Genomic DNA, 554,304 nt, shown 5'->3' on the forward strand with positions numbered 1-554,304 from the left:
GTTTCTCAAATTTATTAGAAAGTACATCAAATATGTGTTTTCTTTGTTTCAGATCTCCTTAAGACTCGACCAACGGCAGACAGTGGTGGTATATTACCCAGACGGTGTCTTACGTAACTCGCGTTCATGAGAGCATGTAAATATACAATTTGTAAATTTTCATAATTCTAGGTTTCTCAAATTTATTAGAAAGTACATCAAATATGTGTTTTCTTTGTTTCAGATCTCCTTAAGACTCGACCAACGGCAGACAGTGGTGGTATATTACCCAGACGGTGTCTTACGTAACTCGCGTTCATGAGAGCATGTAAATATACAATTTGTAAATTTTCATAATTCTAGGTTTCTTAAATTTTTTTAGAAGGTACATTAAATATGTCTTTTCTTTGTTTCAGATCTCTTTGAATGATCAACCAACGACAGATAGTTTAATAGTAGTAGTAGTGTATCATACAGTAATATACGAATAATGTCACAGTAGTGAGATAAACAGGGTTTTTTGAAAAAAAAAAAAATTTCATAATGGAACGCGTGTCGCTGCATGATGCTTCAACAGTTGACGTAAAAAGTTTGGAAAATTCTGAGTGAAAAAAGTTGAAGTCATTGATTTAATGGATTTCGGTTCACCATCGTGGTAGAAATTGAACAAAATGTCAGATACTAATTCAAACTGTGCGCATCTAGTCATAGTTTCACGACTTGATGCTGTAGTTCACGGCGTGCAGACCTTTTTTGTGTTAGTTATTATTTCAACACATTTAAGTTACGACGAATCAGGGGATATCTCGCTCCACGAAACAGATTTTTAATTTCATTAAATAAATAAGTACCAGATCATATAGTCTTTGTTTCACGACTTGATGCTGTAGTTCGCAATGTACAGACCTTTTTTGTCTTCGATAATATTTTAATACATTTAAGTTACGACGAATCAGGGGATATCTGGCTCCACGAAATAGATTTTTAATTTCTTTAGATAAATACCAGATCATTATAGTCTTTGTTTTACGACTTGATGCTGCAGTTCGCAATGTACAAACCTTTTTTTTTTGTCTTCGATTATATTTTAATACATTTAAATTACGACGAATCAGGGGATATCTGGGTCCACGAAACAGATTTTTAATTTCGTTAGATAAGTACCAGATCATTATAGTCACACAACGTACAAACCTTTTTTGTCTCCGTTATTATTTTAATACATTTAAGTTACGAAACAGATTTTTAATTTCTTTAGATAAGTACCAGATCATTATAGTGACACAACGTACAGACCTTTTTTGTCTTCGATATTATTTTAATACATTTAAGTTACGACGAATCAGGGGATATCTCGCTCCACGAAACAGATTCTCAATTTCATTAAATAAATAAATACCAGATCTTATAGTCATTGTTTCACGATCCGTTTTTAATTCGGAACCTCTATCCTGTTAGTTAAGAGTTTATTTCAGAAACTTCCAGAATTCAACGTCGCATAGAACAGATTCTTGAACGACATCGTATTATGATTCTCTCTCGTACTCACTACCTTAACTTTTTTCCACTAAAATATTTTTTTATTATCAATACCGACCGTTTTTAATTCCGAATTTCAGAAACTTCCAGAATTCGACGTCATACCGCAACCCGTTGTCCGCAGGCCGCTCGCCGTCAAGTCGAAACTCGACGATTCCAAGTATTATTTTCGTCGACCGCGTACCTCCATCCGTTTTCCGAAGACGTTTGAATTTTTCCGCGAGCGCTTTCAAGAGTCCTATCGTTGTGATAATTCTCGTCTTTTCTCCAATCGTTGAAGCCTTTCGCAAAATTTTGTTGAGAAACCGAATATATATCTATATATTATATTTAATACTTTTTTTATAAAATTAATAAAAACTTGTCAAACGAAATCTCAACTGCGCCTCAACCTTGCATCTCATTCTGGACTAATCTGTACACCAACGTTATCATGTTTTGCATTCCAAGAGCGATAGTAACCCAACTACGTAAGACCTGCAGCTTTAAGCGTACGCTAACTCAGATGTTGGTCGACCTTGCACTCTGTCCTTGATTGAGTCCGCTGAAATCTCATCGTACTGTTTACGTTACAGTTACGAGGTTCAAAACGTAGCTTAGAAAACCGTCGTCTTTGCTCATCGTTGTTCAAAATAGCACTTTCTCAGATTGTAAAAGTCGATTCGAATTGCTGTTACCAACAATTTATTGAGTTTAAGGTGGACAGGATAGTTTGACGCTGAGTGATAAATACATATATTTTTTTATTCAATACAGAACGTCGTACCATTAAATGGTATAAAATAAAATGGTATAAAATAAAAAGCTTTGTCAAAAAATGTATACAATTTTCTTAAAGGTTATGCAACGTAGAATAATTGGAGACGCTGCACACGTTGTCCAGGTACGGTGTACAAATTAAGCGAGAGTCGACGCATCTTTGAATTCAATTTGACCGTACTGATCGTCCAGATACTGCAAGAACAACCGCTCCTCCTCCATCGTCTGCACCAATTTCTGATATTGGGTCTCGTCCTCGTTCAGCAGTCGCACAATCCGTGCCGGTAAGAACACGCTGAATTCGGTGTTCAGGTCTGTGACGACACGCTGCCCGAACCTCGTTTGGACTCGTCGAATGTTGGTGACTTTATAGATTTTGAAAAATTTCCAGCTCCCTCAATTTCATCGTCGACAGAAATTCGTTCATGCTTGCAACTTTGTTGAGTTTTGTGAAATCCATTCTTTTTTTTTTTTAATGTTCAGTAGGTATGTGTTTCTTGATAAATTTAGATTTGCTAACTTTTTTTGTCACTTTGTTAAGTTCTGACTTCTGGTTAATAACGGTTTTCAAGTCGTGAATATTTTTTAAGAACAGATCGATACGCTGTTTTAGTTCTACTTCATATCTATGTCGGAGAGAAGCTCGAGCTCGATGTCGGTACACTTTAACATCGCATCAAACGTCAGACTGAAGATGCAAGACTGTCTTTCTGACCTGAAATTCAGACTTTTGTAGCCGTATTCCTCCCACACAGAATCCTCGAAAAACTTCTAGAAGCTACCAAAATGATGTGTCTTTGATTGTGTGGGTAACATTAGATGTGTACGGTTCGGTTTCTTTCTTACTCCTCGTTGATCTGACGACACTCGATCAAATCGGCTTCGCCTTCATCGTCGTCCGGTTCAATGTCCGATAATACTGCAATTACTTCGTTTTGCCATTTTTGAGAAGTCAGGATCAACGTTTTGTTCTGAAAATATATCCTGTGTGTAGTCTGTGCGATTGCACACGAGCTCTCCGGACACACTCAACGAGCCACCGAAGATCTTGTAGTGAAAACTCTGACGTCGCGTTGCTAAATCCGATAATTACTTCTTCGTTATTACGTATCATGATGATTTTAAGGTTTTCGTCTCACAAGAATAGCAGTCTGACTGATGTACAAGTTTCACGTGCTAACCTATTTTATACGAACGGCGGACCTGGTCAGATGTTACAGATTTACGTTCGTGTATGCGCGCGCACCTTTTAGCATTCCCAGAGCGATAGTAACCCAACACCGCAAATCCATGGCTCTGAATGTACCGCGGCTATCGGTCGACCTTGCACTCCGGTCTTGACTGAACCCGTTCAAAATTCATCGTTGAGTTCACACGGCAGTTACAAGCCAAAAAATGTCACGTGGTTGATATCAAACCGACATCCGAATAAGTGAAAAATAATTCTCGGAACCGTTAATTTTGGAATGTCGCGTGGTTGATAACGTGGGAAAGGAATGTGAGGTGGTTGATGTTACACATCAGCGATATCCGAGTGGATAAAAAACAATTCTCGGCACTAATAATTTTGGAATGTCACGTGGTTGATAACGTGGGAAAGGAATGTGGGGGTGGTTGATGTTACACGTCAACAGTCCTACCGTGCGAAAGGAATTTGGAGTGGTTAATGTTACACATCAGCAGTCCTATCGTGGGAAAAGAATGCGGGCGGTAAAAAAGTTCTCGCCCCCGCTGCGCCCTCTACCGTTGGCAGGCGAGCACTACAGACTTTGACCTTCGGTCGGTAAGATTCTCGGTAAAACAGCACGATTTTGACTCTCGAACGATAAGAATTGCCGGCAAAGCAGTGCGATTTTCACCGTCGACCGATACAACTGTCGGTAAGGTTGCATGGTTTTGACCTCAAGTCGGTACGGCAGAGCACGTTTTATCTGACGAGAGTGGGGGTAACCTTCAAGGGTTTGCGTCTGGGGCGCGCGGAGCGGAAAAGGGTTTGAGTCTGGGGAGAATGTCGGTAAGTGTCGGTAACAGGAATCAGCGTGTAGAACTCTCATAGCCATACTACTTATATTAACGTATAGACGAATGAGTGGTATGTTGTGAACACAGTACAGATCCAGCTTTCGTTCAGTTAAAAATTGAGAAGTGTAAAAATAGTGGCTCACTTGCACATGGGTTGCCATAGAATACACTGAAAGTCACATCGATAACTTAAGAAAAATCTGTTATGTCTTTTATTACAAAACAGTCAGTAGTTTGCGGATTGTCGTACATGATTTGACGGGGACAAAGTGAAGGTATGCGATCATTGCATATTATCCGGTTAATCGCTCAAGTTTCAGAAGTCGTGATAGAATCTATACAAAAAAGGATCTTTTTGCGCTCAAAATCCTATGCAATGACGAAAAATAATTCAAAATCATGGTATGTATACGGTTTTGTAAATGCTGTGCATACAATCATGCAAAGCACTTCATCGGTACAAATTTCGGGACCAATTCTAAGGGTTCCGGAAAATGAAGCATGCATTCAAATATTGTTTCATGGCTCGAGAGAATTGGGGCATTGGATCTGTGTTTACTACGATACCGAAGTATTACACGTATATGATAGCGCTAACAAGAGAGTATTGCACGATGACCATATGATATTTCTACATAAATTGTTGCGTTAGGATAATATACGCGTTGTGTTCGAAAAAGTTCAGCAACAAAATAATTATTTACTGGGACTGCGGTGTATTTTCTATAGCTTTTGCAACTTCTATTGTTTATAGTGTGAATCCTTGTGAGGTTCAGTATGATATTCCAAGGATAAGACCGCATTTAATCAGTATGTTCAATTCAAATTCTTTAATACCGTTACCATCGATAGAAGTCACCTCGCAGAGCACTATGCCGTGCAAAACGTTTTCTATAGGTATTCTTAGAAAATATAATAAAGCAAAGGTTGTGAAGGGAGTCAGTAAGATAAATATTGAAGTATGTGAATCAGTGGTAGAAATAGGTTTGTCCGAAAAGAACGTCGCTATGTATAATAAGGAGTAGAAGCAACCGAATTGATCCCTCAATACAAATACTGGGACCGATTTTCAATCTATACAAGCAAATACGAAGAAAATCACAGGATTCATAGGAAAGGCAGACGACATACGGACGGCTACATTACGCACCGTAAATGCAGATAGAATGAAAAAAAGGCGCGCGAAACAATCAGAAGAACAACGGGCTAATAGACTCGAGGCCGCTGCAATGTATAAGAAGCCAAAAAGAGAAACCATAAATAATCTGGAAAATACAAAGGCGTCCGTGATACATAAAAAAAATGCAGATAGAATGAAAAGAAGTCGAGCAAAGGAATCTGAGGAACAACTGGCTAACAGACACAAGGCAACATATAAAACGGAAATGAGGAAATCTGTTTCGAAGAAACGTTTGAATAAAAGAAAATGTAATACGACAGACGGCCTGGTGTCACCTCTTAAAAAAAAAAGGAGAACTATTTCTTCTGTTATATCTGATGGAAAGATGTTGTTAAAAAATCCAGATTTTAGAGAAGATGAAGTGGAACTATAATATTTGGGGAAAACGAATCATTCATGTTAGTTTTGTCATGCTAAACATTTTACTTCGTATTTCTCGGTAATAAAAAACATAGTACTTTCTGTCACAAAGGTAAAGTATGTATTTTAGAAGATAGTCCTTACCCGAAAGAAATTAAAGAATTGCTAACCGGTACCAATGCCTATAGTTAGAATTTTATGAGAAATCTGAGAAGTTATAACAATTCCTTGGCATTTGCAAGTTTCGATGCTAAATTAGATTCCTTCAAAGGTCGAAGTCCATTTGAGTTCCGTATATGTGGACAAACGTATCATAATACATATGCGCTTCATTCATATGTCAATGAAGCACATAAATACGGTCAATTATATATTATTGATAACGAAATCGCTACTAGAATACGTATGCAGCATCCCGGCAATAGCGGTTACTTGCCAGAGGTATTAAACGTATTGGATGATATTATACAAACGGTTAATCCATATGCGAAGGCGTTTCATTTGATGTACGAGGTGAAAGAAAAATAAAGACTTTTGTCGAATACAACCGGTTGCCCAGCCCGTGAAGTGAGAATGTGGTTGAAGAGAGATGACAAAGTTGATAAACATCGTTTCAACATACCAACATGTAATGAAGTGGCGGTGGTGTTTGTTGCTGACGATGGAAATCCTCCAGTAGAAAAAGATATATGTGCATATTCTGAAATTGACGTTTCTATAAGTACATCAACTCTGTATAAACATGTCGACCCTATGACATATCCTCTCATCTTTCCATCTGGTCAATCTAGATGGACGCCAAAGATGAAGCAAAATGAAGGAAAATCCGATATAACCGCGTTGCAATACTACAGATATAATAATATGTTGAGCGATAGAGGTGGATTCAATCCATGTTTGAGTATGGGGAGTTTGTCGCAACAATATATTGTTGATATGTGGACAGAAGTCGAAAGTCAACGTCTGTATTACGTAAGAAATCAACAAAGCAAATTACGAGCAGAAATGTAGAAAGGAGTAATCGATTATCTACACAACAAAGCTGGACAGGAAAATGCAAGAACAGGAAAAATGGTTATATTACCGTCTTCATTTAGTGGGAGTCCATGAGTTTTACAGCAAAGTTTTATTGATGCAATGTCAATATTGCGAAAACATGGCAAAGCCGATTTATTTATAACCATGACCTGTAATCCGAAATGGAAGGAGATTGTTGAAAATCTGAAGCTTGGTCAAATTGCAACGCATCAACCCGATCTCGTAGCGAGAGTATTTTATCAAAAAGTTAAGGAGTTAAAAGCAGATTTAATTGTAAAGCCGTATTTGGAAAGTGCGTAAGTTAGTTTTTGATGATAAAGAATGGGATAAATGCCTTGCCGAAGGTTCGAGTCTCAAATTTCCGACCGAGATGTGTCGCTTATTTGCTTAGATATGTGTATTTGGTATGCTGATTAACGCTCAACAATTATTTGAAAAATATAAATATGAGTTAGTCGATCATAATGAATACAACGCACAAAACAATCAAAAAGCTTTGCGAGTGATAAATGAAGTACTTATATTCCACGGTTTTACATTGCAAATATTTAATCTACCGGATATTGAAGAAGGTTTTACATTAGCGTGTTATATAGGTAATGGTGACAAAGATCCTGAGAGTATGATGGCGTCCAAACAGGAATTCAAAGTATTGATTGATAGTTTGACCCAAAATCAACGAGCTGTATTCAATGCAGTTATGGTCGCTGTTCGTGGTGAGTCTTCTGACAAGCTTATTTATTTGGATCGTCCCGGTGACAGTGGGAAATGCTATTTACATAGCACTATTATATCCACTTTAAGTAGTGAAAATATCGTATTGCTTGTGGCGTGGACTGGAATCGCAGCACGCTTATTACAGGGTGGTAGGACGGTTTATTCGACGTTCAAACTGCCTTTGATCTTGAATGAACAATCAACATGCAATGTAAGACTCAATTCGAAACTTGGAGTACCTACGTATGAGTGATGCGAAAGTCATAATTTGGGATGAAATAACAATGGAGTCAACATACGCATTAGAAACCGTTGATCGTATGTTAAGAGACATATGCCACTGCAATGAACCATCTGGGGTAAAGTGGTTATACTTTCAGGGGATTTCCGGCAAACTTTACCTGTCGTACGATATGGCAGTAGAACACATATTTTGGAAGCGTGCGTCAAAAGAAGTAGTTTATGGATTATTTTTATATATATTTCATTGCAAGGTAACATTTGTGTGCGTGACGGACAAACGGATATCAAGCAATGGCTTTTGAAAGTTGGCGATGGGATATTTGCCAGTTCATTTGAACGTAATAATGAGATTGTTGCCATTCCGTCCCATATTTTGTCGGAAGGGAATATTGTGCAAGAAATATTTGGAGAATGTGTGGATCTACAAGATCCGTTAAGTTATAATAAAGTTACTACAGCTCCAACAAATACCGACGTTGCCGCAATTAATAATGAAATCTTATTGAAAATCTAAGGTTTTGGAGTTGATTATTTGAGTGTAGACCCATGTGAGGATGCAGATAATACAGATATCGCGAATGTTCTTCCCATTGAATTTACGAACTCATTGACGCCGTATGGTCTTCCGCCGGATAAATTAACATTGAAAGTAGGAAGTATTGTTATTCTGCTGCGTAATCTGAATTTATCACAAGGATTATGTAGTGGACCTAGACTGGTCGTAAAGAAGTTGCATCAGCATCTCATTTGTACTGAGATTATTACCGGATATTGCGCTCGAGAAATAGTATTGATACCGCGGATAGATTTATCGCCATTCGAAGAGGAGATTCCGTTTAAGATGGTTAGAAGACAGTTTCCTGTCAGATTAGGTTTTGCAATGACAATCAATAAGTCCCAAGGACAATCTTTTGATAAAATCGGTGTATATTTACCGAATCCAGTATTCAGTCATGGTCAGTTGTATGTCGCCCTGTCCAGAGTTAAGTCTGAAGACAATCTAAAAGTGTTATTGATGAAAAATTTTGTTGTTGCAAATAGTGAAAAGTTGAACGATGTCAAATCGTGTACAAAAAATATCGCTTACAAAGAAATATTAGGTGCCTTGAAAATCGAACGAATAAATACTGTATACACATCTGTACTATAAAAATATATTTTATTCCAATTTCATCAGCTGCTACTGTCTCACGTGGATATAAGCGCCATGATAACTTAAGGGATCGTCTCAGTGTGACCCTCCGAAAAATCACTGATTTTCGCGAATTTTTTTTTTAATGTTCAAATAAACTAATCGGTCCGGTTTTTTTTTCATAAATAAATAGGTTTATGAAGAATACAAAATGATTTTTTTAAAGTTTATTTATTGAGTGCATCATTGTTGTATAAATTGTTGTAATTTCACGTGAAAAAAAAAGGTGCTGCACGGTTTCCACGATGACGGCCGCAATTTTGATCTGAAAAAAAAATTTCAAAAAGATTATTGATCTGTAGGAAAGTCGCTATCGCGCTATGGACGGTTTTTTTTCTTTTTTCAAATTTGACAAAATGGCGGCGGTTTGAACAAAAAGTGTCGAATGCGGCCCTTTTTTTCGACAGTTTTTCGTAAAAAAAAATAGGAAGTTTTCGAAAAAAAAAAAAAGCTTCCATAGCGCGATAAAGAATGACGTTTAAAATGTTCTCCCGAAATTGGAACTAGATATCTTTAAAACTCTTCCTTTGAGAGTGGAAACCGTTTTGAAAAACACCATTCTGAGAAAAACGCGTTTAAAGATTGAAGTTGGAAAAGTTTATATAAATCGTTTACTTACGATCAATCGGCGATGCCAGGTCTTGATTTTTTTCTTGGGGGTTTCTCTCGTACGTCTATCCGTGGTGGATGTTAAAAACGAACTGAAATGCTTGGACAGTTTATTCTGCAAGGTTATAGAACCTAAGCACCTTAGTACTCGCGCAGGTAGAAAACCCGTTCCCTTTCTACAAGAAACGCTGTAGCGACCGTAATAATTTGAATTTCGATTTAAAAATTTGAGAGAATGTTTAGAACAGTGTATACTATACGATAATGCAAAAAAAAAAAAAACAATTTTTTGAAAATTTCACACTGAGACGATCCCTTAAGTGCTAAAGATGTATATGAATATAATCTCCTACGGCGGATATAAGCGTTTCGCACAATCAACTGTGAATGCCGTATGTGGACATACAGGCGCTACGAAATTTAGCTGCTACTTCCTCATGTTGATACAAGCGCTATGAAAAATTAGCTGCTAAAGATGTTTATGAATATAATCTCCAACGGCGGATATAAGCGCTTCGCACAGACATTGTATCGTCCGAATATTCAAAAACTTAATACGAACGCATACTCAATTGAGTTAACGATCTAGCAAGAGCACCAGCATAACGCTAATGACGATTTCGTACATAAACTGTGACAATATATTTTCTCAACATTCAATATCCACTAACATTATTAATTGGACGTCGAGATTCACTATGTAAATTATTGTATGTGTATATTACGATATATACGAGCAGAATTATCAGATGGTGAGTTATGTTTTAACATTCTACTAATGTAAGTTAAGCTACTGACAGTAAGGCTTTATCCAAACGAGCACAAAAATCAGCTGTACTAGGCATGCCAACCTTATAGCAGCGTACTCAACTGAGTTAATGATTATGTGGTGAAGTGGAAATGAAATGAACTGAGTTAATTATCGTAGTAAGCGCATAAGCACATCTTGAATTGTGTATTTGCACGCATGTTGTGATAATGTATTGATTAACATTTAATACCCATTGAACAATCGTCAAGCAGCAAGGGCGTGAGGTATCTGGTAAATCTCGTATCATTTGGTAAAACACTGACAACGAGTAATAGAGCGCAGCGAGTGGACGACCACAAAAACCAGGTACACTATTATAGTCATCCGACCCCGAGCGAGCTTTAGCGACCGAGGGTTTTAAAGCTAGTTTATTAGAAACACAGATCGATTTCCACAATTGGATCTTCCAACGTGTAAACGGGAAGAGAGCGAAATCATCAAGATAATAATGTAACAGGAACATAGGATAATCGTATCCAACTCAACGTCAGAGTCGAAATCCCTAATTATAAGGTTATCCATAATTCAAATAGCTTCCGAGTCAGTTAAAATCATTGAAATATTACGCGCCCTTACGCCGTATTAACTCGAGACGAATAGGCTACAGACATTTAAATTCAGGCTAGCGCGCAGGCGTCAAATTGTCGAGCAAATTATCGACCCAAGCCACGTGCGGCAGGAGCCGGCACAACGACTCTTGTGTCAATCCCCGTACATGGTACATAGTTTTGTAGTTTGACTCTTGTGTCATCCACCGTACATGGTACATAGTTTTGTAGTTTGACTCTTGTGTCAACCCCCGTACATGGTACATAGTTTTGTAGTTTGACTCTTGTGTCAACCCCCATAGATGGCACATAGTTCTGTAGTTTGACTCTTGCGTGAAATCTCGTACATACTATATTTTGTGATTTAAGTGTTGTGTCAATCCCCGTATAATTTGACTCTTGCGTCAATCATCGTACATAGTACTGTTTTGTAATTCGACTGTTGTGTCAATCCCGTCGTATTCTTCGAACAATTTTGAGAATCGGATTTCGACAACAATTTGTAAGTACAAATAAACTTGTATATTCTGTCCAATTCTTTCTTCTATACTCTTGGAAATTTGGATTCTCCCTTCCTTGGGTCCCCAAACGAACTCCCTTGCGAATAGAGTTTATAATTGAAACTATTTATTGTTATTTGTCAGCCAACTGAGCTTAGCCGTTATTTTGGTTTCGTTAATTTTGATAATTAACTGGCGCCCAACATAATATAATAAAATTGTCTTGACCTAGGCCGCGTCGAGTAGAATCAATTCAAAATAAAACATAATTTTGTATAAATTGTCAATAATCTTGTTAAATTATTAAACAAATGCAAGGGATTGAGTTGCTTCTGTCTCAATAAGAAGCAAAGGCAGTGACGCAAAGAGTTAAATAGATACGAAAATAAGATATAGGATAAGGTAAAAAGCAAGCTCAGTTGGTAATAGTTAAGGACAGTTAAGGTCTATATATCACCGGAGCATAAATTGCACTGAGATGTTCGATATCTTGTCTAAGGTTGACAGCATTCGGATGTGCACCAATGTTACACATTGCTAATAGTAGGCGTTTGTAATAAAAAGGGTCAACATCTAAAGTACTAGCTTGATCATAATTAAAGGTACAATCAAATTCAATGAAATGTCTCGTTACAGCTGTATGATTATCCTCATGCTCAAGAATATTTTGTTTGTGTTCCTTGATTCTAGTATGCAACTGCCTGCTAGTTTGTCCTATGTGTAACATATTACATTGTTTACGTGGAATTTTGTAAACGACGCAAGAACGTTTATCCAAGGGTAGCAAATCTTTACCTGAATCGAATAAGGAAGGTAAGTCATGTACGTTTTTACCGACAAATTGAATATTAAATTTTGAAAAGACTCTATTTAGTGACTCGAATAGACTCGCAACATAAGGGATAGAGACAAACTTTTTTAGATTATTAGTTACGACGATTGTTTCGTTAATGTTATGATAATCACAAGCAGACACAATAGACACAATAGAGTTTATTGAGAAGGAGGGGAGGGTAATCGTTCTTACGTAGTACATGATGGATCAAGGACAAGTGTTATGAAATTCACTACTATGGGTAATCTAATCGCTCTGTCAATTGATCGTTCCAATCTTGCATCATCTAGGATGGTGAGAATGAAAATTTAGGTACCTCTGTGACCAGCTGACTTTATGGAACCAATCAGTTTTGATTAGATGATTTTCTGTGATAATTAGTACATCCAAAAACTGATTTGACCATTATATTCCATTTCAGATGTGAATTGTAAACGAAGATGGAATTGGTTCAAGACATCCAGAATTGATTCTATTTTATTGGATGGAACAGCTATGATAATGTCATCAACATATCTGAAATAAAATGGAAGTGGAAATTCACGTTTGTTTAAACAATGCTGTTCTAAATCATCCATGATCAAATTAGACAAGACCGGAGAAAGCGGGGAGCCCATATGTAGGAAGGCTTTGGTTTCTTTGATCTTATCAAGAATATCAATGTTTAGTACTTTTTTAAAAGAGGGAGTGTTTTTAAACTTTATTAATCTATTGGTAAATTCAAGTCTACCCTGATTTTAGACTTCTTGAGAAACAAAAGAGATTTTGGATTCAAAGTCAGATATGAGTTTATTGGTTGGAATACCTTTAGGCTCAAAGAGGATACCATATTTTGGTCCCATTTTTAAAACATCAGCTACATTGTCCGGTATTTCTATATTATTAAGGTTTGCTATCCATTTGACCTGTAAAATATTACAATCTATCATATAATCAAAATAAATAAAATATCATATAATCAATCATTACGACTAGTGGCGTATTCGAATTATTTTTCACGATTCATTCTGGTGCATGTAAAAAACATGTAGAGATGGCCCATGCGTAGTTCTTGAAGAAGTTCGTATTCTACTTTATACCGGATTCTTTTCTTAAAAATATCACGAACCCTGACAGAACTCACAGTTCGTTTTTTTTCATGCTGATGTACAAATACCCAGCAAAAAGCAAATTGAACATTAAATAATTATCTCGCAACACCGGCATTTTTATGCCACAAGTGAAACAAAACGGCACTCATGACTACTGTCATTTCACAATCACGCCATCGCTACTTTTTGAAAATCCCACTTCACTACAGCCATACCGTTCTAGTTCCGTTTCGTTACGTTCCGTTCCATTTCGTTAGTTCAGTCAAGTTCATCGTGATGAGATGAAACTATCTATGCACACACACTTGAGAGGGGGATGTGGCATGGAACGTAAAATACGCGAACAAAAGAAGTAGATAATATCATAAAATAACGCACGAAATTTAATCTAGGTATGTGGACGATATTCTAACTGCAGTGCCTAAAGTAGCGATTAATCAACTGTTGCAAGTCTTTAATGGAGTCCACCCGAGATTACAATTCACGGTGGAACCAGAGGTGAATAATAGAATAAACTTTTTGGAGTTACATTTATTAATAACTCCTCTGTTATTGAAACCGATTGGTACTAGAAGCCCACCTGGTCACAAAGATACCTCAATTTTCATTCACACCATCCGTAATCTTACAAAATAGGCACGATTATCAACTTAGTTGACAGAGGTACAACGTTGTCAAATGATTGTTACCACCTAAAGAACTTGAAAACAATAAGAGAAGTTTTAATCAAAAACGATTATCCACCTATTTTGTAACATAAAACCATTACTGGTAGATATAACAAAATTCTACAACAAAATAATGTTAGCGCTGAGACCTCAGTTGACAACAACAATTTGAAGACCTTTATTTCCATCCCTTATGTAAAAGGATTGTTTGAAGGATTAAATAGAACCTTTAGTAAATATAACGTACAGTTTGTGGGCAAAAGTGTTAATGATTTGTGGTTGTTTTTGACACTGGAAAAGACAGCTTACCGACAGCAAAACAGTTCAACTTGATGTATAAAATTTTGTGCAAAAATTGTGAGACACCATATATTGGTCAAACTAGTCGTTGTTTAGGTGTCACGATTAATGAACACAAAAATGATTACATATCTGAAATTCGTCGCGAGCGGCACATTTTAGATTTGTGTGTGTAACTTATTGACATGTGCACATTAGCATCTGTATGTAGCTATTAATGTGTGTGTATCATCGTACATTACATTATTTTTGCCAATCACTTCAACCCGCGTGTTCTCATCTAACCGAGAAGTAACGCAAGAAAAGAAAGAATAGCGAATTGAAATAAATATAAAATAAATAATTTAAATATTTTCCAGTAGCATAATAATCGAAAATGCTTGGGTATTCTTCGGGTAAGTATTTGACGTAAGAATGACGTTCGCAAATTGGAGGTTCGCATTATCGAAACATTGTCTTCTGCGATATTCATCAAACCGCAACTAATGCTCAAAATTGAAACGGCTACTGTTAGACTTATTTGTAATTTGAACTTCACTGTGTATTGGTTTTTGGAGCTCATTAGGTATCAAATGTTATTTCACGTCGATCAAAATGGCAGCTAGATCTGGTAGGGTATAATGCCTTCAACTAAATTTTAGTAACCGAGAATGTCACCTGCGAAAATCATTTGTACGTGTGCACATGTGTTACAAAAATTAATTTTTCTGAAACAGGTATGCAATAGTATATTATGTAACAAGGAGGAAAACTCGGTCTTTTCGGGCCAACCGTAAGAGCGTGTCTGCCGAGATGGCTTGTTTTCACGTTCAGGCTCGGTATATATGTACACTTGGGGGCAATGAATCTGAGACGGCTAATTTTTTACACTAGACAGTTATGTTGGCAATACAGAGAAACCTACAGCGCCATAGTCAGCCGAGCGTGAAACAAACTGAATCTCAATAAATATAACATAACCCATGTCCCGACCGTGTCAATCTAACAAGTCATTATCCCCGCGGTATTCTAAGGTTAGATTCGACGTTCACGGGCTATGTTATGTTTATTGAAATTGAGTTGTTACAGTTTTCTCGTTTATTGAAAGGAAAATATCAAATTTATCCAATAGTATGCACAATATGAATTTATGAAACAAATTCCAGAATATCCCTAAAATGGCACGATAACATATAACTTATTCATACAAAAAGTGTCTCATTGTACTGTGTGACCTTACCTACCCAAAAAATGATAAACTTACGTACCCTTGGGTAAGCATATGTGCCTACTCTAACGAGAAATCAATTTTATTCACCTCGCAGGTATTGTTATCCTTCAACAAGAATAATCTCGACTTATCCCTGCACGTACTATGTGAATTTACCTATCCAAAAAATTATGAAATTGCTTCTGCCCAGACGACGTGACAAGGTGTTGCACTACCTACACGGATAAATTCAACTTTGAAATTTTTCACAGTGTGTGGGTGGGTTCGTGGGTTATGCTGTATTCACATTAGTACTCGTTCGATTGCAGCACTCATCTTTGCGACTTGCGATGCAAACTTCTCACATATCGAAAATCGCCCACTTTTCGTATTTCAACACAATATATAGTTTTGAAAGAACCAAACATGTTAAATAAATAACAGTTTGAATGAAGAAATGGAAATGATGAAAACAAAACGCAGATGAATAAAGTAAATTTTGCATTAAGCTGACTAAAATTTGTCCCTCAGTAAATTGTTTTAAAGCTTTTTTTTCTGAAGAAAGAAGGGCATCCTAGGAGGGGACAGTTGAAAGAAAGGAATGTGCCCGCCAAGTATGTAGCTCGTGGAAAAATAATTCGACAGCTAGGCCCAAATCTACGGCGATATACCTGCTAATTGTGAGATCGTTAATGCTTGGCATCGTTTCCTGATTTCGCGACACAGATTGGCGATAGGTTTTCCGAGTCCTTTTATTGTGAGTTGATTTCGGCACTTGATGACCTTTCTCGTAATGCTTGCAGCCTAGAATTATTGAATCCTTTCCCATCCGATATCAGAACCAATATTATGCTAAAGGGTTAAACATGCGAAGGGCGCTAAATACTTGCAGCAACTCGTTTCACATCAAAGTCACGCTTTTGTTTCGTTGTCGGATATACCAGACATTTTATCTTTTATTAAATTTTTATCTGGGAAAAAAATAATTCTCTCGCGATGGGCGGAGTTACTATTTGTTGTAAGACTTGTGTTACAATGGCGCACCGGTGACGTTAGGGTGCCAACATCTTTTGGACATTGGATCAACGCGCGATTTGGCGTTCTGAAAGAGACACAAATCGGAGGGTTACAAAGCGAAGGACCAAGCACCGCAACGAGGATTCGGATCTGGGAAGAAACTCACATAGCGCGAAACAGGATGAGTGGAGCGAAGCGAGCGCGCGTATCTTCGTCGGTAAGCCATCATCGTCACCGTCCCTCGAATTTGTCGGCAACACAAACGCTGGACACGCTGCCGCCGGAAGTTCTCGAGATGATTTTGCGCCTACTACCCTTTTGCGACGTCGCCTACTCGGTTAGGCTGGTCTCGCGGCGCTGTTCAACGGTCTCCATCTCGGTTCTGAACGCGGGTTTCCTCGCGGCCGGCATTCGCCTCGAGGGTACGATGAGCTTCGTCGAAGCCAGCATGCCGCGCGTCTCGACAGAGACGGAACTCCTTGCGTGCAGCCGCGCTTTCAACGCTTTGGAGCTCTTGCGGGCCCAATACCGGATGCTGCGTGCGGTCACGTGGCGCTATACACATCCGCCGCGGCGTGGAAATCCCCCCCAGCTCTGCTTCTACGCGGGCTCCCTCCTCGACGAGCTCAACCGTCTGCTGCGGCTCGCGAGGAAGCAGCCCCCCGCACTGGGTGGAACAAGCCACTGCCCAGATGGCGGTGTCGCGCGTTTCGTCGTGCTGTGCAAGCGGTTCATGAACTACTTCGAGAAGGTCTCGGAACGGAAGGTGAATAAGTCGGCGCTGGTCTCAGGCTGCAAGGCGGTCGATGTGCTGGACTGCCTGGCGGAGGGTCGCCACGTGTTGGCCTTCCGCGTCGCCTCGGAGCGAGGCGGGGGCAGGGGTAATAACGGGGCCGTCAGTATGCGGCTGCGTTACGTGATGCGGCGTGCCTGGTTCACCTGTCTGGAGGTGCCACCGGCTCCCGAGGAGAACAGCTGGCGCGACGAACAGCGGTTCATGTATCTCAGGCTGCGCCGGCTTGTCGGTAGCGTGAACGAGCACCTCTTCGAGAAGTCCCACTATGATAGGGAGCGGCTGCTCCGCTCCCCCGCGTTGCCTTCGCCGCGTGCCCCGCCTGCCTCGACTTACTCAGGGTACGGCGAATACGGTGGGCAGTTCTTCTACTACGGGAACATGAACAAGTACGCCTTCGAGAGCAAGTTCAAGGCGGCACCGACCGGCGACTGGGAGGACCCCGAGAACCCCGAGGACCCGGACACCCCTGAGGAACACGAGGACCCCCCGCCCTGCTTCGACCTTGTCGTCGGCGTAGAGTTACGCTGCTCTCCGGAACTTGCGCCGCTGGCCGTCAGAGCGGCGCTGAGGTTGGATCATCTAGAACAATTGAGCGCCCGTAATTACCGACCGGAACTGTATATGCGGCTCAACGTCACGTGTCCGGCTTCCGCTGCGAACAGGCTACCCGGGAGTTTTACCTGGGAACTGAAAGCGCCTCGCCGCGGCCGGTTGCTGTCTAATTAAAAGCAACGCCGCCTAGAGTTTTACCTCTTGTTGATTGATTGTTGTTGCATATGATGTACATACATACCGGACCCTTGTATCCTCATCTTCTTGTATGCGTCTATATTGATTTTATTATTTCTGTTGATGAAAATGTATGATCTAGTTATGTTAACGCGGGGATGTAATAAACAGGCTCCGTGGATGTTTTAAACTCGTCTCCGATTAGACTCACTTCTCATGTATCATATTGTATAAGTGGCATATGACGTGCGTGAAGTGACCCATGATTGGGGGCATCATCATTTAGGAATATTTTTACTAACTTTTACTACTGAAAAAGCATTGATAAAATCATTTATTATATTCAGTTTATTATTGTTACAGAAATGAAAGTAATATATTATCGTATATCAATTTCACGACACCTATTTCTAATAAGTGTAATTTATGTAATTTTACAATTGCCTGTTCTATATCGTACTGCCGACGCAAATTATAGCAAGATGAAACACAAAAACACAGGAAAACATCGATATATTTATTCGTTGCGTGATATAAAATAAGTATAAAAACCAACCTACAATAACGAAAGCATTAAAACCCTGGTATACTTTAATTGAATTGCAGTTAAATTCATCCAAATTACAAACATGTAATAAAAAAAGAAAATTGAATTTTTTTTCGAGCACAAAATGCTACTAGAATTCAAATTTCAAATACCTTACGCGATTGCTATGTTCTCCGCTGTTTCGGTAATGACTGCTTAAAAAATTTTATATGTATTATATGTATACATATGAGGTATTCCATGCCAACTGAAAGGACATTTTCCCTGACCCCCACTAATTTGCTTCATTATTTTTTATATGATTCTACAACCTAAAAAAAGCACTTACCATTTTTTTTTGTCAGATTTTTCGTCCCAACCATTCTTTTTTAAAAAATGTTACAAACATAACATATGTTTTGTATACGTACAAAATAAGAAAAATTATTCCTCTAAAAAAATATTTAAAAAATACATAAAATCAATTCTCCACTCTGAACTATGGCTCAAAATCTTTGTTTTAGGACCTAGAAATTATGTTAATTTTTGTAAAAATATAAAAAATGGCGTTTTTTTTAGGACCATAAAACGGTTTGTAACATTTTTTTAAAAAGAATGGTTGGGACGAAAAATCTGAAAAAAATGGTGAGTGCTTTTTTCAGGTTGTAGAATCATATAAAAAACAATGAAGCAAATTGACGGGGGTCAGGGAAAATGTTCCCTCAGTTGGCATGGAATACCTCATATATATGTATAATATCATGAAATTTTTTGCAGTTTAATAATTCCATAATTGACTAACGTTACGTCATTCATTGAAGAGACTTACATCTGTATATGTATATAATCCCTAAAAATCTATATATGTCCGATTTTTGCATAGAGTATTATATTTACAAAACTTGTCTATTTGACAATTTTCAATTGATTCCATTATGAAAAATTTCGTCCAGAAAATCTCCGTCACTCTTGTATGTGCACGTCTGTCAGCAGTTCCGCCGTGAAATTCTTTTTCCCGGAATTAACGTTCTCGCATCATTATCATTTTACTACACGATTACCTAACTTCAACTTATCACTTTGACAAAACGTCGCCTCGTTTCTGAGGCAGACGATACATTATACAATAATAATGGGACATTCTTTTAACATCTCTAATTAGGCAGAAATAACAAATTCACTTCTCCTTAATTTAATTCTAAACATTTTTCAATAAAAATTGAAATAAAATATGCCTATTCGATAACAATGCCTACGGCATAATTTGTATAATTGAAGTTAACCTGTATTTGCAATACATATAACATAAAGCTTTATAGCATCTCAAGAGTTTTTATAGTAATTTAAGATATTAAATAATTCATTTCGTTCAAAATTTCATCAAAAATGAACATTTTAACCCAGTCGCGGCCAGTGCGAAATACAGCTTCCAATAATTTGTAACATCAAGATATGTCACTGAAAAATATGATTTCTTTTCTAATTTGGGCTTCACTGAATTATGTTTCCCAAACATTAGAAAAAAATTCGCAATCGACCGTTTAAAGGTTATAAATTACGTGTTACAATTTATAGAATATAAAAAGCATTGTTATATCTACAAATCGAGCGGTGATTCAATCATCGCAACGTTATACATATAATATGTATAAGAGTACGTCTATAAATATTTGTATGTATACGTAACCCAATCGCCTGTCACCAACAACATACGCGCACGCACACAAAAACAGGACTATGACACCCCTCAGATTATTTCATGCATCGATTCTAACATTATCGCTCTAAATCCTTACTAAAAGCCATAAAGTGAATTACATCTATCAACATCACCGGCGATGAATTATTATTTTCAACGTAAGTCGCTAATGATGAATCAAAAATTTTGTCGACGTGCGGTCATTATACTATGGAATGCTTGTAATAATACAATATTCTAACCTTCGTTGTGATGATAATAATAAGATAAAAACTTTTGGAGACAAAAATAAAACAACAACTAGTATAATATCCCCGGTATTCTAAGTAAACATGCCATCAATAGTGAATAATTCCTGTGCAATACGCAGAAAGAAAACAAAACGATTAAAAGTTACACAGTAAAATCAGCGTGTACATTCAGGATGCAATAGAGTAGCTTAACAACTAAGCTTTTGTATTTTTATATAAACTAGAAGAAAAATTTCTGCTACTTTCGTCAGTCGTACATACTATATAACATTTTCACTTACCACGGTCAAAATGTCAGTTACAGTCGAAGCTTCAGAGTTTACAGTTATACTCGTTAGTCCAAAGTTTTATAAGTGAACTCAAGTGAAACTTCTGTTTTTACTTTGATAACACTGTATGTAACTGTATATGTATTTTGTAGCTATTTACATAATCGTACTACGGTATAACTGTTAGTTGTTTCTGTTGTTGTTTTGTTTTTTTTTTTCTATAAGTAAAATTTACAACATTTACCGTTTATATATAGAAAAAAAAATAAAATAAAAAATACACATGTAAATGACGACGATCGTTACAACTTGCAACGAACATAAACGACTTCAATATGTTTCGGTTTCATAATTTACGTAAAATAATTTGTTCATCTATCATCTAAGTATTTAATAGTACGAGTAGTACTAGTTTTGTGACAGTGCAATGTTACTACCGACGTACGGATCTGTATATATAATAATATTGATAAACTAGATAATTCTCCCTAATAACAATCAATAATAATAGTAATAATAATAGTTAACGTTACTATCATTATGACTGCTATTATTATCTGTACAGATAAATTATTATTATTATTTGCTCATTTTATACATTTTCGAACACTATTCACCCTCTATGGTCCCGGGCTCTTTTCGTTTAATTTTCTTGTCAATCTAGATCGACGTTATTGTGTCACTATATACGTCGTCGGCGACTCGATCAGTTCCCTTTGATTATTTTCACTCAAAATATTAATGTTTCACTCGCATCATTATTCGCCCCCGTTCACTTCATCATAGTGAGAAAATTTAAGAAACACTTGCTCGAGGGTCGTCTGACTGAAGCTGTATTCTTCGATGTCCAATTCCATTTTTGCTGAAATTCAACCAGAACTCAAGTCGTTAATTAAATTGAGTAATTCTGAATTTAGAGGGTTTCTAGAGACAGAAAACTGATACAAGAAATGCTAGTTTCCTACAAAATTAGGCCAGCTAATATACGAGTATGTACAATCAGTCAAGCCCTGTGATTGATAATTCAAGTTTATGCATTTTTAACAAATTTTTTAAAGGAATTTCCATCGATGGTATCATATGAGATACCATATGGTTATAGTCAACTATCCCGACGATTTTTCGGCTACCAGCGCAACTGTAAAGTACAGTACATGAATTGACGAGTGAAATTTGAAGAAGCTACCATTTTTGGATTGGCTTTTCTGTTATACTGATTAGCCACAAAACAAGTAAGACCGGCTGCTGGATAATAGATAATAGATACAGTAACCAGAACGAAATCGCTCCTTGGTCTGCAATAATTGTTATAAATTTCCATGTATTTTAATTTCCTCAATATGGACGCACGTATCAAGAAATCTCAAAGATTATCTGAGAATTACTTCCATTCTTCCAACATGTTAAAGTAGTTGTTATTTGAAACATGCATACTAGACGAATTGTAACGTGTTTAAGATGAGTTATGGGCAAAAATTAAGCTAAAACTACAGTTTTTGATATTATAGCCGTCTACTTTGATTCCAAATTTCATGAAACAATAAAGGCTGCTTAAATGCAGTACGTATTCTTTTTCATACAGTTTCACTGGAATATTTCGCATTCTTTTCATCAAGTCATCGGATTTCAAACCTAGGCGCTCCAATTTCTTGAGATAATGGTAGGGTTCCTGATTTTTTTTTTTTACTCAAACTAGGATTTTTGGTGCAGCGTAAAAATTATTAGTTCGATTAACTCGTAACTTTACACGAACATTATTTAAAATATTTTCTCGATAATGGAGCGTGAATATTTGTGAATTTTACATTAATTGTGAATATTACTTTGAAGGTAATTTTTTTCGTGTGTTCAATATTTTCACCCTTTGAGTCGTAATAATTTTAATTTACTTCGAGAATTTTCACTGAGATGAGTAATCGCAGAAGCCAGTGACGATATCGGTACTATTTCTGACTTCACATCTCTTAATTGAGGGCGAGGGTGAAAGTGCAGAAAGATCAGAAGAGAGAAAGATCGCAGTAATAAAAAATGTTTAAATCCAAAAATCTACTTTAGGGAGTTTCAAATTGTACAAATTTGAAATGTCGACAAGTCAAAACTCAGAAAGTTAAATTATAGAAAAACAAAATATATAATCATCAGAATTACGACAATTCTATGTGTTTTGGCTTATTCTATACGTAGAAGTTTATATATTTAGATTTTTCTAGGTATACATTGATTTTCTACGTTTCGAAATTATATGAAACATACTTTCGCGTTCTTGAAAATTCCATATTTTCACTTTGCCATTTTCTGTTCTTTCTGCATTCTTCTCCTGACCACTTATAATTAATTGAGTCCTATTATTAACCGTAATTTCTTAAGTTTCGTTCTTGCATTTCCTCACCCTTTTCAAGCTGCGTGAAGCATTCAGCCAGCGACTGCACCGCATGCTGCGGAACACCAAACACCAGCCTGTCGGCAAAACTTTCCTCGAGAGTGGCGTCTGGGAAAAGACCTGCGACAAATTCCTTCAGTCCAGATATCCGGTCCCCGGATGGTGTCGTTGGGGTGCAATCGCCCCCCAACAATTTCATTTCCAGGGTGTACCCGGCTCCGTACAGATTCTTGAGGTGCTGGGTGGAGCCTATGCACCTCAGCTCGCCCTTGACCATGATACCCACTCTGGAGCACAGGGCGTCGGCCTCCTCCATCGAGTGGGTGGTGAGGATCGCCCCCCTGCCCCCCTGTGCAACCGAAACCCACATATCCTGTTGTACGCTTCGTGTACCTTTGGACAGTTAACGTAGCGAACTTCACTCATCTACCTACCTGGAAGCTGGCGAGGATTGTGTCCCAGAGAAACCTCTTCGAGCGGGGATCCATCCCGGTGCTGGGCTCGTCCATAAGCACGACTTTCGGACCTCCAACCATTGCCATGGCGAAGCTCAATTTCCTTCTGGTACCCCCTGAGCACTCTTGCGATTGTTTATCAGCGTGCTCGTGAATTTGAAGACCTGACAAGTACAGGTCGACGATCCTATCGGAGATAACGGAAGTGTAAATTATTTAAGGTTTGGACTGCATTGTTTTTCGACGGGCCTCAAGCGTCGCGCGGAAATCAATCACTCGATGATATGTCTGATGATAAACATGATCATCCGGAATACTGCTATTAGAAATTGGTTCTGAACTGTGGGTTCCGTAACGGACCTTATGAAAAAAAAAAATAATCAGCTATGAACACCACGTGGGTTGAAAAATAAAAAAATTCCCTGAAAAACTTTTTTCGAAGGTATTTAAATGATGCGACCCCTCGATCGAACCGAATCTAACTTCACTGAATATCCGAAATCAGCCATGCTGATTACAGAAAATACTGCATAGAAATGTAAGGACATACCGGGTCGTTCCATCGAAAGGGAGCTTCTATAAATTACGTATCGAGAAAAATTTGAATTTTTGTACCCCTCCCTCCCCTGTATAACAGTTTGTAACAAAGCGTCTCTTCCCTTACCACAATGTGATGTAACATTTTCCATTAATGACCCCCTTTTTCGAAAAAATCTAAAGCTAATTATTAATAAGAGATAAAATGTACTGTTCAACGAAAAAATATCGTTACGCAACCACGATATCAAGTCCCCCCCCCCCCATATACCAAAGCCTAATGAATCCCTTGACTCTTTTCCCCCCTAGAGTGCGTTACGTAATTTATGGGAGCTCCCAAACGCATTATGGGGAATTGTAAAATACATAGTGGAAGATGTGCATGGGCGGTGCGTGTCGAGCGAGTGCTGTACCAAGAGTCGTAGCTATTGCAGTACTAGTTTTATGTCAAACAATTCCATATGAGACCTTTGTACGAATTAACACATTAAAGAAATTTACTGAATTGGTGTATTATTCTCGAACATAGTAATACGTTTCTAATTTCATTGATAACGTACTTGAGTACTTGAAAGTGATGGAATTGAAAGTAAAAATATGACTGGAGAACACAAATTCTAGTAAGTAGATTCATATGGCCGAAAAATTTCAGCCGTCTTTACTACCAATTGTCTAATTCATGGACACATTCAAATCTCACTGCCTATCTAACAAATAAATCCACCTAGCACAGAGTAAAATCGTCCATCTTGAATATCGATTCAGTAAAAAAATTAATTTTCAAGCAAGATGTAAAGTTGATCACTGTAAGTAACGTTTAAGTATTTCTTTAATGGTTCTTGTATGTTTTCGACTTGTATTCATTCACAATATGTTCATGCCAAACGCCTGCACGAGGGGGCCTAGCAACTATATCGATTGGATTGGACCCACAACTTTGATTCGGTTTACAGTAGGCGTCATACCAATTTTTTTATATTTCTTTAAACTATCATTTAATTATTATTAACTCGAAAGATTGTATTGCACAAACATTCAACTTGTCAAGTAGCAACATGGAAAATAAAAAAGCCGTTTGCAGCCCAACTGATTTGTATACACGAGTGGCAGTGCGACAGTAACACGTTCAGATACCGATTCTTGCATATACTTCGGGAAGTAGCATTCCAAAACAATGAAGCACCTTCCAGCTCGTGATGCAATATACCTCTTTGAGAGATTGATTTGACTAGCAATTACAAATGAAAAAGTAAAAAAAGTTCGGAGTTAAAGAAACAAAGTCTAATCGTCTAACGTCGACATATAACGTTATACCGTGTATCAGATAATGAGTGAACAGCTCCGTTAATCATTATTCATGTAATGTGGCATGGCATTTATATGAGATATTTTAATAAACTCGAAACAATGTCGTTCAAAATTACGTCAATTTCGATACCTGCAGTTTCGCCGAAACATAACGCTATAACTCATGAGTCAGGATAGAAAATTACTATCAACATTACGGAAATTTTAGATTGATCGGCGACGGTGTTACCTAATTATCTGCAACGGGTCTTTTCGTTCTATTGATTTGATTTGTGACTAAATTCTTATAGTGTTTCATTCTCATTACTGAAACTTGGTGAAACTTTGGTTGTTTAAAAAAATATTGATAAAGTTTCTCACCTGCCAATTTCACTCGGGGGCACACCTCGTATGGCAGCGTAACACTCGAGATGTTCTCTAACAGTAATGTTCTTCCACTGAGCGTCGTGCTGCGGGCAGTAGCCCATTTGTCGAAAGGCCTCGGTTATTTGGGACGTTATGTTATTACCTCCAATTTGGACTCGCCCCCGAGTCGCAGCCTCCTCGGCAATTATGATCTTCATCGTGGTAGTTTTTCCAGCGCCGTTGTGTCCCAAGAGACCAAATACCTCGCCCGGTTCGACGGCAAGCGAAAGATTTCGCACAGCGACTTTTCGCTTCGGCGCGGGTTCGTCGTCCCGTTTCGTGCAGCAGCTACACGGCGTAATTTCTCGATTTCGATACTCCTTGCGCAAGTTCTGATAATGGAGTACAAGAAAGTAATAAGCCCTAGTGAATTTTGCCAGTCAATGTCTCATGAATTTGGTGCGAAACGGTCAGCTATACTGTGGTGATTAAGGTATAACCGTTGACCAACGATTATAGTCAACTAACGCAAACTAATTTCGCAATTTTAATCTTGGAACTCAGTATCAGAGAATTAAAAGTGCGGATCCGTCTCTCTTTAACTTGGCATGGTCTTGCTTGGTTATTGCTCGTGACTCACTTACCTGGACCATCACAACTGGTGGTTCTTGAACGGAAGCGGCCATCAAATTGAATACTCTTTGCCTCTCAGCCTTCACGTCGCCATCTTCGTGTTCGCCAACGTCCGAGTTCTCCATTATTTCTTCCCCTATCGATCCTCCGTTGCGCTAGAGAAACATTCATGCATAGATTTATGTTTCAGTGCGAACGATTTAAGATTGAAATCACAAGGATACATTTACCCTGATAGGGTTATACAGCTGGAAGTATTCGATATTCCAAATGACATACCAGCAGGTTCAATGAAGAGAAAATATCACATTTATTTTTGAAAGTAAGTTTCTGTCACCATGAGTTTTTGCAATTGTTAAGCTGACGTGAGTAATTCAACACGCAAACTTACCAGGAAGTACTTCAGGGCGTCACTAATGTTCCCGCCGGTTTTCTTGATGTCCAACATGACGAGAATGATGAACCAAATCGGAATGTGCAGTATGACACCGACAGCCATTAATATGATTTCTGTAGTAAGGTAGTCCGACATGGTCAAGTGATGACATGCCGCGTTTATTGAGCACATTAAGTGGACGCGGTCTACGTAGTAGACGGCCGCATATGGGACGTACATCGTGTTCAGTAGCGAAAGGACCACATGAAGAGCAAAGGCCGCAGTTCCACCTTTGTTAACAGGAGTTATCCAAAAGGTTACAACAAGTGTGGGGTTATTATACGTGAAACGGAATGAAGAATGGCAACGAATACAAGAGTCTCTAGCAGCTTTAAAGTTTATCGCAGATAAAGTTTACATTTACCTAAGCCCAACATGTCGAGTCCCATGACCAGAAGAAAGGGGACCATCCCAACGATCGTCACTATGTTCGGCAGAATACTTTGCGCCGAATCCATCTTGTCAAAGATGTAGCTAAGACATGACGAGAAAAGAATGGACGAGGGACAATAGAGCATTAGCAAGACTGCCAACGTTATGAGCGCGGGTGGCTCTTGCAGGGACGGAACGTTGAATATAAATATTATTCCAAGGATGCACAGGCTGATCACAGCCATAAGTCCAGCCAATACGATGAAGTAAGTCAAAAAATACATGGAGAACGATAAGCCGTTCACTCGAAGTTGATTTTTAGCTTTTATCTAGAAAAGAAAAAAGCACGTTCTTTCAACGTATTTGCATTATTATACATCAGCAGTGTTGTGATAGATACGTTTTGGTGGCTATAATCAAGCTTCTCGTTACGGGCGCATGCTCAGCTATTTTGACCACCAAAAACATACATAGAATATTCCACACACGTGTAGCTAATAGCTATAGCTATCTAAAAGAAGCCTATCTACAAAATTTGGCGAGTGCCACTATTATTTTACGAACCACAAATCAGTTGGGCAGCAAGCCAGTTTGAAAATTCAGCTGATCAGCAGATTTTCACTTCACTGCAACGTTTAATTATCAAACGGAATCACCAAAATTGAGTATATGAAACTCTTCGTGTCAAATTGAAATTCCGACAGTCAATTCGGACGAGTATCCAACACACTTGTAATAATACTCGAATTATGCTTGAGGATAAGAAAAATGAATTCACCCAGTAAGTAGGTATTTATTGCATTTTCCATTATTTCGAATACGTTTCTCATCATCAACCCGAAATGATTTATACATGTTCAGCGCCGCATCGTTGAAATAGTAGAAAAAAAATAAAAAAAACTGTTCACAGAATTGCCTAACTCTTACTTGAGGATCCCTAGAGATGTTCAAACACCATTCAACATATCCCACATTTCGTTCTTTTACGAGACATAACTGCCACAGCATAAAGATAACCATCTTGCATATTGTTGCTGCTTTATCAAGCGCATAAGCAGGAGGGCAACAAAAAAAACCCATACTTAAATACTTAAAACTCCTAAAAGTGACGTTACAGAATACATCATATTCCTACACGATGTTGATATAGTGGAATTGGAAGCCGATCACAAGTGACGTAAAACGTACGTTTGAAGATATTGAACATACACAAGAGAAAATAGGAATAAATATTTTTTTAGACTGTAGCTTACACAACACTGCTTTTCTATAGCTAAAGCCTGTAATTCCAGCTTACCTCTCTATCATATACCATATCTACTGCGAGTATTATGGGAATAAGTACGAATATCATTCCAATGAAGAGTGCTGAACTTCCGATTCCTATATTAAATTCTTGCGGTTGAGAAGTTTGCTGGAACGGATGCGTTTTGACTTGTATAGGCCGAGGGTCTGCTGTGTCGCCTGTTAATAATCTTTAATACACAATTTAAATTAAATTTGAATAATAACCAAAACTGACTGAGAATAATGCGAAATTAAATGCTATTGTGTCTCTGTGACAAATCCTAATTGAATTGATTCATCAAGACTTCATTGTCGTTCTTACTTCAAATGACAAGAAAAAACATTTGCGAAAAATTGAGAGTCAAATATTGTATCTGAGAAAATTATTCCCTCCCTCGATAATTCCCGTCTTGACCACAATTCATATCCCCACATCTTCCAATACTATCTTACCTGTACATGGCCTTTGAAATGATGTTGACCAGAATAGGAAGAGAGTGCTGCATTGTATCGTTGTACATCATCGTCAAATTCAAACTTGCAATATCGTAATCATTGATGTTGAAGGCTGCCATGCGAGGCGCTACATGTAGTAGGTCAACAAAGCTGCCATCATATTCATCAACCTCTTTGATATCTTTGATAATATAATTCATCAATGGGGTAATATTCTTATCGGTATTGTTTGTGTAAAGAATTCTCGTTTCTTTGCCATAAGTATCTGAGGGACAAAATTAGCAGAGATTTTCAATTATCCGTGTAATCGTAGAGACGATCGACTAGCAGGATCAGAGAATCCAACTTACCAGGATTAAGGTCCAGAGACTGCATTCTGATGTCCACCGTTTGAATGCTATTGATGTATAGGCTAAGAGCAACGAGAGCCAGGGGAGCAACTATGGTGAAATAAAGTAGCTGAATGTTTCTAAATAATCTTAATATCCTTAATCGTAACATTGCCTTGAGAATTTGGCAAAAGTTAGGCCGGGTTTTAACGGGATCCAGTCCCAGTCCCAAAACTACTGGGTTCTTCTCGTTATGCACTCCGTCTGGCACATCGCCAGCAGCTGAAACAAATAGCGGGTAACGAGGTTGCACAGAGAAACTTTTCGAACGAGCGGAAAGATAAGGACTGATCACCTTTAATTTGTCCGTCAGCTTGAACTGCTGCACCTTCGTTCTGCAAGCTCTGATAAGAAGTACTTTTCGACTGCAAAGACAAAGATCTGCTCAAAGCTCGATTTCTAACCATTTTTTTCGAGAGATTGTCCATCGTACACTCAGTTTCCTCGTCCCTTTCCAAGTGCAAGAAAACCTCCTCAAGTGTTGTCATCGACACGCCGTAGCTGCTAATTCCAAGCCTGTAGTTTTTTGTTTTGATTTCCTGTTCGATTGCCGAAAATAATGGAGCAAAGTTTTCGACCGAATTATGAGGCAGAATGAAGCTAAGCTCACGGCCGTGTCGCCTCGCTTTTTCGGCCTTCGATACGTGCGAAGACACAAGTCGAGTTATCGCGTGTTCCCGAGGATTGCCTTCCAGCACCAGCCTGGAGTTAAGTGAAATTGAAATGACCGTCATCCTCGAAAGGAGCGCTAGAAATGCCAAGTAGGAAACTTACGTCAAGTGGTATCCAATGCCGAACTTGTTCTTGAGAAAAAGGGAACTACCGCAACATCGAAGTTTCCCTTTGCTAATAACGGCCTTTCGATCCGCGAGGATGTCCGCTTCGTCCATAAAGTGCGTCGTTAAAAGAATCACTTTACCGTGTCGTCTGGATTGAAGAAAGGACCACATCTGTCGTCTTGAATATGGGTCAACGCCGGCTGTGGGTTCGTCCAGAATGATTATCTTAGGGTCACCAATTATCGCGATCCCGACAGACAGCTTGCGCTTCTGCCCGCCACTTAAGTATTTTGCAAACGCGTCCGCCTTTTCAGTCAGGTCAATATCTTTCAACGTTTTTTTCACCTGAAAACCAACAATTCGTCTGAAACTGATTCACGCATAGTTTGAACCCAACGCTATTCCGCCATTCGATCCACTTCCCCCCTACCTCCATCTCTATCATCGTCCTCGGTATTCCTCTAACCGCTGCGAAAAACTCCAGATGTTCCCTTGGCGTAAGGAGATCGAAGAGAATGTCGTGCTGTGGGCAGACACCAGTCATACTTCGGATCATCTGCATGTCGTTGTGATCCCTCACGTCATAGCCAAAGATCAACGCTGTACCACCGGACGGCGCTGTCAGACCGGTCAGAATGTTGAAAAGCGTCGTCTTGCCTGCACCGTTGTGGCCTAAGATCGCGGTGATCTGGCCTTCGTAAATAGTGAGATTGATCCCATTAACGGCCTTCACTTCAGGCTTCCGACACTTTTGGTACGATTTGTATAAGTCGACTATTCTGATGGCTTCTCTTCCCTTCATCTCACGGACAACCGGCTCAACATCCCGGTTTGTCTCTTCACCGGGGATAAAAGAGTTAGATTCCCCGTTCGACGATGGCACCTTTGACAATCAAAGAAACAACGGTTTATGCAGTCAGTCTCGCCGTCCGTGAATTATCGTTTACTCACCAGTGGAACTTTTCTTCTGCACCAAAATCCAGGAGTGAAACAAAAGAAAGGCGATCGTTTCACGCCATATTCACCTGTGGGAATGAAGGAATAACCGTGAATAATGGAGAAGTTTGTGGACATAAAAGGTATGTAGATTTGGATGGGTTAGTCTTATAAAAATCTTCACGCACTAGGAACGACCGAATCGAGATAATAGGCCAACAGGCTGTACAGGAAAATGTCCAACGTCATCATGATGAGACTTCCACCAAAGGGGATCCCTGGGCCTGACCATAGATTGTCGAAATTCACACCTTGGCCTTGCAAGTCCAGGACAAGGGCCTGAAGTTAGGACAAGGATTAGAGATGATACAGATGTGTTTCGAATTAAGGAATCCTGCAAAAGCGTATCACTCACCTTGTCCATTGCCAGAGCAACCCCCGAAGGGCTGATCAAGGAAGCCACCCAGAATGCAATTGAACTCGAATCATCCACAAAAACTTGAATAAAGTACATCAGGCTTAGAATAGTCACTGCGAAATTTCCCAAGACACCAGCAGTCTGAAAATTTAAAGAAATTTATGTTGTGCTGGATGCTTGGGTAAAGATGAAGTTCACAAGCTATAGACAAATTTAAATAGAGGTGGAAAGTATCCGGGCGAACATGTGACAGCGTTAGTACGCAATAATAACGAAATCGCCACGCGACTTACCCGTGATTTATCGAAGAAAGGTGTAATCATAAATCCAAACATTATGACTGAAAAACTGTACAACACCACCAGAAGAAATATGGGCAGAAAATGAGTGTGCTGAAACATTTGGAGAGTAAATAAGAGGACTACCGCAACTGCGGAGAGTAGCAGGACAAAAACAGCGTATATAATGAACCATGACATCCTGGAACAAAGAAGAAATATCCGTTTTTCCCGAAATTCAATTAACTCCAAGCTTTTGTACTGATTTGACGCGAAGGAGCTTACCAAAACACAGAATCCTTAAGACCCATAATTTTCATTCCTTCTTTAATTTTGTTTTCTTTCTCGCCGACGATTAGTATCAATAAATAAGTAATGAACTGCGATAGTGCCAGGACCATATAAAGTGGGATTACAACTCTGAAGTAGAGAATCCAATCTGAAATGGGGTGAACGAATGTCAATGGTCACGTGATACCGAGTAAGAACCTAAAATACGACAAGTGCTAGAAAAAAAATGGACTCACTCGCCGTATATGCTTCTTTTGGAAACATCTCTAGCTTGATTGTAGGCACTGTGATATTCTTTTCTGTCTTGAGCTGAAATTTCGGATTCAATTACTTAACCAATTACCAATTCTACGTACGTTGACGTACAATTAGTGATGAATCATGTAAACTCAGAATGAAAATTTTACAAAATGTGATGTAAGTCAGGTGGTCACATCTCAAGGTAAAAATATTTCTGACAATCGAAAAGATCGTGGGGTGAATACTACGAATCTACACAAAGGTTTCTGCGACCCTCACTCTTATTTTCGTTACATCCAATAACAGTTGTACAGCTATAAAGCCGGAGTCGTAATAATTTTTGACCGGGCACGAGCCTCCAGTTTCCATGGATAGGATTCCGCCCATCCAGTGGCTGGTGTCCTTTCGACAGGTGACAGGTGACGAATACATTTCCGTTGGTGAGGGTGTCGACTGATACGAAGGATTTGTTCGTATCTCGTATCTAAAACAAACCAGTTTCACATTAAATTCAAAATAGCTCTTCTAAAGTTTTGCGATTTCGTTTAGGTTCTGTGGTTTACAAAAATTAATAATGAGGCAATTGACGCGTCGTTACTTTGGGATTTGAACACATTTCGATCGAGCTAGAGCGCGTCCTAGAGCTACCAGTTTTCATATGAAAATAAAATAGGATGTGAATTATTGGTTCAGTGCGTTACAATTCTTGTCGTAAATTTAATGACGAGAATCAAGTAGAGAAGTGTTGCGTAACATCGGATATCGAACAGTCGACACGGTTTCACGGGACCATTGATTGAAGGCATAAAATCATCACGAAACTGATCGTTTCAGCTCCCATTCTGGGGCAGATTTTACTTGATAGTGATCTTAAAAGTAACTAGCGAGTTATTACAGATAGTTAATTACTCGCCGGTCGATTGCACGTCGTAAATAAGTTTAACGATTTTAGATGTTGATTCAAACCCCGGAAAAAGGGCCGGTCGCATAAATTGTTACAGAAACTTTGTAAGGCCTTGAATTCAGGTTTTATTGTTCGATAGTATTCAACCTTTGTCGAAGCTGGCCTCATAAATATTACACTAATTTTGAGCTTCATCTGACGTATCATACATGCGACAAATATTTTAAAATTGTACTTTTTCTTCCATGATCGAATATGTCATTTGGCGCTTTTTATAACTATCAAGATAAAGAGATTTTTACTATCGTTCTTAGCTTGTTCTATCATTACTTGCAAGCACTTTAGAAATTAAATTTTATTACAATTCACATTCAACTTTTTAATACGACTAAAATACCACTATTATACTTGAAGATATGTGAAACACTGAAGTAAACGAATGCTTGAAAACCACCGAAGAGAAAATCAAAAAAGAACCGCCTGTATTTGAATTTTAGAGTCGCAATTGCCATTTGGAATATTCAAAATAATAAAATGAAATCGTCGAAAAATATTTAATCAAATTTGCAAGTGAGAATTTCATACTGATTTCAGCTAGTCATGAGGAAAGACCCTTTAGAAATGACTGATTGATTAATCATGGCTTTAAACTTGTGTATTAACCAAGTTCCCGAAATAATGTAACTGAACTACTAACTTATATTGTTCTTGCAGAAAAATCTCATTATTCCGGTAGGTATATTTTAGGCTTTATATTAGTCTGATACTATTTTCACTCAATTTTACTTTGAAATGTGCACTTTGTGTGAAGACCTTGTAAATCTCAGCTGGTTATTACGAGTTTTCGTCGTCAAAAAATTATTTTTTCTCAATTTTTGAACTTCACAACTAAACGTATGTAAACAAACGAATTTTGTAGCAAAGATAAAAATGTTTTTTCTGTATTCAAATGTTCTCGTAACTAAAAAAATCGCAAACTCTTCTACGTGTAATGATAGTGATGCTTGTGCTACGAGTTTCTGTTCTGTGTACAATTTGCCAAACGGAAATAGCAATTTCTGTTCCTTTGACTCAGGGTTTATGTACGGCAATAATCTTGATGTTGCAGCAAAGATGCAGGTTTCAAGGTGCGCACTCTCTCTTAGCAATTTTCAAGATTTACATTCTTTGAAATTTTGTTATTCGAGATAAAAATCTCTTAACAGTTCGAAATTTTGTCATTGTCAGTGAATAACAAACTTGACGAAAGATTTTTTTTTCCTGTGGAATTAGATCTGCACCTTGAAAGACAAATTAGGATTCTATGAAAGCTACTAGATAAATCATATTATTTATGATTCTTTGACCGAAAGTATAGTTATTGAAAATTCGGGCGCGACTTAATAAAGCGGTTGTTCGTATTTCATTCCAGTCATCACGATAAGTAACGTCCATATTTCAAGATAACATTTTAGCGTACCGACGGCTGGAGGTTATAAAGAATTTACTCTATTTGGAAAATTATCTGAGCAATCGATCGATTACTTGCTTAAACAGTCAAAACGCCATATGCGCGAAGTACATGAATAAAACGACACCCGCGATGTGTGGAATGGAATTTGCTGACCACGTACGGTGTGAAGACTGCGAAGCTCCTACCACGGTTGAAAATAATTACGATTTTTTCTTTCTTTTTCCCGAAGTTTATTTTAAGGCATCGCAAAAGATGGGCTCCTGCTACACACGGTCGAAAATTTGGCACACGCTCAAAAGTATGAAACGGCCATTCCACTTGAGGCGAATCAGTCACCTCTGAGATACTTCGCGCATTTTGCTTTTCAAGAGTACTCCGAGCGCTATAAAATTGAGTATACGATTTAATGGTAAGTCATTATCTTATTCAATGATTGCAATATTTTCTATTTCATCAGAAATTTATCAAACAGTTGGTAGAAATGAAGCCGTATTTTGCGTTGATCACCATCACTGAAGTGTTTCTACGTCAAAATTTGACCAAAAAAATTTTTTTCTACCGTAAGTAAAGTGTCCTTCGTTTTCAATACAAGACTACATTCAATAAAACCAGACTAAAAATTGGCAAAATACCAAAGCACTTCACTGCAATTTCTTCTAGAGTCCCTAAAAGAGAGAATTAGTATAGTCGCCGGTTGGATTACATGGCAGATACGCGCAGATGTTCGAATGATAAAATTGTTCAATTCACGATAAATATAAAGATTTTCGCTGTATTCAATCCACATTATCGAAAACATCAGATCGCAAGGCATATTGTTCGAGAGTCTAAGAGTAATAGAATCAGTGTGACATATACACATTATTGTAATTTACATGTATTCAACGACAAAGGAAAACAACTTACAATTCCGTTGTGACTGCACTATAAAAAACTATCGAAAACATAAGATTACAAGATATACATATTGTTCGAGAGTCTAAGGGTAATAGAATCAGTATGAAACATATTATACATTATTGTAATTTACATGTATTCAATGACAAATGAAAACATAACTTACAATACCGTTGTTATTACACAGTAAAAAATTGCTTTTCACCAGTAAATAGCATTTATATGTTCTCCCTGATCTTTTTCATTCGATCAGTCATTCGTTGAATTCAAATAAAATGCGCTAAAATTTAATACGTTTACTAACAAGGAATACCAGCTGGGTGTCCCCTTCAAATTCGTAGCAGCTTATGTATATTGTAGAACATTGAAAAATTAAAGACACGTATTTTTTTTATCAGAGGAAAACGGTTTAAAGGGGTGAAAACTTCTCCAATGATGGATATAGAATGGGGTGATTTCTTGATGCACTCGATCTATTTGAATGAAACTAATTTATTAAAATACATCGAGTGCTTCTATCCGAAACTGAGAAACCACCCCATTGGACGCTCATCGTTGGGAGTCGTTTTCACCATTTAAAACCATTTTTCCACAAGCAAATAAATTATGCGTCTTCTAGTTTTCAATCTTCTACAACATACAAGAGTTGCAACAATTTCGGAGGGGAACACCAAACTAATGTTCCGCGTAAAATCAATGAAAGTTTGATTCAATTTTTCGTTTCCGACAAGTAAGTATTGACGAAGGGGTGCTCTTTTTACCCCCGTGTTTTTTACCCCCGAAGTATTTACTTCATTCAAATGAAAATTCTTTAGTTTGGGTGAATTTTATTCGAAGCAAGTGATTATTTGGGGGATTTAAGGCACCTGAAATTACGTGAATATTCCTCAGCCATACTTACTTGTCGTTAAAAAAGAATAATTGAATTAACCCTTTCAATACGGTCGAACATTCAGGTGGACATACATTGTAAAAATTCATAATAAAAATTTCGCTCATCACATTTTTTTAAGGGATAGATTTTATCAAAAGTTCCAATACCTATCTGAAAAAATACATTGAAGACTGCTCTTTATTTAACTATATTTTCTAGTCAGAAAAGTGCAGAAAAAGTAGTCTAAAAAAGATGTGTGTAATTTTCGTTTCCATTTCTAATTTTATAGATTAAAAATTAATTTTTTTGTCGAGAAAAAAGTATATTTCAAGAATAGTCTTAAATGTACATGAAAAATAATATATAAGTTCAATATCTATTAATGAAAAGTTGTGAAGTTCAAAAATATTCCGTGTTCACTGTAATGGACATGCTTATAAATTTTGATATAGGTTCAGGGAAATTCGGAAAAAAATCTGATAACTTAGTTCAAAGATGCTGAACCGAAATACCGTGACATCGAACACCGGATATTCTCTTCGGTGTTTTTAATCCCAATATTTGTAAATAAAATTCCACTCGAATCTATTGACACCTAGAGTAACTTAACCCTGGTCGAGGTATAGAGGCGAAATGACTAGCCGAGCTATTAAGACACGGCGCGTTCCAAGGGTACACTAAGGGTGCTTTCCATAGCTGTAATGAATAATAGGAATCGCTTTGTAGAGTGACGTCAAGTTAATCGAACGCCGCACCGATAGTTGAATAGAATTCGATCGGGAATGCAGAGGGATGTTATTATTATTGCGTCGGTATAACCGGAGATACGCTACACCCGTGAAATTACAAGCTCGGTTATTTATATTTCAAGAAAATCTGAATGCTTCGCAAGTTCATTACTGCTGTTTCAACATATCTAGATGTGGCGACGCACTATGGACTAAGCACGTGGGCAATAACGAGAATAGACCGCAATGTCGTCGCACGCGTTAACATTGCGGAAACTACATAGATGAGCTGTTGGCAGGCGGCGCAAAGCCTTGACCCTGCCTTGTATCCACCCGCCTCGATCCTTTCTTTCCACACTGGGATTCTTCAATTTTTCATCAGCTTTTGCTTTTCGCAAGGAGTGGTCGAACAATAGAACAGAGCAATTTTAACATAGAAGAATTTGACACACGTTTGGGCCGAAATGAAGAGACCTTTACGTCAGCGATTCTCTGAAATTTGCATTCGTTAGGGACGAATAGCATATTGATAATAGTACAGGCAAAAAAACCGCTGCCTCCTTGTTTCACACGATTTTTTATATACAAGGAGTATCTTATGCGTTCTTTAGCGAAACACGAAATTGAGCTTAGGAACGCGTAATGTCAGATTTGTTTGCGACAGCGCATGTCCGCAATACACAAAATACCACTTTTAACTCCTAAGTAGTTAAGTCTCTTTATTTCGGCGCAAGAACTTGTACAAATTCTTTTGTTAAAATCAGCCTCACCCTGTCCGACATCGTTGCAGATCTTTGCCTTTGTTGTTAGATTTTCGGTGAACTGTGATAGGCAATATTTGGCTTGATTAAACTTACTCCAGGCGGTCCGACACCGGCAGAGGGTTTTCGAAAATGACGGCCATAGGTACGCTGGAAGGGTCACGCCAATAGGCAGCCTGCAGGTCGTCTTCCGTGTCGAAGATCATGAAATTCAGAGGAATCTTCACCGGAGTATCCCACATGGACATCCACAAAGTGTTCACGCAGTTAAGAAAGGTCTGTAAATAAGATGTTCAACCTTAGTGCCTGCAGTTGGTGACCCCGCGTGAACGGTGAGTGTCGGGAGGGAAATATTATGCGAAACCATGTCGCGAGTGGAGAGACCGAAGTTTGGCTGAGCCTAGAAAACACTACTTTGAATAACTAAGGGCGGGGGGTGAAAAATCTTAAGCGACAGTGGAGATGCAACTCGTTATCGATCTTTTCGCCGACGACTTACCAGGGTCTCAGTAGTGTTTGGCACCACTGCGATCGTGTGATTTTGCATTTGGCTGAAGTCGTCGAACACGCCACCGTTAACCCGCGGCGTAGTCATTGCTGGATAATTCGGGTTGGGTATCAAGACCTTGACGATAATCAGTATTCCGAGGGTGTAGAGTGGCAAAATAATCTCCTGAAAATGAAAAGTGTACACGGAAAATGAATGAAATACCATAGAAATTCGAAGAAAAAAGTGCTGAAATCGCAAATCTGCGAGCTTCGATGCAAGCTAGCATGAGGAAAGAGAAAATTGGTATTATAGTATTATCCTTCAACGGCAAAGCTCTCTGTGGCAACGCGGGGCTTCGTTGTCACGAAGCGTTGAGGTTGCTATGGTAGTCAACAAGCGGCATCCGGCTCTCTTCACTCCGATTTTCCGCTCCCCAGTTTGACGCTTCGCGCCGAAGAAGCCCTGGCTTTGCGGAGAGTTTAAGCTCTCGGATAACATTTGTGCGATGGTGTGAGGGCGCGAGGGGAGGAGGGAGTGATGTCGTTCTTTGTTGACATCGTGACGGAGGACTCGTTCTACGAGAACCTGACGCTGGGAATCGTTAAGATTTTAGAGGGCACCCCCTGCGTGAAAAATGTCCAGGTCGACAGGCGGCCGGGATGCGATAGAAATGCTTTGGCGAGCTGGGAACAGAGGCATTGCTGCGTTATGCCTGATGACCTGAGAAACTTTTACGCATCCATTGACGGGTTCCTGCTCACTTGGTCCCTCGAAATATCAGGTGAGACCTTGGCTCTTTGACGTGATCAATTGACCTGGGCGAAAACAGAGCGTTCGAACCTCGGGTAATAAGTAATCGCAGCCATTTTTTCATTTGATGAAAAGGAGGAAGGCTGGTCGGTGGTTGGCAATCATGAATAAACCGCGATCGACTTTGCTTCATTCGATATCAATCCAAAAGACTGTAAAATACCCAAATTTCCCGAAAGAGCGGCTGCAACTGACTAAAAAGTAAAACATTTCCTAACCCATGGCCGGATTTCATAATATGTTCTTAATTTCAACTATTTATTTCGCGAAGTATTACAACAGATATACAACAGCATACAATAGAAGGATCGAGAGGCAGTAAATGATTGAAATTCATCCACGTGGTATACGTGTGCAAAGTTTTAAGATTGCGTACACGACTTGAGAGAACTTATTGCTTTCGTACCCCCTTTGTTGATGCTCCAGGCATTGTTTCTTCAGCATGGTGCAAGTTTGATCATTTCGTTAGGTTAAGTCTGATCGACTTAGTCGCATGTAAAATTCACAACCAAACCACAGGGAGGGGGCAATGCCAATATAGCTGTAGCTACAGAATGAGCTTGAACCTAAGTATGTAAGTATGACGGGTAGACAAGAGGAACGGACGCGATGTTATTTTTAAGAATATGATATTTTTTTGTTACTGAAATATTTTGTATGAAATTTTTAACGCAAAGCTTAATGTTGTCATTAGCAGTCGGTTCTAATCTTTGATTAGATTAATCTTCGCCGTGGCTAGGTAAAGTTTGCAGATGTATGGTAATTTACCGAACTTCAACGGACCTCAACGTTTTTGATTAAGCATCGATCTATAAGTTTTTATTTATAATTTCAGTACTTTCAGATTTATAATTTTTTTCTAAATCATTGCAGTTTGCAAATATCATAATTTGACAAGTACTCAATATAATACTGTTTCATAACAAAGTCAATGAAAGGAATGGATTTCCGGTGTCCCAACCTCCTCATTATTTATACAAATGTAACTGTTGATACCCTATTCAGACCATGTAGTCTGAATAATTATTATTCGGCAGCACGGACTAGGCGTCAGATCTGACCTCATTTTCTTTAACTTCAGTTTTTTGACTACAGGGGAAGAATTCCCTCTGGGACGCCTCGAAGTCGGAAGTCTAGGAGAGCTGAAACGGTTCGTCGGCACGAAAGAGCAGCAATCCGAGGCGGAAGCCAGCCTCCCCGAAAACCCCGATCTTCCGTCGCTGAGCCCGCGCTGCAAGCTTTTCGAGCTAGGCCACTGCGGGAGCAGCAAAGTGTACCTCGCCTATGTCAGCCCAGAAGTGGATCCGGGGATCTGGCTTTACCACGAGGCGTCTTTGCGCTGGCTTCGCCTCGCCGATGGTTTCACCAAGTATTTCCGGATGCTCCTGATCCACCTGGGTCTCCCGCTCTGGCAGTACTGTGCGACAGGACTGCCCATGCCCACCTGGGTGGAACAGATATATCTCCTCGTCGGGCCGAATCTCCTGCCAACTACCGTAAAGCCGTCGCAGTCCGTCTCCCGGACGATGTGGAACGAGGGTTCGCCGAACGCAATCGACCCAGCGATATTTAAGAGCAAGGAGTTCAAGCAGAGGAACGTCCGGAAGAAGTAGTCGACACTTTCTCGTCCTTTCGAATAAAGTTAAGCGTCGTCGACGAGCCTGACTCTCTTTGTCTTTCTCTCTTGTCACCGACTCCTTTCTCTAACTTTTTTCAACCCCTGCATCCGCTTTCTCACCCTCGACTGTCGGTTCCGATTCCCATTGAAATTAGGCAAAGCCTTGGCTCGCGTGCAGTCGCCGATGCGGTCTTTCGATATTTCTTTTCTGACAGAATTCCTTGGCCTAATTGGCACGGGGCTTGGCGGAAAAACTTTCTCGATAAATTGGCAAACTATGGGCACACGCTGACTTGGCACCTTGGTTCGCAGAGAGAAATATTCTCGAGTAGAAATACACAATCCTGTTTCTTCTCTAACTGTGATGGAGTCAAAGATTCTGGTCTGTATAATATTAATCTGGAATTCATTTTTGATAGTTGTATCCCAGGTTTTAAATGGTTAAAGCTAAAGGTGGATCACATTTATCCCAGCGTCTGATTTTTTCAGGAATCTCACTAGATATGTAACAACTGATTAGATTCATGATGGGAGTTCACAGTTCTTACCCACGTTCAAAGGATTTGTATTATTTTAAATGGCTATTTTCTTCATAGTAGAAGAGTTTTGCTAAAAAAATCGATTAGCGGAACACATTCCGTTACGTATGAAGTGAAAAAATCAATACATAAAACACACAGTAGATAGTTATCGACGTTACAATGGGATTGGTCTCACTATCCAACTATACGAGTATCACACTTTCCATATAATAAAATATTTTTTTCAAGTCTTGCAAAGCATCTACGATTGATCCGAACACATTTTCATCCTCGACTTATTACGTAAAGTAGACGAAAGTTCCATTTTGGACGTCCACAGCTCTACAGCTCTGTTGCTTTACCTGAATCACCAAAATATATACTAATAATAGTAATCCTGATCGATAAATTAACGTCATTAATAGTGTCGGAACGGTACGAATGCTATTCTGCCTATCTGGATCAATACTTTCCAATGCACATTATCATTACTCTTCTAATATTGATAATCGGCAAAATGATTACCGTCAGTTTACGAATAGTATAACGACGTCCCGTCAACGTAGGTGAAGTATCGACCTCGCATTTGAGGAACATTAACGTTAGATGCCTGTGCGCAATACGTTTCATTTTATAGGTATGAAAAGAAGTCAATATTCATATGCTAACGCTAACCGATTGTACGTGAAAGTGTTACAGACGAAATTCTGATGGCTTGATAAAATAACTTCGTGACGCGTGCAACGACTACTTTATGTGGAAATTGTTTATGGTGCGTCAAAATTCACCATGATTTTATTTAGGGTACGTATATTCAGGTCTATATAAATGGTATTTTTTTCTCGGTATAGAACGCGTTTGCAGGCTGTTCGCTAAATAACTCTGTTGCATAAAAAATAAAGCATACCATTACGTAGACTCGTAATTGGACAAAAAGAGGATGGCGCGTTTGGAACTCAAACAACATTAAGTTTAAATCGGTAACAGACGTGATACGTACCGCCGTTGTTTTTCGCTTATCTCGTTTCTTCAAGAGGAGATTCCGCACGAGCATTGCCCGTAGCTGAGACATGTACACCCCGAAGGATCCCATCCTCAGCCTGACCTTTGAATCGATGTCTGCAACAATGAAACGAAAACCATTTTAATCATGATGCAAAACTAGGGATGAAAGCAATGGCTATAATAGCTGTGGACAAATTGGAGTACTCGAGGGTACCAAGCTCTGTACGAAGTATGCTATACATGAGTCTGCTGATATTGGGCAAATTTCCTGCTAACTTGCACCGCGTGTTGATTTCCGGCGAATTAAGCGGCCGCCGACGCCTCATTTACACTCACTTTGTGTTTGGTTAGGGCATTGGCGATTTGCATGCTTTTTTAACGATTTCCCTCAAACGGATCTAGTCCTTGATTATTTTTTACGTAAAACTTATGAAACGTTTGATTTTTGAAAAATGAATCACTATGTCGTTTGGACTCCAAATTGATTAGGAAGCATTTTTCCAATCTTTCGTACATGTTGAAATTTAATTTATTCCTTCGCTGTCAGTAATGCGATACACGGAGTTTTATTTCTCAAATGACTATCGTAAGAGCGAGATTTCATATCGGGTTAAAATTTTGTGCACCTATAAGCCCTGTTCCACTAATTGTAAAGTTCATACAAACAAATTTTCATTCCCGGTGACTGAAGGCATAACTGTTACGAAATCCTCGAGTATAAAACTTCCGGCTATCATACGGATTTATTAACTTCAAAAGTCTTATAACAATCATTGTCATAAAAAACGAAGAATTTTTAAAAATTTCCGATTATTGTTGCGAGCATAAGTTGCTGTTCGGGTTGAAACAGTGTATCTTGGGATTTCTTCACAGAAATGTATGAAATTTATGTTTATGAACCTTTATTCATTTCAGTTGAAGAATTACAGAAAAAAAAATTGCAAAATATTCACAATTAGCAGAATTATTCCCAGCATGGTGAAGCAATGAAAAAAAACAATGCGTTCATCTGAATTCAAAACAACAAAACTTTTTTATAAGATTGAAGGGTTTTTGGAAATAAAGGTCGGTTTAAAATATTAAGTTTCTTTAACGTTTTAATCCAAGTAAGAGCCCTTTTCAGAACGATGTATACGTCTGGCAAATTAAAATTTTTGCGTAAAAACTTGGAGAAGATTTAATGCTATTTTGGATTTCAAACCTTGTGAACGAGCGATAAGATACTGGAATATTTTCACTCAATTCAGACGAACGATTCTCAACTACAATAACTTTAACATTAGTGTAATTTCGTGACACTTGTGACTTATGCATCATTTTTCGTCGGGGAAGGTCAAAGAGAGAATAACTAAAATTTTAGTTCTAGATGTTTTGGTTGGGCTCAGCCAGCCTTCTCTAGTATTGTTTATTAGAAAAAGAACAAAAATTTTTGCTGTTCTCTCTTTGACCTGAATGTAAAATAACGTTAACGAAATTTTAAATTTTAAATCGAGCTTCAATTCCGAGAACCTTCAATCCTCAAGGAAATTTTTCTTCGACTGTATAATTACAGTTTTTGCATGATGTACCATTCGTTCGTTTTAATAGATTTTTAGCAAAATGGTAACTATTCAAAGAGAGAATTCAAATTTTGGAGTGAAAGAGAGACTGTATATTGAAGATGCCTCAGTACGTGTTTGCTTAAAAAACATTATACGTCACATCGAAGCTACGTTATGGCAGCTATGATTGTGCTAGGTGAAAATTTTGAGACCATCAAGTGAATAAAAAGCCAAATTTCTATTTGCTAGAGACGAGCTCGAAAACTCTAATTTCGAGAAAAAAAAATTCAAACTATTAACATTATCTTTTCCGCATTCAGTAGTTCAGATTCGTATTCAGTAGCTCAAAAAACTTGGATATCGAAACCACATGAAGGATTTATGGTGCGGCATAAGAGCGTTCTTGTTACAGGCTTTTAAGGTTATATATAATTATTAACTTTTCTAGCACCACAAATTTTACATCCTAATTTAACATGATCGTCTAAAACATGACGAGCTTATTCAAAATAGGCTTCACAAATGCACATATCGTATATGTGTTAATTTTTTTTCGAATGGATTCGCGGCCCTATAAATTCATTTTTACCGGACGGTGGCGGGGTTAACTTCTTAATATTTCATACGTTTAAATTTTTCAAATATTGAACAGGACTTTAGTAACTCGGAGAGAAGAATGCGGAAAAGATCTAACTCCGAGATAACTCAAGAAATAAATATTAACTCCGATCGGCGTAAGATGGCATCTACCGCTCTTGTCAGGTAACTTCCGAATTGAGTGGATTATACATATATCGTGTATAAAACACATTGGAATAACATCTTGTTAATTACGCAATTACGTGTAATGTTATTATTTCGAAGTGCTCTAAATCATGGAATCACATGCAGCCCGTAACGAAATAATTGAAATTGAAGTAATGGTATGGACGTTATTTTTCTGAACTTTCGATACTACTTTGAGTTCGAGGTATTAAAAACACTCAACTAGCAATTAATCGATTAATTGGAAAAAAAATCAATCAAAATCTACAAGTAACCGATAATCATACAGCCCTAACTTAAATAGGAATGGTACAGCCATCGAGCAACGTAACCTCACATTTGAGCTTGTAAATATAGGTTTAAATCTTGAAAAATAAATTAGTAAAAAATTTCATGTCAGAGATTGCGAAAATTGTAAATATTCCTTTTATTTTTGTTGTATAAATTTATGGCAATAGCCGAAAAATATATTATATCTTCATTCATTCATCCAATTAATCATTCACTCACAAAGTACATAAAATATCGATCAACAGGTGAAATCGATTAAAATTGTAAATATAAATCGTCTTTCTTTCAATAAAATTGTTTCTCGAATTTTTCTTTAATCCTTTTTAAATATTCTCTTTTTCCTCATTCATTCTCAAATAGCGTCTCGCTTTAATTCATATTTGTTTCATAGAAGTTTTATCGTTTCAATGCTTTGAATTGTTTTGATAGCAGTTATTCACTCATCTTTTATTACCAGCAGAGCAAGTTTAATCGATGTTACCAATGACGGCGACAGGTTGGTTCAAGCGTGGATCCACGTAATTACATTGTTGACGATATGTCACATAATTGATGTTTCATATATCTCTGATTTGATTACGTGAAACGAAATATTCAGATTAGTAAATTATTTTATTCGTTATCGAAGTTCAATTCTTCAATAAAAAAAATAAAAAAGTAAGACACATATTAGGAAAAGCAATTTTACACGTGGTGCACTGACGGTGGTTTCGCAGTGAGAGATCTCATCTCCCCAAGGACAGGTGTGAGCCCAAAAAGGTGGACACCACGTGATGTACAAGTAGGGTCAATTACAAACGAGTATTTGAATTGATTTTAGGCGGGATATTTAAATCGGTACAAGCTTAAAGTAAATTTTATCTTTCCATAACATGAGTTAACCTAATATTTTTTTAAAATTCTTAGAATATTTAACATTAGTCACTTACGTGGGATCCAGTTGACCCCAGAACCGACTTTGACGTACAATTTTAAAATCAGCGTGCGTAGTCCAAGTTGTTTACGCAAATAAAACGAAGAATGTTTGAAAAAGCTTTGGTTTCAGAGACCCCATGTGTGTATTGCATATTATTTTACTATTATTGCTTCAAGAATTTCTCCCAGATTCTATCGTTTTTTGCTAAAACTAAGATTGAAGTCTGTTTCTGGATTGTTAAATTTTGTCTCAGGATTTGTTCAAGTCGTAACGTAATGTTGTGTACAGTAATAATAACGTTCCAAAGTTGGCTGGTGTCTGCGTAACCCCGTGTAAGTAATGTAAAAGTTTTCATATATGTAAATGACTAGGATTAGAAAAAAATTATTTGAACTGATATCCACAGTTATGAGCTTCGAATCTTGTGCGAAACTACGGAACCTAACCTGAAAATTATTCAAAGCAGCTAGACGAATAATCAAAAGCTGATAAACACTGGTCGCCAAAATTTTCAACTGGTAAACTCATACATTGATTAAATATTTTCAGACAAAGTGAGTATGGATGTTAAGTAGAATTAAGGAAACATCTACTTAGAGAGGCTAGAAAAAAACCCTGGAAATTTCACATAATTGTGACAGTTTGTATAAAACGTGCTCGAGCGCTCAAGATCGCAAGGTACTTAGATATCGTTGACGATCTTACTTTATCAAAATCGGCTTTCATTTTTTCAAAAATGTTACAAAAACGGTGAAATTATTCACGAATTTTTCGTACGTCAATTTCAATTAATAATAATAGTAACAATAGTAATAAACTTTATTTATTACAATTGTGTTTGTAAACAACGGAGTAAGGAGAAGAGTGATGCAGGTTGGCAGTCGCAATAGAAAGAAACACCCGCATCACCGACCAACAACTCTCACATTTCTGCAAGCAATACTTTCTTTTGACATACTCGAAATATAGGCATATATAAGACGGAATTCATCTCAAATTATGCAGGCCATGGGTGTAGGTGCAGGCATGCACAAAATGACTTTGTGCTTTTTCGGATCGCTATATTTTTGGGGAGATGGGATTTGACAAAACGTGAGATTCTACGTATTCCAAAACAAGAATTTTTAGAATTGCTCAAAATTGCAAAATTGGCGCTTACTTTTCGGAAATGATATGTTAATATCAGAAAAAAAATTAAATTTACCTTATCATCCCAAAAAATCATTATTAGGCGTAAAAAATTGATTTGTGTAACAATATAATATACGTGCCGCTTATGTTTGGCGAGGAAGGACATACTTCAGTTATATTCAATTGTGGAATATAACCTCCGCTGGCCTGCATGATTTCAGATAGATTCAGCAGAATAATCAGTTCATTTCTTCACATAGGTTATGGGAAAAAAATCCATAGCTTGACTCTTGTTCCAAGCCGCCAGATAGAAGTGCCCCCTTAAGTACACACATGCTGAGGCCAATTGTCGTAACATGTTTTCAATAGACTTTCGACGCCCCGTCTCCACAGTGTATAGGTTATAACTGTACTTAGTTATGAGAATTGTTGAAAATAATATCACCTCCTTGCACACAGCTGTTGATTTGTTCAATTTATCTTCGAAATTTCCTCTACACAGATCATAATTGACAAACTGCTGGAGTAAGATTTGGTGAATTCATTACTTTCTTTATATGTTCTGTATTAGGTATACAAAAGATGTGATTATATTGTACATAATTCAACTCTATGGTGTAGATCACAATTCAACTCCATCAAACCGTTATCATTAAGCACGCACACTAATAAGAATTCGTTATTGCACTGCATTCGTCGCACTATATTAAGACGTGGCGACTCGTACGTATTGCTCAACTTTTTCGGAGTCCGATTTACCGACATACCTGCGGTCGTACAAGACTTAATTCAATTATAGGAGTACCTATTCTATTCTAGACGTACACAAACTACAGAAAACACCTACGCAGCGGATTACATAGATGTGCTGCGAGTGAGAGAGTAGGAAACGTATTCGCAGCGCTAATAGGCCATAGACGATACGTTACAATTCGTTCGCGTATTCCGGAGTTTTATAAAATGAATGTAAAAAACGTTTCAGATTGAATGGACCTATTAATGCAGGATTTTATTCACTCATAGCACATTGGAGACTATGCTGTTTATAGGCGGATGGGTGCAGCTATCACACAGAGATGTTATACATTCGTAGACAGAGTGCAGCTACGGTACACAACTTGTGCCTAAAGAACGTACCCGTATTCGCGAGAATAATTTTGAAGAAAGTTTTTCTAGTCACCAAAAAAGTCGAATCTCGAATTTCTATAGATGTATAGAACGTACAGGTGGGTCAAAAATATTTCAAAACAAAAAAATGACTAACTTGATCAAGTTGAATGCAAATTTTATAAAACTCACTGTGATGAAGAAAGAAATTTGTGAACGCTGAATTTCAACTGCAAGCAACCTGTTATTAACAAGACCAGAGAAGTAACTTTATTTTCCTATTTTTTCACTGAAATATTCATAAAACTATAACGTATTTTATTCAGAAATGAATACACTTCGGTAATATTCTTATGCTCTATGAGTAAAAAGTGTTTAGAATGTTTGGCTGAACAGAATGCCGCATGCAGTATCTGCTGTGTATGTACACTTGGGGAAATGGATTCTGAGACTTCTAACTTTTTCGACAAGTCAGTTACGTTGGCAATGGAGATTTGGTCTGCAGTACCACTGTCGGCCGGCCGCTACGGACTGAATCTGCATTGCCGACGTAATTGTCTTTTTGAAAAATTACACGGTTAACCAACAGTTTAGTGTTGACACGCGTACACCTATGTTACTTCAGCATGTACCACTCTGTGTTATGTTCTGATTCTTGGGTGAATAATACTGTTTATTTCACCTGTGACAATAGTCATCTATCATCTCAGCTTTCGATCTCAATAAACAACAACTAAAAATAATCTTTCGCATATTGTTGCAAACTCATCATTTATTAAAAAAAAAAGTCATTGTGTACATTCATTGTTATTTGCAGCTGATAAACTTGTTATTGTCAGTAGATACGTGCATTTTTTTTTCATATTCTTACCTGTCAAACGATCTACGGAGAATTCATTCATGAATAATAGTTAACGAATAGGTATTAAAATGTGTCATTTTTGACCGGAATCGGACGAGTAATGTCGATTTTTTCGTTAAAAATGATGACATAATGTTATTTTCATGGATAGTTGTTAATATCACGTGGACTTTACATATGGAAGACAGTGTTTTGACCTATAGCTAGCACCTTTATCTGATGTAACATTGCTGGTACCTTGGGGTTGCTGAAGACCCCAATTGAAAATTGCCTATTGTAACGAAGCAATTTAATATTTTTAGTTAAATTTTTTGTTAGATGATCACTTAAGTTTCTTTTACAAGATAAAAAAGATCGTAACAATAATTTTTAATTTTAAGGTAAGTAGTAAATAATTTGAAAAACTGCAATAAAAGTGAAAAAAATGACGTTTTTTATAACACAATTAATAACTTTTATGATTTTTGACATTAAAAACTAAAAAATTAACTAGATACAGTCGATATATGATACTGTTAAGAAAAATTCAGGTTCATTCTGTTGACCAAAAAAAAGATATTCATTTTGAAAAATTTCTACCGCTGATAACCCCCGTATACTTTGCAACACTGCTACCGCAATGATAAGACCGTTAGGCGCAAAACGATACAGTTCATTCCGCTATAACTCTCACTTGTATGAGACCAAAGATTTCTTTCGATTACTATTCGCAGATGATACCAATAATCGAAGATGAATCGGTGAATCATTCCATTTCCGAAGTTTTAGGGTTAAAATTGATAGAAAATAATTTTTAATCGTCCCACATTGAATTCATTTCGAATCCTATCAATCTGAAATGTTCAAAAACGGGATTCACAAATTCGTGTTCATTCACTGGGTGACTCTAAGAAAAAGGTGCTAATAAACTATTCACTTTATTTACGTATACGAATCCACGCAACCTACGAATCCGTTCCAACACTTGTAGTAGGTATACATGCGTATTGAAAGTTGTATCGTATCAACATACCGAAAAATTCAAACCAGTAATGCAGGCAGAAGAGCGGTGCAGCGGACGAAGTATAGTACAGGCAATGAGACCTCCATTTAATTTTCAATGAACTTCGAACGACGTTATCAGGGGCAGTACAATAAGAGCATGATGGGAAATTACGTTAGGGTTTGATATGAGAAAGTCCACACAAACATAGAAGAAGTACAAAAAAAATTCATTTTCCAACTTTGTTTATCAATTATGTTTAAAATCAATTGCAAAATTTCACACACGCAAGATTAAAAAGCCAAGAATCATTATTTAAATAAAAATAAAAATTTCAATTTAAAACGTTATTAAAACAGACCAAAAAATATAAAATAACTTCTTCTAGCCCCATACAGATTTAAAACGAAGAACGTTGGGCGCATTTACACTCCGTACTAGTGTCTATTGCATGCACCCTTCGTTTCTTGTTTTGAATCTGTATGGGGCTAGGAGAAATTATTTTATACTTTTTAGTCGATTTTAAAATCATTTTAAATAAATTTTTTTTTTTTTATATAATTATTTTATGCTTTTTCATCTTATGTGTATAAAATTGTCCAATCGAGTTTAATCGTAATTGATAAGCAAAGTTGGAAAATGAATATTTTTCGTACTTCTACGTTTGTATGGATTTTCTCGTGTCAAATCCTAAGCGTAATTTCCCATCATGCTCTTATTATACCGCCCCTGATAACGTCGTTCGAAATTCATCGAAAATTAAATGGAAGTCTCATTGCCTGTATAATACCTCGTCCGCTGCACTGCTCTTCTGCCTGCACTACTGGTCAGAAGGCTTCGGGATATTGATACCGTATAACTTTCAATACTTGTATATACTTACTACAAGTGTCGGAACGGATTCATATATTAAATGGAATCGTATACATAAATAAAGTGAATAGTTTATTAGCGCCTTTTTCTTAGAGTAGCCCAGTGAATGAACACGAATTGGCGAATCCCATTTTTGAACACTTCAGATTCACAGGAATCGAGAGGAATTCAAATGGGCATGATTTCAATTTTTTTTCAATCAATTTCAAACCTGAGACTTTAGAAATGAAATAATTCACAGATTCAACTTCGATTATTGGGATCAGCTGCGAATAGTGATCGTAAGAAATCTTTGCTCTCGTTACAAGTAACAGTTGTAGCGGAATTAACTATATCGTTTTGCGCCTAACGGTCTTATTATGGTGTTACACTTCCAGTACCGTACAGATCGTCGTCGGACAGCGTCGGACAGCGTCGGACAGCGTCGGACAGTGGCGGATAGCAACGAACATCGCCGAACAGCGGAGCTGTCCGGTTCTATCCTGTGCCGCGACAGTGGGCGTTGACCTTAACCCCTTGAGTGCCAAGTCAATTTGATGAAATGTGCCCAAAGTGCTAAAACTCAAACTTAGAGCAATTCACCTGAAATTGACCACTCGGTGGGTTTTTGGGGGCGTCGATCACGAATCCGATATCAGATTCGCAAAATTTCAAGATGGTGACCCGCTACTGGGCATGCGCATTAGTATGACTGATCTATACTTGAGGAATAGATATGGAATTGGTTACTCGGGGGTTTTCAGGGGCGCTGATCACGAATCCGATATCGGATTTGGACAATTCCAAGATGGCGACCTACTACTGCGCATGCGCATTAGTATGACGTATAATTGAGGAATAGCTCTGAAACTGATCACGCGGGGGTTTTCGAGGGCGCTGATCATGAATCCGAAACCATATCTGAAAAATTCCAAGATGGCGACCCACTAACGCGCATGCGCATTAGTATACCTGGCGTATAAAGGAGGAATCGATCTGGAATTGGTCACTCGGGGTTCTCGAGAGCGCTAGTCGCGGATCCGATATCGGATTTACAAAATTCCAAGATGGCGACCGACTACTGCGCATACGCATTGGTATGGCTCCAGTATAATTCAGGATTCGCTCTGGAATGGTACACTCTGTGTGCCCGCAAACTTCTGAATCATCAATTCAGGTATACCAGTCACATTCATACGGAATATCCTATCGCATATGTCCATTACTGGGTCAGGATATTGAAATTTTGTGAACTCAATAACATTCCCGCTCTCGATTATAAAGGTCTTTTTCTAATGCGCATGCGCAATGGTGGGTCTCCGTTTGAGAATTTCGCAAATGTGGTATCGGATTCATGATCAGCGCCCCCGAAACCCCCGAGTGGCCGATTTCAGTTCAATTCCTCAATTATACGCCAGTCATACTAATGCGCATGCGTAGTAGTAGGTCTCCATCCTGGAATTTGTCAAATCTGATTTCGGATTCATGATCAGCGTCCCTGAAAACCCCCCGAGTGACCAGTTTCGGAGCAATTCCTCAATTATATACCAGTCATACTAATGCGCATGCGCAGTAGTAGGTCGCCATCAAGGAATTTGTCAAATCTGATTTCGGATTCATGATCAGCGCCCCCGAAAACCCCCGAGTGCCCAATATCTGATCATTTGGTGATCATTTCTCCCGTCTACTTGACTACTATGTCAGGACAAAGATTTCTTGGAAATGATAAAAACTATAACTTTGTAAGCGCGAAATTAGTTTCCTAGCATGGGCTATCAGGAAATGAATGATGTGATCCTTTTCAGCATGGCCCAAAATATAGGAAAATACGCTTTAGTTACGGGTGACACATTATCAGGCGTTGCTAGGGCACTTATTCATTGAACAAAGATTCGTGCTTTCTCGGCACTTTGGGCCAAGTCGAGAAAAACAAAGATCTTTGTTCGCGGCACTCAAGGGGTTGAATCATATGTTCAAACTTTCAGGTTACGAAAGACTAGATTATAAACCCTTAGGTTACGAACGACCTCAAAATGCCAGCTAAAGGTTCTTTTTTTTCCCTGTGACACGGGAGCTTTTTTCATTACATATAATTATATTGATTAAAGTGATACTTTCTTCGGAATACGAGTAACTTTCCCGAATTTCGCTACGAACGAGCAATGTATCGTCGAAATTTCAACCCTTTCGATTCATTTGTTGATTCAATATAGGAAAAAAACGGGAGAGTTTGCTCGCTCGGTAAACGTAGGACTGCAACATGACCTTAAGCTTTAATTTCATCACATTTCTGCTTCAACCACTTTTTTGGCCTGGCTGTAGATTCAATACGTGCTTAAGAGCTGAGATTCATATTGCTATGCTACGGTTCACATTATCTGAACACCACAAATAAAATAACCTTATATTGTCATGTAACTAGTACGTTGTTGGCACGAGACTACGGAAAATTTAAATAAAACTATCACATCACACGCTCGGGTTCTTTTCACGCTAATTTAGTCATGTAATACTTAAAATTTGAAATTTCAGCAAACACTATGCAATATCTTAAAAGTGGTGAAAACGTCAGACTGAGAATTGCGGAAAGATTGTTTTGAAGAAGCTATAAATGCCAGAAATTATTACGTTATAATTCAAAGAATTTAATTAGGGTTGACTAAGTGCTTTGATAACAACTCTTGCGCTGCCTGTGAGGTCCATTACTAACCGGTACCTACTAATGCTGGCTGAGCGATTGCTGAAACGATATGCGATATGATAAAACGAAAACGATAGGTTCATGTACGACTGATTTCGGTGCTGCGGTATTTAGTTGCACGCGTTTGAAAAAATATTTGAAGAAACAGCCCCGTGTTTCAGATCGGATACGGAAGTGTTGCTCGATATTTCAAATACATTTTCGTAACTGTGATATCACTGCGACAATTTTATTGCCTGGCATATAGTGAGAAAAAAGTGATTACTAATTAAATTACAAAAAAAAAAAGAAAAAACAAACTCACGTCTGATGACATTACCCATGTCAGATGTTTAAGTACCCAACGTTAAAATATCGTCTACAAAGTTTTATCTCATCGATGTTTTGGAGTAAATTGTTTATGAGTATTGGCTTAGGTATTATATGATATGTAACAAGTATTGCAATCCGATCCGTGTTCAACTTTGGTTTTAAATAAATGAAAATATTGATACTGAGCAGCCCGAGCTTCTGTGACGCAGATCGAAACTCTCAAATAATTATCGTTTGATAGATTACAATATCTTTTTCTTAGAGCTAATGGCTCTGGGAAAAAAATGGTTGGAACACAAAATAACCGTTTTCACAAAAAATCTTAAAACAAAAATAATATTTTTTGAACCCCTATCCTTACCGATTAAACAAGATTATCCAACTATCAAATAGAAGGTTGAAAATTCCTGAAGTACCCAATTAAGAACTTTTGTCATTTCTTGACGGTGGTTCATATTTATTAAATGTATTCAATGTCGTTCAGCTCGCACGACAGCTTCAACTTCTCGACTAAATATTCTCAAAGTCGTCGAACAACGAATTAGTCCGCTCTTGTAATCAATTCTCCTTTGCAACCTCTGCCTTTAACAATAAGATTGGAAAATTTATATTCTCCCAACAAGCAGGAAGCCTCTAGTCGACAACTCTTGCCAGAAATATATTTCCATTGTTCTTGTTCGCGACGGCAGAAGCTTGCCTTTTATAAGTGAGATAGTAATAGAACCTGATGATGTGACGTGAGGATATTACAGCGATGCTGCTATATGGTTCACATATATGTATAATGTCACATATATATACATTAGGGTAGTTCAGAAAAGGGTCGTTTTTTTAAATCTCGTTCTTCGCCGAGATTCTTGCATTTTTTCACTAAAAAATGGCTCATGCGACATCTCAATTTTAAAATTCCTGAAAAATGGCCTTTTGCAAAATTTCAAAGTCGGTGTTACGTCCAGCATACCACTTCTCTCTATTTTTCCTACTCGCTAACTCTCCCACAGTTCTTACATGAAGCTCATGGTCTCTGTCCTGTCCTCTTATCTCTACGTAGTCTCACGCTATTCACTATCGCGCTTACTAATCAAATTCTATTCCCTACCTTTAGCATCTTCACACCTTTTCTGCACCCGTAAGTTTCAAATCTCTAGCGACACTCCTATTCTAACTCTCAACAACTTGACATCTAAACTTCTTATACATCTTTCGCACAGCACAATTCATTTCTACAAGTATTTCAACTTCTACGCAATAAACATATAATCGATTTATCAAACATACCCAAGGTTATTCAATCCTCATCCTGATTTCCGGTTGACCGGGAACGTAAAAGCGAAGCCAACCTATTTACTCCTACCGCTCAGGAGTAAACTCTACTCACGGACGTAACATCGGTGAGGCAGTAGTAAAATTTTTTCAACCCAGACCTTTTGCGTGAGCTATTTTTTAGTGAAAAAGTGCAAGAATCACAGAGAAGAGTGAAATCTAAAATAAAGGCCCTTTTCTGAACCACCCTAATGTACACATTGTGATTTATTTGGTGTGTCTACAAAGTTCTTACTTATTCAGAACTACAACCATGGAAGATTCCACAAAATTGTGATATTCTCACAAGGAGTTTATGTTTCGCATGTTCATCGTACATGAAAAGGTCCTTGATCTCGTGACCTAAGGTGATATTGTATGAGATTTCAGTAAACAATCTGAAAGGTCAGAGCAAGCTTTCACGCTACGGTAATAATAAAGATGACCAAAATCAAGTTATACGCAACTGTATCAGGATCCAGTCAACTTCTGTGTGCAATTTGAAATTCCCAATTATACATAGGATTTCATTCTCAGCCTTTCCATGTATATTATTAGGCATAAAGTTACATCAGAGGGCATTCACTTGTATACAAATAAGCGATAAAATCACGCGGAGGAATTGTATTTTTATTCAACAAATGCAAAAATATTGAATTCGTTTTAATTCGTTTCTTTTGAAACTCTTAACTTTTATAATTATTTTTACAACAATACTTTTACAATTAAGATTCTTGATAAAATCACGTATAGTGTATTCAACGATTACGCGAATAAAATGATTTCTTTTAATTCAGCTTTTTACCATTATTTTGTTTTATCGTCGAGAAAATTTGAAAGATCTGTAGCTTTTCATGTAATAAATTATTTGCTCACTGAATGTCTACATATTTTCTTCAAGTTTACAAGGATTGCACGAGGCTGAAGTTCGTGAGATTAGCTCAACAAAGTTTTGAATAAGCAACTTGGTTATTTTAATTATTGAAGGTATAACTATCAGTTACGAAGGAATTGAATCATGCCTCAAGTAAAATTTCGCATGCTCCTATTTTGTGCTATTTATTAAACATGAGATGGTTGCAGTGGCTTAACTTTTAAGAGGCTGAAGTAAGTACCAAAAGGTTACTATAATGATTGACATTTCGAAAAAACCGTTATCCCACAATTTCAAGAATGTTTGAAAGGCAGTAAATTATAATAAACCAAGTCATTCTCATATTTTTTAAAGTTAATCACTTCAAAGTCACTGTAAAATTGCAAACATTACTAATTTCAGCCTTATGAATTTTATTTGCGATAGATGTAACACATAATGTGCTCGATTCTGACCGATTCAAGGCCACCGGTATCCTCTACTACCATCCATTTAACCTGCGTCAGAATCCAACACGTTATGTGTACAGTTTTTACACTAACATTGTACACATCAGCTTATACTCCCGAGTCAACTCATCAATATCCAGTCAGTATTTTTCAAATCTGAAAAACAACTCTCAAATTCGGCCGTCTTTCATTCGCTACGACACACAGTGGTTCCAAATCCCGAATCGCTAGCCAAAAACCGAAAAATGAAGTTTATATTCAAGGAATTTCACCTGCGGGGTCAGGTAGAGGGGTATTTCAAGGAACCCTTTCAAGGCTCGGTAGGTTTCAGGTGTTGCCTTTAGCCGTTGGGATCTCATTCGCAACGGAGCACTCGACTTGGTATAGTCGGTCGTGCGCTACGCTAGAAAAATATCGTTTAGTTGTGTTCAAAGTGATATATCTTCAAGTAGAATTGAGTTATTTCAATTCTGCAAAATGGACTCTCTTCCTGGATGTAAGTACACTTATTATGTTATTGCGATTTCTTATATTAATCATACACCGAGCAACAAAAATTATGAACATCTACCGTAAATTCTCGTGCTCGCTGCGGAAAAAAGTTATGTTCACATTGAGTAAAAGTTAATAATTCTAAATAATTCTATAGTGGCGCCTTTGCTTGTGTGGCTCACGTACAGCGCTCTATACTAATGCGCACAGTGTCGGTGTGTTGGCTCCGATCGGCGAGTTGGGGTGATCGTGCTCTCTATTGTCGACCGACGGTAGAGCCATCTTACGGATTTGCGAGTCGCGGAAAGTTTTGCTTCAAGCGGCCCATAAGCCGTGCGCTTCTATGTGACTCGATCTTCGTTGACTATACTGTGCGAAGTGCATCACAGAAGGGTGCGAATGTGAGTAATTTGTTTCTCATAGATATAATTATTATTGTACCGGATTCGACTATCATTTTCATTAACAAATCATTACTGATTCTTAAAAATTTTCTATTATTGTCTAATAGTACAAGATAATTAGGTTTGAAACTGGCAAAAAGGACTTAAATCTTAATTTTTTTTAGGACAAGTAGAGGGTCATTAGAGAAGCCTAAAACCGCCAAAATCCAACAAAATTTCCTTGTGTTGGGTCCGCCATCTTGGAAAACATGAAAAACAGGCAATCCTCGATATCTCGACTCCTATTGGTCGGATTATCGTTTCTTTTTTTTAGTTTTGTAGGGAAAAATATCATCTACAACTTTTATTTGAAGTAATTTTTTATAGCTGCGAAGGAAAACATTTTATGCCATTAACAAATTTTGGAAAATCTCAAGCTATAAACTTAATGCAAGCGACACTTATTGTATATTTTCAATTATTTGAAATACAGATTGGATATTTTCGAAAAACAACTGAAAGAATTTTTAACAGATTCATAATAATTCAATAATTTAAATAAGAAAACAATTTCTGAATGAATCTAAACATACTATTTAATTTAAAAATTCTCAATCACTAATAATTTCGAATTATTAAAATTGATCCCATTCAAAAACAATAAACTTTGAAAAGACGACATCTTTTTTCCATTTGCGATTAATGAATAGTTAAAAATTCAAACAATATAACTAAATAAAACTAAGAATAAATAATATACCAGCTAAGTCAAGCAAATCAGTATCGCGTGAAGCCATGGCTTTGTTGGAATCGCCAACTGCAAACAAACTAAGAGTAGTTGCAATGTCTGACTGCAGCGACTCTAGCGGCAATAACGATAGCAATTTGAGCCTTAGCAATTGGATAATAGCAATTGGAGCCTTTAAGTTTAAGTTTCTTTAAGTCATTTTATTATATGAATGTAATATTTAATGTAATTTCTTAATAATTAAGTATTTGTATTCAAATTCGTATTTACATTCACATACTTTCCCAATCTACTATATCCTACACATGTACGTAATAATAAATTATTTCTATTCAAAACCCCTTAGTACCTAATTCCATAGAGATTGATTCAAGTTTAAATAAAATTATCCACCATTTTTGGGCCGCCATTTTGTTTTTTGGAAATTTGACTTCAGTTCCGTGTTCAGCGACCTCAAAAACCCCCGTGTAATAAATCTGATAACGATTCCATAATACCTTCTATATTTGGCCAGCAACTCGGGATTTGGAACCACTGTGCGACAGTTGGATGAATTAATTTTTTTACAGACCTTAAAAGCCACGGGAAACACGTAGAAAAATTAATTTTTGTCTGAGAATATCGAAAGTGAATGTTAACCTTGAGCGTCTCTTCACTTCACTCAAGATTTGCGATTTCTGCTAAAAAATATTAATCAATTTAATTCCTGAACACGTCGGATAACCATTAGACTGAAGATAGTAACGTCGACGTAATGAAACTTTGGGGAGAAAAAATCACTATTTTACAATTTTACAGTAAATTTGAAGTACTCTAATTTTAAAAATGTGAATATGTCTTGCCTCATTTCAATTTACTACATTTCAGAATTTACAAAAATTGCGACAAAACAGATTTTTCCGAAGCATGTATCATCACAATAACGTTACTAATTACTTCAGCTTCATGGATGACCTGTCTTTACCTCGAATGTTGTTTTCGCCACCATGTGGAGTAACGGGTGCAATAGGTGGCAGTCCTGATAATTAATTTTGCGCTATCCAAGCACCGGACATAACTAGTCTTCACCCGGGCACTGCGGAACACCGATCATCCACTCGTGGATGTCAATAATCCAAGCTACCGGTGACCATATTTCCCGATCCAAACTCCAAACTATGTTACAGTGGCAATTCAGTCTTCATTGGCTATTGTACAGAATATCGAAAATGACGACAAGTGCTGTGGAGACTAAAATTGGCTATCTCTTCAATGATTAAAAACTTTAACATCGTTTAAAAACAACCATACCGACCATTGAACTATACCGGGTTCTATTTCGAGTGTGGGAGCCTTGACCCTTCGTTTAATCATACTGCGTAGAATCGACCCGTTGGTCAACGTTCTGCCTAAGTACTATGCTACTATTTTCCCCCAAAAGTATCACATCTGAGAATTACCAACTCCAAATTTTTGTTAAAAATATGAAAAATTGACAAAGTGACGATTTACAGAGTGGAAAAGGGTTCCTTGTGCGCAATGACCTCTATGATTTTTTTTTCTCAACCTTTTGCCATTCGAGTTCTTATACATCCACTTTTGTACTTACAATTAATCCAGAATGATCAAAGCCTGTTGCATAATTTTTTGATCCACATCGAGCGAATAATTTTCTCATGATCGTTTTTTTTTTTAAGGTACTCCTTGCACGACCCCAATATTTTACGACTTACTGATTTTTTCTTACAATAAAGTACTTGTATCCATGTCATTAAACTAGGAAAATTTCAAGCTAATTATGTGATTTCTTTAAATAGAGGTTGTATTTTATTCAACGTTCCTGTCGGTTGAGTTTCTATTATTGATTTTTTTTGTTTAGAATTGAGCATCGTTTCCTCCATTTTACTTTTGACACAAAAAAAAAGAAAATTGAATTTGATCACGGAGTTTCTTTGTATTTTATTTTCACTACAAGAAACCATTATTGAAATAAATTCCGGATTTTTTTTTTTTTTTTTATATGACAGAATTTAAAAAAAATATATATTCTCCATTATTGTCTCATTTTGGGACCATGACATAAAAATGTGTCTTTAAGTCCCTGATTTGACAAACAAGTTTAATCGATCTTAAAAATGTCCATCTTCATGTAAACGATATTTTAATCACTTCATAAAGTTGCCAGCCTTTAAAAAAATTGCAGAAGAATTTTGAAAAATTAGCAGTATTATTTTTGACCAAAAGAAATAAAGAAATCTATTGGTTATCAGAATCCCAGAGTTACGACACTTAATTACTTAGCACAAAATGATTCCTAACAAAATGTTATCGTCAAAATCGCACATTTAATCGTCAATTTCGTGCATTGTGATTTTATTTAATTTAATTTAATTTAATTTAATGAAATTAGTTTTGCAAAACCGCGAAATTTTTATCGGCAAATGTCTAATGATTTTTTGCCGAGTCATTTTGTTCGGAGTGCTTAAGTGCGGCTATCGAATCCCAGGGGTCAGGTGGATGACCCGTTGGTTTGACGTGAAATGTCCCATATGGACATTAAAGAGAGAGTTTTTGTAATTAAAAGGAAAAAGCCACGGACCCCGACCGACAACGAGGTGAGAAATCAATAAGTATTACAATATGCAGTAATTACAGTATTACCAACGTCAGAAAATACTTCAAAAAAGCGCATCCCCCCCACCTTCCATGGGCGTGTAGCAACCGCTCCCACGTCCCAACTCCCAGCAACCTGCACCCATATATTCATAGTACAAGTATTTTGAATTTGATTTTTTCCTAATTAACCTCTCTTCTATATTTTCCGTAGAATACTGCAAAACATATCGTATGTGAAACGGATGCGTACGTTTCACGCACCAGTTGTATAATATACTAGTTCAAACTTTTTTTTTCACTTTCAGTAAGCTGCCCCCACCTCCACTTTTCATAATTGCTTATCTTACAACAAAGGTGAGCTCAAAAATTCTGGTTTGTGTGGCTGCAAAATTCACAAGTAGCTCTTTAATACACGATTTAAAAAAAAAAAATTGATGACTAACAAGGAACCCTAGTAGGGTCGACACCTCCAAATTTGATCTAGTTCACATATGTTGTAGAATGGAGAAAAATAAAAGACAATTTTTTTGGGTTGGTTTCTCAGTTTCCGATAGAAGCACTCGATGTATTTGAATAAAATCAACGCTGAAACGCATTCATTCGTCAGTAGAAACGTTTCAGCGGTAGTTACATTCAAAGAGATCAAGCGCATCAAGAAACCGCACCGTTGGGTGCCCATCCTTGAGGGTCCTTTTCGTCACTTTTAACCGTTTTTCGACAATTGAAAAAAAAGTTCCCTCAGTTTTCGATGCTTTACGACATATATGAACTAAATTAAAATCGGACGGACTAAGCGACCTAGGGTTCCTTGTAAGTGGGGGTATTCTAGATTTCTATGCTTTACAGACATCCAGATTTCCGTGGATTGACGTTCCAAGTGTTACCTTACTTACTCTGTAATATTCTTGAAAAATGTTATGGCAGGTATACTGCAATAAAATTATTCAGATAAAGTTATTTTAAACTTGATTGGCTGAGCGAAGTTCGAGGAAGTTTTTGAAGTAAAACAACAATTTCTTCCCCCTGTTTACCTTTTTCGTGCAAGTAATGCAGCAATACGTGAACAGGTGAGTAAAACGTAATTTTTACCTTCTTACTTTCACTGTGACAGTCTCTATTTTTGTTTAACTCTAGTAGAACGGTGACGTTACTTTTTTTTCACCTATTCTGCCAAGAGAGGGAAGAAGGGGGGATTCACCAATCTTGTAAATTCCACCTCTCGGGTACATCATAACGAATTCGTGTATAGTGCCCTCCCCTCCACCCCCCTCCCCGTTACCATTCTTGGGTTAAAAAGAACCGCAAAACTTGCAAAAACTGAGATATTGTTCGGCTCGGTAAATGCAATCACCCTAAGACAAAAAATCTGTCGCGAACAAATCTGACATTACGTGACCCTAACCTTAATTTCATGCGTCGTGAAAAACGCGTAACATTCTCTTATTATTCAAAAAATCGTGAGCAACAAAGATGCAAGGGTCTTTTCGCCTCGTGCATTTTCAATATTCGTCCTCGGCTCACCTACGATTCATATTGCAGACTTACGCTCGGCCCGAAAAGACCGAGTTTACGTCCTTGTTACACAATATACTATTCCAGTTCTTTGACAACCGTACTTCCCACTTTTGGACTGCGCATTTTTACGCTTTATTCAAAATCAGCTATACAACACTTCAAGTAGTTGGTGTTCAGAGTTATTGCGTATAGAGACATGAATGACACATCATAATGGAATTCAACGAGCAGGGCAGCGTAGCTATTAAAAACTAAATGTGTTCATTGGACAAATAGAAAACCGTGTTCTATTGCCATGGCATAAAAATTAAAACATGATATAATTGAGAGTCTCATTATAAGTTTTGTGAACGATCTCTGTAAAACGTGCAGTGTAATTCCGTTAAGCCGCGAGTCGTTCTTTGATTAAGAACAAATGAGAGTAATAATACATAGAGCAGCTTACTTTCTAGTTAGAGTTGAAGTGTAGGGAGTGTAAAGCGCCTCTAATAGCTGACAATGAGCTGCTTCTGCTGCCGGCTGCGGTTCTTGCTAATTAGTCATAACCCGCTGGAACACGTTGCGTCACTCACGATGGCACCAAAATCACGCCGAAGAATATTCCTCGAGGATCATTGGTCTTCCGTATTATCGTTATAGTTATTGCCATCCTCAGCCGCTATATAACTCTGCTTGCAGCCTTCCTTACGCGTTACGAGTTTTTCATTTATTTCCCCTTCGGAAATAAAAAACAAAACAAAAAACCAATATCATATACATTACATATAATTGGATGGATTTGGCCTACGGGATTCACGACCCTCCGCCGCGGCCGGACAGAAAGGATCTATCCGGCATTTTTAATCACCACGTATACGCTCGCTCGCTCCCGTGTTTCATCCATGGGGGCCACCTATTTACAGTCGATATTAGCCCCTGGTTTGCAACGCTTTCCCGCGCCCTTCAAGTCTACCGGAAATCACGCGACCTTTGGCTCGTTAGTTGAAGTTCGAACGCTTTCTGCAATGGCGTTACGGCTTTTGTTTGCAAAGACGAGCCCTTGAAAAACTTGTACACAGCGGATCCAATTTTGAAAGGTCGTTCTTGGAATTCGAAATGTTCTCATGTAAATAACATGATAGAGATATCATTTCGGCTTGACAGTTATAGTTTAGCCACTAAAGAGGATTAAAGATAAATTTTTCCTTAAAATTCATTTTCAAGACTTGAAACGTATGAGCCGCGAAAGCTGCGGACTTTGCTTTCCCGATATTTTCATAAAGAATTGAATTGTCAGCAAATTCATGGTTAGCATTTTTGTTGTGAAGTCATTAGTTTCGCCGCTAAAGACGCTCAAAGATGAACTTTCACATAAAAGTGACCTTCGAAGCTTAGTTACAACTTTAAAGCCGTATGACCTACGGATATCACGCATAACTGAACTGCACCTTGCAGGGAACTTGATTTTTTACGATATACTTTCAGAATCAAGTCTGTGTATTATTGAATGTGGCGGGGTAGACATAATTTTTCAAAAAATAACGTCCTTTCCATATTATTCAAATGGAAAAACTTCAAACTCCGAGAACGACGTGATAAAATTGGAATTAACAATGAGAGGTAATCAGCGTAAGGCAAGGACTGTATGTTTCCTATGTATAATGAGGTTTTCTGATCAGAGTGAAAAAAGTTTGCTCCCAAACGAAACACCGTAATGTACATTCTGTTTGAACGAAAAACGGAAAGTATCTAATAACATATCATGTTGTTATATCGATCATTGGACGATATATTTTTTTGTGTTCGCCATGAGATAAATTGTCTGTTCTCTTCAACCCAAACTAGTGTTTATGTCCACCTGATTGGAATTTGTGTCAATTTGTGCACGCTTTGATAAAATCGTCACTTTTTCCCGCCAAATAAACTGCATAGGGACACAATCGCGCGGCGTGAATGGGAAATCGATGCACGTAAGATAAAAGAACCGATATAACTTAGGAGTAAACCATAATAGCGATCATATTTTTGCTCCTTGTTACCAACACATGTGCTTGCGTACAAACGTATTTTGCGGCCTAAGTTCTCGAAAATGACCGAGTATTTTGCGAATTGTTGGCAGAGAAATTATCTTGAAAATACGAGTCTTTGGTGACTTACAATTATCGTGGAATATCGCTGAAGTATCCCTGACTCGGCCGCAATTAAAGATTTCAAGACCTTCCCAAGGTATTTGACGGTTGAATTTGAAAACGAACACAAAATCAACGTGGCCACTGTCGTTGAAAGACTTGCAATTTTATTTCAGTTTAACGATCATTTTCGGGCAATCGGTAGCTACCAAGCGGTATTTCGCGCAAAACAGAATCATGATAGGAGAGACTAAAATGTAATTTCACAATCAACTAATTCCTAGATACTGAGAATTTATCTCGCAAGATTCACCTGTATGTGTGCGGCGTATGTCATGTGGTAAATTGGGCACGAAAATGAACGGATCGCTCGGAGTTGACTCTCAATATCAATAAGAAAGGCAAGCTTGTAGTTCAACTACTGATACTTAAATACATTATTAATGGAAAAGTTCTTTCACTTTCGTGACTAAAAGAAATCGACACTCTATTTCTTTTCTAAATCAAAAAATTATAACTATTTTGTCTCTTCAAATATGAAAGGTCTGTTAAAATATCGCGGTACCTTAATTTCGAAAAATTATAATATACGCGTAATGCACCCTCAATAGCGCTTGATTGAAGGAGTACGATAAGGCAGAGAAGACCGAACGCCCTGAAACTCATAGCTCAGGTATCACCACCTAAGTGAAAGATGATTCGTGACCTCTTTGTCCGGGATTCGAGTGTTCGTCGCGGTGTATGAAGGTGCGCCATAAAGCTGGAGGGATGATCGGCCGTGCGGGAAAATTAAGCCGCTTAATTCAGTCGGAGAATATTCGAGAGATCGATTCGCGTGCTACGAGGCCATATTTACCCAAGTCCGCGACCGTCAAGAGGCGGTCAAATATTCAGGATTTTACCCGTAGAGTGTACAGAAGAAAAGGGATAAAGGGGGGCGGCGAGGAGGAGAGGGGGAGAGGGAGGGAAGCTCACACGAAGAGAAAAAGGACCGCCGCAATTTTACAATCAGCATCGAGACCGAGACATGGATGTCCCTTTCCTCGTGCCGGACATTGAATGTTACACACGGTGCGTTGTACATGCATACAGTTCTCAGGGGGAGTCGTCGTGTCGCCGATGGCTAGGGGCTCTGTCGCTCTATGCGCCGCGCCGCACGGTTCCCGTATCGACCGAGCGGTGCCTCGGCCTGCCGCACAACCAGCCTCCTCCTCCCCCCCCCCCCCTCCTTGCCCTGCCTCTCTCCCATCACGCCATTGCCCCTGCCCCACGCCGCGTACCGCGACCCGCCGACCCGGTGTCCGGGTGTCCAGGTGTCCCGCTAATCAGCCTCGTCCCACGTGCCCGTTCAGCGAATATTCCGGCCGACTGTCGCGAGTCATGACTCACCGCGCACCAGCAGCCCTCGGGTCCCAGGCCCTGAAACCCCGCGTCGCGAATTCCCTCGAATTCCCTCCAATTGTAAGGCATGCCTGAAGTCGTTCGCACGGCCCAGTTGGCGGTTAATTTGATTCACAGGAACGTCGGGATCGCCATAAAGCTCGTCCGCACCCGCCTCGAGGGGGCTCAACGTCACATTGTCTGTTGAGACGGGTTTCTGATACGCGGAGATTGTTCACCAATGTTAACACGGTGTTAGAGCGGTCCGAGCATTGCGCATTGCTTGGCGATTAGCGGGATTCGTTACGTCTAACCGATGATTGGCGAGAATGGTAGGAGCGATTGCGGATACGAAAGGGACCGGTTGATATTCAGGAATTGGAAAAGCCCCAGATTTCGTCACACTCGATAATCCTTGTGCACATTGTGCTTATGCGTGACGAAGCAACGAGTCGGCACGACCTTCACCCTTTTTGTTATCGGTGTTAAACTTGTTTCTAGTTTACTGTAAGTGTCGAGGATCGATATTATTGTGCGGGAGGAAAAATTCGCCCGGGTAAATTTTTCACGTAGACGTATAGAAATATCGAGCCGAGGGTGATGGGCATTTCGGAGGTTCAGTTCGGTTGCGGATTTCGAAAGTCTTCGACTTCCGTCGGTATCGTAACGTTGGGAGCGCGGGGAGCGGCAGGCCAATAATCGTTGATATCGTCGCAGGGCCGCTTTGAACAAACCTCTCGTCAAGCTTCATTCCACGAACACCATTTGGCCGCCATAGTTGCGCAGTGTTGAACGCGTTCACTTCCGGGATCTGACGAAAAGCAAACAAACGACAACCGCACCCCCGACTTAACCGGAAACCCTGCGATCCGTTGACGTCGACCAGCGACGCTAGACTGCGAACTCCCCGAAGACCGACGTCGCTGTGCGTCTGCGTTAGGCACCGAGTGTCACGACGCGCGTCTCCGCCGCCCCAGCGCCACCCCCGCAGCCACGAACAGCGCCTCATTTTCACTGCAGTGACCAAGAGAGTTAGTCAATGGCTGTGCTATCTTTCCCCCCTTTCTCTGCCCCAACCGATACTCCGAGTCCATAGTCACTTTTCTTACTACTTGGTGGTCAGTTGTTTTTTTTTTGTCTACAAAATAGTCACTTGAGTTGCATATTTTATTACAATCATCCGTGGTGCGCACTGAAATTTTATTTGTACATTTCAATCCTATTGCAATTGTTCCGTGAGGTTCCCAGAAAACGTATGCATCGGAAATAGTTCAAGAGAATTTTTAAGCATCGCTTTGGTGAAAAAGAAAACAAAGCCAACCGATTTAAATGGAGTATTTTCAATATTTCTTTGACACCTCGAGGGTTGAATTCAATCGTTTCCCTTAAAAATGTTACGCATATCCAATTTAATATACCCCGTTGATAATGATGCCTAGAATGTTTTCTATGCATCCTTACTTCCACTGTACCACTGCATTTACGAAAAATTGCTTTGCTTCAATTCCAAGTGTAGGCAATTCTTTAAAAAATTCGTCATTTTTTTTTGCTGCGCAGAATCTGCCATTAATTTTTTTAATTCTTTCACCAATGCCAATTGTAGGCATTGGTTCCAATAAAATAACAAAAAAGGTGCAAACATAGCTCTCAATAATAGTTCGTACCAAACTTTTTTCATTTTTGATTCACACTTTTCAAAGAATTTAATTAAGATCCATAATTTCAAAGTAACTGGTGTTTTCAAAGAGTTACCACGCGACTAGTACTGCGTAGATGCTGTAAAAAGCAATTTCGAGGCTATAAACATGGGAAAGAACTATCTGATTTTTATCATCGAGTTCGAAAAGATATTGCCCAATCTCGGTAACGCCTCATATAGTATTACACTACACAGAATAATTGATTGATCTATTTGAAAAACGGAGAAACACCACTTCCTACAAAAATCAAGAAAACCAATCACATCTGTCATTGACCGAGTAAAAAATTACTTATAGCTTGCGGAACACATTTGCAATTTCACTGAATGGATATGATGAATTGAGTAGAAAGCATCAGAGAATCAAATTTTCCTATAAAATGAAATTGTTACAAAATTTCGGTCGATTAGAGAAAAATAGAAAGAGAGCTTAGGAACCAGATACTGAAAATTTTACGGACAATACTGATTGTGTACTTAACCAATGGGAAAAAAATTCAAAATTTGAAATTTTTGATATTTAACGTTTTGTTTCTTCGAAAATAACGGTCCTTCGAATATATTGTAAGAAAAATAGATACTCAGGTGTAGATTTTTAATCTTAACGCCATGCACCAACTCTTCGCATCGAAGTCGAGTCGCGTATGCAACATCATTATTTTTTCATTTCCCTTGTGTGTTATCTAAAATCGTTACTTGGGTAATTCACAATTATTCTATTTCTCTGAAAACCCTTAGAATAATATTTCAACGTAATCCGTTATAAATGAGATTCTGGAACCAGTAAAAAGTTTTTGAAAACACAATTCAATCAGAAATGAAAGAATAACAACCCTATTCAGAAACTTGTTGTACCCGCTTGATGAACTCAAAACCTTTTCGCTAATAAAATAAGCTACTGGTCCACGAACTTAAAGACTCAACCATGGGTCATGACAAGGCGATAGAATGAACAATTCGGAGGTCCTCATAGCCTGTCAAGAAAAAGTATTTGGCAGTTTTTTTTTTATCAACCAGCTCGTCAATTTTTTAAATATATTTCCGAACAATCAGTTGACTGTAACATGATCCAGAATTGTGATGACCGAGGCAATTAGGGTAGACGAAGGAACGAACACATAAGCTCTGGGTATTCTGTTATCGCGGTCGAGCTTGCGGTAGCTTCTCCGTTTTTGGCTCGGTCTTGGTTTTTTGTTACGACCGTTATTACCCTTACCCGTGTCATGTCGTACCCTGCATACCCATTATTTCTGTGTAATCCTGCGGATCCTCAGGTTCGGGGCGTGGTCCTTTTTTTTGTTTGGATATAAGGAACGTACGGTATGGCACAGTCATAATGGTTCTTTAATTCCCATTCACCAACAGCGCCAATAGCCATTCGAAATGCTGGCAACGGCATGAGATTAGTCTACCCAGAGACTGCTGACTACGAAGATCAGCAGTATCGGATCTAAAACCATATGCACGAGGAGAAGTCATTGTCAGTACCAGTGTGTTTCGATAAGCTACGATGTAAATTACGACGTACACTTCAAAGTAAACTGCTGAACCAAGAAAGACTACGATTAGGGGTAGAGTGGAATATTTCCTCTTTATAGACGGTCATTGAATCCCGCGATTAGTTAACAAGTCTTGTCGTATATTGCCATCATAACAGGATGGTATTCAAAAACCATGGATTGATGGACTTGATTCACTCTTTTTTTAATCTTAGGATTGATGTCTTGATCGATGATAGGATGTAAATTGATGTTGTTTCGGACGAACCAGGTAGATAATGCACACGTTGTAGGGTCAATATTTCATTAATTGTGGTATAATTTGGAAACTGTGATCGATGGCCTAATTAAAGAGCGAAAAAGAGTCCAGTGGATTGCATATGTTGAATAACAACGGTTTACAACCCGGTAGAAGGTAGGCAACAATCAATTAATTCAAGTGGTGGCTAAAACAAAATGGCAGACGACTAAAAATCATTGTCTCGAGATAAACAAATTAACCTAAAAGTGCAGGGTAGTATAGTCAAAACTGACACAGAAGTATGGTAACACGGCTGTTTTGGACTTTTCGTGGATTTCACTCGTTTTCTTTAAACTATTTTCACTAATTACGGCTTCAAACTATCCTTAATCTAGGTCATACTGAGTTTTAACAGCTTAAGGTGGAACTGGGCAATCCACACAGAAAAGCTTTACCCACACAGAAGGAAAAAAATGCCGAATACATTTGATAGAAATCTGCATAGCATTCACGGATAGATTCGTGTGATTTCCTAGATATCTGATGGATACTTGGATGGATATCGCATGTTTTCTGAAAAATCTGCTACTCCGAAAATTTCGATCGATTGGTGTACATCTTCGATACATCTTCTGCTACTCTTTCGACCGAGGGTACGCGGACTCGATAATTTTCAAATCGCTCTTCACGATAAAATGTACACACAATATTCACATCGTATGTAGGTATGATAATTAATAGCTAAAGATTCAATAGAATTCTTGGACGCCTCTATTGATGATAACTAATGTACATCCACTATAACGTCAGCATTACACGTGAGAAGTAAAAAAACTGTAAAACACACATGCCTGATCACAATACGTGGCGAAATGAGGCATAACTTTCTTATCTCATCTGCTGTTGTAAATAATCTTTGTTCTTTACAACTATAAGACTAAATTTTGCTATTATACGGTGCATACGCCACTGACGCGTTATTAGGTAGTTTGCGTCATGTGTCTACGAACAACTTTTCGTTGATACCATAGAATATACGAATTCTATGGATAATACAATATTGCGTCAGATAATTTACGTGAAATACGTTCACATTGGAATATTTATTGGAACAATTTTATGTAATATTGGAAATATTAAAAGTCGGTGCGTATATGGTAACTTCATGCGATAAATCATTTTATGCGCATGGAATACTTGATTTGCAAGGGCAGAACCAATTGCGTTTGGAATAATTTTATTTACGACGGTTTTATGCTGAATCGACAGATATCTAAGATCACGTAATTTTGGATAAAACTAACAATTCAACAGCAATGCAATTTTCAATACTTGAGATCAAATTTTTTTTGCCAAGATTTTGGCAATTATCGTGAAAAACTTGTAGCTTAAGAGCCTGCAAATACCAGCGACCGTTAATTTTGACAAAGATTATGTCATTGCAAGATATTCAGGTACCAGCACGGTCTTAAACTATTTCTGTGAATGATGCCTGCCAAGTGTGTTGTAAAACAATGACTCCCACCTTGACCATCTGAAGTGTTGAAGTATGCGTGCAGAAGTGTATTCTTCGACTTTGTTATTACTGTTTGTCTGAAAACAGTACACATGAACGTAAAAACATGCATTGTGACAAGAAAGCATTGTCACAAACGATGAAAATATCGCCAGAAGTTATCGAAAGCTCCGTACCCGTGTAGTAGGTATGATGCAAGCAACGTACCTCTCCGCTGGCAGTAACTGTGAGTCATGTAATGACATACCGGAGAACGGAATCGACGGTTGGCAAGTCGAGGGTGAACGTGTGTCTGGGGTTGCCTATACGAGGAGTCCTGAAACGCGCGCGTACAATGAAATTATTCGGTGCGAAACTGAAGGCGCGGCAAGCCTACCTCGCGTAGGAAACTTCGTGGCACCTCGCGGGGTAAGTGAAGGCGATCGTTATCGCGATGAGTTATACGATGTCGAATCTAACGGGTGATAAATCATTCCGTCGGAATCCTCATACCTATCAGTTCTCTCGGTAATCACCGTATTTACTTATAACACCATTCAAATCGAGTAGATATGAATGTATATATAGTAGGGTGGTCCCTAAGAGTATCATTCTTGAATTTCGTTCGGCTAGCCCCTTGAATCGGCTCTAGATAATTAAAACAATAATTCCATCATTTTTTATGATCTTTATCTCAACTCTAACCCGAGCCCCAGAGAGTGTGGATTTCATTCAACCCTTTCAGGGGCACGTTAAATCTACCGAACGGATTTAGATTAAATTTGGTATAGGGGGGTTTCTTGGGTCGTTGATTACGAATCTGAGCTGGAAATTTCAAGATTCGAAATAACAGATCCAATATGATGGAGGGAAATCCAAAAAGTCATTTGATTTCGATGAAACTCGGTACGTGAGGCTTTTTGAGGTCGCTGATTGCGAATCTGAACTCGGGATTATAAAATCCAAAGTGGTGGGTCCAATCGACGTTTCTTACGAAAACTAGCACGTTTCGGCTTTTTACGAAAACTAGCATGTTTCGGTGTTCACTACGAAAACTAACACGTTTCAGATATTGCCGCGAAAACTAGCACATTTCGGTTACCCCTGCTAAAACTATCTTTTTTCGATTAGTGCAATAAGGATTATCTGAAGATTTGTGCGGTGTGCGGTAGTCGAAATGAAAGTCAATTTGCGGATGTAGAAGTGCGTTTATTCGCGTCAAGATAATCTTATGAGTATCGCCGAAATTGCGCTGTCGATTCAGATCTTAGAAAAATTAAGGCTTGTTTCACAGCTTCGTTACAGATGATTTACATTTTTTCCAGTTTTTTTATCAACACAAATATTAATTAGTCGAACTATATTTATATCACGTAGTACTTATCTGAACTATACGTAATCTTTCTACAAGAGTGTATCAACTATTGTATTTTACTGAAGATTTTATTGAAAATCAGTCTTTTTGGACTTTTATACCCAGCAATACTAAACTCTCACTAATCTGTATTAAAACTTGCTAGTTTTCGCGATGAATGTCGAAACGTGCTGGTTTTCGCAGTGAAAACCACAACATGCTAGTATTCGTAAGAAATCTGGGATGCACGACTTTTCGAAAGAGGCGTCGCAATATGGCAATATCAATTGACATTTGGGATTTTGGTTCACTATATTAGATCCGCCACTTCGGATTTTCAAACTTTGAGTTCAGATTCGTAATCAGCGATCCCAAAAACCCCTCTATGCAAAATTTCATCGAAATCCGTTCGGCGGATTTAATGTGCCCTGAAAGGGTTGAATCAGGAAATCGACCCTCTTGACGGCACGGGTTGGCCTTGAGTAAAAAATCGGAAAAAACTGGGAAATTATTTTTTATTTTATGGGGCGAGCCGGTCGAATTTCAAAAGTGACCTTTTTAAGGACCACCCTAATACATAAGTATAACCATCACCGCTGTAAACAATCTCGCACCAGGGGAATTTTCGCCTTCGTGTAGACATGTTTCTCAGATAAGTGACCAAGGTGAACGGACAATGGAGGATTGGGGTTGGAAGGGCAGACACGAATCAGTTCTGTAACTCACCGGTGAACGATGTGATAATATGCTTACCCTCGCATGTTACGTAAGTATATCCATACGTGTGGTCGCCGAGAAAAGTAAGCCTTTTCACCCTGTAAATCCTAGTAATCCTCCTGCTCAGGCCTTTGACCGAAGCCTTATAATGCGCTTGAAATGTCCCTCCGGCAAACACCTAGCTTCCTATTGTGCATTTCACAGGTTACAATGAACTTGCAATCCTTATTAAACGATTACTAATGTTTCTAAACAATTCCACCTAATATCGACATTTGACAGCATTACTTAGCATGTCGAAATTTATATATTCTGACTTTTGTACGATTAAATTGCTTTCCCGGTGAGTCGTCGTAATGGAGTCTTGACCCACTCGACTGATCTGATTCAAATATCGAGTGGGTATTTCAATGATCATTGTCATCATTTTTTGATACGTTTAGTATGGAAATTTGTTGTTCGTAAAGATCAGTTGAATGTTTATAAGAACAGTTATTACCTGGAACTTTTAATTAATGAGTTGAGGATAAAATTGCGACTCAATGTGGATTATGGTGATGTTTATTATTGCTAAGAATCTAATGGCAATACATGTAAGTTAATTGCCATTATATCGGCCATAACATGCTAATGTTTTCACATTTTTTCAACAATTAGTGACCACACTAATTGAGTCTTATTTATTGAGTAATTCGATCTCAGAATGAGAGGACCATCATCTTTAACAAGTATTTCAGTTTATCCCCCCTGCTAGTAATCAAAACCTTGAAACCAATCCATTACCGCATCTACAGCTGCTGCTGGGTAATTTCAGTCGATGACCGATTTGCGCTCGACTGCAGGTAGAGAGGGAGAGAGTACAAGAAGAGAAGGATAAACCGAGTTGAATGAATTCGTAGTCCTAGGTAGCTAAACTCTTGCTGGAAAATCTTGAGACCGCAAAAAATTTCTGGCGAAAAGGATCTTTCGCCTGTGATCTATAGGCTTCGCAGCGCATTGCTTATTATATTATACTTACGCTGCCGGTAAAAGTAGCCACTGTTTGACCGTTCCTCATCCCCGTACACTCGAACCCTGAAATGGTGGGCTTGGCATTTAATAAATCAGGTGACGTCGCGACTTACCCTTATCGGCACGTAAAGGTCACAGACCGCCGGATAAGGATGTTCCGCGAAGCTCTAGCAGCTTCGAAGCGGAAACCCTCCCTAACTTCCCCTCTTCAAAATCGTGGCCGGTACAAAGGAGGAAGGGAACTCCGTCTCGCAGTGACCTCAACGCGTGACCTCGCCGAAGAGTCTGCGGTCAGTCAAGATCGTCGTCTCGCAGATCCCACGCGCCCGAAACTCAGATTACGAAATTACGCTCCCGAATCGCGGCCAGAACTTTCGCCATTTGTTACATCACACGCACGCTTGAAACGAAACCATACAATGATTAGCATAACAGCTGATGTTAAATCGAAGCTGACCAATAACTGTACGTTTCGTATAAAGAGAATGGCAGCGGTCATAACACTTTTTTAATGATAGATCAAATAACACCTTCGATAGCTCAGTTGGTAGAGCGGTGGACTGTAGTTGGTCAAGATTGCTGTATTCAAAAGACATCCATAGGTCGCTGGTTCAAATCCGGCTCGAAGGATACATTTTTTTCGAGTTTTTTTTGATATTTTTAATGTTATAACGAACTATTGTAATCGTAAGAAATATAATATAATAATTTTGTACAGTGTGTTAGATTTGGCGAAAGTCCTGAAGCATTGTTTTAGTACATAGTACTTTATCTATACTCTGAATTCTGGATTCATTTTGCATTCAAGTCTATTCACTGAAACACTGCATAAACAAAAGTTTATTTGTTTGAAATGAACAGTATTTTTCTCTTGAACAAATTATTATTTAAAAACAACAGCAGCTAAGTGCCGAGTGACAGAACGTTAATGAATTCTATTCATTCCGAATCACTGAATTAGGATAAAGTTTTGACCTTTGATACCGTTTGAAATGTTTCTTTTCCTCGTGAAAACTAATTCCTAACGGCGCAAAGTGATGTGAAAAAGCTTAGGCATCAAGTTAATAGGATTTCAATTTGTAATCTTCAAAGGATCATAGAACTCAAGTCTCCGACAAGTTAATAAAATCGAATTCTACAAATATCCTATGCAAAATATCATAGATCCTGATTTACATATATCTGTATGACTGCTTCATGCAGGATGTGATAAATAATAAAAGACACCTTTCAAAATCCGTCTATACATAATAGTCCAGTCAAGATAGGCAAAAAATCAACCTCACTTTGCATTAATTCCGTTTTCGTTTTTTCTTGGTTCAATCGTTGGGGGGTCACTGGGAGTCCTTAAACCAAAAGTCGACCAAATCGGCCCCTTGCTATCGCCGCCATCTTGAATTTTATGAAATTTTCTTCAATAACTCGGCCATTTTCAATTTTAACGAAAAATGCTAAAGACATAAATTGTAGGAAATTTAATTTCCTACAAATTTGTTCATGTTCATTTATGCCCTAAAGTCAAAAATAAACAAGATAATACAATAGTTTTACTTCGCCGCTATTTTCAGGTTTAATTCGAAAAATATCCATTTTTTGAAAAAAAACGCAAGAACCAAAGTTGTAGGAAATTGAATTGAATGAATATAATTGAATTTCCTACAACTTTTGTCTTCACCATTTTTCGTTAAAATTGAAAATGGCCGAGTTATTCAAGAAAAACCATTTTTGATATAATGCAAGATGGCGGCGATAGCAAGGGGCCGATTTGGTCGACTTTTGGATTGAGGACTCCCAGTGCCCCCCCCGCCACGATTGAACCAAAAAAAAAAAAACGAAAACGGAATTAATGCAAAGTGAAAACCTATCTATAACGGCATGCACTGCAATATGCACATTGTACAGATGTGTACAAAACCGAGAATGCACATTATGCGTTCCAGAGTTGGCGGCCGGAAGTTTGAATATTTTATTCGAACAATTGGTTCGAGTTTCGCGGCTAATGAAACTCCCTGTCACGTTCCGTTCGCAGGATAAGAATATCGAATCAACTCGGCTATAAGGTCCTCGCTGCGTGGGTACTACATTATTAACCCGTTCCAGGCTCCCCCGCAACAATTGGCAAAGCCCTAACAACACTTACCTACGCTGCGCTGGGCTGGAGGGGGATTACTAAGTTAGATATATCTGGCGCCACGCATCACGCGTCACGCCACGCCGCATGGAAGCACGCACGAATATTTCTACCGGGTGACTCGGAGGCAGGGCGACGCGACGTTCAAAAGAACATCCACCGAGTAGTTGACAACCAGATAACGTGAATCGAACTTGACGGCATAACCTTGACAATCAAAGCTCTTGAAGCCGAGTCTGATTTTAATTCACGCCGGATGCGCACGTCGACTACCAGAAAATTCGAGTAAATGACATAAGCTTGGAAAAGTGGTATGATTGGAAACGAAAATAAAATTGGAAAATTGAAGAGAAATAAGTGAGAAAAAGAACTACCAAGCATCCAGACATTTTTTTAGCGTAATAACTGCTGTGGCACGCAGAGACTCGAAGGCGATACGAAGACTCGCTGTGATCTACGACATCCATTTGCCAAAGGCGTAGACAAATGATCCTTTTTCACGATGCTTCCAGCGACGCTGTATTATATTGTCAATTATTTACTTTCGTTAGGGTCTATTTTTCATGTCGACATTTATCATCACGTCGCGGAGTAACGGACTTGCAGTTTGTTGAATAATAGTAATTGCAAAAAAAAATACTCGTCGACCGTGACAGGACTCGAACCTGCAATCTTCGGATCCGAAGTCCGACGCCTTATCCATTAGGCCACACGGTCTGTTGTTAACATTGACACTATATTATACTTTAGTAAATCTGCGCCGATGCAATCTACCGAAGTATCATCGGATCGTAAAACGTGAACTGTCAGTGTGCGTGTATTGAATGTTGTTTAGTTTTGAAGCTGTGTACCGATGAGCTATGCGCCGCGCTACCGTTTATATTACCATGAACGTTGATGATGTACAGCCATGATTCGAGGAAAAAACATTCCCACACACTGAAACCATTCAGCATCAATTCACGTACCAATAATATGCTGAATATTTTGCGATCTATTTATTTTTAATTTTGTCGATTATCATGAGCTGTAGGATTTTGGTTGGCATACCTACATACCTATATGTATACATAGGTGATTAAACAATAAAACGCTCTTACCTTCTGGTTCAGTCTTGTCTGATGATAACGTACGCATGACTACCAGAACTGGCGTCACAATAAAATTAATCATGCCTTAGAATGTGCCTAAAATACAATTTAAGATGCATACTGTGTTGATAAAGAAGTAAAATAATAGGTGTGTTAACAACCCACGGTAAATTGATAAGGCGGTTTCTAAGTTTCAGAGCTTATGGAAACCTCTCACTAGATGGCAATAGCATCTAGCAAATTTACTCTGTCAAATATGACAGGTTATGCAGGATAAGAAAGGGCACGATCCAGTTTAGAATCTAGTTTACCGCAACCCGACATTCGGTTGAATTATTTTTTTTAACTACATTTACATACTTGGTTTGTTTCAGCTGGCATAAGTATTGAATGAAAATGATGCTGTAAGATATTATGTTACTCCGTAGCTTTTCTAAAATCTCGAAAAGTCCTAACCCAATCATTATGTACTTTTAACCTTGCAATAATTCGGCCGTTATTTTTTATTATTTTCATAAGTGAAGGGGGGGCTCGCTGGTAGTCTAACTTCAAAGTGACAACTAAATCCCGCTGATGCGTATGTCCGCCATTTTTAATTTTAAGAAAAATGGTTTTCCTTGAATAGCTCGGCCATTTTCAATTAAAGAATAAAAATCGTTAAGACATCGCATTTTTTTCTAAGATAGATAGTTCTTTCATTAAAAACTGCAAAAAAAGACGAAGTAAAATTATTGCATTATCTTGTTTGTTTTTAACTTCAGGATATAAATAAACATAAACAAACTTGTAGGGAATTTTTTGTATAATTTTAGTCTTTACGTTTTTTTTTCCTACAGTCAATGTGTAATGTCGTACGCCAACGGCAACAAAAAAAGTATCGTCAAAATAATTTCTCGCGAACCATTCGACGACTGAATGCCTCTGTAAAATGTGATTCAAATTATTTTGAGTGAAAGAACCCTTTTCCACACTACCGCAGAGTTAGAGTTTCAGTCGCGTTTTTTTTTTCCGACATGATGCCCCCAGTAGGCCTAATTCACGTATCATTACTTGCAAGTATGTTTTGTTTTCTGACATTACCTTCCTTATAAGATTTTAAAATGAGAATTCCGTTTTTTTCTTACAAGTGTGAACAATCCGAGCGATGTATTTTCATACCCTTTCTTATAATCATAAACAAGAAATCATTTTCAAAAATTTCAAACAATTTAGGGAACTAGTATCGAAGCTGCAAACTTTGAAGATACTGCGTGCATTCTAATGGGAGACAAACTTGCACGACTGCAGGACAATGAGATTTTAATTTCATCCATTCGCAAGTGACGAACTACCTAAAATTCATGAAAATTCACCATCAACCGGTTCCCGTTAAAACTAATGAACGGGATTTTTTTGAAATAATCCTGGCTTCCTTGACGTAAATACAATACACATATGTCACATGTCGAAACTTGTCAACTTCCACAATGTAATTAATGTTTCGCCCAAGAACTTCGTTAAGGTACCCGTGCATACTTCGATCTGAAAAGTAAAATAAAATAAAACTTATCGATGACAAATTTTTTCCATCTTCAATGGAAGCAAGTACATAAAATTGTAACATATTGTAATATGTACATATTGTAAGAACCAATTACGTAGCCAATTGTGAGTAACAATATACTTACTAATGAGATGCAGGACACACCTTTAGATATTGGTTGAAAAATTTTACAAATAAAGTTTATCTATCTATTCTGCCCTTGTACATTGATCCGTACGCATATACTTAGTTGCCTTTCAAATTAGAGCTGTAACCACGCCTGCACGGTGATGAATACTCGTGGCAATTAATAAGGCCGGGGGTAAAAGCAGTCGCAAGGAAAAGTTACAATCAAGAGTCGCCGAGCTGCGGTACTTTCAGAGGATTTTGAAACTTAAGTCAAAGGGGATTACCGGTCACCTCCATTCGCCCCACGAGCCCCTGAGGGTTTGCCAAGAGATTATCGTCGCTGCTGACTCGTGAAGCCCTGACGACTCGCAGGGTTGGTCAACAGCCAGTCCAACCTCGAAGTTCGTTTAATACATTTTCTGCGGTCTCATTTCCTGCCTTAGACGCGATAGTCCAGTCCATAGTGTAACGTGTCGGAACCCGTATACTATAATTTCACTTATAGCTAATTAGAACTCGCTATATTCAGTCATTAATTTATTTCGCCGATCGGCAAAAAAAAAAAAGAATGCGCGGGGCAAAACAACGCTCCACGGTCTTTGCCGGACCACGGCTGGCAGCAACGAACAACCTTCACTCGATCTGCCGCGAGTCACCGACTCCCTCGCTCATCGTCCCATAAGCAAATTAGCATATTATTATGAATAACTAGGCCTTAATTAATCGATAAAATCAGCGTATTAGATGTGCTCATACATATCGAGGTTGCGCATCGCGGATCGTATTTCGGTTTTTCTGCCAGTCGAATCCCAATATTTTTATTAACATCTTGCTTTTGACACTCGAGGCATCAAGTCGACGCATCGCGGATCGTACTTCGGTCCTTCTGCCTGTCGGACCTTGTAACATCACGAGTTACATCGGTAGTCGTGAGCTCGAATTGACTTCGGTCCTTCTGCCCGCTAAACTATTGATTTTTGAAGTAGCAAATCTCAACATTTAAACTCATGTCTTAGCTTCACCTTATTTGCTTGAATATATATATATATGTAAGCTTGGGTACGTTACCAAGCTACGTAGCGCCGCGCGTTGGCTCATGCGCAAAGAGTCAGTATGAAAGATGACTCCGAGCTACGAGCACTAATGACAATACAAAAGTCATAACAAAGGTTTGCTATCGGCAATTGTATTGATTCAGGTTAGTTTGTAAGTGTGTGCGATTAATGTAAATAACTTATCGTTTTGTTAACTCTTGTAAATATTTGATATTTCAGTTGTTTACTACATCGTACAAGTGTTGATTAATAACCTCAAATCCACTCCATCAAAGTTCCTTGTCTGTCGCTTACATATATATATATATATATATAGTCTTTATGAGGACCTACTGACGAATGATAAATTTGTAATTGAAATTACGAAGGTAACAAGAAGTGTTTAACTTTTGATTAAATGTAGCGCGACAAACGTCGTTCCGGAAGTTGAATATATATATATATATATATATGTACAAAATTATCATTCGTCAGTTGGTCCTCGTAAAGACTAACAGGTGCAAACCGAAAACGGGATTACTATTTATTCTCTAACCCCTCGACAGCGGAGGTTTCATTGTTGATTACCAATTACAATCCAGTGTACAATTTTCCAATATTGGAGGTTCAGTATTATATTTACGTGTCCAACTTCTCGCTATATAGCGGAAGTGGAATTATCCCAAGTACTCACCCATCCCAAATACGCTTAAAACTTTGCTAACTTTGAAACATCCAATATCCATATTTCTTTTACAAAGCATGCACACGTGGCCGGAGTGTCACAATAGGGAGTAAAAAAGACTTTTGCTCTACAAGAGGTGGAGTATAAATGATTTTGATACATGTTATTTAGTTTCAGGCCCCGATGAAAGTTCCAAGTTTTTGACATTGGAGGCAGGGGAAGGGGTCAGCGCCATCGTGGATCGAGGGTACCAAAACTTAGTTCTTGCAAGATAATTCATCAACGGTTGATCCTACCACAAAAATGTATAATACACCTTTGAAGAAGACTCAATTTTTTGTGAAAACACTTTTTTTGTAAGTCTGATGTGTAACGGAGCTATAGCGGCGGAAACGTGAACATTCTTCCAAAAAATCATCCAATTTAATCTTTTCACGGGAAATTTTGTAACAATATTGTACAGTGAGCTGAAAGTACATATTTCAAAGAATCTTTCCTGAAAATTTGAGCCAATTTCAAGTGTACGTTTTTTAGCTATTTGATTTTCTAATTTTTCCGATCCATTCGATTTACCAAGTTTCCACGTTGAAATATCGGTAAACTAATGGTGGGATCGTGTTCCCTGATAAATTTGCAATCAATTTTATATTTTGGATTTTTGTTTTAACTAATAATATATGGAATACAGGTAAAAAACGATTTTTTAAATTTAACCACCAGTCAACGGTGGCTTTAGTCCTAAAAAGGGTGGGATACAAATGATTTTCAAGTACGAAGACGATTTTTCTTGACCTTGGTGAATTGTTGAGTAATATTATTCTTGGATATGAAGGTCATAAACAAAAAACACTTTTTTGTGTTAACGTTTCAGCCCGGATGGGGGCCCTCCTCAGAACAATTTTATTTCGGAACATATGTCACGAACAGAAAATTTTAAAATAATGTACAACGTTAGTTATAACAAAATTAAATGTGAGAAGTTTCGGTAATAAGAAGGAATGTTTGTGCTAATATACATGAGAGGAATCAGGGCTGAAACGTTAACACAAAAAAACTGTTTTTTGTTTATGACCTTCGTATCCAAGAATAATATTACTCGATTTTCAAGTACGTTATTTAGTTCCGAGCCCCGATGAAAAATCCAAGTTTTCGACCTACTTATTTTTTCAAAATAATTTGTTACGCATTAGATTTACAAAGAAAGTGATAAAACAAAAAATGTAAGGAATTTAGTATTCTTTAAATTTGTGTTAAACATTTTTGCCGTAGGATTAATCGTTGAGGAATTAATTTGGAAAAAAAAAAGACAATTTTCTGTACCTTTGATCCGAGATGGCGGACTGCGCTGCTCCTCCCCCTCCCCTCCCCTCCCCACCCCTCCCCTCCCCTCCCCTCCCGCCCCGCGGTCGAAAACTTTGATTTTTCGTCGGGGCCCGGAACTAAATAACATATATCAAAATTATTTCTAACCCACCTTTTGTAGGGTTAAAGCTCCTATTGACTGGGCTACGAATTATGATCGTCAAGATTCGACAGATGCTGCAGACTTAATAACGCGATACCTAACCTAACTTAATAACCGCGATAAGAGACGGGGAATCACGAGCCGCTGCGTTTGTCCCGAATTATTACCACATCCAGAGGGAACATGTGCAAGCAAGTAGCGGATGATTTACTCGTGTTTATTTATTCAGCATATTTTATGCACCAGACGGAACACGTGGGGCGAACTGGGAAAGGAGAAACGGCATGCGCACAGCTATTTAAGGATGTCCACATCTTCTTGTGCTTTGTGATCTGCACAAATTGAGAAGGCTGGTTGGCAAAAAATCGTTGGAAACAGTCGTACACAGACCATTGACTAAATTATTATATTCGTAAGATGCATAGATTTCGTTGGAAATATTTTTTTTTGTCGTATATACTGGAATTATGAACGGAAGATTAGATATCGATGCTTCGTTTCACATCCTTTCAAATTGGTTGATAATAATGAAGTAAATTTTCTTGATTTCACTCTACGATCACTTACTTTATGCAGAAAACTGGACTTTTTCTGTAAATCCAGTAAAACAGATTTTTTTTTTTTGATCAGTAGTCAGTTCAATATTCAATATTGCCATTCGTCGATCACGATTGATATCTGTGCAATTTCGTAATATTGAATACTTAACGATGCCATCGTGATCAAAAAAAGCACTTCAGTAAATTTGTCGAAAATAATTTCTTCAGTAGAATGAGTCTTTGTAGAGTGAAATACAACAAATTTATTATATTCCGAACCGTTTCATGAAGCGGTTTGAAACTAAGCATCAGTATCTAAGCTTTGGTTTATGATTTCCGTATTCTCTATTTTTATAAAATGAAAAAGATTTTGACGCCTTTATGAATATAACAATTAAATCAATATACAATACACGACTACCTTGGGATAAAATTAGTGAAAAATATCGATAGTTGGCCAATCAATCTTTCGTTAAGGGGGGGGGGGGGGGGGGGGGGACTTTGGAGAAATCTTGATAGAATTGATGTTTTCGGTTATGGAACGACTAAAAAAAATGTCAAAAATTCTTTCTTGCTAGATTTAGGTTGCGTGTATGGACAAAGAATTTTTAGCAACGGTGTGCCCGAAATCTTCCGCCAAAAATTCCTTACGCGTACATTTTCGTCACTATAGATAAAAAGAAAAATTTTCTGGCCGAATACTACCATAATCTCGAAATCTTGTAGGAAGGGATTGTCGATTTTACCTTTTTTAATATTAACAAAAACAGAACCATCGGTGTATTGTCAAAATTTCGCCAAAGTCACCCCATGAAACGTTGTGCCCCTGATGACACGGACGAAGAGTATAATCGGTTGCCTGTGTTCAATGCTATTTCATTATTTATTTAGCATGGCCGCATAGCGTATGAAACATATTATTCCTAGCTTCATGCAAAATGATTTGGTAGGTCACAAAAAACCTTGGGCGAACAATCAAATGTCTTTTTTCACTATTAAAGAAATTTAATAAATTTGATTCATATAATGTTACTATTGCTGTAAGTAACTATGTTTCAGCTTTTTAAGTAGCCCAAAAATGAATCGATTATTTTCAAAACACAAATTTATAAACACTTTTCTGGAGTTTATTTTGTCTTTGACACAGCAACAAATGAAATGGTACGTATCACAGAAAATTTAGAACAAGTAGTGGGAAGCAGTTTTTTCTCTTTTGTCGCGGTGGAAAACTTTTGGTACAACGTACCTTATAAGGCTACTGAAGTTCTTCAGGTCGGGTTGTGTCGGGTAAAATAGATTACTTTCGGGTCGGGTAATCTAAAATTTCGGGTATTCTGGAATTGTGGAGTTTCCGAAAATTTTGGTCACGACTGTTCTCGCTTCTCCAAAAATACAGGGACTTCTAAAGTGAACAGGGATTTTCAAAAAATCTGAAGGACTATTTCGTAGCCATCTGGAGTTGTGAGTTCTGGAGGTTCTATTCTCAAAAAATCAGAAAAAAGGCTCACTGAAAAATATACTCTCGAATTCTTTCATATCTACTTCATTAGCGCATCATCGTAAAATACAGGACAACTTCTGAATAGTGCCACTCCCAATTCCTTTTATTTTTGTTACACAAATTTATAGCAATAGCTGAAAAACATATTGTATGTTCATTTATTCGCTCATACAATACATAAATTATGGGTCAAAAGGTGAATAAGGTAAAATTTTAAATGTAAACCGTCTTTTATTCGTTAAAAATTGTATAAATAAATCGTATTTCTTAGTTTAATTCATAAATTGTATCTCTTCAATTTGAATGACTAAATACTCTCTCATTTTAATTTCATATGTTTCGATGAAGTTTCGTCATTTTAGATGTTTTGAATGGTTTCACTATGATGATCATTTATCTTTTGGTTACCAGTAGCGTAGATCAGTCGATCTTATTAATGGCGACACGTCCGTTGAAATCATAAATTAATGTTATTTCCTTTTCGAAGATATCTCACAAGGTTTAATGTAGAAATTCATACTGATTTAGTGATTATTTAACTTATGCCTTCATTTAAATGTTTTTTTGTGAGTAAAGTATTATGTAATCATTATCAATGTCAAAATTGTACACAATATAGACGATATTTATAAAGACGAAAATACGTTACGTTGTCAGAGAGAGCCCATCTCTTCGAGGATAGGTGTAAATCTAAGAATGCGGACACCACGTGACGTAAAAATAGAGTCAATTACACTTGAATACTTTTTTTTTGGTTTGAGGCTGGGATATTTAAATCTTTACATAGTCGATCTGAATTTTGTCAATTTAAAATATCAATTTACATCCGCATAAATACCACATAACTTGAATAAGCATTCAGTGCTTTCACAAAATACCCCGAAAATACGCTCTTAAAAATAAAGCAACCAACTATATCGCATATTTATTATACCCTCTCATTGTCAACCATTGAATATACAAGCTGTGCATAAGTATCCTACATCAAGCGACTACGTTTATTATTGTAGGTTTTTTAACTTTGCGTTCATCAAAATTACAGAAATTCAAGGCTTGCAGAGTCGCGGCTATCTGAAATTTATGGGATCTTGTTAGTGTAACTAGTCGAAAAGTAGCTGATTATGTCCGATGATTCAAAACGTCAATTATTCTGATTTTTTTTTATATGTAAAATCAAAGCACTCTGAATAGAAAACAGAAAATAAATTTTTAAACGTTTTTTTTTACCTTTACATTTATTCCAATGGTTTTCTTGAAACGTGGTTTTTCAAAACGATGTACACTCTTAAAGAATGAGTTTTATAGCTTCCTATGAAAACTTGTTTTTTTGGCATTTTCATACTTTTTTTTAACGAAAAACTGTTGAAAAAATAGACTATATTCGATACTTTTTTTCAAACCACCACCATTTTCTCAATTTTAATAAAAAAAAATCTTCGTAGCAAGATGGCGGCTTTCGTACTGATAAATAATATTTTTACGAACTTAGTTTCAGATAATATTTACGAGCATAACCGTGTACACCGTGAGGATTCCTTTTTTTCGAAGACACTTTCGACCGTTAAAAAAATTGTAAAAAAAAAAAATAAAAATAAACGTTTACAAATTTATTTTCTATTTTTTACGAGTCCTTTGATTTGACGTAAAAAATCAGACCGATTAGCGTATTTTAACGAGAATCATCTATTTTTCGACCCGTTACTTGAGCATGATCCCTTAAAATTTGGTATCGACGGTGACTGAGAATACGGAATAAGGATTCACGGCGGCAGAACAAAACTTTGGTAAATCGAAGGAGCAGGGGGAGAACCGTCCTGAATCGCAAGGTTTATTACAAAAGGTATTCAGTCGAGGAAGTAATAAATATCATAGTTGGAAATCACGTGATATACTGAAAATTAACTCGTGATGAGCTAGAAATCAATCAAAATTAGTAGAAATCAATGTTAAGGGGGTATAGAGGTGGACGGCTGAAACATTGGGTAAAATTTGGGAATCAATGTGGAGAGAATCAATTAATTAATTCAATGGGGGTTTGTTATATTCAAAACTATACGAATCAAATTTTATTTACATATTTCTTTATTGTAGTAAAATGATAGAAGGTATTATTGTTGAAAATAATGTCGATCATTTCGCTCAGTAACGCATGTCTTACGGTGCCCGCGATATCTCAAAAACGGTTCAAACAATTTACTTCAAATTGTGAGACCGTATTTTTGGACCCTCTTTGCCATGATCCGATTACTTTCTTTCTGAACAAAATGGCGACCGGTTAAAGTTAAAATTCGATAATTTGTAAAAACTTTGCGATTGTTTAAATTGAATTAACAAAAAATCTGATAATGTTTTGAAAGAAGTGCCAAAGAGGATCGAAAATGCTGTTTCTAAATTAAAAGTAATTCGGTTCAGCTGTTTTTTTTAGATATCATACTTGCACAACAAAACACATCAGCTAACTGAATAGTTGACGTTAAAGTCAGTGACAATGCTTCATATCAATTGGATCTGTTAACAAAATCATGTTACCGGAGCTCGTTTACCATACTCTTGATCGAAACAAACTCGATCGAATCGCATAATTGCTTGATAGTAAGTAATAGGTTCCTAAAATTCATCCACTTTTTCAGCGGTCTACTCTCAAGTATACACAACGAATAACTGAAGTTTAAATTCCGAATTTAAAAAGTTTCGAAAACGTCAAATTCCGAATTTTTTGTGGATAAATTTAAAGTAAAGAAATCAAACTTTGACGAAACATAAAAATTTCGAAAGTACGAAGATGAGAAAATTTTTAAGTCTGAAACATAAAAATTCCGAATGATCGAAGATTTTCAGCTCTGCGAATTTCTGCCTTGGTGAAATTTCACCATTTTGATCATTATTTATTGTGGATTTTCGATATTTTTACATTTGGAATCTTGATCATTCTGATTTTCGGTTTTTCTGTGTTTTTACACCGACTCGTTGAGTACATTACGCTGCGTGGGTATATTTTAATTTTTGGAATTTTTTACTCTGTCGAAACTTTATTTTTCGGAATATTGCATTTCGGAACTTTGAGTCGTCTGCTTTCCGACCATTCGAAACTTTGTTGTTTCGTAAATGTTTGATTTCCCTACTTCAAGTATCGCCAGCAAATAATTCGGAATTAGGCGCTTTCGGAACTTCTCAAATTCGAATCTTCTACCTCGACCGAAATTACCGTTCATTCGATTTCCAAGTGAATAGCTCCGCGGCATCGACGGCGGTTGAAAATGCGGAGTAGGAATTGACGGCGTCGATACACGAACTTTGTCAAGTGGAGAAAGGCGGCGGGGGTTGTGAATAGGGGATGTTTTAAAAAAAATTACGAAAATAAGGTGGAAAAACGTGATACACTTAATGACGCGAGGGCAGAGCAGGCCGGGCGTCCCGACGGGAGTCAGCGCGACGTCGCGTCCCTCTCCCCTCGAGCTTCCGGCGCGTTCCACCCCTCAAGACGACGCGGGCGTCGCGACGCCTCGAGTTCACCCGGACCTCCGCGGCAGTAGTGCGCGGATCACCGTACGGTTGACATAGATTTTGATGGCCACGTGCGCAGGCAGCGCCGTCAGCGAGACGAACACGGGGGCGACGAACTGGCAGCAAAGGGTGTTCGGCCGGCAGCTGGTGCGATGCAACCAGGCGGATTCGGCCCTCTGCGATGTGGGGAAGGTGTTCGTGAACGAGGGAGGCGAGGCCGCATGCGAGACGATCGGTGTCTACTTCAGTTTCATAAACCCGGGCGCGACGTGTGACGACTTTACCAGACAGCTGACCGAGCTTTACGGTTCTGTTAACGCCGCTACCAACACCGCCAAGAAGAGGTTCGAGGTCATCCATGTGGTCCTTTGGAGCAACGTGGCCGACGTCATCGACTTCCAGGAGAGCTTCCAGGGACACGTGGCCGAGCTTCCGTGGCTCGCGTTGCCCAACGACGACTACGAAAGAAAGGTAGGGCTCGCCGAAGCAAAGGGCCGGGTGCGGGGCGAAATTCATAATAGGCAAAAAGACGAATAGTCGAAATTCCGAATAGCTAGAATATCGAATAGTGTTAATTCTGAACAGTCAAAACACTGAAGTGTTGAAATTCCCGATGGTCAGAACAGCGAATAATCCAAATTCCGCACGGTCACGACACTAAATATTAAAAATTCCGAAGGGTCGAAACACCGAACAATCAAAATTCCGAATCGTCAAAACACCGAATAGTCAAAATTCCGAACGGTGAAAACGCTAAACAGCCAAAACTCCGAATGGTCGAGATATGGGATAGTTTAAATTCCGAACGGTTGAAACACTGCATAGTCAAAATTCCGAATGGCCAAAGCCCTGAACGTTACCAATCTTCAAAAAAGCTTTAAAAAAGCATTATCCGCATATATGTATATAAGATTGATAACCTCGAACTTTTGACTATTCGGAAGTTTAACCCGCACCCGCCTTTTTGATTTTATACCTACGAACCAATTATAATTACGATTCCAATTTTATCGGTTTAATGGATCGATTTTAGTGCTAGATCGATTCCATAGAAAATGTTTCTGAGCAAATCGATTGAAAGTCGATCCGAGATATGATCGCTTTGAAAGAATCAAATGTCTCTGTACTAATTGTAAGTGGAAGGTAACGCCGGGCGCTCGTCGCAAGCTCGCTATTTACCGTAAACATATCAATTGCCGAAACGATTCGTGACACGTGTGTACAGCCGACACGATTTACGGTCAGATAATGAGACAACGAAGAATGCCCGCAAACATGCGGGAACCCGAAGTTTGTATGCCGGCTGTTTAATTCATTAGAACGTAAATTAACCGGGCCTAAAACACCGCTGTACTATCATTCTGTCCCTGCAACAGGAAGAATAAATAAAAACATACCCCCTCCCCCTCACCGGTAACGGACACTCGTCACGCAGTGCCCCCTGCACGCCATCTTGCATACACGCCTAATTAGTTGGGGGTTTTTGGGAGCCACCTGCCGTTGCAAGTGGCTTTAACTCTACGTGTTACGTTGCGAAGTAACGTATTTGGTTTGCCACCGACTTGGAAGTCCTGGGAAAGTTAGAACACCTTCAAAGTTATTTCAAAGTTGAAAAATATTGTTTTTTTTTTTTTTTAATCGTTGTTTTAATATTTTAGTTCAACTAACTTCAACCTGTAAGATTGAAATACATTATTCTAGCTCGTTGAAAAGATCATAGTCCAATTACATCAGTCTATATGATTACAAATCGACAATCTCCATTGGTTATGTTTTATAATTAGGAAAATTAAGTATCTGCAGAAGTTTCATTAGTGAATCAAGCAGGAATTTTTCACGACATTTTAAACAGTACAAAAATCATGTTTAGAATTTATAAAACAAAAAAAGAAACACGTAATTGTTGTTGATTATGAAGAAGAGAGAAAAACTGCACGTTTTGGTTTCTGCAGCACTTGTAAAAGTCGGGAAACATTTTGTTCTCAACGTTTTTTCAAGACACGGTGTTTACTTTACAAACTATAATGTGAACTTGTGCGCGACAAAAAAAAAAATCCACGTCATTATCGAAAATCCATTTCACAGACAATTTATGTAAACACTCGAAAAATGATACTGCACTTTTTCAGCGTTGAGAAGAAAAAACCATCGCATAACGTGTGTGCTAACTAAATTTATTAATAATTTCGCGTCATCTGTTGAACTCCACGATTGTTCGATTTCCAGTCTCTCGAGGGGATGCTATTTAATCGAGATGGGCATGACTAACTTCCGTCGCATCGTTTTAAACCTTCGTTCCATAATGTTAATTGATTCTGTTAATCTTTTTATCTTCGTTCACCAAGTGACATGTAAGCGGCAATGAATGCACTTAACTCGAACAAAGAACTCCAAACAGTGAAAATTATACAATGCGGGCTACCCAATTGTCTCAATATACTTCACGAGAATTAGCCTGCACACTGTTTCGTACAAACGATATACTCGAAAGTGTAGTACTTACTGTCCGCCGTGTGTTTAACGGCAATTTCCGTCGGGACCCTCCTAAACTATGCCGCGTATTTTCGTGTACAATTTTATCAGGCAGTACCCAACTCGGGATCACATGTCTGACTCACTCCGACATTATCTGCGCTTCTGTTCACGGCTAGCTTCGTCTGCGCAGGATCCTCGACTTCTCTGCACTTTGCAGCTCCAACTTAACGTGAGGTTATGTTTTCCGACGTGCGGTACCCTCGGTATTTGGAGCTGTGCCAGCATGGATTTAAAAAAAACAAAGTCACCGCTTAGCGCGACCGATGCTCATTCCGCGGAAAAGTTTCAACTGAGCTTTAAATTTTTTATAGATATACCATGGGCGAAGCGTTAGTGGTTTGACTGTAATTGTGAGACATGAAGTGGACCTCCGGTTTGAGATTTTTTTCAATAGGTATATTATGCAAAAGGTTGATATGTGCGAATTTCTGTTTCCTAGTTTTGAGTTGTATTTTTTTTTTTTTTTTAGTTATATTTATTACATACGTCATCGATGAAACAAGAAAATTAAGTCATTATTCTGTCACAATTAATCTAAAAATATCGAATGGTGGATTTACAGTTGGTAACTATTTATCAGCTTTGGGAGATGCTTTTTAAAAAAACGCCAAGAGTGAACCTTTTGACAAGTGATTGGTTTTTGAAAGAGCGAAAATTGTACTTCATATAATTTTGACGAATAAAGAATATCCTCTTTTTCACGTACGCGAAGGGAAAGGATTATTTAAGCCAAGTGATATTCGTTTGATTCAACTAAATGCTATAGTCAAATGCAGCGAACACAATACTTACTTAATTCAACAAAATACTTTTGTCACAGGAAATACTTGTACAAACTCAATATAAAAACTGAATCAAGCCTTTGAATGATCATGCTGTCAATTTATTCATGATAACACGGCGTGGGTTCCTTGCAATAATGTACATTTTGTATGAAGAAAATGTGTGATTGGAAAGACTACAAGTTTGATTGAACGCACCGTAATCGTTTTGTTTCAAAAATATTAAATTTTTGTACCTAACAAATAGAGCATGTTTTAATATATTTCCTGTCGAGTGACGAGTTCAAACGAATTCTTTGTATCACGTCGTTTATAATTCTGTTTACTCATAATTTTGCGGACTTACCCGATATATAATGAGTAAAACCGAAAAACTTATTGTTGCATTTGCTGAAATATAAATTGAACATGTGTCAATAGCTTATATTTATTTGTATCAATATGAATTTTGAGGATTCATAACTTAGTATTATGTTATCTTAGTTTGTAACAGGCTTGACGACAAATTTATCTTACGTCATTCGTATCCGACTTTCTAGAGCCAATTACGCGGTTTTATAACTATCTCTGAAGCTACTTCCATAGCGAGAAAGTTCACCACCTAGTGCCTGTTTAAACCACTGATATACCGACGTTTCTGATGAATATAATCGCTACTTGTTTCAAAGCAAATAGTGATTCTTTTACCGCGTAAAAAAATTAGTGCAATTCATTTAAAAAGTTACCCCAAATAAGCTTCGGTTAGATCAATAAAATATGGCATTAAATTTATGTAAATCTTTGTTGGCTACATTTATGTAGTTATTTCATTTGAAGTATCTAATGGTTTCTGTCAGCGGACATGCGACATGGAGGAACAATACGTAAATTTCAAATGAAACGATGTTTAGTAGACTCAATTTCAGAAACACATCAAAAGGTTTACTCAAATCAATGCTTTACTTGATCGTGACAACAAAGGCTTTTGTAGAATCAAGGAATTCTCTTGGCTAAATCATTTTGACAAACTAACTGAATCAAAATTGTTGAATTGAAGTTATCGAATTGGGAACAAGCGATACTAAATTGAAATGAATAGACTCCGACAAAATTTATTTTGTTGGTTCAAGAATTTCCTTCCCTCTGTGTAACGATCGCATTTCTCGCCGTGAACCAGGAAATAGATAAAAAATCGGAGTAAACCCACCCCTCTTCGGTGAAATTTTTTTTATGGGTTCGTTATCCCCTTAGAATAGCGAAGGGGAATCTGACCCCTGCGATGTTCGTGACGTCACTATCAAAAGTATTTGTGACAAACTCGCGAGGTTGCCATTGAAAATTATTGATCTCCTTCTGCTAATGGACGTTTTATAACAGCAGGCTGAAAATTTCTCTGCATCTTCCTGAATTTCATGCGTATGGAAAGAGTTATCACTTTATCACTCAAAAAATTCACAGTTGATATTTAGTTTAAATTATATTCAGCCGCAACGTATTTCATTGTTACGCCCCCGCCTACCTTTTTCAAAATTTCATTTTATTTAGAATAATTTCTCACGTTGCATGGTCTCACGCAAATATTTTCATTCTTATAAAAACCAGTTCCGCCCCTCTTAGTAAAAATTACGTAGAAATAGATAGTAGTCCCCAATATTATATGACGCAAATGATCAAATAGCGAGCACCATGAACTAAGTGAAAAAACTCTGAGCTACGTACCAGTAGCTCAAGCTGAAAATCTGTCGTTTGTTAAGACGTATTTTTCATCAATAATTAGGACATACCACTTACACCAGAAGCGCCAAATGAAAATAGAGTAATTAGTATACAGTATGAATGTATTTGTGAAAGTTACATTAAGATATCTTTTGTCAATATTTTAATTATGTAAGTAAGAAGACTGAGAACCATTGGATTACCCAGGTGGCGTTCCAGCAGAAAGAGCTGACCCAAAGGTCTAGCTTCGGGTTAATCTTTCACCTCATTGGCAAATTAACGCGCGCATTAATACACAAAGTTGCAACAGCGGGCTCTTGGACCCTGAAGACCAAGAAACCGTGTCTTTCGTCTGTCGATTCGTGAGGTGCGTGGACGTCAATCCGGACTTGTCCTTCCGAGCAGAGTAATGTTGGAAAATCTTAGTTGTGACCGGCCTAAGTCCCGTGCTAATACGTTAACATCGAGCGTTTTGGTTTATACTGTTAATTGAAAAAGACTCACTATCACCTTCGTTTCAACTTTTTTGTTTTGTACTAATTCTCATCATTTTGCAAATAAACACTTTGTGATTATTTCAATTTCCGAAATCAAATCAAGTTCTGCCCCGATTTATTAGAACTGGGTAGTGTTAAACTTTATAGTAAATTACAGAGCAAAGCATGTTATTCTTTGACCACTTTAACGTAGTATTGGTGCCTAGCTACAAGTAATATCCTTTTGGATATTTTGAAAGCAACTCTCTTATTTTCATCTCATCCCGTAATAACGATTTAATGTACAAGAATTGGTGGTTTCATTGCAAATATAAATATAATTTACTTTTAATCCAAACAGTGAGATACAATATTATAACAACTGACCAACTGTAGAATTAACAATCATTCAGCATAGATGTTCTTGGTACCAATTCTGTGTTAATAACATCTTTAATCATCATAATACAACACTTTTAAAAAGGCGAAAACGGTTGAATTTAACTAATTTAATTATACTGGTTAATTTGTTTAGTTTGTTTAATTTATTTAATTTAATTAAATATAAGTTACTTTTAATCTCAACAGAGACATACAGTATTATAATAACTGACGAACTGTAGAATTAATAATCCTTCAGCACAGATGTTCCTGGTACCAATTATGTAGAAATAACATCTTTAATCACCATAATATAAAACTTACAAAACAGCGTAAACGGTTGTATTTAACTATTTCTGCAGCTTCTCTGTATTTGAACATACATTCGTCCGTCAACGTTATCTATGTTTAAATTCACACACTTTAATAGTTATATATTTTTTCGTTTGATTTTAAACCATTTATTTCTCATCGTTGATTTTTATATCCGAATTGTTTGAAGAATACATCTTAACTTTTACCACATTAATTTATTTTAACCATTTATTTTGAACGATCACCCATCCTATATTATTGGAATAAATTGGTCTCAACCATTTAAAGAACTCTCACCGTCATCTATAGGACCGAGAGAACTCGTATCCACATTATCGGCTTATCGAAAGGTAGGTTTTATTAGTTTTTAAATTTTATTCATTGTCGTTACGTGGGAGCAGTTATGATTACACCGGCCCACAAAAAAAAAAGTGGTCTGTACATTTGAACAGACCCACCTATCTTTATGTATTTTGACGCGCTGAATCCGAATCTGGGGTACATTTGGTCCGTACAACCTCAAAATTTTGAGAAAAATGCAAAAAACCGTAAAAAATGGAAAAAACTGCAGTTTTGGTGATAAAAAAAATCTAAATATAAATCATATAAGTTTTACATGTGATTCCATCCGCTGAGTATAAATCTAAAGTTTATTTTGCCTGTAGGCCCTTAAAAATATAAATAAATTCCCGAAAATCCCTAAAAATTGCTATAAATTGTATTTACAGTAATAAAAAAATTGATTAAAGATGATTAAATTTATTTCTCACATATAATTGTGATGCCCTAAATCCAAATAAAAAATTTGTTAATGCGAATCAGTCAGAAATTTACCAAAAATCGTTCAAAAAAGCATAGAAAGATAAGGTAAGAACTTTATCGATTTCGAGCTGTTCTCCGTTTGTGTCGAACTCTTTTGTCTTCAAATGACCTACGCAATGGGTTTCTCTTTCGTTTTTTATTGTCCTTCGTTACTTCTCTCTTCAGCGTCCAGCAAAAATCTGCCATTATGTTGACATTCTACTTCCCTTGATATCGATAAAGCTAGTTCCTTACCTTATCTTTCTATGCTTTTTGAACGATTTTTGGTAAATTTCTGACTGACTCGCATTGACAGATTTTTTATTTGGATTTAGGGCATCACAATTAGATGTGAGAAATAAATTTAATCATGTTTAATCAATTTTTTTATTATTGTAAATACAATTTATGGCAATTTTTAGGGAGTTTTTGCAATTCATTTATATTTTTAAGGGCCTACAGGCAAAATAAACTTTAAATTTATACTCAGCGGATGGAATCACATGTAAAACTTATATGATTTATATTTAGAAATCTTTTTTATCACGAAAACTTCAGTTTTTTCCATTTTTTACGGTTTTTTGCATGTTTCTCAAAATTTTGAGCGTGTACGGACCAAACGGACCTCAGATTCGGATTCAGCGCGTGAAAATACATAAAGTTAGGTGGGTCTGTTCAAATGTACAGACCACTTTTTTATTTATTTTTTTTTTTTTTGTGAGTCGGTGTCATTAATCACCACTGCTCAGTACACGTCTCATTCCCACGTAACACATAATGTTAATCGTTGGAATGATGCCACCGAAAATTATCCATTCACTTTATCGTTGTCTCATTGTTATCAGAAATGATAACGAATGATAATGAAAAGTGAGCTTTCGGATTGTAACGGACGGATAAACGGAATTGTAAATAATATAAAACAAATTTTAATGTCAACGAATATTGTTTATAGTAAGCATTCAGCACGCTGCTTCACGGCTCAATAAATATGTTTGCCGGAGGCATGAAGGCTATAAGAACTACCCCAACAATGCACATAGGAAGTCCGAGAGTGCAAGTAATTTCATCTGACGATGAGTTTACCTGGTTTGGGGTTCCTGTGGTAGTAGTGGGTCTCTATCACCCGAGGGTCAGGTCGTAGGCTGCGCCTTGTTCAACAGAGTTGCTTGTGTGTAGCAGCCAGGTGAACTCAGGTCTTACCGATACCTTATGGTTTGAAACGAAAGAAAAAAACTCAGGTCCCAAAACTTTTTGACTCGTGTTGCATGTACCCACAAACTTCCCGTGTACCTTTACCTTGTATCAAACAACCAAATGGATTCGGTGATTCATATTATATCATATCTTATGACTGCCACTATTACACGGTACAAAAGCAAAACACTACCAAAATCTAAAATGATTTTATTTGCTAATCTGTTAATTGAATGGAAAATACAAGTGCGGTAGCTCGGTCGGCAAAGATAGAACTTTCGAATCATTTTGAGTATATTTTTTCAGATTTTTTTCGGATAGACCTTTAAAGCAATTCGAATATCGCGTGTCGGGAAGGAAGACTGATTATGGGGGACAATGTTTTCAGGTACTTGAGGTGTTCTTCGCTAATAGGGCTATGCCTTGCAGCTTGGACGAACTGACGTTTTCGTTTACCATTTACGAGATTAAATTTTCTATGTGGATTCCGGGTCACGTCTGGACGGACTAGTAAAACGTATTTTTTTCTGGCATTCAATAATTTATAACTAATGAAATGATTCTTGCTTGTAGAAATTGGTAGGAATTTGAAAAACTGGCTTATACTATCCTTTCAAGAGCAATCCGAAAACTTGCATATCATGTTGATTTTCTCGAGCATACCTGCAACTGCATAACCTCAAGAATTTCAAACAATCTTTCAGAATGTCTAACAAAAATATTCGCCATATTTCAATGTTGTTTATATTTCCTTTCCACGACGAATTGTTGTCTGATTGTTTACAGTTATCGAATACACGTGAGAATATTCAGCATCTCTTTATGGCATTTCTTTGAAAGATCAAAGAAGATACTTCCATGCTTAAAACTATAACCATAACCTTTGTTTCTGGCACCGACGTTCGAAATGTTACATCCATAATTCCAAACTATCCTATTTCCGTCAATTTCCATTCGTTTCTTCTTCTTCTAGTTTTTCTAGCGCGTTCTTGGGAATCGCGGTGAATTTACGTGGATGTTCACTCGGAGTGCAGAGAAACGTTTAAATTATTCGAGTCCGAAGATTTATTTTTCTTGGCATGAACCCGTGCGGTTGAGGAATGGAAGAGCCCATAAATTTCATTGGCACCATCCTCTCCGAGTTTTGAGGACACGGCATCACCTATGGCTGAGGTGTACAGAGAAGTGAGCACGGATAAGGCGGGTGTAAACAATGCGGTGAACCCAACCCAACCCAACCCAACCTGACCTAACATAACACAGCTAGTTAAACCCAGCCGATGCGTCCTCAGCGGTACTCCGGATCAGTCGAGAGCATGCGAGTCATTCTGTTTGCTTAGAATGATAGAGGACATAAACCAGTCCGATGTGATCCTCCGCTTCGTTGACGAAGGGACGCAGCCACGCTACTGAAAATTAGGTAGAGCGGCGAAGGCCTCGGGCCTCCGAAAGATCAACCTTAGAACGAAATGAAAGACTGTGCCGCGTTTTCTCCCTGAGCCGTACAATGTGAACGCTACGGTGTTTGCACTCACCTTTTCCTTTACTCTCACAGATTGCCAGCTCAAACTTCGAGAGATTCGCGACGCTGTCTCTACTACTGTTTCACCGTAACTGTATACCACGTAACCTGCGTACTACAGACATGACATTTCGCAGCAGCCGCTTGTCATACATACAGCATGCAGTCCCAGTGAGGGGTAGACCGTCCTCGAAATTGATTGATTGAATATGCTTTACTTATCTCGAATCTACTATTTCTCACACGGAGGTTACATTTTTACATTTCTTACATTCTATGCTTTATTTATCTATGCTTTACTCCATTCATTATTACACTTCTACTTACATTCTTCATTCACTCTTTACATATTCTTTTAGCAGTCTCTTAAACATATCAATATTCCTCACTTCCTTTATTGCTTGTGGTAATTTGTTGTAGTAGTCGAAGCCTGTGTAGGTTATACTTTTTTGCCCTGCATTTGTTTTGCAGTGTTGTATATGTCTGTTTCCTCGTTGTCGGGTGTTATAATCGTGAGTTTCTCCTACCAGCCTCATTTGCTCTCGTAGATAGTTGGGCGTTAGACCCATTTTTATTTTATGTACAAACAAACATTATATTTCATTCTCTGTCGTATATCGAGGAAACACAGCGCATCGAGCATATCCCTCACTCTTGTATACCTATCACATTTCAGTATTGCTCGCATCGCTCGATTTTGTGTTTTTTGTATTATGTCCATCCAATATTTATTTATGTTTAGCATTAACGTATTACAATATTCAAAATGAGGTGGAACGATTGTTTTGTATATGATGACTAGAGTTGGGACTGAGACATATTTATTAAGCCTATACATGAAATTCACCTTTTTTGCTACTTTTTTAACGATGAACATTGCCAACTTGTCAAATCTTAAATGTTTGTCAATTACTACACCTAGATATTTTATCTCTTATACTTCCTCTATCTTCTTTCCTTTTATTTTTATATTACAACAATCATTCATATGCATTTTCCTCGGGTCATGAATTACCATGAACTTCGTTTTATTCGTGTTCAGTCTTAGTGCATTCTTGTTTAACCAATTATTTACATTATTTAAGTCAACATTTAATTTTCTTTCCACTTCACCAACATCATCGTCACTCACATATATTACCGTATCATCAGCCAACATTTTACATTTACAGTATTGGAGTTCTTTCACAATTTCATTAATATATAGTACAAATAGCAGCGGACCAAGTACAGAGCCCTGGGGGACGCCATATCTGGTTTCCTGCTTTGACGCCATAGTAGAATCACCATATTTGACTTGTTGCATTAGATTAGTTCAATACGACTTAAACCATTTAAACACAGCTCCTGTAATTCCATATTGTTCGATTTTTTGCAGTAATATGTTTCGGTCGACTGTTTCGAAAGCTCGTTTAGAATCTAAAAAGACGTCACCAATCACTTGATTTTTATCTATACTTCTTTTCTATGTTATTATTACATTTTGCAGTGCCGTTTCACAAGAGTAACCTTCCCGGAATCTTGACTGTTCATCGCTAAGAATGTTATTACGTTCGATATATTTAACAATTTGATTTTTTACTGCAACTTCTATTACTTACTCATAAATAGGTAGCATCTTTATCGGCCGGTGTTCCTCTGCCTTTATCGTGCTTCTTACCTTCGGTATCGGCACTATTGTTGATGTTTTCCATGTTTCCGGGAAGACTTCATGCATTGATTTATTTATGAGTACCAACATTATTTGCCCCACACTTTCCCATACAATCTGTAGTATTTCTGTGCTGATCCCCTCTTCCGTTCCTGTATTGTTTTTTAGCCTATTTACAATTTTATCAATTTCTTCTTTTCTTACCTCTTTAAAATTTTCAATCTGCCTATCTATAATGTTTGGCAACTGCTTCATATTTTCTCTCCTCTGGTTATCGTCTTGATCATTATCCAGAATTTCTTCTAGAAAACAAAATTTTTGAGCCATAATAGAAGATGGGCTTTCAATAACTTATAGTGAAAATAATTTAAAAACTAATTTTTTTTCGGAAAATAAATCAAAATAACTGAAGTGAAAATAATTTGAAAACTAATTCTTTTTCGGAAAACAAATCAAAATTACTGAAAAAAAATTTGTTTTTAAATTATTTTCACTAGAAGTTATTGAAAGCCCATCTTCTATTATGGCTCAAAAATTTTGTTTTTTAACGTAGAATTTGGTAAATTTTTTTGGATAAAATCAAAAGTGTCCCACTGAACGAAAATCCAGTTTTTCGATTAAAAATGGCCAAAAATGGCCAAAAAAGCATCAAGAAATTTTTTTTTCAATTTTTGTATTTTTTTCAGAAAGAGCATCAAACAATACTTAGAAATTATTGTATTTAATTAGGTTATTTTAATTGTTGTCAGAAACATGAATTTTTTTCGATAATTTCTTCAAAAACCGACAACTCCGGAATGGGAAGAGATAAAGAGCTAAAAATTTAGCTGAGGACTTCTTTCTATATGTATAAAAACATATTAAAAAATCATACAAATCTAAACGGGTCACCGTCGCAACGTCGTTGAATTGACATGGAATGACCCATATCTTTTAATTTGTCGTCATTCTTTTTACCTCCTATTATCGATTTCAAAGTTTTCCACATTCTTTTTGAGTCGGTTTTTACGGCATCAATAGTTTCTTCGTAATATTTTCTTTTATTTTGTCTTGTTTCTGAAACTACTATGTTATCTACGCATTGTTTTATGCAAAGTCCAGTCTTCCTTTAAATTACTGATTGTTGCTTGTTTATACGCTTGGTCTCTACACCCACTTGCTTTCCTAACTACATTAGTAATCCAGGGTTTGTTTTGCCATTTCCTCGGAACTCTCTTTTTTATTTTCGGTGCCACTGCGTTCAGTGATTCCGTTATATCTGTCACCATGTGTACTGCCAATTCGTTTACAGTACTATTATTATTACAATTATATCCAATATAATTTGTTATCATTCGATTAAACTGGTATTCGTGAAAATTTGAGTAGTCACGTCTATAAAATTCCGTTAGTCCATTATCATTATTTTCATTCTTCAGGAGATCCACTTTTATAATCTGGTGGTCAGTAATCTTCGGAATCCAAAGTATTTCGGTAGCAATGTCAAAATTTGATAAAACCAGATCTATTAGCGTTTTCGAACTTTCCGTAATACTAGTGTGTCCGCTTGCATATTGCTTCAGTCCGATACATTTCATGTCCCGTGTCAATCATTTTGAATAGTCGTTTACTTTACTGAGGTTAATGTTAAAATCCCCAACAATTAAAATATGTCCTTTGTCTATCAATTCATCGCATTCTCTAGTTATTTCATCTATAAATTTCCTCACGCTCTGGCTTGGTGATCGGTATACATTACAGATTATTGTGTCGCTATACTTGCCCATTAACTGAACTGAACTTATCCACGTTCTTTTTTCGATACTTTTTGTCGATATTGCTTTATATTGTACGTCCTTGTCGATATAAGTCAATAGACCACCTGTTCTAGTATTGGCAGTATCACATCTGACAACTTCGTAGTTATCCATCTTTATTTCCGCAATGTTTATCTCTTCCGTAATATGGGTCTCGGTTAAACACACTACTTTAAGCTTCAAGTTCGTTACAGTATCCACTATTTCGTCTTTGTTACGCAGGAAACCCTGAGCATTCAAAACCAATATAAATGGTCCAGACTCATACTTTTCACATTTTGTTCGTTGCTATTCGTCGCCGTATACTATGTTTCGTCTTTCTTATTTACTGCTCTTATATATACCTCAGAATTAATATCTGTTGCCTCGTGGTCACAGGGTAAATCGTCGAGATTAAATTTTTCTGTCAATTTGACACAGATTATCCAGATTTTTTCTTCCGATGTACACTCAGCAACATCATGGATGTCGCTGCACCTTCGGCAGATCTTAGCATTTCTACACTGCGTCGAAAAATGATTAAACCCCCAGCAATGGAAACAACGCATCACGCTCACATAATCGTATACCGGGCAATTCTTTCAGCCGACTTTAATCCTTGCTTTTTTGACAAAATGTTTATGTGTTGTTGGATCGACTTCCATGATCATCGTTAAACGATTTTCTATCAACCTCCATTTCGTTTTGCGTACAGACTTTTTTAATAAATATATCGTCATCGAGTCTTGCTTCTTCTTCCATACCTATGATTTTTATTTTCGGTAACTTCTTATTTCGCGCATAGACCTTATATTCCTCTCCTAGATTTTGTTGCCGCCTCCTGTCAGCACCTCCCGATCTTTACTTTTTTCGCATTGCAGTGTGATTTTTCCTTTTGGTCCTTTTATAATATTGTCAATTCCCACTCCGAGCTGCATAATATCAATGTTGTTTTTTATTTTTCCTTCGGTTTCTTTACTAGTTTGTGGTATGACTGGAAGTATCATAATTTCTTCTCGCTTGTTCCTTTTCGCCACTTGCGTGTACGAAGTCTCTGTCATTTTATTTTGTTGATGGGTTATTCTTGTATCGTCATCCGCATTAACTGTAGCATTTTTCACATCCAATTCTTCGTTCATTTTTTGTAATTCTTCCTTTAGTGTATTTATTTCCTCTTTAAAGATTTTTGTCATTTTTCTCACTTCAACTTCTACAATATTTTTTATTATATTTTTTTGATTCACCCTTTATTGTCTCTATCTCCTTTCGAATCACATCTGCGGTTGCGTTCTGAATATCTTCTTTTTAGCGTTGTACTGTTTTTCCATTTTTTATCCTTCTTTTCCCTGTCTATACTATCGATTTTTGATATTTTGCTTCCTTGCATTTTATCATTTGGCGTTGTTTTTCCTTAAAACCTTTTGATAACCTTCAAAAGCATTTAAGGTCTTTGGAAATCATTGGTGGCATTGAGTCCTTGAAATCCCGAGAAATGATCCGAAATCTAGAATGTCTATGAAATCATATTAAATCCCTAAGCTTTTCTGAAATTCTGTCACATCTTGTGAAATCATTTGAAATTTCTGAACGTATTAAAATCACGTGGAATACCTGAAATCCTTAAAATCTGATGAAATCCCTGAGAAAATGTGAACACTTTTGAGTTCACTAGAAATCATCTGGAGTCTCTGAAAGTTTTGCAAACTTGTGAAATCTCATCTTAAATATCTCTGAAATCACCTGAAATCCTTGAAATCTCATGAAGACCTACGAAATGCTTTGAAAACCCTTTGCACTCCATGGAGATCTTACAATATCGTTCAGAGTGTCGGAAATATTTAAAATGATGTAAAACCTTTCGAAATCGTAAAATCTCGAAAGACACAAACTGATGAATGGTTAACCCCTCGAGTCCGAATTGCCGTAAGCTTTCCATTTTTCCTGGACACTCAGCCTCTTGGCTATACGCTATTTACAGTGACGATGAGTCAAGATACTCGTGCAGTCGACTTGTCAAGGGAGATTCGCACTTCTTTGTGGACCCACGTCGAGTGTGTCCATTTCACCGGTACATGAACTCGGGTAAACATACCGTCCGAATAAAGAATCTCTCTGTACTAGATAACCTACCTTCCCATGAATAGCTTCTCCTTCTTTGCATCTGATTGTCTGACGGCACCACGAAATTCTGTAGGTATTTCATTTCCGGGAACACACTAGTGGGATTTTTTCTTTGGACAAGAGATAGAAAGCTACTCTTGATGTATTCGCGTAACTTTTGGTTTATTTGAATGCAAATCACGCAGATAAAAAATTTCACACAAACGCTGTTCAGCAAGGTTATATTAACTACCGCATGTAAAATGTCCTTTGTCGCGATAAGGCATTTGTAATTTGTGATTTTGAAATTACGATACATGAAAAAATACCCACACACTTCGAAATACAAGAACTAGAATACAACAAAATAATACTGTCGGAACTTTTCCATGGTACAGGAATCATAATAAGTTTGCCAGAAAAAATGTCATATACGTCTCACAATCAGCAGAACATGTCTCTACGATTATACATATTTTATAAAGAATGTGCTTGGATTGAATGCTGATCAATGAGCTTTCGAAACTATGGTTCAACGTTTTATATAAAGGAAGGTGATTGAATATGTGAAGGTCTTTGTTTTTAAGAGATGCAATATCTTTTGTAGGATTGTTTTAGTAATTATTATGGACATTGATTCTGTTAACGTACTATGCTACTGAAGTCAGTGGACGTATATTCGTCACGCTTCGCCTAATACTATTATACTGCCTTCATATCGGTGTACGAATTGCAAAATATTTTATCACATGGAAATACATCAAATAGATGACATTCAAGAATTTCACACGCACAACCCTTTTGAGAGTGGTAATAGTGAATATGAAACGACATCCGGTGCAACTTGTTTAATTTGACCTTTATATTTGGTACGAAATTGATCTTGTGCATTGCCGTGACTTTTGTATCTCCTAAAATATTTCTTTCCAAAATTCGGTAGGTGTTCAACAGTTTGGCCAGTTATTTTGATAAATACACTGCTGCTTTCAGAATTGCCAAAAAAATGGATGGACCTCAAGTATACAGAGGATTTCTTTACGTGTGACTTTCTACAGAAAATTTCGACTCTTCCTTTTGCCACGAGTTAAAGACGCTTGTCTAGTTTTTAACTTCCCGTTTCTCTGATTTCAGAGAAGATAGGAAGTTATTGTAATCACCCCGAAAATGAAAAGTTGAGTTCTCACTAGATCTCCACGTTTTGAGGTCCGGAGAATCACCTCCAATCATTTTCAAATGGACGTCTCTGTGTATATGTATGTGTGTATGTACGTGCGTGATCAATTTTTTGTCCGACTATATCTCGAGAACGAGTAGTTAGATTTTGATGAACTTGGTCTTAATCGACGCACCTCTTTCAGACTTAGACCTGATTAGATTTTGGCTGTGATTGGTTTAGTAGTTTTTGAATAAATTAAAAAACCAAATTCACAAAAATAAAATATAAATGGTGTTATCTTCGCAACGGATGAACGGATTTGCATGAAAATTGGTCTCCGAAGGTGTTTGGGGTCACTGATCACATATCTGAAGTCACATTTGCAAAATAAAGTTTTTTTCTTCATTATTTTTATGACCCCCACCCCTTTCTATGAATACATCAACGACATGCGAAAAGTGGTGTACGCATTTCACGATCAACGGATTTTGACAAAAATGAGTATCTGGAGGTTTTCCGAGTTGCCGAAAACGAACGTGAGGTGAGACTCGCGAGATTCATAATAGGGAATCCTACTGGCAGAGAATCTCAAAGTTTTCAACTTTCAATCGAAAATGTGAGCACCAGATTTTTCAGGTCACTGTCCACTTATTGAACGTTATAGTGGAATGAAAAATTGTAATGATAAATGATATTTTTCTTTACTTATGCATGCGACATCCTCATTTGCCCACCGTTTGAAGGCACTGGAAGCCGGCTTTCCTTGCCCCCAAACACTACACAAACCGGACTTCCATATAAGCGTGAAGAAAAACAGTGTTTGATACGCCAGGCCAAACTCGCTTCTTGCGCACTACTCGTATGCAGGCCGCATGAAGCCGAGGCTATACCTCGGCTTCGTGCCGCCGTCAGACTCGCAGTGCGCAAAACGCTCGTTTGGCCTCTTGTATCGAAATATACTAGTTTCAAGCACAAACAACGGGAAGTTCAAAGGCTGGCTCACAGTCAGCCCAAATCCGCTGTTTGTACTTCGTACAGTTCCTCAACTATCATCCGACTTTTTCTTGTATGTGCCTTGTATATGTATAATGCAGTAGCCTGGAATTTTCAAAGAATTTTAGGATTAATCAAAGAATTTCTCTCACCAGTGGGACTTTTTTTTCAAAACACATGGATTACTAAGCTACGCTGCGTTAACTCTACACCTTATGACTATATTTTTTTACCTTCAAATGCATGACTGAGGTTCGAACGCACCCCACGACTATCTTGATCATAAAACCGACCCTATGCTGATAAACCGACTTTCTCATACATGGTTTTCTTATTTTTTTCATAAAAAAGAAAATGGTGTATGATAAATCTCATTTTATTTATATATAGTTAGTGAAAAACCCATTTAAAGACTGAAAAGCGAGAAATTCAAGCGATCTTAAAATTTCAAGCGGTGTTTTGGAGAGGAGACATCAGACTGTTGAAAAAATTTATCGTAGCTTTATGCAGTTAAAAAAGTGTATTTATTTGAGCAATTGAAGATAACAAAAATCCAATAACCAAAAATTGTGTTTCAAGAGTTTCTTTTATTATAAATTCAAATAAAAAGTTAAACTAACTCAAAAGGATGAAATACTGAATGACAATTTAATAAATTGTCGCACAATCGGCGCAAAATAGGAGTTTGTGTTCTTCGCACATGGCTCGGCGACACTTAACGCAATGTGCATGACTTTTGCGATCTTCGTCATCATCAAAAGTCCCACATTTCAGATAGCTAAAAAATCCAGTGCTTCAATCCTCTCTCTTTCTTACAGTGTATCGATAACTTCCGATACGGAGCGCAAATTATAGCGTCGAGACATTATCTGCATAAATTTTGAAAAATTATTATTATTTATTCTCATCCGTAAATAATATATTTCAATATTATCCTCAGATTGCGTAATAATACGTATACAAAATGTTGATTTCAATAAAAAATATGAGATTAACTTTCAGTCACAAAAGTTGGACGTACGAGTATGTAAATTTACGACTGGGGTTTGTACACACCCCACACACGGTTTTGGTCCACACTGCGTGACAGCCAACGATCAACTAAAACTGCGACCGACCTAACACTACTCACAGACCTTCGAACTGAATTATGGTTCAGATCAGGAGTTGATAATACCGCTCGCTACTTCAGGAGCGTAGTTCAAAGTTCACATGAGGTGTGCTCGCACCCTAATCATGAGTTGTAGGGTTAAAATGATGCTGAAGAATAATTGGGGTTGGCAAGATAGTAATGTTAATGTAACGAACCATTGAATAAATGTTACTTACCTTCATGAATTAAAGACGACTGAACTAGCTGAGTTTACAAAATCTGACCATGTTTTGCTTCACTCTGGTTTACTGAATACCAGGGGACCCTAAAGTTTCAAAATAATTGCGAATTTCCCTAAAATTGATTCGTTCCATCAACGTTACGAACTGCAACCTCTTAACAGCGTGTAGCAGTCCTACCTTTACCGACCGAGCAAACTGACCCCTTTACTTCCTATGTTAAATAAACAAACAAACGGAAAAGGTTCAAATTCCGACGGTGCATCGCTCTTTGGTAGAGGAACTCAGGAAAGTTACTCTTATCCTGAAAATTGTCAAAATAATGTGTGTATCTTTGACACGTGTTACAATTCCCACTTGTCCTACATTTCAGGTAGCTAAAAAGTACATAACTGAGATACTTTCCGTCATTCCGGAAAGAATGAGGAGTAAACTGAGCTATCGTGCGACTGTTTTCAAATGGACACGAGTAACTTTCTTGAATGTCTCTACGAAAGAGCGATACACCGTCGAAATGTGAACCCTTTCCGTTCGTTTGTTTATTCAATATAGGAAGAAGCAGGGTGAGTTTGCTCAGCCGGTAAGGGTAGGACTGCTACATGCTCTTAAGGATACTCCATAACTTGTCACAAAGTGAAAAAATCGGTCTCCAATAAGTCTCTAAAAAATTTCGAATCGCTTGAAAACCCCAAAAATTAAAAATCTTTTTATCGGAATGATTGCAAGAGAACAAGAGTAGTATTCTGACTAACAAACAAAAATCACTTTGAACTAGCAGAACTTCACAGAGCCACCGGTGGCATTCGGGTGAGTTGAATGCACGGATGCTGCAGCATTTCGATGCAAGGCCTACGTTCTACAGAAGGGAGCCGGCGGGAGTCGAGTCATCACCTCAAAACAAAGAGCAAGCAAAGCTGATTTTGAGCGAGGTGTCGGTATACAGGGTGTTTCTAAGTAAACGCCGCTGTGTGTTGGGTTGCCTATTACCAAGGAGAACAAATATCGGTAATACATTATACAGAAGAGAGCCAGTGAGAGTTGAGTCATCACCTGAAAACAAAGACCAAGCAAAGCTGAGTAAGGTGTCGGTATACAGGGTGTTTCCAAGTAAGCTCCGTACTACATTACGTTGTCTACTACAGAGGATAACAAATATCGGTAATGCAGGCTTCTCTCTCTCTCTCTCTCTCTCTCTCTTTCTTTATCTTTTCTATCTCTAGATTTCGCGTGCTGGTCATTGTGCGTTAGGCGTAGGCTACTGCAGTTTAATTCCTTACTCTTAGGCGCTGTATTACATCGTGCTGTCTATTTCTCTCAGAGGGAGAATAATTTTTATTGCAACGGCGTGTGGCTGCATTGTCTAATATTGTTACAGACATAAGCATACTGTATCTATCTATCTATCTATATATCTATCCATCTCTCTATATATGTCTATTAGGGTGCTTCATTTTTAGGCGATATTTTTTTTTTGTTTGTGCTACCTGAAAATCTGATACTTTATACAAAATAAAAAATTATGCCGCCGGGTAAAAGGCTTAAAGTGCAATAGCGGCTTAGCTCATTTAAAAATTCAATTTCCTATTTAAATAACACGGAAAATTTTTTTTTTTCGGTTTCAACTTGATTTTTCGACGTGAAAAAATTTTTTTTGGAAAAAACGCGTGTATAGCTTTTGTATGGCATAAAATTTGCTACAAAAAGTTCCTCTGCGTAAATCCCCCCCGACCAACATCTTTTGAGTTATAGAGCTGCGAAGATGAATGTTTATTATATTTCACATCAAATCATTTCTAAATCTAGATTTATTATTTTTACATCAAATAATAATTTACTATAGACAATAAAACGATTTTCTCGAGTCATTATATAATTCAGGTTTCTAATTTAAAAAATTATTTTTGAATAAAATAGAAAAAAATAATTTTTCTGTGTTATTTAAATAGGAAATTGAATTTTTAAATGAGCTAAGCCGCTATTGCACTTTAAGCCTTTTACCCGGCGGCATAATTTTTTATTTTGTATAAAGTATCCGATTTTCAGGTAGCACAAACAAAAAAAAAATATCGCCTAAAAATGAAGCACCCTAATGTCTATCTATGCATTTATCTGTCTATCTATATCTCTTTCTCTCTCGCTCTCTTCGTCACGGGGTTTCGCCGGGGTGGACGAGGCGAGGCGCCTCGTGGCAAATAGCAATAGGTGGTTGCCGGCGTAGGGAGTCGAGAGAAGAGAGCGGTATCGACCGGGCCGAACGAACCGGGTTAACGCGACGGCAGCGTGGTGCACCCCCTGCACTCGAACGGGGCACCCCGTGTTACCGCTTAGAACCACCCGCCCGCCCGTCTACCTCTCAGGATGCGGAGGAGTCTATCACCAGACGCTTGCACGGCGACCCTTCGGCTCTGGGATCCCTCTTGTACACGGAGTCACTCGTCGTGCAAGGGTTACGCGCGGAAATTCCTCTCGCGAAAAATAGATAGAGTAGACTTCGAAGGAACACCTGCGTCGATGAGGCGCCAAATTTTTTCGAATAACGTTAAACATTGTGACTAATGTCGCGGTAAGGATTCATGAAACACGTGTCTCCTGCACATTGGATCGAGTATAATCGGTAAGTTATACTGGGTACCTACAATCGTCAGATTACGTGAAAAATTGATATTTAAAAAAACTCCTGGCGTCACCATTTTTCTCAGAATAAATTTGGTATCATTCCACAACTGCAGTCTGCGCGTAAAGTATAAAGCGCGTATAAAGAACAAAAGTTGAGAACGAATTTTCAATCTAATGATTATTACCTGTTGCAAAGAATGGATTAATTCGTTAAACAAAATATGTGATCGTTGAAATTTGGTATCACAAATAATTTTGTAAATTCACTTTTTCTCTATTTTTTTATTCAAAATATATTCAAATAATTTCGATTGCAATTAGGTTGCGTAACTTGATGGCTAATCATCAAACTACAAATTCTAGCAGGACAGGTGTGGTGTTTCAAATTTCTATGAGAAATACAAGTATCTGTGAACTTCCTAAATAAAATTCAAAAGAAACAGATAGAAAAATGATACTTTGTCTATGCAATTTTGGCGTCTTGTCAGAGATCACCTAATTATTTGCACAGACAGTACAGCGGTTTGATTTTTTCAAAATATTATAATATTATTACTCCTTGTAACTCACTATCCGTATGATCATTGATGATACTGTTTTTTACATTTCATTCCATGTTAGCACACTGAGAGAAGAAAGTCATTAAATCAACTGAATATGTGATTGCGCGTCAAATGTCTTGGTCTAAAAATATGTTTAGTTGATTTAAGTAATCTAAATACACCTTTTTTAGACCAACAGATCTTGAATTGACACAAACAAATATTCATTTCGTTGCCCTTGACCGCACATTTAGTTGATTTAACGACTTTTTTTCTCTCGTTGTACATAAAACGAACCCATCGATTATCTTATGCATAATGAACCGTTGCTTATAGACACACAAGGTTCTGAAAAATTCAGATGTCTCTATCGTATATGTATCCTACAAAAAATGCTGCCATTTCTTAGTAGAAGTAAAATTCGTCGCATCTTTATGTATTTTTTTAAATAATTTTGAATCAAACATCGAATACTGTTTGTTTTTTTTTTTATTTTACTTACTACATTTATACTTGTTCCAACTATAAAATACTAAAAACCTCGGTAAAAGTTACACCCGTAAATTTTAAAACTGTCGGTCGTCCTGTTCTAAAGTGTGAATGATGTATATAATTACGCACCCGACGAAAATAGTCGAGAAAAAGATGATTCAACGTCATTACCGCTAGCAAAGTTCTCTTAAGGCGAGGGGAAAATTGCTCGTGACGTATGTATATGTATATAACGATCTGCGGCGGAAAGGAGTACAGGAACCCAAGAAAAGCATGGCCGAAAATCTTCTGTCTGTATAGAGAATAAAATCGTACCTATATATCTTGCCAGCTAAAAGCAAAGTTTAATTATGAGCTAGCAAAAGCTGATGTGTATAAGTTTTAATGTGCATTAAAGATACACCATAACAAAAACAAAGTCGTTGTAAACGCAAAGCATCTCTTCCCTCTTCCTATCCATTCAATCTCAAGAATTACACAATATTAGTCCGAAGTAGGTGGACAAACAAAGGAAGTTGCTAACAATTTCATGTAATCTTCTTAACTACAGTATGAAATGTGCTGTTCGAATTTTCGTGAATAACTAAAAATCTGTTATTAACAATCAATTAAACTCTTATTTATTTTTCATATTCTCGAATTACAGTTCGCTTTGATAGTATTACTTTTTCTATTTGGAAATACGTAATCGTGTAACGTTCAAATCGAATTTTACTCGATAACAAAACAGGGTAGCTAAAACAAGATTAATTTCACATTTAAGATGGTTTGAAAAAAAATAATACGTATGTTTCTTTCACTCTTCATTAATTTGAATTTGCCAAAAAACAGTTTCACACCTAACGGGAGAATGTTTAACTTATAGACATCCCGTAGATATTTCAAAAAGTGCGTTTTTATCTTCTTTCTTTTATCAATATATAGAAGGATTGAATTCAAATACACACTTCCATAGGTGACGGTGAACAGATAACGCTTTGAAGGTCTTTTTTCTGAAACAAAATACTTGTGCGAATACCGATGGCAGCTACTGGATTGAAATTTTACAACCGACGCGGGCTACCTGGCATCCTTTTTCATAGATCCCTAATGGGATGCTCAACAAACAACCCGCTGAAAGTTGTCGCTGTGACTGAATCACTTTCCTCTCAGTCCTGTTTTCCGTTGTTTCTTTCTAGTCAGGAGTTAAAATATACAGGAAAGAAAAAAATGTAGACAGAAAAACAGAGCAGAGGACAATTCCCTAGCTACAACTATATATAAAGTCCAACTGCGTCGACTTCAAGACTTGATTTCACATTTCCCTTGGAATATTCTTGTAGAAAGATTCGCTAGCAGATAAATAAGCCTCCATTAGTTCTTTCTTCCCCATTCATATTATACCGAACATAACACCGAGTAAAATGACTTCCGCGTACAATAGCGTATCTTTTTTATCCAAAGGCGATAAACACTATGGAATCAATAAAAATAAACAATAAAAAAATTCACCTACTTCTTTATATAACAAGAGTGCGCTTTTTATGAAGCAAGAAATTGAGGTTAGGGTCGCGTAATGTCAGATTCGTTTGCGACAGCGCATGCGCGCAGTGCAGAAAGGACCGCTTTTGACGCCTCGAAGTTGATGGTGGTATTTTTTGTAGTAGACTCTTGTTTTATAAAGAATTGTGTGTAACAGAAAGACCACGGTCTTTACCTCTCGCGTATTTGCAATATTCGCCTTTGGCTGACCTACGACTGATATTGCAAACTTTCGCTCGGCACGAAAAGTCCAAGTTAGCCTCCTTCTTGCAAAATATACTATTCCTCACTCGGTCGGTACTCCGTCTTCCCCTCAAATTATAAAAAAGAAACATCCCAGAAAAAATGACAATGCTTCGATTCGCCAAGGAATGATTCACTTTGTCAGATATGAAACGTAGCTGTAAGTAGATATGAGCGAGCACGAAAGTAACGGCAACGGGATCTGGGTGGTGCAAAGAATTTATATCCACTAAGCCGACAACCTGCAGCGCACGACGTTATAAAGAGGGTTGCATATTTAGTCCCCGCGCGCGAAACCGTCGATCATGGCTACCCTTGGAGGGAGCCTGACTCACGCCGGAATATCAACGGGGTGTAACCTGTGATATATATACGCAATGCACCCCTCAAACTCTGCCTCTTTCCTGCTCTCTCGTCCCTGTTGCTAACCAGTACTGCGCAACAAGATGGGTGCAGTAATTTGCATACTGACTCGTCCGCCGCAAGCAACACATGCCGGGGATAGAATAAACCCTGTGTTCTGGAATACCCGCGTGCTTTGTTGCAGCCATGCAGGGATTCGTTATCACGAGCAATTGAGCCGCTTAAGCTGCAGCACGTGCACCGCATGTATATAATTATATATGCAACTCCGAGGTGGAAAGATATTTACGACGCTTTTTTTTTATTTTTTTTTTTTTTTTAACCAAATTCGGAAAATTTTTCGATACTTCGATTATTTATTTTCTTTCGTGTTTTGAGTATTTTAACGTAATATAAACACTTTTAGAAATTTCATCGAAATTCTATACACCTTCAGATATTTACACAAATGCTTCGTAAACATTTTAGAAAAATGTCAACTTTGTGATATCTTAATACTTTCCAAAAGAGCGCACAAAAATTTTTTTGGAAAATTTCGGAAATATCTGGCCTTACCACTTGATGTTTAGAAAAGTTTTCTGGAAAATTTCAATCTTAATTTCTTCCTGATTGAATTACATCGAATTTTGATTCTCTAGAGATTGGAAGTTTGAAAACATCCGGGAAGCTGCAGTTAAATCTGTATCAAATCCCTGACAGCGTTTGAATTACGGGAAGTAGTCAGAATAAAATTGAATATAATTAGAGTTGACACTCAATTTGTCGGTTGTATTTCAACCATTTGGTCAAAAATGCTCCGAAATATTTTTCCACCATTACCAAAGTTCAAATTTATTTTCGTAGTTAGCGGGTACAAGCACCTTGGAAACAAAACGTATTTCAAAATACCAGCAAAATAACATACTATGATAAAATCAAATTGATGAAATATGTATAATAGATGAGATATGTTTAGTTCATACCTCTTATGACGCTTCACATGGTACATGTTTTCGCTTAAAATTTTTTATCAAACAGTTTTTGAGATCATTGATGACAAACAAACAAACAATCAATATCTCTTTATAACTGAAGAGTGGATTCAACCCTCCCATGCATATCTCTCAAAATTAAAAATGGCTTATCCAATATGGCGGACGTAAATTCAACAAGTTACTTGATTTTGATAAAACTTTCTGTTACGTGGTTATTGGGGTCACTGATTACAAATTTGAACTGGAAATTCGAAAATTCAAACTGGTGAAAATACCAATATGGCGCGCAAACAAAATCATCAAAAATTTTTTTGGTGTATATTAAGTTTGGATAAAAATTGACATACGTATTTTCATGGTAGATTAGCAGAAAATGTTTTTTTACAGGAAAGTACAAATTTCGACCATTTGTTTACTTGTGCTATTTTTGCAATAAATGAATGAATAAATTTTATATTTTTTTTACTATACTTAGAAATATTTCAGGGACCATGTGAAACTAAAAACCCTAGCAGTTGTTACCAAACAAGTAAAGCAGTTTAATAAATAAAAAGCTGCAAAAAAGGTGGGGCGCTGAGCATCCGAGCGTGAATTAAAGGGTTAACTATAAAACTGAATTCAATTCAAGCATTAGAACTAAATCTCTGACATAAATATTGACAAAAGGTACGTCAATATATAGATTATATAGAATGTGGGCCGCCAGAATTGTGTTGTTTATTTTCCCCATCCCGAATTGTGTTTGTCCTAAAATATTGGGAATAGGTGTACGTAAGTTACCGAAAGGGGCATATTGACGAGTGTTTATATCTATTTACCGCCACTCTTGCCGAGACCTGAATTTGTTTCGAAGTGTTGTACAAAGTCTTCGCCAGTAGAATGCCACAATCAAATGTAAAACGTTATTGATGTAGGAACGAAGTAGCGCTCTGTGCCGAAAAATAACCCGAAACCAACATGAGATAGAAGTTAGTAACGTTATTGTAACGATGCGTGTTTAGGAAAAATCTTTACTTCCCACCTTCAGGATTATCTACAATTTAGCAAACCGCAATAAACAAAGCACAATCATGTTCTAAAAAGCCAACTTATTGAAAGTTATCTAAAATTGTATCTAAAATTGAACAATAATGAAGTTTTCTATGATATTGTTTCCTTACAGTAACGTTATTAACTTCAGCTTCGTAAGACGACTGTCTTTCCTGTGCCTGAATTTTCTCTGACCTTAATACATGACAGGGACACAAAATCGAAGAAAAAATTTTCCGGCGCAACCAGAAAGCCCATCTGATCGTGAGTAACTGACTTCCCCGATTGCTCTGTAAGTAGCAAATCTCCAGAGTCTGAACTATATACATTATATGTATATCTGTATAAAATGTATGTATTTATTATAGATATATATGGATTGTAGATTTTTGGACGGACCTCCTGAACCCGTCCACCGAACCCTCCACTTACTGCTACACAATTTCATTTCCCCAGTAATCCAATGACGTCCAACCCTAATAAGCCCTATCTCCCTCCCTGGCGCTCCTTCCCCGCTGTTTACCTCACTTCCATTTCCTCCGTTCCCTCAGCTCCCCATTGGCTGGGACACCACTGCGATGGTTAAAGTATATGCTTACCCTGTATCAGTTTCATTCAATCTTTCCGAATGCGTTTAAGATGTTCCATTGCGAATCACATTTACTTAGCCGAAAAAGTGGTCAACAATCAGATCAGGGTTGGCTTTTCTACGTGAAGAACTAGCTGTTTCTTATTCTGGTAAAGAAATCGACTAATACTAACGCAACACCTTAAGTTATGAAATCAAACAAACGATTTGAAATTAGTGCTGCCTCACAGTCATCTAACTTGACTGTAAAAAATGTAATGTCATTGGCTAATGGCCAGTGTGGATTATTGAACAATAATCTTTATAGACAATTCGGAAATTTAGCATCGAATAGTATTAAATTGACATTAAATTATATTCCATATCAGTCCACATCAATTTTTATTCACATAATTGTTGTAAGTCGACTGTACTCGGGGCAAGAGAGATTAAAAATATTGCTATTTGTAGATAGAATAACATTGTTGATAATAACTCTAAATATCACGTGTCTAATGGCATAAGGTCGTAAACGCCACCTTACCACCGTTTGCTTTTCATAAAGGCAAAAGGGCGTATATTTTTCTCATCGTATCTAGACTTAAAACAAGAAAATATGGTAAAATTCGTTGAAATTGAATAACAGTTTAATTAAGAGCAAAAGGTCGTATGTACTGGTACGTACGACCTTCTGCTATACTGATCGAACCATAGAAACCCATGTCGATTAATTCCATAAGGTCTTATCTGTCAAGAAATATTTTTTTTTACTTTTTTGGGTTCGAGTATAAATTCATCAACGAACAGCAAAATATCGGAAGTGGTGGTAGATACGACCTTCTGGTCCTGATCAAAATTTTAAAAATGATCTACGGTAATTGCATAAGGGCGTAACCGCCAAAAATTATTATTGTTATTCTTATCATTCCGATAATTAACGATTTGGGTAATCGACGTTCAGAAAATCAACATCGTCACTGTGTAACTTAGTTAGTTTCAATTCTTTATGCGTTTCAGTAGTCTTCAGAGCGTTTGCAAAGAAAAAAAAATTGGTGGTTACACCCTTCTGTTTTTATGTTCAAAAATTTTTTTATAAGATTTACGAATTTTAGCAGATTTTAATTTATTAATGCGTGTCGATGGCTTTTACAACCATTGCTAAGAAAATGGTACGACCTTCTGATTTGATCTTTTTTTCATGTAGTTACTAATGGAAAAATTCCTATATACCTAACATACAACCTTTTGCCTTTATATTTTCAAATGTTTGATTTTACTTGAATAAAACATTTTGTTCATTTTTAAAGCGAAGGGAGAAAAAAAATGATACTTCCTTTTTCCACTGAAATCGCATTTTTGGCGAATGCGACATTATGCCATTAGACCACACTTTCCTGTCGTAACATTTGGCGCCAGAAGAAGTATTTGAGTAAGAAAATAAAATAAAGATGCTTTTTGGAACATTGAACATAACCTTTTGAAAACGGCTTTTTTTGTATTTCTGTGAAATGACTCCCGAAGCAAGTTTTATAAAAATTATTTGATTAGTTCAACGAATTATAATAAAATGTCTGAACTGTCAACCGGTAAAGCGGTGAAAGTTTAAAAAAACAGTACTAATTCTTCGTATGCATTCTATTGAGTAAAGTGAAAAATTTAGAAACTTTCCGTACGCCGGAAAGTGAAAATTGATCGCAATGTGTTACGCCTGCCTATTAGAGGAACAATATTCCACTGCGATAGTTAGACTCCTCGTTTAATGATTCATGTATGACATTAAATGTTATTTTGACGTCAGTCACTTTTTTTTTGTTGATCCCATAGACTTTTTTTAAAATTTTCCTAGTTTGTAGCACGAATAGTTCCCTTTAATCATTTCAGATTTTCATATCCAAACATTTGGAAAGTTCTCTATTTTTTCCCAAAACTGTCACCCACGATAGCTCTATCTGATTTTTAGCAAATAACAGAGCATCCCCAGGTCATTTAAAGGGGAGGTACAGCTTGGACAGTCTAAAATCATACCTATTTTTAGGAAATTATTTTCAAGAAAATTAAAGCATTTGGAGCAATTTAAATTCAAGGGCTTCATTATTTATAGTTTCAAAAACGGTTTAGAATTTTTTTATTGAAATTAATAACAAAATGGTGGCATCGCACATATAAGTATCGAACGACCAGTACGTTTTCAATCAGGTGGCGCAGGTTCCCCGATCAATTTTTATCCGTTCGCCTGGAAATTTTGATACAATCTTTAAAACTTGTTTATCAATTCGAGCTCTTAGCTAGATTTTTGAATTTCAATCTCAAAATTTTTGATTGAAAAATCAAATTTTTTGTTTATATTCGTATATATTTGAAAATTTTTTGCCCACATTTGGGCTACGAGCTCGAACCCGAAAAAATGTTTTCAACTCGAGAAAAATTTTCTATTTATTACAAGTTGGGCAGTGACGTCAGGAGATGCACCACCGCAAAATCGCTCGAGTTCAGAGTCGTTCGCTACTTATATGCGCTATGTTGCCATTTTGTTATTAATTTCAATGAAAAAATTCTTAAATATTCTTGAAACTGTCAATAATAAAGCCTTTAGACACAACATGCTCCAAGTGTTATCATTTTCATTAAAAAGTAGGTATGATTTTAGACCGTACAAGCTGTAACCCCCCTCCCCCCGCCCCTAAATAAGAAAACTTTAAACTCCAAAAGCTTCTTTTTTTTTAAATTGGGCGAGACAACCATTCAGAAGTTTTTATTTTTAGTTATGCAACTAGTTTTCCAGATGGTAGCGGAAAAAATTTTTTACTCCCAAAGGAAATATCTTAATACACATGCGTGCACGTAGAAACAACAACAACAACAATGTTGCATTTTTAAGAGGTTAATCGCCCGTCTGGCCCAAATAAAGATTCACAGGAGTTCATATTGGAACAAGTAATATTTATTAATGAATATCAAGCTATTACATATCTTCACATTACACGTCTTATTTACGAACTGATGCTGGTCAGCGTCGGTCATATAACAGAAGACTGGGCATCCAGAGTGGACATTTCGTACACATATACATATTAGGGTGCTTCATTTTTAGGCGATATTTTTTTTTTGTTTGTGCTACCTGAAAATCTGATACTTTATACAAAATAAAAAATTATGCCGCCGGGTAAAAGGCTTAAAGTGCAATAGCGGCTTAGCTCATTTAAAAATTCAATTTCCTATTTAAATAACACGGAAAATTTTTTTTTTTCGGTTTCAACTTGATTTTTCGACGTGAAAAAATTTTTTTTGGAAAAAACGCGTGTATAGCTTTTGTATGGCATAAAATTTGCTACAAAAAGTTCCTCTGCGTAAATCCCCCCCGACCAACATCTTTTGAGTTATAGAGCTGCGAAGATGAATGTTTATTATATTTCACATCAAATCATTTCTAAATCTAGATTTATTATTTTTACATCAAATAATAATTTACTATAGACAATAAAACGATTTTCTCGAGTCATTATATAATTCAGGTTTCTAATTTAAAAAATTATTTTTGAATAAAATAGAAAAAAATAATTTTTCTGTGTTATTTAAATAGGAAATTGAATTTTTAAATGAGCTAAGCCGCTATTGCACTTTAAGCCTTTTACCCGGCGGCATAATTTTTTATTTTGTATAAAGTATCCGATTTTCAGGTAGCACAAACAAAAAAAAAATATCGCCTAAAAATGAAGCACCCTAATACATATACCTAACTTGTCCATCTGACCTTTGCCTAACTATATTAAATTCAGGTTACAACAACAATAATAATGATAATCTTGGACGCAGGAAACTCGACATATGTAAATTTGAAACCGTTTTCCAAATCAAATCGCACGGCAATGCCCTTCCATTACACGGCACCGCCGATTCCAATTTGGATTTCATCCAGCCACCTCGTTGACCCTCGCCCTCGTTCTATCCAGTATCCAGTCCTCGCCATGGGAAGTAACCCCTGGGCGCCCCGGGAGGCATTTCGTTTTCCCTTCGATGTACCTAAACTCGAGCAGATCTATTCAACGTGGGTTATTTTATACGGAGGTGGAACGAGAGGCTTACTAAAGTCGTTAATCACTCGATTCAATCTATCTAGACTGATAAAAATTTAATTTATATTATAACACAAGCATGTTTACGCGTTTTTTTATGCGTGTTTTCCGTACACAAAGATCCGGTTCTATGACGATAGAGCGAGTCTGCAAATGTGCATACGCGGAGTACATTACGCATTACGCGTTTTTTATGAAACACAAAATTGAGGTTAGAGTCGCATAATGTCAGATTTGTTTGCGACAGCGCATGCACACGGTACATATCCTAGGAGTTGAATTTAGGCTCTTCTGTACTGCGCGCACGCGCTGTCGCAAATACATTTGACATTACGTGACCCTAACCTCAATTTCGTGTTTCGTGAAAAAACGCGCAACATACTTTTTTTATATAACGAATCGAGTGCAACAAGGAGGCAATAATCTTTTTTGAGCCAGGGACCGCTCAGGTATGCGCCCAGCTGATCGTAAAAGCATCAGTTTTATTTACGGAATGATTGTAATTCTTAGTTTTCGTCTAGCGACCTGAATATTAACCCTTCAGGACATGGGTGTTTTGACTGCCATTATTTACTCTGGCCATGAGAAAAAATCTCATGGCTTCTGCGCATGCGCTCAGTATATTTTAAATACAGCTTTCTTAAGAAAATATCATTTATTTATAACTTTCAATGTTTTTCAAGGTAAAATAATTGCTCAAATTTATTATTATAGTAATATCAATTAAATATTCACAATGCAAAATAACTTAGATCTAAGTACTCATAAAATGTATTTGTCAGGGTTATATATAAAACAAAAATATTGACTTACGTTTATTTAACACCTTTTAATAATATTCATTTAATGAATATCAACAATTAAATTATAAATTTTACATTTTTAAAAGGAGATAACACAGCACAACATTGCACAATTATTCTTTAGGTATATGTATCATGTAAACAAGTATGGCGGACGCATACTACGGAACGACCCGAACTAGGCCGAAAAGAAACGAAAGCTAAAATCTCTCACCCTTTAATACTCTGGCCATGAGAAAAAATCTCATGTTCTCCAAAAAATTATTTTTTTTCGCAATTTTGATTTAAAAAAAAACAGTTTTTAGTGAATGTGTATCTAGAAAACTAAATTATAGGAAGATACAAAAATTTTCAAGTAGTCTTTCCATTTGAATTTTAAAAGATATTTGAGATCTACGTTGAGCATGAGAGAAAATCTCATAACCCATGTCCTGAAGGGTTAAATGGAAACAGTCTCACGGTGGCTCGTTTTACTCCTCATTCTTTCCGGAATTGCGCAAAGTATCTCAGCTAAACACTTTTTGGACCCTGAAACGCGGGAAATGTGGGAATAGTAACACGTGTGAAAAAAGCACACAATTTATGACAATTTCAAGAATGTGAGTAACTTTCCTGAATTCCGCTACGAAAAAGCGACGCACTTTCGAAATTTGAACTCTTTTCGTTCGTTTATTTATTCGACACAGGAAGAAACAGGGTGAATATGCTCGGCCGATAAAGGTGGGAGTGCTTCATAACCTCAAACTGCCAATGACCAATCAGGGCACTGTAGTGGATAAAATGAATTAGATACCCATGTGTACGGCGAGTGTTGAGCCGGTGGAACAACAAATCTCCATAAGCATAGAGTAGCCACTGCAAAAAGTCACCCTCACCCTTTATACTAAGATGCTGAAGGCCCTCCATCCTTGACTTCAACCCCGCTGCGTGCGTTTGGACCCCCAAATTCGGAAGCCGATATTTTAGATCAATCTTTGTCACGCGACGTGGGCACCAGTGCATGGTCAATTAACCATTTGTCCACAAAATTGCTTGTTTGCCAGGAAACTCGTTATAAAATCGAATATAGGCGTTGTTGGCACTTGTGCCGAGTTGTGTTGTCCCCCTTTTTCTTCGGATACAAACCTGTACACTAGACTGTTTCAGACTGGACAACGTTTTTCTTCTTGCTGAAACGAGCGCTAAGCGTTTGTTTTGCCGAATTAAAAATCATCCCTATATCCTCATACCATGTGACTATTTCTTATTTGAGACAAATAATGACGTATCTTTTTGTCGACCTGAGGATTTCGGCTTCAATCCAACATTTTGAACGAAAAGTACAAGGTCCCGAGTTTGCTAATACATTTGGTTTTCGGTTATTCGAACGTAAAAAATGCCAGTGTTAATTTTTAAAATAGTACACTCATCTACGTGATTATAATATCTACATAAGACTGTACTAAAGGTTATTTTCGAAAATTTCGCGAAGGAACTGAAATAATTATAATGGTTTTTTACATGTTATTTAAATTGGAAAACGTCACATACTGCGAAGCACTTCTTATTGTTAGTGTCGAGGTAAAAATTCCATACTCCGGGAAGAGTTTTTGTACAGCAAAAACTAATGCATAAATCTTGCTTCACAAAAAAAGTGTTGCTCTTATTTGAAATAGTCTAACTACACGGCTCAAAGTGGTATTTTTATTTCTCGCCACTGCTGTAGAATATAGAATAAAATTGTCAAATTAATGATTGGAAGATTGCCGACGGTACACAAAAAAAAGGATATTATTTTATCTACATCTCAAATCAGAAAAGTATGCATATTCAGAAAATCAGGTTAGTTTTACAAATTACAAAACGGTTACTATTCCAGGCTTATGCTCATGACGAGAAGTGGAGGAACAGGGATTTATTTCAATACTCGCACGGATTGAAACTCATTTCCCCTTTGTGGCACTGATATTATACGTTTGTGCATTTTCGCGGTACGGACGTTTCTTTAACCATTGCTGTGCGGTGAAGGGGAAAACGTTTGTACCCGCACTGTTTTTCACATCCATGTATCAAACAGCGAATATAAACGACGCCCAAAGATACGAATATAGATTTCAGTTTTTACCAAACACCGTTCTCCCAATACACGATTTAAACGTATCGAAAAATTCCAGCTCAACTGAACCAGCTATCGCAGCTCTGTTTTATTTTGACGTTTTTGCCTGATAAGAATAAATTGTTTAACATAGCTACTACAAAAACAGAAGTTTTGTTTACTTTGCTTATTTCAATTTCACAGATAACCAAAACTTTGTTCAAAAATTTGATTTCGTAAAAAGATGCATTATTATTTATCATGATTGGTATATTTCTACAAATATTTTCGAGAACGCAATTTTGTTCCTGCATGTGGAATTCTACAATGGAAGACAATGGAGGATTGGATATTCGTTAATAGAGCCTGATTTCCATATCTCAGTTTTATATGCGTTTTAAAAATTATAGGAATCAACACGAATAGAAGAAGTGCAGCCTGATCTGCTATAATTTTATGAATACGGATCAATTTATCTGAATTTGACCCCCATTGTATTGAATTAAAAGATAAATAATAATCTGTGATACTGTCATAACTTGATAACCACAAATGACTGAATATTTTGAACTGATTTAATTTTTCCTCAATTAGTTGAATTTTTTCCAGATTTCCAAGGTTCAATATATATTTCCTGATACAAAAACTGTCGGGAAATTTTCACTCAATTTCAAAAATGGAGATTTGAAGTAAAAAAAAAAAATGATTTCGAAATTTTCAGTATTTTTTTAATTTCTATAAAAATTTGCACATAGTTGTATAAGGAAAAATATATTGAACCCTGAAAATTCCACAGAAAAATCAAATTCCCTCACAAAAATTATGAATTAGTTGAAAAATGAATAAAAAGTAACTGTTTTGCCTGCCCACTTTAGTTATGGTTAGGATATTTTTTTATTTTGGCTGAAGAATTTACACAATTTTTTTCATAATTTTGCTGGAATGTGTCAAATATAAAATTTTCAGCAAAATATCTGTCGAAAACAGCGTATGAATCCTGTTTTTTTTTTGTTTTTTTTTTTTTGTAAACAACTCAACGTTAACTTATTGATGAATACTAAAAACGAGCAGAATGAAATGAAGTATATATGTGAACAAAAAATATTCCGATTCATTTCACAAGACCATGTCACAAAAGATAGACAATATAGCCAGATATCATTTTATCGAAAGAAATGGAAGAAATTTATGCCATAGTCTTGCTGAAATTTTCCGTGCATATCGATATTTTCTCACAAACTCTGGATTTTCCTGACGTCAATGGGAAACGAGAATCCCAATAATTCTTTGAAATCTTACTAGGCGAAGATTTGGAATGCATGGGTGAGAAAGATGAGGCAGCGTTCCAGCGTGCAGGCGCGGCGTGTTTATTCATCGTCTCTCGACCGAGAATGTATAAACGACAGGGGAAAACGCTGCAGGAAGCTGAGAATATAGCCAAGACTTGTACTTATCGTGAGACAGAGCCGTGGTACTGAAAAGAAGTCATTTCAGGGACTTATTTTTATTGCGTCATTTTCGTTTTCTCAAAACTTGCGCTTATTTATGGCTATCATTTCAACTATGTACCTGTATGAAGATATGTATGTATTACATACATATATACTCATGTATTAAAGTATGTAAATATGAAAGTGTTTCGGAAAATTCGGGGGTGAGGGCTCATTTTATAAAGCACGGTGCCGTGCATTGGGCGAAGTTCTTTCTTTTAGTATGCCATTTCCTTCGTGTGATATGGTTACCATGCAAGTTTAAAAAAATACCAATAGCCATTAGATGTTTGATTTTAGTCAAGAGTAGACCACACGTAAAGGCGATGCATTTATTCTTTCGCGCGAAATTCTAATATATCTTGCTTTCATTTCATAAAATTCAATGAAAAATCCAGTGAGGTACCTCAAATTTCCACAAAGTCCCACGTAAAATGTCGAGAATTAACGTCTTACGAAATGTCGTGAAGTCCAATAACGTATCTTCCGAATTCACATGAAATTTTATGAAATTTTCACGAAATCCGGAGCATTTTTTGAATTTTTGCGAAGGTATCTTTTCAAAACTCGAGAATTAGTCACATTTAAAATCGTATCAAATAACATGAATTCTTATGAACTTCCACGATGCATCATTTCAAATCTAACAAAGACAAGTGAAATTTCTTGAATTCTCTGATAACGTCTCAGAAGTATTTTATAATTCGATACAAGAAATGTTTCGTGCCTTGAAGTTTGCTGCGCTAAGTACGCAGATCTTTCGAAGATATTTTTGGTAAAAGTTATATTTTCGAGTGTGCTGAATCCAAAATGACTTTCATTTCCCTTCGTCACGTACAGTATTCTTGCAAAATACGAGGCGTCCGCATAAAAAAAGCATAACAATAATGAAAAAAACAACATTTTATTACAATGAACTAAACAATATTTCTTATAAAATTAAACAAACAATTTGTCTACAAAATGTATTTAACATTCCGTGTTCATCCTTTTCGATAATAAAACCTTTTCTTCTTCTCTTTAAAACACCTCTGGACACGCTTCCACTTTCTATTTTCTGCTTCCCTGTTTGCATTTATTCTTCGGTCTCACTCTAATACATATCAAATGGAAATAAGAAATCACTATTGCGTAAAATTTTAAGAATCAAGAATAGGATACCAGATTTCGAATTAAACGGAAGTTTCCCTCTACATGAAACTACAAGCACAAGTTCAAGAAAAAACTCAACATGATGGAACTTTTTGATTATTTTCCCGGTTTCAGCGAGTCAAAATCTATAAGAAACAGTATAAAAAACCTGTGCGGTTTTTTAGTTGCAGATCTGTGTAATTCATCAGCCTAATCGTGACGGCAATTACTTTGAATTGTAGAAATGAAAAGAAAAAAATACTCTTATCCTGGTCAAAGGATGAGAAAGGAATACTTTGGAAAGCTTTGGAAAAATATACGACTACATATCTCATCGCCTGCCGAGTGCAGTGACCCCAAAGCATTAGCTCTGTAGGCACGATAGACAAAGAAATGAATTTCACCGAATCCCTGAGATGATTCGGCGAGGCGAGGCTGAGTTTAGGGCGGTCTTCTCGTCTTTCGCGTCCACTGACTTCGTACTTATTCTTATTCTTTCCTTTCCTATTATCCGCACGCATATCTGAGCCCCCTTTTGGGACGATGGGCGCATAACGAAGCAGGGTGCAGGGTTTTTATGGTTATTGGCACCATGGTTAGTCCCGCTTCCGCACGCGGAGGATAAGTCTTCTTTTCTTCTGCAGCTCACTTCCCTGCCATGTTTGGTAACCCCCCCTGTTAAGATCGATCCAATTCACTCGTGTGCTCTACCCTGCATCGTGCTTCCGAGGCGATAAAACGGCCTGGATGTATACACGAGGTATAACTCTTCCAACATTTCCCTCCCGATAAAGTCTGGTCAACTTGACGCTTTTATGCATACATTTTTCCTTATATGCGATTCACTTGAAATATTTCATAAATGGGCTTTTGGGATCGCTGATTACGAATCTGATTTCGTAATTTTAAAACTAAAAATTGGCGGATCCAATATGGCGGACATAAATTCAAAAAGTTATTTCATTTTGATGAAACTTTATTTCAAGTGGTTTTTGGGGTCAATGATTACGAATCTGAACTCGATATTCGAAAAATCAAAATAACGAATGCAATATGGTGGACAGATAAAAACAACAAGAAAAATTTCGTAAAATTTTTTGGTGTGTATTAAGTTTATGTAAAAATGGGCATTTGGATTTTCATGATAAGCTAACAGAAAATGTTTCTTTTTCATGGGAAAGTACGAATTTCGACCATTCGTTCATATGTGCTATGTTTACATTGAATAAATAAATAAATTTTGTATTTTTTTTCGACTTAAAAATTGGATTGATTGTATTCAGTAATGTTCCTTGCTATACCAATCAACCATTGTCAAAATATGGTGGGCTTCGAAAATATTCTGCGTTACAATTTTTTCCTGAATATGTGAAATAATTCCACAGCTGTTCAAAGCATAGAAAACAAAAATTGCCATCCAATGCCACTAATTTATATGAAAACAGATAAAATACAAAACGAATATAAAAATAGGGGAGAATAAATAAGGAAAGGGCGGGCAAATTGAGCACCCTGAGAAATTAACGATTCATATAGAGGTCTGAATAAACTATGCAAAAATGGCATACACTGATTACAATAAAAGGATCACAAACTGATGCAAAGATTGTGGAAAGATTACAAGGATAACAGTAGGATTACAAAAGATTATAGGGATTACAGGAGGAATACAAATGATTACATAGATTGCGATGATTACAAAAAATCACAAATATTGCAGGGATTACAAAATATTACAGGGATAACGGAAATGTTACAGATATTACAAAGATTACCGAAGACCACAAAGGATACCGGAAATTATCGAGATTACCTGAGACTACAAATAGATTGTAAAAAGATAACAGAGAATACACAAGATTACAACGAAAACAAAAGATTACAAAGAATACATGAGATTACATGAACCTATGTACGCCAAAAGACAACAGTGATTAACCCCTCGTTGCATGCCAAAGATTTTGAGTTGACTTGCAGAAGTTACCGCACAATCTTTATTTTAAGTTCGGGTGATCTCGAATGCGTGTTTCCAGTCTTGTTCAGAGTTTCGGTATAGAAAATTGACTTACCTATATCTCATCCTAAAATTTGGCGTCATTAGCGGCGGTTTTTGTTATCAGCCTACAGACAGGAATCATTTCACGTATAACACGACTTTATGTTCAGAGGAATTTAGATCATCCAGGTCCTTCCATTATAATTGACATCGATGCGTAATCTCGGTTGATGACAACCAAATTTAACCCTTCAGTACCCACGTTAATCGACTTACCTTCTTTACTTTCGCCATGAGAGAAAATCTCACGGCTTCTGCGCATGCGCATCACAGTTTCTAAAGTATTTTTTTCATAAAATTCATAATGCATTTCAATTATTTATAACAATAAAATAAGTTTAAAAAACTAAAAAATCATTAATTTTTAAATAATATATTTTATTTTTTTTTGAATAAATAGTGTTTTTAAATAAATAACACAAATGATCACATTCCTTTACACTGATAAGTATATTTGTGTGGTTTGTGTGAATATGTAAACAAACATGGCCGCTACCGTCCAGCGGAATCATCCGAACGAAGCCGAGATCAGACGAACAGGGAAATTTTTCATCGCCATGAGAAAAAATCTCATGTCCTCCAAAAAAAAATTTTTTTTTTTTTTATTTATAATCAAAATAAGTAAGTTTTTATTGTGCAGTTGAAAAGAATATAAAATTTCCGGAAGGTAAAAAAAATTAAAGTGGCCTTTCCATTTGAATTTAGATAAATAATTGAGATTGAAACCCAGCATGAGTAAAAATCTCATAGCGCGGGTACTGAAGGGTTAAATATCAGCTTGGAAAATATGGAAAATATGGAAGACTTTTTTATCTCTGCCGATGCACTTCAAAAGCGAACGACCAAATTTGAAATGTTCTCTTGGTCTTCATTGTCGCACAAGTTCGCCGCTATACTTCAGGCTGATTGATGGAGGACTAAAAATTTAACGAACCAAAGGAAACGGGTTCCGTAATCTCAATCACTGCTGATATACTTTGAGTATGAACGTTTCCCCGGCGCGAAACTTTCCATGCGATCAAAGTCTTTTCACGGCTCTTCTTCTAACAAGGAAGGTATCCCAGGTTGATCTCTTTGATAGTAGAATAAAAAGTAAGCGAGGCGTATTTTTTTTTTATCTGCTATTCAACAATTTAAGGGAGTGAAACCACCTTCCAAAGTAAGGCATGTCAAGGGGCAGTCTGGCAGTTTTTTTGTTTTTTTTTTTTTAATTGAGAAAAGAGGAAACTTTTCCAATTGGATTGGTTAAAAAATATTATGTTCTTGTGGGTGAAACTGCCAAACCGCCCCTTGACATGCCTTACTTTGAAGGGTGGTTCTACAACCTTAAAGTATTTGACGGCAGATAAAAAAACATACGTATCACTTAATTTTTAGTCTGCTACAAAATATTACAAAAAAACCAAATTGGAGAGATGGACCTGGGATACCTTCCTTTTAACTTGTGGCAAGAATTTAAGTCTGCGGAAAAACTTTTTTTTTAATTATTTGTAATCGTGGAAAGCCGCTTGAATTTCAAAAGTCATATTATATATGTATATACACATAAGGTCGGAAGACTTCGCATTGTTTTATCTTGCCGCCCTAACAGACCTGTTATTTTTCCATTGTTCAGTAAAATTTCAACGTCGCCTGCGGCACGCGAACAAGCACTTGTAATTTCTCAGGCCTACTTTTACTCAGCCTACACTTCATCGAGCAGCCTGGAAAACGATAATAAGAGCCTTTTTGGATGTCGGAGAAATATAGGTACATAAAGACAAATTTTACTTTACCGAGTTTTCTGCTTACTCCACTTTTCTTTTCATCTCCCTCTTTTTCCCTCGGCAGTATGCTTCTCATTGATGCTCCAATTCTTGCAAAATCTCTCTGTATGCTTGTAAAAAATTTATTCGGACCAGCAAACAACGTGATTTACATCATTTTTACTTATGCGTGTATCAAACGTACTGTCTACTCAAAAACTTAAGGAAAAAATTCAAACGAGTTGAATTCAAACAAAATGATGCAGATTCAATTTCGATAAAATTACGGAACGGCGATTTTCAACCGCAACAGCACAGACATTAATTGCATCCAACTGGTGCTATAACTTTGAATCATTTGTTAAATCAAACAAGTTTGTAATGAATTCAATCAAAATAGCTGAAGCCAGATATTTTATAACGGTAAGGTACCTGATAATTTGATTTTATTATCAAATGAGTGCCTAGTAGAAAATCTGGCTCTGGCCATTTGTATAGAATTTATTATTGAATAAAATTAAGCCTTCGTTTATTAAATTTAGTCGAAAGATACGCTTTTTTATTCAATAGATGATTGAATAATGTGATCCTGATTCAATAACATTAATTGTTGTAGCATTGAATTAGTTTAAGTTCAATATTTTCTAATTTCTGAAAGAAATTAAACGCATTGTTTCACGTTTAGAAAGATCTCATGGCCAGTTTTGACTACCTACGTATTTTTATTTGTTTTTAGTAAACAAAATTCACGCAGGTTGTCAATAAAAGTTTTAACATCTCAGTGGAAAAGTATAATAATAAGCGGAGATGCTCACTTTGCGTAAACTTTTTGAGTATATTCTCTTTAATATTCACAATGCAACTGAACTGGGCGTGTTCTGAAAGAGATAGAAGAATGTTATCAATTTTTTTTTTTTAAAATCATGTAGCTTGGTAAAAAATGGCTGGAATATCCGTTTCAAAGCAATGGCCTTTTTAAGATACACGTTTAAAATGTTATGGAACGTACAAATTCTTTAAATGAAAATTTTGTAACAAATCTATAGTGAATTGTTTTTCATTTCACATAAAATGAATTCATTGGCTTTCTGAATGCCTATGAATTTGTTTAAAATTTTTGGCGATTTTGAAAAACTCGTATGCAAGAATTTAAAAAATTTTTAAATATGAATAAAAGTCCTGAAGTTTTAGATAGTTTTCTGTAAATGGTTATGTATTACACTAAAGAAGTTTTAGAGGCATGGAACGAGTTTCATAAATAGAGTGTCAGCAAATTTTGGAAAACGGAAACATTTAAAATCGCTGAAAATTGCGAAAAAAAATGCGTAGGTATTCAGAAAAATCAAAGTTTGATATAACAAAAAGAAAAAAAAAACAAAAATGGTAATGCTATTGTTACGTCCGTGAACGTCGTTTATTCCCGATCAGTAAGGAATAAACTGGTTCGACTTCGCTTTTACGTCCGGGGACAACCAGAAGTTGCGACAAGAGTTGAATAACCGTTTGGATGTTTGAGGTATCAACTATATATTTGTTTGAAGAATTTGTGGAATAGTAAACGGAGTGTGTAGTTTACAATATCGGTAAGAAAAGTTATACGTGAGGTTGTTGCGTGTTGAAATAGAATTGATCGTGTCAAACGTTGAGATAGGAATGAATATGAGGTAAAGAGGAGTAGATGTAAGGTGCGCAAAATGGTGAGGAATAGAATTAGCAGAGTCGGCTAAAAACTAATGGCTTGAGCCAGAATAAAAATAGGAGGACAGGAATGAGATGATAAGATTAATATAAGAATCGTAGGAGAGTGACGAAATGAGGGAGACGTGTGGCGACACGCCGAACGTAACACTATCAAGAAATTTTTGATTTTTTCTAAAAACCCAAATATTAATAAAAGTTAATGATTAATTGAATAATCAAAGATGCTCCCACGTAACGACAATGAATAAAAATTAAAACTAAGAAAGACCTACCTTTCGATGAGCCGGTAATTTGTAGGATCGTGTTGCTATAGTCCTGTACAGGTCTGTGAGGTTTGTTCAAATGATTGAGGCTAATTTATAATAATAAAAATGGAAAAAGGTTGTCGTTCAAAATAAATGGTTTGAAGTGATTTAAGTGCTAAAATATGAAGTATATTCTGTTTTATTTGGTGATTGAAATGTCTGGTAACTACGAATGACGATAATAACTTAGAAGCCGAAAGTAACAATTTATAAATTGTTTGAATTTATATAACAATCCACGCCGACGGACGAATTTATATTCAAATGCCGAGAAGCTGCAGAATCACTAAATTTAACCGTTTGCGGGTTTTGGCAAATCGTGTGTTATTCTGTTCCAAAGGATATTATTATTTGGTACCAAGAACATCTACTCTGAACGATGGTTATAACTAGCTGGTCGTGATTATTGTATCTCTCTTTTTAGATTAATGCGTTCGATCTAATTGGGGGTAGTGAAGCTAGACGCCAACTCTAGTCTTACTTTTGAATGGGTATTACAATAGTGAATTTTGATTAAAAAGGCGAAAACAAGAATTCGTTCAATGTCGAAGATTAGCACTCGCATTGACTTATCTTTAGATGTGTAGTTCGAGCGAGATTGAGAGCCGTCGGATTGTGTTCCGACGATTCTCAATCTCGTCGGTGACATATTAAAAATATGATCAAGAGATATTTACGTACAACGTTCACACATCCATCCATACATCTTAATAGGTAATCTATTTTAATTTAGTTCACAATGGATGAATAGTTTATGCTTGAATATTTAATTGAGATTTTAATGATAATTTTGCCTTAAAAAGAGAGGTATTATTAGGCTGAGCTCCGCTGTTACTAACTCACCAGTCTCCTATCTCAGTTCTTGGTACCAGTCATAAGAAACAAATTTGAACCTTATACTAGGGATCATTCTTGGTCTCTACCTGACTTTTGCCAGGAGGGGTGGAACTCGCCGTTATTAGAATATGAGATTTTGATGAAATAATATCTGTGCATTGAAGAAATTAGAGAAATGAAATGAGATGGAATTTTAAAAAAGGTACGCCAAGGCAGTACGTCGGGGCGTAACAATTTTTGTGTACTTTTTTCAAAAAGTACATTGAAAGACGAAAATTTTCAAAAAAAAAAAACCTTCCGATAAGTCAAATTTTGGAAAAGTTATAACTATTTCAAAAAAAAAAACAAACCCGTTTTTTTTAAAAATTCATAACTTTATTTTGGTTGGGTGAAAAAATTTGAAAAAATTTTGAGAAACGTTTTTCATAGAGTAGAAAAGGATAAAAAAAACTTTTAATCAAATTGAAAGGGGTCGGGTTCAAAAGTGGTCGATTTGGCGTGGAATGCCGCGTATATTCTGCATTATATGCTCGTCAGAAAAGGTCAGGCAGTAAACAACCAAATTATTCAGTATCGACGTTTTAGCCGGCTTAGCCTGCCATCTTTAGGCTGTTTATTAAACAAAGAAAAATTAAAGATAAATGGTTTAACTTCGATTTTTTTTAGTTTGATAGCGTCAGTGACTTTACAATGCCCATGTGTCATGAGGTTATCAACTAGGTTAACCTAGCACATGTGTGGCTTACAATTTCAGAGAGAGACAAATTTCACTATACATAGGACAAAAATCGACTACCCGTTTCTATTTGACTATGCTTGAATCAGGATCATAGTGCAGGCGGGAAAATTTTAACACTTTAGAAAATTTTAGAAACTTACTCATCATCATTCAGATTATATTAGAGTAGAGACGGCTCAAATTCTGAATGCCGGTCATTCTATTGAAATTATTCTTTAATTATCAATTACGGTTTAATTATTAATATTCATTCTTAGTGATGTGTATCATCTCTTTTATGAATTGCTTATGCCAATTTTTTTCTTTGTCTACTACCTCAATATTCTCGAAATCAAATGCATGACTTTCAGTGAGGGAGTGGAAGGCAAGAGTCGACCTGTCCGGGTCGTGAGACTTTACATCATAAGATTACCCATTCGTTTTTTTAAATGCTGTGCAGCTTGTCCAAAATAGCAGTTTTGATAGTCTTTGCAATTAATTTTTTATACATTTTCAATTTGTTCTAACGTTGAGGTATGAGATTTGAGAAGAGTGAATAGAGCGTTCATTGTGTTAAAAATTTCAAGCGTAACACTGAAGTCTCTTTCCCTAAAATGTGTTTGATACTATAAGACAATCCATCAACAAAAGGGATAGACCCTGTGACACTGTTGTTATTGTCTTTAGAATTGGCTGTATTCCCAAAGTTTATAGTATTATAAAATTTATACACCCTTTGTTTTTGGAATTCTGAAATTAGCTTCGGAGGATATCCATTTTATAGAAGAGTTGCTCTTATTAGTTTGAGAGTACGCCTTCTGAACTTGGCATGAGATAATACGAAGCTACCATCAAATAACCCAATGGCTACACTTTTTTTATACTGACGTGGGTGATGAGATTCATAATTGATATACCGACTAGACTAGGTGTCCTTACGAAACCAGTTAGTTATTACTTTCCAATTGTCATTAATGACCAACGTGTCTACAAAGCTGATCTGACCATGTTGTACGAGCTCTAACGTGAATTTGAGTTTTGGATGAAAGCTTTTAAATACATTTACCAAATCCTGGATATTGTCTTCACGTACGCAAGAAATGATATCATCAACGTACCTCTTGTAAAATGTTAAATCAAACGGAAGAGAACCAATGACAGTTTACTCAAGATTTTTCATTACTAAATTTGCGACCACCGGACTAGTGGGTAAGTCCATGGCCACACCAAATATTTGTTTATAGAACGTATTATTGTAGTAAAAATAAGTGAAGTTGAGACAGATTTCAACTACTTGAATCCTTGAGTATAGCTTTGTACTTACAGGTCTGAGACTATTTATGCGCAATGATGGTTAATGCTAGCATTGTTGATATACTAGTATATAAAGAAGACACATCCAAAGATATCAATAATTAGTTTTACGGTATGCTAATTCCTTAAACTTTCTTGACAAGGGACCAAAACTTTTGGTTTTATCCGTGACGTTGGATAAAATGCTCACACAGAATTTTGCTAATTTATACGTGGATACACTTAAATGTATAGCAAACTTTATCGCCCATGAATTATTAAATTATTTATCATTATGTTTTAAATTTGAAGGGATCCTGTTCGAATATCAGGTAAATGGAGACACAAAATAAAAGGGAAATATTTATTGGACACAAGACTTATATCACTAAACACAGTCAGATTGGATACCAAAAATTCAATAGACTTTGACAAACCCAATCCAACACACCTAGAATTTATTTCATTTGTTATGTACAATAAATTTCGTATTTGCTTGACACCTCAGAAGTATACTTCTATAATCGACGCTTTGTGTCTATCCTTAACTGTCTTAATGTCCAATCAAACATTTTCAATTGTGTTTTTGTTTGAAAAACCTTAGTTACATGTTTTCTTTTCTTGTGATTGGACTGGTAACTTTCTGTATGTATAGATTTACGCTGTCGAATTCACTTTCGCCTACAATGAGTGAATGAGCACCTAAGAGTGTAATTCTGCAAGGGAGCAGATAATCTGTCAGTCGCTATTCTGCTGAACGCTCCATCATACGACCAACCACCCCATATAAAAGCGCCACTTCTAGTCTGACCACCGCCGAGTTTGTTCAGCATTAAGTGTCACAATACCCGATATCTTGGTTGAATCACAGGTTGACACCGAGTACCCTCTGTTACTTTACCGCACCGAGTTCGTGCATTGTTTGTTCTAGCCGACCTGGTTCGTGCACTGTCGTTAACGCACCTAGTTCGTGCACTGTCGTCAACGCACCTAGTTCGTGCACTGTCGTCGACGCACCTAATTCGTGCGACCTTCTTGAGGTCCTTTCCTGCACCTAGTTCGTGGACTCATCAAAGGCACCTAGTTCGTGCAACCTTCCTGAGATCCTTTCCTGCACCTAGTTCGTGCACTCATCAAAGGCACCTAGTTCGTGCAACCTTCTTGAGATCCTTTCCTGCACCTAGTTCGTGCACTCATCCAAGACACCTAGTTCGTGCAACCTTCTTGAGATCCTTTCAAGCACCTAGTTCGTGCAACCTTCTTGAGTGCATTGAATCCACACACTGTACAAGATTCGCGCTCTTTCCTCTAGTCGACTCGTTCGATTACACACATAAAACGCATTATGTGTACTGTTTCCTTATAGCCTGGATATTCTCTACTTACATTGGAAAATAACCAACTTGTGTCTACATCCGTAGACGAACCTCCTCAACCAACAACGAACTAATACTATTTCTTTACTTCACAGATTCTTCCAATACCGACCTATTCACGCTACGTTATAACACCACTCTTATTCTTCCAATTGCATTAATTGCCTTATCTTATGTCAGTTATTATAATTCTCTTTGCAATATATCTTTTATTCTCACAGACTCAATTTGGTCCTTCAACCGAGCCATCCGAGCCAATTCCTTCCCTTGTTTTCAAACAGTTTTCAACTTCAAATGTTCGAAAACCTTGATTAAACGAAATATTCCACATTTATCATCTCATTGTCAGGTACGAAAGCCAAACAAAATTTTAAAATAACTTGCAAAGACTTATTGGTTTCGTTGAAACGGTATATAAAATTATCAGACACACACAAGATGATCAGAGACGATCAGGAGTTGTACAAATTGATCCCTCACATGTAGAGAGAGAGAGAGAGAGAGAGAGAGAGTACACAGTCCAAAAAGAAAAGAGGTCAGCTGCCGACGTTGATCATTCTCTTGCTACCTCGAGGACCACTTTAGACAAGTCGTTGTTTAATCTAATGTTTAAATAAATGGGAGTTCAGAGAGATATGAATCTGTAAACTATATTCTTGGTGCAAATTACTTTTATCAGAATTCGCTATAATTTTTATACTGCAAAATCATGTGAGAAAAAATATATGAAGCCTTCAGGAGTGAAATATCCTCGATGAAAAGGCTAATTGCTAACTGTTTCCAAAATTTAAAAAGAGCTCAACTTGTACAATGAATGCTAACTATTGTGCTCGCATGCCGGCAACGGATACAACGTTTAAGTATATATGGGACGCACAGTCAGGTCGAAAAAGTGGCCTAAACAAAAATTTGATAAAACAAAGTCTTGGAAAGCATCTCTTAAACTAATCTAGTTACACATTACTGAAAACATTGGCGTGAGACGGGGTAAAAAATTGAAACGCTAAACTTTAATTCTAAAGACTTTATATTTTGGTGGTAAATTTAGAGAAATAATATTATACTGTGATTTCTCACTGGATTTTCCACTGGGAAAATCACACGGCTTGTCTAACTCTAATTAACGATAGCTCATTGTATTCGTGGATGAATTCTCTATGGATCGTCTGATTATGAGTTAGATTTCAGGTAAAAATAAATTATTTACCGCTAAATCATAAGTTTACCATTTGTAAATTATGACGATTTTACAGATCGAATTTTTCCACGTATCGACGGGCTCAAGAGCAACTCTGTTTCAAACGGTTAGTATTTATTTGTGAATAGAGTGAACTCTCGTCCAACAAATTCGAATCAAATTATACGGATTTCAACAGTGAAAAAAAAAAGATGAATAATATGATTTCTCTGATGTTTTTGGTAACAGAGTTTTTAAGTACAGTTGAAATTCAATGTTGAATTTTTTTCCGAATCACAGGGTCTTTTCTTTGATTGCATTTAACTTGATGGAGTAAGTTATACTTCTTATTGTTATACCTTTGTTTAATCATGTCACACCTTGACGACAACTGAGAAACAGTTATTGTCAGTACGAGCAAAACCAGAAAAATCAAACCATCAAAAGTTTAAAGGGGTAATTCATTGATATTTGAAGGAAACTATTAATATCAAAAAGTCCGTTCGCACCCTCTACAATGATCCGAATCAAAGTTGAAGTTGACCATAAGAACTCCGAAGGGACACGGCTTATGACAAATCCGGTTCAGAACCGGTACGCTGTGATAGCAACATTTCTGCTCTCTGGTGACAGGCTTCGCAACTACAAAAGTGTCATTTCACATGGCTATAGATTAGAATCTCAGCAATCGAAACGTAGTAAGGGGGTATTTTGGTCTAAAAATTTGGAGGGATCGATCAATTTTTTTTGCATATTATTATAGTTGCATCTTTTATGAATATTTATGCCCAAACCTGTTGACAAAATTTTCAAAAATGAAGGAAGTTGAGTGAAACAATTGTACGACCGTTTTATAGTCTCAATAGATTTATTGGCTTCAAGGCCAGAAAGTCGGCCTGTAAGGAATTTGCGATTGCGGTAGAAGGCTTCCCTTATGCCCAGGAATCGCTAATCAAAGGTAAGAAGAATTCCCATTCCAGCTCATACAAAAATAAGCCCCAAAACCAAGGTCAAAACATTAAACTTTACATAAATGCGTTTATCACAAAACAACATTTTCATACTGGTTGACATAAAATCTCGAGTTCTATCCAACCCATTGACTTAACATTTGGTATGAATTTTCAGTATACATCCCTCTATAACCCCTACCACGGGAATTGCGAAACTATTATATTATCACAACTGTTTAAAAGAATTGAAAAACATTCAAAAAAATGGGGGAAATATTAATTTTGTCTTCAAACAGTTGGTATTTTTGAGAATTTTTTTTCTCTTCTTGGTACGGGTTATAACGACATTCTTGTTAATCAAAAAAGCTCGTTGTTTTTCTGTTTCGGATCAATGGGAGCGTTGGAATCGTTTTAGCCACCTCAACCGGTTTTTTTGTCACGGTCGTGTTTAGAGACCCATACCTTTTTTAATTTCCATTTTTTTTTTCACAAAAATTTAACTGCAAGTTCTTTAAACACCAATGAAAATTCTATGAACAAATGGACGATGTAGAGCACGAAAAACACCCGAAACCCAGACCTCGAAACCAGAATATCACTTTAACTGACAATCCAGAATTTTTGAGTTATGTCACCTTTGTTGCCGCAGTGCGATGTTTTTGTTTTCACGTAATTTTTATTCGACTGTACGCCCGATACATCTTTAATCTCTGGTTCAGTTCAAGCGTGCGCTTTGCTACCAACTCAACACCGAGTCGAAGCCCCTTTACTCGCATGATTTTTTCCTCACACCCTTCGAGCCTCCACAGCGGCGGTGAAGCGGTGGGCTCGCTGCTGCCCCAAAGCGAACTGGATCAAATGGGGTGGCGTTAATCACACGTACATACATTGACGAAGAATCGATCGTGCCTATGGCGACAGGATTGTGCGTAACAAATAAAAATCCTCCTGCGGTTCAAATGCTGGAGCGTTCCTGTGGCAACACATTTAATTTTAAAATATTGTATGCCAATAGGAATGCAAAGAAAATACACTTGTCAGCCATATTAGTTGATGAAAACAGTATACTTACAATCGTTACAATTTGTAGATGATAAATAATAAACTTTCAACTAAACAATAATTATATCATTGTTACCCAAATCCTTACTCACAATCAGACGACCTATGGGAAATTTGTTCACTAATTAAATGAGTGATTGGCAATCTGAATTAGCAAAGCAGTGCTGATTTTTTGGTAAAAAATGACAAAATAATATTATTTGCTGAAGTTGTTGCCATTACAAGGGTATTCCATTGAAAATTCTACATTTGAAATTTTTTTTCTATATCGCGGGAACTTATTTAATTATGTGTAACCAGATTAACTTGAATGAGACTTTCTTAGTTTTAGTTATTCCATACATCTTTAAATAACCGATAGTAAGCTAAAAAGTGTCTACATGGTTACGGGTTTAGCCAAGATGGCTGCCACCTGGCTGTGATGTTATAAATCTCAAATAATTAACCCGAAGGTAATGATAAAGTAATTGGAAGAGGTCAAGGCTTGTTTATAAAACCTAGAACTACAAGTGAATATAGCAAACAATGCAAGCCGTGATGAGTTAGGAAATCAATGTAATTCTCCGCAATACTCGGAACTTGTAGGTTATGAGTTAAACTTAAGTACGTTTTATTAATAAAAACAAACATACCTCTAATATGCAAAGTTTTTTTCTTCAACATAATGGGCGAAATATTTTACTTGATTTCTCGACGTCCAAGCTATTTGTTACGTAAACTATGTTGAATTTTTCAAACACAATTCATGGGCATGTGGTCAGCGAGCAAAATAAGCCCAAAAACATTATTGAATCGGATAAAGCACACGTGAGATTAATCACAATTCAAAAATTCAAACGAGTACATTTTTTCTTACATTGCTGATATCTCAGGTTGTTTTATATGAAATTGCTCAGATTTATCTTCTCTTCTTTTGTACGTACGGATTGAATTCCCAATGACTGCATGATTCGTTGTTTGCTAAAATCTAATGCGCATGCGCTACAATCCGAGAACGGCTGTTTGCCAGGGCGATCAACCGTCATAAATTAAGACGTGAGTTCGTTACTATGTATACAACCTTAAAAAATTTGACAGTCGTCGATGGTGAGCACAACTGCCGGTGACAATTGTCAACGTTTTGAGATTACATTTATGACGGTTGGTGGCCTAGACAAACAGCCACCATCAGATCGTAGTGCGTGCGCATTAAATTTTCGCAGACAACGGATCATGTGGCCGTTAGGAATTCACTCTGTATATAAAACTCAACGTCTCTCTGCCTTTCTATATGTATATTCGTTCATAACTGCAGAACTATCGAGTAAATTTCGATTCTTTTTCTTTCTGTGGATAGGTATAACGTCTGGATAGATTTTATGCTATATTTCGTTACGACCAGATTAACCTTAGGAGTACACACCTATTTTTCCGATCACCGAATACACTTTGGGTTTGTGAGACCCTCTGCTTTTTTCACGACCTACCATTTCAGAACTGCTCGTCCCATCGAATTGAAAAACTCCTTACATATAATTCAAATATTGTAGTCAATCCCCGCAGTTCAAATGCTTCTTCAGAAATATTAAATCGTTACGTCCTTCAGACATTAGATTCTTTTCCCACACTCTTACAGCTACCTTATACCCTGCATTCTCTTCTTATCATCACCTCACTGCCTCAGTTTTCATACCGCGTCAGCAGATTACTCCCTTTACTCCTGCACTGCAACAAGTCAGTCCCTTGCATACTTCCCCCCCATATACTCACTCTCAAGTCATCTTCCATTCGGCCAACATCTAAATTTACCTCTCTTCCCTTTGTCCTCCTCCGCATCTTCTCACTGTACTCTCCATATCTTTGACAATAAATCATTTATATACTTAGACATTCAACTCCTCAATGAAAGTACCTCTCATTCCCTCTTATCCTTCGTACGTGCGCGTAGTCGACGGGTGACGAACCCGAAATAGGCCATAATAACATCACGGCTGGGTGTGGATGCGCTCATCGATAGCCGCTCGTCATGATCACAATCAACCACCCCGTAACAAAATCATCGAAAAACATTACTGAAAATTTTTATTTTTATGAAAAAATTGTTGCGGAGTAGAACGCGTAGATTTCGATGAGCGGCAACCGAAACCTACTCTGCGCCCAGCCTAAGTGTTATTTGACTATTTTAGGGTTCGTACATGCTGATTATCCACTTACATGCCGCTATTCCCAATGCAGGGAATGATTAAAAAAAGGAAGGAATCGGTTTCAAGGGAGGCAAACGATTTAAATGGTGTAGTTAATTTATCATTCATGACCAAGTAATTGATTTATAACAGTGGTCAGTGTAAAGGAGTCGGCTTGGGAGAAGGGTTTAGATTGGCATAGAGATATAATTAAGTGACTGGTGCGGAAGCTAGGATGGAAGCGATGAACTTATTATTAGAGAAGGTAGAAGACTCATTGGTTGCAGTTCAGAGATTTACACGGATGACATTTTATTGGATGATAGATGTCTATCCTAAGAAGTTTTCAGTTTCCCCAAAGACGATTGTAAAACATACGACAATCAGCAGTAATAATTCGTACAGTAAATAAGTCACTATGGTAAAATCGTGATCGCACCGTCAAGTAATTTACTTACCATCTTGCCTTGGAAAATTCCTAACTTTAGGAAGAATTGTACAGCAAGCATTGAAAATAAATAGTAATTGCGCTTGTTTTCGTTTACTAAATCCGTGTCTTATAGTAACATATATATGGGTGATCCACGACACATAATATATATTTTGTAATGTAAGTTTTGCAAGGTTATATTTTTAACAATCTCCCCATTCGCCTCCTCGGTTAATTCAATCTGATAAACTTAGACCTAACCTTACATTCATTTATGCTTATCCATACGCTCGCAAGTCTGAACGCATACCAGTTACATATTTATGGTGTCAGCGCGGTTGCTTATATGCTACGCGGTCATAATTTGCAGCGCTCGCGTGAATATTCCACGCGTCTGCAGCCACCTACCGGCGTAGGCGAAGTAAGCCCCGCGAAATTCAAATTTCTTTAAAGAAATACAAGGATTGTCACGAAAGTTAAACTGATGATGAAGTATTTACAATGTTTCTTAGCTTTGGACTTCCATTTTTTCCAGTTATAATTGGTGAATTGCACTGATTGAGAACACAGCCTACGTGAAATGTAAAACGCGACAACCTCGAGCACGTGGAGCCGTAAGCAATTGCATCTTCGATGCTCAGCGACACTCGGCTAGCATCGGATGTACCCGGAAGTTTTCGGCGACGAATTCGTTATTCTCGCTGGTAATTTTATTATGTTTTGATCACGGTCTTACATACAGGTCTGGCAATGAAGCCAATTTTCTGCAGAGCGGCGTGGTTCTCTTGCTGTACGTGGTTTTTAGTGTTTGAAATAGCCATGTCACAGCGCTGCTATCTAGGGATGAACGTGGGGTAGGGATGGTAGAGATGAAAATGCGCCAATAATAATATTATTATTACGTTGGCGCTGCATTGCGCACGCGTTGATTATCCATCCCTCGATCACAACGCTGCCCTGGCGGCCACAAAGTGAGATAAATAACCGGCCGTGAAATGAACCACCCCCACTACCTTCGTTGCCAGACCTGTGTGTAAGACCGTGGTTTTGATGCAGTCAGTCCAAAATGTATAACATGGTCTCTACCTTTTTCTCCGGTATAGGAATTTTTCCAGTATTTTGAGGGACAAAGTTTTAATTCGCTAGTTCATTATTCCTATTTCTTTAGGATCATTTGATAATATGAATACCTCTTTCTATTACTCTTATTTTTACTATTCACTGATTACAATCGTTGACACCAGTTTAGTACTTGTTGTTCTGGTCAACTAGTAGAATGTACAATTAAAATATTAGCTTTTACTGTTATTGTAACAAATATTGCGAAAAATGCCGATATGTCCCTAAAATGCCAGTAATTATAGGACTTTTTGCAACAATTTGTCTCTCCGTGTACCTGCTGTCTCTGTGAAGATAAGGAGAGGATTCAGGAAGTAAGGTGACTATAATATTGTGGGAAAGGAATATGAAGTCTGGCGGACGTAACAACAAGAAATGTTGTAAAAAAATGTCAATTTAAAATTATTTTTATATTTTGGGTAAAAATTTGAAAAAATTCACGTAAAATAGTAGCAAAATCGAAACTTTGAGACAGGTTCTGACAGAGGCTGTGTGTTCTCCGAGGGTTAATAGTTGTGGAGATACAATGATATTTGTGAGCCAAGTCAGAACGGGGTGATATACTTATGTGAACTCTGACCTGATCCTCTTACAGATAGAGGAAAGTTATATTCAAGAGTCTTATGAAGTTTTATCGTCAGGAGGTTTTGTCTCTATCATCATATTGTGGTGGGTCAATATTGCTGGGGTTACTTTACAATATATTTTGTCGCGAGGTTAAAAGTTCTGGGATATTATCACGTGTAACCCTTCACAGACACGAAGCGTATGCTGATGATGATGTTTTTCGGCTTGTTTCAGACGCGGCTGACGAGGAGGTATCGCATAAAAGCGGACGTCCCGACTCTGATTCTGGTCGAGGGCGGGACGGGATCGGTCGTGACTCGCGGAGGCGTCGAACGTACCCTGGCAGACCCGACAGGCGCGAATTTTCCCTGGACGCCACCGCATCCCAAGGCCACCCTCGTCGACGGGCCCCTCTTGCCATGCGGAAGCCGAGACAACAAGGAGCCGATGCTACACGAGGAGCTCCGGCACTGCGTCAAGGGTGTGTACTTCAGTGCCCATTGGGTAAGTCGGAGTGGTGCTGATGGCAGGGCCGCGTTACACTTAGAATAGTTTCATTTTAAGCGTGTACCTTAAATCCAAAGATTTCGTGAAAGCTTGAACGTGTATTTTCTATTGTCCAATTATTTTAAATGGGAAAATGTATGCATTTGGATATTCCGTAGGCAATATTTCATAACGTATGTAAAAATGTATTTTGACCTCCTTATTACATGTAGCAGAATGTTGGATAAGTAGGTCTTTCGCAATAAAAACTCCATTTCTTGTGTCTCCGTTTCAACCGACTATGGGTCGTCCTCGGGGAATGGTTTATTAAATCATCTACATGAACAGAATTTTTTTTTAATACAACACTGCTGCTCACCATTTGGAATAGATCGTGTTAGAATTGGCAGGCATTTACTTAATTTTTTAACTGAAGCGGAGTACATTTAGCAACGAATCGATCCTTATGCTCGGACTAAGCTGCTTTGATAAACATGTTGATAGAATTGCATGTGAAGATCAAACATGTCCGTCTGACATCTTTATTTTCAGAAAAATCTCCCCTGAAAAGGGAGATGACAGCATTTTGAATGATAGGTATTTTGCATATAAACCGCCATGTAATTCCAGTTCGTGCAATGTATTTTCAATAACGTTGACTAGCTAGGTTTAGCAAATATCTTAAATCCTGCAGTATTTTGTCGTGGGAAACTGTTCCTGGAGTACAGATATACTTGCACTGCATGTACCTATTGTACGATTATTCTCGTACCGTCGAATGATGATGTACCTATAGCCTGACGAGAGACCCTACATCAACGACAAAACATAATCGGAAAAACTGCAGTGTCTCTTCAAGAATAATAACACAGGTCTGGAACCAAAAAATTGCACAGGTTTTTTCCATCACGTCAAGTTTTTTCTTAATTCGTGTTTGTGCAAACATCTTGTACTTTGCAAGAATACTGTACGTGATGAAGGGAAATAGAAGTTATTTTGGATTCGAAAACATAATATTTATCAAAAACATCCCGTACCACTGAAAAAAAACAAAATTTAAATATTTACGGTGCATGTCCTAATTATGAGGAAGGTACCTAAATGATACTGTTATTTCATGGGGGGTGGGGATAAAAAACGTGAATTGTCGATTGATAGAAGGACCAGAGTATCAAATTTTCAGAGCCTTATTCATAAAATTTAAAAATGTACAAAATCCAAGTATAGTAAATTTTAAATATGGAAAATCGAAATACAGAATGACAAAATACAGAAAGGTCAAAACATAGAAGGGCAAAATCGAGAATCTGTCAACGACTTTAAGAGGAATTCTGACGATTCTACAATTCGGTATTCTATGTTCCAACCTTTCCATTCTTTTACTTGTCCATACTTCTACTTTCAACATTTTTAAATTCTATAAGTTAAGTTTTCGCTTCTTTAAAAATTCGATATTGCGCCTCTTCAATTTTTTGATCCTTCTACATTTTTACCCCTACCCATTCACGGGCACAAAATATCCAAGTCTTAATTTGGTTCGTACCTGAGGTCTGCTCGATCGATGTAGACAGCTGGGGGAGCAAGAAGAGATTTGGCTTAGCTCAATACCAGCTGCGTTTAATCACGGGAACAGATGTATGGGGAAAAAAATATCGAATGCCGCTAGGACTTGGCATAGGGTCAAGAATAAATGAATTTCATCCGCCTACACGGATCCAACCGTGAAAGCCTTGATGCAATTCGACTCCCTGGGTTTCCTCCAATCGTATTTCAAGCAGTCGCAGTCTACATATATGCGTGCATGTAGAATTTAGTTGACTTTCAAAGATTTGCCCGTGGCAGGTTCCAACAAATGCAGATGAATATGTACCTTCGACTGATCGAATCAGATCGACTGTGACTTCTCTGAAAGTGACTTCGTTCTTTAGGGAAATATCTGAAACCCCTAAAAATGTTTTGCCGATCGGATGATGACGAAGATCGTTGAAAGGATGTTTAAATTGAAATGAACTAATATAGGCAGTGTGTGAGAAGACTAGCTACGTCCCTGGTTACTATATACAGCCTTGCTCTCTTACCATGCACGATGACAACAAACGTTACTGTGGATACGCTGACCTAGGCACACGTGTTTCATATACATGGTTGATGGAAAGCAATGCAAAAACAAAGAGCAGATATTAGTGTGATACGTGACGATACTATTCGACAAGCAAAAATCAACAAGCTTACAATGTCCAGAGAAAATTAACTAGTATACAATAACAGTCTAAGAGATTATTAGCAATAGAAAAAAGAAAAAAAAATAAGCAAAAAGTAATAAAGATCGAAAATATACGGTTCGTGTACGACAATTGTAAGAAAAGATCGACAGAAGTTAATAACTTCAAGAGTAGGCGATATTTTAGATTGATTCTATAATCATCGAACGGAACAGTAAAACTGCGAAGATTTGGATAATACAGTGATTCTTACTTGACTAACGATTTTATTACAGTAAACTAGATAAGATATTGTTGAGAAAAGTTATTTATATTAGGAAGTATTCGTGAATTTTTAAGTAACTTGAATTGCGAGATCGAGAATTAAGAAGTTGTCTGACAGACGATACGGTACGTTCGTAATTTAGTGAACTTAATCATTAACGGTGGTTTTACGTAGAAGTCTAGATCGTGGTACTTTTGCGGTAGGGAGTGGGTTGCGATAGTTAAAAAATTCGCTATGGAAAAGAGAATGGATGATAGATACGAGAAGAAAAGATATTACAGTTACTCTCTACGATTTTGTTACCGATACTACAAACTAGATTAATCTACGGCCACAGTTATGCTAGGGATTTCCGATGTTTTAGAGTAAACTAACTCACTTATTATAGACAAGGTATCAGCGATAAATCAAAGTATGAGAAAGATAATTATCAGATATAGAAATTATACTTAAGCGTAAGTGTAAGCAAGAAAACTGTAAGCGTGAGAGACTTTAAGAGAAGCTGCAATATTAGACAAGACACTACGATTTTCAGTGACGAATTGCGGTATTAGCGAGAAAAAATTGGCAGGCTGGACGCAAGAAATGTAATAAAGATAAGACAGCAGAAATTAGGTAAGAGCATTCACAAGATCAAGTGCTAAAGTGCAGAGAGAAAAGAAGAGAGTTAAGGTACCAATTTTTACTTAAATCATTCGAGAATCAACTACACCTCAGGTCTAAAGTTAACAGAAGTTACGTTAAAATTAAGAGAACTAGCCAGTCACGAAGTCACTTTCGATAAAGAGAATATTAAGCTATTCGAACTCGTGGTTCGTTGGTAGTCAAGCTACGTTAAAGAAAAGAAATAGCAAAGATATGTTTCAAGTAAGTTCGCGGTTTCACAAGAACGAGAACAACCTTACCTTCAGAAATACAAGCGAAGAGACGGTAGTGAAGAGAAGTTAAGTTACGATAGAAAACAGAGAACAAGATACTGTTACACCGGTACAGAATAAGAAAGAACGCTGACAAACGAGGCACATGTGACGTCGATTCTGATGTTTGGTAAATTGGGGTGAGTGGATCGACGTCGATCCTGACGATCTCGCTGACTGTCGTTACGTCACGTTATCCTTCATCTTCGGTAATTAGTTCAATCGGTCACGTGTCTGCTTTTGGATTCCTCTATGTGCAACACTTCGTGGTTGCGGCAAGATAAGGTGCGTGAAGGGGACGAGGTGTGGTGCGCTTATTGTCAGTGGAAGATCCTGCTCCGACGTCTCGTTGCTGGTACTCCTCGTACAGTCGGGTACTTCCGAATGACATTAGCACAGGGTCCTCACTGGGTGCCGGTAGTCAAAGGATGATCGATTCCTTGTTTCCCGCGCACTTCTGGTTCCACCAGAATAGCTTTCATCACAGCGTAACTCTACCATCCGGGTTTTAGGCATTACGTCCGTGGTCCACCAGAATGGCTTCTTCATCACGTCGTCACCTTTTAGCTAACTGCGTCATCGCAAAGTAGGTCGTGTAGTAGTCCAGCACCAGGACGGTAAGTCGTCGATAAGAGGAGGCACTACTGTAATTTTACGAACGATCCTGAACGTCGTCAACTAGGCATCTAGCGGCAGTAGGGTATTTTTGCAACAATTCGGAACCCAACTAAGAAATCTTCCCCTTCCGGAAGTCGTCCCATGTTTTCGATTACTGACTATGTACGTAGAGTCAAGACAGGCTTTTATTCTCGCACTGGTCCAGGTTTTACAGCGGCTATAGTCCTCGTCGTCCCTCGTGGCGACAGTGATCCTCGTTGGCGGTATGTTGCAGTAGTTGTCCTCATTGACAGTATTCGTAGCTCGTGCCTGCACACATGTTACATAGATAAGAGAGGAAACTGAAGAAAATTAATTTAACTAGTTAGCTTAACTTAACGTGGGTTGTGAGTTGGTTTTTCCGTAATATCGGGGTTACACGTGTCCCGGAAGTGTTGTAGCGATATTATGCATCAAGATATGCGTCAGGTAACCCTTGTAACAGTTTTGCCTGAAAAAAAGTGTTACAAGTTATATAGTTAATTAATACATTGTTGTTTTTTCTTACATTTCTAGTGTCCCCCGTGTAAAGCCTTCACCCCACAACTGGTCGATTCATATCAGAAAATTCGAGAACGAGGGCATAATTTCGAAGTTATTTTTGTCAGCTCTGATCGGTGAGTATCTATTTTATCATGTAACCTAATTGAGAAAACAAGACTTGGAAAAATGGTCGTGGAGGGCACAGGAATACTTCCAAACATAAAATTTGTACGAATAAGAAGTTTCTTCTCTTCAAGCACTGTGTATATGGAGGACTATAATGTGTAGATGTTGTGTTTACCCTTTTGAATCCTTGCTTCCGATGAGAAGCCACGTAAGACAAGCAAAGCCGTCTAATGAATGATATGCGGGTGTGCAAATCATTTTTTTACAAGAAGAATATTGTTGAAAGAATGTAAATTCGAAAAATTAACGACGGAGCCAGGAACCGAATTAGAACAAATTCGAACTCACTGGTGATGAGAGAAATTAACGACAACAGAGTCAGGACGGCTAGGTGGTTTAGTGGAGTAAGGCTCCGGTCAAGCATCTCTAGACGCCAGGTTCGATTCCTGGCTCCGTCGTTAATTTTTCGAAATCACCAATTTTTCAAATTTACATTCTTTCATAAAATTTATACCTCGAGGAATATCTGATTTTTTTTTGTTTGATCCTATGTGCTTTCCCTAGTGCTGGTATCATTTTTACGGCACAGCATTCGTACTTACGTGATTCAAAAAGCTCTCGAACTGTAAAATACAGTCTCAGAATCCCTATCAGTCCTCATAGCAGCGACAGAACTTTTTTTTTTCCAAGATTGTTTCGCGTGGTTGAGGTTATTTTTTCTGCGAATTCCACTTTCGAAAACATTTATCTAGCAAAACCAAAGAAAGTATAAGACATTGTCAGTAAATTGGCAAATTACAAGCGCCAGTAAAGGACTTAACCTGAAAATGTAAAAAAACTTTGAGGCTTTCTAGAAGCGACCCTTTTATTGTATTCAGAAGAAGCGGTTTTAAGCTGGTTGTGCGCCAGCTCTCGACTTCCTGTTTTCACATTGCAAGTTCCAAGTTCACAGAACAAAAAACATATTAAATCTAATTTGAATTTTGAACCACAAATTCAGAGTCATGAGCTACGATTCAAAAACCTTCAGATGCCATATTACATGAAAATACGAGGATTTTTTTTTTTGTATTTGAACCACTATAATGGATCCACTGTTACAAATTTAGTCTAACCTTGAATTCGTTATCGGTGACTCAAGAAACCTCTTCCACTAAATTTTACCAAATTCCGAGTGTTTTTAGATTTTTTTCCCACCATATTGGATTCGCCATTGTGGATTTCGCAAATATGACCTCAAATTCGTGATCAGTGACCCAAACAACCTTGGGCTACCAATTTTCATACAAATCTGTTCATCCATTCTCAAGATATCATCATTTTTATTGTATTTTTTGGAATATTGTTATTTAAATAATTGAAAAGGTACTGGACCGAACAAAGCCAAAATCTCATCAGTTCTAAGTTTGGAAAAGCCGCGTCGATTGAGATCAAGATCGTTGAAATCTGGAAAATCGTCCTCGAGATATCAATGAACAAAAAAATTGATCACAAATAAGTAATAAAAACGAAAAGTTTAAAAAGGGAAAAGCATTGAAAAATCCCGGAATTTGGTATAAAGGCATTTGATACTTTATTGCATTGCACTTTCAAAATGTATATTTAAAAACACACAACTTGTAAAAAAAAAAATTGAAATTGATTGTAGTTGCAAAAAATTTTAAACATTTGAAAAAGAAAACCAGAATAATTTACAATAATTTATTTTTCATGAACGATTTGATGAAAAGTCTTGAAAACATCAAGGAACCTGTTCCAACAGAATGCAGAAAGATATCCAACTTTCAGCCAAATCGAAAATATCAATTCTTGCGGTAGGTTGGGTTAGTGTGCACCATTTACAACAAACTACGATTTGTTTATACAGTGATTCATTATACTTATATCTTTATTTCATATGTATATATACTTATTTTGAATAACTGATGGTTCTACTATGCCGTTCCTAATTTGGAATGTTTATTGGTAGATATGTTTTCAAACAATGCACAGTAAAATTGAAATCAGTTTCGAAGTGTCAGCATTTTTATTATTTATATAGTCTTGCATTACTGATCGCTAATACCGGACACAGATGTTTTACCTATTTCGGTTATTTACCATAGAAAACCTTTTCTCTTTTAGTACAGTGATTGTTTCTTAGGGCTAACCGGTCGTAAATAGTAAATAAAAGCATTATAAAAAGTGTTGCAAAGTGTTGGCTGAAAAAATTTACTGTAATTATAAAAAATGGACTCATGATGCGTGCCCAGATATTCTTCAGTGTATCGGCAAATATATTTATCATTGTGACCTCTGCAAATTTTCATGATTTTATCATTACTTGCTCTGTTCGTACTACCAGTGCCGGATACTAGGTGCCACTGTTGTGACAGAACACCGTTTACTACTGATAATTATAGTACATAATCTAAACTCACATATTGCGGTGTGGTCTTGATACGTGAGTGCGCGTTTCGACTGGAGATTATAATATATTGTACAACAAGGAGGCAAACCCAGTCTTTTTGGGCTGAGCGTAAGTTTGCAATGTGAGTCGTACGTGAGCCGAAGACGAATATTAAAAATACGCAATGCGAAAAGACTGTTGCTTCCTTGTTGCATAAAATCTTTTATATAAGAAAATTATGTTTTTGCACGAAAGACGAAATTGGGGTTGGGGTTACGTAATCTCAGATTTGTCGGCGATAGCGCATGCGCGCAGTTCAGAAAAGACCACTTCTAACTCCTAGGACTTGAAAGTGGTATTTTCTGCACTCCGCGCATGCGCATTCAGACACTCACTCGACTGTCATAGAAATGGATACTTTGTGTACGGAACACAGGCATGGAAAGCCGCGTAAAACATACTCGCGTTGTGTAAGGGTATGTTACGCATGTTTTCACGAAGCACGAAATTGAGGTTACGGTCGTATAATATCAGATTTGTTCGCGACAGCTCCTGCACGCAGTTCAAAAACCATCACTTTTAACTGGTAGAACTTGAAAATGTTCTTTTACCCATTCGGAGACTCACTCGACCTTCATAAAAACGGATACTTCATAAACACATAAAACATGCTCGCATTATATAAATATATTTTATTTTGAGTCACGGCCAGGCTATAAAGATAAGCTACGTTAGCGAAAAAGCTTCGTTCGGGGCGCGATAGCCGAATGATAGTTCATTGATTTTCCATAAAAGTATAGGAGAAAAGGCGGGAGATTCTCTGCCGGTCCGGCATCCACGCATAAAATCTACACCGGGTTGCCTTGAATACAGCGAATGCGTAGACGGTGGACTATGGCGGTTGTACACCTTGCGCCACGTTGCCGGAGGATCAATATTTCTCCGCTCTCCTCTCGTCCCACGTCACACTCATTACCGTCAAAAGATACGACTGCAAAGGAACGTTTAAGTTTTCCTTTTCTCCGCGGCATCCATTATCCAGGCAGGCAAAAAGCTAGAATAGGGAGGGTCTATTTCTACTTGAGAATTTCTTCCTCTTTCATCTGCAGGCATAAAAGTATCGTGACCCGATTTTCATGTGGATACATCTTTAAGAATGAATGAGATCACCCGTTCGAATTAAAATTTAGAAACAGAGAAGAAATGGTTAAAAATCTTCGGCTATTTCAGTTGCGCAGTTGATAATAAACGCGAATGAAACGACATCCTTATACCTTGTAATAGAAATAAATCCAAGGAAATTCGAATTATACCACAAACGAAGATAACCACAATTTGGGAACGGGTTTCATGACAGAATCAAAGATTTCCTGAAATTTTTTTTTTCATATAGTTGTCCTTACAGTTGATGAAAAATATGGGGAATTCTATGCGAACCCGACCAACGTCTGACTCTTGCCATTTTTGATTTCGTTAAAAATTTGTTATGCAATTTACCCAACTATGAAACAGTACCTTGAATTTTTTCAGATTTTTAATTCTACCTATTAATTATTCATAAATATTCAAAGTGATTTTGAAAACGACCATTTATAAAATTCTCAAAAAAATCTCCTGAACCGTATTTGCTATTCCGAACGTTTCAATACCGAACCCATGATAAGCCAATTTTCTTTCTGTCTTTTCAACACTTTTTTTGATCAACTGAATCATTGTTGTACACGGTCTAAGAATTCCCAAAAAAAATTCTTGAAACTTTCATTTTTCACATCGAACATTTCTAGGTTCATTTCTATAATGGAGCGATTTGAAATATAAAAGTTTTCAACATTTTTGGAAATTCTGAAACCGTTTAAAATTGTGTTATAGTTGATAAAAGAAATCGAAAGTACTCGTTAAAAAAAATTCAATAAAAATCGGCCCACCATGGGCCCAGTCCAAAGATGTTCGGAATAGAAAATACAGTTTTTAAGAATTTCAAAATGGCCGTTCTCAAAATTAGTTTAAATATTTATAAATAATTAACCACTCGAATAAAAAATTTAAAAAAAATTTCGGGGCGCTGTTTCAGAGTTGGAATAATTGCATAAAATTTCTGGTACAAAGTCGAAAATGGTTGATGGTTAGACGTTGGTCGGGTTCGCATTGAATTCCCCATATAATATTCGTGTAAGTGTGGTACGACGTGTTCATCACAATCACATTTGAGCCTTATAAGTTGGGACTACATTATGATTCAAAATTTCTCAAATGCCGTTCCAACAATTTCTGAGGTTCTGATCAGTAAACAAAATGAGCCCAAAAGCATAAAAATCGGATAAAACAGACCAGAGTTTAATAATTTACAAACTGTTAATTACGAACGTTTTCTTAGATGGTTGATGTCTTAGCTTGTTTTGTTCGTGTTGATGATAATTAGCACAAATAACATTGCTGGAGATTTTTTAAACAGTTTTTTCTCTTCTCCAAATTTTTTATTTTGACGGTGGGATTCGTTCATTTTTGAAAAATGCCGCACATTTAACGTAATACTTGTACGCAGAGGAAATGCGAGGGCAATTTATTATAACTTGTTTACTTCAGAAGCGAAGAATCTTACAACACGTATACAGAGACGATGCCCTGGTTGAGGATACCGTTTTCGCAAGAAGAAAGACGACGGAAACTCGCCCGCGCTTTTGACGTCCAGGCAATACCAACCCTCGTGATTTTGGATCAACGTGACAATATTATCACTTTGGAAGGTCGTACCGAGTTGCTCGAAGATCCGGAAGCTTGGGTAAGGTTTGAGGTCGAATAAGTGCGGCTGAATTACACCTCTTCGAAATGATTACGCAACTCAACAAAAAAAAGCATACTTTTTGTTGCCCTCATTTTTTCGAAGAATTGTATCAATTGATGATCATATTAGATTGGCTCTAGTTTTTATGTTATTGTAGTATTGTATGGCGGGGAATTGTTTCTAATATAATCATGATTTTATTCGTAAATTCTTTGTTTTCAAACACCAAAATTTACGGAAAAAATTAGGGCAGCAAAATATACATTTTTTTTTTTTTTGTCAAGCCGTATAATATTTTTTTGATAAACTTTTGTAATTAAAAAAATCTAACTTTTCGTCTAAATATTGCTTTTTTGAGTCGTAACTCGCATATGAAAACGTCGACAAAATAAGTAACTGGAGACAATTTCCAAAAACGCTCACTTCCAGGGTTGTTGACATCAAACCTTACTAACAATTGTAACACCACTGAAATATCAAGGGTGGCAGAAGCCACTGTTGACCAGTGTTATAACACGTAGCATATAATCGTTTGATCCACCTGGTCTAAAAATCAACTTGCTATATGTATAGAAAAAAATTGCCCAGTGTTGTACGAATTGATGATTTAGGTGATTCTTTTATCAGAGCGTTTTGAAAAGAATGAACTCAGGTTAAAATGCTAGGGCAGTGATTACCAGAGGGAATAATCGTCTTATGAGGTGTAACTTCTTATGGGAAATTATACAAAAACAAGAACACCAGGAGCGAATCAGCAGATGTGACGTCATCACATTCCAATTTACTAACGCAAATGTGAAACCATTTAGCTATTTCCGGTGCTATCTACAGGAGACGTCTGAAACTCTGTCGATCCGTCCCCTCGCCTCTCGCAATTGTTTCAGCCGCCAAACTGTTAGTTGTGACTTTTTCTTTGAAAGCCAAATTCTTACAGGGCTATTGTTTTGACGTATAAGTCGTGAAAATCCCACTTTAACAACGCATCAAACGTATAGTCTACGTTGTAAAGGATATCGGAACAGTAATTTCAAAAAAAATGAAAGATGTGCAATTGAAGGTAATCGAATTGACCGAAATTTAACTAATGTCCCAACTGAGAAACAAACAACAGCGAATTTCGACTATACTGTAGTCGAACAAGATCACATTATTGAACTGATACTTCACTTACATTTTTGTAACCTGTGGTTCATCGCAATTTTTTTTTTTTTTTGGTTTCGTCAGAGATTTTGGCCGGACTATTTGTTTAATAAGTTTTGAGCGTACTTTTATTTTTCAGAATTTTCCATGGGCGAGCCGACTGGTTAATATTTTAACGGAAAAATACATGACGACTCTTCACCGCGCTCCAGCAATCATCCTCTTTGTAGGTATGTAAATCACTTCTTGCGTAGCAAATAGGACTGTCCCATTAATCGATTAGTCGTTGACTACGATTAATAGCTACTACAATTAGTTGATTATACGATAAATCGACAGTTGGCTAAATTTGTCCGTTAGACTTGTTAAGCAGTATGGTAGCAGTTCCTGCTTCAGAATCACAAGCCTCAGCCAGATACCGGTTACATAGATTAATTATTTAGATGAAAAAATTCACATGATAATTAAACAAATCACGATTATTCTGGCGAGCGATGACACCGCCAATTCCGATTCTTCTAAAATTCGTAATACACGTCAATATCCGTAAATTTCATTGATAATGACAGAAAACTGATATCAGATACTTCAGTTTTTTAATACTTCCTAAAAGAAAAATTTATTGAATTGACCTAATATGGCGATCAAATATGCCGAAAGAAAGGTTTTGCTACTTTTTTTCATCGAATCAGATATCATTTGGTTGAATCGAAAAAACATATCTTTTCATCATATTTGATAACCATATTTGATAAATTCAAGGACAACAAAGATACAAGAACTGTCATATTTTTTATCCGTTATTTTGAATTTTGTAAATACAAAAGATACCTGGAAAATTTGGTAAAGTTACAGAATTTTAATATCGAAAATTAGTAGCAACTATGCCAGTGTTTTCAGCCCGATATTGACAGTTTCAAATTCTCGAGAACCCTTGCGACTGATACGACGAGACCGAAGAGAAAACCTGCGAGCGCCTCAAACAAAACCCTGATTAAAGATACGCTCAAAGTGAATTTTAATATTCTGATTACCTTGTTCGTCGCTTTTTGTGTAGAAGCTGATGACTGCGAAATACAATTCGGAGAGACTGTTTTGCTCCCGGCAGCGGAAACCTACCGACGTGATCATCCCGATTACGATCCTACCTATGACGACCTGGATGATCACCTTCAATTCTTCATAGCGTTAGACGTGAGTTGGAATCCAATAATTCATCATTCAGATAGGTATAGTTGCTACACTCACAATCCGATAGCGCAACATCCAGTCCTAACTTCACATGACGTGGACAACGAGAGTATGTAGTATAGTAAATATGTTGGAAGACTAGATGTATACATTTTTCCATCTGGAAAACAAATAACACTATAGAACAAATTGAATACTTTTTTTCACTGGGTTTACCGTATGTAATTATGATTTCTCAACTTAAAATCAATTGAAGTTTATACATAAAATTGTCATATCGCGGCAGGTTTCATAGTGAAAAATATTTATTGATCGTTTTTACATTATATAAATACGCGACAGAAAACTTTATTTTTCATTCAACAACTTATATTTTTTGAACGAATTATCTTGATTTTCAATTACAATCTTTAAATAAGCTTCATAACACTTCTCAAGCAGTAAGGAATTCAGGTTTTTTCACTTTTAGGAGTAACTCGACCACAAACATAGCAAAATGCGTTGGGAGAATTAACACAAACGCGCGGCGTTTTGTAGATTTATCAGCAACCTAAATGTTTTGATGTCTTTTGCGCACAGCAGAGATATACTTTTTATGACTATAACCCTCAAACAAGTGTTACGAAGAACCAAAAACGTAAAATTTTACACTTTTACATTTTGAGCACGTTTTGAGAGGTGATGTCTAAATACTTTGTTTTTGTTTCGAGATATTGGTGAATTTTTTAATGTTGCACGGTGTAAGGTAACAAATAACGTCAATTATAAACGTTTACTGTAAAAGAAACGGGAATCTGAAAAACCATTCTAAAGACTTATAAATAAGCGTCAAACCCATGAATTATATTCTGAATTCTTAATGTTTCAAACTTGAAGGAGGTAAAATCAAGATTTGTAAGAAGAACTGCTTGTTGCAATTTTACTCAGCGTCCAATAACGCTTGACAAGTGGGGAGTTCTGAAAATAATTGCGTAGTCCAAATTAAATTACGTGCGTGCAGTCAACGGTGGCTAATTGCACGCATTCAACTTTTCAGGAATTCCAGTTTCTTTACAAATGATAAATGAGGGAAAAAATTATAATTTGGACTAATTGGAGATTTTAACTACAGATTGCAATTGCAACGCGAAATTTAATTCTTCTCAAATATTATAAATAACATAATATTCAATTCTTGGGGTCCAACATTTTTCAATTTCTTAGTTGCCACGTTGTTATAATGGCAATTTTAACTTGAGATGAAACATGTGGGTATAAATCGCTATAATAATGAATGTTGTGATTTCTAAACTGGCAATACTGATTAAAATCTTGTTCTGAAGTTTCAGTGCGATACTTCCGAGATTCTGCGAGAGTTTATTGGCCTGGAAGATGCTGTGCCACTGTTAACCGCAGTTGACATTCCCCGAGGCATTTATACAGTTATGGAAGATGGAGCAGAAATCACAGTAGACTCAGTACAGCAATTCGTCGAAGGTTTCTTGAACGATAAACTACCAACAAACGAAATCACTGCCGTCCATAACCCCATCGCAGAATCAGACCAGATCTCAACATAAGTAATAATCAACAAACAACAGCTGCAAAGGATAAACTAGAACCCTGACTTCGTCAACACTAATTTCCATCAATAAGGTGCCGGTCTACCTGGATGCTTATGCAAGAGTGTATTTTATGAAAGGTGGGAGCAGCCCCTGGAGTAAATGATTTCTATGATATTCTACGGAAACACGAAAAAATAGAAGGTTGTAAAAAGTCATTGTTGTTTTTTTTTTTTTTGTAGATTTTTCTTAGAAATACTTGAAAATTACGATTATATAGAATTATCTACAAGAAAATACAAAATTAACTCGAAAACATTGAAAAGAAATTTGGTGAATGTTTGTAAAAAAAAGTACGAACTTTCACGAATTTTTATAATAATCAATAGTTTTTTTTTTTACTAAAAATAAACTGGACCCGCTAGCCGTAAGAATGAAAATAAAACTGCATGAACTCTTCCGGCAATATAGGATTTTATACGAAAATATACAATGTAATTAAAAAGAGAGTACAAGTATTAAGGAAATCTGTAACTCAAAAACGAAGAAATGTTCATAAAATATTGTAAACAATACCAGATTCTAGAAATGACTTTTGTTAATGTTTCAAATCTCTACGAGCAGATATCCCCGATGAAAATAATTTCCACGCCAAACTTCAATAAAGTGCAGTTTGTTGAAAATTATAGGGAATATTCGAAATCGTAAGAAATCGTCCAAAAGCGTGAAAATTGTGAAAAATCGTAGGTTTTGCATGGAAGTTTTATTCATTTATATTTGAATTTACAAGTTTATACGAAAAATTATAAAAATATACAATTTTCTCTAAAAGATGATCACAATTTTCAATACGGATAAAATGCATTTTTTTGCTGTAAAAAATCGTCGAATTTCGTAAAAATCTACCCATTTCTACAAAAAATTATAAAAATTCACAATTTTCTGCGGAAGATAATTACAATTTTGGACTCACACAACATAAACTTTTCTTCTCGCAGTATTCTCATCGTTAGGAATTTCGTTGAAAAGTGCAACTTTTCATGAACTCCATGAAATTTGAACCGCCGGTAGATGTCGCATCTCTCTCACAAGGAAAACTTATGGAAGACAAATTAAGTACCTAGCAGAATTAAGGTCTTCATTTAAAGACTGAACTCATCTTTTGAGTATGAACTAGACATGTGTATAGTCCGGTCGAAATGTACGTGACTTCCATCAGGAAAGAACGCATCTCTGAAACTTATAGTATAGGTAAACTGGATGTCCAGTAGGGTGTCCCTTATTTAGGGTGTTGATGAATTTTTTCCGTCTAACCCCCAAATCAATGCCAAACAAGATCTCTAGATTGCCTGTTACGATAATGTGAATTTTTTTTCAGATAATAGCACTAATGCCCACTCAAACCTCGCAACACTGATATCTAGACGGATTTAGAGAATGTCGTATATTTTTGAACTCACCTTGTGGGTGAGTTTTATGAAAAAAACAAATATTTGTTATATTTATAAACCAGGAGTTTCACGTTATATTCCACAATCCATTTCAACATTTGATATAAGAAAAACGATCGCGTAAATGCGAACCATTCTACAATTATCTATAAAATACGATACTTAATCTACGAAAAAGTACGATAACCTACTAAAAATTCTATGCCAAAACTACGAAAGTGTCCAAATTTCTTTACTCAATCTTAAAATAAAATTCGTAGTTAGGCGTCGAAATCATTTCCACCAGAGATGCTACTTCTTGAATCATCGCTAGATGGCGTATCTCTCTCACAAGGATCAAACAACAAGATAAGTAGCAAGCAGATACGGGGGCTGTTTTCAAAGATTCTTCTCATCTTTTTAGTATGATTTCGGAAGATTTTGAGAACTTGTCGTATACTTTGGAACTCAACTCAATTCGCTAGGTGAGTATCATGAAAAAAGCAAACAAAAGTTGTTTTTTCAATCTAGGTATACTCTGATATTCGACAAGGAATTACAGCCATTTAGACGATTAATGTACCAAAAACAATCACGAAAAAGCTAACTATTCTACGCAAATCCATGATAAACTGCCAAATTATTCAAAACATTCGACTCAAAATCTACGATCGTGATCCAAATTTCTTAAAAAATCGTTGAAATTTTTCCATCAGGAATGCGACCCCGATTTTGTCAACATCAAATTCTAACGTTAAGGGGGTATTCTAGTGTAGAGGCATGAATTTGAGGTGTTTTTTGAAGTGCTATAAACAAAAAACAAAAAATATTTTTACCATCCATTTTTTTATCAGGCGTTTATTATTATTTCACGATTACAAAAAAAAAAAAAACAAGTCAAAAAATACAAAATTGAAAGTGCTATGAGTTGTTGAAGTGGGGGGTACAAAAAAAATGGCGCGCCAATGTTGTCACGATTGCAAGCATTTTCAAAATCAGAAAAAAAAAAAAAAAAAGATTATTAATCTACATAAATGCAGCTATCGTACTAACTAAAAAAAAGTCTAAAAAAAATTTTTTTTTGCCAAATTACGGCTGTCCGAAAAAACATTACGTTTTTTTTTACTTTTTTGGACGTTTCTGAATTTTTTAAAAATAGTAAAAATTATTATTTCGTTATAATAATAGTTCGTGCGAGAGAGACATATATTGAGAAGATTCTCACCAAATTTCAAGTAAATCGGTTCAATAGAACTTGAGAAATCATGTCAACCGTTTTGAAAAATGTAGTTTTGAGAAAAACGCGTTTAAAGTTTCGAGTAAAATTCGTTCCAGCCGAGCCAGTATTGAAGACGTGTCACTAAAATAGCTATATCTCTGAAAATAATTGAAATTTTGACTTGTCCTTTTAAGGACACATTCTTGAAAGGTTAAGCTTTGAAAATATAAAAAAAAAAAAATCGATTTTTTCAAATTTCTACACTAGAATACCCCCTTAAGGTAAAATTTAAGTTCCAGTACTTAGGTATGATGTGACCGTACTGATCAATCATAAAGATTACACAATTTTCCACAATAATATTGTCAAGCGTCAGTGTAAAAATTTTGCATCCACATATAGTGCACCAAAATTATCCCAAAGAATAGCCCAATTTGCACAGGTTGTATTATAATTAGTGCGGTAATGGACAGTTTGTACATTAAAAAATATTCAATAAATTGAAAATTGTACTAAATATTTAGCAATACTTATGACCGTCAGTTATTATACACCATTTCCACTACAGTCATCTATTTTATTGTTATTTTATTTGTTACATTGTTTTTTCCAGGTTGAGTATACATATTTACTACTAAAATTTTCCTAAACTGTGCACAGATATTATACTAGGATAGTTGTCCCGAAATAAAGGAGGTTGTTGCGGAATTGTCTGTGTATATTAGATCTGTCCTTAAGAAGGCCAAAATCGAATTTTAATGGTCATACCCCTCAAAGTGGTTCTTAATAATTCAAAAAAAAAATGTCAGAATTTTTAAAAAAATTTCCCTCCATATTTACCCACTGCTAGGAAGCCTTACTTTTTCCCATAAGAAAAGCATTGATTTTTCGTGATTTTTAATCTTTTTTTTACCTCTGCCCTAATTATCAGCTAAAAAATCGTAAATTCTCAGAAAATGTTGACAGTTATGTTACCTTTTTGTCGAATTTTTTGGAATTCGATACAAGCATTTTTGGGCTAGATTGATCGCATCTATATTCTCTGTATGTTGCGAAAAACGCGGAAAAAAGTCGAAAAACGTGATTTGGATAGTTAAATATTGAAAGAATTCAATCGGAGTAGTCTTAAAACATACGGAATTCTTTGTACAAAATAATTAATCACGTAAACAAAATTCAAGGCGACCCCTGCAGCCAAATCGATTATGTCATGATTTAAAATTTTTCTGTGTTTCCTGCTTCACTTGCTGTTCGAGCACGTCGCACCCCCACAAAAACCAATTTCAAGAACCTGGCATCGCGTACACATTCTGATTGTTTGTCCTGAATGTTTGTTCGTATTATGTTTTGTAAATCAATTATAGTAATGAGAAAAAGTGCACCAAGATTTTCGATCACAAGTTAACGAGAGTTGGATGAAATTATCCAAAATAAACTATTTGAAATTAGCTCACTGTGAAATGGTAAGTCTCCTTTGTTAATTTTGTTCTATCTACAACGCACCATAGTTCTATTTACAATAATATATAGGGCTAATAATTAGGGCAGCGGTAAAAAAAAAAGATTAAAAATCACTAAAAATCAATGATTTTCTTATGGGAACAAGTAAGGCTTCCCAGCGGTGGGTAGATATGGAGGGAAAAATTTAAAAATATTTTGCCATTTTTTTTTAATTATTACGAACCAATTTGGGGGGTAAGACCATTAAAATTCGATTTTGCCCTTCTTAAGGACAAGTCTAATGTATATACATCCCTACATTATACCCATGTCCAACTCAGCCACTTTCACTCATCCCCGAGGACTCCAAATTTCTTTTCTACATAACTTAATTCTTCACTTTTCAAACATTCTAAGCCTATGGATTTGTGAAATTTCACGAAAACCCTACACAGATATCACTGATATCTGCAAGATCATAACTCTTCGGATCACTCGTTGGGTTATGACAATTTACAGGAGACACAGATTGGACGGCGTAGACGGCGTAGAATATTCAAGTGAACCCGCAGCAAGCATTAATCATCAAGAGCCGACCAACCCATTTCTCGAAAACTTGCCGAAACCATCGGTCATATTCGCCCAGAATATTTTCACCGAGATCGCAATGTTTCAAGACGGTGTTACGTCCCAGCCGATAATTAAGGCTGTACCCTCTCTATACCGTAACTTACCGACGTGCAGTTACCATAAGAGATCACACATGCTCATACCATAGCCCTTAAGATCCATATCGATCTAGATTCAGTTACCATCTTGGTGTGCAATGGTCTCGCACCGACAATCTGCATACAACATACCATCTGTCATTTCGCAAGCGAGCTTACGTTCATGTAGTGCTATGCAATATGAATATCATTTTCATTTCTTTGCTTTATATCTTTAATTCCAACTCACACATAGACCATATGGGTCTACAATAGAAATTCACGGAACTCAGGCTCATGAACCCTCACTGGCCAAACGTAAGGACGTGAGAAAAGACAAGACGATCAGTTTACAAAGTATCGTTCTTAGAATTTAAATGTGCATTCTTGCAACTAACTATCTTGTCAGCACTGCACCGATTGGCTTCTTCAAGACCAATCGTCATGCACTGACGTAGCCAAAAACCAATCAGGAGTCTCTTCCAGATCTCCCACTATTGAAGATCCTTTCGAACCAGGCAGATGTAAAAGAGAATCGCTTCAAATATCGGAAGAGAACAGAACTAAATTAATTACAGAACCAATTTAGACTTCAGATCATTCAGAACGTATCGAAATCAAGAACGTTATAGATTATTCTGAATCATAGAACACTTACATTCAGAACCTTCGAACTTCAGTACTATTAACCAGTTAGTGAATAACAACATTGTAAAAACCATAACTCGAAAATCGATTTAAAGAACATCTTATTGTTAAGAAATGTGTATTTTAAATTAAAGTGTTGTGTGAAACGAATTATTTCAATCACGCATAGTGATAGCTGGCATGATCCAAGGCAAAATTGCAGATCGAGACAGCCTGCACGAGAAATTCTACCCAAACCTAAACACGACAAGATTTCTCCCGACGTTCTTCCCAAAACGTAACAACGGTGCCAACAGATAAAATAAAATTTTTAAAAGAAATAAAAAAAATAATTGTACGAATGCGAAGAGTTTTAGATATTTTAGTTCGTCAAAGAACGAAACGACTTATTGTTAGCTATAAAAAGTTTGGATGTTGGTCTGATACAAAAATTATATAGACTAAACCATCAACTCGATTCATTTCGTATTTGAAAAATAATGAATCGTATAAAGGACGTAGGTGAGTTACAGGTATAACTGACTATTTCTGAACACATAAATGAAGCCAAGTCTTTTCACTCAAAAATCCCACAATTTTCGGGAGAACAAATTTAGAGCCAAACATCGGAGAGATCTTGTATTTTCTCAGCTGTAGATTCTTCGATGTTCAAGACATTCTTAGGTATTAGAAAATGTCCTCATGACGTCAGAGTCTAGTTGTCAATGCCATTTTATCACCACATGACCTAAGTTTTTAATTTTAATTGAAGCAAATGGTAATTCTTCGGGTTTCAAATTACTCATCTCACATAAATAAAACGTGATCAATAATATACCTGTTCTACTATCCATACGCGAAAGAACACGATCAACACGGCTGTTGGCCTGGTTGCATTAGTTCGATTTTTGTCTACCTAGATGACTTATTGTAAAATTACAATCCCAATAAGTGGCATTCAAACGGACGTTGGATCGACAGTTATACGTGCCATCCACATTTACATTGCTCTTATTCCCTTTGACCATGCTTAACGGAGTCTAAATTCCTGAAGAGAACAGTCTTTCAATAGCCACAGGGTAATGAAAATTCCGAATACTTCCATACTCTTGCGAAAATAATCTCGACGTCAAACTGCGAAAAATTTCTGGTCGTGGAAAATCGTAGAAAATAGTAGCAAATCATAAAAAAACCCACAAAGATTGCAGATAATCGTCAGAAATCGTAGTATTTTTCGTAGAAAAGTATAAATTTCTACGAAACGTTATGAAAACCAACGACTTTACATGACAAAGTACGAAAATTGCATTTGCAAGTAGATTTAATTTTTTTTTCGCAGAATTTCGTAGAAAACTACGAGGATTAACGAAAAATTATGAATATCGACGATTTTTTCTGAAAGACGATTTCATTTTTGGACTCAAGCACTACATTTTTTTTTTTTCCTAGAACCACGTTGTATTTCTACGAAAAATTACCCATTCCGACGAAGAATTATGAAAATCGGCAATTTTCTATGAAAACTAATTACAATATCGGATCCAACCCATCCGCTAGATATCACATCTCTATCACAAGGAAAATTTATTGCAGACAAGTTAAGTACGGAGCAAAGTTTTGGTCTATATCCAAAGACTGATCTTCTCTGATGAGAATAATCTCTACGCCAAACTACAAAAAAGTGTAGATTGTTGAAAATTGTAGGAAATAGTAGAAGATCGGTCCAAAAGCGTAGGAGATTATGAAAAATCGTCGAAAATCGTAGTAAATTGCATAAAAAATTACGGAAATCTACAATTTTGTTTGAAAAATTATGAAAATCTACGATTTTCCATGAAAATTCCAATTTCGGACCCAAACAAAAGAGAATTATTGTTTGTAAAATTTCGTGGAAATTCGTGGAAAACTACGAGTTTCTACAAAAATTGATAAAAATCTACGACTTTCTATAGAAAATAATTATAATTTCCGATTCAGACAAAATGGATTTGTTTTTCGCAGTTATTCTTAGAATTTCGTTGAAAAGTACAACTTTTTATGAACTTCACGGATTTTCTGAACCATTGCTAAATGTCACATCTCTCTCAAAAATAAAATGTATGGGAGACAAGTTAAGTATCTAGCAGAATTTGAGTCTACAATCTACATTCGAAGACTGATCTTTTCATCTTTGAAGTTAGATCTAGGCGGATTTAGAGAATCTGTCGTATAATTTCGAACTCACCTTGTCTCAATAGGTGAGTCTAATGAAAAGACTAACATTTTTTTATTTTTCTAAACCAGTAATTTCACGATATTCTGTAACAAATTATATCCATTTCAACTATAAGAATAACGATCACGTAAACGCGAGCCATTCTAGAGTTATCTATAAAACACAACGATAATCTACGAAGAAATACGATGACCTACGAAAAATAACGATTTTTTACGAATACCAAAAGCTAAAAGTACAAAAAATTACACCAATCCATGATAATCGACGGAAGAGTACAACGTTTTACGGAAGCGTACAATAATTTAAGTAAAACTATGGTGTTGTACGGATATCAAGACCAAATAGTTAAAAAAAAAAATCCCTAATCTACGATAATCTACAAAACAGTAGAATTGATCACCAAAATGTAAAATAATCTACATAAAAATATGGATTTCTACGAAAAATGAATGCCAACGGATTACAAAAATTTACGAAAACCTACGAAAAAATAAAATAATCTACGAAAAAATTCTCTACTTAATCGTGGAAATTTTGTAAAAAATCGTAACATGAAATTCACACTTGAGTGTAGAAATTATTTCCGCCAGGGTATACAGAAAATAAAGCAAAAATCGGAAATATCCATTTTTTACCACAATATTTCAATTTCATCACAACAAGTGCAATTTATCTATAGATTGGATTTCACTGATACATTCTTCAGGCAAGTTTACTTATATTTTACCTCAATCATCTATAATTGAAACTTTCTGATAAGAGTATGAACATTTAATTTTCCAAACATGTTTTTTATTTCAATACCGAATTAAATTACGATTATATTGAACACTCGTTTCAAAAAAATAACATAGACTCTTCTAGCGTTTTTTTTAACGCTTTTTCAAAAATTAAACTAATCGGAGTTCATTCGTAAATGGTAGGTATAATCATCACACATGACTGAAAAGTTCGATCGATTGATATCGATTTGGATCATTAATCGAATTTAATCAGCTAACATTTTATTTATTATGATTATTTCGGGTCGCATACATGTTTTTGATGTAATAAATCGTTATTTATGCACCATACAGTTGTATCTTTACCATTTGTTTGATGTAGTGTAATTCTCAGTAATAGTGTTGAGGCAACTAAAAATAAATTTCACGTATGTTGGAACTACGATTTCTTGCGCAAAGAAGCTTGCACATTTTCATCGTGTGTTTGTTCAAATTATATTTATCCGTAATAATGTGTTTAACTTTTTTCCCTTCAATCAATACTTAATATCTAGTATCAATTTGGCCTCAAATAAAGGCTAAATAATGAAATATCTGTAAGTAGTTTAAATTCGTCATTTCACTTACTAATAGCATAGTTTTTATTTACATTTAGCTTCTTTCCCATTTTTCTAACTGAGCACTCCATCGCCGCCGTTTTTTGCGTATAAGCAATTACACAACAGATCTAACTTTTCGTGTGACTGAATCGGACTCCAAATGAGTTCAAACTAAGTTTGAATAAATGATTTCTGCCGGTTTTAGCAATTCAAAAAAAAAAAAAAAATTGTGTGCAGTTGACACGTGGTAGAAATGAAACCTTCAGAAACTAAACTGCGAGAGAATGAGGAGAATGCAGTATGAGGAGTAGAATAATTATTCATTTCATCGCGTCGTTTCATTTCGTTACATAGATAGTAGTTTCATTTCGTTTCATCGAGTTTCAAATCACTCTCGTGCTAAAGAAATTTTCACCAACGGCGCTGAAGAAGTTTTAACTTAAAAGAAAAAAAAAAAAATACCAATACACAACTATCTCTAGTCGAATGTAATGTAAAATGATTAGATTTGTATTATGTCTACATCATATAATTCTTTTGATAGATTCCTCATAGATTCTTTATGATACATCAATACAGATATGTTTATTCGATCTATCTACATTACACTGTACATGAATGCAACATATTATTAAAAATCAATATGCGCCTAGATAATTTACATTATGATCCATCTATATCGATTCAGGATGTATTTGTAGTGTCGGAACATTTTTTGAAGTCCGAACTAGGTTTTCGTTGAGTGCTGGTGAAACATCCAGCTGCATCAAGTGTCGCATTGTCTAATTTCTCTGTGTCCGTATTAACGCGAAGTGCTGAAAATGTAAAAATATATCATGATGACCTTTTACTGTTCATTTTTATGTCTAGTAAAATCGAACCATATCATCAAGAATAAGTGATTGTACCAAACTTTCCTGGCTCTACTTCTCTAGCCTGGACAATTGTAGTTCGCACCTCTCGTTCAACTGCCAAAGCGAACTCATTTAACTGATGGAAAATGAAATATTCAATCAATGTTTCAGATTTTGTACAAATTTTTGTAATAAAATTTTCAAGACTAACCTTCTGTCTCAACAAAAATACCAGATTACATTATTTTTTTTATACTTTCAATGATGCACTCTCAAAAAGTGAAAATCACTCACTTCTGCAATTTTATTTTCATCTGTAACATCCTTGCATTTTCTGTACTCTTCATTTATTTTGTTTCTTGTTGCTAAATAAAAAAAACAAAATGTTAATACATGTGCGATGCCACTTTGAAGTGTCTTTTTTAAATGGTTTGAGGTGTTGCAATAATTTATTGTGCCATATTTTAAGAGTATTGTCACTTTGAAAATAGTTTCTTAGATTTCTTGAAATTTTCAAACCAAATACATTACAGAAGCAAACGTATTTTATCCTTATCCTTCCTTAAATTTCTAAAAGACTAAATTTATTTTAAAAAATTTTCGTTCACCTTCCAAAGCATATTTGTCGTCTTGAAATGTATTCATGCGCGTTCGATGCAATTTTTTAAACGTCCCGAGCACCTGAAATCATCAGTCTTTGCATTTGCAACTATAAAACAAGAAACACAATGATAGATTAAGTTTTGCAGGATTTGGGAAAGCAGTATAATTAGAAAGAAGGCATTCCATGCCAATTATCCAAAATGGGAAACTTTTCTTTGCTTCCCATATTTATTCAAAGGAATGAAATATCTGCCAATTATTTCAGATTTTTATGCAGACTTGTCCGATGACAATTTTATGCACAATTGACTCATTCAAAACTGAAATCTGTGACAAAAGTCTCTTTTCTCAATTTCCCAAGAGGAGTTAAATGAAATCTGATATAGCGTATTGATATCACCAGTCTTCACTAACTTATCTCTGTCTCCAGAAATAAGTACAAAATTCGTTAACCATACAAAAAAGTTGTTGGAATCAATCTATTGCTAAAAATAAGTAAGTCTACAAGTACAATGCCATATTTGCTCTCTGTAATAATTTATATCTAACTATTATTATAGTAGAAAAGATTTTAAATACTAATTGCAGAATGAAACATACTGTAAGAGAAAAAAATTTGACTTGATTGTTCTTGGTAAAACAATGAATAGCTTGTACTGTACGTTGTTTCGAAGTTATCTTTGAATACCCTTTATAACAGGGTCTGTTCAATACCGTTAACTGATATATTCTTCAGTCAACGTCAATACCATTAACACAAAATTTTTCATCTATTGTTGTTTATTTTACAATATGTGTTTAAAGACACTCCAATTAAATAAAATGAGGCTGAAGTTACTGATGTTATTCTAATGATTAACGTTTTGAAAAACCGTTATTTCAGAATTGCAGGAGTCTGAAATTCAGAAAACGTAGAGTTCAGTGGTAATTCATAGTTTGAAACCTTAACTACTTCAAGGTCACTATAAACTTGCAAAATAGTAATTTTTTCCCCTAATGTTTCATTACGTTAACGTTACTAACTTCGGCCTCATTAAATGAATAAGTTGATTATGAAAGTTTACAGTTTACACAATGCAAGCATTTCGTCGACCTACTACCAGTTCCTAACCAATTCATGTAAGAAAAACACTTGGAACGTTGAGATACCAAGATGCTAGAAAGTGGCGGGCACTTAATCGAATCTTTTTCAAAAATTACCTGCCTCCGAAGATTTCCACTCATTTTTCGATCGATATGATTTGCTCCGACAACGAAAACGTAACACGCTTGAAGTTCACCGAGTTGCCCCCCTTCTTCTGCAACACTCTGCACATCAGCTGTAAATTGGTAAATACGGGCATTTGGGAGCACGTCTTGTCGCGCCGATTGCCGGGCGGTGGCAACGAGAAGTACTAATAGCGAGGTAAGCCTTCGATGTTTCAATTTTCACCGACTCAAGCCAGCTCAAGCTATCTTTATAAGTAAGTTCTCGTATGAAGTACCGATATGCTTCTTTCATGATGGCTACATCCTGTTAGCGAAGTAACCTCATCCAATTAAAGATAGCCAGCCCTGTGCAACATTTTATGCAACTTCGGAGAGCCAAGTTAAGTATTGGTCGGTAATTTAGTGAGCGAAGACTGTGGTGTCCGGTCGATAATAATGCATTTACTGCCTCTTTCTAACACACCACAAATGCATGAAATAGAAAGAAGCACAACATTTTTGTCGATATGTCGGTCCGTCGTCCCGTCACCACAGATCGCGTATCTAATCTATTATAATCGCTTACGTCGGTATGTTACCATTCAATTTATGTCGCGAATAAATCTCCATAAGGCTGGTGTGATTCTCTTTTATAGAATATGGCTGCTCAATGCTTTAAGCGAATACTACTTGAGACAGCCAACTGAACGGGACGTTTTCAAAATAAGTGAGAAACGTGGTGCGGAGCGTCAATACGAATATTTTCTACTGTTACCGACTAATTAACATTCGGTCTCATAAGTGAGTCGGTAAGTATAGAACACTGCTACTACCTCCACCTGTCGTACCCTTTTGCTTGCTTCAAAAGAATACCCATGGCTGGCTGTTTAGCAATTTCGAATCGTCAGTCGACTGTTCAAGTTAAGAGGGTGCCCTGGTTCGACGATTTCGACGTTGACGTATACTATATGTCCATATATCAACTTCCACGTACTTCAAATGCGAAAATGAGCATAACAGCATAATCCAATATTCTATTCGAAACAAACGCATTCCATTATTGTAGCACATTTGAATTTTACGTAAAAATCAATAAGCTGCATGAAAATCGCGATAGTACATTGTAGTTTTTACACCATTTTTTTTATTTCCATTCAAAAGCGAAATATTTTGGTATGTTTTTGTTACGTCAACTTCACACACTGACTTAAAAGCAGCCATTAGTAGACCGTTCGTCAATAAAATCGGACATTGTCAGATTAAAAACCGGGTACAGTGTATACAACGAAAATAATTTGGCGTTAATTAGATAATCTCACATAATTCCCTACGCTAATGAGCATATGTCGAGTAGCGATTGCGTATTTAATTTCATTGACTTGGTCAGATCCATGCTCTTCTGTTCAGGACCAAGTTGACTCAAATATTCCTTTCAAGCTTCATATTCAGATCTTGGGCAAGTTAGATGTCATCTCCGATATTTCATCACAGTTAGTTATTGGTCGTCGGAAACGTGAATTATATCGCTATTATGCCGTGAAAAACAATTTGTGAATAAAAAAGCTATTGTCGAGGCATTAGTGTAGTAAAATTTGGATCGTTGAACTATTGCAAGGAACGTCTCAAGTGATCGTGATAAGCCTTATATCAGCATACTGTTAATCAATTAACTGACTAATACTAAGATATAGATAATAAATGGATAATAAGATGGTAGACTGAAAGACTTGTACATCTGTTACAAAGTTTTTTTTCCATGTGATTATTTTTTAATTTCATATGAAAATTTCCTACCGCATAGCTAATGTTCGATTATATTCGTCCTTCACGTACATAACTAAAATCGAAGCGACTGTCAGGCTACCAAAGACCCAATAACTGGACCAACGTTCACCTATAAAAATAAAGATAAATTAGATTTAGATAAAGAAATTCAACGACAGAGTATGTTGTAAGTGGGAAATATTCTGCCAATCTGTTTGAACTAAGCGTATGGACAAATCAGATGAATGATTGTACAACATAAATGATTCAATCTAACCTGAAACGTATAAAGATGATTTCGAAAAATTTGATTGCAAAGTGATAATAATGGTTTGTAATATCTCACTCATATCAGGCAGGAAATAAGAGAAGTAAAATGTTGCGGCCACGAAATTGGCCAAAAAGATCATGTATCCCCCTACAATAGCTTCGGAGACCGGATAGGCAATTTCGGAAGCTAATTCGAGAAATAAGGCGGGCGTTGCCCAACTAGACGAAACTCCGAGAGCCACAGCTGTGTAGAATTCTCCTTTGGTGAAGGTCAACACTTGCTTTTCCAGCAACAAAACCCACAAGAACATGGCTGAAGATGCAACAAGTAAAACGAAGATGGCGATCTTCAAGTGACCTGATAAGTATCGGAAATCAAAGTACTTTCTTATTGTTACGCTTAAATATTAAAGGAGCAAATTTTAAACCTAGAATAGCTTATATTACTGACCTTGGAATATATCCATCAGCCGTGATGCGCAAACACCCAGAGAACTACCCAAAATTACTGTCCAGAAAGCCAACTTGTCGGCTTCGCCCTGCAAAGTTGAGCAAATCTATACACGTACATATTAATAATTAGCCGTTACGTTACTTTCACTAACTGTGAAACCAATTGTTAGGATTTCGTTATATAATCCTATAGTATACTGTAATTCTTCTGCTCAACTTTTTTTCCGACTGATCATCGTTTTTCCGTCCTGCGTTACCATTTGAGTCAGAGACGCGAATTCTAACGACAAGCATTCGCCAATGCCGGTCAGCGTGAGTGGCCGTGTTTTCAATTCTTACCTGAGTTACAGTCGAAGCAAAAGCCATCGTGATCATTGCGAGCCATGGTCCAGTCACTCCTTGGCTCAATGCTGCGGCTCCACAGAGTCTCCACACGCTGACATTGCTTCCATGAAAATGTACATTTAGAGCCATTTGGTCATATAACATCATGCACACTGTACGCATTCCCTGCACGACGAATTATTTAATACAGGTAAAGTGACTGGCCCACAAAGTATTGACGTGAATTCCCAATCGATTGTCTACATTACTGGTGTGTTAATGACAATCCTCATACCGATGATACTTAAAGTATCTTAGACCTAGAAAAAAAAAAAACTCATCCCTTGTGGGGATCGAACCCACGACCTTTGGATTAGAAGTCCAACGCGCTATCCTCTGCGCCAAAGGGACATGATTAGACGGATAAAAATGTTATATTTAAATCTAACCAAAAAAAGCAACATCCTGTTGAATCGTAAATATTATTATTCCGCGATTATTCAATTTTTCAATATGAAGCAAAGTAAAGAAACGCATATCCAGCTTTGACTGGAATGGATTGATAATTATTCAACATTTTAATAACGATGATAAAAATTAACCCAATTTGATGATTATTATATAAATTTCGGTAACATTTCGATACCAGGAATGCATTACCGTTGCATATTACATAAACAGTCAACGAAATTTTTTTTGCACAAATATCTGGCTTCAGTAATTGGGGCATTCGCGAAAAACCATTTTTCACTTACGTTCGAACCTATAGAAATACGAACAACAATAATAAAAACGTGGTTATTAATGAATAATTACACAAGTGTGCAAAAAAAATTTTTTTTCTCTCCTTATTATTGCGTCTAATTATAATAGATTTGATTCGAAATATAGTAATGAAAATTATGTACCACGTATATTTTTCAAATGTTTTTTTTAAATGTTATTTTTGCTTACAATCAAACACTAATGATAGAAACAATATTTATTAAAAAAAATTATAAAGTCAAAAAGTTTAAACATCAGAATCGTCAGAAAATTTATCTATTAGTATAATTCTAGTCATTTTGTAGTTTTTGGCATTGGCATTTTGCAAGTTCTTGGCATTCCGTAACTAAAATAAAATAAAATTTACTATTACAGAAGTTTGATGTTTCTAGTATATTTATATTTTTTTTACTCTGTGTTATTACAAGTTAGAATTTAAAGCAGGAATCTAAAATACTTCGAGGTTACGATTCAAGATAGGTATAATATATTTATGTTATGTTTTGAAATAAAAACTTTTTTATTCGCTGTATAGTTTAGAATAAACATGAATTTTCACTACAGGTATAAACTTTATGCAAAACTTACCAAAGTATCCAGCATGGAACAAAAATAACCACTAGACAACTTTTTTACGTACTGCGCGCCATGAAGTTACAACGAGAACTGCGCAGGCGCATGTATTGTTGTGAAAACAATGATAGGCGATATCTTTTTTTCTCTTTCTATCAGTTTGAACTGGTTTTGTATGTACAGATACTGTTTAAATAGATTAGAGTAGTATGCAAAAACAAAACACAACAAATTCTCAGTTCGGAATAGTAAAAAAAATATCATGTAATATATACGTGATAGCAAAAAATGAAACACAGATATAGATTCGGCGCATTACAACCTTTATATCTATAATTTATTTTTTGAAGAAGGATTTCATCACAGACCTGCGTTATCAATCGCCTAGTTGTAAAGGGTAAAATGAGTTGTTTCCGCAACGTGATAAACAATTAGGTTATTTGATGTTTCTAGTGTGGCATTACGGTTGTAACTACGAATTTTGAAAGGTTGTTACGAAAGATAAAAATACGGGAACCATTGATTACTTTGAATTTCTTTATTTATAACCACGAAAGTGGGAATATAGACCTTTACTTTTTTAAGTACGGTTTAATTGTAGCCCCAATTAGCTCTCAACTGCGCGAAACCGTGTAAAGCATTCTATGAGCTTAATGAACTCTTGTTATCCATTAGCCCAGGCGACACACGGAAAAGTTGGTGTCTTTTAGTGAACCTAAGTCGTTTAAAAAGCGTTTCATCGCCAGGAAGTTTGCGACGTGATTCAACACATAAGATGCCTTAACAGCACGATCGAGAGACGACCAAAAGTTTCACGGAGCAAAGTTCGGTTCGGAGACGTTTCCATTTGCAAAACAAATGCGAAATTATGTTTAATCTCATTAGGGTGCCGTTGGCTTGCAAATGTCTTTGAGACAACAAATTTTTTCATATCAAACGTCTTTTTGTCGTCTTTCAGCTCCGGTATTGTTTCGAATGCTGCCTACAATAATTTAATTACTTAATCATAAAACAAAATAATTATATATATACTCTTATTAAACTGTCATATAAAGAATAGTTATATAAAGCTTAAGTGAGTCCATATCTTCCTGTTTTAACGACAAGCTTAGTACTTTTGCTCTCTCGAAAATTAGTCCAAATTTGCTGCAATCTTGAGAAACTTTAAAAATTAATAGTTTATAAAACTGAGAAAACCGTGTAATTCATTGTGTACGGTTCCGTTCTCATAGCGCATGTTAAGTTAGCATTACTAAAAACAACACTTACGTTTGTCTCTCAATTTTCCGTCGTCACATAATTTAGCACGATTCTAATTCCAGTCACGTCACGTCACAAAATTGAAACTGATTTTATAATTCAAGAGTAATGAGAGGAATAAAATATGCTTTTCTGAGTTTGTCGATAAAGAAAAAAGTTGCGAGATTTTTTTTACGAATGGTAGTTTTAAATGTTTTTCACGTTCAAGCCAGCATATCTATATATACACGAAAAATTCCAGATGAGCTACGCCCTTTGCTAGACTCAGAATATCAAAAAGGTCTGACACCTGGCAAAGACTTTTTTGAGTCACTACAGGAAAAGAAAGCAACTCATTCACATACTCACTGGGTCAAGTAATGGAGTGACTTGAAAAGGCCGAAATGACCACTGGAAGCTGGTGGGCGCGGTCGTTGAAATTTCGCCGTAGGCGTAGGGAAGAAGCACAAGAAACCGGCCAGAATCAGAAAGAGCATGACGAATTCTGCGCTTCAAGGACATCGAATAATATATATACCTCATTTTTCACATTCGTACCTCGTACCTCGTTCATGGTGACGTGATTATTTCAACACACCGATGCGCATCAGAGACATAACTTGAGCGCGTACGGAGGAAGGATTTGTGCCATTTATTACACTCTTATTCTCATTTGGGATACTCCTGGTACGGAGTGTAGGTGCTGCTACTATTGCCGGCCCCACCAAATATGAGCCAGCCACGCCAAGTTGGTTGAAACAGGCCGAGATGCCTGTACCAAGAGCAGGATAGTAAACTTACTTGTTCCAAGTTTTACTTTTGCAATAAGTTCAATTCAAACACTAAGGTCAAGCAGTACTCCCATATTTACCGACTGAGAAAACTCACCCTTTGTCTTCCGACATTAAATAAACAAGTGAACGGAAAGGGTTTGAATATTGCACGAACATAGTTTCACGATGGCTCATTTTACTTCCCATTCTTCCCAGAATTGCGCAAAGTATCTCAGCTATGCACCATTTGGCCCCTGAAATGCGGGAAATATTGGAATAGTAACATGTGTCAAAAAAAAACACACATTTTTTTTCGACGATTGTCGGAGTATGAGTAACTTTCCTAAATTCCTCGACAAAATAGCGAGGAACCGTCGAAATTGGAATCCTTTCCGTTCGTTTGTTTATTTATTTCATATATGGGGAAAAAGGGTGAGATTGATCTTGACTGTTAGTAAAGTTAGCAGCCCTATTAAAGAATTCTGAAGATCAACCCATTTGTGTGGATATTGTCAATTGCAGATGAATGGCGTGATCAATCCAAGCAGGCGTGAAAATATTCGTTTCATAAAACTTGACCTATAGTTACAATCTCATGTCCGTCGAAAAAGTTTGTAGTTTTGGTGACATCACTGACCTTTGAAGGGGGGGGGTCAGTGACAAACACCATCCTTATCATGTAATAGAAATGCATATTATATGCAAAGCCTACGGTTGAACGATTAAAGTCAAACGAACACGCTTTCTGTGTGTTGCATCTGTATTACGGCAATTGAAACGTATATGATGCATAATTCATGGTAAACGTGAGAGCTTGACTGGTTAAAAAGTCGACAACTATATTCGTTCATCCTGATTTAAAATGTGAGTTAACAACCTTACAGTTTACCTGTTGCTGTAGTTCGTTGACCAGGAGGAAACCAAGTGGCAGAAACCAGCGCTGCGGCGGGACCAACAATCACCCCTGACAACCCGTTCATAATCGCTGCGACGTGTGCTGATCTATAATTTCAGTATGATCAAGAGATATGTTTAACGAAAAATATAGACACCATTTTTGCTAAATTCGAGAACTTTCGTAAGAATCGAGGTCATCGTACAGAATAGCTCAAGTAGTTTTATACGTGACAATTTCGTTGGAGCTTCTCAACAACTACTGCACATTATTAGAATCAACAATGGTATTTAATTGATCCCGATTTTGGAAATGTATTCTTATATTTGATTTGGTTGTATGGATGCTGTCAGGGCGTATTTTCAATGATCTTATGAGTGTAAATACGAATGTTACACACATATAGAGAGCGAGAAGTTGAGGCTTGGGCGAGGATTACGGTCAGTCTGGCAGTCAGTCGGTCATCAAACGTTCACACGTAAAGACTTGTATCATAACGTTTGGCAAAGCAATACGTCAAAGTTTTATTCTTATCATTGTTCTTATCTTGATTATTTTTCCTATTAAATTACAATATCCACGAACCCTGTTGGGAATTTTGAATATAAAATGATCGCGGCCGACTCACCGACAACGGCTTTCGTGAGAAGCTAAGTTTTTATTGAATTGTCCCCTTGACAATGTAAAACGAATATGTCTCTAGACTGGGACAATCTCTTGAAACTTGAAAATCAACTGCGCATGCGCGAGTATTATCGGCTGTTCGTGCAGGCTGGCCATCCCGAGTTTCAACTGTCAAAATGTTTCTGGCCGCGATGTAGTTGATATGAATTTTCGGGGTTAGAATCTCAGATAATTGAGGCAGTGACTCAGAAAGGTTTGGGAAGCATTTGTTATTCGGTCGGACAGTTGATTCTTCAAAGAACAGTCGGCATTCAATGCTTATGCTCTTTGAAAATTCAAACGTAAACATTTTGTATACGTTAGTCTCCTGCATCGCAAACAAAAATATCGCGCGTTAAAATTTCACCGACCAATGAGATTGAATTATTTGGCGCATGCGCACTTGATTTTCAAGATTCAAGAGATTGTCCTAGTATATTTATAAACATATTTGAAATTTAAGGAGACTCATTGTACTTTCTAAGTATTCGTTAATGCATGTATTGTGTGAAATGAGTAAACGAAGATATAAAGGATAGATGAATTGTGCTTCATGTTGTGTTTGCTATTTCTTCGTTAATCATTAAATCCATTGCAATCTAAGATATTCTCTATACACTCAATACTGTGGATAGTCAGTATTTTTGAATATTTAATTGATCCTCGCTTCGAATACCCAACCAGACTACTGATTTTGAAATTTTTCTGTAACCGTGTGAACGGTGATCAAATTATCCCCACAAATTGAAATGCGGTGAAATCATAAGATACTTTTAAGACTATGTATGGCTATGGTAACTTGATTTGGTCCATAATACTCAATCAATATGTTTTGAACATGTGTGAACACAACAAATCTCTCGTGTCATCTAAGAAATTAGACTAAAGCAAAAGGTTTGTGCAAATGATAATCAAAATGATAATAAATTACAACTAATTAAAATTGACGATACGTGATGTCACGCTGTTAAGAGGTTCAAAACATACACGGTGAAGGCAGTTTCCTGTGATGTCAGGCATCGAAGAAACGTAGCAATTGTCGATATAACGGCAGCCGTGCGCAACGGCGCCTTTAATCCTGCAACACAAATTGCATTCAAAGTTGGTTGATCATTCGCCAGTGACAAAGACCAATTATCATACATCGACACTCCATAGGCCAAATCATGGATGATTGAGGCACCACATAAGCCCAGACGTAAATCAGAGTATACATGTATGTGGGGAATACCAAGTCAAATTAGCAGTCCATGTACCTTACCCTCTTTGATTTCAATCACTTTTTAGTATGATGTTTTTACCAGCCCAAAAGGGCCTCCGAATTTTTTTCCGATTTTCCAACTATCGGTGAAATTTCAAAGAAATCGAAAACTAATTGCAAAAAAGGCCATTTTAAAAAATGTGAATTAACTTACTCGGATTTTATGATTTGAAATGTGATTTTTAAACAACACACGATAACGGAATCACAAAATATACTATTTTTTTCCCAATTTTTTAGTTTCCCCATATCAGAGTTTGTATTTTTTTTTTTTTATTTTTATTCCGATCTAAATGGATCACGGAATCATAAAAATAATGTGATGCTGTAATCTATTGAGATCGAGAGAAATGAAAGAAAAAAGAAAACACCACTTCCGATATGGAAAAACTAAAAACTTGCGAAATAAATAATAAGCATTGAGATTACATTATCATGTGGCGCTCAAAAATCACATTTTGAATCAAAGGCTAAGTGTGAACTTTTTCAAATTTAAAAAAACGCGTTTTAGGAATTGGTTCTGCGATTTTGTATAAAGTTCACCAGTAGTTAAGGAAAATCTTGAAAAATACCCGAGATACATTTGGGTTTGTAAGAACATTATACTAAAAAATTATCAAAATCGACGGGGGTGAGGTACATGGGCTGCTAATTTGACGTGGAACACCTCATACGCATAATGGAAATATTTAGATCGACTTCTTACATTTTTATCTCGAATATAATTCTAATACAAATTACTCCGGTTCACAAACATAACTGGCGTCAAGTTGATAACGGAAATCAGATTTTGTTAGACGAATTTTACAAGATATATTTTATTTCCGCATTTCCAGTGACGTCTAACCAATTCTTTGAAATATAAATTGCAGTTTTTTGAATAAGTTAGAAACGAAGATACCGAATCGATCGCGATGTCTTCCTATCTCATACGTGTTCCTAGGACTTAATTTAGACTGTTGTCGCCGAGATTTTTATTGAATAACACCCAAGAAGTCGAATTTTAATTTTTCTATCACCCTAGATTCAGCATAATTCTTATCACTTACGCGTAGAATAAAGCGAGAATGTTATTTCTGTTCGGATTCAAAGTATAGGCGTTCCTGTGCGATATATCGCTTCGCAACCGGGTCATCAACTAATCGTTTTAGCTAATTTATGTGCACGCACCGAAGGACGAAAAAATTAACGCGAGAACTCACAGTTGCGTTTTCTTACATTGACTTACGAAAGAGTGAAGTATGCGAATTTTTTACAGAATTAAATACGGTACAGTTCACAGCACCGTATGACATATTTCAATATTTTGGATCTCATACTTGTAAATTGCGATCTGAATATTGCAAGTATCATGATGTATATACTCAGGACTTATACGCGTATAAAGTACCACAATTCAAATCAACAAGGAAATTTCTTCTGTAAACCTATGGTGTGATCTATCGGCTGTTCGGATAGTTGGTATCAAATCCTTGCAATACAGTGTGAACACATAGCGATTGTCGTAAAGTTGCACAGGACGAGAGTAGAGTTAAAAAAACGCTAACAGAACGCGAACTGATCGGCGCAGTCCGTGTCCGGGGGTTGGTCACGGACAATAAACACGTAGGGTTGGGCGTCAGAAACAATATAAGTTGTTATACCATGCCGATTGAGAAACCAACAGCTGGGTAGACAGCAGGAGAGGTAAGCGATGCATCCCCAGTTGGATAGTAGAGCGACAATGCTCTTCTGCCAGGATGGGAAAGCAAGCATGGCCGAGGTGGCGATCGGACCCCAGGTATTCCCGACGCAGCACTGGGCGAAAGTCAAGGCACAGAAAAGAGCCAAGGCGTTCCACCGTTTAGGCGACGCTCGTCTTTCTCCCTTGTTCACGTCCTGCAGCAAAAGGGACGCCCTCTCTTCGTAAATCGTGTGTCCTGATGCTCCGGGAGTACCGACGTCGTAGGTCTTCTTCGAGACATCCGCTCGTCCGATTATTACACTTCGTAAATCACCGCCGATGCGGAGACTGCGGTCATCTGGAGAATCGAGTGATCAATTTTTGCATACCGATAAAAGGAAGGTTGGCGTTGTTCTGGGATGAATTCTCCTATTGGCATAAATGCCTTGCCTAGTAGGGTTTCCGTCGAGACTTCTCAAAGCGAAAATTCTCGGGAAATCTGGCTTTACTCGACACGGGAAAAAAGTGTCGAAAAAACGAGAAATCGAGAAATCGCGTCTTGATTGCATGTAGCTGTAGATACTGTACTGTGTGTTTGAATTAATGATTTTTCTTGTGAAGGTACTCCATGTATAACGTACTGTTTATTTAATTGAATAATTTATTAAAAGACTGCGTGATTAATATTTTTGCTTACCTCAGGAAGGAAGCTAAGATACTTATTCAAAGTACCTACTTTTTGATAAAAAGACAAATTAAAAGTTTTAAAGTTTGATTTAGTTAGTTTTATTAGAAAAAATAAGCAATTAAAATTTCAATTTAAACAGAACTGAATAAATCACAGATGTTGATAATTATTAATAAGCTTAATTTTGTGTTGCATTTAATTAACAATTTGGTGATTTTTTCAAACTTATAGAAATTCCTCGAACATTTCGGAATTCTTTAGTCCCGAGAAAAAAATTGTGTCGAGAAATCAGAAGCCCTGTGCCTCACGCAAATTTTCTCATATTAATTGGAATCTTTCGGAATTTCGACCTTTCCGAAATTTGACCATTCAGCGACGTGACTATTTGTAAATTTAAAAAGGTTAGTTCTGTCTTAAAATCGATGCTTTTACTTATTTAATTACGCGATACGATTAAATATAGTATTTATTGAATCATAATAGCTACGAAGATATTTTTGAAAACAGAAAAGTGGAAAATACTGAAATTATAAACATATAAGCTTAGATATCGATGCTTTATTTCAAATTGCTTGATATTGCGGTGGTTAAGAAACTAGTGGGTTCATTCGATTTCACTCAACCGTGGCTCAATTTTACTCAGAACACTATTTTCTACAAAAATTGCATTTTTTCGATTTAGCTATTACCAAACATAAAAGGTACCCGCACCATGATCGTTACTATACTTTTATTCGCTTAAATTTAATAATTACTATAATTGGACTTTAATGCTACTCCGCTCAGGCCTCGGAAACATCCTGATATTCCCAAATTTGATCAAATTGTGTATTCTGTCCTAAAAATATCATATAAGTTTTCAAACTCGAAAACAAAATTCACAAACATCCTGAGATGGAAAGAAGATTAACCCCTTTATTGTTAGATTTGCCCTTTGTCTTGGATAATAGAAACTCATCAATATCTGTATTTTTAACTGTGCAAACTTTCAACGATGAAGAAGTGGCGAATTTCACGTAAAAGCCTCTACTCGCTGAACATAATTTGAAGGTTCACGTTTCGAAAGCAGTAGAGAATATTGAAAATCCTGAAAGCTGCTAGGCGTGTACAAAGCTGAAACTATTCACATCGAAAGCAGTACGTAAAACAGTTGTTAACGAAGAGTAAGGTAACGTTGCATACCGCTGTTGCAGGTTAGCTTGATCTGAGTTGCAGCGTTCTTTTTTCTTGGCCTTTTTCCACTCTTGGCGATCTCGAGGGAGCATTTTGTCCTGCGACATCTGTGCTTTTTAGAAGAACTTCCGTATTTCATTTAACTCTTCGTCCCATATGTAGGACTGATTAAAATAGGTATATTTCCAAGGTTCAAATGAATTGACGTTATGTTCCCTACGGTACATCAACGTCAAAGAAGTAGAAAAAACTGTTCTACGAAACACAGGACTACACGATGTGAATAAATGTACGAAACAATCGCATCCCACAGCCATGAAGCTCATTCCGGTTTGATCGATATATCAAGGGAAGAAAACTTCACATACATGGTAATGAAGTATAGAATCTTTTTTATCCAGGTATTCGAATATAGTTGTTTGACAGTTGAATACGTGATCTGTGTCGGGTCTGTGTCAAAATTATATTTAAGAAAGAGTTTGGCAGATATAATCGTGATCTTGCGTTAGTGTAGGTTGGGAAAATACTCGACAAGAAAAAATACCGTTTCATACCAACTTCGTCAACGAGGAAACTAAAATGTAATTACGATTGATCAAGCTTGACCGAAAACTAAGTTTCTGAGCAGTGTAATGAAACTTAATTGTAGCTTGTGGTGTTTCGAAAAAAAAACAAATTTTTTTTCTACGTAATAGGTTCAAAAGTTCCATTTAGGTATAAAAATACGCCTGTTAAAATTTGAACTCTTAATATTAAAATTAAGAGGTTGCGCGTCGTACTTTTTTTATCTACCATACGAATAACATGAGAAAAACGGATTTTGCTCCTTCTGATTTTCATAACTAGCTAACGATGCGTCGTACTGTAATGTGAATTTTTCGTGACCCTTAAAATTTCGTGACCCTTTCGTCGTAAAGAAGATTCACAGACATATATTTGTAGAGAATTAAACACTCTTCAAAAAAGATTTTTTATTATTTTTATGAAGGAAGCAGCTTCTTCTTCAGCATCTGCAGCCAGAAATCATGTCGACTGGCATAATTGTATGTAGGTATAATGTGTACGCGGAGATAAAGCACCTATCGAAACTTTAGAAAGCTCTCCTTTCCACTATTATAACGTCGAATGTTACGGGGTTTGGGTATCGGCCAATTGTCGCTGGATGTGAAATCGACGTAATTACATTTCACGAATCAGCTCCGAGAGACAGGAGCATGCGCCTCGACGAGAAACTCTTCGACGCCCCCGCGTCATGCGTCACGTTCAACGAACGACGCGGCATTCCCTGTGTTATGTAAGGGATCATGCTTGTGGAAACTTTTTTTATCAAAATTAACAAAACGAGAACGGTTTGAAAAAAAAAATACCGAATTTACCCTATTTTTTTGACAGGTTTCGTTAAAAGAAATATGAACATTTCAGAAAAAAGCTTCTTTAGCAAGATAAAGAATGGCGTGAAGAGTATCGTGTCCAAATTTGAGACAAATATAGCCGTTAAAAAAATGTAAGAAAAATAAAAATAAACGTTCAAAAATTTATTTTCTGTACTTCACGAGTGTTTTGATTCGACTTAAAAAATCAAAATGGTTATCGTATTTGAACCATGAATAAAAATGGCGAAAATCAGTTATTTTACACCAGCATGATTCCTTAAGGGTGAAGGCCGCCGTGACGGACGAAAAAATGACCGATTTGTAAGAATTTTTTTCACAGGGATAACTAATTAATAAAACGATCAAGGATTGTTGGTATTTTATTAATTGTATATCGAACTTGTTTTATATAAATTTTTATTAAATATCCCCAAAGTGAAACAGAAAAATAAAACTTCAGTAATTCGTAGATTACATATGATAAACATTTTGGCAGAAAAATCGTTTTACAACTTTCGAATTCGTATGTTGATAAATCAGTTTTGTACAAAAATTCAAATCGTTCAAAAATTGTCATTCAACAATATTTTTATTATCTATACTGACAAATTTTTTCGTAATGTTTGACACGATTTCCTCAAATTTCTAAATTCTTAGCAATGTACAGATTTTCGGTATAATATCGCGGTATTGAGGGTGTAATGCTTATAGTGCGCGGGACTTAGCGGTCGAAGTTGAATAGAGAATAAGAAACATTGGCCGATCAATTTTGGAGCCCTCTTGGTGTATTCCCACCCCTAGATACCGAGTCTTGATAAAACCCGGTATGATTACAACTGAAGAAAAAGAATGGACTTATATAGATTGCTTGTTGCTCAGCAAAGCGTGAACGCGCCCGTTGCGTACGTATTAGCATCACCGGCCTTCCAATACACTTATTGTAGGCTTACACCTACGCTTATACATCTACGCAGTTGGTAGGATACATTTTTTAATATTTCCACGTGTAGCTGTCCAGAGAAGTCGTGTGAGACGTCCGATTCAGTTCGGCAATGAATTAGCCAGCTTATAGGAAAACATTCTCCTATAACGGACCACCGATTTAAAATTTTTTACATATCATGCATATTAACGTGGCATTGAATTAATTATGCCTTACACATAACCTACTATCCATTGCTTTATTTTGTTTTTCAATGACTCAGTATTTGAATACAATATTTTTGAATCATTCGATAATCCATTGTAATCTAATTACAACCACATGACTTCTTTTGCTACGTGATAGTTTTCATTCTTTGCGGCATAATAATATTCTTATTACTAGTAATACCAGTGGATTAAGTGTAATTTTGTCTTAGCGTAGAATTGATAATAATAATACAGGCGTGATTGCAAAGAAAAAAGTAGGTTTAAATTCAGAGGATAAATCAACAGCAAATTATTCTTGTCTATTACTTTTAATGTTCTTTTTTGCAATTTTTTCAATATATACCTAACAAATGCTATTCGAAGGAGATACCCCTTTCGACTATTGAGAAGTTAAGAGCTTCCGGATGGCGGTAATTATCCGTATATTTTTACATTTTATATTTACTTTTCAATTACATTTGTTTGTTTTTCGCATAGTAATTTTATCAAAGTTCAAAGAGAATGCATTTAAGCTCGACCTGTATTTGAAATAATGTTCAATACGCAGCGAAAACACAGTTCTCGTTAATAAGATGGCAATGCCCATACTGCAGGCAATCCAAATTTGTTTAGAACAAATTAATAATGTACGGTTCTTTTTAGATAAAGAATAATATAAGTTTATTCAAGTCATTTGAACCTTTCCTGTCTCCGGCCTACCGCGCTTGGGATGGGGTTAAAGTTCCGAAACTTGAGATAAAGAAATCAAACCTTTACAAGACAACAAAGTTTCGAATAAGCGGAAAACCGAAGACTCAAAGTTCCGCAATGCAAGATTCCGAAAATTTAAGTTACGCTAGAGCAAAGTTCCGAAAAGTAAAGTTCCGTAGGGAAAAATTTCGAGAAATAAAGTTTCCATAGAGTAAAATTTGGAAAATCAAAATATGCTCGTGCAGCGTAGTTTGCTCAACAAATGGGTGTAAGAAACAAGAAAAATCAAAAATCAGAATGACCAGGATTCCGAACCTAAGAATATCGAGAATTCAAAACGATGAAAAATCAAAGTGTTGAAATTTCATCTGGCCAGAAATTATCAGAACTGAAAATCTTGAATCATTGGGTATTTCGATGTTTAAGATTTCAATTTTCTCATTCACACACTTGCGGTACATTGACATGTCGGAGTTATGTAGTTTGGGTATTTTATTCCTTCGGAATTTTGCCCTGTCGAAACTTTACGCTTTTCGAACTTGGAGCGTCGGGTTTTGGACCAGTCGAAACTTTGATGTTTCGTCAAAGTTTCATTTCTTCACTTTACACAACTTTCGGATGTTTTCAAATTTCGAAATTTCAACCCCGCCCCTAGGGCCCTAGCGTTTGTATCGAATCAATTATAGCGCAGGTAAAACGACAACATCGCGGCAAATGTGCGATACGTAAGAGTGCGCCAGCGTGCCGGCTTGATGCAGACGTGAGGGGGGCAAGAAACGACACGTGGGGGCGGGCCGATCATAATCGAGAAATTAGGGGGCGGCGGCGGCGGCAGCAGAAGGAAGAGAAGGGAAGGGGCGAGATCCTCCCCGTTGGCCCGTGCTGGGTTAAGCATCGAGCTGAGAGTGGCGTATGCCGAGTGCATGAATGATGATGGTCAGGAGTCTCAGAGGTGCTTGGCACGTCCGGCTGGGCGATACCCGCATCCTAGGAAAAGTGCCGCGGTGAATTTCGAAGTACAGAGAGACTCTAGGAAACGAGGAACGGAGTATTAATTAAACCTGTGATTGTGATATTTTTGTTAACGAGACACTTTCAACGCGCCGATGAAGTGTGATCGAAGTCGGTGAACTTTACGACGGGGGTGAAGAAGAAAGTTGAAATTTGAAAAAAGATAGAAAAAATAAACAAGTTGAATTTTAGAGACGGGTGATGGAGAATTCATGTGCGGTTTTAGGAATTACAGATTGTTCAAAACAAGTTGTGAAAAATCGTTGCCACCCAGCCTTAATGCAAGGTTAAGGAAGATCGACGTTTTACTTTAGCGAAATACTTCTTTGATCTTATCATCGAACACTTTAATTTTTTCTAATCTATTACTCAAGCCGATATTCGCGTGGTTTCATTAATCCTTACATCAGTTCGTCACTTGACTCGGAGCTTCTTCTTGACCAAGTATCGATGACTTTGATGTGTCGACCAGTCGAGTAATCGTTAAGAGAATCCAGCAGTTCCCTGCCTTCTGAATTCGTAGTGCCGACAAACATTTCGGTTTTGCGGAAGAAAGGTGACCACAATCTTGTCACTAAATCAACATACTTAGAGGACTATTTTAACGTAGTCGAGTTATAAACGCCACCTTCCCTGAGTACTCGATGGATATTCGAGTCCATGTCGCGATTCGACGAAACGTTAATAATCGCCGGGATATACGATAATTTCGAGTGAAGAAGAAAGAAAAAAAAATAAATAAAACATGACTACGAAAACGCAAGCAAATGGGCGGCCATCTTCGCCCAGGAAATTCTTCGCGCGTCTCTACGGTCATCTGGAGCCGAAGGGGGACGGCGAGATGCCGAAAACCTGCAGTCCGAGGCCCGCTCGAAGCCCCGATGCGAAACCTTGCTGTTCGTCGGAAGTCGAGCTCGAGGAGTCGCCGAGACGGACGCCGGAAGTGCCGAATCATCGATGGTTACCGGGCGCCGACGACACCCGGAAGACGAATGACGCGGACGCCGGAGCCGCGGGCGGAAAGAGTCTGCAGGGCCAGGAACGAAGACCCGAAGGGTCCGTGCAGGGTGCCTTGCCCTTCCTCCAAGGGCCGCTCCTCTTTCCGGCAACGGGGCCTCATCTTCAACTTTCACACCTCTCCGACCTATCTTACTTCCCGCACATCGGCGGCGCCCCTTCACATCCTCGCGTTGCCGTTCCGACCCTCGCTGAGAGCCACTTCCAGGGATTTTCTGCTTTCTGTGAGTTTTCCTTTCCGCCAATGTTAATCGTCTGTTTGGGATTTTTGAAGCTCTTATAAGCGCAATTTTACCAAGCACAAGATGTCCTGTAAAGATTCGGAATTGCAAAAACGATATATGCTTTGAAAAACTCGAGGGGTCAATCACTCGTCGATTTGATACGTACACTTGATGTCAATATTAAAAGGATTTCAAAAGATTACGAGCATTTCATGGGATTTCGAAATATTCTTTCGAAGGAAAATTTTGAAGATTTCAAAAATTTCAGAAGATTCCAAAGGATTTCACAAGATTTCGAGAAAAGTGTTTTCCAGATTTCACGAGTGATCAACCTCTCGGAAAAATATGTTCTATTTGTGCTATGTGCTAATTCGAATAACCCAAGCTCAGATATTAATAATTTTAATGATTCCGGGCTTATTCTGCTCGTGAACGAGATCCCGACAGATTGTTCGAAAAACATTCTCAAGGTATTACATAGTAGTATAGTTATATCGGCCAAATGTAATTGTCGACGAACGTCGAATCCATTGTATATCGTACTAACACAAATCTATTTTTTGTTCACTCTGGCGACAAGTATTTGTGAAAAAATTTTCAGGTGATCACTGGAGACCACTTTGATAAACAAAATACGCGCACATACATTAAAAACCAACAAAATAAATGCTTTAGAGTTTACTCATTTTGAAAGTTTCAATTACTGGTTATGAAGCACTTTTTCTCTAATTGTTGACATCTTAACTTTGGTGAGCGAATTTGCTCGGATTCGTTTATACAACGTAGTAGGGATGTTGTTTTATTCGTGATTACCATCATTTAAGTAAATAACACATAATGATAGAGATTTTGAATTGTTTCTTCTCGTTCCCTAACTTTTGATTCAGACGGTGAAGCCCAGTTATCCTTAAGTTCAGGTTAGCAACACCTTTCATCATGTACTTACCTGAAACTTCAATCGATCGATCGATCAAACGGTGCTCTTCAAGAACAAATCGTTATTCTGCAATTTTAGGACTGTCTGAAATTCAATAAGCCGTAGCATTGCGAAACATATGAATATTTTGTAAACCCAACTTCTTCAAACTTATTCCTAAATTGCTAAATAGTGAGTTTTTTTCCTCATATTACGTTACGTTAACGTTACTAATTTCGACCTCGTAAAGGTTCTGGAGGAAACTAATTAATTCAAATAAAAGTTCGGTAAAAAATCAATTACTCTCCAATTCTTAGTTATAAGATGAGGGCTACATAAAATTTTCGAAAACTAGCAATTTTCAGGATTTCTGATGAATTTTGATATACATATATTTGTCATTTGACATACTTATAATATTTGATCGAAATTTTTCATCAACAATATTTTTAACGATGGAGTTTTATATAATATAGTCAATTTAGCTGAATGTTTGACAAACAGATATAACATTAATCAAAATACAATGTAACTGTGATAGGGTAAATAAGCAACCCCCTTACGTTCTTACTTCTGTAATGAACTCTAGACCTGAAAAAAGTACAAATCGCTGGTCCTGCCGACTAGTACCGATTTTCATCAAAGTCTAAATGTTTTAGTTTTTTTTTCACTTTATTGAATACGCTAAATTTAAATTTTGCAAATCTGACCTTAGATTTGTGAATAGCAATCCAAAAGTCCTCACGGTACTCAGAAATTCATTCAAATCCGTTCGTCCATTCTCAAGATATCATCATTTTTATTTGATTTTTTGGACTTTTTTTCTTCATAATTGAAAAAGTACTGAACCGATCAGAGCCAAAATCTGATCAGTGACAGGTTTGGAAAAACCGCGCCGATTGAAACCAAAATCATTGAAATCTGATAACTCGTTCTCGAGATATCGTCGGACAAAAAAATTAAACACACATACATACATACATACATACATGTACACAGCGGTCATCCGACCATGGCCAGAGGTGATTCTCTAGATCTCGAAACATCGGAGTGTGAGATTCTACATATTCCAAAACAAGAATTTTGAGAAAAGCTCAAAAGCGGTGAAATTGGCGTTAATTTTTCGGAAATTGCACGTTATATATCAGAAAAAAATCATTTTACCTTATAATCTTGAAAAATCGGTATCGCGTGTAAAATATTTATTCAAGTAGTAATAAAATATACATGTCCGCTCATTTTGACCAAGGAAGAACATACTTGAGTAATGAGCAATTCTGGAATATGACCTCCGCTGGCCTGCATGACTTGAGATGGATTCAGCCTACCGCTAATGCAACGAAACATCATGGAATAAATCGTTGTACAATTTTCGAACGACTTTCAAGGAGTTAGCTTTTCAAAATATGAACACGTCTTCTTTGCTATGACTGACTAGCTGAATTTCAGACAATTCTAAAGTTGCGAATTAACGACTTTACCTCATATTTGAAGTTGAAGCTCCAGTGCTTGTCCTCTGAAAATATTTTATTCAGATGCATGCGTGTTATAGGAACTCGAATAAGAGAACCTTATGGTTATACCTGTTTTTCCCTCGGATCCGATAAATTCTCTGGACTTTCAAACGATCACGCTCGACTGCATCAACTCCTATAACTCAGACACAGTGTAGTATCTGCTTATAATTTTTGTAAAAGCGACCACGGCTACATCGCGATCGGGATTCTAATACTTCCGAGTTAACGCGTTAGGGATTTCTAGGGTTTAACATACGTGTGGAACGTCTGCGTGCACCTGTTGTCCGCTCAAACCTCCCAGGCGTCCATGAAAGGTATCCCTTCAGCATCGTGAAGGCTGTTAGGTTTGCACGTGTATACGCGGACACGACCACGAGGGAGGCGAATGAGAAGCGGGGGATTGACTATCCTTCCGGACACGCCATAACTTACGAGGTGTGTTGAATAAATAACGGGAATTTTGTAATTTTGCGTGTTGTATTAGTCCGATTCACGTGATTTTTTCATTGTTGTGTTAGTAAACTTATCTGAAAAGTTACCGTAGTGTGCTAGCCATACTGGATATCTAGTATATTGTCAGCTGTCAGAAAGGTTACATGTGTTTTGGTAGGATCGTTGATTTGAAAATGGATCAGATAACCTGTATTAAATTTTGCTGTAAGAATTTCATTGCTTCGTGATTTCTTGACTAAAAGCAACACCGTAATGATGCCACAGCCACTATATTCGCCAGACATGGCTCCGTGTAACGTTTTTCTGTTCCCAAAAACAAAGAGAACCTTAAGAGGCCATCGTTTTGTAAGCATAGATGAGACTAGAAACGCATCGCCGAGAGAGCTCAAAGCTATCCCAAAGAATGAGTTCCAGAAGTGTTTCGGGGTTTGAGAAATGCGATGGCATAAGTATATAATATCTAATGGAGATTATATTGATGGAGATAACACTGTTGTAGACGAATGAATAAAATTTTTTCCAAAAAACGGAAATTCCCGTTACTTTTTTAGCACACCTCGTAGGCCCTCAGGTTTCAGTCATTTAATTAGCATTTTTGACAATTATACATATAACTGAAGTTGCCACATCTATTACTGCCCATAACGACGCTGTGTAGCCAAAGTGTGAAACCAAGTAAAGACAGGTGGAAAGAGTCAAGAATAAGTAGTGATCGTGTAGAAAAATTTCATTCTCCGCAAATGGCACGATCGCATCCAGATTTTATGAAAGTGCTGATTTTCCTAAAGTTTACGAGAGCTAGGGTACACGGAAAAAAAAATTCTGTTCGGCGAGCTGTATTCTACAGCTCCAGTAACTATACGCACTCTACGGTCTATCTTGTAGTTACAGCAACTATATATTAGTCAGCTCTGATAGCTGCAAGTTGTTCAGCTCTCACAGCTGAATGGTTTTGCTCTAAGAGCTGTAAGTTGCGCTGTGCTCTGGTGCGTTGACATATTTCATAACCTTCAAATTTCATGAGTACGATTTAAATACAGTTGATAGATAATTGTTTAAATAGTCTATTCAAATATGTAAATGACACTGAATAAATAATGATAATAATGATGAAAAATTATACTAATAGCAATATAATTGTACTATTTAATAATAAGCGCTGTGAGCGGAGCCGAAAAATTCTGGTCTAGCTCTTCGAACGAAGCTGTTTAGCTGAGAGAGCTGAACAACGTACAGCTATGACAGCTGACTAACAGTCAGTTATACGAACCATGCAGTGCTCTTCCAATAACAGAACGTTTAGTTCGACGAACTGTTTACAAGTAACTATCTAATATTTAGTTCCACGAGCTGAATTTTTTTTTCCGTGTAGGTTTTGAATCGGGAAAAACAAAGGGATTGAAAGTATCAATCCACTTCTGATCTATCCGAAATGTATAATTATGAAAATATGAAAATGATATGAAAATATTCCCAAAAAAATTTCTTTCACGCTATAAACATTTAAAAAATTTATCGCGACGCGACGGCCATCGCGTCGAATTGTTGTCTCGGTGACTGCGCCAACCCCACACCGCTGCTATCATATACAACGACAAACCCGATCGTACAAGCCACAAACGTTCTCCGTGGGCACATCGACAAACGTAGAGGCTTATCACGCCTCGCCACATCGCGCTGATATTATGATGAGATTACCAGACGCAGTTGGCCGCCTTTGAATGTGATTTCAAACGCGGGGATGGAGTTGCATGTTTTCAACATCTCTGTACGATATAGTGCACCACCGGTGAAAGTACACGAACGCACATTCGCATTGATACTGACGCGTGCCTCGCGGCCTAGCTGTCGCTACAATACAGACCTACCGTCTTACCACGTGTCATCTCCTTTCTCGGTCAAATACGTCAATTTGGTGGGATCTGGACTGCTGTGATGCATGGCGTTGAAGTTACTGTAACGCAAAATTTTTTCAAATTATTAAAAAATCGAGTTTTCATAACTTGACGGCCTTCGAGGAGGTTGAAGCCAGTCAAGTATCACCTAAATTGTACAAAAATGTTTTTTAACTTTGTGTTTCCAACCCCTGAACGTTACCCTTATACGACCTCACGAGTCACGGTCGTGAGATTGACTTTTTGACTCTCATGCGTTACATATAAGTTTCAGAATTTTACTTCGGTGTGATGCTGATTCCATTTTTCCGGAACCGTGCGCTAATTGCTCGATGTTCTAGGTAACGAGTAATCAGTCATTCATGAATTAATGGCACCAGTATTACCATCCATTCGCGTCCCCCAACTTTTCCACGTAATCATTGATATAGCACCTCACGCCAATCCTCATCACCCATATAAAGAATAGCAAAATGTAATCATCAAACGTTTGGTTATGGTTTCTGTCAACCCTAATAGGTAACACTTCAGCAGAATCCCACAACGGTCACACAGGGTGAAAAGTAATATCCTGCTTTAACGATAAATTCTAGAATTAAAATAAATATCTAGGTACTGTTTAAGAATTGCAGAAATACCGCTCTCAGTTGTCTTAAATAAAATCGATTGTTTAAATATTTTAAAACATCGGCAAAGTAAAGGTAACGTGTGTAACGTTTGGTGTGAAATTCACCCAGAGTGATCTATTAGGGTTAAATCTGACACTCAGCACATTAAATAGTAACTCGGTAACATTAAGTTGTGGTCAAAATACCTGTCAATCTAACAAATCATTATCCCCGCGGTATTCTAAGGTTAGATTCGATGGTCATGGGTTATGTTATGTTTATTGAGATTGAGTTAGTTTCGCGCTCGGCCGACTGTGGCACTGTAGGTTTCTCTGTGCTGCCAACGTAACTGTATAGTGTAAAAAATTAGCCGTCTCAGATTCATTGTTCCCAAGTGCACATTTCGAATACATCTTTTTTCTCGTAGATGACTGTGACTAACCGGAGTCCTTACTAACTTACATTGAATACTTATGCGTTTCATACCTGCATTCATTATGTTCAGGACCATTGGTTTATGAATCAGTATCATTACATTAACACTTTGAAGGGCACATTTTTTAATGAAGAAATGTAGAAAATCAAAGGTAATATATAAGTATCGGGGTCGGTGATTACGATTCTGATGTCGGAATTATGAAATTGAACATGGCGATTATTTTCCGATAGTTTCAATTTTTTTTTTTTCTGAAAAAACTAGTACATGGAAAATTCTGAAAAAATAGATATTATAAAACTGTGTATGGTGAGTGCATAAAAAAAATTCAGATTCCAGCTGTCTGCGTTACAAGAAAAAAAAACAATTTTTTTTCTCAAAAGGAGTTTTTTCCAGTTAATTGTTTATAATAAATATATGAATAAATAAATTATGGCAATTTTGCACGAAATTTCAATAACTTAGGCATCAAGAGTCTAATAAATGGTTATTTGCACATAAAAAGTGCAAAAATATGTTCGAAATATGAAAACAACTGAGTCTAAACAGGTAGGACATATACGTCCCACTGCTTCTCAAAGGGTTAACGGAACATCGCCAAGAAGATTTCTACTGTTCCTACAACGTTCGAAATTTTGATAACTAGTAAGAACCTTGGCACAATTACAGCATAATTTTCTAGCTCTGTTGAGAGTTGAGGTGTTTAGAGGTTAAAAATCTGGGGTGACTCTCCTTGTTAACACGATTCACGATAAGACAAGTCAAACTCCTGTTCGAATAACGTGAGAACTTGTAATCCCACCCGTTAATGGAAGAATTTAAAAACAGTTACCTCAGGGCGAATTTTCGTGACCTGTACTCTGCGGGTAATTGGGCCTGGGGCCATAAGAAACCGGTTAGCAATCCTTATCGGCGGAAACCTTGTAACACGCAATTTCATGAGACACGTAAAACCACATTAGGGTAACCGTCTCTAACAGTTTTCAGTTAATGGGGGTAGGAATATACATCCAAGTTGGGCGTTGTTCTCAGTGAGGGCATAACAACACGATAAGAACTTTCTTACCGAAAATGACTTGACTAGTCGGTGCTGTATTTAAGGAACTGTTCCTAAGTCCATGCTTGCACTGTAACAATAAATACGCACTGTAAAAAAAATTCGCCTCATTCTTTTAGTACCTAAATGCCCCACTGTCATAAGAATTCAGTACCAGCAATCGAGATGAATCCTCATGAGGGTGATATCTTGGATTCTATGTAATAGGTATATATTTTAAGGAAATCCTATCCAAGCCTGGTTGAAAGCTTGAATCGCTGCAGAAAAGATGCGGAGTAAACTCGAATCCCCGTGAAACATTGAATTTCCATTGTCACCTACTGTGACTCGTCAAGGCTTAAGAGTATTCGGTTGATATAACATATTTCTAGATCTTTACATTTTTTACCACAGAGCGAACGGAAACCAACCGGGACAACTTGAAGGAAAATAATGTACGTCATGAAAGAGAACGCGTTACACAGCTAAGATCGAGTAAAATCTGTAGATTCCTGCTCTGCAGTATTCTACACGTCTAAATTCTCAGTCCTCGAGCTTCTGTGAAATGTAAAACCATGATAAAACTACAATTGCAATCATTCAGTCAGAACGCAAGTTATAGGTGATGCAAGATAAATTGTGACTTGGTATGTGTAATATATTTCAAGCGGGACAAAAGTGGTTGTGTTGATTTTTTATAACTATACAAGGTCATCTGTTAATTCTCTTGCAATTACTATCATAAACATTATCACTTCAGTCCATCTGAAGTATTATTTCTGTACCGTAACTCCGAAACGGTTCTTAACTTTTCATTTTCGAAAATTTATCTGTTGTATGTACAATAGGTATATATAATGGATATGGGTTAAACTTGAAGTAAGGAGATACCCTACCTTTGAAGCAGAATTATAAAAGTCAGGCTAATATAAAACCCAATTTTTAAGAAATAATATAGTTACGTCCGGCGTATTGCTCGGGCGTACTTTTTTCGAAATCACAATATAACTAAGACTCACGTGAAGTGTTTTCCAAATTTCCTTTCAACGCTGTAACGAAAGCTACAGCTATAGATAACATTAAAATATCGTATTGCCTAAACCGGTGGGTTCCACCCCTCCTGGCAAAAGTCACGTAGAGACCAGCAACGATCCCTAGTATAATGTTCAACTTTGTTTCTTATAACTGGTACCAAGAACTGAGACAAGAGTCTGCTGAATTAGCATCAGCAGCGCTCAGCCTGGAAATGTCTCTCTTTTTAAGTCAAAATTATCATCAATAATTAGGATAAACCACTACCTTTCGAACCACCAAATTAAAATAGATTATCTGTTAAGATGTGTGGATGAATGCGTGAGAATTATCTTAAGATACATTTTGTCAACATCTTACGCGTGTAAACGACGAGATTGAGAATCGTCGGAACACCGTCGAAGAGCGCGAAGTAACGCTGACCGTGTAGATTTGGGCACCAGGAGGTCGCCCTCGCACTTCATTGGCTAATTACCGTTGTAACTTATTGCAACTGCAGCTCCTTGAACCCTCAGGCCCAAGAAGCCATATCTTTCGTCTGTCAAGTCGCGAAGTACGTGGACGTCTACCCGGATTAACCCTCTCGAGCAAGAGTAGCGTTGGAAAATCTTAATTGTGACTGGCCTAAAGTCTTGCGCTAATTCGTCAAATCCGAGCATTCGATTATTCTGTTAGCTGCAACAGACTCACTATCTTCTACGTTCCAATCTTTACTGTTCTTTACTAAATCTCATTATTTCGCGAATAGACATTTCCTTGATATTCGATTTTCCCCAATTAAATCAAGTTCGGCCCTGATTCAAACTGAATCAGGTAATATTAAGTGCTTATAATAATAAATACCTACATTATTATTTTTAATTAATAATCTTTAGAATCATTTTCAATATATATATATAAACCGCGAGTGCACCAAATTGACTTTTTCAAACAATAGCTTTCGATAGTAGAATACCGTTCTAAATTCACAAAGCTCAGTGCCCGACGTTCAACATCGTTCGGATTCATCAACCCTTCCGATCTCGAGGTGAGGCTCTGCTCCAGAATTCTACGGACACCGATCTACACGACCGACGGCTCTCAATCTCGCCGAACTTCGCATCTAAAGATAAATTAATTCGAGTAGTCTTCTTCAACATCATTCCAAATTTTGCATAACGTCTTATTAAACAAAAACAAGTGGCAAGCTTCACTAGCCACTGTCGAACATTCAGTATTGTTTTCAGAGAATATCAATATAGGTTTTCTCATAGAGTTCCATAGCAAAATTGAGCAAGATAGAATTGTCGCTTGGCTGCAGATAATAACCTTGGCTATTCAGAGAGACACTCTCCTGTCTACAGCTCGGCCCCCAAATCATATTTTTGCAAGCTCAAATCAGAGCTAAGTAACACATATAATTCTACGGATCGACTGATCCATAGCGTAGAATTGAATTATTAACATAAGTTACATTTAGTTTAAAAAGAGAGATACCGTATAATAATAACCGACCAGAAGTAGAAATAATAGTCGTTCAGGATAGATGTTTTTGACGAGCATCATGTTTAGTTATATATTATTCATATATTGTTAAAATAACCTTACGTTTTGAAAGAAGCGTAAACGATCGAATTCAACTAGTTTTACAGCTTCTCTGTATTTGAATATGAATTCGTCCGTCGACGTTGTCTATCTTTAAATTCAGACATTTTATGATTATTTGGTTTTTCTTTTATATCGTTGATTCATTTCATAATTAATAGTTTGAAGAATATATGTTATCTTCTACCAATCAAAATCATATTCAACCATTTATTTTGAACGATAACCTATCCCATTTCAATATAAATTAGCCTCAACCATTTACACAACTCTCACAGACCTGTATAGGACTATGCAACAACATACCCAAATTACCGGCTTATCGAGAGGTAAGTCTTTCTTAGTTTTAATTTTTATTCATTGTCGTTATGTGGGAGCATCTTTGATTATTCATTAATCATTAAATACAACCGCTCTGTACACTCTCACTCCCACGTAACAATATCTAACCTAACCTAATAATCCAACTGCAATTAAAACCGACCGCCCCGTATATTAATTTATCATATACTATACTGACTCAACAAAATACGTTTAATATTATTAATTGAACAAAGTTGCGTCTCAGTAAGTGGTTGAGATTTGATTTCGTGACTGAAAAGTGCTAACCAAAAAGAAAACTTGTAATAAAAAACCTTTCTCCTCATTCTATTCCGAAAATATTTATTTTTGTTCTGTTGATTCAATCGAAATAGTTTTACTGACATCTGTGTATTTCAAAGATACGGAATATACTTTTAATCAATATATCACATATCTCACCTTCGACAAAATCTAGGACACGTCTTTTCAAATCTCCAGCATTATTATTACCCCACGCCGTGTATAAACTAACTCTGCGTATACGATGTAATAGTAGTACGTCATCTAGTTGACAGTGTGGTGACTTCGACAATTACTGCAGGGTTTCGCCCTCAAGTGTAATATCGGGATTGATGTCGTTGTTATTCGCGTTGTTGTTATTATTATACTATTCCAGAAAGGATTTAGCAAATTTCTCGTAAAGCGTAACGAGTACATTGTACCCAGCTTTAGATTCTGCTTCCAAATGTAATCCGATCATGCTCGCACCGCGTGACACCTGCTCGATGCGGACGGGACATGAAAGTGGAGAGGGGTGGAATACAATACGGAATGCTCGCCCAATCAAATCCTAACCAAGACGAGAATATAATTACTACTTGTCGTCATTCCCATCAAATAATTCAACAATTAGACCAGCTTATGGCTTTCATATTTATATGAGAGACGTATGATCCAAAATACCATTATTTCACATCCATATATTCATCGAAAAATGTTCGTTAACTATAATGGAATTGAAATAAGTTCACAGATACTTTTCTTTTTCATTCATCAAAACGGCGTGTCTGACTGTGACAGTTTTTTTCATTCATTTAGTTATTATTCTTCATAGTTTTGGTAGGCTCGAGTTATCTAAGGTGTGTTTACGGTGAAACATGCAGTGCCGTACTACTTCTCGAATGCAACTGTCAATTCGTGTTTATGATTGTCTCGAAATATGAATAATTTACAGACAGAAAATTCGTAATTCAATACGCCTTCCGTAACCGGTCACCTAAAACGTAATTATATATGATATGCGGAAAGTGATGCCGGACGTACATTCGCCTTACATGGCTTCGAGCAATCTCAGTCAGAAACATGATACTAATTGCTCGAAGAATCATCGAGGAACACCTAGTGCGCAATGCAACGCGACGAATTTTGAGAAGTGGGGTCAGAAAATATGTGAAAACAGCGGAATTTACCGATGCAATTATTCACCGCTATTAGGTTATACGTTATAGGTATAACTGGCTTGTTAGTAAGCACTCGAAACAGTGAACTACACCACTGCCAAGTGCCAAAGATCTGAAATGATTTTTCTTGTGAGAGCCAAGTGTCACGGAGCACATGTAGAAGACTGCGTCTTGTTTGCTGAAACACACGAACGATCGTCAATTTCGTCACTTCCTGTATATCGGATATCAATTAATACTAAATGGATGCATTTCTACGACTGATACCATGTTAACTCTATCATATGAGTTACGTGATATGGTAACATGTAAATTGTACACAAACTTATTCCAAAGTGAAATTACATATTCGTTTAAAAGTGAAAGCGTGAAATTATTCGCGGTACCTACTACAGTGGGTAAGAAAATTCACAACTTACCCAACAATTCGCAATACGCCACAATTTGTCGTTTGGGATTTGTTCATTTCATAAATGCCCCAAAACCGGACACGGTTTCCCCCCGTTTTCTTAAAGTAAATCCTTTGACCTAAGAGGAAACCGTAATTCAGCGAAAGATAATAGACCGACCGAAAAGGGCACGATTAGATGGCTGGAGCGTGTGACTAATTGATGATATAGTATACAAAATATGAAGCAATTCGGGGCGCTATACGGTACGAACCTACATGCTACCACCATAATTCATAACTCATTTTGAAACAGATAGAGGGTGGAGATAGACACGTGAGGGGTTCGCCCCTCTCTCATCCAGGTGTTGGATTAATTATGAATTGAGAGGGTCAGCGGAAGCTGTGCTGCATGGACGTAGTACATGTAAGTATAACATTGGTTCGAGCATCGCCTGCAGTTCCTGCCGCTCGGACGGAAGCCACGTGTGGTTTCTCAACCCAATCAGCCGCTGCCACTGCGTCTCTGCAGGCGCGTTTAATTGAACGTAAATTTGAAATGAAAACCTCGCCGTTCAACACGCATTTATCGAATTAGATGTGCATTCACCGTTTCTCACGTCGTTTGGCGTCAAATTCGAATTTAGAATGGAACTTCGTGACGTCATGCAGGGTCTTGTCAATCCACGTTCGACTAGTATTATTGATGCTAGGATTGTTCGTTCAGTCCCTCGACACAAGACCCAGAATTTATGAGGATACTAAAACTCCTTGACTTATCGTCTAATGAAATGTTGCCCCTTGTAACGAAAAGAGTACGACACATATGTCCAGTAATGTTCATTAATGCCTTCCCCTTCCGGCTACCTTGTTTTCGGTCCAACACAAAATGCGAGTTCGATTTATACGAATCATGTGACAATGACTGGCGATGCAGCTCACGTAAGAAAATGGGATGCATCGTCACATAATTGATATAGAATCGAAGCAATATTTTGTTTTGGATCAAATACAAGCTAGCCGGAAGGTTAAGAGATTCATGCATTTTACTATTTAACGTTAGGCACGACCTCGCTCAAGTATGACATAACGAGCCAATTCACTCCCGAACGTGGTTATCATCCATTTATTTCCCAATCTTGAGGCTCATTGTCAGTTCTCAAATCATCCATCAATACCTTGTCATATTTCCCGTAGGTATAGAAACTTATTGGGAATCTTAATGTACACTGAAAACAAAATTCACTCTGTGATTGTAAATTCGGATATTGCGTTTCATGTTCTTCGTAAAAAATATCCTGAAAACTATGCATCGTTTTCTTAATTCTCAGTCACAGATGGCACAAAAATAAGGAGTATAAAATTGCATTAGCGATTGCGGATTGCCCGTCAATATCATAGTTTGAGATCAGTCTTGCGACTTGCACTAGCGATTTACGGTCACGCGCCGCACACGCCACCTTATATGTCATCAGCACTTGATCAACTTTCAACGTTCAACGTTTCAGTGGCTCGTCGCCGGCGGAAAGAGGGAAGACCACGAAGACAGAGGACGACCTTCAGCGGGGAGCAAACGCTTCGACTAGAGGTAGAATATCGGCGAGGTGAATACATCTCGCGAGGTCGACGTTTCGAGCTTGCTGCCTCTCTGCAACTTACCGAGACGCAAATCAAGATCTGGTTCCAAAATCGACGTGCCAAAGACAAACGAATTGAAAAGGCGCAGCTCGATCAGCAATATCGGCAAGTCAGCAAAAAAATTACATATTTTGTGCACGCTGCAAGAGATTACCTTTTTTCCCACTAAAGTACAATAGTTATGAACCCTATCATATGTATAATGTACTTTACCGCATGGTGACACTATTACTTTTCATTTGGAGTTGTGGTTAGGCACCTTAGAACACAAATACAAAGTGCAAAGACGTCATATGTCGTATTATAGGGTCAACGGAAGTAACTCCAGTGCAGCTATAGAGCAGAAAAATTTCCAGCAAGTGAAAATTACGAACAGTAATATTATCCATATGTTGCATTTGAAATTTGTCTGTTAGGTTTAAAACACTTTACCAGTGATATAATTTTCTATTGACGTATCATGGAACTGAAATATTCCGAGCATTTGTGTCCCATGATTCTGAATCCGTTATAAGGTGTAGGTACGTACTCATTACTATGTATAGTTCCTTTTTCTCAGATTTTATTTTCATAATTCTTCACGATCTGTCGTATATCACGCTAGTTTTTGAAATAAGTCGAAAATTAATTATTAAATTAAAGCGCTGCGAAACTAGGTCTGCCATATGGCTGCAGTACCGTAATTCCAACGTGAAATAGGTTTTATTAAATTTTATGCATAGCAAAATAGAATTGATTCTAAGGGTATTTTGAGTAAGACGAACATTTGTTTACGACCTCGCTTGTGTTGTTTTAAATTTTTTTTTTTCTTCATTACATGATATTTTTGGCTTATCATTGCTGCGAGAAGTTTTGAAAATTTTGGATGAAGTATATTATTTTTAACAGCTTCAACTTATTATCAGAATACATATCTCAGAAAACCATACGATAGTAGAAGAGAAGTCATTTTTGTAAAACTTGTGGAAAAATATATTTCTTCTCTGGAATTGCGATTTTGTAAACAATTTTGTGAAAACCTGGAAAACTTGGAAGCAGAAAAGGTAATGAAAAGTTATAAAAAAAAAACGTCGGTTAAAAATCATTTATTTATTATTATAAGCATGTTACATAATATACACAAAAAATTATTCGAAAACGTGAGAAATTTTTACTGTAACAAGATTTCACGGGAGCATTACTGAGGCAATATCTATAGAATACTATCGACTTCGACTAAGGTATGGCCCACCGTTGATGAGTGAAGTTAGGTTTCCTATCCAATAACATTGTAGGTATAGTGCAGCTGAATCATCCATTATAATTCTTCTTACGGCACAGAGGCGTTCTACTTATGAACGAACGAAGATACATGTGATTATACCTATAATAGAATGATTGGATAAGCACTAGAACTAGGGGAGACGAGAGGAGAAAAGTCGAGGGTACATACATCTGCAGAGGCATTACAGTCATCGGCGGGCCTGGAAGAATACTCGATGCGTGTAATCCGGTAGTTGACGGTATTTAGCGACGCCCGAGACTCGCTAATGCCACGTAAACTATATTCAACCAATGTGCACCTGATTTGATTTTGTCCGAGTCGAGCTCTCTGTAAGCACCCGATAAGCTCGCGATAAACGCTGAATAAACTCAGGCTAGTTAGCGATGCCACGGCCGTGATTCGAGCCTCGGCACCCCTGCAGCGCCTCCCTCAGCGCAATATTGGTAACATTCGGCGTTTCCCACGCGAGACGTTGGCGAGATCCGGGATATAACTTCGTCGCGTCATTGTGTTTCCACCCCCTCTGTCCCCTCACCTTTCCTGCCCGGAACTTCCCACAGGCGCTGTTTCATTCTTTTCCAGCTCTTTCCGCACGTCTCGTTAGACAGCATTTAACCACCCGTGTTTGATCGTGATTCTTCATGTTCTTATATTTTAATTTTGTGCAATCGTGTCTGACGATAAGTACCTACCGTTATTACAAGGGATCGGCGACATTTGCGGAAGGCTGGTTCCGAAAAAACGACGGAATTTAGTTGCTGTTATTATAACTATCTAAACTGTATTGTGTAGATAAATATTAAAAGCAACATTTGTTTTTCGTTACCTCAACTCTTTAATTCACGCTGGGACGCTCAGCATCCCACTTTTTTTCCCAGCTTTTTATTTATTAAATTACTTTTTTAGTAACGACTGCCGAGATTTTAGGGTCCACATGATCCCTGAAATATTTCTAAGTTCAAAAAAAAAATAAAAAATAAATACAAAATTTATTTATATTTGGCAAAAATAGTACATGTAAACAAATGGTTGAAATTCGTACATTTTCACGAAACAAAAGCATTTTCTGCTAATCTACCATGAAAATCCGAATGCCAATTTTTTCACAAACTTATTATACACTTGTCAAATTTGACGGAATTCTTACCAAATTATTCTTTTTATTATTGTTTGTTCGCCGTATTGGACCCACCATTTTGAATTTTTTAATTCTGAGTCCAGATTCGTAATTAGGGACCCCAAAAACCATGTAACATGAAGTTTTATCACTCATATAACTTTTAAAAAAAATTGACGTCCGTCATAAGTCTACGCACGACGGATGTGAAAATACCACGGATGAATCAATTCTACTGGCAATTTTGAACAAAAATATCCAAAAGCCTCGGTCGTTTCATGCCAAAATAACGCTACAAAATGTGTTCCAGTATTTAATAGTAATTCAAGTACAGGAACACACTTTCTCGCATTATTGCTGCACGAAACAATTTTTAAAATATGTTTGTGTTCGGCGTTGCATGTAGAATCGCTCTAGCAGTGGCTCTTTCTGGTCAACGATGCACCGGCACTGAATGATGATAGCCAAAATGAGTAATGTTATACTTGGTTGGTAACGACTGACAACAGCATCCTCTTAAATGAGACTCGAACGAGAGATGAAAGCGATTCATTTTTTATCTGGTATCGCAAGTCATAGAATATACACACACAGACAGTTGAATTTGAAGTACTATATAAACTTGGTAGTGTGTTAAAGTTAGCAAAAATAATCGTTGCATTGAAACGAAATTCTAAGTGTCTCAACGGCGGTCCGAAATCAATAAACTATTTTGAGGATTCAGCAACGTATGAAAAAATGACAATATAATTATATGATTTGATTTGGATCCTGAATTCTGTACCCGAGGATCATCACCCATAGACTGCAGAACATATCTAAACAGAGCTGTTCGTGACATATGTATGCTACGAATGGATTTTATGACTGTGGTAAAATAAGGGGTTCGGTATTTCGGGATGCCGAAAACTTAACCGTAATTTATCCATAAAATGTGATAGTATTGACAGTATATATATTTTTGAATTTCAATCCCAAAATTTTGTCATATAAATTTTTTAAACAATTTTTTGTTCGTAATCGTATATATTCGAAATTTTTTTTTTTTACCATTTCGGCTACGAGATCAAACCCAAATTTTTTCTATCTGTTAAAAGTTGAACAATGATGGTAGGAGTTCCGCCACCGTAAAAGCCTTCGAATTCGGAGTCTTTCGCTACTTATATGCGCCTTGCCACCATTTTGTTGTTAATTTCAATGAAAAAATTCTAAAATAATATCGAAACTTTAAGCAATAAAGCCCTGAAACTCAAATTGCTCTGAGTGGTTTAATTTTCTTTCAAAAAAATTTCCTAAAATTACGTATAATTTTAGAGCGTCCGAGCTTAACCCCCCCAACAGGTACTTCGATGTTTACGTATATCCTCTGAACCCGATGTTCAGCGATGATTATGAACAAATAAATAATCTTGTAGATATTCCGAAAATTGTAACAGTAGCAAAAACCATACCAGAAATCAGTATAAGATTTTCAATGCCGAAAAGCCATAACATAATACGCCTCATTCTGGTTAAAATTATTGAAAATGAATTCTCGACGTTACAAATAAAATTTCCTGGGAACCTTATCACCATAACATAATTGCAGGCTTCAGAGTGCTCAAACCAGGTAATTTTAGCGGAAATAGGGGAAAATTTTGTGAAAATACCTTGGTATTAGAGTTCTAATATTTTTCCGTAGTCTGACCGAATAGAGCAAAATTAGATCCGCACGAGGGTGTTCATTATTTTCGCCGTGTTGAATTTTTTTCGATTGCACCCCACAAATATGTATATAAAAAGTTTTGGATAATATTTACTGTGCCGGAGGGGGGCGGGGGTGAAATTTTTAATGTAAAATACATTGAGATTTTCATTTGAAGTTATTTAACTACTTTTTCTTCATACACTAAAATGAACTGGAAACTTCAAGTTTTTGTGCTTGGTAACAATGTTTATATTTCCAAATAAACGAATAGGAACAAAATAATTTGGAATGAGCGCACGTATTTCGTGGATAACTACCTACACTAGTCAATTAGACCATCATATTGATGGTTCTGTGAAATATAAGAGAGTTTTGACAGTCAATGTATTATTTATTTGTCATGAATTGAGTTGGAAGTATAAACATTGTTCGCAGGCTTTATGATTTAATTTTTTCAGTCTACCTTAATTGATGAAAAAAAAAACTGACTGAGAAAATAGGGGGATTTTAAGATGCAATCGATTACTTTAGGGTAGGTTTAGAGGAATCTTTCAGTTTTAGAGTGCTTATAGGGGAAGAAAAAAAAATAGGGTACTTTCAGGGAAATACGGGACCCACTGCGTAACCTGTAATTGCATAATAAAATAACCATAATCGCAGAAGTGGAGGAACTGCAATTAAAACGACTAATTCCATACATAATGGCGCTTTAGAATTTTTTTAGGCAGCGTAACTTGCTAATTCATAGCCCTGCAACTAAAGAGTACTTTTTGAAATTTTCAGCAACGGCGGCATATTTACAAGATCTTTTATAGTACATATTTAAGTATAATGTTGGCTCCTCCTGTGCAGAATTTGTGCAGTTGAGGGTGTCGCAAACTTATCCTGTAAATCGCCATAATGAGGCAGCAATAACAGGAATAGAGGCAGATAATGAAGATAGAAAAAAACCACAAATGAATTATGACTAGCCAAGATTTCTCAGACATACCCTTGCAATACAATTAGCACGATGTATAACACAATGTGGGTAATACCGCCGACATCGCACCTGCACGCAATGTACCTTTTAACTAGGCTTCAGAATTGGTTTGCGCAAATGATTACATTGCGTTTTGCTCTATGTTATCACGTTCTTGGTACAACTCGCCAGCTCCCATCCCCAACAACCATAAACCATTAGCCGAACTCTGAGTTTGGCGTGTTTCTTTCTTTTTATTAGCGCCATTTCGTAAATTAGGGTGCAGAATACAATTATTAATGTAATAACGTTGTATACAATGGGTAGTGTAGTAAGAGGTATCTTACAAAAGTTTCGGGCTTAACATTTTCTGTAATAAACACGTGGAAATTTTCTTATTCTTCCAAATTTTGCACTTTATGTGAATACTACTATGGGCAATAATTCTTTTAACCGAGGCATAAGTCGTGGCAAGCATTAGTTTAGGAGGGGGGGGGGTTCCAGCTTAGACGCTCTAGGATCATACCTGTGATTAGGAATTTTTTTCTAAAGAAAATGAAAACACTCAGAGCAATTTGAGTTACCGGGTTTCATTATTTATAGTTTCGTGAACAGTTTAGAATTTTTCCATTGAAATTAATAACACAATGGTGGTATGGTGCATACAAGTAGCGAACGACTCCGAACCCGAGAGCTTTTGCGGTGGCGCCACTCCTGACAACTTGTAACAGATAAAAAAAAATTTTTGATTTGAAAACACCTTTACGGGTTCGAGCTCGTAGCTCATATGTGAAAAAAAATGTCTTTAAACATATACGATTATGAACAAAAAATTTCATTTTTCTGTCACGGAATAGAAGGGGGTTGATCCGAAGAGCGGTTATCGAATCACCTCCATACCCACCCAAGATGTTATTTGGGTAATTTGGGTCCGGTCTCATCGCTGTCATCGATCCGGAAATGATGTAAGGAGTGATAATGAGATGGAGAAGGTATACCTTTTGGTTGAATAACGGCTTTATTAGAACTGTGAAGTATGTACAGTATAACCCCGATTAACCGGGATCGGGTTATCCGGGGAGCGGATTAACCGTGCATCTCTGCGCCTCCCGAGCAGCAATATGACTATTTCGAACAGCAAGCAGGCAGCAGTTCAATCGACTACTTACATCTCAGAAAAATGAGTCATGTGATAGAAGAGAACAAAAGGAGAGACCAAAAACAAACCAAATTAATTAATTATTTTCAAAAACTGGAATAAAGTACTAACGCAATATCGGGAAGATACCAGATAGCTTTATATATTAGTGTGTAATATTCATTAACGTCATGTGATGAAATTGGAATTTTACTAGTCAAAATAAAAAGTAGTGACGTTTAATTCGGATTAACCGTGGTTTGAGTTATCCGTGGACTTCTCAGTCCCGACCCCCCGGTTCATTGGGGTTGTACAGTATTTGCATAACTAAGCGAAGTGGATTAGGAATAGGTGAAATGATTATTTAGGTTGGAACTGCGGTTGAACTTGGAAGTTGGAGTTGATATCGATTATACGAACGTTGGAATAGAAGTTGATTAGATGAAGGTTGGAATTGAAATATGCTTGATAGAGGATGGAATATAAGTATCTTGGTGCAAAGAATATGAGTGTGCGAAAGGTGCGAGTGGTCAGAATAGTGGGGAATAGAATTAGCAGAATAAGAGCGATAGCGAGTGGCGTGAGGCTGGATAAAAGGAGGAGGACAGGATGGAGACTATAACGTTACCATGAGAAATGTGGAAGAATTAGCAGGTAGAGGCAGGAGGTGGTCGAAGAAGATAGGGAAGACGTGTGGCAGACGTCGGTCGTAACGTTTCAATAAAAAATTTGTTAAAAAAATTTGTATAAAAAATTTTTTGGATTGAAATTCAAAAATCTAGTCGCGAAATCGAGTCGAAAAAACAAGTTTTAAAGATTGTGTCAAAATTTCAAGTCGATCGGATAAAATTTGACCTAGGAATCTGCGCCACCGAATTAAAAACGTGGTCGTTCGCTATTTATATGTGCAATGCCGCCATTTCGCTATTAATTTCAATGAAAAATTGTTTTTGAAATTATAAATAATGAACCCCTCAAACTCAAATTGCTCTAAGTGTTTTCGTTTTCTTTTTAAAAAAAAAAAAACTCCTAAAATAGTTATGATTTTCAACCGTCCAAGCCCCCCCCCCCCCCCCCCCCCCGCCCTTAATATGCATCTCATCAAGGCTTTCGGAGGACTGACTAGTATTTATTGTTAGCGTCATTGTCAAACAAGATCCGTAACCTATATAATAAAGAGGAATAAAACTTCCCGGGTGCAGACAGTCAAAAACGATATATTTTGCGGCTAACGTTTCGGCGAATGCATGGGATCGATCTTCATGAGAGCATATAAGAAAATTGTAAAGATGCAATTTTGCATATTTTAGGGGAAAATAGATTTCAACTAACAAATCATAAAGTTGTCAAATTGTAACAAGTTATCACAGCAATCTACATTAACTTAAGATTAAGCAATACAATATAAACAATTTACAATGGCAGGAAGAAACGAAGTGAATTAAAGGTTATGTCACCACGTGGTAAGTGATACATACAAAGTCGTATTATCCTATTATTTGAAACAGATAAAAAACGAATGATGGAAGTACCTTTAAATTTCGTTACATTTTTAATATTTTTATATGTTACCTACATAGGGTATAAGTAGCATTTACCTTTTAAACTGATCTTTAAACTGATTATTTCTGAATGCGATGAGCGTATATGGCATAAGATATATTTCGGGACATCAGAAGCGGGGAAGAACAGAGGTCCGAATCTGACTGGGAAAATTTTGAAATCGTAGCTTGAATAAAAGTGCACGTCCCTATCTCAGTCATTGCTAACGTAGATCGTTGATAATGTTTATAATGAATAATGATGAAATAAATACAACACGTGAGATCAAACATGCTCGATGGGAACTGCTGACTTGTTGAATATTCACCGCTTCTACGATTTCAGAATTTCTTTCACTTCCGACAGAGAGACAGAGACGTATAAAAGCACACACGTAATCTGGGAAAAGCTATTCCTAAACCATCGGTTAGCTTTCCGTAAATATGACACGATTCGACAATGAAATTTTCAGGTGACAGGAGCCCCCGTTCATGGTCCACAAGAAGTTTGTTTCGACTTGTAAGTGATTTCATTGGTCGGATCTAACAGAACAGGCCAATGAAATCAGCGGCCTTGGTTCAAAACGCTGTAAGTGCTTACGACGTCACGAAATGGATATTTATAAGCCAGACCAGCGGCGCCTTAATTACAATTAGTAATCCCTTTATCTGGGTTTTTGTATAGACCCTAACATCAAAAATACATCCCAACTGTCAGTTTCGGTCAAAGCTCTTGAAAAATTTCATCAGGCTCTAGTCCTGAGGTTTTTTCATGAATGTCTTGTACTCGGCTCATTGCTGATCCAAAAACTTCAGTTACAGTTACTTACTTGGGTCGCTTACATTCACTGAATAATTATCTCATTTTTAAAGCGTGGCTCTTACCTTTTGAATGCGGGCAATTTATCTAGATCTCGATTAGCAGACTACCAAGTGGCGCTCATTATAGTCATGTTTTTCCATACAAGTTCTACATTGATATACATAGTAGAGTTACTACCGTATTATTTTCCGCCTTATAATTATCTCCCCCAGTACTAGCGACCCTCTTGCCAGTAATTGCATTGAAACAAATAACAAGTATCGATTTATTCGTCGGTGTTTATGAGTTGACACATTGTTCCAGCGAAAACAGTAAATAAAAATAAGCCGTAAAATTAGTCTATTTCGCTAGATTTTCCATCACTTTACCATTCAATCCAATTACTGAAAGTGCCATCAAGCATGACCAAATTTTTTATCGTTAATACTCTATTTTTTCCATGAGACTTGACAATTTTTTACATCCAGCGTTTGAACGTAAAGTCGCGTAAATTTCATATTTTTTCAGTTTACATTTTTCTTGAAGCAGTTTCGAGATCATCACGAGAGTTTGTCGGGACAGACAGAGTCCAAAATATTCCTAAAAATCCGTTTTTCATATACCAAAGGTCCAAAAACGTGAAGATTCACTGATTGTGAGATTAGAAATACATGTACATAACTCATATATGTGATGAGAAGTAGAAACTCAAGTAATATAAAATGCACTACCCAGCAATCGGAAAAGAATAGAAACGGAAGGATTAGCAGAATTATGAATCCCATTTCTTTAAGTTTCCGAATTAAGCATGAGTTATTCCAATGAGACACTGTTCGTTTTAATCTGTTTATTAGTTTGAATTCGATTTTATCTGTTCTTTCCTATCCCGTCATATTCGCGACAATGCCACCTCTAATAGCTTGTTCGTTTCAATTATTTATTTAGAATGAGGGATGGCAATTATCAATCCGATTCAATTCTTTCTATCCGAATTAATTCTTTTCAAAGAATACGAAACACATCCGTTTCGATAAAGAAATCGGGATAGATCGTATTGAAATTCTCAATCCGTTTCTATTCTTTTCCGATTGTTGGGTATGTAGATTATACTGAAAACAAAAAAAGCTCTACAAGCCAGGAAAGTACAGATGCTAGGTGAATTACACGCATAGGGTACTACTTATCGAAGTTGGTCTGCTGGTGGAGTTCTGTATTCTACCATATCATTAGCTCCGTTATAGGCCGAACGTTTAAAGTTTATCTACATTGCCTAATTGGGCCGTTAATGCATTACGAAAAATAAAAAAATAAAAATATAGCGTGCCTTCCCGAAATATAACGACATTTTTAGAGATCTAATGTAATAACGATAAACTTCGACTTCGGTCTCTTATCTACATAGAAATAATGCTACACCACGAATAAATTAAAGATCTATTTGTAACTTTCAGCTTCTCGTCCAATAATTTGTCAAAAATTCCACAGGTATAATATGCCATAAGTTGCATTGTGGATTGCATTTGGTTCTAGGCAAAGGTCTTATAAATTTATTGTATTTTTCGTCGTTTTTTGTCTCGTGACTACTGTTTTATCGATTTCTGGGAATCGATGGATTTTCCTATGCATTTTTAACATACATCGTACAGTGGACAGTGGTGTTTATCCATTGGGGCCCATTCACATGCTGTATCGTCTCCACGTGTCCGCATAACCTATTATTTGAATTTGGTTATTGTGACTCCGGTGTTTGCTCATTTGAGTGCTCAATACGATGATGCAACCATCACAAAGCATTAAGCGTTTTTTGTATCTCAACAAACGGCCTATCGTTATGGCTGATGCAGCTCACAATCAGTGTCTCGGATGCGGCTTTTACTGTAATGTGTGCTCGCATATTTGCAGAGCTGGTCGTCTTGCATATTATAGCAACTGTAAGAAGTGCTGTGGTCCAGCGAATAAGGGCCAATTCGAGAGGCTGTTCACTTCATCATTTAACATTCGATCGGAATTCGTATGATTTCGCTTGAAATCACGGGGGAATTTCGGCATAATCTCTGAATATCTTAGAAATTGACATAATTTGAAATCGATCTGAGTCGCATGAAATTGAGTGAAATTATTGAAATCTTGTAATCGCTTGTCACTTCACCTGTAATTGAATAGCCCTGCCCCTCTGACCAATGGGTCGGAGAAAGATTTCTAGAGAAAATCTTTGTGCCGTCACAACAAATTTACGTAGTAAATTGGAAGCTAAGTCCGATGAGAACACCAAAAAACTCACGAACACTATCGATGTGGAAAATTGAAATCGATGCACGTTGTTTTCAATAAGAATAAAAGCACTTTATTATTATATAGAAAACGGTACAATATAACCACAGATTTTCTATGGCTATGTATAGAAATCTGTGAATATAACAAACGTTCGGCGTCCAGCGTAACGTTAGTGAAAACCTCTGTCCCCTCTGTCTGCCGCCTCTTTGGTTTCGCGTCGTAGAGACAGCAGCTCTAGGTAGCGTTGCGCTACCTGGCATCGTAACTATGGAACTATGACAATCGACACTAATATCGTTGGTAGCGTTTTCGATAAGATTTCAGCTTTTACTTATAGTCACATTGATATCAATGGACTGGATATTCATGAGTCATTTCAGTGATTGAAGATACCTGAAACGGGCACCGTAGCGGCTGATAAAAAGTCTGTCTATCACAATGAAATATAATAAAACGACCACTGTGGTGGTGGGGATTCCCGCGAAAGAGATAACTCGGGAGGAAGATTGTCTCCTTGTACTAGCTACTGCGCATGCGTGAGACCAGTCTACCAATAAGCAAAATTATAACGCTGATTCGCATCTTGTTTCATGCAGTGAACTGTGAAGTTTGTTTACGCCGTTCACGTCAATTGCTCTGAATCGCTATATACAGCTATTTAAATAAATAACTTTATAGCAAAAAATGGTGAGGGTTTGCTGCATTAAAGGGTGTAAAAACTCTTCGGACACTGTCTGCAGCTACTCATTCTTCGTGTAAGTATCATTTCTAATGCGATTGTATCAATTATAACCTTTAAATGAAGACCACGTTCGCAGTCGCAGCTAAGGGAAACAGGGTAGCGACAGTGAAAAATTGAAATATCAAGAAAATAGAAATGCCTTGGAAATATGTATTGCTTCTTCACAAGTAAATCTTTGCCAAGCAAGTCCTGTACGTGTGGCTGTAAACTTTGTATGCTGTGTTTTGCGCCACAACCTTTATCTATAATTAATAATTATGTATCTGGTTTTAGTTTCCCATATAACAACGAAAAGCTTAAAAAATTATGGCTCAACAGTGGGCCTGGATATAAAACTATATCCAAGTATTCATACATTTGTTCATACCACTTTTTCCCGGAGGATTATGTGGAACACAAACACACTGCCAGAAGAACATTAAAAAAGAATGCAGTACCCAGCATATTTGATAACAATGTATGGTTTTATTTTTAGTTTATTTGTGAAAGAAGTAAAAATTTATGATTGCTATAATATTCACTTTGTTTAAAGAAATTTCCTAAAATTATTTTTGTACTAAAACCAGGTACCTAAGAGTGCTATTCCTCAGATGAGTAACCTACCAAACTACAGCTTCCAATATGATACTTCACCATCACCACCAATAAAATATGAACAAAGTGAAGAAGATGATAAAAAGTCCAACAAAATGTTTTGCGGCACAGCAGTACAAACTTGTTCACAACTTAGTGGACCAAGCGTGTCTGTACAAACTTGTACACGACTCAGTGGACCAAGTAATCGCGAACAAGAACTAGTCCGTAAAATAAAACTTCTGCAAGATCGATTGAGGTATAAAAAAAAAAGGATTCAAAGATTCCAGGACTTGGTAACACATCTGAAAAAAACAGGTGAATCTTCAGACCCTCTTGAAGAAAATTTTTTTTTTTAAATTAACGAATCTGATTGAGAACTACTAAAAAATGAGATTCACAATAATATGAGAGGTGAAAATAGCAGAAAATATACCCCACAGATAACAAAATTTACTTTTACTCTCTTACTCGTTACGAGCTTATGATTTTGATAGATCTAAACTTAACTTACCTCATACTTGCACATTGAGACAGTGATTGCAAGATTATGTTATCTATTTCGGTTTTATAAATAATGTCTTTCAATATCTAAAAACCGAAAGTATCGATAAGGTGCTGAATAAGTAATATAATATCATTATATTTATTATATATATTAGAATAAGTAACTGAAATTTGTTTCTTTTAGATATGACGAAAGTACAATCAATGAAGCAGATGATAGCACAGAAACGGATTAACAAACAATGAATAGTCTATTCCAAATATGGGCAACAAACTATTATACAACAAATTGTATAATATTTTTAATGCTGCTAAGTTGTGCAAACGATAAGAATCTTATAGCAAAGATATCGATCTGGTAGTGCAATCAACGATGACAGCTGATGGTCATATGAGTAATTGACCATGAAGGCTAGTCGAATATTCTGAAGATGCCTAAGCGACGAGTAACAGAGTCGGCTAGACAACAGACAGAGACAGCAGAAGTTTGCAAGCATACAATTAAAAGTAATTCACGGTCGGACGCGCAAATGATGCGAGCAGCTGCGGGGTACCGTGGCCAGCAGAAGCCTTAGCATAAATAGGGATGCAGCAGGGCACACTTCAGCGGATTGGCAGCTCCACTGTCTCACTACGTCAGAACTGAGCAGTTTTCATTGCAAGGCTGTAGCTACATTTAGTCATTTTCTATTATTGAATCTTGGTGAGCGGTCAATTATATATAAACGTATTTTTTGTTAACGTTTCGGCCCGGATATGGGCCCTCCTGGGAACGATTTATTTATTTAACTGTTGAGAACAAAATAAGATTTTTTATAAGAAAAGTACAATCAGACATTAAATACTGTAGGTGTAATACTCTTAAGGTAGTAGTCCGGTGTGGCGACCGAAATTTAGACGTTTTTTCATGATTTTTTTTTACAAAGTAAATAAAATGCTATCGTTTTAAAATTTTTACATGTTTTTATTGGTGTTTTGAAGTATATAAAAAAATTTTTTTAAAGTTAATTTTACATCAATTTGTTTAAAATTTTTGACGTCAATATGGAGTCCTCAAAGAAAAGATGAGTTGGTTCGGGGAAACACACAGCCTTCCAAAGTCATCTGAAATAAAAAATTCAAAGAGATTATTATTCTGTAGACTTCATTCTAGGTCCCGAACCTAAAATATACATAAAAATAAAAAAACAGAAACAAAATGGCGGACTTGTGAAAAAAGTTCTCAAAATCTAATTTTTTTTCTTCATAAATTGTTTAAATAAAATAGTTTATAAGTAAAAAATTAAATGTTTTAAAGGTTCGGCATCTAGATATGTGTGTCTAGAATAACGGGTTAAATTTTTAGCTAAATCGGTTGAATAGTTTTGAGTCAGTGATTCCCCGAAGTTTCGAAAACATAGTTTTGAGAAAAACGCTTTTAAAGTTTTGACAACAGATTTTTTTCAATAAAATTATACTTACATTAATCAGCTATGCCTGGTGCATAGAGCAGTCCTTCCGTTTCCTCAAAATTGTCATTTTCAGCAGCTTTTAGAGCTCTACGTAAAGTTCTGGCTTCTTTGGGGTTGGCTTCTGCAGTTTTCTCTGCCCTCAAAATCCGTGCATTGTCAACATCGTCAGCGTAGTCTCTGGCTGTTTGTCCTAATGTAACGCCCATTGTCTCCATAATTTTGAGTACAGGTAGAAAACCCTCATTAAAGATGCAAGCGGCGGTATAGGTAGCAATTTCCAGAACGTTTTTCCCAGTAAAAGTATGCTTCGGAGCAAAATTCCATACACAGTGATTAAAACTTTCGTTGTTATTTTGCGTGTTCCCGCCCAAGCATCTTTTCAATAAATCGTCGGACGCCAAAGTCTCGTACACAGGTTTTATGAGATTTGTAACTTGTTCGTCAAACGTTACTGGGTGTTCATAAGTGCTCTCTTGATTTTCCGCTTTGAGCTGTTGATACTTGCACCAAGAATCTGAGCAGTAAGAGTGCTGAGGGTTTTCGTCTGTTGATGTCATGTGGTAGAATGTAGCCCACACGGCTTTCTTCATTTCTTCGAGAGAATGACAGTTTCTGGTGATTGCCAAACCGTAGTACATAGACATTTTTAACATAATCTTGTTAGTTAATTGCAACGGTTTAGGTTGTGGTGGCTTAGCGCTGGTCGACGAGTCTCTCTTTATCCTACGCTTTTTCGGAGCACTTTCCTCGGTACTCTTCACTTTTACGGCCATCTTCGTGTTCTTAGCTGCATCCAATTGTTTTTTCACTTTTGCGTACTCGGTAAGAGTTTTTTTTACCTTGAAGTGCTCGGTACATTCTTTTCTTCACATGCAATACGCATTCTTGCTTCTCAACTTCTGGGTCGCCACCGTAAGGTTTATCGTCTATCAAATTTTTATGGGTTTTACTGTCTCCATCTCCAATGTACCTCACATACTTAACATCATAACGCTGCAGAGAACGCTTGAACATTTCCGAAATCCCGTTGACCTCCATTTTACCACTACTGCCCTCGTGGTTTGCTGTGCATTCATCTTTGTGATCATCGTATAAACTCTCGGCTTCGATAGGATCTTTCGTTGCTAAATACTGGCATCCTTTACATATGCTTGACTTAATTGTGACGTCAACAATTTTATTAGAAAATTTTCCTATCAATGACACAATGCCCAAGAGAGAGGAAAAACCTCTCTTAGCCCACGAACCATCTCCTGAAACGGTCAAGTGATTTTCTGGGAAACCTTCTGCCACGTTCTTTGCGTTTTCTTCCTTTATTGCTTTTTTAAGCACATTATCAGCAACAGATTTGACAGCGACGCTTATTTGCTGTATCACTTGATAATAAAGAGACTTATGAAAAATATTTAAATCCATCATCGAGCAAAAAAGATTAATTCCAGCGTGACCGATGCCAAGCAATCTCATTACATAAGTAAATCGTCGGTTAATTTCATACGCATTTTTTATCATTGGACACGAATCAATCAGATATTCTCGGCACGAACACTTCACACATAATTTAAATCCTAATCCTCTAGGTGAATTTTTCAAAAATTTAATATCACTGTTGCAAAGTTTACATTTTAACTGCGATTCTAACGCACCAAACACCAAAGCGAAACTGATTAAAACGTACTTGAAACTAGAGTCATGGTTTACTTCAAAGTCACTGTTATCTTTCAGTTTTTCTGCGCTTGTACTCACAAAATCAGTATCAGCTTCTGCAGTAAATTGATTCCCCTTAAATGATCTCTTTCTTTCACCTTTATTCTGGTGCGAACTTCCACTAAAGCGCTTGTTTCCCATTTTAGAGCGGTGTGTATTCGTCGAGTGCAAAACGTTTACTGATGAACTGCTCAATAGTACAGCTCGGTATATTGTACCAAATTCTTATATTTTGTCCATGTAAGACGAAATTTTTGGCATTATACGTATACCTGGGTATACCTGGGTTATACCGGGGGTATACCTGGGTATACGTATTGTATACCGGACAATAAAAGAGGTGACGGTCAGAGCAGCTGCTGCTGGCGTGTCACACGCTTTCATACACACTACGGCGCGCTCTCTTATTTTAGCTATAACTTTAAGAATAATTGAAATTTATGTCTGAAATTTTTACAGCATATTTTTAAGATGTTTTTCTTCCGAAAAATGTAAAAAAAAAAAAATCGATTTTTTGAACCCGTCACACCGGGCTACTACCTTAAGGCTATTGCATATTATGGGTTAGTGAGTACAATTTTAAAATTAAACCAGTAAAAACCTGGTCTCAAAGATATTTGAATTTTAATTCCCGCCACCCGATGTCCTACAAAATAGGCATCATCTTTAATTTTGTTGACCGAGCCATCAAACTTTTAAGTACAGAATTCCATGAAAAAAATCTGTCACTCATATATAATATATTAAGATGGAATAATTATCCTCACGCATATTACACAAACATATAAGTAAGAGACGCTCCCATATCAACAACTTACTTGACAATAACATTGACTCTGCTTCCGCAGACAACAATAGACCTGCCACTACATTTATTCCCATCCCATACGTATCTGGTCTCTTCGAGTCACTGAACCGTCTATTTACCAAACACAATGTCAAGTTTGTGGGAAAAAAATCAAAAAACTTACAAATAATCTTTGATTCGGGAAAAGATAGGATCCCCATGGGCAAACGATCCAATGTTGTGTACAAAATACCGTGCAATGATTGCAATCAAGTTTATATCGGACAAACTGGCCGCCACCTAAACACCAGAATCAAAGAACATCAACGCAATGTACATGAGAATGAAGAACGTCACACTGCTCTAACAAAACATGTGACCAATAAACAACATACTTTTAGCTACGACAATACAAACATCCTTTGTGAAGAACCTAATTATTATAAAAGGTTATTACTAGAAATGTGCAATATTGTAGGACACACTAATTCCGTTAACCTTAGACAAGATGTTGAACATCTTAGTAATATTTACAAACCGCTAATCTCCGACCACATATCACATATTGTTTAACCTTAACTATACACATAAAATTATTGTCCCCATGGCACAGTTTTATTTACATAATTTTTTTGTTTTTTTTGTACATATGTTTATATCTGGTTCACCTTCACTCTGGGTCATATTTGTTTCTCCCATCAGTCGTTATTCACTAGTTGACCCAACCGGTTCAACAAAACTATTGTTAGACATGGAGAACAGAGTCATAAAGATCCCAGTACCACTTTCTTGGACATTGAGTAAACTAATTTAACTGCTATAAAAACCTTCTTTAAAACCTTTTTATTACATTGACCTATAGACAGTGAAGATACATAGTTTTTTTAATCTTTTTAATTAATTACCTCCAATTTGTAACTCCTACACTTTAAACAACTGGAGGAGCTGACAATGACCACCGTTACTTGAAGAACGTTGTCTCGACAAATTGTATTGTATGAATTCGACTGTATCTTAGTCCCCTTACTATAAAAAGGTAAATTACTCTCTAAGCCTATTTTTTTTCAATTAATCAAAATTTTACTTACTAACCCATAATATACAATAGCCTTAAGAGTATTACATCTACAGTATTTAATGTCTGATTGTACTTTTTTTATAAAAAATCTTACTTTGTTCTTGACAGTTAAATAAATAAATCGTTCTGAGGAGGGCCCATATCTGGGCCGAAACGTTAACAAAAAATACGTTTATATATAATTGACCGCTCACCAAGATTCAATAATAGATTATACACGAGGTCGAGAATTCTTACCCTTCATATTTAGTCATTTTCGGGACTTGGAAAATTTAGGCATTTTGCTTTTCAACACTTGAGCGAATATAGAGTCGGCAGCTCCGGCATCTTAGAACTCCCTTCTGTTTGATAAACTTAAAATATTCTCCTAAAGCACGGAATAATTCAAACACCGAATTAAAACTTAAACTTTTCGCGCACAGCACCAAATAGTATAATTTGAAAAACTTGTTTGCTAAAATTTTATAAAATTTACTAATTCAGGAGCAGAACCTATAAATTCTTTAGAATTTATTTCTTTTATTTTTATGTTTCAATCTTTTTTGTGAAACTTTATTTTTGATTTATTTTATGTTATATTTTGTATCAGTGTTACAATTGTCGTTTTATATTAAAACCTTTCTTAAACGTATCTGTTTGCTAGACAGAATCTTTCATTTCGTGATATTGATCAGGTTAATTATCCCTGGTCTGATGTTGTAAAAAAATCGTAAAGAAAGTCAAGTTAGGCACGTCCAGATATGGTTTCATACCCTATTCTGAGGATGAAGGTAGCTCTAACCAGTTAACCAACCACCCGAGTCAGATCCAAAACTTAGATGTTCAGGGTGTTTTTCAGATCGACAAACTCGACCCTTTTTTTTCAGCAACTAAGACCTATGCTTTAAATTTAATTATTTTATCGCCTTTAATTAACAAAAGGCAAAAACAGTCACGATAATATGAGTTTTTTACAAACCTAAACGCTTCAAAAAACGCCAAAGGTATACAAACTTGAATTATTTTGGATGACAACTGAACCCTACTTGTTTTACAACACTTATACCGACATTTTTTCAAATGATTTATATTTACAATTTATAAATTCGTATAACATCAACAGATATACTTCTACGCTTTTAATGAATAATTCAATACGTATTTCCTCCTAGTTATGCTCAGGTATATTATTCCCGATTCATTTCAGTTCTGATGAGTCAGGGTCTTTGGATACATTGAAAAACGCACCAAACTACCACTTCTTAAATCGCAAGTATGCATACAAGTTATATACATCATAATACAAACATAAAGTAAACGCTTACGAAAAGGGTGTATAAGATTTTTGAAAGACTACTGATGCGAGAGAGACAGCACTTCGCCTCCAAGCTATTTCTCTCTTTCTCTCTCTCTTTCTTCGAAAAGCCAGCGGTACAGCTAGCCATGCGAGTGATCGTTCCAATATTATTATATTCCAGTGCTCTAAATGCTTCTTAAAGACTAGTTTTCCCATTGATCAGTCTGAAGTATCCGTTTTGCGATTGACCAAATCATTTGAAGATGAAGTACGCCCACCCAAGGTGACACTTATGAACGTCCAGAACGTTTTATGGGTTCTTCAAACAGTAAAGCCTTGCTTTCTGAAAACATTACATGTTGCAGCTATGGAGGGTAAAAGTAAGAAGTAGTATCTCATATGGTTTTGAACTGAAAAAGTGTCCACTATAAAGCGACAAATAGTGGTTCAACAAGTCACCAAAATGGCGCTAGTAAGCCATCAGGGTTCATTCTGATTAGCACTTTCTTTTAAATGTGGAACTTTCGTCATAGTAACACCATCTCAATTGTACTCTATTTTATAAACACTTTCTATACACGGAGATAATCGTTCTTACCTCTACCCTCCGTAGTTGCAACGAGAAGACCATTTTGTCTTAAGAGAAGATTTTGTTTCTGAATGTAGTATTTCAAGAAAAAAAGATGCGGTATCATGAAACCCAGCAGAAACGAAAATAATCAATATTTTTTCGCCTCCTGCAGTTGTTTCGAAGATATATCAACAGATATTCACATAGTGGTGAGAATTCGGTTCAAACTTCGCAATGCGGCTAGCTATTTGCTTACCCTGCGTGTGGCACCGCTGCACACTCGAGCGCGATCTTCAATTGTTACGCGTGTTGTTTATAACCTCAGTCATCATTTATTACGATTCCTGACATGATATGTGAGTTTCGTACTGCCGGACAATATTTTTTAAACATATTCATCCAAGGTAAGAATTCAACGATTGTGTTACGTATCGTAATACCGAGTGTATAAATTTCAACATTCATACCGTCACATTATAGTACGTATGGATGAGAAATTTCACAGTTCTATGTAAACTATTACTCGTAACTTTTGAACTACTTTTCCGCCCACTACCAAACTTATACAATCATTGGTATTAGAGGATATGTTATGTAAAAATTTGAGCCAATTCGATTATCGCACTATTTTGTTACAGAAGATTCTCGAAGATTTTTCATCAAAACTATACTTTAACGATGCACAAAAATAGCACAAAATTATTTTTAGAAAATTCATACAAAGACGTGAAACTTCTGTACAGGAACTTTTTCCATATGCCATCTGAATTTTAAGCTATGTTATGTTGAAAAAATGAAAAATCGTCACGCTTCGCGACAAACCGTTTGCTCGAGCAGCGTCACGCAACAAATTTTTGCTTCGAATTCGTTAAAACCGCGAGTGTAACTAGTCGAGGAAATAAAGCAATGGACTGTCGATTTTTTGAGCAGTAAGACGGATTTTAATGCGGTTTTTTGCATTCGCTTCGTAAGAGCGTCTACAAACTTTGTGAACTAAATTGATTAATTAATTTTTTGAAAATGCATTATGGCATTAATAATATGCATTTTGCAAGTGCACTTCCAAGAGACACTAAATAAAAAATTTGCTACTCGGGGGTTTTTGGGGTCGCTGAACACGAATATCGCCACGGCAACCGTCTCCGAGGTACCTGGTGCCCAGGGTGGACAGTATCAACGTCTTCTCCTAGAGTTTTGGCGAAAAAAAAGACGTTGAAACGTTCACCCTGGGCACCACGTACCTCGGAGACGGTTGCCGTATCGATATTCGTGTTCAGTGACCCCAAAAACCCCCAAGCAACGAGTTTCGACAAATTCGATCACAATTTTCGCCAAAACTCTAGGAGAAGACGTTGATACTGTCCACCCTGGGCACCAGGTACCTCGGAGACGGTTGCCGTGGCGATATTCGTGTTCAGCGACCCCAAAAACCCCCAAGCAACGAGTTTCGACAAATTCGATCACAATTTTCGGCAAAACTCTAGAAGAAGACGTTGATACTGTCCACCCTGGGCACCAGGTACCTCGGAGACGGTTGCCGTGGCGATATTCGTGTTCAGCGACCCCAAAAACCCCCAAGCAACGAGTTTCGACAAATTCGATCACAATTTTCGCCAAAACTCTAGAAGAAGACGTTGATACTGTCCACCCTGGGCACCAGGTACCTCGGAGACGGTTGCCGTGGCGATATTCGTGTTCAGCGACCCCAAAAACCCCCTAGTAGCAAATTTTTTATTTAGAGTCTCTTGGAAGTGCACTTGCAAAATGCATATTATTAATGCCATAATGCATTTTCAAAAAATTAATTAATCAATTTAGTTCACAAAGTTTGTAGGCGCTCTTACGAATCGAATGCAAAAAACCGCATTAAAATCCGTCTTACTGCTCAAAAAATCGACAGTTGGGCCGTTTTTAGTGCTTTATTTCCTCGACTAAACCCATGAAGTGATCAAAAGCCCCCCCGCTTCTTTCTCTTCCCCCGACTCAAACAGGTTCCGAAAGAACGGCACCGCGGCTCGATCCAGGCCATTCAAGAGACCGTGACGAGGCACCTTGACTGGGGTTCACCTTAAAATCGACCTACACTCCGAAAACTCTAAGGCGATTGGGGACCGGTGCACTGCTTATTGTTAGTTAAAACTCCCCACAACCCGACCCACGCGAAAAGGTCTCCCTCCGTCGCTGTCTGGGCGGAAAAAGTTCAGTCAAATTACTTTCCGGACAGACCCTGTAATGTGGAAGATATCGTTTGAGTGTTTGATGAAAATGAACAGGTTGATGGGATTTACCCCAACATGAAGTCGATGTAGTAAATCACGGTATATTGTAAACTAAAATATAAGTCCATGGCATTGCTGGATGCTCGTTGGAATAGGTCAAATTCTATCTTATGGGACACAAATACCGGGTTAAAAACGAGACTGAAGTTAGTAACGTTAACATAACGAAACGTCAGAGGAAAAAATCACTATTGTGCAATATCGTAATGACTTTCAAGGGGTTGACTTTTTGAAATATATCAGTATTTTTTGTTTATCGTGGTTTACTAAAATTCAAACAATCCCAAATGTGCGAAATAACAATTTTTCCTAAACATGTATTGTTACTGTAACCTTACTAACTTCACCCTTATGGTTAAAATGAGTTGTAATAATTCTAACGAATATGAGGCGCCGTTAGAGACTCCGCAAGGTACGCAATGTGGCACTGTATTTTTTTAATGTAATAGTTAAGGACGTTTGTCCGGTTGTCGAACACTCCAAAGTGTTGCTCTATGCGGATAATTTGAAAGTGTGTGGAGACTTTAGGACTACGGCGGATTCCCTGATGCTGCAGGTCGATTTAAATATTATCGAGTACTGGTGCGAGCAAATGGTTTGACTTTCAATGTGAAAAAGTGCAGGGTAATTACTTTCTGTCGTCTGAACAGTTATTTTCATTCTAATTGTAAGTATTGCATTAGCTACCGTTAGGGATGTTGGTTAGGTCGAACCTTACTTACGCTTCGTTAATTAAGTTACCGAATTAGGATTTGCACTCTAGTATACTGAAAATGTTATAAATCGGTGTTAAATCATAAAATGTCTTGAAAGAATTCAGTGTGTAATTGATGACATGATTTATTTTGTAAATTCGATAAAATATGAAAGAAATCACATAATAAATTACAAACGTACAAATCATCAGGTATGCTAGATCAAAATTCATGACGTTCACTATAATAGTTGATTATATGATTTTTGATGTAGTATATCTATTAGTAGGGAAGGAAATAAAGTCTATCCAACACCGATTTCTGCAACATCTAGCATTTAGTTTTGGCTTCTCCTCTATGCACCGTTTTTACTATAATTATTAGGACGTTGCGTTGCAGGATTATTAGGAGACAAGCGATATTCGCTCCCCAAAGTACTTTAGGGCTTACCAGGATTTGTTCTACTTATTTGAAATTTTCAGGAACCTGGTGGATGCTGCGGGATTAGCGTAAAGGCTAAACTTATCTTCTCCAAGTAGGCTTCTGCACGTTAATCATAATATTCTTAGCATTAGAATGCATAAGAGTGACGTAAATCATCGATCACGATCAGTTACAGATCGCTTAAGTATGTTGCCAAACATGAATGCGCATTGGCTCAATCTTACTTCAACATCCATCTCAGATTTCAAACGATGGCGCGAGATGCACTTTTTAGTTTCGAATTATCTAGATTGGCATGCTATTATTGCACCCATTTTGTGGTACTTGTCATAATTCTTCAGTCATTCACTGTGTATGTCAGGGTAATTTCTTGACTATTATATCTTTGTAAAAAGGCATTACCCATGCATAATAAATGAATAAATAAAGATTTATTTTTATGGGACTCAAACTTAATAGTTCAATTTTCAAATCGCAAAAAAGAAGCTGTATACCAAAATTTGGTGAATTATGTGTACTTTGAGAGTAATATGATCAATAATATTGGATTTTTTCCCCATTTCTTATCACCAAGTTTGATAGAAATTGATTTCAATTAAATTTTTGCACAAAACTCTAATTGCAAATCCCAATCAATCCCAAAAAAAAGCTCCATATCTACACAAAATACATAACAGACCAGATTTAGCCTCATAAACAGAAGTCGAGCAACACTTCAGGAACTTTCTAAGATCATTGTACACTACAGTTCATTTTATTGAGTACTAAGAGTGAATGAGAAGATGAAGTTCCTAATAAACGATGTAATAATTCATGTACTCAAACATTATCTGAGGGCAGATTTGCAGACGTTGCGAATAAGTCGATGATATAAAAAGTAGAATTTACTCAACTGGGTGTTTTTATTTCAGAAATTTCGCCATGAGCAACGGTCTCGTGAATTTTCCTTCCTACACCGGAGCAACGCTTTGCAGTCTCTGCATTTACAAGGACGCTGCAGCGGACGGCACTGACAAACATATTTGCAGCGGCCTAACAGACTCTGGACTTGTTCAGGGCGGTCAGTTACAGAGACCCATTAGTAGTGGCAATAGCACCAGCAGCAATAGCAGCGAAACTTCGGAAAATCAACATATCGCCATGTCACCTCTGCAATAAATCTGCATGTAGATACGCGAAACCTAAATATTTAATTGTAAGTTAGTAACGTTGTTGCGTCAAGATTAACGTTTCGGAAAATCATTATTTCACAATTGCAGCAATGTCTGAAATTCAGTAAATCATAATAAAGCAAAATGTATTCATACTTTGAAATCCTAATTACTTCAAAGTCATTAGAAACTTGCTAACCAGTAACCCCCACCCCCCCACCCCCCCCGGCCCCATCTTCGTTACGTCAACGTTACGAACTTTAGCTTCATAAATATCACACTTTCGAACATGTTTGAAAGTCAACCACATCCATTTTTGTTTGCAATATTATGGATGCTAAATTCTCGGAGATGAAAAACTATTTATCAAATATTTGATGTATGAAAATTATTCCTTGGTAAAAATGTGTTGCGTGAAATGATGTCTGAAGAATTTAGTTTTACAACATCGATCATGAAGAGATTGATTTTATGATATTTGCCAAGCGGATTTAAACGTTGACATGCAATCAATATGGCCAATGTTAGTCACATTATGTATTAATATTTACTTTGGCTTTGGGCTGATTTTGGGCACTCGTTAGATATGTCAATGCAAAGAGAATAACAGGTAGATATCTGCAGCTGAAGTGTGATTTCACGTTAAGCTCAATTTTCATAACTTCAAATTCTGTCCAAATTAGGTGTACGTGTGTATAGTATGCAAAAAGCGAAATGCGAATAGAAGCGGGTATGATTGGATCTTACGGACACGTATTAGTCCTTTTCACTCACCGTAGACACGAGAATAGAGGAGGGATCCTATTTAGTAAAATTGGCAGCCGAATTTTTCACGATCTTTATTGACGAAGACCAGACGCAAAACTTGTTGACACTTTGTCAGGAAAACAAAATGACTGCCACAGAAATATTTGCCAAAACTTCCGGGTGGGATGATTAATTAAATTATCAACTAGATTTCACACTATTACAGTACACATATTGGGTTGCAGGTGATCCGTGTTCGTGCAATTAGATGAATATCCTCAACACAAGCTAATTACTAATTACATACTTGATAATTCCCCGTTCGACCCAGATTTCTCCACGGAAATTGCTGAAGAAAAAATGAGTGTAAAGTGATCATAATAGCATGTTATTCTTATGGCGAAAAAAGGGGCACGGCAAGGAGTTGAGATGAATATCAGAAACTAATTAGCGAATTGTTTTAGAATTATTTGAAGTCAATTTGGAGGGCGGTGCGGGAAAAATTCGCCGATACCCTAAATAAGGACTATCATAACGTGTAGTACATACGTCATTACACTCAAAATATCACTGACGGTACGGTACACTTTGGATAAATTATGAAGGAGACTGTATATAGTATATATATATATGTATGAAAAATTGCAATCGCTGATAGAGTGTAACGTATTTGAAAACTTACTGTAGATGCATTATCTGCGGTCGCTTTACCACTCGTGGCCAATAAAAAAATTAAATGAATTCTTTATTGTAATTTTGAATCCATTCAATTGTTTAATTTGTTACTAAAACTCTACTTTAACTAAGTCGTAGCCGTAAGTTTTTAATACTTGATATACTCTGTAGTTTAAAATTTGGTGTTTATTTAGATCAATTCGATCACATGTAACGAATATGCCATAACTAATTTAAATGATGGCGTAATTTGTAAGATAATAGAAGGCGGTAGATCTACCTTAGCTATGGCAAATTCATGAAAAAGATCAGTTCAGACCGCCAGGCTCTGAGAAGTGGGTTTCAATTTAAAAATGGTATCACTGATTATATTTTTCCCTCAACTATTTATATTAATGCCAAAGAGATGTTTTGTACTATATTTTGTCTCGACATGCCTATGGCAGTTTTCATTTTACGATTGCCGTGATTACGATTGTTAGATATTTCATGGTTTTTCAATTTGTCACAGGATTAAAAACTGCAAAAATTCATAAGCTCGATGACACTTACAACAGGAAATATGAGCGAGGATATCAAGAATGAGCATGTATGCTCCGAGTAAATTTTCCAAAGGGTCATCAACTTGAATTTAAATATAAATGATAGAAATAAAACAATAATTAAAATTTTATTTGAAATATAAAAAACAAAGGACATCCAAAGAAAGTATGTAATAGTGGCTAATTCAAAAACTATTTTCGCAGAAAATTTCCGACAAGATATCAAAATCGAAAACGAGAAAAATGTCTAGACTTTATAACTCATTCATCTCACATAAAGTACTGCATATATCTTACAATAGATACAAGTGAAGTCTGTAATTGGTATGTTCTTTTCTTTAATTTGAACCTGAAGTCAATTCCACCAAATATTTGTTTCTCACATGTCAGATGTAAGGCACCCTCGTCTCGGTATTTTTACTGAAAATTGCTTCGACTAAGTCGTAACTTAGAAATAAGGTGAAAATCTCCTTCTAACTGCGACGATAGTTAGATATCCAGATAGAATTATAACATCGATATTCTTGTATTATATATTATATGTATAATGAATAAAATATATATACATATATATATCAAACTATAATATTTATGACGGAACTAATATTTCCTCTACAACACACTATTTTTTTTAGACATGATTATTACGAAACAGAGTACCTTGTACATTTACCATGGCAAAAAACGTTGGATTATGAAAAACTTTTGAATTGATCTAAAAAAAAAAAAAAAAAAACACGTTTGGAAACTCTAAAAAAAAATTTACAAGAATTTTCAAAAGTAGATGTATGTGAGCAAGATTTCAGTCAAACCGTTGAACGGTTTCAAATAAAATTTGCACGGGCAGCACGAAGATGTATTTACTAATTAGGTTTTGAGCTTAATCACACTTTCAGTTTTATAACGTCATTAGCTGTAACTTTCACTTTCTTTTTAAAATCAAGCCTTGACAATACAATACAGTATTTTGTATCGTACATTTGAATAATTCACGAATTGGTATATTTAAAAGCCTTAGTGTCTAAAATATAATACTGCAATAACAAAATTCAAGAGTTGGAGACTGTTTTTCATACTTTCTTTTATTATTTCACTTTCATAAATAGATACACAGGTACACAAATGCGTTTACAAAACAAGAGAAATATGGTAGCTTCCAGTCAATGAGTGCGCACTGTAAGAGTTTTACCAATTTTAATTGTCTCTGTTTTTATATACGCAACTTGATTTGATATTGCCGTTTCGATAGACCAGATTATATTCAATCAATACATACTTACGAAATGTTTCTCTTTTGCAATTCCTCCAAGTTGGCTGCGTCGAAGGAATACACTTTTACCTAATTTTTACATATATTGTGAAAGTAACATGTTTCAATTGCACAATTTTGAATTCGGTTTTGTGTTCTTCATGTACTACGATTATGCTAATACTTTTGTGCAATACAAAATAGACAACAGTATACTGTAAATATTTCAAACAATAGATAACTAGACAGAATAAAAAAAAGTATGCAATAGACTAATTGTGAGAAGGACTGCATTATGAAAAAAGAAACGAGCTCTAGGTTGCCGATCCTGCGGTCTTTTTTTGTGCATACATTGTGCTTACTGTTTTTTTCCACAGCAAATACTACTCAGAAGTTCACCAGCTGTCGTTAACCTTAGTTTAATTTTGAGAATTCGCACAAAAAGACTCAATATAGCCTTACACTTGCATAAATACGTTTTCATTGATGTAGTGATAATCTGAAAATAATATTTTATTCAGATGACAAGTACAGGAGAAATGACCCAAGGAATCAAAAATCCATTTTCAGATGAAAGAATTAACCTAAACAGGGTTGAGAAGGGTAAAAGCAAAAATTACTCGTGAATGAAAACTCAGCTGATTCAGAAAATATCAATTAACCAGAAAACAGATGTCTGCGTTCGTAGAAACAGGATATGGTGTTGTATGTTTTGATCAACCAATTCTCCTTCCTGTGAAAAGTACTAGAATAAGATGAGAGCACGTCGAAAAGAAAATTTTACCTAAATAGTTCTTGGTACAGAGATCATTAGGTTGAACTTCGTAACCTCGACGTAACAATACATTTTTTTTCGAATGCATAACTTTGGAAACTTAAAATTCTCTAAATTTTAGTAAAGCGAATGAATAAAGCAAAAAAAAAAATGAAAAATTATCAGCGTAAGGATATTTTGTTTCGTGGTTATGAGTATCGAGCACATCAGCTTATTGTTAGTAATCAAATGTTGAAATTTAACTCATTTTTACTTAATTATCAACCGCAGGAAGTTACCGACTCTACTATTACCGACCGACAATCCGTTTGCCGAAATACGTTACCACTTGAAAGTTTACCGATTGAACGATCCATATACTTTGTTCACTTTCACTAAAACATGAAAGTTTTTCGGCTGACTTTTGTTTCGAATAAAAGGAATGAGAGAATCCACATCTAGTGTTGAGCGATTTTTAATTTGCTGGCATTGGAAAGAAAAATAATGAACCAACATTTTGATATTTTCACAAAATAGTATATTATTATTGTGTAACAAGGAGGTTCTTTTCGGGCCGAGCGTAAGTTTGCCAATATGAGTCGTAGGTGAGCCAAAGTCCAGTGACAGGTCAAAGAACGAAATTTAATGTCGGCAAGATAAATTTTGCGGGGTCCTTTGGTGATGCAAGAAAGTCGGGTTTTATGCAGAGAAAACTATTATTCACAAAAATGCAAACATCCTCACTTTAATTACCTTTAATAACTAAAAGTAAAAAAATTGAAGAAACAAAATTGTCCTGCTTTTAGCCTTACTACTGGACAGTCACCGCAACGTCAGCAATGGTATCCACGGTTTCGCACAAACATCACTTTCGATTCGTCACTGAACCAAAATGACAAATTCTAAAGCTTTAGAGCTCGAGAATACACAAGTAATAACGTTATTATTTTGTCGAGAAAATGTTTAAAATTCCTCAAAAACCGATTTGACTTGTAAAAATGTTTCGCCATGTATGCGTTGCGTAATTAAGTATGATGAAAGGAGAAAGAAAAATATACTGATATCACGAATAATGCACAATATTGAAAGAAAAAGAAAAAAAAAATCATTTGGCAACAAAAATGGAAGTAGGTTTTCAAATTGTTCCTACGGTTTGCAAAACTCGAACAACGAATGCAATAGCTAAATTTCACTAAATAGGTAGGTAAAATCAAGATAACATTCAACTACGAGACGTATATTTTGCGCTACATTTTTACAAATGAAATTTATTTTTGTGATCTCAAATACCGTACATAATTTAAAATACTTAAAAAACAATTTTTTCCTATCCCGGATTTCTATATTATCAACTGATTATTTTACTGAGCATGTAATCAAACTGTCTTTATTACCTTGCGTTTTTTTCTTTAGATTTTTTCGGGTAAATGTCCATTCGTGAATTGTCGTTTCTACGTATGAAGAAGCGCATAAAATTTTTTTGATATGGACGTCGGCGCATAATTTGGTATTTCGGTTAAATGACGTTTCGCAAAATGGTGCCAAAAGTTACAGATGTAACAGTTTTCGTATAATGTCCCTTCGTGAGTTATCGTTTCTATGTATGACTCTTCTATGTACCAGAAAAGTGACGCTTAAGGAAAACTGTGGGTGGTCGCACAGCAAACGTTGCTGAACTATATTTAATAAAAACAATAAACGAATATGGTAAAATAGTATTACCAGATGCTTGCTAGCCCGTGAGATTTATGGTTTTATAGTGAGTAAAATATTTACTCTTAGTCAGTGCTTTTAATGACCTTAGATAAATATTTTTCATGAGATGAAGAAAGCTGTATAAACTTCAGAGGCGCGAGGCTCCTCGGACTGAGGCCGTAGGCGATGGACCACACCGCCCACGTCCTACGCCGTTTCTGCCGAAGACGAATATTGCAAATATGCGGGGTGAAAAGACTGTTGCCTCCTTGCACACGGTTCTTTATATTATAACAAGAGTATGTTACGCGTTTTTTACGAAGCACAAAATTGAGGTTACGGTCGCGTAACGTAAGATTTGTTTACAACAGCGCATGCGCGCATTACACCAAAGACCACTTTTGACTCATAGTAGTTAAAAGTAGTATTTTCTGTACTCCGCGCATGCGCATTCACAGAGTCATAGAAACTAGTACTTTGTATACGGCAAACACGCATTAAAAAACGTGTAAAACATGCTCGCATTGTGTAAAATGTTTTTTCTACGCTACAACAACCTGAAAGGATGGATATTGTATGAATTGATATTCTGATAAACTTACCTCAAGCGAGAACTGAGACCCCGAGGTCAGGTAGACACGTCGATCACGCTCAATGTACCGGCCGGCAAATGGTAAACCAGAAATTAATGAAAACGAAAGACAACAATTAATACAAGTAAAGTAAAAGAATAAAGTGAGGAATTAACATAGGCATCCTACCTAAATGTTGTCGTGATTTTTACCCATAAGGAGCATACAATATTATTGCACGGCATATATTTTAATCCTATCCTAGTTCAGTTAAAATAAATTTAAGCTCGGTTTTCTAGATAGTGTCTTCAGCTCAAAGTAATTTCATAACCACTCAGATGAAACCTATGCGATTAATATATCTCAGTCATCGACTAGATCAGTTTCACTATAAATTTAACCAACTTTTCATTGGCACCAGCATTACCACAATTAATTGAGAACAGTTTCAACGAAAATGAAATAAAATTTATCTAGTCACTTTCATTCCTCATTGCCTAGTTTAGGTACTTGCAGACGATTTCTTGGGTTTAGGGAGTGCTACATACGCAAATAAAAAAAAAAAAAAAAATGGAGAAGTTATTACAAGAATTACATACACAGGTTTTCTACAAGTCGTGATTAAAGATATTATTGCCCTAGAGTAAGTTAAATGAAAAAAACAACGGTCAGTATTTTAGGTGTATTCAAGATTGCGTTCAAAATACGAAATTACTTTGGACTTAGTCTATCATTGTAGACTAAATATCTTTAAGGTAGTTGTACTGTTATAATCAGAACTAAGTGAAAAGCGTGTATAACACGCCTTACAGTTACATAGGAAAGTGAAGAAGATTCGAGCCATTTTAAACTGAACTTTTAGATATTATTTATAAACGACACAATGAAAAACTGAACATGGAATCGAAGATTGAGGAAAGTACGCTGGACCACGACAGTATTTTGTTAATATATTGATGGTCCTTCTATGCTCGGGGTAATGACATTTAATTTTTCGCATCATCCTTGTGAATCTACGTGTATAAGAAACCATTACGTAATTTTTTTTCCTTGCCAAACTATACGAACAAGAATCTGTCGACTTGTAGTAGATAATGGACGTTCTATCACGCCAATGGTAAAATTTCTTAAATACTAAAGTTCACGTTACAACTACCTTAAACAGACGAACGCATTATCCAGTGTAACTTTAATTTTATTCACGACTGCGAGTAACGGCTCTCACTTTGCAATCCATAATCAGGACGATGACGTATTTGAGTCATGAATATTATAATTTTCTTTTGCTTGTTGGATCACATGAAAAATTCGATTCCCGATCAATATCGAACAAACTAAAAACTATGTAAACTTTCTTGGAGAGTAGAAAACTAGATACTTGGTGTAATTACTGCTAGCCACTGCTGACGAAGGACCAATTTTATGTATTGCGTACTGATTTATTCTCACTTGGCAAAATAAATAACCGTTATCTAATCAGCCTTTCAATGAAATAATGCTGGAAATCACGATTATTAGTTGATCCATAAAGCGAACCGACATCACTACCGAATCGAAAATATAAAATGAAACATTGTGAGAAATCTCTACCAATACATTAACATCATGCATACGTTTTCTCAATCATTCATACGAAATACGAATACATAAAAAGATGTATCTATATGTCCTACCTGCGGATGTTTATATTGGCTAGTGCTTTTAGCAAGGCCTAGTCTGTCTGTCGATGAGGCTACAGGCTTGATTTCCCTTCCTTTCCTTTCCTTTTCTTCAGGCTACCTGTCTGCCTGCTCATTTGTTTCATTATTTGCTCTTCGCCTCTTTTTGTCTCTTTCCTTTCTAACTTTCCTCACTAGTTACCATTCTGTATGTGCGTACGGAAGTATTGTACTATCTAGGAACTAAAGGTAACGGAGAAATGCCAGCATTCTACTACGTCCCAAATTATTTTTGGATCCATTCTTACGGCAAGTTTCGTATCCCTTAGTAAATAAGTATCGTAAAATGCTAAGTTTCAAATAATAAGTGGTATACTGAAAAGTTACTAGATAATTACAAACTCGTAACTTGTATTCCACTGGCAACGACTGCAATAAAATTGCAGATGTGCAATCGTCTGGTAGTTGGATTTTTACATGGAAAGATGTCAGATTTTTATGTTTGTATAAAACACAGAAACCTAAAGTAATCAAGTTCTATTTTTTCTTCTTAGAGACAAAATACCATGGTGATTGTTATTACATCCAATTCAACTCCACAGATTTCGTAACACATAGATTTGATACTGTTGAAGATTTCAGTCTGGTATATTTTCCTTAATTTTCATTTAATTGAAACAAGAAGGAATACTACAGACTTATTTTAGGTTTCTCTGCTTTGTACACAATTAAGAATTATGCAAAATCTCGATTCTAAAATTGATGTCGAATTCGGAATTCTTCTACGTAAACCTCTACTTTTTCAACATTTAGACTCATTTATATATCTATTTATTTTCATATTGTAAAATTCTTTTCAACTGCTATGAACATCTATCTGCTTATGGATTGAGAATCGTTTCAAGATAAGAACATTTTAACATGGTGTCCCATGAAAATTCCATAAATTGGAAATTCGTTTATTTTTTCAGATTTCCTGTTTGCTGAAAAACCTGATCCAAACTTTCTTCAGCAGTCTTAAAGAACTGAATATCAAAATGGAACGGCAAGAAAGTTGCAATTCTACATGATGCTTAAATTGACAATTCTCTTTTCTCTGATCATGTCGATCACGTAAGAACCTTCAAAACCAGTACACCTGATGATATCTCCAAGAATACATGATTGGAAAAAGGCGTTTAAAATTTTTTGCATCAGTAGTTGAAAAAATCATGGACGGAAAGCCAGACTTCTCAGTTTTCCGTCTGTCTAGCAAAACATGAAGTAAAATGGACACACTGTTTCATGTTAGTCCATATTTTCTGTGTTTAGAAGCGAAATTTTCATTAATACGGAAATCTTTCCTCTATATATCTGCCTTTGAACTAGAACTAAGATTTACCTAATTATATTATGTTAGAATGAACTGTAGCTGCTCTACAGATACAACTTTGAACTATAATCTATGATCGATCACCTAAATCCTGAGTTCAGATTATTGACATTTAGGTTGTGAGTTTGAATTCTTTTTACTCAAGCCAGACCTTCTCTTTCGATTAAATAGGTGAGTGTGAAAAGCTTTTGCTGTGTGTACAAAGCTAGGTCAAGCTGCTAATATCAGCAAAGTTTTTTGTTGGCTCGCTGAACAAGGCCTTGTACCATTTTAGCTATGCCACTAGTAGGTACACATTTCGAATCATTTTTAAAAGAAACCCGCATGTACAGAATTTGCTCAGTTGAGTACACTATCCACCTTTTAAAAATAAAGTGAATATATCGTCCACTTCTAGTCACTGTAAATGTAATAATTGATGGTCAATCAACAACATGTAAGGTTCTATTTTATCAAAAAGCCCAAAGTAACTGACATTTCACATACCTCAGCGATAATTAGCAGTTGATAAGTTATTACAATGGCGACCGATGAGATTTGTACTTATTCAATTTATAGAAACCAGAAAGTGAGTTTACCAATAACTGGACTAGTTTACAGCTTCAAAAATCATCTACCAGGATCATCTTTTTATAAAAAATTACTTACGTTGAATTATGCAAGTTACTATATAATTAACCGAGAGACCTTTTCAAGGCCATGCATACGGCAAATAAGATATTGATAATTTGCAGGGTAAGTTATGTACAAATTGTTTTAATACTGCGTTTACATATAGAAACGCTGATCTTTCAGGGATTGCCAATCTCTTGTTGTCTACACAATTAAATAGGTATAATACAACCAGGCAGACAGACATCCTTTCTATTGTACGTAATAATAATAACAGCAGTAATAATAATAATATTAATATAGTAATTTATTGACTGAAAGACAACTAACCTTTCATCGTTATTGTTCGTGTTCGTGTTCGGTTAATTAGCTATGCGCATAGGTACTTCTTTCTGTGGAGATTGTTAACTACAATTTTAGTGTCCTATCTGTACGTGCGCGTCTTTGACTTAATCTACGAAAATCTATCGATGATTCCCTATTTTGATTGTAATTAAAAATGATGATGGAAAAGGTTGTGGTCACTTTTTATTATCTCTAACTCTTAAAACATTACAACTTAAAAATTAAATAGTTTAGCCTAGGGTAGGTAACCTAATACGAAATGCTCAGCAACAAAATTCATTTTCCCTGTTAATTCTCTATTTTCTTTCCTTGCACTTGATTACTGATCTCTCTCTTTTTTACTTTCATCCGCTATTCATTACTAACACTACCAACTCTTTCCCCTTTGGTCTATTTAAGAATCATCTTGCCTAATTTTTTTTTTTATTTCCTCTATGATAACAATCTGCATCATTTCTGTAAAACCTAGATTCTTACATGGACCGGTGTTTCAATTCTTTCAGCTTTTTTGTTTGTCATATTCGTCATACACCTGAAAATGTTATGTTACCTATAGGTACGTGTGTGTATGGTTTTTATGTGAATGTGATTGGGCAAAGGCATATCAAAGTATACGTGTTATTTCATTCAAGTGTGTGAAACGTGTGAATAACGACTATTTAAATATTATAAACATTTTTGCCAAGTTAATACGGCGGCGCGGCGCGCAAATTGAAACCAACCACGTGTTTTCTCTCTCTCCCTCTGTCTCCCGCTCTCTATCTATTGCGATACACAATTTTACTATTGTGATTCTGGTTGATAGTTGGATAGTTCTACATGTGGATGCGGTAGATGCAACGTTTCAAATGTAATATATGGTTACGCATAAGCCTCCCTCATCACTTCGATCTAACGGGTGACGCTTCTTTCCTGAATCCTGATTGGCCTGCCTGGTCCTGTCTGACTAGCCTTAGCCCTGCCTGCTCCGAACTAAACAGTACAGAAGTACTGGCGACTAGTAGACAAGGGGTCACCTGAGGTTCAAAAGTGACAAATTTGTTAGTTTAGTTAAGTTAACACGGTAAGTCCACAGCTAGAATGATATATAAAATCGCACTTCTTTACTTGTCATTTAAAATGTTTACTTGTATCCATGGAAGGGTCCAATATTAAAATACAAAATTGAGACTGAAGCCTAAATATTTTCTCACCACAATAAACAGGCTACGTTTCTTTCCCTCTCTCTCTCTCTCTCTCTCTCTCTATTCATTCATCTATTCAATTTTTCTTTTATCTGCGAGATGGATTTCTCATTCAAAGACTAGAAATGGTAACCAGTACTACTACAAATATAGTTTTGACTGGACAAAATGCCTTGGATACTTATAGCACCTCAACGAAATATTTTATCTAACACTAGCATGCGTTAACACTAGAAACTGACTGTGTAAAAAGTACAAGGTGGTCGGCAAAAGCTCTCGGTAATTGAGTGTCTGAGATTCAACCATATACCAGTGTTTATTTTTTTAGGCGTAGCTGCTAACCACCCTGTATATTAACAAGAGAATGACGCCATAATTAAAAATATAATTATTTTGCGAAACATAAAACCTGATGATATAGTGTGCAAAACCCGATAACAAAACGAACAAACGGAATATTAAAAACATTATATATAATAATATTGAAGATTATTCATGCTAATTGACAAGTAATGAGAGTTGACCAAATGATTGCCTCTCGTAATGAAATTTAGTGTTGAAGTCTTCCGTTGTCAAGTTCGAATATTCAATAATAAACCGAATAGGCTGCACCCAGTGCATAACATGAGAAAAAGAAACTCAGAGATATATTTAAATAAATGAGACTAATGTTCTAACAGCGTAAAATAGTTGCTTGCTGCATTAGAGTGCAAATTATCATTTGGAATCTAATAAGGACAACACGGTAATAGGCCTGGGTGCTAATAACAATTCCATTGGGGCGTAACTAATGATAATGTACATTTTCTTTTTGTCTAACAATTTGCATTTTTGGACTTGACACATCATTACTGAAATGGCTTCATTGATACTTCCAAAACTATTTGTACTGCTTCATAGATCGACAAAATTCATTAAATTAATTTGAATTTTCAATTAAAACCTATATATTTTGCAAAAATGTTTTCCAAGAATTCCTATACATTTTTTTTTTTTTTTTTCCCAAAAACAAAAAGCCTCATATCAGGTATTGCAGATAATGAAAATAAAAAATAAAACAATTGAAAAAGAACGACTTATCAACTTGATTTCGAGAATTGATTCAAGCTGGTCAGTATTAGGTTCATTTCTGTCATCTCCAGGGTACTCAGCAAAATCGATGAGCAAAATCGTCTGGTTCTAATTATGGAAGTAAATATTATTGAACTACATAGCTTATCCGAGAGTCGGAACCTTACTTGTCATGTTCTTTCAGAATCGCATTATGAATGAAAATAATAAATTGACTACAACGTAAATGATCCTTACTGAATCACCTGTAAGTTTTACTCAACAAAACTCTTAGGGACTTATTCAATACAAATTTAAAAGTGACGTTACACACAATCAGCACAATAAATTGAAAAAGTTTAACTTTATTAAGCAATCAATATAACTGTATGTCTGAATTATCTCCAATGATCATAAATTAAGTCTGTGAGATTCTCTGTTTCAAACATCAATACCACCCACTTGAATATTTTTTCTTAGCACGTCATTTGAATAAATATCTCAAAAATACGGGACGACCTTAGCATTGAAATTTGAAAAACAAGGTTGATGTTAGTAGCATTATCGTAACAAAACATTGGACAAACAATCACACTTTCGCAATTTCGAAATGAACGAGTTCAGTCTTCAAAATATGAATACAATTTCCTCCAATACAGCTTACTGATTTCACACAGTTCGAAAGTTGCAAGATAACGATTTCCCATAAAAAATCATCGCTACACCAATATTACCATCTTCAACCTCATATTTAAAAAAATAAAAGTTAACATGCACATAATTTGCTGAATACCCTCAATTTCAGACTCGCAATATTCGTGACTGCGAGCCTTGCTGCTTCAATCTCATGAACATCGACAGGTAAAGAAACTCACCATCTGAGGGAGCGTAGCGTCGCAACAAACTTCATTGGGTGGTTTAATATCTCCTCCCACCGCCGCCACCGCCCATATTGCCACCTCCGACGGGGTTGCCACCGTATCCTCCTTGGTTACCGCCGCCACCACCGCCGTAGCCACCGCCACCACCTCCGCTGCCACCGCCGCCGCCACCGCCGCCGCCGCCTGTATTGCCACCCATTGGTCCACCACCTACGTGTACAAATTCGTCATGGTATTCAAAACTATTTCATCTATGATTCCATTTACTCAGCAACGCAACAGTTCAGTGCTTTGTTGAAGATGCATCGCCATTGAAGTACTATTGTAAGAATACCAAAGGCATCCAGGATTACTGAGAAAATGAAGAACAACGAAGAAGGAATAACCGTGACCGTGAAATACACTCTCGAGTTAAAAAGTTATAGCGTAAAGGAAGCAAAAAATAAAAAAAAAATTGAAGATTGTATCGAACAAGCTTAGTTAAAATAAAAAGATTTCAATGACAAATGAATAATACAACACAATATGTGACAATAACTTTACCATTTCTTATTCGCAAGTAGCTACCTCGGATTCATTCATTTATCAAAGATTGATCCTTGATACTCAGGGCTAGTAAAAATTCGAATTTTCAATCGTACTAAATCGATTAGAACTTTTGGTACACGATGGAAAGTATTCCAACTGTTCGTGAAATGACGAACAGTTCAGAATCAAACCTCCGTTTATCATGTATTCTGCTGTTGTATTCAAGTAGTAGAACTTGATCGAAAATTCACGTGATTTGTAATGTTATTCATCAAAAATAATATCTGGTGTAGTGCAATATCCTTGATTAGTTTCAAATCTCTCTCAAGTACCATACGACACTTAAATTCAAGAAATATAGGCAATATTCTTTTACAAATCAGTTTCTATATATTGTTTCAACAATTTAGAAGTTGTGAATCTTTACCATAAGGCGCAGGTCTGCCACCAGCATTAAAATTGTTCCGAACGGGTCCACCACCATAGCCTTGTTGGTAACCACCTCCGAAGTTGTCATTGCTCCAGTTTCCACCACTGTTGTAGCCTCCTTGTCCTCCCTGGCCTCCCCAGCCACCGCCTAGAATATTTTCAATGGAAAATGTGGTAAGCACTATTTCAAACTTGAGAATTTAATTTCATGAAAATACAAAAAACCAGAGTTTCCAATAAAACATCAATGCATAAAATGCAAGAACTTTTCCTTGTCCACTTCAGAACTAAAAGGTGAGCACTGCAGGATACATATTTTCTTGTATACTTATTCTTGTGGACTACTCAAAAAAGTTACGTTTAGCTTAAACGAAAATTTTTCCACTCATGTGATAATATAATGTATTTATAATTATATATAATTATATATCTTATCTTAATATATATAAATCTCGTGTCACGATGTTTGTCCTCAATGGACTCCTAAACCACTTAACCGATTATAATAAAATACGCACACCATGTGCAGTTCGATCCAACTTGAGAGATAGGATAGTTTAAATCTCAAATTATAGTCGCAATTATAATATATTGCTAATTATTTGTCTGTTATTATTTGACAGTCACAATTATCTGTTAACTCCGAATCATTCTAACAGATGTCGATACCTTTCGACTGGGTTGAGTAAGTAATCAATAGATGGCGCTGCTGTGGTAAATCTACGAACGTGTCATATAAGCTACATTTTAACAGCATAACTAGCAACCCATCCCGGCTTCGCACGGGCATATAATATTATAATAAAAGAAAATACACAATGTTTACAGTGAGTTTCTAGAAAAATAACATTTATATTATTACTTAATATTATTATATGCCCGTGCGAAGCCGGGATGGACTGCTAGTATATATATATAATTTAATACAACGTGTTTAAATTCAATGCAAGCACATCTATGTATGGAGTATTGGTTTTAAGAGGATTGATTTTATTTAGTTAGTTGCAATTCTTCCAAGCTGACTTGAATTTTGAAGAAAAACAAAAATAGTACGTTGTATGGCAGGAATTCTTTTCAAGATTAAACGACGCTAATCATTCCAGAACAAGTTTATTGTGTCGGAAAATATTGAGCACCTGAAAGTTAATGTGAAATCAAAGTATAGAGAAGAGCAAATAAATTTCGAAGCAAAAATTATTTTAGTAAATTGTAATTGTAACAATTTCCAGGGACAAAACATGACTCAGATTCCAATGCAATTACAGCGTGCTTTTGTTCAAAACTACTAAATCATTACACTTTTACTTTGGAATTCACTGTAATTACTTAAATTACCTTGATTTTGGTTCTCCCAAGGTCCATTGCCTCCCCATCCGCCTTGATTACCTCCTCCATATCCACCTTGGTTTCCACCATTGTTCCAGTCTCCGCTACCACCGCCACCTCGGCCTCCCCAGTTACCACCTCCCTGATTGCTACCTCGTGGACCGCGTCCACCTCCTTGGCCTCCTCTGCCACCCCCACCGCCACCGCCACCAGTAGCAGAAGCCATTTCAGCTTTGCTTAACGCCTGGAGGAAGACAAGGCGAGTTTAAAAAAAAAGCTGTATAAGAAATATTACCTATGTCTTATCAGAAACATGTGTGCTTTTTTGTTGTTGAGGATGGTGGTGAGCATTCCCTATTGCTGTTATTCCATTGGACTTTTCCCAACGTCAGTTCATATCACACATCGCTTACTGTATAACGATGGAATCGGTTTTAAGCTTTAATTGCTTAGTCACCTTCTTGACATCAACGTGCTTGTTACAGATTTGATGGTTACGCTGCAGGCAGATCTTGTCCACAGGATCATAATCATCGAATTCAACGAATCCAAAACCTCGTTTCTTCCCAGTTTCTTTGTCTGTGACAATGCTGACAGAATTAATACTTCCAAACGCTTGGAAATACTGACGAAGATCTTCTTCTTCATGGTCGTCTTTCAGTCCACCAACAAACAACTTCTTGACTGTTGCCCCAGCCTCCGGTCTTCCAATCTCTTGACGAGGAACTGCACGTTTTGGTTCCACAACACGTCCGTCTACTCTGTGAGGTCTATGATCGAAATAATTTAAAAAAAAACACAATATATTAAAAAATGCAACAAATTTTCATATTTGGCAACGATCGAACTTCCAGTTATATTTGTCGTTCAGGGAAGGTTATTTCCTTGCGAGATAATTTTGTTACCTTGCATTTTGAGCATCGTCAACCATGTGAGCACGAGAGTAGGTAATGAATCCAAAGCCTCGCGACCGCTTAGTCTTTGGATCTTTCATAACTACAACGTCGACAATTTCACCCCATTGTTCGAAATGTTTTTTAAGAGAATCGTCAGTGGTTCTGTAGTCCAAGCCACCAATAAATAATTTTCGCACATGTTCGGGCTCATTCTTTCCATCCTGAAAGATATGTTTGTACAGCATTAAACAACTATTGGATATACTAAAAGTTTGAGTAAAGTTTGAGATTACACATAATTCCTTTCAATTCCAAGTGCAACAAGGAATTCAAGCAAACAAATTTCATGACCATTTTCTTGTTAAATCCAGGGCACAGTTCAAGTGAAAAAGGGCACCTTACGGAGCAAAACTTTCGTAATCTTGTTCAGGTGGTTACTAAAAAGGCATTAAAATTTGAGTACTCAATGAGCTTAGGATAAATAAAACTTACTACCACTTCGAGCCAGATACATAAAAGAGGGTTAATGATGCATTCAAATTAATTTTCAGAAATGATTAGAGCTCCTGCAGAAATTACAGGGTCATCACTAAAATCAGAGTACAAAACTTATAAGGATTTCCCCAATTTTCACAGCCTATTTCCCAAAAATTAACTGCCATTTTTCCACAACTACTGTTGTAACCATAAATACTGTTCAAGGAAACTTGTATATAATGGCGTAATAAAATCATGCAGATGTTACACCAAAGCGAAAATCAAAAGATCGTTCTACCTTAAGTGAATTAACATTTAATTTTGCATTAGGTAATATTCATAAAAAAGATGAAGATAATTCTGAGAAGCAAAATAGAAATATCTTTCCTATATATCCCCAAGTATGAAAAGGTTTGGCGAATTTCTCTGAGATTTCCAGAGCCTAAAAATTCTCTACGAATTCTCTGATTTTCCGGTTTTATCAATGAATATCTATTACTCAATTTAATCTGAATGTAAATATCATGGATTTCTGTAAATGTCTATTAGAGATCAACCGTATATATGGATCTTTTACGAGGCTGTGAATTCTATATGGAATTTTAATATATGGAGTGTTCCGAGTGGATGATATACATCCTAGCTATCAATATAAAATCTCTTTAAAAAAAACATGGATCAGAATGTATTATTTACAACATATACAAATTGGAAGCTAAAAAGTAAAAAAATTGTGCCTATTGTAAAAAAAAAAAAATGCAATTTCATCCTAGGTGAATAATATAAGTAGACAACAGCGAGTTTGACATTTTGAGTATGGTACACACTTTGTGCTCATTTTTTACACATGAAACACCTAGTCACCGCAAATACAATAACGGTTACATGTGATAGAAGTGAAATATGAAAAATCAAGATACGAATATAAACTAGATTCTAACACCTGCGTTATATCATTGCAGCGCATAAATAATAACTTAGGATTGGAATTTACAATGGCTAATAAGACTTTGTGATACATAGACTAGTGATTATCACTGAAATGCATACATTTCACTCCAAATATCCAAGTCTATGTATCTCAAACGTGAAAATGGGTTGAACAACCCCATTTTATACACAACTCTGAACAAAAACACTTCAATGCATTTTCGTTTAACGCAGAAATAAACAATTGGCACGAATTCTACGAATTTACTATTGCGATTTCGTAGAAACCGTGCCATTTCTTTATTTCTGCACCAAATGAAAATAAATTGGAGTGTTTCTATTCAGAATTGTGTATACAACGGAGATTTTAACCCCTTTTTGGCGTTTGATACGTGAGCTCCGACATTTGGAGATATACATATACGACAGCGTCGAAATCGACTAGGGCACCCCATTAAGTTGCTAAGTAACGTACTCGAGAATTCTTCCAAATAACGCGTGTAGTGCAGATTTTCATCTTTATCCATGACGCAAGAGTTCAGACCAAAGTGAAGCTGACAAAAGGATTTTAATTTTTTCATAAAAGTAACTCCAGATACGTTCTAAAATTAGAAACAAATCAAAATGGCGGTGCTCGGCTTGGGTACGCCGAAACAAAATGAGCCGCTGTTGTGGGTGAAGAGTGAGAAGAAGGAAGATCGATGCCGCCGCGAGAATTTTCGTCAAATTAAACCGCAATTGCGTCGAGAAAGACTTTACCAGGCGCTGATTAGTAAGCCTGACTAAGTCGATTGTCGGGCGCAATTAAACCATACGTTATTGACGATGAACAGAAATGATAGCTAAATTGTACAGACACATCGTGACGCGGCCATTGCCCACAACACTATTGGCATATTTTCAACATATCGCTATCGCGGATCCGTTATTCAGGAGGATAATAAGGGAGCGAGAATTCAGTTACTTACGTCGTGATCCATCTTGACCATGGTTAGATGAGCGACGAATTGTAGAAATCGAAATTAAATTCCCAAAACGCACCACAGCTACACCAACTTTACCCGATATCGCTTGCTCGGGAAGTGAAGCAGCGCAGGCCAAGGTCATCTGTTGAAACTGCGCAAGCACGCACTAGTGCGCACCAAGTGCTTGGCTGACTTCGATCGATGCGTCTCAGCGTTCCTGATTGGCTGATTCGAGCTATGTTACCGGAAGTTGCGTGTTGGGACGTCGAATTATCAGCGTCGATGCCATCACGCAGGTACCTCGGCCTTAATTTTATCCACCGAACACTCAGTCCGTGTAGTATAAAATTTTAGAGTCAGCATCGATTCTCAAGTTGTGAAAATATCCAATTTTTCAGTATCAATGTGATGATAAACTGTCGAATCTCGCGGGAGAGACATGGACTATTTTCAGAAGCGCAGTCACCCGCTACCGGACACGCTATATCGAACGTATAACTTATACCTACATACGATAATATACAGTAATTTAGTATACTCTGTCGACTCTGTCCTCGGTCGTGTATGCAGGTCTGGGCACTCCCATATATTTCGTATACCCCACAGTGTGCATCTATCTGAGGCACATGTTCCCACATTGGCCGCAAAAGCGCGGAGCGCTGCAATCTCGGGAGCACGTGTGTGACAGCAACAGAGCGATATAGACGGTGGCGAGGCTGTAATGCGCGCATGCCCTCCGTCACTAGCGACGTGGCGAAATTTGAAAATATTGGCCTCAGTTAGAGGCACAGGTTTTTGGACAGAGTGCCCCGACCTGTATACACGACCGTGACTCTGTCCAACTGAAAATGTCATGGCGGGTAAAACAATTTCAAAGCGACGCTTTCGAGGGTAAATGGTATGTCGGAATTATTTCTGGTTCGTGATGTGAAGTTTTTCCGGTTCGTCTCGAGTCTACGGTTTTGCTGATCAAATAATTTCCATGTATGTACGTATGCCGTATCTGCATTCTATAGCTTCCCGACCCTACATCCAGTTCTGAATTCTTGAGAAAATTCCCGCGTTATCGTGCCGAATGATCGACGTCGCTGTCATGGCTCTCGGACGATAACCTTTCGCCGGATTTTCCCCCTGGCTAATTTTACGGCCTCTCAAATCTCATCCCATATTTATGACTATTTTGCATCGGATCCGTATGGACTCGTTTGCTTCTATATCGTTCGAAGCATTAACCGGCATGAAAATCATGATCACCCAATTTTGTACATGATAACTGTATTGGATCTCTCGAATTACGTCGAAGAGAAGGACCATAAACCATTTCACTTCTCTACGCTAGCTCAACTATATGATGAACGTAGCTAGAAAAATTTTGCGAACTTCGATAAAACCAATTTTTTCTGTGGTTTCTCCATAGGTTTCCCGTTGGATGGTCAGGATACAATCGTGCGTTCACTTGGTGGGCAGAAGAGAAGTCTATACCTGAATTTCTTGCAACTAAAGTTAGAAACGTACAGACCGAACAAACTAGGGATAGCGATAGAACGAACCGATAGATTAAAGTTGTCCTACAGAAGCATCTGCAGCAAGTAGAAAAAAGTATTATTTGCATTCTGCATCATGAACAAACGAAAGATAGTTGAGGATACTGACAAGGCACAGGGATTCAAGCGTGCCTTGGAACCAGAAAAAATAATCGGAGTATCAGATTGCGGTGGCGAGTTGATGTTCTTGATGAAATGGTGAGCTATTATTTCCACAAGTAGCCACCGATAATATTGCAATAATCCTGATGGTATTTGTTTCTATTCTGGAAACGTATCAAACTATTTGGCGGTTCAGGTGACTGTTGAACCTCAAATAAGACCATCGATTAATCAAGTTGGCACGATATGTCTTTTCCAGGAAACAGACTTGCATTTGTCTGTACTCACAGAATTTGAATTTTAAAATGTTTAGATTTTCTTGCCTGTCAAGATTTTCATGATTCGTTATCAGTGGAACAAATATTGCTGAATGAAATATTAAGCGAGACGTACATGCATTACGAACATTTTCAAATCACAAAATTTTGTTGAACTCGAAGAAAACTCATGAATGCGATACAGTTTTTTGGTAAACTTATCAAGTATGACTTATTCACGCATAGCATGTTATTAGCTAGAGAATGTTGGACCTTGATTTGGATATAGGTATTATTAAACTCTGTGTGGCATCTGGAGCAAAAATGATTTGCTAGAAACATGGGGTATTAATTTTTGTCATTGGTTTCAGGAAAGGAACAGATGAAACAGACTTAGTGGCTGCAAAAGAAGCCAATGTAATATGTCCTCAAGTTGTTATACAATTTTATGAAGATAGACTAACTTGGCATACGATGAAATGTAGCTCCAAATAAATGGTGTAGATAGCTGAAATTTTTAGCTAATTTTACCATCACCAGCGTTCAAATGATCTCTTCTCCAGTTTTACGCGATTTCGAAGCATATAGTCACTAATATTTGAAATTCAAATGATTTTTAAAAGTTGTCTTAAGTTGCATAGTAATTAAGCTGAGCATCTTGCTCAGTGGCTTGTGAGTGTAATATCCTGACTGAAACTCATTCTAGAAAATGTGCTTTATATATATATACGTATTTCATTTATTTAGTGACAACTTTCGACAAGTTCGAAGTTCAGTTTTAACATGACAATAAGTTATGTAACTTTTATCGCTGTAAAGCTTACGACAGTTTTAGGGTTGTAATTAAGAATAAAAATGTTTTATTAATAATTGAGTACTGTATAAGGTCTTTACTGAAATATAAACAATATAAAAGTTTATTATAAAACTCGAATAGAAGAAATATTCAATTCATTCGCCTCAATTTCAGTTTTACGTGAAAAGAAGAGTTGTAAAGTTTAATTACCACATGATAGTTAACGTGTATATACATATAATATAATACATAAGATAGTTTTGTAAGAAGTCTTATGAAAATAAGAATAAACATTATTCAATCAAAATATCACATCATTCGCAATTCCGAGTCTATTCAATTTTCTTATATCACATACCTTCAATGCAATCCGACCTTCGAACCGGATTAAATTTTGTAAACGTTAGTCAAATTATTTTCTAGCCCCTACCATTTTTACATCAGTCAATTCGTTGGGCATTTCTAATTTAGACAATTGACAATTTATGTAAGAATTGAATCCATGGATGCGAGGTCTTAGTATCTCCGATGTCCTCCGTCTCCAATGTATATCGCTCAATTTCTTAACATTCGACGACTTTTCTACACCTTCTATATGTATTACATTAATTTCATTCGATGCAAAGTTATCTGGGCCACATGCGGTGGATAAATTAGACTCTCTCAAGTCATTCCTGCTATTTGCACATCTAGCTTTTGTAATTGTAGGTACACAATTAGCTCTCTCTGGTTCACACTTGGTTGTGCTTGACAGAGTTTCCGGTAAAAATACTGTTAGGAAGTTCGAAGAGTAATCAGTTATAGGTTTCGATTTCAACTGATCTATTGCACGTTTTTTTGGAACTGTATGCCTTGGGATGTTCATGCCTTTTATATCGTGACATTCAGTCAATGTTTTAACTGTTTCAAGCTGCGTAATTTGATTTTCCGAAAAAAGCAGCTTCTCAGGTAGAGAAGGCTGCGTTTTTTTAGACTGTCCTTCGAATTGTGATCTTTCAGGGCTCTGAATCTTGCCAACTGTCATTGGTTTGTTGGAAGTATTTGGTCGGAGGGGTATTATCTTGTGAACCGAATGTCTGTCAATCCTGTTGCAAAAGTCAGATTGGAAATAACAGTCATGATTTAAATTTGTTTTGGGATATAACTTTTCTTCGATTCTACGGTTTATAACGACTGCTTCGGCCAGTGGAATTGGTTCTGTATGAGTGAAAGCTTTTTTTGGAGAATTCATCTTCTCTTCTGGTCGTTTGATACTAATTGGTCCATTGATTACAGGCACAGCATTACTCAACTCACTAGTCGTCCTTATAACCGGTGTAACATTACTTCTGCAATCCAATTGAGAGTCAATTTGCGTATGGGAATTTAGATAATGAAGTGACATTTTGCACGGACTATTTGGTAACACAGCCGAAATGGCTCGCGGCTTTCCTTTTGGTTTCGTTTTTGGTTTAGAAGTAATAGCTGGCTTTAATTTCACCGGCCGAGTCTCGTCCTCCCCGTTTTTAGTTTTGTTTTCCGACATTGAGGTTTGATCCTCCAAATGATGATGTCTCATATGCCGATTAAGATTGTCCTTTCGTCTGAATACAGTGCTACAAAACTGGCAAGGAAACGGCTTGTCGTCTGAAACATATGTTTTTTACTCCCACTGCCCAATAACACTGATTTGCAATACCAAAACCCCAATCCTTTGTTTGTGGACTCACCGGAATGCACTGCGAGATGCCGACTCAGCTCACTTTTGGATAGAAATACTTTAGAGCACTCTGAGCATGAAAATGGGCGCTCCTTTCCATGTGTACGCCTGTGACGAACCAGCAAGCTTTTATCTTTGAAGCTCTTTCCACATTGTTCACACATATGAGGTCGTTCATCTGTCAAGCGATCAAGGTTAGAAAAAGTACTCCAAAAGCTTGGGATCGTATTTTAGAAAGTAAATGAGATTAACCCTGTCATGTACACATCTCTCCATAGATGCACTTGAAATTTTGCATACATGGACTTTTGGGGTCGCTGATTAAGAATCTAAACTCGCAATTTGGAAATTCAAAATTACGGATCCAAACAAAAACAAGATACATTTAAAAAAAAATTCTGTAAGACATTTTGGTGTGACTTAAGTTTGTGTAAAAATTGGCATTCGATTTTCATGGTAGATTAGCAGAAAATACCTATTTTCGTGGAAAAGTGCGAATTTCAACCATTCGTTTACATGTTTCTATTTTTGCAATAAATAAATAAACAAATTTCATAATTTGTTTGCTTAGATATATTTCAGGGACCATGTGGAACCAAAAAACTTGGCAGTTGTTACCAAAAATATAGTTTAATAATTAAAAAACTGCGTAAAAAAAAAGGTGGTACACTGAGTGGGGGTTTAAATAAAATTAAAGGGTTAAAATAATTATTTGACTTACTAGAATGCGTATGCATGTGACGTGTCAAATTGGTTGCCTCGCGAAACGATTTCTTGCAAATTTGGCATGTATATGGCATAACGCCTGTATGGACGTTCATGTGACTCTTCAAGTCATTTTGACTGCTATATCGTTTCTCGCAAATGGAACATTTGTAACGTTTTTCATCTGCGACAGCGATTGCAACATTTATACTCAATCACCGAAAACTTTGGAATGTAGATTAGGAACAAATTCCTCATACCTTGGTGACAATGAAGATGCCTGTTGAGTTTATTACGCTGCGGAAATGCTTTTCCACAGAATGAACATTTGAAAGGTTTGTAGCCGGTGTGTGTTCGTTCATGATACTGAAAGTGTGACTGCTTAACAAAACTTCTATCGCATATGGTACACTTGTACGGTTTTATCCCAGTGAGACAGGAATCGTGATATCTCTGTGCCGTAGCACTCTTAAAAGTTTTTCCGCATATGTTACACCTGTACGTTTCTTGTGGCCCTGGTATAATGGATATATGACTTCTTTTCAGCTTACTATTCTTGCGTCCCTTTACTTTTTTTGATTCTTCTCGTTCAGGAATATCGATCGTTTTATCCTGGAAAAAATGTCTAATGTCAGTTCCGCCTCTGTGAATTTACTCGAGGTACAAGTACGAGTAAAAAAGTACAAACATTTTTTTCGTTTCTATTTCTTATCTGAGATGGCATGTTCTGATGGTTGTTTTCGGTTTTTGGTGAGAATCGTACGTCGGTGACTAGTTCCAGTGGTTCGATTTTTTGGGCATGAGCTTGGAGGATAACAGGTGCTTGGAGTTCTGTGACTTGCTCGCTAGCATTAAACCCTAAAGGCAGGGAATATTTTTTCTTTATTTATTGTATTTATGTGTAAATTATAACGGTTGTACAGACCCTTAGATTGATTCTGGCACATTCAATGCCACCGAATGCATCTGCTTCTCAGCACAAGTGGTAGCAGACTAAACCAATGGCCTTGAATTTGTTAGAATCAATCTAAGAGTTGTACGTATTGGATTTTTTTCATCAACAAACGAACTGAATAAAAATGTCAGTCTCTGACAATTTGAAAGGGATTCAATTACGAATAAAACAAGATATAGTGTTCATAAAAATCAGACAAACCACATGAATTATTCAACAATAAAACAGTAGTATAATCTGCTGTCAAAAATTTATCTGCAGTTGAACTTCAGTGTTCAAAAACTTCTTTCTAAATCACAAATTTTTTTTCTAATTATGATTAGTTTAATCAGGTTTAATCACATTTTTGATACATCTGTTTAGTCATGGTTTTGTTTCGATATTCCCCCTACATTCCCCCCATATATATGCAGCAGACTTTACGTTTGCGTCATTTTCGAACTACCGAAATCGCGAAAAAAGTGGAAAAAGAGACCTGACTGGAATATGAAATATGTATGTTTTTTCAATAGCTGTAAGAGCATAGAATTTTTGTTGGATAATGCATTGGCATTGCTATAATGTTAAATCTTTCCATATGGTTTCTCCATATCTTAGAAGTAAAATTTCTCAAAGTTGATCTATGCCATGGATTTTTTTTTCACCTGTTTCAGATGTAACATATCGCTGCGCCAAAGCCGCAGTGTTATTGTGATTCGAGTTCAATATTCCTGGAATATTTTCAGCGCTTATATTCTGATGATCAACCCATTCCGATTGGCGACCAGAACTCTCCGATTCACACGAATCTTGCTCGTCAAATTGAACTCGATCATGGTCTGGCATCTTGTTCATCACAAGTTCCAGAGGCTGCGAGGGAGTTTCTTCTTTCTCAGAACGAGGTTTAGATACACTGGAAACCAGAGGCATAGATTCCAGTTGAGAGGAGCGTACTGGATAGTCTAGAATAGAAAAAACCTGTGGTATAAAGACATTTGGACATGCACTCAAAGTTGCTTACCAAAGTTGCCAATCTTCTGAATGTGTGGCGTATTCTGGCAAGTCTTACATCCGTCCTCCTCATCGACGAGACAAATTCGACATTTCCTGTGGCCACAGGCATCTTCGATAAGGCGCGAAGATGATGCGTTGGTATTTTCTCCACAGTTCGGACACTTACTTCGTCCCATCATCTTTGTTTGTTTTTATTCTGAACCTAGATTCAATTATTTATTCATTTTGGGAATTTGACTTCCTTCATCTAGTTATTCTTGATATCAACTGTTTGATTATCAATTAAAATTTCGTGTGAATCATTGTGCTCCTTTGATTTGTGGAGCCTTCTGAAAACCTCCACAAGATGTGTGTCAGGCAGGTAAACCGTAAAAGGACTTCGTCATGAATCGTCAATAAAATTTAAAATTTTATCGTTGCAAACCGCGCTACAAATTTCCCTTTTTCAACAAGAAACCTTGAGTGATTCTGTGGATTCTTATGATATGTTTGTAGTTAAAGTTAGGCTGAAAGACAACAATATCTAATCCACGCCTAACAGGGTGATAAGGATTTATCAAAAAATTCAAGAATGCGCGTTCTCTGATGAAAAGAAGACCTCTGTTTTGCCACCTAAGAATAAGAAGCTTTGAAACTTATATCCACATCATGTCAACCCGCCTATAACGACAAACAATTTTTAACCCAAATGACCGATTATCTTACGTAAAGGGAATGAAACTGTAATATTAGAAGTGTTAAAAACGCACAGTACAATGATACCTGCAGATAACAACAATCGTGTTATATTCCTGGGACAAGAGGGTAAGAAAAAATCGTGCATATTAAATAACTGATTTATAAGTGACTTGCTGTCTGACTAGGTCTGCACTCAGAGAATAACCTCAACGTTTGACCATTAGATATACTAATTGCAAAACGCGAGTTCAGATGCTACCTCCATTATAGTCCGATGATCGTTACGTAGCATAGAATTTCGATATAGAAACGGTGACAAAAACGAACGACGAGCGCACAATTAAATTTGTGGAAAAAGGGTATTGAAATTAACGTTAACCTCAAATTCCGCGACGGCAAGCCATTGGTTGCCTGTTTGAGTCTCTACGACGCAGATCGCATAGAACAACACGAATAACCAGCCTCTTGTTTTTTAAACTCTCGTCATGCAACATGCCGGCTGACATTTTAATGCATGATTGATCGGTGCGGTGCTGAGAAATCTCCATGTGTGACGTACGTATGCATTTACGAATATACTGGCCTGCATTCACAACGAATTGAAGCACCGCGGCGCGTAGTAAATTACACATGCATGCATCCAGGCCACCATCCAATGATCAATCCATTTCGGCCCTCGCGCAGCGGTGTTATCTCACGTATTTTTACGCATACTTTTTTCCTCTGCCTTACACACATTCTCCCCCTTTCCCGTATGACCTTGCGATTCGCCGTTTGCCACCTTTTCCTCGAATTTAATGTCAGTCGAGGTGAAAAAAGCAATTACTCGGTTTTCACTGGTTTTCACTCACTTCAAATGCGTATTTTACGAATTGACGAAGTATGTTTATAACAAAAAGGTTTATTAGGTTGCGATCGCCGTCTTCCTTTTTGACATTTTATAGCGAAAATTTTACTTTTCCCCTAAGAGGCGCTCAAATCGCATTCGGACAATTCTTCTTTCGTTATCTCAAAAAAGGCCTCTTGGCAGTGCGGTCAGCTATGCGGTTTATGTATTAGTTCAATTAAAAAGTGCTCTCCGAAATAAACAAAAAATGTGTGGTACGAGGTACTGTTGTGTTGTGGATTGCAAAAATACCCAATTGAAAAATCCAGAGTTAACTTTTTATTCGTTTTCGAGACGAAATTGGGAAATTAGCAAGAGAAATGAGTGGATAAAAGCTGTCAGAAGAATGTAAGTAATATTATAACAATTTGATACAAGGAATTAACGTATTGAAAATATACAAACGTCAGATTTTCTGTAATGTTTTATTTTTATAGTACACCAGATAACAAGCCGTGGCAGCCGAATAAGAACACTCAGAGAGAACATAAGGATCGAGAAAATACACACAAAATGTATACAAACATACATGCACAAACAAAATCTGCAAATCAAAACATGCAGTACTCAATATTCATTACTGTGTTAACGATGTGGATGTTTTTAAGTAATATATACGTACTAAAACCAGCATAAATAAAAATCGAAACAGATATACTAAATTTTAATCATGTTTAATTTAAAATCTCGCATCAACATTTTTAGAGAATCACGTGCAAGTTATTTTTTATTTCATTGTTTTTCATCTATAAATATTAGTTCAAAATTTTATGCTTATTCTTAAAGATGAAATAGTCTCCACCAATAATATATTATTAGTTTCACATTCTAAACCCATTCTTAATAATGAAAGAAAATCTGTCATTTGTTAATGTTGTTATAAACCGAAATAAAAAATGTGTTTTTCTAAATCTAATTTCAATGACCAATATACTTATTCCTTTATTATTTATATATTTTTGATAAGGAGATACATCTCCATTTTCCATTTCTGTTTTGCATGTATAGATGCAAAGTTCCTGAAAATATATTTTTTTACATTATTATTGAACTATTCATTTATCTCATAATTAATACATACCTCTAATTTCACTTCGTACGGCGAATTATGTACTCTCATCTGTGGTATTACTTTCGCACAGACGATTCGTTCTCCACTAGCTTCATCATGAATTTCGACGACCTCTTGAACATGGTGGCTTTGCAATAGTTTATACCCTATAAATGTTTAATTAATTGATCATCGTATTGTTAGTAATGCGATAATCCTAAAAATAAATACGTAGTAAAAATTACAATGAATTTGAAAGAATATCTCATATGTTTCGTGTATTTACTTACCTTTCGACACAGATTATCCGCGAAAGAATTCTGCATGGATATTCTGAAATCCACATTAGATGATAGTGTGGCTCATAATATCACTTTTAATTTCGTATTGCACTAAATAAAACAATAATTTAAAACATGCCGCGATCTATATGTGAATCATATGTTTACTGGTATGAAAACAACGTCCTCGAGTTGCCGCCGTTAACCGACAGATAGCGTTGCCGTCGTTTCACCATGATATCCAAGAGCACGGTCTTACATACAGGTCTGGTAACTCCGGCACTTTTGAGTGGTAGGGGTGTTACGTGCCAGCGTGCCAGCCGGTATCCACGGCGGCGCCCTCTCTGCGCCCTACCTGACCAGCGTGCAGTTACCATAAGAGAGCCTTACGTGCTCTTACCGATAGTCGTAGATTAATACCAACACACATAGTTACCATCATAACGTCCAAATTCTTATATCGATAGTTCTCATACGCTAGATTAACCGTTATTTCATCAGTCAAATTCATAACATACATGGTATATATATTTTTTCCCATTCAACCGTAATAACCCAAAATAATGAAAACCTGAAACAGTTAAGATAACCAAAAAGACTAAAACACCGGAAACGTGGGAAGAGAAATCACGGATAGCTCACAGAGAAAGAAACCCTTATTCTTAGAATTCAGGATAGCGCCCTCATTTTAATGATAATAAGACCAATCAGCGCTTCGCCGCTTGCTTCTCTAAACGAACCACCTCGCGCTAATCCACCACCGAGATCTCACGCACGAACCAGAAACCTTACCCCCAATTATTCCATCATCCTTAACCAATCATCCGAGACCCGCGAGAAACCGCGACTGCTTTTGAACTCCTCCTACTTTCCCTCTAATCCAACCTTTCCAGAAAACAGAATAGAAGAGAAGAACTTCAGACATCATAGAGAACAGACCAGAACTCTACCGAAATCCTAGAATCAAATCACATCATAATTCATTAAGAACCTTCGAAACTTATTAACAGTTTGTCACTGCGATAGTGATTAACACCAGTATGTAACACAATTGTAAACCTACCATAGAGAACTAGAAGGAGATTGTTAATAAATGTGTAATTAACCCAAGTGTTGTCATAAATAATTATTTCAATCACGCATAGTGATGGTTGGCACGAGCCTGACCTAACAAACTCTCAGAATTGTAGGCGAGTTGAACGAGAAGATCTGAGGAGCTGATCAGCGGATTCCCGAAATTTACATATACCAACTACGTAAGTCAGGAGAACAATTTAAATCACGCGGCGAATCAGAATCGACTCGAAACGTTGCTCTCGGAACGTAACAGCTCTACAAAAAATAAAATGGTGGCAGCGTGTGCGAGAGTCAACTGGAAACAATTAAATAATCATCAAACAATCAACGCTACTGAAATCTTCGAAAACTCGGAAAAATTTTTTCAACATTGGGAATACATATCGACGATATAACTGATAAATGATTGTGACCAAATCATCATCGAATTAAACTTCTTCAAACTGTTGTCAACATACATTGTTGATTAAACATCTACAACAACTGTCATCAACAACATATTACCAGACGATATCGAAGAATTGTGCATCGCAGAACGTAGCACCGGAGAATTTCGCAACATTGAACGTGGCACCATAGATCTTTTCATCGCAGACCTTCGCATCACAGACCTTCGCATCGTAGAAGCTTGCATCGCAGAACATCAATTTCAACGGAAACTTCGCCCTCCCGCCCAACCCCTGAAAATCGTCACTCATTGCTTATAGTCTCCGTAACGTAAGTCAAAATACAATTTTCAAAATGCCTGATAACGATAATACTCAAGTTCCCATGGAAACTAGCACTCAACAGAATACAAGTACCACAAATCCCAATACATCGCTTAGAATAGACGGATCATCATATATCCATAAATTCGATTACAAAGATGTTTTCAAAATAATACCAGAATTCGATGGTACATCTGCTGATTGTTCGATTCAAACATTCATAGATGAATTTGAAAGTGTTAAACAATTCATACCACAATGCGGAGAAGAATTTCTAGTTAAAATGTTACGTTCAAAATGTAAGGGAGAACCACTTAAAAGAGAAGGGTAAGAATTCTTTGAATGAATGTAGATTTCAAAGAATGATTTGTTCCACAAAAAAACTTGGTTTCAAAGATACTTGAATTTTAATTCCCACCACCCGATGTCCGACAAGATAGGTACCATCTTTAATCTCGTTGATCGAGCCATCAAATTATCAAGTACCGAATTCCATGAAAAAAACCTGTCACTTATATATAATATCTTAAGATGGAATGATTATCCACACGGCCTTTTATACAAACATATAAAAAAGAGACGCTTCCATATCAATAACCTACTTGACAATAATATTGACTCTGGTTCCGCAGATGACAACAATAGACAAGCCATTACATTTATCCCCATCCCATATGTATCGGGTCTCTTTGAGTCATTGAATAGGTTATTTACCAAACACAATGTCAAGTTTGTAGGAAAAAACTCAAAAGATTTGCAATTTGTCTTTGATTCGGGAAAAGATGGGATCCCCATGGGCAAACGATCCAACGTTGTTTATAAAATACCCTGCAACGATTGCAACCAAGTTTATATTGGACAAACTGGACGCTATCTAGATACTAGATTCAAAGAATATCAACGTAATGTACAACATAATGAGGATCGACATACTGCACTAACTAAACATATGATCAACAAAGAACATTCTTTCAAGCTTCCCCTCGAATAGACGCGACGACGGGAAACTCAATAGAGAAACTCAAAACGAGACCCAGCGTCAGGTAGCAGAGTAATAAAGTCCAATACAGAAAATAAAAATGCACCAGAAATCCGTAGTGCTGAATTTAATATCGGTTCAATATCCCCAAATCATAGATCACCATCAATGATTATAGAATCAAAAGATCTCAAACACAAAAATGGAAAATTTTTAGTAGATACAGGATCTCAACTAAATTTCATAAAAATAAGTGAATTGAAAACTCCAGAATCGATCGATGCCTCGATTACTTACGAACTTAATGGAGTCTCAAAAGTTGACAAACCAATGACATTAGGAAAAATTAAAATCAGGATTAATAATATTCTCGGAGAATTCCATGTAGTTTCACAAGATTTTCCATTAAATTATACAGGTATTATAGGATCAGAATTTATGCATGACAATGACGGAAAGATCGATTATCGAACAAAGTCCGTGACCCTAAACAAGATCGACATACCGTTCTCAGAAACAGAAAGCGTACTGCTGCTGTCCAGACAGAAAACCGCGATGTTTGTTCGAGTCAAGAACACGGAAATTTTAGAGGGTTACGTACCGCGCTTAGATACGCAGGAAGGTATGTACATAGGCGAAACCGTTGTTTCAAATAATAATGGAATAGCTTGTTTGTACGCGATTAACACACTGGATGAAGATGTTGAAATGGAAATTCCCGTAATTCCCTTGTACCCTTTCGATACAAGCGTAGACGAGGATAGTAATAGCATAAAATGTGCAACTTTAGAGCACGCGATAACTTGGACGCGAGGAAACCGCGCTAATGAAGTATTCAATTTATTGCGATTAGACCATTTGAACTCAGAAGAGCGTAAAGCAGTTGCTCTCTTAATCGATGAGTATGCTGACCTTTTTCACATCCCCGGAGAACCCCTGCGAGTTACTAACACATGCATGCACCGTATACTAACCACAGACGAGATACCCGTCAACACCAGACAGTACAGGCATCCTCCTTTTCAAAAGCCAGAAATTGAGAAACAGATTACAGATTTATTAAAAATGAATATCATAGAACCATCAAATTCACCGTATAATTCACCACTATGGATTGTACCAAAGAAAGAAGATTCAAAACGAAATAAACGATGGCGATTAGTTATCGATTATAGAAAATTCAATGAAAAAACGATTGGAGACGCTTATCCATTACCTTTAATATCAGACATACTCGACCAACCAGGTGGAGCAAAATATTTTTCAATATTTGACTTAGCCTCAGGATTCCATCAAATTGCTATGCATCCAGACGATAAACATAAGACAGCATTTACAACACCCCACGGACATTACGAGTTTAACCGAATGCCTTTTGGACTGAAAAACGCACCAGCAACCTTTCAACGACTTATGGACTTAGTTTTACGAGGTTTACAGGGAATAGATTTATTCGTATACCTAGACGATATTGTAATTTATGCACGATCACTTGAAGAGAATGCAACTAAGTTTATAAAGCTCGCTGAACGCTTAAGAAAAGCAAACTTGAAGTTACAATCGGACAAGTGCGAATTTCTTAGAACAGAAGTCAAATATCTAGGGCATATTATATCAGCTGACGGAGTTAAACCAGACCCAAAAAAAATCGAAGCTGTAAAGAAATTTCCTGTTCCGAAAACCACGAAGAATGTTAAAGAATGTTTAGGACTATCCGGATATTATCGTAGATTTATTAAGAACTTTGCTAAAATCGCTAAGCCTTTGTCAGAATTAACTAGCAAGAATAAAAAATTTGAATGGAATTCTAATACGCAATTAGCTTTCGAAATCTTGCGCGATAAACTTTGTGAATCACCTATACTACAATACCCTAATTTTTCGTCACAATTTATAGTTACAACAGACGCATCTGGTTTCGCAGTAGGAGCCATTTTATCGCAAGGAAAGCCAGGCGAAGACGCGCCCGTCGCGTATGCTTCTAGAGTTTTGAACAAGCATGAAAGAAATTATTCGAAAACTGAGAAGGAAATGGTGGCAATCGTTTATGCAATTAAAACTTTTAGACCATATCTCTATGGTAGACAATTTACATTGTTAACCGATCACAGACCGTTAGTATGGGTAAATTCTACGAATGACTTGCGCCTAAACTGAACATCGAAGTTATAGAAAAAATTATACCTAACAGTGATGTAAACCGTATGCCAGAACCCCGACGTACGACGAGACAGCATAGACCGACATCTAAATACGCATGTTACAAAGGTTTAGGAGGCCACCAAGGCACCCATGCAAGTAAACCTTCAAAACCCAAAGCTGCGAGAAACAAAACTAGCAGTCCAAAAATCAGAAAACAGGCAGTGGAAATTTCGCAGACTCCCAAGACTCCAATTTCACTTGAGAACGTTAACAAAGAATGAAGACGATTTATCTTGACCTTGGAGATTTGTTGATTAATGTTATTCTTGGATATGAAGGTCACAACTCAAAACACTTTTTATCGTGTTAACGTTTCGGCCCTGGTGGGGGCCCTCCTCATAACAATTTTATTTAAATATCTGTCACGAACAAAAATAAAATAAAATAATGTACAAATAGGTTTTGCCAAAATAAGACATATTGGTGTAAATAATATGCAAAGGTGTTGAAGCAAGTATAAAAGAGGAATTACCTCATATGAGATGACACTTCCAATTACATAAATGCGTGTTGGTAAATGATGAATAAATAGAACAAAAAAGGCAATAAAGACAAAAACCGAAACACACTGCGTTCGCGACACGTAACTCCCACGAATTCATAATTATTGTTGGTTTGTTAAAATGAAATAAAATACACAGCCGTTATGGTTGAGTCAGAGCACAAAAGCACAAGTGGAACGTCTAGTGTGTAGTGGGAGGAGGTCGATCTCGATAGTTAACAGAGCAACGCAGAGTCAACGGGTTAAACGGAAAACAAAATTTTTTGTTAAGGAGGTAAAATAGAGAGCAAGCTCAGTCGGTAATGGACAATTACAATGGTCGTATCACAGAGGTGTAAATATTACTTAGATGTTCTATGTCTTGTTTACGGTTGACAGAATTAGGATGTGCTACGATATTGCACATTTCTAACAGTAGCCTATTGTAATACAAAGGTTCAACGTCAATAATGCTAGCTGGAGAATAATTAAAAGAGTGGTCGAAATCGATGGCATGTCTCGTCAATGCAGTATAATTATCCTCGTGTTCATGGATATTGCGTTTATGTTCGGTTATCCTGGTGTGTAGTTGTCTACTAGTTTGGCCTATGTAAGCCATGTTGCAATGATTGCAAGGTATTTTGTAAACTACACCCGAGCGATTGCCCAGGGGTAAGGGGTCTTTACCCGAATCAAACATCGAGGATATATTATGTGCACATTTGCCCACAAATTGAATTTTGTACTTGGAGAATGTTCTGTTGAGTGACTCAAACAACCCCGCAACATATGGGATGGAAATATAGCTTTTTTGATTGGTTTGTGTAGTAGTTGTATCGAAATTGTTGTTAGGGCTGGTAGATGACAAGATGGAATCATATTTAAACTTTATATGTTTGTTGAGCAGGCGAGGTGGATAGTCATTTTTACATAGTACCTGCTGAATCAAGGACAAATTTTTATTGTGAAATTCCATACTTGAGAGTCGGATCGCTCTGTCAACTAAGCAATTAATCGTTCCAATTTTGTATGATCTGGGATGGTGAGAATGGTAATTTAAATACCTTTGTGACCAAGTAGCCTTATGAAACCAATCAGTTTTAATGAGCTGATTATCATTGATAATCAGGACATCTAAACAGCTAATTTGGTGATTAGACTCTAATTCAGATGTAAATTGTAGTCTCGGATGGAAACTGTTGAAAACTGAAAGCATTTCTGCGACTTTATGCGACGGGACAGCTGTAATTATGTCGTCTACGTATCTGAAAAGGAATGAAGGCTTGAAGTCTAGTTTATTAAGACAGTGTTGTTCAAGGTCATCTAAAACCAAATCAGACAAAATTGGAGAGAGCGGTGAGCCCATCGGTAAACCATACGTTTGAGCATATATGTTATGGTTAAATTTAAATATGGCAGCCTTAAAACATATTTGCAATGCTTTTAAGAGTTCGTTAAGTGGGACCGGAATTTTGTCCACCAGCTGATGCCAGCGCTGTTTGACAGCGTTAATTGCAAGATCTTGTGGTACATTAGTGAATAAGGATACAACATCCAGTGAAACTAAAATATAATCAGCTGGAAGACGAAGGTCCCTAATAGCATTCACCAACGCAAAACTATCTCTTATCCGTGACGAGGGAGGTATGATGTTGTTACCTATACATTTACTGAGGAAACGAGCCAGATTAATCGTCGGACACAATAATTCGTACCGGTGTATCTGGTTTGTGAATTTTCGGTAGTCCGTAAGCTCTAGGTGGTAGGCAATCCGTTTTTGCAATTTGACGTCTCAGTTGATTAGAGATGAATTTGCTTTTAAACCAATCAGTTGTTAGTTTTTTTACATCTTGTTGCAAAGTAGAGGTGAGATCGTATCTAACAACTTTATAAGAATTATTGTTAGAGAGTTGTTGCAACATTTTAGCATCGTACATTAGTTTGTTCATCACAACAGTCTTGTTTCCCTTATCCGCCTTCAAGAAAAGCAAGTCCTGATTGTTATGATGAGTAAGAATTCTCGACCTCGTATGTAATATATATATCCTGATTGTTATTTTGGAAGGTCTTGGTTTCTTTGATTTTATGAAGGACATTCTTATCGGCGTGAAGGGGAGCAGGAGTGTTAATGAACTTTTTTATTGTGTTGGTGAAATCTTGCCGGGCCGTATTACGAGAATTAGTAGGAATGCAGGAAATCTTTGATTCGAAATCCGATATGAGTTTGTTGGTTGGGATGCGGTTATTCTTAAAAGGAATGCCATATTTAGGTCCCATTTTTAGTACGTCGATAACATTGACAGGAATATCAGTGCTGCTGAGGTTTACTAACCAATTTTCAGAGGTCGGGTCAATTGGATTAAAATTGAGTCGTTTTTTGTTATTGATCAGATTAGCTAACTTGTTGATGTTAGCCGTCTTGTAAGCGTTGAAGGCCGGTTCTAATTTCAAGTATTGCGTGTCGAAGAATTTTTTTGACACTTCAACCGGTAATTCAATTAAGATGTCATTCTCCAGCGACAACAAAATATTTTGGTATTTAACAATGGTCGCGTGAGCGTCACTGATCTCAAGATTGAGTAACGACCTTTGAAATTTGTATACATTGTGTGAGTAAACAGAACGCGACTTAGACATTTTAAAATTAATAACGTTCGAGATAAGCTTAGGGAATTTTAAATGGGTTGGTAAAATCGATCGTTTCTTGCAGTTTAGAAGAAAGATGCGGTGGTTTTTTAGCTTCAACAAGGACTCGGATATGGTGGCCCAACGTCGCAGCTTCCCCGCCAAAGTCTTTCCATATGCAAGAGAGATATCATGAAAAAACCCCATGGTTCCCACGTTTTATTCCGTTAATATGATGAAAAATCCAAGAATAACTTTAATCAACAAATCTCCAAGGTCATGATAAATCGTCTTCATCAGATTAATGTTATTCTTGGATATGAAGGTCACAACTCAAAACACTTTTTTATCGTGTTAACGTTTCGGCCCTGGTGGGGGCCCTCCTCAGAACATTTTATTTAAATATCTGTCACGAACAAAAATAAAATAATGTACAACTAGGTTTTAACAAAATTAGACATAGTGGTATAAATAATATGCAAGGATGTTTGAGCAAGTATAAAAGAGGAATTACCTAGTATGAGATGACACTTCCAATTACATAGAATGCGTGTTGGTAATTGATGAATAAATAGAAACAATAAAAACAATAAAAACAAAAACGGAAACACACTGCGTTCGCGACACGTAATTCCCACGAATTCATATTTGTTGTTAGTTTGGTAAAATGAAATAAAACACATCGCCGTTATAGGTTTAGTCCAGAGCAACATAAGCACAGGTGGAACGTCCAGTGTGTAGTGGGGGGAGGTCGATCTCGATAGTTATCAGAGCAAACGCAGAGTCAACGGGTTAAAAGGAAACCAAAATTTTTGTTAAGGAGGTAAAATCGAGAGCAAGCTCAGTCGGTAATGGACAATTACAATGGTCGTATCACAGAGGTGTAAATATTACTTAGACGTTCTATGTCTTGTTTACGGTTGACAGAATTAGGATGTGCAACGATATTGCACATTTCTAACAGTAGCCTATTGTAATACAACGGTTCGACGTCAATAATGCTGGCTTGAGAATAATTAAAAGAGTGGTCGAAATCGATGGCATGTCTCGTCAATGCAGTATAATTATCCTCGTGTTCATGGATATTGCGTTTATGCTCGGTTATCCTGGTGTGTAGTTGCCTACTAGTTTGGCCTATGTAAGACATGTTGCAATGGTTGCAAGGTATTTTTTAAACTACACCAGAGCGCATACCCAGGGGTAAGGGGTCCTTACCCGAATCAAACATCGAGGATAGATCATCTGCACATTTATCCACAAATTGAATTTTGTACTTAGAGAATGTTCTGTTGAGTGACTCAAACAACCCCGCAACGTATGGGATGGAAATATAGCTTTTTTGATTGGTTTGTGTAGTAGTTACATCGATATTATTGTTAGGGCTGGTCGATGACAAGATGGAATCGTATTTAAATTGTATATGTTTGTTGAGCAGGCGAGGTGGATAGTCGTTTTTACTTAGTACCTGCTGAATCAAGGACAAATTTTTTTTGTGAAATTCCATACTTGAGAGTCGGATCGCTCTGTCAACTAAGCAATTAATCGTTCCAATTTTGTATGATCTGGGATGGTGAGAATGGTAATTTAAATACCTTTGTGACCAAGTAGCCTTATGAAACCAATCAGTTTTAATGAGCTGGTTATCATTGATGATCAGGACATCTGAAAAGCTAATTCGGTGATTAGACTCTAATTCAGAGGTAAATTGTAGTCTCGGATGGAAACTGTTGAAGACGGAAAGCATTTCTGCAACTTTATCCGAAGGGACAGCTGTAATTATGTCGTCTACATATCTGAAAAAGAATGAAGGCTTGAAGTCCAGTTTGTTGAGACAATATTGTTCAAGATCATCCAAAACCAAATCCGACAAAATTGGAGAGAGCGGTGACCCCATCGGTAAACCATAAGTTTGAGCATATATGTTATGGTTAAATTTAAATATGGCAGCCTTAAAACATATGTGCAATGCTTGTAAGAGTTCGTTAAGTGGGACCGGAATTTTGTCCACCAACTGATGCCAGCGCTGTTTAACAGCGTTGATTGCAAGATCTTGTGGAACATTTGTGAACAATGACACAACATCCAGCGAAACTAAAATATGATCAGGTGGGAGACGAAGGTCCCTAATAGCATTCACCAGAGCAAAACTATCTCTTACACGTGACAAGGGAGGTACGATGTTGTTACCTATACATTGACTGAGGAAACGAGCCAGATTGATAGTCGGACTATCAGCGAAAGAAAGTATAATTCGTACCGGTGTATCCGGTTTGTGAATTTTCGGTAGTCCGTAGGCTCTAGGTGGTAGGCAATCAGTTTTTGCAATATGACGTCTAAGTTGATCAGAGATAAGTTTGCTTTTAGACCAATCCGTTGTTAGTTTTTTGACTTCTTGTTGCAAGGTACAGGTGAGATCGTATCTAACAACTTTGTAAGAGTTGTTGTTAGAGAGTTGTTGCAACATTTTATCCTCGTACATTTGATTGTTCATCACAACAGTCGTGTTTCCCTTGTCCGCCTTCAAGAAAAGTAAGTCCTGGTTGTTATTTTGAAAGATCTTAGTTTCTTTAATTTTGTGAAGGATATTCTTGTCAGCGTGAAGGGGAGAAGGGGTGTTGATGAACTTTTTTATAGTGTTGGTAAAATCTTGGCGGGCCGTATTAATTGCGTAATTATTTTTGTTCGTGACAGATATTTAAATAAAATGTTCTGAGGAGAGCCCCCACCAGGGCTGAAACGTTAACACGATAAAAAAGTGTTTTGAGTTGTGACCTTCATATCCAAGAATAACATTAGTTAACAAAGAATCTTCGAAAACATATACATATAACTCCAGATCCTCAGAGCCAACGAAATCCGATATCGATAAATATTTCAAACGCTTTACCAGATCTAGATGCAATTGCAGAACCTAATGATCCACAGAATTTAGAAGATAAATCGATTGAAATAAGTAACCTAGACAACGTATCAGATATCACAGTATCTGATGATTCGCAAGCCTCAGTAGAATTACCAAGACAAGAATCTACTAATTTGATAGAAACTCGAGACAATTTATAAATGAGAAAAGATAATTATCTATGCTTCATTTCCACTAACGGAATAGCACTAGGCGAGATAGGTAAATTTTTAGATGAAAAAGGATACTTGAAAAACATTAAACCAGTTACAGAATATCAGATAGGACACGTAATTATATTGGGAACACCAAAGAAACGAATAATCGCATTAGTTACTCAAGAACATGAACAAGACACACCTTTGGAAAATAACTATTACGATGCATTTGTACATTTGAAACAGAATATGGAAGATTTGAATATTAAAACAGCAAGCATATCGCAAGGTAAAAGTGGAATCAACGATCTTGGATGGATTAAAATTAAAAATATCATTAGACAGGTATTCGCCGGAACACAAATTATCATAACGATTTGTAAAGACAAAATTATCATTCCACCTCCAGATATTAGACTCAGAATAATACAAGAAAATCACGAATCTCCAATCGCAGGACATAAAGGTATTACGAAAACGTATAACAGAATTCGACAGAAATTTTTTTGGGATAAAATGAAAAAGCAAATAGAAGATTTTATAAAGAAATGTGTCAGCTGTCAAAAAAAAAAACTAACGCGCATTAAAACTAAACAACCTATGGTTATAACAGACACATCTGCAGACGTATTTGACAAAGTAGCGCTAGATGTAGTCGGACCCTTCGAAACATCCCCAAACGGTTAGAAGTATGTATTGACCATGCAAGACAATCTTTCGAAATTCAGTTTAGCAATACCGTTAGTACATGCAACTGCTGAAGATATTGCAGATGCATTTGTGAAAAACTTTATCTGTAAATACGGATGTCCAAAAACAATAGTAACAGATCAAGGAGCAGCATTCATTGGTCAAGTAATGAGACGAGTTGCAAAAGCATTCAAAATCACACAATTCAAAACTACAGCATTCCATCCTCAGTCAAATGGTTCTTTAGAAAGAAGCCATCAAGTACTTGTAGATTATCTAAAACATTATTTAACGAAAAGAGACTGGGATGAATGGTTGTCTCACGCGACATTTTCTTACAATACAAGCAAACACGAAGGGACAAACCACACCCCATTCGAGATAGTTTACGGACGGAACGCCCGTATGCCTTCAGAATTCCCACCCCTCGACGAAGTTTTGACCTATGACGATTATGTAAAGAACCTAATGTTTAAAACTATAGAAATTCGAAATACAGCACGCGAAAATTTAGAAAAAGCTAAAGCCAGATCGAAACAATATTACGACAGAAAAATAAATCCAGTTGATTTCAGAATAGGACAAAGCATTTATCTAGTGAAAAATCAAAAGACAGGAAAGTTAGATGACAATTAGAAGGGACCTCACAGAATCACGGAAGTATTTCCAGAAAAGAATGATATAGAAATAGAATTAGAGAAAAACAAACGTAAAATAATTCATCGTGACAGAGCAAAGATAGCTTATTAATCAAATTCAAATTTCAATTACTCGGATTGCTGATGAAGCATAACAATTTTTCAGATAATCATGGACGCGAGCTTACGCAGATTGCTATTCATCGGAACACTCTTGATACTTGCCATGCGGCCAGGTAATAGCTTTGTAGCTTACGACTGTGGAGCACCATCGATGAACATTACAACATTATCGTTAATCAACATCAAAGAATGTAATATTCCGATTTCGAACCCAGTTGCAATAGATACAAATATACAATTACTTCAGGTAGCCGAATTTTCAAGCGTCAAAGTAATCCAATGCAAGGTAGAAATTCATAGATCAGTATTCCATCGCGGTATGCACTCACATATATCAGCTGTCTCATATGGCGACATCGAATACATAGACGAAATATCCCGTGACGCATGCAGAGACCTACACTACGCACGCTCATACCGAACTCATAGACAACTATTCACACAAATACGACTGAACTCAACGACTTCGAGACCTATAGTCCTAGCCGGAGATGTAGATAACTCAGGGAATTGCAAAGGAGAACACTTTTCCGATCACTATGGAAGCTGGAACGATGTCGTAGCTTACGGACAAATTTTTATCACATTACAAGATTATGAAGCTACGGTAAATATACAGAGAAACGAAATAGTTCTTAGATCCGGCGTACGATGTGAATATTCATCAGGGAACTGTATTGACGTAGAAGGCGGTAATACGTATTGGGATATAATCCAAGCAGACAGATGTAGTTTCGAAAAATATTCAGTTCTATATCAAGGTGCAGCTCAGAAAATTAAAGATAATACGATTGGGAAATATGGTCAAGAAATTTGTTCAGTAACAACAAACGATATAACTTTTGCCTTATCAGTTCGCGGAACCGATCCTTTATGCGGATATAGATTAATTAAAACTGAACACCCTAAACTTTTCATATTAGATAAAATGACCGGAGACCTTTTTACGAAAATTAACGGCATAACAGTAAGGAATATGGATATCTTTACATACGTAAATTCTAAACTAATTTATCTTGAAAGACACGTCAGAAATCAAATCATTGCTCTATATAACGACGCCATATTGCAACAGTGCGAATTAGAAAATAAGGTACTACACACCGCACTCTCAACAGCCCCACTAGCACCTGCAGAATTTGCGTTCCATCTCATGAAACAGCCAGGATATATCGCTTACATCGCAGGAGAAGTAGTACGTGTAGCGAAATGCGTACCAGTGGACGTTAGAACGAGGAAAACTAACGAATGCTATCAAGAACTTCCAATTTATAGAGGCAACGAAAGTTTATTTATGTTAGCAAGAACTCACATCTTAGTAAAATCAGGAAATCAGATCGAATGTAACGTATTTTTATCACCGATGTTCAACATCGACAATGCTTGGTACAGTACCTCACCTAATTTAATACCTGCAATAGCTCCCGATGAAATGTCTTCAAATACAAAGAAATCTTGGAAATACGTTACGCCAGAAAACCTCGCAACACGCGGAATTTACTCAAACGAAGACCTAGAAAAATTACGTGAAAATATAATGCTTCCAGTAGAAAAACCAGCCGTGTTAAATACAATAGCCCGAGAAGCAACAGGTCAAATCTCAGCTGATCACGGATTATCTGTTAATTCACTTATAGATAAAGAAGCAATCAAAAGATCTTTGGAAGAAGCTTGGGGAAAAGTTTACAATTTTTTCAATACAGTCGGAACATTCAGTGCAACCTTACTAGGGGCATGGATAACATTTAGAGGAATTAAGTTTTTAATCGACACTCTAGTTCACGGCTACGCGTTACATTCAGTTTACGGATGGAGCATGTGGCTCATCGGTGCAATTTGGGATTCTGTCACAAATCTATTACTACACTTGAGCAAAAGACCGGGAGAAGTTAGACGAACACGAGAACGAAATTCAGAATTAGAAATGCAAACAATCGAGATTACGAATAATACAAATATCTTAGAAAATCAAAGTAATATTGATGCACTCTCAAAACAGTCATCAAAATCAGAGCTGAACAAAACTTCGAAACAAACTCTACCGACACCAAGTGGCTCAGACGGACGTCACTATATTTAAAACAAATAATAAAACCGTTACCTTGAACTTACCACAAGACCATGAAGACAGGAGTCAATCAGGAATATTAGAACCAAATTCAACATACCAGGACAGAACTGACGAACAACCTTACACATAATAATTCGCTTTCTCTTAAAACTAAGACCTGAAAATAACCTACGAACTAACTTATAGACTATCAGGAAGGAAAATAAGTTCCAACACAAAACACGAATCAGGTATGATAAAGTTAGAAGACTCTTTATTTATTTTTTTTTGAAAAATTTTTTTTGGAGATTTTATTTTTTTAATCTTCGGCGTAGACGGACCACAGCCCCCTGGGTGAACGCCACGTCGGGTGGAACCAATCGTCGTGTGGATTATCTTGGCCCCACCGGCCCTCCATCATCCACCTAATTCCAAAGTAATCTATGTAATAATCGCCGTCCCACGGCGATTCCGCCAATCTCTCTATGTATGCCAACTCGGCCCGCAACGCGGCCCTCCGCAGCCGGCGCCTCTTCATTTCCTCGATTTTGATGTATCCAGAAACCTAAAGTTAAAACAATCAAGATAAAACAAACTTAAAACCACACAGTACATCAAAACATTATTCGTAGACTAAACCTACAACACAAACACAAATTCATGTTCAAATCACGAAATCTAAGATTGGTCTAAAACAAGCAAATAATCTAGATCGAAAAACTCGATAATAACAAAACTAAAACACCAAAAACTCGCCTTCAGATCACCCACCACGACCGACACCTTCGACATTTCAATTGTTTTTTTTTGCAAATTCTCTCGCCGAAACTCAAATCCAAATTTACGATAAATTCCTCAAGACAGACCCTTATATAAGCTCATAGACTAGATCCGACCAACCTGTCCCGTCTCCTCGCGACGATGGTACGATACCTGATGAGGTTGTAAGTCTCACCATCCTTTTGGTGGAGAAAAAAGGACGTCACGCAAATACGGGAACCCGCGCGCCAACTTAATCTTGCGCGGTGCTTTATTTTAAGAAACTTAACACTTTATTCACGTATACGTTTGTTACAACGAAGATTTAGAAGAATTAAGAAGTTAGTAAGTGGACGTGAAGCTGACAGTCAAATAGTGGATGTGACGTTAATAGTTCGATGGTTGTTGCTAGACTGACTTCCGTGATTGACAATTTCGAGGTCCTTAGAAAAGAAGGCGTTGACGTTTACTTCGTTACTCGAATATTGAGAGACAGATGATTGGTCAAGCAGACCGGAAAACCCAAGAAGGAGGTCCAGAGGTCGCCAATCACGGAAGAGTGGTAGTTTAAATTGCTAGATGGAAAATCTGGCGAACATACTAAGAACATAAAAAATGTGCGTAGGCTTAAAACGAGGATGCACTCTATAATAAAATTATATTACTGACAGCTGGCACGCAGACTCGACAAATTTCTTGACTTAGAAACTTCCCGAGTTTAAGTAATAAAATCCGAACGTGACGGTTAGCGTGGACACAAAGATTAAAAATATTCAAAAAGTGTCCATTTGGCAGTGTCTCGCATTAGAGACGCAAAACATAAGGTTGCCATATGGACGCAGAATAAAAAAACAAAAGTTGAGGGATAGAGTTTGCCAGCTTGTCAGATGAAGGGTTTATAGCCTTCGTTTATGGCGGTCAGGTACGAAATCATTTTTCGCATCTGACCGTCCATCGGGTGAAAATTTAGATAAGAAAAAATCATTGAAAGACATTACAAACGATATTACGCTACCTATAGTCTATTAGTCTAGATGCTGCTTGATACGCAACACAACCCCCCAGACGGAAACTGACCAATAATAAAAGTTTAACCTTTTCCTACTCTTCAAACAGTGACTCCACCCACGACAAAACCGAAAACACAGAAACTTATACTAGAATCGGAAATATACAAATCTTCAGAAAATTTACTTATATACAAAATAAATCAATCAATCTTATAGAAACGAACAACCTCAGATTACAAAACATCCGAACTTACAGAATAATTCATAGAATATAACATATATATAATGATGATACCAAAATATTACATAGAACTGTAATAATTCATGTAATAGCTTATAAAATTGAAATTTTTTTTAATGAATAATCTTAAGTATATTCACTACATATTTCAAACATTATATAATTCATGCCTTAATCATAGAATAATAATTGGCATTTATATCAATATTACTTACCTTAATCGTATATACTCTTAGAATAATCATAATATCAGATATCAAGCACTACTATATCCACTCTAAGTACATTCACTTGTATTTAGTTAATCAATATTCTGTTCACTATACTTCACTATTATTCAAGTAATCATAATTCATTATTAATTTCATGTAAATTTAAGTGATTCACATTTTTTATGTAATATGTTATATGATTTATCACGTTAACCCTTAGAAGTAATCGAATTGTGGAAACTTCACGTCGGTATAACAGCACTCGCTTACTTCGAGCGAGGACGCTCAAATTTTAACGGGGGAGGTGTTACGTGCCAGCCGGTATCCACGGCGGCGCCCTCTCTGCGCCCTACCTGACCAGCGTGCAGTTACCATAAGAGAGCCTCACGTGCTCTTACCGATAGTCGTAGATTAATACCAACACACATAGTTACCATCATAACGTCCAAATTCTTATATCGATAGTTCTCATACGCTAGATTAACCGTTATTTCATCAGTCAAATTCATAACATACATGGTATATATATTTTTTCCCATTCAACCGTAATAACCCAAAATAATAAAAACCTGAAACAGTTAAGATAACCAAAAAGACTAAAACACCGGAAACGTGGGAAGAGAAATCACGGATAGCTCACAGAGAAAGAAACCCTTATTCTCAGAATTCAGGATAGCGCCCTCATTTTAATGATAATAAGACCAATCAGCGCTTCGCCGCTTGCTTCTCTAAACCAACCTCCTCGCGCTAATCCACCACCGAGATCTCACGCACGAACCAGAAACCTTACCCCCAATTATTCCATCATCCTTAACCAATTATCCGAGACCCGCGAGAAATCGCGACTCCTTTTGAACTCCTCCTACTTTCCCTCTAATCCAACCTTTCCAGAAAACAGAATAGAAGAGAAGAACTTCAGACATCATAGAGAACAGATCAGAACTCTACCGAAATCCTAGAATCAAATGACATCATAATTCATTCAGAACCTCCGAAACTTATTGACAGTTTGTCACTGCGATAGTGATTAACACCGATCTGTACCACAATTGTAAACCTACCATAGAGAACTAGAAGGAGATTGTTAATAAATGTGTAATTAACCGAAGTGTTGTCATAAATAATTATTTCAATCACGCATAGTGATGGTTGGCACGAGCCTTACCTAACAAATTCTCAGAATTGTAGGCGAGTTGAACGAGAAGATCTGAGGAGCTGATCGGCGGATTCCCGAGATTTACATATACCAACTACGTAAGTCAGGAGAACAATTTAAATCACGCGGCGAATCATAATCGACTCGAAACGTTCCTCTCGTAACGTAACAGGGGGTGTCACCGTTAGTGAGGCACACGGTCTTGTTTCCTATCTATCCGCTAGGGGCGCCATTAGCCCGGGGTATGATAGATATAGATATATACCGATAAGATAACCTGCTCATCGAAGTTTTTGACAGTTCATAACTCAGTGTAAAGTGTGTAAACGATGGATCATCTACACAAGATCTGAAACTGTCTCAAAAGTTGTGAACCCTCGCTTGATGTTTATGGATTTTATTGACTTAAACATTTGAGAATTCCGTTAAAATAAAACAATTCTCATACCTGCCATGGAATGCTAGTAAAAATCTCAATCATTTTTTATTCGCATCTTTCTTTATTTTTGAGTGTTATTCAGGATTGTTGATGCCGAAAAATCAGCTGTTCGGATTTGATTTATGATTGGCTTACCCCGAGGGGGCAGCGCTGCAGACGGCGAAGACGAGAACTACGGTTTTGCCTCATTATTTGAGTCATTCCCCACCCTACTAGTTTCCAGACCTGTATGTAAGACCGTGTTCAAGAGGGACAAGTTTTATTACAGCAGAGATGAGTAGGGAGATCCCCAACCCTCGACTTTTCGTGTTACCAGCTAGGTTGGAGCGTCGACGTGACACCTAGGCGGCCATGCACCGAAGGTGACCCACAATCGTGTGCCAGGCATGAAGTTAGGCGCGTTCGCAGAGTATATGTAGATATACTCGGTCGATCGAGCAAGTGGTTGCCAATCGCATCCTTGTCCCCGCTCGCACAGATGTTTCCAGGAATGCAAGAATTGGGATTTTTTTTGTTTCAATTATGAATGTCAACGAATAAAAGTATCTCCAGATTTGATAAATTTTGGATTCAATTAGCGGAAGCTGAACCAAAATAATTAACCATTCCCAGCCCGAATACTTTTTTTTTATTTTTAATAAATATAATTTTTTTATTGATATGAAAATATGTGACGCCTGGTGTTCTCGAATATTTGTACACGCAGTCTATGGAAAAATATACGAAGCCAGCTCGATAAGATTTGTGCAAAATGTGCAATGGGCAAGTGGTTGGGGGAAATTTTTTTCTCTCGAACTGAATCTTCCAGAGAACCATCAGCGAATTCCAAGCAAGCTCCATAAACATACCGAGCAAACGCGCAATCATGGACGTAGCTGTAGTGTGGCTGAGTGAATACCACATGAGGGTGGAGTGATGCGGGACACGGGTTCGTTCGCAGTTCAATCTTTTTTTTTTCTTTTAAATTCAATTCCGTTTTTTTTTTGTATTTTCGGAGAGAAAAAACAAATGAAAGAAAGAAAATTTCGAAAGCCGGTCGATTTTTTCCTTCTTTCCGTTTTCTTTTTTTTTTACTGAACCCACCTTTTTGTAGTGGGGGTAACCCAGAAGAGAACAAATAATTGAAACAATCAAATTCCGAGAGTAAATCGATTTGTTCCCCGTTTTTGGCGCCTCTTTTTTTTACTTAATCCCCGCCCCTTTTTGATTTCGGGTAACTCAGAAGAAAGAAAATAAATGAAAGTGAGAGTGGACCGATTTTTTTTTCCTTACGTTTTTTTTATTTCATATTTTTACTTAATCCCGCTTTCTTTTTTGTATTTTTGATAACCGAGAAGGGAAAAAAGGAATGAAAAAAATCAATTCTACGAGTGTGTAGATTTTTTTTCCTTTTTTCTTTTTTTTTGTTTCATTATTTGGTAACCCGGAAGAGAAAAATTTCAGTTATCTCTCTCGCAATCATGTGTCGACTGATCAATCCTCGCGTGCTCTTATGTATATATAATATATATAGCGAGTATATATATATTCCAAGCTTGCTTCGAATTCACTGATGGTTCTCTGGAAGATTCAGTTCGAGAAAAAAAAATTTCCCCCAACCACTTGCCCATTGCACATTTTGCACAAATCTTATCGAGCTGGCTTCGTATATTTTTCCATAGACTGCGTGTACAAATATTCGAAAACACCAGGCGTCACATATTTTCATATCAATAAAAAAATTATATTTATTAAAAATAAAAAAAAAGTATTCGGGCTGGGAATGGTTAATTATTTTGGTTCAGCTTCCGCTAATTGAATCCAAAATTTATCAAATCTGGAGATACTTTTATTCGTTGACATTCATAATTGAAACAAAAAAAATCCCAATTCTTGCATTCCTGGAAACATCTGTGCGAGCGGGGACAAGGATGCGATTGGCAACCACTTGCTCGATCGACCGAGTATATCTACATATACTCTGCGAACGCGCCTAACTTCATGCCTGGCACACGATTGTGGGTCACCTTCGGTGCATGGCCGCCTAGGTGTCACGTCGACGCTCCAACTTAGCTGGTATCACGAAAAGTCGAGGGTTGGAGATCTCCCTACCACCTACTCATCTCTGTATGCATGATAGGGGAATTTGGAAGCTGGTGCAAAATCAACATGGATCCTTTTGGTACACTTGCAATTTCGTTTCAGCTCGATGATTATTATTGACGCTCGGCAACAACCCAGCAGCATTTCGCGATAACTAAAATGATAGCAAGAGTTACCGGGATACAATTCCTCAACCAACTAATTCTCAAAAATTGAGAATTTAGGCCGCGAAATTCACCCTTATGTGCGATGTAACATACATGTGGATGCGTTAGTGTACAACGCAAAACAAATGACTATATCGTTTACTCTTAACCTAGCCAATGCGAATGACGACGGACCGCAATTGTGAATCGACCGTGACGGAGGCAAACAAGCAATAAGTAAATGCGTTACGCGGATAATAGTTGCGTGGTAAGAAGAGGGAATAGTTCGGATTGAGGGATCAGGGTAAATACCGCGTCGTAGACAGTTCGGTTTTGCGCTGACTACTTAATTGATAGACCTGGACGACGACTCACTGCACGACTTGAGGAAGTTTTCAATTGTTGATCGCGCGCTCACAGCTGATTTGCTTCGCTGAACGTCACATCAACATGTCAACATACCAAGAGAATCAGTGCCATTATGTTCATCGTATTAAGCGAGCTGAAGTTTTCGCCTGAGCCCGTTGTCACAGCGTTAAAGTGCAGCATGTAACGATTGTCGTCATCTCGGAACGTTGACAACGAATTACTGGGTGACCTGTGTATTCTCTGGGATCGAAGCGAACGTCCCCGTCCATCTGCTACAGGATCCAGGTGTATATTATCACCATGGCGACAATGGAACGGCAAAAATCTCGGCAGGTAGGTTAGCCGTTGCACGTTTAATATTGCCATTTTCACTTGTGACGCGACGATTAATCGCATTCTCTATCTACTGTTTCTCGATCTGAATGTACCATAGAAATGTTGATAGCAACAATCGTCTTTGATAACTTCGGTGTCAGATGTCACTTACACCCTTCGTTGTTCAAACATTGTTTGTACTGTGTTCAACCACACTATTATGGCCCTACTAAAGTTACTGTTTAACGAGATTAGAAAAAAAATTCGCATTAGGCAACTCGAAGCCGCCAGAAAGGCAACAAACCATGAGTTGTGGTTTAGTAAAGCTAAGTATAATCACTTTGAAATAGCTACTCCTGCAGGCTAATTCCAAAGTTTTGGATGATCGATTCTCTTTTGCAATTATGTGTTATGTTATCGTACTTCGATCTTACATTTAAGAGTCCACTTTGTATGGACCGCTTGGTCATTGTCTCCAGTTAGGAACATCTGTTACTCTTAATATGTCAGTCAACAAATCCTTGACACTGATGGAAGCAATTCAATGTTATATCTAAGATAGTTGAAAAAAGTTTAAATATTAATCCAATTATCCAAATCGATCTGATTTTCTTTACAATCACGTGTATGCCACTTAATTTTTCTATTTCAAGACAATTTTCTATTCTTGGTACTGAAAGCAAATGTTATTCCTTGTAATATTTGGCAATATTTTTTATTTGGTTTGTTGTAACATTGCAATATCACTGGCAATGGAATACAGCTGTTAGCACAGTTTTTATCATGATTATTAATTATTCCTGTGCAGTTCACGGTAAATGATTTTCAGAAGCGGAAGAAAGAGCGAAATCGTATTCCCAATTTGCAAACTGTCGTCCCGGATGCCCCGACCCTGGAAGAATTTGAATGTCTACTTGGGGAATCCCCAACAAATTATCCTCGTGTCGAAGGAGTCGAAGATATGGAAAGTGAACTGCACGCAGCTGCTATCGATACTGAGATTTATGAGGGTGTAAATTCGTGTTCAAGAACTATTGAGTCGGATACTGTAACGGAGCAGTACACGTCAGCTGCTCAGGTAAGAGACTTCAATGCTATCACTGATCGCTAATGCTCTTCGTAGCAAAACATTGTAAAATTTGATAAACTTATTGAGAACCTGGACTTTTACTGATAGGATATAAGATATTACTTATAAACAAAATAGAAATGCTTCAAACCAGTACAGATTAACATGGCGTGTTTTGGCCTCTCCCATCTCAGCTTATTGATATGCTTTTTTACTTATTCTAGGAATCCATAGTTATCGATCCAGTGGATACAGTTGATGGAGATATACCAATTCCATCTGTAGTTGCCAATTCGGTGCATGCACTTGATCGAGATGTAACAATTGCATCGGCACCATTGGAAAATGATGAAGAGCAACAAGTTGAAGAATTAAATTCTGTTGTCTCTGAAATGCAGCTCCTGGATGTATCGCCAACTGCTCCAATTATGGACTCGGTGATACAAGTACTTCCGGCTGAATCCAATGCTTCAACATCTGGCGTAATAGAGATTGGATCAGAGAAGAAAGATGTCAAAAACATTGAAAAAGCCTCTACAGAAACACATGAAGAAGGAACAACTGCCTTGAAAGAGATTAAACCATTCACAGACTTACAGTTGGCGGCACTTTACAACAATAAAGAGTTGGCCTTGGCTGAAACATTTGTTGCAGAATTTGTCGATACTCAGTTACGAAGCTCTGCTATTAGACAGCAGCATCGCCTCCACGAACTGCTTGTCAGTTATTTACGTGTCAGAAATCACCTGATAGTCAATTGTCAGGAACTCAATACCTTGAAAACGGATTGTAAAGAAACGCAAAAACAGTTATGGTGCTTGGACAAAGCTTCCATTACGGAATCTGGTGAATGTCAAGATGGAAATCCAGTTAGCGCAACTCACGAGTATCTTGTTGCTCATTTTAATCAGCAAACATTAGCTGCTTTGTCTCGAAATTTGTCAAGCATCAAAGACTTACTGCACAATACTCAAGCCCTGCATTGCTACGAGGCTGAACTACTCAGGCTGCAATTAGAGAACTATATTCAAAGAGTGTGCACCTTGTGTAAGGATTTTGGAAATCTTCCCCATAATGCGTCAGTGAGCCTCAAGCAAGGCCAAATACCATCACGCATAATACCTCAAATGTGCGAGCTCAGGACATGCATTGGAATATTATTTAACTTTCAACGCAGAGTTTTAAAAGACACGAAATTTATATCTGATACGCGAGACTGGCTGTCCCGCTTAGTAGCTGTTCTTTTGAGGGTCGCTACTTGGCAGGACCACTTATTTTTATTGAACCATATATTGAGATGCCCTGGCGGCATTTCTAATTGGGCAATTGGATTTGTTCAAACACCTGTCCAATACTATCCTGCGGGGCAGAGTACTTCACCCCTGAACGATCCACATATCGAGCACATTGTTACTGTGATTGCTACTATTATGTTGCCAGTTAAGGAACGGGACAAATTTTTGGAGAAGGTAATGGCTTTAACAATTATTATATTGATGATTATGTATATTCACTGAATTATAAAAATTGACGCAATATTATCATCCGAGCATTTCTGAGAGAAAACTTCCAAGAATATCAATTTTCCAAGTAATTTCGGTTTTTCATTCCATTTAGTATTGTTATTACCATTTGTTGTGCAAAATCATCAAAGGATGATAAATTTTGTCAGTTTACGTATTATTTCAATGGAACAAAAGCCGATGCTAATTAAGGAGATACGTACAAGTAGAAGGATAAAAAGTAGGTCATTTTTAAGAATTTAAATACCCACAACTAATTACTCAACTCGATTGGGGTTTGTTTCATTCAAAAGTATGTAGATCGATGTTCTATTAAATCTTTTTTTCCAACACAATCAATTATCAGAAAGCATTGTTATTGACAATAATGTCGACCATTTCATTTGGTGATAGTTTTACGATACCCGGGATAAATTAATAATTGCTCAAATTTCCAGCTTTAAATTTATTCATGCTGGAAAAAAAGTAAATAAAGCTCAGTCTATATACTTTGAAATAAAACTAACTTCAATCAAATTGAATAATTGGCTGTTGAGAAATGAATACCCAACATTCGGTCAGTTTTTAGCCGTCTACTCGTATATACTCCCTCAATGATGATTTTTTGATTATGATTACCGATTTTTATATTGCACTATGTCATATTTTCCAGGTTCAAATATCTCTCCAGGATGCAGGAAGTACTGCAGCTGATACTGTGTGGGTAATGTTGGATGAAGAAGGGGAAGAAGATGAAGATATTAGAAATGTCGGAGCAAACCTTGGGGAAAGTGACTTGATTGCTATGCTTCATCAGATTCCTTTTGACAAGCTTTTCAAACTGATTCTATTCATCAATCAGGAGGGCAATAATTACAGTCAAGAAAAAAGTCTTGTCACTGAGCACCATATGCTGCGGATTTTTGCCTTTTCCTCGATACTGGTCAGACTGCTCAGGCAAGGCTTGAAAACCTACGATTCTCCAAGATACAGACAACTTGCTAAGAGATTGAGCGCTCTCATTCGAGATATGGTGCAATATGCTAGTGATCAATGGGAGGCATTTGATAGAACTCAGGTAAGGCGGAAGGCTTGAAATCTATGAAATACAATTTAGATAACAATGTTGCAATGTCCACAGTAATGTATGAAAACACAAATCAAGGATGAATGGGACCTGCAATCTGAATCAAAAGTTGGGAAAATAGAAAAATCCATAGAAAGAATCTCCAGTTATTTGCACTAATTATAGTGATTAGGATTGAAACAACATCCCCACTATATAACAGAAATAAATCTGAGCGAGTTTGAGTAAGAAAAGTTGACGTTTTAATCTCTTCAGAAACAGTTCTACAAGAAAATGCTTTGAATGATTAAAATTTGATGTTTTTGATTCGATTGTAATGTTTCTGGGCTTATTATGTTCAGTATAAAGATCGTTAGCGATTGCTCGTCAAAAATTTTATACACATTTTTGTTTAGAGTGGATAAAAATAAATTTGTGAGTACGGTAGAACAGATGTTCATGAAGAATTATATTTTCTTATTAAAACTATATCAACATGTAAAATTTCTCGAATGTTTTCCAAGCTATTTGTGGAGACTTGGTTAGTAAGTAAAATGAGTTCGAAAACCTTGGAATAAGGTTAAAAACACTAGAGTTCAATCATTGAGAACGTTCTAATTATCAAACTTTTTCTTTCATTGTAATCCATATCTCCAGCTGGAAATTGGTTCCAGGTCGAATTAGCTGGATTTTTTAATATTTCATAATGCATATTCCCCAATCAAAAGTTCTCATGGACACAAGTCCCAAAAATCAGTAGTTACCGTGATATAGGCTTGGGAACAAAGGTGTCCATTTTTTGATATCTATGGATTTCGTCATTTTCATGAATTATAAAGCTTCAAGGGACCTCAAATCAAACAAATCACTCAAAAGACTGCATGATTAATTCTCAAATATAGGCAGGATGCTATGATTGATTCCATCCACAAACTTGCTGGTTTACCGGAAGGAGGTGCAACGTCAGATTTCGCGTGAAGAACGAGACCCTCCGACTCTTGCAATAATTGACTTGTCCTATTTTTAATGCGTCTGCGGAGTTTCTGCGAATCGACTGTGCAGTTTTTGAGTGATATATTTGATTTCGAGTCCCCTTTGAAGCTTTGTAATTCTTAAAAATCTCTTAATCCAGATATATTAAAAAATCCATACACCCTTCCTCCTAAGCCTATATCTTGGAAAATACTGATTTTTGGGATTTGTGTCCATGAGAACTTTTGATCAGCAGAATATATACTATAACATACTGAAAATCCAGCCAATTTGACCGAGACCCAATGTCCATAAGGATTTTGCGGGCTCCATTGCTCAGATTCATTTTCATTACATAGGGGTCTCTTTTGATTAGTGGTCAATATCATTGGTGCTAATGACATTGCTGGAGATTTCATTGACAGGTTTTTTTTTCTCTTTTCTTAAGTTTTATGGGTAGTGCTTTGTTTACGTTTAGTCGACACACATCATGTTGGGTCTTGGTCTAATTTTAACCCTCTGTGGCACTGTATCTCATATACGAGACACATTTTTTTAATCGCTTATTCACGATTTACAATCAATTTTTGAGACATGCTGTGATTTTTTTGGCTTAATTGAACTTCTAAGATGTCAATGTTGATGTATTAAAAGGGATTATGATGATTCCGTGAATATAGAGATCGCTATAAATAAACAAAGTGTTGAAAAGGCCTATTCTTACAGAATAATTGTAATTGTGGGAAGGTTATCGGGTCTAGAAAAGTGGTACTCGGTAATCTTAGATTTTCGGGGTTGCTAAAAACCAACGTAAAAACTTCAAAATTGAAAACGGCGGATCCAATATGGCAAACTTAAAATAAAAAATTCATCCGCTTTGCTTTAAATTTTTTACTACAAAGGTTTTCGGGGTTGCTGAAAACGAATCCCATGTCAAAATTGAACAATTCAAAACTGCTGATCCAATATGGTGAACTGAAAATATAAAAAATGACTGTACGCGCTCATATTAGATCCACAATTTTGAATATTGAAAATTTCTCTGATCTGCCTCCATTTTTTAAATCAGCTACCTTGAGAACCCTTATATACTCAGTTTCAAGAAATTTGACTGCAAGGAAAAATGTATGCTTCAAAAAGTTAAACTTTGTCTGAAACAAAAACCTTGAATGTCAAATTAGACTACAAGAAATTTTCTATGTTACTGTGGATAAAATAACTTACAAACACGTTTCAAGAAATACTTTATAACTGTAGGTGGCTGACCAGTCAATGCTCAGTAGACTGCAAACAGAGTATGACAGTTTCTTTCTAAAAGCAAGTCAATGCATATTTTCATCACGGAGACTGGGTGCATGGCAATACCTGGCTGCAATTCCTTACCACATTGTATCCTCTGCGACATTATGGTATATTTTTTACATGTTACACATCACTGACTCGGCTGCTGCTATTTCACCATCTACAAAAATGAGTGAAAACGGTAAATACAAGTAGCGAATCAAATGTACATTCGAGTAAAGTCGATTCCCCCTCCCCCCTCTTGGTTTAGCGGATTAGAATCGACTTTACTCAGGTGTGCAGCGAATGAAAATTCGTGTAGAAAAAAACTAATGTTTTAATAATAGTACGACGTTTGTTTTCACTCTAGAGTGTAAATGCAATTCAAAAATATCTATGACAGTGGAAAAAGTTTGGAAACTGAAATTTATTATTCATATTCGATTATTTTATTATACCGATTAAAGATATAGATATTCTAAGTTTTTGTTTTCGTTTGCAGCGACATACATACATATCATATTATCATCAAATATTTGATTTTTTATCGTAGAGTATAACAAAGAAGATTTTTTAAAATAGAGATTATATGAGATTATATGATTATATTATATGAACTCTCATCCCTGAAGAATTTGTTGCGGTGCTATCCTTACCAATTCATCTAATGGGAATCTCACTGTACACTGAACAGTTATTTAAAAACGAAAATGTATTTTTACAATTTTTCATAGAATGGGAAGCCGAATTAAATTCACCAAAACTTAGAAAACAATTCGAGGAGAAGCTCTGCGAAATGCCAGGGGACGAATCCTATTTTTTGCTTACAACTTTTGCCAATATGGCTATGGCCAGACATGATGACGATTATCAGTTTGTTCAAGTTGCTACTATCGATTTATTTCAAGTAAGCAGCCAACGATTAGAATTTTCTTTACTCTTTAGAAACCTAATGTACGCGAGCAAAATTGTACAACTTATCGTATATTTTACTGTATTGTAGATTGGATTCCTCAGTGAAAAAACTCAAGAATCGTGTTCAAAAGATGCTCGGTCGTTGCTGTCAAATTTGACAAGCAAGTATCCTTCGCTTCTTTCCGATCTTCTGAAAAAATTGAAAGACAATTTCGTTTTGATCGGAAAGGTGAGTTTTATTATATTCATTTTTATTAATTATCATAGCAAGTATATCTGTAACATTGTTGGTGTGATTATTGAATCGTAATGAAGTATTCATGAGGTTTATCTCCAGCTCAGTTTATATCTCTTCATGGAACTACGAATTGGAAGATGGATTCCCGAAGAAGAGGATTTTACTATTCTGTCCTGCTGGTTGCATCAGCATCCCTTAAATTCTACTGAAAATCATCTTGCTCGTTTGATACTTTCTCACCTCAACTGGGGACTTGATAGGTATACATCTTAAATATTTCGAAATGTATTTATAGTTAATATAGTTAGTGCAGATAATGCGGTTGCATTGTAAAAATTCTTATTTTTAGCTTTTATAAGAATGTGGCGATACTTTGAATACGTCACTCATGTTAGTTCAATTTGAAAACTGGTAGTTGCACTTCGTTTAGTGTCTTAGAATATTGTTCCATGTTAGTTAAAGAATTCCAAGCAAGCGTGATGTAAAAGCTTAAACATTGGTTCTGCAAATTGTGTTAATAATTAGGTAATGTAAGGATTTCATTGTTTCGCGAATATGGATTAAATTTTCAACATTTTTATTGATGCTTATATCTTCGTGTCCTTAATTTTCTTTTTTCACTGGTTTTCAAAGCTGGCATTTTCGAAAACCTAATGACCTTTTTAAAATGCAACGTCTGTTTTTACCAACTACACTTATTACATTCTAAAAACAACTGCAGCCAGCGGTTTAGGGTTACGTAGTAAGTGCTAATAAGTATATACTGTTACAGCAAAGGCCAATTATGCCTTGGAATTCATTTACACCGTCGTGTAGCACTTCTTGTAGTTGAACTTACAATGAAGTACGTTCCAGATACTCCTGCACAAACAGCTTCCCTTCTGGCCGAAGGTGTCAAGCAAGTGTGTATCTGTTTGAATTTCAGTACTCGTCCAAAGTAAAGCGACGACTATTACAGACATATGATGCAAATATCTTTTTCAGGTATCATCTATGGTCAGACCGCAGAGTAGTGAACATGCCTTTTCCTTATGGGCATGGGAAATGATTACAAAATTGAGATTACATCAGCTCGATAGGTCGGAGAGTACAGCCCGGCATACAATATCAAATCCAAGTACTTACCTAGCTCAAGTTCCGGATATTGACGCTGATCCGTCACTGGAGATTCTCGCGATTGGTGTCAGAGAAAAACAACCAATTGCTTGTTATGTGGCTGTGTTAATGACAACCTGGGGTCATTCTATTCCATTGATTTTGTTGAAAGGATTTAACCAGCTACAAATACTACAGTGTTACTACAAATATGAACAAGTTCTCATTTCGCTTCATCATATAGTTCCATTATTTCTTGAATGTATCGACTCATTGATCAAAACTGAAAAGTTTTCAAATCTGGTCACATCTTTAATTACTGCGGACAGAACGTACATGAAGATGGCCAAGAACTTGATTGTCTCGGATTTTCCTGGTCCGGTACTGAAGCTATTTGCTAACATGATACAAACCCAATTGGAAGATTATCGGAGGTACTCATCGATTTCACCTCGCACTTTTGTTACTTAATTGAAACTGATATAAAAGTTATCCAAGGGTGCAAATCTGAGAAATTCGAATATCGAAATATACCTAAAAACTCAATATAACGTTTTTGGTGCATTAACAAAACCATAGGAATCGCGCAAAAATGATAATAGGAAAGCTTGTAGAAAATAAGACAGTTTACTGTACATGATGCGTGATGATGATAATATTTCTTTATACGCAGGTATTGTTTGGAAAGTCCTCAAGTACTTGTTTACCTCTGGCTGAGAGTGCTAGCATTGATACCAGATTGGAACCGAGATCAGAGTGTCATGTATTTGATGGATATAGTTATTAGAGCTGCATATTTTCATTTGAATGCCAGAGCAGAGACTGAGACCATCTTCCACAATTTTTTCGCAGTAAGTTTATCACTGAAATTGTTGTTTAAATCGCAATATTCTTACAAGTATGCAAATTACCTAACATCAAACATGCCTTTTTATCTCAATCGGCCTCTTTTGTCACTAGCTAGCCATTGAGGGAGGCGCAGAGGTAAGTGCTTAGTACTCGAGAATTTTTTTTTGCAACGCTTCATTCTTGCTTACTTACGATTTACTTTTGCAAAATGGGCTACGAAATCTGGTTTAACGATCAGCTAGCGATAAACTCAAATAATTTTTGTTCTGCTTGTTGTAGCACTAATGAAATTTCTATAAATATAGCTGTGTTTCTACGAACGCATTTAATCATTCGATAATCTTGATCAATGATGTGTTTGTATTATTCATGTGCAGTTTCATTTGAAGTTGATCGGTTGAAATCAGTATTGAATTATCATTAAATGTGTGTAATATTTTGCTTGAAAAATGATAACTCTTTCACCAATGATAGTGTTTCAAATAGCAATGGGCACTAAGCTAAAAATAATCAATGCATTGATTAATCGAATTTGAAAAATAACCGATTATACCCGATTAATCCGGAGTGAATAATCGATTATTCTCGGTCATTTCTAAATTCAAAGGTTTCTTTTGTTTAGTTTTAAATTATTACACAGATTAATTTGAAATCTTAATAAGCCGGCGTCTTTATCATTCGATCAATGAACAACTGGAACAATAACTTTTAAAGTCATGTTATTATTATTATCACCATTATCATTATTTGTTACCCCCAGTCTTTACCCACTTTTTACTTCCAATAATTATTTTCACTTGGAAAAATGAAGATGCAATAGAAAATTTCACATATCATGCATTTTCCACCGATATGACTAGTATATCGGGTATGCTTATAGATTTTGTTGGAAGTACTCACTCTAACTGTATGGAATCTGTGCCTATCTATAGTGTAATACGTTTTGTTGGAATTTCATTTATGCTATCAGGATGCAGTGCTTAAATTTTTCGTAATGCAGTTGTTTGACATTAGAATATAATTTTTTTCTTTATGGTAATTATAATTTCATGTGAGGTATGATTGATGCAATACTTGTAGCATGTCATGTTTTGTATTTCACGTGAATGGGATATTGTATTGACTCTTGATTGAGTATAATATTTTCCTCGTCTTGACAGAACTTGGCATCAGGAAAGAATTCAGGCTCATTCGGATCATTCCTGAGTTGGGCTACAGGTTCCTCCACATTACCCAGTCTTCTCGGAGGACCTGTACAATCTGTGTGGTTGGCTCACCGAATTCTTACAACGGAACAAGAAGACAGAGAGAGAAAAACTGGCCTCTGGCACGAAGTACTACGGGAATTAGCCATGCAGGGGAAAACATCTGTAGACACTGCTCTTAAGGTATTATACATTTAACGTTATACACGTCGTTATAGAAGTTGATTTTTCAAATTGAAAATGCCTTTTTAACCGTTCAATTTGCGCTTGTACGCTCATCGTCCCGCCCTTTTTTTTAATGCAGATTTTTATTTATTAATTTACTTTTTTGGTTCCACATGGTCCAACATTTCTACGTCTAAAACAAAAATATAAAAGTTATTTATATATTTATTGAAAAAATAGCACATGTCAACAAATGGTCAAAATTCGTACTTTTTCACGAAAAAAACATTTTCTGCTAATCCACCATGAAAATCCCAGTGCCACTTTGTACACAAACTTAATACATACCAGAAAATTTTATAGAATTTTTTCTACAGTTTTTCTTGTTTTTGTTCATTTGCCATATCAGATCTGCCATTTCGAATTTTCAAATCTCGAGTTCTGATTCGTAATCAGTGATCGCAAAAACTCATTTATGAAAAATTTAGAGTAAATCGCATGTAAGGAAAAATGTATGAGTTAAAGGGTTAACGATAACACTGGTCTGCAACAAAATCCTCCTTCAAAAAACTATCCTCATAAATATGAAGATTTTGATGCTCTGAATCTGTTCCCGATGGCTGATTTTTTCTATCACGTCTCAATTTTTCGATATGAACTTTTTTTTCCAAACTATCATAAATTTAGGTTTTTTTTTTAATTCGTTTTATGCGTTAACATTATAAACAACGTATATACATACGAAATAGGTTTTAGCTAGTCGTAAGAGAAAGGGGGAAAATAGTCAGCAGCAAAGCTTGCTGATTTTTGTTGGTCGATTCGCCGAGAAACTTCGATGGGAACGATGAAAAGAAAAAAAAACTACAAAATAACTTTATTTATATTACCATAATAAGATGAATATACTGATATTTTTATAACTTGTGACTGTAAAATTAGCATTTTCCGCTGTAAAACTTAGACCGTAGTCTTCTTTCACTTTTTTGTAATTGTTGTTACTTTGATAATATCGCTTTATAATTAAATAAACATTGTATTTAAAATGTATGTGCTGTATTCATTTGCATGTTAAATTCCGTGTTTAGAGCACCAAATATGATGTTATCATGCATGAAAACGATGGGGAAAAAAAAAAAATTTTTTTTTGCAGACCAGTGTAATTAATCGAAATTTTTATGTTTTATGAATAAAATATGGATAGTTGTAACAATTTCTTCTCTGATACCTTTTCAGAAAGCCTGTGCCACTGTGAAAATACAACCATTTGGAGCTAGCGGTTTGGCTATATATCGATGGTCCCATCAAGCGCTAGATACTCCTATGGACCACCCACTCTTGGCGCTTCTGTGGCAAAACTTCTTCACCTTGTTTTTAGCCAGAGTTCCTACAGTTACTGGGTTAGCCTACATTCATTATTCATCATTTTTCATTTTATGTTGAAAAATTATCACAATCCAAGTAGCAGCAAAATATCGTTTTTCCAAAGCTTGCAAGCAGATAGTTTTTAGATTCTATTCCGCTTTTACCCTCCATCCGAACTGGAGTCACGATTCATAAAGGTTTATTCATTTTGTACACATATAATCCATGTTCACAAATATACTTTACTCCAAAAATGATACAATCAATATTGTATAGAAACCTCGAATCTATGGAATTTGTTTATTATTTGCTAGCACTTTGGACAAAGGCGGTGTTGGTGAGAAATTTTTTGAAGGCATGATCAACTTAAGTTACTTCAAAAAGCTGAAGAAACGCCTTCATGATACAACCGAATACTTTCAAGTGAAAGGGGAAAGTGATTTGGACAACGGGTCGCCAATAACTGAGGAAAGAAGAGTGTTTTATTTCAATGCTGCCAAGTAAATATAAAAATTTGATCTTTGAACGGAAGTTCTTAATAACTGTTTCTTGAATAATTATTTCTTATATTATCATTACTGAAAACTTATTCAATTATTTCAGGTTTTATAAAACACTAAGCTTATGGCTTGAAGAACCACGATTACAAGAATCTGGATTGTATCTTCCTGCATTACCGCTGCAGTATATGTCACAAAAGTTGGCATTGTTATTGCAAGGAAATCAGGTGAGTTTGCTACCTCAAACACAGTTTTATCAGACTGAAAAATATATTTTCTCTTGTTTATATCATCAGTTCCAAAAAAGATCTGTATCTAAAATTTTAGAGAAACTAATTTTAGCAGCGATATGCGGCAACATTCATCGGATTCTATCGTTTGTTTTTTATCAGAATATTTATTGAATAATAATAGTAGCTTTATAATGAAAAACCGTAAACTGTTTTCCATGTTGAGATAATGAAATATTTTTCACTGGTTTGAATACCAATAGGAACCGTGGTTGGAATATGTCGACTATCAATCTGTCAGAAAAAGTCAATTGAAGGCAGTTGCGGAATGGCAAGCCTGTAGTCTAAGAAACCCAGAAAGTCAGTCGCTAAAGACAAATCAGACACCGACGACACCTTTGGAGCCGTTGGATCCTCTGCAGAGGATATTTCGGAGAATAACCACTTATGAGCAACCAATTCCGCCACCTTCGCTAAGCAAAAACAACGCATTTCTGCCTTACGTATCAAAGGAAAGTCTGTATAAGCCTGACGGCATTTTGAACTTGTTGAAACCGCATCTCAAAGCAATAATAGAATATGCCCAGACATATAATCTCATGCTTGACGAACATACAGCGATAGACTGCAATTTCTTGGAACTAGTTCCAACACTCTACAGAGACGTTGAAAGCCGAGTTACTCTTCACGCTCTGTGTGATCCTTCGCCTTCTGGACAAAGACGTTCTAGATCCGGCACACCGCCTATCGTTCATTGCGCTGGACCTGCAGTTATTAGAATAAAGGTAACCTGCAGATATTTTTCCTGTGTGTCTAAAGATTGTTTAACATGAATACTGAATAGTTGGGTGGTCCTTAAAACGGTCATTATTGAATTTCGGCCGACAGGGGGGTTACCCCTAACTCTGTTACAAATAATTAAAAAATAATTCCCTTATGTTTTCAAATTTTTATCTTAACTCTAACCTGTGCCGGCAAGAGGGTGGAATTGCCTATTTAATCTCTTCAGGAGCACATTAAATCGGTCGAACGGATTTCGATAAAATCTTGGGTAAAATTAGGTATACGGGAGTTTCTGGGGTCACTGACTACGCATCTGGACTTAAAATTTAAAAATTTAAGACGTTGGATCTAATATGGTGGACCATAATCCAAAAAGTCACAGTCCCAAAAAGCCTCCCTATACTAAATTTTATCGAAATCCGTTCGGTGGATTGATTGTGCTCCTGAAAGGGTTAAATGAGGAAAACCATCTTACGAGCACGGTCGAGTTAAGATAAAAATCTGAAAACATTCTAAAATTATTTACAAATTAATCGGAACCGATTTGGGAGGTGCGCCGGTCGAAATTTAAATACAACCTTTTGAAGGACCATCTTAATGAATACAGACGAACATTTCTTTTTTTTTGCTGAAACAGATTACATTTCCAATTGAGCTTTCCTTCGTATTACTCACTTTTCTGCGAAGTTTTTTTCCGTGTTTCTGTGATGTATCCTGCTCAATTCAAAAAATTATTACGTCTAGATTTCAGAAGCTCGAGTCAGCGACGGTGTCGACCATATGATTAGTCAAAATAGAGCTGAGTATGAACAATTATTGGTTCGAGCCAGTCAACCTCCGCCTGCAAAGGTTTCTCAAGCCTGCGTCTTCGTTGATTACCTGATTATGTAAGATTCATACGTTCATCCTGCTTTGACCTGATTTTATAACTTTTGGACCATATCACAGACCACAGTAATAATGATTTTAGTTTTACAACACTGAGTATTTGCATGCGAATAACTCTGTGATCTGCCAGATTAATACATGCTTACCTCGTTTCTCGGCCAGAATTCCAATTCGATTTAAAATGTGACATAAATTACGAACAGGCTTCTGGAACATGAATTAACTATCAGCCGGACCAGCGAGAACTCGACTGTTTTAAGCAATGTACAAGAGACTGGGGTCAAATTATTTTACCATCTGGTTGATTTTTACACGGAAGAGGCTGCTCTTTGCCCACCGACTAAGCAGTTTATCACAACATATCTAGAAAAATTGGGCCAGGTAATATGCAGATGATAATTTGAAAAAATAATGATGAAAAGGAAGCTGAAGTTATTTTATTTTATAAATGTGATTTTCATGATATTACAGTCTAGAACAAATAAAGATGTAATTCTTTGCATCCAAGTAGATATTGTACTTGAATCTCAGTTTTTAGAGTTTTGAAACTTCACAACGTTGTCTGTAAACTCTAAAAACTATCTCAAGTCTCAATCAAACATCGTTATTGGTGTTATGTAGGGAATATTTTCATATTGATATCTGTTTTCCAAGTTATTCATCAGCGGAGAGGAAGCTCAGGGACAACCTTTATTGAAAACGATAATGCAACGACCAGGATTAGGAGGTTTACTGGGGCCCCATTTTACACCAGTAGCTGGAGGCGCGTCAACTTTCTTGCCTATGTATCAAACTGTTGTTGACTTAGCTACTGGGCCAAACGCTGACCTGTGTTTCGTTTTACTCTCCAAGGTAAGGTGGATTAAATAATTGGCTTGATTATCAAATCTTCGATATTTTGTTAAAAACACCACAAGTTGTTGGTATTTTGAACACATCTTGCAGTTTGACGTCGGAAGCTGGCTAAATTATAGACGACCCAGACTCAGCGAGAGATCCACGTTCATTGATCTGGTGTCCAAAGCCCTGTGCAATGCTGGATTAACCCCCGAAGACGAAAAACTTATATTACACGAGGTGGTTTTTCAAAATTTTCCTGCTAATAAATTTAATCATCATCGTAATGGTTGTTGCATGTTAGAATGTTCAACATCATTTTGTCACTTATATTTCGAGCATGTGGATAGACCAAAACATAGATATATCAAGATGAAAAATTTCTGTTTTCTTTCCTCGTAATTCAATCAGCTTTTCCGTAATCATCTTCGACTCGTACTCCTCCACGAGTTTCCTGAGCATTATGGTGAGGTTTTAAGTGCAATATTAAGAGGCAGCGAGTCACAGAGCCTATCATTGGATGTTTGGCGAGACTTACTAACTGCCCTTAGTGGAAGATCGAAATCCCAGGCTCCTGTACAACCGATAAAAGTCAGAGATGAAATTCGACGTTATGCTACGGAACAGAGATTGCTCTCGCGACAAGAGGTGATTATTCTTTGTCAGTTGGGCTTTATCGACTGTGAATTTTCTGCACCGTACGCATTGCGTCCTCTCAAAAATATTCTAGATGCAGGATACCGCTGTTCTTCTGAGCAAACATTTTATGAAAGAACGATTGCAGTACGGATTATATGGATTGTATCCCAAATATCGAGTATACAATGAACCAATCGCCACGTTTCTTGGTATGGTTGGACATGCTCTCGTCGTACTGACTCTTCATTCTGACAAAGGAACATTAGCCGATCAATGTGAGTCATTCTAACAGATCGATTGTAACATGGTATTAATAGATATTGTCGTGTTTCCAGCTTTGTTAAGGGGTTATACATGAGTATTCAGCTGAAACAAGTGGGTGAATCTTAGGAATTCATAGTTCGACAATCGAGGTTTGTTTTTTTTTTTTTTTTGAAAATATGGAGGTCGAGCTTCATTTACGCAGTTTGCTCTATTAGAACCAGTTAATACAAAGCATTGTCATTGACAATCACGTCGTCCATTTTGCTCGGCGAAATATTTTGCATTAGCTATGATTTACGATTTACTGCAAACTTCAAGATAGTATCAACATTTTGTTTACGGCAGAAAAAAAAATTTATTCGTGGCAAAGAAAATAAACTGCCAAAGAATATTGTCTCCAAAGGGCCTAGCCGGGGTTGCATATGAAATATGCCCCTGAACCGATGTGGATTTACTATACGCCACATTTTAGAGCTACCTCAAAAACCTGGATCACCCAAGTTTAAAACCTCTATCTATATTATTACGCTGGAAACTCAGAATAACGTGGATTTCCGTTTTTTCGCGATTACTATGCCATTTTTACTTTAAAAAATATGAAAAAAATTGGAGATCTGGCGGATATCGATGTACATACTCGAGAATTTTTTCGAACCAAATTCGAGCCGTGAAACATTTTTTGAGGTTTAAATTGTCGATCTCTTATTAAGTTTGAAGAGTGACTAGCTTCTTTTTTTTACAGTATGTTCATTGCGTTATTTTTGATTTTCTGTAATTTTTTCAGATTTTTCGGAAAGGTGCGCCATTGTTAAAAAAATCAAAAACTAATTTTTCAATGGTGTTTTGGGGGAAAAGTAACTCAATGTCAACTCAATCATCGGGAGGACACATTTCCGTGATCTAATGATAAACTAACTTATAATGGAACCAACAAAATGAATGGGAGTGTCAATTCCAAATGAAATATTCTGTTTCTGATGGAAACATTCATGTTTTGCTCAGAAAATATAACAAAAAACAATTTCGTTGCCGTTCGCGCTAATTAGTATACATTGCGATTGCAACATTTTTATTCTTTAAATCAATCATGTTCCTCCAGAATCTTGTATAAATCGTTGGAACGCAGATTTTCTGAAAGGAATTACAAAATCATTAGATTTCGGAAATGTCTCCCCCCGATGATTGAGTTGACATTGAGTTACTTTTCCCCCAAAAAACCATTGAAAAATTAGTTTTTCATTTTTTTAACAATGGCGCACTTTTCCGAAAAATCTGAAAAAATTACAGAAAATCAAAAATAACGCAATGAACATACTGTAAAAAAAAGAAGCTAGTCACTCTTCAAACTTAATAAGAGATCGACAATTTAAACCTCAAAAAATTTTTCACAGCTCGAATTTGGTTCGAAAAAATTCCAAAAAAATTCTCGAGTATGTACATCGATATCCGCCAGATCTCCAATTTTTTTCATATCTTTTAAAGTAAAAATGGCGTAGTAATCGCGAAAAAACGGAAATCCACGTTATTCTGAATTTCCAGCGTAATAATATAGATAGAGGTTTTAATCTTGGGCGAACCAGGTTTTTGAGGTAGTTTTAAAATGTGGCGTATAGTAAAACCACATCGGTTCAGGGACATATTTCATATGTAACCCCGGCGAGGTCCTTTGAAGTAACTCGTTCCAATCGTTTTTGAGATATCGCGAGCGCTACAAAACATGTCACCAAGCCAAATAGGTGACATTATTTTCAATAACAGTGCTTCCTATCAATTCATTCGAGGAAAAAAAGTATGTTGGTAAAGCTTTAAAATGAGACTAACCGCAGTCGAATTGAATAATCGGTTGTCAAGCTATAAATTTACCCAGTTTTTCAACTGTCTACTCATACATTACTTTTATTCTTATTTTCTATTCCAGTATGCGAGCGCATATGGCCAGTTTTGGGGGACATGTTTGCACCATGGATTATACCATATTGGACGAGGCATCTGCGCGAGCCAACAGCAGCTTGGATTCAGCAATTGACAGACGACAGATCAGTTTTACTGCCATGGATAATAGCTGATGGACCATATGCAAACAGAACTGTTGCGATGTTTGTCGAGTGTATAAGATTCATCATCGATACTATGCCTGCATCAAGCAAAATTCTCTGTTTTCTATGGCAATTTTATGTGACAAATTTTGCTCATACCTCGGTCAAAGATCATATCTTGAACGTTATTCACGGCAATTTTCTATCACTGCCTTGGGACAGATTCAGTCCTGGTATAGGAGATATCGAATTGATGGTTAAAGTCGTTGATCAGTATTTGCCAGATAGTCACTTGTTCCTGGGAAGTGTGTTCACTAGTGTTAATTGGCAAGTCTGGGCGAATGAAATACTGTCTGTTCAGCCGCTGCCGGTCGCTTCCAGAATGCATATATGCTTGCTAAACCTGCTCGTTAAACTTTCAAATGAACCAAATGTTAGACAGGTAAGCATAGTTCATAATTACTTTCATAAAAATGCTTGGCACAAAGTGTACGGTTCTTACCAAGCTAATCTTTATCTGTTACTAACGTATATGCATATCTTCTAGAATGAAAAAGCTGTACAAATAGTTCTGACTGCAGAAAAGTTTGCCTGGCATTTGGTAGATGCTGCTGCGTATGATCAGGTGATTAATTGGTATGTTATGAGCTGTGATCCCAGAGTAATACTTTGCCTCGATTCCAATCAAATTTATTCGATCGATGGAGCTATCAACAAGTAAGTAAGAGCCGATCTTCTAAACTTCATTCAAAGAAATGAAACTTAAAATACATCCTCTGTCCAATCAGTTTTTGTTTTGTTTTTCGTATTGTTGTTTCCCTAAATACCGATATCCCAATATATTCAATTATAGATGCTTATCTTATGCTAATATTATGATTTTTCAGTTTGTTGAAAATTGCCGCTGCATACGATCCCAATGTGACTCATTTTCATCCTACGACATTGAAAAAGAGACAAATGTACGTTCGGTCTTCAGTTAAATTATTGGTAAATTGCACAACTCGTCACAAAACACTTCTGACGAGTGATCCCAAAGCATTTACCGATGCATTGTCCAAGATGTTGGATGACATGGAGTCTGTTATTACGAATAGTAAGTATTTTTGTACCTTTAACATAACAAAGTATGGTGTCACTATTGAGAATATGTTGGGTTTCAATATCTTTTCTAACTTCACAGCCGTATCGCAACCTCAACAAGCTGCAGAAGCTGGTTTGTTAGTCACCGAATTGCTCCATTCTATAAATCAAAGTGGTCCGCTAGTCGAACAACTGCGCACCAGCTGGGCCTCGTGGCTTTCCAATAGAACATCCAGTAGCCCAACGCTCATGGGTATTCTGCGAGTAATAGGGATAGCAGTCGCGTCGCCATCTGCTCTTGGAGAACTAATGGAAGCTGCTCTTGATGCTTACTTCAAGCATAATGGTTAACTATTTTATTAACAAATAACGTTGAATATTGCATTTCTTGTAGTTTAATCACGCTTAGTGCAGATTTCACTGAATATTTATGAAAATCAAAATCAGTACGTGAAAGTAGCTATACTCGACAGTTTTACAAGTTACATCCACGAAAAGGGGTTATGCAATAGGGCCGGCAAATTACAACGTGAATATTTTATTACACTCTTCGGACGAAAAAACGTCCTATATTTCTCGGAATTTTTTCATAACTTTCTGGTAATTTATTTTCAATTATCTCATATTTTCTAAATATTTACACCCGATATAAACAGCTGGATATTCAGAGAAATATTACTGTATAAGATTGCGATCGACATTAGGCAGGGCTATCTAGACAGAAGTAATTTTTTATTTTTACTTCGAGCAATGTTACTACGAAATAAAAATTGCGCAATCTGTAGGTGGAATATTATAGCCTGCACTGAAATATTTTTATTCATACAGTTTTGGTCCCTCGAAGTTGACCAATATTTGATGATTTTCTGAAATGGCTGGAAAAAACTAGCATTTGCTTTTTTCGGGATGGATTTTTCTTGGGAGAAATTCTAAATACTACTTTTGAGTCCAAATACGCAATTGCAAGAATTACCGAGTCAATGTGATTTAATATACAGTATAACTATAGCTTATATAAGAAAAAATACTCGGTAATTCTTGAAATTGCGTATTTGGACTCAAAAATAATATTATTTAATATTAAAAAAAAAAAAAAACTTCATCCCAAAGAAAGAAGATGATAGTTTGTCCAATGACACCATTTCAGGAAATGATTGAAAATTCGTCAACTTGAGGGGCTCAAAACTGTATGTATGCGCGAAAAACATAACTTTTTATGATCATAATCGAATTCCTTGACCTCAAAAATACCTAAAACCCATGCTTTCAAAAATAAATATTCACTTGAGACACCGAAAACATTGAATTACTGTATTCGGGATTTTTGGTACTTAAGTGGTTAATATGACTATTATTATCATGTTTAGATGAATTCTGTTTTTTGTGAAATGATACCAGAATTTGATTTACATCCATGTCAGAGTGTATCTGCGAACTAGGCTAAATTAGAATCAAGTTTTAATGTATTTCGGTAACCTCTTAATGACATTGGTTAGATGAATGATTGAACATTTTTTAGATTTAGTTGCCGACGAGGCGTTACCAACTTGGGGTTGGGTATTGACGGTCTTGCAGCCTGTAATACCGCGTCAACCGCCAGTCGAGGGAGTTTTGGTGGCCGAAGGTCGTATCTTGACACTATATGCGCTTTTACTTAAAAGACTGCCCTCTTGCAGAAATATCAAAGAGGAAGGGCTGTTACTGGTCAATTTGATCGATTGGATTTCTACCATCAAGCCGACGTAAGTGTATTTTCTTAAACCCTGCCATATGGATGTTTGCAATATAAACTCCTGTTCTATAGTATATGGTGTATCAAATCATTTATTTACATTTGAATTCGTCGCAGAGACACATTTTTAGACTTGTGTGTGAGGCTAGTTGGTATGTACACACATATGCTGTAAGTGGCTATTAATGTGAAATTAAAATTCACTTTAGCCATTTACTTTTGAACGGCTGCGCGTTCATTTTGGCGATATGAGCTACGCATATTATATTTTAGCGAGAAAAATTTGCTTGAGGAGAGTACAATTTCGAAATTTTTAGGTGAGTTGAAAAATTAACGACGGAGCCAGGAATCGAACCTGGTATCTAGAGATGCTTTGCCGGAGACTTACTCCACTAGACCACCTAGCCGCCCTGACTACACTGTCATTAATTCCTCTCATCACCTGTATTTCGAAATTGTTTTTGTTTTCGTGTGCCATTGAATTTGTTTACATTTGAATTCGTCGCAGAGACACATTTTTAGACTTGTGTGTGAGGCTAGTTGGTATGTACACACATATGCTGTAAGTGGCTATTAATGTGAAAGTAAAATTCACTTTAGCCATTTACTTTTGAACGGCTGCGCGTTCATTTTGGCGATATGAGCTACGCATATCATATTTTAGCGAGAAAAATTTGCTTGAGGAGAGTACAATTTCGAAATTTTTAGGTGAGTTGAAAAATTAACGACGGAAAAAACAAAAACAATTTCGAAATACAGGTGATGAGAGGAATTAATGACAGTGTAGTCAGGGCGGCTAGGTGGTCTAGTGGAGTAAGTCTCCGGCAAAGCATCTCTAGATACCAGGTTCGATTCCTGGCTCCGTCGTTAATTTTTCAACTCACCTAAAAATTTCGAAATTGTACTCTCCTCAATCAAATCATTTATATCGAGTGCGAGATTACAAACCTATCTTTTCTAACTTTAATCAAAATCAATAAAGTTTTTCATTTCTCAACTAATTATAGGATTGTACTCCCTACGGTAACTTGTTACCATAATTTTTAACCCAATTTTACTTGCAACAGTACTACGTATTATGCAATAAGTATAACTACTTAATAGAGCTGAATAATTAGTCCATATGCCTTATTAATAGCTTGGGGATGGGACGCTAGAAACATGTGAAAATATCAGTTTCTACTCATTTCTTGCCTGGTGTGAAGAATAATCAATAAAAACAGTTTCTCCAATCGATTTCTACTGTAACCACTTTGAAAGTTTTTAATTTGGTTAAGAAAACAATTAAACTGTCGAGCTCAAACTTTACGGAAGTATTTGGCAAATCGTTGAGAAACAAGTAGAACACTGCTCCAAGCTATGATTTGTTCTTCTTCTTTGTAATATAACTTTCAACTCAGTTTTGGTTCAGATAGCTAAATGTCTTTGTTTCGCTGAGAGAATAGCGAAAAATCCATTGTTACTTAATTTGTAGATCAATGAAGCTACTAAATTCATTACAGAGAGTTCATAGAGGAAAAGTTACCGTTATTGTGGGGTAAGGCGCTGGAACTAGCGTATAGACAATGTCAGTATAGTGAAAACACAGTGATTGCTGCCAGAGCATTGAAAGGTTTGGCTCGCGCTTTACTCCTTACTGCAGACGATGTGGGACAAGGTTGGGGAATTCTAGGAGCTATCGGCTTGAGAAAAGGATCTCAGTTATCTATAAGGTAATAAAACTTTACCGCATCTAATTTGTATAGTCAGACGCAAGATTTTCTCTCTGCAATCTTAACTCATAATAAGTTTTTGGAGAATATATGTGCGTATTTTAGGTACATGCTCTTAAATTTCGCTAGAGATTTTATATAAAGTTTGAAAGCAATGGATTCTTTGCGAGAATTTATAACATTATACTTGTAGTGAAGATGAAGTCAAAATTTTTTTTGGAGAACTCTGAAAACTTTATTTTGTGACTTCACAATTTGAAAAACTTCTGAGAATTAACTATCCGAAAACTGATTGAAACGTAATGATAAAGATGATAATTCAAGTATTTTTCATATTGTTTAAATTCATTTTTAGTAACGACTGTCGGATTCTCCAGCTGTGAAATTATTGCACAAAAATTATTCGCTCGTTTTATCCACAGGTGTAAATTTCTAAGCAGAACACTCGGTGTGTACTGTTTGGCGCAACTGCCTGAATCGAAATCGGAGCACCAGATAGTACGCTTTACACCTCACTCTCCGGGAGTTGCACCTTCAAGATCCAGTGACTCTGATTTCCAAGATGTAAAGCCAAATGCTGAGGCCATTAAAGCCATGCAAACGTTAGAGGCTTTAGTTACAAACAAACATTATGCCGAACTCAAAGGTGATGTTGAACAAGTCATCCGACTTATTAGAGACTCGGGAAATTCACTTCACAATGCCGTTGCTGTTGTTGGCACGCTCACTGCAGAGCTTTATAATCAACGATATTTGCACGTTTTAATTGAGTAGATATGACGGTGTTCACGTGAAAATAGTCAAACTTTGAGCAGCTAAGCAATTCTGTATCTATTGTCAACATGGAGATTCAGAGCACAGCTTGAGAATAAGCTACGAATCAACAAATTACAGTATTCATGTAACTTGGAATTATGTTTGGAAAACGGAATTTTATTTGCATCAGGTGATTGATTGTGGAGAACTAACTTATAACGAAACCAACAAAATGAATGGGAGTGTCAATTCCAAATGAAATATTCTGTTTCTGATGGAAATATTCATGGTTTGCTCAGAAAATATAACAAAAAACAACTTCGTTGCCATTCGCGCTAATTAGCATACATTGCGATTGTAACATTTTTATTCTTTAAATCAATCATGTTCCTTCAGAATCTTGTATAAATCGTTGGAACGCAGGTTTTTTGAAAGGAATTCCAAAATGAAAGAAACAAATATTTTGAAACACATTTCTCAGCTGTATAAACCCTCTGAAAATCCATGTTTCATGGTTTATATAAGACCTTAAGAGTACTTGAGCACTAAAATACAACTTTTTTTGCTCAAAATTAAGTAAGTAAAGTTCTCTAGTCATCGAATGCCTAAAATGCCATGATGCATGTACATGCCATGCAAGCGATTACGGATAGTAAAAAGAGTTGGAGTCAAATTGGCACTGTATTTCGTAGGTTTCAAATTTTAGCATCTTTATATTCGACAAATATTGCTCTTACGGAAAATTACTACTGGAGTATTGAAGTACTAGAGTATGCACTAATAATGAAAAATACTTGTGGATACTTCATTTTTCGATTGAATCATTAAATTCTGGCTCGACTATTATCAACAAAGCGCGTTATTAAACTTCACACATAACTCCAAAAATTGATTAATACTGTCGTAAGAAACGATATTACTGAGAATACTTCATATTACTAGATCGGTAGTAATTTTACTTCGACGAAATTTCTATAATAATTTTGTCATTTATGTCTCAAATCTAGTCGTTACAAAATTATAATACTATTCTGATGCAGAGATGGCGTTAGTATGTTAAAATGACTGCGTGTTTGCTATCTCATCAACTGTTGCCCAAAAATGATCCCCGGAAGTTTGAAATATGAGCAAAAAAAAAAAGTTTCACGTTTACCTGTTGTCATGAAAAAACATAGTTTTGTATTGGGTAAATTAGCCATTATTACTGTAAATAGATAAATTTACTAAATAGATCTATACATTGAAGCATATAGGTGAAATTTCTGCAGCTTGTATTGTGTTACATGAGTCGTCTATAGTGAGCCACATGCAGTGATAACTGAATATTTTAAATTTCGACAGGTGTATAAATTTTATATAATTATATCAAATAGTATAAGTTTTAAATCGTTTCATATATGTTTATATAGGTATTCTATTGTTAAATTTGAAATATCTTAAATATTTGTATTATACTTGTTATCAAATTTAACGATGATTACATTCAAATATGAAGATATGAAATCTGTTTGTATAGTGAATTCATTTGACATCGATACCTCTGTATTGGTGATTTCTTCGAACTTATATTAGTTTATATACAAACCCAAGTAACATTCCTACTTATACATTAATGCCGACATGAGTATTCAAAATTCAGACTTCCTGAAAACCAAGAATATCTCGTGTCAAACTGTATCAAATTTCCAAACATTAGTTTCTGCGATATGAAAAGCCTCCCGAAATGTAGGGTTTTTTAGATTAAGTCTTAGAGTTGCCTCACAGCATGTGACGGTTTCCACTTCAAACACCGTGTGAGGAATCCAATTTATTCAAGTTTCTGCTACGAATTTTTAAAACAATTGCAAGTACACCATCATATGGATTATAGATGTAATCGTACAGATGATTAAATCGTGTCTAAAAATTTTCAAGCTTTTTTTACGTTGTAGCAATTAGAATCTAGGCATTAGCAGCATCAGGACTTTCTGTACCTTTTGTTTAAAATGGCAGACTGAAACCGACCTTCTATGGTCTGCACAAGCAAATATGTTATTATTTACATTAAAATGAAGCCAGTCCAACTCTCGAACTATACAAAATTACTCTGAAAAACTCCGGAAACAAACTGGGATGAATATCCTTTTTTGTACGTTATTGAAACCTTTGCGGTACAGCGTCTATTATTTGAGACACTCTTTTTGAATCGATTATTTAAGACTTATATTCAATTTTTGAGATGTCAAAGTCATTTTTTGTGCATAATTGGGCTTGTACAATGTCAATCTTCATGTTTTAAAAGGGATTATGATGCTTCCGGGAATATCGTGAGCGCCAAAAATAAACAGTGTTGAAAATGCCTGCTTTTACAGAATAAATGTAATTGTGAGAAGATTATGGGGACTAGAAAAGTGGAACTCTGTAATCTTGGGTTCGCTAAAAACGAACCCGACGTTAAAATTTCAAGATTCTAAATAGCGGATCCAGTATGGCGTACTGAAGATATAAAAATTGATCCTGTTCGCTCATATAATATCCACCATTTTGAATATTAAAAATGTCTCGGATCTCATCCCATTTTTCTGACATTGCATCTGATCCCGGAAAAAAGTCACAGGCTTTGACGTGCTTCTTACACATGAACCAAAAACTTTATCCTTCTAGAAAGATTTGTAGTTTTACAAAAGCTAACGTCTATACCTGGTCGAAAAAAAAAACATATTTTTAAGATAAGCTAAACCTACCTGAGTAATGTCTTGCATTTCAAGAAATTATTTTCATACTTTTCTGGATTCAATATTGAAAACAGTTCAAGAGCACTTTATCGAGGTCTTTTAATCCAGCAGTTTAATCACGAAGAAAGATCAGACGGATAGTCACCCAATTTATACAAATTTTTTTTTAGCTATTTTCGCAAGGAGCAAACTCTTATCGCTAATAACTTTAACCCTTTGAATCATAGTGGTAAGTATGCTTACCACCTATTTTATATCCATTTTTGATATATTTAGAGAACTTTTCAACATATTTCTTTTTTTTTCTGCTACTTCGGATAGTATACTAATAGGTTTCGGTATAATGGAAATTATTGTTGTTAGAAACAAATTCATTGAAATCGTGATAATTCAAGGAGTAATTCATCTTTGAGAAAATTACTCCTCTACACAAATAAATTTTTTACATAAAATGTAAGTTTTTGGGGTCATTGAAATCGGATTTAAGAAATTCAAGATAGCGGATCCAATTAGGCGGACGAAAATTTCAGATTCGATCGAATCCGGAGAAAAAACTCTGTCCAAGGGTTTTTGAGGTCGCTGATTATGAATTTGAAATCAGATTTTGAAAACTCAGTACGACGAATCCAATCAGCGACCCCGAAAACATCTGGATAGAGTTTTGTGACCGAATTTGAATAAATTTGAAATTTGCGTCCGCCATATTGGAGTCTCTATCTTGATTTTTCGCCTCAAGAAAATTTCTAGGAATAGGTATCGATTCAACTTGAATCGAAATTCTGGATACCTTCTTTTTCTAATAGGTTATCAGAAACTAGCAATCATGTTATAACCAACCTATTCCACTTCAACCCAGGACTGAACAACGATATTATATCATTCTCTATGCGTGTGATTCTTTGGGTAATGTGCGGAATTTTCAATTAAAAACAATTTGACAGGTATGAACGAAAAAATAAGTTAATTTTTATACAAAAATACAGATTTTTGTACGAGAGTCTGAGAAATGGTAGATATTTCTAAGTTACTTATAAAGATAATTTGTCCGAAAACCTCTACAATTATGCTTGTTGAAGAAACAGTCTTTCAGAATCCTTATTCAAACATTTTCAGTCAAATGATTTGAATGTTTTTTAACGAAATTATTTCATTAAGATACAATCTACTTCTAATAAATATATACGCTAATAGTGAAAATGCATGAGTAAGTACAGGTCACACAATACACATGTTTACAGGTATATATCAATACAATATATTTACAAATACTTACAAAAATTTAAATACCACCACGAGAACATTAACGGTAGTTTGTTTGCCGATAAACAATAATAGTCGTTTGCTTAATTTTAAACATCGACGTGTTATTTGGTCGCTCGCACTCGTGTAGAAATCACATTTCCCCAGTTTTAGACCTTGCACTCTGCAGACTAGGCTGTCGCTCTCTTTAACCAATTGAGAATTGTTTCGTGATTTTTATCAAGCCATTTGATGTTCGCTTCTGTTTGCTCTATAGTCTGTTGCACCGCTCTTCTTGCTATCGCCAGTTCTGCGCTGTGTTCTGTTTCAAACTCGTACAGCTGTAATTATGACACACATTAGAGAATCAGAAAAAAAAAATTCTGACAATTCTGCTTAAAAGTACAATATCTTATATCTTTATATTTCTTCGTGAGATTGGTAAATAAAAATCGAATAGATCTTGATAATTTTATTATGAAATAGACGCACATGAAGTGTTTATCAAATTAATATACTCGTGAGGCAAAATGTCTTCCTTGAGAATACGAAAATAAAAAATACTGGAATTATAAACGGAAGTTTCGATGTCAATGTTCAATTTTAAATCGCTTCATAAAATGATGAAACATTAACATTTTACAAGATTCGTTCGATTTGCGACGAGTCATTTTATTCAACGGATTATTTTCTCCAATCCCTCTGAAACAGTTTTTATCGTTAAATCTTTAGTTTTACAGTATTGTACCGATAATGATTATGATTAAAAATTGGAATTAAAAGGGCCCTCAAAAAATAAAAAATCTATTACAGTAACTTTCTAGGACATCGCCTTCTCAATAAAGTGAATCATTTTAAAGTCAACTCAAATTAATTGCCTTGACCTTGAATCATTTTGAAACGAAGTATCGACATCGGAGCCTTTGTTGGTAATTTAAGCATTTTCGAATTTTCAAGGGAATAAGGTTTCAATAAGTGATTTTCAAATATAAAGAAATTTCTAAGTTAGAGCTCACGAATATCTGAACTTGATGAATACTTAAATCTTGTCATAAAATTAATAATAGTATCTGTTTTTGACTCATCTTCTTAAAGATAGACTCCACTAAAATTTGTTTAAAAAATTACCATAACATAGATTTTCTTACTAAAAAGAGACCAAATTTCACATCTCCAAATAGCAAGAGGGCGGCTTAGATTTATCACTTTTAGTTATGTTGATAATTTTAGTGATAAAATCTATTTTTTTTGGCAATTTTACCGAGTTTCAGTGGAATTTCTATATTAATCAAATGGTAAAAACATCGACAGAAAATAATTAAAAAAAAAATTAGAATTTAAGGAGAATTCGAGGGATGAATAACCACGAAAACGTCAAACATCTTATTGATAATCCGTAATATCGCTCATTACATAGTTTGTAGGGTCCGCGGTTTTACCCTCGTGAGGTTAACATAGAGAATAATATGCTACTTTTATCCCGCTTTTCATATCGATGAAGTGGCCATTACAGTTAAGTTGGGAATAAATATCTGTGTTATATTATTTTTTTTTTTGTCATTTCCCATTCATTTGATGGAAAAAATGCAAACTAATAACCACTGTTCAAGTTAATAAAGGGGTCAAGGTTAGAGCGGGGATAAAAATTATATATGCAACAACGGGAATAAAGCCGATTATTCTCTTGGGTGATTACCGCCCTCTCTTCGACTATATTCCCTTCTTGCATAATGTACTATTTTTGCAACACATGAGTTTCTATATCACTGATTCAACGAAAATACAATACGCGTTTTGCATGGATTTGTAAAACAGCTAGGAAAATATACTCACTGCTTTCAGTTCATATGCTGTGTTCATGTTCTTCGTCGTTGACTTGATGATATTGTTGATCGTCAGAAGTGAAGTTCCGAAACTATGAATTGATAAGAATACCATTTTAAAGTTGTACAGTCCTTTATACGCGACATTACCTACTGTAATTATGCGAAATTCCACTTACTATGTCTTTATGCGCTTCCATTGGTTTCTTAAGTAGTTGAAGGCCAACGGTTGACCAATAACGTTGTTGGCAACGGAGCCAAACACTCTACCGGCATCCTGTTTTCTGATACCAGAATTCTCCGTCACAGCCCAATTCAAATACCTGCTCAGGATCCAGGTTTCCCTGGTACATCCAAGGGCGTGAAGCAGCAGATCTTTTTCGGATCCAACGTTTGTTTTCTGATAGCGTTCCCAAGCGAAATCCCATTCGGCTTGGCCTCCAACTCGAATGGCAGTGCAGTAAACGACGCTTTTCAAATTAGGCGATATGCTGCACAATTTTATACAGATTTTTCAGATGTTAGCATCATTATTCAATAAAACGCCTAAAAGTAATGATCGTCGATATACGAAAGTTAGCTAATACTCACGGGTTATTATTGTCTGGATTTGGCGTAATCTGCCAATTGTGGAACTGCGTTACCGCGTTTTGTACACAGTCCTTGTGTCCCAAGCTGCAAGCCCAACTCAGGACGTCAATTCGAGTGAAAACGGTCAGTTGTGGATCTCCATGAATATCTTTGAAGCCGGTCTGCTTGTAGATATTATCTAGCAGCTTGAGTGCGAAGATCTGAAAATATTGACTGTATCAATGACAGCAGCCTGCCCGCGATTGCAAAGCAGACATAGAGGTCCATTGGCAAACAGTCCTATAAACTTTACCCTAAATCTGTCATATCCTTCAGTCTTGACAAGCATTCTATCCAGATAACCCATAGCGGTGAAAGCAGCTTTCCATGGAAGGTATTCAGTTTCGTGCGCGAGGTAGGACGTTACGTCCAAAGCTGTCGCATAGTCGAGTCTACCAGCTCGTGCCAGGTTCAGAGCATCGTCTAGTAATTGTGCTCGGTTGATGGTAGAGATACTTTTGAAAGAGGCTTTGTTCAACTCTTGGATGATCAGGCGCCAATTTTGCTCATCGTAATTAACTCGGTAATATCCTGAAAAGTTTAAACAACAAATTGTTATATTCCGCCCGTCGATTTGTCAGCTATTTCAGTATAATTCTCATCCGGTAATGCGGGTGCACCCTTTGTTTCTACCGAATACATTAAGTGTCAACATCGAAAACCTATTACAGGGGGGCTCATGACTGTATTTGTTTCTGACTTGGTAATTTTTTCGTATTCCACGTAACTAATACGTCTGAAGTACGCGTAATGACAGTACACTTATAAGACGGATCAAGCTAAGAAATGCCCAATACTTTAGACGTAACTAGGCTGAACAGCTCAAGTCCCAAGTGGTAACGTTAGATGGAACAGCAACGTGATATGCAATCTGTTAACTTTACGAATTAATTACCAGTTTCTTGGACATTGAAAATCACCCATTCGTTGGCTGCTGTGTTCAAGTTTGACAGAGTAATTGTTGGTTCAGCCTGCATCCAGCGCGATGGTGTTGTTTCATTAAAGTTGAGCACGTTCTGTGAGGTGTAAGTAATAGGTATCCACCATAAAGGTTTGTCATCTGAGCCTTCTGTTGTACTAGTTTGAAGTAAAAATCGTTCCTGAAAATGGCAATTGGAAACACTGATCACTCTTCAAGTTTATATTCTGTTATCGTTATAACGTGCATAGTTCATGGTACAATCTTGTTATTCGTGGTTAAACAAGGCAGCATAAAAAAATTGTTTATTCCAACATCGGAATTCTGTCTTACTCCCTGAATACAACTCGTAAAAAATCGTATTGAATGAAATGGTGGATGCATTTAGGTAAATCGATCTACAAGTGGCGGTTTTTACACATTACTTCAGTCATCGTTACAGCGATGGGTAATATAATTAGGACTTATGTTGTCGAGTATAGTTTGAAAGGCCCACTTAAAGAGATCCTCGTGGTATGCAGGCGTTAAATGGAACTCTAACAACTCCTTTATCTCGCCATTACCTGCGTTAATGTTGCACTTCCCCTATTGTAATCTCGATTAACTGTGACTACTGGGAAGCCAGTTTGAAGTGTCCACGTGTCCATAATTTCATTGATTGTTATACTTTTATCCAATACTCCATCTTTGTGCGCTTGTTTCGTAAGTGCGTCCCAGAGATCGTTTTGTTCGGCGCTTTGGTAAGCTCTTGAAAATACCGTGCAACGAACTTATATTAATAATGCATGTATGAAGAAGGTTGAACAAAGAGTAGTAGCAGGTATATTACATACAAACATAATCTCTATACTAATATTGTAAATATCACCGGATGGCTTTCGTCTCTCGCAATTGAATTGCACTCTTTCGAGTATGTACCTCGCGATAGGAACCGAGTGCTATTTGACAACATCCAAATACAAAATGATAATCTGGTGCTTAATGTATTACTTCATATTACGTGTATTATATGTCATCAACTATGTTTTTCGATATATGATTCTTGTATGTTGCTTCTCCGTATCTCACACAGTAAAGCGCGCGCAGCGGCGAGATCGAGCCCTTATACTAAAGATAATTCTCGATGTTTATCGTATACGTACAATATTGACTCACCTTTCTCTCAAATAATTACTCAGTCCTCTTTTGAAAACATTAGTAGTGATGAAATGATCCATCATGCGAATTATCGAAGCACCTGAAAGACAGAAAAATTATCAATGTTTGTACATGAAAAAAGTATACGTCTGTCGCTGTATGGAGTCACTGTAACCAACTTACCTTTTCCGTATGAAATTCTGTCAAATATTTCGCTGATCTCATCCGGGTGGCCAACCTCGACAGATATTGGATGCGATGATGCCAGGGCGTCCAATGCGAACACGTTCTGCAGCTCGTGAACCACGAACTGTTCCAGGACTTTCCAGGATGGCTCAACCTTAACGTTGAATATTTGCATACTCGAATTGTGATAATAATTGTTTAAAGGGGTACCACACGCGCTCAAATCGCGTTGTTAATGCCAAAAGGGCTTATACTTAATTTACACCCTTTTGGCTTTAAAGAGCTATCTAAAGCCAAAAAGGTGCATATTCTTTTTTTCATTGCCAATCGTCCTATAGACTTATTTTTAAGCTGAATATTGAAAATAAAATTTTAAAGCCAAAATGGCGTATATATATTTTTTTTTAAATATTAGCTTGAAAATAAGTCTACGCAACGATTGGCGATGAAAAAAAAATTATACGTACATTTGGCATCAACGCCGCGAAATAATATCCGAGAAATTTACTTTGAGAGATAAAGCAGTAAAATTATGTAAAGTAAGCATAAGTATATGTAGATTTATACTTACGGCGTTCATGCCGATGTATTCGACGTAGCTTGCGAAACCTTCGTTTAACCAAAGATCCGTCCACCAACTCGGCGTTACCAAATTGCCGAACCATTGGTGGGCAAGTTCGTGCGCCACGACTGTTGCCACGCGTTGCTTATTACTGTTTGTGGATACGCCTTCTTGGTACAGCATTGCGGTCTCTCTTTAAATTTATTGACATTTGATATTTATATATATATAATATACCAATTAAGAGTGTGCGGGTACTGAAATTCTCTGGGTCGGGGGGGAATGGATTACTTTCGGGTCAGGGGGGAATGGATTACTTTCGGGTCAGGTTCCCGAAAATTTCGATTACTCAAAGATTTCGGTATTGCAAAAAAACCCAACCCAATGCAAACCCGACCCGAACCCGAGTTCGAGGACCCGTGCTTTCGGGTACCCGCACACCCCTAATACCTATATATGTATTAGGGTGTAGCAGAAAAAAGATATCTGCGATTTTCCACTGTGGCATCCCCTCAAAAGTTTGTTTACGTAGAATGAAACATAGTGTGAAAAGATGAGCGTTCTACGTTACGCAGAAGGTCGCACTCGTTTGATTTTTCACCTTTTTTTTAACAAATTTTTTTTATTGCTTAAATCTATCACAATACCAATTTACGTCACCAAGAACACCCACACTTGTAATATTCAGTCTCCAGTTGATATTTTAGGAGCGTATCTGACGACTTTTTCATTATTCATTCAATTTCATGAAATAATTATAATTTATTATGAAGCTTTAATTCAGGAAAATAAGATTCCTGTTCGATATATTGTCATATTATGGATCATGATCTTTGGGTTGAATATAAATTACAGGGAAGAAATAATAATTGAAGTGCTACATGTTTCTTCATATATTCCAAAATATTTTAAAAGGTGAAAAATCAAAAAACCGCGTTCTTCCACGTAACGTAGAACGCTCATCTTTAGACAGAATCTTTCTTTTAACCCAAGCAAACTTTTTATGGAGTGCTACGGTGGAAGATCCCAATTTTTTTTTTTCCTCAATCACTCTTATTGCATAGATAGATGTGTTTACATGAATGAGGTTGAAGTTAGTAGCGTTAACATAACGAAACATCCGGAAGTAAAATTATTATTTTGATTATGATTTACTGAATTTCAGACATTCCTGCAATTGTTAAATGACGATTTTTCGAAACATTAATCATTACAATAACGTTACTATCTTCAACCTCATTTATATGAAAACCTGAGGTGATGAAACTTCGTGATTAAGATTTTCATTATACTCTCCATGATGTTTTGTTAAACCGAAAAATGATGACACTCTAAGTTTGAGACTTCGGATAAACTTTTTTCTTGACTTAGAAATGTTGACTATGTAGAAGCAAATCGAACGAAAGAGTTTATTCATTACAGTTTACTCACAAGGAATGAAGCTGAAGCTAGCAGCCAGAGTTAGCAGCTAAACGTGTTCAATTTTTTTGGAATTAGAACAATGCAATCAGTTTTATCCTCATAATTCTATAAAAGTATTGGAGATTCAAGATACTTCACAAAATTTTCATTTTCTGACTTCACTATGTGATTCGAATGAACATTTGAACATTTGGCTGCTAATTCTGCCTGCTAGCTTCAATCTCGTTCACGAGGAAAGTATCCGAGCTGTACCCGACCGATTTTATTTAGTCTGTGATATGTTGTAGTCCATCAAAGAACATTAGACATTTATTTTTACGCGCTGATTCAGCCGTCTCAGTGGTAAAAACCCTCTTCGATAAACCCAATCAAAATGAATATCATTCGCTATCAACAGATAACATAATAATAATAATTACTGCCGGCACCCGCCATACCCGATAGGGTATGAACCCAGAAGCCTTTTTGGCTTATCCAGGGCAAGAGAGGAGATGGATCAGTAAGCATCATTATGCGACCGCGTTTTTTACCTTACGGGTTGCATTTCTCACATCTAGGGGACAAACCTTAGAAATAGTTGTACTCTCTCACACGGCCAAATTAGTGTGTAAAAAAAAAACACGAAGATTAAATTTTTCTTTGTTACTGGGGTTACGATTGCAAACTGAACATGAGATTCCAAATGATGAAATAAATTATGGATGTCAAGTTATTTTTAAACATTTCTTAATACCAGAGCGACTTATCGGAATAGTAATAGTAATTTTTGTCCAAGGATAATACAAAATTGCATGCAAGATTTCGGGTAGTAGAAAACTGGGACAATGAAAAATCTTTTCCAGTCTGTTGGAAGTTTTCAGCCGAGCAGTAGTACCTATACAATTTTTGCTTACCTGTACGTAATAAGTCCCCAGTTTTCCATCGCACCGGCCGAGAAATCGGGTAAAGCCACCATGTCCATTTTCGGCAGTGGGAAATCAATTGCGAAGTAATTTTCGAAGTATTTTAATATTTGCGGCGCGATTTTCAGACTGTAATTGGCCTGATCAAGGGCCTCGCTACGAACCCAAACGCCGACCTTGCCATCATCCGATCTTTGGGTCGCGAAATCTGACACAACAAATGCCACTAGATACGTGGACATGGGCACAGATCGTTGATACCGATCCCATTCATACGAGGGTAAGCCGACTCTGTAGAATAATTGAAAAAAGGCTTGTCTTATATTGGATTCGGCTATGATTATCAGCATTTGTGATAGAATCAGTTGACGGGCCGTAGGTTTCTTTATTCAAAGTTGTCATTCAATTTTCACCGAGAACGTCACATAATCTGGGATTTACGAAAGTACGGTGACTAGTAGAACCTTAATATCTGGCGGAGAATTGCCAGTTGCCAGTTACGAATATCAAAATATCTTCGTACGATTTTTAAAAATTCTTATTGGAAAATGCTAATAATCATGAATACGAAAACAAGTTCAAGTTTAGACATATGACTCGGTCTAATTTATAAAAAAATTTTATATAACGCGAGCATGTTAGCAAGCCTGCGAACGCGCATGCGCGGAGTACTGAAAAGACGACTTTCAAGTTCTAGGGGTTAAAAGTGGTCTTTCATGTACTGCGCGCATGCGCAGTCGCGAACAAATCTGATAATACGCGACCCTAACCTCAACTTCGTGGTTTGTGAAAAAACGCGTAACATATTCTTTTTACGCAAAGAACCATGTGCAAGAAGGAGGCAACGGTCTTTTCGCCTGACGTATTTGCAATGTTCATCTTTGGCTCACCTATGACTCCTATGAGTTTGCCTCCATGTCACACAATATACTGTAATAGTTCAGAACTGTTTCTCCTGACCATTTCATGCTGTGTAGTTTGATATTTACATACTCCAATATTCGTATGTCGATTACTCACATTGGCGTAGTGTCAACGGTACCATTCATATTGGAGATAGAAGTCATGTTCTTCGGACGAGCAATGTGAATTTCAAACTCTGCCTTTAGCGCGGGCTCATCGAAGCAAGGGAATGCACGTCGAGCATCCGTAGGCTGGAACTGTGTAGTGGCGATCCACCTAAAGTTTTCCAATAATTAAATTTTATTCACCATTTGTGTAGCTACTGCAGTATTAAAAAAAATCGTAGCATTCAGCAATCGGGGTTCGCACAATGAAGACACTAAAAAAAAAAAAAAATTTCCTGTATCGACAAAATATGTCAGTCAAATATGGCGACAGAAATGTTTTGTCGATTCAAATAAATGTGTATTCACTCAAGAACTGCAATTATTGCTCTGTCCCTTTTTTTTTGTTGAATCCAATAATATGCCATTGGATTTTTTCGCCACATTAGATTGCCGTATTTAGTAAATTGAACAAATCCTTCTCGAGAAGGTAACAGGTTTTCACCTCATTTCGATTCGCGTAAAACCACTTTGCAGAAAAATATATTGCACGTAACTTTATTCGAGACTGGCGTATTCTACACGACGTTCTTCTATACGAGAAGTACTACATGACCTTAACCACAATATTTTGGGAAAAGTATAAAATCTATTTCAACAGAGGTATGTATTTGTCGAACGGCTAAATGCATTCGTACTTCAATTTCAAATAGAGAAAAGAAAATGCGTGGTCAAATGTACTTGAGATAAGAAATTCATGTGAAAATGAAACGTTTTCAAATATTATCCAGGCACGCTCACCTGGTTTGATTTCCAACGGTGTAGGAACTCCGATAGAATCCTTGGAGATAGTCGTTGAGGTACCCGACATACTTGATATACACTGTGTATTGTTTGCCAGCTTTCAGCATGCCTGCTGTGTGTATGACGTGGAATTGCCTCAGCGTGTCGTTAGTTTGCTTGTCAATTCCAACGTCCTCCATTCTATTTCGTATCGTTCCATTATTGTCGGGTGGGTGCATCTGCACCGTCGTTGCTGCCTCGTCGATCTTCATGTCAACGGCGTGAAGTGTGATATTCTTCGTGTCCTCGGTCACGTTGACAACGATTTTCACCTACGGTTCGTTAAAGCGCTAAATGAATTATCCATGGCCGTGAACTTGGGACGAGTTACTAGCTGACGCAGTGAATCAAAATTACCAATTTTCGGGGGACGGGGTTGAAATATCGAATTTAAAAAGTTTCGAAAGTCCAGATTCCGAATTTTTTGGTGGCGAAATTTATAGTAAAGAAACCAAACGCTGACGCAACATCAAAGTTCGGAATGGTCTGAAACCCGTCGCTTAAAGTTCCCAAAGTGCAAATTTCCAAAAGGCAAAATGGCGAAACGGCAACTTTGACAAGTCAAAGTTCCGAAAGGGTGGAAGTAAGAAAATTAAAAAATTTGAAACACCAAAATTCTGAGCGATAGAAGATTTTCAGTTCTCTGAATTTCTAGCTCTGTGAAATTTCAACGCTTCAATCTTTCTTTTTTTTTTTGGATTTTCGATATTTTTACGTTCGGAATCCTGGTCATTTTGATTATAGATTTTGATACCCACTCATTGATTAAACTCGAAGCTGCATGAGTATATTTTATTTTTCCGAATTTTGCTTCATCGGAACTTTGCTCTATCGTGACTTGTATTTTCGGAATCTTTGAGCCGTCGGGGGTTTCCGATCATTCGAAACTTTATTAGTTCGTATTTTATTTACTCCAAGTTTCACCGCCAAATAATTCGAAATCTGGAACCTTCAGAACTTTTTAAATTCGGAATTTCAACCAACTCATATTCGGAATTTCGAAAGATTGTTGTGTCCGAAGAGTCAGAAGTCGAATTAATCTAATTTTCGAATTTTTCTAGGGCAAATCGTCTCGAAAGGACCAGTACGATTACTTGCAAAAATCCAATATAGTCAAAAATCGATTTATTTCTCAATCGAGTTTTATTTCCCCACCGATGGCTCAATTCATCCTTCTAATACCTCATATCCTTCGATGATCCATATCTCATCGTCAACAACACTCATGCGAGTAGTTATGATCAGTTGCCTTGATTTTCGAAAAAAAAAACATTGCAGGAATTTGAAATTAACTCGATCGGAAATTTTCTCCAATTCCTCACATTCATTCGACGAGCAATGGTTTATCGAAATACACTCGAACGAGAGTGTCATTTTACGCACTAATAACGGTGCGTAAAATCGAATTTTATGCACAGTGTTGCTAAAAACACTAGTGAAAAAATACTTTACCATTTCCCAACGCACGCGTCATTCATTGAAAAATGGCGTGTTTTGTTCATTTTCAGCAGACGGCCAAAATCGCCTATTCTACGTTTTAGTTGTGAAAACGATTGCTTTCTCACCTCTCCATTGAAGGTGAAATTTCCCTCCCAAATGAAGGGAGTTAGTTCCAATCGGTAGAAAACTGGGACGACGGATCTCGGCAGCCTGACGTCGAGTTTCGTCGACACAGAATTTGCTCCCAGGAATCCTCTGCCAGCGAAGAGTCCAGAGTCGCTTGCGTCGTGTTGCCGCCCTAAAGCGCCATCCGCACACGGTGCAAAATGGTAGACCAAGAGGGCCGTGATTACGAGGGACAGGAGGAATAACGTCCCAAGCAAGAAGGCGCCGCAACGGGAAATCGTGCAGCCGCGTTTACGTCCGAATGTCGTCGTGTGGGCATCCATCATTGCCAGTACCTCGCGAGACTGTGTCATATCATGCGCCTACCTGTCATTTGACAAGGAAGAAGTTTCATTCGTATATTATACAACAATACAAATTAAGGTTATGCAGTACTCGTACGTTTACCGACCTAGCAAACTCAACCTTTTTCATCCTATATTAAATAAACAAGCCAAGAAACGTTTGGCTATGCGCCCAGCTGATCGTGAGAGCATTTTTCATTTACGAAATTATCGTGATTTCTACTTCTCGTCTAGCGAGCTTAATATTGAATGAAAACAGTCTCACGATGGCTCATATTGCTTCTAATTTTTTCTGGAATTGCGCAGTGTCTCAGCTATCCACTTTGTGACTTCTGAAACGCGGTAAATATGGTAATAGTAACTTGTGTGGAAAAACCACACATTTGTTGGACGATCCTCGGGATATGAGTAACTTTCCTGAATTCTACTAGAAATTTGAATCCTGTTCGCTCGTTTGTTTACTTAATATAGGAAGAAAAAGGGTGAGTGCTCGGTCGGTAAGGCTAGGTTGATTTTTTTTCGCTATTTGGGAATTTGATTAAAATACAATACGGTTAATTTCACATTCTAGAATGTTCAATCCAATGGCTTGAATTTTTTTGAGACATTGTGTTTCCTTGTGGCCAGCGTGTTACAGCCAGAACGTGTGACCATAAAGGGTTACTGCTCGTTTTTATGCCAAGAAATTTTTGAAATTGGTTTTCAATAAAATTAATAACGTGCTATTAGAAATTTTCTCAATTTTGAGGTATTATACTGTAGTTCTAAACATGCTGCGCATTTTTGGTGTATGTTTTTGAAGTGTGCATTTCAACACGAACAATTTCAGTTTCCAAATTAATAGGATTCAATCTGGCGTTCAGAAGTTATATATAATTGGAAATATTCTTTGCAGTAAAAATTGATGAAATGCAAAACTTTGTACCTCAGAAACTGTACGAGATAGAAATTTAAAACAATATGTAGTTTAATGTTTGTCTGTTGATGGAATAAAAAATTAGTCGAAATCAAAAAGTGACGTTTGTCTAGTTGATATGGACTTCCGCACGTATAATATGTATACTGCTGTTTTTATTTGTTTATTTGAGATCGATTTATCGTCCTGATAAAACTTCTTAATGCAATATATGTGTTACTCGTTGTTGATCAACCTCAATAACCTACGTAGTTACAATTTTTCAACTTTGACAATGAGACAAAGTGAGATTCATAATATCCTTATTGCGTTCCATTTCATATCACATGAGGTGTGGAGTCATGTGATGTTAAAATATATACTAATTAATCTTTACGTTCTAATCACTTTTTTACGATCCACCATTTCAAATCTATTTGTCCGATTGACTTGAAAAAAAATTTCTGATATTCTCAAACATTCTAAAATCAATACCTGTAGTTTAAATACCTTGCGAGAAATATTAAAAGATCGACAGAAATTCCCGAAAAAATACAGATACAAAAAAAAAGGAAATTGTGTCAAAAAAAAAAATTGTGTTTTCTTAATTCTTCATATTTTTGGCTAGAAATTTAGCTAGGTATTCTCAAATAGTAAAACTTGAGGACAGGATCTGTCAGAGACCCTACTGTAGGTACTCCGAAGGTTAAGATCGACAAAACCTCAGCTGCGCAGAAATATATCGGCTGCTTCGATGACAAAGTGTAATTGTTAGCAACTAGTTGGTCAGGACAAATTTTCTTTTCTTGTGATTCAAACGAATATTGTTGCCAACGATTCCGATAGACCCAATACATAGTTAGCTACAGAGAAGGTTCAAATTATTCGGAGGCAAAATTTCATCCATGCGAATAAATGAAATGAAATCCAAAACTAAGATACCCGCGACTTGATATTTGTTGCTGCATTCATTTATTATCAAAGTGGACCGAGTGTATTGGCCGAGAGGTTGCATTCGCAATCAGTATTATTATTAAAGAATATTTACATTGATATAGTTTTCATACCAGCCGCTTGTTCTCAACTTGGAATTTTTTCCAAATCTAATATTTGCAATTTTATGCGAATCGAGGGCTACATACACCGACATTTTAATATTTCACCGAAAAATAATGAAACGATTGTTATTTGACTGAGATCAATATTTGTTGAAGCAAGGTATACCATGACCGAAGTATCTTTGCACAGGTGAGATCGAGTGGAAGAAAGTAAAGACCTGGAAGAAATTCTGAGCCCCTCCACAAACACGCAGGCATATGGAAAATTGGCAAGTTATTGTCACTTTCATTACAAGGATTCGAAAGTGACACGAAAATTCATCACGCGTCTCAACACTCGCTCTAGGATTTGTTGTAGCAATTATTGGTATTTAAACAATTTATGACCTGTAACTTCTGGCGCTTGCTTAATTCGTACCGTATAATTTATAAAATCGATTCTAACCTGAGCCGATTATTAACGATGCGCAAAAATCATTATACAAGGCGTGGCCTTTTGGAAAGTTCGCAAGGAAAAGTACTACTACAATATACGTATATTACCAGATAAGCCGTAGGCGCCTCGGCGTTCTAGAGAGATTTAAACCGTTTATTATTCACAGAGTAAACCGTCTGCTTAATCAGCATTCAACTCTTCGCCTAGATATTAGTAAAATTCTGAACAACATTAAGCACCTTTCACCCGTTGCGCGTGCCCTGCAGCGTCCGAAGAATAACTATTAGCGATACTCGGAATCACTAAAACACAGCCAACGCGGTTTCACTGCAGTACTTAGACCGGGAGTTTCTTGACCTTGTGCTCGCGATGCGAGTAAACAAACGTGTCCTGTTCTCTGGCTTGGGCATAAGGTACACGTGCCATCTGTGCAGGAGATTAAAGGTGACCCTCAATTATCATAGTCACGTGAGAGAAACAGAATACTATTCAATATAGGATTGACGCTCAAGCATTCGCCGTGATCCATTCGCAATTCTCTTCTCATCCCAGGCGTATATTGTGTCGATACAATGAGGGTTTATCGGGCACGGAATGGATGGACATCAACGACTGAATCGAACAGGTCTTACCAACTAGTTTGCCAACGCGATAGAAAAGAGAAATCTAAGCATCGACGCACTGCGCTTCGAAATTCTTAATTTCTCTCTTGCCTTCTGTTTTCAATCTGGGTAACTGTTAAATGTTCGATGCGAAAATTTGCACATAACACTGGCAACAAAAAATCACTTTCTGTATGTAACATAAAAAGTTTTAACTGATTATGTTGGGAACAAGGTTTAGTATGATAGAATTGATATTAGAATATTTAGATGCGAATGATTTTATTGTAATATGATTCTTTTAATCTTTTCAAATTGCACTTTTTATAAACATATACGAGGTTATATGAATATAGTGTTGAATGTTTCATCGACCTTATTTTGGAAAAATTCTTAGTCCCTCCGAGGAGGGCCCCTCTAGGGCCGCAACGTCAATTTCTGAATTTCTTTCATTTCGACCGTATAATAGTGTCACAGTATTAATATAAATATGACCGTTTGCGAGGGAGAGGTTTTCCTCTCTTTTCTCGTGTTCGTGCTAAACCCGGATGATCCGATAAATGTACAACCATAGTGTTAAATAAATACCTCTTGAACTAAAACGACAAGTATGAGCGCTCATTCATAACCATCTCCTACATTTACTAAATAACAAAACTCCCGAAATAAAAAAAGGTAAATAAAAACTACACACATTCAATTTTACTGGTAGTAGCTGTAGCGCAAAAACTAGATCTGATCGAATAAAAATAAATATCGTTTTATAACGAGGTTAGGGTAAGTGTACCAATTATCGACACGCTTAGACAGAATTATTGACCCTGTCATTTTCCAAAATTATAAATTCACGGTCCAAATTGTGAATTTCTCGATGACTAAAACAAATTGCTAGAGGGTCAGACGCTACAAATTTATTTTTTCGTAACTTTAGAACTAAGGATCAAACAGATACAACCTAAAAACGTGAATAATTTGGACAGGGTCAATAACTGGTACTCTTACTTCAGACAGGTATTTATAAATTGGTTAGCACCTTCCTTATTACGAAATATTGTTTACCAGTGATAATAGCGTGGCTGCGTTGCACTTTGGGTACTTATACAAGTTGACTGAAGTTCTGCGGTTGTTCGTTCAGGCTGTGCGCAATAGCTGCGCCTATGGAAGGCTGGTCGGTTGCAATTTCAACGCGCCACCGAACGAGACACTGACATTAAAAAGTACGCAGTAGCCACCTTACTGTACGGCTACGCGACATCAGCACCAGAACAGGAAGGTCTACTCTCGACCGGCGTCACGACACTACTGCAACCAGCGAAGTGACGAGCCTTGGGTTTCATAGTTATCGGACCCGTATATGCCATACGATCATCGTTCGGCGATCGTGTTGCGCACCAATAGTGATGTAGAAAGGATATACGGGGAAGGTTGCCACTGTTCCTCGAGCTTCCGGTGCCAGGAAACAAGTACGAAACTTATGGGGAAAACTCGTCCGAAACCCGGCTGCGGTTGCACAGCTCCTGGAAACATCGAAGCCGGTCGGGCTTCTTGGCGAAGGACAAAATTGATCGCACGAGTCGTTAATTCCTTGCTTTGGAAAAGCGTTTTGCACTCCCTGTACATTTATAGAGTGGTTTCCCTTTCTAACTTTTCCGAATTTTAACTCGGCCACCTCGCAGATTGGTTTCAAATGAACGAATAAAAATTTCCTTCAAAGCACAGATCTCTATCTCGACTCTAAACCCTTGCGGAAGGGTTGTGAAGTTTGCCAGTGAAAAAATACACACTTTCTTACTATATGAGGTTGAGGTTAGTAACGTTATTGTAACGATCCTTGTTTACGGAAAATTGTTACTTCACACTTTCAGGATTGTCTGAAATTTACTCAACTATTATAAACAAAACATATTCGTATTTTGAAAAGCCAACTCATTGAAGGTCGTTCTAAAATTGAACAACAATGAAGTTTTTCTTGATGTTTCGTTACAGTAACGTTACTAACTTCAGCATCGTTTTACTATATGTTTCAGTGTATATTTCGCCCCAGGATCAATTGTTTGCAAAACATCTGTTACCGTGAGAAGTCAGTGAGCCTTAATTTTAACATTCCATATAAACATGAGCATCGTCTATACAGCATTCTATGTCAGCTGTACCCAATTAGAATATGAATTTTTTTGTGAGTTTGATATCAGTAGATAATGTACATAAAATCCTCCATTGCCGATGCTGCTATTTTTAACAAGCAGTAGTATCAATGCTGATTTACTTCTTACACTTATAGATCTTTTGAAAATAGTTAGTCCTACGATCAAATATATACATACTGGAAGTAGAATAAGAATGTGAATATTATAAATCGCAAACTTTTGCTACCTGGGCTTTTGAGGAAATCTCTATTCACTCGCTTGGGACGAAATCGGGGGCGTCTCGGTCAAAGTACATATCTTCCCGATCAAAAGTTCTCACGGACACAAGTCCCAAAAACCAGTAATTTCCGAGATACAGGCTTCGGAAAAAAGGTGTCCAGATTTTTGGATATTTATGGATTTCGTGATTTTCATGAATTATAAACCTTCAAGGGGACTTGAAATCAAAGAAATCACTCAAAAACCTCCATGGTTGATTCTCAAAGGTAGGCAAGAAGCTGTGATTGATTCCATCCATGAACTCATTGGTTTACGGGAAGGAGATACAGCGTCAGATTTTGCGCGAAGAACGAGAATCGACTTGTCCTATTTTTCACGCATCTGCGGAGTTTCTGCGAATCCGCTGTGCAGTTTTTAAGTGACATATTTGATTTCAAGTCCCCCCCTGAAGCTTTGTAATTCGTAAAAATTGCGTAATCCGTATTTATCAAAAAATCCATACACCCCCCTTCCTAAGCCTATATCTTGGAAACTACTGATTTTTGGGACTTGTGTGAACTTGTGAGAACTTTTGATCACGAGGATCTTTACTGTAATATATTGGAAATCCAGTCAATTTTCAAAAAAGATTCTGCGGGGTCGTTTCAAAAAAATTCCATCATAAGATCCACCTTACCGTAGTACACATCACTTCTAACTATGCGCGAAAAGTCGTCAGCTGACCAGTCAAAATAGCACAAAAAGACTCGGTTGAACAACAGCTGTCCAATGGTTCAGTGGACCGTTCCGCGTCTTTACGGAGGGCGTTGGCCTTGGCATACGTAACCAGTTCAGGCCATGAGTAAAGGTCTTTCGAAGTTACCGTTGGTCCTTGCACACTCGCGCTCCTCAGACGAAACCAATGAAAGCTTGTCGAATCGGGTCGCCAACAGGCGGACCGTAGGGATTTACAGGTGCCTGCGGACGATGTTACGCAATCGGAATTTGCAGTTATTTTTAACCCTTTTCGTACTCCGCCTGTCAGAATATTCATGCCATGAATAACGTGGAAATACTGTGACGCATTGACCTTGACGATTAGTGTTTGTTAATAAAATTATGACCAATTCACATACCGAAGAAGAAAAGTGCGTCAATTATCGTTCGACGAGTCATATTTCATGAATAACAGAACAGATTATAGTCATATGACGCGTCGCAGCTGCTCAAATCTATACACGGTGATGCATCAACTGTTCCTTGAGGACCGATGGAACTCAGAGGTCTTCCGCTTGCTCGATGCCTTTAGGGAGGTTGGTTAGCCAAAAATTGATGTTTCTTATATCGATTTTATTGGTCGAAAATTGAGTACTTATCAAATGTTTATATTCGTAAGCTACAAAGATCTGTCTAAAAATACGAAAATAGAAGTTTAGATATCAGTATTTACTTTTGAATCGCTCCATAGTTTCTCCTTGGTTTTGATTTCACTCTACAATTGCTTATGTTATTTAGAAGAATATTCTTACAGTCACTCAAATAGGTTTCCTTTTTTCCTGGTATTTAATTCAATATAATTACTATTTGTCGATCATAATAATTATCGGTGAAATATTGAAAAATTAAATATCTATCGACGTCTGAAATAAAGTGAAACAAGTGAGCTAAGTTTTAGAAATCATCTTCTGTATAAAATGAACCATCGTCGAGTAAGATCGAACCCACCAAGGGGAGGGCGGGGCATGACGGGGACATTAAGCTTTGAGCATAAATAAAACACATTATTTTTACAATTTAAGTATTACAGCAATTAGATATGTGATCTTTGGCAATTAGTCCTACAATTGGGATTCACGTTTATATCAATTTTCAATAGTAACATTATAAAAATTAAGAAATAGAAAACAGGGCATATGCACCGTCTTGCCTCATTAGTGGGACAAAATGGGAGAATCCATGAACTTTCGTTATTAGTCTGGTATGCACATTTCACATACCTACGTGCGTTGTATCCGAAGACGAGAGGCGTTAAATTATAGTACAAATCTACAGTATCCCTGTATTTTTGGTCTACGAATATGGGATTGGGCAATATGGGATACCGTTTAAAACTAGAACTATATTATATTGATAGAAACATTTTTTGTTATTGTGATTTTTTGAAGACTAGTCATTTTGACCGGTTTTCGTAGAAATAGCATCGATTTAATTTCGGTAGTTCTAGTGTTGAACAGTATTACCCCGTCATGCCCCAGTAGTCAATTGAAAATAAATAAAAAAAAAATTGTGACGAAAATGTAAGCGGTAATTGAGGAATCATGCTCTCACTTCTTGGTGCACTGATTTCTGCTGACATTAACACGTGTATTTAAATTATTGTGTTAAAATATTATATCGACGTGACATAAACTATTTCGTTTGACATTTCGGTATTTTCTGTCTTTGCGTGTTTCTGAAAGAAATCTTCGAAGCTTGCAAGTATAATAATTCGATAAATACCCAATGCGTGACTGTCTCGTAATGCCGTTATTAAAAAGCATCGATTCTTGGCCAATCAACCTCTTTAACCGATGAAGTATAAAACAACCGAGATTTCTATGTATTATAGGTACGTGGGTAATACGTTTTTCTAGCCGAAGCTACTTCAATACTTCATTACTGCTGAGTCTGAAGCCTTAAAGAAACACGAGCAGCGAAACTTTAAATATTTTAGATTTTCACGAAATTAGAATGATTTTTATAATTTCTTAAATCAAGTATTTTCCGGTCTGTTTGCATTGATTGCACTCCGTATACTTTTACATGCTGGTTTAAATACTGTGGAAAATTGGTGTTTGTCAATAAGCTTCTTGCGTCAGACGAAGATTTAACATAAGTCTTTATTTATCTCGGTAACATGGTGAACAAAATTTGTGTTAACTTACTTTGTCCAATTTTTAATTCTATGATTACCAATCGTATATTATGCTATCTATTTGTGACAAGTAGTTGAAATAAAAAACCAATAATAATAATAAATACTCAAAAATTATTGACGTGAAAACTATCTCTGAAATCATATTTTTGCAGATCACATGATGTTTCTCTTTGAAAATTTTGTGCGAACATTATCAATCATAGATAGACGCAACTTCGTGGTTAATTTTGCAAATGTCGGTCTCTACATTTCCAAATAATTGTGGAATTATATCTCTTATAACGTTTTACGAGGCAAAAGTGTGACGCCAGAAGCTTTTAGAAGAATACCATTTTTTGGAAGTTGTTTAAACTTATACATTTACGAAGATGCTGAATACAATCAGTTCAAACAGACAGGATAGTACTTATGCTATATAACTGTTGTTGTTTCCAATTTTGTATTGATCGAAAAAGAATTACCAAAAATAATCGATTATTTTTAAAACTTGATTAATCGATCGATTCGATTATTTTTCCTCACAATCGATTTTTGTTTTTTACTCCTATGAGCGACGCAATACAATATCAATTTATATGATTAAAGTATCAATTATTATCATCGTCTTACTTACCAAGTACCTTTGCGATATAATAAGTGAAACATAAATGAAACTATAAATTATAAAAAAAACTTTTCTCCCATTAGGACTAAATACTGAAAATCACGAAATTTTGGTTTAATATGCACCGTTTCAAAAAACTTGGAAACAATCGACTCCTGTTTGATTATTTTTTTGGACTCGATTAATCGGTGCATCGATTATTTTTAGCTTAGTGGCCATCGCTAAGTTGAACGCTCATAGTTAGTTGTAAGCGTGCAGAATGCAGGTACAGTAGAACCTCGTTTATCCGAGGTAATATGGGGAGAGCATACCTCGGATGAGTGAAATCTCGGATAACACAGAAAACATATGCAATCCAAGCCATTACGATGTTCTACCCTTGATTCCAGAATCGGAACTGTCGCGTTTATAGCTTGCAATGTTAAAAATTGCAAGAAAATTTTACAAGTTTATGCGTGTTCAAACAAAGATGCGACGAAAAACATTTCATATACGTAAGGCATAGCGGATTATTCCGTTTTATTCAAGGATGAGACGGGTGTCTCGGATAATACGGAACCTCGGTTAATCGAAGGTCGGATATAAGCGAGGTTTTACTGCAGTAACTTGTGACTTTCCACGCGCTGCTGCGTCACATTCTCGCGTTGTAGCAATACCGGTAAAGCTGCGCTTGTACTGCTTTCGCGGAAACTGGAGTACGATACGTGTCTGTAAAATAAGCGATCACCTTCTCGACGACGAGTTTCTACGATGCTGTTTCACTCGACCGAGTTCTGGCAGGAGTATCAACCCTTTAATTCACGTTAGAACTACTTTTTTCTCAACAACTGCCGAGTTTTTTGGTTCCACATGGTCCGTGAAATATTAATAAGTCTGAGAAAAATATGAAATTTATTTATTTATTTAGTGTAAGAATAGCAAATACGTAAGCAAATGGTCGAAAATAGTACTTTTCTTAGATAAAATGCATTTTCTGCTAATCTACCATGAAAATCCATAAGCCAATTTCTGCACAAACTTAATACATATGAAAAAATTTTCTCGTTTTTGCTGTCCCCCATATTGGATCCGCCATTTTGAATTTTTTAATTTCAAGTTCAGATTCTTAATCGGTGACCCCAAAAACCGTGTAGCAAAAAGTTTATCAAAACTTAATAACTTTTTGAATTTACGGCCGCCATATTGGATCTACCGTTTTGTATTTTCAAATTTTGAGTTCAGACACGTGATCAGCGACCCCCAGAGCCTATTTAAGCTAAATTTCGAGCGAATCGCACATAAGGAAAAATGTATGCATGGAATGGTTAATCATTAATCAGTATAATGAATTCAATGTAAATCGTGATTCTTGACCTGAGGTTGATGACAGAAGGATAATTCTTGGATATGCAGGTCAAAAATGAAACAAAGTGAAATTTGTGTACGTTTCGGCCCGAGCTCGGGCCCCCCTCAGAACGAGATATTTATTATCATAATGAATTCAAGTGATACATTAAATCTTGATTGAGTCCATAAACCGAATATGAGGTCAAACAAAAAAAGTAGAAAAAAATCAGGTATATCCGTGATATTTGCTCAATTTCCAGGATACGGATCAGAATTTCAAATGGTGGAAATTCGCATTATATATTATGTTGAATCTTGTCAGTCAGAAGGGATAAAATTTCACACATTTTATTTTCACGATATATAAGAGAAAATGATCTATACCAAAAGTTAGGCTTTCACGGATAAAAGGCCTGATTGGAAATACCATATAAATGTAGCAATGAGATTCTAGTCATGTCAACCTGAAAATATAGTTGATCTTACTTGAACAGTTTAGTTATTTTAACCGGTGCGTTCGGTTAAGGCGTATAGCACGAATTACCAGACAACTGGTTGCAACCACCTCCTTTCCACACTGCGCACTCTATCCTAACTGCATATCCCGGAAACCTCTTTTTCTTTTCTGCTTCGCTGTATCTCGGGTCATCACACATTTCTAGCCTTTGCAAAGTCCTAAAATTGCTGGTATTTTCCGCAATATTTCTTACAGTAATACGAAAAGCTACTATTTCAATGCTACATTTCACTAGTTGACCAGAACAACAAGTACTAAACTGGTGACAATGATTGCAATCCGCGAGTAGTAAAAATAAGAGTAGTAGAAAGAGGTATTCATATTATTAAGTGATCCTAAAGAAACAGGAATAAGGAATTAGCGACTTAAAACTTTGTCCCTCAAAATACTGGAAAAGTTCCAATGCCAGACAGGAATTTAGAGTGGACGTGATACATCTTGGACTGACTGCATTTTGCTTTTTGAATTTACGTCCACCATATTGCATCTGCCATTTCGTATTTTCGAATTTCGAGTTCAGATTCGTAGTCCCCGATCCCAAAAGCCTACGCATGCAAAATTTCAAGTGAATCGCATGTAAGGAAAAATGTATGCATGAAAAGGTCAAATAAGAATAAACATCATGCAAAGAATTTATCGATCAGATAATAACAGAGATCAACAGAGTAGATAAAAAAGGTTAACATAACGTCAGCGGTGATATCTGGGGATCAGGTAGTCTTAAGTCCTAGTGTGTAAAATGTATCATTTCACTTCTGCGCATACGCCAGCGTACCGTTTTGTCGCACTGTTCGGAAAAATGGAACTTTACGCACGCTCCAGTGGCTTTGAAATCGAACTTCCGTAGCAGGTGTTGAAAATATTGTATGTCTCTTTACAGAACACTGCAACTCAACGGTAGAAAATTTTATACAATTTTAAGGTGCGTGAAATAACACGCATTACGGTCATTGTTTACGATACGATAATTTATGCATAAGAATATTCCGCTTGAGTTTGAAGTCAATTTTTATTCAGCTTCGCAAGATATGATATATATATAGTAATTCCAAAATAAATGCGATATTGGTAAAGAAATTTTAAAAAACCAATAGTACTAATAAAAAATAATGGTATATGTGCATCGCAAATGTAAAACATAATAATGTTTAAAATCAAGTACAACACTAATCCAGCTATAATTCTATTTGTGTTAGTAAGATAATTTTGCAAAAAAAATAAAAATTATTTAAAATATACGATACGTCCGCGAAATGAGAATATTTTATTCCTTTTTGACCTACAATTTTTCGAATAGTAATTGTACCAATATTTACAGTTCATTTTAATCGTGAAAGTTGCCACAAATCAGTCATGTTATGGATTCTCGAGGCAAACTTTTTTTATGAGTGGGATTCGATTTCCGCAGTCGTCTTTTAATTTTTGTCGTCTAAAAATTCTTTCACGCTTATTTTTATTCAACATGTATATTTCCTGACTGGCTACTATGAATATCTGAAACGACTCACCAAGCTGTTAATAAAAAAGACTCCGTCATGAAAACAGAAATCTAAAATCTGGAAGCTGATAAGTCCCGTTAAAAATGAATCAATCAATAAAAAATCTATGAAGTTGGATCACCCGTCAACTTTTATTACGTCAGTCTTTCCGAATCATTCGTTACTTAATGAAAACGACACAAGTACTAAATATCATTGAAAGTACTAAAAAAAATCCGTTAAAAATATTAAATACTTCGAAACGTAAAAGACGATATACTTATGATGTGCGTAAGACTTTGCATAACAATTACGAGTGAAGTTGTCAAGAATCACAATTTCCGAACATATGCTTTATAACAAACGAATTAAATTGAATTGCTGTATCGAGCAGAGAAAAATGTTGATACAACGATAGAAAGAAAAAATTATTACAGCGGTAAGAATTTTCTTAGTATAGTAGAACGAGTGGCTGAATTCCCCAAGGCCGTTAGTTGTACCAGCAGAATTCTTTCTGATGAAACAAATTTGTCTCGCTACGATTGCAAACTTTTTTGCATTCTCTACGTGACATTTCTCTTGCTGGTCCAGCAAATCTTTTTCTTTCCAACCAGGATTGATTGCGAGACATCTAACGATTACTGTAATTTGTTCTAATACTTTCCTCTCGAAGCCAAAACGCAGCATTTGTTATCCCTTTACTGTAGTAACTTTTTACCGGAGAAAATCTTTTTGGTGTTTCGTGTATTTTTATGGAACTGAATTGTTCTAACGGGCATTTCTAGGGAATGTGACGAGGTTTTGAATTTTTGTAAGGGCTTGCTCTAATTGTTCTAAGAGATTTCTATGGAAGATCGGTCATATTTTTCATGACATAAAGGGATTATAAAACTTGTAAATTATAAAAAAATCTCCAACGTGTCAGAATGAGGTGATAAGTTTTTACAGAATTCTTGCACGTTTTATAACATTTTGTATAAAAGATATGGTAATTGTTTTTATTGAATGTTTGTTTTATAGAAATAAGGTAGAAAGTTTAGCGATGAAATTTTATTCACCCTTTAATCAGCAGTGGATTTAGAGTAAAAACGACATTTTATCATTTTTTTTGCATCTATTTAATTGAGCTCTTTGCAATGCATTACATACAGTAACAAACATATTTGTTCAACTGACCGGAACGTTGAACAATACAAAGTGGATATGGAGACTTATTGCAAAACCACGGACACACTGATATACGAAATAATGATGAAATTGTGATTTCACTGTGAAACTACTGTGTAACGAAGGGTCAATACTCGGACCTCGATTCTGAAACTCGTTCGGGACGGAGGTTTCCAAAATCGAGGTCGGAAGACGCCTCCTTTTATCCTGCGATCCACGCACTGCATTCCGTTTGCTGCATTGAACGCGAAATCGACGAGAGAGAAAGAAATAGAAAAGTAGAGAGTAAGAGGAAAAGAGATGGAAAAGCAAACTGCACCTACGCGTGTCTTTCACAAAGTCGATACAGTCGAGCGACGGGTTATTTGCTTGCACAAGCGTATCTACCGGGTGTTTCCAAGTGAACACCGCGGTGCGTCAGGTTGCCTACCACTGACAATGAGGGAAACAAATATCGGTAAGACAGACCTACCGAGTCGTAATCACCGTATTCAAGTCGAGTCATATGATTACTTTAACGTGACTCCGGAACGCAATCATTAAACGCTTCAACATACTCAACAACCAAACAACTACTTGGCCAAATACACACAACTTGGCAATGCGGAAAAAATGGAATTATCCTAGTGTAACGGGTCGAAAAATAGCTGATTTTGATAATTTTTTTCGCATTGTTAACAAACGCTAATCAGTCTGATTTTTTTAATGTCAAATGAACGCACTTGTGAAGAATGGAAAATAAATATCTACACGTTTGTCTTTTTAATATTTTGTTCAACGGTTTTTTTGAGACGTGGTTTTTCAAAATGGTAAAAACTATAAAGTAAGAGTTCTTAAACTTTCAGTATCAAATTAGGACACGACATTCTTCACGCCATTCTTTATATTGTTACAAAACCTTATTTTTTGGAAATCTTCGTACCTCTTTTTAACGATCGACTGTCGAAAAAATGAGCTAAGAAGATATCCTAAATTCGATACTTTTTTCAAGCCGCCGCCATTTTGTCAATGTTGATAAAAAAAAAAAAAACTTCCATAGCAAGATCGCGGCTTTCATACGGATTAATAATCTTTTTACAAATTCTGTTTCAGATAACATCAACGGCCACCACCGTGTCCACCTTGCGACTCCGTTTTTTTCGAAGTCATTTTCAAAATTATAAAATAAATGTAAAAAAAAATTAAAAGAAAACGGTTAAAAATTCATTTCCCGTTATTCACGAGTGCTTTGATTTGACATAAAGTAATCGGACTGATTAGCGTATTTTAACCGTCGAAAAAAAAAAAATCAGCTATTTTTCAACCCGTTACATTAGAATGATCCCTTAACCGCGTTACCCGTTGATAACTCGGTATGTCTATATTACCGATAGTTTTTTCCCTTAGTGGTAAGCAATCCAACAAACTGCGGCGTTCACTTGCAAACACCCGGTATACCGTTGCACGGTATTTGGCACGCTGACCCAAAATTTGTAGTGGATGACCTCGTCCTTTTGAATAAGTAAATTGTTTCAGTGTACCCGTTGCCGGCGCGCTTAGAATTCAGGTGTTGATCAATGTTACGGTGGATTATGCAAACTCGGCTCATGCGTTTATGCCCAACGCGGCGTGGCTTGTATCGAATTAAATGCGCCTTGACTAACAATTCGACTACCTTTAGTCGAGGAAATAAAGCACTAAAAACGGCCCAACTGTCGATTTTTTGAGCAGTAAGACGGATTTTAATGCGGTTTTTTGCATTCGATTCGTAAGAGCGCCTACAAACTTTGTGAACTAAATTGATTAATTAATTTTTTGAAAATGCATTATGGCATTAATAATATGCATTTTGCAAGTGCACTTCCAAGAGACACTAAATAAAAAATTTGCTACTCGGGGGTTTTTGGGGTCGCTGAACACGAATATCGCCACGGCAACCGTCTCCGAGGTACCTGGTGCCCAGGGTGGACAGTATCAACGTCTTCTCCTAGAGTTTTGGCGAAAATTGTGATCGAATTTGTGATTGAATTAAGAACAATATACTTTAATTGAGGTAAAAATGATAATGCTCAAGATAATTCCAGAAAAAGACGTTGAAACGTTCACCCTGGGCACCAGGTACCTCGGAGACGGTTGCCGTGGCGATATTCGTGTTCAGCGACCCCAAAGACCCCCGAGTAGCAAATTTTTTATTTAGTGCCTCTTGGAAGTGCACTTGCAAAATGCATATTATTAATGCCATAATGCATTTTCAAAAAATTAATTAATCAATTTAGTTCACAAAGTTTGTAGGCGCGCTTACGAAGCGAATGCAAAAAACCGCATTAAAATCCGTCTTACTGCTCAAAAAATCGACAGTCCATTGCTTTATTTCCTCGACTACTTCGCAGCCTTCGTGGAATCGTTACGTCTTCGATTGTTGTTATCGATGCAAGTGGTCGGCTGCAGAACCCCATAAAGCGAATTTTTTCGGTATCTCCTTCCTCGAAATGTATCGGTATGGGAACCTTCTGTCGATACCGATACCGACGTATCGAAATTTCGGTAAATACCGAAGTGCCGAAATTTCCGATAATCTAAATACTATTTAGATTATTGGTATTTATTACAGTTCAATGCAGATTTTTCTTAGTCTTTTTCCGACGATATTTGCGGATTAAAATCTACCGAAACTTTGGTGCTTCGGTACTTACGGAAATTACGATATTTCGGCTAACCGAAACTACCGAATACGAAACCCGTACCGAAAATCGGTATCTAATTTCCAATACCGCGCACTCCTAGTTCACCATCATGAAGAGGAATATTTATGAGAGGACGTTGTCGTGATGAAAATCATTTCTACGATATTCTACAAAAACACGGAAAATAGAAAATCGGAGAAAGTTGGTGGTTTTTTTTTTTTTGTGAGAAAGCATTGCGTTTTTGTAAATGTTTCTTCAGAAACGATGTACTGTTACGATGAATTCCAATCATTTGTAATACCATGAAATAAAAAAAAAAATCACATACTCGGAAAATTGTGATATAACGTTGCGAATATTCGAAAAAATCTATGAAGTGCAATGAAGAATTACGATGAATTGATAGTTTTTTATGACATAAATTGAGAAAAATAAAATAAAACATTGACGGGAATAAAATAAAAACGAAATTCGGTAAAGAATTGTATGCAATCTTACGAAAATGTACATAGTTTATTGAATTGAAAACGGTTATAGCATATAATTGTAAAGAATTGCGATTTCTGACAAGTTTTGAGGTAATCCATAATTGGAAAACAAAGTAATGATTTTTCATATAATTTAGCGGAAAAATCATAATTTACTAAGACTGATTTTCTATAAGACTATATATATCTACAAGGTAGTATGAAATACTGTTCTTGAACCATCGCTAAATGTCGCACCTCTCTGACAAAAAAAAAAAATTTCCGAAGACAGGTAAAGTAACCAAGCAGATAGAGCGTTCGATTTCCAAGACTCTTCTCATCATTCAAGTACGATCTCACAAAATATCGATATTAATGATTATTTAGAAAAAAATAGCTGTTTGTCGAAACCAGGAATTCTACGATGTTTTAAGAAAATTATGTCAATTTAAACGATCGATGTACAAAAAACGATCGCCACAAAGTTAGCCGTTGCCAAGCTGCGTTCATTTGACATTAAAAAATTCTATAAAAAGTTTCGAAAAATTCTATTAGTAACCTCATGTTTTAGCTTAAAAATTAAATATCTCTTTGTTCCATTCGGTGCCCTGATGTTTTTGTATTCAACATTTAGAATTCTCATGAATTATACAATGTGATCATTGTTTTTAGCGATATCGACAGTTACTCTGTTCAAAATTTAGAAACCTTATGAAACACACAATGTGAGCTTTGTTTTTAGCGATAGCCACGTTTCAGAAATATTTATGTTCATTATTCAATGTAAGTCTGTCGTGACTAGTTTTTCCACTACAGCATCGGTCAAAATCAAAATTTCAATAACTTTCCTGTCTGTTGTTGAGTCGGCGACTCATTTTTACTCTTAAGTTTCGCATATGGAAAGATACTGTTGATACTTTCAATATATTCGAATGCTCCACTGTCATTGATTTCGTGATAGTACTGCCTCAAGTTATGGTCAATAAGATGGCTTCATTGTGGTATAATATTCAAGTAATATAAGTAAATTCAAATATAAAAAAATTCAAGTAAATGTACATCTTGTTCAAATGCATGTACGTATTACACTGGTTTCAGTTCATTCCGTTATGCATATTATACAGTTATCCGCATACCACCTGGAGTTTCAGGATAACCGAAAAATGCCAAGCAGATTTCTGCCACGTGAACCGATGGCTAATCCACGAATTAATATTTCTTTGTTGTATAAGTTTCTTGAAAATAAGTGCATTTGTATGAAGAAAATTTGTGATTGGAATGACTAAAAATTTTATTGAACGCACCGTAAAGTGATTGAACATTAGCGTTATTAAACCGCACAAAACGTATTCTTCGAATCATGTCATTTATAATTCTATCGAATCAAAATTTTGTCGGAATTACTCAAGGTTGAATGGGTAAAATCCGAAAACTGATTGTCATTCACTGATAAAAGAGTTTATCCACTGTCAACAAATTTATACTTGGATATGGCTAAATATATGTTTCATTATTATTATCAAACCTAAGTTGAGCCAAGTAATGATCGATAAACATTTGTTGACAGTTAACAGATGATATTTGGCGCAATTAAAATTTCGTATTTAAATATACGTTTGTTAACAGTTTTTGTTTATTTGTAGTCAATACTAATTTCGGTTACACGGAACTTGGTATTATTATGCTTTCTTCGTTTGCAGTATGTCTGATGACAAATTTATCTTTCGTTTCCGTATCTGAACTCCTAGCCGACTACTCGGTCTTGTAACTCGGTAGCGAGAACATTTACCGCCTGGTGGCCGTTTAAAATACTAGTATACCGATGTTTACCACGAATATATTCTCTACTTGTTTCAAAACATGGGGTGTTTCTTTTACCTCGTGAACAATCTATTGCAACTGATTCAACCAGTTACGCCAAACAAGTTAGATGAACAAAGTATGCCGTTCAATCGATGTAAAGTTTTTGGTGGCTCGATTCGTGTACTTATTTTATTTGAAGTACCTAATCGTTTCTGTCAACGAACACGTGACTTAGAGGAACAATACATAAACTTCAAATGAACTGATATTCAGTTGACTCAATTTCGGAAACACGTTAAAAGATTCACTCGAATCAATAATTCCCTCAATCGTGACAAGAAAGGCTTTTGTAGAATCAAGGAATTCGCTTGACTAAATCATCTTGACAAACTAATTAAATCAAAATTGTTGAAGTGAAATCATCGTATTTGTAACAAATAAGGGACACTAGATTGAAGCAAATAGACTCCAATGCAATCTGTTTTGTTGGTTCAAGAATTTCTTTCCCTCCGTGTAATGTTAGAAATACAACCAATAAAACTGTACAAAGATAAACTTTGCATACCTCTGCTGGCCTCATCAGCATTATGTTATTCCTCGCCTAAGAATATTATTGCTTGTATTTCTCTTCGTATGAAAAGAAAACAATATGTGGAAGGAACATCGAAGAGGTATGCCAAAAGGATTATTATCCTTGTACGAGATTTTCAGGTCACATATGCATTTTGCTCGGTTACTGCAACTCTCTAACCAGTTATACCAGTCTTGAAGTGTCGAGAAGTTTTTCCACCTCCGTCTAAGAGCGAATGTCGTTTATTTTTAGTAAATTTAGTAAGCAGCACCACTGTAATTGTCGTGATAACATTCTCGCAGAACTTGCGAAGAGCAGCCATCTCATGTGGTTGTATATGGAGACGAGTCCGTTAAATATTTATAACCGTTAACCTTAACGGTTTGTTACTCTGCAGACCAGGTTTAGATGCTTCCAAATTTATCTTCACACTACGCGCTAAGAGTTGGGGGAGAGTATATATTATGGTTAGTTGACGCGTTGATTCAATTTTGGCAAGTAAGCCTTGAACTTCAAGAATAATCCAATATTTATTAGGCTTGACACGAGTGGGTTGAATTGCTTTCACGTCTTTCAGAATTGCCTATCTTATCTTAAGTCCGGGTTGGACAATAGTAGGATACTTTTTTGCACACAAGTATCACTAAATTCAAGCCTTGTGCATGATACCCTTCATGGCTCTGATCAGGATTAAAATATTTACGGACTTACATTTCATTTGTGCGAAATATTGAAAATCAGTCCTAAAGAATTAAATCGTCGTGAAAAGACTGTCGCATTATTGTACGTAACATTAAATGAGGAATCTGATATGCTGGCAGGAAACCGCAATGACAACTTTATAATTATAGCTTGCAGAAACCATAGAGAGTCCGCCAGTGAAGTCATCGTTGCGTCATACTTCCTATCAGTATGGTTACTGTTGCCTATATTTTCTATCTTCAATAACTTATATACGAGTATAAGCTCCAATGTACTTCGATTGTGAATGATCCGTTTTTCTGTTTCAAACTTTTCAGGGACATTATTATGTTTAGTCAACTTTAATAACAAGACAGTATTCTGTGGCTTTTGGGGTCGCTGATGATGAATCTGAAATCGTATTTCAAAAATTCAAGATGGCAGATTCAGTCTGGTAGACATAAATTTCAAATTTGATCGAATATCGTCAAAAACTCTGTGCGCGGGTTTTTGCGGTCGGTTATTGGATTCGCCAGACTGAATTTTCAAAATCTGATTTCAGGATCGTAATCAGCGACCCCAAAAACTTTTAATTTATGTAAAACATGTATATGTGTTGGAGGGTAACTTTCTCTGAAATGAATTATTCCGTCAATTTTCCCGATTTTTTTCGATCAATTTGTTTCTAACAATGATACTTTACATTATATCGCAATAATTACTCTCGTGTATTGAAAACCTATTAGTATAAACAAATCACAAATAACAAAAACCGCGAAGAAATATGTTGAAAAATTCTCTAAATTCACAAAAAATCGATATTAGGGTTAAAGAAATGCTCAACTCAGGAGCGATGAAGAAGGTTAGCCGTCAGTTGGCAAACCAACTGAATATCTGTCGAACATTGTGAAATGAGCCAGTGAGCGATACTGCAACATTGTAACAAGGTATCGATTTCCAAGGGTTGGGGTTCTTATTCTGGGCACCGTTACGATTGACGAAGGCATTAGTTTTAACGAGTTTGTTAACCGAGAAAATGAAAGAAGTAATTAATGCTGAAGGGTCCAATAAAATCACAACCCTAGGTAAGAATTTCAATTGGCACAATTCGCCGCAATGATTTCTCGCGGGAATGAGATGGTTCCTTCAATCAAAATCACTGCGTTTTATTATGTCTAAAATCTTCTGTGAATTCTGCAGAAATCATAACGATTGCTAGAGTTCAGAATTATTTGAAAACTTTTAAAACGTGGTTTTACCATTTTATCCTGTAGTCAAGCGTTTTTTTATGAGCACCTCAAGGATTCGGAATTGGGTATAATTTCTTCGAAATCGGACTTTTCCATCGAATTGTATGGAATCTTCCTACATTTGATGGATTACTCAAGTGACCACTAAAAATGAATCATATGGGTAACCAATGAGTTTGTCAGTACAGTATTTATAAGGCTTAAGATTACCAATGTACTATGTTGGAGAGCTTACCAAATTTCAATCACCTCTCAAGTACTTGTAATTTATACAGGTGGAATATAGCATCGGTAAGAAAAGTAATCTATGAATTTAGGTCCATGGAAGAACCACCTGACAAAAGAGCCGCTACTGAAAGTGGTCAATTCGTCGCAACTATCTAATAAAATATCATGAGCCACATTTTCGAGTTTACGTCTGACCAAAGTAGTACACATGGGCTGAGGAAGTGGGTAAATTTTGGGTATGTAACAAATTCGGATTCGGACCGATATTCTCTGATAATATTATTAAGAAATAGAATATACTGAAATTGTAAATAAAGGTTTAGATAACGACGCTTCATTTCGCATCCCTTCAAAATGGTTAGTAAATCTGATCGTTTTTACTCACAGATGGCTCATTTTATTCACAAAACTATTTCCTATAAATTCACTGAAATACTTTGTTTTAACATGTTGGCGTCGTTAAATATTTAATTTTAACGCATTATACCGATACTAATTGCAATCAACAAATGGGCAATATTCAATTGGTCGCTGATGAAAAAAAAATCCGTTTCTGTGATTAATAAAAAAAAAAAAACAGTTTTTTCAATAAAATGAGTCATCGTAGAGTGAAATCGAACAAATCTAACATAGACCTTGAACCAACTATGAAACTATTTGAAATGAAGTACCGATATCGACAGTTTTGTATAAAATTCCAGTATTTTTTATTTTTATATGTTGAATGAGATCATGGTAGCTTTCTACAAATATAATAATTCGAAACGTCGTTGACATTGTAAATAATTATCGATCAGTATTGATTTCTTGGATATGAAAGTCAATTTGCGTAAACAAATTATATTTGTTAACGTTTCGGCCTGAGTGAGAGCCTTCCACAGAACGAAAATTTATTGGAATCTGTTAATAATTGATACAATTCATGTTATAAACTAAGAAAACGAACCTGGGGTTTACAAAGTCTGTGTAGGTCACAACTTGAATTTACCTTGATTACACCGCATGGCGTGTGTACGAAATTTTTACATTTTTATTTGCATAATAATTATCATTGACCAACACTGCGACGAACTCTTCTTTATGTCTACCTACCTGGTGATAAATCCTTAACTAAGCTACCATTTAATGATACCACGATACTCGAGCTCCTGGGTTTACCATCAATCTTAATAACAGAACCACTTAAGATAATCCTTGTTGATCAGATTAATGAGATACGTTTGCCAAAAGTCGGTGGTCTTTGGTAATTTTATTTGTCCGAGGTAATTATTAATTAACGTTTGTGACTTGAATTTTTTTCAATTTCGTACACCAAACCTCAATGAGAAGAAAATCCTGCTTGTTGGTACATATTTTTATAAAATCACAAGCGTAATTATAAATTTAACTCAACTATACGAAAGGACAAATCTTGTTAACAAACAGATATGTTGATAGTCCATGAAAAACTAATGTCTGGTTGAGCGTTTGTTATTTCTCTTGTAGCCTGAAGATGGCTAGCAAGGCCCGGCCGAAAGGTTGTTTACACGGAAAAAAAAATTCTGTTCGGCGAGCTGTATTCTACAGCTCCAGTAACTATACGCACTCTACGGTCTATCTTGTAGTTACAGCAACTATATATTAGTCAGCTCTGATAGCTGCAAGTTGTTCAGCTCTCACAGCTGAATGGTTTTGCTCTAAGAGCTGTAAGTTGCGCTGTGCTCTGGTGCGTTGACATATTTCATAACCTTCAAATTTCATGAGTATGATTTAAATACAGTTGATAGATAATTGTTTAAATAGTCCATTCAAATATGTAAATGACACTGAATAAATAATGATAATAATGATGAAAAATAATACTAATAGCAATATAATTGTACTATTTAATAATAAGCGCTGTGAGCGGAGCCGAAAAATTCTGGTCTAGCTTTTCGAACGAAGCTGTTTAGCTGAGAGAGCTGAACAACGTACAGCTATGACGGCTGACTAACAGTCAGTTATACGAACCATGCAGTGCTCTTCCAATAACAGAACGTTTAGTTCGACGAACTGTTTACAAGTAACTATCTAATATTTAGTTCCACGAGCTGAATTTTTTTTTCCGTGTACATATTAAATTTGGAGGTAACGAGCGCAGGGCGCCGGCAAATAAGCAGTAAACGTGAACTAACGAGAACGAGTAAACGAACTTGGCTACATCCTTAGGTAATTAAGCCCCCCGTAGCAGCTCATCCGGTATATCTAAGCGCGCCTTGAGAAGGTATTACACGATTAAATGTTAATCCAGGCGACGATGCGACGCCGCCGTCGCCGTCGAGAAAATGAAACCCGTGTGCATTAAAGCGGTTTTTAAAAAGGTCATTTTTTAATTTCATCCGGTTCACGCCCCAAATGAGCTTAAAATAATTGAAATATGTCACCGGCGCGATGCAGTTGACGCGAGTAAATGGAACGCATTGTCATATAATAATTCGTATGTAATCGAACCCGTATTTTCTGTCGGATCGAAACAAGTTAGTCGGAAGGTTAATAGGCATTTATGAACTTTGCCGAACAACGCGATTTCTCAGATGGGAGTGAGGGAAAAGTGTCGCTTCAGAATTGTACACACTAATGCTCATGCTGAACACCGAATTTTGTTTACGTACAAATTTGGACCTCCTATATGGAGGCGTGATCTTGTTCGCTTCCTCATTGTCAGTCTGCCGGACGAGGAGTTCAACAGAAGGAGACGGTAACAGGATACAAGCAGGATGCGGAGCTACGTGGATAACCCTCTTACTCTGCACGACAGGACATTGGAACAACGACACGTTACGCTGGTGGCAGCGAGGCGTTTTTAGTCTTGGGTTACAGCATTGTGGGATTTTGTTACCGGAACCGGATATCATCTTCCTTCATTGTACTGTATATACTATGCTACCACTGGTTGAGTGCCAATGTGGAAGGAGGCTTTAAATAGACGTTGTTGCAGCCTTTCGAGGCTTCTTATTCAGTATTATCTACCAAAGGTAAGACTGGAAGAACACTGAGAAGAAGGTGAGCAGTATAATTGTTATAAATTTGCAGCACCTTACTTGATTCCGGTAATTTTTCTCGCTGTCTTTCGGTGATCTTCCCGTAAAATTTCACACAACTGTTAGGTTAGGTTCGGCTGCTTTTCCACTTCAAATACGTTGATGTGCAGCCGGCTATTTTCAACCTGATCTTTTACGCGACAGGTTGCGAATTCAGTCATGCCAGCTGCAGAAATGAAAAAAATATTCGAACAATAGGATCTGTGACAATATTTTTGTTTATTCAGGTGTGACGTCTGACATCTGCGACCGACTTTTGTCGCGGTTTCTTGGACATCGATAATAATTAAAGCGTCAGCCAATATTTTGAACTCATTTCAATTATTATACTGTTTTTCCTGTTAAAATTTTAATATTCAGCAGATTAATGATTATATTCAACTGGACTTGACTGTCAGTAATGTTTTAACCCTTTGCGGCACAGCCTCTCATATATGAAACACCTTTTTTTAATTGATTATTCAAGATTTATATTCAATTATTAAGATATCGCTGACGCATTTTTTATTTTATTTTTTTGCATAATCAGACTTCCAAGATGTCAATGTTGATGTTTTAAGAGGGATTACGATGATTTCGCGAATATAGTGAGTGCTATAAATAAGCCTATTTTTACAGAATAAATGTAATTGTGAGAAGGTTATGGGAACTAGAAAAGTGGAACTCTGTAATCTCGGGTTTTTGGGGCTGCTAGAAACGAATCTGTCGTCATAAATTCAAAATTCAAGATGACGGACCCAATATGGCCGACTGAAAATATAAAAATCGATCTTATTCGCTTGTATTAGACCCGCCATTTTGAATATTGAAAATTTCTCAGATCTGACCCCATTTTTGAAATCAGCGACCTCGGGAACCCCTATATACGCAGTTTTAAGAAATTTAGGTGCAAGCAAAAATGTACGCTTCGAAGTGTTACTGAAGGATTCTATTTTGAAAACGATGCAGAGATATGTTAATATTATCAACGGAACGTACTGCAGATAAAATCTTGTAGTTATGTATGTACGCTGCTCGCGCAATCAGCCGGTTCATTGTCAGTATCATATAATGCATAATTGAGTTACACTCGATGCACTGTCCGTTGAACAGCTTTAATAGCGCCAGAATAAAATGATGGCCCGCGCTCAGCACGGGCGCATACACCTTATACATTTATTGAGATTTACTGCGCACCCGTTCTCATTCACAAGCAGACGACTCCATGTTTCTAAAAATTAAACTCATTCGTAGAATCGACCGCTTTGCTGAACGAAGGGGGCAGGATTTTGATTTTCAAAATATCAGTTATTAAGATCGAAATTAAGACAACTTTGTGATAGTGATTTTGAGGAAGAACCTAAGAAAGAAACAAAACTTCAAAGAACAAACACTTCTTCCCTCGTGAATGGAATTTGACTTTAGAATGTTGGAATTGCAAATTGTAGATCTAATATGATGCCTATAGAACTGCGCGGTTAATTCTAATTCATCAATTTATTAATTGATCGTTTTTTTCACGAACTGATCACATAATTCGCTCTTTCAATTAATTGTCTTTCCACTAATCGAATAATCGCATAGCTTTTATATGGTGGTATGGATTAGAATTTCAAAAATTAATGCGAAAACCAAAGACATTGATAGGTCTTGTGAGTTTCTATTTTTATTTACAAACGGAAAATTTCGAAATTCGTATTGGTGAATCGGATTATGTGGTTAATGTCACATTTAAAAATTACGTGATTGTCGTGAAATTTAATTTTCTCAAGCTTTTGAGGTTAGAAAATACATACAAAAGGTATCCTTAGCGCGAAACTTCCGGTTTCACTTTTCCTACAATTCATCAGTTGATTAGTTGCTGGGGCAGCTACCATTTTCATATTGCTTAACCCAGAATCATATTTGGGGATTCTGAACATTTTTGAGAGCTTAATATCGCGGCTATTTGCATTGTTTTTGTTTTTAGAACTATCAGTTCACCTCATGACGTATATTGCAGCCGGGTTTTTTTAATTTCGATGTTCTGCAGTCAAACTTTTCAATAACAAGAGGATCTCGTCGAAATGATACTTTATTCACTTAAGGACTTAGCCCGAAATTATCGCGATCATATTTTTTCAAGTGGTTAAAATATCGATAGATAAATCAGTCAATCCGAAACTCTGATTCAGAAAATATAATGAATGAATTGGCATGTTTTTTACAAGCCAACTGTATTATCTCTTATATTTCTTACGGTTTTGTATTATATCTATCGCTGATAACAAATAGGGAAATAAAATGTTCAAAATATGTCTGTGCTAAAAACAAACAGTGAATTATATTCCTGCTTAAAAAAAGTTTTTTTTTTTTTTTTTTATGGAAAAGAACTGATGAATTACATTGCTATTATTCAAGCAGTAGCGTTGAAAAACAGGAATCACTCTACGATTTCGCAAAATATAAATTTACACTAAAACGATAAATGTTGTAGTAGAGCAAATTCAGAAATTCGAATATATTTATCACTTTACCAATAAGTGTATAATCAGCAGCCCAAGTATACGAAGCAAATTGAATATTCAAAGTTAGATCACTAATTAGTTAAAACTAGCGTCTATTTCAATATTTGTCAGCAATTATGGTGATAATTTGAATAGAAATCTTGGGAAGAAAAAACATTATGACACCCTAATATAGAATGGCATTATGAAAGTAAATTCGAAACATTGCACAGCAGATTTTAGTACATTCTAATCATTTTGAAAAACTGACAATATAAAATTTTGTAAATCACTTCCAAGTAAGATTGTGATTGACACCGCTATTTTGAATTTTTAAGTTCTTCAAACATGGAAACCCTGATTTTAATCGGCAATTCTTAATTATCTATCGAAGTCAAAAATCGATTTGTCTGGAATTTTTACTATTTGTAGTGTGAACTCAGATTGAAAAGTTCACCAAGTTTGAACTTTCTAGGACTTACCGTTCGCGAAAAATGACACATCAAAATTTATCATTTTGATTTAATTGAGGTTTAAACGCGAATTGTTTTCGTATCGTTATCGGAATAAAAAAATTATGAAGAAATAGATATCTTATGTGAAAAATTCTCACCTTTCCGAACGTGTCATTCATTTTTGTATAACTTTTCGAGATCAATCTCGAAAACACGTTTTTCGGCAGAGGACCGCTATTTTTCACGCGCCACCAAAATTTATCTTACTTTTGAGGGTTTCGTGTGAAAGCTGAGATTTTTTCAGTACGGAACTCAAATTTTTAGAGTGGGACGGCCATAGGCTCTCACGTGAGCTACGTGGAATTCATAAAGATCTATTGATGATATTCTCTTTTTAGAATTCAACGAAATATTTTTATTTCTTTCAATAGCGCACTATTAGAGTAAGTTTTAAAAATTAGAAACAAAAATATTACGTCGAAATCCAAAAAGAGAGTACGTATTATTGACAGAACTTTATCAATTAAATATATTTCACGTGCGATCCTATGGCCATCACACTCTGAAAATTTGAGTCCTTCATTGAAAAAAAATCAGCTTTCATATTAAAAATTGAAAAGTAGGATAAATTTTGGTGGCATGTGAAAAAAGAGGTTTTCTGTCGAGAAACGTGTTTTTGAGATTGATTTCGAAAAGTTATCCAGAAATGAATGACACATTCGGAAAGGTGAAAATCTTGATAACTTTTCAATCTTAGTACATACTACAAAATGTGAAAGTTTCAAACAAATCGATTTTTTTACGTCCCGTTCATTTGTTAATAATTGGTGGAGCGGCCCAAATATGTTAAAAACTATTCGATCATCACGGAGAGGAATTGCATTAGTTATTACTAATATTTTCATTCTGTAATTTTTGCTGGACGCTTTACTTTCCATGTGACTGGCGATCTGTGGAGTATATTCAGTAGGAACGAAATGAGCCGTGGTTATTCAAAATTGGACAGAAAATACGATTCTGACATTTAAACGACGAATAATATTAAAGTTATTCATAACTAAACTTCCTTAGTTTGAATGCAGGATTTGAAATTTTACTACTTGTCAAGACTAGATTCTTTTAGTGAAATTTAAAAAAATTACTTTGAGTTTCACTTTTTATGCTATGATTTCATTATTTTTTTTTTATTTCGTTTCATTAACTTTTATATCGATATGCACATCGCACAAAGGTATTTGACTATATGCGCACATCCTTAGTCGCGTATTAAGATAATATTTTCTTGTGATTTGCAATTAGCAATTGTGTAATTTCGTAGATAATAGTCAAGGCAAGGGTAAATGCGGCCTACGTGCAATAATGTGCAATAATAAGTTAGAACAAGAAGAAAAACTGTTAGAAATACCGGATGTACTTCTGAAAGCCGCAAACTGAATTGCGCCATGAAATTTGGCGCACGCATTCTATTTGACTATCTAACTGTAAGAGTCCCTTTAAAACGATTTTTGCCAACTCGCAATATTTTAATATCTTTGTATTTTGAATCGTACGAAAAGCGCGGAAGGTGACTGTCGTAACCTAATTTGTATTTTGTATATAAATAGAGCGTGAGAGTGCAACAAGAGATATGTAGATATATCAGCATACTCGAAAAATTCAATATCTCGATAAATGTCGGGAGTCGCCAAAAATCCTTTCAAGGGGATTCTTAGATAGTTAAATGGAATGTGTGTGCCAAATTGTATGGCGAAATTTGTTTTACGGCGGTCAGAAGTTCATCCGAAAAATCTCTAAAAGTATGCGTCAACGATATTGAGCACGAATTAAGGTCATGTAGAACTTCTACTTTTACTAGTCGAGTGAAAAACGAGCTTTTTTACCCTTTTTTTGAACCCTTTCCGTTCTTTCATTTGTTTAATATAGGAAGAAAAAGGGTGAATTTGGTCAGTCGATAAAAGTAAGAGTACTAAATGATCTTAAACAACATCCTTGTTATATATTATTCAAATCAATCTAAATATATTGGCAAATTTAATTTGCACAAGCTAAGATATCAACAACAAACAATAAGTGTTTCATAATTACAACATTCAAAATTATTGAAATCCAGTGTTTTCAATCCTCTTTTAATATTCTGGACTCACTTTGCACGTGGACTAGATCACCATGAATAGTCTGAAAATCAGTCATGAAATATTTTACGAATCTATTTATGCTCGTATAGTGAAGAGTGGCAACGGTATGGCAGATTCAACCATGCAATTCGATATTTTTCCGAGCAAAGATTATTGCAAGTATTTCTCGGGTAGCTATATGTATGGTTGAAACACTAATACCTAACTCTTACAATAGTAGACCATACTAACTTGACCATATTTGTATGGCTGTATTGTATTATGTGGCAAGTAATATTATTCTCACAGGGATAAATTTTTTTTGCATTGACAACATTTCTTCAACTATAACCGTATTCCTCTCAATCCGATATGTTCAGTCTCCGTGCAAAATTGGATCAAAAACACCAGAATTCAGTTAGTTTCAAGACTGTAATTATAAAACCCCTCCTCCAATTGTTGGTATTCTAACTTGTGTGAATTTCAATTTGCTCAAATTCATTACTGTGACATACCTATTAGGATAGTTGTTCTACTCACGTTTACCAACGTTCGCGAAAATAATATTACATGACAGTTTTGGACAGTTTTTCTTTTTTCCCTAGATTTCTATACAGATTTCTATCTCGATTGGACTCATTAACATATTCTTAATCAGCTGATATTATTACTTCGTTGTATAATTTCACGTGTGGATTTTCGTAACCCGAGAAGATATATGAGTGGGGAATTCGTCGTTAATTGACCTTTCCCGACGAATTCCTTAGTCATGTATAATTTTATCATTATTAAAAAAATTACCAAGCGTAACAGTTTTATTGTCTTGTGATGTAATAATTTTTAAATCTCTGTATCCTCGACCACTTTTCAGGTATCTATTACCATTGAGAAATAGAACAGTATAATAAATGTGTGAGGAGGCAAATTCAGTCCTGTCGGGTCGAGCGTAAGTTTGCAACATGAGTCGTAGGTCAGCCGAAGACGAATATTGCAAATACGCGAGGTGAAAAGATCGTTACTTCTATGCTGCACACGATTCTTTATATAACAAGAGTATGTTACGCGTTTTTTTACGAAGCACGAAATTGAGGTTAGGGTCGCATAATGTCAAATTCATAAGCGACAGCGCATGCGCGCAGTACAAAAAAAAACCACTTCCAACTTCTAGGACTTAAAAGTGGTCTTTTGAGTACTTCGCGCATGCGCATTTGCATACTCACTCTAGCGTCGTAGAAACGGATACTTTGCGCACGAAAAACACGCATGGAAAAACGCGTGAAGCATGATCGCGTTGTACAATAGTACATTTTGTAACAAGTATGAATGAGGCTTTTTGACGAGATGCGAGGTTTAAGGTACGAACCGAAGACGAGTGCCGTAACACGCGAGTCAAAAAACCCTACCCGTACGAGTTTCGATCTGTATTTTTTATCTAGAACTAAGAAATCACGATAAAGTAGTAATTTCGAGGTTAGAGTGCTAAAAAAGAGTTGACAATCGAATTCCACGATATTAAACCAGCAAAACGTGAAATTAAATTTTCATCACTTCGATATCGAATTGTTTGGGCTTTGCAGGTGACTCGTCTTACCCCCACCGTCAGATGTAATACTGCCCTCAGCGCGGACCTTAGACTGGCAGGAAGTCTTGAGCTTGAACTGAAATGATCACACAATCAGCGCGTAACGAGATCGTAAGTAGTTCAAACCAATACTGTTCGCCAGGAATATCTTATCCGACAACCGCAGTCCAAGTCAAAGGGTTTGTAACGTCTAACCGGTTACCGGGTAACGGGTTCTCCCCGGCGTTTGTACTACGTTACTAACCTCATTACGATTCAGTTTCAGACTGGGCTTACGACACGAAAGTGGGCGAGGAGAAGTAACGAGTGACAAGTGGATAATAGGGATTTTGATTTCCGAGCTAGATGAGCCAGCTTCAGTTTTACTCACGCATGCTTCCAGCTGGTGATCAGACACTGACCTTATGCTATGGCGTCGCGAAATCTCTTTTTAGGCTTCATACGGTTTGTTAGGGCAGCTCGTCATTCGGATATAGGGTACGAAGGTGGGCGAATCGGGTCAATCGCATGGAAGTGTGCTCGATAGAGTGTTCCACGAAAAAATAATTTGCAAATTTCTAACGTGGCATCCTCTAAAAAGTTTTTTTGGGTTGAAAGAAAGATTTACTCCGAAGTTGAGCGTTCTATGTTACGTCACTTTTTCTAAGAAAAGTCAAAAATCAAATGAGCGCCATCTTACACCTAACGTACAACGCTCATTTTCCGAGAGCATCCTTCTTTCGTTCCGAATATACTTTCCAGAGGGTGCCACGATGGAAATGGACAGTCTCGTGGGTCCTAATTTGTTAATATTAATACAGCTTGACACGTTAAACTTTTCCCAATCCAGGAAGATGTGACAATATTTACAATTCGATATTTACCGAGATTAGATTAATGTGGATAATGATGGCAAATTTGTACGTAGTACAATTGTTAAGAAAGTTAATAAGCTGAAGCTACGCACATGTGAACCAGACCCGTAATTTCTTGCCTTGTTCATTTGTCATTAAAAAAAAAATTTTCTCCATTCTCAGACGCGAATGAGCCGTGCTTTCGCGTTGGAGGTAACAGCACGTGGCAAGGATCCGAATACGTACGTTTTTGGACATTCATCCCGAATAAAACCAATTCCTATGTATTAATATAAGTAATAAGAAGAAGCATATTCTTTTTTTACATTTTTGAAAATAACTCAACCTTCGTAAGAGGTAAGCAGTGCTTTTTTTCGTTGGTCGAGAATCGGGCCGGTACCGGTAGCGAGTGCATCGATTAGCTTTTGATTTTCGTTGATCATCAAATACAATTTTTATCTGAAAAACAATACTAGCATCGTGACGGCTTGCAATATTGGCAGAGTGATGGTTAAAAATATTAGTCAATTGAGGGTTGGCAGCACTGGCCTAGCTGGTTACCGATTGGTCATATTGGCCCAGTGCTGATCAACGATACTGATCCAGATCTAGACGTCAAGCGTTGGATCTACAGTATCATTCCAGATGATCACCAGCACTGATCCAGCACTGGGACTGAGAACTGAGCCACTGTTCGTAACATTGGCAGCGGTAGCAGCGTTGTCAGCCTGTCAGACAGACATTTCTTCAAATGACGCCAAAATAATTCTTCTCACTGATGTTTGACGGTATTAAAAATCAATAAATACAGGAATACACAATATATTTCATTTTTTCGCTTTATAACATGCATGATTTTCCTAGAAATATACAATGATAATTACCAAACGAGGTAACATACACAGATCCATATTCTACAATCTGAATTGTAAGCATAAAGATATTAGGAACTTTTACGCACATAATATTTTTTTTTTTTTAATATTTAGGACCACCAGCTTGTCAAATAAGTGCGTTTGGTTTTAATTTATTGTTCCGATTTTACGGACTATATTTAGAGATTTCGCTATCTGTTTTGAGATTTCGTCAGAGACCTTCAAATTTTCTTCACATTCCGGTTTAAACGACAGTATTTCTTATTAAATAAACAATTTTTCTTTTTATTCTGAACGGACTGTAATTATTCTATATCTAAAGAAATTTCTTGAGGGTTGGCAACGCTGAGCAGTAGTGGCGATGTATACCGAGCCCGTGGTAAAACTTTTCTTAAGCGGTAGCACGGAGATTAGATATAAGGAGAACGATCGTAATGTTTCAGAAACGGTCGACAATTTGAGAAAAGTTCATAGTTCTCACAATGTGCACTAGAATAGCGTTGCTAAGGTCTGGTTTTTCAAATTTACGAAGGGGAATGTCGTGATCACGTGATACAAGCAATAACAAGCGCATGTCTCGAACCTATGATCTTTTCCCTCTGTTCTGGCCGCAAGTCAAGCCAAACAGCCTACGTCGATTGTTGTACTTATATATTAGGCTTCGTGGTTGGTAGCGACACTGGACAGGGGCATAACTAGGCATTTAAGGGTTCCAGGGCAAGGGCGCAAATTGAGCCCTTTGGGTAAATAATGAAACATATTCCAGTGGAGCCTCCCCTCTCACGCTTCAGAAATTTATTCCCAATAAAACAGTAAGATGCTCAATTTATGTATTCTATTCACTGTAAACTAGAATTACGATTTTTCCAAAGAAGATATTTTACATTTTTGACTATACCTATAGTCGAGATAACTATTAATACAGTTACAATATTAAGTTGAAACAAGCATTCGAAATGGAAAATATCAGAAGCACAATCTTATACTTATCATTAGGGTGGTGACCTCATTGAGGGTGTTGACGTTTTTTTTCAGGCCACCCCCCAAATAAACGTTAAATAATTCAAAACAATTCCCTAATTTTTTTACATTTTTATCTCAATTCTAACCCGTTCCTCTGTATGACTATAGGTTTTCTCTGTTACGTCCCAGCCGATAATTATGGCGTGACCTTAACTTTTCTGTACCTTAACTTACCGACGTACAATTACCATAAGAGAGCTTCACATGCTCATACCACAGACTTAAGATCCATATCGATGTAGATACAGTTACTATATTTGCATACAACATACCATTCGTTATTTTGCAACCAAGCTTACATTCGTGTAACGCTATGCAGTATATATATAATAATTGTCATTTCTTAACTTTACATCTTCAATTTCAACTTACACATACAGACCGCATGGTCAACAATCGAAATTCATGGAATTCAAATTCATAAACCTCACTGACCGAATTCAAGGAACGTGAGAAAAGAATAGATAAGTAGTTCACAAAGTATCATTCTCAGAACTCAAAAATGCATTCTTGCAACTAACTATCTTGTCAGCACAGTACCAATTGCCCTCTTCAAGACCAACCGTCTTGCACTGACGTAGCAAGAGACCAAACAGAAGTCTTTCCAAGACTCCCACCTTTCAAACCAAACTGATGCAGTACAGAATCATGAATATAACAAATTAAGACTTCAGACCATTCAGAACTAATTCAAGCTTCAGACCACAAGGAACCAATCCTGACTTCAGACAATTCAGAATTGTTCGAAATCAAGAACAGATCATTCTAAATCGATGTGTGCTTATATTCAGAACCTCCGAACTTTAGTATAACTAAATAAGTGAACAACATCATTGTGAAACTAAATCTCTAAATAATAATATCTTATTGTTAATAAGTTTGTATTTAAATTAAAATGTTGTGTACGAATGATTATTTAATTACACATAGTGATAATTAGCACGACTCACAACATAATTCCGGATTAACAATAAGTCAAATTGAGTTGGTTTGTGAGTCCAGATTGAGCCGAAAATCACGCAGTAAATCAAAGATTTCTTGTGGCGTTTTTCCCAGAATGTAACAAACCATTTAAAATACACGTGTTTCGGACACATTCTTAGCATATATTTTATTGCAAGAGTAATGATGTTCCATAAAATTAGTAACTGCCAGGTTTTAGTGAGCATTAGTACTACTATATGAGAAAAAATTCACATCATCTTACCATGCAATCTCGACGATTTACACACCCACGAAATCTGGCTTTTTCCATTTAAACGAAATGCAATTTATCTATATTACCTGGTATGATGATGTCAATTTTTTCTCATGTTACGTCCGTGAATGTGGTTTACTCCCGAGCGGTAGGAATAACCTGTTTTGGCTTCGCTTTTACGGACTAAGATAACCGGAATTTGGATTGAGGATTGAGTAACGTTAAATTAATTGGTGATATCAAGTATATATTTATTGCAAGAAGTCGAGAGAGGGGTAAGATTGAAGTGTGTTGTACGGAGTTATTTAAGAGCTTTAGCTCTGAGGTTCTTGAGAGTTAGTCTACGAATGAAATCCAGAGACGAAGAACGTACGGGTGCAGAAAAGATGTCAAGATGCTGGAGGAAGGGAATAGAATTAGATGAGTAAGCGCGATAGTGTATAGCGTGAGACTAGGTAGAGATAAAAGGACAGGACAGAGCCATGATATTCATATAAGAACTGTGGGAGTGTTAGCGAGTAGGAAAAATAGAGAGAGGTGGTACGCCGGACGTAACACTCTCGTAGTAGCATTAATTTCCACTAAAATTTCACAGTTATATATTTTTTGAAGTTATACTTCTTTAGGCGCGTTATGAAAAACTGATGAGAGTGAAATTTCAAGATGCGCGCGCATCACTGTAACACAAAATTGTAACACAAACTTAACAGGATGAAGTTGCCCACTCAACCGAAATCATTAAGTCTCGAAACAAGATGCGCGCGCATCACTGTAACACAAAATTAACAGGATGAAGTTGCCCACTCAACCGAATTCATTAAGTCTCGAAAAATTTGTGAATATTAGTGAAAAAATTGTGCTATAATACTTTTTCAAGTGCTCCAATATAATTGAGGTTAGTTATCCGTATGTATTATTTATTGATATAAATTAAAATATCATTATTTAATATAATTAATACTAAATATTATTAAATTATCAATGTTGAATATTTATTATTGGTTTTTTAATATTTACAAAATAAATAAATAAATTTAATAGAACATTTAATAAAAAGTTCGTGACAAAAATTTAATAGATTATTTAAATATAATGTAAGACATCCGTTATTTGTTTTATTGTTTTTTAAGTATGCCAAAGAAGTGTAACTTCTCACGCGCGTACATAAGTACACGCACCCATTTTTTTTTAACATTATAACTCTTACATTAAAATATATACCGAGAATGTGGTCGACATATGTGTATTTTAAATGGGAAAATCCTCCCTTTTACAGGGGCATGGGTTAGAGTTGATATAAAAATTCGAAAAAATTTCGGGTTTGTTTTTGAATTATTTGTGCACCACCCTAAATAAGTACCTACCTGATGGACATGGAAATTATAAGGATAACAAAAGACAGAGAAATCCAATATTTATTTTATATAACACCTTTAGCTCCATATAGAAACAATGTAAACATGTAATACTTATGATCATCCGAATGAAATATTACGACTTCATTTTTTACCCCCTGTCTTGGGGGCCCCAGGGCAGTGCCTAGTTGCCTCCCTGACGGTGCGCTAAATTTGCATTGCCAACTATAAAACTTTTTCGAAATTTGAAAATTATGCGTAATCAATATCGAGTATATTTTATAAGGTACGAATAGCAGAGTACAATTTAATTTATTTATGAATATATTAAAACACGAGCCGTCATCTGGTTTAAAATTCATTCGTTCGTCCATTCCACAATTCATTCGCTCCATGTGTATGTTGTTAAAATTATAAATAGGTGTAAATAATTGTCTTTCGTCGAGGCACTATATTCTTGGATTTCACAGTGTTTTTTTGTTGTTTTTTCGTTTTAATCGTCCCTCTTATAATTTGACTTGACGTTCGAAATTTATAATAATTAATTTTGAATGTTGTTCTTCGTGGCTTAAATTTACTTTTTTATTATAAGTTCGTCGATTTTCGGTCTGTTAATACTTAATTTCGGAGATGGGAACCTCCTTCCTCCTTCCTCCTAGAGAGACGTTGACCAAGCAACTCGTTCTTCTTCAATTTGAAATTTGTGACCAGGTGTCCCACTCCCTGGGTCTAATCTCATCCGCTCGTGTCGTGCTCGTGGCGCGGTTATATTTGAATCATTACACAAAGTAACCGACTTGTCCGAAAAATTAGGTATCTGAGAATCTGTGTCCACATGTATGTATACCCGGACTTTTCAGTGAATCTGGCTGCTCAGCCCTCGAAGATAGGTAATGCAAGTTTCATTTGAGGTCTGTTATACTGTCATTTCTGAAAATATTTGAGTCGAAAGGTGATGCAAACTCCATCGGTAAAAGAGGCATACTTTTCAGAAAGGGCAATAGGGCCCTAAAATGTTCATTCAATTGCTTACCTTCTAGCGCTGACGATGAGTGGCGTGATTCGCTGAGAACTCTAGGTATGCAATTTCTGGGCGGTAAATTATACCCCCAACCGGTGTAATTATTATATGTTTAGGTGATTTTGAACAACGTGATCGGAAGATTTCTAGAACTGACAGATCGCATAATGTCAGATAATTCGTGCTCACGCCTTTATTTGCCTCCGTGCTTACAGCCGCGAAAAATAAGTTGCCTGTCATTAGGCGATCGTTTAGTGATCAGGAATCCTGAAGCAAATACTACCTAAACGTAGCGTTTGATATGAAACGCTTGTGATTTTTATGTATTAGAAGAATATGTAACATCACAGCATCGTGGCTGTTACAATATGATAATAAGATGTTCAGTTTACATCATGGAGGCGTAACTTACACACGAGCAATTTGTTTTTAATCTTTGATATCATTTATGAGGTTTTAGATTGATTGATAGTGAAAATAATGCAACGAGTCGGTTTTTGGTAGAAGGCGTGGTTTTATTCGTACAAAAACATAGACAAAAACATAAAAACTTGAAGTAGATGGAGCACGCAGACATAGTTTGACGACTCTATATCCCTGGCCCTCTATAGGCAATAGTGAGAAACGTTATGGCTAACTATTTTAATAATTATAGGTATAATAAGAACATATTCGAATGTCACTTTGTACGATGCTAGCAAGTTTTTCAAGCTGATTACTATGAAAATGAGAGCAAAACCAGGCTCCTTTCAAGGCTGTCAATCTTCGGCACTCGATATAAGAACCGTATTTAGCATTGTTGCAACAAGTTGTTTGTCGGAGAAAGGCGGTGTAAGATACTTTCTCCGCGGATGTTTTTTAGGTAGGAAGTTCGTGCAGTTGTAATGGCAGGGAATTCAAGACAACCGGTTTCTATACCTTTCTTATGCTTACCGTTATTCTTACCGTGCAAACTTAAGAGTTTTTCCCTATCTAACTTTGTTCGGAACCAACGTATATTTACCTACATCGAATACAACAAAATGCTGTTAATTAATCAAGTGACTATATCGTAATTGATGTTGAAATTTGTGATTCATTGTTTAAATTTTTATAGTAGCTTAGTTCACACACTACAGTGAATCAGTAAGAGATGGTAACGTTTTTGGCAATATCATGATTCTTACGAACGTCGGCAGAAGAAAGTAAACTGTAGAAACTGAGAGAGGTACGAAAAGAAGTTTAAAAAATACCTCGGCATCTTGAATATGAACTTAAGAGCTCAAACCTGCCTGCTAGAATACTTAAAATCAGGCCGTCATCAAAGTAGATTAGATATAAAAGAGTTTATTTATGGCATGTCTGCAATGCATAATTTGCACGATTTCTGAGCAAAAATCATCTTAGTTGGAAAAAAAAGACCAGTAAAACAACCTAGTCTTACTCTAAATACAGAAATCAACAAATAAAATATATCTTATGAATAGATGGCGTAGCTTTATCGTAGTGTTAAAAAATTGAAATATTTCATCGCATTTCTCAGGCTATGGAGAAATCAGGAAAGTGTTAGGAGATTCAGGGATGGTTTTCAGAATTTTTCTGATTTCTTTCATTAAGGAGATATTATAGTCTGGAACTTAAAAAAAATCGATTTTTTCTTGATCATCGTATAGTATAAGGTGTGACAAATAGGTGGATGGAAGAATTTTATCGAAATTAGAAATAACTAGCCCGTTGTCAGTCAAAAATCTCATCTCTTTTTTCGGGAGTGCTGTTTCTACACCGGAATCGACTATTTTCATACTTCGCGTGCCTACAATAACCTTGTGTTGTAAGTCGCTGAATTTGTCTTAAAGTCCGTAATAATATCGTGGAAAAAAAAATACATGGTTCCATTTAAAAAAGTGGAGTTGACCTTGACGTAGCTTCAGCGCCTCCACCGAAAAAATAATAGGATGGTTCAGTATGTCGGCCTTTTCAAACAATATAACTTTCATATGAAACTTTTTTCATTATCATCAACAGTTTGAGTGCTATTGCTCTGTTACACTTTAAATGCCCCACCCTGTATAATGTTTTTATTTTTAATATTTAGTACCACCAAATTGTCAAATAAATGCGTTTTGAAACTGCAGACGCCATATAATTGGTGCATATTTTCTCAGGAACTTCACAATTGGTTGATTTTTAGCCTGTTGTTTCGATGTCAAGGCGATTTTTAGAAATTTCGCTACAAGTCATGAGATTTCGTCAGATTCTCAGATTTGCTTTAGATTTCGGTCTAAGCGACATTATTCCTTAATAAGAAAACAACGTTTTTTTTTCTATGAACGAGCTCTAATTTATTTATATCTAAAGAAATTTCTTTTGGGTTGGCAACGGTAAACCGTCTCGCATTTGAATACCGTTAACGTTAGGATGGTAATGCAAAACACTTAATATTTAGAGTATAAAATTTCCAATTTATCTACCGGCTAAAATTTGCGATTTTGACCTCGAAGTCTTCTAGTCTAGTTAACAGGGGTTTTTGACCTACTGAAGGTGGGAATGAAAAATGAATTAAAAATCCAAGTTTTTGACCTTACGGCGGGGGGGGGGGGGCACCGTCTGCCATCTTGGGTTAAAAGTACAAAATAATTCCTGAACGGCTGATCCTACGACAAAAAATGTCGAACACAAATTTGAAGAAGACTAAATTCCCTTCATTTTTTGTATAAGCACTTTTTTGTAAGTCTGATGTGTAACGAGTTACAGTGACGGAAACGTGAATATACTTACAAAAAATCGTGCAACACCTCGCCTTTCTCCATTCAAGAAATCATTCACTACATAATTAGGATGATTTTGCAAATTTAAAGTCAACTCATTTCCACACCACCACGAGGAAGAGTAAAGACCGTGTTTTTCATTCCGTGTTATCCTCAGTAGGCTTAATCCAATAGATGTTCTTTTTTTTTGCTCGTATTTCGTAATTTAACCGACGTTGAAGTTTGTAACGTTATCGTAACGAAACATTGGGAAAAAATTTACTATTTTCTTAATTTTACAATGATTTTTAAAGAACGAAGATTTCAAAACACGAGTGTATTTTGTTTTATCACGGTGTACTGAATTCCAGACAATTCCAAAAACGCGAAATAACGATCTATACCTGCTCTAGAAAAAGGCTGTTACAAAAACAGTAGACGAATCTTGAAAAATTCATACACTAATATTAATAATACTTTGAATTGTTTCATGCCACAGTGGCAGTCAAACAATTTCTACCTAACAAGAAAAATGACTTTAATTTGAAGAAGATTTCGCTATATAACGTTATTGTGATGATAATATTATATACACATTAAAAATTTTACATATAAATGATAATGTTATTAATATTATCATTTTTAGAAAATTTACTGTGAAGAGATCAAGTTGCACGATTTTTTTTAAGAACATTCACGTATCCGCCGCTGTAATTTGTTACACATCAGACTTACATAAAAAGTACTTATACAAAAAACGAAAGGAATTTAGTTTTCTGCAAATTTTCATGAGATATTTTTGTCGTAATTTCAACCGCTCAAGAATTATTTGAAAAAATAGTCTTTTGTACGTTTAATCCCCCTCCCCCCCCGAAGGTCGAAAATTTGGGTTTTTCATCGGGGCCCGGAACCAAATAATATATATAGAAATCACTACTACAACACGTTTTTATAAGGCTTTTTTACTCCCTATTGGTTGGACTATCCATAATATCAGTATTTGCAAAAGCGTGTGATACTGAAGTTCTTTTAAAGAAAGTACAACTTTGATTGCTCATGACTTGGAGCGTTTCTAAGGCACCGAATATGTCGAAAATGCATTTTTTACGTTGTTTTAACGTCTGTAAAGAAGTATTAGGACATTTTTGCACATTCGACGAGTTTTTTTCATTTTAGTCACACCTGGGGCGGCTCTATCTTCGAAGGTATCCGCCGCACACGGATTTGTCATGAACTATATTGATCGTAGGAACAACCGTTTTAGACTTACGGCGCAAAAATTGGAAGTTTGCATGATTTCTGCCCTCTGAGGGGTGGAGCGGCGCCAAATTTTCAGTAATTCGAAGAAATTTTTGTTATACATCCCCAAACGAACAATCCTCACCAGCATTTGCTTTGGTATCAATTTATTGTAGGGTGGACTTTCTGTACAGCCTCCAGTGACTCTCATAGAAATTAGCTCACCGTCAGATGTTGAACGGACTGGTGAAAAGTGATATCTAAAGATATAGTGGAAAAATACGTGTTTCTTAACCGTCACAGTGCTATGTTATCAGTCCGGGTACAGACAACACGATTTGATGACTCCGTGATTGTGAAATGAGACAAATATTTTCAGTTACAGACTACAGATAAGAAGGAAGCTAGTAGTTAGCTTGTATTGCTATAAAATCAAACTTACTACCCAAGAAAGAAACAGACTACTCCAGTGTTCGACTCAACCCAGGGAATATTCTAAAAAAACAAGGTTAGCGACTCTATTCGAAAATAGAGAGTGGGCTCCTCGGGTGCTGTTAGTGATTTTTCGTTTTATCAAACTTAATTATGAAACATAAGTCACTAAATATCAGGAGGAAACGGCTAGTAGATCTAGCCAGTGAAGAAAAAGGAAGCAATCCCCCTTCTAGGGAAATATTAGAGATAGAACAAAGTTTTCGGAAACCTCCTTCAAGAGTCTTAACCCTAATTGATCACATTTCGGTAGAGTCGCATAAGGATCACACAGGGTGAAATTCACCCCTGTTAAAAAAAAACTAATAGCTTGCTTTAACAATGAGTTCTAAATATTGAAAATAATATCTAGCTGTATTGTTTAAGGATAGCAGAAAAACCTCTCTCAGTTTTCCCAACCAAAATTAATTGTTTAGATATCGTAATACATCAGCGAAATTAAGGTACTAAGGGACTCTGCGAGTAGTTTGAAAAATGTTTGGGGTGGTATTCACCTCGACTGACGAATTAAGGTTAAGCTATAGACGTAATATAATTTTTTGCAACACAGATTAATTCAAATGGGGCGGGGGGGCTAATTCATATTTCATCGTGATTCATTATTGTAAATGAATAGATAACATATTTTTTATATTGCTTATTAAATAGCATCAATTAATGTTTTTAGTACTATTATTGCACTTTTATCTCATATCACTTGAATAACTGGCATTTAGGTTGTCTGAGAATGCAATTGAACTTATATCTCAAAATAGTACCATTTCACCATTTTCACCACTACTTATTGCTTTCATCAAGACGATAAATCATAAAGATTCTGTTCTGTACGGAAAATTGTAAGAAGATTATTTTCATCGCAAAGAAATTAACGCTAATAAGGTTGATGTACAATAAGGTTAATGAGGTACAATGGAATTGTCGAAGCTTATATAACAAATGCGGTGAATTTCAGAAGTTTCTTAATTAATGAGAGTTGATTTATTGGATATGAAGGTCAATGGCATGCCAATAATTAGTGGATATTATATTTGGCAAAAATCCTATTCAATTAAAGACTCAAAAAGACTCGCTACGTAAGAAATAGAGAAATTTTTTTTTTGGAGGAGTGTCATGCTCGTTCGATAAGCTATTATTATTAGTGTCAATGGATGGTAAAATCGAGTTATACTTCAGTTGTATCTGTTTAATAAGCAATCAGTGTGAGCAATCGTTCAAGCGTAATACATTATAAATCAGAGGTAAGTTCTTATCGTGAAATTCTCGAGTGGACAGTCTAACGGCTGTATCAACTAAGTCAACAATAGTATATATCTTGTACGATTGACGATGTTGTGAAAGCAGATTTAGATAACGTTGAGACAAAGTTTTTTTTTTATGATACCAATCTGTTTTTACGTTAAAGTTGTCATTATTAACCAGGACATCAAGAAAACTGATTTTGCAATCAGGTTCAGTTTTACTGGTAAATTGCAAAATAAACTACGCAAAATGTCATGCAAAAATGAGGATGAGATACGTTGTGCAGTATTGTCGTTGGTTTTCATTCGCAATTCATCCGCACAACATTCGTGATTTACCTCTGAACACGTGGATATGGTATTCAATAGTGGATAGGATAATATTGCCGAAGTCACAGCTAAAATATTACCGAAATAATGTTTTTTTAAATCTACAGCGATTGTCCATGCTGTATGGGAAGCCTGCAGAAGAGGTACGCGAAGCCTTACTAGATACTACACTGCATGATACTCGTCCACAACCGTAGGTCTCGTTTGCGACTGGTGTATAGCGTGTGAATAACAATGTATTTGCTAACAGTGAAGTATTTATTTTCTTCGTTCACAGACGAGTAATGTGGGGATAGCAGCAAACATCAACTGTGCAAATAACGGAACATCCGTCATCAAAAATTGTGACATTTACCGACAACCGAAAGTATATCACAGTAATGTGGTGCAATATTTATTTACATTCAAATTTTTATTCGATCAGTATTTGTTTGTCGGGATATTCGAATTATTGCGATAAACGTATCACTAGCCAAAAAAATTTATTGCAATTCGTATTGTATTTTCAACACTAAGAATGGTCTTGTGCTTATCTATATAATATAGTAAATCACTGAATTGTCATTTCAGTTACACAACCCGAGTCGAAATTTAGCGCCTATTTTAAACCCTACGTTGGAGCTCTTGCGTAGGGTTCAAAGATATTGAAGTAGGTTCTATTTCAATGCAATATCGGACCCTACTTTGACGCTAAAAATGTCAAAAATTTCCCGATTTACCAACTTAAGGCAAATGGAGGGTCTGTTTAGAAGCTCTTTAACCCTCCAGAGGTAGGGTTAAACCTGCTTATTTGAAACCCTCCTTTGATGCTCAAAATCCTACCCGCTAATAAAGGTCCATCGATTCGGATCGATTATGATTAAAATACAAAAAATACGATTAAATCGTATGAAATCAAATTAAAATCCCAATAAGAAGGAATTTCTTTACAAATGAGTTTAATTGTATTTTCGGTATATTCGATCATTAAAAAAGGGTTTTTGTATTCGTAAGAACGGTGATTGAATACAGTTGAAATACAATACTCAATTTTCAAATGTTATTGAAACTTATCAAAATATTGTCGAAATAGCCCTCGTACTATTCATTGTTAACACCTGAATGTCGCTGTAATGGTATATCTATATAGAAGGAGTTACAAGTCCAATGAAGGAGCTGTAGATTGAATAGCATCGAAATAGGTTTGATCGTCTACTACGAGCGTCGAAGTAGGGTTTGGTGCTTTAATTTTTAGGAGTTGAAGGTTCAATGTAGGGATGGTTCTTAAATTTTTTGTCATTGGTAGGGTAGGGTCCTTGGTACCTTGGTAGGGTCAAATGTAGGCGGTAAATTTCGACTTGGAAAACTTTCAGTCTCAAGCTTATTTTAACTGATTACTCACCCAGCATATCCGAAAAGAAATCCGAACTGCGCGTCGTGCGGTGTATAAGACAATGAAAAAGTAAATTTCCTTTCAATGACAGTGCTTTTGAAATATTGCAACGATGTTACATCTAAAATAAGCTGCTGCAAGAATTCAATGCAATATGAAAATGAGATGTTGCAATATTGTACTGCAGTATTGATGCAGTATGACGTACGTTATATAAATAGCCGATTTATATTTACGCGAACAGGTATTTATCATTTGCATTATTCCGTCGACTGTCGATGAAAGTGAATAAAGTGAAAGGAACTTAATACAGCGAAGAAACATACGTTGAGTTTTAAAGGAGCCGTTGTAACAAAATTCGCTATTAAGCAGTTTTACAGGTCATTTGTACATTATGATTAATAGTTGTCGAAGTATGGCAGCTAATTCCTATCAGAGTCGTCTCGTATTACAGCTTTGGTTGTATTAACCAGCAGCCGGTCTCAACTGCCGAACCATAATTTATTGCATAGCAGGTTCTGCCCACAATGGAAATGTGCGTAGGAAAGAAATAGACCCGATTATTAGTTCGTTTCCACCCAGGTACCTAATCTACAAATGAACTAAAAAGTCATTATTGTAAAGCCGCAATTGAATTGGGACATGTGGTTTTCAAAATTGAAAGTTCTGCCAGAACCTGATTTCGTGTTTACATGGATTGTTACTTAGCGGAAATTCAACTGGAGAATGCAAAAATAAGCTTTCAATTATAATATACAAGCATCTTTCGACATTCATGGGATTTCAAATGTTTTGAACTTGACTGACAAAGAAGGCATTCTCTTCGATTTGATTTATTTTGTACTTTGTTATAGTAGACTAAAAACTAAGCGACGCGTATTTTTTTTTATCTTCCATTAAACACTTTAACGAGATAAAGCCATTCTCCTAGGTAAGGTATATCAAAGGGCGATTTGGCAGTTGTTTTCATTTTTTTTTTTTTTTATTAAGGAAATGATACTATTCATTTCTCGTTGGGAGAAAACTTTTCCAGCTGGATTGGTTAAAAAAATATTATGTTCTTGTGAGTGAAATTGCTAAATCACTCATTAACATGCTTTATTTTATAGGGTGGTTTCATCCCCTTAGAGATCACAGATCAAACGACAGATCAAAAAGACACGCGTCGCTAAGTTTTTAGTCTACCATAAAATATTACCAAAGAAATCTAATCGGAGAGATCGACTTTGTCAAAAATACCTTCCCTGTAAGACGAGAGTTTCCTGAGTGTGCATTTTATCAATCCCTGTCCGATCTCTACTCTGCGCGTGTCGTGTCGAAATATTCTCATTCAAAATTACAGGAGGGTCGCTTCGTCAGGATAAAAAAATATTTCATGACCTCTGCAGAAAACAGTACACAGCTAATGGTGCTACAGCTGTGGTAGTTTCTACTGTAACGAATCCACTATTCTGGACAAGTGAAATTTTTAACGATCACTTTAGTATTGGAGGCAAATTGTACATTACGAGCAGAATTGCGCGCGATGAAGCTTACCCGAAAACAACAAATCATATTGCATTGTCTTGAAGTTGCGGAGTGACGGGCGAAGGCAGGTTATGGACGCTTAATACTCCCCTCCACACGTTATTCGTAAGGTTTGGTCCAGAGCGACACCACAACAGTGAGACAAATTATGGAACATAAGATTGGTTTTCGTTGAATTCTTGATTTCAAGTGGCGTCTTCTGGTGACTTCTTTTAAGACAAAATTATTCACAGATCGAGTAACACGGATCATAAAATTCGGACGTGTAACCCATAGCGTCATTGCTATATTATATCAGCATTTGAGAATGACAATATAAAAGTAATTCATAAATTGTTAAGAAGGGCTTAACAGGTAAAACTGTTATTAATCGGCAGAGGTTGCCACAAATATTGAATTACCGAATACTTTATTGACAATATAAATCATTCTATAATATCTTTAGTGGAAATCTCATTATTATGTTGGCTACAGCTTGGTCCAAGCCGATGAATAGTTCTTCCACGAATTGTTAAAATGCCCACCCCCTGGACGAAGGCATTCTAATCGGTTTCTCTGCACTCCTCTTTCCCTGAACCGATGACTTTGGGTCGTCTTTATCTCAACGTTTCAGGCGCTGAATTCTGGTACGTTCGCTACAATCAACGGATCGGGAATACCTGAGGATGGAAGCAGACTTCAGCACATGAAACGTCAAAATGAAGACAAGAGGGAAGGTTAGAGCGGGCCTTCTTGCTTCCCTGCCATTGCCCGGCTTCCAAAAAATACTAATCGAGACACACCATTGGTACGAAAAGACGCGCAGAATCCTTATGGACATTTGCTCCCAGTCAAATTGCCTGGGTTTTCAGTATGATATATTACATATCCTGCCGAACAAAAGTTCTCATGGACACAAGTCCCAAAAATCAGTAGTTTCCAAGGTATAGGCTTCGGCACCTTTTAGACAGGAACGAGAATATTTTACAATGTTTGAAATGCATAAATGATAAACTCAATCCTACTGCTACTCATCTCAGTTGTATCCTGTAATCTTATCTGTAGAATTATAATTTTTATTAACAGTAGTAGACGTCATATTACGGTATTGAAGAAACACTGTTTCATTGCAAAATGGTTGTGGTAAAATGGATCAGTATTCTCCGACGCTGAAATTCTGCTAATCGTAAGATTGCAGGAGTAATATTGTGAGGTAATATTTCTACAGAATATCTTGACATTCCACTCCCGAGTAAATTGAAACGGTATTGTGATACGACATTTTTTATACACAACTCTACAATGGTGTTAATCTTTTTTTCCTATTACTTTATGTACCTACTTCATTGCAACTCGCTAATAATGTGTTTGTACAGTTCTTCTTCGCGAAGGTCTAACTAGCGTCTAACCAGGTAGCAAGGTCGTATGAACCCTAGGAATTCTCCAGATGTTCAGTATAGGTGTATACCTCATGTTTAATCATGTGAAAATTTGAACGAGTACATGTATTCACATTCGTCTCTAAAGCTGTACTTCCAATATGTATTATAAGTTTCCGTAAGTATAAATATATCGAGTTAGGTTTAACAGGCTGCTACGTGTTTTGAAAACATTGCGCTCAATACCGCAAGGCAAGCTGAAACAAATTGTAAGGCGTTTGTCGTTGTTCGCATAGCATTTGGTCTATATTTATGATTGCAACTAACAGTTTTTGTGGTTGTTATCCAATTTAAACATAAAATGGAAAAAAAACACCGATAAATCAGAGTTACGCAAGTGCACTAATAATTAAACAGGCCGAATAATTCAAATTTGAAGTAATGCGGTTTCTCATTTAACCCTGTTTTGAAACAACGTCACACAACTTGAACTCTTCAGAGTTAAGGAAATTTTTTCTCAGTCAAACATTTTTCGATAACGTCATTTTTCTCGATCAATAGGCCAAATGTTAATTATTTCTCACAGTTAAGTACGAATTTGGTGTTCTTTTACAAATAGGAAATCACAGACAGTTAAAAGTTAGTCCTATAAGGTGTCACTCAATCGGCCGTAAATTCCGTGCAATCCATTGGTTATATGACGAAAAAAACTTTTTTGCAACTTGATTTATTTTTCAATTATCACTGAAGTAATGTATAGACTTTTAGATTTATCAATTAATGAACATGTTTCCGATATTATGATCACTCGTGTTATTCATACTCGCACGCAATGGGTGGGGGTTGAGAAATCCCAAAGTGGAATCCTGAACTCGCATTTCTTGAGCGAAATCACTTTTTAACCCGGTATATCTCTGAAAGCTTTGATTCTTACGATTTTGTCAGTGCGTACATAAAAAATAATTAAAATGTAAGCATTTCATTTGGAGTTATGATCGCAAATCGGGATCTTCCGTCAATCTTGCCAATCCGTGAAGAGTGTGAATAATTTTTAAATACATGCATCCACACATAATATTACTGGTGAGAATTTTTGCGTAAGGAATTGATCGAATGCGGCAACGTAACAGAGATACAAACAGTGGTGTATCAAATTTTACGTATAATACAAAATTGATTTGTAGCTGCGAATAATTTTCAGAAAATCGAAACTTATGATCCTCTATCATTATTAAAAATTTATCTGTCGAAGCAAGCGAAATAATTTTTATGAAGTTTACATTGTATACATACAGTTTCATGTCGTTAATCTTGTTAGCGCGTATTTTTATAAATCCAAAATGATTTGAAGAAAGTCTGATTTCGGCCTTGACATTATTATTGTTATAATTTTCTCTTCCGTGAGTTGAAAAACGTTTCTATACTGTATGGTAAACAGGAATCGGACCTCTACTATTACACCATATAGGTACTATAAGTAGGAAGAGTTTGGTTTTGATGATAATCTCTAATGTGTCAAGATTTACGGTTCTATCGTACATATTAAGACGGAAAATCGGACGTGACCTAAACGTTGAATACCGGGCTAAGCACATTGGTTTAACTGCAACATCCGCAAGGCATAAACAGACAAACTGTCGAACAAACCGAAAACGCATGACAACATGCATAGAGTTTCCATAATTGATACAGAAAAAGAAACATTGGTTCGGGGGAATCTGGCATTAATCTACGAAAAAACAGTTTATACATTATATTTATCAGTACGGATAACGCGTCACACAGGTTTGAAATCCGGCAACGGTTTAAAATAAATTTCCGGCGGGCTATGCGCAATTAGCGACCGACGCATTCCAGCCCACATCATTCGTGATAAGAATACCGGGACCACATGATCGTTCCGATTCTGGATTTCTATAATACAGACCGTCGACTACAGCCAATGGATCGACATCCCGACGCAACTTCTCCATCTAAACAAACGAAGACATTGACTTATTTTTGTCAATATTTACAAATTCCTCTGTTTCTTAACAGAGGGTGCAAAACTTTGGAACTATCAAACTGCGAATTCGAGTGGTTTAATTGTTTGCCAGTAGTGAGTTGCCACCAGTTGTCAACTTGCGCAACACTTGAACGCATTGAAACGTGTTTGCGGTTTTCACAACCCAAGCGCCGCAGTTAAGCCGTTGGGTATTTTAATCACCACAGAGACGAGCGTCGTATTTCAAACGGTGTGCACCGCGGGACGAATATAAAGATTGCGCGGTTTCCGTATCAGGGTGTCCGATTCCAGTAAAATATTCCTTATCGTTGACCGACGCACGTCTCGTAATCGCACTGGATTCGCGGACAACAGCCGAATCAGTTTCTCAAAGGATAGGCGTGACGGCCGGTGAGAATCGTGTGGGCAAAACGCGGAAAAAGTAACAGAACGATAAAATATCGCTGCATGGGTAATAGCACAAGACGTTCTCCTTCGGCGTGGCGATCGCTTGTCGCTCGAGGTTAGTAACCCAGTTCCGCGCCGTTCTCCGGCTGAGCAGCAGCAGCGAATTGCGCGCGTGTGATACAGAGTGTCAGTGTGATTCGATTATACCGGCGGGAAGGCGATTGACATCAGGGAAGACCGACATCTGCACGAAGGGTGGACTCGAAATGGGGCACGACAATGACATTGAGGAGCTGATGTTGCACATGGGAGACTTCGGCCGATACCAAGCATGGCAGTTCTTCCTCCACGTGATCTCCGGACTGACCGCCGGCATACACATGATGAGCCTCGTGATGGTGGCCGCGGTGCCCGATCATCGCTGCGCGATACCCGGCATCGACACCGAGAACTTTACCGCCCCCTGGAACAGCACTGAGGTACTCGAGGCCATCCCGAAGAAGTCCGATGGTGTCCTCCACAACTGCCTGATCTTCGTACCTGGCAGAAACCTCACCGTAGAGTGCGACTCCTGGGTCTACGACAGGACCTACTACCAGTCCTCGCGAGCCATTGAGTGGGACCTTGTCTGCTCCCAGCGATGGATGGGAGCGCTGTCCCAGTGCGCGTACATGCTCGGCGTCTTCGCCGGGGCTGTATGCCTCGGCACAATGGCCGACAAGTACGGCAGAAAGATTATTTTTTACGTATCGGCGGTCGCGCAACTCGTTTTCGGCGTGACGGTCGCCCTCATTCCGGAGTACTACACCTTCCTCGTTGTCAGGTTTCTCTACGGTATATTCGGCTCGGCCGGTGCCTACATAACCGGGTTCGTACTGACTATGGAGATCGTCGGTCCCTCGAAACGGACGATATGTGGCGTGGCTTTTCAGGCGATCTTTGCCCTAGGCGTCATGCTCGTCGCGGCCTGGGGATCCTTGATCAAGGACAGGATGTGGCTGCAAATCGTCTACGGTCTCCACAGCGTACTTCTGATCGGGCACTGGTGGCTCATCGACGAGTCTCCGCGGTGGTTGTGGGCTCAAGGACGGGTGAAGGAGGCCGTCGCGATAATAGAGCGGGGGCTTCGGATGAACGGAAACAACGTGGACATCGACGTGGCGCGCTACGTCTCCCGAGCGAAAGCCTCTCAGAGGACGAAGGAGGAGCGGGAGTGCGGAGTCCTGGACTTGTTCAGGACCCCGAACCTCCGCAAGAAGTCGCTCAACATATGTCTGAACTGGTTCGCCAACTCGATAGCTTACTACGGACTGTCCCTGACCACCGGGAACCTTCTGGGGAACCCGTTCCTCATGCTGTTTCTCTCGGGTCTCGTCGAGATCCCGAGTTACGCGATGATCGTCAACCTGATGGACCGGACCGGACGCCGAAGTCTGGTCAGCACCTTGATGATCCTTGGTGGTGTTTGCTCGATAGTGGCACCGTACATCCCGCGGGACGTCAACGGCGGTGCGTTTGTCGTGGTCGTCGGGATGCTCGGGAAGTTCCTGATCGCCGGCTCCTTTGCCATCACCTACAACTATTCCGCGGAACTGTTTCCCACGGTCCTAAGGAACACGGCGCTCGGTGTCGGCTCAATGAGCGCTCGTGTGAGTGGCGCCATGACGCCGATGATCATACTTCTCGACAGCCTCGACCCTAGAGTACCATCGGTCATCTTTGGCTGCCTCGTTCTCGTCTCCGGATTCCTGGCGCTCTATCTCCCGGAGACGCTGGACCAGCCGATGCCTCAGACTTTGGAGGATGGCGAGACCTTCGGGGTCGGCGACACGTGCTTCACCACGTGTTTCGGCTCTCGTTCCCGGGACAAGACGACCTATGACGTTGCGCTTCAAGATTCGGACTACAAGGAGAGCAGCAAGGACAACGCTGCGTAATATGGCGAACCGGATTCCGGCGCATAATGTTCGCTGCAACACGCGGAAAATCAACGATGCCCGCGAAAATTTGATCGCATTATTATTGTTAATCTGCAATCTGGGCGCGAAAATCATGGTAATCGGTGTTTATGCTGCTCTGTGTGTCGCCGGGAACGTTACCAGTGAATCTCGTATGCACGGATTACCGACAAAGTAATCTAAAAGAAACCTGCGACAAAGTGATCTGGTCAAAAATAACCGTTACATATATAACCTACAAATAGGAAGAAAATAGTAAATCAGATACGGTAATAATATTTATAGACACCTTCCACGTTTTTCGTACGGGATGGTGTGTTGTGATTTCGGTTATGCCTCTGTCATACGGCCGCCGAGCTTATTCTAAACTGGGATATTTAACTTAGGATATATTATTGCATGTTACTATTTGCACGTTATATCGTTGCATATGCGTATAAATGCATATCTTCATACAATAAATAACCAGTCCATGCACATGTGCTGTTTGCGTCCGGAAACGCATTGTGTATATTTCATTATTTTTCAGTAAGTCAGCGAACCAGCGACGAGGTCGGTGTTCTGCAATCTATTTACATATATGTATATACAATCCGATGGACTACAATAAGCAAGTGAAAGAAAGAGCTTCAACGACGACTTTACATCGCGTGATGATTCTAACGATAAAACGCGTTCGATTTCGTACTTTTTCTGAGGTTATGATGTTTGAATAATTATCGTTGCTTTTATAACGGGCGCCTCTTGCGCGTTACGATCGATATAGAAATATATTGACATGTACATACATATTTACACTTGTATCCATTTGCCAATATGATATATATATACGGTAAAGCCAATGGACTATGCTGAAGGTGGTTTTATTTTAAGTATAATGGTGCACCACAAACTAATATGAGTGAATACCTTTATTCTGCTAGTTTATTTTTCGTTAGAGTGATCAGTGCCGTGCGAAAGTTGATTAGTTGATTCGGGTCTTTCATTTATACAGGTCTATTATAATTAACAATTCCACCCACGTTCTCATCTGTATACATACCTGGTAATGGATTAGTATAGTCAGAATTGCGCAACTGCCATAATTTTACATAAGTAGGGTTACGGCATGTAAAAAGGAAATAAATTAAAGTTTCACAAGCAATGTGAATCATCTTATTAATCTTTCGTCATACTCCATCTATGTGCATGCCGTTTGTACTCATATTGAACACTGAGATTCTCAGTCATACTTTTTGTCGCGTTATCTTGGGTCTTACTTTTACGATTTACATATATCACATATTTCTGTATCTACGATTGTTAAAAAAAAAAAAAAATTCATGTTATCTATTGCTGCAGTGATATTGGGCATTCAAGAATTATGTAAACGAATAAAGCGTTCGAAATTTCGTTTTCTTCTTTTCATGAAGCTTTTTTACCTTGAATATCTTCCAATGCAGCTCACGGAAAAAATAGTTCAGATATCTCATGCTCGCGTTATAAAGTGTTGAGTCAATATCTTCGATAAAACTATTATTTTATGTAATTTTGTAATAGGAAATTGTGTAGATAAATAGCGGTTAGTCGTAAAGGAACATTAAGAATGTCAATTCCCTATCTGTAATGTTTATTTTTACAAAATATCAAATTTCTAACAAATCATAATTGTGTTCTCTATTTTCGAAAGTCCGACAAATTTCAAGCATTTGCCAAGCTAAACAGGTCAAGGATGATTGTCAGTTAAAAATACACAAAAATAACTGCAAACGAAAAGGTTTCGGAGCGTGTCGTCATCGTATCGATATACTTCGATTATATTACCCTACGTTGTATATATAATTGATCACTGACTGAGACTTATAGGATTCGAAACCTAAAAATGATATTGAACCTATGTAAAATATTTTGAATGACAGCGAGCCGACCTGTCAAGTTCTCCCCCCCCCCCCCCCCGCCCTGCCCCTACCTCTACTCCTGTACGTAGGTATAAATTTATGAAATAAATACACGTCACCTTAGAATGAGAAGGGGAAATGATAATATATAGACCGTAACCCGGTTAAAATTGGCTAATCCTATGTGTACAGTGATTCTACGCGCATGACGCGGCACTATAATGTTACCATGCAGAGTAATTTATGTATATTTACCAACGAAATATCACAGACGTCAGTCCGCTGGAAAAATTATTTCAACTATCATGTGATATTTAAGGTAATGTAGTACTCCTACCCTTACGGACCGAGCAAATGTGGGAATAGGAACTCGTGTCAAAAAGCCACGCATTATTGGTCATTTTTAAAATGAGTAACTTTCCTGAATTCCCTTACGATAGACCGATGCAACTTTGAAATTTAAACCCTTTCCGATCGTTTGTTCATTTAACATAAGAGAAAAAGGGTGTGTTTGCTCGGTCGTAAATTATTACGGTCATATAATTGGCGCGTCGATAAATTATAGACTCCGGGCAACTCTATAGTTTTAGTTTTTGATCATTTTGGGTCTCATTATCTTTCCAGTATCTTTTTTTATAACATATAGAATGTAGGTCCATACTTTGTTGATACTACATTTTTCACAACGTTTACTTTGTTACCTTCAAATGTGGTATCAAGAAGTGAATTTCCTTTTGCCGATTTGCTGCTTTCTATGCGTATATGCGGGGCACTGTTTAACAAAAAGTCGTATAAAAAGGAGTATTATTTGTGACCAACTACAGCTAAAAAGAATTCATTATCACTTTCACTTATACTCGGGGCTTTCAGTATCTTCCGAGAACTCCTGTATAAAATCTATTTGTAGTGTGCGCTTATAGATAAGACATAGATAATTCATAATCACTTTCACTTATACTCGGGACTTTCAATTTTCTCCAAGACCTCGTGTATAAAATATATGTGTAGTGTGCGGTTATAGATTACACATAGATAAAAACTTTAACAACCCGTTCAAAATTCTAATACCCCTATAAGTCAATGCAATACACTATTTTGGAATAGACGTCAGAATTAAACAAATGCACGAGTTTTCAGTGGTTTTACATATGATGCGATAGGATATGTAGGTTTCTGTAAACAATTACAGTTGAAATTTGGCGTTGAAGTGCGTTGACTTGTTTTTTCGTAAGCATGATAGTTTGGTATACGAAAAGTGTGAACAACCCAGACGTTGACATAACTTGGAAAAACAGTTTCAGTGAAAAATAATCGGACAGCTGCATGCGGTGATAAATATGTAGAGGTGATACATGTAGATTATACATCATCTGTATTTGTTTAGGCAAGTAAAACTTTGAACTGTAAACAAAAAAATATTTACGGTAGTTAAAAAGATATTGCGTTCAATGAAATTGGCTTTTATTCGTATCCGGATGAAATGTTGGAGCAAAGATAATTCAAGTCTAGTTAGTCGTAATGAAACAACTGTTATTAGAAAATTATTCCAAGATAATCTTGCTCTTCGGAGTTTATGAAATTTTGAATAGATTGAAAAAAATTACTCTATTTGCGAAGAATGAATTCGTAAGCGAGTAATAAAAATCATCTGAAAAACGACCAACAGCAATAGCTTGGTAAGTTTGTTTTGACTAGATAGATATAACAATATTCTTTTGACAAAACCACACTGAAAGAAATTTTATTGTAATATTTGCTTTTCCCCATACATAAAAGTACAATAAAATATAGCATTTTAGGGACAATCGCGGTACAGTCGTGAAAAGTACACTATTGAGTAACGAAATGCACAACATTTATAACAATGTTTCAAAGATCATATAGTAATTCTTGCTTGTCTAGATAATATTAATATATATAGAAATATTATAATGTCCTATTATTCTAGGAATGTTTATGATTGTACCTCGTTTGTCTCTAAAATGCTATGCGGAAACCAAATATTGCAATAAAATTTCTTTCAGTGCAGTTGGATTTCAAAATATCATTTGTCAACAATCTGGAGCATAATTTTTTAATTTGCAAAATTTTGGATTGTTCTAATTTCATAAAAAATCATCGAAGCGAGAAAATTAAAAAATGACCGATGTTTTCTAGCTACAGAATTGTAAGAAGCCTTATGTTTGGGAATAATTAATTTCGATCCAGAGACGTGGATGACATTGGAATTCTGCTAAAAATTAAGTTCCGTTTCTCTCAAAAGACTTTAATTTTGATCTGGTAGTTTTGCCGTCTCACCTCTGCTTTTCGATATATTTTAATGACTTGTACGAAATGGCACACCTTGTATAATGTTGTACTTCAACTCATCGCTGAGTAAAAACCTGAAATACTGTTTTGAAATAGTTTTTATTGTCTGACTAATTGCAATAATATATAGGGCATTCCGTGTCAATTTGACCAATGATTTTCTCTCACATTTTTGATTTGCTTTAGGATTTTTTACACGATTCTTCAATAGCAAAAAAGCATTACTGATATTCTTCACATTCTTTCTTACCGTTAAATTTTTATGATTTTCAAATCCATATAAAAATAGGCATTGTTTTTAAATCTTAAAAATCTTAGTTTTTATTACGATCATTCTGACATCGACCCGTGATGGGGTGATTTTTTGTTGATTTTTTTTTAGCACTTTAAAAATCTTGAAGAAACAAAACACCATATTTCTACGTTCCTGGTATTCTAAAAAAATACCAAAGATTCTGTTTTCAACTCTGAATCGCTTGACGCAAGGACGCAGAATTTTTGGTAATTTTAAGAGAATTTTCTGAACATTGAAGCATGGTGTTTCGTTTGTTTGATATATTTAAAGTGTTAGGAAATATCCAAAGAAATCATTCCTTCACGGGCAGATGTCAGAATGATCGAGATGAAACTCAAGATTTTTGCGAATTGCTTGAGATTTTTAACAAATTCTAATTTTCAGGTAGGTTTAAATCATCATAAAAAATTAACAGTTGCAGGAAAGAATCTGAAAAAATTCACGAGTGTTTTTTGTGATCATAGAATCGTACGAAGAATCCTGAACCGAATGAAAAATGGTGAAGGAAAATCATTGGTCAAGTTTACATGGAGTGCCTCATACGTAATGCTATCTCAGTCGTATGATCCTTCAGATTGTCTAAAGAACACGAATTTTGAAACTGATGAATAAAGTCAATGATACGAGTGATAATTCTGCCTTTACGAAACTCACTTCAATTCATTAACCATCCTGTAATTAATGATACTTATGAAGATGAGACAAATGACTTTCATGGTATTAATTTGAATCTGAACATGACGATAAATAAATGAAAGTACGTCAAATTCTTTCACAAAAATTGGCACCATTGGAACTATTGGAAAATCTCCTCATAACGTCGAGACTTGGTTGTCAGTACCATTTTATCAACACATAACCCAAGTTGTTAATTTTAATGGAAACAAATCGTAATTTTTGAGGTTTAGAATTACTCAAGTCGTATAAATTAATAAAATCTTATCGATAATATACCTGTTCTACCATCTACATATAAGCGAAACGACCAACGCTCGACTGTCAGCCTGATTGCATTAGTTTGATTTTTTTCCACCTGATGACGCATTGCAAAGTGACAATTCCAATATTACAACGATAATTTCGAAGACACGTAAATTCTCACATCGAAGCAAGGTCAGGCGGCAGCATATGTATATTGGTATAAATAATACCAACATGCAGAAACATAAACTGGTGACACTGGAGTTAACAGGTAGGCATGACTTACAAGAGATTATCAGAATATCGTCAAGTGGTATTTAGTGAGGTATTTCACGGAATGTAATTGACTATTTATTATTTATCACTACTTTTTCATTAGCGTGTCGCTTTTTTCAGCATTTTCTATAATTAGATCGAATATAGCGAATTTTAGATATCATGGTTGTCTAAAATATCAGTGATTATTAACCCTTTCACGCATACATTTTCCTTTACATACGATTCAGTTATACATACAGTATGCTGTGTATAAATTTTGGCCGAACCGATTAGGGAACTTTTGTATTACAAACGATTCAATTGAAAAACTACATTTTAAAAGCGAAGGAATTATTCCTGAAATTATCGTTGAAAAATCTATCGAAAACGGTAAAACTTTTGTATTACAATTTTTTCCGTGAGTCAGACTTGAAGCTACGTGGATATAAAAAATCGTTGAATTGCTTGATTTTTGGACGGTTGTCACGAGGAAACGCTTAATCCACAAAAATCTAAAAGAAATCAAGGTTGATCTTTTCAATACGTACGTAAAGAATGCGGCGTAATAAAAAATCGCAAAAACTCGTGAGGGGCTAGGGAATAAACTTCAGAAATATGTCCTATGTTGTAAAGTGGAAGGATCTATGTCAGATTGTAAGAGTGCTTTTTTAGTGTTGTTTCCTGATCGCCCAGGATCGTATAATTTGTATTATTTTTAAAGTTTTGGATGTATCCAGCAATCTACTATTGTTGTTACTCGGTCAAAATAGTAACGACTTTGAAAATGCAAAGCGGGAGGTGCCATTAAAGCAATCGATAGTAATAAATTTGATCTTCATACAACATTTCTTGTATATGAAAAATTGTGTAACAGCAGTTTTCATGTATGATAACGTCCAGTTATTAACAATTTTAGAGAGAGATTATGCAGTATTTTACCGTCTTTTTAATGCCCAACGTGTATCCTTTGTTAAATTTTTACTAACTAGCTCATTATGTCTGGACAGGAGTTCTCTATAAATTATCTGAGACCATTTTTTCTTTAGTCGTTTGCAATTAATAATACAGCTATGGCAGTCTCCGTAGTGGGCAAATCATTATTATTATTCAGAATACGTTTCAGGCGCTTTATGAAAATCTCATGTAAGAATAGAATGAGAATTTTATCCGCAGAACTTGGCTAAAACGATACACTTAACTCTATGTTTACAAAATGGTGAATAATGTGATTTCTTTGAAGCGGTTATAATAACTGCGGGCTGTAACAATTGAATTTTGGAAGTTTTCAATTTTCATCTATTCAAGAGACTTTATTTAATTAAACGTAGCATGACCTTACCTGCAACTTTCGAATCATAATCATTAACTTCTTGATTATCAGTGTCACACCAAGGTGGTCTTTATTAAGGAAGATGTCGATTTATTTCAGGCCACGCCCAAAATCAACTTTATATTATTCAAAAACAATTCCCTAATTTTTTCAGATTTTTATCTCACTTGTAACCCGTGCCTGTAAGAGAGTGGATTTTTTCATTCAAAATACACGTGCTTCGAACACATTCTTAGCATATATTTTATTGTAACAGTAATAATATTCTGAAAAATGAGGAAATTCTCCCTGTCACACGCACGGGTTAGAGTTGAGATAAAAATGTGAATAAATTTTGAAATTTTTTTTTAATATAATTTAAAGTTCATTTGTAGTACGGACTAAATAAGGACCACACTAGTGTCACACATATGGGCAAAAAAAGTTACATTACAACGGGAATTTCCTGTGAAGGGTCCCGATACAAACCATGTTTCGCCCGCAGATAGGCAACTAAAGTTACATCTGAGATACTGCGTGTAAGATGTAACTATGGTTGCCTTTCTGCCGGTGAAACGTCATTCCTATCGAGATCTTTCACCGGAAATTCCCAGTGTATAGGCATCTCGAAAACGCATTTATAATGTAATGATTTGGTCGTCCTTGGACTAGTATTCAACGGGCTTTCAAGTCACGACATCCGAATTTGGAAATGATATTATTAATATATGAAATGATGGATCCAAAATGGCGGGCTGGAATCCGAGAAGATATTGCATGCACGGTTTTGAATTTTGAAAATTTGACTCCCAATTTAAATTCAGCAACATCAAAAACATTAACACCAGAGTCCTCGCGTGAAATCTAGAAACTTTTATTCAGCGTGACTCGAACGAATAACTCATTTTCCCCGGACTAACGATGAGCTGAACGCTACCTCTGCAAAATAAATACTACTCGATTTTATTCTGTTTTGACTAGAAGAAACTTTCCTGTTCAAGAATAAAACGTTATATCAGAGATTATCTATGCACGAGCGATGCTGAAAAACTGAAATTAAATTCGAAACCGACTGTTTTGAAATTTTATTTACACGATGTTATTTCGAGTGGTATTTAATTAACTCAAACAGAATTCTACCTAGTGATTGGGCAATTGAAGCCAATCAGTGGGAAAGTTAAGGGCTTGTGCAAATTGATAATTTGATACACGAATTCACCTGCTGGGAAAAAAAAAATAATTCGTCAGTGAGTAAAGCCATCAATTCTGCAGAAACTCGTCTGGTTGTAGTCACACGGAAAACTTGTTATCCACTTTGTGTCAAACCTGCTGCCTGGCCTAGTTTGGTAGGCTAGGCCATGTGACAGGACGTCGAGAGGAAAACGATCTTCAATCTAATCATTTTTGATCGTCGGAGTACTTTGACACGTATCGAATTGAAAAATTTTATGTAAAAGTATAAGTAATACTGTACACATTAGACTTTAGCTGGCACCTTTATCTGGTGTAAGATTGCTGGCGCCTTGAGTTCGTTGATGACCCCAACCGAAAATTGCTTGCCATAATGAAGCAATTTAATATCGTGACTTAATTTTTTTTGAGGGTATTCACTTAAGTGTCTTTTGTAAGATAAAAGAAGTTGCAACAATATTTATTAATTTTAGGGTAGTAAAAAATTTTAAAAAATGCAAAAAGTGAAAAAATGACGATTTTTTATAAAAAAATTACCAAGGTTTTCAATTTCTGACATTGATAGCTAAACCATTAGCTCGATACAGTCAAGCACTTTTGTTATGTTTTGTTAATCTAGATTCACAAACCTTGTGACGTCCAGCTTCATTAACTTCGATGATCTGCTCGTATAAATTTCTCGTTCAGTTTGCCTTAATCCGGAATTATGTTGTGGGTCGTGCTAACTATTACTATGTGTGATTGAAATAATTATTCGTACACAACATTTTGATTTAAATACAAATTTATTATCAATAAGATATTCTTGTAATCCATTTGGAGATTTGGTTTCACAGTGATGTTGTTCACTTACTTGGTTAGACTAAAGTTCGGAGGTTCTGAATATAAGCATTCAGTGATTTAGAATGATCTGATGATGTTCAATTTAGTTCTATATTTTCTGGTGTTTGAAGATGATTCTATGTTGCATCACTTTGGTTTCAAAAGTGGGAATTTTAGAAAGCCTTCTGATTGGTCTCTTGCTACGTCAGTGCAAGACGATTGGTCTTGAAGAGGCCAATCGGTGCAGTGCTGACAATATAGTTAGTTGCAAGAATGCTTTTTATAAGAATGCAATTTTTTGGAAAAAATTCATGAATCGTGTGAACTAAACGAACGTTTATGTACGCTCCTTTGGTTACATTACACTCGACATGCAGGGCGTTGACTTTCAGTATAGCCACCGGTAATTCAAATTTATCAGTAATGTTACTCGCCATCTGCCCTGCTTTAAATCCCAATAATCGTCCAATGGAATCCCTCGGTCTAAAGTCCACCATTTAATTGCATGTAAGTTCACCATTCAACTTGTTGGCTCGCAGAGTGAGCATAATGTCTTTCGGCAGTGCCTTACACAGAAAATTTTCAATATCTCCAATTTCATAGCTTTCCGTGGATATTGTGACGACTTCCCGGTCAGCATTCGACCGCGTTATGTGAAATTCATCGCAGCCCGCTTCAGAATTGGGCATCGAATTGAATGTTAGCAATTCAATGAGTTCAAGAACATAGTTTTTCGTTGATGATAACTCGATTGGGGGGAAATGTTGCGCCTCCAGCAGGGAGGATGCGCCTGATAACGTTAACGTAAAAGAATCAGCCGTGGCTAATACTTTGATCACGCGGCGTCACCCATTTCATAGTCGTCCACTGAGGAATTTGAGACATAAGTGACCACGCAAATCACAGTATTATATTCCTGATATGTCTCATGATTGTATTATACACTAAAAACACCGAGATATTTCGTTAAATCTTCGGGTGGTTTTAAATCTTCGGTTTTGCATGTAAACGCCGCCAAAAAGGTAAAATTTTCATGTCTGGCGTATTTGTGTAAATCAACATCGACAAGAGCTTGGTATGACAGATTTATTAGTTCTTTGCAGGTCGTAAGTGTAAACCCATACATTTTAGGTAGGGTTTCAGGTATAATCCTTTATCGTCTCCTTGTACTCATTAAGAGCTTCAGTTACACCTGCATCGCCACTAGCTAGAGCCCCCGTAGTCATTAGACTGGTCAGAATTAGAATGAGGAAGGGTAGGACACTGCTGACTTTATCAGGTAGCAGTATAATGCGAGGTACGCGTATTTTCTTTTGAGCGAGTTTGGCCGTTGAACGGGTGCCTGACAGCGCTGTCACAACAGCTTTACAATCAGGCTGCATTGTTTCCTTCCCAACCTTAAGAACGGAATCGAAGCTAATTGCCCTCATCCGCCGTTTAGTCTACAAGCTCGTTAAACAACACTTAGCATTTATTTGCACTTTTCCATTCATACTTTTGGCGCCAAGTTCCAATCGCTTTCCCATTAAAACCATACCGTGTTTAGCTTCAGCTTTCATTGTGTTAGTGACCCCCCAGAATACGGTTTTTTCACTCATACCAGCGTCTTTAGCTAATTGTAAGATACGATTTTACGCCTTCTCGATGAGCACTTTATCGGCTTGATTTCCTGTAGCAATATTATTTTGATTCTTTCAGTAAGCAATATCGTGTTTTTAGATGCAGCGACCAACAGATTCATGCCAGGATTACCACGAGCCAACCTATTTGCCGATTTGGTATCGGGTCCGCAATACTGATACCCAGACATGTATAATTCAGCAGGGAGATGACTGATGATTTTATTCAGCAGATCTTTACCACATTTCATGCATGTGCATATCGTCATGGTCAAGCAACAACCGACTACATTTCTATATAGGGGGTAAATTTATACGTAAACATCTTAGTCCTCGTTGTCGTCTCAATCGAGCATCATGAAATTTCAAAATCAAACGAATAAATTACCTGTTGCGAACTTGGACAAAATACTTCAGCGTGCTAAATAGAAAAAGAAATACCACGGTAAATGACTAGCAAATACCGTGAGAGCAATTTTTCTATGGTCCATCAAATTGTAGTAAGACTAACGCCGTCCTCTCGCTTATCGCTCACAGCAATGGATTGATTCGAAAATGGCTACGTCTATTAAAATCATTCATACAGCCAAAGTATCAATTTTTGCAAAAGTTACTACAAGCCCTTGCAGGGTGCATTTGGTGAAAAAGAGGAGGTTGTGAAACCTGACGATGCACATCCTGATTCCATTATGATTTTCGATGGTGTAGCGTGTGAGAAGCAAGATCATATCAGAGCATTTTTTTATTTTTTTTTAAATAAGTGTTTATTGTTTTCAGGTACATACCATTTAGCATAAAAGCTACAACGAACAAACAAAGAAAGCTTATAATTAGTCAGAGCATACTTCAGCATGGGTAGGCATCGGGATGTCGATAGCTTTTTATCTGAGCCAGACGTCTGTATGCGCGTATTTCAAAACACCTTGTGCGTGACAATGCGAACTTATTGGTATTCTTTCGCCAGGATGAAATGAATCTGAAACACATTTACAACGATTACGTAAACACCGATATGACCTGTCAGTAATTCAAAGATTTATGCTTGGCATGCTGGATTGACGGAAAATATAGTTTTGTCGCTATTGGCAACGACAGCGAGATCGATGGGGGAAGATACAGGAAGGGTCTTGATTGCTTTACAAGCATAAATTAGCGCAAACTCGTACAGTTTCGCTACAACAAGTAAGGCGTCAAGATGGATGGCACCAATATTCGTAAATACGGTGATGTTTTGAGCAAAATATTGAAAGCTAGTGATGCGGTACATCCGAAGCACAAAATGATGAGGTCGGACAGGGATGCCTCCAAGCAGGATATGGGGGAAATATTTAAGCCTCAAGTAACACCGTTGCGAGAATTGGTTGGTACCTCAAAGCAGCAGATTAAACACGAAATCAAAACAGAACTGTCAGATATTACTATGAAAGAAGAAAAACTTGACGATGATGATGATGATGATGATGATGATGATGATGATGATGATGATGATGATGATGATGACGATGATGATGATGATGATGATGATGATGATGACGATGATGATGATGATGATGATGATGATGATGATGATGATGATGATGATGATGATGATGAGGATGACGAAGAGGACGAGGATATGGTTGACGGGGATTTCATGGATCCGGCAGAAAAAACATATGCACCGGATGATATTAGTACTGCAAGTACACCAATGAAGAAAATAAATAACCCCGTGACGCAGTATTTGAAAATGTTCGGTACGAAAAAATAGAATGATTTAGAGAACATATATGATGTTCGAAAGTGGACAAATCGTATGATGAATAGTGATTCACAAATTCATTTCGTTGATAATCAGATATATATGGGGGATAAAACTTACGAGATAACACCCGGATCACTCGAATTATTGTTCGAGAAATTACCCGATCCCACTCTTGTGAATGATGTAAATAGAAATAATTATACAAATATTGTAACCATGACAAATACGCATCGGAAACATTACCAGGCAGATAAAAGTTTTCGTGATAATCCAAAAAGTTTTAGGTATAAAAATTTCATTGCACAACATGTCAGCTCACTTCGAAAACCTGGTAAAAGCTTACCCAACTATAAGATTGCACGAAAGGAGGGGCAAGAAGCCGATTACATCTACTAGGATAAACCAAATGTAATCGTGGATCATCTCTGACTGCTTATGGCGTCGATGGAGGCTGGCAATATCAGTCATTGCAACGAAATAGTTGCCATTATTGAAGAGTTGCGGGGAACTGGAATCGTTTATTAGCGATAGATCAACATGAAAATTATCATTCACACACTAACCGTTCAACGATGAGCAGCGATATATTCGGACGAGAGTTGACTCGTGGTGAGGGTAAAAATTTGTGCATGGGCCTCTAGCTATCGGATTCAAAATCACTCCAGACACCCAATATGATATAGACAATAAACTGTTGTGTAACATTGCTGATCCACAGCAGGCAAACGATGCTGTTCTCTGGAAAGCTCTGCACAGTGTTTGACAAACTAACGTTGAGGATCGTACAGAAACTTTTCAATAAAATTTTTTCGCGTTTTCGAATGATATGAATCAACTGCTTATGAATGACGAAAGGATTAGCGAGCGTATGAATAATGTGTGGGAGCGCATTCGGAATCTTGACGTTCGTCTGTTAGCACTGGAAGTATCTAATCGCAATCTAACCGTGCGGGTGGAAGAGAGAAAATTGAACCGACAGAGAAAAGTCCGAAAAGTTTCACAACAGCAGGATTGATTGCGAACCGGGAAGCGACTGCATGTATTGAAGCATGAAGGAGGCGATAACCAATCAAATTCATAGACTCACTCGACGCATTTATCTGCGACGGTTTGTAGACGTACGTGGACTGGATGAGACTTGGCAAGTGGATCTGGTTGATACGACTGCATACAGCTCACACAACAAGGGGTACAAATACCTGCTCACAATCATCGATATATTTTCCAAGTACAGGTGGGCGATGCCGATAAAGTCCAAGAACGGAAAAGATTTGACTGCCGCCATAAAATCTGTAGTATACTACATTATCGACACTACCGACTAATCCAACGGCGCTAGTTCGTTTTGAAGAGCGCCCCTTGTGTATAGAACGTACCTGACTGATACCTCCCCGCCCTCACCCCTTTTTCCTCGTGTGATCCTCGCTGTCTACAGGCGTGTTCCTTCTCGATGGTATTATTAAGTCACTAAATAACCCGTGTGTATCTAATGAACTGCCATTCGGATATCACGAAATCCATCCCGTCACAGGATCGTGTACCCAGGCGTCTACACGTTGATCAGGGTAATGAATTTCACAATAGTGAATTCAAAGCTCTAATGAAACTGTATAATTTCAACATATATTCGGCATTCAGTAATTTAAAGGCTTTGATATGCGAGCGTTTTAATCAAACATTGAAAAATAAAATGTGGAAGCAATTTACTCTGCGGGGTTCTCACAAGTGAATCGATATTTTAGATGATTTGATCAAATTCTACAACAACACCAAACATCGTAAAATTCAGATAAAGCCGGTGAATGTTACCACCATCAACGAAAAATAGTTGTATCAAATTCGGTAATCGAAAGCGAAAATTCAAAGATGGGGATTGTGTTCGAATCAGCAAATATAAAAATATATTAGAAAAAGGCTATACACCAAATTGGAGAACGGGAATACTCACCGTGTACGAGGTGAAAAATACCAATCGCCCAACTTAAAAACTCATCGATTATCAAGATAAATCCACCGAAGCAGGCTTCTACGAAGATGCACTAGGTGAAGTGAAATATTCCGATAGTTACCTGGTAGAGAAGGTATTATACTAAGAGGTGGAAATCAACTCTATGTGAAGTGGTTGTGTTTTGATAGCTCACACAATAGTTGGATAAATAAGACAGGTTTGTAAAGTCGTCGTCTTCATTTACAAATAAAAAAGAAAATTTTTCTTAAAAACCATATAAGATGTAAATTATTATTATCATTATAATTTTTCTTTACATAATTTTACATTAGCATAAAAAAACTGATGCGTATACGATTATTATTATTATTCACACCACCGAAAACTTATTCTTATTCTTAATAATTTACATCAAATTTATGATATTACTATTGGATGAAATTTATAGTATTCACATTTCTAGTTCATCAATATCCTATTACATTATATATGATTTACAATACGTTCACAAATTCCACAATATTTTAATCAAATTTACAATATTTCCATTTCACTTTCCCGATATCCCTAAGTCAGCGTGTCAACTTTATTTGATAAAATTGTCCATTTGCCGTCGTTACTACTCAATGGCAACTTTTCTTGTCTGATAGTACTCACCTCGTGCTTTTTGCTGCGGATTACACATTACGGCATTTGCAGATCCGTCCGGTCAAAAAAACACTGCTTATAATCGTCAAACTTGATCTTTTGAAGTTTCGAGTCTTTGATGCTTTTCGCTTTCTTCTTAACTCTTTGGGTTTCTTTTCATCATCATCATCATCATCATAGAGTTTGGCTCGTAATTCCAAAAAATCCATGATAATCTCTCCACTGTTTTCAGGCTTCATAAGACCCAACACTTTTTTGTTTGCCAATGGGATGCCATAGACGTTTTTGCGGGATAATCAGAGGTATCGAACTTCGAAATATCCCGTTTAACGACATCATAAATATTCGGCACGGTGAAATGGTAGATGAGACTGTCTGTGTCCGTGTACATTTGTTCAGCCCTGCTCCCAAAAGTCGTCTGTATATAGTGTGACGTGGTATTTCGTACCCCGTCACATTGTTTAATTATCGCACTCCCCTAGGTACAAATATCGCTAAAAATAACGAAAGCACGTCTGAGGCCAATACTCCAAAAATGAACGACTAATTATCTTTAAGTTGAATTCTCTCTATTAAGCTAATTTTATTCTATTTTCTAATTCTGTAACGCTCTACGAGAACCATCTACGAGACCTCCGCTTCAAGATACCAGGACACTGCCTGACAGGGGTCACGTACCAGCTCAACACCGACCACCACCGACTACAGACGAACGAATACCGCTGGAACCACTCCCGATGGATGCCTATCTAAGTTGTTGAACAGGGTCGTGCGTGATTCACAAACAGTACCTCCAACTATTTAAGACTTATCGGCCAGGAGCCGAACCACGAATTAATGCTTTTACCGCTCGGATGCATCGCCAGACGGCGTACAGGGCTGTGCGTCAAAAACACAACAAAGCCTCCCGTCGACGATACTTATCAGCCTGGAGCTGAACCGACCATGACACCTACTAAGTCGTTGTCTATCAAATAGAGGACGGTTTTCTCTTCACGAACCGTCCTATCGGAGGGCTGTGGCGTGGAATAGGCTAGACTATGCTGACCACGTGGATCTAGTGGATATAGTGTGGGGATCCGGGTCGAGGGCCATCACCACCAGATCGTTCCGGCATGAGGGCTTCAATGAGCGAGGGCCGGGATGCAGCGCCAACGAAATAGCTACAACGGGGAGTACCAGTAAAGCAAGGAGTGAAGCACAGTCGATCGCAAGTCCAAGAGATCGGTGACGTAATATTGTCGCACACCTCAATATCGCAACACATGAGCGGTACGACTTCCCCTCTCACCAACGATGCAGCACGGCTGAGGGTAAACATCTCCGACCACCTTCCGACGTCCCGATACCTCGATACCTGTCGTCGAGGAAGAAGAAAAACAAGCGGCGAGGGATTATCGCCGCCTACCCGTAGACCAGACCTACGCGACCTGCTGGTCCAATTAGAATACCGCAAATTTGGGGAAAAATCACGTGACAGCAGCGCGACGAACATCAGGATAATCGCTCGTCTCGACACTCTACGTTCAGTTTTCACTCTAAGAAGACATGCTATCGCTATATCGTACCGCTATTATTATCTCTTGTATCTCTCGTATCGTAAATTCAGTTTCTCGCTTTTGTTACTGCATCTTCGGTGCCTTCTCTATCTTCTTTTTACGTAAGTGAGGTTCCTTTTCTATTTTGTGAAGCCACGAAAATACTTGCAATATATATTGCATCTTTATCTCTCTTTCTCTTTATCGTGATGATAACAGAATGCGATATGATAGCGGTACGACGAACTTTGGTAGCGGTAACAAGAACACGTCTGCTAATAACGAAAACTGAAGGTAGAGTGACGAGACGAGCGATGATCCTCATTTTCGTCGCGCTGCTGTTACGTGATTTTTCCTCAAATTTGCGATATTCTAATTGGACCAGCAGGTCGCGTAGGTCTGGTCTACGGGTAGGCGGCGATAATCTCTCGCCGCTTGTTTTTCTTCTTCTTCGACGACAGGTATCGAGGTATCGGGACGTCGGAACGTGGTCGGAGATGTTTACCCTCAGCCGTGCTGCATCGTTGGTGAGAGGGGAAGTCGTACCGCTCATGTGTTGCGATATTGAGGTGTGCGACAATATTACGTCACCGATCTCTTGGACTTGCGACCGACTGTGCTTCACTCCTTGCTTTACTGGTACTCCCCGTTGTAGCTATTTCGTTGGCGCTGCATCCCGGCCCTCGCTCATTGAAGCCCTCATGCCGGAACGATCTGGTGGTGATGGCCCTCGACCCGGATCCCCACACTATATCCACCAGATCCACGTGGTCAGCATAGTCTAGCCTATTCCACGCCACAGCCCTCCGATAGGACGGTTCGTGAAGAGAAAACCGTCCTCTATTTCATAGACAACGACTTAGTAGGTGTCATGGTCGGTTCAGCTCCAGGCTGATAAGTACCGTCGACGGGAGGCTTTGTTGTGTTTTTGACGCACAGCCCTGTACGCCGTCTGGCGATGCATCCGAGCGGTAAAAGCATTAATTCGTGGTTCGGCTCCTGGCCGATAAGTCTTAAATAGTCAGAGGTACTGTTTGTGCATCACGCACGACCCTGTTCAACAACTAGATAGGCATCCATCGGGAGTGGTTCCAGCGGTATTCGTTCGTCTGTAGTCGGTGGTGGTCGGTGTTGAGCTGGTACGTGACCCCTGTTAGGTAGTGTCCTGGTATCTTGACGCGAAGGTCTCGTAGATGGTTCTCGTAGAGCGTTACAGAATTAGAAAATAAGATAAAATTAGCTTAATAAAGAGAGTTTCACTTAAAGATAACTAGTCGTTCGTTTTGGAGTATTGGCCTCAGACGTGCTTTCGTTATTTTTAGCGATATTTGTACCTAGGGAAGTGCGATAGTTAAACAAAGTGACGGGGTACGAAATACCACGTCACAATATATTGATAATTATTTGTGGAATTGACATCACCCTTTTAAACACGTATATTGTATATACGTATGTATACGTGGCATTTTTGATACCCGTTACAAATGGCTCCTTGAACCTCAGGCGGAACCGAAATTAAGGGTTTTTCAATATCGGGTAGCGAAGTGTTGGAAAAAGAGCGCCAGAACTGGAGCCACGTATCCGAGATTTCAAGAGGGGGCACTGTAGCGAGTAGCGAATAAGATATTTTAGACTTTTTGTTTCTTTTGTTTTTCGAGTTTCAACGGCATCAAGCATGGAAGTCGGCAAGGAATTCGAGGAAATTGCGGAGTGACGAAATGGCGACGATCTCGAAGGAAGGATGTCGAAGCTGTGGAAGGGGAGCCAACGAAGATCACTGTATCGCGGGAATTCAAGGCGGACGCGATTTCCGTTGGTGGCCGGTGCGCCGCAGTCTCCTACGCTTAATTTGACAAATTGTTCATTTTACCTGTATGAATGCGTGTGCAAAATTTACAGTCGATGGACTTCACAGTTTAAAAGTTATTCAACATTTAAATTAACATGGGTTCTTATGGAGTAACAGCATATTTTTGCATTTGTGAATAAAATAAAAATAGAAGTAACATCAGGTTTTATCCAAACTTTTTGTGTGTATAAATCCAATACTAAAGAATATTAATGATAAAAAAAAAAAAAAAAAATGGGTGGTTACTGTAGCGGTTGTCGAATTATTTATTAAAAACGTAAGCGAAATGGCCAAAACAGACTGCAGTTCGCATTTAGTCTGTCAGAGTGAGAGGGAGAGGGCGATGCGCAGAGGGATGCGCGTACGGCGTGGAAGAGAGTGTGAGAGAGAGAGACGATATGCATACTGAACATAGTTTCTCTCCGCGTCGCAGTAGGACCAACTGTAAAATAACGATATATCGCAGTGACATATTATTTTGACTTCTAAAAAGTGATACAAGTGAAAATATGACTTCATTAATGATTAATAGTATATTTTATGTATTTTTAGTTATCATTTTATGCTTCATATGCATCAAATATGTCTCATATGGGCGGCGGTTTTTTTTTTTACAGTTGGATTCAGGTCAAATTCATATCCAAAAGTTTTCAGTCAACCGTCACAAAATAGCAAAATTAATAATTATAATAATATCTGGAGCCGAAGAAACATGTTTGGTAACTTCATTGTATTCCTTTACAACATATATAAGCCTATGGTGCGTATTTTATCTTCGTAAACCGAAAAATTTCATCTATTTCGAATTTCAGTCACTTTTGTCTGGGATTGTACACCAAGAACATCCTTAACCCGCCAACAGCAGACCGCCGAATCTACGAAGAACTGACTAGCGACGAGGGAGCACCACTGCCGCTCACCACCGAGACATCATAGAGCTGCGCGGAGGACAAAATTGCGATCTAGCGTCAAGTTCTGCGTCGAGATGCTCCGACAGATGCACGTGGAGTTGCGCAATCTACTAAATCGATGACAGATCAATTGTTGCGTATTCTTGCGGGTATGATGTCATGTAAGAAATAGTGTACCGAGATTTTGAAATTACTCTAGTTCCGGCGTTCGCTAGCGAAAGGTGTGCTTGATTACAATTTTAGTTAACGAGCTTCTAGAGACGTCGTCAGGAAATAGTAGCGCCAAGAAACTTCGAGGGTATCAAAGAATTTGGATGGTGGATGTGGAACGGTAAGCGCTGCTGATATTTCTGCGTTCGAATTTCAAGGAATTGAGTAAAGGCTTGCCGAATAACGGATAGCCCTTGTCGATTTGCGTTGTCGGAAAGTACTCGAAATTCGTTTGCAGATTCTTTGGCTTGGTGACCGTAGCCTGAGTTTCGGGTTATGGGATTGAGGAAATGATGCTGTGTTGAGAATTTCGAGTAGAGTCACAGTTCCGAATTGTGTCTTTTTCATTTTAAAGTGTCACTTCTCGTGTAGGTCGCGACTTGCCGAAATGGAGTGTTCGAAGTAGCGAATAGCGTGTTTGAGAACTTTGAGACAATTTTTAGTTCGGATGCGTTGCGATTGCGTTTAGTTGAGTTTGCGTTTGTAACCCTTGATTAAGTAATAATTAAGGTTGGCGTTTTCGTTGTGTCTATTTAGGTAGCGCTTATGATACGAAGTTTATGTTAATGAGTTTAGATTGCGTCTGAACTACGATTTAGTTTAAGAATTTTCTTTAGTTGAGTTTCGCCTAATGTTGAGCTCGGTTGATTTTATTTAGTTCAGCTAAGTTAAGATTAGAATTACGTTAAGGTAGTTTAAGTTGAGTTATCGAGAAATTAGTTCTAGTCCGATTACGTTCGAGTTACGATTTAGTTTTCGTTGTGTCGAGTTGCGTATCGTTCAGATTTGGAGGACGGGAACACACCTATACGGGTGCGACGCATGATCGACACTTTTCCCATGATAGTTTTAACATATTAGATATCCTTTTTATGCATTTTCTGATGGAGACCAAGAATCCCAAATCCCTGTCCTCTGAAGGTTAATCTAATTACGGTTTCGTGATGTTAAGTCGAGTATAGGATAGTATTTAGTAAAGTTTAGATTTAGTTGCGTTAGGTGAAGTAAAAAATAAGGTTTACCTGATTTTAAGTCATCTCGCGGTCGCACCGAAGCTCCGAGACGGGTGATACTGAGAACGTCATCTGTTCGGCAGCCGGGTCAGCGTGCCCGTCCAGACCTAGGATAGCTTCGGTTTCGTAGCAATTGTTGCTATAATATTGAGTACATCTGGGTTTAGAATTGAGAATTGCACATTTGAATCTTTTGACCATTGATTTTAGATGTTAGTTAGCGACCTGAAGGCTCGATAGGTTAAGAAATAGCGTAGATTACGAAAATTTGTTTGGTGTTTGATTTTGGATCGCGAAGAGCGAATTTTTAATTATTTTTTTTTCTCTTTGTACCGCTTCTGATAGAGCATATTATTTCACTTTATTGTTGTTAAATTGCGTGTTGTTGTTGAGTGTCATTTTCTCTCCAAAATTACCCTTCCCCTCTCCGCAACACTGAACTACCGAGCATATTAGCCGAGGTTTAGCAAAGGTAAAGATTTCGAGGTGTTTTGACCACGCCAGGCGCCCAACAGAATCTCGCGATATCTTTTGTAAGATCAAATTTTTCCAGGTTAAATCGCAGGCCGCCAAATTATTGTGCACACGGTAAATTCTCTGTCACTTTTCCGTGTGGCCGAAGTACAGCAAACATCTGCGTTACAATATATACGTACGATAAAATTTCTATCTAGCAATAATGGAAGAGAAAAGATTTCGATTACTTAGAGGATGACCTTCATTATCATTGAAAGTAAGTGTATGAGTAATACTCTGTACAGTTTAAAAAGAATAAATAAGGACAGTAGATTTTTACAGCAACAAAAAACCTTACGTCCGTTTGAATTCACAAACAGGATGATATGTAAACCAAAAAGTATGTAGCGAATGACTCGAGTATTCGAAATTACTATCGGTATTGGGATTGTCACTGCAATGCTTCATCTGGTGGAAAATGATCAAACTAATACAAGCAGGCTGACAGCTGACCGTTGGCCGTGTTTTTTCGTGTGTGGATGGCAGAACAGGTATATTATTAATTATGTTGCATTAATTTATGTGATATAAGTAATTTGAAACCCCAAGACTTACGATTTGTCTTCATTAAAATTAAAAATTTACGTTATCTGGTGACAAAATAGCGCCGACAACTAGGCTCTAACGTTATGAGGACATTTTCCAATAACCTGACACCGATAATGATGCAAATAGTATTCAAGCAAATTATCTCTACGTCAATTTCAACTACGAATTTGAGAGTCCGAGCGGAGTCAATGACGCAGAAAGGGAACTGAATGCTTGGAAACACTAATTTATTTAATTGTGGTGCGTGTGGTACTTTCTACAGCAGACTATGCTTCTTGGTTTGTGTTCTCGCGGTTGGCGAGAGAGGGTTTGAATCTGCACGCTTGGAGGAAAAGCGCAGGGTGGTAGATAACTAATTCCACCTTCGGTATTTTCGTAAAAAGAATAACACTTTTATTCACAAAGACTGATCTCGATTACAACGTGTGTTGAGTCCGCAAGCGATACGCGTATCGTCGCGTAGCCAGACGAATCGTAGCTATCCGGTGTTGGACTCGCCCGCGGTACGAACGAGGCGAAGTGTACGCACAGAGAGTGGAAATCGAACTCTTCTATCGAATGGGTGATCGGTTAATCACCCATGAGTGGACTAATGTAAGTGTGCGACGTTGCAAAATATCGGCGCACGGCCCGAACATACCGCCCGCCTTGTTAGCACAACGAAGCCAACTTGAAGAATGATGATTGTACAAAAAATAATCTTATCATCTCTGTAATCATTCTTGAATGACGAGCGCAATTAACGCCCGCCATGAGCACTAATGGGGGAGTTTTGCGAAGCACTAAGTCTTGTTGTAGAGCAGTGGTTCGCGCACTGGTAGAAGTATGAGTTTTACTATTGGTCGTTGGAACGAAGAGGTGGCCGTCTTGATCGTAACGACTTGGGTGAGTCCGTCCGGTCCGGGGTGAGTCTCGGTCACCCGGGTGAGAGGCCATTTGGCTGGTGGACGCAGATCGTCTCTGAGGAGCATGAGGTCACTGACGACAATGTTTTTAGTCTCCTTCAACCATTTGTTCCGTTGTTGGATATGATGCAGGTACTTTGGCGACCATCGTTGCCAGAAACTCTCGAACATGCGAGTTGTGAGTTGCCAACGTCCCAGTCATTCTAACGGGACATGCAGAGTGCTCGGTTCGGGTGGTGTCGTAGGAGCACCACCGATGAGGAAGTGTCCGGGGGTAAGGGCGACCAAGTCTGACGGAACTGAGCTCAATGGAGCGATCGGTCGAGAATTAAGGCAAGCCTCGATTTGAGTTGCCACGGTGGCGAATTCCTCGTAGGTCATGATGGTCTCACCGATGACTCGTCGTAGGTGACACTTCATGGATTTCACTCCCGCTTTTCAAAGGCCTCCGAAGTGTGGTGCACTCGGCGGGCTGAAGTGCCACTGCACTCCATCGTTAGCTGGGACCGACGCGATTTCTCGCGAAGTTGCTGAAGCAGCGAGAAACATGTGTCAAAGCTCTTGGTCAGCTCCACGGAAATTCGTGCCGTTGTCACTATGCAGTTCTGAGTAGATACCGCGACGTGCCGTGAAGCGTTTGAACACTGCAAGGAATGATGCAGTCGTGTAGCTTCCTACGACCTCGAGATGAATGGCTCGCGTTGCGAGACAGACGAAGAGCGCGATGTAGTCCTTGAATGTTGTTCGTCCCCGACCAGAGCTCGCTCGAAGTAAGAATGGACCGGCATAATCCAATCCTGCCTTCTCGAACGGTCGAGAAAGTTTGTTAACTCGTGCGGTAGGCAGCTGACCCATCTGTTGTTGTGGTATTGGCGCTCGGTGTCGAGTACATTCGATGCACCGACGCACCAGCGAACGAACCTTGTTGCGTCCGCCTAGGATCCAACAGTGCCGTAGGAGATGGCTCACCGTGAGCTGCGCACCGCCGTGTAGAGTTATATCGTGTGCGTGCCGTATGAAGAGGTGCGTGAATCTCGATGATCCCAGTAGTATGGCGGGATGGCGTTCCTGGTAGGAGAGAACAGCGCATTGAAGCCGCCCGCCAAGGCGGAGTACGCCTCCATCGTCGAGGAACGGGTTAAGTCGAGTGAGGGCGCTGCGCGAGGGCAACAGTTTCTTGTTTTGTAGAGCAGCGATTTCGTCGGGAAATGCTACTCTTTGAGTGATGATTATCCATCGCTCACGAGCCGCTGCAATTTCTGAAGCACTGAGGAGTTGTAAATCCCCCAGAGCAACGTGATGATCGGCTGGGATGCTATTCCGGCAGCGTAAACACCATGCTGTCACTCAAAGCAGGCGTTTCAGGAAGGAGAATCGAGAGAGAATTTCGTTATCTTCCGCGATGCATGTAGCATGCACAATTGGTTCGATGTGTGTATCGAGACCCGTGATATCAACAGATGCCAATTTGCGCTGCGGCCATTCGGACTGAGGCCCTTTCAGCCAGCTTGGACCTTGCCACCAGAGGTCCGCTTGAAGGATTTGCTCTGGTGTGATACCTCGAGTTGCGAGATCTGCTGGATTCTCGGCTGATTTTACGTGCTGCCACGTCGTGTTAGGCAGCAGTGTTTGGATTTCTGCGACACGATTCTTGACGAAAGTTACCCAGTGCGAAGGGTGAGCGCGTATCCACACCAACGTCACGGTGGAGTCAGATCACGCAAATTATTCTTCTGTGACATCGTCCATTAGCGTGGCCTTCACGTACGTCATGAGACGTGCAAGTAGTGCGGCACCACATAGTTCGAGTCGTGGGAGGTTCACGGATTTCACTGGAGCGACCTTCGTGTTCGAGCACAGAAGGGATACAGTGTATGAGTCATCTTCACTGCATACACGGACGTACACTGCAGCAGCGTACGCGCGCTCTGATGCATCCGAGAATCCGTGAAGCTGATACCGACGCGGATGAGTTGTGGAACCAAGCCAACGCGGTATGACGAGGTCTTCCAGCCGTGGAAGCGTTGATCGCAAGTGCAGCCACGGAGAGAGCCTTTCCGCAGGTAGAGGCTCATCCCACGTAGCTCCCGAGATCCATGTATCCTGGAACAAGATCTTCACGTATACGAGCACGGGTGCGAGCCATCTGAGGGGGTCGAATATTCGTGCCAATTTGGAGAGAAGCGATCGCTTCGATGCTGTGGTGTGATTCAGATCCAGGTTAAGTTTAACCCGGAAGGAGTCGTCAGAAGGAGTGCAAACGACGCCAAGAGTTCTCACCCATTCGTTCGGTTCGAATTTTCGAGCAGACGGAGAAGATACTTCGCAGTTGCCAATGCCGACCAGCAGTTCAGGATGGTTCGACATCCATTTGCCGAGTTCGAAACCTCCACTCTTGATGAGGTTTGTTAGAGATTTCATCAATTCTCTCGCAGATTTTAGGTCGTCTGTGCCAGTAAGAGTGTCATCGACGTAAGTGTCATGACGAAGAGCGTGAACAGCTGTTGGAAACTACTGAGCTTCGTCCTCAGCGAGTCACTGCAGCGTGCGAATGGCCAAGTATGAAGCGCAGGCCGTTCCGTACGTCACGGTGAGGAGGCGAAAATCTTGAACAGGACTCTCAGGACACTCTCGCCAGACGATACGCTGAAGATCGCAATCCTCGGGCGCCACGTGAATTTGTCGAAACATTTTTAATTTGTCCGCTGCGAACACTACGCGATGTCTTCTCCATCGCGTAAGAATGGCCGATATGTCTGTCTGCAACTTGGGCCCTGGAAGCAGTATGTCGTTGAAAGAGACCCCAGTCGATGTTGGATGTGATGCATTGAATACGACCCGTATTTTCGATGCACCTTGTACGTCGCGCACAACAGCGTGGTGAGGCATGTAATACCGAGGTGCACAGGCACCAGCTTTCGCGACCGGAGCTAGTTCCATGTGGCCAAGCAAGAGATATTCGGAGAGAAATCGCGAATATTCCGCTCCAAGTTGTGGCTCGGACTCGCGGCGACGTTCACTACGAACGAGCGCGCGACACGCGAACGCGTGGGACTCGCCCAGACAGCTGACTAGGTCCTTACCGAAGGGGAGACGTACTACGTAGCGACCCGTTTCATCGCGCCGCGTAGTTCCACGGAAGAGACTCTCGCACTTCTCTTCCTCCTCGGTGAGATGCTCCTTGGTCGGGAGCTCGTCGAGTTCCCAGAATTTACGCACGAGCTCAGAGAGGTCTGACTCGGTGCTGCAGTGGTGGGCTCGAACCCTACTCGATGCCTTGTTTGACAAAGCAGGATTTGTCGATGTTGGACCCGTCAGAATCCAACCGAAAATTGTCTCTTGAGCAACTGGTGTGCCAAGAGGTCCGAAACGATTGCTTCTTAACAGTAATTCGCGATAGACGTCTGCGCCAAGAAGCATGTCGATTTTTCGTGGTTTGTCAAACTCAGGATCGGCAAGTGTGAGATCAATAACATGATCCGATCGCACTTTGGGAGCAGCGCGAGACGGTAGAGAACGTGTGACTCGCGGGAGCACATACGCGGCAACGGAGATTTGTACCGAAGGATCGACCCGTGAACTCACTACGACGGAGATGACGCCTTTCGATACACCCGCCTTCGCACCAGCGACGCCGCTGATGGGAGTTGACACTGGTGTGCGTGTCACTTGAAGCGCTTGCGTGGTCGCTTCACTGATGAAGCATCCTTCCGAACCAGGGTCGATGAGGATGCAAGCTGGTACTTGTCGTCCTGACTCCGAAACGAGTGTGACGAGAGCAGTAACGAGTAGGACGGTCTTGGTGTAAGGTAAGATTTTGCTCACATGATTAGCCTGCACTAGAGTTGAGGCTGCGGAGCCAGCCGACGAGTTCTTGTCTGGTGAGGGTGACGCACCCTCCGCCACGGACACAGAGCTGCGATCAGTGGCATGCAATGAGGTGTGGTGACTCTTTCCGCACACGAGGCATTTCTTGGTCGAAGGACATTCTGCGGTGAGATGTCCGTGACCTAAACAATTTCGACAGAGGCGCAGGCGACGCACCTGCTCCTCACGTTGTGATAGATTACCGTTCTTGTACTGTGTACAGGCACCGATGTAGTGCGACTCTGAACACAGTGCACATTTACGTCCTTTCTTGTTTGCGTTGTCGTTCGAAGTCTTTGAAACCGTGTGAGAAGAAACGTTCGATTTGTGTGGCTTGGAACCCAGCGAAGGCGATGAGTTGTTGTGGCTGGAGGCCGTCGTGGCCGGACGAGCAGCCTCCAAAGCACGAACACGCGTTTCCAAAAACGATGCCAACTGTGTCTATGTAGGGAATTATCGTGAATCTCCCAAAGATATTTCTTAATCTCTACGAGACCGTTGATCGAGGCGTTGACACGTGAGATCGACGAGAATAGCGTCCCAATGTTGCACGGGAGCTGTTGGAGGTTTTTCAACGCGCGCACTGGTTCGTTAGTTGCATCGAGCAACTTTCTGACTCCGGACGTGGATTCTTTACCGACTGCGGTGAGAGAGAGAGTAGCGCTCTCACATGACCTAGCACAAGAATACGCGGATTGTCGTAGCGATCGATTAGCAATTGCCACGCGTCTTCGTAATTTGCGTCAGACACAGCGATATTTTGGAGGAGTTGAGCAACCTCCTCAGTTACGCTAATCTTCAAATATTGTAATTTCACCGCGGGTGAAAGACCCCGGTGATTGTGTACCATTGCGGTAAACAGATCGCGAAAAGTCTCCCACTCGCGTAGCTCACCGAAAAAATTAGGTATTTCGAGTTTGGGGAGTTTTCCAGACAGCGAATTCGTAGGAGCAGGCATAGCCTGTGTTATGACAGCAGGCGCGGGTGATGGCGGCTTCTCGGGCAACCATGAGAAGAGGGGAGCTTTTGTGTCAAGATAACATCTTGCACGGCTGTGAAATTCTCGTCGAGTTCGTACTGTGAGGTTCCAGCTCCCGGAACCTGCATGAATTTGAGGTATGTGCTGAGATAATGTTGCCAATATTGCTTGAGCACTTCGCTGCGTGAGGCGATGAACGTTGGAGTGCGCTTTTCGCGCGCCATCTTCTTCAAATTTAACTCAAACTTCAAGATGAGGCCGGAGGACGTACCAAGGTTGTTCAAGTGAGCTTCCATCGTGACCGTTGATACTCGCAGTAATACTCGAAAAACTAGGCATGAAGCGAAAACGCACTCTCGCTACGATAAACCGATTCACACTCGTGAATACGTCACGACGTACCGCGCGCGTGTAGTGAACACGCCGTGAGCGATCGCGAGTCAAAGCCGACGATTATCAAGCGGCAAATGTGTATTCCCGCGCGAGAAGTCACACAAGAAATTTGGTATACAAAAGCATACGAAAAGTACAAGCAAACTCGGCCGGAACACTATGCCACACACGCGATGATAATATAACGAAATACTATGCCTCTATTTTGCCTGTCGCGCGAGACTGTATATAATTTTTACTGTGGTAAACTATAAGACACTCGACGCGAAGAGATTTCAGCGCGATATTTACGTTTACGAGACTCGTACGCGTACCGAGCTCGATACACTGTGTAAGGCGAGAGAGAACAATGGGCAAGACACGGTTCGCGCTCGACGCGAAGCGCGACGCGGCGAGGGAGAGAGAGAGAGAGCTGTTACGGCTGAACGATTCTCGTACACTCGGCGAGTGTAGCACTCGCAAATCAATGTATAATATTCGACGCGAATATTACTAGTCGAGGAAATAAAGCACTAAAAACGGCCCAACTGTCGATTTTTTGAGCAGTAAGACGGATTTTAATGCGGTTTTTTGCATTCGCTTCGTAAGAGCGCCTACAAACTTTGTGAACTAAATTGATTAATTAATTTTTTGAAAATGCATTATGGCATTAATAATATGCATTTTGCAAGTGCACTTCCAAGAGACACTAAATAAAAAATTTGCTACTCGGGGGTTTTTGGGGTCGCTGAACACGAATATCGCCACGGCAACCGTCTCCGAGGTACCTGGTGCCCAGGGTGAACGTTTCAACGTCTTTTTCTGGAATTATCTTGAGCATTATCATTTTTACCTCAGTTAAAGTATATTGTTCTTAATTCAATCACAAATTCGATCACAATTTTCGCCAAAACTCTAGGAGAAGACGTTGATACTGTCCACCCTGGGCACCAGGTACCTCGAAGACGGTTGCCGTGGCGATATTCGTGTTCAGCGACCCCAAAAACCCCCGAGTAGCAAATTTTTTATTTAGTGTCTCTTGGAAGTGCACTTGCAAAATGCATATTATTAATGCCATAATGCATTTTCAAAAAATTAATTAATCAATTTAGTTCACAAAGTTTGTAGGCGCGCTTACGAAGCGAATGCAAAAAACCGCATTAAAATCCGTCTTACTGCTCAAAAAATCGACAGTCCATTGCTTTATTTCCTCGACTATACGTCGGATTACTCGATTCGTCACACGAGAACGAGTAATGCACTCTTTTCGTAGCACTGTGAATTGATGGAGAGTCAATCTCTGTTCACGAAAACCCGATGCACTCAACACTTTCGCAACTGGCGATCCGGCTCGAAGGACCAAATGTTCGCGTGGTTGGCGAGAGAGGGTTTGAATCTGCACGGTTGGAGGAAAAGCGCAGGGTGGTAGATAACTAATTCCACCTTCGGTATTTTCGTAAAAAGAATAACACTCTTATTCACAAAGACTGATCTCGATACGCGTATCGTCGCGTAGCCAGACGAATCGTAGCTATCCGGTGTTGTACTCGACCGCGGTACGAACGAGGCGAAGCGTACGCACAGAGAGTGGAAACCGAATTCTTCTATCGAATGTGTGATCGGTTAATCACCCATGAGTAGACTAGTGTAAGTGTGCGACGTTGCAAAATATCGGCGCACGGCCCAAACAATTTTACTACGTCAATCACAGAGTTGTGAATGCAACAATTCGCTGGTTATCTGTCACACCAGGCTGGAAGCGGGCAAAAGTTTGACAAAAATGTAGACAAAAACGGTTGACGCGGGAAGTTTCCGGAACATTTGGGAGTGTTCAAACTTGCAAGAATGAAAATCCTAGCTGATCCCTTTCTCGAGATATGGGCATTTTGAGATTTGAACTATCGGTACTCGCCGATCCGTAAAATAAATATCGACAGTTTGAGAATCCTTACATTATAATCCAAAATTTCTTGCTCAAACTACCTGTATTTCGTATTTTTGAGATGCCTAAACCGAATTTGAGTTTGTTTCAAATGAGAATGAATTTTTTTATTGTTAAAAACAATTCCTAATTGTAACTGCAATTGTCGTAAAATAAAAAATTATAGAAATAAGAAAACCATATTCTATTTTAACTATAGTGATCTCTTAGAGATATACTGCAAAAAGAATGAGTCTGTTAGCAATTATTCCTATGTAAAGGAAAAATAAATTGGAGAAAATTGTTCTAATCTTTTAAATTTATTAGCACCTCCACGTGATTTGAAACCCTAATTTAACAAAGAAACTGTCCCAATCACATTCAGCGTAACCCAGAGCCAACGGCGAGGACGTAGTGGTTAACTGGCTCCACTTTTTTTTGGTTTTTCATAATTTTTTTATTTATTTTTTTCATTTTTATGTTTTTATTTTTTTTATTGATTTTCTTTATTTTCTTAGAAGAGAATTCGACGACTGCTTTAAAAAGATTCTTCACATAAGTTTCATGATAAATGTTTTTCACCTTATAACGGTTCCAAAATTCCATGAAATTATGGCGAATGGCCTCTCCACTTTGTTCAGACCAATAACCCAATCCATTGTTATCTCCAATGAATTGTAAACCTTTTTTCACATGTGCAAGCAATACATGGATTTTCAAAGTCTCTGAGAGGCCATCAATACTTTTTAAAGCAGCATCTAATTCCTGTAAATGAGTATCGAGGGACGGTTTAACTTTGCCAGATGCAAAACAGCAATGTACGATTTTATTCATCGCTTTGAAAGCAGTTATATGTAGTATGATCTCGAAAATATTTATATGGCCACTAATATCCGGATTGTTGAGTTTGTCTGCTTCTTGCAGTAACTTCTTACATGCATTGCCTTCAAATGTATTCCCGTGGTCGTTTTGGGAAATGAGATTTAGTCTCGTTGGCCATAAGAGGGCTTTTTCTTCGCCTAATAATTTTATTAAACCTTGCCAGAATAAGTGGTTCACGAAACCCTGTAGGATATGGAGCTCAGGAATAATATATTTCTCTAGTATACATATATGATCTTCTTCATTGATGAGAAATTTTTTAGGCTTGCTATTTCCGAATTTGATCTTTGCTCCGCATGGTGCGCACACTTTCTTCCTATTATCGTTATGTGAAGTTTTGTCGCCGTGACTCATTTTGAGATGAGGGTATCACATAAATTGTATAATTTGAACAAATTTCCTACGGGCTTTTATACGTTTTGGGTAGTATCTCTCTTGTGGACTGCGATGCGCCATCTACTGTCCGAATTGGAACTAAAGTCATTAGCATGTTGCCAGAAATGATGCAAACTGAGTAATTTTCTGTACCGTTTTCGGAATTGTTAATTTCACAGTTGTTGTTTATTCAAATACAAATATTGCTTATTAATATATATTTATTTGTTTATTAATGTATATTTTCATCTTCAATTTTCGTAATTTATCTCTAGGAAATAAGTATACGTAGAATATGATGTGCTTGTCTTGTTTCTGTAATTTTTTATTTTTCGACGATTGCAGTTATAATTACGAATTGTTTTTAACAATAAAAAAATGAATTCCTATTTGAAACAAACTCAAATGTGGTTTAGGCATCTCAAAAACACGAAAAACAGATAGTTTGAGCAAGAAGTTTTGGATTATAATGTAAGGATTCTCAAACTGTCGATATTTATTTTACGGATCGGCGAGTACCGATAGTTCAAATCTTAAAATGCCCATATCTCGACAAAGGGATCAGCTAGGATTTTCATTCTTGCAAATTTGAACACTCCAAATGTTCCGGAAACTTCCTGCGTCGACCGTTTTTTTCTACATTTTTGTCAAACTTTTGCCCGTTTCCAGCCTGGTGTGAGCTGTGTAAACGCGAAATGCGCAATTAATTTTGTATTGTAGAAGATAGTTCCACTGTGTAATTAATGTCTCTCTATGTTTACTGCGGTCCATCGACCTCCAGATAAATTGATTGATTGTGTAGTTATCCTAATCCTATAATTTACGCTCAGCATCCCACCTATTTTTTGCAGTTTTTTATTTCTTAAACTCGGTTTTTCGTACTAATTAATAATTGTCGAGTTCCGTCATTTTGAATATTTAAACTTCGAGTTCAAATTCGTAATCAGAGAACCCCAAAAGCCCATGAATGCAAAATTTCAAGTGCATCGCATGTAAGGGAAAATGTATGCATGAAAGGGTTTATTGCGAATTGATGTGAAGCCAAGTAATTTTCGATGTTAAAGTTTACAGTAACGTCAACGTAACTAACCATTGGAAAGAAAATCACTTAATGAAAATTTGATACTTACTTCGCAGAAATTAAGTTTTCAAAACATGAATGTATTGTTTTGCTGTATAACGGCTTATTGAATTCCATATAATCTTAAAGTTGCGAAACAACGAGTTTTCGTAAACAAGCATCGTTACATCATCGTCATTAACTTCAACCTCATCAATAATCTTACGTCACCGCGTCATTGTAAAATGAGGGTTGAATAACTTTGGGTTTGTTTGAAATAGCAATTATATGTTTATTGCGAAGAAGTTGAGATAGCGGTAGGAATGAAGTGTGCTGTGAAAGATGTGTGAGAAGTCTAGATGTGACGTTGTTCAGACTTAGAACAGGAGTGACTCTACAGACAAAATGTACGGGTGCAGGAAATGCAGAATGAAGGGAATGGAATTAGCTGAGTACGGGCAATAGTGAGTGGTGTGAGGCTAGATAGATATTAGAGGACAGGACAGAGACTATGATAATAATATATGAAATGTGGGAGAGTTAGTGAGTAGGAAAAATAGACGGGGGTGGTACGCCGGAAGTAACATAAATAATCTGCTAAAAAATCTGAACATTTTTGAATTCATTTTTCTCGTAAACGACTTGACTTATAAACTAGCTAAATATATATTTTTATGAGAAATGTTATGCTCTATAAAAAGGGACTGAGATTAAATTCGTCTCTCTAACCGATTACGACATAATCAAGATGACTCAGTATGTATATGTGAATATCTCTTAATCGGTTACAGTTAGAAAAATTCTATCTCAATTCTTTTTTATAGATTGTGAAATTTCTTATAAGAATCTGTATTCGCATACTTTATACGTCAAGCCGTTTATGAGACAAAAAAATCTAAAAAATTTCGTATTTTTTATGTGTTATTTAAATGGAAAATTGAGAAAATAAAATCGGTACCTCTTAATATCAATATTAAGAGCTCATATTTGGCTAAGACATTATATTTGAGATGTTCAGCTGAAATTTTGATGCGCGTTTGAAAAAAAATTTTTTTTCAGGTACATCCTAGTCCACAAGTTATCTGCCGCCATGTGAGGCTAGCCCGCCCTCTTACCTTTGGAAGGGGCTGCTGCAAGAGTGAGATTGCTATACGGTGTGGAGTCTGGCGATAATCCCTGCGAATCTCTTGAATTTGATATGAGGCCGTTCGTTCGGTGCTGCGAACTGCAACACGTACAAACGACTGAAGACAGTAACAAAGACCGAGATGCGTGCCTCGCCTGCATAGTTCGAGACCCGCGCTACTCGACTGGACACGGAGTCGTCGCTCGTAAGGCACGCACGCGTTGTTGCCATAGAGGTATAACGATAGAGTAGGAAAGGCGGCTCTGAAAGTGTCCGACTTATAGAAAGATAGATACATAGATAGATAGATATATATATGGATGAATAAACAGATAGATAGACGGATAGATAGATTTAATTTTATACCTTTGGCAATACAATATATCACAATAATAGAATAAATCTTAGTATATAGAAGATAATTGTAGGTACAACAGCGAATAGGACTATGTATATTAGGGTGTCCTTTGATAGGGGTGTTTCCGAATTTGTATGCTCTCACGGGCTCAAACGCTTCCAAATCGATAAAAAAAAAATCCTCTAAAAATTTCAATTCTTAATATTAACTTTAAGATAATCCGCTTTCCCGCTAAAGTTTCTTATGGAAATAACATGTAAAAAATATATGTTGTTCTTTTAAACTGTGTACGTTGGTGACGAATTGACCTACAATAATGAGAAGTACATAATTTTGTAGAAAAATTCGACGCTCTATAAAAAAATCTTTTACGATTTTTTGCCAAGTCTACTGGTTCAAAAGTTATTCGAGCTCAAAGTTTAATTTATATAAAATTATCAATATTATCGAGTATATTTAAAGGATTAGCAGTTGTATGATGAAATATATTGCATTTTTCTTCCAGGTTATTTTATTTCAGATCAATTCAAGTTTAACAAATCAATTTTACTAAAAACATCAATTATTACAATATCAACATGAAACAAGATAGTTTAAATTCTTTTAGAGTTGCATCAACCTCAGTATCGATTAATAACAGTAAAATATGATTTTCTATTTACATCTATTGAGGTTTTAACATAATGTAATCACTTGAATTGATCTGAAATAAAATAACCTGGAAGAAAAATGCAATATATTTCATCATACAACTGCTAATCCTTTAAATATACTCGATAATATTGATGATTTTATATAAATTAAACTTTGAGCTCGAATAACTTTTGAACCAGTAGACTTGGTAAAAAATCCTAACAGACTTTTTTATAGAGCGCCCAATTTTATACAAAATTATGTACTTTTCATTATTGTAGGTCAATTCGTCACCAACGTACACAGTTTAAAAGAACAACACATAATTTTTATTTGCTATTTCCATAAGAAACTTTAGCGGGAAAGCGGACTATCTTAGAGTTGATATTAAGAGCTGAAATTTTTCGAGGATTTTTTTTTATCGATTTGAAAGCGTTTGAGCACCTGGGAGCATACAAATTTGGAAACACCCCTGTTAAGGGACACCCTAATATATATAGGTGAATAATAGTTACATCATAATTAGTGACTACAGAATTGGTTAATTGGACGTGAAGACTCAAGGCACTGGAGCTCAAAGGCTCCAAGCGCTCCTCTCACGCAGAGCAAGAAAATTATAAAAATATTATTAATAAGCATAACGTAGAAAAAAAAATTATTAACGGGTGACACCACAGTAGCAACCTCAAATTTTTTACAATTTTTCTTTCTATGGAAGAAAGAGTAATAAGATAATCATAATTAAGGAACTTATTGGTCATGCGTTTAAGCATAATACACAAATTATTATCAACAAATATTCAAGTATAGCGACACTGGAGCTATTCTCGGGAAACATGCGACATGCAGAGTAACTGGTGCAAATTTGAATCTGACTATATAACAAGAAATCACCTAATCTACATATTAATAGCTATATAAATACGCAGGGGATTTTCGATAAGTTAATTTAGACATTATTCATTAACAAATAAGTGCCCGTTTTTATTTTTATAGAATATTGAACATTTTCATTCGAATACTCGCCAATTATACAAAACGTCAATATCCCTAAAGTCCCCCGCGCATTGCTGTAGCTAATAATATGTAGATTAAGTGATTTTGTAAATATTTTTTTCCAGATTCAAACTTGCACCAGTTACGCTGCGTGTCGCAGAATTCAACATAACTTGCAAGAATGGCTCCATTGTCGCCATTTTTGAATAATTGTTGACAATAATCTTTTGTATTATATTTAAATAAATGGCTGGTAACTCCCTTAAATATTATTATCTTATTACCTTTTCTTCCATCCAAAAAATAAACAAGCGAGAGAGAGCGAGAGAGAGAGAGAAATTGTAAGGCCACTACACTTTTCGCTCTAGAATACGTCATTGAAGAGAGATAGGTAACTACCTTTCATCTTCACTCTCTTTCCAGTACGGAGACACTTCCAGTTGCACGAGAGCCTGTAGCTCCTCTACTCTATACTTATGGGGCATTCCATGTCAAATTTACCCCTTTTTCCCCTCACCATTTTTGATTTGTTCCGCGATTTTTTATACGATTCTACCATCTAAAAACGGCACTAATGAATTTTTCCAAAATTTTTTCGTTAACCGTTTTTTTTAAATATTATTCCAACCCATTTCGAAAACGGTCGTTTTTAAAAATCTGAAAAAATTCTGAAAAAACTAGTTTTTCATTCCGATCATACCAACACCTGGCCGATGATGGGCCGATTTTTTCTCTTATTTTTTTTAGCACTTTAAACATTTTCAACATACGAAACTCTATTTTGCAACATTCCGAAAAATCTTAAAAAATTCTCAAAAATCGAGTATTTCATTTCAATCATTTTGACACCTGGACCATGATGGTCCGATTTATTTCGATTTTTTTTAGCACTTTTAATATTTTCAACAAACGAAACTCTATCTTGCAACGTTATGCATTGAAAATGTTGTTGAAAATGTTAAAAGTGCTAAAAAAAAATCGAAAAAAATCGGACCATCATGGTCCAGCTGTCAAAATGATTGAAATGAAAGACTCGATTTTTGAGACTTTTTGAAGATTTTTCATAACGTTTCAAGATGGCGTTTCGTTTGTTGAAAATGTTTAAAGTGCTAAAAAAAAAGAAGAAAAAATCGGCCCATCATCGGCCAGGTGTCGGTATGATCGGAATGAAAAACTAGTTTTTTCAGAATTTTTTCAGATTTTTAAAAACGACCGTTTTCGAAATGGGTTGGAATAATATTTAAAAAAACAGTTAGCGAAGAAAATTTGAAAAAATTCACGAGAACCTTTTTCAGATGGTAGAATCGTATAAAAAATCACGGAACGAATCAAAACTGGTGAGGGGAAAAAAGGGGTAAATTTGACATGGAATGCCCCTTATATATCTCTACGGTTGTTGCGCACAAGACGGACCAACAATCCAGTTTCAAGGACGTGTCTAACGTACAGTCGGACCACAAACGTTCCCCAGTGAAGATTATCGAGTCGATATTTTAAATGCACTTTATACTTTTGAAAGTAGGTATCTTTTTAATTTTTACAACGTACAGTAATGTTCATCGATGCATGCACCGTGGCTGACTCTATTTTTTCGACTTTTGTTTCCTTTCTACTCGTATTTCATGTGCCCATGGCCGGCGAAGCAGTTGACAGGAGAAGCTGAGAAACCATACATGTTATTGATTTTGTAATGATTTTTTTGGATCATTGCATTATCTTAATTGTTTTTAAAATAAAAGAACATATAATCAATTTTACAATTTGGTCACCTTATTGGTATTCATTTAATTATTTCTTTCTATAAGAAAAAAAAAAAATGACGTGTGACATTGACCGAGATAACGTACATGATGTACCGTTATGAAATATCGGAGAATAATATAACGACGAAGAAATTAATATTTTAAATAGTAATTCTTGAACCAACAAAGTAGATTTTGTTGGAGTCCATTCACTTCAATCTTATGTCCCTTACTTCAATTATTCAATTCAACAATTTCGATTCAGTTAGTTTGTCAAAATAATTTAGTCAAGCGAATTCCTTGATCCGAGAAAAGTCTTTCTTGTCGCGATCGAGTCATGTATGGATTTGAGTGAACTTTTTGATATAGATCCGAAACTGAGTCAACTAAATATCATTACTTCAAATAAAGTAAGTACATGAATCTAGCCAATGAAAAAATTACATCGATCGAATACCATATTTTGTTGATATAACCGGAGCTTGCTTGACGTAACTGGTTGAATCAGTTCCACGAATTTGTTTACAACGTAAAAGAAACGTTATATGCTTTGAAATAAGTACAGAATATATTCATCGTGAATATCAGTATGCTAATACTATAAACGGCCACTAAGCGGTAAACTTTCTCGCTACGAAACTAGCTTCAGAGACTTATAAATACGGATAGTCGACTGGAAGTCAGATACGGATGACGTAAGATGAATTTTCCATCAGACATCAGCATAATTCTTCAAAGAATAATAACAAGTTCTTAATATATAACACTATATAATAATAACTTCATTTTCATCAAAGCATAATAACAAGTTTCGATACATCGAATTTGATATCGACAACATATCGCCGGGTTAGTGGAATACAGAGACACGTCGTTTTCATTTTCGAAAAAGAGACACGCAGATTTAGAGATTCAAGAAAGTGACATGTCGGTTTCGAGCCTCAAAAACGTGACACCTCGGGTTTAAAGTGAAAAACAGGACAACTCGCTTTTAAAGTTGTAAAGGGGACACGCCGTTTGGATTTTCAAAAACAGGAAATGTCGTAGTTTTTCTGATAAATTCATTTTTTATTTCAAATTATAATTTCTTTGTTTGCTGAATTGTTCTTTAGAGTGAACAATTATTAATTTCGAAAATTTACAATGCAGGTATATTATCATGCGCAATAATAGTTGCAAAAAACGTACCATTATTTCCATCATAATTTCCATAGACAGCTTATTATTTATAGTCTTGTATATAATATTGTATGTATAGCATTAATCGCGTACATACTTTGCCTATCGAAGACGAAAATACTTCCTATTCATTTCATGCAGTTACCACTTTCAAAATAATAATAATTTTGTATTGAATAAAACTGACATAACTAAACATGTTTTACAAGTGATAAATAATGAACCTTATTTTTCAATATTGTACATAATGGATACAATTTTTCAGGTAAAATATAATTAATAAATTATAATTAAAATTCGAGATTGAACTGCTCCGTTATGGAAAATAAAAAAGTTAATTATTTTGAATACGTTATTCAAAATTACAAAAAATAAATCTTATCAGAAAATAAGACGTAAAGTGGACACATATACATACAGTTAATGTTATATTTTAATTTTACATAATCTGCCGGAGCTTGGACTTATCAATGTAATAAATCGTAGTAATAATCATGGTACTCAAAAGGAATTAAACGCTTTTCGCAAAGATGCTCTTTTTTTTTCTCAACGCACAGATCTAATTTCTTTTGATAATATTTGCGTAGATTGAATCTTTGGGGCTTTCAACGTTATTATAATATCAATATTATCTCCACCACACGAAGGAAAAAAATTATTTGAGACAAGTGATATTTGGTTGATTCAACTAAATGCTATCGTCAAATTTATAGTCAATATGATCATTCGAAGGCTTGATTCAATTCTGTATTAAGTTGTCCCAAGTTTTTCGTTCAACCAAAGTACTTCTTTGAATCAAGTAAGTATTGTGTTCGCTGCATTAGACTATAGCATTTAGTTAAATCAAAAAAAAATATCACTTGACTCAAATAATCCTTGCCCCCCCGTGTATGAGCTGTGGCAGTAGCAAGTCGTGCCCACAGATGGAATATCATATAGGTATACTACGAGTGGTACTGACAGATAAGTCGATACCTCTTAGACTTTTACATGCAGGTACCAGACGTGGTACACACAAAGATCGAGATTCCAATTTTTTTATTCAAACTTTGATGGAATTTTTCATTTGGGAGTCCAAGGACGGAGGGTTCAATTTGGGAAATAATTTTCTCATATCAAAGAATATATGCTGAAACATATTACCAGCTCATATTTGGCGGAACACCAATTGGAAACAGGCCACAGAATTCTTTTCGACAAAACTTCCTCGACTGCAAACTCAAAACAGTATTTTCCTCGGTAATATAGAGAAGCCTTTGAGATTCGTAAAAATCCTGATAATATTAATAGAAATATCCGGCAACAATCCCATCTCATTTGGAGCACTATCCTCACAGTTATTTTTCATTGGTCGGCGAATCATATTTTATTTATTGAGGCAAATGGATATTTACAAGATAATACAGTTAATGATGAATTGGTTCACCAAGTATATGATTCATACTTGTAAAAACCAAAAATGTATACATGCAGAGCATGTAAGGTTAGAAGTAAATTGCATTAATTTAATATTTAGATTAACATATTAATGTTACTGAAAAAACGAACAAGATATACCAATTTACACGAAGAGTGTTGTAGGTACAACAATTTAATTACTATGCACAATATACATTATTTGTTTATGCCTACCCTTGAGTGATTCATGTGGTATATTCCTTAGTAACACATTCGTATGATCAGATATTCTTTCAAAATTTCTAGTGGCCCAAGTTTTAATATAATTATGTATCATTTCTACATTTAATTCATCATGCATTTTGTGAATTGGCGCGAACATTCTAAAATTTTCTATCAACCTCAGAAATTTATTCTATAGAATTTGTAATTTTTTGAAGTTTGACATGGACGTAAAACTTCAATCTGGGCAGACATAAGTAATTATTGACCTGACAATAGTTTTGTAAATATTAAGTTTATTGATTACACTTTGCTTGGATTTCTTATACAATAATGGACAAAATGCTATTAGCATCCCACTGCCACGTTGTATTATTATATTAATATGGTTGATGAAAGTTAACTTAGGGTCCAAATTAACACCAAGATATTTAACAGTATTTGATCATTCAATTTAGCTACCTTTTATACAAATATTATTATTTATGTTCAGCTTGCGCTTGCCAGAAATAATAGCTTTTATTTTTCCACTTTTCATTGCAATTTTCCATTTTTCGAATTATCTTACGTTTTTAACAGCTGCATTTTGCAATCTATTACAGATAGTATCAATTCTATACGAGTGGGTAAAAAGCGCTCTCTTGATATCTTTTAAGGAAGGTGCATTATTAATGTAGATAAAAAACAGAAATGGTTCAAGGATCGAGCCTTGGGATACGCCAATACAGATTCTATGTGTACAATCATATCTTCGTCCCTTAAAAACGAATTTACCATTAGTATCAAGTAATCGGGAGATCAAGTTAATCATTTTATAGACCAGTCCATCGTGCCAGACATTGTCGAATGCTTTAGCTAGGCCACGAAAAATTGTACCGGTGTATTTTATAGTATTACTAGCAGCCCATCCCGGCTTCGCACGGGCATATAATAATATTAGGTAATAATATAAATGTTATTTTTCTAGAAACTCACTGTAAACATTGTGTATTTTCTTTTATTATATTATTATATGCCCGTGCGAAGCCGGGATGGGTTGCTAGTTATGCTGTTAAAATGTAGCTTATATGACACGTTCGTAGATTCACCATAGCAGCGCCATCTATTGATTACTTACTCAACCCAGTCGAAAGGTATCGACATCTGTTAGAATCATTTGAAGTTAACAGATAATTGTGACTGTCAAATAATAACAGACAAATAATTAGCAATAAATTAAAATTGCGACTATAATTTGAGATTTAAACTATCCTACCTCTCAAGTTGGATCGAACTGCACATGGTGTGCGTATTTTATTATAATCGGTTAAGTGGTTTAGGAGTCCATTGAGGACAAACATCGTGACACGAGATTTATATATATTAAGATAAGATAATCGGTTGTGACATCGTTTATGAATCTGGCAAGTTGATCGACTGTGCTATGCTTACTACGAAAACCGCATGGTTCGTTCACAATAATATCCTTTTCCTAGAGGTGCTGGTTAGTTCTATTCTTGATAATTTATTCGGTAAGCTTACTCAACCAAGGTAGCAGACTTATAGGTCGATAGCTCGCTGGAAGGTTCTCCTTTTATTTGGTTTGGTACGACTTTGGCAACTTTCCATCCCGACGGGTAAGTGCCTGTTAGTAGAATACCATTGCTAATTTTCGCAAGCATAATAATAGCTTTTCGGCTCAGATTTTTTAACACAATGCTAGTTAATCCGTCAAAACCATGAGCTTTCGTGTTTTTCAAGGTTACCAACTCGTCAGATACTTTCCGAGGGTTAGTCAATTTGACTGTTTATGTACTAATATTAGTGTTTTTAAAATAATTTTTGATAGTCTTGCCCACTAGTTTGATATGTGTAGCGTAATGACGAATATTATTAGAATTTGCCTTCGCGCCCAATTGATGTATGAATGCGTCGATCTTATCCTTGTCACAATAAACAAAGTTACCGTTTACCATCAGAGGTGGAATAACCGTTGGTCTACGCCTATAACGTTTGACCAATTTCCAAAGCGAGCCATCATTATCACTACATTTACTGATAGCATTATTCCATTTCTCATTATTCCACTCTCTTATTCTATTATTTACAATTTTCTGGATACTATCGAATTTTCTATCGTTACTTATACTACGGGGATTTTGTTTTTTTCTGCGACATATAATTTTAACTGTCATTAGCGCTTTGATATCAGTCGGCAACTTTTGCTTGATCCCATTACTCCTTACAGGGATATGCAGCATAACAGTCCCCTGAATTATATCCGTAAATTCCTTAACTTTAGCTTCCCCGTCTGATCTGCATTTGATACAAAATAGCAGGTTAATTTTGCTATACAGTAGAATCTGGATTATAGGTTGAGCCATCAACAAAATAACAACCAAAAAAACAAGAAATTTCTACAAAATTTGACTTTAGTGATCTACACTGCCTCACCGGTGTGAGTTACAGTTAAGTCGTAATGGGCACTTTTGTAGAACGCTTAATCCTGAGTAATTTCCAAATTCGGGCGATATGATAGCACAAAATGCCGCCGAGTTATAGAAATTTAAAAAAAAAATTAAATTTTACATGTAATTGAAATGAGACATCTTCTCAGGTTCTGGGAGAGTATTTAATATTAATATTAAGAGCTTAAATTTTGAGGGAATTTATATACGTGTGTGTGTGTGTATTTCAACGTTAATATGTATGCTAAATTTTAATACATATGTATGTACTGTTTTTATGTAAAAAGGTCTTGTTTATGATCTCGTCTCAAAAAACCCACGGTTCGATTATCCGAACTTTTGATTATCCGAACCAGTCTCGGTCCCAATTGGTTTGGATAATCGAGGTTCTACTGTACAGATATGATCGAAAATTCCACCAATTGGTATTTTTAAAATCATTAATGGGTTTTTCATCCGTAATATCGATTTTTGTATTTGTAACCATGGAAACTGGATCGGAGGATAATGTGCTTTTGCTTACTGGCTACGAGTAAGTACAGAAGGTTTTAGTTAAATAGAAATCAATTACACAAGGGCGACCCTTTGTGGGATAGTGCGCAGGCACACCAGATGCTGCAACGGTGATGTATTAATCCAGGCAATAATTAACTAAGAATTTTTCTTTAGAGTTTTTCCGTTTTTTTTTTGTACAACAAACTGTAATAAATATTTCGTTCTGCGGAGGGCCCCAACTTTATTCAATTTTTTGACCTTCATATCCAAGAATTACCAATTTATCATCATCCTGGGGTATAGAATCACTACGTACATATTGAAAATCGCTGATCTATTCGCCAAATGAAATACGCACACAATAAAGAAATAGACAGTAGGGCTCGTAATGCTAGAAATCAAACGTAAGAAGATTTTTTCCGAAGTAGCTCTACGAAGAGGTCTTGCGAAAATTACTTTGCAAGATGCGGCTGCCATGTTGTTGCAAGAAGTTGTAAGTGCTCTACGATAACCCGTTATGGTATTATTACCAAGGGTGAAATCACCCGTCTTACCCCCCTTTCTAATGATCTAGTAGCCATCAAAGATAAAAGAAGTTTGTAAACGTCTTATCTGTTAAAATTAATAAGGTTGCTGTGTCGACTAGCATTCTTGTAAAAACAGTCTTGTTTCAGACTTTAAGCAAATAACACCGCGTTTAGCAATAAACATAATTTTCTCAACATTTTAATTTTCACCACTTATTTGTCACACAAGCTCAAGTATCCACATTTTATTTCGTAATTCTAGCGAGAGCTACAGTATATTACGAATGCACATTTGGACATTTGGATTGGGTACTGGCGGGCTAGTATAACGGTGTTTCGTTTCCATATAATCTACAGAGACTTGGCCTCCATCATTGGATTATTGTTACTGACGTACTTTTTGATTGTTGATCCCAGTGGTTCTCTTCAGTTCCGAAAAGAGATTTAATTTTCGGATGCGTTTTTTGTTCCAAGTCTAACGATTTCCTGTGAAATCATATTTATTGAAATTAGTGCTTATCCTGGCGCTACGTGCTAATAGTTGTAATGGTATATTTGCAGACAAACTCACAACGCTTCCCTCTTGATGAAGGGAAATACAGCTGGTGGAAGGATTCCGTTAAAGGTTCCCGCCAAAGAAAGAGTGTAGGCACCCATGTTAGGCCATACTAACCAATCACCGATTTTAAGTTCGGGAAACCAATGATCACGAATAACGCAGTCATAAGGGTCGAGCGTTGGTCCCCAAATGGTTGACAGATACTTCTTTTCGCACACCGGCTATAAGGAAAAAAATAGCATTAAACTTGTAAGAATTTGAATATCGTTGTGACATACATACTGTAACATTTTAATTTTATTACGATACGGTAAGATAAGGTCAGGGCAATTAATCCGTTTCTTTATGGTGCAAGTTCCTTATGGCAAGAGAAATTGTAGCGTTAGGCGCCAGACACGACTGCGTCAATTTTTAGAAAAGAGAAGAGATCAGAGAAACGGTAAAACAAACCTTACGACGGTTCTGCACAACTAACTCAGACTACCAAGATACTGGCAGAGGGGTGGGGGGTAGCCAGAAAAAATACAAAAAAAAGCAAGTATTACGTTAATAGTATCGAATCACTCAGAGAAGAAAATTTCAATAATTCAGCAAGACAAGATAATGAAATAAACAAAAGAACAGACATTAGTGGGATAATATTATTCAACAATCAACAATCAGCAGGCTTACGATAATCAAAAATGAATGACTGGCATGCAATAAAAATCTTTGAAATTATTTATAATAGAGAAAATTAATACAACGAGCGAGAATTATTAAAAGTCGAAAAATTACAATCTCCACGTACGATAATTAAAAGAAAACGAGATTGATAACAGGTGTGATAAGTGATAAAGTTAAACTTAAAGAGTACGTGTTATTTTATAACCATTCTATAATATAATTAATGAACGGAATAGTAAAAATGCCAGAATTCGGATAACAAATTAATTCTTGCGTCATTGACGATATTATTTTGATAGTCTAATTCAATTGTTGTTGAGGAAAGTTAACGGTATCAACGAGCATTCGCGAATACTTTTTGCGGCATGAATTGTGAGCTGAGAATTAAAATATTGGGTGATAAACGATGCGGTATGTCCTAGATCTAATAAACTTATTATTAACGACAATTTACTTTACGTAGAAACCTATGTTGCGGTACTTTGGCGGTAGGGAATCGGTTTGTGCGATTATTGGAGAAGTAATTATAGAGAATTAACGATAGAATAGAAAATAAGCGCTAATATAGTTATTCTCTACGACATTTTTACAGAACGTCCACGGTTGCGATATTTAGGGTTTCCGATGTTCCAGGACTTGACCAAATCAATTATTATAGACAAGATATTAACGATAAATCAAGGTATTCACATTAAATACGGTATGATAAAGACAATTATGAAACACAAAAATACTATGTAACATAATTGTAAACAATGTAAGAGAGAAAATTGTAAGCGTGAGACACGTTAAGAAAAATTACGGCATTAGACAAGATAATGCGATATTGAGTAAGGAATTGCGATATTAGATATAGAGAGACTGACAAATCAGGCCGAAGAAATGCCATACAGATGAGAAAATAGAGATAAGGTAAGAGAAAATCACAAGATCAAGTGCTAAACTTGCGAAGAAAAGGTAAGAAAATTAAGGTAACAATTCTTACTTAACTCTTTCATGCATACATTCTTCCTTACGTGCGATTCACTTGAAATTCTGTTAACATAGGCTTTTAGGGTCGCTGATTACGAATCTGAACTTGAAATTCGGAAATTCAAAATGGTGGAACCAATATGATGGACGTAAATTTAACAAGTCATTTTCTTTTGACAAAACTTACGAGGAGAACCCGCCAACTATAATCACGGATTTGCACGAGACTTCGCAGAGTGAAAGAGTGATGAAAATAAACGAACATGTATTTTGGCCTATCCGTAAACACTCGACCGTTTCCCAGAATAAAGGTTAAAGTTTGACGCCACTTCATGAGTCTGCTCGTACGCGCTGTGCTAAAGTGGCTCGAGTTTTTCCGCGTCGTGTCAAAGTCCCGACAAATTATTTCTTTTTTTTTCATTTCTTCATCAAAGTATGCTCTACGAATGTTTCTCATTTTATTGATAGATACAAGGGCGGTATATTTGAATTACAGTTCATTATTTCGAAGCAATTGTCCGTTGTTCCAAAATATGCTGCTGGGTATTAGGTTTAAAAATAATTGGAAATAACAAATGTATGATAGAAAGACGCTTAATCCTTGTGCTTATCGTTACAATATTATAATTCAAGAGGATTCGGTGCATTCTTCGGGGTGATACCTATTACCAAAACATGCGAAAAATAAGAATTTTTTTACATCATGAGCAACGCACGAAGGCACTGTTGCCGCAGTCACATTTCTCGGTGTGAATGTTTTCTGTAAAAGCAACGTCACTGAAAAATGCAAAAAATTTCGCCATCCGTTGACAGTTTTCCAGCAAACCATGCATACCGAATCATTTTCTCCAATGCTGCAATTGATTATGAATCAAGGCGTGTACTTGAATCACCTCACGTCTACTTTTATGCAAGACATGTTGTCTTGTGTGTGAATGTTTCACACACCCAGAAATGTGTCTACGGCAAAAGTGCCTTGGTGCGTTCCTCACGATGTACAGAATTTTTATATGTCGAATGTTTTTATAATAGGTTTCACCCCAAGGAATGCACCGGATCCTCTTGAATTGTAATATTGTAACGATAAACACAAAGTTTAAGTGTGCGAAACCTGTCGTGGCACATGAGTGTGTGGAGCGTGTCTGATTGGTCGGTGCTATGTGTGCGAGCACTGCGCGTGCATCATTTTGTACGTGTCATGACTCCGACTCTGTACTACGAATTAGTTTGTGTCCCAAGCGTTAGCTGGCTGTCTGGAAATAAGCGGGTGGTCAGGTCCTCGATCTCCAGGGCACTCGTCCAGGGCCTGGAATTTGCCATAGGCCGACTGGTTCCCTGTTTAGTTCTGCTTTCAACCACGGCAGGCCTTTTAGCGCTACAGTCGCGGGAAATTCGCGATGCACTGGTGACTTTGCCGCCATCTTACATTTTGTTACATTTCACAAATGACAATAAATGTGGATTCAAGGCATTCGCACTGATAGGTCTGATATAAAAATTGATTTGAATTGTTTGTAAAAAAATATGGCTCTAAAAGCAAAGTGCTGTGTCTTAAATTGTTCCGATGTAACATCTGTGCGGCATAGATTTCCAAAAAATGTAAAACATGTATTTCATATATGAAAACATTGAGCTCAATACCCGAAATTTAGCGAATTCGTGACAAACATATTGTCTATAGGACATCAAATATATGTATACTAGTCTAATTGAATCGTATACTTAATTACCTTTTTACAGTAATAATTTTATAATACGTGCAAAAAGTATTCCCTACTGTAAATTCGAATTTCAAGCTACCAATCCCTAGTTAACCTCTTTAGTACTGATTGCGACCACGGCAAGGTAAGTGACACTGACTGCACGAAAACTTGTCCCCACCTCGGAGCGCTGCGGATACGCTTCTATTTGTTTAATTCTAGGCAGCACCGGCGCCATGCAAGGGCGGACTGGGCGGCTGCTCGGGGCCCTGTGGCTGCCTCGCCCGGCGTGTGAGCGAATGATCCCCACCACAATTTGAAAGTAGCAGCAAGTTAGATTTTGCAGATATTCTTCCAACTTTTGCAAACAAAAAATCTCGCACGCTTGCATTTTGAGTTTTGAATAGTCCAAAATTTTTGCAGGGGGCCTGATTTTCAAGGCTTGCACGGAGCCTGCCGTGACCTAGTGCCAGCGCTGATTCTAGGCACCGTCGTCCACGAGAACAGATTGTCATCACAATGATAGTTTATGCTTCTGATTCATCCTTACGATGCAGTCCGCCAAAACAGTTTAACCTCACGTTGCTACCCGCTGACTATCTGCGTTGAGGTTCATAAAGTTAGCACCCGAAGTCAATATAATCGACTGAAAGTAGTTTAGATCGTTTGCGCGTGATTTGAATATAAAAAATATCACTCGCTCTCATTTGCGCGTTCACTCGTTTTTGAGAAAAATACAAATAAAGTTAGGGTGCTGAATTTCAGCACACGGTTTTTGAAAATGGTATTGTGCGAAAGACTCATTGAATTTCAGACACATGTCGTGTCAATCGTTTGCGCGTCGTTTGCGCAATCAGCACCGCGAAGTAATTAGGCAAAAAATATAAAAATTACCAGTAAAAGAATTATTTTTTCTAATTTACAATGTTAGCCACCAGAATAAATAATTGCGCATGCACCGAGAGCGGTTCAATTCCGTGTGTCCCAGATTGCAACCAGATCGACCTAAACCAATATTGTAAATAGCGGAAATAGTGCGTTTCAATCAATTAAAATCGTTCACGTGATTTGCGCATCGCCCAAACCAGAAAAATATCACAACAAGTTTTAAAAAAGTAGAATGAACACCGGGTGCTGAAATTCAGCACCCTAACTTTATTTGCATTTTTCTCATAAACGAGTGAACACGCAAACAATCTAAACTACTTTCAGTCGAGTATATTGACTTCGGGTGCTAAACTTATGAACCTTCTGCATCGCCAAGAAGTAGGTGGTTTAGTAGTCCGTTATCAAGGCGGTAAGTCTTCGGTGACAGGAGGCTGCTATTATGTTTTAACGCACGGCTGTACGCCATCACCTTGGCATCGAGCGACAGTGCGGTATGTTTTCGAAATTCTGCACCCGGCTGAGAAGTCTTCTGCCTTTAGATGTCGGGTCATGGTTTCAGACCCTGACACTGTACGCGGAGTCAAGAGAGGCATTTATTCTTCCATCGGATTGGTGTTCTATCTGCCAGGGCGACCGTTTGAGCCTCGGTGCTTTTTCGCACATGTCCCAGGTTCTACGGCGGCGATGCGCCTCGTCGTACCACGTGGCGGTAGTGATCTTCGTTGGTGACATGTTGTGGTAGTTGTTCTTATTGACGGTATTCGTTACTCGTGTCACAGCACGTTACATAGATAAGAGAGAAAAGAAGAGAAGTCCACTTAATTAATTAGCTTAGTTTAACGTAGGTTATGAGTTGGTTTTCCGGGAAAATCAGAACACAAAACACACCAACGTGTGCGGTAAATAATCCTTATAACCGTTTCGCCGAAAAAAGTGTTACCATACATGCAGCGCTTGTGACGAGTGAAGCTGTGCTAACACCATGTCGAGAAGTCAGTCGTTTAGTATTTGTCGAAGAGTGAACACATAACTAGCTAGTGTACGACTCAGAACTAGAACGTATTGTTTGATATATTATTTTCTTACGACGTTGTTCATTCTTCTTTCTTTGAACCCTGTTGGCGAATTTATTTATAATCTATTCTGCTGATAATTGTAAATTTTGAAAACTGATTAATACGATTGCAAATACTGATGACTGTCACTGAAATTGAGACAATTCAACTGCAACAAACGACGCTTCTAAAAGATGAGCATATATTATGTTTCATTGTTAATTGTCCAAAATTTTGAATTCATAAATCAATATAATGTGTAATAATATTTCGTCAACTGACAACTGTATATTCGGTGACGGACACTTTATTTAATGTGTCAACAAAATAAATCTATACATATAGCCGACCAATTATCCCGTTGAATGTATGCTTTTATCTGTATGTTTATATGTTCATATATGTGATAGTGCATCGAAATAAAGAAATACATTTTTTTATCTGGTAATAAACGACCCCCAAAAATATGCACCCAACGGGGTGATTTCTTGATGCTTTTGATGGATTTGAATGCAACCAACACTGAAATGTTTCTATTAATTCCCTCTAGACCGATTATTAACAGATAAAAAAATATACGTGTCTCTTAGTTTTCGATGCACTAGAACATATATGAACTAGACCAAAATTGCAGGGGTCGACCTACCGAGGGTTCCTTGTTAGTAGTTCCGGGTAGGGATGAAGGGGAAAGTTTTTCTACGAATCTATCTTCCCCAACTATGTACCTCCGGCTCGCAATCGAGACTTTTGCACTTGGCTCTATATAGCTTCGATCGCTCTTATGCTTCAAATGAAAAAAGTTTCATCTGAAGGTATACGAAATCCAATTTTATTCAAGTGCAGTTTTGCGACGTACGAATAACAGACTGCTTGCGTCGCTTCGTAGGCATGTTGATCAAGACAAGCGTTTCAAGAGTATTAAACTACTCTCAGCATTGAGTTGAACAATAGGATTAAGCAAAATTCTGGCTAACAACAAACCTTATTCAAAGCAATCGGTGAGTAAGTCTTGATTGCCAACAGATGGTCGATGAATGATCCAAAGTTTCCATCGTTTATCCAATACATGTTCCGGATCTTGCCTTCCTCGGTAACGGTTTTCTTACCGAACACAAAAGAGGCGAGGGTGAATGCTGAGGCTACGTAATACCTCCCTGGCTCACTAATTACTCTTATCGACGGATCCACCCCTTCCAAGGCCTCGTTGATTATCTTGGCGATCTGTAACCAATTGTTTTCAATAGTAGTTAAACAGCGGGTAGTTGGTTTCAATCACCCCAGCGAATGTGTATTTCAATACTTAAAAGAAATAGAAGAAAAATATTCATACGATGCTTGAAGAGTTTCGAGGGGCGCATATTATATTATCGCGGATTGACTTGGGGATTGTGTCAACTCACAGATTTCGCGAATAACCCCCGGTCTTAGGCAGGGAACATGAGTGGATATGAGTGGCCGAATACTAAGTCGAAAACAAATCCCAGTGAACCAAAATGAATTGAAAACGAATTAAAAATAACCACGCCATATTTCAATCCTGTTTAACGAGGAAATTGAATTCATCAAGAATCACGTAGTTTTATTCCCTTTTTTACTAAAGTCTATTCACGGAACTCATTACCAATATTCATCTATACGAATGAATGCATGTATTCGGTCCAATTTGTGGTTCGGAACTAATTTTAAGTGCAAGACTTTAGGTATTTATATTAAATATGCGTGGTATGAATTTGTATCGATTATAACAGAGAATCTATCAGCCTAATTTTTTCTTTTGTGGAACAAGTTCGAGATAATAAGATTCTGCGTGAATTAGTTTGTGATGTCAATTCCCACTAATTCTACATATCAGATTCTTCGAGTTTGCAGTAGGTTCAGTTATAGATCACCAGGCGTAGAGAAGAGTTTTCACATTTTCACAAACAAAAGAGAACACTGTAAGCTTTTACTCATGAAATATGTTTCATGCCTCTAGTTGCCTGCAATCAGACTGTGAGAGTTGCTAATTTGCATACTTGATAGGTTATATATCAGCAATTTCTGTACATTATTTCAGTTCAGAACAATCCGAAAGATAGAATACATTTATAAGGAGAGTATCAGCGTTCCGGATTATGGATTTCGCTGAAACTTATGAGATTGTTTCTTTGCGTTAAAAAATGAAGTTTCTGATGTACAATTCCATCTGATTGGCATTTCTTCATTCGATAGAAAATTTCATATGTCATTTCACAATTATTCTTGATACTTTAGTACTCTTTAGAATGCGTGATCTTGTGTCACTTACTGAAATCGACATGAAATACAATTGGTTTTTACAGGTGATAAATTATTTCTTTGAGAAAGTTGATGCCAGAGAGCTGGGAGATAGTATCAATTCAACATAAATTTTCAAAAGCGAAAAACCTGATATTATTGAAAAACTCAACAAATTTGTTCAAGACAGCTATGATTTAAACTGTAGAAATTCAACTTCATTATCAATATACCATATTACATTTGGTAAAGAAAGGAGAAACAGTTATCTCGATTTTAGAGTGCACAGCTGGAAAAATTAAATCATTGCATAAGTTAGATTATATAACAATATTATCATCAGATTATTGGCAGATTCCAATTTAATGCTAATGATTTTCGTGAATGTTGCCCCGACCCTGATACTCTGTTCCATAGAATAGGAACCTGTCTTTGTCACCGAGAACAAAGAAAAGATATTTACCTGCATTAGTTGATTATAATCAAAACTTTTTTATATCCATAACTAATCGAAACATCAGAAGTATTAGAATAGCTGCATTCATAAACTTTGCTACTTGCAATAAGCGGTGTGAAGCAAAATGTTTCGATTTTTTCTTTTTATTACTTACTCTATACTTAGTAATCTCTAAGATATAACCACGCAATTTCTACAAGTTGAATTATAAACAATAGCTGAACAAACTGATATATGGATATTTAGCTTGGCTTATGCCTTCTACACCTTAGGAGGACTTACACTCCTTTATAAAGTTGACGTAGGAAGGATTGAACAAATAAACTTACTCACTTACTAGTCACGGGCAGCATAATATTGTTAGAGTTGGAATATTTTATGTAAGCCGAGACCTCGGAGATTATTATTATATGCAAATTGATAGAACGAGACTAGTTTGACTACCTACCGGGGCTGCGTCAAAGGAATAAGTGAATCGTCAAGGTTGGATGCAATTATCTTTAATTTTCAATGCGAACCTCATCGATGGACTTGTCGCCGCCGGGAAATCCTCCTCCAATATCAAGTAGCTTTACATTTTGGAAACCATGTGACTCCGCATACTTGAACAAATTTTGGGCGATACCGATTCCTCGGCCATAAGCCATAGGTTCGCCACAATCACTTCCCACGTGGAAACTGAACCCATGAAGATTGAGCCCCAGCTCTCTGGTTTTTTTTACTAGCTGTGGTGCTTCGAAGATTGGATCGCAGCCACTTTTGGAACCCAGTTCTATCTCGGATACGGCCGCATCACACCGGAAACGGATAATAATGCTGCGGCGGGAGAAAAAAAAAATACATTTTTCGAAACTGAATGTACAGAAATTACAATATTTTCTTCTTCCTTGGCTATGATCAATGTCCAGTGAGTTCAGTTCTCTCAATTTTTAACCTCAACAATATATTAAGACGGGTATTGCCCGATACGGGTGTAGCCGAGGAATAACACATTTTAACACCGAGCAACGTTTATGACTAACGGAAAACCCTAGGTAGATCGCCCCCTCGACAGAACTGGACATTCTTGCCGAGTAGAAAAAATATTTACCGAGAAAGGTGAATTAAGGTACATCTGAGTTCCTCTTTTCCATGAACTATTCAATGCGATATATGTTATACTTTTCATCCGATCAATATGCAATATGTCATCAACATTAAGAATGCCTACATCATTTCTACAAAAATGGTGTACATTTAACTTACATCAATACGCAATATATATTAGTCATTGTAATCAACTATACCAGTTTGTGGTTCTTGTTATTTCACCTATTGTGGTTAATTATTTACTGCAAAACATGATGGAATCTGCTTCTACATGATGTATTTGTATTGAAAGGACTATTATAACAACTGATGGCGTAACAATTAACCTTTACTTTTCCCACACCGGAAGGAGGCATTTTTTCGTACAAACATTTGTTTTGTCAAAAAAAGATAACAATTAACCGCCAGACCACTCGTCAATCTTGGTACAAGTCCCGTCGATCAGGACAAATTTGGCCACTTGCACTCGGTCCCTATCAGTGTTGGGCATTCTTTTATTTAATTATATTCTAATCACAAATTAAAAATGTCATTTGTAATCGAAGAAGAGAAAATCACTAATCACAATTTGAATTTGTAATTAGAAGAATAAAAAATACCAATGATAATTGTGATTTACAATTTAAAAATTTCAATCACAAGTTACCAATGTAATTAGTATCGAATTTTTTAGTCACCACAAACGGCGGATGTAATTAGTGTCGCATATTCTTCTGATTACTGATTCCGAATGTAATTAGAAACAATTTTTCTTCTAATTACAAATTATAAATGTAATAAGATTCGGTTTATCTCGTAATTACGAATTACCAATGTAATTAGTGGCTGCGACGTGATTACTTGCACAAAGTAATTAGTGGTACTCCATCTGATTGTCACTATTTCGTTGAAATCATGCCGGTTCTTCATTTTGGCGCGAAATACACATGATTTGGGGTCTGTCTATTCAGAATTGCTTATAGAATCGTGCTCTCATGCTCTTTTTTGAGCGAAAGGTTTGTAGGCTCAGATTTTAATCGACTTGAGTGCCACGTCCATATTTCACGTTTCAAATAGCGTAAAAGTTAGTTAATATCAACTGATTTTATGCTTTTACGTAAACCTATTCTCTAACAATAAGAAACATCCAAGGTTGCAGGTGCGAACGATTTGGATGCACCCTTTCGGAGATATTTAAAAAAATTCTGCAGGTCAGTAATTTCGACGAGGGCCCTTCCTTCAGTTAAATTTATCATATACATGTTGAAGTTATGCAGGGCTCAATTGGTTGAACGATAGTCAGCATCGCAACAAGTGTGCTACTTATGTTACGGCAGATACTTCGATTATAGTGACACACTACGTTTTTACGATAGTAGAAAAGAATTAAGGGGATGCCCTAGTCGATTTTGACGTTGTCGTATATATCACCAAATATCGAAATTCACGTATATCAAACGCAAAAAAGGTCTTAATAGCTCCATTTTATACGCAATTCCGAACAAAAATATTCCAATGTATTTTCATTTAACGCAGAAATAAAGAAATTGCATAAACTCTTCGAATTTACTATTGCGATTTCGTATAATCCGTGTCATTTCTTTATTTTCGCCTCAAATGAATATGTATTACAAGGTTTTTGTGAAAATTTGTATTAACGAATGTCCTCGTGATGTCATCGGCTGGTTGTCGGCACGACTTTATCACCACATAATCCAATTTGTTAATTTTAATGGAGTCAAATTGTTATTCTTGGGGTTTCAAATTACTCATGTCACTTGAATTAATGAATTGTAACCATGTACTTGTTCTACTATCAATACGCGAAAAAACACGGCAAACGGTCAGCTGTCAGCCTGGTTGATTTTTTTACACCAGACGGATCATTGCAAAGTGAGAATCTCAATAGAATGGAGCTGTTAAGTTTTTTTTTTGCGTTCGAGATAGACTTGGGGACAATGAATCTGAGACGGGTAATTTCTTACACTAGACAATTATGTTGGCAACACAGAGAGACCTACAGCGCCATAGTCGGCCGAGCGCGAAACAAACTCAATCCCAATAAACATAATATAACCCATGACCGTTAAATCGTCGAAAATGAAGTGTCAATCCAACAAATCATTATCCACGCGGTATTCTAAGGTTAGATTCGACGGTCATGGGTTTTTTATTTGGAGATACGTACATCAACGCTGAAATCGACCAGTGCACCCTCTTATGGGGGAGGGGGGTTACAGCTTGGACGGTCTAAGATCATACCTATTTTTAGGAGTTTTTTTTGTTAAGAAAGTCAAAACGCTTGGAGCTATTTTGAGTATGAGGGCTTTATAATTCATAGTTTCAAGAAAATTTTACAATTTTTTTCATTGAAATCGATAACAAAGTGGCAGCGTGTTGCAGGAAAAATTCTAAAATGTTCTTGAAACTATAAATAATAAAGCTCTCAAACGTAAATTGCTCTAAGTGTTTCCACTTTCTTAAAAAACAAACTCCAAAAAGACGTATGATTTTGGACCACACAAGCCCCCCCCCCCCCCCCCCCCCCCCCAAATACCGTCATTTTGGGTAAGGGATCTTATTGTTACGTTGGCCAATAATCCAGATACTTACTTTGCCTCGGGAAACAAGTTCTTCATTTTGTACAATTCCTCTTCGCTGTCGACGGTAAGATTGGTCACTCCTACCATCCTAGCGTACTTGATGTGCGAATTTTGTTTCATTGTATTGGCAAAGATGATGCGATCACCTGACACCCCAGCTGACAAAACCTGACTAATTTCTTCCTGCATCACATGTTAAACAGAAAAATACCTGATTACACATGAGTATTTATACGGCGACTGTCGGATTATCGGATTGATGCGACGTAATACTACAGATACATCATCGTAACAATCTTGCTACAGTTCCTGAGAGCATAAAAAGAATTCCGTTATAGGTAATATCTAAGAAATTATTGTTTAGATATCCGTCAAATTATTATCCTCAACTAGCGTTCATTGCCGGTGATGATTAGAAGAGATCAGAGAAAAGTGACCCCGCGAAGCAAAGTGATCCGGTTAAAATTTGTACCAATCGGTGATGAAATCAAGATTGCAGTTTTGCGTTTCGGTCGATGCGAAAAACCAATGTCCGTAAAACCAAGCGATCGTTCGTATGGAAGATGCGAAGCAGCGAATATTACTTGAAGCGAAAGCTGATCAAATACTAGTTGTCCTTCATACAATTAAAAAAAATTATTGATAAAACAAGATTATTTCGTTTCACCACTCAAGGTAGACGTGGGGGAGACTTCTAAGCTTTCTAGGAATTAGCATTAAAGTTTCGAAAATTGTCAAAGTTTTTTGAACTTTCGGTAAATTGTATTTTATTTTACTTTTCCGTTTTTTATAGCCACTTAACGAAAAATAATTCTACTTTGTGACTTGGAGGATATGTTGAGCACAATATTAATCTATTTTAAAAATACTAAGATTGTCCAAATGGGTGGGATATTTGAAAAACTGAAAATATCACTCTGACAGCGTTTACGAGTACTATATTGAGGTCAAGTACGATCATTTAGCATTGCTTTACGTTTTTGGGAATTTAAAACTAAACTTTCCAATCCGTAGGTGCTTGTCATTCATATCAAACATCAATGAGTTCTTGTAACTATTTGATTATGTACCGAGATTAGACAGTGAAACTTAAAAGGTTGAGTAGGTGAGAGATATCGTACCGCGGAAATATTTTGATCTGGCTAAGTGCAAATGTAATTTTGAAATTGTATTGATTGAACACCACAATTTGACTCTTCTAATAGCTGTTTCGGGGGGGGGGGGGGGGGGGGGGGTCATTGGAGGTCTCAATCCAGGTTTTCGACCCTATTTTACTTGTACTACACATACAGACAATGTATTGGAAGTATATCGGACTTTATTCAAATTGTGTTCTTTGTTTTTTGTTCAGTGTTCAGATCGGTTTAATGATACCGAATAATTGGCAAGTATAATTGAATGTCATGTCAGGTCATGTTATGTGCCGTCATATCCGGTCAGCTCATGTCATATAGCGTCATAGAGTTCAAGTCAGTGGTCCTTTAATGTCTTCTATTTATTGTACGCATTGCATACGTAAAGTTATAAGAAAGTTTTCTACCACTTTTTGTCATATTTAACTTTCATAATTCTTGCAGCATTTTTAGGTTAGGAAATAAATACGATAAATACGAAAAAAGCGTTTCTCTGTATACTTTCTCGTGATTGCACAAGTTGCAAAATAAAAATTTGCAACTGAAAGAGGTTACGTTCGAAAGAAAAATATGGGGGTGCGGCTAAATCCGCTCAATGACTCTGTGCACACGTTACAATAGACTTTCCTAACAGAACCGTTTAATGCGGCAAACTCTCGCGTTAACTCGACACTGCTGCAGCAGTTTTTTTTTTTTTACATCAGATGCCCAGATCTGTATACAAGACCGTGCTGTGTATCGTTCGAATTGGAAAATAGTCCGAAGAAATCGGTTAACACACAGACTATTAATTCAGCTCTCGGAGTTCGCGGTGATATACAACATAAGTGAACTGGAAATTGAAAGTAAGTAAATATAAAAATATTTTCTCCATTTTTTTATTCTAATTATATCTCTCCAAATCCGTATTACCTTTGAAGCACAATCGAAACCAGCATTGAGGGCAGCCAATGTCTTTATCACCGTTCCATTAGGGTTGCATTTTATTGCTAAAATCAAATAAGTAGATTATAATTCCGATCTGCAGCGAGGCAATCAGGTTGAGAGATTCAGGAAACGGCAGTATGGAGGTTGTTTCAAATCAATTGAAGTGGTCAAATATCTCGGGAAAAATACGTTTCATAGTAAATTGTTTCGGGCAGAAATGTTAAGAGTTCAGAGGGGAATGTAAGGCGATATTATCAACAATTTTCTTATTGCTAATGAATGCTGCAAAAAGAGATCAGTATGTCATTTTAGATTTCTCGACCAATTGTTTTTATTACATAAGATCATAGCTGGCTTTTGAGCGAAACCGAAATAATATTTGGAAATGACTTGAAAAATTTCGTACCCATCGCCTCGTCAAGTTTGAAGAAATTTCAAACCCTGATCGCTGGTAGAGAAAATAGGGAGATGAGGTAGAGGAGGGGGAATGGTGTATTGGGTAGATCGAATAATGTGAAATCTTCAGTTTCATGATTTATGTGGCTAGAATCTAAAATGCGCAGAGTGCTTGATAAAGGCTTACAATCAAATTTCGTTTATTCGTAACAAAGAAATTTTCAGTTCATCGATAGAATACTGTTCAGCCCATTCTGTAGAACGAGCGAAGAAAAAGGGGCACTTAACTTTATTGCAGAAAATTCGAATATTTTTAGGTTCGAAATGATGAAATTACGAGCTTCAAATAAAATAACAAGTACTGATAATCGTATCAATATGTCGGTTCTCTTTTTTCATAGAAAAAGAGTGCGACAACTGGCTAGAGAACCACATTCACGTACATGTGTGCGTGTGCGTTCATGCCGTGGTAAGTTGAGTTGAGAGATTGGTTAATTTCGAACGACTGTAATTCGCAAAACGATAAATTTCCTATAAAAAGTAAGAAAAGTTTTTAGTCGCAGATTTTCACATGGGTCACCTTGTATCGAGCTGAATTGAAAATTTTAAAAAGGAAACTGTGGCATCATTTGAACTCCATGTAAATATAATATTGAATGAATTCTTGGAGTGAAATATTTACCGAAGTGAGGTTCCACCCTGGGTATTGTTGACAACCATTTTCGGTGCTGTTCTACGACATCCCCTACGTCTAACACGTAAAAGGCATCTTCCTGTTCGTTGCTTTTCGTGATTTCTGCGATGTAAGTGAAGTGGTCCTCGGTATCGTCTATAACTCGAACTTCATTGAATGTCATTTTAAAAACTCGAATTGTCAATACGTGCGGGTTGAATGTGAATATTCCTTTATAAATATTGTAGTTTAAGTAATATACGCGCACAGTGTATCTATGTAGTTCAGACAATAACTATATCCGCTATGTTCGGCCAATACGGAACAAATAACTCGGTTTGCATCTGCCTATGGCCTAGCGGCGGCGAAGAAACTAACTTCCCTCACTCCATCCATAACGAGAATGTTGAAATTCATTTTTTCCGCCGTATCAGGAAGTCGTAGTAGTTAATTACGTAAAATCTCGACGAAAAAATCAAGTTTTGAGCAATATAGTCTATAAACTGGTTTCAGCTATTGATTTTTTATTGCGTATGGTCATTTCTGTACTCAGCTGTTTCTTCTCTTACTTATGGAGCATTCCATGCCAAATTGTCGATTATTGATCAATGTTCTATGCTGAGTTCCGTAAAAACGGCTGATTCAATTTTGATGAGAAATGGGTCAAAAATCAAGTATAGGATAGATATGATACATGAAAATTTCCAAACTTCCAACACTTGCAGTTTTGAAAAAGTGAATTTGCGAACTTTTCAATAATTGTTTCATGTCTATTAAATTACAGAGGAATGGGTAGAACGAAGTTTTTGGTGATACAGCAAGTATTTGGCAGAAACGGATTGCGAACCCCTAAAACTTATCAAAGTTTTGAAACCTTTACTTACTCCGATTACATATATCCCGGATCTCGAACGAACAGCTAAATCGATTCAAAAGAAACTTGCGAACAATCTTAACTATTTGATGAAGATACGACAATTTTTGATAATATTTCTTGACTTCCGATCACAAACTATTTGGAAAAATTCCACAAACTTATGGAAACTAAAACTGCGAATGGAAATAGTGCTCATAACATATCTGTAAACTTGCATACATTTGCATATATTTACTACTACGTGACTGCATTTTCCTCTGTTTTTATTGAGGACATCAAATTTAAATTCAGTATTCTCTAACATCAGCAACTGTAACCCAGGATGATGACTCATATTCATAATTTCATAATTATTTGTTTCAAATTTTTTGTTCATAATTTAATTTTTCTTCATTCGCTTGATTTTATTTTGCTGACAAAATTGATGTGACAGATACAATGTTTCTGCTGTTTTTTGTACATCACGGGTACAATCGTTGATGCATCTTGAGAAATTACGTTACGGTCATGAAGGGTTTTATGGAATTGCTGCTTGTTTTATGCATTCTAGTTTATAGGTCAGATGTTGCATACCCGTTCCCCTAATCTTGTACCCTAGATATTGGACTAAAAGTCCAGAACAAGTTACATGTTGAAAATTTAATAGGGAGCCTAGTTTCCTCAAAGCGTGACTGACAATACTTGCTGGACTTTGTCCATGTGCGTTTCGGTATCTATCTATACTATTACATAACATATCCCTGACAATAAAGTACGTATTACGTTGGAACGAGCTTAAGGTAGTGGGTGTGTCTTACGGTAATTATTGATGACATTTGAATATAACAGGCGTTCGTGCATGTTAACTACGACCGGTTTTTGCGCGGCTATCGTCAATGATAACCGACAGTATACCCGCGACGAATCAAATTTTGAAAAGCAGTTTTTCCTTTTGTTAGTAGGGTTTCAAGAACATCTTGCATTCTTGGTAACGGAAATTGGTCAAGCTCGATGACTTTGTTTAGAATGCTGCTGTAATTATTATTGAGTTATGGAGTGGTAAGGAATGGTAGAAGAATTCGACACTTTATCTAGCTTAACTGAAATTTTATTAGAATAAAATGTAGGATTACGTGTCCGGAATCCAAGGTTAATTAGCCAAACCGAACTCTAGCGTGGATACTAAGAATTACCAAAAATAATTGATTTTCGATTGAATTGATTCCATTGATTATTTTTTCCCGATCGATCGACTCGATTATTTTTCCTCATGGTTGGTTTTTTTTTACTCCCATGAAAAATGCAAGACAATATAAATTTATTGATATCAATCATATTAGTAGACAGTAACAATTATGATGATTGTCTTACTAGGTACCTATTTGATATAATAAGTGAAATATATATTAATATGTGCACTTGGAATTAAAAATATTTTGAAAGAAACTATAAATCATCAAAAAATGTTTCCTCTACTAAGACTAGATACTGAAATTTATGAAATTTCCGTTTCACATGCACCGTTTCAAAAAAATACAACATAATCGATTAATCGATTAATTTTTACTGATTCAATTGAGTCGTGTTCGATTATTTTTTTGGATTCGATTCATCGATGCATCGATTATTTTTAACTTAGCTGGCCATCGCTAACTGGATACGAGCCAGCTGCTCATATGAATAATCAAGTATATCTGTTATAACGAAGACGATTTTTCTTGACCTTGATGGCTTGTTGATTAATGTTATTCTTGGATATGAAGGTCACAACTCAAAACAATTTTTTTATAGTGTTAACGTTTCGGCCCTGATGGGGGCCCTCCTCAGAACAATATCTGTTATATATAAATAAAAAAAAATTACCAATTGAGTATTCATAAACTGTTTTCACTCCAAAAACTAATACTAGTCTTCCTCTGTCTACTTGAGAATGATTACACTCACTTCCAATTAACGTACGGATAGCATAATAAATTAAGACATTATGGTTATTCATATAATGCGACAAAACTGCAGATACACTATGCGGTAAAGTGTCGCAAGTAAGCACTAATGGCTCATCCCGATCGTAATGTACTAAAAACTTTTTGGATACTAAATGTGTTATAATTTTGTTAAATGCATTCTTACATTCTTTACATTAATGAAAACCACGTTGTTTTTATAAGCAATCACATGCAGGTCTTAATTTTGTCACAATGTCGGGTATAAAATGAGCATAATAATTTATTGTAACAGGGATATAGGATAATCGTATCCAACTCAACGTCAGAGTCGAAATCCCTAATTATAAGGTATCCACGATTAATAAACAGTTTCCGAGTCACTTAAAACCATTTAAATATTACGCGTCGTTACACCATATTGACTCGAGACGAATAGTGTACAGACATTCAAATTCAGGCTAGCGCTCAGGCGTCAAATTGTCGAGCGAATTATCGATCCAAGCCATGTGCGGTAGGAGCCGGCACAACGACTCTTGTGTCAACCCCCGTACATAGTTCATAGTTTTGTAGTTTGACTCTTGTGTCAACCCCCGTGCCTTACACGATTTTGTAATTCGACTTTTGTGTCGACCTTTGTACGTGACAGTTGCATAGCTTGACTCTTGTGTCAATCTATTATTAGTACAGTATATTTGGTGATTTGACTATTGTGTCAATTCCGTACAGTTTGACTCTTGCATCAACTACTACGTAATATTGTTTTGTAATTTGATTGTGGAATCAATCCCATCGTAATTGTGAGAGTCGGATTTCGACAACAATTTGTGAGTACAAATAAACTTGTATATTCTGTCCAATTCTTTCTTCTATGCTCTTGGAAATTTGGATTCTCCCTTTCTCGGATCCCCAAATGAACTCCTTTGCGAATAGAGTCTATAAATAAAACTATTTATTGTTATTTGTCAGCCAACTGAGCTTAGCCGTTATTTCGTTTTCGTTACTTTTGACAATTAACTGGCGCCCAACATAATATAATAAAATTGTCTGAGCTTCGACAGCACTTGACCCAGGCCGCGTCGAGTAGAAGCGATTGAAAATAAAATATATAGTTCAGTATAAATTGTCAATAATCTTGATAAATTATTAAACAAATAGAAGGGAGTGAGTTGCTTCTGTCTCATTATAGTACCAAGAAAACTGTTTAATTCAGTTATACATTTGCAGTGGGGAGTGCTTTTTGCACACATTACTCGATTTTATTTTTAATCGGATGAGTACCGTATTTGTCTATACGATAGCCGAAATAAGTAACTTCATTTTGCAAAAAAGAACAATTTTCGAAGTTGAATCGTAATCCGTTATCGTTTCGTCTACGTAAAACTTCGCGTAAACGTAGCAAATGTTCTTATCCACTCGCTTCTGAATTGGCATAAAATGCGCTGCTTTGCGCCATAAAAATTATGCATAGAAATTATGAGTTTTCAAAGGCGTCGGACAAAAAGTATATTATTATTATTGTTATTATTATTATACATTGAAATCATTATTAATATTTATCCATACGAATGAATGCATGTATTCGGTTCAATTTGTGATCCGGAACTAATTGCAGGTGCAAGACTTTAGGTGTTTATATTGAATATGCGTGGTATGAATTCGTATCGATTTCAACCGTATAATACATTGCAGTGTGCTCGCAATCGCAGAGGATCTGTAAACCTGAATTTTTTTTCTATCGAACAAGTCCAAGATAATACGATTATGCGTGAATTAGTTCGTGATATCAAATTCCACGCATCTGATTCTTCAATTGTCGAGAAGGTCCAGGTATGATCACCAGGCGTGAAAGAGAGTTTCACGTTCTCACAATCAAAATAGGACATTGTCAGCTTTTAGCCTCGGCTATATGAATTGCAACAATCCATCGACTCGTGATTCCAGAGCTGGGTGTCGGAAAAATTATGGTTATTCATGGATTGTTTTTTATGTCCCTAGTTGCTAGCAAACATAATGTGAGAGTTGCTAATTTGCATACTTGATAGGTTAGGCAACATTAGATTGTCCTAGGTGTATTTAATTCGTATGTATCCGCTATTACGGTACATTTCAATTCAGAACAATCTGAAAGATAGAATACATTTACAAGGAGAGTATCAGGGTTCCGGATCACGGATTTCGCTGAAACTCATAAGATTGTGTCTTTGGGCTAAAGCATGATGCTTCTGATGTATAATCTCATCTTATGGGCATTTCTTTACTCGATAGAAAATTTCACACATCAATTTAAAATTATTTTTGGTACTTTTCAACTGATTTGACATAACCTATTCAAACCTGATTATACGAGATTTTATCACTGAAATTTTGTTATTCGACGGTAAAACATCGTTTCAAAACGTAAACTTACTTTAACTGACGTTAACAGCCGCGGTAAGTCCGACGTGCACTATTTCAAAGCGAAACAAAACCAAATTTTGTATACCGCTCATTCGCATTTCTTTTCTTTTTTGTTGCGTTTCTAACATTATGAAAGTTTCATCTTTAGATGAGGTTTTCAAGTCATTAAACGTAAGTTCACTTCAAAATGTTTTTTATGTAAAAGGATATTTAATCATAACCAAAGTTATTGTTACCTTGATTAATTAAAAAATATTTTTACTTTTCTGCTGAGGGCATCCCTTAAGGCCGAAACGTCAAAAATTGACTTTCATTTATTGACCTTTGGCACCGAGAATTTCTACACGTTATTATCAAAGTCCACGGATCGCTGTTTTGAATGTGCTGAAGTCAGCGTGGTCAAGAAATGCATTCCTGTTGTTGGATCACCACTTACTGTAGAAAAATGTTACATGACCTTATTCTGGCATAAAACAAAAAAGGTTTTGGATATTTTTGTACGATATTACGTATAGAATTGCGCTAACGGCGATATTTTCAGATCGGTGATGCGTGGGCTTTCATAATAGTAGAAAAGAGTGAAATTTAACTATGTCAGTGAAGACTGACCATATCATCCTTTTAAATTAGAATGTAGTCTAGGATTTAGATCCTGTTCAGAGTGCGGAACAAGAGGTCGTATCTCAAGATATGCCGAGCAAAAAGCAGCAACGCCACCAGAAATTGGTTCGTATCGCCAGAAGGAAACATAGCTAATCGAAGGATGAACGACAATAAACTGCAAGTAGAAAAGATGGCAAGGAAGAACAAGACAAGAAAAACAAGTTGCGTGCTAGAGTGACTTGTAAACACGCTATGAGTTGTTATTATACTGAAAGTTATCTATTTGTAATACTTGAATTACGCAATTCTACAATGTATGTCTTAAATGGTGAATTATTATAATCTTCAGTTTGTTGTAATATGCATACTTTGATAGTGACGGGTAGCATAACATTGTCAAGGTTGGAATGTTTTATGTAAACCGAGATCTCTCAGGTTATTATTACGGATAAATTGATGCGACAAGAGTGATGCAAACCTACCGGGACTAGGTTAAAAAAATACATGAATATGAAGGTTAGATGCAAATCTCATTAATTCTTAATGCCAATCTCGTCGATTGACTTGTCGCCACCAGGAAATCCTCCTAAAATATCAAGTAGCTTGACATTTTGGAAACCATGTGACTTCGCATCTTTCATCAAGTTTCGGACAATACCGATTCCTCGGCCATAAGACCTCGTCTCGGTTCACCGCAATCACTTCCCACATGGAAACTGAACCCATGAAGATTGAGCCCAAGGTCTCTGGTTTTTTTTACTAGTTTTGGAGCTTCGATGATTGGATCGCAGCCACTTTTGGGACCCAGTTCTATCTCGGATACGGCCGCATCACACCGGAAATGGTTAATAATGCTGTAGCAGGAGGAAAAAAATACATTTTTTGAAGCTGAATGTACAGAAATGAAAATATTTTCTTCTTCCTTGGCTGTGATCCATGCCCACTGAGTTCAGTTCTCCTCAGTTTTTAATCTCAACAATATATTAAGAAAGGTATCGGGCGTAGCCAAGGAATAATACATTTTACACATCAGGCGCCGCCAATGAACGATATTCAAACATCTAATAACGTTTGTGGCTAACAAAGCACCCTAGGTAAATTGACTCCTCCGATTTTGATGTAATGCAGATATGTCGTAGTGCTTCGAAAACTAATAGACGCGTATATTTTTCTGCTAATAAATAGTTTAACGGGCTATTCCCAATTATACTTCAATTACAAATTCAACAGGCAATATCGTACTGCCTATTCAAGACAGAAGAGACGTAAAGAGGTAAGGGAAAGTATTTTGTTTCACGTTTTATAAAATTGGCGATTACATTACGAGTAATGAATCGCAATGGATGTCGATCCAATCTGCTGCTGATAAGGTCTTCATGAAAACAAATGGGAAAGCTGCCGGTGAAATCTTATTAACCGTGGGAAAGTGAGGCACAGAGCGCCGACATCGAGGTACGCGAAGCGTGTAGAAGTTGAGCCTCTAGTGTAGAAAAAAATGCTCAACCTGTGAGTCAACAGAATAGAACTCGTATCCAATTTTACTAGACTAAATGAGACGGTTCAGACCACATCAAAGCAACGCCAATATTGATATCGGGGTGAAGTTTCAATGTTTTGAAATTAGCGGTGTTTAACGACTAAAATACTCTCTACGATAACAGGAAATCTTTTAACACTGATGTTCATTATTTCCGATAAATATTTTCAAACTGAGAAGCGTGAATACGACATCATTCGGCATTGTCTTTTGATATCCTAATCATCAGAACAGTCTACTGTATTAATCACATACGAGTTGGTAAGTGGAAAAAAATGTATAGTGGCAAAAAATATTAGCTGTAATACATTTTAATGCAAACGCATGTAACTATTTCGTCATTAGTAGCAGATATGCCTAATCTTTATAACTGGATTGATGGAAATCGTTGGTAGTGTGGCGTATTATAATTATTTCTACGGAATCGGTGTGTATTTAACTGACATCGACGTGCAATATACATTAGTTAGTGTAATCAACTACACCAGTTCATAGTTCTTGTGATGATTAAAAATATTGTCACACCTATTGCAGTCAATTATTTACTGCAAAAGATGATAGAATAAGCTTTTGCACAATGTATTTGTATTGAAAGGAAACATTTCTGCGTTCGTAATTAATTTAATTTTGTTGGATAATGACATCGATAAGCATGGAGTTGCTATGGGTCAGTAATATAGGAGAGCTCTATTATAGAATCATATTTTCAATACCCTGGGCGCCTCAAATAGCTGAACCTTATACCGGGTGTTCCAGAACATCCGTCTCCTAAAATCTGGAGAACTGATTTTTTCGAAACTTTGAAAACCCAGTATGGCTATATCGGGCCTGCCCTATTGAATGATGATATTGACGACCTCCTGTGTAGACCAGATATGCGTTTTTTGAACCAGAAGTTATTTTTTTTAAATACGACATGCATATTTTTATGACAGATTCGGATTCTACGTCAAAAAATATGCATCTTTTGTTTGAAACATGTTTTCCTAAAACGTCATTCTTGAGCCCTCAATGACCTAAATGATTTCAACTTGTGCCCGTTCCGCACGAAACTGCATCGAAACTTAGCATGACCTCTCTGAGCTGTATACGATCAGAAAAAAGCAAGTAGCAAAATTACGAAGTGACTGAGAGTGATCAGAAAACACTGTCGTTTCTTTTTCAATCCGATTTCTTAAGATCAAAAGAGCTTTCATGTGGATCGATCACAAGTTAAATTGTAAAGATCATTTAGGGGTCAAGAATGACGTTTTAGGAAAAAAATGTTTCAAAAACGTATATCCGGTCTGTACCGGAGATCGTCTATATCATCATTCAATAGGGCAGGCCCGATATAGCCATACTGGGTTTTAAAATTTTCGAAAAAATTAGATCTCGAGATTTTAGAAGGGGTGGACGGGTGGTCTGGGATACGCGGTATGTGCGATTCTCTTTGTCACGAGAGAGTCCAACTTGCCTGCGTGCCCCGTGGTTGACTTCGAAAGCTTTTAAAACAACTTGACTGTCGTAATGATATATTTCGAATATCATTTTTACTTCCATGCACAAGTCGTTGTAAAATGCGCCGTAATTCTGTCATAACTGACACGTCAGATGACGTTACAAGGACATGTGTATATCAACTGTTAACGATTCAGCATAGTGCAGTAAATTATATAACGTGAACAGTCGAATATAATGTATGTTATTTAACAACATTCTTCGGTAGAATCAACAACTATCATTTTGTTTTTTTTTTTTTACATTTACTGAATTGTCAAGTGCATCAATATTTTTATCATTGCCCCGACATAATTTTATCACCATTCCATTTTTCCGCGTAGCTTTCGGCGTCGTCGAATACAGAGATATGCTCCTTATTTATGGCGATAGCAATATTGACTTTAGTCTATTTGGTCTGCCTAATGAGTCGTCTAATTCGCAGAGGGCTGAACCTGTTGATTAATTCAACTTCCCCTATTTTCCGAGTTTGTAGTAACTCACCCTAAATAGAATCCAGTTTTTGAGGAGATGCTTGCATATGTCATTGTTTAGGCTATCGGAGTTTAGCTATTTTTTCGATTTGGCTAAGTGAACGTTACTGACCGTTTCTTCATGAGCAATCAGGACAACAATCGGCAATCGTCAATCAACAACGCGACTGTAGGGTTGCCAAGTGTGTCATCTCTCGGACGTTACCGAGAACACCCAAAAACTCCGATTACCATGGTTGCAAGGTGAATCCTCCATTTGTGGAAAATCGCCGATTGTCACTATTTCGTTGCAATCATGCCGGTTCTTTATTTTGACGTGAAACAGACATGATTTGGGGTATGTCTGTTCAGAATTGCTCGTAGAACCGTGCTCTTATGCTCTTTTTAGGATAAAAGGTTTGTAGGCTGAGATTTTAATCGATTTGAGTGCCATGTCCGCATTTCACGATTCACGTGACGTAAAATTTAGCTAAAATCAACTGATTTTATGCTTTCACGTAATCCTATTCTCTAAGAAACATTCAAGGTTGCAGGGGCAAAAGATATGGATGCACCCTTTTGGAGATATTTAAAAAAATTCTGCAGGTCAGTAATTTCGACGAGGGCCCTTCCTTCAGTTAAATTTATCATATACATGTTGAAGTTATGCAGGGCTCAATTGGTTGAACGATAGTCAGCATCGCAACAAGTGTGCTACTTATGTTACGGCAGATACTTCGATTATAGTGACGCACTACGTTTTTACGATAGTGGAAAAGAATTAAGGCGATGCCCTAATTGATTTTGACGTTATCGTATATATCGCCAAATATGAAAATCCACGTATATCAAACGTGAAAAACGGCTTAGCATCTCCATTTTATACACAATTCTAAAAAAAATATTCCAATGTATTTTCATTTAACGCAGAAATAAAGAAATGGCACGAATTCCACGAATTTACGAGTGCGATTCCGTAGAATCCGTGCCATTTCTTTATTTCCGCCTCAAATGAATATGTATTGGAGCGTTTTTATGCAAATTTTGAATTGTTTTTAATTTTAATGGAGTCAAGTTTTTATACTTGGGGTGTCAAACTACTCGTGTGACATGAATTAATGAAACGTTATCAATAATATACTTGTTCTACTATCCATACGCAAAAAAACGTGGCCAATGGTCTCCAGCTGTTAGGCTAGTTGCATTTAATTTGATTTAATTTGAGGGCTTTATAATTTATAGTTTCAAGAATATTTTACAATTTTTGTGGTGGCATGGAGCATGAAAAAATTCTAAAATGTTCTTGAAATTACAGTACAACCCCGATTAACGGAGGGGGGGGGGGGGGGTCGGGACTGAGATGTCCACGGATAACTGAAACCACAGTTAATCCGAATAATATTAATACATTTCTGTTTCGGCAAAGTATCGGTTTAGTTAAATGTGTATCTCGCGGCACTCAAAATCGTCCTCACGCATGAACGCACACTCGCGTGCAATGTTTACTTGCCGTCTCTGCGTCAAATCTCGCCGCATGCCCGTGTCGCGACTCAAAACAAATCAGCTGTATCTCATGTATTGTCACTGTCTTAAAATCATGTATGTGTATTATCAATGTGTATTCTCGCCTGTAAAATCATCAGTTCGTTCGGAATCGAGCAGCGATCGGGAGCGGACGTAACCCGCTAACGCTCCGGTTGAGTAAGCTCACACCCCACAGCATGTAACTCCGGGCAGTAAAAGTATAAACCATCAGCGAACATAACACTATCCAAACAGGCACTAGCGTGGCAAGTGGCAACGATAACCAAAAAGGGGGAGGGGCAGACGGTGGATTCACCATGCACCCCGTACGCGTAACTCCTCCCCCAACACAAAAACGAACAGCAGACCCCGCACTCAGGCCAATCATAATAAACACCAAAACGAACACAATCCATAGAAAAAGAAAAGGTGAAACAACCGACGCAAACACAATGGACCTCGAAGACTTCGGATCCCATACCTCACTGGCCTCGTCGGCACAACCAGAAAATCTGGAGCCTATCCCAACGAAAAAACGCAACGTAGCCAACAACAAAAACCACAAGGGTCACCCACCCCCAATCATAATTCAAAAACCCGACCTGCAAAAGGACAAAATCAGACGCATGGCTCTCCACGAACAAGTGAAGAAGATAAACGCCAAATTTCGCACCGATACAAAGGGCAACTGGCGAATTGACTGCGAGACGCAGCGACAATGGATATCCATGGACAACTGGCTCGACGTAGAGAAAATCGGACACCACTCGTACGGCCAAAAAGAAGACCGCACTAAAAAAGTAATCGTAAAAGGATTCCCCAACACGGACTACGACGAAGAAGAGCTGAAAACGATGATCGAAGAACACTGGCAAGCACAACCAATTAAAGTCATAAAGTTCACCTCCGGCATGTCAACACTCGTCATACTGCCAAAAGAAGTCGACCTGAAAAACATCTACGAACATAAATACCTAGAAGCATGTAAGGTACACATCGAAAAATACCAGGAACAAGAAGACAACAGACGACCCCTAGTGTGCAACAAGTGCCTCCGCATCGGCCACCGAGCTGCCTACTGCAAATACGAACCAATCAAAACATCCGAAATAACGCAAGACGGACTAACCTGCACCGCATGCAACAAAACCGGACACGCAGCGCACTCAACCCAGTGCGAGGTGCTGCAAAATAGAATCATCGAAAAAGCAGGAATGTCAAACGATCCCGGAAAGTCCTACGCCGATGCCGCGAAAGCAATCACCAAACCCAGACAACCAAGAACCAAGAGCAACATTAACAAAAAGAAACAACACATTGGCTCACAACACCCGACGCGAACCCCCAAAAAGACCGAACAGAGCGAGCCTCACACACAAACACAAGCAGAACCAAACAAGTCAACACCGTCAACACAGGACCAACAACAGCCTAATCCCACAACAACACGATCGAGAATGGACACGGCACCCCGAGCACAAATCGAGACATGGACAAAAAACGTGGATCAAATCACCGCAGCAACGTTTCGCCTACTGGAAACCACAGGTATCACCAACGACGACATCACGACAGTCCTGAAAGTAATGGACATTATTACTCTAGCGTTGAAAAACACCCAAACAAGTGGCGCACGAAGCACGATCACAACAATAGTATCCGCAATAGCCCAAGTATGGTGAGAAGACTCAAAATATTGCAAATTAATGCACGAGGTCTCAGCAATAAAATGCATGAAATCATAGACCTAACAAACAAATACACACCGGACATAATAATAATAAACGAGCTGAAACAGTCCACTAAAATAAAAACAAACATCCCGAACTACTGCAAAATCTCAGACAAAAAGGACAAAAACTGGGGCACAAACATGTACATACATGAATCCCTGCACTGGACCCAAACAGCGTCGATGCAATATCTTGAGTCATGTATTATCACACTTGAACTCGAAAATAATAGAAGAATAACAGTAGTGGGAATGTACGCAGCCCCGTACAAACCTTCCGACTCGGAGCTCCACAATAAGATAACAAAAGACCTAGAAATGCTTCTCAGAAAAACAGAAATAGTCATATGCGGTAACTGGAACGCCAGACACAGATACTTCGGCCACTCAACAGACACAAACAGAGGGAGAACGGTACTAAACGCTATCAACAACAGTGGATTTTATTACCTTGGCCCCCTAGACGGCAGCAGACCTGACATCCAGACCCACAACACAATACTCGACTACACACTCACAGACATGTGCACAGAAGGCGAGGGCGATTTCGAAACACTGACAGACATCGGAAGCGACCACCGACCAACACTCACAACAATAAACATTGAGACCCTACGAACCCAACCGGCGAGACGAACACTCAAAAATGTCAACTGGACAGAATTCCGCAAAAAAAGTAAAATACTCCCACTAGAAGCCAACAACACGGCAGAGCTAAGCATCGCCATTAAGTCAATCACAGAAAAAATCCAAAGAACCACCTCCGAACTGAGCGAAAAAATAACAGCAGGCACCAACAATCCCCTTCCCCCGGAAATCAAAGACCTGATCCGTAGCAGAAACAGAGCCAGACAAGCCATGAAAGCTAGATACGCAAACCCTGAAAACTTCCTCATAGCCCGCAACACCTATCACGAACTTAGGACAGAATGCGTGACGAGACTGACAGAACACAATAATAAAAAATGGTCGAATATCATCGAGTCAAAAGACGACCACCACAAAAAACTCTGGAGAATCCAAAAAGCCACGAAGAGACCGCCCACAATAGCCCCAATTTTCCCTGACTGCAACTCGCAAAAAGGCGTAGCAACAAAACTCCTCGACACTGCCATGATCACGCATACGAACGTCAACGACGAGCTGAAAACCGACACTAAATACTGGCCTAGCAAACCCCTGGAACGAACGAACACAACCGAAATAAGAAAAGCAATATCCAAACTCAAGAACGGCAAAGCCCCAGGCCCGGACGGCATCACAGCTAAACCACTAAAAAATGCACACTCCACCATTTACACAACACTCGAAAACATCTATAACTACTGTCTCGGAACAAATCACTTCCCACGCAAATGGAAAACAGGGACATGCATATTCCTGCATAAGCACGGGAAACCGCGCGAAAACCCATCTTCCTACAGGCCAATAACACTAATCAATCTGTTGGGCAAAACACTCGAGCGCATCATCCTCAACAGAATGGAAGTAATAAAATCCCTAACGCCAAACTCCCAGCATGGCTTCCGCGAAAAACTAGGTACGGCAACCCAATTAACCAGAACAGTCAACTTCATACAAAATGTAAAGTCCCGTGGCAGATCCGCCTGCGTAGTGTCGCTAGACTTGTCAAAAGCGTTCGACAGCATAGACCACCTCGCCCTAAACACAAAACTAACAAGAAAAGAAATAGACTCCGGACTAATCAAAATACTACAGAGCTACCTGCAAGACAGAACAATCCGCGGCAAACACCTGAATGAACTTAGCGACCCAAAGACACAAAAATGCGGAGTATCCCAAGGCTCGGTCCTAGGCCCCGTAATCTTCAACGCGTACATCGCAGACATCCCCAAAGAATGCAGCTTACTAGCCCAATACGCCGACGACGCTTGTATAATATCAGAATCCACGAACGCGAGACTAGCAAAATCAGAAGCCGAAAAAGCGACACGAACCCTCACGAAGTACTACGAGTCCTGGGGACTCCAGTGCAACGCTAGCAAAACACAAGCGATGATAATAGGACACAAACAAAACCAGCGCACAATAAAAATAGGCAACGTACACATCCCGATACGCGACAGCATCCGCTACCTAGGCATCGAACTCCGCTGCACACTGAATATGGCACGCCACACAAAAACTATCACAGACAAAACTATCACAGACATAAAACACAAACTCATAAGGGCCTGCATACTGCCCATACTAGTCTACGGCCTAGGCTGCCTCTATCCACTGTACAGCGAAAACAACCTAAAAAAGTTAGAAATAACCTACAAAAAAGTAATCAAAATAGCAGGAAACCTACCAAGGAGTTTCCCAACCGCTGACCTATACGAAATGCTTGACGAAGTAAGCTTCCGCGGAAGAGCCAAAACAAACTTTAAATCGCACCTGGAAAGAATAGCAACCCTACACAACAACCTAACCGGGATAGACAACGGGGTCCCACGATTGCGTAACTCCGTACTCACCCCACCGCGTCACTAGCAACGCCCACCATCACATCATTTGTAAATAAATCTCACCTCAATCATCATCACCTCCACCCTCAGTCGCGAAACACCGAACCAAAATCACCAGCCACCAGAACAACAAACAACGAAGCAGCGTCGCAAGACAAACCCAACACAATCACCAGGATATGTTCACACATGTTTTATCAACAAAAGCCAAAACAGCATCATGCATAAATGTAACCACGAGAAACTGTGAATAAAATTACATTAATAAAAAAAAAAAAATCATCAGTTATCGTTGTCTTCTCTTGCGATGCAGATCGCGTCTCCGCATCATCCTAAAATAAAGTAACCTCGAATTATTTATCAAATCTAATCTATTTCATTCATTATCCCGCTTCCTCACTATAGTCATTCATCACTAATTCGCGGATCCCACGTCGATGATCCATATCTTTTTGTCATCTCTCTAAACATTGTTTGGTCCTTCGCGCCGGATCAGTCGCGAATCGAATCGGATCATTCGCAAATTGAGTCGAATCTTTCGAATCGTTGCGACTTACGGGAAAACGAATTAGCCAGTGAGTGAAACGGAACTATCGCATGTGCATCAAGTTGTGAAAGTTCACGTAATCAAAGTGAACAATATCGTTATTGGTGAAAACCATCACCAAAATCAGTCGCGTCCGTTAAATTCAAACGTGCGGTGTCCTCTGTAGTGACCGTGACTAAGATCTGAGCGTCAACAACACCGATCTCTCGAAGTGTGTATCGCGACGCCCTGTTATCACTGTGTGCGTATCTCGTTCGTGAATACTCTGTTCGTCGGGTGAGTTTACCTTTTCTCGTTTGTCAAAATGACGATCGACGAATACATTGAACGTTAAACCGATCTCTTCAGGCGCATCTGTCGCACCCTCGAAAACTTGCGCAAGCTCGGTGAAGCAAAAACAACTCTTGGGCAAGTGCAATCGCGATTAGATGCGTTAAATTCAAATTGGCTGAAGTTCCAAGGCATGCACGAGACTGTCGATCAAATTAAAATCGCAGCAAAAGGTGATCAACTCGACGCTATCAAAAGACTTTCGTATTTAGCGGAAGACTATTAAGGACAGTGCGAAGAGCAATACTTGAACGCGAAGGGAGAGATGCTCAATCTGCTCGAATCTCTCAAGACTCTATCGGCACCGATCGTGCCAACATCCGCAGCCCCCCCAACTCACAACTGGAGGAGCCTCAAAACGGCTACCCCGCATCGAATTGCCTACGTTCTCGGGCAATTACTCAGACTGGAAGTCTTTCCACGAGCTCTTCACATCAATCGTTTGCGAAAATTCGCAACTCTCGGAAGTGGAAAAACTTCACTACCTAAAAACAAGTCTTACCGATGAACCGTCACAACTCATTAAAAACATCGCTCTTACCGCTAAAAACTTCCCTCGAGCCTGGGAAACTCTTGTATCGCGGTACGAAAACATGAGACTTTTGACGGATTCTCATCTCGCGACACTTTTCGCGATTCCTCGTGTCACGAAAAAATCGTCATCGGAACTGAAAAGCTTGCACAGCAACACTTGCGAAGCTCTTGGCGTGCTCGAACTTCTCGATAGTCCCGAGAAATTAGGGGATTACATCATCGTGCACATGACGATTCGCAAGCTCGACCCAGCATCTCTAGAAGAGTGGGAAAAAAGTGTTAGCGAGAAACTCGAGCCCCCCACGTTTGTGGAGCTCAAGGCATTTCTCATCGGTCGCATCCACACCTTCGAAGCCGTGGAGTAAGCTCATGCTCACAATTAAATCGCGACGTCGAAACCGCACTCATCGCAAGGAAGGTCAAATTCTCAGACGACAAGGTCACATACGGCGCAATCAAAGGAACAGTCGTGTGCTTGTTGCAAAGGCAACCACTAGATCGCGTTCTGTTCAACCTTTCGCGACAAGTCTCTCGATCAAAAAAGGGAAGTGGCTTCTGCCAAGAAGCTTTGCTTCAATTGTCTCGGTCCGCATCAGAAGAAGGACTGTCGATCTAACAAAACGTGTCGCGTGTGCAACGGTCGATATCATTCCTTGCTGCATCGAAACTCTTCCAACAGCGGCACATCTCAAGGACAGGCTTCAGTAGCGCAACCCGCAGTGCAGAACGCACCGATCTTGAATAGCGCCTCTCAGGTGAGCAACCACTCAGCTCAGCCCACGATGATCAAGCGCTCTCCAGTTCTTCTCGCCACAGTGCAATTGATCGCCTCGAATTCGGAGACTGGAGAAAGAATCATCGCTCGCACTCTACTCGATCAAGGATCCAAAAGTTCGTTCGTCACGGAGTCGCTAGCGCAACAATTGCGACTATGTCGGCATCAAGCAACGATACCGATCATCGGCGTCGGAGCTGATCAATCGGCAGTGACTCGCGGCATCGCGACACTGCAACTCCAATCTCGTGCTTACACCTCGTTCTCGTGTCAGGTGGAGGCGCTCGTGCTTCCGCGACTCACATCGCATCTACCCTCACTTTGACTTCTCGTCGAAGACTGGCCTCATCTACGAGGACTCAACCTCGCGGATCCAAGCTTTGCACACCCCAGTCAAATCGACGTAATTCTCGGAGCTGACATCTACAGCAACATCATTGGTCAAGGAGTTCGAAGAGGAGCACCAGGAACACCAATCGCGCAAGAAACTTAGTTCGGTTGGGTCCTCTCCGGCTGCGTTTCAGTGGAAGCAGCAAGCCCCTCGTATGGCGCAGTCCAAGGCTTTCAATGCTCCATCGATCACGAACTGCTCGATCTCGTGCAGCAGTTTTGGAAGCAGGAAGAAGTGTCGAAACCTTTGGCACTAACTTCCGAAGAAGAGTGTTGTGAACAACACTTTCGCGTAACGGTTTCTCGAACTGCGTCCGGTCGTTACGTAGTTCGGCTGCCGCTCAAGGACAATTCGGTAGAGCTCGGCAACTCGCGGAATCCCGCGCATCAAATGCTCTTTCGTTTGGAGAAACGGTTCAGTAGCAACGCGAAACTCAAGGAGGCTTACTCAAGCTTCTTTCGTGAATATCGTGAACTCGGGCACATGCGTCGCGCTATCAATGCACCTGAAGACAATTTCCGCGTGTTTTATCTTTCCCATCACGGTGTAGTTCGCGACAGCAGTTCCACAACAAATTTGCGTGTCCTGTTCAACGGGTCTCAACAACAACCAACCTCGGACTCTCTCTCAATGACAATCTTCTCGTCGGTCCAAAAGTGCAAACCGACCTCGTGGACGTTCTCTTACGCTAGGGAGAATATCCAGTCGCGTTCTCATCAGACATCGTCAAGATGTACCGACAAATTTCGGTCCACAATGATGACCAAGATTTTCAGCGAATCCTCTGGAGGGAAGAACCAGAGCTACCGATTGAAGAATATCAACTGACTACGGTAACGTACGGTCTTGCAAGCGCTCCGTATCTCGCGATCCGTGTCTTCATCAACTCGTTCAGGACGAAGGTAAGCAGTATTCCTTTGCGAGCCACATCATTCTCGAGAACACGTACGTCGACGACATCCTCTCAGGAGCAGAGGACGTTGATCAAGGTCGCAAGAAAATCAATGAACTCAATCAATTGCTCAAGGCGGGCGGCAATGAACTTCAAAAGTGGACTTCAAGCCACCCAGAAACTCTCGTTGACATTTCTCGAAACCATCAAGTGATCGCGATGCATCTGAATCTCGATTAAAGTCCATTCTTTCGGGCTCTCGGTCTTGCGTGGAGACCAGACATCGACGCGTTCGCGTTCTCTCCACAAATTCATCAAACTCGGGACAATTTCACGAAACGAAAAGTTCTCTCACAAACCACGCAGCTCTTTGATCCTCTCGGATGGCTCTCGCCGATCACGATCAGAGCCAAAATCTTTATGCAGGAATTGTGGGCACTCGGTTTCGACTGGGACGAGCCGCTCTCAGCTTCATTGTCCTCGCGATGGATCGAGTTTCTACAAGATCTTCAAGGCATCTCAGCTATCACCATCCCACGATGGATCGGGTCAAGTTCAGCATCTCTCGGGATAGAGATCCACGGTTTCGCGGACGGCTCTCAAAGCGCATTAGGCGCAGTGATCTACGCGCGAACGTATATCAACACTCACGAAGTGCGCGTTTCACTAGTGTGCGCGAAAACTAAAGTAGCGCCGCTAAAGAAGGTGACAATCCCTCGTCTCGAACTCTGTGCTGCGAATCTTCCCGTCCGGTTGATGTGTCAGGTGGAAAAGACTCTTAATTTCGAAAATACCCCGGTTTATCTGTGGACGGATTCCACAGTCACTCTCGCGTGGATCAAAAGCCACCCATCGCGGTGGAAAGAAGTCTTCAGCTCGGTACCCACAGCATAATTTTGTTCATTTTTATTGATCACAAATTTTACCTCAAATATGGAAGTACATCCACGAGACTTTCTTAATTGAGTTAGCGTCAATCTGTTACACATTTCGAGAGTCATTCTTCCGGCCCAACTACAAATGATAAATTAGGAATAAATATTCCAAATTGAATGTGGTTCCACGGATCAACTGAATATAATTATATTCCCTCTATTGCGAGCTACGTTATTCTAAAGAGAGAGATACAATTGTATAATAACTGTTCAACTGTAAAACTAATAGTGGTTCAGCATAGATGTTTCTTGGTATCGATTATATATGATCTACTAAATATGATTAAGTTACTACATTTTCTGACGAGCGTGAACGATGCAGTTAAAGTGCCGCTGACCTGGATCTAAAAGTTGTAATCGATCAAAGCGCCCTCTGCGTAAGTTTCCTCGGTTCCAAACCATTCGAAGGTGCTACTCCACCGGGGAGTAGCGCAACACAATATTAGACAAAACGCGGTCGGTAAGAGGCCTGAATCTGAGTCGGTAACCATACCAACAGGATTGACCCGAATTTTGCATGCAAATGATGACGTCATGTGTGTAGCGATTGCATCACGACCGAACTGATTATTTTGATGGTTTTACGGTGAATATAGCAAATTCAATTTATTGTTCCATGAAACACCCTTGAATATGTGACATTCTTTGACGAATCGGAGAGATTTAGATAAAAATCGACCGACACAATTTTGATGTAGCTTAAAATTTTTTCACGGGTTCTATATCGAAAAAATAGGGATACGTATTCGAGGATTTTTTTATTTTACATATTTCGTAACATAGAGGGGATCGAAAATTTGATAATTTGGTGTTTTCTGGCACGGAGAACTCATTTTCAAAAATTCATAACGCCGGTTCTGTTTGAGCTGAAAAGTTCGTTTTTTCAACCCAAAGCTAATAAAATGAATTTTAATGCAACAATTGTTTCATTTACGATTATTCCGAAATTTATATTGTTATAAATAATAATATGTTTAAATCGATTTTTAGCAATTGCCTTCACCTCGTAGCGAGTTCTCAGCACAACCATCGTATTCTCCATCAATTCAAAATACGTTATGGATAAAAAATTTGACGTAGAATACGATGGTTGTGCTAAGAACTCGCTACGAGGTTGAGGCAATTTTTAAAAATCGATCAAAACATATTAATTGTTTATAACAGTATAAACTTCGGAATAATCGTTAATGAAAGAATTGTGGTAATAAAATTCATTTCATTAGCTTTGAGATGAAAAAAACGAACTTTCCAGCTCAAATAGAACGGGCGTTATGAATTTTTGAAAGTGAGTCTTCCAAGCCAAAAAACACCAAATTATCAAATTTTCGATCCCCTCTATTTTACGAAATATGTGAAATAAAAAATCCTCGAATACGTATCCCTATTTTTTCGGTATAGAACTCGTCAAAAAAAATTTCAGCTGAATCAAAAATGTGTCGGTCTCAAAGGTGTTTGGTTGTAAAAGAATGTCCCGTATACATTAAAACATATCGCGCAATATTAATTTTACACAGCACGAAGTATTTTCAAAATGATTTCATAAATATCACCATTCACCATTTGTAAATATTTGGAAATATGTTCGAAAAATACGATTGAAAGAAAACGGGTACGAATCGTTGTGGTCTCGTTTTATGAAGTTACGCCATCGGTCGCCCCCCCCCCCCCCCCCCGCCCAACTCCGCTTCTCCTTGTCGGCAAACTTGAATGGTCATGTTTATTTTCCGTCCGTGCATTACATTGTATTCGATTATTCGTTCAGTCTACGGATAGTGACTGTGCGCGAGAAAAAAAAATCTTTGTGTCGGCAGACGACTGTGCTCGAACATTTTCTATTTCCAAAATAAAGAGTATTTCTCATTCTTCTTCAGAGGTTTTCTATGAGGTACATACATGATTATCTCTGGTGAGTATTTATACATATATATATATGTACATTATACAGTTGTATAAAACGTGCACTCCGACTTACGTTTTTTTCGACTTACGCCGTCAATGCCGGAACGACCCATAGCGTAACTTCGGGGTATTACTGTATCGGAATCATTCTGAAATTGTACATCGCTTGTTACACACAACTCTACTGACAATAATGAAATAATTTTATGTTCGAAGCTATTTTACTAGTGAAAAGGGTTTCAAAAAATGATTATATATAATATTGGAACACTCTATTCATGTTACTATGGATATATGAAACAATTGTTGACATCGACGTTGAGGATTATTTTTATACCCTCTGAAATATTAAATGCAAGGAAATAGTATCTGAGATTCGAGGTAACTATGAAGCTGCGCGTTGTGCGAAACAGTTCCTTCTCCCGGTTGATGGGAGTTTCTAACATTCTTTGCGAAGTAATGTAATTTGAACATAGTTCACCACTCCATGAAGATATCCTCGCGGCATGTGACATTGCGTCCGTCCAACGGTTACGATGGATTATCCTGTAAAATATAAGCGTGTTCATTTGGTTGTTTCGCTTTTTCAATGCAGAATCCATAACATGATTAGTACTTGTCGATAAAAATATACTTTGGCAGAGAATTCGTGCTCTCCCCTCCTTATCTTATAAGGACACATACAAATACATGGGTCCTCTTCTGTTCTCTTACAGCCATGTGTCGGCGCCATCTCACTATACCCAAAAATGTTGAAAGTGAATGGTCGAATCTGACGACATGGAATAGTGTGATTAAAAATTTTGATCATCTTGAATAATCCGAAAAGTTGAGGTAATTCTTTTGAAATTAAGATATTCATTTTTTACGAATCACTCTAAATTTCACCGTGTTCAATATTTTACTACCGATAGCAGATATCTAATGTATGGTCATTTGGAATGAATATGAATGGGAAATTTCTCGTCAAACCCGACGGATTATTTGAAATCGGAAAGATTTTTTACAGAATGTATAAAATGGTAGGAGCCTCGCCAAAAAATGGTACCATTAAACAATTCGTTCGTTAATAACAATTACAATGTTCAATGTTTCCGGATAAACCAAAGTTTTCTACGAAAGCTTATCCTCTCTGCTCGCGAATGTGCTGTGAATAATTTTTCTACGACAAATAGAACCGGAGATGAGATGTTGATTCTTCAAGTTTGCTGCGCGCTCATTTTGCAACAAAATTGAATGACTCGGTGCTTCCGGAAAAAAAAATCGTAGAAATAGGTTTTGACTTTTTATGCTCACATATCACTTCGAAAAAGCTTTCATTGTTTTGGAAAATACGCGGTCACATTTTGTCAGAATGATATTTCTGACTCAAGAACCTAAATTTCATTCCAACTGACTTTTTATGGTTTACATGATGAAATAATAACAGTCGTAATATTTATTTTCCTTAAGATTTGAAATTTCTCGCATATTTGCATTGTACTTAGGGTATATGTCAACACGTGTAAATTTCTCCAACTATCGGAAAAGAAAATTACCGTACGATTATGATAATTGAACTCTCCGAGCATTCGAATCTAGGCTCCGATAAAATTGTGGTATTCGCAACGAAGCATTCAGCAATTCTTATGTTCTGCACACTCCTAACGAAAAATCAAAATGATTATATATGAAGAGAACAGAGAAAAGAAAATTTGAAACACGTATACAATTTAGTTACTCAATATTTTGAAAAATGTATAACAGAAAGACGATCGAAACAAATGTCAACAAAACGACGATCTTTCGAACGCCACTCTTTCGAAGCAAACGTAAACAAGACGATTTGTTTTCTACATTTTTTTTCTGTACTATGAAAATGCTGGAAGTCCCTCACCACTCCTCAACGGTATACATTTTCGTAGAAATACAATGAGCATCATGGGTACAGTGAGAACACTCTGGGGCGAGTTTTTCTATACTTATGAACGGTAGTGTATATTCATTTGAAAAAAAAACGGCAATTTCTCAAATAATGAATTGAAAAATCTGAAAAAATTTACGCAGAGTACCTTCTATTAGTACTTTGATGTAACCAATTATGGGGCAGATCTAAGATGGTCGAAAAAAAAGTGGCCGAGTTGACGGAGAATCCTTCCTTTTCGGGTTGAATTCCTAAAATATCGATTTTTGGAAAAAAAGGTGGGAACCGAAGTTGTTCAGAATTTGATTCTCAACAAGTTTGTTGCTATTAATTCATGCCATTAAGTTGAAAATAAACGAGATAATGGAAATATTTCGAATTTGTCGCTTTTTTCAGGTTTAATTCCAAAAATCTTGATCCTAGAAGAAAAACTGTAAGAACTAAACTTGTAGGGAATCAAAATCTATACAACTCTTGTTTCTACGGTTTTTCTGTAAAATCAAAACCGGCCGAGTTATTCAAGAAAAACCATTTTAACCTAAAAAACCATTTTTCGAATATACGCATAAGCATGATTTGGTCGCCATTTTGAATTTACACTCCCAGTGACCCCTGCGAGACAGCTGTGAGAAAAAAATTTTCGTACAAAATTATTTACAAATTAATCGGGAATTTCGATATCAATTCTGACGATGACCCAAGAAATTAAAAGGTTGATCGAAACAGAAATCCGAAAAAATTAAATTTCCTTTTCTTTGAATGAAAAAAGGCGTTTTCCCGAAAAATTTCTTAGGAACTTTCGACTCCAATTGCAGGATTCGCCCTGTCAAGTATTTGCTGTGAATTACGAATCACCCTGCATAGCAAGTGCAGATTTGGCAGGATTCTTGTAAATGATATCTATAATTGCATAACAGAAATTTGCAGTATAAAACACTTACCATCGCAACAAACGATTCGTTCGTCGGCGCGTCAAATTTAACCTTTTTTCGGTTCAGCCGTGGGACGTAACTTATCCGTTGTTGCACTCACAAGATTATTTTTGTTTGTAACAAATATATGTATACACACTGGCCGCGTGAAAATTTGCACGTCATTAGAACTTGTGACACGGCAAATTACCAAAACACTCGCGTTTGCTTCGTTAGCCGCGAAAAGTGGATGTGGACGGTACGCGAGGAAACGCAGAAGTGACGGCCGCGTGGATAGTGGGGACAGTGGCGTGTGAGGGATAGTACTTGGAATCCGAAGAAGTTGATTCCTTCGAGAGTTCCAAATTTCTGTGAAATATTATAGGATTGTGCCGGACTTTGATGTACAGCAGTAACACATACCCCGACTTTTCGTAGGCCGTATACGATGCAGAAACCAACCCAAAACTCGCTAGCTTATCCGTAGCGTATACCATCTACGAGAAGTCACGGTATGTAGTTTTATAACGATTTCCACCTAATGAGTAACTTTCAGGTAGTTCGTCTGATGTAAAAAAAAATTTTGGTAGCATCATTCAGAACTAGGCGTAATTGACAAATGAAACGAAGCAAATAAAGTATGAAATCCTTATTTGTTGAGAATTAAAAACAGAAAAAATTGGCAAGCAAATCTTCATCAGAATTTTAACAAGGATCGGCCCTGTTAAATATTTGCCACGAATCTTGAACCGTTGTATGCAGTAATTGTATGTATGTACAATGACATAGATTTTTTGCGGGATGTATTTCTAGTATTGTTAAACACATCCGGTTCAGAAACAATTTCGCGTATGTATTAGGGTAATCTCTAAAACAGGCTCGGACGATTATCAACCGGCCCCCCCCCCCCCCCCAAATTTGCTGTAAATAAATAAATAATGGTCTGTTCAAGAGCACAATTTTTTATCTCAACCCTAAACCCTCACGCCTATACTTGCGTGTTTCCTGCAATTTCGGTATTTATTTTACTGCCGCATCTAATCTTTCGGTCAATAATCTGTAAGTATGACAATTTTGCGGACATCGATGCTACTATTAGATGAGGATATCCGGAGCGTTCTATGTCAATTATTCTCCATTTATATCTGCCTTTTCGACGAACAGGAATTAAGGGACAGGTATTTTCGTTTTTGTTAATGATTTTCTATCAAATCGCTGAAAAAAGGCAGATTTAAGTGGTGCGTACTCGATGTAGAATGCCCCAAAACCCTTCAATAAAATGAAAAAGAATAATTTTTTTTGCAGAACTACGACTCAAAACGAGAAAAGAAACAGTATGTTATTTTAATATCGGGTTTTGGAAAAGCCATGAGCATTTAAAAAAAAATTGTGCGAAATTTTGATAAATTTAAGGTGTTTGGATGGGTTGAGACAAACATCTAAAACATTTCAGAAAGACTGCTTTTGGCAGGTACAAGAAAGTGTAAAATTTTCGATAGAATCGAAATTGATCGGGGTCACGGGTTGGTCGGTTTCACATGGAATGCCTCGTTCACATACAGTCGGGCTACGTGCGATTACGAATAGTTACCGCGATTGTGAACTGATGTTACAATTTCCAAACGATGCCTTATGATATGCACGAGTTTCAAAATCTAGCGGTTATTCTGAGTGAGTTGTACATTTTTTCGTATCCACCTAAAAGCCTATGCTCTCATCGGCACTGCAGATTGTTGCTTTAGCAGAAACATAGGGCGTGTGCGTATTACCATGTCGTTTTACCATCTGGTACCGCTTCGGTCGACTACAGCGCTTCTAGAGGTTCAACGTTGAACTAAATTACAGACTTCTCGTGCGTCAGAACGGGCTCCTGTCACCTGAAAATCGCCCGCACAAATCGTGATATATTTACAGAAAACTGACTGGTGCTATAGGTTTTCCCGAATTACGTGTGTGTTTTTGTACGTCGGTATCTCCGTGGCAAAAGTGAAAGAAATTCTGATATCGTACAAACGGTGAATATTCAACAAGTCGCTAGCCCGATCGGCCATGTTTGACGCGACGTGATTTTATTGAGTTCATCATTATTTTTATTAGACGTTATCAATGATCTGCGATAGTAGTGACTGAGATACAGACGTACAATTTTATTCAAGCTATCTTTTAAAAATTTTCCCAGTCAGATTCATACCCCCGTTTTATCAGGATTTGTGCGGGCGATTTCCCCGCTTCTGACGTCACGAAATATATATAGGACATGCCAGGTCAGCGGCACCTCAAGTTTTGAAAAACATAGTTGTAAGTCCGCAGCATCATATGCCACACTAAACACATACAGATCTGCCTTCGCTTTGATTTCTAATGATAAAATAGGAGACGACCAATTAGGACCATCATGTCCAAAATATTTTTCCGCGTGAAATGTGTCGAGTTTTAAATTATCTAAAAAGTCTCGAGCCCTTAGAAACCTTGAACGTACAAACCTTGAGATAAAATATTGTAATCTTGCTGGCATTTTGTTCAGTTCATAGAGGCCAGACACTAGCTAGTATTAATATCAGCAAAATAAAATCTACTTCTGCGGAAGGATTACAAATTAGATTACCTACCAAAATACAGACTTCTAGTTCAGGGCGATTTCAGCCTTTAACAGTATTGCCGTTTGAGCAAGATGCTAAGGTATGTGTATTGACAGTAATGTCAAGGTATATTGAACTGCCCAAAGATATTTAAAAAAATAAAGATAGACTGTTCGTCGCAACTAAAAAACTACACAAGGCTGTCACCTCACAATCAATAAGTAGGTGGGTCAAATCATCATTAAGTAAAAGTGGCATAGATGTGTTAATTTTTTAACCTCATTCCACACGGCTGCTCTGAAGCAAGGCATAAATTGAGAGGTTATTAGACGTACTGTGGGTCGGACAGAAAATTCGCATAGTTTTGCAGCATTTTATAATAAATCCTGCGACGATATTATAGATTCGGAAGTGCCCGCGAGGTTTTGCTTAGCACAGCCATCTTGATTCAGGCATCAGGCGGGAGAAACGGCTTAGCATTTGAAAGAGTCTACGAGAAGACGCCCAACCAACCGGTTTGTAATTTCCCGTAGTGATTATTCAATCATTGTAAACGAGAATTAAAATTAAAATTCACACATCGTCCTCGCCAGTTAATATCCATACGAATCTAAACGTCATTACGGAATCGCCGCGAAGAAAAGTTAAGACGATCGTGGATTCCAAATTTTATGAAAAGATTCGCAAAATCACATGGACAATTACACGACGGAGCTGCTGCCGAGTATTAAATCAAGGGATAAGTGATTTTTAATATATTTATGACTGACCAACTTTTTACATCATCACTATAGACAATTTTATATCCCAGTGTGAATTCCGGCGTATTTTATCTTGATTTATTTGTGAATGTTTGGAATAAATGTGTCATTTTAATCGTTAGAACAATGGACAGGATTTAGAGAGTTTTTGTATGTTATTTATATTTTAGTTATATTTCATATACATTTTATTTATATTTTATTTATATTCCCCTTATATTTTATTTATTTTTCATTCAAGTTTTATTTATATGTTATTTATATTTCATTTATATTTTATTTATATTTAATTTTTTCCATTTATAGTCAATGTCATACTTATTATCGTACTCGTCATTTTTTTTTTGTAAGCCTGTCCATTGATTTCATATTTTTTTTTCTTTTATGTTGACAATAGATTCAAATTCTTCACCGTCCCCTTATTGACATATGTTTTTGACCTCCCACAATAATCAGAATACAGGCAAAAACAAAAATAAATACAATTATTTACAATCCATTATTTCCAAAAGACAAAACTTTCCCTCTGCAATTCTAAAATCATAGTCCACGGTCACAATCTAAGGTATTAAATATTGTTATGTGTATACAGAAAACTTGGATGTGACTTGTTATTTTTGTAATTATACTTGTAATAAGTGCAATATGGATAAAATAAAAATTGTAAAATCGCTTAATGCAAGATTCTACATTTCTTATGAGTTATTTTAAAAACATATTTCAGCTTGGCATTTTTATAGCCACTATGTGAATTTTTGTAACAGTATCTCGTTTATCTCTAAGTTCTTATATTTTGTGATCATTTTTTATACGCAATAAAACCAATATTTATACTAAAAGTCTCTTCGTGCAGAATTCTTCATTATATTTAATACATATCTTGCATATAAAGTTTCCGCCCTTGTAAAACTTATTTTACCACCCCGGTTAAATTAAATGAGGATGAAGTTAGTAACGTTACTGTAACGATGCATCTTTGAGGAAGATCGCTAAGTCGCACCTTTGTGACCTTCCGAAATTCAATAAACCATTATAAAAAATAAACTAATTCTGAACAGTCAACTCCTTGAAAGTGATCCTCAAATTGCCCAATAACGATTTTTTTCCTGATATATCGTTACGTTAAAGTTAGTAACTTCAGCCTCATATCAGGTTACAGTTCGCAACGTTGATGTAATTCTCAAGGTAAACTGTTATTCTGCATCTTTAGAATTATCAGAGATTCAGTAAATCGTGATATAAAGCAAAACATTGTACTGTAAATAATTGTTTTTGCCTATATTCTGATTAATGTGGGAGGTCAAAAACATATGTCAATAAGGGGACGGTAAAGAATTTGAGTCTATTGTCAACATAAAAGAAAAAATATGAAGTGAATGGACAGGCTTCCAAAAAAAAAAAAAAAATGACGAGTACGATAATAAGTATGACATTGACTATAAATGGAAAAAATTAAATATAAATAAAATATAAATAAAACGAGAGTAAAAAATAAATAGAATATAAATGAAATATAAATAACATGTAAGTAAAACCTGAATGAAAAATAAATAAAATATAAGGGGAATATAAATAAAATATAAATAAAATGTAGATGAAATATAACTAAAATATAAATAACATACAAAAACTCTTTAAATCCTGTCCATTGTTCTAACGATTAAAATTACACATTTATTCCAAACATTCACAAATAAATTAAGATAAAATAAGCCTGAATTCACATTAGGATTTAAAATTGTCTATAGTGATGAGGTAAAAAGTTGGTCAGTCATAAATATATTAAAAATCACTTATCCCTTGATTTAATACTCGGCAGCAGCTCCGTCGTGTAATTGTCCATGTGAATTTGCGAATTTTTTGATAAAATTTGGAATCCACGGTCGTCTTGAGTTTTCTTCGCGGCGATTTCGTAATGCGAAGAAGTTTGTAAAAATTGTTGATTCCTTGGATCTCGTAACTTAACTTAGTTTTTTATTTTTGACTTACACGTTAAGATTCGTACGGATGTTTACTGTCGAGGTCGATGTGTTACTTTGATTTAAATTATCGTTTACAATTATTAAACAATCACTACGGGGAATTATAAACCGGTTGGTTGGGCGTCTTTCCGTAGACTCTTTCAAATGCTAAGCCATTTCTCCCGCCTGACGCCTGAATCGAGATTGCTGTGCTAAGCAAAATTTCACGGGTAATTTTGTATTTATAATATCGTCACAGTACTCATATTTAGGAAACTCGATTCCTTCCTCATTCTACCAGAATGAAGTTAGCACTGTTACTATAACGATGCATATTTAGAAGAAATCGTTACTTCACACCTTTAGGAATATCTGAAATTTAGTAAACCATCATCAACAAGATATACTCTCATTGAAAAGACCACTCCTTGAAAGTCATTATAAAACAGCACAATAATGTTTTTTCCTCTGACGTTTTGTTATGTTGACGTTATTAACTTCAGCCTCGTGGCATTAATTAACAACACGTTTGACAGCGCACCTAAGACACCTGTTCAAAGGATGGCTTGACTGATTGTACTATGTCCATGTACACCACTACTATAATCGAATACCACACAGCCATCCCTTTCTACAACATTTTTTTTTCTTGCTCCAAGATCTCGTATATATTAGAGGAATAGTCTTGAGCGCTACAGCTTAATCGTCTAACATACAAACATGTCCATTCCTAGTATTTACGCTCTCTGTCTGATTATGAATCTGTGATGCTCCCACTTATATTGCGCGCTCACATTCCTTGCCTACTCTATAAGAAATATTTCTATGACATCGGCACTCAGTTGAGATTTGACGGACTAACTCTTTTCTTGACTAGCTAACGTAACGCTAGATCTTTATTTTTCGTTTCACTTACCAAAATTTCATCAATTTCAGTTTGTTAAGTTTAGTGCAAATTGTATGTTTCGAGACGGCCAAGATTACGGGTTGGTTGGATTGTGACCTGATTCACGTTATTTCGGTAAGTGCAAGCACTTCAAATTTTACTGAAGAACCTCAAAAACTTCGAATATTGATCGCAATTTTCCCACCGGTCTCCTTGCCATGTGTGACCGTAGATTTGGTTTAAAATCAGTCCAGTGTACACGGAGAGAAGAAAAAGAGTAGATAAGAAATATTATATTTTTAACTATAAATCTAGCAGATGTTACAGTCCAAACACTGGTTTTTAGTGTATCTAAAGTAAATGTAATGTACGTAAATATGTATAAGTAAGTGTGTGTCTGTAGCTAGCCAAACTCCATGTATAATATTAAAGTGAATTCTGCATTTTGCGAAGTAGATTTTACCAAAAAACCTGGCGTGTCTCTCTATTCTTACATTTTTCGAGAGAATCTGCTCTTTTCTTCTCTCTGACAACGAAATCGAATACTTCAATCTTCACTCCAATTGTCACACACTGGTTTTGTCCGCAAAAATGTATTTCACACATGTGTACAAAACACGCATGTACGGATACTTTGCATATCAATCCATAAGTGTTAACTGAAGTTCGGAAAAGAATGGTAAAGCAGAACGTAGTCGTATCTTCCTTATTGAATTCCGCCAAATTTATTATATAATAACGAAATTGGGATTTTTTTATTCGAACTTGAACTGTCTGAAAGTGGTGGGCCAGGTCCGACTGAAACGTCGTAATGAATATGTACACACCATTGACCTTTACTTAAACGAAACCTCGTCGCCTGAAAATATAGCTAAGAGTTGTTGATTGAAATTGATTTCAATTTCTGTAATCGATTTTACACATATCAACTCAAATCCGAATGAATGTGCTGTAATCTCTGCAAAAGACATAAAGTTAGTAGCGACGTCGACCACAATTTTAAACTTCGTTTACGTGCATTTCTCTTCGAGATATGCCAGATACGTAGCAACGTTTTCCGCCAGCAAACTTTCTAATGCCGTGTGTTCTAAACATTATGCAATGTAAAATCAGGTTTGAATGAGAGTTGTTTTCAATTTTCTATAATAAATTTGTGTTCCATGGCAACAAAAAGATCTATCTCGATGGCAATAAAAAAAAATTCTCCATATCGAAACACTCTTCATTCTGGAGTGTATAGAAGGAGGGATATTTTAGGGTTATAAAAAGTGAGCTGATTTTAGGTGCAAATGAGGGTGGCGCTGTTGAACGTAAGTCGCCCATCTGAAGTTAGTGTAAAATATGTATGTCGGAGAGATAACCAAACGTGGCACAGGGGCGCCCATGATTTCTCTCGCAGGAAGCCTTGTTCAACATAATTCAATACAGTCCTAATCAATAAAAATGATATCACTAATTAACATATGAAGTGAGGTAATTCTTCGAAGTAGGTCAGGTAGAACCGTTAATTCGTTATAACAACGTTTCGGTCGGGCTGCCTGCTGACCATCTTCAGGCTATAAACAATAATTTTTTATGTCATATGTTGTCTCTTATTTTTTTTAAATGTTTTATATAAACCTATTTGAATTTATTAATATTGATTTGTACATCTCAACGTTATAGATTTGGATTACATGTGTCATTTAATTATATTTAGCTTAGCTAGGTGTATGTTTACATTTAACAAAATCTATAAATAACTGAAACAAATTAATATTTATGAAGAGAAAGTTAAATTAAGCAAGGATTATAAGAATTTTTGTATCGGATGTTTTTTGGTTACTTACTTAACTTTTGACAACTTACAGATTTAGATGTTCATACTAACACCATTACAAACATCTAAGTCTGTAGGTTATCCAAAAGAGAAATAATAAGAAAGGTGTTATTCGGTGCGGCGCAATATTCCAAAGTCAAAGAACGACGTGTTATACTGCGCAGCAGTATAGGATCGCGCACGCGGTACGCTTATGATATTAATTCCTCACAGATATTCGATAATAAAGCAACTTATAGTCAAATCAGAGAAGATTTAGAAAAGATAATAAGACTCAAAGATAAACTGTGAGAATTTTTAAGCTAACTATTAAGGTAGTACCGTGATAGCAGCAGTCCTCAACTTCCAGAGAAATATCCCCTGTATAAAACATTATAACTAAAGTAAAAAGTAGTTGAGATACAGTACACCTTTGCGCCTCCTCTCACATGCGCAGAAGTATAAAAATTTTCCCATTGCGTCTTTTGTCTGACTTGGCAACGTTGCATTCTACCTCAGTATCTCTTGGCCCTCAAGCATGTGTTGTAGAGAAATGTATTGTTATGAAATCAATTTGAGGTTAGTTATAATTGTAGACTGAAAATAATACACAATGACTTCGCGATTAAATTTAGACATTTATTTCAATTCGTTGGGCCTTTACGGCATTTTAAACTTCCCGCGTAGGGCAACGTTGCCAAGTCACTATTTCTCACGGGTCAGGTTATGAGAGAAAGTTTGAAAATCATTAAAAGCAACAAACTTTAAGAATTATTTACAAAAAAATGAATACTGCTTGTTTATATTTTTTTTTGAAAAAAATTACTTGTTATATCTTCAATTATTAATTCTCAGTTTTTAAAAAAAATTCTAAGAAAAGTATGGCTGTTATTAAATAAAATGCTCACTCTAACTACGGTCGGGATAGGGAATACATGTAAATTGTACGACTTTTGATCGCTAATATTGCAAAATTTAGTACCGCAAGGACTATTAAAAAAAATTCCTACGTATAAAGGACACTTCAAATTATGTGTATTCAAAAATTGAAAGATATTGTAAGAAAAGTGATTTATCACGGTACTACCTTAAGAGTCAACCATAGTGATATTTGATAGATCAAACGAACTTACCTGAATTGAAGTTCGATCTAAATTATATGCTGGTCTCGTCCGAGAGGATTACAAAACGTAGTATTGCTAGTTCCACTGCGATGCCACCACATGTTCAGAGTAAAAAGAGAGAATACCCTCTCTCTCTATCTGCTTACGTTTATGCTTCATAATTTTTGAAGTTTAAAATAATAAAATAATAAAATAAGGAAATGACAGTTTGTTACTTAATATTTCCTTGGGGTGGGGAGCAGTTTTTAGGTAGAGATTTGGGGTGGGTTGTAATCCTCTCGAACGAGACCAGCATATAATTTAGATCGTACTTCACTTCAGGTAAGCTCGTTTGATCTATCAATTATATCTGGTCTCGTTCTCAGAATTATGAAACGTAGATGTTGAGAGTTCTCTTTTATTTTATAATCTTTTGAAATACAATTTGAAAATACCCCTTTTTTCATATATATCTCTCTCTATATATCTATATATATATAAGGTATTCTATGCCAACTGAGAGGACATTTTTCCTGACCCCCGCCAATTTGCTTCATTATTTTTTATATGATTCTACAACCTAAAAAAGCACTCACCATTTTTTTCAGATTTTTCGTTCCAACCATTCTTTTTTAAAAAATGTTACAAGACCTTTTATGGTCCTGAAAAAAAACGCCATGTGTTATTTTTTACAAAAATTCACATAATTTCTGGGTCCCTAAACAAACATTTTGAGCCGTAGTTCAGTGTGGAGAATTGATTTTTTGTATTTTTCAAATATTTTTTTAGAGGAATAATTTTTCTTATTTTGTATGTATACAAATTATAAATTTGCTTAATTATTTTTATATGATTCTGCAACCTAAAAAAAGCACTCACCATTTTTTTCAGATTTTTCGTCCCTATCATTCTTTTTTAAAAAAATAATGAAGCAAATTGGCGGGGGTTAGGGAAAATGACCTCTCATTGTCAGTTGGCATGGAATACCTCATATATATATATGTGTGTATATATATCGTACATATATTTGGACCATACATATAGTCGATTTGTGGCTTAAGTAACAATAGCTTTATAACTTTGATTATTACTAATATACTAGGGGCTTCGCCCCTGCGCGCTTCGCGCGCCAACCCCATCTCGGCGCTTCGCGCCTCACTATTTCCTTACGCATTGTCTAGTAGACAGGCAAATTCCTTCATGTTGATTTGATGACAGGTCTGCACTTGCTGTCCACTTCAATTCCTTCTGTGCTTACTTTTCATTTTTTCATCAATCTAAGCTTCCATTCGTTGGTTGAAAATTGGTGTTCCTTCTCTATTGATATCGATCTATCTCCTTGACTTGCTGAATTATTTTTGCTACCGCTCTGCCCGTTATTCTCCAAAATCACCTTCTTCATATTATTTTTTTCTCTATATTTGTGTTGCTGTTCACTCCGCAAAACACCTCTTTCTCTTGTGGTCAACATCGACCCTGGTCGTCCTCTTACCTGGTTATACGAATATTTGATGGATATTATTCTATGGCTTATTTGGTTCTTCGCACTTACAATTTTATTTTCCTCTTTCTTTTGTGATACTTCCGACCATCCACCATCTTCATCGCCTTGTCTGCTGCTTGAAACTCCTCCTTTCTCCATTTGCATCGTAAATCCGGGCTGTCCTTTTGACTGTTTGGTGATATATTTAGATTTACTAATATTTGATTGTTACTTCTCATACTTGTTACTCACTATCTGAATTTTATTTTGGTTCTGCAAGACATCAAAGTGTCCACTGTCTCCGTCGCCGGTGAAGAGTAGCGAGAATTGTGTTTCATTTTGTGATCCGATCCGGTGTGGATAAATTTGTTCTTCGCGATACACGATTAAACATATCTTAAAAATGTCCGCAGCTGCAGCTAATTCTGCTTCTCCCCCGTATATTCCATTTTTATTCATATGTGATTTGTAATCACCAGGTGACCTAATCACAGCACCGTTTGACTCATCACCTGTGATAAAACCCGCAAATGTAGACCAATTATCCATTATATTTGAAACGATACTCAGTCTCACCTCTGCGTGTCGATCTTGAGTGCCGTATACACAATACGCCAACGCGTGAAAAAGACAATTCCCGTCGGGAATCATCTTGATAATTTTCGTTTGCATGTTCATTTTTTGCGCGTCAGAAACAGATACCTATAAATATATTTATCAAAGACTGTCATAAACAGCCGGTGACAGCTGTCAAAGGGTTTGCTAGATGCTTTTTGTTTTGTTTTCGGGATCTCACCCCACCGCCAACTTCATGCGTATACTATTGTTATTATAATCTTTTTTTTACTATTGTTATTATAATCTTTTTCTACGTTCATTTGTTTGAAACTTTTTTATCAGATAGAGAGACTAATAGTAATAGTTTGGCATTAATGAAGGAACGTTTTTATGAGAACACAGCCTCCGCAAACGTTCTTCCGGTTTCTTTTAAGGGTCGGTTATAAAACCTTGCAAATACTTGCGAGAATTTCGACCAACCAGCTGTCTCTTTAATTACATTAATATCTACGCCCTTTCGTAAGGCGGGCGAGGTCGACGCGGGCCTACTACAATAGGCTGTAAATTCCTCGTTTACCCTACTCTGCGTTAGAACAGTTTTTATCCACCGGCTAATTGTTTGCATCGAGGCCTTCTTGTACGGTTTATTATGTGATTAATAACTCGTCACAGTCTTTTCTCAAGTCTTTGGTTACTTCCAAATATCTCCCTACTGTACTGGCTATACGGGGTTTTTCTGAGAAGAAGGGAAGTTTCAGAACAGGTTGTTTAACTCCTGCTCTGGAAGTTTTTATAAGGTCCATAATCTCTACCTCCAGGCCATCAGATAGTCTTTTAATATTGCTGATTTTGATGAGCGATAGCATTTGGAGTCTGTGAGCCGTGCCCAGAGCCAATAGGGTAACTAGCTTACCAGTCAATTCTGATAGTTTCAGAGTTTCTAGTGGGTACAATTTAGATAGGTAATCTAAAGCTATAGTCGGGTCCCACGTTCTGTTGTATCTAGGTTTCGACGGACGGCATTTGTATACTTCTCTGAAGAATCTGTTCAGGATTATATTTCATGAAAAATTTTCTTTCGCTATCAGAGATATTGCAGCTCTCATGGAGTTCAAGGAACCGTAAGATGCTCCTGTCTGGAATTTGTTCGAAAGAAATTCCAACAAATCTGTTTCCTTAAAATTAAAAGGATCGGTCTTCCTTGTTTTACAATATTGCCACCAGCTCTTAATTGGGCCTGAGTATTGCCTTACAGTTGCTTTGGATAAGGAAGCCATGAGTGTTTCTGCTGCAGGAATCGAGATTTTCCTCTTTGTAAATGCTGTCCTGATAACTTGCCGACAATCAATGATAGTTTGTTGACCAGAGGATATTGGATTGATCTGCAAGGCGATAATAATAAGTACCTGGACGGTTGTAATATCAATGATTCTTCCAAAAGGGGGGAGTAGAACCTGGGGAACCAAGGCTGTGAGGTCCAAAACGGGGAGACCACAATACCACAGGCTTTATTAATTATTATTTTTTACAGAACTCTTGGTATAAGAGAGAACGGAGGGAATGCGTAGAAACGATATGTAGACCAGTTTAATGTAAACGCGTCAACGAAAGATCCTTCGGGATCTTTGAACCATGAGCAAAAAACCTTGTATTTATTATTAACCCTAGAAGCGAAAAGGTCTATCGCTGACTATCCAAAACGTTCATTAATTTTTTCAAAGGCTGTCTCTCCGAGTGCCCATTCAGTGTCTATATTACTGAGCCTTGATTCCCTGTCTGCCTCGACGTTCTCCTTCGAAGGGATGTATGATGCGAATATTCGAAGACTCCGCAGTTCGCACCATTGCCAGATCTTTTTTGCAAGATTATTCAGACGTGGGTATTGAATTCCACCTATACGATTCACGTAGGAGATTGCCGTCGTATTGTCTACCCGCAGGAAAACGTCGCAGCTATTTAGGTCAGGAGCAAATGTTTTTAAGGCTAAAAAGATAGCGAGCAACTCCAGATAATTGATATGACACGCTTTCTCCTCAGCTGACCACAGTCCATGGGACCCTTCTCCGTTATAGAAAGCGCCCCATCCCAACTGCGATGCATCTGAGTAGATCATTCTCACGAACATATGTGCATTAAAGGGGTTAGAAGACGACACAATATTTTATTTCCACCACGTGGAATCCTCTTGTAGAATCTGAGACAAGCTCATATGCGCCTCATAATTGTTGTCATTAACTAATAATGCTAGAAATTTGTGTCTTTCAATAAGCTTAGTGTACAGCCAACAATATTTGATAGCTGGGCAGGCCGCTATCAGATTACCTATAAATTGGGCGAAATTCCTTATCTTGCAAGATTTTGTGTTGCTGAGTTCCTCAATCATGTTCCGAATCTCATGTCTTTTGGACTCTGGTAACTCCAGGGTGAAATTTCTGGAGTCCAGGATGAACCCCAAAAACTGACATCTGTTGCTGGGAGACAGCTTACTTTTCTTTTCGATAACAATAAATCCAAGTGCTTGCAAATAGCTTATTATATAAACCACATTTGATTTGCATGATTCAAAGTTTCGACCTATCCATAAGATGTCATCCAGATAGATAACCGATACATAACCTTTTGTACGTATTAAATTTACTACTGGCTTTAGAACTTTAGTAAATACGAAAGGTGCTGTGGACAAGTCAAATGCTAGGCAAACAAATTCATATAAGTGATTTCCAAACTGGAATCTAAGGTATTTACGGCATTTTCTATGCATAGGGATTGAAAAATAGGCATCCTTAAGGTCTATATGAGCCATGTAGTCTCCCTCTGTGACCAATTTTGATGCCATTTTAACATCTTCTAACTTGAAGTGTTCTGCAGCCATAAACTCATTCAATCTCTTCAGGTTTAAAAAGAATCTCTTACCACCATTCGGCTTGTCCACTAGAAAATATGATGAAACAAATAGTCCTTCCTCGTAACTGCACGGGACTATAGCGCCTATATCTTTCACCTTTTGATAACAGTTTGATATTCCTGCAGCTCCTTGAGAGAGCCAAATTTCGCATTCGGAGGTTTTCAACCCAGGTGTACAGGTTTGGTAAAGTTAATTTTGTATTACTCGATACAGTTTAAAACAAATGTACTATTGGTAATCAATTTCCATTTGTCGAGAAAGAATTTCAACCTTCCCGCCCTCTTATTTATCTCTAAGCTTTCAGTTGGTGTTCCTTCCTGTGGAAAGATGTTTTGTCCTGGGCTTGTGAGGTCGAGGGTTTCTAGCCCAGTTTTAGTTTCGTCGATATTTTGTTCCTGGAGAATTTGATGGTCGAGGATTTCCTGTTCCCCACACCCCTCTGTCCCAGGTACCGTGAGGGTGGGGGTCTCCAATTTAATTGATTTGATGGTTTCAGTGAAACTTTTTTGAAAGTCGTCTTCTGTTTGAAGTCAGCAGCTATTTTTTCCATAGACTTTGTCGACTTGATTTTATCAGATAGATTTTCTCCGAACAGAAATTTATCTGATTTACTTTTTTCTAAAATTTCTCTGATGTTTTTCTCCATTCCAGGAAGAATAAAAGATTTTCTTGACAAAGCCTCCTGGTGATGTGATTCAGTCCATAATATACCTGAGTCACACAGGTATTCCAATAGCTGATTCTTGTCCAATCCTTCTTCGCCGTTCTCATCCAGAATCAGAGAGATAGCCAAGCCCAGGGCTATCTCAAGCATCGCTGAGCCCGTAAGGCTCTGTATTTTAGAAGCAAACTTGTCCCGCTTTAAGGATGCGTCGTTCATAGTAGCCGCAACCTTGGGATTCAAATTTTGCGCCTCTAAGAGGCAATTGCCAGCTCGAGGATATGTTTGTAGCAGATCTTCCTTGACCTGTTTTTTCAGTACTTCTGAAATCCAGTTGGACCATCTCGCTGCTGATTGCAGGTGTAAAACCCCCACGTTTGAGTCGTCGACTCGTGGTCCTCTCCAAGCATTCTCAATGTATCCTCATCAATGCCTGGCCCAGGGTGTGACAATGCAGGCGCACTGAGCTGCTCGTCTGCAGGCGACGAGGGCTTCGTAACCTCCTGATCGTTGACTACTTGGTTAGGCCCTCCCCTGCTTGGCGATGGCGCCAACTTCTGACCCGTTTCAGCTGACTGTTTGCAGGGGGCAGTCGATAAGTCCCCCGGCCCCTACATCGACTGTGATGGTTCACTGATTGGGATTATTTGGTTGGGCCCACCCCTGCTTGTCGATAATGCCACCTGCAAACCCTTGCAGTGGACTGTTGAAGGGTCCCCCGGCCCTCTTATCGACTGTTGCTGTTCGCTGGTCAGACTACTCGTCGTGTGTAGGACATGTAGCCCGGTCAATCTAGACATTTGAAATAGCCAAAATTGGGGGAAAGCTGAATTTTTGTGGAGAGCTTGGGTTCACCATGAGAAAGAAAGTTTCAAAAGTCCCCATTAATCGCATGTGCGCTACAAAAGTTATTTGGGGTCAAAGGTCAAAATTTGAGGTTTTTTGGATTTTTTTCGAAAACGGTGAGTTTTATTGAAAAAGTACCTCAGACTAACGTTGTGGATCCTAAAATTATCGACAAAAATGGTGCTTATAATTTTTTTTCCGAGAGTCACCATTTCTGAGATGTCGCGATTGTAAGAGTCACGTTATACATGATATGCACACATTTCCACGCCACCTGTGCGGTAGTGTACTCGACGCGTTTTTTTTTTTTTACGTGGTTTCCCCAGTAAGCCTATTCCACGAACTATTATAATGTAATTTTCAGGGACAATACTTTTTTAAATGCATAATGAATATTGATATTGATATTGGATATTGACTTTAATTGTAATTTTGATTTTTTTCACATTTTAATCTGATTCATACTCTTCAACGTCTACTTCAACAGTCATGTCTTGTTCGATTTCTTCTTCTTCTTCCCCTTCCTCTTGCTGGATGTTCATCAATTCTTCAAATGCAGATGAACCAGTTATCTCTTCATCAAAATCACATGAATCTTCCTCTGTCGTATTTAATTGGACATTTGAACAAGACTGACCTTGGCAATTGGTACATGCTGGAGAACACAGTAATCCTACTTTTTTGCAGCCACATTTGCCACTGCAACCTTTTTTGCAATTGCAAAAAATAGAATTAAGGCGTTTTTCTGGAGCGGGTGGCAGTAAATTTTGAATCGGTTCCAAAGTATTATCTATGAATTTTCAACCCCAGTCTTCTGGGTTAAGTTTATTGCCTAGCCATGTCTGAACTTGATAGAATATTTGATACAAGCGTTGAATAGCAGATGCCGATGTTGGGGGAGACATCATAATTGTACTTGCTTCTTGTGTCGAGTATTTTTGACAAAGGTTAAATATCGGTATTTATCTCGACAATCAATTTTTTTTGGAGCTCCATAAACAGCAAAGAGAAAGCGAATTCCTGCTGTGGTTATTGTTTGCGGAGAAGAATCAGTTTCTTTAAATACTCTTGCGCAGTCAATCAAATCTTTTTTTTCGAATAATTTTACTACTGAAGTTTTGCCCTTTCCATACATTGCTGATGTAGTATTTATGCTGTAGTTAAAGTAATTTTACATAAAAAATAATATAAATATGGCATATGATAATTTTTTGTAGTTTTATTGGAAAATATTTGAAATTTTTGATTAGTGTTATTTTTGATCGCTGATATCGTTGAAACGGTTGATCTGAGGAACTTTGACCATCAGACATTTTTTGTAGAGCGTGAAATTTCCTACAAATCTCTTTTTTAAGATTGTTGTTACAATAAACCGTTCCAAAGTAATAAAATTTCAAAAATAAAAAAAAAATTTTCCCGATTTATTCAAACGGAAAATAAAGAAATGGATAGAGGCAAACCTTACTATTGATATTAAGAGCTCATATTAGCGCCAAAATTTTTGTTTTCAAGTAAACTATCAATTTTGGGACACCATAAGAAAAAAAATTCGTCTTTTTTTGAAACACCCTAATATATACACTATGTATATATACTATATATACTATACATATACTATGTATATCCGTGACATATGCGTGAATATTATATAGAATGTAACACGTTCGACTTTCAGAATCGCGATATCTCAGAAATAATAATTCTGAGGAAAAAAAGTATAAGTGGATAATTTTATGATCTACAATTTTGGTCTGAGCTATTTTTTTGATAAAATTATCCGTTGTTACGTCCGTGAATGGAGTTTACTCCTGAGCGGTAGGAGTAAACCGGTTGGCTTCAGTTTTACGAACTAGGTCAACCGGAAATCAGTATGAGGATCGAATAACGTAGGGTTTATTTGAGATATTACTTATATATTTATTTGGAAGAAGCTGAGATGGCGGTAAAAACGAAGTGTGCTGTATGAAGCAATGTAAGAAGTCTAGATGTGAAGTTGTTGAGAGTTAGAATAGGAGTGTCGCTAGAGAATTGAAACGTACGGGTGCAGAAAAGGTGTGAAGACGCTGAAGGAAGGGAATAGAATTAGATGAGTAAGCGCGATAGTGAATAGCGTGATACTAGGTAGAGATAAGAGGACAGGACAGAGACCATGAGATTCATATAAGAACGGTGGGAAAGTTAGCAAGTAGGAAAAATAGAGAGAAGTGGTATGCTGGACGTAACGCCATTAACGAGAAAAAAAAATCGAAAAAACCAAAAATTTTGACCTTTGACCTTGAATAACTTTTTTAGCACCCATGGGATCGATGGGGATTTTTTTCTTTTTCTTTATAATGGTAAACCCAAGGTCTCTACCAAAATTCAGTTCTGTCGGAATTTTTGTGTTTCGATCACTATTTTTATGGCTAAATTAACCGGACTACCAAGCCATGGTTGTGAATGCAAAACGAAAAGACCTATGCGTACAGCCCCGGAGTTGAAAGTATTTTCATATTCTGAAATAGCTACCATTTCATTTCTGGTGCTATACTCCACAGCTTTCTTCGCCGCTCCCTTTAAATCAAAAGGATTGAAAAAATCGTCAAGGAGAGAACTTACACTCTTTTAATTTCGAACGTTGATAGAATATGCTCTAGAACAAGCAGAGATCCCAAGTTTTCTAACAGAAAACCATATCTCAGAATTTGACTATTTTTCTGTTAGGACGCCCAATTCAACGATAGCAATTTCTGTAAGCAAAACTTGTTGACAATAAAGATCCAAAAGGATCTCATCTGCGGTATTCAAACTATCAGAATACAATTCAGATTGTTTCGAAAACAAAATTAAAGTCAATGCACATGCCTCACAATTGAATTGTCTGCTGATCGAAAGAACTTTGTCAAATACAAAACCTCAAACTATATTAACAGCACGCTATGTTTCGGTTTGATTATGATCTCGAAGGTATGCTAATAGAGCACATGGTTGGTCTGCAAGTTTGAGGCAGTAGGGAACGACTTATGACTTTTTTGTGGAGACTTTAAGTTGAAGTTCTGCGTGATGACAATGCCCTTCGAATATAAATTTTTACCCAACTGGATATCTGTCAGTAACCCCACTCCTGTTCCAGACTAGTTGAACTCGAATCTGAGTTAATGAAATAAATCAGGCTGTATACGTACTTGCATCTTCCACCTGTCTGTGATACGCATGATACAAAAATCACGCATCGATCAGGGTTAAGCTGCAAAAAATCGAGGTATATCAGATAACGTTTGTAATAAAAATATTCATGTAATAATACTTTTCTCTAGAATCAACCGCATAATTGTAACAATCGAACTTCTATACTTTAAAATCATATTTGTATACCCCGGCTTCAACTTCTGAATTTCTGAAAACATTCTATTAAATTAAAATATTTCACCAACTTACCTGCAATCTCACCTTGAATAGAGCTGAAGACGTAGACGTTTGGCAAATGACACTACTGCGTATCAATTCACTCACCTCTGCATTACGTAGCTTTTCTACTCGAATGACGTAAGATGCAGCTAACGCTTCTTCTTTATGTTCAGTTTCCATATTGAATTTTATTGAATGACTAATGGCCTGATAGCCTGTTCTTATAAGTACAGTAGGCGCTAGATAAACGGCCATTCAGTATAAAGCCATGGGAGCGAATGTCCCTCTACACGCACGGTCACACATAACACCCAACGCGGCATCCCCCACCTCAGCGCGTCCGTCTCCCACTGCGCAGTACTGTCATCCCCCCCCCCCCCCCCCCCCCGCCCCCCGCCGCGCACGGCTTTCGCTTCCGACGCTAGCAATGGGAGCATTCGGCAGCGAGCCATTTCGGAGAATTCTCCTCTCCTCGGGCCCCGCAGTAAGGCCATATATCTGGCGTCTACTGTACATCCATTTTTTCGAGTGCTGAAAGAATCCACGTGCGAGATAAATTCGAATTGAAATCGCCGCGGTCAGCTGCTTCCCGCCCGTCAGGACTATACAACTGACAGAGGGGGACGGGGTGTGCTTATGTCATCTGTAGACGTTATAAGTACGTTATGATCATTTTCAGAGTTCTGGAATATGGTTTCTCTCCATTTCTTACCGCTTCGCAAAGATTGCCTATAACCTATATCCCTTTTCAATTCGGATATATATCATCTAACAACTCGCATATATTCGTACAATGCATTGTACAGTCATGCAACGGAGAACGCCAATACCGGTCACGGGTGCCGCCACTTTTCGTCGTGCACAAACCGAATACTCCTCCAGTCGCTTATGGCTGTTGTTCAAATGATTATACACATCTCGGCAAATGACTTTAATTAGCCGCGGTGACGTGGCGCACGCGTAGGTCGCGCATAACGCAAACGAATGTCAAGTACATTTCATAGTGAAGAGGTTTGGAACATCATTAGATTCACGCCAAACATGTTACTTGCTCAGTCTCAGGCATATCCGATAAAATTTTCTCTCTTTGGGATATCATTTTTTGCGAAAACAACGACAGTTGAATAATAAATACTTATAGCGATAGCATCAGAAATAGGAACTAATTCGAAAAATTGATCAAATATCAAGTTCCCTTCAAAATATCTGTTGATTATAAAGAGATGTTTGAAAGAACTCACGTCTGTTGATTCGTCGACGATGAATGACAATTTATTTTCTCGGAAAGACTGAACAATCATCTCCAAACCGATCGCGCCAGTTACGTTCTTCATGATCTGCGTGCATTTGTTTCTGCTACACATAATGTTTTTTGACCACCTCGGAATCTGTGGCGATTAATTGTAGCAGCGGACCCATACGATCGATTACGTTCAATGCTATATTGCGTTCGGGGATAAACGCCGATAGTCGAATTTTTGTCTTTTTTACTCGTTGAGACAGCAGAGTAGTTTTTTAAAGCAGGCTAACATACAAGGCTGCTTTACGGTAACGGCTTTAGCTTTTGCACAATGCTTTTCGCTGGCATCGTGTTTTCTTAAATTCGATTTGCCTCCAACGGTTGTACATTCTTTGTTGCAAATTTTGTAACGAAATAGCAGTCGCCTTTTGCGCTTTTGCATAACGAACGTTTAGGCAGGATCCAGGTCCTAATTCAAATTATATATTTGTATATATGAGACAACGGACTGTTGTCGTCTTTTCCAGCTCGTTTATGCATTTGTTCATTGGACGATGTACAGCTGCATTCGTCTGGACTCCCCCCCCGCGAAAAAATAATATTTAAAGGTGTTTTATCAATTAAGATAGCATGATCAAGGTAAAAGAAAAGGATGAAAAAATATATTATATGTTTATCCTATCCGCGCGGAATGAGTGTACATCAAATCGGATGGTATAAAAATGAAATAAGTCCGCAGTTATGAATCTTACTGTCAAAAGATTTTGTCAATTGGTATTTTATTATTCCACCGATAAAAGAACGAAAATTATTCACGTTTATACACGATGTGAAAAACCTGATTACACGTCCCTGAGCAGTGGCCGCAGGATAAAACAGGAGTCAAAACCTCTTTACAACTTCTTCTTCTTGTTTCGCGAACTTTTACGAAGACTGAAATGTTTTGTCTACATATATTAAAAAAATTAAAGAGCTCGAGTTGTACAACAATTTACGCTTGGAGTCTCACAACGCGGACCTCTCTCACCCGCTGTTCGGCTGTCAACCCACGCACCACTCTGCCTTGGGTACATCAGATTCCTTGCGTGGCGAATCCCCGTGTCTCTGTAAGAAATGGTTGAAACTCTGTCGAACGGTGCCCTCGCATCTTACCATATGCCTGTTAGAACTGGGTATATACCAAGTTTCCACTAGTCTAGGAAATTTGAAGGTTTGTAACGCGATTGAAATTGAATTAAGGTAAATTTAAATGTGGTTCAATTCCATTCTCATTCCAAGCCCCCTATTTTAGTTTCGGTGGAACGTCGGTAAATGTTAAAGACCTCGAGCCAAACGAATACGCACATATGTACAGAACTATCGGTAACTGTTCTTTAGTATTACGATGTCGAGAGCAATCGAGAAATTTCTTTAAAAATAGTTTAAGAATTCTTAATTCTTAGAAACCAACAGGGTTCTTTAGACTTAAGAAATTTCTTAGATAATCGCAACGCTGAATGTGCCGGGATAAGCAGTGATCCTGGCAATCACAGCCGATTTTCGGCATGCTACCGTCACATGATTTTCTCTTCATCCGGTGCAATCGTTAATTGAGCCAGCAGAATCACATGAGACGGGTCAGCAATTAAGATGGGCGGTAGTCCATCTTTCCTCGTCTTCTCTTCCATCGTTGACATACATATATTGAAATATCGATCCGTGAAGCAATATGTAGAGGGGTTGCGGTCCGCTGCTACGTGTGAGAGAGGAAGGTGTATCGCTCACGGTATTTTGATATTGATGCGTAAGCAGATCTTATAGGTGGAGCAACGATAATTGGATATAATGATCTTACTCACAATGTTGCGTGTTTAGACCAAACTTATCCATTCCTTTCCCATGTCCGTGCGCGCTTTCTACTCCGTCTGATACCCGGAATCTCTACCGCTACCAGCAAGCCGCGACAAGTTAGGTGCGATCGCGGGGGTACCCGAATCGGTGGATCGTCATTAATAGCGAAAGATAGCGCTGATCATTAGATGAATGGCGATAAATAACCCGGAATTGACGCTCGTAGCTCTCAGTCTGATCGAGTCTACGGTAACGATAACATCGCCGCGGATCATCTTAGGTATTCTCATTACAAACAGCAGGTTCTCGTCAGTCAATCGAACTTCCGAAGGTTCACGCCTTCAGGCCTCTGAATCTCACGGCAGCTCTCTACATGCGAGACAAAACCATTGATCGTACACTTACACCTCATACACCCTTGACACGATTTTATTACTATATAATAAGGGGTTCTTATGCCTCATCGACTTTTCCCCTACGAGTTAATAAATTGCAATAATTTTCTTGGCTCAATCGAGTGTTTTGATTACTTTATTTCGTTCCATATCTCATCCTTTAACTCTCATTTTTTTACTATAGAATCACGGAAGCCTTTCATATTGGGAAGTTTTCCGACTCTACATTGCGGTATTGATATTAAAAAGGTACAGATCCTCTGCCGACTCCTTACTATGCTAGTACTCTCCGTGCTGACTATTTCTCCGGCGCTGCACATCGGTACTCGTTCATTGGTCTTATACTGAGACGTCCTAGTGGCGATGGCTCTTGTACCGAATCCCCATATTGCATATGACAGGTCGACGTGGTCCGCTACTCCGGGCTTGTTATCACACCGCAGCCTTTCGATAAAGCATGTGCATCAGGCAAACACGCTGTGGCTTAATAGTTGACGGAATAGTTGGCGATATGGTTTGTTCAGCCCCAGGCTGATAAGAATCGTCGATGGGAGCCTTCGTTATGGTTTGACGCACAGCCCTGTATGCCATCGGTGATGCATCTAAGCGGCAGTAGCGGTATTCGATGGATCGGTTCCTGGCCAAGGAGTCTAAATTGAAGATCTTCGTTGTGCAACACGCACGACCCTGTACACAATGAAGTAAGAATCTATCTGGAGTTGGATTAGCGATATTCGGTCCTCTGTGGCTGATGATATGTTGCTGTTGACCTGGCCCGTGACCTCGGCGCTACCATATCTGGTACCCTCGTAGTGCGATACAAAAGTAGAAATAGACAGGTATTAGCTTAATGAATAAATCTCTCTTAAAATTAGCAAGTCGTTTCTTTGGGGTATTGGCCTCAGACGTGCCATTGTTGTGCTAACGCTATTCTGTAGATGAAGCAGTGCTTTGTTATAACTCATGTGACGGAGTACAAATATATATAGTATGTATGTATAATGACTTAACTGACAAACTAAATACTAAACTTCAGCATTTGATAAACTCGTCCATTCGTTTCATTTTTAATTAACGTCGTGATGAACGCATTACTCCTTGCCGTCTACAGCTGAATTGGCTAAATGTGAGCAATCGTCGAAGATATTTTCTTGGCATAATGACATACCGTATCCTCTTTACGAAATCACCTCTCTATCTAAAGCTTCTCCTTCCAAAACTCGACCGTGATCTGTGACGTTCTTTTCAACTTCCTTCTTCCTCCATTTTTCACATCCCTTTTCATAAAACAGCAACGTATCACTGCTCGTTTCGACTCATTGCAGCATATCTCTGGCACTCTACCAGCTAATATCATTTCCTCCCCTACTGTAAATACATTTAAATAACAACTTTGTGCACATTTTTTGCAGTTAGAGCAGGGTTTGTTGTGTGCTCAGGCATAATAAATTCATTTATTAAATTCAGTATGAATTATTTCCGATTTCTTTTTGGTTCGGCTCAGGTCTGTGTATATTAACAATATATCATTGCAATATCCTTCTTATGATTTCCACTCCTATGAGTCTCTCTCTCTCTCTCTCTCTCTCTCTCTCTCTCTCTCTCTCTCTCTCTCTCTCTCTCTCTCTCTCTCTTTCTCTCTCTCTTTTTTTTAACGATATTAGTGTAGTTTCTCGCTGTGGTCGAAGTGTAACGGCTGTCAGTTTGACGTAGATCAGCTGATTCTGGGGACAGATGAATCGTTGTTCACCGACGAATTCTATTAGCGCTTAACCTGTCGTGCTCGGACTATTGTGTTGTGCTGACTATCCTTCTCTTACGGTCAAAGCAATACCGCTTAGCTATCTTTCTGTGTGTTGGTAATCTATACCGAGGTTTCACACTACTCGTCACTGCCTAATGAGTTTGGGCCCAAATCGCAGTTCAACTGTAAAAAGTTTATAACCTCATCGGGATCTTGCATCACTTGTGTCAATAAAAGACAAATACCTGGTGCACTCTCCTCACGTAACGTCTCAATGGCTGGTTCTAACAAGGGTGCGAAGGACAGTGGGGATAGCCCGTGTGCACAGCCTTCGTTATCGGATATCATGAAGGTTATTCAGGCTAATACAGCGACACTACGGGAATACAAGGAGAGCCAAAATCGCCAAACCGCGGAAATAATAAAATCTTTAGAAGCGTGTCACGAAGTTGCTCAGGCTAATTCGGTCAGGATTACTGGGCTGGAAGCTAGGCTGGTGGAGGTGGATGCGGGAGGTGAATCCACTCGGGATGCCTTGTCTAACTTAAAATCACAGGTCGACGCGTTACAGGTGGAAGATAATAAGCTTCAGCAAAAACTGGCCCCCAACGCAGTAGAAATCAGTGGAGTTCCGTCCAGGGATAACGAGGACTTGTGTAACATCCTCTCTTCCGTCGGCGATTCACTCGGACTTAACATCGAGGCTATGGATGTCAGTTCGATATACCGTCTTCCGTCCAATGATGCAGCTCGTCCATCCCCGATCACCGCCGTTTTCACTCGTCGTGACACAGCGGTACATTTAGTAGCTAGCGCCCGTAAGCGAAGGGGTAAACTCACAACACATGCTTTACAATGGAAGGACAACGAGGTTCACGACATCTTCATCAGCGAAAGTCTGACGCCCTCATCACGTAAGCTCTTCGCGGCGGCAAGGGCTGCCAAACGAGCGAAGGTGGTCAAGTATGCCTGGACGAAGAATGGCAATGTTTATACGAGGGAAGAAGATGGGGCTCCGCTTATACACATCTTGAAGATCACCGACATCCCAACTAGACCCTCATAGCAACTACTCTTACTTACCTCTTGTTTTGCTTACTTGCTTGTTCACCTGCTCGCATTAGGATTTTGGTTTTGTTTACTGCGTATACTTTTTGCTTTGTATTTAAACTGCTCATGCTATGGGTTAATCCTTTTACATGGTAGCCTTTTAGCTACTGTTGATAATCACACCATATGTATGGTCACTGTTTATTTTTGTGCCAGTCTATTTATCTATGATAAGTTGGGCTGCGACCCATCAGCTTGTTTTGATATTCTTGTTGTATATTATATTCGCAATGGCTGTGTGTAAGTATATTGATGCCTGCCACGTGAACGCCCAGTCGTTGGTATGTCATATAGATGAGTTTCGCGGCTATTTCTGCTCAAAACACTATCATCTAATTGCTATATCGAAATCCTGGCTGAAATCACATATACCTGATCAAGCTGTTCACCTATTAGGCTACAATATTCTTCGTTGCGACCGTACCATCATCGTTGGCGGGGGTGTAGCGTTGTACGTTCATAGGTCACTTGAAGCAAAAGTTCTTGTAACCTCCACCTCTGCCTACTCCGCGAGGCCGGAGTTTTTGATCGCTGAAATTTCCAGCACTAGTATGTCTAAGATGGCCTTCTGCGTGGTATAACGTCCGCCTAAGATTGGCCACATGTCAGATTTTGAAGAGGCCTTCCTGCAGTATAATCAAGCCTATAATAGCATCACTGTCATGGGCGATTTTAATGCAGATCTGTGTTCCAATAATTTTGATGCCAATAACCTAAAATCCTTTTTCTCCAGCGTGAGCATGAATATTATTCCGTACCGTCCAACGCACCACACGGCTACGAGTGGTACATGGCTTGATATCTGCGTGGTTAATGACCTCTCTAGGGTCTCTGATTTTACACAGTCACCTGTCGCCTTTTTATCAAATCACGACTTGATTAGCGTTCGCCTCCTATTTACTACGGGTAAGATCGAGCCACGTGTCATCAAATATAGGGACTTCAAGTCCTTTGATTCCCAGGCTTTCAAAACTGACTTGGAATCCTGCGACTGGTCGCAGGTATTTGCTGCTACGTCGATTGACTTAAAAGTTAATTCATTCAATACTATCGTAGCTAACACAGTAAATAAGCATGCCCCTGTCCGCACGGCTCGTTTGAGGCGTCCTCCAGCCCCTTGGCTGGATGACAATATTAAGATACTTATAAGACAGCGGAATTCTGTGTATAAAGCTTTCAGGAGAACTAAGTCAACGCTTATTAGAGATAAATACAGGGCCTTGCGTGGTCGTGTTAAGTCACTGATCTCGACCGCTAAAAGCAAATTTTTTATGGATAAGTTCAGAGGGATCAAGGATCAAAGGTTAATTTGGCGTGAACTCCGAAGTATTGGGATTGTTAAATCAAAAGATGCTAATTTACCGCAGAATATATCTCTGGAAGATTTAAACAATTTCTTTGCAGAACCATTCGAGCGCGACATGCATGACAGTACCGTGGGTAAACTGGCTACCATGGTGCCACGTCTTATACCTTTTAGAGACGATAACTTTTATTTTAATGCAGTTACTCCAGAATGGCTCATGCGTAACCTGTTCCAATCTAAATCTAATACCATGGGCATCGACGCTAATCCACTTTCCTTTCTGAAGTTGTGCATGCCTACGATACTCCTGCCTATCCTCGATATATTCAACTTCTCACTGTCAAACAATGTTTATCCTAGGCTCTGGAAAAGCTCGCTCGTTCGATCTATTCCGAAAATTAAGATCCCTGGTAGTATGCAGGACTTCCGGCCTATATCTATTGGCTGCTCACTCTCCAAGTCACTTGAGCGAATTGTGTTCGACCAAGTTTCTCGGTATCTTGACCTTAACGACTATCGTGATCCGTACCAATCGGGTTTCCAGAAGGGGTATAGTGCGCAGTCTGCTCTCATCAGAGTCACAGACGATATAAGGCGTGCCATCGATGACAGAAAATGCACGGTGCTGGTCCTGTTTGATTTACGTAAGGCATTTGACATGGTAAATTATCCACTCTTGATCACCAAGCTTGCGGACCTTAAGGTATCTACTTCGGCCTTGAACTGGTTTCTGTCCTACCTGTATGGCAGAAAACAGGCTACTATAGGACAGGACAGCAAGCTTTCCTCGTGGAAAGATGTTTCCTGTGGCGTACCACAAGGCACTGTTTTAGGGCCTCTTCTTTTCTCTATTTTCATAAAGGACATGCCCTATCAGTTGAAACATTGTAAGCATATGATGTATGCGGATGACTTACAAATTTATTTACACTGTTATCCTCATGAACTCTCTCAGGCTGTGGTGAGCGTAAACGAGGACGTCGCGATAATATATGAATGGGTGCAGAGGAATATGCTTTTACTCAATACCTCCAAAACAAAAGCTCTTATAATCAGTAGTGCTCGGTACCGTAGCTTAATTGGATCATCGGATGTCCCCCCTATACGAGTCGGTGACGCGGTTATCCCGTATGTCACTCAAGCTAGGAATCTGGGTGTTATAATTAATAATACCTTGACTTGGTCGGAACAGGTGCTGAGTGTTTCGAGGAGAGTGCATGGTACGTTATGGCAACTCAAAACTAATAAAGAACTCTTACCAACTCGTCTGCGCTCCTCGCTTGTAAACTCGTTAATCCTACCTCATCCCGATTACTGTTCACTAATTTACTGCGATGTGACGGCTGGTTTGGAGCTTAAGTTGAAGCTTGCCCTTAACTCGTACGTAAGATTTATATTTGATGTGCATAAATATGAACATATCAGCCCATACTACTATATGCTCGGATGGCTCGATCTAGCTGATAAGCACAAGTACCTGTTGGGAATCTTTTTATACAATGTTCTGAGTCTTGGGACACCTAGTTATCTGTCTGAAGAGTTAGTGTTTATGTCGGCAAAACGTCACCGAGACACTAGAGGTGACCCACTCGATTTATGTATCCCTGTCCACCGCACTGCAGTGTATCAGAAATCTTTCCTGATATCCGCCTGTGTCCTGTGGAACTCATTGCCTACCTGCATTCGTGAATCATCTTCCTTGCCTGTTTTTAAGCTGAAACTTAAAGAATACCTGGCCAGCCGTGCTGCGTATTCGTAACTCTTACTGCCTATGCCTGACTTAACATATGATATATGATTGTCTTATTTTCCAAATGTCAATGTATTACGACTCATACATGTATGTTCCTTGTAGGATTAGCTCATAAGTTAACTAGGTTTGTAGCACCACCCTGATAGCATGTGTTCTTTAATAAGCATAGATTTAATTTAATTTAAATGTTCCTCACTCTGTTACATGTTTCTGTTTTTTACGTTCTATCGAGAGTTCAACATTGGGGGTGCCTTGCCCCAGGACATTCTGAATAAACGCTTTTCTCTCTCTCTCTCTCTCTCTCTCTCTCTCTCTCTCTCTCTCTCTCTATCTCTCTCTCTCTCTCTCTCCCTCCCTCTCTCTCCCCCGTCCCACTAAGAGGGGCCTCAATCACCCAGGAAGGTTTTCCGCAATTTCCTCCCTTGCCTCTTGTACGAATGCGAGTGTTTCTATTGAACATCTTAAGACAGCTGCAGCCGCATAATGATGGGCGCTAATCCATCTCTTTCCTTGTCCCACACAGGTCTACATAGACCTCTGGGGGCATACTCTAACAGGTATAATGGGAACTGACAGCCAAAAATAAAATAAAATAAACGAATATTCAAAGCATCCAACCCTTATTTTGAAACGTTCACCCGATCACATGATAAATGAAAACGTTATCATCTTGCGGCGAGCATTGGAAACATCACGCAGAGTCGATCGATGGAATATCTATTGACCGATAATGCGATAGAGGTGGCGCTACATACGACAAACCTGCGGTCACACCCAGTAACGCCAACTGTCGGTGAGATTGGGGTTTCAATTTCGTCGGTGAAATGTTTACCATCTGAAAAAAAAAAAAAAAATTTGAAATGTTTGCTCATCCGACGATGAAAAAATCAAAATGGAAGTTCATCCGGCTAAGCAAAAAATCCCATTATCAAACTGTCTGACGATAGACAAATCAAAATGGCTGCTCATCTGACTAAGCAAATAATTCATTGTCAAACTGTCTGTCGGTAAAATCGGGCAAAGATACTGGTGGCGCCGTCTATGTCAACGTTTCAGCCGGTAACAATATCGTGGGTGAGGCTTACCATCACTGTGGTTACATACCGACTGTCAGTAAGAAATCGGGATACGCTGCCGGTACGCCGGCATTTGTTTTTATTCAGAACTCTCGTACCTCTACTACTTACCTATAAACATGGTGCGTGATTCATCAAAGTCAGTCTACCACTCGCAGTCATTGATGATTCGTTAACGTTAACGATTTCGGGAACCTCTCCGATTCTCGAGGCACAATATTTCCCAACCGATCGATCAAACTTGCTCGTCATAAAAGTTATGCTCATGGCTTGGTAGAATTGTTAACCGTTAACTAGATTCCCAACGTCGATGTTGGTCACAATAAAATTTACGTAGCTGATAAAGTGATCACCATACCTACCGGCAGCTACGAGATCGAGGACGTAGAGAAGTATCTTCAGAACGTGCTAAGAAATACAGATGTCAGGCTCAGCATCAAACCCAACAATAATACATTACGCAGCGAAATCACATGCAACCACACGATTAACTTTGAGCCGAATGATTCCATTGCTCAACTTTTGGGATTTACACTACGTGTATTGGAGATTGATAAAACTTACGAATCAGACGTGCCTGTAACTATACGCAAGGTCAACGCGTTGCGAGTCGAGTGTAGCATTAAAACGGGCGCCTACATCGATGGACACAAAGTACACACTATTCACGAGTTTTTCCCGACTGTCCCACCAGGATATAAGACCGTGGAAGTACCGTCGCACGTCATTTACCTTGCGATCACCGTCAGGACCATAGATCACGTTCAGCTCCGGTTAGTGGATTAAGACGGAGGCCTGGGTAGTTTTCGTGGAGAAGTTATTACTGTGAGACTACATATCAAATCGCAATAAACGATGGGAATTGTATATAACAGACTGTCAAAGAGTAGGTATATCAGTAAGTCGGCATGCCCCGATCAAGTCAGTCACCGATCGATTCTCGAACCGTTAACACCTCGAAACGTGGATTCCTGATAGCTCTGGGTCTGAAACTGACCACTTCTGGAAGAGGAATTTCCGACAACTAAAAATCCGATTTTTCTTTTTTATCATCTGCTACGTACCATGGAGGAAGAAATCTCAAACATTCAAACACCAGTCGTCTTTGACGAATCCGTTGCGCATTACGAGATTCACGCTCACAAACCTTACGCCTCGTCAACTTTCAACAACAGCGATGAAATTCAAATCATCGTTCAGCATCAGGATTTATGCATATTATCCAGCAAAAGTTCGGTACATATCCATGGACGACTCGTCAAACCTGATGGTACAGCTACTGTGAACACACAGCTCGTAACCAACGCGATCTGTCATCTGTTTGAAGAAATTCGCTACGAAATTAATGCAGTCAAGATTAATAGAAGCAAGAACGTTGGCTTGACAAGTCTCATGAAGGGTTACGCTTCCCTGCACCCTGGTCAGACTTGGCTGATGGAGAACGCTGGATGGCTTGATGTAGAAGAGAAGAAGAAATTAACCGATGCCGAGGGTAATTTTGACGTACTGATACCGCTCAGGATGATATTGGGTTTCGCTGAAGACTACCGCAAGATCGTTGTCAACGCTGAACATGAGTTGATTTTGACGAGATCAAAAACTGGCGTCAACGCTATCATGCAGACTCAAGAGGAGGAATTCAAAATCACGATCAATGCAGTGGAATGGCTAATACCGTATTTGAAACTCGCGGATCAGAAAAAAGTTGACCTACTAAATTTCATTTAGAAAGATGCACCTATTTCGATGAGCTTCCGCAGTTGGGAATTGTACGAAAATCCCTTACTTCCCACAACATCGAAACACGTTTGGACTGTGAAAACTTCCACTCAGCTTGAAAAACCTCGTTACGTCATTTTGGGTTTTCAAACAAGTAGAAAGAACAAGACCGGCAAGAACGCAAGTCATTTCGATCATTGCAATATCACGGACGTCAAGCTATTTTTAAACTCTCAATCTTATCCGTACGGTAACCTGAACCTCAACATGAGTCGTAATCTGTACGCGCTCCTGTACGAGATGTACGCAAACTTCAAAGCTACCTACTACGACAAGAACCCCGAGCCGTTGCTGACAAAGAGTGAATTCCTTCGAGACGTCCTCTTATTCGTTATCGGCTGTTCGAAACAAAACGAATCTTTGAAGTACAGACCTGTCGACATCCGTCTTGAATTTGAAGCTAAAGCCAACTTTCCCGCTGAAACGTCGGCGTACTGCTTAATTGTTCACGATCGTATTGTCGAATAAAACCCGCCCACTGGTGGAGTGAAAAAGTTGGTATAAAAGCTGACCCGTTCCCATCATCTCGCACAGTTCAAAGATGGAGCTTATCTTTGACATACAAGGCTTTCGTAGACCTTTCAACAATACCTTCACATTGAAAGAATTGGCTATAATTTCAATCTACTTGGAAGCATCTCCATCAATGTTTTTCTTCAAGCCACCTTACGAATGGGATTTACTGGACGTCACATACAAAAACCAAAATTCTTGGTTAGAACGCGATTTTCACGGTTTACCTTGGAGCTGTGGAACCATACCGTTTGAGGAAGTTGAGTGGACCATTGAAGACAGGCTGTGCAAAGCTGAAACCGTGTACGTAAAAGGAGAAGAAAAACGAGATTGGTTGCTTAAAATTGTCTCAAAAGTTCAAATCATCGATATGCTGGACTTTGACTGCCCGTCGCTTCAAACCTTGCAAAAAACTTCAGCTGTGTCTCTAAGATGCGATATTCATACAACAACGCAATCCGTGTAGCACAAAACGTTTTGATACTTCAAAATTGGCTACAAAATCATCATACTGTTCGGATGGCGAGGGTGTACGATTTGTGTTACTGCGCAGAAGCGTCTACAAGAACGGTCCCGCATTCCTGGTGAATATACCATCCTGGTTATAATACTGTCAAACAGAATTATTGTACTATCGTTGTAAAGTAATTGTCAACTGTATCCTAAAAATTGTACTCAATAAAACTGTTTCTTGAAGAATATTCATGCAATAATTTTACACCTTCGTCTTCACCTTAGCTCTTAAGAGAGAATTTTTTTTAATCTAAAGCTTATGTAAGATTCAACCTTGCTCTCCATCCTTGACCGAGCTGCACTCAAACCGAGTTATGTTTTTCATTCCTAGAGTGATAATAACCCAACACCGCAGATCCTTGGCTCTGAATGTATACTACCGCAGCTATCGGTCAACCTTTCACTCTGGTCTTGTCTGAACCCGTCCAAAATTCATCGTAGAGTTCACATTACAGTTACAAGACGCAAACGCAGCTCGAAACCCTCCATCGTTGCTTAGTGGTGTTCGGAATAGCATTCTCTTAGATTTTAAGACTTAATTCTAGATACAGTTACAAGGTACAAAACGTACGTAGGATTAAAGGTACACAAGATGGTTAGACGATAAATGAAAAAATATTCATAATTACAATCTTTTTTTTTGTTTATTGAACGTAAGACTACCACAGGACACTGAGTATTTGAATGTGATACTCAGATTATACGTATACGAATTCAAGTTGACTGTACGGTCCGCCAAGATAGCGTAGATGCAACCGTCTCTCGTTACTGGCTGTCGTCACGTTCTGGAACAAATCTTCATTTTCTTGGAGGGCTTTGGTCAGTCGGTTCGGTAGAAAAATCGTAAAAGAGTCCTCCAAGTCCAGAACGATTTTATTACCAAATTTCGTTTTAACCTGACGAACGCCACTGACTCGGTATTCGAAGTATACTTCGAGGTCCGAAACCTATTTCAAGGGCAGAAGTGTCTCCAGGCGAGCGACTTCGTTGAATTCTGAAAAGTCCATGATCGTTACTGTTGAGCTGTATGTGCTCAAAATCTCTTGTGAGTTGAATGAGGTCAGATCTGATTTTCAGCAGATGTTTTACTTCTCCAATATTCTTGATGAGCAGTTCTAGTCGTTGCTTCAATTCACGTGGTTGTTCCAAAGCACTTCTTATTTGCAAAAAGAAGAACAGCTTCAGACTGACGATGAAGTTTTCACTTTCGACTTATATAACATTCCCCCACCACATAATTTGAAATTTGGTGGAGGGTAAGGAATGTCACGTGGTTGATATCAAATACGTATGTTTGTGTATGCGCGCGCACCTTTTAGCATTCTTGGAGCGATAGTCATACAACACCGCAGATCCATGGATCTGAATGTACCGCGGTTATCGGTCGACCTTGGATATCAAACCGACATCGAAGTAAGTGAAAAATAATTCTCAGAACCATTAATTTTGGAATGTCGCGTAGTTGATAACGTGGAAAAGGAATGTGAGGTGATTGATGTTACACATCAGCGATATCCGAGTGGATAAAAAACAATTCTCGGAACTATTAATTTTTGAATGTCACGTGGTTGATAACGTGGGAAAAGAATGTGGTGGTTGTTGATGTTACACATCAGCAGTCCTACCGTGGGAAAGGAATTTGGAGTGGTTAATGTTACATATCAGCAGTCCTATCGTGGGAAAAGAATGCGGGATGGTAAAAAAGTTCTCGCCCCCGCTGCATCCTCTACAGTTGGCAGACGAGCACTACAGACTTTGACCTTCGGTCGGTCAGATTGTCGGTAAAACAGAATGATTTTGACCCTCCACCGATAAGAATTGTCGGTAAGGCAGTGCGATTTTTCACCGTCGACTGATACAACTGTCGGTAAGGTTGCACGTTTTTGACCTCGAGTCGGTAGAGCACGTTTTATCTGACGAGAGTGAGGGTAACCTTCAAGGGTTTGCGTCTGGGGTGCGCGGAGCGGCTCGGTCGGTAAAGAAGGTGTTTGTACTCAAAACTCTCATAGCTATAATACTCCGAAAACTTTGAATAGTTTACTTCCTACTATAAATAGTTATGGTTCATTGCATTGGCATGTAACTCTTAACAGACGATCAACGACTTCTAGTGCGTATTTTAATATCATTGTTATTTTGGTCAAAAAATAATAAGTTTCGCATCATGGATGTATAATCCATGTTTGAAATTAGGTTTTATATGTACGCGTAGTCGACGGGTTATGAACCCGAAATAGGCATTAGCAACATTAAGGCTGGGTATGGATGCAGTCATTGAAGCCGCTCGTCATGACCACAACCATCGACCCCATAACAACTGATTGGTCAATTTTATGAACTTTTTCTAAAAACTGGACAAACTCAACGTTTCAGACTAGAAGAGTGTGACAAAATTCAGAAATCGATATTTTGATAATCCATTTCTTATGATAGTGCCTCAATCCGACTCAGCCACCAATTGACAGCAAAACAGTTTTAAAGTTCGAGTAAAAATCATGAACTTGACTAATGCAGAAATAGCTGTGCGCATAATTTTCGAATAAGTAACATACAATGCAAATGCATTCTCGGTATCAACATAAATAGTTTTCATGTTGTTCAAATTATAGGTGTGCTTGTGACGATAGCTCACTACGAATCTGGCTTGGACATGAACTTGGACAAGGTTATGCTTATCAACGATGAGATGGATAACATTGCAGTTATCAAGGAAATAATCGAAAGTAATGACCAAGAAGATGCTTTTTATATTCTGGATGTCGGCGACATCGTTGAGAAACACAGAACTTGGCGTTCGAAAATACCAAGGGTAGAGCCGTACTTTGGTGAGTACAACAAAGCTTGAAAACCGTGTTGCAATATGCACATTGTTTGCATATTCGCATGGATTCCACCAGAGTAAGATAAGTATATAATTATTAATCGGTTGCGTTACAACGTTAACGATAAAGTATTTTAACATTCCTTATTACTTCTTGGGGGGTAGGTATCCACTGCAAGTGTGCGATCAGATAGAATATAATTAGTTAAAGAGTACAAACAATAAGTGTGTGTGTGTATGTGTGTACACTGTAACGTGGCTTTTTTGATGCCCGTTACAAGTAGCTTTCGGAACCCTGAGTGAAGCATAAAATTAAGGTTTTCCGAGGTTGAGTAGCGAAGTATTTGCAAAAGAACGCCAGAAATGGAGTCACGTGTCCAAAATTCCGAGAGGGGACACTGTACCGAAGCGCGAATAAGACATTTCAGGCTTTTTGTTTCTTTTTATTTTTCGAAATTCAACGGCATCAATTAGGAAATCAGCAACGAATTCGAGAAAATTGCCGAATGGAGGAATAGCGACGATTTCAAAGGAAGGATGTCAAGGCTGCAGAGGGGGAGCCAACGAAGATCCGTGCATCGCGGGAATCCAAGGCGGACGCAATTCTCGCTGGCGGCCGACGCACCGCAGCCTCCCCCGCTCATCCCGCCAACAGTTGACCAACGAATTTGCGACGGACCGACTGGCGACGAGGGAGCCACAAAGTAAGAGGGAAGGAGACCGAACTCCGATCCCAAAAGTGGGATCAATTTTCCAACAATAAGTGAGCAGTTCGCTGCGAAGAATAACCAAGATGACGAGTCACGCATGCGCAGTACGATTTAGCTGCGTCTTTGTATCTCTCGCATAAAGTGTAAGTGAGACAGTTTTGGTGTTGTGACAGCAAGTTCACGAGGTTATGGTGCATAATAATTTCTTGGCATAATGGTAGAATTATAAATATCGCTTTATTATTTGCAAAAAAGAAACGTGAATACGCTGCGAAGTCAGAAATCATAGGTGAGTATTTTACGAACGTTGTTTATGGAACTTTAAGCCGTGAATAGTGGAGCATTTGAATCATTCTGGACGTTCTTACAGATATGGAGCAAGTACGTAACGAATTTAATTACACGTATTTGAGAAAAAAGCTATGTGCAAGTATTTTACCAGCACCAAGTTGGGGTTTTACACGAGGAGATCACACATTTTTTGGTCTACAAAAGATGGAAAAGGATTGTAGGATCAGGAAAAGGATTGCTGTTTTACCAGATATGCACGTTGAAATAGACATAAACAATAAAATTTGGCCGCTCTCAGAATGTATTATCCTTGTTAATATGGATCAGTTTATTGATCTTCTGAACAACGTAGATAAAATGCCTTTGCCAGATCATTAGGATATTGAACAACCATTCTTTACAATCATGCTTTAAATGTGAACAATTTATCAATCATGTTCAATACGAAAATTGTAAATGGTAAATAGGAGAATCAGGATGTATACAAGTTTTACATAATTTAATACTCAAAATGTATCAGCTAAAGTAGGAAATGAGAGAATCAGCATATATAAAAGTTTTACATAATAGAAATTATCAGCGACAGTGACGAGAATTAGGAGATAAGGTTAGGATGTAGGATATAAGGATTTACAAATTAGATACATACATAAAAACGATATTTCTTGCTTGTTGTTGGCAATTTCAATTTATTGTACAATCTGATAATAAACATAAATAGTAGTATAATTTTGTTTCACCATCACTCTATGATCACGTTACGTACCGACGGAGCTTTGAACAACGTTTGATTGTTATTTTTGTCTTTATATTTTGTTTTGCACTGCGGTACACGACACGCTGACATCTTACCGTAAAAACTAACCTCACTGTCATAACAAAACTGTCTCACTTGCACTTTATGCGAGAGAGACAAGGACGCAGCTAAGTCGTACTGCGCATGCGTGACTCGTTATCTCGGTTATTCTTCGAAGCGAACTGCTCATTTATCGCTGGAAAATTGATCCCTCTTTTGGGATGCGGCCTCGGCAGAGTTCGGTCTCCTTCCCTCTTACTTCGTGGAGAGAGCACCACCCCGCTCGCCCCCAGGACATCATGGAGCTGCGCGGAGGACGAAATTGCGATCTAGCGTTAAGTTCTGCGACGCGATGCTTCGAAAGGTGCGCGTCGAGTTGCGCAATCTACGAAATCGACAACGGATCGATTATTGCGTATTCTTGTGGGTATGACGTCACGTAGGGGATAACATAACGAGTTCCGTGTTGCGGCAGGTCGTCGATTTTGGAAATTACTCTAGTTCTGGCGATCGTACGAGATAGTCACTTTTTGTAGTTTTGCGAAACAATGGAGCCGCCTAAAAATCACGACGGTGTTGGAGAATTTGTTGCGTAGAAGGGTAAGCGCTGCTTACATCCTCGCAACGGAATCTCGGGAGTAACCTAGTAACGGCTTGCCGAATAAGGGATAGCCATTTTTGATTTGCATTGACGAAAAGTACTCGAAATTCTTTTGCCGATTTTTTTGCCTGAGTTGCGCGTTATAGAAATGAATAAATTTTGAGTAGCTGAAAATTTTGAGTAGAGTTACGGTCTTGAGTTAAATTCTTTTCGGTTTTAAATTTAAGTACAGCCCGAATTCCGCTATACAGGGTCGAGTTGCGATATCGGGTTCTTCAGTGTCACCTCTCGAGTAGGTCGCGAATTGCCGAAATTTGTTTAGTTTAGTTTCGCACAAGGTTGAACTCCGTAGATGTGGTTTAGTTGAGCTAAGTAGAGAATAATGTTCATCTTAATTTAAGTTGTCAAGTTTACATTCAAGGCAGCTCGAGGTAGCGTCGAAACTCCGAGTCGGGTGATATTGAGAACGCCGTCTGTTCGATAGCTCGGTGGCGCACCGTCCAGAAATTAGTTATAGTTTCGGTTTCGAGCATTTATTGCTGTAGTGTTAAAGTTTCTAGGTTTCGAATTAAGAGTTGCGTGTTACAGGTTCATAAATAGTGAGTTCGATTTTAGTTAGGGAGCTAGAAGCTCAGTAGATTAAGAAATAGCGTAGGTTACGAATAATTTTCTGTTGTGTGATTTTGGATCGCGAAGAGCGAATTTGGAATTACTTTTTTTTTGTTTTTGTATTGCTACTATTGTAAAATACATTATTTTATATCATTTTTGGTAAATAGCGTGTTGTTGTCGAGTGTCTCTCTCGCTCCAAAAATTACCCCTCTCCTCTCCACGGTACTGAGCTACCGAGCATATTCCCGAGGTTTAGCGAAGACAAAGATCTCGAGGCGTGTTAACCACGCCAGGCGCCCAATAGAATCTCGCGATATCGGTAATAAGATCTTTTTTTCAGCTTACATCGTGGGCGGTGAAATTATTGTGCGCGCTGTAAGTTCTCAGTCATTTCTCCGGGTGGCCGAGGTGCAGTAAAAATCAGCCTCACAATATATATACATCAAGTAAAGCATTCACGAAAAAGCACGAGTTTACAAACGAGTTATCAGAGTTCCTCTTCAAAATTCGTTATATGTACGAAACCGCTAATAATAAGCTGGAAAGATAGATGAGTATATGATTGAATTATCGAAAAAAGCTAAACTTGACAACTTAAATTAAGATAAACTTTATTTTCTACTTAACTCAACTAAACGACATCCACAGAGCTCAACCTTATGTGAAATTCGACGAAACAAATTCTCAAACGCCAACATAATTCAGACTCAACTGAAACTCAATAACACGAAATTCTCATCTCAACCGCTACTCAACTAGACTCAATGAAAACGCAACCTCAATCATACGCAATATCAATTTAACGTAACTCAACTAAACGTAATCTTTACTTAACGTGAACTCGACAAAACATTTGAACTAAACGTGGATTCAACTAAACGCAAACGCAACTAAACGTCACCTCAACTAAACACTATCGCAACGCATCCGAACTCAAATTTTCTCGAAGTCCCCAAAAACGTTATTTGCTAATTCGAACACGCCATTTCGGCGATTCGCGACCTATCAGAGGTGACACCGAAAAACGCGATAACGCGGCTCAACTCGGTACAACGGAATTCGGACTATACGTGATTTCAAAAACGAGAAAGATGCAACTCAAAACCGTCACTCTACTCAACATTCTCAACTACTCAAAATTTATTCTATTCCAACACGCGCAACTCAGGCTACGGTCACCAAGCAAAAGAATCGGCAAAAGAATTTTGAGTACTTTTCGACAACGCAAATCCAAAATGGCTATCCGTTATTTGGCAAGCCTTTACGAAACTATTCTCGAAATTAATTCACAAGGATATAAGCAGCGCTCACCGTTCTATATCCATGGAACAAATTCTCCAACCCCCTTGTGATCCTCAGGCGGCTCCATTACTTCGCGAAACTCCAAAACGTGACTATCTAACACGATCGCCAGAACTAGAGTGATCTTTCAAATTGACGACCTGCCGCAACACGGATCTCGATATGCTATGTCCTACGTGACGTCACACCCACAAGAATACACAATAATCGATCCGTAATCGATTTCGTAGATTGCGCAACTGGACGCGCACCTTTCGTAGCATCACGGCGCAGTACTTAACGCTAGATCGCAAATTCGTCCTCCGCGCAGCTCCATGATGTCCCGGGGGTGAGCGGGGTGGTGCTCTCTCGTCGCCAGTCAGCTCGCTGCAAATTCATCGGTCGACTGTTGGCGGGGGGAAGGGGGAAGGCTGCGGTGCGCCGGTCGTTGTGGGAATCGCGTCCGCTTTGGATTCCCGCAATACAGGGATCTTCGTTGGCTCCCCCTCCGCAGCCTCTCGACATCGCGCCGTCATAATCATTGCTATTCCGTCATTCCGAAATTTCCTCGTATTCGTTGCTGGTTTTCTACTTGATGCCGTTGAAACTCGAAAAACAAAAAGCCTGAAATATCTTATTCGCTACAGTGTCCCCTCTCGTAATTTCGGATGCGTGACTCCAGTTCAGGCGCCTATTTACAAATACTTCGCCACTGAATCTCGGGAACCCCTTAAGTTTGGTCCCGCCCAGGGTTCAGGGGTTTCATCAAAACTGCCACGTTACAGTATGTACCATTATGCCTTTACTGATTCAATCCTTCACCCTACATATTGTGACGGGGATTTTTCTTGCCCCTCGGTCACTCGGAGAAGATGACCGGGAACTTTCCGCGTGCACAATCAATTAGCGTCCGCGAGGTATCCTGGACCTAAAACGAGATCGCGAAATTTGTTGGGCGCCTGGCGTGATCAATATACTGCGACCAGATACTCGGCAGCTCGGTACCGCGGAGAGGGGAGGGGTAATTTAGCCAAGTTAATATAAAATTCCAATGATATATTTCTAGCCAGCGATAATACAAAAATAAAATTAATAATGCTGTACAAGTCGCTCCTCGCGATTCCAATTACAAAGCCAGAGAAATAATAATCCGTAAGTCGCTATGCGCGATTCAAAATTAAATGCTTAGGTTTAACAAAAAAAGAAAGGCCAAAAAAAAAGTAATAGATCTAGAAGACCTCTACTGCCTACGTGCGCTAGTCGCTGCGTTAATAATAAACGCTATCTTCAAAACAAAAAAAAAAGAATTTTTCTCGGCGCGCTAGCCGCGACCGTCTTCTACTAACGTCGGCGCTAATCGCCACTTAACAACACACAATTATTCAATACTCAAACAACAAAAGAACGTAACTCGACGCGCGAGTCACATCTCCAGCCGGTATTTTTGATAGCGCCGGTCACCACTGGGATCGCCTGGCTGTTATTTTAAACGCATCCGAACTTGATTTTCTCCGCGACGTCTCAACGCCTATCGCGAGCGCGAACGCTTCCCCTTTTGACGATTCGCGACCTACACGCGAAGCTACACTTTATCGCACTTGGTTTGACGTGACCCGGGGTAAGGGAATTTGGTTACTCTCAAATTGCAGTTGCCCTGCCGCGACTCAAACCCGTGACGCTACTCGACCAGGTCGGTCACTTAAAATTGGCTCTACGTTGTTCCGCGCAACTCAGGCTACAGTCACCAAGCAGATTTATCGGCTAAAGAATTTCGAGTACTTTCGCCAACGCAAACCCTCTATGACTATCCGTTCCTCGGCAAGCCTTTGATTGATGTCTCTCGAAATTCTCTCGAAAGAATATTAGCAGCGCTTACCGCTCCACATCCAGAAGACGAATGCCCCGACTCCCTCGTGATTCACACTAGCCATCCTCCATCGCAACTACCAATTTCTTTCGGACAAAACTCGAAACACGAATCTACTTCGCTACGAACTTCAACCTGGGTTGGTCGCCAGAACTCGAGTGATCTCTCATGGTCGATCGGCTGCAACGCCGGTCTCGTCCTTCGTAACGTCATAACCCTAAGAATGCGCAACAATCGATCTGTCATCGATTTTGGAGATTGCGCAACCTGACGCGCACCTGTCGTCGCTACGCGGCGCAGAACTTAACGCTAGATCGTGATGTCGTCTTCCGCGCAGCTCTACGGGGTCCTGGGGTTGGGCGGGGTAGTGCTCCTTCGTCGCTTGCCGGTCTCTCGCGGTTGCCTTGGTTGGGTGTAGGTGGGGTGAGCGGGGAGGCTGCGGCGCGCCGGCCGCCAGCGGGAATCGCTTCCGCCTTGGATTCCCGCGCTGCAGGGATCTGCGTTGTCTCCCCCTCCGCAGCCTCGATATCCTTCCCGCGAGATCTCCGCGGTTTCGCCTTGCCTCGAAATACCTTCGGCGTCGGAGCTGGTCGCTGGCTTGTGGCCGGTGTACTCAAAAAAAAAAAAAATAAAAATAAAAGCCTGCAATATCTCAAACGTAATTCGCTATTTCGTCCCTGTCGAAGCCCGGATGCGTGACTCCAGTTCTGGCGCTCTCTATTATTATCTTGCGACTCGATCTCCGAAACCTTTATTCCTGAATTCCGCCCAAGGTTCAGGGAGTACCTTGTAACGGGCATGTCTGTCCGAAATGCCACGTTACAATATATACAGCAACACCTATGAAGACTTGACTCTTCACTTTCTGTATACATATACATCCATCTAGGAATCAGGGATTCAACACCCAACCCTTTGTACATATATACATCCCCATACCTACAAAAATCTCACAACTCAGTATTGTTGACGTCAACTGACTGCGGCTGTCCTGGTTGTTTGTTGTTCCTACACCGTGTCCGCATCGCTTATGGAGATAGATTGCACAGTCCATGCATCGAGCTGAAGCCCTAATAAGAAAGAGAAAGTAACAGCGGAAGTCCGATCTATCAGTCTAATCGGTGATTTGGCGGGGAAAACACATAGACTCATACAACTATACCTCCTCGCTTGTTTTATTGATTTTCCCGCTGGGCGGCTGCTCCTCACACTTCGGACTGTGCGACAAAGAGGTCAGTTTCCCGCGGCTACTTTTTCTTTTTATTAGGGTTTCAGTAGGGCTATCTCTATAAGCCTGTGCGTGTCCATGTTCCGCGAGCTTGTCTCTGTCCTGCCGCTCGGTGTCCTTCGACTCCGTATGGGTGGCGTCGGCTAATCTCGGCGTCTGCTGGCATGCGTCGCATCTTTACAGTCGGGTCTCGATTCTTTGAGAAGAGTGGAACCAATCTCATCGAATCGAGGCCCAATCGTGCGGCATTTCTCCCAGAGGCACGACCCCTACTACACAGTACTAGCGTGCTCAGTAGGGATCCGTAACAGAATCAGATTTTGATTCTGTTACGCGCAAATGCACACGCACTATTGAAACAGTGCCTACAGAAATAAAAAGGGTGAACAGGTGAAAGTGCGTCACGCGGGGGAAAAGTCATAAAAGTCACAGAATTGAGACCCTACTATTCCAAGTAGCTGACAGCTGTTGCTTGTGTGTGTCGCGTAAAACTGATCGTTAGGTATTTGACTAGCCTATTAGGCCATATTACTATTAGGCTTATACTAACTTTAGATTTCATATGTCTACAATTGTTATAGGTATTGGGTTATATTTGACACAAGAAGTCGTGATTGCAACAAAAATCAAGGATTTTATTAATTAGCGAATAAGTCTACATACTGTTACTGAGATAAAAAACGGAAAAAGGAGGAGGGGGAGCGGTAACATGGATATAGTTTTAATGTATAGATGTCGCTCATCACAGTGAAGGGAATGCACGTGCATTTAAACGTAATGAAATACTAGGATAATACTAGATTGCTATTTCTAACAACAATTAATTTTAACTCCAAGTCAGTGTCGAGTAATTTTGAGCTCGTATGCAAAGGGAATGGTTTTCAAAAGGAAATTGGACTTTAGCTGCCACTCGGATCGGTCCGTGGGAAATAAACAGAATATAAGCATTCTCACGCATTCTTACATTATACTAACTCAACCGTTATTTTTGACCTCAGTAGCTTATCGAACATGCCACTCCTCGAAATGATTCTACAATGTACAACAATTGCTTATCAGAAATACTCAATTTCAGCTACGAGATGCAATCCTGATCGATCGGTGGTCGCAAGTTTGGCTGCTCTCAACATCGGTTTTGATTGCGCATCAAAGGTAAGATACAGTAACCAGTTTACGATTACTGATAGGCTACGTGAGCTGTGAAAACAGGATTATTTTGATGCAAATCCGGGTGATTGACTCGCATTATGTTAGTACAGTAGTGTGCAGCATGCCTCTTTTCCTGCACGTTTGCCCTAAGCCAATCGGATATTTACATAGAATTACATAGACTTCCGTTCCCAGAGCAGTGTGTGTGACAGACATGATTCAGAACGTGCGAAAAAAGAGGGAAAATCTGGCAGAATAGGACAGGTGAGTAGGGAAAGAAAGAGGAAATGAGGATAGAAGAGGCAGGAAAAGTGGGGAAGGTGGCTAGGAAGAAAAGTGACGACATCTAGGAAGTGGGAAATGTAACAGCGTAAAGAGAAGATATGTAAGTCAAGTGCGGCAAGAAGACGCAGTCAGTTAGAAAAGGGTGAAAGAGAGACGGGCCAAGTAACGTAAATATTTTAGCGAGAGAAGGGAGTCACGATATAGGGTCAGTGATGGATGTATGATAGAGGAAAAGGAAAGAGGAGGAAGGAACCATACGTGAAAATAGTCAAATCCACATACGTGAAAGACCGCGAAAGTCTTGAAGAGTAAAATAAACAGCTATTATTTAATCTAGTTTTCCGAAGTTTAGGGCGTGGTCTTCGGTTGTAATAATCAATCCAATTAGGGAAGGTAAATTTAAGATGGGAATCTTTAGTGATGTATCGTTAACCATCTAGGGCATCGCTAGCTATGACGGAGATCAGTCACATGGGTTCTAGAATAGTCAGGAACGAGAGGAACATATTTACTTTCTGGAGTTGAAAACTGTCTTTTATGGTCTACAATATTTTGAAAAAAATAAGCGTTCTTGTGAAATATTATTCCACCTTGGCAACACAACGGTGTTGTCTTATATAAATCGCATGGGTAGTATTCAACTTCCAGAACTGTTGAGACTTGACGAAGAAATTCGGAAGTAGTGCAAAGCTTTCAATTTATGGATATATTTTTTTTCATATATTAAGCGATAATAAAGAAGCCGATGAGGAATCGAGAGTTAGACCAAGCGAAACTGAATGGAAACTAGCTATTAGGGCTTATAAGAGAGTAAAGTTATTTTTTGGTGATTTTAATGTAGATTTGCTCACCCCAAACGTGAATGCGAAATGTGATAAATTCGTTTTATGGCACAACTAACTGGAAGCTGCAGTGATAGACGCATTGATTGTTTTGTCGACATACTTACATACTTTACGCGTTCCCGCGGTTTGTGATAATTTTGAGGACGATTAGGAAAATAATTTGGGACAAAGCAGAGGGTATTTTGGTTGTACCCTTCTGGCCTACACAGTCATGATACCCCCTGTTTCAAAAATTACTCATAACAGAGTTGATTCACTCTACACCTCAAGATGATTTATTAAATGATAATTGTAGGCATCATTGTCCGTTTCGAGAGTCAGTTTGCCGGTTGCCGGGAAGTTTTGGGGTAAACATTTAACTCGACAGGACTACTTCAAGACTCTGTACCGCTATACCGGTAACAATAGCATTGTTAACGGAAGAAACAATTAAATAGTATCGTAAGCTATTGAATTTGTGATGCATTTTTTTCCGAAACAACAAAATTTGTCCATTTGCAACTTCTATCGCACGTACTATTGAGTTTTTGAGAAGTAGCTTAAGCAACATTAGAATGTATGGCACATTGAATTCATATCAATTAGCTCTAGCACTAATAGTCTGAGAAAATATAAGGCAACACCGTATAATTAAAAGATTTTTTAGAGGCGTTGCGCAATTAATTCCTCAGATGTCAAAGTACAACGAAATCTGGGATCCCGACCCAGTTTTATGTCATCTCAATATATTTTGGGCTCGTTGTTATCTGCCTCACAATCAGCCTAGCCCAACGCTCTCTCACTAACGTGAAGCCTGGCTGACCGGCATAGGCTTGGCTCCGCAACGAGAACGTGTGTAAAAGAGACACAATTACACACGATGCATATGAGCGCGCACCCCGTCGCCCAGGTCGCACATCGCCCGGAGCCTCTCTCCATGATCCGCAACACATTCAATTTCATCACTCAACTTAGTATCAATCAGCACCACGTCGTTTATTTTGTATATCCTTACTTGAATCCCGAGTTTTTCCACATTTTGAACGCGCCATTCATTAGAGAGTGCCTTCCTTCTATACGCTCCATAGTCAGAACTCTCTCATTGGTACTTTCTGCGAGAGAGAAAGGTAGCTACGAACGTACTGCGCATGCTCCACTCGTTGTCCATTTCTTCCTTCTGGCGGACGCCTTTCCTTTTCGAGCCGAATTTACTATCCCATCTTTGGAATGGGAATGCAATCTCTTAATTACTAGTGCGGAGCCGACTCCTAGAATAGAAAGAAATAGAACCGTAACTGTCGTGCTTCGAGGCAGGGACAAGTTTTCCTGCAGTTAGTGCCATTTACCTTGCCAGGTTTGCAATCGATATTAAAAAGGCTAATAAAGAATCGGTCGCGGGAAATTCAAATTTAGAGTACGGAATACTTTGTCACTTACTACAACATTTTTACTAAAAGAAGAAGTTTTTAATATTTCATAATTTTTTATTTAATTATGCTCAAATGGAAAATTGAAAAGTGATTAAACAAAATAACAATATTATCTTGATATTAAAATATATACAATTAGTGATAGGTACAATCTGAATAAATTTATTGTATTCCGCGCCTTCTCCTCAGATCAAATGGTATACCCCTTCCTTGCCAGTGCTGCCACAACGTTTATAGTGACGAAAAAAACATCCCTCGCGCCCCGACTCCTCGGTCCGCGGCGTTCGTTCCAATTTCGTTATTCCTTTTCTTTGTGCCAAGGAAGCCACGTCATGGAAACAAATTGTGCTTAATTACTGGAAAACAACCATAGGACACAAAAAGAAACGTGCGTAGAAGGACGAAAACAAAATATTGAAGGAAATAAAACGACTGAAAAAAGAATCGAAGAAGCAAAGGAACACGATTCGCGGTTGGAGAAAAGACGTAAGTTTAACCTCACTTCTGTTCACAGACAGCACCGAAGTACGGCGTCACAAGAGAGTTATATGCAGAACAAGTTTCTGATGATAATGCGGACAAGATCTGCTGTATAACGTACAGAGTAAAATTCTGAAAATAAAACAGACAAGATCTGGGAAATGACTTACAGAATAGGGTTCAAAATAAGCAAGCATAATAACGGCGAGCCAGCTCAATATATATGAATATATGTATATATATGGCGTTTAAAAAAAAAAAAAAAAAAAAATAGATTTACAGAGAAGCTCAATCTGGTATGTATACATATTATAGGTACGAAGTCTACCTCCGAAGATTCAGAGGAATCGGAGATCCATCACCACAGGCCGCCGCTGATACCGTTGGACCAACTACTGCCGTCTTAAAATAAAGTGAGACAAGAAGTTCAAGACAAGCAGACTCATGGGAAAGAGTTGGACAAATTTCTCCCATTGTCAACACGAGTAGCATCGTCGCCACCTGATACGACTGACAAGCACAATAGCTCAATTTCAGAGGTACAAGCTACTACTACAGAGCCAATACTCGACGAGAAATTGCTGGTAGCGATAGGGAAATGTATAGACGCGGAGAAGAAACTTGGCCCAGCGATATATAATGATATTTTAGTCAGATAAATAAGCATCCTGAAAGAGGGCCTTCCAAAAGAGATATTTTCAAAGAATATCCAGTTCCGAAGAATTTCTCAATAATGGAACAACTAAAATTGAATCCGGAAGTAAAAGCATCTCTTCTCGAGCCGATTATTACAAGAGCCAAGCGAATGATGGAGAAACAAAAAGACGTATCGCTGTGTCTCGCGGCCTTAAGCCCTATTATATTTAACCTTCTCAAAGGGGTGAATCCGGACAATATGTTGTTGCTGACAACCTTGAGCCATGTGTCAAAAATTCTCGTACACCTACAGCGTCAAGAATCTACGACAAGACGCTTGATAATCCTCGCACATCTTAACGCCACTATGAAAGATACACTGAACGCGACGATTATGGATGAATGGCTATTCGGAAAAGAGCTCGAAGGGACACTCAAGACGGCAAAATTGCTGGAACGCTCGTCAAAGGAGCTGAAACCAGCAGTAAAAGCCTCCACTTCCTCCCAGCAGCAGGCAAAAACTGGAAAGGCCCGCCCCGACAGACAACACGGGGACGTGGAGTGACGACGAGCGGGCAATACAGACAAACGGACAATATTACAAGCAGAACCCGAATGTCGAGAGGAAGAGTGTTCGGAGGACGTCATCGAAAGGACGATCGCACAACCGCAAGTAGAAGACTCGGTGCGTACTCCGGCGGGGAGATTGAGAAAATTCTTGTCGGCCTGGGAAAATCTCGAGGGTACAGAGGTAAATTATTCAATGGGTAAACGGGTACAAGTTACCATTTGCTGAAAAAGTTGGGCAGGAAATATCACCAAAGAAACAGGTTTGGTCGGAGACTGAAAAGAAGCAAATTTATGACAAGATCGGAAAATTATTAAAAAATGGAGCAATTCGCAAATGTCAGGAAACAACAGGGCAATTTATCTCGAATATATTTTTAATTCCAAATCCTAATGGCTCTTGTCGTCTGATCTTAAATTTAAAAAAGCTGAATAAATTCAATGAAAAAGTGCACTTCAAATTCGAAGATATACGTACAGTAAAGGATCTGATGCATAAGGATTGTTTCATACCGACAACAGATTTAAAAGATGCACATTATTTGATAGCAATAGAAGAATCGCACAGAAAATACTTACGGTTCCGATTCGAAGAACATCTGTTTGAGTTTACGAGCTTACCATTTGGGTTAAATACGGCGCCTTACGTTTTCAAAAAAATAATGAAACCCGTAGTTTCGCAATTGAGGCAACGCAGATATACGTCAGTCATTTATTTGGACGATATCTGGCTTCTCGGAAGAGATAGCAACGATTGTGCAGATAATGTTCTGCAAACACGCGAATTATTAGAGAGTTCATTATAAATCAAGCAAAGAGTCAACTAATTCCAATGAGAAAGTGTAAATATTTGGGCTTTATTTTGAACTCAAGAGAGATGAAAATCGAATTACCAATGGAGAAAAAATTAACAGTTACGCAATTAATCAAAAAATTCAAAAGCTACGCAAGTGTAAGATACGTGAATTTGCGTCGTCGACAGGGAAACTCGGCTCTTATTGTCAGGCGGTGAAATATGGTTGAGTATATGTGAAAGATCTTGAACGAGAAGAATTTTATGCTCTAAGGGATAGTCACGGAAACGAGGCCCAATTGGTAATATCATCGAACACCCGAGAAGATTTCTTGTGGTGGAACTCAAATATGACGGCGGTCTGCGACTCAATCACAGGAAAGAAATTTTGCATGGAGATTTGTTCTGACGCGTCCTTGAAAGGATGGGGGGCGTGTGTAGAGGACGAAAGAGCGCACGGGTTTTGGAGTAAAACGGAACAGAAAGACCATGTCAATTATCTCGAGCTTTTAGCTGCGTTTTTCGGTTTAAAATGCTTCGCGGAAAACAAGGCAGATTGCGATATCCTTTTAAGGATTGACAACACCACAGCGATTGCTTATATTAATCATACGGGGGGAATGCAAATCGAAAAATTAAGTAAAATAGCAAAACTGATATGGCAGTGGTGCGACAAAAGAAATCTCTGGGTTTTTGTTTCATATATAAAGTCGGAAAAAAATACTATCGCGGATTACGAATCAAGAAGACTCGAACCAGAGACTGAACCCGAGATCTCAAAAGCTGCCTTTAACCCTTTCAGTCATAGTAGGATCGCTACGGTCCCACCTTTTAAAAAATCACCTCAGAGCTCTAGTATTGAACCAAGGCCTCTGAAAATACGTATCTAGGGGTTTTTTGAGTCGCTCATCACGAATATGAGGTTATATTTTGAAAATTCGAAATGGTGGATCCGCTATAGTCGATCCAATTGGGCAATGTGACAATAAAAATTTCAATCACGTGAAATCTGACTTTATCAGGAATATTCCTTCGAATATACATTAGGAATAAATATTTCAGTTCATTTGAGATGAAATTTGAGATAATTAAAATCTATGGCTCCTTATCATTATCATTGATATATGTATGTGCGTGCGTGCGTCATAATAGGAATATTGAAAAAAAAACAAGTAAAAAAAAAAACAATAGAAAAACACTAAAAAGTAAAAAAAAAAAAAACACGAAAAATAAAAGAAAAAACACAAAAAACTGAAAAAAGCAACAAAAAAAAACAGGAAAAAAAGCAAACAGAAAAAAAACAAGCAAAAAAATGGAACTAGATGCTCTCCACGTCCTCGTCGTTAGTTCCGGGTAGGGCTAAGAGAGAGACACGAATATAGACAAAGAAAGATAAGATGGCATTTGCCATCTTGGATTTAAAAATTCTGAAGTTATGACTTGAGATTCGTGATCAGCCATTCCAAAATCCCCCAAATGACTTAATTCAGACCAAAATATTGAGCAGAAAGATGTAAGATATAAATCTAGTGCCAGATTCGTAATCAGCGACCCCGAAAACTCCCGAGTACTAATTTTCATCGAAATCGGTGCAGATGAAAAATGCATGACTGAAAGGGTTAAAGAGATCTGTCATACATTTGGTAAACCAAATATCGATTTATTCGCAACAAGAGTCAATACAAAATGTGAAGAGTATGTTTCGTGGAAAAAAGACCCAGATGCGCAAGCTATTAAAGCCTTTACCGTTGATTGGAGCAAAACATTTTTCTATGCGTTCCCCCTTTTTGCAATTATTTCGAGAGTAAAAAAGAAGATTGATAGCGAAAGAGCTAGAGGCATTTTAATGATACCCAACTGGCCTTCTCAGCCATGGTATCCACATGGAAACCGATTAATTTCAAGCCTAACAAAAAATAGTTGCTTTTTTCCGACAGGACACCACATCCCCTGTGGGCGCAACTTTCCGTGGTAGCAGGGATATCATCCGGCAGGCTTATTTAAAAAGGGGATGCCGGAAGAATCAAAGTAGCTTTGGCCTCTCTGAGTGACTTGTCGCTTCGTCAATATGAACGAACACTCAAGAAATGGTGGGCATTTTGTCACCGGTCAAACACGCGAATCTTCGAAGCGCAGATTACGGATGTTTTAAAATTTTTCACAAACGAATTTGAAAATGGGGCGGCATATGGATCGATAAACTCAGCGCGGTCAGCCATCGCTTTAATTCTGGGACCAGAGATCGGCATAAATCCTTTGATAAAACGGTTTTGTAGGGGCGTATCCAAGTTACGACCAACGGAGCTAAAATACGACAGAATTTGGGATCCGAAAATTGTATTGGATTTCGTAGGAAAATGGTTCCCATATGAGAATATGTCGTTGGAAATACTTTCCCAAAAAACAGTCACGCTTTTAGCGCTCGCTACAGGTCACAGAATACAAACGTTGGCAGCAATTGATAGAAGAAATTGTAAGAAAATCGGCGAAAGAATTGAAATAAAGATTCCAGCGCCGTTGAAAACTTCAAAACACAATCGTATACAGCCAACAATAATTTTGCCAATTTTTCACGAGAATCCAGCGGTCTGTGTTGCTTCAGCAGTAGAGCAATATATTTTAAAGACGGAAAGCATTCGGAAAGAAGAAAACGCTTTATTCATCTCTTGGAAAAAACCCCACAAGGCAGTTTCATCACAGTCCTTAAGTCAATGGATTAAGAATACGCTGCAAAAAAGTGGAATAGACACGTCTATTTTTTCGGCCTATAGTACAAGGCACGCGTCAACATCAGCTGCAAAGAGAAGCGGAGTTAGTGTAGACACGATTAGAAAAACTACAGGATGGACGACGGAGTCAAAAACCTTCGCAAGGTTTTACAATAGGGAAATAGGATCAGAGCAAGATAGTTTCGCCAAAGCAATTTTAAAACTGTAAGGATAAGTCGAGTTATTTTGTTTATTAATTATAATAACTTATGTGTTAAGCACACTTCTTCAGAATATATCTACCGTATCTACTATAAACATCTACCATTTGATCTGAGGAGAAGGCGCGGAATACAACTAAACGATTAAGCAAACTTACCTAAGTGAAGTTCTATCGTAATGTTAAGAAGCGCCTTCTCCGATGATCAGATCCCACCCTTGATTATTCTCTACTATAATGCGATAGCCCGAAAAATTGATACCGTAGCACTTCAAAAACAATGAGGGAATTGGAACGGACGCCGCGGCGTCCGTTCAGTAGGAGTCAGGGCTCGCGGTATGTTTGTTTTCGTCACCATAAACGTTGTGGCAGCACTGGCAAGGAAGGGATACTACCATTTGATCATCGGAGAAGGCGCTTCTTACAATTACGATAGAACTTTACTTAGGTAAGTTCGATTGATCGTTTAATTATAGGTTTCATGCCATGTTTAATGTATAAATTATAAGAATGAAATTTTTATTGGGTTTCCTTCAATCTTGTAGTAATAGCCGTAAATCAGATTGTATATTTATTCGTTCAGTCAATCAATACATAAATTATTTGTCAAAAGGTTCATAACGTTAAAATTGTAAATGTAAATTGTCTTTCTATCGTTCAAATTGTTTCTCTTATCTTTCTTTATTCATTTTTGAATAGTCTGTCTTCAATTTTTGTACATATACTGTACCGAAGTTGTGTTCACACCCCTTATACATCCTGGCATGACTGGCCGATGTAGTGTTCGTCAGGAGTTTAATCATTTGTCCCTTGTGTGGTTACTTGGCCAGCGAATATTATTGTAAAAATATTCAGTATCGAGACTTGAAAACAAGAACACCTATTCCAAATAAAAATTGCTTTTTTCACATTGTTCTTTTTGTGGAATTTTTTTAACACGTTATTCCCTTGAAACGCACAGGAAACCCTTTATTTTTGTAGGCGCAGTTCGTGGATTGCTCAATATTAAGTAATCGATCAAATTTATCGTTTCACTTCATAGAAGTATTACAATGGGAGTCATAGCTCTCTTTGCTCGTAGTATACACATACGTAGCACTTATTGATTATTCGCATAATTCCGAGTATGCTCAAAACATGTTTGACTAGCACTATAAACTTGGTAATTACGTCGAGGTTTGGATGTTTGAACTGTGCGAAGAGATCTAAACGCCCATTGCTATTCGATAGTTCTAACTCTTTTTTTTCCTCAGCGTATTTTTTACATTCAATAAGCGAGTGAATACAGTGCTATTCACAATAATGACAATAGGATGGGATCTTGTTCAGCATATATATAGTGTCGCCCACAACTATTCTACGGCTGTAGAAATTTGATAATCTGGTTTGCCATTTAATTTGGAATTTGTTATCGAGTAAATTCATTGTAAGGCAATTTTGTATTCCATGGTTCTGTTTAATTTCTGGGTAAATAATGAGACTACTGGAATTTGCATATCTTCCCTGGTCAACACTACACAAATATTTGTCCTTCTTCTCACAATATAGTTCCTGTTTGCGAGATATTAATGACGCAGTAGTGAGATTGTCCCATATTGATGCTTTATTCATTGGATCTAAAATAATTTTTTAGTTTGTAATGTCCACTTACATTTTGCACCCTTCTCATCAAATTCTATTGGGTGAAGCTACTTTAGTAAATAAATTTTCTGATATCTTGTATCATCCATATCCAGTACCTTCATTATCCAATTTATTATGTGTTCATCGAGGTATGCGGTTACCCCAATTCCAACCTTAGCGCATATCCTGATACACAGTTTGGAATTTTTAGTAGCCGGTTGATAAACACAGTTTGGATACGTTTGATCTTCTCGAAATCATTTATTGCGTATACGCGAGAAGCAAACGTCAGAATGGAGTTGACAAGCGAATAAAACTACTAAAAGTGAACATTCTACGATCTACCCGAGCGAGTGAATTAGCGTGATTCTGGAGGAGCTGGTGGCTTTTGTGTTTTCAATAAATTGTTAAATTATTGAATAAATTGACTATACATCCTCGGCCCTCTCAGAAACTCACTTGCCACTCTGATATGTTGGCTTCTTTCTTAGCCCAGAGTAGCATTCTCGAGTTTATCTTTTGCGTGAAAACCTTAGCTCATCAGTTATTTATTTTTTACTAGAGTCAATAGCTAGTGCTTTCCATTTGTTGCGCTAAGGAAATTGTAGTCTCAATCAAGCGAAAGGAGAGGGTTAATTAAAGTATCGAAACGTTTTATGTAGATGCAAAACACTAACAGAAAATAGATTTCATTTTGAGTAACTGTATCGCAGAATGACTAGACGATATACAACGTTGTATCATGTTAGAGATACACTTTGTAAGGGGAGTGTGGAAGGTCTTCAGAAGGTTTCTTAAGTAAAGGCGGAAGTTTAATTGAGACCGGTTTTTATTAAAAAGTTTGCACAAATATTGGCGACCGTACCCCTTGCGCGGAGTCGTCAAGGCCTGGAAACTGTCATAGACCGACTGGTTCCCGTTTAGTACTGCGTTCAACCACGGCACGCCTCTTAGCGCAACAGTTCCGGGCAATTCGCAGTGCACTGGTGACGTCGCCGCCATCTTACATTTCATTACATAACTACCTGTTGATTGAACGCGTTCACTCTGATAGCGCTAATATAAAAAGTGTTTTGAAATGTTTGTAAGCAAATATGCCTAAAAAAGCAAAGTGCTGTGTTTTAAATTGTTTTGATGTAACATCTGTGTGTCATAGATTTCGAAAAAATGAGAAAGATGTATTTCTTATATGGAAACATCGAGTTCAACACTGGAGATTTAGCGAAATTTGCGATGAACATATTTTGCGTAAGACATCAAATATATACTAGTCTGATTGAATTATCTATTCAATTACCCTTCTTATAGTAATAATTTTATAATAGGTGAAAAAGCATTTCCTACTCTAAATTCGAATTTCCCGCTACCAATTCCTCATTACTCTTTAGTTCTGATTGCAACCACGGAAAGGTAAGTGGCGCTAACTGCAGGAAAACTTGTCCCCACGTCGGAGTACTGCAGATATGCTTCTATTTGTTTCTGTTCTAGGAGTCTCCTCAGGAGCCGGATTCCGAACATCAAGCGAGTTCGTGTTCGTCTTTGTGGAAATGGAAATTTGGAGTGTCATGTCAATCTCTTCTTTCCTGAATAGTGTATGGCTCTGGAACTTGCGTTCTGTGCCATCTAGCGGCTAATAAATCGTTCTCTATCTGCTCGTGGTAATTACCCACACACTAGCAAAACTCTAAAATAAGTAGTATGCAGTATACTCAACACCCAACCTTTTGAGAAGAAATAAGAGGTTATGTATGGTTAATACAAACAAACGTCAGAACTAACATCTATTTTTCTCTCCTTCGCCACTTGTCCATGTGCCACTTCGTAATAATATTTAACATCGATAAGCTCTGTACCGATCGTGTTCATTAACCATCGACTATAATAACAGTATGGAAAGCGGAAAACCGTAGAACTCACTAACTCGAACTCGCTTGATGTTCGGAATCCGGCCCAGGAACTGAGCTTCTTGCTTCCCCACCCCGCACTCTGGGTGCTAAACTAGCGCCGCTGCACCTGCACCCGCACGTAGCGCCACAAGTTGGCTTGCGTAAGAACTAACGCTTACAACTCGAAGCCTAACGAGGACAGCGGATCTGCTAATTCTCGTGATATGAACGGTCGTGGAAGGGCACCAAATGGCACATTTATCCATGAGCGCCAGTGTTTCTTACACACACATTATGCCTCATACTCTAGCACAACGAATACACGCACCCCATTTTATCCCCTTTTTTTTTTATACAGAATTTTTGTAATAATGTCCGACGTAGTCAGGTGTTTCCTCTTTTGCAGCATCTTATTGAACAAACTAATTGTCTATAATAGCCAGTTTGACGTTGAGATTTTCAAGAATTTGTTTGGTATTTGCCTAGTGCCTTCATGGATTACATTTGCTTAGCGCAAAATGCAACTCTTCTTGCTCAAATAGATTTTCTAAGTCTGGAACTATTACCTTTCCATAATTATCTCAATCAACAATTACTGTCGAGGAATATAAGATATACATTGTAACGTGGCATTTTCAATGCGCGTTCCAAACGGCTCCCCGAACCCTAGATGGAACTCGAAATTAGGGACCCCACGGATCAGACCGCGAATCCTTTCAAAAAATGAGCGCCAGGACAAAAGTCACGCATCTGATACGGGGGGGGGGGGGGGGGGGGGCAATTTTCGGTTTGGCAAAGACGATTTTTCAGGATTTTTGTTTATTTTTTTTTGGTTTCGAGTACATGCGGTATCATAGACGGGATCAGCGGCAAATTCGAACGACGTTACAGAATTGCAGTCGCGACGAATCGCGAGGACAGGAGGGCCTCGCGCGAGGCTACGGAGAGAGCGACAACGTAAGGCTCTGCCGCGAGGGAACCCAACGCAGAAGAAATTCCCGTTGGTGGCCGGCGAGCCGTAGCCTCCCCCTCTCCACACTGACGTCAGGCAACCTCGCTAAGTCGTCACCACGCCACTGTCGAACTACGGGATACCAGAGACTGGACAACCAATCAATACCCCGCGACAGCGGGAATCAACGATAGCGATCAGTTACGCTATAAGAATTTCGTAACGAAAACGCCAATTAGAACTGGAGAATTTTGACAACGGATAGCGCCTATGTTCAAGGCATGTTCGAATTGCGGCTCCGATTTGCGGAGCTCGACACTTGAGTCCTGGTGACGTTTCGCGGTGGTCACGGTTGAGTAAATTAAAAGTTGGACAATTATGTGTGACATGGTGGAAGCCGGTGTCGGAGAGTTCTTGGTGTGGTTGCGAAGCGGTAAGCGCTATTAATTCTTTGCGAACGCATTTCGAGTGCAATTTAGATCGGCGCACCGGTAAACGGTTGGCCAATTCCTTCTTGAGTTAGAGTCGCACTCGGAATTTGTTTGCCGATCTCCTTGTTGATGGCCGTAGCCTGAGTTTTCGCGATAACGCGTAGAGTCGATTGATTTCCTGTTAAGTCTCGCGCAGTCACAGTTTCGAGTGGGATAGATTTCGGTTTGATATTAGGTGTAGCCAAAGTCCACTGCACAGGAAGTAATATAGCAAGGCGGGTTCTACACGCAGATTTCTGTTACCGACACTTACCGACATTCTCCCGAGACTCAAACCCTTTTCCGCGATGACATCACAGTCTGCCGTACCGGCTTGAGGTCAAAACCGTGCAACCTTACCGACAGTTGTATCGGTCGAAGGTCGAAATCATGCTGTTTTACCGACAATCTTACCGACCGAAGGTCAAAGTCTGTAGTGCTCGCCTGCCAATGGTAGAGGGCGCAGTGGGGGCAAGAACTTTTTACCGTCCCACATTGTTTTCCCACGATAGGACTGCTGATGTGTAACATTAACCACGCCAAATTCCTTTCCCACGGTAGGACTGCTGATGTGCAACATCAATCACCCCCACATTCCTTTCTCACGTTATCAACCACGTGACATTCCAAAATTAATGGTTCCGAGGATTGTTTTTCACTTACTCCGATGTTGGTTTGATATCCAAGGTCGACCGATAGCTGTGGTACATTCGAAGCCATGGATCTGCGGTGTTGGGTTACTATCGCTCTAAGAATGCTAAAAGGTGCGCGCGCATACACAAACATACGTATTTGATATCAACCACGTGACATTCTTTACCCTCCACCAAATTTCAAATTATGTGGTGGGGGAACGTTATATAAGTCAAAAGTGAAAACTTCATTGCCAGTCTGAAGCTGTTCTCCTTGCAAATGAGAAGTGCTCTGTAACAACAACGTGAATTAAAGAAACGACTAGAACTGCTCATCAAGAATATTAGAGGAGTAAAACATCTGCTGAATATCAGATCTGACCCCAATCAACTCACGAGAGATTTTGAGCACATGCAACTCGACAGTAACGATCATGGACTTTTCCACTTGGAGACACTTCTGCCCTTGAAAAAGCTTTCGGACCTCGAAGTATACTTCGAATACCGAGTCAGTGGCGTTCGTCAGGTTAAAACGAAATTTGGTGATAAAATCGTTCTGGACTTGGAGCACTCTTTTACGATTTTTCTACCGAACCGACTGACCAAGGCCCTCCAAGAAGATAAAGATTTGTTCCAGAAGGTGACGACAGCCAGTAAGGAGAGACGGTTGCATCTACGCTATCTTGGCGGACCGTACGGTCAACTTGAATTCGTATACGTATAATCTGAGTATCACATTCGAATATCCAGTGTCCTGTGGAAGTCTTACGTTCAATGAACAAAAGAAAAAAAAGATTGAAATTATGAATATTTTTCCATTTATCGCCTAAACATCTTGTATACCTTTGATCCTACGTACGTTTTGCACCTTGTAACTGTATCTAGAATTAAGTTTTGAAATCTAAGAGAATGCCACTTCGAACACCACTAAGCAACGATGGAGGGTTTCGAGCTGCGTTTGCGTCTTGTAACTGTAATGTGAACTCTACGATGAATTTTGGACGGGTTCAGACAAGACCAGAGTGCAAGGTCGGCTGATGGCTGCGGTAGTATATATTCAGAGCCAAGGATCTGCGGTGTTGGGTTACTATCGCTCTAGGAATGCGACACATAACTCGGTTTGAGTACAGCTCGGTCGAGGATAGAGAGCAAGGTTAAATCTTACATAAGCTTTGTATTGAAAAAATTTCTCTCTTAAGAGCTAAGGTGAAGGTGAAGGTGTAAGATTATTTCATGAATATTCTTTAGAAAACAGTTTCATTGAGTACAATTTTTAGGGTACAGTTGACAATTACTTCACAACGATAGTACAATAATTCCATTCAACAGTATCATAACCAGGATGATATATTCGCCAGGAATGCGGGACCGTTCTTGTAGACGCTTCTGCGTAGTAGCACAAATCGTACACCCTCGCCATCCGAACAGTATGATGATTTTGTAGCCTATTTTGATGTATCAAAACGTTTTGTGCTGCACAGATTGCGTTGGGTATTGTATAAACGTCGCATCTTAGAGACGCAGCTGAAGTTTTTTGCAAGGTTTGAAGCGACGGACAGTCAAAGTCCAGCATATCGATGATTTGAACTTTTGGGACAATTTTGAGCAACCAATCTCGTTTTTCTTCTCCTTTTACGTACACGGTTTCAGCTTTGCACAGCCTGTCTTCAATGGTCCACTCAACTTCCTCAAAAGGTATGGTTCCGCAGCTCCTAGGTAAACCGTGAAAATCGCGTTCTAACCAAAAATTAAGGCTTTTGTATTTGACGTCCAGACAATCCCATTCGTAAGGTGGCTTGAAGAAAAACATTGATGGAGATGCTTCCGAGTAGATTGAAATTATAGCCAATTCTTTTAATGTGAAGGTATTGTTGAAAGGTCTACGAAAGCCTTGTATGTCAACGATGAACTGCATCTTTGAGCTGTGCGAGATGGTAGGAACGAGTCAGCTTTTATACCAACTTTTTCACTCCACCACTGGGCGGGTTGTATTCGACAATACGATCGTAAACAATCAAGCAGTACGCTGATGTTTCAGCGGGAAAGCTGACCTTAGCTTCAAATTCAAGACGGATGTCGACAGGTCCGTACTTCGAAGATTCGTTTTGTTCTGAACAGTCGATAACGAATAAGGGGACGTCTCGAAGGAATTCACTCTTTGTCAGTAACGGCACGGAGTTCTTGTCGTAGTAGGTAGCTTGGAAGTTTGCGTACATCTCGTACAGGAGCGCGTACAGATTACGACTCATGTCGAGGTTCAGGTTACCGTACGGATAAGATTGAGAGTTCAAAAATAGCTTGACATCCGTGATATTGCAATGATCGAAATGACTAGCGTTCTTGCCGGTCTTGTTCTTTCTACTTGTTTGGAAACCCAAAATGACGTAACGAGGTGTTTCAAGCTAAGTGGAAGTTTTCACAGTCCAAACACGTTTCGATGTTGTGGGAAGTAAGGGATTTTCGTACAATTCCCAACTGCGGAAGCTCATCGAAATGGGTGGATCTTCCTGAATGAAATTTAGTAGGTCGAATTTTTTCTGATCCGCGAGTTTCAAATACGGTATTAGCCATTCCACTGCATTGATCGTGATTTTGAATTCCTCCTCTTGAGTCTGCATGATAGCGTTGACGTCAGTTTTTGATCTCGTCGAAATTAACTCATGTTTAGCGTTGACAACGGTCTTGCGGTAGTCTTCAGCGAAACCCAATATCAGTCTGAGCGGTATCAGTACGTCAAAATTACCCTCGGCATCGGTTAATTCTTTCTTTTCTTCTACATCAAGCCACCCAGCGTTCTCCATCAGCCTAGTCTGACCAGGGTGCAGGGAAGCGTAACCCCTCATGAGACTTGTCAAGCCAACGTTCTTGCTTCTATCAACCTCAACTGCATTAATTTCGTACTGAATTTCTTCAAACAGATGACAGATCGCGTTGTTTACGAGCTGTGTGTTCACAGTAGCTGTAACATCAATTTGAGGAGTCATCCATGGATATGTTCCGAATTTTTGCTGGGTAATATGCATAAATCCTGATGCTGTACGCCGATTCGAATTTCATCGCTGTTGTTGAAAGTTGACGAGGCGTAAGGTTTGTGAGCGTCAATCTCGTAATGCGCAACAGATTCGTCAAAGACGACTGGTGTTTGAATGTTAAAGATTTCTTCCTCCATGGTACGTAGCAGATGATGCAACAGCAAAATCGGATTTTTAGTTGTCAGAAATTCCTCTTCCAAAAGTGGTCAGTTTCAGACGCAGAGCTATCAGGAATCCACGTTCCGAGGTGTTAACGGTTCGAGAATCGATCGATGACTGACTTGATCAGGGCATGCCGACTTACTGATATACCTACTCCTTGATAGTCTGTTATATACAATTCCCATCGCTTATTGCGATTTGATATGTAGTCTCACAGTAATAACTTCTCCACGAAAACTACCCAGGTCTCCGTCTTGATCCACTAACCGGAGCTGAACGTGATCTATGGTCCTGACGGTGATCGGAAGGTAAATAACGTGCGACGGTACTTCCGCGATCTTATATCCTGGTGGGACGGTCGGGAAAAACTCGTAAATAGTGTGTACTTTGTGTACATCGACGTAGGCGCCCGTTGTAATGCTACAAACGCGTTGACCTTGAGTATAGTTACAGGCACGTCTGATTCGTGAGTTTTATCAACCTCCAATACATGTGGTGTAATTCCCAAAAGTTGAGCAATGGAATCATTCGGCTCAAAGTTAATCGTCTGGTTGCATGTGATTTCGCTGCGAAATGTATTATTGTTGGGTTTGATGGCGAGCCTGATATCTGTATTTCTTAGCACGTTTTGAAGATACTTCTCTATGTCCTTGATCTCGTAGCTGCTGGTAGGTATGGTGATCACCTTATCGGCTACGTAAATTTCATTGTGACCGACATCAACGTTGGGAATCGAATTGAAGGTTACCAATTCTACCAAGCCAAGAGCATAACTTTTATCACGAGCAAGTTCGATCGGTGGAAAAGTTTGTGACTTGAGTATCGAAGAGGTTCTCGAAATCGTTAACGTTAACGAATCATCCATGACTGTGAGTGGTAGACTGACTTTTGTGAATCACGCACCATGTTTAAATAGCTCACCACTTAGAAATTTCAGACACAAGTGTCCGCATTCAAATGTATCATAATTCTGGTACCTTTCATGATTGTATTTGACGCTACCAACACCGAGGTATTTTATGAGATCTGAGGGTGGTTGAAGGTTGCCGAAACTGTCGAAGTAATCGATATTATTGTCGCGTTTCTTGCATGTAACCCAGTGTGTTCCCGGACCGTCTTTGTCGTCAAGGTTGATTATAGCTGACTCGTTTTTTCGTGGACCGTTTTCGGGCATTTCGTTGCGCATAAAAACTCCGCAGAAATGCGGAACCCTAAAGATTTTTGCATATTTCAACAAGTCCCAATCAGTCAACGCTCGACGTGGTAGCATCGCATCTAGTCTTTTGAAAGATGGAGACCAAGACCTGTTTTGTACGGTTCCATATAAAGCCTTTTGTCCAACGCGATAGCTTCCATAGTTTCGTTGTGTCGTTTGCTTTCTCCCAGTTCTCGTCTAGCAGCACTTGCATGGTTCACAGCTTTTGCTATACCTGACGTTCACCGGCTAACGCGCCTGTAGCACTAAGTCCGGCGAAAATAGGAATCAGAAACGGTAGAAAACCACCGACTTTTGAAGGTACCGGTAGGACGCGAGGTGTTTGCACTTGACATTTACAACTTGCTATTTTAACGGCGTTCTCAGCTCCCTTCAGCGCAGATTCGATAGCTACTTTTGCATCGTTGCTTAGAACCATAGAACGTTTTGCAGCATTTATAATTTCTCTCAAGCTCACATTTTTTGTTGATCAATGTTATTCTTGGATATAAAGGTCACAACTCAAAACACTTTTTTTTTATAGTTTCTACGTTTCGGCCCTGATGGGGGCCCTCCTCAGAACAATTTATTTAAACATCTGTCACGAACAAAAATTAAATAATGTACAACTAGGTTTTGTTAAAAACACTATAGTGTTGTGAACACTATAAAAAAAGTGTTTTGAGTTGTGACCTTCATATCCAAGAATAACATTAATCAACAAATCATCAAGGTCAAGATAAATCGTCTTCATCACATTTTTTGTCCTTCGAATTCCCATTCCGAGTTTTGATTTTACTTTCATTGTATTAGCTATTGCCCAAGCGGCTGCCTTCTCACCCAAATTTGCGTCCTTCCAAGCTTTCTCAGCCAACACCCTATCAGCCTCGTTTCTAACTTCAAGATTTTCACGATTCTGCTAGTAAGCAATATCGTGGTCCTTGCAAGCCGCGTCGAGAAGATTGATTCCCGGATCATCCCGCGCAAGTCGCTTTGTTAATTTTGTACTAGGCCCACAGTACTGATAACCAGGTACATGCAATTCAACTGGAAGGCTGTTGATGATTTTATTCACCAGACCCTTGCCACGATGTTGCCGCCTGCTGCTGCTGCTTCGTTTATTAAAACAAGACGATATGAACCTGAGACACGTATACAACGACCATGTAAACACCGATATGTCTTACACAGAGTTTGAAAGTGTGTGCTCTGCATGCTTCAACGGTGAGAAGTACGGGTTTCTGGTGATCGACAAAGACGGTGAGCTCAACGAAGGACAATACAGGAGGGGATTCGATTCTTTTGTCAGCCTGGAAAAGAAATAAAATCTAACGATTTCGAGCGAGAGACGCAGTAGCGTTGCAGACTCAGTTGCGTCAACATGCAGAGCTCTGAAATTTCCAAGCAAAAAGATGTCCTACATCAGATCGCTCAAGCAAGTGCTGCGATCCGTCGAAAACACAGATTGCTCAAGTCGGGCAAGGAATCTACGACTCAGAAATTGAGTGACGTTTTCAAACCAGTAGTGACTCCGCTGCAAGAACTGGTGAATGTTACAAAAGATACCAAACCTGTCAAACAAAAGGTGAAAGAAATTGAAGAAGAAATAAAGCAGATGAAAAATGAAACGAAAAATGAAACTGTCTCGGAAATGGACGATTCCTTTGCTTCGGCAGGAGATGAAATAATCGTAGAAACATCGGTCGAGAAAATCGAGGATGAGTATTTTGCACTGATAAGAGATGCGAACACAAAAGGCGAATTGGACAACGTGTACGGTGTACGCGACCTCTCAAACGGACTAATGATTGGTGATTCCTTGATATCTTTCCAGAGTGACTACATTCGTATTAGCGATACGCATTACCCGAAAACGAAGGGTTTGCTGGAACTTTTGTTAAAAAAAAAGCCTGACGGTTCTTCTGTGAGCGCCAGAGATCGGGAAAATTTTAAAAACATAATCCTCGCAACGAACGCGCATAAAAAGTATTACTCATCCGATAGGGCTGTTCGAAACGATAACAGTTACAAATTCAGAAATGTCATTGCCGAATTGATGGATTATTCCCCATCACCTCGCCGAAAGGGTAAAGGTCTACTTCCGCAAGCTATGATCACTCGACAAGGTGTTGAAGCGGAATACGTTTTCTGGGATGATCCAAACGACTTAGTGGAGCGTCTTCGTTTACTCTTGGCATCTCAGGCAGCGGGAAATCCGAGTCACGATAACGAAATAATCTCCATTATCGAAGAGCTACGCGAAGCAGGAATCATTTATTAAGCAGCTCTCATCGTTTTCGCATTCATTACCGAGATGAGCGTCGACGTGTTTGGACGGCATCTGGATAAAAACACGGCCGCGAGCACTCGCGGTCCTCCGGGTGTCGGATTTCAAATAACAGCGGACGGGCATTACGATATACGGAAAAAGAGACTGTGCAATGTCGCAGATCCCGCAGAGCCGAACAATGCTGTAACTTTAAAAATCTTGAGATGAAAATTCAACATGCTGCAAAAACAAATCGACAACCTCGATCGAGTGATCAAAGCTTTAGAGCTTACCACGGAGAAAGCCTTGGATACCTTTTACACAGACTTTAAAACAGGCAGAGACCTGTCGATTCGAAACGCTGATAACATTTCTCAATAGGACACCGGACTAAGAGCGTTGGAATAGGAACGAGGAAAAGCAAGCACTGGTGACGGAACTGCATAAGCCTGCACACCGGAATTACCCGCGTCGATGTGTAGACGTGCGCGGCATCGACGAGACCTGGCAGGCGGATCTTGATGATATGACGTCATACGCTGGACAAAACAAAGGCTACAAGTACATGCTCACAGTCATTGATATTTTTTCAAAGTATGCGTGGGCTGTACCGATAAAGAGCAAGTCTGGAGATGATGTTACGAAAGCAATGGAATCTGTGCTTGTTCAAGGACGGGTGCCGAAAAATTTACACGTCGACAGAGGAACGGAATTTTACAACTCGAAATTTGAATCGCTTATGACACGCTACGGAATCAAACTTTACTCCACGTACAGTAATTTGAAGGCTTCGATTTGTGAACGTTTCAATCGCACGCTGAAAGGTAAAATGTAGAAACGGTTCAGCATGCAAGGAAGCTACAAGTGGCTCGATATCTTATCTGATTTGGTTTCGGCTTACAACAACGTCAAACACCGAACCATAAGAATGAAACCGTCGGATGTCACCGTTGCAAACGAGAGGCTGTTATTACGTCAGGCGTACGGAGGGCTTCGAGCGATACCTACCATATCGGCAAAATTCAAATCCGGCGACAAAGTTCGAATCAGCAAATTCAAAAACGTCTTCGAGAAAGGTTACACTCTCAATTGGACGACTGAAATATTCACGAACAGTCGAGTGGAAAATACTCATCCTGTGACGTAAAAGCTCAAAGACTACCGAGATCAACCCATCACAGGTGGTTTCTACGAACAAGAGCTCCTCAAGGTTAAACATGCGGATATCTATCTGGTGGAGAAGGTGCTCAAGAAGCGTGGAAGAAAAATACACGTTAAATGGTGAGGTTTTGACAATACACACAACAGTTGGATAAACGAATCGGATGTGTAACATTTGAATAAATGAATTTTTTGTAAAAACGTATGTGCCTATTTATTTTATACCAGACACATAACAAGTATGCGTCATTACTTTTTAGACAATCGACAGACATATGCATCGTTGTACAATTTTCTATATTTCGGAGCGTTCTTATTCACTATCATACATAATAATAATATTTTTTACATCATGGTACAGTTATAAATTACAAAGCTAAGGTGCAGGCTTGTAGCCCCACGGAAGCGTGTCGGTTGTGTTTTGAAACACGATCCGCTTGTCGTCATTCCAGCTCAGTGCCACTTTCTGCTGTTCTACGGTGTATACCTCGTGCTTTCGACTCAATATCAAATGTTGATTTGTAGACGAATTTTCACGGTTCAAAACACATTCCAAATAATCGTTGAAAGTTATTTTTCTGAACGCTGATCCTTTGACATCTTTGGCACGGTTATTGTGTTTCTCATCTCCCAAGTCTCGGAATGCGTACAATTTAGCTTTCAATCCTACAAATTCCAGCATTATTTTTCCGTTATTCTCATCTTTCATCAAGCCGAGAAATTTTTTGTTCGCTAGAGGCATTCCATAAACGTTGTCAAGCGGATAATCAGACGTATCGAATTTATGCAAGTCCTCCTTCATATGTTCGTATATATCGGGTACGGTAAAATTGTAAATCAAACTGTCGGTATCCGTGTACATTAATTTTGCTCGGTTGCCGAATTTCTGCTTAATATAATTATAATGTAAATCGTAGATATATGTTTTAGCCAGATCCATGATGGAGAAACCTGCATACAATGGTTTATTCAACTTGACTTTCGTCTTACTCATTTCAACGATAATTATATCTTTGTCGAAAACGGTGCAGCTGTGAAAATTGGGTTTGGCTATAGTAGCTCTAGCACCGTATCTTCCATCCCATTTCGTGATCAGCCTGACATCTCTATACTTCCTAACATTTTTCATTCTTTTGCCAAAAACTGCGTTGTTCATCAGTTTGTAAAAATTTTTCTCGAATTCGTTGTGAGATTTTTTGCGCAAATCGGTATTCAAATCTAAGTATTTTTTGAGCCACGGAGTTTGTGTGAATTTGAGAACTCTGTGAATTTTGAGTAATTTTAAGCCTAATTGTAAGCATTGTTTCAAAACGCTATGGTGAACACCGTAGTTTTTCTTGGAAAGTAGCGTGGGCATCAATTTTGGTTGCTTACTATTCGAGATCGGAGGTATATAGTGCTCCGGACACAGTGGTAAATCCTTATGAATTTCATGCAATTCCTCAGGATATTCCAAATCCACCTCCAGCATGTAACCAAACTCCGCATCGTCCGAGATGGTAAGAACGTCGCATTGTCCGAAGTCTGTTAACCATTCGAAGGAACTTTATGGCAGAGCAAAGCTCATAGCAGCAGCGTACAAATTATTAACGTCAAAGTACATGAGATAAGATTTTTCGACCTCAGGATCGAATTCCTCTCCCATGTACCTGTTGTTAGCCTTAGCGTATCTGTTCGAGCACTGTGACACACCACCACCAATACCTTTTTCGATAAACATAATCATATTTATGTCGGTGAGAAGCTCGAGCTCGATGTCGGTACACTTTAACATCGCATCAAACGACAGACCGGGCGCGGTGTAGTAATGTAACGGGTCCAGGTTGTACGTCGTCCAACAGCTCTGTCGAAAGTTTTGAAAAACGTCGGCTAGTAAAAACACGTCCGTCTGTAAATACAAGTCCGAATACTCTCCCAAAGTTTGAACGTTAAAAGTTTGCCAAACTTTACATGCATGTGCATAGTCGTCGTCTGATATATCCCGATCATTTAATTTTGAGTAAAATTGTTGTTTGGATGGTAACTGTCTGTCCTTGAGCTTCTCCCAACTGTCTATGTATTCGTACGGGAACACTCCTTTTCTGGTCAATAACTGAAATTTATTTGAGCTACGATAAAATTTTCGTGTGATTGATTTCTGATCATCACCGAGATGCGTTGCTAATTTCTCAAGACTACTGGGCATGAAACGGTACGAATCTACGAATCTAAACTTTATATCTGTCCACTCGACATATTTTATAAAAGAAATGTACTTTTCTTTGTTCACGGGTAGAAGCTCAATTGTGCCCTCGAACGATGTAGCCAGTGCTTTGATCAGAAAATGTGAATCATAACCCGACAGATTGTGGAATATCACTGGGATAGTGTGCGAAGTTTGGTAATTTAGATTGCAACCTCGATGAGCAGCACCACGGTACTTTCCCGTGAAATGGCAGTGATCACGATGTTTCACGTCTGTGAGTGTAAACGGTTTTTCACAAATGAAATTGAAATTGAGCGGTTCCATCGGTACAACAGTTTTGAAATAAACTGCTAACGAATGTGCCAATTCCGCTAACTCATTCACAAACCATTGAATGCAAGTTTTTCCGCGATTAATTTTGAATTTTGAAAGCGAATCGTCAAACGCACAATGTAGATAGTAAGTTATACTATACGGAAGATGCTTCTGATAAATTGTTCTTGTACCCATCTTTTTGAGCGTAGGTTCCAGTAAACATTCGAGATCCGCGTAAATGCAGAATGGAATGGTTTTTTTATGCTTGAAATTTTTGAATTTCAGTATTTGTTCCTCATCTGTAGGTAGAATAACTTTGGTTTTGTTTAAATTCATGCAATCTACATTGTGCTTTGTCAAACATCTTTCAGAATGAAAGTAAGTCAAACATCTATCGCACAACCAAGTACGACCATTACATTTAGAACTTTGAGAACTTGTTAATCGAGACAAATTTCGAATACAAGTAAAATGAAAGATTCAATTTTTTTCATAATTTTTCATATCGACATCATCATCGTCATCGTCAGTGATTTCAGTTTCTATTGCTAAAAGATGAATTACAGGTTTTTCAGACTTGTTTCGGCTCAAATAAATGGGTACGATTTCACTGCGCTTTTGTTTTTCCGTACTATCTATACCATAAACGTTGATTGAAAGTTTGTTGAGTTTTTCAAATTTTGGAATCTGGTCTAAAGAAATTGGAAAATGCAAACCGTCGTATTGTAGGACTAAGCTGAAATGCGGGTATGAAGTAATTTGACTGGGATTGTTGTTGTCGGCTGGGAACAGAGCTGCGGTGACCGACCAAAGAAAGCAATACGAGTCGCTGTTACGGATGTTGACGACAGCCTTCTTATCTTGAATATCTTTGGGTAGTGGTGTGTATGTGAAGACACCGCCTCGTAGTGACACGTACTTGTTGATATTCACAGTCAAATTGATTATTTCAGTCAGCGACCAGCCTGAATCGTTTTCCTGGAAATCTTCCACCTTTTTCAACAAACGCTCCGTCGCGTTTTCGATGAACCATTCGTTGATATCCGTTGTCTGGAGGATGATTTCGTTTCTCGTATTCAAAAATTTGATCTCTTCCACCGTGCGATCATCTTTTCTAACTTCAAATTTACAAGCCAGGATAACGTTGGCTTTCAAGCTCCTGTCTTTCTTCGGAGCGTTTTTTAGTCTCGTCACAGCTAGTACCTTTGCGTCTTCTAAAAATCTCTCCACATCTTTATGCTTCAAATTGACGATGGATCCAGTTCGAATTCTCTCCTCGAAAGCTGATTCCAAATCTTCCCAGTGAACTCGATCGCTACTTCTTACTTTCCGCGTACCTCCACCCGTTTTCTGAAGACGTTTGAATTTTTCCGCGAGCGCTTTCAAGAGTCCGATCGTTGTGATAATTCTCATCTTTCCTCCAATCGATGAAGCCTTTCGCAAAATTTTGTTTAGAAGCCGAATATTTTGACTTCCAAATTTTATCCATTTCTGAAACTCTGCTGTTGATGATGATTTGTCCAAGATTTTGTACGCCGATTCCATAATATCGATCAATCTCAAACACTTCGCGGATTCCATCTTGAGCTTTTTCCTCACGTAAACTTGACAAGTTGTGACTTAATGATCGTTTGCAGTGATGAGCGTCCTTTCTATAGGGTAGCTGTACGTATGTTTGTGTATGCGCGCGCACCTTTTAGCATTCCCAGAGCGATAGTAACCCAACACCGCAGATCCATGGCTTTGAATGTACCGCGGCTATCGGTCGACCTTGGATGTCAAACCGACATCCGAGTGAGTGAAAAACAATTCTCGGATTCATTAATTTTGGAATGTCACGTGGTTGATAACGTGGGAAAGGAATGTGGGGGTGGTTGATGTTACACATCAGCAGTTCTACCGTGGAAAAAGAATTTGGAGTGGTTAACGTTACACATCAGCAGTCCTATCGTGGGAAAAGAATGTGGGACGGTAAAAAAGTTCTCGCCCCCGCTGCACCTTCTACCGTTGGCAGGCGAGCACTACAGACTTTGACCTTCGGTCGGTAAGATTGTCGATAAAACAGCATGATTTTGACCTCCGACCGATACAACTGTCGGTAAGGTTGCACGGTTTTGACCTCAAGCCGGTACGGCAGACTGTAACGTCATCGCGGAAAAGGTTTGAGTCTGGGGAGAATGTCGGTAAGTGTTGGTAACAGGAATCTGCGTGTAGAACCCGCCTTGCCATACTACTACAGAGTCTCGTCGAGTCTGCGTGTGAATAAAGTGTCAGCTCTCGTATTGGTCGCGCATCTACGTGCATAGACGCTCGGATTGGCGGGACCGTTTGCGAACTTTTTGGGAATGGCGACTACGACTGGAGCTCGGATGTGTAATAATACGCTATAAATAAGCACGAATAAAAAGCTTACTAGATTTATTAATTTGGTCGCGGTTAGCGCGTCGAGTCACATTCTTTTGTTTTAGTTTATGAATTATTGTTTATTAGTAAGATGGCGATTAGCGCACGGAGGCTTAAGAAATTTTCTAGATTTATTATCGATGGCGGTTAGCGTATCGATTATGATTTCGGTTTAGTTTTTGTCTAGCGGTTTATTGTTAAACGGCGGTTAGCGCCGTAGTTAGTAGAGGACGGACGCGGTTAGCGCGTCGAGTAAAATTCTGTTTTTTTTTCTTTCGTATTGGAGATAGTGTTTATTATTAAAGCAGCAACTAGCGCAAGTAGGACTAAGAGGTCGTTCAGATTTATTCATTTAATTTTCTTTCTTCTTTTCTGTTATATAATTTTTTTTTTGTTTGTTAAATCTAAGCATTTGCGTAGGAATCGCGAATAGCGAATTAAGAATTATTGTTTCCCGTTTGTATTTGGAGTCGCGAGGAGCGACGTTTGAATTATTAACTTTTTGTTATTAGTTTTCTTTTTGTATCATCGTTGGAAGAAAATACATTAGTTGATCTTATCATTGCTTCATAACATAACGTGTGGGCGTTGCGTATTTCACACCTTTCTCTCTACCCAAAATTTACCCCTCCCCTCTCCGCGGTAATGAGCTACCGAGCATATCGTCGCGGCATAGCGCATCAATAATTTCGAGGCGTGTTTATCACGCCAGGCGCCCAACAAATCTTCGCGATATTGTTTTTAGATCGAGGGTACATCGTGGACGCCAAATTATTGTGCACGCGGTAAGTTCTCGGTCATTTTCTCCGAGTGACCGAGGAGCGGGAAAAATCCACGTCACAATATATAAGCTATATTATTCTTGAAAATGATTATACCCCGTTCCCCTTGCAGAAAAGTTTTTATTTGTACCTATTGACCACGCCCCAAGTTTGTAGGATTTGATGCTCTGGTAACCTCTTCGACAATATCTTCCTTGAAATTACAACTCATATTTTTGAGTAAGAATTTAAGTTTTGCTTTGAAAGCAGCGTGCTCTGTCACAGAGCTTTTAGAAAATGATTCCTTTTTGCAGGTCTTTCACTTTCAGGCCGCTAATTTCTTCGTACCCTTATACTATTTATTTTTTACGGGGATTTTTGATCGTACCTATCTGGAGAGTAACAGGTATAATAGCATGTTCAAGACAACAAGCACCCGCCAAGTTTATCCCGACCAGTACAAGATAATTTATAAATCTTGTGGCATTTATTATTGGATCTACTTGCAGTGGATGCGATGGAAATCGATGATACATTAAAATTGGAACATTTTCCACAATTTTTCACAATAAATTGTTTTCTTGAAAAATTGTAAATATGCATAGTTCCTCAGAAAGTCTTATAGATTTTCATGAAATTTTATATATTTTCAATAACACATTCACAAGATCATACAATTTTTAACGAAAAATAACAATTCTTTACGAAATCTATGCATGTATACAATGTTGTACGAAATAATACGAAATGTTCCAATTTCTGTGGAAAATCATAGTAGTAAGAATTTTCACCAGGAAGAGGAACGTTTCTATAAGTACCAATCCTACGAGTTCATTTCTAAAAATAGCGGTCAAATAATTTAAAATAAATTACATTGAATTGAATTAAATCAAAATGTACGGAATTGACAACTGCATGTATGAGAAACGAATTTGTAGGAACGGCACGTGTAGAAACGAAACTTTTGAAGCGAATTGAGAGGAACGAAATTGTAAGAGCGGCACTTGTAGAAACGATACTCTCTCAATATTTCAGGGGCCATGTGGAACCAAAAAATTCGACAGTTGTTAAGAAAAAATTAGTGTAATAAATAAAAAGCTGCAAAAAAAATATGGGTCCCAGCGGGAAAACCAGCCAATTGTAACCCACGAATCTGCACGAGACTTTGCAGAATGAAAAATTAATAAAAACAAACGAATACGTATTTCAGCTTATCCGTCAACACCATCGTTTCAAATAAAATAACAGTTAAAGTTTCGACTTTAACCGCTTTATGTATCTACTCGCGTGCACCACGGAAGAGCGGATCGGTGGCGCAGTGGCTAGTGTTACAGCGGTGAGTTTTTACCGCTCGTATTCAAGTCTCGACCAATTTTTGGAGTTTATCCTTAAGAAACGATTTGAGTTACGGGGCCCGGTACGGAAATTATACGAGGAGTAAAATCAAGTGTAACACGAAAACTTGAGGCGTTATATAAAGAGACAAACATATATATTGAACGTGCAACAGAATGAGATGGAATACATTACACAGCGTATCCTATACTCGGGGTCTCCTCTTTGTGCGGTGCTTCGTAGTGTCACTGTACCGGGACAATCTCTTGAAAGTATACATACAATGCGCATGCGCGAGTTTTATAGGCTGCTCGGACAGGCTGGCCACTCCGAGTTTCAGATGTCAAACTCTGTTTCTGGCGGCGATGTAGTTAATACGAATTTTTGAAGTTAGAATCTCAAACAGTCGAGGTAGTGACTCGGAAAGATGATGCTAATGCTCTTTGAAAATTGGCTTTATTCGACTGACATGAGAAATCTGTTTGAATGTTGGGTGCTTGAAAGAAACGCAGGAGGTAGGTGGGAACATTTTATTTGATCACTTTTATTATTTCGTACATTAGAAATAACAATAAAATTTTTTTCTATCAACAGGTGATACGGCCAAAATAATTACATCTCTAATATTTACTGTTATCTGCCTATTCAATTTATCACACGTACAAAGATCATCGCCACTTTCAAGCAACTAAGCAACTTTCTCACTCTCTTGTGATTTCAGGTGGTAATATTGAATTTTATCACTTTTGAAAATGAGACATTAGACCGAGCGTTCAAGAAATTTAAATATCTCACTATCTGTAACAGAATGGTGAATCTTTTTTTTTTCTCGAAAATAGTTCAACAAAATTTACAAGTAGTCGATAGTCAATGTATTTTTTCCTATCAATAAATTATTGCTACTACTATTAAAAATTTTCTAATGATTATCAGAGTTCTTTCGCAAATTTTCAATGATGTTCGATTAAATAAATGAAGGGAACCTAATACTCAAATTGAAAATTCAAGTAATATTAGATTTATTAAAATGATTTCTGTATTTCATGTTAGTGCGGTTCGAAACAAAGAAAATCTAATCGGAAGCGTAGAAACCAGGAACGTAGATCACATCCTATGACACAAGTTGAAAATCAACTTTCTCAAAATGCGACTTAACGTCACAATTAGCTTCAAGGACAATCATGTTTTAGAGTAATGTCAGAAAATGATTACGAGGATATTGACTTATCGGATTCAAGATTGTGTCCCTTCTTCCATCAAAATAAATTAATATCTAATTTATAACGAAGTTTATGAAGATTTTTTTCCAAATAATGTAATCCGATACAATATCTTCTTTATAGTTCTCCGAACATCACCTTGTAACAAGGATATTTGGAAGGAGTCCCTTTGTTGCAGGAACCATTATAAAATTCTTCGTTTTCAATTCGTGCTACCGAATAACTTCTGCGTTTCAGGTTCCATTTCCAAGCTCAAAATGAGATTTTTTTTGCTCCAGACAATGCTAACATGAAATGCAGAAATAATTGCGGTAAATGGAAATTCACAAGCTTTCAGTCTTAGCGTAGGACCCTATAAAGAGTGTAAAATTGAATTTGGTTTTAAGTTATCGTGCAACTAGCTAGCCTGATGACACCGTCAACTAAGATTAAATTTAAAGACATTTTTAACTGAAGTTATTTAACAATTCTAGATTTAGATTGATTCAGTTTGCCTAGCAAAATTCAACCCTACAATCTAATTGAGGACTTGAAAAACTATTTATCTGAATTTAATGCCAAAGAGAGTAAAAGTGAGCTTCAAAATAAGATACCAAATTAAATGGTACAAAGTTTGAAAAACAATGCTGGTCAATAATAATGCTTGAATTGCAATGGTGCACAGAATCATTCCTCGGTACAACGAATTGGCGGCAACGGTTAAGTAACAAACTTATCGCTATTGGCTCGATCAAAGTAAAATGATGGGATATTCAGCCATTATCATCTGTAGTATATCCCGCTCTTCAATTTTGCCTCAACTAATGTTAAGAAGGTGGCGATGGCCTGATGAAATTCACTCTGGCACCTAATGTCTGACGGAACAACCAGGTTCCATGGTTATAATGATTGCACCGCTCGAGAATCCAGGATCCTTGCCACCTAAGCGTTTTGACCATCAGGTAAGGCATAATTTTCCTCGTGTTAATCAAAGTTTAAACTTCGAGCCTGCTGAAAAAAAACTAATTTTATCATTGAATCCATGTTAAAATATTGTAATAGTCAAGGATCACGTAATTAGAAATTTACCTACATGCTTCCATGCCTGACAAATTTAGTCCCGCTTTGACAATGAATTATTTCGTACCTGAAAATATTAAAAGCTATTATTATCAGACAGGATCTTTTGGTATTTTTTGATACAACTAATTTCCAATAAAATGCACAAAACATAAATCGTCAATGAGACGCATTTTTAATTTTATGTAAATACAGAATCTGTTCACAATAAACTTTGTTTTTACTTACCTACCTCTGTTTGTCCAGACTCCCACTTGTTAAAGATATTTCACATTGAATTTCAGATTTCTTCTTTCAATAAATAACACCCAATTTCTGTATCATTTGATATTTGCTTTTCCGTTAAATTCTTTATTGCGTCGGTTGAATATCTTCCGATATCGACCGCGGTATTGCTGAACGATACTGTTCTTTTTAAACAATTCACGTTACGTAAAAATAAACAGCAGCATAACCTCAATCCACGGCTTTACGCGCGAGAGATTTACAGCTTTAGTTTCATTTTGTGTACGTTGGCGCTCTGCTCAGCAGACGAAAACATCGCCGCACGGCGATTTCACCGACCAATGAGATTGAATTATTTGGTGCATGCGCATTGTATGTATAGTTTCAAGAGATTGTCCCGGTATAGTTCACTACCTCTGGTCTGAGAGTTAAATGTGTGCGTATGTTTGTACGTGAGTGTTGTGTCCCTGCGTGTTACGAAGTTCTGCCGCAACTTGTACATATACTGCTGCCGAGTACAGGGTATGCATGCTGTATAATAAATACATATAGTAGCATTAATGTATCGATACAACGTACTCAAACAGCAACCTAACCATAAACTTTTAATGTTTTGACTTTAAAGTTTTCTTGTACTTCTATGCATTGATACGTGTATTTTTACGTACAACGCTTTTATTGAAGTAATGTAAATAATCCGAATAATTACAGATATATGTTTGTTTCTCTTATCATTTTGGAGGACGCGTTCATTTACCCTCTTTTTCTATTCGATATGTATCATAATTATCGTTCGTAAGGAGTAAACTCCGGTCGTGCGTCGGAGCTGACACACACACTTCTTTTTTACTTAATTTTTTCGTCAAAGTATGGTTCACCTATGTTCCTCATTTTATTGATAAGAATAAGGGCGCTATATGTAAATTATAATTCGTTATTCCATAACAATTGTCCGTTTTTCCGAAATATGGTACAGGGTATTAGGTCGAAAAATAATAGGAAATAACAAATGTATAATAGCGAGTAGTTTGATTTTTATGTTTATTGTTACATTATTACAATTTAAGAAAATCCGGTGTATTCCTCGGGGTGATACTTATCATAAAAACATTCGTAACATAAAAATTCTGCACACCATGAGCAACGCACAAAGGCACTTTTGCTGCAGTCTTATTTCATGTTGTCTTATATTACAAGTAGACGCGACGTAATTGAAATATACGCCTTGTTCATAATCAATTGCAAGCGCTAGCATGTGAGAAAATGATTCGGTATGCATGGTTTGTCGTAATATTATCACCAGATAGCGAGAAATGTGATTGTGAGAAAAGTGCCTTCGTGCGTTGCTCGTGGTGTACAGAATTTTTATGTTTTGAATATTTTTTTAATAATTACCACCCCGAGAAATACACCGGATTTTCTTAAATTGTAATAATGTAACAATAAACATAAAAATTAAACTACTCGCTATTATACATTTGTTATTTCCTGTTATTTTTCAACCTAATACTCTGTACCATATTTCGGAAAATTGCTATGGAATGACGAATTATAATTTAAATATAGCCCCTTTATATTTATCAATAAAATAAGGAACATTCGTGAAGCATACTTTAACGGAAAAATAAAGAAACAAAAATTCGTCCGGACTTGAAAATGAGGCGCAAAAAATCGACGTCGGAACGCTAGCAATTGTGCCACTACTGACCTGCTTGACCCATTACTTCTTCCGAAACGGTCGAGTGATTTTCGATAAGCCGAAATAAGTCTTCGTTTATTTTTATTACTTTTTCATTCTGCGAAGTCTCGTGCAAATCCGTGGGTTATGGCTGGCAAGTTCTCTCCGTAAGTATTAGGCTCACTGGTATATCATAGCAGATCTTGTGTGAGCTCGATGCGAGGCAAGATGATATAAAAACCAAATGTGTTTCAGTACGAGATCGAGCAAGTACTATCGAGTGGGGTACCGAGGGAACGTGTAATTTTCTCTAGTGCCGTAAAACTGCATTCACACATAAGATTTGCGCGGAAAGTCGGAGTGGACATACTCACGGTTGACTGCAATGAATTTGAAATGGACAAAATCAAGAGCATATTTCCGGAGGCGAAGTGAGTATATTCGTAAAATATAAGGCGAATAATTGTTCTCCCGTAGTACATTCCGATGTTCATTTATTATAGTTACAAGCCACTTTCGCTTTATTTTTATGCAATGTTCTTAGTTTTTGACTTATACCTTTTTGATCCCATTACACATACAATTATTATTTATTTATGTAATGTGTAATTAAAAAACTTTTAGTAGAAAATCAAATTTGTAACCGGTGATCAATTAATATTCTATCACAAGCTGCTTTTGTGATGGGAGAATCAAAGAAGAAAAAAAATGAACTCGAGTTATCTTTATAATGAGTAACTGAAGAAACTTCAATTATTGATAGCTTTTATGACTTGAAACCAAACGTCAGTTCATTTGATAGAATAAATGAAAAGTATGAGAATAAAATAGTACAATTTTCTTTCAATTGAATTTTTTTCATGTACATAAATAAATTACAAAAGTGTTTGGGAATTGAAATTTTTAAAGTAGTACTTACGATATAAATTCATAATTCAATTTTTCATGGAGTGGAAATATTAGGCTGGGAAGAATAAAAGGGGATAAAAGGAATGCAAATACCTTGGAGGGGAACTTTGGGTACATAGAACAGCATGGGGATATATTGTCAGGGAAGAGATGAAGAGAGATAAGATTGGAGTCAACACAGGCAGAAGGGCGATGCATTTGGAAAAGAGGATAATGTTAAAATAGGAGTTCTTATCAAGAAAACGGTGAAGCATTTTTAAGCATTTCTTCAGTTTACTTTTTACATTTTCCTTAGTGAGTTAGTCATTCGTAAAAATCAACAGATTGTCGACGTACACTGCCAAAAACAGCATCTTCACGCCCGATGTTTTATAATATTGTAACAACGGGGAAAAGTACGAATGGACTAAGAGAATCAATGGGTTCTCTGTGTGAATTAAGCGTACGCCGAGCCAAAGGTGTCTCACGAAACGAGGATTATTTGAGAAAGAAAGTGGATATATTTTGACACGAAGTTCTCTTTTTAAAGTCCAGAGACTGAATGTTTTTACAATAATATTTGTTGACGCAGCAACCCTATTCATTTTATGATATATGAAAGCTTACAGTTTAAGATGGCTACTAGATCATTAGAAAGACGATAACATGGGTGATTGATGATTTCACCCTTTATAACAATATATACACGGGTCTACTCTGGATTGTTTTAGCCCTGCTCTCTTCAATTCTGCATCTAGCTTAAGGGAGCTTTCCAGTGTGACAGCCCGAAAAATCGCTGTTTTTCGCGATTTTTTTTTTTAAAGAAAAAATAATCTAATCGGTCTGGTTTTTTTTTTGTATATTAATTGGGTATTGAAGAATACTAAACAATTTTTTAAAGATCGATTTATTTATTAATTAATATCTATAAAAATGATGAAACAATTGTTGCAGAAAATGCACTCGGATGTGGTGTCCACGTTGGGGGTCACAATTTTGATCTGAAACAAAAAACACAAAAAGATTATTAATCGGTATATAATTGGCTTTCGTGCTATGGAGGCTTTTTTCTTTTTTTTTTTTTTTTGCAAAAATGGCGCCGGTTTGAACAAAAAGTATCGATTTTAGCATTTTTTTTTGGCAGTTTTTTTTACAAAAAAATAGGAAGATGTCAAAAAAAAAAAAAAAGCTTCCATAGCACGATAAACAATGACGTTAAGAATATTGTGTAAAAAATTCAACTCGATAGCTTTAAAACTCTGCCCTCCAAGTTGGACACCGTTTTGAAAAATGCTGTTTCGAGATAAACGCGTCCAAAGTTTCAAGTGAGGAAATTTTAGGTAAATCGTTCACTTACGGTCAATCAGCGATGCCAGGTCCGTACAATATCCCTTCTGCTTCTTCGAAAAGATCGTGCTCAATGGATTGTTCAGTCCGACGAGCTGTCCTCGCCTCTTTGCTATCCAGGGACGCCTGGCGGTTTGCTTGGATGATGCGCGCATTCTTGTACTTAGCGGCGAAATGTGCGGCGCTCGGCCCTATCGTGCATCCCATCGTCTTCAAAATTTTAAAAATTGGGTCGTAACCTTCATTGAAGGTGCACACAGCACACTGCGTAGCGATTTCTACTATCTGCTTGCCGCAGAATACGTGCTTTGGGGCTAGTTGCCACACACAGTGATTGATTGATTTTCAAGAATTTAGCACGCCATCCGCTTTTTTTTTGAAAATTGAGTGCGACAAAAAATAAGTCGCGCGACTAATTTACGGCTAATTAACGGCAAATTATGCAATAGTCCGAATTCACATTTTCGACAATTGGCGAGCCAAGTTCATGTACGTGCAGGTAGGAACGAGACAATAGAAATAACAGTGGCACGAGCAGACGGCCGACGCGGCAGCTGTAGCGCTCCGTTGCCTTCTTCCAAAAAATGTTGTACAGTAACCGAAATAATCTGAATTTCGGCATGAAAATTTCAGGGAATATTCGGAAGAGTGTATACTATTCGATAAAGCAAAAAAAAAAAAATCGATTTTTTGAAAATTTCACACTGGAAAGCTCCCTTAATATTCCATTACCGACTTGCTTGCTTTAAGCCGTATATGGCCTTTCTCAAACGCCATACTTTGTTCCCATTGTAGAATTCCTTCGATGGAACTATGTGTACTTCTTCGTGGAGATCCCCTTGTGGAAACGCGGTTACAGCATTCATCTTTTCAATATCCGAGTCATGTTTTGCTACCGGAGCCATCAGATATCTTATTGAACTATATCCAACTACAGGTGCGAAAGTCTCCTCGTAATCCACACCTTTTCTTTGGGCGCATCCCTTGATCAGGAGCCTGGCCTTGTGTCGTAGTACATCACCTTTATCGTCTGTTTTGGTTTTAAACACCCATTTACTGCTAATAGGTTTTCTATTCGGGGGTAAATCTATAAATTCGTAACTGTTATTTTCTTTCAAGGACTGATATTCTTCTGCCATGGCCTTTTGCCAATGTCGAGCTTCATGACTATTCAGAGCTTGTTCAACTGTCAAGGCATCACTTGCTTCATTTGCTTGAGATAAGTATAATACGTAGTCGTCCATTTCGGGAGGCTTTCGCTGTGTCCCCACCTATGTTTAGTGGTTCTGCTTCTATTGACAAGTTCTCTGCGGTAGAGTCTTCTGTCGTATGATATTCTGCGAAATCTTCCGAGGCAGACGCGGATTCATAATCGGACTCAGTCGCCGCTTCATTAGTTTCACTTACTTCTTTGTCCTCTTGGTCTGAAGTATAAGTGGTTTTGGTATGGTTTGATTTTCGGTGAGCGACGTTTTATGAGTAGGTGCTAGTTTTTCTACGAAGACAACATTTCTGCTCTTTACCAATTTGTTTGAATACAGTCGAATGAATCGATTACCTTTGGTTTCCTCACAGTAACCGACAGAAATCAGCTTTTACGACTTAGCGTCCCACTTGCGTCGTTTTTGTTTTGGTACGTAGACCATGGCCTTGCAACCGAAAATTCTCAAATGCTTGAAATCAGGTTTGACTCCTGACCACACCTTTTCCGGAATTTTTTTCAGGTTCTGTAATCCTTTAGTTGGCGATCGATTGATGTATGCTGCTGTTGAAACTGCTTCAGCCCAAAACTGAGGCTTCAATCCAGCATCGAATATCATGCTTTTTGCCCTCTCTACTATGGTCCGATTCATTCCCTCTGCTGCCCCATTCTGTTCTGGGGTATAGGGGTTTGCGGCTTGATGTTGGATTCCAGCCTTCTGCAATAACCTAAGTAACTCATTATTGCAATATTCTTTGCCATTATCAGTTCTTATGGTTTTTATCCTTTTTTTGTGAAGGGTATTTTATCCTTTTTCTAGTCTGATTTTCTACAAGATTTTTGAAATTTGCAAATGTTTGTGCTACTTCAGTCTTATTTTCTAGGAAATATACATACAGCTTACGTGAAAAATCGTTAATCAATGTGAAAAAATATTTGGTTCCACCTAAGGATTTGGTTTCCATAGGGTCACATAAATCCGAATGCACCAGTTACAATATCTCAGTTGTACATGTTTCAAAATCGGAAAAACCTAGTCTGCTTTGTTTACCTTTCAGACATGCAGTGCAGGTGTGGTTGTCTTTGCTGTCGTTTTAATCAACTCCTGTAACGTAGCCATTCTTCAATTTTTTAAGATCATTGAAATTGATGTGCCCCAGTCTGCGATGCCTCAAATTGTTACCTTCGCTAATATAAGCCATTAGACCAAGGCTTTTATGCACATTCAGTTTAAACATGTCGTCCACCAACATTGCAGCTGCCACTAGGTTCGCTGCGTCAAATTTTCTACAGTCTTTTGCATTGAACTCCACGTGGTCGCCTTTCTGTACGATTCGTCTTACGGAAAACAAGTTAATAGATAGATTCCGTACATGTAAAATATCTTTGACTTCTATTGATTTGACATTTCCACACAGGCTTAATTGAACTTCAACGGTACCTTTTTTAGTTACTTGCATTTTAGACTCATTAGCTATGACAATCTCGTTAATTTGAGTGTCACCTGTGCTCTTCAACCAGTCCCCTCGCATAGTCATGTGTATCGACGCTCCTGAATCTACAATCCAGTCCTCGGAGTTCGCTTTGCCAGTTGAGAATCCCGCGCATAACTCCGCTACCGACTTCTTCGATTTGTTATTCACTTGTTTGATTTCCTACTTTCTTGTTTTCGACTACCTTGTCGTTTTTTTGAGGACAGTCTGCTGTTTTGTGTCCGTGTCGATTGCACCCAAAACAATGCGGTCCCTTTTTCTAAGTATATTTTTTCTTAACATTTTTACTGTAAAAGGCACTCTCGGTGGTTGAAAAGGTTGATTTAATGTCTTGCAAAAGTTTTGTTCTTATAGCATCTCCTGTGATATTGGTGCCGAAGCTCTCTATGCCCATGATCTTTGGTTTATATTCATCCGGTAAACCTGCTAATAAAAACGTGCCAATCCACTCATCACTGACCTCAAATCTTATCCCGGTCAATTTGTGAGCAGTACTCACTACTTGATTGACATATTCTGCTACGATTTCACAGCTTTCAAGACGAGACGTTACCAGTGTCCTTGGTAATTTTACTCTTCTTGTGAGCCCGGAGTCCGCAAATGCTGCTTTCAATTTATCCCACACTTTTTTGGCCATCGTCGCATTTTGAATATGTACACAGTTTACTGGTTCAATCAAAATGATTTTTGACTTTGCTTTCATGATTTTCTTAGCGTCAGTTTCTTCCCCTGTGACGCATTCTTATAGTTCTTCATGTTGCAAGTATGTTTGAACCGTGAACTGCCATGTGTTATAACTTTCACGTCCCGATAGTTTTTCTATCGATGCACTGAAGCTTGCTGACGCCATCTTGAATATCCGAAATTAGCTTGGTTTAGAGAACTTGTCCTTTGTGCTTTCGCTCCATCACAATTCTCACAATTACAATACCACTCTGGGCCTGGACCCGTAACCTGTTGGAGGTTGGATGTAACCTGCATTAAGTATAAGCAGAATTGCGGGGAAATAAACAGAAACGACGATGCTCAAAGGCCTAGTTGGAACTAGTTAGGTATTCTTAAATCTAACAACAACGCGTAGTTTACGAGTATTTCAACTTTTCAAACGTCAAATATTATTTATTTTGACAACGTCGAATATCATTCGTTTTTACAATGTTTGGGATGGCCGCAGTGGAATACAATGCTCAACCTGAATATAAGTTGTAACTCCGATTGCCTGAATCAGGCGCACAGCCGTTCCGCGTCTAGGAAAACTCACGGTATACATGACTACGAAGTTAGCGGGACGTGCCAAAAGTGTTTGCGGATCACGCCACGTCGTAGGGAAACAAGGCGTGCTCTAAACGGAGATGTGCAGTAGCAAAGTCACCTGATCCCCATATGACGTCACGACGAAAATTCTGTTTCTGTCGAAAAAAGTACAACATAACCGTTGTAACCAATTATTTAACATTTGAATATTATTCCCGCATCAAATAAGATTCGATGGACGTAAGAATGAATGGCTGTTTCATAGCTTTTAAAAATGGTGCTCAAAATAACGCCATGTGGGGGTACGTTCTCATTGGCCGAAGTAATGCGCAAGAACACACCTTACTTCCTTACACCGTGACTCACGCTGCAAATTTCACACTGATCTGATATCGCACATTTTCCGCACTTGTAGCATAATATACTATTCTTACTTCACGCCTGCTGACTAACATTTCTTTTTCATAATTTGACAGAATTCTCATTAACTTCGGATGCGATTCGACAACGGAGGTAAGAAGAATTGGAGTGAAACAAGGTTGCGATCCTGTCAATGAAGTACCGAAGATATTGAGAAAGGCTAAGGAACTTGGAATTAGCGTGGTTGGATTTAGTTTCAACGTGGGTAATCAGTATGCAAAGCCGTCCGCCTATACCCGCGGATTAAGGATGGCATTGGGCATGATTGATTTCGCCAAGTCACTGGGACTAGAGGGGATTAAGCTGATAAACATCGGGGAGGCCTTTGTCGGCGAAAATGGTAGTTCAATCAACCAGGTGGGTAAATATGCATAGGGGAAAGTCCCCCCAGTGACGGACACCTAAGGTTATTCGTTAATAAAATCGTTATTTAAGTAAAAACATGATTATTTTTATTTTTGTTATAATCTTTAGAATATGTTTAACAATATAGGAACTTTTGGAATTAGTATATAACGTTAAACTAAGAATGAAATACAATTTTATTTAGTAACAAAAACTAGGGTGTCAAAGAAGTGTCCCCTAGTACCGGACACTAATAGTACGGATGGAAAAAATGTCTTAAAATTTAATGAATTTTGCAGTGGTCACATATATATTTGTCAAAGCACTCAGGGATGTCTGCGCACATCTAATGCACCCATTCCTTGGAATTGCAGCACTGAATCCAATCCTCATCGTTCTCTTCAAGGCATACAAGGCACATGGTTTTTCTTTGCATTGCTTCGCGTGTTTCAATTGAAGAATCGCCAACAAACTCTACAGTTGTCTTACGTTTTTTCGGTTTCGCAGCAAGTTTATTGTCAATAGACTTTCTTCTGTTTGTACTTGTGTTTGCCTTTGACATTTTGACGTTTTCTTTTTCTTCGAGCATGGTCTTGTACGGCGACGAAGTCAAAATCGCACTTTTCTCAGCCTTCCTGCGTCGTGAAGAAGTCCAGTCAAGGCTTAAAAATACATTCGCCTCCACTTCTCATAATCTTCACGCAATCGCACAAGGTACTTTTTGGTACTTCATATTTCACTGCAGCTTCTCTACCTGTCATGTTGCCACTCAAGACTCTTTGAACTGCCTTCTTCATAGTTCCTTCGGACCATTTTTCTCTTTCGAGTATTTTTGATTGGTTAGCCATGGTAGAATAACACTAAAACACTTCAGATCAAGTTTTGTATATATAGTCAAATTCAGAGAAAAAATTGGGTGTCCGGTACTGGGGGACAAATCGGGTGTCCGATATTAGGGAGCCGCAATGCACAGCTAAATAATGAAATATGTGCTTGTTTGCAAATATATCAACTTTTATTGACCATTATCTGAAAGAATACATACCAACAAACATCCCAGACCAAAAATAAAAGAACAAAATCATGCGTTGTTTAAAATCAATAAACGCGAAACTTAGGCGTGACGTAAATTTATGCCAGCTCAAATGTTCAACTGTCTTTTGGCGACACACGGGCGCTCACTGCCACGTGCAGCGCATCCACATCGCTACGTCCATTGTGCAGGTTCCAACCACACAAGAAAACTGTTGATACTTCGTTTACTTTGGGATATACGACGTGTGTCCGGTACTAGGTGCCGTCCGGCGTTACGGGACTTCCCCCTACGCATACGATGTGAAGTATACCTTATAACCTGTAAAAATGATTTATTCTGTCTTGTAACGTATGACACAAGCAACTACGGATCACCGCTGCATGCATCATATTTACGGAAAGGTAATTGCTATAATTGTAGAATGTATTTCGTGTTATGTTACATTGCACTGTATTCCACGTTAGAAATTTCGGAAGTTTATCAGGTTGTACATCTATACTTAATACATAAAATTCTTTGTATGTATGTTTGTGGAGATTTAACTTAAAATCTATTTGCCGGATCTTCATGAAACTTTTTTAAAAATGTTCTTTATGGCTCCAGAAGTGCTATAGGTTATGTTACATACAACTTTTTATGCAAAATTTTGAGTCAATAATTGATTAAAATGTTATAAGTTCTCACTACTTGAGCTATGGCTGAGACCCACCGTTGACCGACCACTTCGATTGCCCATAGCGAGGTAAGGTTATTAGTAGGGGGGAATATGGCATAAGTGGGAGAAGCGGAGCTGGATCTGTAATGCTGCTGATCGCGCGACCATCCTATGCAGATCTCTGGGAGAATTCATAAATTACGTGTTCGGGTTTGGAGAAGGCGGGCAGGTTGTTGTCAGATTATGACGAAAAATAATTGGACGTAGGGCGGGGTTAGAAATTCCGCCGTCATATACAAAAAGTCATATTCCTTCTGGTAACCGTGGGAGTCAAGGGTTAGTCGTGGGGGGACGGGGGGGGGGGGGGGGGGCATTTTTTTCGTGTGATTTGAAGGGGCGGCCTTTGAATCTGATAGAAGATGGCAAAAGAGGGAGGAGGGGGTCAAAAACCTTCAAGATTCGATAATTCTCTTCTGTGAGTGCTATATTTTTTCTTTATGAGAATCTTCCGAGTAATTCAATTTTAACTAATAAGAAACCAATTATAACCCGGGTAACGTCGGGTATTGCTAGTTTTTAATACAGAGGTAAATTCTAATGGATGAGTTTTTCATATCAAGTCTTGCTACAATAATGGTTTGATCGAATCAGATCGATCTCTTAGATTTGATTTCTTTTTTCATATGTTATAGTAGATTAAAAACTGAACGACGCGTATTTTTTTTTCACCTGCCAATAAACACTTTAAGGGGGTGTAACCACCTTCCAAAGTAAGGCATATCAAGGGGCAATCTGGCAGTTTTTTCTATTTGAGAAAATTACATTTCACATTCCTGAACAGAACACTGGGGGAGCATGTCGGGAAAGACGATGTTTTCGGAGCAAATGTCCGGAAAGATGATGTTTGCGGATGGCGCTTGTCGTCCTTTCGTTTTTTTTTTTTTTTATTTAGGTCGTAGTTTCTACTTTCCATCTTTCTTTAACTGCAACTATGTTTCTCCTCCTCCATATCATATCTTCTTCTCCATTGATATTGAGTATTTTATGAAATCTCACTTCGTTTTCTCATTTTTTTTTTGTTGAGTTCCATTCATGCATGGTTTGGTGGTTCATGTTTTCTTCTTTAACTTTTTTTTTGCTGATTGGGTTGCCCTTCCCAGTGGTTCGTCACTTTTATGGTCTGCCTGTTGCTTCCATCCTTTGTAGCCATATCTTTCAGCAACTTCGTCGTCAGGCACGCGGTTACCTGGTAGCCAATTTACCGAGTTCATGTCTGTTTGTATTGTTTCATATCGCATAATTGTTGGCATATTCTATTCGGCCAATTTTGTGCCGCATACCGGCCAAATTTGGTATGTTCATCGTTATCAACAATTGTTTATTTACCGACTATTTCCAGATCTCTTCTAGGCATCTTGGCAATAGGGGAGAGAGGGGGGGGGGGGGCAGTAGGAGTCAAAGGATGTTAGGTGTATAGTCGAAGCTTCTTCATAGGCGAAGTTGCCTCGTAGTTTTGAATTGAACCTTTTTTACTAGTGTGAAGGATAGAGGTTGAGGTTTTCTTGAATAAAAAACTCTCGCGTTTGAGCCATCGAATTATGAATGTTTATTGGCTCTTGTGGGAAAAGCCTTGCGGCATAAAAACCCACGATGTATGAACGTGTATTTGTAAACGTATAAAAGCATGTGTCGCACACGTGAATGTGTCGATTGTGTATATGAATGTGTATATGCCGGTTACAACCCGTTTGGCTCATGCCACCGCGATCTCGAGTGCGTTTCGTACTGCGATTTTTGGTTTATTCGATTCGATCGAATTTCGTATGATTTGCGTTTGCCTTACTCTGAGGAGTGAACGTATATGAGAGTATGATTGGTGTTGGTAGTACACCAAGAGCGCTCGGGCTCGTTGTATGATGAAGGGGTGCAAGACCCTTGGTATGTGTGTACGGGCACTCGGTCCCGTGTAGAATGAGAGACACTCGGGCCGTACTCATCTACCTTACTCCGTAGAGCGAACGTATACGAGAGGATATTTGGGCCTCTCGTCTTTTGGTCGTGGTACGAGAGAACGCACGGCGTCACTCACGATCGTCACTAGACGGATGACTTAACTTGACTGTTTTAAAAAATGCGTGATGCGCGCTCGCCTCCTCATCTACGCGAGATTTGGCATCCCTGCGGAGACGAATCGTTCGAGCGCAGCTCGCACGGAGATCGCAATGACACCCCGGGCACAAAACGACGCTCAGGCACAGAACATTAGGGAAGAGATGTGGGAATATTAATTTTTAAGATTCAAGATAATTAATTGTTTGTGACTGTTGGGATTTGTGCTCTGTGTCGGAATTAATTATGAGCGGGATAGTATTGTGAACGGAGAGATTAATCAGCACACACGTTGAGTTTTAGCGAGTACGGAGGAGGAGATATATTTATAGAGAGAGCCAACGGCCCAATACAAAAGTCACTAGGTCTAACCTAGTTAGTCATTACTAGTTAGATGTTCTCCATTTCAACATCCCCACTATATACTTTTACTTGAGACCCATTTGACAATTACAAAAATTTTGCTTACTACTAAACAATTGTTTTGTTAAAATGTCTGCTGTCATTTTTTCAGTGCCAACGTGATCTAGTTTTATATATTTTTGAGATAACTTTTGACGGACGAAATGATGCCTAACATCTATATGTTTTGATCTAGCATGATATCCATCTGTCTGAGCTAAGTTAATTGCACTTTTATTGTCACAATAAATTGTGATTGCTTTGATTTGATTATTTGGCCAAAGTTCTTCTTTAAATTGCTTTAGCCACATCGCTTCCTGTGTTGCTGAGCTGAGTGCCATATACTCCGCTTCAGTAGTGGACAGAGCGACGGTATGTTGTCGCTTGCAATTCCAGGATATTGCAGCTCCTTGTAGTATAAACACGTACCCAGTGCAGGAGCGTCTTTCGTCGGTATCGCTAGCCCAATCAGCGTCACAATATCCAATCAAGTCTGTGTTTGCTTTAGCTGAGAATTCTAATCTCATCTTTGAGGTTCCTTTCAAGTAACGTAAAATCCTTTTAACGGCAGACCAGTGAGCTTTTCCTGGATTATTGTTAAATTTGCTCACCGTGTTGATTGCATAGGATAAATCTGGCCTCGTTCCTTGAGCGACGTACAGGATGCTTCCTATTGCTTCTTGATACGGTATTCGGCTCATTTCCTCAATTTCTTCATTATTCTTCGGTGACATATCCTTTGTCAGTTTTTGATTTGGGTCAGTTGGTGTCACTGCAGGTTTGCAGTCAGCCATGTTAAACTTTGCCAGAGTTTCCTTGATATATTTTTCTTGATCCAGGTAAATTTTACCTGCTTGTCGATCACGTGTGATTCGCAGTCCAACACAATGATGTGCTTCTCCCATTTCCTTCATCTTGAAACATTTCTTCAATTTATTCTTCAAATTTTCCTTGGTGACTTGGTCATTTGTAAAAATTAACAGATCATCGACGTATACTGCCAAAAACAGCATTTTTTCGTCCAATGTTTTATGATATATACACGGGTCTACTTTGGATTGTTGTAATCCGGCTTTCTTCAATTCTGTGTCCAATTTGATGTTCCATTGCCGACTTGCTTGCTTTAAGCCGTATATGGCCTTTTTTAAGCGCCATACTTTATCTCCGGTGTAAAATTCCTTTGGCGGAACCATGTAAACTTCCTCATGAAGATCCCCTTGTAAAAACGCGGTTACAGCATCCATTTGTTCTATTTCCAAATCATGTTTCGCTGCCAGAGCCATCAGATATCTTATTGAGCTATACCTGACGACAGGTGCGAAGGTTTCTTCGTAGTCTATACCCCTTTTTTGAGCACATCCTTTGATCACTAGACGGGCCTTGTGTCGTAGAACATTGCCTTTGTCATCTGTTTTGGTTTTGAACACCCATTTACTATTAATAGGTTTTCTATTCGGAGGTAAATCTGTAAGTTCCCAGGTGTCGTTTTCAATCAAAGACCGATATTCTTCTTGCATGGCCCTTTTCCAGTGTTGACCTTCATGCCCATTCAGAGCTTCTTCTACTGTCAAGGGATCAATTGCTTCATTTGCTTGTGACAGGTATAGTACGTAGTCATCCATTTTTGGTGGCTTTCGCTGTCGTTGTGGTCTCTTCAAATCCCCACCGATATCTGATCGTGTAGTTTCTATTGAGAGCAAGTTTTCTGCCGTAGGTTCGTCTGTTGTAGAGTCTTCCGTTGCAAAATCTTCTGTAGTAGAATCTTCTGTTCTAGGATCTTCCGATGCAGATGCTGATTCATAATCAAACTCAGTCCCCACTTCATCAGCTTCACTCTCTTCTTCTCTGTCCTCTTGATCTGAAGACTCAAGCATAAGTGGTAATGGAGTAGTTTGATTTTCAGTGAACGTCATTGTGCGGGTTGGTGTTGGGTTTTCTATGAAGGTGACGTTTCGACTTTTTACAAGTTTGTTAGAGTTCGGTCGAATGAATCGATAACCCTTGGTTCCCTCACAGTAACCAACAAAGATCAGCTCTTCTGACTTAGCATCCCACTTACGACGTTTTTGTTTAGGTACATGTACCATAGCCTTACAACCAAAGATTCTCAAATGTTTTAGATTAGGTTTGTTTCCTGACCATACCTCTTCCGGAGTTTTTCGTAGATCCTGTAGTCCCCTGGTTGGCGATCGATTGATGATATATGCTGCCGTTGAAACTGCTTCAGCCCAGAACTGAGTTTCCAATCCAGCGTCGAATATCATGCATCTCGCCCTCTCTACTATGGTCCGATTCTTTCTCTCTGCTACCCCATTCTGTTCCGGAGTGTAAGGGTTTGTGGTTTGGTGTTGGATTCCAGCCTTCTGCAATAAGCTAAGTAGCTCATTGTTACAATACTCTTTACCATTATCAGTTCTTAAAGTTTTTATCCTTTTTCCAGTTTGATTTTCAACAAGATTTTTAAAGTTTGCGAATGTTTGTGCTACCTGAGTCTTGCTTTTTAGGAAATATACGTAGAGCCTACGTGAAAAATCGTCGATCAACGTGAGAAAGTATTTGGCTCCAGCGAACGATTCAGTTTCCATAGGCCCACATAAATCCGAATGTACCAACTCCAATATTTGTGTCGCACGTGTTTCAGAGTCTGTAAAAGGTAGTTTGCTTTGTTTACCTTTTAAACATGTGATGCAGGTGCGGTTGTCTTTGTTGTTATTGAAATCAACTCCTGTAACAAAACCATTTTTCATTTTGTTAAGATCATTGAAGTTGATATGACCCAGCCTTCGATGCCACAGATCGTTGTCTCCGCTGACAGAAGCCATTAGACCAAGGCTTTTATGTACATCCAGCTTGTACATGTTGTCCACCAACGTTGCAGTTGCTACTAAGTCCGCTCCGTCAAGTATTCGACAGCCCCTTGCGTCGAACTCCACCTGATAGCCTTTCTGTACGATTCGACTTACAGACAATAAGTTAGTAGACAGGTTCGGTACATGTAGAACTTCTTTGATCTCTATTGTTTCAACATCTCCGTTCAGGCTTAATTGAACTTCAACATTACCTTTCTCAGTTACTTGCAGTTTAGAGTCATTTGCTATGGCGATTTCCTTAATCTGCGAGTCGCCTGTGCTCTTAAACCAATCTCCTCGCATAGTCATGTGCATGGACGCACCTGAATCGACAAACCAATCCTCGGGGTTAGCTTTGCCAGTTGAAAATCCAGCGCATAGGCCAACTTGTGATTTCTTCGATTTGTTATCCACTTGTTTACCTTCTGTTTTCTTGTTTTCGACTTGCTTGTCATTCTTTTGAGGGCACTCAGTGGATTTGTGCCCATATCGATTACACCCGAAACAACGCGGTCCCTTCTTTTGAGTATTTTTTTTTTTGAAATTCTTACTGTAGAAGGCACTTTCAGTGGTCGAGTTGGTTGATTTCACATCTTGCAATAGTTTTGTTTTGATAGCATCTCCTGTGATCCTGGTGCCGGAGCTTTCTATGCCCATGATCATTGGTTTATATTCATCCGGTAAACCCGCTAATAAAAACGTGCCAATCCACTCATCACTAACCTCGAATCCAACGCCAGTCAATTTGTGAGCAGTACTGACTACTTGATTCACGTATTCTTCCACGGTTTCACAGTTTTCAAGACGACACGTTACTAGTGTCCGTAGTAATCCTACTCTTCTTGTCAGTCCAGAGTCCTCGAATGCCGCTTTCAATTTATCCCACACTTCTTTGGCTGTCGTCGCGTTTTGAATATGTACGTAGTTTACAGGTTCGATCATCAAAATGATTTTTGACTTTGCTTTCATAATTTTCTTTGCATCAGTCTCTTCACCTGTTACACATTCCCATAATTCTTCGTGTTGCAGATATGTCTGAACCGCGAACTGCCATGTGTTATAATTGTCGCGTCCCGACAACTTTTCTATCGATGCACCGAAGCTTGCTGACGCCATCTTGGACGCGTGGAAATTAGGTTATCTTAGATTATTCTCTTTCACTTTCTGCTTTCACTCTATCACAACTAATATACTCTGCACTGGGCCCATAACCTGTTGGGATTTGTGCTCTGTGTCGGAATTAATTATGAGCGGGATAGTATTGTGAACGGAGAGATTAATCAGCACACACGTTGAGTTTTAGCGAGTACGGAGGAGGAGATATATTTATAGAGAGAGCCAACGGCCCAATACAAAAGTCACTAGGTCTAACCTAGTTAGTCATTACTAGTTAGATGTTCTCCATTTCAACAGTGACTACTTGAATTTTTATAATATTAAGTGTATCATCTTAAGTGGTTACTTTTAATTCAGAAAATAGTTTATTTTAACTAGTGTTACCAATAACTTCACATCATTAAACGAAGCAAAGAGGTATAGACTCTTAATATGAATAATTTAGGTACAAGATTGGATGTTATGACGTTTCGTGAGGACTGTTTGGTTATTGGCAACAAAAGACAGACGGTGAAAACCCTCATACTGTTATACACGTACTATATTTAAAAAGTTCCTCAACAGTTTTCAGAAATTCCAGAATCTTCTCAATCCCATGCTGTTTATTTGTGGTATTATTTAAAACGCTCTTGTTGCTCTTTAATGACAGACTACAGATAGGCATGTTTGGTTTTTATGCATGCAATAAATTCAAGATATCTATGAAATCATAGCTTTATTCCAGCAAAAGAATTGATGCATTGCTAAATAAACTCTCTTCAAGTTGAAAATTGAGTGAAGACCTGTCATTGCTTATTACAGTGTGAGAAAATGTCGTTTTAGAAGATTGGCCACAGAATTTTAGGAAAAAAATTTAAATTGATTTTAACAGAGGCATTTTACAAATAGCTTAATGTTTAAATTTTTTCATATAAAACATAAAACAGAAAAGACCTGTTTAAATCTATTTGAAATGAAAAATGAAATATGTAATTTTGCATTTAAATTGCATATTTAACATAAGACTATCTTAAACGTTATCTAGCCCTGCTGTTACGTATGTATAGGGACCGAGCGTGAGTACGAGTAGCGCCGCGAGTAGCCAAAATTGTCCCTATCGACGGGACTTGCGTTAACTTTGACAAATATTCTGGCGGTTATTTGTCATCATTTTTTCGAAAGAACAAATATGTTTACCGAAAAAATGCCTTCTTGCGGTGTAAGAAAAGTGACGGTTAGTTGTTGCGCTATCGGTTGCTACAATAGTCTCAGAAATACCGAGTAAACCGTTATTAACTATCCCTATGCGATAGGACGATTCAAAACGATTGATTAATTTCATGCCATGGCGTAACCACGGAAGTTTATGATTGGCTAAGTCATTGGCGCAGACAGGGGAAAATGCCCGTCGGTTGGGACAAATAGAATCGATTTGGCGCTGCCGTGAATTTTGCGCACGATCTCTATATCCAGTCGATAACGTGACGCGGGACGAAGCATCTCCACGGTATAAGGTGACATTTTATTATTTTTCAATTCTCCTCAGTTTGCCTTGGCAATCAACGAGGTGCTCGATGAAATTGATCCATCGATAAAAATAATTAGCGAAACTGGAAGATATTACGTCCACTCAGCCCTAACCCTCGCAAGTTTGGTTTACGGGAAACGAACTGTAAAGGAAAAAAGTGGCACGAGATACATGTACTACATGAACGACGGTACTTACGGATCCTTTGGCGAAATTATGATGAATATCAATACGAGAATACCTCGTCCTCTAAATAAGGTGAGTCAGAATGGGTTTGTCCGTGGTTTGTTCTTCAACATTATGTAGTACTCCTACCTTTACCAACCGAGCAAACTCACCCTTCTCCTCTGGTAATTAATAAACCAATGAACGGACAGGGTACAAATTTCGACGGTGCGTCGCTCTTTTTAGTGGAACTTTGGAAAGTTACTTATGTTCCGAAAATCGTCAAAAAATTGCATGTGTCTTTGATACGTGATACGAGTTTGCCTAGCGTTCCTTTATTTTCGTCTAGCGACCTGAATATTGCATGAAAACAGTCTCACGATGGTAAATTTTACTCCTCGTTCTTTCCGGGATTGCACAAAGTATCTCGCCTATGCGCCTTTTGACCCCTGAAATGCGGGAAATGTGGGAACAGTAATATGTGTCAAAAAACATTCAAAATTTGGGTCTTTTCCGTTCTATTGTTTATTTATTATAGGAAGAAATGGAGTGAGTTTGCTCGGTCGGTAAAGGTAAGAGACATAACCTTAACCCTTCCAGTCATGCAGTTTTCATCTGCACCGATTTCGATGAAAATTGGTACCCGAGGGTTTTCGGGGTTGCTGATTACGAATCTGGCATTAGATTTTCAAAATTCAAAATGGCGGATCCGATATGGTGGACGTCAAGTTTTATATCTTATATCTTTCTGCTCAATATTTTGGCCTGAATTTAGTCACTTGGGGGATTTTGGATTGGCTGATCACGAATCTGAAGTCATAACTTCGTAATTTCTAAATCCAAGATGGCAAATGCCATCTTATCTTTCTTTGTCTATATTCGTGTCTCTCTCTTGGCCCTACCCGGAACTAACGACGAGGACGTGGAGAGCATCTAGTTCCACTTTTTGCTTGTTTTTTTTCCTGTTTTTTTTTTGTTGCCTTATTCTGTTTTTTGTGTTTTTTCTTTTATTTTCCGTGTTTTTTTTTTCATTTTTTAGTGTTTTTTTATTGTTTTTTTTTCGACTTGTTTTTTTTTCAATATCCCTATTATGACGCACGCACGCACATATATATATATATACCGATGATAATAATGAGGAACCACGGATTTTAATTATCTCAAATTTCATCTCAAATGAACTGAAATATTTATTCCTAATGTATATTCGAAGGAATATTCCTGATAAAGTAGGATATCACGTGATTGAAATTTTTATTGTCACATTGCCCAATTGGATCGACTATAGCGGATCCACCATTTTGAATTTTCAAAATCTGACCTCATATTCGTGATGAGCGAGTCAAAAAGCCCCTAGATACGCATTTTTAGAGGCCTTGGTTCAATACTAGAGCTCTGAGGTGATTTTTTAAAAGGTGGGACCGTAGCGGTCCCACTATGACTGAAAGGGTTAAATGCGTGGCAAAAGGTAAAAAACTTACGTTTTGGGCCGCATTTACCTGTCATGTAACAGTCGATTCTGCACCAAGTGAATTAGCGTTTTCAATACGCAATATCGTAGCAGAACGATATACCTGATACGGTAAAAAATAATACCTTCATTTGTTTAATTGAAAATTTCGGTTTTCAGCCGCTGAACGAAAAGACCTATCCATCCTCGTTTTGGGGTCCAACATGCGATACCTACGATTGCGTCGTGCGTGATTGCGAATTCCCGGAATTGAAAATTGGCGATTGGCTGGTGTGGCCCAATATGGGCGCCTATACGGTGTCTTTTGCTGTAAACTTCAACGGCTTTCACCGACCTGCAGTATTTTCAATTACCCGAAAAGATATGGTAAGATACTAAGTCCCTCGGTTGACGCAATCTTTGGCATGACCCCTCAGTTCTATGATCGTTCAATTAAAATAAAATACCAATCAGATCAGTTCATCAATCAAAAGGTAATCGGAACTTGTCCTAATTCTGTGACTATTGTATGACTTCTGCAAAGCTCGATTCAACTTCAAAGAATCGCCGTTAAAGTTATCAACTTGTACGCGTGTGTGGAGGTCGTCTAAAAAAAACATAATTTTCAAAAGAGTTTTATTTACTTAACAATACGATCACCATACACATAATAAAACTTTTTGATTTCAAAATTGGTCAACGTTACCAGCTACTCTTTCCGCTTGCTGCACTATTTCATCAATCTTTAATATTTTTGGCGACTAAAGGGTACAACTAATGACAATGTATTGAAAATCGTACAAGTATAAACTGTTAAGAAACGAATCGTCACTCAATATATTGTAAGCTCTCCAGGAGCTGTTGATATTATTCAATTTGCATGGTTGCAGGAATTCATTGTTAACCAAGCTTGCTGTTGAAAGATGCCTGATATGCTCGACGGAAAAAAGAAGCATGGAGTTCTCTTTTCGTTCACACAACATTTGTTACATATTTCACAAGTATGTTAAAAAATAAACAGAGTAAAATAAATAAAAAATTCACAGTTAAATATGTGCACACTCGAAACATACTGTAAAACCTAATTGGAAGAAAATGCTTCAATGCTACGATATAATTCCATGAAATCCTCGGCAAACTTATTGTAACCATAAGGTCAAGAATTTGGATTTGCAATGCTAATCGACCGTAGCCTTGACCTTATTGAAAGTTCCATACCTCGTGAGACTGTCTTACACTAATCTGTAATTATTATGGTTCATTAGTAAGATTTCATTCAGAACTGCTGAATTCATGGGGATGCATTTTTGCATCATTTGCTTGGAAAGTTCAATTTTTGAGACCTCTGGAACGTGCGTAAAGTTTAATCGGTGCGGTAAGACGACATTGGCGCATACGAAATTTTCAATAGCTCATTTTTACGCATTGTGTCATTGAGTGTATAGTTAGTACCTAACACATGCGGGTGGGCGATATCTATCAATACGTGTAGTCGGATTTTATTCCAGAAATTGAGAAAATGTTTTTTTTACTAATGAGGGTTCCTCCGAACTCAGATTTTATGTCGAAATCACCAGATAAATTACAGTAATCGAGTCCTTTGGTTCTGCCTACATTACTAATATATGTTGTCGTCTTTTTCAAAAAATTCTTTTCTGATTCGAAATTCTAGATCGAACCATGTCACTTTTTTATCAAAATCTTCAATAATATTCATATTGGCTGTAATCTCTGCTTTGGCATTTCCAAAAATCCCTACAATACATCGGATCTAGGCTTATGTAGGTACATTTATGTCCGTTGGCAGTAAGATCGTAAATCTGGTATTTATTTTTGAAAATAGGGTTAAGAGCTTTGGTGTTAAAGCATGTAAGGTTATTAGCGAGTCCGAAGAAAGGACACATTTATCGCAGTTGCGATTGGTTATTGCTTATGACATCTTATTATATAGTTGTTACAATCCAGTTGATAAATACGACGGCGCCCTCTCTGAAGCCTGCCCTTACCAAGGTGCAGTTACCATAAGATAGCCTTACGCACTTTTACCATACTTCTTAGATTGATACAGACATACACGGTTACCAACATAACGTGCAATACCCTTGTATCCACTTGTATCGATAGTTCTCTCACGCCATATTGCCCGTTATTTCACGCATTATATTTATATATATTTTTTTTTTATTTATATTATATTTTTACGCAGGAAAATTCGTAGTATTTGGGTACAGAAATGAAATCATCTTTCATAAAAAGTCGTAGACATTCGTTCTTTTTCGTTGATCCGTGTAGTTTTCTGCAAGATTCTACGAAACAAAATCGAATCTGCGTCGAATATGCAACTTACGTAATTTTTCGTAGATAGTCGTAAATATTCATAACTGTTCGTTAATCTGCGTAGTTTCCTACGAAATTCTACGAAAAAAAATTAATCCATTTCTAATATTCAATTTTTATTATTTTCCGTGGGAAGTCATAGATTTTCGTAATATTTTACAGAAAATTGTACTTTTCTGCGAAAAATACGACGACTTTTGACGATTATCTACCATCTTTTAAGCTTTTTTGCAATTTTCTACGATTATTTACGATTTTCGACAACCGGAAAATTTTCGCAGTTTGACGTAGAAATTATTTACGCCAGGTTTATCTCAATTAGATAAATCTTATAAGAAAAAAAAACTAATCTGAAAATACGATGATCTACGAAAAATTATCAACTTTCATAGAAATTATGACCACAGGATTACAGAGAAGTAAAACAAAACTACGATAAATTACGCAAAAGTACGATAATCTACCTACTATGGTTTGGTACAAATATCAACACCAAAAAGTTAAAGAAATCACGCCAGTCTACGGTAATCTACGAAAAATTAAATTTTTTAGGAAAATGCACAATAATCTACACAAAAAATATGCATTACTACGGAAAATTAACTCCAACGGCTTAGAGCAGATTACAAAAATGTACGAACATCTATGAAAAAGTACAATAATCTACGGAAAAATTCTATGCCAAAACTACGCACTTGTCCAAATTTCTCGATTTACAATTAATCGTAGAAATTTTTGTAGATAATCGTCACATGAAATTCGTAGTTAGTAGATATACAAGGCCGGTTCTGAGTACAAACACCTTTCTTACCGACTAAGCCGCCTATCCGCACATCCCAGACGCAAGCCCTTGAAGGTTACCCTCACTCTCGTAAGATAAAACGTGCTCTGCAGACCACAGGTTCGGTAAGAAAATCTCCCAAATAACCATGATCGTTGGTAAAAAATTCCTAAAATTGCTGTGGTATTACCCCTTGTGGGATAAATTGTGCTCTTTGTCGGTAAAGAAGATCATGTTCATCGAGCGGGATCGATAACTGCATTACCGAGCGCACTCCGTGAATCCTCAGGTGTTCGAGCGGACCCCGTGGATCCTCGAACGTTCGACCGAGAATCCTGGCATGTGTCAGGCTTTGAGAGCTTCCCGAAGGTTCGAGAAAATTCTCCGGCGATCGAGATGTTTCGAGGGCGGGAGTACGACGTTGGGAGGCTCATGCGACGTCCTTGAAAGAATCTAGGCTGACAAACAATTCGTCTGACGTATTTCAACTTGACGTTGAGCGGCCTGCCGACAACGGATTGCGGTGCGACGTTGAATTCTGGAAGGTTCTGAAATTTGTATATGGCTTCTTCCACTCTGAACGAATGTAGGCTGACTAACAATGCGTTCGACAAGTTTCGACTTGACAGCGAGCAGTCCGGGACCGTGAGAAAGAGCTTCTTTGACCCTGAAAGATTCTCGGAAACTTAGACTGATAAACAACGCGTTCGACGAGTTTTGACTTGACGGCGAGCGGTCTGCGAACAATAGATTTCGAAGCGACGTCGAATTCTCAATGGTTCTAACGTAAATCTGTAACATCTAACCAGGTCCACCGTCTGTACAAAATGGGTTAGCTTCGGTAGCTTCTAGAAGTTTTTCAAGGATTCCGTGTGCCTGGTGGGAGGAATACGGCTATGAAAATTTGAATTTCAGGCCAGAAAGATAGTCTTGCATCTTCAGCTCTCATGAGGAGAACTTCAAACAAAGCAGAATTAAAACAGCGAATCGATCTACTCTTAAAAAGTATTCACGACTTGGAAACCTTATTAACCAGAAGTTAGAACTCAACAAAGGGACAAAAAAGTTCGCAAGTATAAATTTATCAAGAAACACGTAACTACTAAAACTTTCCAAAAAAAAAAGGATTTCACAAAACTCAACAAAGTTGCAAGCATGAATGAATTTCTGCCGACGAAGAAATTGACGAAGCTGGAAATTTTCAAAATCTATAAAGTCACCAACATTCGTCGAATCCAAACGAGGTTTGGACACCGTGTCGTCACAGACCTGAACAACGAATTCAGCGTATTCTTATCGACACGGATTGTGCGACTGCTGAACGAGGACGAGACCCAATATCAGAAATTGGTGCAGACGATGGAGGAGGAGCGGTTGCTCTTGCAGTATCTGGGCGGCCAGTACGGTCAAATTGAATTCAAAGATGCGTTGACTCTCGCCTAATTTGTACACCGTACCTGGACAACGTGTGCAGCGTCTTCTTCTTACCAGCATGGACCGTGCGACTACTAAACGTGATCAAGAACCAATTTCAAAAACTTAGCAAAAAACTTTCGAAGAAGTTTCCAATTACTCTACGTTTCATAACCTTCAAGAAAATTGTGTAAATTTTTTCTCAAAGCTTTTATTTTTCTGCTATACTCCACATTAACTATGTATATATACTACTACTACATTGGTTACGTTGAATGCTGTTGTTGTTTACAGCTCTCTGAAACATACAATAACTTTGGAAATTTAAGGTATGATGTATCACACACAAAAGTATTTATCAAATTTGTTCTAAAAATTGTGAAATGGTATTTTACAAACGTAAGACATGTATGTATCACAAAAGTTTCGAGGTTTTCGTTGTCAAAAAAAAAAAAACAAAAAAATAAAAAAATAATAAGTAAAGAAACCAATTAATCGAACTTGTTATAAAAGTCATGAAATTCATTGCATATTACTCTTCACCTTACACTTTCTGGAATAACAAAGTGCCATTTCCCTCTCTTACCATGCGGGCTGACACACCCGCTTGGTAAATGGAGAATATCGTTCCGGCTACCATCCCCGTAGGCTGTGATCGCAAGTTGAACCGCTCTAAGAAGTCTCGGGGCAGGTAGTGGGCCCATTCTTACGGCACGCGCACATTGGATAAAATGTATACGTACTCCATTTTCTGAAAAAAAATTAATACGTGGCTGACGTATTGATTATTGATCACAGAATGTTGTAAAAAAAAAAGAAATTGATATTCTTGTACAACTCACCGATCGAAATCACGATGTATTTGAAATATTCTGAAATGTTTTTTTCTTGAAAATAACCTGAAGAAACGCACATACGTTAAATTATTTCTATTCACTCAAGTAAAATCGAAAATTGTTGTACATTCTAGGTAAAAAAACTGTATAGGTGCACTGATTTCAATCACCCAGTTTGACAGTTTGAAAGATCGACTGCTAATGAATTCATCAGACGGACGGAGCACCCCACTCTTCCTACAGCTTCTTCATATGTTTTAGGTTCACAATTAAACTAATACCAAATCATAAAGTGGTTGAAACTTGTCGGTTACGTTTGCAGGATATATCCTTCTCACTCTGTCCTACTGCATTAGTGCGTAGCCCTCGAAATCGTGAAACTGATACCGTGGGCAAAGTAAAACATCCCCATAACGCTCTTGGAGAACGATATCTACTAAGCCTATCACAGTTCCACGTATAACTCTAGCGATTAGTTCACTCTCGCAGCTCTCTCTCATACATAAGGCGTGCGAAACTTCTTCGCCAAGTTCCAAGAACTGCCTTGCCATCTTACACGCGCTGCAGGTTCGTTCGAGAAATATCTTGAAATTTTTTTCGTTAAAGAATTGCATACGGCTGTTCACGAATTTTCGGTAATGTGTGAGTCACTTCGTTGTTTACCCATAAAAGGGACCGTGCCAGCATAGAGTAGTCATTCTGAATCAAGCTTTGCAAGTATATCTTTGCCAAGTGCCTGATCGAAAGAAGAAGAAACAAACATGGATTTCAAAAAGTGTTTGAAATTAATACAAATCATGGAAACGGTGTTCAAGATTTTAACTGAAAAATCGTCACTGGCAGAGATTCAAAAGTGGATTTGATTCGGAACCCAAAATACCAGGCTTTTGAATAAAATCTTACGCAACAACGCCTCAACGATCGGGGAGAAAAAAAGAATTTTGACTACAATTGGAATTCTGAACTCGTTGACAGCCAAATTTCAACAATTTTAAAAAGTGGTGGGGCGATCGAGTACGGTGGGAAGATTTGGAGATAGCTTTCGAAAACCGAATTCGAACGGGAGCCGTCATCAATCTACGACACAAGGACTTGAACAGATTTCTCGAAGATTCCAAACACCTCATCGTTGTCAGAATGAAGAGAATACTACGAAAGGCTGGAGGTTTAAAAGCCAACTGCATCTTAACCTGCAAATTTGGTGTAACAAACAACGCCGAACTTGTTGAAGAAATGAAATATTTCAACACCAGAAACCAGATCATCCTCCAGCCAGCTGACATACACTGGTGATTCGAAGAGAACGTAAAGCAAAAAGTGTTGACCAAGTGGACCACTACCCAAAGATATTCAAGATAAGAAGGCTGTCGTCAACATCCGTAACAGCTACTAGAATTGCTTTCTTTGGTCAGTCACCGCAGCTTTGTTCCCAGCCGACAACAACAATTCCAGTAAAATTACTTCATATCCGTATTTCAGCTCAGTGCTACAATACGAAGGTTTGCATTTTCCAATGTCTTTAGGCGAAATTCCAAAATTTGAGAAACTCAACAAACTTTCAATCAACTTTTATGGTATAGATAATACGGAAAAACAAAAGCGCAGTGAAATTGTACCCATTTATTTTAGCCGAAACAAGTCTGATAAACCTATAATCCATCTTTTAGTAATAAAGACTGAAAACGACGATGATGATGATGATGATGGTATGGAAAATGTTGAAAAGAATGTAACACATCATTTTGCATGGATTCGAAATTTGTCGAGATGAACAAGTTCCCAAATTTCTAAACATAAATGTCGTACTTGGTTATGTGATAGATGTGTGACTCACTTTCAATCTGAAAAGTGTTTGTTCAAGCATAATGTAGATTGCATGAATTTGAACAAAACCAAAGTTATTCTACCTACAGAGGAGGAAAAGATACTGAAATTCAAAAATTTCAAGCACAAAGAAACCGTTCCGTTTTGCATCTACGCAGATCTAGAATGTTTACTGGAACCTACGCTCAAAAAGATGGGTAAAAAAACAATTTATTAGAAGCATCTTCCGTATAGTATAGCTTACTATCTACATTGTGCGTTTGACGATTTGCTTTCAAAATTCAAAATTAATCGCGGAGAGACTTGCATCCAATCATTTACAAACGAGTTAAAGGAATTGGCACGTTCGTTAGAGGGATATTACAAGACTGTTGTCCCCATGAAAGCAGTAAATTGCAATCAGATCAACGAATTTGATTTATCAAAGATCTGTCATATTTGCAAAAAACCGTTTGCACCCACAGACGTGGAACATAGTGATTACTGTCATTTCATGGGAAAGTACCGTGGTTCTGCTCACCGCAGCTGTAATCTAAATTACCAAAATTCGCACACTATCCCAGTGATATTCCACAATCTGTCGGGTTACGATTCGCATGTTCTGATCAAAGCCCTGGCAACGTCATTCGAAGGTACTGTTAAACTATTACCTGTTAATAAAGAAAAGTACATTTCCTTCACTGAATTCGTTAAGGGAACGGATGTAACGTTCCGTTTCATAGATTCGTACCGTTTCATGCCTAGCAGCCTCGATAAATTATCATCGTATCTGGACGATTGTCAAAAAACAATAACACGTGAATTCTGCAGTAGCTTGAACAAATTTCGGTTATTGACTAGAAAAGGTGTCTTCCCGTACGAATACATAGACAGTTGGGAGAAGCTCGAGGAGAAACATTTACCAGTCGAAGAACAGTTTTATTCAAACTTGAATGACCGGAATATATCAGATGACGATTACGCACACGCGTGCGATGTATGGCGTACTTTCAACGTTACAATTTTGGGAGAGTATTCGGACTTGTAGTTACAGACGGACGTGTTTTTACTGGCAGACGTTTTTCAAAATTTTCGACTAAAATGCTGGACGACGTAAAAACTGGACCCGTTACACTATTTTACAGCGCCTGGTCTGTCGTTTGATGCAATGTTAAAATGTACAGGCATCGAACTCCAGCTTCTCACCGACATAGACCTGGTTATGTTTGTCGAAAAAGGTATTTGTGGTGGTGTGTCACAGTGCTCGAACGGATATGCGAAAGCTAACAACAGGTACATGGGTGAAGTAGTCATTCCTGAGGTCGAAGAATCTTACCTCATGTACTTTGACATTAATAATTTGTACGGTGCGGCTATGAGCTATGCTCTGCCATGTCATTCCTTCGAATGGGTGTCAGGTTTCAGAGAGTGCGACGATCTTGCCATCCCGAACGATACGGAGTTCGGTTAGATACTGGAGGTAGATTTGGAATATCCTGAGGAGTTGCATGAAACTCATAATGACTTACCATTGTGTCCGGAGCACTATGTACCTCCGAGTTCGAACAATAAACAGCCAAAACTGACGACCACGCTACTTTCCAAGATGAATTACGTTATTAACTATCGCGTATTGAAGCAATGTTTGGAATTAGACTTAAAATTACTCAAAATTCACAAAGTTCTCAAATTTCGACAAGCACCGTGGCTAAAAAATTACATAGATTTGAATACCGTTTTGCGGAAAAAATCTCACAATGAATTCGAAAAAAATTTTTACAAACTGATGAACAACGCAGATTTTGGCAAAACAATGGAAAACGTGGTAAAGTACAGAGATGTTTGATTGATCACCAAATGGGATGGACGGTACGGTGCTAGAGCTACCATAGACAAACCTAATTTTCACAGCTGCACCGTTTTCGACAAAGAGATGATTATCGTCGAAATGAGTAAAACGAAAGTCAAGTTGAATAAACGATTGTCTAAAACACTAAAACATACATCTACGATTTTGATTATAATTACATTAAACGGAAATTTGGCAACCGAGAAAAATTAATGTATATGGATACCTACAGTTTGATTTACAACTTTACCGTTCCCGACATATACGAACATATGAAGGAGGACTTGCATAAATTCGATACGTCTGATTATCCGCTTGATAACGCTAATGGAATGCCTCCAGCTAACAAAAAAGTTCTCGGCTCAATGAAAGATGAGAATAACGGGAAAATAATGTTGGAATTTGTAAGATTAAGAGCAAAATTGTACGCATTCCGAGTCTTGGGAGATGAGAAAGACAATAAACGTGCCTAAGGTGTCAAAGGATCAGCGTTGAGGAAAATAAATTTCTACGATTATTTGGAATGTCCTTTCAAACGCGAAAATTTGTCTACAAATCAGCATTTGATATTAAGTCGAAAGCACGAGGTATACACTGTAGAACAGCAGAAAGTGGCATTAAGCTGGAATGACCACAAGCGGATCGTGATTCAAAACACAACGGACACGCTTCCGTGGGGCTATAAGCCTGCACCTTGGCTTTGTAATTACCGTATCGTTATGTATGTAGGATTTAATTTATAACTGTACCAATTATGTAAGATAGTGAATAAGAACGCTCCGAAATATAAAAATTGTACAACGATGCATATGTCTGTCGATTGTCTGAAAAATAAAGATTCATACTTGTTATGTATCGGGTATGAAATAAAGAGTCACATACGTTTTTACAAAAAATTCATTTATTCGAATGTTACATGTCCGATTCGTTTATCCAACTGTTGTGTGTATTGTAAAAACCTAACCATTTAACATGTATTCTTCTTTCACGCTTCTTGAGCACCTTCTCCACCAGATAGATATCCGGATGTTGAACCTTGATGAGCTCTTATTCGTAGAAACCACCAGCGATGGGTTGATCTCGGTAGTCTTTGAGCTTGTACGTCACAGGATGAGTATTTTACACTCGACTTATCGTGAATATTTCAGTCGTCCAATTGATTCGGATTTGAACTTTGCCGATTTGGTAAATATCGCTCGAAGCCCTCGGTACGCCTGACGTAATAACCGCCTTTCGTTTGCAACGGTGACATCCGACGGTTTCATTCGTATGCTTGGATGTTTCGTGATGTTGTAGGTCGATATCAAATCGGGTAAGATGTCGAGCCACTCGTAGCTTCCTTGCATGCTGAACGGTGTCCACATTTCACCTTCCAGCGTACGATTGAAACGTTTACAGATCGAAGCCTTCAAATTACTGTACGTGGAGTAAAGTTCAATTCCGTAGCGTGACATAAGAGATTCAGATTTCGAGTTGTAAAATTCCGGTCCTCTATCGACGTGTGAATTTTTCGGTACCTGTCCTTGGACAAGCACAGATTCCATTGCCTGCTTAACATCATCTCCACACTTGCTCTTTATCGTTATAGCCCACACGTACTTTGAGAAGATATCAATAACTGTGAGCATGTACTTGTAGCCTTTGTTTTGTCCAGCGAACGACATCTTATCAAGAAGATCCGCCTGCCAGGTCTCGTCGATGCCGCGCACGTCTACACGTTGACGCGGGTGATTCCGGCGTGCAGGCTTATGCAGTTCCGTCACTAGTGCTTGCTTTTTCTCGTTCATATTCCAACGCTCTTAGTCTGGCGTCCAATTTGGAAATGATTTGTAGGGATTGTGTTAGGCGGGGTTACACACACAGCAACGACGAATACCTAGTTATGTATAAATATTATATATTTATTCAATGTCCTAAAACTATTACAGCCCAATGATCACTTTGTCTGAACTTTGACCACGTGCTACAGCTGTAGCCTTTGTTTAGCTAATGGCGTCGATGAAATCAATTTTCACGGTCAACGTCTGTTTCCGCCGACTCCGCTGCTGCTCGTTGTCGCCACCGCCTTGAGCACTGACGTGCTCCCTTGCGGTGACAGTCGGTACTGCTGATCCGGGTGCCACAGATTTCTGCGTTTCGAATCGACAAGTCTCTGCCTGTTTTAAAGTCTATGTAGAAGGTATCCAAGGCTTTCTCCGTGGTGATCTCCAAAGCTTTGATTATTTGATCAAGGTTGTCGATTTGTTTTTGCAGCACGTTGAATTTTCGTCTTAAGGTTTTTAAAGTTACAGCATTGTTCGGCTCTGCGGGATCTGCGACGTTGCACAATCTCTTGTTCCGTATATCTTAATGCCCGTCCGCTGTTATTTGAAACCCGACACCCGGAGGACCGCGAGTGCTCGCAGCTGTGTTTTTATTCAGCTGACTTCTGAACACGTCGACGCTCATCTCGTGAATAAATGCAGAGTCGACGACAATTGGTTAATAAATGACTCCGGCTTCCCGTATTTCTTTTAGAATCGACATAATTTCATTATGTGACTTGTATTCTCAATCGCTTGAGATGCCATAAGCAAATGGAGACGTTCCACCAGCTCGTTAGCGTCGTCGCAGAATATACAATCTGAGTAGTGTATAGACGACAGTTCTGGACAACAAAATGGCGACGTACCGGGAGCGTATCCCGATTCCTCACCGACAGTCGATATGTTACCACCGTGATGGTGAGCCTTACCCACAAAATTGTTACCGACTGCAGCGTTACCCTAGATAGCGCCACCTGTATTTTCACCCGATCTTACCGACAGACAGTTTGACAATGAATTGTTTGCTTAGTCGGATGTGCAGACATTTTGATTTTTGCTTAGTCAGATGAGAGGTCATTTCGATTATTGATTAGTCGGATGAGCAGCCATTTTCAGTTTTTTCAACGTCAGACAGTTTGATAATGAGATTTTTTGCTTCGTGAGATGAGCAGCCATTTTGATTTTTTCACCGTCGGATGAGCAGACATTACACATTTTTTTATTGTTAGATGGCAAACATTTTACCGACGAAATTGGTATCTCCGATCTTACCGACAGTTTGGTGTTATCGGCCGTTACCGCAGATTCGTGGTATGTGGCGCCTCCTCCATCGCATCATCGATCAGTCGATATTTCATCGATCGACTCTGCGTGATGTTTTCAATGCTCGCCGCAAGATGGTAACTCTTTTATTTATCATGTGGTTGGGGGTGAACAGTTCAAAAAATAAGGGTTGGATGCTTTGAATATTTGTTTATTTTATTTCATTTTTGCTGTCAGTTCCCGTCATACCCGTTAGAGTGTGCCCCCCAAATGTCTATGTGGGACCTATGACCTGTGTGGGACAAGAGAAGAGATGGATCAGCGCCCATCATTATGCGGCTGCAGCTGTCTTAAGATGCTCAATAGAAACACCCGCATTCGTACAAGGGTCAAGGAAGGAAACTGCAGAAAACCTTGCCCAGGTGATTGCGGCCCGTCGTAGAGAGAGGGGGAGAGCGCGAGAGAGAGAGGGAGAGAGAGCGAGCGAGAGAGGAAGGGAGGGAATGATGCCGAGTACAGAAAAGCTGAAACAAATCAAAAAACTTCGTTACCATACTTATCAAATGTAATAATCATTACGGAAATTGAATCGGCATTTGAAGTATCGTAAGAGGATTGGTGTAGCACTATATATATATTCTATGAAGTACACACTAAAGTAGAAACTCTTTGCAGTCTTCGGGTTTTCGAATGAACACCTTTTTTCACCACTCACTTTGTCAAACACCTGTTTCTGCACGAGAGATTTTTCAAAATGCTAGAAAAGTTTCAAACAGCTATTCGGATTTGTACGAAAGGAAACACGCTCACCCTCCGCCTGGCAAAAACCAATCAGCCAATCGTTCATGGGGTGTACACCACGTGACATACAGGCAAAAATGTAACTCGACAACAGTATGAGCTGGGAAAATTTTCTGAAGAGATCGCTACCTGCTTTTTTGATGATCGATTTTTTTCCAACACATGCTCCACGCTAACATGGTTAGGGGTGTGCAGGCTCGGACTTGTTCGCTATAAAGAGTCATAAACCCCAAAACTGTATGTACACAAAGCATCCGGCCAAGAGTTGGCAAGACAAGATTTTTCTCACGCCAAACACTACTCGCTACCTGCTTTCCGTTGACTGATTTTTCCCATCACATGCCCAACGCTTATAAGGGTTGGGGTGTGCAGGCTCAGACTGAATTGTCATCAAATTTTTTTATTCTTTGATGGCTGCGGTGGTCCATCGCTGCAGCCCTCCACCCAGTCACCACAACACGCTGCCCGCTACGTGCTTTTTCGTTAGCCGATTTTTTTTTCCCATCATATGCCCTCCCCACCCCCCGTTGGTTGTGGTGTGCAGGTTTCTGATTTTTGCTCAGTCGGATGAACAACCATATTGATTAATTTCGCAACCTCACCCCGCTCACTATCCTTGAATCGGTAAACACACCGGCTTGCAACCCGCTGCATGTACATTTTTCACACGAAAACTGTGATTCGTCTAAGAATTACAATAAATTATTCAATCATACAAAATATCTCCACATTCTCTTCCCTTATGCATACAGGTGTAACATATCATCAATAATAATAATAATAATGATAATAAAAACAACAGGAATTAACAGGAACTTGGACTATTGATAAACGCAAATCATTGATTCCGCAACGTTTCGACCATTTTATTTGGCCTTCTTCAGGCGTCTATAAACATACATATAAATACAAAATATTTTAAAACACGACGCATAATACATATAACCAGATTATACAATTAATAGCAAATAAATTTACCTCAATTTATAAGCGTAACAATATAAATCTTCTTATACAACTTCATTAGCTCCTCATAGATAATTAACAAAATTCAAAAATTTATTAATTAAAAAGAACGCAGCTAACAGAACCGACTTGTACATGTAAATAAACTGTCGACCGCAGTCAACCTCAAAATATACATAAATGAGGAAACAGTAAGCGAGTGAAGCGCCCTTGTTTCCCACATTCACCGCCGCGGGAATTCAAAACAATACTCTAAAACATTTCTACAATATCTGAGTCAAAACAGAAATTAAATACATTAAAATAGTCTAAACATTCAAAATAAAGTAAAACTAACGTGCGTCACCAAGATAATCGTTATAAACCGATAAAATCTCGTTGTACATTGCACTCAGATTTTGGGTGTCAGTACGCTTGTTTACCGTGTCATTAAGTTTAATCCAAACCATTTCGCTAACCGATCTTTTTAACCAGTTATTCTCTAAATCTAAGATCTTCGCTTTGTCAAAATCAAACCCATGACCCGAGTCGAAGTAATGTGCGGCCAGCGCTGTTTTGTTCTCATCCAAGATTTTAACATTCCTACAGCTATTCCTATGTTGGTAAATCCTATTTTTTAAATACTGTTTGGTTTGACCCACATAACAAAGTCCACAAGAGCACGGGATCTTGTACACTACACCTGCTCTTTGATCCTGCTGCACTGGATCCTTTAACTTAGTGTATAGTGATTTTATTTTATACACGTTATAATAAGCCAGCT

At 37.7% G+C, this 554,304-nt stretch overlaps 16 protein-coding genes, 5 long non-coding RNA genes and 3 other non-coding genes across 54 annotated transcripts; 11 read left to right on the forward strand and 13 right to left on the reverse strand.

Annotated features, from left to right (window-relative positions):
- Window positions 1–18,438: 18,438 nt before the first annotated feature.
- Window positions 18,439–66,672, reverse strand: LOC124297456 (cholesterol transporter ABCA5-like). Of its 4 annotated transcripts, XM_046748520.1 has the most exons (25): window positions 66,509–66,672; window positions 62,732–63,001; window positions 42,464–42,582; window positions 38,524–38,697; window positions 38,121–38,302; window positions 32,687–32,891; window positions 32,404–32,476; window positions 32,162–32,315; window positions 31,892–32,078; window positions 31,596–31,739; window positions 31,369–31,519; window positions 31,196–31,269; window positions 30,675–31,127; window positions 30,240–30,589; window positions 29,761–30,167; window positions 29,427–29,687; window positions 29,074–29,341; window positions 28,631–28,808; window positions 27,326–27,662; window positions 26,917–27,191; window positions 26,537–26,680; window positions 25,908–26,284; window positions 23,682–23,889; window positions 23,257–23,611; window positions 18,439–21,729 (listed from the first exon to the last, which is right to left on the reverse strand). In XM_046748520.1, the coding sequence occupies exons 3-25, from the start codon at window positions 42,554–42,556 to the stop codon at window positions 21,626–21,628; spliced, it is 5,154 nt and encodes a 1,717-aa protein (XP_046604476.1). In that variant the 5' UTR covers window positions 42,557–42,582; window positions 62,732–63,001; window positions 66,509–66,672; the 3' UTR covers window positions 18,439–21,625. The 4 variants fall into 4 exon arrangements, with proteins under 4 accessions (XP_046604476.1, XP_046604477.1, XP_046604475.1 ...); XM_046748521.1 differs by lacking the exon at window positions 62,732–63,001; XM_046748519.1 differs by lacking the exons at window positions 62,732–63,001; window positions 66,509–66,672 and adding an exon at window positions 47,369–47,902 and having other exon boundaries at window positions 23,257–23,596.
- On the forward strand, window positions 35,080–44,683 carry LOC124297457 (tubulin polyglutamylase complex subunit 2). Of its 5 annotated transcripts, none has more exons than XR_006906615.1 (3): window positions 35,080–35,173; window positions 35,237–35,324; window positions 35,425–36,054. XR_006906615.1 is itself a non-coding variant. In XM_046748525.1 (3 exons), the coding sequence occupies exons 1-3, from the start codon at window positions 35,171–35,173 to the stop codon at window positions 40,935–40,937; spliced, it is 609 nt and encodes a 202-aa protein (XP_046604481.1). In that variant the 5' UTR covers window positions 35,080–35,170; the 3' UTR covers window positions 40,938–40,983. The 5 variants fall into 5 exon arrangements, 4 of the variants coding, with proteins under 4 accessions (XP_046604481.1, XP_046604480.1, XP_046604479.1 ...); XM_046748525.1 differs by lacking the exon at window positions 35,425–36,054 and adding an exon at window positions 40,420–40,983; XM_046748524.1 differs by lacking the exon at window positions 35,425–36,054 and adding an exon at window positions 40,420–40,983 and having other exon boundaries at window positions 35,088–35,173; window positions 35,222–35,324.
- Window positions 66,673–74,319: 7,647 nt separating the features above from the next.
- Window positions 74,320–74,420, forward strand: Trnay-gua (transfer RNA tyrosine (anticodon GUA)). The gene is made up of 2 exons: window positions 74,320–74,356; window positions 74,385–74,420. It is a non-coding gene; the product is annotated as a tRNA-Tyr (tRNA).
- Window positions 74,421–76,565: 2,145 nt separating this feature from the next.
- Trnar-ucg (transfer RNA arginine (anticodon UCG)) lies at window positions 76,566–76,638 on the reverse strand. Its single transcript has one exon. It is a non-coding gene; the product is annotated as a tRNA-Arg (tRNA).
- A 10,778-nt stretch (window positions 76,639–87,416) lies between these two features.
- On the forward strand, window positions 87,417–156,223 carry LOC124297697 (nucleoredoxin-like). Of its 3 annotated transcripts, none has more exons than XM_046748978.1 (7): window positions 87,417–87,862; window positions 141,757–142,026; window positions 146,586–146,686; window positions 151,651–151,846; window positions 153,129–153,219; window positions 154,047–154,183; window positions 155,503–156,223. In XM_046748978.1, exons 1-7 carry the CDS (start codon window positions 87,455–87,457, stop codon window positions 155,737–155,739), a joined length of 1,440 nt encoding a protein of 479 aa, XP_046604934.1. In that variant the 5' UTR covers window positions 87,417–87,454; the 3' UTR covers window positions 155,740–156,223. The 3 variants fall into 3 exon arrangements, with proteins under 3 accessions (XP_046604934.1, XP_046604936.1, XP_046604935.1); XM_046748980.1 differs by having other exon boundaries at window positions 155,509–156,223; XM_046748979.1 differs by having other exon boundaries at window positions 151,654–151,846.
- A 9,016-nt stretch (window positions 156,224–165,239) lies between these two features.
- On the reverse strand, window positions 165,240–167,598 carry LOC124298076 (complex III assembly factor LYRM7). Of its 4 annotated transcripts, none has more exons than XM_046749658.1 (5): window positions 167,345–167,598; window positions 166,146–166,218; window positions 165,832–165,902; window positions 165,592–165,673; window positions 165,240–165,498 (listed from the first exon to the last, which is right to left on the reverse strand). In XM_046749658.1, exons 2-5 carry the CDS (start codon window positions 166,180–166,182, stop codon window positions 165,368–165,370), a joined length of 321 nt encoding a protein of 106 aa, XP_046605614.1. In that variant the 5' UTR covers window positions 166,183–166,218; window positions 167,345–167,598; the 3' UTR covers window positions 165,240–165,367. The 4 variants fall into 4 exon arrangements, with proteins under 4 accessions (XP_046605614.1, XP_046605613.1, XP_046605611.1 ...); XM_046749657.1 differs by having other exon boundaries at window positions 166,146–166,246; window positions 167,345–167,595; XM_046749655.1 differs by having other exon boundaries at window positions 167,341–167,592.
- A 908-nt stretch (window positions 167,599–168,506) lies between these two features.
- LOC124298522 (uncharacterized) lies at window positions 168,507–179,857 on the reverse strand. Its single transcript, XM_046750646.1, has 10 exons — window positions 179,842–179,857; window positions 177,952–178,329; window positions 176,035–176,125; window positions 174,367–174,491; window positions 173,086–173,488; window positions 170,155–170,260; window positions 169,814–169,901; window positions 169,439–169,720; window positions 169,123–169,222; window positions 168,507–168,854 (listed from the first exon to the last, which is right to left on the reverse strand). The coding sequence occupies exons 5-10, from the start codon at window positions 173,211–173,213 to the stop codon at window positions 168,824–168,826; spliced, it is 735 nt and encodes a 244-aa protein (XP_046606602.1). The 5' UTR covers window positions 173,214–173,488; window positions 174,367–174,491; window positions 176,035–176,125; window positions 177,952–178,329; window positions 179,842–179,857; the 3' UTR covers window positions 168,507–168,823.
- Window positions 170,478–170,550, reverse strand: Trnar-ucu (transfer RNA arginine (anticodon UCU)). Its single transcript has one exon. It is a non-coding gene; the product is annotated as a tRNA-Arg (tRNA).
- A 3,016-nt stretch (window positions 179,858–182,873) lies between the features above and the next one.
- On the reverse strand, window positions 182,874–191,220 carry LOC124297781 (uncharacterized). Its single transcript, XM_046749094.1, has 3 exons — window positions 191,175–191,220; window positions 184,812–185,385; window positions 182,874–184,076 (listed from the first exon to the last, which is right to left on the reverse strand). Exons 1-3 carry the CDS (start codon window positions 191,218–191,220, stop codon window positions 183,935–183,937), a joined length of 762 nt encoding a protein of 253 aa, XP_046605050.1. The 3' UTR covers window positions 182,874–183,934.
- An 8,419-nt stretch (window positions 191,221–199,639) lies between these two features.
- On the reverse strand, window positions 199,640–200,584 carry LOC124298526 (uncharacterized). The gene is made up of 2 exons (XR_006906832.1): window positions 199,998–200,584; window positions 199,640–199,928 (listed from the first exon to the last, which is right to left on the reverse strand). It is a non-coding gene; the product is annotated as an uncharacterized LOC124298526 (long non-coding RNA).
- Window positions 200,585–209,890: 9,306 nt separating this feature from the next.
- LOC124298523 (THAP domain-containing protein 1-like) lies at window positions 209,891–211,684 on the forward strand. The gene is made up of 4 exons (XM_046750647.1): window positions 209,891–210,104; window positions 210,365–210,548; window positions 210,658–210,982; window positions 211,356–211,684. Exons 1-4 carry the CDS (start codon window positions 210,034–210,036, stop codon window positions 211,415–211,417), a joined length of 642 nt encoding a protein of 213 aa, XP_046606603.1. The 5' UTR covers window positions 209,891–210,033; the 3' UTR covers window positions 211,418–211,684.
- A 5,843-nt stretch (window positions 211,685–217,527) lies between these two features.
- Window positions 217,528–218,918, reverse strand: LOC124298527 (uncharacterized). The gene is made up of 2 exons (XR_006906833.1): window positions 218,069–218,918; window positions 217,528–217,813 (listed from the first exon to the last, which is right to left on the reverse strand). It is a non-coding gene; the product is annotated as an uncharacterized LOC124298527 (long non-coding RNA).
- Window positions 218,919–220,002: 1,084 nt separating this feature from the next.
- LOC124298525 (uncharacterized) lies at window positions 220,003–225,349 on the forward strand. Its single transcript, XR_006906831.1, has 2 exons — window positions 220,003–220,491; window positions 220,564–225,349. It is a non-coding gene; the product is annotated as an uncharacterized LOC124298525 (long non-coding RNA).
- Window positions 225,350–225,638: 289 nt separating this feature from the next.
- Window positions 225,639–241,660, reverse strand: LOC124298520 (heterogeneous nuclear ribonucleoprotein A1, A2/B1 homolog). 6 transcript variants are annotated; one of them, XR_006906827.1, is made up of 8 exons: window positions 241,501–241,660; window positions 239,135–239,346; window positions 238,687–238,999; window positions 238,239–238,473; window positions 236,902–237,051; window positions 235,941–236,156; window positions 228,875–228,951; window positions 225,639–226,556 (listed from the first exon to the last, which is right to left on the reverse strand). XR_006906827.1 is itself a non-coding variant. In XM_046750644.1 (7 exons), exons 1-6 carry the CDS (start codon window positions 241,519–241,521, stop codon window positions 235,984–235,986), a joined length of 1,041 nt encoding a protein of 346 aa, XP_046606600.1. In that variant the 5' UTR covers window positions 241,522–241,660; the 3' UTR covers window positions 225,639–228,951; window positions 235,941–235,983. The 6 variants fall into 6 exon arrangements, 5 of the variants coding, with proteins under 5 accessions (XP_046606600.1, XP_046606597.1, XP_046606601.1 ...); XM_046750644.1 differs by having other exon boundaries at window positions 225,639–228,951; window positions 235,941–236,093; XM_046750641.1 differs by having other exon boundaries at window positions 225,639–228,951.
- Window positions 241,661–241,996: 336 nt separating this feature from the next.
- LOC124298524 (uncharacterized) lies at window positions 241,997–243,240 on the forward strand. Of its 2 annotated transcripts, none has more exons than XR_006906829.1 (2): window positions 241,997–242,485; window positions 242,915–243,240. It is a non-coding gene; the product is annotated as an uncharacterized LOC124298524 (long non-coding RNA). The 2 variants fall into 2 exon arrangements; XR_006906830.1 differs by having other exon boundaries at window positions 241,997–242,481.
- A 690-nt stretch (window positions 243,241–243,930) lies between these two features.
- LOC124298519 (zinc finger protein 271-like) lies at window positions 243,931–249,922 on the reverse strand. 5 transcript variants are annotated; one of them, XM_046750640.1, is made up of 8 exons: window positions 249,810–249,922; window positions 248,556–248,750; window positions 248,200–248,496; window positions 247,289–247,458; window positions 246,861–247,212; window positions 246,617–246,784; window positions 245,906–246,073; window positions 243,931–245,822 (listed from the first exon to the last, which is right to left on the reverse strand). In XM_046750640.1, exons 2-8 carry the CDS (start codon window positions 248,725–248,727, stop codon window positions 244,609–244,611), a joined length of 2,541 nt encoding a protein of 846 aa, XP_046606596.1. In that variant the 5' UTR covers window positions 248,728–248,750; window positions 249,810–249,922; the 3' UTR covers window positions 243,931–244,608. The 5 variants fall into 5 exon arrangements, with proteins under 5 accessions (XP_046606596.1, XP_046606593.1, XP_046606595.1 ...); XM_046750637.1 differs by having other exon boundaries at window positions 249,606–249,870; XM_046750639.1 differs by having other exon boundaries at window positions 249,486–249,870.
- Window positions 249,923–272,082: 22,160 nt separating this feature from the next.
- On the forward strand, window positions 272,083–298,599 carry LOC124299057 (ectopic P granules protein 5 homolog). 5 transcript variants are annotated; one of them, XM_046751920.1, is made up of 30 exons: window positions 272,093–272,826; window positions 273,617–273,886; window positions 274,102–275,346; window positions 276,053–276,457; window positions 278,675–278,900; window positions 279,433–279,605; window positions 279,702–279,842; window positions 279,951–280,111; window positions 280,624–280,753; window positions 280,836–281,380; window positions 281,620–281,797; window positions 281,907–281,930; window positions 282,956–283,183; window positions 284,399–284,562; window positions 284,842–285,027; window positions 285,131–285,254; window positions 285,521–286,042; window positions 286,785–286,927; window positions 287,132–287,309; window positions 287,583–287,780; window positions 287,874–288,005; window positions 288,177–288,413; window positions 288,496–288,679; window positions 290,587–291,146; window positions 291,252–291,421; window positions 291,592–291,800; window positions 291,888–292,133; window positions 293,307–293,529; window positions 295,022–295,231; window positions 295,654–298,599. In XM_046751920.1, exons 1-30 carry the CDS (start codon window positions 272,794–272,796, stop codon window positions 296,003–296,005), a joined length of 7,797 nt encoding a protein of 2,598 aa, XP_046607876.1. In that variant the 5' UTR covers window positions 272,093–272,793; the 3' UTR covers window positions 296,006–298,599. The 5 variants fall into 5 exon arrangements, 4 of the variants coding, with proteins under 4 accessions (XP_046607880.1, XP_046607876.1, XP_046607877.1 ...); XM_046751921.1 differs by having other exon boundaries at window positions 272,094–272,826; window positions 273,638–273,886; XR_006906933.1 differs by lacking the exons at window positions 295,022–295,231; window positions 295,654–298,599 and adding an exon at window positions 294,438–294,983 and having other exon boundaries at window positions 272,088–272,826; window positions 293,307–293,606.
- LOC124299058 (aminopeptidase N) lies at window positions 296,560–342,094 on the reverse strand. 5 transcript variants are annotated; one of them, XM_046751929.1, is made up of 15 exons: window positions 341,974–342,094; window positions 310,937–311,303; window positions 309,330–309,643; window positions 308,542–308,700; window positions 307,513–307,812; window positions 305,207–305,390; window positions 304,633–304,789; window positions 304,468–304,549; window positions 303,876–304,059; window positions 303,289–303,493; window positions 302,647–302,924; window positions 302,355–302,554; window positions 301,943–302,254; window positions 301,774–301,855; window positions 296,560–300,281 (listed from the first exon to the last, which is right to left on the reverse strand). In XM_046751929.1, the coding sequence occupies exons 2-15, from the start codon at window positions 311,288–311,290 to the stop codon at window positions 300,132–300,134; spliced, it is 2,961 nt and encodes a 986-aa protein (XP_046607885.1). In that variant the 5' UTR covers window positions 311,291–311,303; window positions 341,974–342,094; the 3' UTR covers window positions 296,560–300,131. The 5 variants fall into 5 exon arrangements, with proteins under 5 accessions (XP_046607885.1, XP_046607886.1, XP_046607887.1 ...); XM_046751930.1 differs by lacking the exon at window positions 341,974–342,094 and adding an exon at window positions 335,349–335,454; XM_046751931.1 differs by lacking the exon at window positions 341,974–342,094 and adding an exon at window positions 335,344–335,367.
- Window positions 334,780–345,501, forward strand: LOC124299059 (uncharacterized). Its single transcript, XR_006906934.1, has 3 exons — window positions 334,780–335,310; window positions 341,960–342,075; window positions 342,224–345,501. It is a non-coding gene; the product is annotated as an uncharacterized LOC124299059 (long non-coding RNA).
- Window positions 345,502–359,936: 14,435 nt separating this feature from the next.
- Window positions 359,937–364,279, forward strand: LOC124297885 (organic cation transporter protein). The gene has a single exon (XM_046749238.1). The coding sequence runs from the start codon at window positions 361,210–361,212 to the stop codon at window positions 362,878–362,880; it is 1,671 nt and encodes a 556-aa protein (XP_046605194.1). The 5' UTR covers window positions 359,937–361,209; the 3' UTR covers window positions 362,881–364,279.
- Window positions 364,280–406,082: 41,803 nt separating this feature from the next.
- LOC124297227 (ornithine decarboxylase 2-like) lies at window positions 406,083–421,607 on the reverse strand. The gene is made up of 7 exons (XM_046748016.1): window positions 421,276–421,607; window positions 420,183–420,259; window positions 418,148–418,320; window positions 414,985–415,282; window positions 412,735–412,974; window positions 406,485–406,693; window positions 406,083–406,399 (listed from the first exon to the last, which is right to left on the reverse strand). Exons 1-7 carry the CDS (start codon window positions 421,448–421,450, stop codon window positions 406,285–406,287), a joined length of 1,287 nt encoding a protein of 428 aa, XP_046603972.1. The 5' UTR covers window positions 421,451–421,607; the 3' UTR covers window positions 406,083–406,284.
- A 29,819-nt stretch (window positions 421,608–451,426) lies between these two features.
- Window positions 451,427–540,738, forward strand: LOC124298782 (ornithine decarboxylase-like). The gene is made up of 8 exons (XM_046751265.1): window positions 451,427–451,723; window positions 480,198–480,413; window positions 488,871–488,947; window positions 521,706–521,881; window positions 528,110–528,410; window positions 538,091–538,330; window positions 539,868–540,074; window positions 540,578–540,738. Exons 2-8 carry the CDS (start codon window positions 480,239–480,241, stop codon window positions 540,605–540,607), a joined length of 1,206 nt encoding a protein of 401 aa, XP_046607221.1. The 5' UTR covers window positions 451,427–451,723; window positions 480,198–480,238; the 3' UTR covers window positions 540,608–540,738.
- On the forward strand, window positions 471,251–473,199 carry LOC124297782 (uncharacterized). The gene is made up of 2 exons (XM_046749096.1): window positions 471,251–472,841; window positions 473,147–473,199. Exons 1-2 carry the CDS (start codon window positions 471,251–471,253, stop codon window positions 473,197–473,199), a joined length of 1,644 nt encoding a protein of 547 aa, XP_046605052.1.
- A 7,533-nt stretch (window positions 540,739–548,271) lies between the features above and the next one.
- LOC124297783 (uncharacterized) lies at window positions 548,272–550,370 on the reverse strand. Its single transcript, XM_046749097.1, has 2 exons — window positions 549,934–550,370; window positions 548,272–548,353 (listed from the first exon to the last, which is right to left on the reverse strand). The coding sequence occupies exons 1-2, from the start codon at window positions 550,368–550,370 to the stop codon at window positions 548,272–548,274; spliced, it is 519 nt and encodes a 172-aa protein (XP_046605053.1).
- Between the last annotated feature and the right edge of the window lie 3,934 nt (window positions 550,371–554,304).

Source organism: Neodiprion virginianus, chromosome 2 (assembly GCF_021901495.1).
Source record: "Neodiprion virginianus isolate iyNeoVirg1 chromosome 2, iyNeoVirg1.1, whole genome shotgun sequence".
In the NCBI taxonomy this organism is placed as follows: Eukaryota; Metazoa; Arthropoda; class Insecta; order Hymenoptera; family Diprionidae; genus Neodiprion; species Neodiprion virginianus.

Coding starts and splice junctions, on each gene's coding strand:
- LOC124297457 (XM_046748523.1), top strand. CDS start 39,052: ATGTCGTTCTTTGTTGACATCGTGACGGAGGACTCGTTCTACGAGAAC. Junction 39,296..40,419: donor TTGGTCCCTCGAAATATCAG/GTGAGACCTTGG, acceptor TTTTGACTACAG/GGGAAGAATTCCCTCTGGGA.
- LOC124297456 (XM_046748518.1), bottom strand. CDS start 47,447: ATGTGTGTACTTAAGGGGGCACTTCTATCTGGCGGCTTGGAACAAGAG. Junction 23,890..25,907: donor CCCCCGAGTGAAATTGGCAG/GTGAGAAACTTT, acceptor TATCTCCGATAG/GATCGTCGACCTGTACTTGT. Junction 23,612..23,681: donor CAATCCTCGCCAGCTTCCAG/GTAGGTAGATGA, acceptor CAGGATATGTGG/GTTTCGGTTGCACAGGGGGG.
- LOC124297697 (XM_046748978.1), top strand. CDS start 87,455: ATGGCCACGTGCGCAGGCAGCGCCGTCAGCGAGACGAACACGGGGGCG. Junction 87,863..141,756: donor ACGACGACTACGAAAGAAAG/GTAGGGCTCGCC, acceptor GGCTTGTTTCAG/ACGCGGCTGACGAGGAGGTA. Junction 154,184..155,502: donor AATTCTTCATAGCGTTAGAC/GTGAGTTGGAAT, acceptor CTTGTTCTGAAG/TTTCAGTGCGATACTTCCGA.
- LOC124298076 (XM_046749655.1), bottom strand. CDS start 167,364: ATGAGTGGAAATCTTCGGAGGCAG. Junction 165,903..166,145: donor CGACAAATATGCTTTGGAAG/GTGAACGAAAAT, acceptor TTTTTTATTTAG/CAACAAGAAACAAAATAAAT. Junction 165,499..165,591: donor AGTAGAGCCAGGAAAGTTTG/GTACAATCACTT, acceptor TTACATTTTCAG/CACTTCGCGTTAATACGGAC.
- LOC124298522 (XM_046750646.1), bottom strand. CDS start 173,213: ATGCTCTTTCTGATTCTGGCCGGTTTCTTGTGCTTCTTCCCTACGCCT. Junction 170,261..173,085: donor TCACTCCATTACTTGACCCA/GTGAGTATGTGA, acceptor TTTTCATGGAAG/CAATGTCAGCGTGTGGAGAC. Junction 169,902..170,154: donor TTGCTTCGACTGTAACTCAG/GTAAGAATTGAA, acceptor TCAACTTTGCAG/GGCGAAGCCGACAAGTTGGC.
- LOC124297781 (XM_046749094.1), bottom strand. CDS start 191,220: ATGATACTGATTCATAAACCAATGGTCCTGAACATAATGAATGCAG. Junction 185,386..191,174: donor CCTGAACATAATGAATGCAG/GTATGAAACGCA, acceptor GAATCTTTACAG/GACATCTTGTGCTTGGTAAA. Junction 184,077..184,811: donor GCCCATTTGCTTGCGTTTTC/GTAGTCATGTTT, acceptor CTCGTTTCCTAG/AGTCTCTCTGTACTTCGAAA.
- LOC124298523 (XM_046750647.1), top strand. CDS start 210,034: ATGGTGAGGGTTTGCTGCATTAAAGGGTGTAAAAACTCTTCGGACACT. Junction 210,105..210,364: donor TGCAGCTACTCATTCTTCGT/GTAAGTATCATT, acceptor ATCTGGTTTTAG/TTTCCCATATAACAACGAAA. Junction 210,549..210,657: donor CCAGCATATTTGATAACAAT/GTATGGTTTTAT, acceptor TACTAAAACCAG/GTACCTAAGAGTGCTATTCC.
- LOC124298520 (XM_046750641.1), bottom strand. CDS start 241,521: ATGGTCAAGATGGATCACGAC. Junction 239,347..241,500: donor TGGTCAAGATGGATCACGAC/GTAAGTAACTGA, acceptor CATATCTTTCAG/GATGGAAAGAATGAGCCCGA. Junction 239,000..239,134: donor GACGATGCTCAAAATGCAAG/GTAACAAAATTA, acceptor TTTCGATCATAG/ACCTCACAGAGTAGACGGAC.
- LOC124298519 (XM_046750640.1), bottom strand. CDS start 248,727: ATGATGGGACGAAGTAAGTGTCCGAACTGTGGAGAAAATACCAACGCA. Junction 247,459..248,199: donor ATATGTTACATCTGAAACAG/GTGAAAAAAAAA, acceptor CCCTGCCTTTAG/GGTTTAATGCTAGCGAGCAA. Junction 245,823..245,905: donor GCATCTCGCAGTGCATTCCG/GTGAGTCCACAA, acceptor CATATGTTTCAG/ACGACAAGCCGTTTCCTTGC.
- LOC124299057 (XM_046751920.1), top strand. CDS start 272,794: ATGGCGACAATGGAACGGCAAAAATCTCGGCAG. Junction 287,310..287,582: donor ATCTAGAAAAATTGGGCCAG/GTAATATGCAGA, acceptor CTGTTTTCCAAG/TTATTCATCAGCGGAGAGGA. Junction 291,422..291,591: donor ATCGATGGAGCTATCAACAA/GTAAGTAAGAGC, acceptor ATGATTTTTCAG/TTTGTTGAAAATTGCCGCTG.
- LOC124299058 (XM_046751929.1), bottom strand. CDS start 311,290: ATGACACAGTCTCGCGAGGTACTGGCAATGATGGATGCCCACACGACG. Junction 303,494..303,875: donor GAAGTGCAACATTAACGCAG/GTAATGGCGAGA, acceptor TGCCATTTTCAG/GAACGATTTTTACTTCAAAC. Junction 302,255..302,354: donor AATCCAGACAATAATAACCC/GTGAGTATTAGC, acceptor AAAATTGTGCAG/CATATCGCCTAATTTGAAAA.
- LOC124297885 (XM_046749238.1), top strand. CDS start 361,210: ATGGGGCACGACAATGACATTGAGGAGCTGATGTTGCACATGGGAGAC.
- LOC124297227 (XM_046748016.1), bottom strand. CDS start 421,450: ATGACATTCAATGAAGTTCGAGTTATAGACGATACCGAGGACCACTTC. Junction 412,975..414,984: donor GCGACAAGTCCATCGATGAG/GTTCGCATTGAA, acceptor AATTGGTTACAG/ATCGCCAAGATAATCAACGA. Junction 406,694..412,734: donor CACCGATTGCTTTGAATAAG/GTTTGTTGTTAG, acceptor TTTTCCTTATAG/CCGGTGTGCGAAAAGAAGTA.
- LOC124297782 (XM_046749096.1), top strand. CDS start 471,251: ATGTCAGATTTTGAAGAGGCCTTCCTGCAGTATAATCAAGCCTATAAT. Junction 472,842..473,146: donor GCCCTATCAGTTGAAACATT/GTAAGCATATGA, acceptor TGGTCGGAACAG/GTGCTGAGTGTTTCGAGGAG.
- LOC124298782 (XM_046751265.1), top strand. CDS start 480,239: ATGAACTTGGACAAGGTTATGCTTATCAACGATGAGATGGATAACATT. Junction 488,948..521,705: donor GTTTTGATTGCGCATCAAAG/GTAAGATACAGT, acceptor AATGTGTTTCAG/TACGAGATCGAGCAAGTACT. Junction 528,411..538,090: donor ATGGTAGTTCAATCAACCAG/GTGGGTAAATAT, acceptor AATTCTCCTCAG/TTTGCCTTGGCAATCAACGA.
- LOC124297783 (XM_046749097.1), bottom strand. CDS start 550,370: ATGTCGTTCGCTGGACAAAACAAAGGCTACAAGTACATGCTCACAGTT. Junction 548,354..549,933: donor ACCGTTGCAAACGAAAGGCG/GTTATTACGTCA, acceptor GCAACTCCTCAG/GATATTCCAAATCTACCTCC.